Source organism: Pezoporus flaviventris, unplaced genomic scaffold (assembly GCF_033815535.1).
Source record: "Pezoporus flaviventris isolate CSIRO_AGI_PZ_B2104156 unplaced genomic scaffold, CSIRO_AGI_Pfla_v1 ptg000005l, whole genome shotgun sequence".
Lineage (NCBI taxonomy): Eukaryota > Metazoa > Chordata > Aves > Psittaciformes > Psittacidae > Pezoporus > Pezoporus flaviventris.
Genome location: NW_026892553.1, coordinates 18,569,280 through 19,035,415, shown reverse-complemented (window position 1 = coordinate 19,035,415; position 466,136 = coordinate 18,569,280). Strand labels below are relative to the sequence as shown.

The window sequence follows — 466,136 nt, the reverse complement described above, 5'->3', positions numbered from 1 at the left end:
CTCCAGTTGTGAGTAACAGCCTTCCTGTTCCTGTGCTCTTGTGCCAGAGAGCTACCCTTAGGCTTTCCAGCCTCATAGAAAGCAAAGTACCAAGTTCTGGAAGATCTTCAACAAACAGACAAATGCTGTCAAGGTTTGTGTGCATGGGTTGAATGAGCTTTGGTTAGGATTTTAATGGAGTTGGTACATGTGACTTGACTGAATGCTCTTAGGTGTGATTTAAGTAAGGAATTGACTCTTTTATCCCATCCCAACCTTTTGTAGTAAAACTTTAATGATGGTTATCTGGTAGTACTGCTCTGGTGGATGAGCAGTGAGAAATATTGCTGGTAACACCTTGATTTTTCCATAACTTACTGAAGAATAAAGCAATGCTGAAAGCTGAGGCTTTTCAGAGTGTACTGGTTACTAACACAAAGCAAACAGAACTGTGTCCAAGATTCAGTGTGACTTCTGGAATCTGCATGCCCTTTTTAAGCTTTCCTTTTCTATATTAATTGTATTTACTTACAGATGTAGCCTCTTCCCTTTACTTTCATTCTCTCTAATAAAAGGGAAGGAACAAGCTGACTATGAGTAGATGCGTTAGGAGTAAGCCATCATTCTCAGGTTTCCTTTTGGTCTGAATATCAGAAATCATCCCTTGATCTGGATGTATTTTTTAGCTAACGGATGGATCATGTAATGTCTGTAGCCCCTGATATCTTCTCCTAAATAGAAAAGAAGAAAGTCCCTTCAAACAAGCAAGCCTGGATCTCATACAACAGCTCAGCATGTGTCAATTCACACTGTGTCATGTGACATGAAACTACTTCATACAACCTGACTTGGAGTGACATTTGTATTGCCCATATCATAGAATACAAAAATAACACTTACTTTCACAAGTGAGTAATTATCTTTTCCAGTTGATGGGATTTTGCTATTTGCAGGTCAAAATGAAAAACAGGTAAGGGTTAGTGAGCTACCTTGAAAAGAAATAGTACAGTAGGGAAGAGATTTGATAAGGCCTTAACCATGCTGGTGATAGGAGCAAAAGAAATGGTTCTGTTCATGAAAGGATGGCTCTGTCTTTAGATGTGATTTGAACTAAAGCAGGGGGAAATCCAGAGAGGAAATCTCAGCTTTTGAACAACAGGCTTGTGAGCTAATTAAGACCAACACACAATTTTAGGGAAGGAAACATTCTATATTCCCAAAGACTGAGGGCACATTCCTGTTCTCCATTTAATCCCACACATCACACAGATGGGTAATGTACAGGCGCCCCAAAGAGGTGGAGGTCATTGGGCAAAAGGGAGCAGTGCTGGATGCTCTCCTCTCCACCCTACCACTGTGTGCTGTAGCTGCTTACATTACCTGGTGAGAGAAGAGTTCTCAGGTGTGTTTTTACCCTGAAAACGCTGAAATTTATGGTTCATTCATAAAGATCCTAATTTGATCCATAATTAAGAGCTGTGAGTCCTATGAATGCTGGATAGGGAAGCACCTTATGAGTAGTGAAAGTCATTCACAACCTAAGGTACTTTCTCTGCCCCAGTCCTTCTGGAGGTTTTTCTAGTTAGGCTGGATCCTCTTCACACCCACAGGAGACCCTTCGCAGTAGCATCTCATGGGGGCATGCATTTGTCCCCACTTACAGCTCATCATGTTCCTGTTGCTCTTAAAGCATTTTTGCTTCCTAAAAACCAGCTGTAATGCAGGTGTGTGCCAGCTTGCTGGCCTTATCCATCAACCTCCATCTGCATGTGATGCTGTAGGACATTTTGCATAAGCCCTTTCCCATAGCCCGGGAACTGCAAGTGGATGTTACCTTCCAAAACTGGCTGTGGGAATAAGTTGATAATTGGGAAGGCAGATGACAAAACCTTGTCATGGGTTGTTTCCCTGCACAAATTTGTGTGGAGGGCAGTAAAAGGCTCCATTGTGCACAACACTGTGTGGTTTCTGCCAGCTGCCTGGTGACAGTGTGTCTTGGAGGAACTCTTTTCCTCTTGTAGCATCCCTGAAAGGCAAGAAACACATCAGAGCTGTGATTTGTAAGATCCTTTTGGACATAACTTTATAACCTGATTGGTTTCTCTGAAGTTGCACAGTTCAGAGCAAAATTGCAGCTTATTTGATGTGCTGATACTCGTGTGTCTCTTTGACTCCAAAATACTGGGACATTGGAAACATTAATTGTGAATTTATCTTAGTTATTGTCACAGGGTCTTATGAAGCTATGAAAATAAGCTTGCAGTGAATATTTCTTGTTCTCCTGCCATGGCCCCATGCTGCCACTGCCATGGCAACAAGAAATATCCTCTCTTCCCTATCAGGTCTGCTTGGCTGGGGAGCCCCTGTCTGCTGATGCTGCATTCCTGGAAGTGCTTCTTTCCAGTACCGGGGCTACTTCTTCCTATTTCTTGACTGTCCACTGTAAGACTTCCCCACAGTAGTTGAGATGGGCTCACGTATGCCCTATTTAGATGAGCTCTTAGGCAGAAGCTCTTCCCTGTGAGGGTGCTGAGGCGCTGGCACAGGGTGCCCAGAGAAGCTGTGGCTGCCCCATCCCTGGCAGTGTTCAAGGTCAGGTTGGACACAGGGGCTTGGAGCAAGCTGCTCTAGTGGAAGGTGTCCCTGCCCATGGCAGGGGTTGGAGCTGGAGGAGCTCTGTGGTTGTCTTTAAGGTGCAGAGGAGAAGCCGAGCAGCCAGGTGGCTCCTGCGCTCCCCTGCCTTGCAGAGCAGCACGGGCAGAGCCTCTGACATTGAACTGGGACCTTCGGCTTTTGTGGCTGGAGCCAAACCCTTCATGTCCCTGAAGGCAACCCCCGGCCCGGGTGTGGAGACAGTGACTGTGAGACTGCAGAGACAGCACACAGCAGCTTTTATTGACGAGAAATGATGCCATTTAGATCAGAAATGTTTATTCAGAGCAGCTTCCAGTGTGTGAAGGGGCCTCCGAGGGTGCCAGAGAGGGATCCTTCATCAGGGATTGCGGCGAAAGGACAAGGAGTGATGGGTTTGCACTGGAGCACAAGAAGTTCAGTTGAGGAATGAGGCAGAATCTTCCCTGTGAGGGTGCTGAGGCGCTGGCACAGGGTGCCCAGGGAAGTGGTAAATGCTGCATCCCTGGCAGTGTTCAAGTCCTGGTGGGACAGAGCCTTGGGAGCCATGGTCTGGTGTGCAGTGTCATTGCCCATGGCAGGGAGCTTGGAGCTAGAAGCTCCTAAAATCCTTTCCAACCCTAACTATCCTACAACTAAACTAAACTAAACTACAACTATCCTATAATTCTATGATTCTAAGAGAAGTTAATTCTAGAGAACAACAAAGAACATATCTGCTTACCCTATACTAACCTATAACCTATTGAAACACCAACAAGTTACTTACTCCTACACTAACCTATACCCTATCTCTGCTCTATGGGGAGCTGCTCTAGTGAAAGGCGTCCTTGCCCGTGGCAGGGGTTGGAGCTGGATGAGCTTTGAGGTCACTTGAACTCTAACCAGTCCGGGATTCTCTCCATCCCATTTTACTCCAGGAGAATAGTCACACTGCTGCTGTGTGGAATCAGTGCAAAGGAAGAATGATACAGTAGTTAAGGTCTCACACTAGTCAGGTCTTCTGCAAGCAATGCTTGGAGGATGTGGATGATGCTTTGTGGACGAGTTTACATGCGTAACTGATAGACATCATTTCTCATTGAAAATGGACAATTTCAATGGCGTTAATCAAATTGTGAAGGTTTAAAAAAGTCATACACTTTATAGATGCGGTGCCTCTTTTTCTTTACAAAGGGAGCAAAGGACATATCAATGAAAATAACACCACAATTTTGCAAACCACCATGAAATAAGGATTTATTACTTTGTTGATTCCCCCCCCCCCCTCGGGATCTGAGTGCAATAGAAGCACGAATTGTGCTGACTTGGGTGCAAGTGAGGAACATGCTCAACTTGAAGGCAAACGGTTTTGCTGCACAATCCAAGGCTATAGGCTGGATGAGCTCAGCTGTCACTCAGGCTGTTAATCCCTCAAATCTGTAGCGCTTGAGGATTAATTTCTCTAAATATTGTGCCAAATATAATAGTGTCTCTATCTCTCACGCTATTAGACGTGTATGAGCTACAAGGAGCCTTTTGTCTCCCTAATAGGATTCAACTCTAATTCTGAAGTCATAAAGCAGGAGTTTAAAATATAATAACCTAAAAAAGCCCTCAAACCTTTTCTACAGGTGGAAAGGTAACAGTTGTAAAGCCCTAATCCTGGGCTCTGCTCCTGCCTTTTACCCCAGCCTTACAGCAGAAACAGGACAGATGACAGTTGTGCTTGCTTGCTTCTGCTTTATCCTGGTACAGGAGATTTCCAGGGTGGCAGAGAAGAAGTATCAGTGATATGGTGCCCTTCCATTGCCATATCTTGATCTGGGGGGTGGTAGGGATGATGGTGTTGGATACCGAGGTACAATTATAATGCTGAGCAAGTGTCCATGTGTAAGTGAGAATAACTTCTGGGACTCTTAGACTGTTACATGACAGAGTGCCCACTGGTCCAGATAAGGCAATCCTGATTGTTCTAACAAAATAGTAATGATTTCTGGTGAGATTTATGTGTACAGTGCTATTAGGGCTTTCTGTTTTCTTGGGGATAGCCTGTTACAATTGGGAAGTGCCATCGGACTCTTGACCCTATTATTATTACACTACTGTACTAGCTTCGGTCACACATGGCAGGTTGTAAAGAGCCAGGATCTTAGCACTTGGTTTTGAGTTCACAGGGTTGCAGGACTGAATGCTGATAGACTTTCCTGCTGTGGTACTGCCGTCCTGGCTGGAAGTGAATAACAATATCTCACTTCAGAATTGTCTCACTTGGCACTCATACCTTTATGAAGCAACTATTACTATTTTTCCCTTCTTCTCCTGTATCCCTAACACCTGCAGATGACAAATCGTAACCAATCACCTATTACTTTTAACGTGGGCTGTATTGATCACCTGGACTCTGCTCCAGGTAGGTCTGAGATATCTTACTTCAAACTGTTCTTTCCTCTTGGCACTGAGAGTCAGTGAGTGGTGCATTGAAATGAACCTGAACTAGCACAGACTGTGTGTGATGTGCTGAGTGGCAGGACACTGCTTTGCTGGGAGACCGGCACTATTCGCGGTGCCCTGGGAGAAGATGTAGGAGCATATGCCAGCAGCCTTCCACTGAAGCTCCCTGCCAGAGACCTTGCTGTAGTTCCTAGGAAGCCATGGAGAAATGGGTGTTTTTCTGTAAAACTGATCTAATGAGATTTTGGAATAAAAAGGTCTTTTTCATTGGAATAATAATAAGGATCTTTGAAAAAATAGGAAGCTGAAGTTTTTGGTCTGTCAGCACCCTGGTAAAGATAGAAAACCTGTTCTCTGCCTGTTAGAAGTATAACAAGATCATGTAACTTGGAATGGAAGAAGTCAGCGAAAATTAGAACGCAAACTGGCCCTTTTGCAAGTGAGATTGTTTAACCATTGAAGTAGTTTCCCAAGGGGCATGGGACCTTTTCTACCATGTAAAGTCATTAAGGTGGGAGTTTTCAAGGGAATTGTGTAATGGTGCATTGTTCAACTAGATCTTGGAGTTGTGGGGTGAAATGCTCTGTGATGCAGAGGTTCAGGTTAGAGAGGATCGCGACATTCTCCTTTGGCCTTGGTATCTCTGGGTTCAAGCTTTGTGGAAGAGGTAAAAGTCAGGTCTGTAAGGTGGAATGTGGCTGTTCTGGGAAGCAGAGACTTCAAACAGGGTACAGATGTGTGATGTATGGCGTGCAGCTCTGTGCAGTTGGGGCACCATGCTCTGTTGTGAGCTCCAGATGGAATAAAACACGTCCAGGAAGGTTGCAGGATGGGGCAGGTTTTGCCCTGTGGCTTGCACTCATCTTGTTTTCCTTGTCCCTTTCCATTGCTTCCACTCCTTTTGAGCGACTGCTGCTTGCAAACCTGCTGTTAAACTCTGCTATTACTGAACCCATATTAACCTGAAGGCATTAGAGAAATTGGTTGGAAAACTCAAAACATTCTTGGAGGTCAGGGACAAGAGTCTTATGAACGACGAAGAAAATAGGAGTCAATGAGACACAATGGCAGAGGAAAAATATCCTCTTTTACAAAATCCAGTGACTGAGGAAATACCACAGAGGAAGGAGAATAAGGTGTTTCCGATGTGACAGTGAATGACAGCTTTTTTGTGCACTGTGGCTTGACAGTTATGTTTCCCCCCATGAGAAGCAGGCGAGAAAGGAGAGACTAACTCTTCCTTCTGAACATTAATGCTCCCTCACATCCCAGCTCTTCTCAATTTTGATGCTCTCAATTTCAAGTCCAGATCTTGCTTGGCTTCCACTGAGCCTTGCACTGGTCTTTGTTGCACAACGAGATCTGAATGAATAAAAGACCAAGAATGTCTTGTTCCCAGGACATCTTCTCACCCAGGATGTGGGGGGATGAAGCTGCTCTCCCCATCATCACAAACCAGAGAGATGGAACAGTGATGCGCCAGGGCCACCATAGCTCTTCATCTTCCTCTTTCAGGCACAAGGCACTGAAAAGGGAGGAGAACTGGGTGCAATGTCTGGTCCTGGGAAGTCTGATTTCCTCTGTGTGTACACATTTGCAGGGTTCAGGCCTTTGTACAGTCTGTGACCAGTTCTGCGTGTCCCATTTGCTGTCACCCTATTCCATGCAAATATGGGATTTATCCTACCTAATACCTGTTGCAGTATGTTTCCTTCTGAGCCCTAAGGATGAGAAAAGTATTGAAGAGGAGACCACATGCTAAATAGAATATGGAATATTTGAGTGCATGTGAAGCCCCTTAGGCAACAGTTACATGATCTCAAAGCAAGGTTTGTGGTTTCCTGGGGTTATAGCTTCTTAGCAGAGAAATCCCTAGGTGCACTGCCTCTTTCCCTTGACTCTCCACTTGAACATCTTGTTTGCTTTTGTCTTGTCTTATTTTTCCTCCCTTTATTTCAGTGAGCCTTACTCACTGCTGACTTCCGTGGGGGGTTTGATGCCTGATTCATGGCTTGTGAGGTGCTGCAACGGGGAGGCTGGTGTAAGTCCATCTCTTGCTCTTCTAACTCTGGTCTCTGAATTCAGCTTCAGAGGGGAACAGATAAAGACCACCAGCCTTCCCTGCAGGTCCTGTGATGGCCTTGATCAGTGTGGCTTTTCAGCTCCAGCCCCATAAACCTTGGAAGATAACCTTGCAGCTGCATCCTGCTAGGCTCTCCCACACAGGTCAATCTCATTTCTAGTTTTGATTGTTACAGTTTAAAGATAGAATTTCCCTTTCCTGCTTCACAGCATTCAAATGCTAATGAGATCCCTTAAATGTCTAGGAAGTTATCCCAGTTTACACGTATCTGGTTTATTAACTCAGCCTCATTTCAAACCTTTTCTTTGATGTAGGCTAATGGAATTATTCTTTTAGAATCACTTTAAAAGGTGACTTCTCTTTCTTTCTTGCTGGATGGTGTTTCTCTGAAGCCTTTGGAAAGCATACCTGTTTTTCCATGGGCTGATGCAGGGCGCTCCTGGACCTGCATGTAATAGATAACCACTTGCCTTCTCTTTGCAGCAACTTCTCCAAGTTTACACTTCTCCTTGCTGAAACAAGACTTTACCTCCCTTACTTACAGCTGATAAGACAGAACAGACCAGGTTTGCACAACTACATCTGCCTGGAGAATATGCTCTTGTGAGCCAGCATTTGTTTCCAGCTGTTTTCTTGTCATTAGCTTTTAATTTCAACAACTACCTGCATGAGCTTGTCCTCTTTCCCCCCCTCACCTCAGGTATTCTGTGCTGTTATTGTGATTGTCAGCTCTGTTCTGCTTGAAATGTTGCGGTGTATGTTGCCATGGTTACAGGTGCCAGAATTGGAAAGAAATGAAGGGGGTATCACGGCACTGTTGTGACTCTGATGGAGGCTTAGCACTAGGGTGTTAGCTATTATTTTGCTGGATTCCATCTTATTTGATGATGGATCCATTTTAATAGAATATTTAAACGCTTGCCTGAATATAGATTGCGCTAAAAAGGAATTATGTAGAGCTGGATTTAAAGTAAACGAATGTTTTTAACTTGTTTTCTTTAATGAGTACATAGCCTTTGGGACAATCTGCAAGTAAGTGAACAGAGTGTCTAGAACATTAACTGTGTGAATAATAGGAACATGTGTGATTATATCTGTCACTGGGGTATGGATGAGAATTGAGTGTGTTTCCTCCGCAAAGTTCAAAGAGAGAAGAGAAAAATGTTTTTAGGAAGTAGAAAGCTGCTTCAGGATGGTTTCTTGTACCTAAATAAGGAAGACACTCAACTAGGTGCATGTTAATGCTCTTTTATAGCCCATGTTGTAGGAGCACCTGCCTGTAAAGGCTTGTGGGAAGCTTGTGATGGAGATGATGTGAGAGATTGTGCCAAACCAGAGCTCCTTCTCAACATGGGTTAGTGGTGGCTTTGGCAGTCCTGAGGTAACAGTTGGACTTGATCTCAGAGATCTTGTCCAACCTCATCAGTTCTATGATTCTTCCATTTCTCATTTTATAGGCTTGAGACTTAATCCAAAGCTCAGCAAAATCAGTGGAGACATTCCCAGTGACAACAATGAAATCTGAACTGAATCTCAGGTCAGTTTTTAGCAACCTTTTCCCACCTTGGTAAAAGTCATATTAGTCTGGTTTAAGTCTTCTTTTTTCTATCAGGTTGCCTGAGTCAGTCAGTCCCTCTCGGTGTGCATCCATGAGTAATGTATTTCATGTGTTCTTTAACCAGGGGGATGAGCCCTGTTCAGTGTTTAAAATGGGTGGGAACATGTCATGCTTGTCCCAGAGAAAGTTCCTGCTTTCCTTTCCCACAGAAGCAATGGATTCTCCTTTATTGGTGATATCTGGTCCCACAGAAATAAGCTGAAAAGCTGCTTCCTGTGTGTATGTGTGAATATGTACATGCATATATTTACACGCTTATATTGTTATGTAAATAGAACTAAAATCTGCATGGTTTAGAAGTAGCTTTAAAATCAAGCTGTGGCTTTCTGTGTTATGAAACGTTATTTTCATAGAATCTTAGGATCAGCTATGTTGGAAAAGACCTTTAAGGTCATCAAGTCCAACCTATTTTGAAGCCAACAGAAAGAGGGCAAAAAGTATGGTATCCTTACAGTGTTGATCAGTGATTATAATTGCATGGTAATGGTAATATGGCATTTTACTAAAGGCTGAGGTTTTTACAGTAACTCAGTTTATCATCTGTAAAATGCAGGAAACAAATGGGTGAAGGCAGTTACTGTATTTATCCTTTCCCCTAATTTGTATCTTCATTTCTTATTAAAGCTTCCTCCAGCAAAACTGCTCAATGAGAGTATTATACCTCTGGCCCTTGGGATTAATCTTGTGGAATAGCTTTGATAACACTGTTCTAAATGTGGAACTTAGAAAATACATCCCTCAAAATGCACAGCTTGTATTTACCCTCATTGGAGAGCTGCATTTCTTCTTGAAAGCTGTCTCTTGTCAGAGGGGGATTAGAAATAGTTCTGTATGCAACCCCAGTGGGGCAGATGGTGTCTGCGATGTGGTGCTTTAGTTGGAAAGCGGAGGTGCGTTTGGTGTGTCTTCTGGGTGACTCTGCACTGCCTGGGCATAAAGCAGGTAGGTGTGACTGTCTGGAGGAAGGCTGGAATGTAGGAAGATTGGAAGATCTGGAGGTAGCTGTGGAATGAATCAGGTAAAGGGAGAACAAAGCTTGGGGAAGGAATGGAAAAGGGAGATCATAGAACCATGGAATGGCTCTATGCACACATGAAATGGTTTTGGGTTGGAAGAGACCTTGAAACTCATCCAGCTCCAACCCCTGCCAGGGGCAGGGACCGCTTCCACTAGAGCAGCTTGCTCCAAGCCCCTGTGTCCAACCTGCCCTTGAACACTGCCAGGGATGGGGCAGCCACAGCTTCTCTGGGCACCCTGTGCCAGCGCCTCAGCACCCTCACAAGGAAGAGCTTCTGCCTAAGAGCTCATCTCAAACTCCTCTCTTTGAGCTTAAAGCCATTTTCTCTTTTCCTATCACCCCGAAAGAAACTAGGATCTAAAAATGATTCCCAAAGGAGTCTGAGAAATAACCCCTCCAAAATCACAGGTGCCTAAAAATAACTAAGCCAGAATTTAAGCACAGAAGACTCTCACAGACCTATGAAAACTGTTCCTGGCATCCACATCATGTCAGAGTCCATCAGTACTGAGGTTTTCACCAGTGCAGTCAGTTAGAAATGTAAAGTTCAATTTATTCATAATGGCTCTGGTCACCTTCTGTATACCTCATGGCGTTTATAGAAGGGCCAACAGCTGCATTGTTTCCACTGCTTGAACCAACTCATGTAGAGTAGCCGGGGTAACTCTACCCATCACTGAAATATGCTTTACAGCCACCCTCTCAATGCTCTACTCATATCTCTGAATTCTGCTCCACCAGCTGGAGACCTAAAAGCCAAGCACTTAAAAGCCTGTGTCCCTTTGTCAGTCTGGGTCTAAATGTTTAACTCTAGATGCTACAGAGACTTGGAGGGGGGGGGCAGCCAGGGAAAGCAGCATCTGCTTTGTAGAAGCACTCAGCAAACAGGCAAAAACTTCCACAAAAGAGGGTGTCATATTTGCCTGTGATTTTGCAATTGCCTGTCAGTAGGCTGGGGGACATACATGTGCACAGGATAAAAGGAGCTGCATCAAAATCAGTGTTTACACAAGCTCCATAAACAAGGCAGCATCTGCTTGGCTAGCTGCAGCGCTTCCAATTCGTTGCGATACCTAATTGTTGTCAAACTGTCGTGTTTTCCCTGACACTGAATATAATTTACAAGAAGAGGTAAATGCAACATGTGTTCATCTCCTGATGAATGAGCAGACCTACGGGTTTATGCTTGACTTGGAAATGTTGACTGCGGCTTGTACCTGAGGAAAATAAACTCATGGAAATACTCTGGCAGGATTCCCTGTGTGAACTCCGGGAATTACTGCTGCGCAGGGCAACAACGACCGCTAGTGGCTAAAGGTAGTTGTTCCAAAATTGCTCGACCTGGAAGGGAAAATCCATGGATTCAGTATATTAAGTTCATGCAACACAATGCTATTGGATGGATTTTGGGCGCTAAGACATAAATACACACCGGCGGTTTTGGAAGATGCACCTACTCTGTTCACAGCTGTGATTTGTCTCCTTTTTCCAGGGCTGCTCGAAGGAATCCTTGATTTGGCTGCTTCCCCTTTGGTCAGTATTAATGCAGACTGCCCCAAGGCCACTTCTTCCAAATCACTCAGGTTTGCCTTTATTCATTACTAGTTCAGTTGCTGTATTCATGCAAAATGACAAGCACAACACAGTGACTTCAGCAGCAAACAGCAGAGTGGCTTCCAGCTATTGCTCTGATAGGGAGAATCCAGGCCTTACCCCTCATTTAAGCACACTGAATCACTCCTTGATACTCCAGTTGTTGGTTAGCATCTTCCATCATTTGTCTTTCAGGCACTTTTTAATTGCTTAATTACTTTATCCATATGCTCAGCATGCACTAGAGCACCAGCTATTAGCAATACCACATGTTCTGTTCACTCTCTACTTTATGAAATACTATATTTACACATTCCCTGCTCTGCAAGTCTTCCTTGTGCAATACCACAGGTGTCTCATCTAGGCCTTTTGTTAGTTCTTTAATGGGCTGTGGGCATCCTGCCTATTAGTCTGTTATCTAAGTGCCCATTGCTCACGCTCACAGCCTCCCTGTGACTTTACTTGTGCAGCTTTTCTTCAGTAATTATACATCATTTTTTCCTGGGTGGTCTCTGGTGTTTCATGTGCAGGTGATACAGGCTGCAGGATGTTAGGAACATTGTCTCTGCCTAGCCCATGCACTGTTTTACCCTCTGCCTGTTTTGCAATGCTAGCATTTGCTATTACTGCATCGCAGCATCAAGTTCAGGCAAAGGGTACCACAGAGCATCCGATCCCTTTTGCCTTTCTTTAAATGACTGTATGCAGTGCAGGGCATCTCAAAATGTAATTCCTGCTGCCCCTCTACGCCCCTTTGTAAACTCACTGTGCTCTCTTGCAGCCGTTGCAGTACCACATGGCAGAGGAAGGTGGCACAGGAGGAAGAAGGATCAGAGACGTGTTAAGGAGTAAAGATGATGGAGTTGGGCATGGGCACTACTCTTCCTGAGCTGTCACTGACTCCAGTGTAAACTTAGTCAAAACAGAGCACAGGGGCACCATTCAAATGCAAAACAGTGATGGCAGAATAAAATACAGACTATATAGAAGTGCACACAGGACCTGAGTTTTGTCTCTTTGTGGTTCCTGCTGTTAATCCAAATACCACTCTGCAAGCGGAGTGTTCCACAGGTTCAGCTGCTGTGCTGGGGGTCTGCACTGAGGACCGGAAAGTCATTTGATCCATAGTGGAGTTCATTTCCCCTATCCATGCAGATGTGTGTAAGTCACAATACTGTTAATGAGCTGCAGGCATGACTGGAGGGGGAATATACTCTTAGCTTACTCTATAAGACAGTGTGTGGAGATATTCTGAATGGTCTGTGCAATGTGTAGATGAAACGACACATCTGAAACTACAAACTTGGTAGTTGAAACCAAGCCAGGGGCATAGGGCCAAAAGAAAGGGGAAAATATACTTAAGGCAGACAGTTTGCCAGTAGCTGAGCAGCTGTCAACTAGTTGTTCCAGGAAGATATAAATATTGAAGATTAATGATACCTGGCTCTAAGTCTCTGTGTGTGTATATAATATATAACATTATATGTGTTGCTATGTGATGCACATGTTGTATTTAAAGAGGTATGATTCTTAACTTAAGCTGCTCCACAGTGTGAACAAAGAAGCAGACTGGCTGAACACCAAATGCAAAAGCTGCATCCTGTATTTCCAAGAAGAGTTGTTTCTTCCCAGCTGGCCCTGAGGAAAGGTAAGGGGGAGTTCTCTGGTCAGGGCATCCACTTGGGCTCTGCACAAAATCCTGTGGAAAGGCTCTTTTCCAGGAAGCAATCCCCTTTTCCCAAATCCCCTCCTTACAAAAATGCTTGTTCTTAGACCCAAATGGTGGCTGTGGAAGAGGTTAATGTATAGCTACGTACTTAATATCTACTGGAAGAGAGGGAGCAAAGGGGAATTTCTTCCTCCTTAAGGAGACTATTAGGATATGTGATTTGAGCAAGCTGCTCTAGTGGAAGGTGTCCCTGCCCATGGCAGGGGTTGGAACTGGTTGAGCTTTAAGGTCCCTCTCAAACCAAACCAGCCTATGATAAACAGATTCACTGGTTGCACCTGAGGCTGCGGGCAGGGCTTGGGTCCCCCATTATACCAGTCAAACCTTTCTGTTTCCTTCTCCCTTATGGCCTGGGAGCAAGCAAGACCACAGGGCTTAGTACAGCTGAAGAGAAACAGCTTGAATGCCGCAGTTGCTGTAGCTCAGGTACTTCTCCCAGAGCATCAAGCTATTTCAGATGGCCTCTTCTAGGAAACCATAGTGTGCTTGTGCTTCACATATGGAAAAAAAAAAAAGAAGAAATAAATAATCATTTGAGTCTGAGTTAGGCGTTGGGAGCTATCAGTTCAGCCAAGGAAAGGTTCCTGCACCCTGTGGAAGCAGTGTGATCAGTCCTTGCATTATCACGTCCAGAAAAAACAATGATGCTTTTCATTTTAACTTGCTTCACAAGTGCAATTCTTCCTGCTTGTGCTCTGGTTTCCGGTCAGGAAACGTGGCACATTTTGGGTCATTTCAGCTATGTGTTAGTAGGTGGCAGTCTCGATCAAGGTTTGAAACACAGTGAAATATCCCTCCTTCTTTCCTAGGAGGGTCCTGGGAGTGGTGCAAACCTCCTCCTGCTCAGGATGGGTTACCTGGCATGGAAGGAGCCATGGTCTCAGCAGAACTGTGGCTCTTGGGTTGCTCTGAAAACTGAGTATACACAAGAACATCTTCCCCTTGGAAGAGACCTGCGGTAGGGAAGTGCTTGCTGGGAGAGCAAAAACCCATGGAGACAGTTCTGGTATCATTGTCCTGTTTAGCAGGGACTGAAACATTCACCTGTGAAACCTCCTCAAGTGTTTTGGGGGTTGGTGCTGCTGGGGGTCTCCAGGGAGAGGAGATATACACACATATAGGTGTGCTTGGGTCACAAGGGTGATGGACATGGAGTTCCCTAAACTGCCTTAGAGGCAGAGCTAAAGTGCTGTGAGTAGAGAAGTGGGCAGGAAGAGTGGATGTGTGGTCTGGCAGGGATGCCACAAGCTATAAATTACATTATTCTGCCCTTAGCCTTGGAAGGGGAAAGGAAGGAATGGTGCTGTGCATGCCTACACTTCCATGCAGGAGCCCTGACACTTGTGGAGCATTCCAGCTTGCCTCTCACCCCCTTGGAGGCATTGCTTCTCCATTGTGGCCTGTTTGACCTCCATCTCTGGAGAAAGAAATGGGAGGGCTTACTGATCTGGGTTAAAAGCCCTTTTGTGCTCCTCCTTGGATTCCTTCCCGCTCTGATTTGTGTGTATGTATAGACAGGTCACCTTTCTTTGCTTTCAAAGTTGATGGCTTTATGTTTATCACTGCAATATGCCTCCCAAAAGTTAGCCAAGAGAGATGACTTGCATGAGAGTCTAGAAAGAAAGAGATTTTAAACATAATCATCTCCATTACAGATAAATGGAGTAGAAAGAGGGTGATGGATAGTACATTTCTTTCCGAGAAGCTTCATGTAACTGGAATATCACTCCATTAAACTGGATTGAATGTTGTAATAGTCATCTGGTGAGTTGGAGAGAAGCACTATTTTCAGCTTAGCATTAATCTAAATGGCCACTTTCCCCAAGTTTTAAATTATTTATTCCTTTGCTATCTTGCAAGTTCAAGATCACTGGGGTTTTAAGAACAGCTCTTCAGGAAGGAAAGGTTTTGGGTAAGGAGAGATCACTGGTGTATCTGTGGCACAGCAGAGACTTGTTAAGTGTGTGGCTCATGTGGAAAAGCAGGCTGGAAGTCAGCTCAGACCTTATTTTCATTCCTCCTAACAGTCTCTTGCTTGGAGCTCTATGGGAAAAAAGGGTTGAACCACATCTCTCTACATGCAGGTACTTGCTATATTGTTAATAAAGACTTCAAGCCATAAGGAGTATCTTGTCCTGGCTCTTCCTATTTGGACAGCATGAGGCTGACTCTTGGACCTGCTCCTGGAGCAGCTGCTTTGTGAGTTTTGTTCTTAACCAGCTCCCGAGGAATTCTGTGCCATCCTCTGGCTGCTACAAAAAGTGGAGTGGGGAATGTAGGGTAAAACAACAAGGGGCAAAGGAACAAAAGAGGAAGTTATGAATCCCTCCTCGTTGGGTAAATGCACACTCAGTTGTGTGCGGGCTCACCTTGCACAGCACTGGAAACTGTTCATATCATGGGTTGCTGGGACTTGCTGGATCTTGGAGTGGAGGCATGCTGCAGGCGTCCTCTGAGAAGGTGGCATCTGCTTCTGGAATATAATCATAGAATCAATGATAGAATCATAGAATAGTTAGGGTTAGAAAGGACCTTAAGATCATCCAGTTCCACCCCCCCTGCCATAGGCAGGGACACCTCACACTAAACCATGGCACCCAAGGCTCTGTCCAACCTGGTCTTGAACACTGCCAGGGATGGAGCATTCACAACCTCCCTGGGCAACCCATTCCAGTGCCTCACCACCCTAACAGTTAAGAATTGCCTCCTTATATCCAATCTAAACTTCCCCTGTTTCAGTTTTAACCCGTTACCCCTTGTCCTGTCACTACAGTCCCTAATGAAGAGTCCCTCTCCAGCATCCCTATAGTCCCCCCTTCAGATACTGGAAGCTGCTCTGAGGTCTCCACGCAGCCTTCTCTTCTCCAGGCTGAACAGCCCCAACTTCCCCAGCCTGTCTTCACACAGGAGGTGCTCCAGCCCCTGAGCATCCTCGTGGCGAAGGATAATCAGAAGACAGGAGAGGAATAGGGCCTCTACTGTTTGTTTCTGGCTTGCTACCTTTGTCGTGGGAAAGAGCTACAGGAAAGGTTTCTAAGAGGAACGTTTTTTAATGGGAGCATCTTTCAGCTTTCCTCAGTCATCATCAGACTTTATTGATTTCTCCATTTATATACCTATTTATTTATGTGTGTGTTTGTTGTGTAGCATGAGTGTTGATAACTTTGAAAAGTGGGTAAGAACTGTTTTCAGGTGTTCCTTTTCCTACCCTGACAATTTTACTTGATGTTAGAGTGTAGTAGTGCTAAATAACCCTTTAGCAAGGCAATCGGGTTATTAATCTGGCAGCACTGAGCAATGGTGCACATGCCCCCGGGGTACCAGAGAGGTGGTGCTACCTCTCATCTGAACACTGTGCAAGGGTATATTTAAAATGATGAGATGGAGAGGTACGAACAGAAAAGCTATTTGTGCAGCTTGAGCTTAACAGGGAGGGGATTCTCCCCCAGTGTTAGGCTATGGGGAGACCCCCCTGCAGCCCTGATCCAGCTCTGGGGCAGCAGCACAAGAGGGACGTGGAGCTGTTGGAGCGAGTGCAGAGGAGGCCATGGAGATGCTGCGAGGGCTGGAGCAGCTCTGCTCTGGAGCCAGGCTGAGAGAGCTGGGCTGGGGCAGCCTGGAGAAGAGAAGGCTCCTGAAGGGGAGACCTGAGAGCAGCTCCAGTGCCTGAAGGCATGGGTGCCTGAGTGCTTGGGACAAGGGATGTAGGGACAGGCCAAGGGGAATGGCTTTAACCTGCCCGAGGGGAGACTGAGATGAGCTCTTAGGCAGAAGCTCTTCCCTGTGAGGGTGCTGAGGCGCTGGCTCAGGGTACCCAGAGAAGCTGTGGCTGTCTCATCCCCAGTGATCCTGGGCATCAATGCAGGGGAAGAAACTGATTTCTTAGTGGAGAGGCTGGCAAATCACTTCTACAACGCTGGACTGTGACACTGTCTGTGCATAACCTTGGGAATGTGAATGCTCCACCTGTACATGAGCAGCCTCTGCCTGGTTTTGCACTCAGTGCCCAGTTTGTGCTGTCTGAGATCAAACACAGTCAGGATTTATGGCTGTGATGCAAGAACTGGGTGGTAAAAGTTTTATGGACTTCTTGTGGGAGCCAGAGTAATGGGGTCGCTATAAATCTTGAAGGCAATGTCTGTAGCCTTCTAAAGGGAGAGCTTTTCAGTGCTTTTAACAAAGCGATTGCTTTTAATACCAGTAACTATGCCTACAGCATATAAATCCGTCCTATGTCTTCCTGACGCCTAAATCCTGCCTGTGGCCATGCTGAGTGTATGCTGTGCACTGCCTATGAGTCCACAAGATGGCGCTTGGTCCTCATATTACTCCCAAATTGCTTTTTCCTCTGCTCCAGCTTGTTAGATGCTATAAATGGGAAGTGTCTGGATGTCTCTTCATTCCGAGTTAATCCTTTCCTTTTTTAACTTGTTGTTAAGTTGGAAATATGGCAATGTTAAAGCAATTAATGGAATAGATTCTGCTGTCACCCTCACCTAGTGTTTGAGTTATTTGTAAATGAGAGCCCTTTGGGAGAACTTTCACCTGATACATGAATATTTTAATGTCACCCAATTGGATTTCAGAAGAAAACTTCCAGGTATTTTCACTTTGTACTTTAGTATTCACTCTCATTAAATGTGAGTGATTACAGTAATGTATGAATCCCGAGTGATGGGGAATTATTCCAAGCCACTGAAAGCTCCATCAGGAAAACCTCAGCAGGAAGTTGCTGCTGACTGTGTTACAGTTCAGAGAGCACTCTGGGGTTATGGGGACTGTCCTTTGGGGTGTGAACCTCAAAATGAATCCTAGCAGATGTGAGGAACGAGATAAAACATCAGTGGGAACAACTAATACTAATCAGAGTGATAAAGTCAACGACACGTGTTCATCTTTTGGTACAGCAACTGGTTGCTCCCCTTTGGAGGAACAGAGGCTGAGAGTGCCTATTTGCAGCTGAGACTTCAAAATCCATTTTCTTCACACTCACAGGGAAAAGCAGCTCCTCTTCTTGGCAGTCTTAGCCTCTTCCAAGCCGACTTGCAGCCCAACATCTGGCTCCCGGCCCTTAATGCAATGTTCTAGCAGTATTTCCTTGCTGTTTGGTCCAACTGTTTGGCATCTGCTTCTTCTTGCTGAAAAGCAGCCGTAGCTGAGTCAGTCCTTGTCTTGCTCTTGCTTTGCACTGCATGCTCCATATTTACACAGCAAGGTCATTCACTGGTAGTGTCTCATTGCCCTGGTTGTTGCAGAAAGGTCTTAATGTTTTTCCTTGATTTAGTTTGGCTTTTGATGCAGTTCTCTAATTTCTGAATTTCTATTTAGGAATTTTCAACATGATGCTACTGGCAAAACGGACTGGAGAACGTTCCATGGAATAAAAACTGGTGCTTAAACTGGGTAGATGTTTCTAGAGACAACTGTCTTCACTTTTCCAATTGGCTCTCTCCATCCTGGAGTAGGCTTTTTTCCCCTTCCTGCAGGAGTATTGCAGGTTGTTCATGTATTTCCCCACCCGATGAACTCCTCAGGCAGTTCACCTCCCGTTCCTCATGATGTTTGTGTCTGTGAGGGATTCCTCTTGATTGAAATCAAAGTTTTCCGTCTTACACAATAGTGGCTTTATTGAAACTGTAAATCTGCAACATGTTCCTGAGTTGACAAACTGCCTTGTGGTGGTTTTCATTGCAAAGCAATCCAACATACCCAAATGCCAGTTCTGACTGTCTTGAGTCACTGTCTGACTGTCTTTCAACTTTGAACGCTTCCCTTTCATTTAAATTGGGGAATTTCATACCCTGGCTTTAAGAAGCCTTCATTTCATTTGAAATACCATGAATTTCCTGAAACAAACAATAAAACAATAAAACCCCAACAAACCAAACCAAACCAAACCCAACCAACCAAAAAATCTCCACTTTGTTCTGCCAGTCTTTCTCCTCCTTGGAGACTGCATTTGCTCTTCTCCATATAAAAACCCTGTATCCTTGCCTGGAGTTAGTGTGCCAATTTGATCACAGCTCCAAAGTCTGCTTACTCTCCCATTTCTCCTTGAGGCTGGCATGAGTCAAAGTAAGATTTGGCTATTTTGCTCCCATAAGGTGGCTTCTGCGGACAGGCTTGTTTGTTTAGCAGAGTGTTCATGCTAAATGGTACCACCAGTGTTAAGTAATGAACTTTGCTAATACATTTTGATGAATTCCGAAGACCAATGAAACCCAAGAACATCACAAAGTAGTGTCATCTAAATAATTGATGTAAACTTATGGATTACATTGTTCTGGAGACTGCTATCAGAGGCACTTTGAAACCACATGTGACTCATGATAGCTAGACAGAGCCAGTTTCAGCCAGAGATGAGTTCAGACTCCTCCAACAAACACCCCTCCGGGGATCACTTTGAAGTGGCTAAATTTTATGAGTAGCTGAAAAATCAGAGTTGTGCAACAGTGAGCACCGTTGTATTTCCTCTCTGCCCTAATGCAAAGGACAGAACTGGGTATTTTTAGTACCTTTCTTCTCTAAAATGTAGGTTTTGAGTGAGGAATGACAAGCGGAGCAAAGTGTTCATGAAGAAAGGGAGTCTTTGTAGCTGGCATCGGTCTCCAGATGCTCTTAGAGCAATGGATTTGGAAGGGAGCTCTCTGTACCAGCTGCTGGTGGTGACGTGTGGCTGGGCTGGAGCAGCCACTGCTTGGCTCCACGTTACACAAACGGATCAATCCCTGTGTGTGCTGGGAGTACTGGAGAGAACAGCACGTTCTCTCCCTGGTTTTATGAGCCTGTGCTGCTGGCACAGCCTCGAAGCTCCCCCCAGCCCCTGCTGCCGATTGCGGTAAGTGCCTGCCCATCTTTGCCCTTCCTCCCTGACTCTTTGCTTGCCTCTTCCCATTCCGGCAATGGGATGCAAAGTGAGCTCCAGGGGTAACCTTGATGGCTGTGCAAGGTGGGAACCACAGAGGTCACCTGTGGGCAGGAATTTCCCTTAGGTATAGGGGAGGCTGGTGGAATATTGCATGGAACAGAGAGTGTTTGAAGGGGGAGAGGATGAAGAGCTATACACCCACTAGAAGAGGGTCTGAGTGGCCTATATGCTTAGCTAAAATCAGTGGTAGAGACTGTTCATAGCACTCACCACTTCAGCAGAGCTTCAGCAATGCAGGACTGCTGGAGCTGCCCATTCTGCAGGTGGGGATGCTGAGGCAGAGAAAAGTGGTGGCACCAAGGAAGCTGAAATTACAGCTCCTGCCTGCTGACTCCTGTTGCATCCTCCCTTATCAGCCAGGGAACACAGCCAAGAGCATAAGGTTTCCTGCATGGAAGTCAGGGCTGTGTCTAATGTGGTTCCCTAATTGAATTTGGATTTATGTAACCAGGCAGAGCAGTTGGGGACAGCATCTTGGCATCTGTGAGTCCTCCCTCTTTAGGGTGCTAGTTCCCTCTCTGCATGGGGATGCCCCCCAAACCAACCTGTATCATAAGCCTCCACTTTTCCAAGTAGATTCTCCTAGGTTAGCCTCACCAGTTCACAACCAGCTATGCTTTGGCCTGTTGAATGTGTGCCATGCATCTTGTACTGACTTCTTTATCAAAAAGAAGCTAAAGGAGGCAATTTTCAGTTGAGCATCTCAAGCCATTGCAGCAATGGCAGCTTAGAACCTACATTTCCAGAAAGTTTTATACCGCCGGTGACATCTGTGTTTTGCACTGTACTGGCTTTTATTTTCAATCATTTTTCTCATTAAAAAGGAAAAATGTGTGTATCTCGTTATGTCTTCACATCTGAGCCAGCATTTAATGCTCTGATTGCATATGGTCGGTACAGCATGTGCCATTACACCCACCAAAATAATGAAATGACAGTTCCCTTTGCAAAGTAGAAGACTAGAAATAACTTTCTGCTGAGAGATGCTGTTAATTTTTCCTCTCTTCTCCCCCCCCCCCAGTAAAGAGAATAGCTAAGTGACCATGATTCAGATCTCAGAAAGTGTTTTCTGACTAGTCTGTGACTTGTCACATAAGGGCTGCACTGCAGCTTTGATATTTATGGTATATTATACCCACGTGAGAGTTATTTTAAAAGGCTACGAGAAAATAGCTGCTTCTTGCTTTATGTATTATTTATTGGCCTCTTATTCTTTCCTTTATGCCACAGATTTTTTGTCTATCTTTCCCCTTGATGTTACAAAGTAAGAGGCCAAATAACATCATTCATGTTGGGGAGATGCTCCCACGCTTCCCTTTGCAGGCAGCAGGGATCCGAGTGGGCTGAGCCCCCCCCCCCCAGCTCTGGCTGCTGCAGGGCCATGCAACATGAGCAGTAGATGGCTCTGTCAGCTCTTCCTTGGGAAATCACAGCATTATTGGAGCACCTGGATCTTTACCAGTCTTTTTTTCAAACTTCATCACTGCTCTTCATTTTGTGTTAGTTTTCTTCCCCCCCCCCCCCCCCCCCCCCATTTTTTCCACCTTTGGAAAGCTGCTTTCTTCCTCATCCAGAAATCTGACTTATGAGAAGGACTATAATGCAATGTGAAAGCAGTGGAAGGCAGCATCAGTTCTTCTCTGGCTGGACATCAGAGTGCGAAACAGCACTTCTGGCCCAGCAGCACCAGCTGTGAGGGCTGAAAGAGCTCTCACCAGCCCAGGGCAATAAATACCCATCTGCTGAACATCCTGTGAAACACATGTGCAGCGAACTCCTGGTTATGCTGGAGTGCAACAGTCCCCATTATTATAGAATCAGAGAACAGTTTGGGTTGGAAGGGACCTTCAAAGCTCATCCAATCCAAACCCCTGCAATGAGCAGGAACACCCTCAACTAGATCAGGTTGCCCAGAACCACATCCAGCCTGGCCTTGAATGTCTTTAGGGATGGTACATCCATCACCTCTCTGGGCAACCTGTGCCACGATTTTACCATCCTCATTGTAAAGCATTTTCTCCTCACATCCATCCTGAATCTCTCTCCTTTAGTTTAAAACCATCACTTCTCATCCTGTCGCAACAGGTCTTGCTGAAGAGGTTCTCCCCATATTTCTTATAGTGGTTTGTGGATGGGCAGTTTCCCTTCAGTTAGGATTGAGGAGGATTATTGAATAGAAATGCAGCAATAAGTTTTGAACTTTTTTTGAGCCTCTAATTTCTTCATTTCCCTTATTCATTATGTCTTCTGGCATACACCTGTAGGAGAAACTGGTCTGTTGGCTCTTTCATTGGTTGCCGTGTGCCTGTCTGAACTCATGGATGATATTACTGTTGCTCATCCCAAACACAAGACAGCTCCTTTAGGGTAAGAGCTGGTGCAGCAGAGCCACAGCACTACTGCCTTGTGCTGGGGAGGTCCAGCAGTGCCCCGGGGCTTGTGGTGGGTGAATGGGGCACAAGGGCTCACTTCTGCACGTCGCTCTGCTCCCCGCACTTACAGATTGATCAGTGTATACCTCAAACTGCAGTGACCTCTTTTGTTGCCATTATCTCCCTGCTGTGGTCTAAGCGTGTTGCTGGGACTGTTGCTCCCAGAGATAATAAAGCAACAGCTAGATATTCACCCCAAAGGTATCCATTACAATTTAATTGCATTTTTCCCTTATTGCCTTTTTTCCCCCCTTTCTACATGAACTCTGATGCCATCCCTTTGAGCTGCTATTTCCTTCCACTCCCATTTTACAGATCCCCTGTTGCTTTTGAATGATTCTTCCCAAACCCATTGGGCTGATTACCCTGGGTCTGTGCAGTTTGGGCAGGGATTGGGCTGTGTTTTCCAACGGGAAGGCTCAGCCACAAACATGAATCACATGGAAAAGACATGTGCCAACCAGCCCCAAAGTCATCGCAAGCCTCATCTCGGCAGCGTTGTTTGTTCTGATATACTTTGGTGAGTGGATCTCAACAAGTCATTCAACCCCAGGAAATGGGTGGGTGGTTGTTTCAAAGGGAAGTCAAAGTCAAATGTGCTTTTCAGCAGGGTTCACCTTTCAGGGTGTCAGTTGTTGTGACTGTCCCTGCTCTTTGAAGCTACAGTAGGATGTTTTCTTTCCCCAGTGTCGACAATGCGCCTGGGAACGTGGCCCCTCATCTATCACTTGCTGCATTCCTTACAGTCTGCAGTGACACATCCTTTCTACTTTCCCTAGCAGGTACTTTTTAAATACAAGAAAAGGCAGACTTCTTAGCAGCAGCTTGGTTATTCATCAATATTATTAGATTCTCCTTTCCCTCTCCTGAAGCTAGGAATAGAAACCCATGAAATTACTGTGGAGGATGCGCTCTTAAAACAAAGCACTGAGTAAGGAGGAAGTGAAAAACATGTACAGCTGAAATACAGAAGAGATCTTATGTGCCACTTCAGGGGGAATATTACAGCCAGTTCTTGGTGTATGAGCTGGCAGGACATTGGCACAGGAGAAGCATGGGGGAGGCAGGGAGGCCTCTTACCTCTCACCCCCATGAAGTCAGTGATGCAAGGGAAGTGTCTGGCTGGACCTGGCACAACAGGAGCTTTTGAGGAATAGATTGGATATTTTTCCTTGCTTCCAAAAGCTGAGACATGCACAAACCCAGAGAAAATGCTGTGCCTCCTTTGAGTCTTGGGGAGGTATTTTTGTCACACTGCAGTGACACAGACACCTTCCACCAGGATGGCTGTTTGCAGATAGGGTTGTGTTCTAGTTGGTTTGTCCAAAATGAATTAGGGAGTGAAGGCAGCCACAGAAATCACTGCACCAGCAGCACCCTGGCACTAGCAGCCCATCCAGGCAGAGGTGGCATAGAGCATCCTTCCTGCTCTGGTCCTAGAGAGTGTTTGCCTGCTGGTCCAGCCTTGGGAAAGAGCTTTGCCCTGGGAAGTGCTTTTACAGTGTATTTATTACCAGTCCTTCCTCATCAGGTTCACACTCTTTTTTAGTGGGTGAAAGTAAACCTGCAAGCAGGGATCGCTGGGACCTTGAGCAAAGGCTGGCTGGAGGGAGAAGTACTTCAGTCTCCATCACAGCCAGTCATGGCCACAGGTAGATTTCCAGTAAGAGCCTGGGCATCTCTCTGTGGGAAGTGCTAGTTAGCTTTTCCCAGCCAAACACAAGGCTGGGAAACTTCTAGTTGGGCAAAGCCATGTCTCTACTTTACCAAGCAGAGAAATAAAAATGCAGACCTTACTCCAAGCCCATCTATCTATCTTATATCTAGTGGATATAAGGAAGAAGTTCTTTATTGTAAGGATGGTGAGGCACTGGAATGGGTTTCCCAGGGAAGCTGAGAATGCTCCATCCCTGGTGGTGTTCAAGGCCAGGCTGGACAGTGCCTTGGGTGCCATGGTTTAGTGTGAGGCGTCCCTGCCCATGTCAGGGGGGTTGGAACTGGATGATCTTAAGGTCCTTTCTGACCCAAACTATTCCATGATTCTATATAGATGTGAGGCATTTAACAGGTCAGTGCAGTAGGTGTTTAAGCTCCTGTAATCCCAGCTGGGCTGCAATTAGAAACTGATGGATTTTAGGCATAAAAGAGAAACTGGAAAAAAGTGCAGGGTGCAGGTGCTGTGTGTAGCAGAGACCTGGTAGCCCAGCTAGCACATGGAGAGCAGCTTCCATCCTTCAGCTTTGCTGTCTCCCAAGCGATGACGTTATGGAAACACAGCTGCTATTATGCTTCTGCTGCAAACACGTCGCTTGCAGATGTGATCCTGCCTAGCAAAGTCCTGGGCTTCCCAGGAAGTTATTGTGCCAGCTTTCTCACACCTTTTTGGCATGGGTTAATAAGGCCACGGGGTGCTGGGTGAGAACGTGCGGTGCTTTCCTCTGTGTGGCTTTCAGAGGCGCAAGGTTCACCTGTGGTTCAGTGTTCAAGGAAAATCGAGGCTGACAGCTTTTCCCCAGGAATTACATTAATGAGATGTTGGAACTGCTGCTAAATTGTTTGTGCAGATCTGTGCTGCTTGATATTGTCTGCCTGCTCCCTTCCCACGGACACCCTCCGCAGCCGCGCTCGCACCCCTGCCCTTGCTGGCGTTAAAAGAGAGGGCATTGTTTGGTGCTCTGTGGGTGTGCCAGGAGAGGTGGCCATGCAGCAACTCTCTGCTTCTTTATTATTATCTGTCTAATACTAAAGAGAATTACAGATTCTAAAGATATTATTATGAATTATTAATAAAGATATTATTAGAATAAAGATATTACAGATAATAATAAAAAATCTTCCCTTTCTAATATGTCAGGATGCTTTTGTTGTGCTAAGGACGTCGTACAGCAACAGTGCCACCTCACAGTGCTCATACTTTAAGTAGTTCTCTCCACTTTGCCCGTTTCCTAAGCTTTTTGCTTATCCTTACTGTTAACCCATGCTATTCCAGCCACTCACACTCCACACTTGTCATCACTTCCAGTCTTTTCCTGTTAAGATGGGTTGGATTAGCAGAAGCTGCTGATTAAACTAATGAGCTCATTCAGGCCAAAATGGGATAAGGAATCGATGTAGCCAGAAGGAGGAGTTTTGCCCCTTGGTAGAGCAGTAATAATGAGTGTGGGCTTGTCTGTACCAACAGCTACAGTGGCTTGATCCACTCAGCTTAGAGAGCCTGCAGGACTTTGATGACTGCAGGAAGCTTGCCTGGGTTAAGTCTACTCCCTGAGTGGCTTTGGGAGGCTTGTTAAGGTGGGTAACAGGTATGGCAATGCAGGGTTTGGGGTTAAGAGAACATTGACTTTGTGGAGCAAACAGAGCAAGTTATTTCATGAATAGCAACCTTGTGGAAGACAAGCTTTTTAAGAGCAGCAATGGAAGTTTGTGTGATTTGGTAGAGCTCCCTGAGCGCTTCCTTTGGTGAATCTTTGCAAAGACTTTACTTCATTGTAGCCCAATTCCCTGCAGCAGAGTAAAGAGGCAGTCATGGTGTGGGAGCTGTGGTTGCCCAGCTGAGGAGGGGAGAGAACACATTAGTTCTTTGTTGCTTGAAAATTAATCTGAGCAAATATGGATGTCAGAGGGGTTAATAGCTGTAAAACAGATATGAAAGCAAAATGCAGGTAATGAGGCAATTTTACATGTGCATCTTCAGAGTTTTTTAGCTGTGGTTTGATACCTCAATGAACCAAGTCTTTCAGTGCTGTTTGTGGCCAAAATCTCTGGTTTGTACTAAAAATCATGCTTGTTTTAAAATGTTAGACATTTCTCCTTGTCTCATCATCTTCCACACCATCTGCATCTCTGTTAAAGTCCAGGATGGATGTGGAAAGTGGTGTTGAGTAACTACTTCCCTTTTATTTCTACCACTTGACCCCTGATTGCATCACTTAAAGCGCTATCCAGAGGAGCATATTGTAAGCCTGGAGTGCAGGTAGGGTGAGCATCAGTTTGTTTGCAAATGCTTGTGAATTGAAGCTGGTTATTAGACTCTATTCCAGTAAAGATAAAACTCCTGTAAGGAGGAAAAGCCATGACCATTGCTCAAACTAATGCAGAATCTCTTTGCCCAGTGGTAGCATTGCAGAACTTAGGCTGAACAGAAAATTGCCAACAAGAATAAAAGGTGTCCAAGTATTGTCATTCTTCTGGTAGAAGGGAAGTGGTTTTCTGGCAGAATGATTTAGCATCCAGGTGTCCCCAGCTCCAAGGGTCTGAAATCGGTCTGAATGTATTGTTGTGGGTATTTGGTGGTCTCTTCGCCACTGACGTTTCCATCAGCTCAGTTTTTCCATGGGGAATCCAGATGCTGTTTTATAACCAGAGTATTTGATGTTCTTTGGGAAAACTTAGACCTCTGCTTCTTTCTGAATCATCAAATGAATAGTTCAGCCATTAAGCTGGTTTTTTTTAAATTAGCATCCATTTCCCTTTCTCTGGTACTAAATGCAAACACAATACAGGGAGTGTTGAAAGAAGCAAATTAGAGATCCATCTAGAGCAAAATATCCTTAATGCTGGGAGCAACTAGCACGACAAAAATGAACGTACCGTATGGACATGGCCTCCAGACCTTGCAGCTCACTCTCTGCTACGTTGAGAGTGGCTGAGAATGGAGGAGATGGGTAAGAGGACAGAGACAAGAGGAGAGACGCTGAGGCAGGGGAGAGCGGTTGTGATGGGGAATAAGATTAGACTTAATGAATATAGTGCATTTAGTTGGATAACTCTTTAGATGAGTCTTTATCTGGGATGTCCCAGTTTGAATGGCACTCTGGAATTATAAGGTGTCCAGATACTGTTTAACTATTGGCATAAGGATACCTCAGGCAGATTTTGGTAATCTCTTTTTGGGCTGAAACAGTGTTCCTCCAGGATTCCAATGAGTTTTGTGTCCTTTCCTGTTTGCATTTTCAGCTGGGATTTACAGCAAATAGCACTGAGAGATGCCAGAGGGCAACTTTTCAATTCTTAGCAAAATAAAAAGACGTGCCAGGACTCATGCATATATTCATGTGGACACCTGTGTTACTGAAACGCATTTCCTTTGCTATTTGTATTTATTTGAACCATTCCAAAATGCAAGTAATGCATAATACTGAGAAATCTCCTGCAGAGCTTGGTGGGAAACATGAAACTTTATCTTGTGCTTGGAAATACTGCTCTATATATTACTTTTCCCTTCGAGCACTTCCAGCATGAAGCGTTACTCTTGGCTGGGACTAGTACAAACCCTGGAGAGTCTCAATAGACTCAAAGCAAAGCCTTAGGGGTCAGTACTTGTTTATAAACCATATTCCTGGGCAATTCCATTTTTCACTTAGTACTTGGTTACCTTCAAGTCTTGTCTGGCTGTTTAATATTCTCTCTCATCACCAAAACATTTGCACCTTTGGTTAGCTTGTTTTATTTATAGCTAAGATCTGTCCCCATGCCATAGATGGCTAGAGGAGCCTACAAACCTCTCAGGCTCGTGTTACAAGTGGTTAACTCTTCCAGGGAGATGTTAGCCCTTTAAGCACCTTCCCTCCATGACTTAGATGATGCTTCACTGCTGTGAACGTCTGACAGGCAGTTAATAAAGGTCCTGTTCCTTCCTACTGTACTTCTGTCTTATGGTGTGATATTTAGTGGGAAGTGTGGTGAGGTCCTGACTCACTGCTCAGACACCCTCCTATTTAACAGATGTCTAAAATGTAGCTCAAAGCACATGTGCAGAGCTTTACTGCTGTAACAAACCTCGTCAGCCTGAGCAACATTTGAGATGAAGAACAGGAGCAGAGGCCTCCAAGTCAGAGCCAGGGAAGAATACCAGAGATTAATAACCCATGTCTAGATGCATCTATGCTATGGTATCACATCATTACCCACGTCCTGCTGGCGCAGGTCCCTGGCATGAGGGTTTTGCTCAGAGACCGCATTGCAATGAGGAGCTTGTAGTGCAGCCTGAACTTGTGCTGCTCAGAACTAATGAAGATAATGAAGTTCCCTTTCTGTGAAATTGCCCTTCCTGTAGGTGTGATTTAAACCTATGAAAACCTGCCTTGTTTGCTGCTGGGAGGTTGAGGCAGTGGCACTCATTTGATCTCTTCCAGCCAAACCTGACTTTGAGGTCTGTTACCTGTGAAAAATCAATGAATCAAAATACTAGGAGGTGCCATGCTGATAATTGAATCTTCCAAGAATATTTTTCCCAAACTTTAAACTATTTCCAACAGCAAGAAGTTATAATGAAGACTAAGTATATTTATGAAGTGAAATCGTTAGCAATGGATTAGCTACTGGAATCCAATTTCCTCTTCCATCTGTGATGCTAACGAAGACTGAAACTTCATTGATGTATTGGGCATCATTGTCATCCTCTTAACTGAGAGAAAAATTGTATTTGCCATTCTCCACTGGCTGCACTTTGCAGGCAAAACTGCAGCTTATACAAAGGATCAAGCCAGGATATTAGTGGAGAAAGTATTTACAGGAAAATAAATGTGCACATAAATAATTCACAGGCATCTCATGCGTGCTTTGTGTTTCGTCATATTTAATGTATGAATGTAACTATTTTACCTGTGTGGATTTTTAACTTTTAAGCAATCTCTTAAGAAGCTTAAGGTAGAGAAAAACATTTGTGGGCATATCTGTAGGGTTTTATAAGATAACATATGGAAAGGAATCCCAGATGGTTTGGGTTGGAAGGGACCTCAAAGCTCCTCCAGCTCCAACCCCTGCCACGGGCAGGGACCCCTTCCACTAGAGCAGCTTGCTCCAAGCCCCTGTGTCCAACCTGCCCTTGAACACTGCCAGGGACGGGGCAGCCACAGCTTCTCTGGGCACCCTGTGCCAGCGCCTCAGCACCCTCACAGGGAAGAGCTTCTGCCTAAGAGCTCATCTCAGTCTCCCCTTCGGGCAGGTTAAAGCCATTCCCCTTGGCCTGTCCCTACAGGCCCGTGTATGTTTCTTAAATTCCTTAAAATTAGATTTTCCTTGGGTGTTTTTCCTAAAGAACAGAATGAAAAAGCCCTCATTTGGCTCCTAAATCCAGGCGTTTGAAGCTCTGGTCCCTGCTTTTTTGCTATATCCTCTCAGCCCTGCTGTGACTTTCCCTCTCCCCCGAGGCACATGGCACGCAGCTCACAGACTTGAGCTTCCCTGGAAGCAGCAGCAGGGAAGTGGCTGTGATTTTTGGATAGCCAGTTTAACTGCAGGCAACCAAACCACCTCAAGCAGAGCAGGGATCTGGACTCATCTGAACACCACTGTCACCTGCCAGTGTTGCTGTCCTGCTGCTTGTCGCTGTCTTCTCCCAGCCCCTCAGGAAACAGTAAAGAGATGATCCTGTAGGGAACCTTGAGGAAAATGACCACGTAATTCTGCTCCTGGCTTTCTGAGTGCTCTCCATCCTGGCACCCCCAAGACCATGTTTTAGCACCCTAAGTAGAAGACTTTGCTTTGAACTGCATCAGGGATATCTATATGATGTGCCTGCTGGTGACAGAGACAATAGGCTCACTCTGTGCATAGTAAAGCTGCATCTTTAGCTTACTTAGCACAGAACAAACCCAAGCTACTCTTTGTTAGGTCCTGTGAGGGGCTCTTGGCAGTTCAGCATGGTGCACTGTCATCACAAGGTCACCGGTTTAAAACGTGATGCTTCGGGCTGTTATTATAGGTCTCTAAACAGAGTGCTTGTTCTCATATGCTGTGGTTAATTTTCCAACTCTAAATGGTTCTCTTCCAGAATAATGGGATTTGGGAAAAGCCCCAGGAGATGCTGATGTCCAGGAAGATCAGCTGCTATGCACTTGGGGGTGGTTGTGTTACTCCATGTGCAGAGGGGTAGGTGCCACTGTACCTCCCTGAGCACAGGCAGCAGGGCTCTTTCCGGAGAGAAACCAAAAATGAAACACTAGAGTCTGATCCCAGCAACAGAACAAGGCGGTGGCTGATACAGAGCAAAAAATAAACCCATTTTACCGAGGTAAAAGTGATTTTTGGAGCCCCTGTTTTAAAAATGAAGACATGGAAAGTTTAACTTCAAGTACAAAACAAATGTGGCTTTTCTGTGGGCTTTTAATGAAATCTGTTTCTCTTTTCCTGCCAATTAAATATCCTCAAACTAATCCCTTTTCAGAGCAGCTCAAGGTGAGCAAAAGGTAATTCAAATAGAAGATAAGACCTGATTGCAATTGGACTTGTCTTGAGTTTTAATCTGCGCAACCATGATATTTTCTCATCACAGAAACTCTAGAGAGAGGAAGGATTATGGCTTTTTTTAATGCTAGTGCTAAACTTCTCTGCTTCTTATGAGCAGAGCATTGTACGAAGAGTGCTGCAGGTACAATGCTCTGTCTTCACCTCCCTCCTGCTACAGGGATGATGCTCATGCTGGGTTCCCTTTGCCTGTGGTATAGCAGCCATGGGCAATGCTGGTGACACAGGGCATGTGTGAGCAGTGCCCCAGCTCATCCCCACCAGCCTCTGCCTTTGGGATTTGGGGGTTTGCACCACTCAGCAGTGCCGGTGTATTCAGGAATGCAACCATGGGTAATTAAAAGGCCTTTTTATTTCCTCATTGCCCCATTTCCACCGCGTCCTCTCAACTTTCACCTCCCAAGAGCAGAAATCAGTTCACTCAGAGAGGTTTGTTATAACGCAGTCATTTCTGACACACACATCTGTGCTACGGCACTTGTTGATCTTGGCATCACACATGAGGAACCCCTTTGCTTGAAATAAACCATTTCTCATTGAAAATAAACCTGACCTTCCCTGTTCCAAACCCACACCACCACAGGGCAGAATGGGTACAGGAGGCTACAAAGAGCCCCCTGATGCTCACAGGTGCCCCTGGGTCCCTGCACGAGGCTCAGCTGCCTGCGATTGCAGGGTGCAGCTTCGGGCTCCTGCGATGGAGCTGCCGGCAGCCCGGTACCTCCCCTCCTGCTCGTGTGGCAGGCAGAGGGAAGGGACAGCGCTCTGTGGCCTTGGGCTGGCGAGCGGGCAGCGTGTGGGTCTGCCTGGAGCCGGATCCCCTCTCCCGGCTGTGTCCCGCTGAAGGATGCGGAGCAGGAGGACTTTCCCCACTCCTTTCCTCGCAGCCCACGAGGCTCAGGGTGCGTTTCAGCCCTGCTGCTTTGCTGTCAGCTCCAGAGGAGACCACGGCCTCTGAACAGCATCTGCAGCACTCCTGGTCCCCGCAGTGTCCTGCGCCTGCTGCGTCTGCCTGCGAGGAGCGGCACGGAGCCCATCAGGAGAGGTGAGGCTGCTCTCAGTGCTGGGGTGATGCGGGGTGGTGGCTGCTGCTGATGGTGGTGGGTGCTCTGGGAGAGGTGGCACAAGGGGCCTTGGCCGACGACGTGTCCTAAATGGAGGGGATGCAGGTGATACACAACTTGTGTCCAGGTGGAAATGTGATTTTCTGGGCATTTTGTTCTTCCTCACATCAGCGGGGGCAAGGCTGGGTTTGTGCTGGGTTCTCCAATGAAACTACCTGGAAGTACATAGCAAAAAATGCCTTGTATAAGCTGTGAGCCTCAACCTGCCAGCACTGGGCCTGCGGTGCCCAGCCTCATGGCACTCAGACACCAGGGTCCAGTCAGGAGCTTGACCATATTAACATGGAAGGTGAGGATGTAGCTAGAGCCCTTTACAGGAGCTTGTTTCTTTAGATACAACCTCAGTGCTTTAAGGCTAAGGTAGAATGTCATCTTTGCCACTAATACATTTCATATGGTTTAAAGAGAAAGTGCGACTCCTCCATGGCTCCTATCAGTGCTCCTTACAGCAACTACTACTTCAGGCCTGGGGCTCCAAATACAGGAGGGGACATGGACCTGCTGAAGTGAGTCCAGAGGAGGCCACGGAGATGCTGCAAGGGCTGGAGCAGCTCTGCTCTGGAGCCAGGCTGAGAGAGCTGGGCTGGGGCAGCCTGGACAAGAGAAGGCTCCTGAAGGGGAGACCTGAGAGCAGCTCCAGTGCCTGAAGGGGCTGCAGGAAAGCTGGAGAGGGGCTTGGGACAAGGGTTGGAGGGACAGGCCAAGGGGAATGGCTTTAACCTGCCCGAGGGGAGACTGAGATGAGCTCTTAGGCAGAAGCTCTTCCCTGTGAGGGTGCTGAGGCGCTGGCACAGAGTGCCCAGGGAAGTGGTAAATGCTGCATCCCTGGCAGTGTTCAAGTCCTGGTGGGACAGAGCCTTGGGAGCTATGGTCTAGTGTCCAGTGTCATTGCCCATGGCAGGGACCTTGGAGCTAGAAGCTCCTAAAATCCTTTCCAACCCTAACTATCCTACAACTAAACTAAACTAAACTAAACTACAACTATCCTATAATTCTATGATTCTAAGAGAAGTTAATTCTAGAGAAGAACAAACAACAGGGCTGCTTACCCCTATCCTAACCTATAACCTATTGAAACCCCAACAACAGTAACTTACTTCTATACTAACCTATAACCTATTGAAACCCTAAAAACAACAGTAACTTATTCCTACACTAACCTATAACCTATTGAAACCCCAACAACAGTAACTTACTCCTACACTAACCTATAACCTATTGAAACCCCAACAACAGTAACTTACTTCTATACTAACCTATAACCTATTGAAACCCTAAAAACAACAGTAACTTACTCCTACACTAACCTATAACCTATTGAAACCCCAACAACAGTAACTTACTCCTACACTAACCTATAACCTATTGAAACCCCAACAACAGTAACTTACTCCTACCCTAACCTATAACCTATTGAAACCCCAACAACAGTAACTTACTCCTACCCTAACCTATAACCTATTGAAACCCCAACAACAGTAACTTACTCCTACCCTAACCTATACCCTATCTCTACTCTATGGCTGTTCCTACCTACCTACGCCTACGTTTTGGGGCAGAGGGGCCGCTGGTGTCTCTTGGGGTGGTTGCAGCAGCCCTGAGCCTGGTGCGGGTGGAGCGGGTGGCTGCAGAGGGCTGGGTGTTGTGCTGCTCCTCTGCAGCTCCTGCACCAGGCTCAGCACCACGCCGGCGTCTCCTCTGCCTGGTGCCCTCGATGCTGGTGCCCTGAGGGGCTGCAGTGGCCGCTCTCAGCTGCTCCATGGCTCTTTCCGCCATCCTCTGGATCTTGCTGAGGTTGGGGTAATCCCGCTGGAAGTGGGGGTGGTAGAAGAAGAGCAGCTACAAAATGCAAAGGGGAGGAGTCAGTTGGCATCGGTGCAAGGAGGAGAGAGACAGAGATCCGGTAACTGGGCATCTGCATGGGAAAAGGCACCCACGGGTGTTCAAAAGGACTTTCTGGGGCATTTTAAAGCTCAGCTGTTCTGGCTGAATGCAATGAGAGGGTAGAGTTTTGGTCAGTCAGAACCACCCTTGTGTTTCCAGCTGCTGGGAGCAGAGAAGTGTAGGGTCTTCAAAAGCCTAAAATCCAATGGAGAAACCCAAATAGGTCTCGTTTTAGAGCACCTGAGTGTGGCATGGGCCTGTTGGCAATAATGGTGGTGCTGCTGTGTTATCTTGTCAGCATTGAGCAGCTGCCACAGGATGATTGAGGGTTCTTTTGTGTGTGAGGAACCAACGTACCTGTCCCACAAACGGCCCTGCTGCTACTGCCCGCAGCTCCCTGATGGGCACAGATATCACCATGTCCTCCTCCATCCTGCAGAAGCCATGGAGGTGGAGCCGGTCGAGGAACTCATTCATGCTCTCAGCCTGAAGGCCCCGACGTGCTCCCTTCTTCCCAAGCACTTCCCTTTCAAAGAGGTTATCTGCGATAACCACGCAGCTCCCGTTGTCCCCCCACCAGATGGAGTGGAACTGGAGGCAGGTGACGAGCTTCCATAGGGCAACGGGGAAGGATTCGGGTGCAGAGGTCTCTGAAACACAAAATTGCATGGTCAGGGCCCAGGATTCATGAGGCAAACCCTGAAGGGAGTTTTCTTTTGTGGGAGGTGCGGTGGCAGCAGCCCAAGGTGCTCCCGTGTCACCTCTTCGAGGCATGGCCGAAGCTGAGGATGCTTCTCCTGAAGACGTCTCCAAAACTGCTCGGTTTCTGCCCTTGGCTCCAGCAGTCCCCCAAGCAGCCAGACTGGGTCCTGCTGCTCAGCAGACTGAAGGGCTGTGGCCCCAGCAGCCTCTCGAGTCCTCCAGCATCACTGTGACATCAGTGTTCCATGAGGGTTCCATGAGGGTTCCGTGAGGGTTCCATGCACGGTGCCCATCTCCTGGCAACAGGAAGGGGAAGGCAGCAGAAGTTGCTCGAAAGCCGCGTTGTCTTCTCCTGGAGAGAGCTGTTTAGAGCTGAGAAGTGACCCCAACTGTATTTGCCTTTGGCCTGTGCTGCTGGGGCCGTGCTGCCTCCCGTTGCCGCGGGGAGCTGGTCCCCAAGGCGGGATGAGGAAGGCTGCGGCGTTGGGCATCAGAGTGCCCAGACCTGAAGGTTCTCCCTTGGGCACCTTCCCCCTGTGCAGAAATGCCCCAAGGCTCTTGTGTGGAGTAACCCCGCTGTGATTTCAGCAGCGCTGCTGCTGTCGCGGCTGTGCATGTGCTGGGTGATGCTCTCGGCTTTCAGCAGGGCTCCGTGCTGCTCTGCAGGATGAAGTACAAGTGAAACAGCACCTGCACTGATCCTGCACGTGAAATAAAGTGGTGCTCTGCACTCCTGTGCCTTTTGGGGATGGGTTCCTCTGCTGTTCTTTGAGACAGAACCGTTAGACCCAAGCCAGGACACTCAGTGATGTTCTCTCAGCCTTTTGAAAGCCATCACCCCAGTCTTGAGTTGAAGGAACGTGGCTGCAGGAACAGTTGTGTCAGCTGCAGGTTCTGAAGTCCATGGAGCCTGACCTGAGAGCAGCTCCAGTGCCTGAAGGGGCTGCAAGAAACCTGGAGAGGGGCTTGGGACAAGGGCCTGTAGGGACAGGCCAAGGGGAATGGCTTTAACCTGCCCGAGGGGAGACTGAGATGAGCTCTTAGGCAGAAGCTGTTCCCTGTGAGGGTGCTGAGGCGCTGGCACAGGGTGCCCAGAGAAGCTGTGGCTGCCCCATCCCTGGCAGTGTTCAAGGTCAGGTTGGACACAGGGGCTTGGAGCAAGCTGCTCTAGTGGAAGGGGTCCCTGCCCTGGCACGGTGTTGGGACTGGATGAGCTTTACAGTCCCTTCCAACCCAAACTGTTCAGTGAATCACTTAGTATGTAGTGTAGCCAGCATGTGATGTTAGGTAACTGCTGTTACCTCTGAGTAAGGACTCTGGTTTTCTTTTGCAGAAATCCATTGAAAGCTCCCCCTTGCACAGATTATCAGGACTTAGTTTTAAATTCTATTATGGAAATAGTCACTCACTTGCAGTGTGTGCAGAGTTGTGGGTCTTACACTACCCCTGTGGTCCTGAAGGATGCAAATGCAGCACTGCCATCATCAATTATAGTGCTGGCGAAGATGCTAAACCTGCCGTGCTGATAGCCTGGGACTGGGTTAGTCTCAGCAGCTGAATCATCGCATATATAACATGAGATCACTGTTCTTGTCTCCAGCGTGGGGGCACAGAGGCCAGGGCAGCAGAGAGGGCCATCCATCAAGCCTGTTGCTCCTGAAGCTGTCATCTCCAGCATCCCTCCTGGGCAGCCCGGGAGCTGTGGCTGGGCTGTGCTGCAGGTGGCGATGCTCAGCAGGGAATGTTCAGCTCCATCCTTGCAGGGGCTGCTGGATTCGCATTCCTATTGCTTGGACTTGGGCTAGAAATACGCAGTCTGGGTCCTTCCTCTTCAGAGCCTCCCAGCAATTCTGTATTGGAGCAGTTCCTTCCCTGTGCTTAGTGCCATGCTTTGGGGATTGGGGGTCCTGCATGTGATTCCCTGCTTCTCCAAAGGGAGCTTGGGGGCCTTAGGTGAAAAGAAGTTCCCTTGAAAAGCCCATCCTGTAACTGCAAAAGGAATCCATTCCTTGCCATTAAAGTATGCAAACCAGAATATGCCATATGCAGCATTTTCCCATGAGACACAGCCAGCAAATGCATTGGCAGGCCCCACAGCCCACATTGGGCAAACCAAATGCTTATAAAACCAATAATAACCATTCTTTGATATTCCAGCCAGTGTTAGCTCTGCCTGTATAACTAGTGAGGCTCTGGAATGTGCCTGCGATCATGCAGGAAATCAGGTTTCTCCATTCTATGGTTGTGCTATAATGAATCGACCATCCTGGGATAAAAGCAGTGAAGGAGAGCAAGATTTAAATGTATGCTCCACTATGGAGGTAGACTAGAGGTTGAATGCATGTGATTAGGTATTGAGGTTTAGAATAGGGTCTGCGGCTGAAGGATGGTGTGGGGAGAGTCTGCTGCTTGCTTTTGTGTTCTTCAATCACCTATGGAATATCAGAAGGTCACAGGTAGGGGGGATTCTTCTTAATGCTGAGACTCTACTCAATGTCACGGCTGTGCTTTGCACATAAACATCAAATACTCTGAGGAGGAATTATTCTGTTTAGAAAAGCATCAAAAGATACCTTCAAAGAATAGCACGTCAAGAGCATGTTCGTGCTCTGGCATTTTTGAAGTTGCCACCATCCTCATTAGACTTTAATGATAAGATGAATGACTTTTTGTCTATCAAAAGTTGCAGAGACTTCTAACTTTCTAAGCACTTTGCACATCAGTAATGTCTGGGGTTTGTAGCTCTCCCTGTTGCAACACATTTTGCTTGTGCGCTTTTAAGCCTTTTATTACACAAAATGAGGGCATTTACTTTTGCTGGGCAAAGTCTGCCTATTTACAAGCTGTGCAGGCTTTGTCCATTTGCAAGTCAAATGGATGAATGGAATTGGACTGGGACCATAAACATCCAAGGGATGGTATCCCCTACCATCTTCTGAAGCTTAGCCTTCCTCTGGCTTAGCTGCACAGATGAAGGGGAACAAATCAGCTCTGTTTACTGAAGTGCTCCCAGTGTTTGCTGTGCTGCATCCCTGAATGTGATGCTGTGAAGCATGTGAACTTCCCACAGGACCACCAGACTCAGTCTTGAGCTGGTTTTAGGGGAGGTAGCAGATTTCTGGTTGGGTTTTTTCTTTTCTAAAGCAGGAAACTGTCTTCAAAAGTATATCTTTGATGTAAAGTAATAACTGGAAATGAAGGGAAGGACAAACCGATCCCCTCCCTGCTTTCCTGCAGCACCAAGCTGAGGAAGGGGATGTCACCAGGCCCTTGCTTTTTCACTTGGCACGTTCCTGCTCTGCACATGAAGTCTTTTAGCTGTATTGGAAGTACCCTACAGCTTTGTGCTGGCATCACCTCCCAAAATGTCACAGCACACTCGTGCTTATACAAGAACCAGTTGTGTTCGAAGGTGATGAAAGGAAGAGGCAGGTTTCACAGGCTGGCTCCCAAAGAAGTAACACTGACTCCTCCTTGGGAATATCTGGGAGCTGTCAGCAGCCTGGGGGCTCTTTCAAGTCTGGTTGGAGTTAGCAGAAATCCTGCCTCTGCTTTCTCGTATCTTCATTGGGGAAAAGGTCTTTTCTGAAGCTCTGGCATTAAGCTTTTCTATCATATGGAGCTTGCATATAATAGATAGAGGATGCAGCGTACTGGTTTCCAGGGAATAGTGTATGCTGTGCTCTTTTTCTTATTATGTTTAAAGTCAAATGCCTCCATTACTCTGACAGCCAGGAAAGCGAGCAAGCTGCATAGGTTGGTGATAGCCACCTTTTCTCTCCCCTCTTGCTCACAGTTTCTTCCCTGTAGTATGACTGGGTGCTTGACTCTGTACAGGGAAAAGCTGTTCCTGTTGCTCCCTGACTGGAGGTGGCTTTTCTGCAGGTAACAAGGGAGCAACCAGGGGAAAAGGTTTCCAGGTTTTCTGGTTAAGGTAACTGCACCTATTCTTTGTAAGCCTCTTCCCTAAAGCTCAATGGAATATATTATGAGTTCTCTGATTTAAAATCAACCTGGTGTAAACCTGTTACCCTGGGGTTCTGCCAGCAAATTTCCCAGTGGGCCTTATAATGGTAGGGGAAGAATGAGGTATGAAACGCAGCTGACAGCACATCTCCGGGTAACATCCTCCCCTTCCCTAGCGAGACGTGGTGCGCACAGGTATTGGTAGGCAGGAGCAGCTGCAGCCTCTCTGTGGGAAAGAGCTAATTCCATTTAAAATGAATTATGTGCTCGAGATAAACCACCTCCTGCAAGTGTGTTGCCTCAGATGAGTCTATACCTTTCATTTAAGAGGACTGACAAGGTGCTCAGGCTTTTGCAAAATAGGGAGAGGCTTAAACTTGTGACAGAGCTACAGGTTCTCCTCTTTCTTGGAGGTTTCTCTGATCCGTGTCCATATTCACTTATATTTAATTAAAGACAGGCCCTGAAATGGCTTGGGCTGTGTGTGACTGAATCCACAACCAAGACAAATTCATTTGTCAAGTATAAGTCTTGAACACAACTGACGCCCTTGCGTTAAGACACTGGGAAGGTCATAGGAAGAGTGTGCTCATCTCCACTCCATCTTCTGGTTGCTTCTCAGAGGTGACAGAGGGGCTGCTCATGCCTGGGACACTAATGGAGATGGAGTGGTCAGTGCTTTGCACCCTTAACTTTCTTCTGCAGCTCTGGAAGTATCAGCCCCATCTCCTCCTGCATTACAGTAAGCATCAGGAACTGTCCCAAACCTTCTCAGCGTGTTCCTCACTGCTTTGCAAATGCACTGCTGGAAAAACCTGCTGGTTGTAAGATCAGGTTGGAAGTGATTGTCAGTTTAACACCTGCTTTGTAAAAACGCATTTGTCATAAAGTCATGTTTAGCAATGAAACCAAGCTGGAATTAAGCATTTGAATTGCTGGAATAAATATGTTGGTGGAATGATAGGGAATTAACTGTTGGAGCTGCGGGGATATGGCATTTGTATCTTGTGGTTTCCATAGATACACATGTGACAGTGTTTTGTAAATACTATTTATTCGGGAATAATAATTACAGTTCAGTGCATTCCTGCACAAAAACACCCCTTAAGCATTTGCTGAATGATGAAAACGAAACAGGTTTCCAAAGGTTATTGCAGCTTTCCCAGCTCTAATCTCAGATTTCTCCCAAACTAGAGATGGAAGAAAAAGGAGATGGAGAAAGCCCCTGGCCCAAGGTCTGTGCATGTAATTGTATGATATGGTCAGGGGAGTGCAATTCAGCTTGGAACAAGAGACTGCGTGTGTCTGTGTGCCTGTCAGCAGCAGGGCTGGTTGTACCCATGTTGGGTAAGGAAATGAGAGACTGGTTTGGGAGATACAGCCTTGAAAGGGTACTGAGAGGAAGGTTCAGGAGAGAGCAAATAACATGAGCAAACAGATCCATCCAGCTCAAGAAGAGCTTCTGAACGTGACAGACACGTGAGGTTGGAGGATGGTTCCCTTCAGAACATGAAGGTACCCCTCACATGAAGAAGTTGCAAAGACAGGGACAGTGAACCTAAAGCAGTGCTTTGCTGGTGGGAAGCTTTCCTTTTCCAGAGACAGTTTCCAGGTGAGGGTGATGGGCTCCATCCCTGGGACCAAACCAAGGCAAAGCCCTGCACCCACTCTACACTTGGATAAAGAATGCATCTCTGGAGTGCTTCAGTCCTGCAGAGCACACCAAATGCTGGCCTCGGCTCAGATCCGGTGCCGACTGTGGAGGCTGAGCTGAAATCTGGCTCATCTTGTGTAGGAATAATTGAAGCAGTCAGAATTATTATTATTATTCTCCCTCCCCAGTTCTTCTTCATCTCAAATATGCATTTCCCCCCTCTATGCTCTAATTGAAAACTAAAGGAGAGGGAAAGAGGAGGAGGAAACTAATAATGCCAGTTACACATTTGGCTTACAAAAAAGAAAAGCACACTGTGATGCGTTTGTGGACAGCAAGTAGGAAATGATTCAAGCTTAATAAACCTCTTTGATGTTAATCTCTGTTAACCTGGGGGCTTTGTAATCTATACTGAAAAGTCTCCTTGTTTTTTGGGGGTTATAACAAAGAACGAAGTTATAGCATTATAATATATTACATATTATAGCAGGGGGCTATTGAACCTGCTGCCTCTGGAGCACTGGGCTGCTGTGCACACCAGGCAGCCTGGTTGCTGTCATGGTAAGACTATTTTATCACTGGGATGCTCCTTTGTCTTGCCCACTGCAGTGCTGGGGCAATAGGAGGTCCCAGGACACACTCATGCCAGTGTCATGAAAGCCATATCTTTCCATGTTTTGATGCAAGAGGGCTGCTGGGTTCACCTTATTAAGATGATTGAGAGCTATTAGTGGAGGGGTTTCTGGGTAGATTCCCTTCCCCTGAAGGGCTGAGGATGTGTCTGTGCTGGAGAGTTTAGAAAGGACCCTGGAACTCAGCATCCACCATCCCCCTCGGTGGATTGCTAGGAGTACAGCGGATGGATGTGATCAGCACACCATGTTAAAACAACAGATTTGTCTTGCATCAGTCTTTCACAGCTTTCTCATCCCATGGAGTAATGCCCAGAAATTGATGTTATGCTGTCGTAATTGGAAAGGAGCAGGGGGGGCTGCAAGGAGCAGAATGAATGCTGCTGAGAATCCCTCATGCTTCGTGGTTTTCTTGCCAGCAGCATCATCTTTCACCCTCTCCTTTGCACCTGGGCTTCAGATGTCTACATTTATCTGTTGTTTCCCTTCAGTTCTGGTCTGTGAGATTGAATTCCAGCACTGTTTTTCTGAAGCAGCTGTGGTGGCAGAGGCCATCCCATCTGTTACTGGTGGCTCAGGAGGACACAGATGTCACCAGTGTTACTGGGAGCTGGAGATGGTCCATGAACCTGTGTGGGGCTCCTGCATGTGCACAAAACTGACTTGAGGTGAGCGAAGGGGTGTTTGCAGGTAGGGGACGAGCAACACCAGAGGTGGCTGGGAATGTGTAAGAAGAGAAACATGAGGTTTTTGGGAAGATCTAGTGTTAGAACCAAGATCTAACACAGCAACAAGATGTCCCTCTGACTTCTGGAGCAATTCCCAAGCAAGCCCTGTGCTCTCGCTTGGTTTGGATGATGGCTTTACCCTTCTGACCCAGCTGGACCCATGTTTCCAGAGAAAGCCAGCTGAGACTTTTCCAGCCCATGAAGTTCACAGGAGGGTCAAATCTTGATTTGATATCAAATCCGTCAAAGGAAATTTGCCCATTGATTTAATGCATTGTGGTTTTTAGAGTGAGGAGCTTTATCTCATTAGCTCTGTGAATCAAACCGTGCCTCTGAAATCCTTTAATTTTCTTTCTGAGACAAAGGTATTTTAAATTCAGAGCTGGATACAAATTAAAGCATGAACATTATCTGGCTGGATTTTAAGTCCTTTATAAGATATTCAGGGTGAACCCTGTACAGCTGCACAATGTCATTCCCTGTTCATGTAATCGATCCCCTCCTCTCTTGCAGTGCTGTTTCAGGCACATTACTCTGGTTCTGGCCAGTGAATTTTGAAATACTCTTTGCATAAATTTGCCTACTTCTCATTGTGTTTATTTGACAATGCTTTTAATTATCCCCAAATCAGCCTTTCAAATACTGCTGGTTTCTCCCCTCTGTGACTGCAGTGGAAATTTCACCTGGAAAATCAAAGCTTTCAGAGGTCATTTTACTTTCATCTCTTCCTTTTGATGAGGTCCTAAGGCATCAAAACCTCCACACTCAGAAACATCCCTCTCTGCTCAGACATTTAAAATGCCATGAGGCCTTCACGGTACAGGAGGAGTGCAACCAGGAGCATCACACCATGGCGCTCGCTGGAGCTTGGGATGAGGACCCAGATCACGTCAAAACTCGGGATGCTTGGCTGGAGTGTTGACTGTGCAGACACCAGTGCTGGGACTGAGCAGAGCAGAAGCATGTCAGGGTTTGATTGAAACTGGACAAAAAAGGTCCTGTAGGAGCACATTTTCTATCAGAAAACCCCTGAGCTGAGAGGATTCAGTGCTGGCTTGCCAGTTACCAACCCTCTGAAGGCTTTCTGGGGGCACTGGATAATTTAAGAGTCTTTCCATCCAACTTCATTGGAAATTGCAACCACCAGTAACTGAAATGATGGGAGAAACCCAGCGTGAGTACTTGTCATGACAAAGATGAGCAAAAGGAGTGCACAGAGAAGCAGCTTTCCTGGCAGAATATGACATTTAAATGTGTTTCCTTCCTTCGGTTTAAAATGCAAGAAGCAAGCAGATGCAGGAAGGCACTCGTGTGAGGCTCAGAGAGCTGTTCATGTAAAGGATCAATAGATCCAGCACTGTATTTAGTGTCATGCTAAATGCTGGACCAGGCAATTATTTTGATTCATCACCGTGGTAAGTGAAGCATCCAAGTGTGACAGAAAATTCTCATATTTTCTTGTTTCTTGTGTAACTGAAATATTTCATCTTTAGAGACATTTATGTTAAAAATTAATATTCTTTTCTTGACAGGTATTGCCAATGGCTTGTTAATTCAGGGTTATTTTTACAGTCTTTTGGCATTCTGCATTCACTCAGTCTCTGATCCACAAGGTAGCTGTGCCAGAGGGACTCTTCCAGTAGCACCAGTGTCCTCTGAGCCACCTGGCTGGAGCATTAGGGAGCAAATGTGCTTCCTGGCATCACAGGGAAGACTCCTGCTGGCTCCAAAGAGCCACTTGGAGAGTTGTATCCATCGTAGTTTAACAATCTGAAAGATACAGGTCTAAATCTACTCAGGATAACAAAGCAGATAACAAACAGATATGCTCAGCCACTTTGTTTCCAAAGACATAGTAGAACATGATAGTTTTCAAAACACTTTACTAGTTCTGTATTCACTAACAGCAACACTGTCATAATGTCTTAAATAAAACTTGCAAGAAAAGCTCACGCACTTTTACTGTTTCTTATTATACAGGTAAAAGCAGCAGATGCTTGTGGCATCCTTGGCCAGTCCATGGGAGAACTGAGATACTGTGAATTTATGAGCTGGATTTACAACATCAGTGACTTGCAAATCCTCTTCCTTCCAGGTGAGGTGAAGTTTGATCATGAGACTAATGCTGTCCTGAGTATAGAGTGACTTTGCAACCCAGATTGCTTGTTATCATGAGTTTGCGACCCTTTTCAGCCACAGAAAGAGGTGTTTAAGCCAATGAAATGGAACGCTAAGTGAGCTGCCAACCGTCTTGTGTGAGTGGTGCGTGATGTCCTGGTAGCTTGTGAAGAGCCCCAAAACTTCCATTTTTACTTCTTCCAAGATGTCTTCAACGTCTCCAATACCTACAGAAACATGGGCTTGGGAGCAGAAAAGGTGTCAGAAGTGAAGGGAATATTCTGAGAGTGGTCCAGCTCAGCTTGTGTGTGGGAAGGGCACAAAGAGTCCCCTAAAACCAGAGGAGCCCAAATGAGCATCTGCTGCTCCCAAGAACAATGGTCTTTGGACCTGAGGACATGATGCTTTTGGAGCTTGGAGGTTTCAGCTCCTTTCAAGTGCTCTGTGCTTGTTGAAGAGCCTCTTCATTTTATCAGCTGTGTAACCCTTAGCTTGCATGCTACAGAGCAGTTGCACCCAGCTGGGGGCAAGGAGAACTGATTAAAACCAATTCTGGAGCATTTACCTCCTTGCACAAAGTTGCAGCTCTTCGTTATTCAGTGTGATTTGAGCATGCTGTGAAAAGCACTGAACTCTTCAATTACCTGTGCTGTAATGGTAATAGAGACACAGGCTTGTCCTTACAGTCCTGGGCTGTGAAGCTGTGTAACTGTAACACCAGATGTCATCTACTGCTGTTATCCCTAACTGGTGCTGTGGATACACCTGCTTGAAGAAACAGGAAGATGTTTGCTTATATTTGCATATATGGAACAGATTGCCCAAAGAAGTGGTAAATGCTCCATCCCTGGCAGTGCTCAAGACCAGGTTGCACAGAGACTTGGGGAACATCGTCTAGTGTGAGGCATCCCTGCCCAGGACCAGGGTTTGGAACCGGATGATCTTAAGGTCCTTTGCAATTCAAACCATTCTGTGATTCTATGTTTACTTATATATATATATATATATACAGATTTGTATGCTCGTTGCTTTTAAAGAAATCCAGATTCCACTGAAGACTTCCAGAGAAAGTTCTTTAGGAAACTGCCAGTTCTTAGACTCTTTTACGCACTTGCAGTTGGCGAAACACCTTTCCAAAAGCTCTGTGTGCTCAGTTGATGCATAGTGAGAGGTGCCTCTGCAGACTGCTTGCTGTCTGTTCTTGGCAATACCCCTGGCTTCAATTCTTGCTCCAGACTCAGGCTACAACATCACTTGGAGGAGGCTTCAGAAGAGCAGCAATAGGACTGCTGTGGCAGGCAGCTGGAATTGGAATTACTGGAAGGACCAGTGGCAAGCTCAGAATGTATATCAGATATAATGTATTACAAGTAAGATTTATAAAAGGATTACAGAAAGCAGTTAGTTAAAGCTACTGGCAGTAAACAGGGATTAAAATATTTATCTAGCTGTAAAAATATGAATAATGGAGTCATTTATTTAGTTATGTAAAGAAGCTGCGCACTTTAAACTGACAACAAATAACACTCTTACTATCACTAGCATTTTACAGTGCTCGTGTAGCAAAATCCTTCCATGCCTTTTGCTCCCAAGCAAAATCCTCTTGTATCTAATCAGTGCACAGTACAGAATTTCCTCAAGGGACAGACATGCTCACAAGGGGGTAGAGCCCTCAACAGTGTAGTTATTTGCCTTTCTGCCTCCCTTCCCTCTCTGAAGCTGTAGCATTTGGAAATCAGTTCCTCCCTTTCCTTCCCTCTGGGAGGGTATGTGATGCCAGCTACAAGGCAGCTTTAGATCGCAGTTTGATAGCTCTTCCAACCCCAAATGATTGCATTTCTTCTAATTTTGCTCTTTGTCATCAATATTATCTTACAGGAAGGACAGGTCTTGCGATTTGAGTCCTCCACACAAGTCTAGTCTAACGCTATATGTAACAGTATCCTTCTTTTAGACCCAGACCTTGCTGTGGTTACCTTTAGTTCAGCAGCTTACTCTCATAATCTGTAAAACAACCAGCAAATACAAGGTAAACACTTAGTGCCCCAATAAAAAGGTATTGGTGACCATGACCAGTATTGGAGGTTTCACTTCTTTCTTTTCCAATTGCCTACTTGCCAGGAGTAACTTTCAACGTGTCATACATCTACAGTGATGCTACGGCGTGCTGTGGTGTTTTATCATGGCAAAGCCACAGGTTCCCCTGTTGTTGTAGGTCTGTACATCTGTGCTTAAGTTTCCTTGGGCTGACAGAACAATCTGGTGAGGAATTATTAGCTTCATCTGGAGCATCTGTGCCAAAGCACATCCCTGGGGCCAGTTCCTTCCTGATGCAACTTCATGGATTTCAGTTGCCACCAGGTCTCTCAAGCATCCTGTTCCCAGCCTTCTGGGTGGGATAATATTGTCCATCCCTTGTTTAGGCCTAAGGTAGGAAAGCTCAGTGGTTTTGCTGGTTGCTGCTCTTACTCTCAAAGTCAGCTTAAATATTCAAACTATTCAGCAGAGAGGATTAAGAAGCCCAGCTGGTCTTGCTTCTGTGTCCTGGATTCCCATGGCAATTGGTCACGCTGCTCATGGAGTGGCTCCCAACAGCTGGTTATTTCCTATGCCATTTTCCATTGGCAGGAATAAATGTAGCCCTTGGTGGTACTTTAGGAAATTGGCATTAATAATGACTTTTGGGTGGCCAGTTCGTTTCCCTCCTGGGTCTGACCACCCCAGGACCCTTCAAGCTTTGCTCTTTCCCCTCTTTGCAACAGATTGGTCCCACTGCACTGCAGCAACACAAATTGTCAACTTGAGTTTGAACTTTATCTTCCAAGCATAAAAAGCAAATATGGTCTGAAAATAAGGCTAAAATAGAGAGTGTTGGAAGACTGTGATTATTTCCGCTCACTAGTTAAAAATGATGCAGTAGGAGTCATGAAAGAGAAATGGAGAAGGGAATCTGTGTGTGTAGCAAGGGGTGGATAGGGAGTAGTTGCCAGAGGGTTCCCCAAATGGTAAAAAGGCAGGAAACATAAAAAGAAACTTTGGCTGCTAAAATGGGGAGGAATTCTTGCTGTTGCAAAAGCCTTTCTGTTCCTGCCAAGTAGGAGGAAAAAACCAGGTGGTGAAACCTGGGATTGATTGCCCAACTGTGTTGAAAATAGAGCTGTTCTTCAATGTATAGACAGGAAATCGAGCAGGAGTGGATTACACAACCATGAGACCTCTCTCCCTTGGGTTCTGCTGGGGAGATTCCCCAAGGTTTTCCATCTCTACCATCATTTTTGGCCATTCACAAGTGGCTTTTGGTTTTAGTAAGGCAAGATTAGCATGCAGTCTTTGTCTATGTTCTTGGGGCTTCTTCAGCCCATTACCTACAAGTAGTTTTCCATCAGCATGGGGATGTATTAAACTTTGTAGAGTTACTACCCTGCTTTCTCATGAGCATCATGGGAGGGAATGGGCTGTACAGCTGTCCTGCCCCAGATTAGTCATGGTGTCAACCTGCTCAAACACTTCTTCTTAGCAAATAGTTTTAAAACATTGGTGTAACAAGCAACATGTGGGGTGATAGTAACTGCTGAGTATGGTTATTTAAGTGTTCAACCTAAATATCTGCAAAACTACAGTGCAGTAGTAGCTAATGATGGGCAAAGGCCACCCAGAAGCTCCTAAGTAACTTCTAATAACTGATAAAGTCTTGTCACATTTGCATTGAAACTCTACCCTGTGCTCCTCCTCTGGGCTGCTTGGGGAATCTAACAGCAGTTCCTGAGCAGCAATTAGCTTTGCTTTGAATGAGCTGTTCTGGGTTTTTTCCCTTATGGGTACCAGTTTAAGGTGGTCAAAAGGATTGTTGGCTCCCAAAGGGTGAATCCAGCAATTTCTAGACACGGGGTTTGAGAGAATTTTGGTGAGACTGAAATTCAGCTTTCCAGAAGCTGCTTCTTCACACTGTGTGCATTGCTCATGGGGCCCATTACTGCTTTCAAAGAAAGTCAAAACCCCAAACTCATCAAGTTGCAAGGGAAAAAGCTAGCTTCTTTTCTAAGGAGTATATCACATACTTAAAGTAAGGCTTTGGGGCATACAGGAGTTCCTAGTGGAGGCATGCTGTTCTTTAAGATTACTACTCCCTTCCTGTGCAACACCTAGACCTGGCCATGGTTTCAACATTCTAATTCACAGAGCTACGCTCTTACCTACAACAAACTAGAGACTGATTTGTCCAAAGAGTGCGAAAGATGCTGAAGTTATCAGTCCTCAGAGGTAAATGTGATCCCAGAACAAGTTACAACAAGCCCTCAGTGCAGAACTTGGACTAACACCTCATGAACCGCCATAAGACATTAATGTTTTATGCCTTCAGGAAACTTGCAGCCAGCTGTCCTTGGTGCATGTCCAATGTCTCCAGCACTGGAAGGAAAAGCAGCACTGTAAAATGCTGAGTAGTCTGGGTCTGATCCAGCAAAGGTGCCATCTGGGGACAAGTAGAAGCCTGTGAGCTGCTATACTGTGGGTCTGGATGTAAGTGTTTCACAGCATTAAAGGAGCTTGTGCCTGGCTGGACTAAGCTCTCCATCTGCTGGCTTGCACCCTAGTTTGGAGCATCTCCTTCTGCCCTGGGATCTCCTGCCCAAACACCAGGCACAAAAGACTGCATGAAGAAAGCTGGTTAGGAACTACTGGGAAAGACCCAAAGCAGGGAATTAGACTGGCTTGAAAAACAACATCTGTATTGTTTGAAAGCAAGATCTATGTGACCAGTTTGTTCTGGTTACATTTTTTAAATGGAGGATGCAAAGACGTGCTGGAAAATGATGCATTTTAACAGCACCAGGAAAATAAAAGGGAAAGCACAGTAGAGAAATATTGATAAGAATGAAGAAAAAATCATAGCCAACTGAGTATTAAACCTTCATCTTAAGAATGCCTGAAATAATAAGGAAAAGCTATATCTGAAGTGCTGGCTTGCTCAGAGGTGAAAAGCCTGGAGCTTCCAACTTTCTGACGTGCCTCATTATTTCAGAACTCCCTGATACATTAGATCAGATGCTTGGCACGTTTCAGATGAAGAAAGAGTAACTTTACGTTTCTGAAGTGGGATACTCGATCCATGTGGAGGCAAAATGTGCTGCACCAGCCAGGTTAGCATCATCTGACGTTACTTATCTCTGCTTGCAAGAGCGGATGGCAGCTCTGTCTTTGTCTTCAATAGCAGCAGGTTTAAAACAGAAATAAGTGCTTTTAAAAATGCTGTTCTTAATAGGAAACAAGTTGGAGTTGCTACTTAGGCTATGGAATACCCCTGGGCTTTAGCACAGGCAGTGCAGGAGCTGCATGAGCCAGTGATACCCCTGTTTGCTTACTCTCACTGTGAGACACTAGGATTCCTGTGAAAGGCTTTTCAAGCTATTTAAAGTGTTTCACTATTTGCTTATAGTTTCTCCTGGGACTGGAAGCCAGGGAAAGCATAACACAAGCCTTTGATTCTTAAGGGGAAGTGTTCCCCCCAGTGTAAATTCCAGTGCTGCATCCAGTCTTGCTTCAGACATCCCAGGCCAACACCTCGTACTTGAGGGGGAGGAAAGTAGGATATTAGATAGAGGGTAACTCCAGCAGAGACAAGGAGATTGACTGGGAGAGATGTGGATGTGGATGGGGCATGGGCATCGGCTCCACAGGAAAACAGGGTTCTCCTGATTCCAGAGGGACCCTCTCTGTGCCACGGGACCTCCACCTCCCTTTCACAGAGCATCATCAAGCGAGACACAGAGCTCAGAAATGTCATCTGCTGCTGTGCAAACCCGTGGGTGACTCAGCAATGCAACACAAGGGCTTGCTCAGTAATGACAGATTGTTCTGTATTTCTAAGTACATTGCTTCTTTGGTTTAATTATTTATTTAATATCTTCTAATTAGGTTCTCTTTGGTCTCAATCCTGTGCTCTTTTAGAAGCTAGAGTCATCCTTTGCTTCTTAAGAAGCAGGAAGGAAAATACTTGGGGTCTGAGGTGCTCTGTGGTCCATGAACCGTGTCTGCTGGGCTTGTTATAGCTGGCTGACAGTTGGATTGGGACTGTTGGTTGCATTTCTTAGGGCTGTGATTTTACAGTGTGTCAGGCTCTTACGTCCATCTCCCTTCTCTGCAAACCACTTGTGGACAGTTGACCCAACATAAGTTTTATATTTCTAGAGAAAAAAAAGAAAGTTCCTTTAGTGATGAGATTGTGCTGCCAACTCTCCTGTCATTCTCCTGTCCTATTTACTGCTTAGGCTTGAAAAGCATAACAATTTTTGAAGGCTTTGCTTTTAAACTCTGCTCTTGTTCTTCCTTTGTGGCTGCTTTGACAGACTTCTCTGATGTATATTTCAGTGTAGGTTGATGTGAAGCTAATGAGAAGGCAGATGTTTATTTACAGAAATATGGGTTCCATTTGTCAAATTACTTCCTGGTGAGAAAAACATTGCTTTCCTATTGCCTTACATGCTAGGATTTTATATATAGATAGCATTTTTTACATCTACATTTCTTTACAGCTTGGTCTTTAAACAATGTATTGCTATAGACATATAAACCAGCCAGTAAATCCTAACCCCCGCAACTTTAGAGATCATTTTAAGACGCAGATTGTTGTTTTAAGTCAAGAATCAGATTTGCACATCATCAAATTAGCAATAGCACCACAGACTTACAAATCTGACTAATAAGTATTAAATGAAGAAGGATTAAGTTTATATAATCTCAGGCTATGCTTTATCTGTTGACTGATTTATATGCAATAAAACTTGAAAGCTCTCTTGTTCTTAGTTTTACACAGGCTTGTCTTCCATAAACACCACCCCTTGTTGCATACATCCTGCTTAGACTTGTTTTTATCACTTCATCTTTTGTTATTACCCTTGACACTATAAAATAATTGTATAAATAGACTCACAGCTCCTCTGTAGCATATTGTCACAAAGATACTGTACATGGAAGCCTATCTCATTCAATTCAAACACAGAAGGGTTTCTGTTTCAAGGGTCCTTATGTTATTAGGGTCTAAGGCCACAGCTTTGAGAGATTAAACTGGCGTTTTGGGGGGATAGGATAAAGCACTCCTCCATAGGCTGCACTGGGGGATGCTCTTGCTGCAGCTTGTGTGGACTGGGGACCAGCTGTGGCACTGCCTACTTGGTCACAAGAGTAGGCAAACACCGCAGGGTGAAAAATTAGCCCAAGAAAAGGCGTAAATCCTCAAGTGGCTGGCAGCTAACATGGCTTGTAGTGAGATGTTCATGCCCCAGAGTGTCTACAGCGCAGGCACTGGGGCAAAGCCTCCTGCCCATGCTTCTGTTGCGTCTGCAGTGGGACTCCTCGCCTCTCGGCTGCAAGGGGAGCCCCTCCTCATTTGCACCAGGGTAATTAACAGGGGTTTCCCAATTTGGGCTTTCAGGTCATGTGACAGGACCTACTCCACCCCCTCCATGTGAATCACCTCGTGGGAGAAGACAAAAAGGTCTGCAGGGGGTTGAGGATCAATTGAAACGGAGCCCTGGTTGTGCATCACCTAAGGTCAGTGAGTCCCTGTGCTGGCCCCTGCTCCCTCACCTTCCTTCTCCTCCCGAGCCCATACATCTGACAGACCCCAAAAGTAAGTTTCCAATCTTTTGTACTCATTCATCAGTGTTTTCCCAGTGCCCTGAGGGCAGCTGGAGGGACAAACCCTCTTGTTTCTCCTTATCTGCAGTTGCTTTGTTGTATTAAGTGTCTTTAAACCACTAGCTGGTGTTTTCTGGGTGCTTTGCTTTCTGTTTTGCTTGTAAGCAGTTGCTGCAGGGAGACCTCCTCCTCTTTCCCAGGATCAGGGAATGGTTGGAAGCCTGGAGCCAGCCCCCACTGTGGGACAAGCCTGGGCATGCTGCCCTTGCTTCTATCCAGCCTCAGCAGCCTGGTTTGGAAGTGAGGGTTATCACTGCCTGGAGTGCTCAGCGCAACTGGCTGAGTTGAACGTGAGCCTTCAGGCTGGTCTGATCTGGGAAGAACAATGATCTCCTGTTCCCTTCTCGTTACTGTTTGCGAGGGAGATGTTTCCCCGTTGTCCCTTTGCCGGTTTATGGCTGATCTGCTTCATCTCTAGTGGTAAGAACGGGGTCAGGCACGCATGAAGAGCTAGATGTGTGTTTTCCGAACTTGTTTGTGGAGCAGCAAAATCCCTCGAGGTTGTTGCCACTGCACTTTTGTTCCTTTCATTTGACTTTCCAAAGCTGAGTTCCTCTGTCCTCCCAGGTTATGGTGGCAAAAGTAGAAAGTAGGATCGTATGAGACCCAAACCACCCTGAAATCACTAGGGCTGACTGAGATGTCAGAGCAAAGATAGACCTGCGATATCCATACTCTACACTGCAGCAGCTGGTCAGTTTCCCGTTAAATCCTGCAATCCCTGTCAATAAAAGGGAAAAATGAATAACCTCAGGAACAAATGTACCCTATCCGAGAACTTCCTGGCAGAGCAGTTGGTGAGACCTGGCTGTGTTCCTGTTCAAGACTTTGAAAGAAATACGTTGTTCCAGTCTTTGATTCAGTTCTCTGAATGAGACTGACACAGGCTCATTACCTTATCTTTGGGGAACTGGTTTCTAAGGCTTCAAATTCACCTCTAGACTAAACGTTGTAAGGTTCAGTCTCAGTGTTTTTGTGGAAAGCCCCGTTCCTTGCTTTGTATTGAAGATGAAAACAGTATTTCCCCTCTTTACTAAGAAAACAGTAACCCCCTTGAACTGTTCTGTGTGACTTTGGTGGGAGAGAAGGATTTCTGGAGGAGGATTCTTAGCCAGCCAGCACTGGAATATGACTTAGAAATGGGTGTATATCGGGATCCAGTGTAAACCATGCTCAGAGCTGCACTGACACTGGTGGCAGAGCGAGCAGCACGGCGCTTCACTTCGGCTCCTTCACTTGCATTCTGCTCGCAGGAGCCGTGCAAAAGAGTCCGTGCTGCTGGAGGGCTGTGAGTTGCCAAATCATCCTGGCAGCCAAATCCGTGCAGCTCATCCAAGAGGGGTAAATGAGAGCAGGATTTGGCCTGCATTCTTTTTGGTTAATCTCTCCTCTTTTTTTAAGGGAGCTTCATGTTTGGTTGGTTGGCTCACTGATGTTCAAGAGCTCAGCTCTACTTGTTGAGGATGTTACTAGTCTGACAGCAGCCTATAATTACTGTATGTCATGCAGGGTTGGTGATAGATACAGCAGCAGTGGAACCTAGGGGCTGCTGAATTCATGAGCCACTCGAGGGTATCATAGCAGTAAAACGATGCTTGGTGTGGCTAAAGCATGCAAGCACTTCAGAGCTTGCTTAATATAAAGCCTGTGAGCTGTTCCATTGAAGTAAATGGAAATATTACTGTACTTATACAGGAATATCTGTATGCTTGAAGGTTTAACTGCCAATCCAGTGTGAGAACTAATTTCTATTCACATTGTGCTATGTTAGTTTATGTAATTACCCACGCTCTGGGTATCCCTATCCACAAAACTCAGTGTACATCGTGGTGTTTTGGGTCATGCAGTAAGTGCATGTGCTTATGCCACCAAGGTCACTTATCCCCTGTGGAAGCGAAGCCTTGAGCAAATCACTTGATGTGGTATTAACATGGTGTTTGGTTTATCTTGCCATATTTGTTATTCCTAGCTTAATTCAGGTTTTGGATCATAACTTTAAGGGTGGATGATGCAGGTCACTGTGAAGTCTGCTGTGAGAGATGCTGTATTAAGTCTGCCCCCATCAGCCTCTTCCCTGTTTCTCAGCAGTGATGTTGCTTTAGGCTGTTATTCTTTGATTAAAGCCTGATTTGTCTGGACAGGTGAGTCACCTGTAATCAGCACATTAAATCAAAGACCTGCCCGATTTGCTATTGCCAAATAATCACAAATTCAATAAAGGTTTAATTCCACATTTACAAATCCTGATGCTTTCGGCTCTATAATCACTGTTCCCTGTCATCCCCAGAAGTCTTTTCATTTCCTGGTGCATAAATGCAAACAACTGTGCATGGAGCTGCAGGCAGACCCCAAGGTTGACTTGCTCTGTGGTAGAGCACTGTGTATTCAGGCACTATCTCATCTCACTAGCAAACCTGGGATTTTCATGTTTCTAAGGCATTTTTGTGGAATAACCCATGTAACAAGTGCACCACATCAGTCACTGTTGATCTCCTGAGAGGTCTGGCCAGCTGGTAAGAGGAATAAGTTAGCATTCACCAAGTTTCCACACTCCTCTGGTCTTTATTTAGTGGTGTCCAGGGGTATTGGACAGGAGCACGGTATCTGGAATCATTGTAGCCCTTAGGAAGCTCTGGGTAGATGTGCTGCAATGTGAGACCAGATGTCTCCTGTGTCGTTGAAAGCTTTGTCCTCAAAGGAAGCCTTGTCGTGAAGTTGGGGACATAGCAGGGCAAGAAGAACTATTCAGGAGCTGAGGTTTCTTTTGTCTGGCATCTCAGCAGACAGTGACGCAAGAAAACAAATGGGAGCTGCTGTCTTTGTGTGTGCTGCTCTGTACAGCCGGAGTCTGGATGTTGGCTGTGGTTATCTTGTGAGTGATTCAACAAAACACAAAGTAAAAAGGCCAGGACGGTCGTTTCACAAGCAAAATTCCCTGAAGATCAGCTCTATTGTACACCTCTGGTTTCAGCACAAAAGCAGACAGCGAATTAGCTGTCATACAGACCTTCCGGAAAGCAAGGAACAGGCACCCAAAGGGATGCGGTAAAAGGGGAAGAAATGCGTTAGTGCGAGGGGTGATCTCCCCATTGTCCTGTTCCTCAACACTGTTACGTTTGAGGGATCTTTTTGGATGGAGAGAAGACAGGACTGACAGCTGAAGATTAGTGTTTCCTGTGTGTTGTTAACAACTTACATGGATGTGTAGGAGCAGAATGAATTGGTGTTTCCCCTCCAGCAATATTCCTGGAGCTAGGACAGGCCAGCACGTGAAGGATTTGTGGAATGATGGTTTCTTACAAAACCAGCGTGTGGCAACTCTGGTATCCAAGCATGTCTGAGGTTTGCTTTTCACTTGGCATGTGCAGGCTCAATTAGACTCAAAGCGATCCGAGGATAATGATATGGGCAGAAGCAAAACAAGGAAATTGAGGGAAGTGCTTTTAACTGCAGGGATCTAAAGTGTCAAAGATAAATAATACATAGATTGGCATCGCTTGCTCCAGTCAGTCACTGAGGCTGCTGGAGAGTTCATTGCTGAGAAATCCCGTGTGCCCTCTGGGAGAGCTGGAGTGAGGTTGCGCTGGGGAGAGCTGAAGTGATGGGCGGTTCTGTCCTCTGTGCGCGGGCTGGGGTGCTCCTCTGGTGATGACAGATCCCCTCAGCACCCTCTTCTGTCAGGTTGTCGCATTAGCCTGGTTTTAATAAGCTTGCAAGAATTAATGGAGTCAGCTCCTGCAGGAGAGGACTTGGGATGCAAAGCGGTGGGGATGGTTCCCTTTGTTAGGCTGAAGTCTGTGTGTTGGAGAGGTAAACAACTTGAACAGGGAGGCAGTGTTTTCCTCTTAAAGGTGCTCTCAAGATGGCATAACGTGATCCTGGGTGACTCTTCCTAGACTTGATGACGGCAGGAACTGATGCGGGGGTGGGAATGACTAAAGGCAATGGTAACGTGGCACACGTGGAGCCAAGATGATGTGGAGATGTGCTGGCACCAGGAAGGGAGGAGGTGAATGTGGTGGAAGGTCCTTGGAGACAACCTGCAAGGAAAAAGAGGAAGGGGAACACTAGAGAGAATGGGAATAAAGAGGAGGGAGGGTGTCCAGGATGGGCTGTGCTTCCTTTTATGTGGAGACTGTGGCAGATCTTAGAATCGCTAGACCCGGTTACTGGTCCCTTCCCTCAACCCTGTTGCTCATGCTCTGGGGATGCAGCCTAGAATAGTGTTGAGCACACGTGTCTCTTCTACTCACCTGGACCTGCTTTTCACAGCTTCATCCCATTCACGGCACCCAGGGGATGAGCCCTTCTCACCATGCTCTGCTTCCTCAGCTTAGCAGCTCTACGAGCTGGTCAGGGGCCAAAGTAATTTTGCCAGAGTCTTTTCCATCCAACGTGCTCCAGCAGCATTTGATGGGTTGCACAGAGGCCCCGCTGCCTGCAGCCTCATCCGTATTCATAACCTTGAGAGCTTCACACCGCAAAAATTGAATTGCCTGGTTTCACAACCTTTGATAGATGCAGTCTGTGGCTCTGGTTCGAACAAGGCAGAGAAGACACATCCTACAAGCTGGTGGCAGTCTTATATTGATTTTGAGTAATGCTGGGTTCTGTCTTTTGACCAACTATAGCTTTCTGTTGTGATAAATAAAGAGCGTTTTTGCATTCTGTGCCACAAAGACCTGGTTTTCTGTGCAGGATACACAGAGGTCCTGCATCACATGGGAAACTACTGGGAAATCCATAATTGCAGGGCTTTGGTGACGTGTAAATATTTCCATGGTTACTGAGGGGAAGGAATTTCCCGTTGGTTGATGCAGTAATTATTTTGGTGGCAAGGAGGAACACGAGTGGGGAGTTGTTTGTTGGTGTATGATGTGTAGTACCAACTTCCTTCTGTAGCTCTTGGAGTACAACTTCCATACTAGCTATTTATTGGTTTTCAAAGCTGATTAATGAGAGGCATTAGAACTTAAGGCTAATAGCACCAAGTGGAATGACATGGAAAACTTTGCTGCTGGTACTTTTCTGTTATTTCCAAGTGGAATAGGAAAGCCACACTCTCGCAGCCTTTTGATTTCCCTATGTTTTGTGTCTGGATCTCATGCCTGTGTCAACGATTGCCACAAAATCCCCAGGGAAGAAAACTTGGAGGTATAACAGACAGCTGTAAAGTTGTGCCTTAGGTGTGTTAGTATTCATTAGTATATTGGTATTTATGTGTAGTTAGTATTCATGTGGAAACGAATGTGCCAAGACCAGACATGACGCAGTATATGTGGTTATCTCTGTAATGGGTTCCTCATGGTCAAGACAGGCCAAAAAGTGCCTGTGGACAGGCTGGAGGGACAGACAAAGCGAATGCTGGGTTTGTGTGTGTGTGTTGGAGAGTGATGATACTTCCCTCCTAGAGCTTTTCCATGAACAAAAGAGGGCATCACTGACTGGATAAGTAGCTTATGAAATATTGCTCAGTTTTCCAGCAGCAAGGACATGATGGTAATTCTGGAGAGAGCCCCAACCTCCAATACTTGCTCTGAGGTTGCCAGGGATGTGAAATGATGCCAGGTATTGGAAAGCACTTTCCTTTAGTGCTTCCAACTCCTCTTATCCTCCTCAAAGAGTGCCTGTGTAGCACAGAGGGTGGATATCTCTTTATCCAGGTGACTTCTTGGTGTATTTGCAACTTTGGCCTCACATTTACTAGAGTTAAAGATTTAGAGCTTGGTACTTTTGTCAGTATTTTTTGCCCATTATAAGTTTAACCCAGCTTAGAACAAACCTTCACATTTGTATCACGCACCGAGTCTCAGCATATTTGTGTTCTCTAGGGAAGTGAAGACAAGCCTTAATGTCAGACTGGGTTTGAACTGAAAGCATCACACAGGAGCTGTTTTATGGGAGAATACTCCATTTTTTTTATTCACTTTTTTTGTGTGTTTACTCCCTCCTGCTCACTACCCACAGCCCCAGATTAGGACAGCTAGAAATTTTCTGGTTGAGAAAGCTCAAATACAGCTACCTTCAGTATGCCTCTATGCTAATGCCATGGGCCCATGAATAGAAGCAAGACTGCTGGCAGAAACCTGGAGCAGTTCACACTGTGGCAGCTGCAAACAAAGAGGCAGGCTTAAGTGTTGAAAGGAGGACACTGGCAAGTGTGTCAGATTTAGCCAGGATTCAACCCAGGGGGTAGAGTTAAATCATATGGGGGGGGGTCTGTGTGCACAGATGGATTTAGTTCTTAATTGGGACAGCTTGTGTTGCCAGGGGTTAACTCCTTCCTGGGTCCCTGGCCCACTAAGGAGAGCATTGTTGTGGATGGAGAGGTGAAATGCTCCATTGCCTACATAAACAAGTCCACCTTCCTATTGCTAGGAGCAGCACTGATGCTAACAGCGTATTGACCTCAGTATAGTAAAGGCCTAATGTGGATGTGGGGATCTTCTTATTGGCTATGATCGCCTTTAAAATGAAGCTCAGATGAAGTGGCAAGGTGGGATCCTGTGGTTTTAAGGGGTTTGGGTACATACAAGGTGTTTTCCCATTGCATGCTGGTTGTCTAGAGTCGGAGTACCCCATGCCCTTGCTGGAGAATGGTTACTTCTCCCACCATGCAGTGGCCAGCCCTAATGGGTTCCTGCTGTCCCTGGACATGCTTCCAAGCTGACCCTCTCCATCATACTCCTGAGGGAGCTGTAAACCCACAAACCTTGACTGGGGCATGTGGAGATGCTGTGCTGCTCCAGCATGGGCAAGACTGCTCCAGTGCAGTACTGGCTCCTGGCCGTCCAGAAAGGTCAGGACCCACTTGACTCAAAGGCACTTCTCTCGTCAGTCACAGCAAAGCTCTTGCTTGCCTGGAAGAACCTGAGCTGGGCTTTAAGCTTCCTTCCCTTTCATCCCACTTGCTCCTGGGGAGGGGTCTTGCCCATCTCCCATCTTTCTTTCCCCTGGCCCATGTTCTGCTGCTCTATCTCCTCCTGATGCAATCTGGGATGACACAGAGCAGCAGCATACAAGATTAATCAATATGTTCCGTAGTCCCTTCAAGCCTTTCTGCTGAGGTAATGTAATGTAATGCAGATTGATTTGCACCGTTCCTCTCGCCTGTCCCTGTTTCCCGGAGGCTTTGACAGGATGGCAGGCTTACTTGTCTGCTTTGTTTTAAATGGGGGAGAAAGGATCTTAAATATCCCAGTTGGTAGCTGTTATTTGAGAGCTCACTTATGTCACAGGGCAAAAGAAGTACGTAAGCACTTAAAGCCCACAGTTACTTTCCCATGGAACAGGGAATTGAGAGAAAGTGCTCATTTTACATATTTCACTTGGAAGAAAACCTCATGGGGCTGGTGGATCTGTGGCAGTGATCACTTTAAGAAGTGAAGCCCAGTCCCCTGTGGAGACCAGTTGAATCCAGTGCAGTGCCAGCTGCCCGACAGGTATAGCCTCAGCAGCTCTGATGTTTAGGATAGAGAAGGGATTTCTTCTGTGTGTACAAATGTGGACCAACTCTGTGTTGTGCTATCCTCCTGCTTTATGCTTAAGAGTGCTTTGCCCAGGGAACTGCAGAGCCATGCAAACAGAGACAAGAGTCAGCTATAAAAGCTCTTGAATGGGCACTTCTCCCCTTAGAATTAAATCCCCTCTAGAGTCTGGATCCAAGTACCATCCACTTTGTACCTTTAAAGCGGATATTTGCACCCATACTTTGAGGGTGTCTGGGTGCTACTCCAGGGCTCAGATTCACTTCTGTTCTAAATAAATTTGATTGTAATAAGGAATCTGACATTTTGATTTTTCTCTTTCATCCTTTCTGCCTTACTCTAATTATTAGTTTCTCAAGGGTTCAGTGACAAGGCAGCCTTTGCCCTGCTGTAGGCAGATAGGAAATGATACAAGTTTGTTTCTTTGAGAGCCCTGTTTAGCCCTTTTTGATAACTGCTGATGTAGGGCAGCATCTTGTGCTTCCAGAAACAACCACTTGTCTATGGAATCTGAAACCACATCAGCCACCTCTCCTATGGAGACAGGCTGAGAGAGCTGGGCTGGTTCAGCCTGGAGAAGAGAAAATGCTTCCTTGTGAACACGCGTTTGCTTTTCCCTTCCTTTCCAGACAAAAATCATCATCTTCACTCTCACGTCTACGTTTGGTGTTTATTTAAAACACTCCTTTTAGCAGCTTTAAGGAAGCTACAGTGTGAGACAGCTCATTCTAGCATGATGGAAGGCTATGGACATATGTATGCACCAGACAGTAGTGAGGCAAGAAAGAGTTTGGCAAAGACAAGTGGGAGCACAAGTTGTTTTCAGAGGGGGGATTTCAGCCTCCATGGTAAAGATGTGGCACTGCCATGGTTAGTCCCTCTTGGAGCTCCTGCACCCCTTATAGACAAGGAATCACTGAACACACTGAGCTATGTGGGTAACCATGCAGCTTTGCAGAATAATTCACAAAGCTGCTTGGAAGAGCTCATTCCTTCCTTACCCCATGCATTTTGGCTTCAGTAAGGTGTGTGTTTGCATCTGTGGTGGGGAAATTGCTTTTTTGGAGATCAAGTTAGAAGTGACCTTTTGCTGCTTTAATTCTGGGGAAGCAAGGGAAGAGCTTTGGGTTATAGCTAGAGGAGTCTTTTCAAACTAGCTGGGCTCTCTGGTTTTCGCTGCTTTCCAAATGTTCCTCCCTAGGTCTGGAAGTAGCTTAAAGGACTATGCAGCTGAGCAAGAGCAAATCGGTTCTAGAGCTAGCTTAGTGTTGAGAAAGTAGGTTTTTTGCAAGCATTTCCTTTCAGCTGCATTGCTGCTGTGTGTGTTCATGCCCTCGTGGAAGCAATTGCTCCGCACAGGAAATGGACTTTCCTTAGATGCTGTTTTGCAACAGCAGGGGCAAATCTAAGTTCTTGACTTGGAGGCTAAGAGCAAGCCATGCTATGCACTGAATTGTGCTTGTCACACCTAGAATTGCGTCTCCATACATGATTACAGTGTGTAAAGATGAGAAAATACTACATTAAACCTGATAAATTTGGAAGTACTTGAAATTTCCTAGAGGTAAAGCTCAGGTTGGCTGAGTCAGAGTGGAAAAAGTTTTACAATGATAATGCCTTGTTTAGTTTGTTTCTTCAACCAAATCCTCATTACAGCTAAACTGCGTGTTTAAATCAATGTCTTTTCTGGGTCAGTCTGTAACAAAAACAGTCATTATTAGAAGCAAAAGCAACTGCAAATCACTGCCCAAATTTCCTTAAAGGAGGAAAAGGATTAACTTGTCTATGAACCTACATTTCCCCTTTTCTCTTGTCCCCATTTTGTACTCTCTACTTCCCATGACCCAAAGCATGTCCTTGCCAGTGGTACCTTGGAGGCACGGCCAATGTGGATCAGTACCTGAGCTGCTGCTCCAGCAGTTGGAGCTGCTGTGGGTGCCTGGGCGATACCCTGGATGGGGAGCAGATGCTCCTGCAGCCCTGGGTTTTGGGGTGCTTCATACACCGTGTGTGTCATGGGAGATTTATGGGGCAGGAGGTGTTCTAGAATGGCCTTTTCTGACAGAGCAGCATGTGCTGGTGCAGTGGAGATGCACTCCATCCTTCTCCCTAAGTTTTCTGTGAGCTTATTTATATTTATGGCCGTTACAATATCCTGTAGCAAAAAGTTCCCTGGTTTAATTGCAGCCTTTGTCAAATGTCATTTGCTTTTGTTTGCTCTAAAGCTGCTGCCAGGGCAGGCACCTCTGGAGGCAGCAGATGTTTCAGGAGGTGAAGGAATCCCCCAAATGCTTTAATGATCTTTTTGCACTTGTGTTGCTGCTGAGTTCTGCAGAGCTGATAGATCCAGCCAAGCTTTTCCCCAGTGAGCACTGTAAAGGCTGCTGGAGCTGCAGCCACTCTTTATGCCCAGAAAACATGTTCCTGGACATGGCACAATGACATTTGCCATTCATTGCATGGGGACAGTGGCACCAGGAGCAGTTGCCATGGCAATGGGATAACTAACACGTCTCTAGGATGTGCGGCATCCCAAGGTTTCCCTTTGGCTTCCGCTAACGTAACTGCTGCTCTCAAATGCACCTGCGGTAGTTCTTGCTATTGCAGCAGAAATGAAGCAAGCTTCCCCAGAACAGGAGATGCCTGTGGGACGTGAGTGTGGATTGCACTTGGAGCAAAGTGCTGCCACTGATTTTGGGAAGCGAGAGCTGAGTCTTGCACATAGTGACAGGGCTGAGACATTCAGGTACTGCACATGGTACAGCCACTGCTGTCGCACCACCCTGCTGAACGTATGGGAAACCAGACCAGCCTGTGGCAGGGCTCTGTCACTTGCTAGAGCATAGAATCACAGAATGGTTTGGGTTGGAAAGGACCTTAAGATCATGCAGTTCCAACCCCCTGCCATGGGTAGGGATGCCTCACACTAGACTGTGTCACCTGAGGCTCTGTCCAACCTGGCCTTGAACGCTGCCAGGGATGGGGCGTTTATCACTTCTCTGGGTGCCCTGTGCCAGCATCTCACCACCCTCACAGTAAGGAACTTCTGCCTTAAGACCCAACCTGAACTTCCCCTGTTTCAGTTTGAACCCATCACCCCTTGTCCTATCTCTGCAGTCCCTGATGAAGAGTAATAATCCTACTGCAGGAAGGAAGGAGGCTGTGTTTTTGAGGATGGTGGTTGGTTTATGAAAGGTGTTGCTAAAATAATTCTTTTCTCTATTTTCCCTACACCTTCAGGTTTGAATCTTTAAACAGTTCCTTGAGGAGAGGGTTTTCTGTAGACACCAATATGGTTTTCTGGATTTTTATCCTATTCCATGGACTATCAAGGTTGGGAAATCAGTGTTGCAAGCAGAGAGTGCTGAGGTAGGGCTATGGTTGCCTGGGTCTATGACCAGCTCCTGGCCAAGTGGTGTTCTTCCTTAGCCTGGCTCACACAGGCTGGCTTTGAACATGCTGGTGTGGGATGGGAACATAAATAAAGGCTGAAGCCAACTCAGTGATTCAAGGGCACTGTAGCAAGAAAAAGCATTTTCAAAGAGCTGAGCTATAGCTGTTACATTTAGGCAAGTGCTTTAAAGCAAAGCCACAGTATTCTGCTGTTACTAGATGACCACTTTGTTGATATAAGCTGGACATGGCAGGTAACATTAGCACATGTTGTGCAGCTCAGGATACTGGCTTAATCTCAAAGAAAACGAATCCATTTCAAGAAGCAGAGTGCTGCTTTCATTGTATGCTCCAAATCATCACTTTTCCTTTTCTCGGTGTGAGAATCTGAGCCTGCCACTGTGTAATTTAAGTGACTAAGATGGTTTTTTATTGTCACTGTTGTCAGCAGTTCCACTTTTCATCAAACAGCTACTTTCTGGTGTGGGAAATTTAGCCTGCACATTGTCATGCTGGGTGCAAACTTCTGTCTTAAAATATAGCTTGATATAGCTAAAGCTCACTCCAGCTCTCCCCAAGGTTGTCTCTGTACCACTCTAGACAGTCTGATGCTGGGAAAGTAAAGGACATGCACTTAGACCCAGCCTCTAATGGAGAGGGAAAGGCTAAGAATCAGTTTTGCAGGATCCTAGCGAGCTCACTCAGGGACTGGGACAGTCTCTTATGTCCAGTCTCTGTTTCCAATTTGACTTGGAGGCAATTGCTTATTGATGACAGAGGGAGGAATTGCATCCTGTGCACAGAGAGGGATTTTAGGTGGGAACCATGGAAGGGACCTTAAAGCTCCTCCAGTTCCAACCCCTGCCACGGGCAGGGACACCTTCCACTAGAGCAGCTTGCTCCAAGCCCCTGTGTCCAACCTGGCCTTGGACACTGCCAGGGATGGGGCAGCCACAGCTTCTCTGGGCACCCTGTGCAGTGCAACGTGGAGTTCTGCATGTGCCTGAGAGGAAAAGGTCTTCTCCTCTTGTTTATTACTTTACCATCGAAGAAGGCAGCACAAACCCAGCTGTTAGTGACACTTCCCTTCCAGCTATGTCCTTGGCAAAGGTAGCTTATGGCGTTATCTCGGCATCCTCCAGACAAATATCACAGATGCAGGATTGCTTCGCTTAGTAGAAGCAGCCCTTTTGAGCTGGGGGTTCGGGTCCTTGTTGGGAACAGCAGCCTGGTGCCTGCAATCCAGTGCTGCTGTGTGGAGTGGATACTAATGGGAACGTTGGAAAGGGGCAGAGGTCTGGTTGGTTCAGACCTCCAGTGGTTGTGAGTGTGAGGGGGCCTTCATGCCCCCCAAAAGCATTCACAGAAAGTGATACTGCAGTGATTCTGTCATACAGATGCCCATTGGAGAGAAATGTATGAGCTGGGTCCGGGTGGGAGCTGGTCTTTAAATCGCATTGTACAAAAGAGTGAAACGGAGAACTTTAATTGTAGACTTAAAAAACTTCCAGACAACACGAATCTTCCAGTGCCTGAAGTAACTGGAGTGGGTCCTAGGAGTCTCCCCACAAGCTGGTAGCGTTCTTGGGGCAGCAAGACTAGTAGGTAGGTCATTCCATGCAGAGCTGAGGCTGCCTCCGCTTCCCAGCTGCATGCAGGGACACAGCAGTGCTCTCGAGCTTGATGGGATGTGAGATTTGCAGGGTCCCAGTCTGAGAGAGACCCTCTAAGAGGTGGAAGTGATGGCACCTGAAGAGCTTCATGAAAAGTGGGTTCTCAGAGGTGTAAGGTGATGGCAAAATGTTCAATGAGAATACTTCAGCGTCGGTGTAGTCAGGGCACAGAATCTACTCCATCCTTGGACAACGGACCTCATGTAGGGAGGTTTGTAATTGCTTTTCCTCCTTCCCTGCTCCCTGGATGAGCTCAGATGGAGTGAGTGCTGTTACAGCAGTGCCTGCAGACCCAAGACTTCGGCAAGCTTTTTCTTTCCACAAGCCCTGTTGCTTTCTCTAAGCACCTCAAGACTGTGGTTAGTGGTGTGCTTCTAGGTGGGTGTAAGTGAGAGCAAAGTTTGACCCGAGATTCTTAAGTCAGCCTCAAATGGGAATCTTGGAGGAGGAGGAGGACAAATGCAGATAACACTTGATAGCTTTGCTTTGGCAAATTTGCTTTTTCGTGGAAGAAAGAATGTTTTTCAGTTTCTTCAGTGAATTTGTCATGGCACAAAGTTGAGTGTTGCTTGGAAAAGGGCATTCAGCGAATGTGTGTGATTATATTGAGCTCAAAGGCGGTGACTCACAGGCAGAAGATATTTCCAGGAAACAAATGAAGAGTAGGGTAATGGTATGGTGTTTCTTCTACTGTGGAATAAAAGAGTGACCTTTTTGCCTGAGGGTATGTTTAGAAAACCAGATAAAACCTCAAGTCAGAAATAGTTAAATGGTTAGGTCCTGTCTTCGAGGTTTCCTGTGCGTTTCTGTGCTGTAGCTTCCAAGGAAAAGGCTGGGCTTTGAGAATCAAAGAATTCAGAGATTTCAAGTCTATCCAGAGTTAGCCAAAATGTTCCCTCCATAACTCTGCTGGGAGAGGGTCATAGAATCATAGAATGATTTGGGTTGGAAAGGACCTTAGGATCATTCAGTTCCTGGCCTTGAACACTGGGGGCATTTACCACTTCTCTGGGCACCCTGTGCCAGCGCCTCAGCACCCTCACAGTAAAGAACTTCCTTATCTCCAACCTGAATTTCCCGTTTCAGTTTGAACCCATCACCCTTTGTCCTATTGCTGCAGTCCCTGATGAAGAGTCCCTCTCCAGCATCCCTATAGCCCCCTTCAGTCACTGGAAGCTGCTCTGAGGTCTCCATGCAGCTTCTCTTCTCCAGGCTGAACAGCCCCAACTTTCTTAGCCCTAAGTATCTGACTCCTTGTGGGAGGGGGCTACTTCAGCAATGGATTAAGAGGACTGGAATTAGTCCTTGTCATGCTGGGTGCAGACTTACAGGGCCTCTCTCTAACAGCAGGTACCACACCCCAGTGTGCTGGGATGAAGAGAGCTTCTCTGTCCTTAGGCTGACATTTGGGAGAAGCTGAAGGAAGGGCTCCCATTGCTAAGCATTGTTTCTGGGAAGTGTTTTGCAAAACAATAAACCATTTGAAATCAGCCATTCATCAAAGAAACAACAATTCATATTCACAGATCTCTTCATAGCATGGAAATCACTTATACCAAACACATGAAGAGTTGTTGCAACTTGTACTTCCTTCTAGGCCTTAGATAAAACTGAAATCATTTACAACCTGCAACAAATCCTGTTGATAGAGATGTAATTTTTAAAGCTTAGTATTTCTGTTTTGGAACAGTTACAGAGTCTTGTATTATAGAGGATGATGTGTTTTGGTTTTCTCGGGGAACCACCATTTAATGAAGATTTAAACAGATGGTGAACGGGAGTGGTGGTGTAGGCTTCATCAACGGGCATAAGAATGCTTCCACTTCAGAATGGGTTGTTTTGATTTCTACCAATAAATAAACTGATCTCCCATGTCAGAGCGCAGCATTTTCACAGTACAGTTAGTGTATCACTGCTTAGGTGGTTCACAAAGCAGGGGCTCCATTTGTAACCCTAATGCAGATCCGAATCTACCAAGTGTGAAAGTTGCTCAATTTTTGAAACCTAGTGATAACCATGGAAAGTGGGGGAAAAAAATTACATCTATTTTCCATAACTGGGGAAAACATATACATGAGTTGAGTGGGAAGGCATCAGCCAGCCCCTCTGCTCTGCGAACATGCTTGCCTTCCCCTTGCCCTCTGCCACCAGTGTGCCAAAGCCAGTTAAGAGAAGAATGTTGTTCAGCAAAGCAAAGAGGACATTCATCAGATAAAGGGAATGAGAGAAGCAGGGCTCTTACCTCCCTTTACTCAGGGAAGGAAAGGAGACACGGTGATTTAACCCAGGAGCAGGACTGCAGGTGTATGAACAGAAGTAAGTCAAGGGAGCAGCTCTCACTGCACTGTGTGCTGTACTCTGTGTCCACTCTGTGCTTACCTGCTTGTCAAAAGCCTGTAGTAGTAGGAAAGCAAGAGCAGCATGGTTTTGTAGATGAGACTTTTTTAGTTCTCCTCTGCAGCACAGCTCAGCTGAAAAAGCCCCATCACAAAAGCCCCATCAACCCAAAGGGAGAAAGCACCGTATCTAAATCAAATTCAAAGGAAATTTGCGGAACTTCTTAAGGCAAAGCTTTCTTTCGATAAGAAAACTTGTGTGTCAAAAAGGAGAGGCCATGCTGGCCCCATGGTTCACCTCTAGAAGGAGAGAGCAGCCCTGCTGAGATAAGTGTCCTATTTCTGGGAGCAAGTCTGTTCTGCAGCCTGCCAAGAAGATTCCCAGCAAGCAAAGGTCAAAGCAGATAAAGCAGTGGTTTAGGAGCTGTCGCTCTCTGGTCAGTGTGCTTTGTGACACTGCTCTCGTCATGCTCACATACAGGTCAAGAGCAGACCTGGGTGCAGAAGTCACTCTGCTCCAGCAAAGATGCATTGGGCAAATGGGCTGGGATTCATCTCATCCAGCTTTGGTTCAAGTCTCATTTCCCTGCTAGTCTGCAGGAAGATGTCAGCTCTTCTGGAGGGCCACAGCTCGCATGTTTATCCCTGTTGATTTCCAAGGGGGCCTGAACAACTGATCCCAAAGTGCTGGTGCTGTATCCTGGCTGTGCTGGTGAGGCTGGAGCTTGCTCCACCAGACTGGTCTTTGCAGGGAGGTAATCCTGGATCCTGGAGGCTGTGAGTGATAGGATAACAGCACTTGCACAAAGCTCATGCAGACTCTTGGGCTATTTTGGGGGGATCCTGGCAGTGATTCCCTGCTTGTCCTGAAGCTCTTCTTTGCTCCAGCTGCACCACTCTGTGCTTCTAGCATGAATGTTTAGGAATTTGGAATATATAGGAAAGAAAGAAGTGACCTCTGGTGGGAGAGAGGGTAGATGGGCAGTGTGTAATAGGCATCACACATTGACACTGTGGCCCAGGCTCCAGCCTATACTGAGACTGGCAAACCCCCAGAGATGGTGCTGCTTGTCCCAAAGACATCATGGGATAAAGATATGCTATGGGCAGGTGAGGACCCTGCAAATCAACAGCAGAGCTGGGAACACGAGGCAGGTCTGCAGCTTTCCAGGGGAATACTCTGTGAATTATAACAATAGAGGCAAACATCCCTGGAGACATCCCATTTATAATAGCACATTGCAAGGCAGGAAGGTTTTCCCTGCACAAGACCAAATGTCATTAAACTTAAACCTGGCAAGCATCGGAGTTACTGGAAACAAATTCAGCCTTGTTTGGGAATCCAAACTCCTGCTTTAAAGTGCTAATTTCCCAAAGCACGCAGGCAACAGGCTCAGCAAGTGGAATTAGAAAGCCCTGCCAAGCTTAAAAGGAGATTCTTTCCCTCACAAAGGCCCAAGTGCATAAGCTGCTCCTATTGCCCCACAGCTTGATGTATTTAATGGTCTCATTGCTCAAAGTGATAACCAGACCAGGTTGAATTTAATATGGGGCCATGGGAGTCTGAAGGAAAGTTAACAGTATCTCATCCCACCTCAGTCATTCTTGCTTTGTTCTTCTTAGGGTAGCTCTTCTTGTTTTGTTTGTTCCAGGGATGTTGTCACCTCTCACCCATCTCCTTCCATCACCTTCCTCCAGCTTTCCAATTTTCATTCCTTGCAGAAGAGGTGACTCATAGGATTCCAGTTGGATCAGCATCTCCAAGGTGTTGAACAGCAGGAGAAACCTAAATATGTATGAGAGTTAATAGCTGCTGAAAGCATAATTTAACGTAGTATTGAGAGGCCAGATTCTCAGCTGATACAAAGTGAAGAGAAAATGAAATTGCACTCATTTTCACCAGCTAAAGAGAGGCACAGTGTACATGTCTAGTTAAAAGTAGCTTGTGTAGTTAGAACTTCACACTCTGACTTATCTGGAGACAGGGAATTAAACAACAAGACTAAGCATCTTCCAGAAATAGATGCATCAAGTGGGAGTTGAAACAGGATTTTTAACATAATTACTATCCTGCCTGGGGTGTGAGGTTCATCAATAAAAGCAAAGCTTCTTTATTGTATTGGAATGTACAAACCAGAGCAGACCCCACATTCTGCTCTAATCGGTTGAACTAGACCTCTTGCAGCAATACTGGGACTGTGACAAGCGTCCAGATGGAGGGGTGAAACCTGCGGGTGAGCCTGAGTAAGGACCAGGCTGTTTGGCCTCTCCTCTTTCCTTGGGGGGCACCAGAGAAGTGATCATTTATGGTGTGGTGCCTCATCCCTCTTCTGACAGCAGCAGATGGCCAGGGTTGCTCAATCCCAGACTAATCAAAACTCCATTTGGAAGAGGCGGTGCATGTGAGGAAGAGGCCAGAGATGGGAATGAGCTGACAGAGGAGAGAGCAGCACTGTGTGTGCTTTGAAAAAACACATGGGGTGCATGGAAAAATCAAAGAAAGAAGATGTGGGAATGGGAAGCAGCAAAACAAAGGGGAAGGACAATTTCCAGACGTGCTAAGTAAGGATTTGGGGCAGGAGCCAGACTGATCCCCTTGGCTTTTTCCAGGGTGAGACTATTTCTTACAGCTTTGGCAGAGAGGTGTTAATGTCATAGGGCAGTGTTGTAATATCAAGGACATGGAGGTATTTTATTACACTGCAATGACAGAGAGCTGTGCTCCAGGGAGTAACCAAGCCCATGAGACACTGGGCATGTTTTCCCTTCACCTTTCTGTCCCCTGGGCAAAATTAAATCCCAGACAGGCCATGGTGCGATGGTGATGAGCAATTTGGGTCCTGATGCCACTGACACTGCTGATGCTACTGCTTAAACGAGGGCTGCCTCTTCAGGCAATGATACACACACCCCAGTGAAGAGGGGGAGGATGCTGGTGAGCACACCTAATGTCATCCATAGCGTACTGCTACTGCACGTACCTACTGCAGGTAGCAGTGGTGTAGGAGTGCTGTATATCTGGGAATCCCTGCTTTAATCTGTTTTTTTTGGAATACCCCAGGACTGGCTGCATTGTTTGTGCTGTCCTGGTTCTGCCTTTTGGAAGAGGTGTTACTTCCCCACAGAAACCTGGGATTTTGGTGTTTGAGTATTACTCCTCCTTCAGTTACCCATCAGAATCTAATCTGGCCCTCAGTTTCTATAAAAATCTATTAAATGCTTGCCTTCTATCACTGCCTTGTGGGAGAAATCCTTTTTCTCCCCCCATCTTATTAATTCTGCAGTGGCTCTTAAGGGCTATGGAAAGGCAAGAGATGAACCGGTGTTAAGGCAGTTTGATTTATCTGGGCTGCGTGATACTGTGTGTGTGTGGGTGAGCTGCAAGGGAATGTCCAGCTGACCAGGTGGTATCCCAGCAAACAGGCCTCCCTGCATGGACATGGAGAAATGTGACCAGAAAACCTGGCCATGGTGCTTGAAGGAGGTTTTTGTAGCACATCTAGATGCCTTGGTGGTTTGAAATAAGCTTAGTTAATAAACTCTGCCATAGGTATGCGTGACTTATTGGTGGCTTCTTAGTAAGTTCTGCTCTTGATCCTAAAGCAAGCTGTTTAATTCTGCACAGGATGCTACCAGGATCACGGGGTGAGGTTGGATCACTGCTGCAGCTAGGGCATTGTGCAGCTTGCTCAGGGTGCTGCTCTGTGTGTGTGGCAGCTTCCCGAGGAACAACGGGACTCGTAGCATTGTCTTGGCTTTAGAACAGGAGGAATGGCTGAAATCGGGGACAACACATTCCTCCGCCCTCCTTGCAGAAAAGATAGGAGAGCTAAGAAATACATTCAGCACAGTCAAGCGATGCAAGACACAGGGGGCTCTTGGGACTGTCAACTCGCAGTATTTGGTACTGCATTTAGTGGCAGCCAGTGTTGGTGCAATAATGAAAAACATTCCAGAGCTTTTCCTCTGGGTGCCTATCTCCTTCTAGGCTGCATAAATCCTCTCCTTGGGTTTGCACTAATACTTTGGCTAACGTTCTGCAGGTGATTTAAAGCGTGTGTTTGACAAGATTCCCCATGCCCTCTTTCCCTTTGCTGCTCGAATGTCCTTTGGTATTCAGCAAAAATCCTGCTTATATTAATCTGATTTCCCAATCAAGCCACCTTAAAGTGTGTTTATTCCTGTGTAGTGAGTCATGCTGTAGTGATCTGCTTTGTAGATCAGGCCCTGGTTCTGTGCAAACACGAGGTGATTTCTTTCTCAGTGTCTTGGAAAGCCCTTTCTGTTCCACGGTACAAGAGAAATGAAAACATTTCTAACTACTGTAATGGAAGCCAAAGCTTCCAACTGTATCTGAAAACCAAAGTCACACTATCTTAGTCAAAGGAAAACAGGCATCAGAAATTGTCACGTAACATCTGTGATTCCTACTGGGTGACAAAGGTAGAGGTCTCACACTGCTGAAGCCATGGTGGGACTGGAGATGATGGAAGTTGTAGCTGTGGTCTATGGACAAGGAAAATCATAGAAGCACAGAATGGTTTGGGTTGGAAAGGACCTTAAGAGCACCCAGTTCCAGCCCCCTGCCACAGACAGGGACACCTCACACCAGACCGTGTCTCCCAAGGCTCTGTCCAACCTGGCCTTGAACACTGCCAGGGATGGAGCGTTTGCCACTCTCCTAAGCACCCTGTGCCAGCGCCTCAGCACCCTCACAGAGAACTCCTACCTTATATCTAGCCTGAACTTCCCCTGTCTTAATCTGTGCCCATTACCTCTTGTCCTGTCACTACAATCCCTGATGAAGAGCCCTAAAAAGCAATCCAGGGAAACTAAATCGTGTCTGGATTACCATGGATATAACACTTGCGTCTGCTTCTTGTCCCGTGTCCCTTATCCAATGCTAACAGTGCTTGCTTTGGTGTAGCCCTTCAGTTGACGTCGCCTGACTTGAACAAGAGCAATGATTTTGGTGTATTAATTATTGTGATTGACATTTTGGTTCTGAACTGCACGTGCACATCTACAGTTTAATTCAGATGGCTGGATTGGAAGCTGGAGGCCCCACAGCCAGCAGTGCTAAACCCAGGCGAATTAACTCTGCTGCAAGCCAGCCCTATTAGCTCGGGCAATAATTCCTAGCCAGGGAGGATCTGCCTCATCTGTGAAAGAGTGGGCTGGTAATAATGTGGGGGCTGCAGATCACTTGTGGGTCACGTAGGAGGGAGGCTGAAGAGCTTTTAAGCCCAAGCAGGACCGCTTTGATGCCAAATGGCTTGTGTGCTGCCTCCTCGGCAGTGCTGGTGCACTCTGAGCTTCTTTCAGTGTGCAAAGCATTTGGACATGATTGGGAATTTCTGCCTTTCAGGTTATTGGCATTGGGAACAGAATCCCAAAACATGCCAAGGAGCTGGTGCTCCTTTATTAATGATGTGTGCGCACACACACACACACACACGCACTGGCTGCTCCCTTGAAGCTGAGCTGCCAGCAGCATGCTTTGTGGCTTAGGAAGTTGTTTCACCCTGGTGTAAGGTTGGAAATGCTTTGGTCAAGCGTGTTCCCTCTTTTACTGCTGTGATTTTGGGGATGGGTGGATGATGTGGTGTCAGCAGTGGAGACGGCAGGCTGTGCAGGGACCAGAGAGCAGCACTGGCTCGCAGAGCATTGCTTGTGCCTCTGGTGGGAAAGGTCTGTGTCATGGTCAGAGCCAGAGTCTGTTATGTGAGACAGTGAAATGGAAAACATTGCTGTCTGCAATGAGCTTGAATAGGAATATCACCACAGGTTCCCTTCTTCCATCCTGCTGAACTGGCAGACTCTTTTCCCTAGGAAGACACAATGAATATGTATGATTTGCACTTGGAAAAATACTCTTTCTCCTTTCTCTATTGGCTTATTTTCCACATGCACCATGCGTTGGGGGCTGTATAAGACTAGCATCTGAGCTCCACTGCTTCCTGCTGCCCCTTGCCAGGGGACAGATTCCAGGGTTTGCTGCTTTAGGAGCAGTGACCCTTTGCATTTGTTTCAAGTCCCATTATTCTTTTTCCTTGACAAAGCCTTGCAAACTCATCCCATACTGGAACAGTCCCTTTTGGTTACTTTAATCCTAAATGCAGAGATTTCATTAAATTACTCATTCTCCCCTCTTTCTATTGTGATCACCAGCCATGTCAGTCACAGCAACTCTTCAAAGAGGGAGGCTGAACTGTACATCAGATATGACTTCATTCTTTGTATTTATAAGGTAAAGCATAAATTCTAACTGGTCCACTAGTCATATCTATTGATTTGGTACTTAATCATGTGAACACAATGAATATTCAGTGCCTGTATGATATAAAAAGAACAATCAGAATAAGTTATTATAGGTGCTGGAATCTCATTTAAAATCTAATTAGGTCTAGAACAAAACTGGAGAAGTCCTGTCTGAGTGTATAGAAATGGATGTGTCTGTATAACGGGTGAAATGCCTTCTTTTTTTTCGCCCATCTCTTAGCATGTATTAAGAAACTAGCATTTTCTTTTTCAGTTTCCACTTAGAAAGCCATTACTCTGTCTAGCTTGGACAATGGCTGGTACCCTCATGCTTTAACTTGCAGATTAAAGCCGATTACTCCAGGCTGTATAACTGTGCACTGCATTATCCATAGCATGCTAATGGCCATGGTGTTTGGAGTGGTCAAAGCATCTCAAGCAGCAGTGATTTTGTAGCTGTCTCTGTTCCACTGCACTGAGTGGCCTAAAGCCTTAAGACTGCATTGCTGAGGGACCAGCATCCTTACTGACCACTGCCTCTGGTGGGCTCTATGCTAGCCCAGATGTTTGCAGATAGTAAAAAGAGTCATTGCAGCAGGTAGTGTGTTCACTGAGGTGTGTCTGAGTGCAGCCCTGGAATGTCCCTTTCCTAGCAGCATCTGACCCCCCTTTGGGCAGCAGTGCCATGGAGGTATGATGCATCATGAACTGGACCTTGCGCAGGAGCTCCCAAACGGAGGCATCACAGAGGTCCTTGGTGGGCGCTGAGAGCCCTCTTCACAGGCAGTTGCAGATGTGACCACTTTGTGATGAGGAAGGCAGGAAAAAAAGGAGTCACAGAGAAGCTGAGGTTGTTTTTGCTCACTGTTAGGGTCAGTGAAAGCCTCTTTCCCACAGCTTTGCTCACGTGTCTTACTGGTGATCAGCCACAGATGAAGCAGGATGACATCAACTACCGATGTGCCACACCAGGAGATCCATCTGCCTTTAAACCCTATGCAGAAGCCAGTAGTTCTCTTGTAGTAAAAAGAGTGAGAGGGAAATCCTATCCCATATTTGAAATCCACTTTAGGGCACTAAGATGTCATGTGAGAAATCCTGGGAAAGAGAGCCAGGGTCTCGCAGGCTTTAATCTGAAATCTGTGTGTTCAGGTGCCCAGATCAGGACAGAGCCTGCCTTGCTGTTCAGAAAGAGAGATGTGTAGATGGGTGTAGCTCTATCAGTGGTGATTACGTAAAAATAGATCATAATTTGGTTCAGCTTTTATATTTTGCAGAAAAATGGAGTACCACAAGTATATATGCTCATAGATAGGTATTTGTGCAAGTGAACACAGCTGTTTCTCAGGACATGTATTGATGGTTTCAGCAGCAGATGAAGAGCAGAGCCAAGGCCAAATAAACACCTTTCAGCTAGCTGTGTTCTGCAAATAGGACATGGCTTTCTGTCTTCAGGGTATATCTCTCTGTTAAAACTCTGCCAGCAAAGTGAATCTGTTGTTTAATGCCTGTTCTACTTTTCCCTTGTGCTTTTCTTGGTGAGCCACGATGTTTGTAGGAGTGGGTTCAACCGGCTCTATCAGATTATTCACACTCTCGCTGTCTTTCACTCCTTCGCTTTTTCTGCATGGGCGATGCAGGAGGGCACCCAGAGAAAGGGAAGGCACTTGAGGTTTTATGCCATGTGAGTCTGTAGCCCTCTCACAAGAAACATTTTCCTTGCTTTTCATTGCAAGAAGAACAGTTGGGGCTCCAAACTCTGATTTAGCTTGAAACCCTGATGTCCGTAACTGGCCACTCCTATTGCAAATAATGGGGATTTTGCTTCATGACAGGCTGCAGAAAACTGCTTGTATTTAACATCCCCAGGAGATTAATCAAGAGCTAAAAGCCTGGTCGGGTGCCTTGAGGGTTTCACAGCCAAATACAAACCTGACATCTTTAGCTTAGCTGTCCTGCAGTGAGGCCGTCTGCCTGTCTGCTCTCTATGCAGGCTCTCTGCCCTGTGCCCCCCAAGCAAGGCAGCACCAAGGGTAGAGAGCAGGTCAGTGCATACTGAGAACCCCAACCCTCCCTTCCCCCACACCAGGGGCAGGGGAAGAATTTGTGTGGTGCTTTTCCTGCTTAAGAAACACCCTGGGCATGCTGAGATGCTGCAGGGATGAGACTAAAAAGGAGCAAATGCTCTGGCTGTGACCTGTCCCCTTCCAGGGGCTCCTCCTGTGATGCTGCTCTGCAGACTGGATTGCTTCCAGGCATTTCTTGTCATCCTCAGTTTTCACCCCAATAGAAGATTTCATCCTTATTAAAATCTTGCTTTCAAAAGCAACCCTGTGCCTGGATGCTGTCTGTGTTTACCAGAGCTCAGGCTCTTGCCAGCAGCTCTTATGAGTTTATGCTCCTGAGTTTACATGGCTTTAATTGACCTCATAGTTTCCCAGCTCTTATTACAGTATCAGTCAAGTGCTCTGTGTGGTGCTTTTTTTTTCCTCCCTTTTATTAAAAATAAGGTTGAGAAAAACTTCAGTTACTTAAGGCACTTTCATCAAACCCTCATTACTCAGTTTGCAGGGGTTGTCTTGCGTGAAGGCACTCGGGCTTGCTTGGCTGGGTTGAGAGGGTGAATTATTCACTTCCCTTTAGTAGTTAGGCTGGGTCTAATGTCTGATCCATGCTTGACTTCTCACGCTGAGGCAAGCAGAAGATGTGAACGGAGGTCACCCTGTGGTGAATTGCTGGCCAGTGTGGGAGCCAGTGTTAGCTCGGCATCAGCAAATGCGCTTTTTGACGTGGGAGGTGGGTAAAGAATGGCACTGGTCCTCCAAAACCTCAAGGTCTGAGCCAAAAAGGCCTCGTTAAATCCATCCAAAGCTATTCTCTGAGTACAGTTAGTGTGGATGTGGCTCAAATGATGATAAAGGTGCACAATGCACCTACACACTGCTGCAGGGCTCTGCAAAGTAACAGTCAGAGCCTGGCAGAGGAGGGCTGAAGAGCTGCAAGGCTTCTCAGGGGAAGCTTTGCCACCCTGCATGTGGTGGGAACGATTAGATGACTGTGCTCAATGTGCTCAGACTGCGCTGCTGTCTTTTAATCATCCTTTGTGCAATGACTACAGCCAGGTTTTCCTTCCTCCTGTGTTATTTCCAGCCCGTAACACGAAGTCTCATGTTCTTCAGGTGACAGTTTCAACCTCCGTCGTTAAAGTTCACACCTTGTAAATCTCCTCTTGAATGAAGCCGTGCATTGTGCTGTGGGTTAGCAAACGTGGAGGTAAGACTGGCTTACTGCTTAAATGCACCCCGTGCTAAATGGTAATTTCTGGATACAGAAGTGACATTTTATTCATGAATACATCTTGTGGTTGCTGAACATCTGTAGTTGGAATGATCTTTATGCTTTGAAAGCCTGTTTCTATCCCACCTTCGGTGGTTTTCGATGACACAGAAACCAAGGCAGCTGTTGTAGGAGAAGTGCCATTTACAGTGATGTCCTTGGTCTCCAAAAGGCTCAGCCTGGACCAGTGTTGCAATGACTTCAGAGCTGCCAATTGTGAGTATCCCCACCCCAACTGACTGTCCAGAATTAATAGTGTTATTCCAAATGTAAGAAATATTTACAAGTATATTGCTTTACATGCAAATAGAGAATTAAAAGGAAGCAGGAAAAGTCATACAGATATTCTGCCCAGATACTGTATTCACAGAAGGAATAACCAGTACGGACCCACTCCTCGCTAGACTTTCTGAATCCTTTATTGACACAGTTTATTGTGACTATTAAGATTCAGAAGTATAATCCAAGTCGTGTGTGTCTTCCCACCTGTAGTAACTGGCTGGGTCCACCATTTAGCCCTGCAAATTCAAGTTATTGAGACTTAGTTTAACCTCCATACCTCGGTGAGCCAAGACAAGTCCCAAGACCTCTCTGCCAGGGAGAAATTGCGCTCATGGAAAGCTGGGATGCTCAACAGGTAAGGGATGAATCTAGTCAATTGTTGATGCTTCTGAGGCCAAGTGCCATGTCAGGGTGGCCATCAGGGATCATGCAGGGTCCCAGCAGTGCAGGGCTGCAAAGCCAGCATGCCATGTGCAGGACTGCCCAGTACAGTATGAACCTGCCTTGAGGTTGTATGGCTGAGTCCTACATGGTGCTGGGGAGCTACAGGAAGGGTTTCAAGAAAGAAAGATTTCATTGCTAGTGAAGAAGTTTAATTGGCGTGAGTTAATTCCTGAATTATGGTGTACTCCTCATGTTTTGAGGAGGATGAGGAAGGTGTTCTTTGGTATAGTGATGGTTTTCTTTCTTCTTACTGCGTTAAACCCTACAGAAGAGGGCAATTGCCAGGTATATCCCTAGACTTTGCAGGTTGCTGTGGATGGATCCTAATTTTTGCCCAATATGTATTGCTTTTCACACCTGTATTGTTGCCAGGATTTGATTTGGATTCTGTTCCATCTCATCTGAGATGCATGGGTTTAATCAGAATGCCTTAAACCTACTTCATTCGGTGGTAACCCATTATAAGATGCCAAGAAACGTGCCGCAGTCTCACCCTGGCAAGGCAAGAGGCTAAATGAAGGGGGGAATTTAGCTCCTAACTAGATTCTAACTAGGAGGCTCTGAGGCTTTATAAGATTTTCCAGGGATAGCCTCATTTGGCCTCTATAAATGGAAGCTAGGCAAGAAAATACAATCTGTCTGCTCTGAAAGGTACTTATTGATTTCAGCAGTCATACTGTAATTGTTCTCACAAATCAGCTAATCGAGGTCCCTAATGAAAGGTGGCATAAGCAGCAGTATATTTTGCAGTTGCCCCCCCTCAATAGACAGCAGGTTACCATATCTGGAATTCCTTGTTAACCAAATACAAACCTTTCAATGCATATGACCGAGTGACTAGAATTAATGAGGTTTGTCACACAGCGCTTGGCGTTCTCATTCATCTCATGCCAAGCGGGCTTTGTAAGGCTGAGGTGGTGTTGGTGTCAGTCCTGTGCTGGAGAAGTGCTTTGCATCAAGAAGGGTTCCTTTGTAGCGAGGGCAGACCTCAAACACTGGGTGTGAAGACACAGCTCTGGTTTGCAGCCATTTCAGAAGGGGTTTAGCATCTCTTTGTTCCCTAGTTTTCATGTGTGGTTTTCCACCTTCATTTTGCAGCTCTCGCTGGTAGGAGAGGACTCTCTGAAGTTCTTCTGAAGGTTCAAAAAGAATAGCATACTTTCTCCTCTGAACTTTCAAAACCCAGCTAAAAGCTTTTAGGTGATTATCTCAAGTCTTTTTTCTGTAATGACTTTCTAGGTGCTTGATCTTGAGCAAAAAATCTGTGGATAACTCTATCGGTTGTAATTATTTAATGTATGTTGAGCTGGGGAAACGGTTCACTTAAGTTGGTCTTTATTCTCCCATTTCCTGTTAGAGATTCGAAACATAGACCTGCAATTCTCTCTTGGTTGCTGCATCCTATTGGTATCTTTTCCCCTTTTTAAAAGATAAGCATATGTTTAAATGGGAGCCTTTGGAAGAGAGAAATAAAAAGTCTTCATTGGAGTGTGATGGTGGTTTGAGTGCACAAATATCACTGACTGAGGTGAACCCTGATTTTTGGATTGAAAATTCACCATTGAATTAGCAACTGTTTTGCAGAGATGGCAATGGGACAAAGGGGGTGGGGTGGGTGGAAATGACATTCATTTTAACAACAAAAGAGTATTTCCTTTGATTAGATTTCACTATTGCCTCTGCACTTCATCCTCCCAAGGATGAGTTCTTGTTTAAGTAGAGCTACACTAATAGGGATGATCATATCCTATACTTAGCTGCTTTAGACCCTTTTTAACAGTTATAAACTCTTCAGCTGATTACAAAGAAACTATTAGTATGGGAGGGCATGCAGAAGAGACATGCTGGGGGCTTATGAGACTGTAAACTTCTTGCAGCCCTGCCTGTGAAGTGCCTCCAGTGGAGGACTAGCAGCTGGGACCACAGAGCTTTTGCTGCCATGTCTTGTCTTCCTAGAGAATGAGGGGCGATCTTTCCTGTGGCTTCTTAAGGACCCAAAATAAATGTTAAGACATTTTATTTTGCACAGGTGCTGGTCGCTGCCATTGTACCCATCTTGCTTTCATGGTATAATGTTACTGAGGCAATCATGTACTGCCTGTGCACTGGATTTTGGCTGTTAGGAGAGCTGGGTATTTTGTCCTAGCATATTGCAGTCCAGTGGTTGTGTGTTCTTCCTCTTTCCACTAAACAGTAGTTACTTAATTCTTTAACTCCTTAGGATCCTGGAACAGTATAGATTGAACAGAATCTCTCTCTTTGGCTTCTGTTCTAAACAGAAGATGTTATTTAAGCCTGAGCAGAACACATTACTACATGTTCATGGTCTCAAATAAGCAACAAAAATGCTCAGTTAACTCAGATGGGAAAGTAGGTCTGGATCTCACTGCTGGGTTTCCTTCCCTCGTCTATCCTTGCTGCCTCTTGTTCCCTTTCTGTGAGTGCTCACTTTATCCCATAGTAGTCTGACAGCAGAGACACACCGAGTTCCTCTGGTTTGATATTTCTATTGCAGTATTAGGCTGAGTGGTAGTTGGCAGCAAAATCCATCCCTATACCTCCAGAGACTCATTAAAACTGGGTAACTCTGAAGTACAGCAAAATGATTTCTGTTTGGATTATATTGCCAATTTAACAGATGTGTGAAAGGTAAAATGGTAAAGTAGTTTCTTGTAAGGAAATTCCTCTAACTAGGCACTTTCTAGAAACTTCCAATAAACGTTCACTTATTAGATCAACTTTGTAGATATAGCTTCTCTTAATCATATTCTGCATGCTGAAGAGAGTGCATAGATAATTTTTTAGCATCACACCATTTCTTACACGTCTTATTATAATTACAGTAGTTTGTGCATGTGTCTAGAACAGGGGATTGGGAGCACCATCATTGCACCACTTCAGGACACATACTGGTTGAGCAATGCAGCTGCTTCCGTTGGATCCAGCTGGCATGAATGAGCTTTACCTCTTCCAATTCTCCTTTTCCTGGAGCTTGCACAGACCTGGTTTAGTGGTGGACTTGGCAGTCTTTGGGTAAAGGTTGGACTTGATAATCTTAATGATCTTTTCCAACCTAGTTGATTCGATGATCCTATGACCTCAGCCTCTCACCCCCCCTTAAGCAGGGGGGATCCAGCCCATGTTTCTGGAGAGCAGCGAGTGCATGGTGCCTGCTATGATTACATTACCCACTGTGAGCACATACAGTTGCTGGGGCAGTGGATTTAGGAATAGTACATGAAGAAGCCACTTCTTGGCCAGGGTTTGGCTACAGCTAGATATTCCAGTTGAGTTCAGATCCTCGTGAAGTGCTTCATAGAATCATGGAATGGTTTGGGTTGGAAAGGACCTTAAGATCATCTAATTCCAATCCCCCTGCCATGGGCAGGGACACCTCACACTAAACCATGGCACCCAAGGCTCTGTCCAACCTGCCCTTGAGCACTGCCAGAGATGGAACATTTACCGTTTCTCTGGGCATCCTGTACCAGTGCCTCAGCACCCTCACAGTAAAGAACTTCTTCCTTAGATCTAACCTGAGCTTCCCCTGTTTCAATTTGAACCCATCACCTCTTGTCCTATCACTAGTGTCCTTGATGAAGAGTCCCTCTCCAGCATCCTTGTGGGCCCCTTTCTTCACTTTGATTTCTTTCCCCCTCTATCTCTCATTATGAGACTTTTTTGTTCTTAAGTAATAGAGAGGAAGGAAGAGCTGTTCCAAATCCCCAAGCAAGCCTGCTTCAATCTGGCCTCATGATTTCAGCTCTAATCATAAAGGAATATCTATTATGGTTTTATTTCAAGCCCCCTTTGTGGAGGTGGCAGACTGAAACCGCATGAGCCCCCCAGCACTGGGAAGGAAATAATACCCCTCTTGCAGGCTGCTCAGTCAAATGGAGATACCATGCAGGAGGTCAAGACAATCCCACTAACACACTCCACGCTGACATCCCCCCCGTACAAATTGAGGGTGCCCAAATGGGTTGCCAAAAGGCCAGATGCTGCTAATCACCATCTGGGCAGCAGGACCCCCCGAGCAGCTCCGGCTGCAGTGGTGGGGACGCTGCCAAGGCACTGCAGAATGTTTCTGCAGCACCGGCAGGTTTTCCTCATCCTCTCTTAACACACCAAAATCAAACAGGAAAATATTTAATGTGACAGGGCAAACAAATGGTGCTTTACTGGAGAAACGATACTTTAAGCATATGATAGCCATCTGCCTCTGCCTCGCCGTGATTGTTGGGGAGTTATAATTGGACACGGTTTTGACACCTACAGGGACTTGCTAGCGTTGCCACCAGGCAGGTTTAAGTGGGACAGAGCGCTTAGGACTGTGAATTTGCACTTGGCTGCCATCCCAGCAGCCCTGTTAAAGCTCACCGAGAGATCAGGGATAGAAATAGTTAAGAAAGCTCCCACTTAGGTTAAAGCTAGATGCATAAATTGCAGTCATTTTGTGTTCTTGTATTTAAAGTTGATGAAGGTTCTTCTTGGAGTAAACCAAAATGTACTATTTTGTGTACAAACATTTTGTATTTACACGTGTCGGTGTTCACAGTTAAGCTCTGACTGCTCTTATGTTCAGGTAACCAACCTTATGTATAAAGATATATATATATAAATATCTGCATAAATATATATGCATATATATATATGTGCAGATATAGCCATTGCCACCAGCATGTTACTGTGCTGTTTACTGTGTGCTGCAGCCCACTGATGCTCAAGCCCATCTCCTGTAACTTAAATCCTTTTCTTAGTAAAGGACAATAAAGTTTTCACAGATACTTTTTTGTCCCCATTTCAAAACATCAATTTTTAGCCCAAACTTGCTGCCAAACTCTATTTTGGTCCTGCTGCTTTTATTCCCTAAAGTGGATATCACTTAAATTCAGGCACCACAATTACGTGGAGATAATGCTGATAATCTTGTTCTACACTGTTTACCCACAAAGCGCCTGCATGTGGTGTTTATCCTCTTGGTATATAACGCCAGTGACAGCAAACAGCCCTGCTGAAAGCTGCTTCGTTTACAGTGAGCTCTGCAAAGTGCAGGTGTGAGCAGGAGCATGTGAGGAATCCCTCATCGGAGTGTGCGAGTGGAGGGTGAGGAGGGATGCGCAGCACCCATGCGACACCCCAGACCTTGCCAGGTATGTTCTCTGCTGCAGTGCCTCTGGATACAGGTCTTTGCAGCCCTTTTCCACCATGCCTGTGTGAAGTCGATATGATTTAGGTTTGGAACGGAGGTTGCCTAGAGAGCCCCTGCCTCTAACAGATGCTAGTGGCCAGGAGCTTTCCTGTAGATCCCAATTTTCCATAGGCAGTTCCCCTCTGCACCCCTGAAAAATCACATAGGACAGTGCAAGGAGCTAGCTGGCTGCAAGTGGTACATGGGATAAGCACACGTACATGGGGGTAAGTGTTGCAGTGCCATGGCAAGGCACTGGTGTGGCTGCAGTGTGTGCAGGTTGTCCCCTTTGAGTCTGGATGTGCCTGTTCCGTCTGGAAGGGCAGGTGGTGATGTAGCTCTGGCACTTGCAGTAAGTTTGGAGGAAATGAGCTTTTAATATGGTGTGCCTGGCTGATCTTCATTTAATATTGAAGGGAGCTGCTTTAACAATGCATGATGGGGCAGTCATTTCTCATCTGATGTATTTGAAATGTGAGCACTCTTTCTGATGGTCTCTAATTCAGTAGTTCATGCCCGGGCAGAGGAGGGCCTTGGTTTAATTGCTGGATGAAAGCTATGCCAGCATAAAGATCCTCTTTGGCACTGCAGAGCGCAGCCAGGGCCAAGACCTGATTTCTTTACTGATACATGAATTCTTGAAAGCAAAAGAATGGCCCTGACAAGACCAGACCTGAACTCTTCTGGTCCTCTGCCAGCAGCAATTTGATGCAGGAGTCCATCTCTGTGGCTTCGTCTCCAGCAGCTAAGGGTGATGTGGGGCCTACAGGGCTGCTGCTGTCAGACTCAGGTTGCAAAGTCTGGATGTCTTTGGGTGTTTTTTAGTGGAGATTGGAGGGTTCAGGAATGGTTTAGGTGCATCAACTCCTGAACTCTCAAGAGCATGCTCCTCAGGGACTTGCTCAGGTTTAGGATATTGACTAATCCTAAATCCAAAGCCTGCTATCGATTCCTTCCTGTGCTGTGGTTTGTTACTCTGCCCCAAGCCCTATTAACTAAGGGATGGTACTGTCCTAATAATGTACAAAAATACTAAAGCAAACAAAAGTCAGTCCCAAAGGTGGATAATGGATTGGCTTCCCTTTGTTGAGGGAACATTGCTCTTTGTCCATGCATTTCAAGGCATGCTATTGTTCCTGAACCATTAAAGAGAGAAATATTTGATAATGCAGGGGGGTTGGTAATGACTTAAAGGCAAAATACCCCTTTGCTCCAGTTCAGTGTTAATATAGCTTAATTCTTATTAGCATTGATTTTTCCCAAGACTTTAGTATCTTATTTATGAGAGGCAGCTTAATGATTTTTAGCAAGAAATAAGAATGTGGGAACAGTACATTAGAGCATTCTCCTACCTGCTGGTGTGTTGGTGTAAAACTCCTGCATTTCTAAAAGGGCTCTGCCTCAACTAGCTTGTGTTTCCTCTACAGCCACATGGCAAACATGCCGGGCCCCATATCCATCCATATGTAGGATAAGAGAAGTCAGAACTCACCTAGTATGTGGGATAACCATGTCTACATGAGCAGGTGCATGTCCCATGGAGCAGAGCATCCCTTCTGTGCCCCCCTTCCTAATGCCTAACAGAGTTTCAGGCCTCCTGGTGCATGAGTGACCTTGCGATGGAGGTTCATGGGGAAGATGCAATCCTAAGGCCATACTGGCAGTTTCTTACAGCAGATGGGGGACATGCCAGGTTTCTGGTCTGATGATGGTTTCATTTAAGTCAGTTGGGAGTCTCTGACATTCTCAATTACAGCTTGTTTGCACGGGCTCTTTGCAATTGAGATGCAGTTTGCCACCGGCGCACCTAAGCTCTGCTCTGGGACGAGCTAAGATCTCACTGTCAAAGGTCTGAAAGCGTGTGGCATTTGCAGTGCTAATAGAGAAGGAGCTGGAAAAGAATGCTTAAACTTCCTTCAGACCTCTTAAGGAATGACACTGTCACCAGTCCTTCCCACTGGTGTTCTAATTGCAAACCAATACCAGCTTAGGCTGTCTGAAAATAAGCTTCCCATGTTCATTCAATTAGGTGGACTGTCTGCCTCATTGCCATGAAAATCATATAGAAGAAAAGGATTCCTTAAAAGGGTTTCCTAACTAGGATCTTGCAGATATCCCAGATGAGTAAGTAATAAATCCATATGTGTGTGTTAAACTATTAAAAGGCAATGGTAGAGTGAGTTTGGGGTGGGGGGGAGCTGGATGCCTGTCGTATTTCCTGAGCTGTGAAGCTTTCCTCACTGGGGACTCAACCTGTCCACATCCCAGCCTTTAAGCACAGGGTCTCACTCATTCCTGTCCAGACTCCCCTTGACAAACCAACACACAGAACAAGTGAATGACTGCACTATGGCAGGTTTGCATTCAGCCTCCAACCGATGCCTGCCCCAGGGATCGTGAGGAGACAGCGAACTCTCTTAGTCCTATGTTCTGAAGCAGAAACAGGGCTGCAGGCAGGGAGGTCTCTGCCAAATCTTTCATCTCTGCAGCTCTAGGAAGGCTGAAGGAGTTCCCATATACTGCCAGGAGCTGGAAATGCTGAACTGCACCAGAGCCCGCTGGCCGGCTCGGGGTGTTCCTTCCTCTATGTCCTGTTATTTTTACCCCCAAATGCCTTTGCTGTGGCTTTTGACAGGGAAGCATTAGCATTTGCTATCAGCAGCTGAGACCTGTGACCTGGTCTGTCATCATCAGAGAGAAAGGATTTCTTTCTTTGTGATGAGGTTCTGGTGTGTAAATAGTAATGTAGGTTAATATCTCTGAAGATGCTGCTCTGGGTGCTGGGCATCGTGATGGACTTGCCATTGCACTGCAATGTTCTGATGAATAGCGGTTTCCTCACAAGTACTGTGCCCCTCAAGCATCTGAAAGGAAATGAAAACAGGGATGGGGATGTTTTTTATGCTGAAGTATGTGTGTATATATATATATACACACACATATATTTTGGGGGTTTTGAGTATGTGTGTCTTAGGGAGCAGGGATTTGCAACCACTTGAGTGAATCCTGCAAAAAACCTCTTGTGAATATTTGTCTTTCCACTCCTCATGAAAGGGCATTTGAGATGTTCAAACACCATCAATAAAACTCAGTTATGGGGACGTTAGGTAGGGGAGAGCATGCAGATGGGAATACGGGAGAGACGCCTGGATCAATGGATGTGTCTGAGAGGTGCTTGCTTGGGCATCTTGAAGCCCTTGGTGGGTTCAGGCTGTCCATCCCAGGAGCTGTGCAACGGGCACAGCAGCTTCCTGGACTCGGCAAACATCAGGATCGCTATCTGAAGGATTTGCAAGGATACTTTTTGGCTGTACTGTATTAAAGTAACTGGGAAGTGACTTCTTATCTTTATGGAGTTTCAGGACATAAATCACAAGGCAAAGAAGAAAGGGGCTACAGTTGAAAACCAAACTGTTGGCTGAATATTTTGCCCAGCTGAAAGATGTTTTTGGCAAAAGTGGAAAACTTCAGGCAATTTTATATTTCAGCTTTATGATGAGTTATTTTATTATGCCAATAATTAGATTTGACAGTCGAAGGTCAATATGGACCATATAAATCATTAATGACAAAGAATGTCTGTCTTTACTTGGTGCATGTCCAATCCAGCTCCCTGAAATCCACTGTTTTGCCAAGATGCCTGGAGCACCCCTGAGTGTTCAGAAATCATGAAACTGGCTAAAAAGGATCCCTTTCCTTATGGGAGAAGGAACAACAGCGCTTCTACTTCATCTTCTACTTTCTGAGCCTCTTAAAGTGGCTGACTTCATTATATTCATACTTTTTTCCTGCAGAACTGTATTGATAATAAACCTTTTTATGTAAAAGAAAGAAGAAGCAGGATTTTTCCTGGAGCATATACCCGTATCAGGATCTATTGGGTAAACTGCAAAATCATCCTGAGATTTGCATTCGAAAGCACAGGGTTAGCTATGACAAAGCCACAGTACTGCAACTCCTTTGCTTATGTGTTGCTCAGTTAATCAGCAAACATAATTAAGCCTTCAGAGTGGGGGTTTGCATGAGGATCTCAGAGGAAAGCTTTGCAGCATCCTCCTGCAGCATGGACGGGTCCTGCAGGCTGGCCGCTGGAGGAGGAGCGGGCTCACCCGTTGTTTCTAGTTTCATGCACTCGATGATCTTGGCTCCTTTGACGCATTCGAGGTAGCAGGATGCTCCTTTATGGAGGTGCTGAGGCTTTACCTTTTTTCCCTGCTCTTTTCCCTCCTGTTCCACCTTGCAGAGGGCTTCCCGGAGGGGAGCATCATCTGCAACACGCTCAGACAAACCCCATTTCTCCTTGTCCCCATGCACCGAGTGAACCATTTTCCTCCCACTTGTTTTCCCTCGGAGCTGGTGGGGAGGCAGGGAGCCATCCCCGTGTTTTCAAAGCGCTGGTGCAATTCCTGCCATCCGACTAGTGCGGATGTGATGGGAATGAGAATCGCGGAGCTCTGTCCTCACGCAGCGCTTTGTAAATGAACCACTTTGATCTCAGGCGGATTTCCCTGTGCTATTTTTAGATGCGGCGAGGATAACCGAGGGATGTCGATTCTAATGCAGACAGAAAGGAGTTTCAGATGCAGTTTTCCTCCTGAGGCAGGAGAGAAGAGCAGAAGGACGAAAACAAGGCAATTTCTACCAACATTCCTAAGCCGTCTGAAACAGAGACAGGTTGCTAATCCCTTGAGGCTGGAGAGGGATGTTCCCCAAATACAAAATTCACTAGACACCTGGTAATTCTACTTATGTTTCTCCTTGCTGCCTTTTGTATAGCTCACCACTCTGCTACAGCCCAGAGTCAGGACCTGTGATGAAATCCAGCTTTATAGTGTCATGGATATGTTTATAAGGGTTGCTAGTAATTACCCTTTGATTTAAAAATGATTGCAGCATCTCTCACTTTCCCTGCTTAAAAGACACACATGGAGGTCTCAGATTGCTCGCTTTTGATCAGGCCAATTCCTGCTTTGTATTTCACCTTCAAACATAGTATAAAACTTCAGCAAAGCCACAGACAGATAAGCAAATCAAACCTTTCTTACATAGTGGCAGGAGTGTGTGTATGTGTGTACAGGTTTGCATGCAGGCTGCTGAGAAGAACAAGAGTGAGAACCTGTTTACAGGGAAAAAGCTCTTCCAAAGGGTTTTTTTTTCTTCCTCCTCCTTCTTCCCCCATCTCCCGTTGCTGGGGAAACCGCCATCCCCGTGCTCCAAGCGCTGACTCACCAGCCTGGTCCTCCGCCGCACGCATCGCGCCTTGAGCTCCAGCACTGGAACAAAGGAAAGAGAGACTTCAGCAGTTCAACATGAAACACAGCAAATCTCCTCCCTCAGTGTCTCCAGGCCGTGGCTGGTGACATCTGGCTGTAAGCACTCTCCAGAGGTGGTAGCAAAGGTGTGGGAGAGGCTTTTATTTGGTGCCCCAGGGAAGAAGGAGGCAGTGCTACCTGGACGGATGCTGTTTCATAGCCTTGCAGACCTGCAGGAGGGTGAATCCCCAGGGAATCCCATAGCTGCAAAGGTTGCTGAAGCTGATGGAGAAACACTCTATTGTTTTCCATTGGGCTTACCTCCTACTTTTCCATAAATATTCACAAGAACATGAATAAGTCCTTTTCCCCTCCTCTCTCATCCCTGCATCTTTTAGCATGGAGCTCAGTTCTGCCCAGCCATGAGCTCTGGGGCTTGTAATGGGCCTTTGTTTAGTTTTAATTATGATGCCCATGATGCCTGTGGTTAACGGATGGCCAAACACAGTGGTGCAATGAACTTGGTGATCTGTTAGCGTAAGTCAAAATGCTAATATACTTAGGTTTATAAATCCCCAACCATGAGGTCAGCCAAATAAGCTTAAAAGTCGGGAGCTTACAAGTAAGAAAATGAGGCTCTATTGGGGTTTTGTGATGCATTTACTACTGCTGAATTCAGCTTTTCTCCTCTGTCTCGGGAGCTGGAATTTTAGCTGCTGTTTTAGTGCTTCTGGTTTTCATGTTTTCCTTTTATCCAGTGCCATAGGTTTGGGGAGGGAAGGAGGGAGATGCAGGAAATGTGATGAGCCTGCAGGAGAGCAGTGAACACAGCAGGACCGGCAGCAGCCAGAAATCAAGCTTAGCAGGTTGTCATTAGGCTGGTGTGTTTGGCTCCTGGTCTTGGCAAGCTTTGGGAAGCTGAGCAATAGCTGGAAATTTCCCCTGCTCAGGATTCTGGGCAGCCTGTGATGCACAGATGTTTCTAACATCTGCATCTGAGAGCAGAGCCCTGATGTTACAGCTGTTGAGGTCTGAGACAGACACTTGACATCTCTAGACTTCCAGTTCTTTAAACGCAACCTTTTCTCTCCTTTCTTTTCCACTCCCAACACTGGGGCACAACCTTCAGGTTAAGTTAACCTGACAGCTGAAGCAGAGGGATTCGAATTTGGAGAACTCAAAACCTGGTGTCCCTTTAGTTACTAGAACACAAAAGTGGGTAGCCAGATGGATCAGCTAAACATCCTCCCTCCCTCCATGCACTGTGCCTAAGCAACCTTTCCAAAGCTTCTTTGGTACCCAGGGTGCCCCTTCTCAGCATCACTGGGGCAGTATTTTCTCTCTCTGGGCAGTCCTTCGTCACTTCTGATTAGTCACAACGTGCCTCCACAGTGAAACATGCTCCTGTTCTTCCTTTCTCCTGCTTCAAGCTTGCTTTTTCTGCAGGAGTTGCAGGGAGGTTGGGTTTTGCAGGTGTGGTGTGGTGCGGACTGCACCGCACTGAGCCACGTGTGAGCTGCTGTTCTGGGGCCAGAGCCCCCTGCTTGTGCAAGAACCTTTTGCTGTAGCTCAGCATCATCTGCAAGACACCGTGAAGTGACTGAGGGCAAGCAGAGAGATGCCAGAAGTCAGGGCAGGAGGAGAGCGTGTTCGGCTCAAATAGCAAAGCAGCATTTCAAGCCTGGTTGTAAGCCAGCGCTGGGTTTTCACAACAGAACTTTGGTTCAGAGAGTTGTCTCCTGAATCCTAAAACCTGTTTCCTGGTAAATTCTTAATTCTGCAAGTAGGTCACGTCTGCTCTCTCCCTTTGGCTACGGTGGAGACTTGACAGGTCTAGATAATAACTCTCCTTTCTTTGATGTTAGATGGCACTTATTTGTTCCCTGCCATCCGCTTTTCATTTCTTCTCTTCAATTCCTGCAAAACTCTGCTGAACACAAGTTAATGAAGGATAAGACATTTCTAGGTCCCACAAAGTTCCACAGCACATAGTCTCTCTCCCACCCCCAGCATGACCCATCACATTGGCCTGGCATGGGAGACAGGCTGGAAGGACCACGATGTCCTGGGGAATTGCAGGGCATCCAAAGCTTGTCTTTCAGCTTAAAGACAAGATGTAGTGTTACTGCAGTGCCCAAACTTGAGAGCTCTCTGCCTATAAAAGAAGCCACACTATATAGGTCATGGCCAGGTAGATAGCAAAAGCATCTCTGCAGTGTGGAGGTCACCTCCAGCTCAGCCAGTGGTGCTAGGCACAGAGGCTGCATTAATGCTATTGGCACTTCAGATTCCACCACACAATGGAATACAATTTCCCCAAATACCCCACCAATACAGTTTCTTACTCTTATATTTGACCTCTAGAACTGAGTCTCTGTCACAGAGGTTTCAGCTTCCACAGGGAACCTTTTCAAGGCCTTGCCCTAATTACAGAGCAATTCCAGTGACATGTTAAATTATGGGTGAGTTTTACATAATTCTTTTGATACGTGTTGTTATGACATGTAAAATCTTATCTTTGCCAGATGCAGTGAATTATGCAAGATCTTTGTTTTGCCTTTGTCAGGATAATTTGAACCACTGCACATTTAACAAATGCACTTTCAAAGGGCTCGGTCCCGCACGGAGCTGCGATAGTAGAGATAAGCTTCATAAACTTTATTAAACTTCTATTAAATTATATAAGCTAACAGACAAGTTTATATGACAGTGTTCAAACTGTCAAGAGTGTGAGGAGCAGGAAAACTCTTATCCTGAAATGCAGCCCCTTTCCTAAGCTTGCAGCGATGGCTCATTATATGATCCAATGCTGTTTATTCCATAGGGCCCTGGCTCTGTTGCGGAGCAGACTGCCTGATGCAAATCAGTGGGCAGCAATTCAAAGATCTGTTTTCTTCCCGTCATGCAGTATGTGGCCCCAGCCCTTGTTTACTGCATACTGCTCAGCCTTGCTCTGAAGATGAAATGCTGTTTCCACTTGGGTTTTATCCGTGACTGTCATTACTGCAGTTGTGTCTGTTTGTTTCACATGCTATTAATTAGTCTCTCTGAAGCCCAGAAAGGCAGGAGAGAAACATTATCATTTTATAGATAAGGAACAGAGACAGAAAGATTCACTCAAGAGTGTCGGTTAATTTGGGATGTTCAACTTGAGATGCTCGTGAGCTGATATCTCCATGCACGTATGGTTTATTGGCTTGCTTTAGTGCTGCTGTGTCTTTCGGTGCTGCTGCCTGACTGCAGAGGCTGCCCAAAGCACTTCCCAAGAGGATTCCAGGATAACTGCAACATCTTGGCGCGGGTTTGCACAGCCCTGATGACAAGGGAAGCTTAAAACTAAGGGGGTGAAGGAAAAGAGTGATAGACTTTGTGGGTGCTTTCTTAGAGGTGTGGATTGATGGATGGACCCCTCAGGCAGCCCATCAAGGAACTGGCTGGATGGTCACACCAAAGAGTTGTGGTCAGTGGCTCAATGTTCCTCAGGGGTCAGTGTTGGGACTGACCCTGATCAATGTCTTTTGTCAGTGACATGGAGCAAGTGCACCCTCAGCAAGCTTGTTGGTGGCACCAAGCTGTGTGGTGCAGTTGACATGCCGGAGGGAAGGGAAGTCTTGTATCGTGCAGGAAAGCACAGACAGCCGCAGGAACCCAGCAGCAGGGTCCATGTTGAGCTCAACAGCCTCTTTGGCTTTCTTTAGACTATAATTTGCCAGCTTCCACCCCATAAATGAGATACCTGAGAATGACTACAGAAAGTTTCACTTGTCCAAGTTCCAAGAGTATTTCTGTAATCTAATCGATGAATTGCATTGATTTATTTGCACTAAGTGACTCCTTCGGGTCTGGATAATAGATAAGGGTATGCATGGTGCTGTACAAACACGTCATAAATAAACGTAGTTTGCAAATCAATTGCCAGATATTAGGGATTAATCTTCCCATAGTAAGATAATGTGATGTCTGCCCATTATGGATTTTTTAAAACACCAAACCTAAGAGGTTTCAGAGTCATTTATTTCAGGAAGGCTGCCCTTTTAAAAAGTGTAAGATCTGGCTTAAAGGTCGGGAGGTTTAAATATCATGGTTACTTACAAAGCATGGCTCCCCGAGTGGTTTGACAGCTGCCTTCATCAGAACAAATCAAGGTCCTGTTCAAATAAGTGCTCAGCCATTGAGGCTGGGTTCTTGCAGGGAATTTCACTCTACCATCCTCTTTGTCTGCTGGTGCTGTATACATAAATTATTGTAAAGGTTACCCCCAAACATTAAAACATGTGAGGAACAACACAGGCATTTTCCATCTTCAAGTCACTGGCTGGTTCCCAGTGAAAGAGCTGGGGACAGTATAATGTGGTGTTTGCACTACGTGCAGTAGTTTTATGAATAGTTTTATGCAGGCAAAAGACAAAATCTCTGAGCAGAGTTAGATGTAATTCCAGGTATGCTGAGCCCAATAAACCCCTTTACAGCCAGCTGGACCAGACTTGACTGTGGCCGTCAGACCCATGGCCAAAGCATTGTGCTCCCAAGATGTGCACGGTCAAGTTGACTTCCAGTCTCATTTATCCCTGTGATGCATTATTATACAGCAGGGAGAAAATGCCAGTTCTGTATCTGATTTTCCAACAAAAAGGGCAAACTTCTTGTCTCTTTATCTTCCTCATCCTCTCTCAGCACATGCAATGCCGCAAGGCAGGGCCCTGTGGTCCAGATGACTTGCCGTCATCTGCATTTCGAGTGTTCCACATAGCAGTTTGTGTGTTTTGTTTTTAATAGCAAAAAGGGCTTTTAAAGTAATTTAGGTGCAATTGTTTTTCATGCTTACAATGTCTTCCTTCTGCTTTTTTCTCATGTTAACTTTTTCATGCACTTTTAGGCAACCATCACTTTATAAGCGCAGCATTCACTTCTAAGAAGGGCAGGTAATACCTGAACAATTTGGATTAGGATGCTTTTGTTCTCAGAGTATTTATGGGGCAGGGGAATGCACATGTTTGCTGCTAAACTCTTAGTTGATTCTACTGATAAATTCACAGGGATAGCCTGAAGTCTACTTGGACACAGAAGAAGTATTTGTCAGAGCACTGTTGCCCATTGCATGTGCGAACTAACAGAAACCATTCAGCTTACAAATCAGTGTTTTCCTTCTGGTTATAGAGCAATAACATGGCTTTATCCCAAGGTTCAGATGACAAATAAAACTGGTTAAAGCCATTTCTGCTCAGCCGCTGGCCCTTTGCCTGTTTGTTCCAGGATGCAATACACTGGGGCTTGATGAGCTCATTCATTTTGGTTGAGCTTTCTGTAAGTACAGTGATTGCTCCTCTAGGACCCGTTTTGCAGGGGGCCGAGGAGGTGACTTACCCTGTGCTCTGGGCAATCAGAGCAGGGATCAGCTTCAGTGGCTTAGAACCAGATGGCTGGAAGTTTTATTAGCATTTAATGAAGACTTTTGGTGTTAAGGCAAAATGCCTGGATCTGTAGGCAGCCCAACTTTCAGTAACTTCTTCGCCACTTTTGAGTCATCATTAATGCCATCCCACTCAGCGGTTATTCCTAAGCCTACTCTCTCTTCCCAGCACTTTCTGGCACACACACTTTTAATTTCCTTTAACCCTGCTGGCGATTAACCTTTTCCCCCTCTCTTGTCTCATTTTGCTTTGCAAGCTCCATCCAGCTCTGTAATCTGTGTCAACTGCTTAAGCCCTTCTGCATTTCCATGGCAGTTTTCAGAGGCTTAAGATCTTTGTGCAGATTTTGGTGAAGGTTTAGCAGCTGCTTCCCCTCCCCGTTGCTGTGTTGGCCAAGGGACTGGAGTCTGCTTTCTTCTTTCACGCCATTGCTGAGCAATTCTTCACTGTTGGGCTTCACTGTGACCGATCAAAGGCTTTCCCACTGTGGACTTTGATCAAGAAGTAGAAGACTTCTAGCAAAGCATCAGTCCCTTCCTGCTCACTGCACAAGCCAGTACCAAGCGGAAAGTGAGGCTTGTGAAAGTGCTTGCATGAACAAAGCTAGCAGGGTTTTCATCTCCTAAACATTTTCCAGCTTACTGCCTTGGCAAGGTGGATTGCTGTGTGCTTTAAGCCTGCTTCACACCATGAGGTGCTCCTCTAGCTTGCTGGTGCCAACCCCATTCTCATCAGTTCAAGCTGTTTGCCAGGGAGCTCTTGGATGATAAACACAATCTGCTATATATACATCTATCTATCTATCTATCTATCTATCTATCTATCTATCTATCTATCTATCTATATCTATCTATCTATCTATCTATCTATCTATCTATCTATCTATCTATCATCTCTATTTTATATATACATAAAATGTATATATGTATGTATTTATATATATGTGTATGTGAGCGTGTGTATCTTTCATGTATGTGTGTGTGTGTGTGTATGTAAATCACTTCATTGTGCTTGTGTGTGAAGACATTTTCCCCCTTGGCAGAATTTAAGCTCTGAGTGGGCTGCTGTCTGTCTGATGTGGAGCACGATGGAAGAATTCTGCCTTTGTCTCCATTGAAGATGAAAATGATTTAGAGCTGGCTCAGTAACATGCTGCAGAGATATGTGCCAAGGCCTGATGAGAGAGGTGAGCCAAAGCTCTCCTGGAGCCAGATGTGTAACTGGGTAGGGTGCAGTCCCCTGCACGGTGCATGTTATGAGAGGCTGCACTGAGGGGGGGAAGGACCCTCAGCAAGTGACCTCTGGTGGGGGAACACTGATGAGGTGCTCGCTTTGCATGACAGCAGGGATGCTATGGACCTGCCATGGGAAGCTGGAGCCTGCCTGGGCTCCACAGTGTGCATCTTGAATGTTGATTAAGTTTACAGTAAAGGACACAATGGGACCAAGCGCTGGTGACCAAGAAGGTGAGACTGGAGATGTGTTCATAGGTTGAGCCTTCAAGATCATCCAAGCAGAAGAGGACACTAGCTGGTAAGAGCAGCATCCGTATTCCTGACTGGTTTCTGATTTCCTTTGCTTTTTCTGTTTTGCTCAGTCTATCCTGATTAAGTGATCATAAAATCCTCTGATTGAAACTCCCTAGAAAACCTCATTATATTACCTAATGCAAAACCTGTGTATTATTTAATGCAAAGCAATCTTTTCACCAGGCTTATTCCCAAATGTTGCCACTACTTCCAAAAGCAGTAATTGTTCTTTTAAACGAAGAACGTTAAAAACCCACCCCCTTTAAACAACAACAAAAGTTCTGCTTTTCCTTAACAAGAAGAGAAGTTTAATTTTTGAAGCTCATTCTGTGTTATTAACTCAATTATCAGAAGGGATGCTTGGATGAGCAGACAATTAAAATAAGGAGAGGCTCAGACGGAAAAGTTCATCAGTGCATTAGAGAGACAATGGGGGAAAGTAAAACTATTTCAGGTACCTTTTGAAGGGAACCATTTGGGAAGGAAATGGGATTAATCAAGTTTTTGAACCGCTTAATTTTGTTATCTAAAAATATTTCATAGATTAACACTGTGACGTACTTACGCATGAGGTAATATCTGAGATCCTTCAGCAACAGGTCTGGATAAAGGTACTTCAAATCAGCATGGGACTCCAGACTTACCGCAGTCTGAGGTGTATTGTGCAGCCAAGGTTAGGATCAAGCCCTGAGACATCCATAACAGAGGGGTCTGAACTGTGCCCTGGTATTTTGCTGTACTGGTCATGGGTCAGGGTGTGAGCTGAGTCCCGCTAAACTCAATGAGTGGCAGTGGTTTGGTTGCATCTCGTGGGGAATGCATCCCACTCTGATCCCTAAGCTCCATCCCCTCCTTTACCTCCCTGAAGTGGCTTTGTCCTTTCCATCATAACCAAAGTGAAATTTTTACTTCGTTGTTCTAAACTGTCTTTGGTAGAGCTGAACAGTGACTGAGATGAACATGCAGTGAAGCCACTGCCAGAAGTCAGAAATACCCGTGAGCAGGAGTCATTTTCCTTCTGACATTTCATTCCCATTACCCCTTCCCTGGAGCACATGCGTGCGCAGCACTGGGGATGCTGCAAATATTCTTTGGAGGGTTTCTAAATACAACACTAATTCATGTAATCTCTTTTCTACCTTTTATTTTTCCCTGTTCTCCTTGAGAGGGTGTCTGATAACCTTCCCTTTCTCTGATGTGTCTGCTTGAGGTTTTGCTTGTAGAGCTGATGCCACTGACAGCTCAGATCAGCATCTCACCACATCAACCAGCTCTGTGCACTGCAACCACCAGGACAGAGACAACTCTTCCTCCGTGTACAAATGTGATGGCTCTTAGTGGAGGCTGGACCTGTGACCCTGTCCTCAGCAAGGAGGCAACTGAGAAAAGGAGTGTGACAGACAATGTGTGATGCTGAGAAACCCAGGGGAGATGAAAGCTTTCATCCTACCCTTCCAGTCGTTGAATTTAGGTGAGAAATGCCAATCATATGTGGGGAAAAAATTAGGACTATGGGTGCTTGAAAGTAATTTTCCATAGGTGGTATTTAAGAATCTCAACTTGCAAATCATTAATAATGATCTTTGAAAGGAGACCTATAAACTGTCTTCCAGTTCCTGATGAGGTGGAATAATTTATTCCTTCAATTTATCTGATTAATGTAAAATGTGTTTCAAAAATGGGTTTTCTTTAATATTTCAGCTTTCCCATGAGAGGAGCTGCAGAAGGGCACAGTGATTGAGTGCCCCCGAACTGCCATGGCATGTTCCCAAAGCAGGGGAAGCTCTGCCACCGGAGCCGATCAGCAATAAGAGCCATCAGGCACCAGCAAACCCAGCTTGGGTCCTGAGCCTGCTCTCCGCAAGGCATGAGCCTTGATGCCAGGCTCAAAGGAGTGGGCAGGGCCCACAGTTCTGCTCACTCATGCTAGGGAAGCTAGTTTCTTAACGTGTGAATTTAGAATTCTAAGTTGCTGAGAACATGTCCCCCAAAAAAGAGATGAAAAAAAGGCAAAAAGCTGGTGCTGTTCAGGGTAAATTGCATGGTAAGGCTTTTCTCTAAGAAATAGATTTATCTCAAACAGAATCCCAGACTGGTTTGGGTTGGAAGGGACCTTAAAGCTGATCCAGTTCCATCCCCCCTGCCACGGGCAGGGACACCTTCCACTAGAGCAGCTTGCTCCAAGCCCCTGTGTCCAACCTGGCCTTGAACACTGCCAGGGATGGGGCAGCCACAGCTTCTCTGGGCACCCTGTGCCAATGCCTCACCACAGTAAAGAATTACTTCCTAACATCTAATCTAAATCTCCCCTCTGTCAGATTAAAGCCATTCCTCCCCCTGTCCTGTCACTACGTGCCCTTGTAAAAAAAAATAGGCTTTCTGGTATTCCTTTATGTCATCTTTGCAGAGCCAAAGTCAGACAAAACCATGGTGTCTTTGTCTTAAACTGCGTAGGAAACTGAGCTCCAATATTTAGAGCAGCAATTTGCTGAGCTGGTAAAACATAACACGTTTTGTGTCCTCCATGGACCATGTTGAGACTACAGTAAACTGAAGGGTCCATCTGTGGTGGTCTTGGCTTGATCACTCAAGTTGTCCCTCTCTGATTCAGGAAGACATAGGATAAGGGTAATGCTAATACAGAAGGGTCTATATCCCAGTGAAAGCTAAGCAATGGTGTAGTGCATCAGTGGTGGAGTGCAGAGCCATTAAATACCTGCAGGGATAAAAATCAGAGTCCAGACGAGAGGTATTCTGTTTTAGAGAGAATTATTTATTAGAAGATAGGAGGCTGTTACGTACAGATTCTGTCCTGCAAAAGTGTCCTGGTCACAGATACGTCAGGGAGACATTTAAACCCATTAGAGCTGGCTCTGGTCTCCATGCAGAGATACTCAAGACACACCAGAGCTCTGCCAGACCTGGCTCTCCTGCTGCTACTCAGCTGGGGAGAGGCCTGGTGTACCACAGCATCCCTGAGCTCATTACACAGCCTTTATCCCACTGGAAAACCTGGCCTGTGGACTGGAAACCAATGGTGGGAACACCAGGCGGTGCTGCAGAAGGGGCATCGCTCTTCCCTGGAGTCACTTAGGGAGATTTTATTCCCCAAGTAGGGAATTGTCTTCCATTGTGCCAGCGATGTCGCAAGTGGCTACAGAGATACAGCCATGCTATGAGGTAGCATGAGGTAAATTAAAAGGGATGAAAAACAAGGAAAAGAAAAAAGAAAGATCTCTGGGATACAGAGAAGACCTCTTCCCACCCTCCTTCACCCCAAAACCAGGCCAAGCCCCTGCAGAGACCTCTGAGAAAGCAGCTCTGACAGGTCGGTCACAAAAAGTTGCCAGTTTTGCCTCATGATAGCTGTGCTCCTAGCTGTATTCCTCCCAATTTCACGGGTGACCTGTTTTCTTTTGGCTTGGCAGGTAGCATTTGTCAGCCTTCCATAGGCTCAGGGCTTTGCCCAGTGAAGCGCCGATGCAGCAGAGAGCTGCTGTGCTGGTTTTGCACCTCCCGAGCTGACTCCACGTCCACGGTATGGTGCATTCTGGAGACAGGATCAATGGCAGGGGAAAGGCATCGTAGAACCACAGAGGGGTTTGGGTTGGAAGGAACCCTAAAGCTCTCCCTCCTGCCATGGGCACGGACCCCTTCCATAGAGCAGGTTGCTCCAAGCCCCACCAGCCATCACACTGGCAATAGTGAAGGCCCTCACACCAAGCCTTCTGCACATGGTTAGTGGCTCATGGGCAGCATAGGGCTCAGTTTAACACCAGCCCTTCGACTGGTATGTCCTTACTCCACGTGTGTATCTTACTGTACTCTGTCACTGTGGCAGAGCAAAGTGGTTTGATCAGTAGCTGTAAGGATTTTTTTGCTGGACAACCATCATATGGAAATTTTCCCTATATCTAGCAGATTTCTTAAAGAAAGATATTATCCAGGAATCATATCTTTAACTGTATGGGTGCTGCTGGATAAATAAATACTCTAGAGTCTGGCTCCTTACTCTGGTCCTCTGCTGAAACCCCATTCTTGTCTACCCAAGGGTCTTTGCTGGCTGGGTCAGATTATCACCTCCCTTCACCATCTCTAAAGGCACATTTAACTCTATTTGTCCTTATTAAATCCCAGTCTATGGCTCCAGAGAGTACATGTAAAACCCTGGGCGTAATCCCTTTCTTTGCTCATAGCGTACAAGAGCTTTTATTTGCTGTCAGGACTCTTACCAGCAGTATTGTCCTTTCTGTCCAGAACAGTCTGAAAGAAGAACAGGTTTGGCAGGAATTTAACACAAGTGTCAGAACCAGCCAGTTGTGCCTCATCTATCACCAAATCTCTCTTCCCATCTCAGTCCAAGAGAGGGTTTGTTACCTGGTATGTTAGAAACCTCTGAAACTAGGGACTTGGCAGTGAATGCTCACAGCTGATGTCAATGTCAGCATGAAAGATGAGTCAAACTACGGCGCTCAGAAGGGACAATTTATGAGATGAGCACGCTTCTTTCACTGCAGATGACCTTCAAGGTTGTAGGGACTGGGGATGGGGAATAATCATAGGACTGCAGCTATAAAGCAGAAGCAGCAGTTAGCTCTAGCATAATAATTGCTCAACATTGAGCGAGCTCTGCCACAAATATGCCTATTTTTTAATGAGGTTTGATGTTCCTAAGGCACTTGGGCTCCTTTTTGGGAACATGCACCCCAGTAAGTTTGATGTTTGGGGTTGGGGGGGTTAAGAGGAAGGGCATACCACACTTAGCTGGAGGGAACAGATGCTCCATACTGAGTTGTCAAAACCTCTGGAGCACTCATGGCCACATCTTCAATTTATAAGGAATTCTGTGGCATTAGTTGTGCTCCCACCTTCTTCACCCTTTGGAAAGGGATGAGCTGAAGACCCCCAGACCCTGTGAAGGACAGTGAGATGGGGAGGACAGCAAGCAAGCCAGAGCTCTTCGCCTACTCTTTGCCACAAAAAAATACCCAGATCTGAGGGATTGATCTAACACATAATCTCCTTCCCTCCTTTCTCAGCCACAGCCTTAAAACAACCCAACACTGTCCTAGCTTGGTCTGAAGTCTAATTCCAGGTCAAGGGGAGGCACACAGAGCAGCCAGCAGAATACTTGGTTTTAATTCCAGGCTAACATTTATAGGTAGCTTTTTGTGTCTATTTCCATTATTCCCTTTCAGAGCTGGTTCTTCAGCCACCACAGTTTTCTCCTAGGATTTCTTAAAACACCTTCATGAATGAAGCTCAACTGTCAGAGCTGCCTGCATGCTGTAGGTGAGGAAAATCCTCACTGATGATTCTTCAGAGCAAAGGCAGGAGAGAGGGGTGTTTTCTCTCCAGGGCATGTACATAAAGGCAGAAGGCATGGGAGTCTTTTACCTCCAGACCAGATAAAGCTGGGCCATAAAGCGTACCTGCAGTGATGCCCAGCAAAGGCTGAGCATCCTCAAGGTGCCACATTGGCACAAGAGCTGCTTGACTTGCCACTTCCCTTTGGGCTCCCCTGTCCTGAGGGGTGCTGTGAGGTAGCACTACGTGGCTGCACTAAGGAAGATCTTACGGGGAGGGCAGACATGGAGGAGCTGGAGAAGCTCAGTGCAATGGAGTGCCATTCACTGGGGCTCCGGCAGCGCACGGCAGAGGGGCCATTACCAAGACTTCGTGGCACTTGATTGTCACTATGTTTTGAGTATCTCAGATGGGCGTGTAAGACCAGTGCTACCAATACCCAAAAGACCATGTTCTCATTTGTATAGCGAATGTCATGACAGGGGAATAACCCGTTCCATAGATTTTGAACATGAACTACAGTATCTTCCACGACTTTCTAATCGAACTGCCAACCTCTTCCCTTTGAAATTAACCGTGGATGTACATCATATAATCAAACAAGCTTTTTAAAAAGTACATCTTAATATAAATAGTTTATTCAGTGCATGGTTGTGTGTACAACAAATAATAAACAACTCTTTCGTACGAGGCAGAAAGCTGCCTGTACACAACTATGTCAGTTTTGGAGCACAGAATCCAACGATGATTAATGCACAAAATCTTACACATCATGCAACTCTATGCCAATATTCCAACTTTCTCCCATGCAACAGACATGATGACCTAAATGGAAACCTAACTACATTTTTTAAACAAGTGTTTCCAATAGCATGTATAAGTATATGTTGTTTAGGGGTAACCTGTCCTAACGCTTCCTCCTACACAATATTCACGTGCCCGTTACAGTGAAAGAAGGACTTTTACAAATAAGACGTTTCTTATAAAAAAATTAAGTCACCTTAATTCCACAGTTTCTGTCTTTAGAAAAGAAGCCACGACAATAGTTTAACATGACACACAAAATGGAATTAAGAGAAATCTACACTGGGGGATCATTTTATCCCTTTCTGTTAACTTCCACTTGGGATAACAAAACAACTCGATTCCTACAGACTGGGGTTAGCACAAGAACTTTACCAGAAACTACAAATCTATAAAAATTTATATTATTTTGTTGTGTTTAAAACCACAAGAACACTGTTTGCTTGAGCCTGAGACACCAACTCTCAGTTCCAACCCTGAATTTAGTATTAGTTGTTTTAAAGACAGAGCTTTAAAGACCCATTGGAGTTCAGAAATCAAAAAGTTGCACTATTCCAAATTAAAAGGTTACATTTTTGTCTTTATCAAGCCTTAGATATAAAACGGTAAGCCAAGGAAACAACAGAGTTTACATGTTTGTTTTTTCTTTGCCCCTATAAAACATACAAGCATTAAAATTTCCTTTGAAGAGCAAAAGTGGTCTTTTTTTTTTTTTCTGAGTTGGAAAGCAAATTCTTATCAGCAGTGAACGCTGTGAAATGTTTTTGTTTCGTATTCCACAAAGCATAGGAGAGAGAGAGAAAGAGAGAGAGAAAAAGAGACAGAGAGAAAGAGCTGGACATTTCTTCTCCGAGATTTATTCCGCAGTTATGTTTGTTGGCTATCCAACTGCCTGGTGATATGCACAAGCATATTCTACATTATTGGGGTATATCCTTTGACAACCAGTAGATCTAATGGCTGATAAACGAGTGACCTATGCAAGTTCGGTGGCTTGTCCTGGGCAATTGAATGGTTGGATGAAAGACTGCTAGTAAGAATTCAACTGCATCCAGAGGTAAGGTTCTGTTTAGAGAGCACTTGGCTTGCCTGAACCTGGCTACGTTGACTCGTTTTGGCTCATGGATTTACCCCCATTTAGCACTCCTGAAACACTTCTGCTCTTTGTTGGGGTCCCACTTCCAGATCTTGAGAACTCTGTGAGATCGTGGAGAGAAGGCTCTTTGTACATGGCCACTGCAAAGCAAAAGAAAGGCAGCACATCAGCACGTGGTATGGGCTGCTCAGTCTGCTGGTGCAAAGTCCAGCTGTGAAACACTGGAAGTTTTCCTTAGCTAATGTGCAATATAAAGAATGAATGGAAGAAACACAGCAAAGAGTCCTCTTCCATTTCAAACATTCCCCAAGAACCCAGCAAAGAGTCCTCTTCCATTTCTAACATTCCCCAAGAACCTCTGAGGTCCTCTTCAAGGGAATGACATTTTAGAGAAGGGAAAAAAGGCAGGTCCCTCCCTCTCCCAGTTAAATCACCCACCTACCCACAGCACTTCCAAAGCTCTGCAAGACAGACCTAAGCTGATATAAATCAGCATTTCCTTATTAATAGTGAAGTAGCACTGTCAACAGCTGTGATTTGACCTGCTATCTGTACACGTAGCCTAAGGAGGTGGGTGTAAAAATGGATTTTCAGTCTTCCATTTCCTGTTTTCGCACACATCAGAGATGAGGATCGACACTGACATCAGTTGCCTAACACATAGTCCTGAATGTAGACTACCAACCTACACAGGGCTGTGCATCTTTGAAATATCCCCTCTGATTTCAAAATGGCACTCCTTTAAAAGGCTACCTAAGAGCATAACCCAGAAGTAGAAGGGTCCATTCCTCTTTAAGGAAGGAGCATATGGAAAGTAGTTATTCTGGAGAAAAGGAGCACCTCCATATATTGACTGAGATCTCCCTCTTTGCGCTGACCAAAGAGGGAGCCAAATCTGCCCACAGTCCTGATTCAGATCCTTCAGTTAACTGGGATGACTGTATGTCCTAGCTTTTAATACACAGCAATATACATATGCCACATGCATTCTTACCTTTAATCACATACTGATGCCACATTAATTGCTGTTTAATAAGCACCACACATTAGAGCATTAAACCAATCAAACATAGACAAACAAACATCCTGTAACATAAAGCACAGGTTGACAAGCTATAGAGCAAGTCACTAATGGCCTGTAAGCACATGTCTGGGTCATTCTGGGCAGATCCTTCATTATCTTATAATGGAGACAGTGTGGACTTTGGCTACAAAGACAATACTATGTGTATTTGGTTAGACTAGAGAAATACAGAAGTAAGATAGAGAAACAACAAAAAAAATAGGCTCTGGTTAGATTCATGGTGTGTTACAGAGCATTATAAGTATATATGTAAGTAGCTGAACCCTTCAAATATGTCTGCACTGCAATTAAACTTCTCTGACACAAGATAACATCAGTATATATAGATGGGCCAAACCCAAGCCATTACCTTTTAATGGTTTTGGAAGGAAGTGTGCTGCAGGTTTATTTTTCTTCACGTGGTTTCCTTTCATGATTTCTCCTTCTTTGTTAAGACCCAAATACCAACCCCGGCCGGACTGTTGCTGTCTGTAGATCATTGAAGAGTATGTCACATAGTAGTTTTCAAATACCGATTCTTTGAACTTGCATTCAGGTGTAAAATGTTCCTGTAAGAAAGTAACAGATCAATATGTGCTGCATCTCACATTAGTTAATGAAAAAGCATCCAATATTCATTGCTTTCCCAACAGTTAAAAGACATACCTTTCATCCTCCACTATCCAATTACAGAGCATGGGCCTAAAAGTATTAACAAAAGAGTAACACAATTTGAAACCCGTGAAGTGGTGCTGTGAGCAGCTCAAAGTAGCATAATAAAGTCTTTTTGAACAACGAGTAAAAAGACTAAGTGAAGAATTATTGATTGATGCAACTAATAGATGTTAGGCAGAAACAGCCCTGATGCCAGCCCCAAAGGACCAGCTGTGGTCCAGCCCCATGGGTGAGAAGTAAGGCCACTTTGTAATGCCTTTGTGCATTAGTTGCTGGTCTTAACTGCTTCTGAGGAAAGTGCAATAAAAATTGAAAGCCAAGATGCCATGAGTAAATGGTCCTCTCTGTACTAACCCAGCAGTAGTAATTTAGCTTGTAGCAGCTACCTCTTTGGTCTAATCTATGTTCTTACTCAGCCCAGCATATCATCCACTGAAAGCTCAGCTGTCAGAGACCCACTGCACACATCAGCCTCTGCTCTGAGACTCTACCTATAGCAGCAAGCTTAAGTCTTCATGTTGAATTGCACTGCTTCTTTTGGGGAGATGCTATTGAGACAATAGTTGAAGAGCAATAAATCAGGAGAGAGCCTTTATCTTCCTGCCAGCGGTGTGACTGCCTCTCCCTGTTCAATGAATCAATACTTTCTGGTACTATTGCCCAAGTTCAGAAAGCGATACAGAAGTGAACTATGGGTCTTGGAGGGATCTAAGGCCAAAACACCAGTCCTGAAAGCATCACTGAGCTGCTTCCTAAAGGCCTCTGGGTGCTTCAGGGTTTTTAACATTACAAGCTCTGACAACAGCTCACCTATGGACCCCTAAAAGTCCATAAAACGTGAAGGAGGAAGGTCTGGTGATGCCAATGTTAGTATCACAGTCTTGCCTGCCATTGCACTGCACAGCAGCCAGCTGCTGGCTTTTTTTTCCTTGTGCTTAAAGTATCCTACAGCAGTGGGAAAGAAAGGAGGAAAAATACATGCTTGCATAATGACTGTCATTTTGAATTGAAAAAAAATCAAAGAAAATTAAATGTCTCAGGAGCTTAAGATGTTCTTATGTAGTTTCTCAAATATTTTTGTGTGAGAAATAGATGGTACTCAAAAAAAAATCCCCAAACCCACAATTGTACCTTTTCTGCACATCTTTTGCCATTTGCCTTCTGATAGGGAAAAAGCAAAACCCTCCCATCCTCTGAGCGGGATTTGCTTCAACAAAGAATGTGAAGCAAGCAATTCTCTTCTTTATTTCTTCAAGCTAATTGGCTGTTATTTAGTTAATTGACAATTGGTTTCAATTGCTGTCAAACAGGGACAGGCACAGCATTTTTGCATGAGTTCTAAATAAAAGCCTTCCATCACTGTTCCCTGCCCAGCGCTAGCCATGCTAACAAAGACTATTCCAAGTGCAGCATCCAATTAGCAGCAAAATGGAAAACTACAGTGCTCCCACTGGAAGATTATGGCTTGGGTACAGTAATTTGGAGCTGTTTTGGGTACAAAAGGCTTGCTTTGCACAGCGGCAGAGGGTCAGATTGCCAACAGACCCACAATATTTACTCTGGCTCTCTGAGGATGCAAGTTAACCTCAGTATGAGCAGCAGGAGCCATCGAGTCTCTTGAAACAAGGACAGAAACAGTGGGGAGACAGAAAGACAGACACTAGAAGACTCCTTCACCCCGATTTTGTCCCTTGGCCATGAGGCTTGTGATAACAAGCCATGGTGGAAGTGCTGTGAGTTTGCAGTTGAGCCCATGTACATCCAGACACCAGCCTGACAACCATGCCCCTTGAGCATCACAGCCAGCAGTCCTCTTCCTGGAGCATCCTGCAATTAAGCTATCATAGAATGGTTTGGATTGGAAAGTACCTGAAGGCTCATCCAGTTCCAACCCCATGCCTTTAGTTTAATCCAATGTGTTTCTTTCCTATGTAGAAGAGTCAGGGAGGAGAACTGCAGAGGGAAGCTCTGAAGGAGGAACACTAGCAAATGTGCTCCTGATCTGGGGGCATTACAGTTGAAATGTACTTTTCTGAGCTTGGTAAATCCATGTGGCAACCCAGCTGGGCACAGGCAGGACTTGTACCAGCACATCAGTTCAAAATGCAGTGCAGAGCAGCAATTGCAAGTTGGCCATTATGTTCTTTTTGCTAGCAAATTCTTTACTAATGTCTTGAGGAAAGGCAAGTTAGAGCTGGAGAGAGCTGAGTAACTCCAATTAAAACCGATCTAGTCAATCCTGTTGGGAATTTATAAATATGAATGAGTACTGAATTCTAAGGCCATTTTTCCCTGTCTTTCAGGTGTCCTCTTTGCCCATCTTCGCAATGAAACTAATTTGAATAAATTCTGAGAAGTCCAATGGCATGAATACACCGTTACACAAAGCAGCTGAAAAATAAGTATTTGTGTGAAATAGTATTTCAGTCACAGAAGTCAAGGGTGATGGCACCAACACGACAGTAAATTGCACTTACCCAAGCCCCTCACGCATGCACCCTTCACATGAATGGATGAGTGAATGGATGAATAAATAAAAGTCAAACAAAGAGCTGGGTTCACTGTAGTCATGAGTCAGCCAGGCTTAAGTAAGGAAGAAGAACTGTCAGATTTTGAGCTGATCAGCTGAACTGATGAAATATTCCATCATGGAATATCTGCAGCTGCATTAAAGATGCGAAAAACGAATTGAAAAGAATAATTTGGTGTATGAGACAATGGTAAAAGGCCTTGTGCATACACTTAAAGTGCTTGTATTCTAGTATGACTAGATTGTATCTAAACTAATCTAGTCTTTTCCATACAAATCCTGCCTTACAGGTATGCGAAGGCTGAACGGCACAATACTGGGAAGTGAAGCTGGAATCCTTCCTGCTCTAATTTGTGTGCAGGGGACATCACTACATACTTTACTGAGTAGTAAGTCAGTCATTAGGTCAGTACTGAGGTTGCTAAATGTTTATGTATCAGCATAGGCTGAATATCCTGCAGCTACCCTACAGCAGTGGATAGGAACGATCAGAAGCTTTATTGAGATGGTTTTAGTGCTAAGGGAACGAAGAAACAACAAGAAAAAGTAACTTTGAAAAGTATTCAGGTACTTGGGAAACTTGGGAAATGTTCTTATATATTGAGCCTATAATTGTGTTCCATGAGATCAATGACTACGTCTGTGTATGGCATTTATTTCCTTCACTTAATGAAAACTGGATTTTTTCCCCTCCATATCCTGATTTCTTTCAGGTCTATAATGTAGCCCAGGATTCCATTCTATGTTCATGAATTTTTGAAGGAGCCTCTTTAAGACTCCAGAGCAGTGATTTTCTGCACCACTGAGCCTGCCTTTTTTTATTAGCAGAGATTGATTTTCTCCATCTTGGCATGTGAAGTTCCAGGGTGTATCCTCTGGATCATCACCCTGTAATGTGCAGGGATATCAACAGCACAAGATGTGAATACATCAACTTTAATGTTATCAGAAATAACAGCTTTTAGATCACCAGTCCCAGAAGACTCTCTGAAGAAACTGGTGTTTCATGAAGCCACCAAAAGCTGTTTCCTATAGTGAAGGAAACTCGTTATCCTGAAGCAATTTCTTTTGGATCAGATCTATTACAGTTCCCACAGATAGGTTCCAATCCCATTTTGCCCATTTTGCTTAAATTTACCTATTTTGAGGAATCCTAGTGATGGCAGATAACATATGAATATATTTGACACCGTCCCATATGACATCTTGACTCTAAACTGAAAGAGGGTGCTGAGGCACTGGCACAGGGTGCCCAGAGAAGCTGTGGCTGCCCCATCCCTGGCAGTGTTATGCCAGTACAGTGAGGACTTTTGTTTTGGCTATGACTATTCCAGGTGTGTTCTCACAAAGACATTGTAGGTAGCCCAAAGCCCTCAGGAGATGCTGTAAAGTTGAACTAACTGCTGCTAGGACAAAAACCCTACTGCTGAACAGCGATATGTGGAAGGCTGTAATTCCCCTTGGGTTCATTTCAATCTGAAGGCATGTGTACCAGCCATGTGACCACGGAAATAAGAAACATAAAAAATGATATAGAAAAGGTACACTAAATTCTTTCAACAGGAAACCTATTTACTGCCAGGAGTCATAGGAAGGCACGGTTTTCCTGGAAGGTGATCCCAAACAACATAGCATGGGATGGTCTGGGATAGTGCAATAAGCAGGAGTTGCTCAAGTGAAACACAAACTATCAGTGGTGTGTAAATTTAGCTAGGACAAAGCTTTCAGAAAGAGTATAATGGAGCCCAAGGAAGCAGCTGGATATCCAGCATCTCCAGAGTAAGATTTCAGGTATCCTCTGAAGCTATGAGAAAAGCACTGAAAAGATCCTGTAATTATTCCCTTTACATTGTTCCAGTGTGCAGCAAAGCAAATGCACAAACTAGGGGGAAAATGCACATGGTGAACTGAAGCAGAAAACATACTCATTATGCAGAGATTCCAAGGTTGGAGTTGTGTTTGTTACGGTTTTACCAGCCTTAGCAGTGACTCAGTTGTGAAAACTTGTCCAAGTCATCTTTGCTCAGGTTTTTAAGTGGCATTTAGGCACCCCAGTTACTACCTATTTCGAGCTTGGTGCATCACCTCTCAGTATGCTCTGCCCATGGAAAGGATGTATTGCCCAATGACCCCAGGGAAGACTCAGGACTGTAAACAATGCTCAGTTTAACTGAGATAGGAACGATGCGTGATCATATTATTGTTCCCTTTTGGTGATGCTTCACTTCTATGACTACATCAATTAACCAAAGCACTCCTTAACTGGGGCAAGAGAGCTAACGCAGGATACATACAGAAGGAAGACACTCTCCTGATGACTGCAGAAGAAATGAAATGTGTTAGAGAAAGCCAGTAATGGGGTTTAAAAGTTCTGCAAGATGCCCAGGAGAACACCTCACAGATGACAAACGCAGGTCCCTTTGTTAATCCATCCCACAAAGTTATGAGATGTAATTTACTTGGTATGAATAAGGCAGAGAGAAGGTCCACGTTGCCCCCAAATGCATCAGTGCTTCTGCAGACTGTGCACCTCGGATGATCATGGAAGCATGGTACAGGGAAACCTTTGCAATTACCTGAATAATCAAGCCCTCTATTAATATTTTAATACCTTCTAATGCTCGCCTCGACCCTTTATTAATCTCTGTGGCTTTAGGGCACCAGACTTGCCAGTTCTAGTTCAAAATCAGTGAAATTTTAATAAGATAAAAGGAAGAAACTAGTCTTTAAAGATTGCCTGTTTTGTGAGACTTAGGAAGGTTCATTAAGCAGTAAGAGCCTGTCAGGTTGTCTGAAGGCTCTAAACCAGACTGATAAAGATCAGCATATATGATATACAATTCTACTATTACCTAGAAGCTGTTTTTTAATAGCATTTAATTTTTATTGTTTCACATATACAGAAGTAATATTACTGCTTCCATATCTGTAAGGGAAAGCCTCTGTGTTAATCTGTAATAAAGCCTCTTTGGAGAAGGATCTTCTCTACTAGTTTTGGGTTTAAAAAAGAAAAGATTAAAGTAACTTTCTCAATGCCTCACCAAATGCTGTACTGCATGATAAAGCTCTATGATTCATGGACTGCACTCCCAGGTCTGGTCACGGACTGGTTAACACCACTATAGCCTCTGGTTAACTGTCGTGGTTAAACCCATCAGGCAACCAAGCCCCACACAGCTTGCTCAATCCCCACCTCCACAGTGGGATGGGGGGAGAATCAGAGGAGCAAAAGTGAGAAAACTCATGGGTTGAGGCTATGACAGCTCAATAAGCACAGCAAAAGCCGTGTGTGCAAGCAAAGCAAAACAAGGAACCCACCCATCACCTCCCATGGGCAGGCGGGCGCCCAGCACCCAGCCATCTCCAGCAAAGTAGGGCTCTGTTCCCCTTTCCCTCTTCTTCCCCAGGCTTTATATGCCATCATTTGAGTGGAATATTCCCCGGTAAGGCAGAGCCATGTCCTCCCCAACCACCCATTTACCCTCAGCCCACTCGCTGGTAGGGCAGCAGGAGGAGCAGAAAAGGCCCTGACTCAGCAACAACCAATACTGCCCTCAGCACAAATCCAAGCCACAGCCCCATACTAGCTACCACATGAAGAATCAACTCTACCCCAACCAAAACCACAGTAACCCAAGCTAAAAAATGGGAGATGGAAGCATCCTGCATGTTTTCCCTGTACTTCCATACTCTGATCATGTATCCTCTAAGCGTGTGCCACTGATGATCTTTGGGTGGTCAGCTTGCTGGATCTGCCACAGCTTCTCATGATCCTCCCTCCCATATAACTAAGCCAAGCAGAGGAGCTAAGCTTTCCTTTCTGAGCAAAGCACCAAGAGCACCCACCAAGGAGCTCCACTGAAAAGCAAGAGCTGCCTCAATACGTGACCTGCATGGGCATTACAGAAAACAGGGATGTTGGAAAAGACGTGCTCCCTGAAAACATGCTGCTGAGAGATGTTCAACCTGGATGAGAAATCAAGTCACCTTACATCCCTGAAGGCAGCTGAAGCCGGTGACTGTACCTATAGGTATAGATATAGGTAGCTATGTAGGTATAGGTATATACCTATAGGTAGCTGCGTGTAGTGTATGAATACCCAGAGCCCACCAAGGCAGTTCCCCCCTTGGGATCATGCCAGCTGGTGGATCCCATTCAAAACTACAAGAGAGCTCCCTTTTCCTCCCAGTAGGCTCATGATTTTCCCCGGAGCAGCCAATCCTTTGAATCATTTTCTGAAGCTCATTCATAGAATCATAGAATGGTTTGGACTGGAAGGGACCTTCAAAGCTCATGCGGTCCAATCCCCCCGCGATGAGCAGGGACCCTTCCAGTAGACCGAGCTGCCCAGAACCCCATCCAGCCTGGCCTTGAATGCCTCCGTTATCTCTGCTCCCTGTGACAGTGGCTTCCAAAGGTGAAGCCAGCACTGTGGAACGCATTTTAAATGTGTCTGCAGTTTTTTTTTGTCATAAGCAAATTTCTTGTCTTATTTTTATGCAGCTTTTTTTTCTATCAGCTTTTCACTTTGGAAAACGGCACATAAAAGTACCCAGTGTGTCTCGTCTGTGCCATTCATTACCCCACATCTCTCTATCATCTCTCTGCTTATTCATCTCTTGTCTTAACTAAGCGGGCCTAATCTTTTTACATCTCTCCTCATGTGAAAGGTTCTCTGTGCCTCTAATCGCTTCCATTACCCTTCACTGAATCCTTTCCGTTTTCCTCTATCATTTCCAGAGCTGAAACACAAGCTTTAAAAAGAAGCTGTACCGTTGGGTTGTGTAACAGAGGTATTTTCAGTCATTTTTTCTTGTGACCAAGCAAAAGTCTTTGCTGCTCAGCCTCATTATTGTGCATTCATACAAAAGTTCTCTATCTTTTAAGTTGTGTCTCTGATAAATATGGTCCAATTTGATGGTATTTCTGACCCCCTGATCCGTCAGTGTACCCAAGCTTAAATATTAAAAGAAGGGAGAAGGAAGCAAAAGCAGATAGGACAGCTTTCTTCCCCAGAACTAGAGCAGAGAGCCCCGAAGATGCTAAGCAACCTCTTTTATAACATACCCATTATTACACAGATAACCTGCCAGCCATTGCAATCTGATTTCTAGCAGTTCTAATAGACATCAAATCTTGGTATTGTCAAATCTCTCTGACACAGCTGTTGTGCAGAATGTCCTCGGCTGAAGTGTGTCATGCATTGCTTTAAAGAAAAATATCTAAGTTGAAAAACTCCTTTGAAGTATGAGAACTATGTTCTGCTTCCAGTTACAGCCAGCCCTGCATCCCACTTGTTTTAATGGCCAAGCCCTGAGCCCATAACCATTCACTGAGCATGACCATTGGCTTGAGATGCTGAAGCAGTCAGGAGCCGGAGCCTTAGGAGACAACCACCACTGCCTTGGTTTGAGTCAATTACTTGTAGTTTGTCCCTCTGAGCTGCTAATTGCCTGCCAGCTCTCCCTTTGGCTTTGTATTCCACTGGGACATGGGACAGAGAAGCCACGCAAAGCCTGGCATCTTCCACTGAGCAGCAACAAGCTGCAGCAAGAACGTGCGGAGGAGGCATCGCTCCATCAGGCAGACAAGCGTGGCATGAAGAGACATCACCTTGTCACAGCCTGGCTGTGGCGAGGGGATGTCTGCAAGCTGGCAAGAGCAGCTGGGACAGAAAACACGTTCCTGTCCCGGTAGCCCTTTTACACAATAACTCTTGTATTCGTCTACGTGATCACTGCCACTGAGGTAAACACACTGCTGCTGCTGCTGGAGCTGCAGCCATGGGTTAATTTGCTCCTGGAGCAAGATCTGTTGGTCAGCATTTGTTAAACCACCCCTGGAGTGAGGGGCAAGAAGAGCAGCACAACCTTTCTGCTACCACACTGAGTGCCTTGGCCATACCATCCCAAAATGCTGCCTTGGAATAGGCTGTGAGGGGCTGCAGGAGATAGGGTGGGTTCTGCAGGCAACCACAGTCCCCAGTGCGGAAGTCCTGGCCTCAGCAGAAAGGATGAGCAGTGATGCTGGAGCTTTGCATCACCAAAGGCTGCTCTGGCACTGGGGAGCTCCCTCGACAGGCTCTGCAGAAGTAGCAGGGCTAATTGGAAGAGTGTGGGATTTACTGCTTTATCCTAGATAGAGGACATCAGCCCTGGGGTAAAGAGATGGAAGAGATCTCCTTCAGAGTGTCTGTCACCCATGAATTCATGCAGTTTTATCCTTAAACTGCTGGAAAACAATAATCTAATCAGTGTTTGCAGCAAGCTCTAAATCTGCCTGTTTAATTACAAGCAGGACATGACCCTTTTAGCAGCAGATGTTCCTAAAACTCTATGGAAAAAAAGGAAAGCACTCAAAGGTTTCTCTTTTACAGGCAAAAAGCAGCTGAATGAACAACAGTCAGAACAAGTGCTACAGTCCTTCCCATGGGAATAGGTGGTAATGGGAATGCTGTTTCTGTGGTAACCTGCAACCTGGCTGAAAGCCTGTCTGTACAACTGCTGTGAGTTAGGATGGGTAAATCGATGTGGAAGTGATCTCTTTGTCCTTTGCTGCTCTGGTGAGGCACCATCCTATGCTTCTGATGCTAAGACCATGGAGACAGTGCTGTTCCACCCAAAAGTGGAAGGAAGCTCGCCCAAGCAAGGCCTCAGCTCAGCTCAGCTCAGCCCTCCCCAAACCACCACCAGCCGCCTTACTGACCCTGGGGAAGATAATGGTCCAGCCCAGAGGGAATGCTGCTGAATGAGCTCTTTTTCTGCACACTAGAAGTGGCCTCTGCTCACTGACTCTGGGAAGCTGCAAGCGGAAGATAAATAACAGCATGAGCTGCTGGAGAGGAAATAGTGCCACATTACATCAAGCAGGTCCTTGCTTCACTGTCAGCTTAGAGTCAGTTCCCCAGGGAAGGACAGCCCTGCCATTTGCCCTGTACCTTTATTAATGTGGATGCTATGGATTAGCCGATACTTTGGTGTTCAATACCATCCTTTTATGCTTGAGTTCTTAGCAAAGGCACTTGTCCTGTCTGCTGTTATTCCTTGTGTGCAGTTAGCAGGGCTGCTGTTTACTTCCCAGATCATTCCCTGCACTGCCTGGGCTGGAACTGCTGCCATAGAGATGCTTCACCTTCACCAGTACTAGCAAACACACTTTGGGAATCCACTGTAAAGCTCTGTAAAGTACTTTAGGTATATTCATGTGTAAGCATAAATGCAGCATAGCCTTTGGAGTGGCTTTATATACTAAAAATAATATTATTACCAAACTAATAGGCCTATAATTAGGGTTTTATTCTGCAAAGCACTACACTACAAGCTTTATTTTTAACATGGATAATGTCAGCATTGGGAAAGTTAAGCAGGTTATTACACTAAATGCAAGAGCAGTGACTCTTTCAGGACCTGATCCTAAATGTATGATGACCAAGGGAAATACTACCCATGGCTTTACTGCATCATTTTGCTTTGAGAAATCAAGGCTAGTTGGGATTTGTCACTTTAAATTCAGCTTTCTTGCTTACTACAAAGTGTAACTAAACCAGACTGAGCTAAATATTGATAGGAATGTCACTGGTTCAAGGAGCTGGTTGGCTCCACCCTGGCCAAAGCAGCACCTCTGCATGACCAAATGGTAATGAGACCTTTTCAGATGAGCTTGATTTACTGCAATCCATTTATTCATGAGTGCCATGGATGGATGCTTTTCGAGCCTTGGTAGTTTGACAGTGCCAGGGCATTACTGGCAGCCAAACTCTGCTTCTTGATACAGAGCAGTGATGCTCTTTGGAACTCCTCCACCCCCATGGCTCCCTAAATTGTGCTATAGAGCATATGCTGCTAACAGGATCTCAGAGGGATGTTTGTATTAGATGGCAGGCTAATTGTGGGATTGGGGAGATTTCAGATGGCAAAAACATTTTAATAACAAGATAATAAAGGATTATAGAAGGGAGATGAGACGTAAGAATGACTGTTTGAGAGGTGATGCTGACCGACAGAAATCGTTTGTTTCAGCAGGTAAAGACCCCACCAAAGAAGGGACACTTGTGCAGAGAACAGGCTGAATTTCTCTCTGTAAATGACATACATGCATTTCCTATAAACAACACTTTGAAGGTGAAATGGATGGAAATTCAAGGTTGAGGAAGTTTTCCAGCACCTTGCACATGAAATTGTAAAGCAGAGCAGAGCCCAACCTCCCCTGACACAGGCACAGGTAAAGCGAGCACAGGGAATTCAGGGAAGTCGTGCACTAGCATTTAAATCACTGCACAGCTCTAACAAGCAAGTTGGCACCGTGTAGCTTGGGAAATGGGAGACTTCATGTTACAGCCATCACTGAACTGCAGGGCATGCTCCAGCAGAGCCTCGGTGTCCCTAGGAACAGCGCAGCCAGACGAGGAGGGCAGCAGCCACCTCCATCTCATCAGCCCTCAGCAGCAAACCCAGGCAAAGCCACAGGGTAACCTCACTGAGACATCAGACAGCCTATGGAGCTGCTTCCAAAACACAGTTTCTTTGGGGTTTAGAGTTGTTACTTCTAAATAGGGGCCCCCAGCAAGCCACATAATGCAGAAAGAAACGACCTTTTCTAATACCTCACTTCATGGCTACGCCGTTAACATCTAGAGACTGGGCTGAATCTTGTGTGTTCTCTTAACAGTGCTCTAACAACTGCCCTAATGAAGTTAAGAACACATGCTTTCTTCTTCAGAGATTTATGGAATAAATCACATAATCTAATAGGAACCCCTGTCCTTCCCAGAGACAGTCTGAGCGCAGAGATAAGCTTATAAAGCTCTGTTTTCTTTCTCACACAGTGATACAGGCCTTGTGAGGGTCTGTCATTTGGCTGCTTCATGGCTCCTTGCTGCCCCGGGGCTGTGTAACAGATTAATCTGGAGCCAGACTTTTGGGAGACACCCCGCTGCTATTGTCTAAGCAGCGGAGGAGAAGCAGGTCCCTGGTAAAACACTTCCAAAGCTAATTTCAACTTGGAAGACACCCAAATGTCTCTGGGAGGTGCAGTTTAGAGCCCTAACCTAAGATAGCCTGGGCTGCAATCGCAGATTTCTGGGAACAGTATGGAACAGTTGCTCCATGAGCCAAAATCACTGCAGGTCTCTCTATTCTAATACTTTGACAGGAGAGCTGTTGCCATTCTGAGTTATCTTGTGGAGAAAAAAGCAACAAAACACTGAATTCAAACATGGTTAAAAACAATCCCTAGCTTACACATCTGCACCAGCAAGTCTCTTAGACTTCCTAAGGATTTTGGGGCAACACAATCTCAATCTCTCTGATAGTGTTACCTATTGAACCGACACGGAGATCCCTGAAAGGATTTAGAAGGGTGCTCCTCTAAAGAAGTCTTTGTCTCTGAATCATACAGAAACTCGAATGGATGAGGACTTTGATTTTCAAAGCAACCTTTTTATCTGCTACAGAAAGTCCTCTTAAGCATGGTTAAAACAAAGAATTTCAGGCACTAGATGAACGGATGCCATGCATTGTACTGCAAGGAGGAATGTGAAGGTAAGCCCAAGGCTTTGTTTGAAAACAACTGTTGTGTTTCTCCTTGAGGGTCTAAACTGCCTTGGGTGAGTTCTGCTTCTAAAACCTGGTTATCTGTTTCCAAGTCAGCAGTTAATAGCTGCTGCAGTCAGCCAGGCAGAGAGCACCCTGCAATTGGAAGCATAAAGGTGAGCTTGTCCATTAGAAAAGGTGATCTCCTTTCAATTTACCCACTGTTTGATCTTCTATTTCACTATCCAGGGCTACCCATTGTGAGCATAACCTCACAAGCAGCAAAGAAGGCGGAGGAAAGGCACAGCAGACCAAGGACACAGGGGAAACGCCGATGAATCCCATCACTTGCCTACTGAAGTTTGCACAAGGAATATGGGCTGGTAAGTTCAGAAAGGCAGTTCTGCAGGCAAGCAAGGTTCTGTGGGTATCTTTGGGCTTTGAGGGCTTTGAGGCTAAGCCTGTGGAGACTAAATGGGGTAACTGTTATATAATTCTACCACTGAAATAAAGTAAGAAATAAATGGGATTCACCTATCTAAATATCCCTGAGGATCAAAGTCCAAATCTGGACCTGCATGCGCAAGTCCAAGCTTTGATTCATCCCAGCTTCCTTCAGGCACTTAAAAGAAACACTGAAGTTGGGATCTGGGTCAGCCTGGGATTTTCCTGTCCTCAACAAGCACAGTCAAGATAAATTACCCCCAACAGAGGATAAAGTAGTATGGATCTGCTGTGTCTGACTCCTGCATCTCAGACCCAGCTCTGCCAGAGCCTTTCTGAGCACGGCAAGAAGAGGTTCGAGGCCCCAGGGCAGCAGTTCCATGCCCTGTGCCACCACAGGGCCCAGAGACAGCCACTGGCAGAGCAAGGCTTGCACTGCCTGTGGGAATGGCTTCTCCAGAGCAGCCTTGGCATCAGGAGTCTGCCTCCTGAAATGGAAAGAAATTGCCTTGGGTTCATCAAAGATACAGTTTTTGCTTTGCAATATTTACAGGGGTTTCTTTCCTCTTCACTGGAACAGCCCCCAGACCGTACAGCCTTATTTTGGCAAAGCTCCTGTTGAAATGAATCATGACTTTGCCCTGGTCGGTGCTCTGAGCTCTCAATTATTAAAGGTGAATGATATGTAAGAGTTTATGTCAATTTTCCAAGCAGCTCAGCAAAGGTAGACCAAAATCCTCCTTTGAAACTCATAGGAAGTAAGTGAGTAAGTGGCTGAACTCCCAGCCTGCTTTGAAATCTCAGCCTTAGCTTTTTAGTGACAAGCAGTGCCTTTTAAACCTCGTATTTTAATCATCGTACTGCTGCACCATAAAGAACTCTCACCTTGTTTCTTTGATTCACATACAACCTCCACTATTATGAGCTTTACAGTGTAACCGAGCCCCTTGTATCACTCCCTGTGGGGAAGATGTAGGCTCATTCCTTCTTGCCCTCTTACAGAATAATCCACTGTCTGAACAGGCAAACGTACCTTCCCAGAGCAACCTGTCGATGTTCCTCCTTGTTCCTACATGGCACCTTCAGGGGACCCAGCCTGAACACCAAATATTGCTGTAGACATTGTGTTTGCATTTGTACAATCAGCCATAGGTACAGCAGCATCTGGAGCTCAGTGGGGAACTGAGATTTCCCTGGGTTTGGGGGCTCAGTTTGTGCCTCCTGAAGCAGCCAGGGGAGTGTTTTGCTCAGTTGGAAGCAATGTACAAGGCTGGGGCTGGCATCTGGGTGTGACTGATGTCTGGGTGCAAGACTTGCAGGAAACCTTCAAGAGTGGCACCACTTGATCGCAGCCTCAGCCCTTTGCCACGTCTGTGGGTGCTCAAAGGGACCGCTACTTGTGTTCGCTCCATTCAGCAGCACCATATCAAAGTTACCATCTTATCAGGGATTCCTCAACTTGCATTCCTATGGAATGCTTTATGATTATTCCTAGGCTTTGCCTAGGATGTCTGATTGAAGATTAATTGAGTATACAGAGTAAATCTTTCCTTTCTGCAGCATACAACAGTGTGGCCGCTGTTCTCTTGCCTTTTTAAGCTCAGGTTGATGAAATTCAAGCTCTTTGCTCCAGTGTATCCCACCACTGGATGTTTGTTGTTGAAAGGCAGCTTCTGTCAGAGCTGAAAACACACGAGCACGGAATATCAACTGTAGAATGATGTGGAAGAAGAAGATTAATTTCTTCCCCTAGATTCTGCAAAGCCATTACCTGCTTTTGAATGACATTTCCAATGCTACACTGGGAACTGCTAAAGCATTTACATAAGAATGCACAAATGCACACATTATCACTGCAGGAAGCACTTAAAATTTAAGATAATTATATAGTATGGAAACGATTTCAAAGGACTCAAACAAAATAACAACTAATTCCAGAGAGTCACCCTTTAAGATGATTATTACTCCGCACTACCGCTGATCTCGCCCTAAAAAACCCCTTCTCTTCACAATTATGTGCGCATTATAAATTCCTACTTTGTTCCTCCACCATCAAGCTCCTACAGCTGCTGCTGACAAATTTGCATTCTCTGAGAGCTTAACTAGACAGCCAAACTAGTCACACTGTGAACAGAGGTAAAACACACTGCTGCAACCCCCCCTTTCATCCTCACCATACACCGGGTGCTCTTCTGTGGGCTGGTTTTAAAGCTGCTCTGATTGAACCTAGGAAGGACCCTCAGCTATATATAGCAGGGGGATAGCAAGCCCTGTGCCAGAGGAGAAAGCTGATACCCATCCTGCCAACCCTCCCAACTGCATCTAGATGCTGGGAGGGAGCTTGCAACAGGGATGCAGGAAGGGTTCCTCTGAGGGACCTGGTATCTCTGTGCTATGGAATGAATGGCAGAATAAAGCATCCTCCACTGGAATCAGCAGTACAGGTTATACACAGACCCTCCAGCCTGGCAGTTCAGGGTGAAACCCTCTCTGCTGTTCATCAGCACTGCTGGGTATGCAGTGAGAGCAGCAGGCAGTGACCAGGGATGATGCAGACTAATAGAAAGCACTGAAGCTTTATTTGACCAGAGGGTGTAGATGCGTAGATGTAAATGTTCTGTCCCACCATCCTCTCTCCACCTTCCACTCCCCACTGCCGCTCTCATTCCTGCCCCAGTGCCGCCATTCCCCTCTCTTACCTTTTCCCAAAGTGTCCCAGGGAAAAAAATTAAATAATCCTAAAATAAACTAAAAATACATCCCACCAAGCTCAAGGCACACTCAGCTGGGGAAAAACCTTATCTGCCATATAAATGGACAAAAAGAAGTGTTTCTAAGTCTAATTCTTGAGGATAATTGCAGTGCTAGAGCTGAAACTTCCCCACAAACTTCAACCTGAAATGGAAAACGCATAGATTTTAAATCTTAAGTTCTGACAAAGTACAGAGCAGCTGAAAATAGTATCTGTAATGGGAAGCGCAGCCAAGTTACTAATAGGTGTTGCTACCTGGGCTGCCGCTGGTTTCACACTACTGTCTCCAATGAACCAAAGCACTGGAGGTCTGAACAAACCAGAGATGTTTGATTGGCAATGGGCTTCCTGTGGAAATTTAATTAGGCTTGGACTAGAAAACAGTTCAGACAGTACTGGCAGGAATTCCCAGCTATTAAATAACACTTTGCATGAGCAGGATGCTACCAGCTTTAGCAAAACGCCTTAGAGATCTACGCGAAGCTTTACCTGGTAACTGTGAGCAGGTCGGTCTTGGCCAGACTATTGCACCCCAGAGCCTATTTCTGCAAGCAGGAAATGTGATAATGAAGCCTCTTGCTCTTCAAACAGACAAGGGAGTGTGAAGTCTCTTTGCCCTAAACACAGCAGGAGCTTTTCCTGGCCCCAAAGGCAGAAATCAATCCCAAGAGGGCCGAGGCTGTCCCGCCACCTCTCCTTGCCGTGTTCCTGGTTCTTTTGCTCCTCTTTTTGGGGCATAGAAACCATCACAGACAGCAGCCAGAGACACTCCCCTGCCTGCCTGTGCCCTGAGTGGGTCACTGTGGGGGGCAGCAGCATTGCCTGGTACTGAGGTGGCCTCTGCTCCTGACATTCCTCATCCCATGGAGGAGCACAACCGTCTCTCATGATGGGAGAAGACAGGAGTTGCCAGCCTACAACATCACTCTTAAAAGCAAGCTTGCCAAACTCCCTCTAAAATGAATTATCAAAGTCTAGCTTAAAGCAGCCAGCTGCCTGACCAACATCCAGATTGGAGGGCCCTGTCTAGACGGAGAGGTAATTATACAGAAAACAATATGCTGTCTTTGCAGCAGAGCCCATCTTTCATGTATTGTTGTCACCAAAACCTTATCGTTATTGAAGACACAAGAGCTATGCCAAGTGATGGTCTAGATGTTGTCTTCTGGTGTGGACACGACCTCATCTCACCTTTCAAATCAGGCAGCACAGTTTGGGGTCAGGACACCACAACTGACTAAATCAAGCTTGACACTTCCCATTGTGGCCTGGGAGAAGTCTTCTTTGTGTCAGCCTCATTTCTCAGGGCCACACTTTAGGGAGCTGAGCAAACCAAAATGAGAGAGGCACTATATCCAATCTCCTATTTTGTAAGCCAGCAGTGGTTACACCTGCTGGTATTTCATGTTTGCACTCCATTGTGAAAATGAAAAGTACTAAATAACACCTGAGTGTAATCACATTTACATAGCTGAAGTGTGCTTAGGAAAGAATAATCTTTTAAGATATTCACCTTTCCTGCTCCCAGTAACTGCAGGCAGTTGTGATACCTGCCCAGAACACAAAGGGCAGAATTACTTCTGCAGGCAGAAAAAGGATTTCTGTATTTTTCAATAATACATGTGGATTATATGAAGAAAGCTTAGAACCTAACCACCAAATGATGGATAGGGTGATTCATCATCAGGGTTTTAATATGATACCTCTAAAATACAATTGCACATAGTTCAGTGATTTACTAATAACCTACTTTTACAACACAGGCACACAGAGGTGTAAAGCACAACAGGTCTAAACTCCCCTCCCCACTTTTAATTCTCACTGCTAACAAAAAAGCACTCAGATTGAGTTGGGTTTTTTCTCTCTTAGCTTGCAGTCTCTAAATGGGCTACCTCATTCCCCAGCACATAAATGGACTTTCGTTGCCAGAGACCTTTACAATATTGTTGGTTTTCATTTACTCTTAGTTTTTCAGATGTGCTGGGGATACCCCAGACATGCAAGAAAGGACCTGCTCTGAGGAACTCCAGATCAAAGAATAAATATGATAAAGATGACAAATATCCATCAGAGGCAACAGGAAATGGGGGCTCTCAGAGGCAGGCAGCAATGGAATGAATGCTCAAGGGCTTCTTTAAAGAGAAAGAAAGACTTCAAGCTGAAATGCACTTTAGTTTCAGTAGCAGCTTCAGCACTCTTGGTCAACCCATGACTGACCAAGTTCAGTGATTTAGGAAGGTTCTTCTCCCGGTTTACCCCAAGGCTTGGCTCCCTGTGTTCTCTCCTTGCTTTTGGAAGCAGGACTTGCCTGCCAGCATCACCTCCCAGTGCTCAGATGATATTCCCACATGGGCAATTTTACAGAGGAGGAAAAGGAAAGAAACCAAGAAACCTTTTTTGCCTAAAGCTAATAAGGAATTTACCTCCCAAGCATGAATTAAAAACCCAGAACAGTCCTTGCACCACTGCTGGTTTTGGTACTGATTTTTACTGCCTCCGTGGAGCTCTCCTGCACATTGAGGCGAAGATAAATTTGGAGTTTCTCGGTTTATTGGATTTTAAACCTACAAAGTGTCCTAAAATAGCCCCAGTCCTTGTAATCTCCTTACTATCTCCTGCTAAACCCTGTCTTTTGTCTTTTCCTGTAAATCATTTCACACTTGGAGGATGCACGCAGGATTTAGCTAGGGCTAGCAGAAGAGCATCCCAAGGAGTATGGCCATATCTGCCTTTCACAAAGTTAAAAGGCACAGGAGTTGCTGCTAATGAGGCTCCTGCCTGCAGGAAAGCATTCCAGCAAAGAGGAGACTCCCTCTGTATTTACTTGTACATTACATTTATGCTTAACTCTGTATCACTACAACTGCAGCAGCTGCATTGTCCTTTGACTCCTTAGAAAAGGCACACGCCAAGGGATGCAGGAGCATCTTCAAACTGACTCTTCTGCAACTTCATTACTGCCTTCTGGAGCAAGAATTCCCTATAAGAACACCTGGGTGACCTCTACCTCCATTGTCCAACTGCAGAGGCTGGCAGCATACTACTGACCTCTTGGCAATGGCAAACCATGGGCAGCAGCGCCTGGTTGGCATCAAAAGAGAGCTGGGCTACACCAGCAGCAAGGTGAAACCATGGCTTTAAAACTGCATTAGGCACTGTGCACCACAAAGCTTCTCCATCTCTTGACAAAGTGAGTCCGTGGTGGTATTGGAAGGGAGGATCTGTTGGCGCTCACTATGTACCAGTAAAACATGGTTAATGTGCACCAGCAATTGCACACTGCACCAGTTACACTATGGAGCTACAAGTCAGTCAAGTACTTTATCTGTGTAATTACAAGGAACCGATCCCTGGGGGTCATACAAATAATTCAGTATATGAGCTAAAAATGAGCTTTCTGAGAACATTTATACTAGAATAATCTGATGGGATGCAGAGTTCTGGAAAATAAGTGCCAAAGGGGATGAGAACACAGCTAAAACTACTTCATTTTTTAAAATCAAGTGAATATACACATTTTCTTATCCCTGCATTTGCTCAGCTTTAATGAATAACTTGTTTGCTTCTTCACTGCTGCATCTTCTGTCTCGGGTGATATATCCCAAGTTGGGGAATTGTATCCAATGCTCAGCACAACTACCAAGGAGCAAAATGCAGTTAAAATAAAGCCCCTGTGATACAGCTGCACTGCACTGCACGTGGGAGGCACCTGTGTCCATCCCTTTTAGGAAGTTTCTAACAAATAAACTCTGTTATTAAATGAATCACCTTGTACTGAATGGCAGAATGACAAGAGAGAAAATTTACCTGGGTAATAACAGCAATAAAGGTATATACAGAGGAGGGGGAAATTGAGTTGTTGCAGACACAGCAATAACATCATGAAGCAAAAGCCAGTATTGGAAGAGATAAAAGTTTTCCGTCCCAATAGTCCTCTGTGACAAGTGTGAAAAGAGTATGAGTAAGAACAAGGGGAAAAGATGAAACATAGCATCAGTAAAAACCCCCGCCTTTGAAAAGGGAGCTAACAGGTAATTAATCCCTCAAAAGAAGGAAGATCAGAGCATTTGGGAAGCTTGCAGAGATCTGGATCTCGGGAACATATGCTTTGGGTCCTCCCTGTTTAGTTTTGCTAAAGCCTGCAGAGGTGATTCAGAGAGATCCCAGCCTAAGGGATGTCTCTTCCCCTGGGAGAAACGTGCTGAGCTCCACTGTTTCCACCCACCCAGAAGAATCAAAGGGGGGTATTAAGGTGGCAATGGTGGTGACAAGGCAACCCAGAAGCGAGATGGAAGTAGCAGTGACATGCTTTCTAACAGCAGTGACAGGTCGTAATAAGCAAGTTATTCTGAAGTTTGGGGTTGAGGTGTATATAATTAGGTAATGTGGGTGTTGAGTGATAAACCCCACAGGAAGTACACAGATTAGGAGCCCTGATTTTTTGAGTCCATGTCCTATTTCATGCTACATGGCATGACCTATTTTTCCTGCACTGGTTGAAAAATAAAAGGAAAGATTCTCATCTCTTCTTCAGCACGGGAAAGATATACTGGGGGCAAATGACACTGCTTTGTCAAGTCTCCTCTTTCAACATTGAAGAATCCTGATTTGTGGTTTGATTTCTTTTACTCTTCCTAAGAGTTACAGAGGAGATTTACCTTGTCTTTTCCAGTGGTCGCTTAACTACAAACTCAGCTAACTATTACCCTGGTTTAGATTTGGATAAGAACAGGGAAAGTTAGAAAAATGCCATTACTGCTGCTCATAAACAAGACTTTACAATGAATTGCAAGAATATCCTGTAGAAGGGAATATGGCTGCACAAAAGATGAGGACTTTTTGATCCATTCCTTGCACATACTTGCAAGGTCTGTTCATGGGTTATAAATGTGAAGTACCTGGGGCAATGGCTTATGCAGGTTGTAAGTGTTCATACTCCTTACCGTCATCACTAATGGGATGAATCAATAAAGCAATTGTACAAAATACATATTTCCATCTGTCTCAGTAATTTAATCAATTCCTTTTAAAATAAGCTAGGTTGTCTTCATTAAATTTATAACGTGAAGTACTTTGGTGCACAGGACTGTGTTTGTTCTAGAATATTCAGTCTTTCATATAGGCTTCCACTGGCCACTAGCTCATGAATTTGCCTTTTTTAGAGCAAGTTATAGCAAGATTGATCTTTCAATCATATGAATGTTATGCAGTAACACATCTTTATCTATAACGCTCGCTATGAGCAAAAGCACAGCATTATTATTTCACAAGAAATCCAGTCCATCTATGAAGATGACCAAAGATAGTCGTTGCTATTGAAAGCGCTATCGAATATAGATCTTGGGAGACATAATTTGTTCAAATCTCTTGTCCTGCACCCTGCATAAAAGCACAGACCAACCTTATCCAAGTTCTGCTCTATCCAATCTGTTGCACCTATTCAGCACAGTGCTTTCTGCCTGCTGTGCCATCCCCAGCTGGGGCACAGCACACGAAGACTGAGCTGTGTGAGAACTGCAAACCCCTCCACGAATGGACTTGATGATGTTAAAGGTCTTTTCCAGCATAGTTGATTCTATGACTCCATGAACACCCCTGTTTTATAGATCTCTTTATATAGCACCTCATCCAGAGGATCCCTGATCCTGATTCACCACGTGTCTTCCTAAAGCTGCTATCCGTATAGCAGTGATTAGTAAGAATAAGAATATAAACCCAGCAGCAACAAGAGCTTAGTGGGAATGCTATGCCTTTAAATGAAAGCTGATTAGTCTCGGGTGTTCCTTCCTGGCTAACAGTGAACTGTAATACCGCATGATTGTGCCTGATTTACTGCTTGGCCTTTTGCAGGGAAGAAAAGATCACTTCTAATTTTATGTCTGGGAAGGCAAAGTACCAGTGTTTTCTGTGACCCCAAAGGTGGGATGAACGTAGAAACAGGCGTCTTTGCCCATAATATGCACAAAATTTCCCTTTATATCACTACCTTTCTACTGAACATGCAGTTGAGCTTGAGGAGAACCTAAGGAATCCCTTCTTCCTCCCTCTGCCTGACTCATTTCAGCCCTAGTAGTGCCAGGTTGATTTTAGTGACCCCCCCTAAATAACCTCTCACCCTTCCACCAGCCAGCTCCCACATGGGGATTGCTCCCAGTGCTGCTTCCTGGCTTGGTGCCACACCTGCACCTTCTGCAGGGTGTGGAATGAACCCTGAGACTCTGCTCCCAGCATTGCCACCCCAGGAGGAGCATGTGGTGGGGATGGGAAGCTGATTGCTTAAGGAAGAGGTTTCCTTTCACTGACAGCAAGGGATGCTGCTCTGGGGCACTGAGGACAGCACCAGCTAGCCAAGTATTTCAAGGGCTTTGAAGAGAAAACATTACTGCAGGTCAGAAGAACTGCACTGGAGGCAGAAGACCTTTTAAATCCAGTGTGGGAATGCTGCTGTGTGCAGCAATGGGTTCAAATCACTGCCATATTCAGACAGGCTTAGTGACCTTCACAGCTATGCCTGCAAGTTGCTGCACACTGTCGGGATGATGCTGTAAGTAAAAGCCAGCAGCAGTAGGAAATGGACTGCTAAGTGTCTCATTAAGTTCCATTAAAGGGGCTAACCACTCTCCTTGGATCGACTGTCAGATGGAAAACATCTGTTTTACTTAATGATTTCTACTGATGCTATTCAGATCCCAGGAAGTTTGAAATATTGCCCCTTCTGCATTTAGAGCACATTTCCCAATTAAGAATGGAGCAGATCTTTTTATAGTAAAGTGGGAGATTTGCAGTAACTCCTGTAACTCAATGGTAGGGAAGATCTCCAGGGCTTGATTAACTTCTTCATCGCAAAAATCAATCTCGGGAATTAAACCCCAAAATCTCAACTCATACAGTGGTTTCCAAATAAGCTCTGTCCTGGGTTTGCCTTCTCTTAGTCCAAGCACAGCTCATCACCAGAAGGCTGCAAGATGTGTCCTGGGGCTCAACGTACAGAAATGGAGCCAGTTCTGATTATCACCAGGGGAATAAAGGACAGCTTCATGGAATTACCTACAGAGACACTGACCTGGAAGAGCGAGTCTCATACGCACAGGCAAACACTTTCAGGGAGGCTGTAACTTAGTCCTTATCACTTCTTGACATAAAAAGTAAATGCTTTTACCAGCTAATGGTGCAGAAAAATGCATGACTTGTTACTGTAACCACAACAACGTGTTCAGGAGCAGTGAGACAGAAAATGAAATACCCAATAAGCATATGTTGTTTTTAATAAAGAATGATTTAGTGCTAAGTGGACCACACCGTTTCCAAGGTAGCTTTGCAATGGCATAATATGTGGGGGATCCAGCACCCTTGGGATGCCTCATCACCCATCATCCATCCATCCCCATCATCATCCATGTGTCCCATCCATCACCAACTGCAGCACCCCCTCAGGGTTCTCCCCCTGAGCATCCTATCCCATGCTGCAAAACAGGGCTGATACCCTCTTTTGTTGCCTTCCCTATGTGAACCCTTCAGCTCTCCCGATCCTATGAGGCCATACCAAATTCAGTGCCTGACGCACTTTCTGTTTATTCAGGACTAAGATAATTTGGTCAGAACTGAGATTTGGAAAGACAATTTTGTTCCGGCCTCACATTAACTGTTCATTTCTTACACTGTAAAATCAGCTGCCTGTTATCAATATGCAGAGCTCTGATACACCAAGACGTACCGCAGACTGACAGTAATTCATTGTGTGGAGCGGCTGGGATGAGACAGGAGGAGGAGCAGGCCCATCCAGGTGGCTTTCCGAGTACAAGCACAATGAATCAGCCATCAGGATTTTAAAATCCTTCCTGCAAAACTATGGACAAGGGAGGGAAGTTGGCCCTAAGCCCGGGAGGCAAAGAGCAGCGTGGCCATGAGACAGACCTTTCGTGGTGGTCATCCTAAGCAGGGTCTAAAAACACCTTGTTTACAAGCTGCAGCTGAAACAAACAACATCACCAGTCTTCCCACAGCAAACCCTTGGTACATCCTGCTCATGGCACCTTTCCTGTAACACCACATCTAAGCACAAAGAGGTTAAATCGGTGGGCAGCCATGGTCATCCCCAGGTAGTCTGGATATAAGGCTGCATTTCATTCTTCTGCCCCAAATAGGTGCGTAAGGTTACTCTTAGCTGCAAACCATAAGCCATGTTTAGCATCAAAATCAGTTCGCATGGCAAGTGAGACCTCAAATAGACCTGAGCAAACACCACCACTCCAGGAACCACCAAGTCATAAAGATGCTGCTTGTTCTGGTTCAGTACCAACCTCTTTACATTCTTCCCTCAACAGAAACGCAGTTTGTTCCTTCTTGGCTTCAAGAAATGTAAAGCTTGGGTAAAAGTTTGAATGGGAATGGGAATCCAGCTCCAGAGGGATCGTTACTCCTGAGCAAAGGGGCTGAATGAACAGCAGAACACAAACAGCAACAAACAGGAAGGAGAGGGAATTTGCAGAGAAAAAATGTGTTGCCTCGTTTAAATGAGCAAATCACCATTAGTAAATTACCACCTCCTTTAGCTAGCGCTGAGCTGATTTAACCTCCACCAATGCTAGCACTCCAATGCTGAGCACGCTGCTAATGTGACAGGAATGGATATAGGCCTGTAATGAATGCTGGCTTTCTCTGAGCTCTCACATCCAGCTGAGAAATGCTAATGCAATGTTTTTGCTTAACCCCAATGCTTGGACCCCACTTTTGAGAAGGCACAAAAGCAACTGCTGCTTTCTCAAAAGCGAGTCTCTGATAAGACATTGCAAGCTCCACACCATTTCCTGAAAGGGAGATAAGGACAGAGCTTGGACAACTCGCATCTTGGGCAACGATGACTCAGGAAATCTGTCTCTGGGTACAAAAAGCACAGATTCAGGTAAACTCATCAGTTGATATGGAAAAGTAATTCCAGCCCGGAGATGAAAAGTGTTTTGAGGTCTCATAAAAACAGACAAGACAAAAAGCACTTAAAAATTCATATTGAATCTAGCTAGATCTTTGTCTTCCTTGATTTAAGGGCTAGACTCCTACAGCTCAATAGGTCAGAACATAGGTCAGACAGTAGCACTTTGGGCTCTGAAAGTAGCATTACTTCTACAAGCTGCTGGGTCATCGTTTGTGTGGTCATGCCAAGGATGTCACCCATGCTGGCAGCAACCCAGACCCACAGAAGGGTTCGCCTTGCTGGTTAGTGGTGCTGCATACGTGGTGGCTAGGATGCGCTGGGGACAACCTATGGGTTCCACTGCTCCCATGTAAACAAGCCCTGGGGCTTGTCCACTTTTGCCTTGGTGGGACCAGAGGGTCTGGGTGTACAGAGCTCTGCAAACCAGGCTGCAGACTTGGAGACACAATGCCTGCCTTTACTGCAAGATTAGGCAAGAAGCAGCTGATCTTGGGTGGTCTGGGGTACCATGAGCAGCATCACTGCACCTGGCTCTGTGGTTAAAAATAATAGCAAGCTTCCTGAAGGTTTTAAGACTTTTTTATCACAAGTTACAAATGTGGAGACAAAAATCACTGAAAAAGTCTGAATTCTTGTTGATCGTGGACTAACCTTTCAGTTATAAATGGATCCTTACCATCAAGTGTGACTTGGTTCAAGGGGAAGGCTTGATTGCGTACCTAATTTAGGTTGAAGGAAACAGTCTCTGTGCTAACCCTCTATTCTCATATTTCACACCAGTTTGACAATCTCTCTGCTCATGCTGATACTTTTCTCCTTGGTGTCAAGCCCCATGTAAAAATTGCTGGAAAATTTCAACATGTACCTTCAAGTTGAAGCAAATCTGCAGAGTGTGCATTTCCCCACAAAGAAAACCACCCCCAAAATATCTGCCAGTGCTTCTACAGCAAAAGTGAGGCTGGAAACTTTAGGGAACACCTTCGTTTAGCTTAGTAGGAAAAGGAAATCAAGCAGGATGATACTGAAAATCATCTCTGAGTTCAGTGATAGCAGGTGGGATCTCAGCAGCGCCAGATGCTTCGTACCTCACCTATTCCCAGCCACCCAGTTGGTGGTTCTCTAGCATAAAGGGGCTATTAAAGAGTAATTCTTGTCTTTTGGAGGAGACTCACGTTTACAGGGGGTTGAACTGGGTGAGCTTTAAGGTCCCTTCCAACATAAACCACTCTGTGGTTCTGCAAATAAGCAATGAGTACCCATGTTCATGCTTCACCTTCTAGTACATATAGTACGTACTTCACCTTCTAGTACATACTTCACCTTCTAGTACATATAGTACGTGCTTCACCTTCTAGTACATATAATATGTACTTCACCTTCTAGTACATATAGTGCATACTTCACCTTTTAGTACATATAGTACGTGCTTCACCTTCTAGTACATATAGCACGTGCTTAACCTTCTAGTACATATAGCACGTGCTTCACCTTCTAGTACATATAGTACATGCTTCACCTTCTAGTACATACAGTACATACTTTACCTTCTAGTACACACAGTACATACTTCACCTTCTAGCATATATAGTATGTACTTCACCTTCTAGTACATATAGTGCATGCTTCACCTTCTAGTACATATAGCACACGCTTCACCTTCTAGTACATATAGTACGTACTTCACCTTCTAGTACATATAGTACATGCTTCACCTTCTAGTACATACACTTTCCGCACCACTGATTAATTCTCTCCCAACACTTCTCTTTCCCTAAGTAACTTTCTACATGCAAAAAAAGAGGCTTAAATTAATACTTTGCCCAGTCATACTTAGTTCAGAATAATTCAATTTCAGCTGTGATGGATGGCTGTCTGATCTGTAATCTACTCACCCTGGATCATATTGTATATTATTCTGTGTTCTTTCTTTCCCTGTTTCTGCTGCTTTATTAATTCCTTCTCTCTCCCCCCTCTCTCACACTGCCTTTCCTCTTTGGTAGTTCTCGGCTCAGTTTCCAGTCTAATTTTATCAGTGGATTTTTCCATGGCTCCTTTTTTTGGCCACTCGAAGAAAAGAACAACCCAAATAATACCCCAGCCCCAGTCAGACTTGCACACTTTGAAAGCTCACACACCTTTGCTGCCCATTTTAACTTGTCTTTGTTAAACAAGCCCTCCTCGTGACTAAAAATGACAGTGCTTAAATGATACAGCTCCTTTCTCCCAAAGATAATCACGTTCCTAAGCAGTTCATCCAAAGGCTTTGCAAAGGCAATTCCAGCACATCCTTCTACCTGGGAGAAAGGGACTGTTGCTTCCCAGAGGCAAACACACTCTGATGCTGATTTAAACAGAGCTCACAGAACTGGGTGCTCTGCTGTGAATGGCTAAGGATCATTAGGGCTTACACCACGCAGGCTTCCTAGCAATGCTAATTTTAAAGTACCCAAAATACAGATGATGTGAGTTGAATATGTATGCCTGCCACCCCCACTTCAATTACTTCAAGTAATTGGAAATGACTTTCTTTGTAATAAATGCCTATTCTGAGCAGAGTGTTTGGAAAAGAAAAGCCCTTCCAAGGCCGGGTGTCCTCTGAAGCAAGTGGGAGGAGAAACAGGTTTTCAAACCACTCCTTTTGTTCCCAAATGTGAAATGTGTTTTGGGATTTTTATAGTCACACACTTGCCGTTGGCTCCAGCAAGCTCTGGACCAGGCTTGTAGCGATTCTAGGAACAGGAGGGAGGGGGCGCCGGGAAGTAAATCTGTCCCCTCTGCTGGCAAAGAGAGGGATGTGATGGGTTCTGGGGAGAAAGAAATGTAGTAAGTAAAGTAGGGAGAAAAGTGGATGTGAAAAGAGGGGAAGTGACAGGAAGAAAGGGATGGAGTCGGCTGTAGTAAAAGTGAACAGGTTGTTTATAAGATAGATGCTATAAGAGGAGAGGAGTGAGCCACCGGATTTAGGGAAAATCACATACAGTCTCTGGTATCAACCTGGCAGAGGAAACAGCCTGTTCAGGAGGCCATAACTCACCCCTTGCTCCCCCTTGCAAGGAGAGGACCGCACCAGTGAAGGGGTTTGTGTATAACCAACACCCACAGCAGCTTTCTGCCCCGCTGCTGAGGATGCAGGGGGATGCAGGGCAGCGGGTACCCACAAATCCACCCCATGCCCATGCACACTGGTAAGCAAAAGGCAGTAGGAGCCCATAGGATCTGAAAACCTGCTTGGAGTCCACCAAAGCCGGTGTCCTGTCCTGTGGGGAGGAGGGGAGCCCAGCCCACCTTTAATGTCACTGGTACAGGAGTTTTACTTCTCTCCGCAGCGTGAACAAGCGCTTAGACAACTTCACACACTTGGTCTGTTCTTTTAACTGGCTTTAGGCTTTCTCCTGAGTTAATGAGAAACAATTTCTGCGCTACTCATCTCAAAAGGAACCCTTCTTCAAAGCCCTTTCCAGGTGCCATGTGCAAATAGTAGCAGATCCAGGTTCCCTCTTTAGATCTGGCTTCTGTGCATCTGAGGACTGCTTTTGGGAGCTGTTTCAAAGGCTGAAGTGTCAGCATCAGAAAGAAAAGAGGTGTGTGGGTGTGAAGTTACTAAATGCAAAACTGTCACTCTCCTTTCATTTACAACCCTGAATATGCATGCATGCAAAAATGTAGGGCTTATATTAAAGTTTTTACTCTTGGAGCAGAAAATATCAAGGAAAAGGAGACTAAAAAGATAAGATGAGGTTGTGCAGGTTGGAGTTCTCTCTCGACTAATCTTTTCTTTTTCATCAGCAGCGATTTCTGTTAATGAACCCTGCCCTGCCTTGAATTGGATTGTCTTTTACCATCTCTGGGAAGGGCACTGTCAGCAGGCAGACACTCTTGTATTGCTGACTGGTCAATGACACTAACGAACAGCAGATGGATTTCTTCATCTCTTACCTAGATAAAAGCTGTGCAGAGAATTATTGATGCCCAAACCAGAAGAGGTGCAGCTTTAAAAGCACCTGAGTGTAACAGTGGGGATTGTGGGGTGTGTGTGGGCTCACAGTAAAGGAGGCTGCCTGGGCTCTGCCTTGGGGTGGGAAAGGTACCCAAGCACTGGCACAGTGACAACTGGGAGAGCTGTGTTTAGTGATCTGCTGACCTCATGCACATAGCAGGAGTCCTGTGCTATAGGGATGAGGATACACACGTGTGTCTTGGCCACTCAGTGCCGCACCAGCCTTTCATAATGCAAAATCTTTGCGAATACACATCCTGCTCTTCAGGCAAATTCATTCCTTACCGCAGCTTGTGCTAGCCAAGAAGGGTGAAAATCTACCCCATCTGATGGGAAACCTCCTCAATTCTGCGCCTTGGCCGCCCCAGACTGTGTCTGACCATGAGCTCTGCTGCCTGCTTGTGGCTTGGACACATCACCAGACCGGGGAGATGCCTGCCCACCAGCTCAGCAGGACATTTGGTAATGCCCCCAGGACACCTCAGATGCCAGGCACCACCACCACATTGCCATGATGCTCTGTGATAGCTGGGGCTCACTGGGCTGCTAGAACACTTGCATCCTTAGATCTAAATGGCAAAGAGCAGCGGAGCTGCGATAAAGCATCAAGGGTGGAAGGTGGAATATGTCTTTAATACACAATCACGATGTTTAAATGGAGCCTACTACTTTGGTAGGTGCATTTACTCAAACTCCTGGCACTCTGCTGAGCTTCTGCACTTGGAGGAACTTTCCAAAGAGCGAGGTGTTGAGCCTACCAAAGCCAGTGCTAAGCAAACTGTGTTTGTGCACCTCGATGAATTAGATTAGTGCACATGGGTTAGGAAAGACACACTTGCTACAACCAACAGAGTAACGGTATCATCCAGATCCCCGAAAGACAAAATATACAGGGGATAAACGGTTCCATTTTTCTGCTCTGCACCATTGTGCATTATGAAAGGATTTCTCAGGTGAGATTTTCCAGTATAATGCAGTAAGTTACATGTGGGTGATGAAAATTAATGAGAATGTCTTTTCTTGCCCAAAGAACTACGGTACTTTGATTGATCTGCTGGGTTTAAAGGACAAGCTAAGCATCTAAAATACACACACACAAGTATGTGCTTTCCCAGTTCCCACCCTGGAAACAGAAATGCTGCAGGTTGATGCTGTACTATCAGCTCTCTGCTTGTAGGACCAGCGCTACAGCTAGCAAGATAAAGCACACAAATTGACACAGGAATGCTTTTATGATGAAAATCCTCTCCTGTCTTACAACAAATCTTTTCTTACGCATGGCATTTAGCCTTTTAAGTAATGGTCAATATTCCTAACATGTTCCTTTGATTATGGACCTTGTTTTTTTGCCACCTTTGCCCACTGCAAGCAACAATACAGATAAGTGGTGCTGTGGCACACCACACAGCCAAAGGAGTGAACAACTGCCAAATCTATCAGCTTGCTGGATGCAGATTGCTCCTTAAATACTATTGTACAATAGGTAACATAGCCAAGAACATCAGTTTACTGCACTGCTGGCCTCTGGACAAACTCAGTATTTCAATGAGGCTTCTCTGACTCTTCTTCCCATAAGAAACTGCCATGGGCATTGGTTATATCCTCAGTGGTACCCGATACATCAGAGATAACCAATGGCCTTAACAACTGGCATTTTCACAAGCAGTGAACAGAACCTCTTTTCCCAGGGGCTGGATTAAGCAGTTGGATTCTCTAGTGTCAAGGAAAACACTGTTAATGGTTCCCAACCTGAGCGCATTCCTGCTTCCCCAGCAGCTTCCTCTGGGTTTGATAAGAGTTGAGCTATGCTGCAATGTTCCTTTCCTTATGGCCATGAGCAAGCCAGCTCTCTCTTCCTTACCCTACTGCTTTATTTCATGACATATGTTATCAGTAGAGTCAGATATATCATCAGATGATCTTAAGGTCCTTTCCAACCCAAACCATTCTATGATTCTACGACCAAGCAGGCACTCAGACACAGTACACACTTAAGAAAACAGTGCAACATTGTCCTGATGTACTTCTCTCTGATAAATTTAGTCAAGAAATAAATGTAAATGAAATTCTCCCAAACACCTTGTTTGCTTCCCAACAGTCTGCTGCTATGCCACGGTACCTGTATTAACTTCCAAGGGAAAAGAAATAGGAAATAAAGAAAATAAAAGATGAAAAGAGGATGCAGAAGTTTTTTAACTGGCTGTTACCTGTGCCTAAATAAAGCCACAACTTTTGAGTCACCATGGTTTCTAAATCGTTTGCTTTCTATACCGACTATTAAACACATGCACTCTCCAAGGCCCTACAAAGGACACTTCACTGTAGTGCTGCACTAAGAAAATCACAATACATCATCTGTTTCTAACAGGATTCATTACAGCTGAACTATTATACTCTCCACATAGCATCTCTAAGATTTTTCTTCCGCAGCACTCCATAGGAAAAGTGCCTTATTTAACAGGAGAAAAGTGCACAAACAGGTGAATCTGAATTTATATCCCGCCAGATGTCCTTGAGGTCCCATCACCAACCCCAGTGATAAAACAAAAGCAATGATTGCTGAGATTTCAGCAAGATGTACTGCTTGCTGCCAGTCAAAACTTCCTGGATTTCCTACACAGAATTTGGAGGAGAGTCAGCTGAAGGAGTAGAGAAGCTTTGCTAACCAAACCAAGTAAGCACAATGTTCAAAAGACAAAGAAATGCCTATAGGTTTTCAGCTACTACCCATCTTTGCACTGGGGAGCACTGAATGTGAATCTCCAATCCTCCCCCCTAGTCCCTATATGCCTGATCTCAATCAGTCTTCTTGACTGTGCCAGATAGATGGGGCAGAGATTGGACTCAGATGCTACTCACAGAAAGAAATCAATGGGTAGAGGAAAGGAGCTGCTGAAGAAGGGCAAGCTTCATCTCCTTCCAAAAGCTTCCAAACACAGCCCTGCAAATGAAACTACCAGCATGAAAACCTGACCTTGCTGGAGTTAGCAATGGCTTTGACACTGAAGGGCCATAGCTTGGCCAAGCACCAGCCTTCTGCTCACTGTGGTCCCAGTGATTCATGTTCAGAGGTTTCAAAAGCAGGAGACATGAAAGCATTACTACTGCTCTTATCTTTTCCCCAGGACACAATGAAACCGAACAGGAAGAGTTCAGCTATTTTTTTGCCATTTCTTTCTCTCCTACAAGACCTGTGTGGACTTAAGTGCATGAGAACTGAGGTGGCCCAGGGACATTTGGGGCTTGCCTTGGCTCAGCACAGAGAAGATTGCCTAGCTGAAGTGTTTAGCTCTTAATTTTGATCTAAGATCTTTCTCCACCTCTGTTCTCAATAGTGCCTGAGCAGCTGAGAAATGAGGTTTTGAGCAAGCTGATTTCTGAGCTGGTTGCACATTCTGCATGATGTAAACCTGTATATAGGTATTTCATCAGTTTGGGGAAGGGGCTAAAGACACTGAAGTTTCCTCCATTGGAAGCCTCTGTGAGAAAAGGTCAGGACTCAGAGAGAACCCTTCCCCATTGCATGTGGCTATGCACTTTGATTATATCCCACCTCACCCTCCTCTGCAGCATGGCCTCTCTAGGAACAGGCATGAATTCGAGCAGCCTGGCTCACACCTATTCTTAGGCAGAATCATAGATTCCCAGACTGGTTTGGGTTACTTATTATCTACTGCTAATATCCCAATTAATAGAGCTTGATCGTAAGCCTAGCTTTCTCGTATCTCCTGAACAGACATGGTAGCTGCTCATATGTGATGGGATGGAAAAAGCTTTCAAGGAGGTACTGGTATTATCAGGGGACTGCTGGCCTGCATGCACATAACATTTCAAGCAGAATGCTCCACTTCTAACTAGCCATAGCAAAGCATTATTCACACCCAGTCTTTCAGAGATGATGCAATTAGCCTTAGGGGCATGATTACCTCCTCCTAAATCTTATACACCAATGTGAGCCACAGACTAATACCTCTGCACCAGTAGAAAGTGTTTAGGAAGTGTTGAATGAGTCAGTAAGAACAAATAAATCATGAGTGGAAATTAAATTCACGCTCTGGAGTTAAAACACAGCGCTAGCTTTGTGCTATTCCTTGTAACAGGTATATTCCTTAGCATTCTATTAAGAAACTAAATGGCTGTAGCATCAGGATGGTACTGATGCAAAATATGTTATTTCAAAAGACTTGTCCCAAGGAAATAAAATGTTATCAGGATTTCAGGACCTTGAGCATTAAACAAAATTTACTGTAGCTTTGTGAACCCCCATTTCAGGAAGGTGGAAGGAAAATATCTATTGCTGAAGTAATCAATATGAACTCACAAAACTCTACTTATGAGAGCTACTTGGGCTATTTACATATCCCCTGTATTTATTGCTGTCCTACCTCCAGCTTCAAGTGCTTTGATTTCAGTTTAAGAACTACACGACCTGCAAAACCTCACAGGACTCCTACCAACAGGGCTTTCAAACCACCAAAACAGCAGTCAAAGGACCAAGCTCTTCTCTTCATAATGCATGTGGCCCTGCTGCAGCTGACACAATGATGTGGAAGGTACAACCTGAACGGGTGCAAGGCACAGGGAACTCAGTTCTAAGTTACTCAACACTGGCTTTGAGGAGGAGTAGAGATGTTCGGATTTGTCCTTGCTGTAGCAGTCTCCAGAGAGATCAGCCTAATGACAACTGAATTTTACCATCATTGCTTGACTCAGTAAAAAGTACAGATTGAATAATTGCTATATCAGAAAGTAAAGACCGTAACTATCACAATTACCCATGTTAACTCCAATTGTTTCATAAGAGAAGCAACTGCTGTTTAGAAGATTGTCAGAGCCAGAGGGAAACAAAACAGCTCACCAACAGAAAGCCTGGTATTAAATGAGAGGGGAAAAAAGAAATCACTTGCCTTCTTTCACTGTCATCCCTGTGAGAATAAAACGAAGGGCTGCAAGTGCAGAGGGTTTGCTGTTGGGTAGCAAATGAAGCTTCATCAGACGAAGCTGATCAGGTGTCCCTGCCCATGGCAGGGGACTTGAAACTGGATGATCTTAAGGTCCTTTCCAACCCTAACTATTCTATGATTCTATGATTCCCAGCCAAGCCAGGGTGACTGGACTCATCAGTTAACAGCACGAAAGGAGCTTGGTTTCCTTAGCACAGCTATTCCCAAGCAACTTGCAGATCAAGACTCCCTTCTTAGCTGAAAATGTCAAGATCTTCAGGGATTCACCATGGGGAAATTACTGTAAGGCCTCTAAACACAGCACTGCTTGGGCTGTGTGATGGAGATGGTGCATAAACCCGTGCTTTTAGTGCTACCAGATCAATGCTGGTCCGGAAAACACATCATCAGTGCAATGGCTATTGGTTGATGAGCAGGGAATATGCTCTGCCTGCCACTGCTCTGGACCTAATTTCATGAAGAAAAGCATTATTTGTAATTGAGTTCTAAGAGCTACAAGGTATTTACAATGCGTTCTGGTATTGTTCCTACAAGTATAATTAAAGGAAATCTAAACTGTTAATGCAATGCTTGGAGAGTACAGGTGGTTTTTTGGCCTCTCACTGATTACAAATGTAAATGTAGGAAACAATTAACTAATGTGGTAGAAATCAACAGTTCGCATAAAGCTCTTCCAGGTCTTTTCTATCACAGCTGCAATAATTTCCCCAGGCAAAAGCCTAAGGAAGTCTGTGCTGAACTGCACCCATGGAGCAAGCTCCCACTGTCTAGAATCCCCATTAAATCTTTGTTTCACACAGATGCAGCTAAAGCATAAATTAAAGTCAAGATCTTCAAAAGCAGGGGAATGAAGCTGGCTCCTGTTTCATGATGCCCAACAGTGGTAACATAAACTCAGTCATCCCTGCTCACCCATGGCACCAGGCATGCAAGAAAGTATGCTGTACTGGTGAACCTTATCGTGATGCTCCTGGTGTGGTGACAGCACTGCATAAAGAGTGTTCCCACACACACACACCAGGAGAACCAGGGGTTTTCACATGGGTCCGCCAGAGAATTTGAAGTGTTAAAGGAAATTTGAGGCATTTGGAGAGAGGAATTATTTGTGCACAACGCAACACCCGCTTCTGCACTTACTGAATTATTCCATAGGAAGGCATTAGTCCGGCTCCAAATGAAGCCCTGGACATTCTGTTCCAGGGAAGGCTCCAAGCCAAGGAATCAAATCTTGCCCATGACACCAAGCAAACCCTCTGGGCACCCAGAACTGAAATCTGCTGCTCTCCCTATTCCTGATGACCGTTCCAGGCTTTGAGACATGTCTCCAGGCAAGCAGGGATTTATTTTAGTCATTAAGCTTCTCTGGCCTCCTAAATGCTCTGTTCATTTTTTAATCAGAGAGAAATTTCATATTGCAAATCGATGGCTGCCTTGTCCAGATCCTTAAAATCTTCCTCAGATAAATTAATTCATCCTCTGGCAGGCAGTCAATGGAACTGCTTGCTTGACTAAGGATTACTTACACAAGGAAAGGGCTTGCAATATCAAGCCCATTAAACTCTTAGTTCATCAGGTAAAGGGAACAGATCTGCACTTTGTATTGTGTCTATTCCACTTATTAGAATTTCTTTGGCTTTTTGCTCTGCTTCAGACCATTCGCTTATTTACTCTGAGCTTATTGTGCCTTCTGTCACTGTCAATACGGCTCAGCTGGCAGCAGATGACTCTCTAGATCTGAGCACACTGGTGTGAAATAACAAGAATGGTATGAGAATTGATGGGAACTTTTGCCTAAAACCTGAACTGAAACCTTCAGATTGATGAAACCCTGCTTCTGATTTGTGTGCAAGCTCCACAAGGTAGCCTCATGTGAGAAATACTTCATGTACACTTAAAATACTGGTCTTCCAGTTTAGTTGGAGGCTGTGAGTACTGCTAGGGTGAGGAACAGGGCACTCCTTTCAGTTTGCTACACCCATTTTGTTATAGCATGAGGTTCTGGAGCTGTCATTTGAGGAAACATGCCCTCACAAGTCTTTTGAGGTTTGCCCATTCCCAGTCAGCTCAAGTGTAAGGTCCCTCCAATACTTGGGTTCGCTAGGAACACTGCTACCTCATGATGGGATTTTCTAGCATCTGAAATACCCTGGGGATGAGGATGAAGGGTCTAAGTTGACTCCCTCATTAATCTGCCAAGCCGTCATAAGGGAAGGGGACAGCGCTTTATAAAGCAGCCAGCCTCTTGTGCTGTGCGTCTGAAACCGGTGCTCTGATTTTTAGATACCTCCTGAGGCTTTAAATAAACAGAGCTGCACTTCACCAATTACCATGCCTGTTTTGCTGAGCTCCCCAGTGGATTTCATTTTAGAAGAGCCATGCAGCTCAATATTCAGCGCTGTCTGGGTAAAATGACAACAATGAAAAACAATGTGATAGCACCTGTAGCATCCGCAGAACATGAAATATGAAAGGTCTTATCAGTTCAATTATTTAAACCATCCCATCTGCTGGTAAAAGCTCTTATATTGGAGTCCAAAGACTCCCTAATCTATTCTACATTTCGCATCCCTTTGCTAATCCTAATGAAAGCACTTCAGTATGGAAATGCAAGTTTCTTGATGCAATTTTGATTCAACAGACTTGTTTTGTTTCCTAGTCCCTGTTTAGATTTTCCATCCAAGAATTGTCAGGTCTAACTCCAAGAATCAGCTTCTCTATGGAAATGTTAGCTTCTGAAACCAAGGCTTCAGAGGTATAATCTAAATATGACAGCTTTTCTGTTTCCTTGATCCCAGCCTAGCTTCTGTACCACACACCACATTTATCCTGCTTTCTAGGACTCACACAGTTGTTTCTGCTTTCGGTACTGAAGAGTCGTGCCAAGAGGATGGTATTCAGGCTCTCTGTGACTGAAAGAACAGAGTTTCCTTTGGAAACCCCTTCCAGTTGTGCTGCACTTCCTAAAAGCAGCCATGAAACTCGGAATCTTGGGGGTAATGACCCCTTTTCCTTGCCCGCTGACTCCCCATTGGTTTTGCTTAGTGGGCTTTTCAGAAGATGCCTTTTGACTGGCAATGCTGCAAATGCCATGTGAACTTCTACAGGCCAGCTGGGTTCTCAGTGTTTGCACCTCATCGCTTGCAATAAAAGTCCTGTCAGGAAAAGGATGCTTTCAGTGGGTTTGCAAGGAGGTAAACGGCCAGGAAGCAGTAAACATTCCTCTTGAGGCTGCCAAGTAGGAACAGAGATGAATTTACTTCCTCTTAGCACTGTTGCAATCGCAGGGCTATCTGAGGATAAAAAGACACCAAAATGTGTATAATGAAGTCACTCCAAATACCCCCACATGACAGATCTGTTCTGTCAATCTAACGCTAGCCTGAATTGATGGAGAGTCATTTTGGGGAAGTGAACTGCCCTTTACTTACTTTTAGCACAGGAACTACCAAGTTTTGTTTGTCTTAGCACTGCTGCAACAGCCGAAGCTCCAGGTCCTGCCCTGCACAACAACCGCACACAACAGCAGGCATAGGAACATGCAGGAACAGGCACCCTTCCATCTCCCCATTCAGCTTTTCCTGCAGCTCATCCTCACCCCAGTCCCATACTCTCACCACAAATGCCTTTTTCCTGCATATCCTTAACCAGGGTTAACTGACACTTTTGGGATTCCTCATCAGAGTAGCAAGGGCCTCCTGAAAACTAACCCATAAGGAAAACATCAATAAGAAGCAGCAAGAGGACTGACCAGGGAGGTCACGTCTTTCTCAAGCCATTGCAGATGCCTAGGGGAGAGTATAAGGACAAGGGAATTTTATCCCAGCATTTTCCCAGCACACCTCCCCAGCCTCTGGCAAGCCATGATTTCAGGATGTGCCCCATCCCTGGCAATGCTCAAGGCCAGGTTGGACACAGGGGCTTGGAGCAACCTGCTCTAGTGGAAGGTGTCCCTGCCCATCACAGGGGGTTGGAGCTGGAGGAGCTTTAAGGTCCTTTCCAGCCCAGACTATATACTGTATGATTCTATCTGGAGTATAATGGTTATTGTGTGTTCTATCTATTCACAGAACCACAGACTGGTTTGGGAGCTCCCCAGCAGAACGATGTGCTGAGTGGAAAACGCTTTCTGCAGATTTAATAGATGTGCTGAATCCGTGTGTTTTGCTGTCATCCTGGGTTAGCTTCTCCTCGAGTTCCGAGTTTGTTTTCCAGTACCAACCCACTCCTGTTGGTCTGGGGAGTCCCTGGAGACGGTCTTTGCTTGTTCCAGCATCCTTGTTGAGATGCGCACGTTCACATGGGCCTTTTCAGCTGGCAGGGAGCGCCGTCCGGGTGAGCCATCTTGTCGGCAGGTTACAGTGTGAGTGTAACGAGGCAGAAGCGCTGCTGAGTCACTGTGACAAGAGCTGCTCATTAGCTCAACCTGCAGCACGAGAGGGAGGGAAAGCCCTTCTGGGCAGATGTAGGGGAGGCACGCAGCTTTCTAGAAGGGAAAGCGAGCGTAGGAAAGGAGCTGAGGTTTCATAATGGTATTTTCTATTCATTAAGCCACGTTCTAAAGACACCAGGGTAAGCTTGGAAAGTGATTTTGCTCCTGAGCTTGATATTTCATATGTATCAGGGGAAAAAAAAAAGCAGCAGCTCAAAAATCCACCTAAATACTAACGTGCATCCAGGCCCATGAATCACCCTGCAGGCACCTACACCCTGGGTCACAACGTGGAGCACCCACAGCAAATTTAGGAGAGGAAAGTGGCACATTCCTTATTGGCTCTGCTGAATCACAGCAACGTAATCCCATGTTTGGTGATCTGAATTACAATCGCCACTGAACACGCCGAGAACCTGGCAGTGCTCGCGTTCTCGCACTTCGCGGCTCACACCGTCTGCTCTACTTCTTATCTGCTTACAACTCCCTCTTGCCAAACACGCTTTGCAACGTGACGGTGAAGAGTTGTGAGTAGCTGGAAGTCGCTACTCCTTGTTTGATGGTGCAGGGCTGAAAAGTGATGCTGGAAGCAAGCGGTGTGTGATCGAAGCGCCAAAGCATCAAACGCTGGTCCAGCTCCAGGTTCTGCCAAGGCTCTTTTTTGGCATTATGATGGGTTTGGGTCACTGTGAGCCCAGTGAGCAGTGCAATGGAGCGAGAGTCTGGGCCTTATTTGTTGCATTGGCATTTCAGCCACGTTTCTGAGCTTCCTGAGACCAAAACTTCTGCTCTAAGCAATACCTGAAGTCTGAGCTTATAAAGACTTCCCATCTTTTCATACAAGGACTTCACCATTGATTATCAAATGACTAACAAGGAGAGTGGATGCACTTTAGTCTTTTATCTACTTCGCATGCATGTTATTTACCTCGCAGGACATCAAAACTGCTCTTACACAAACAGCATTTTCCCTGCTGATTTTTAACAGCTGTTGCACAGGCATCTAACTGCAGGTCTGTCAGGATCTGGGCAGCGCACTTCATGCTTAGGCTCTTCTTATGAAGCCTTACCTCAGAAGGTGCTGAGTATCCTCAGCTCCCACCACCTGCAGCGAGGGATGGATGCGCAGCAACACCTCTGTGGATTTCAGATGCCTGGGGGATGACTTGTAGAGAAAAGCAGCGTAATAGCTCCAAGGCTTTCAGCTTCCTGAATCTCCTAATAATCATCCCATGGGAGGGTGATGCCCTCCCTGCTTCTCTGCTGAAGACAGCAAGCAGTCTGCCTCCTGAAATCTGGAACCACACTGCTCTCAGCAGAGACAAACACCTGAAGGAAGCAGCATCCATCTCTCTGCCCCTCCACTCAGCACCAGCACGTATCATTAGGAAAGACCTGCACATACGTCATTAAGGAAGACCTGATGCAGGGTACTGCTTTACTTCTTCAGGGACCTGACTTTCAGGAGCATCTCACATCACAGAGCAGGGCCAGACAGGCACAGCAAGCTCAGCCCAGGCTGCTGGTCCCTTCTGCATAGTGCAGTTCACAACTAAACCCCAAAACCCATGGTCAGATTCCCCATAATAGGCTGAGCCTGTGAACACAACCCAAGGGAGTACCTGTCTGGGCAGGGAAATCAGGAGCTTGTGATGCTGCATGGAGACCTACCAAGCTTCTCCCATCCTGGACCCTGGCCAGCATCCTCAGGGATGCTGCAACACCACTGTAAGATGCTGTAAAATGCACAGTACAACTGTGTGCATCTGCTGAGGTTTGCTGCTGGCATAATTTAGAGCAGTGGCCATGGTTGAAGGTGTTAGAAAACATTTATCAGCTAAAGCGGGTATCATTTATCCTGCCATGCCTGGGAACATCCTTAGAGCATGCACCTTTCCTGCCTTCGCAGTGGGAGCAGGCAGGGCTGTCAGCACAGTGCCAGAGCTGCCTTCCTCACTGTGATGAGGATGTTGCACGTTTGCCCAGCACAGAGCAAGGTGTTGTGATGAAGAGAAAAATGTGCTGCAGCTGGACTGAAGACCCCATCACTGAAGAGGATAGACTACATTAAAGTATAGTCTGCATGGTAAAACATGATTTACACTGACATGCAAATTTAACTAGATGAAACTTCTGATTATTTTCCCTATCTCTTGGTTTGTTCTATCCCCCTGAGGTGGAAAAATGCTCTTTGCCAGCAATTCATTTTAAATGCCCCAGCCATTCCCATTAGCTACAGCAGGTCTCCACTGCACTGCTCAGTATTCAAATATGCACAAACTTCCCTTCTCTCCACGTCGCCAAACCCAAGTTTTGAATCACTCTGAGAATTTAATCACATCTCGGTTCTCTTGGCTATAATCAGCATGTATGCTTCATGCAATGTTTGCTTTCTGTGCAGGTATCAGACTTATATATGCCAATCTATTTTACATACAGAAGACAATGTTAACTGAATGCTCTCTTAGGGTAAATGATAGGTAAAAATCTGCACAGGGTATTATATCAAAGTGCTCCTTAAACCCATTCTAACTGTGGCAAAAATGAGCTATGCACAACAGCTCTATTAACTCAGAAATAAGGGACATCCTACAATAGCTAACAAAGCAAGCATAAACAGCTCTGCCATGTAACATACTTCCCAATACCCATCCTACAAAAGGATGAATGCCCTGAATTTCCAGGTTGAAAGGGGGCAGGAGGGGATGGACAGAGTCCCATCACATGTAGTCATGGCAAAGGACCACTCTTACACAAGGGCTTTCACTGGGAAAAGCTGTACACGTACTCATGGGTGACACTGTCGTGGTTTACACTATTAAATCAAATGCTTTAGCAGATCACAGGAACCCAGAATAAGACAAGAGGGAAAACCAACTCTCTTTACAAGCTGAGTTTCATGGCTCCCGAGACTGGCCAGAAGGATGCAATGAGCAGCACCAGTTAGTTTTCGTTTCTGAGAAGGCATGTAGGCTAAACAAGCACTGAATTACATGGGCTAAAATGTTCTATAGGAGAAATCTGCATTTCACTGACAATCATTACATGATTTTAAAGACTCTGACATGATGGTTCACCGCAAATACACAGACAGACATCCTCAGGCTGTCTTCTTCAGATCGCTGTATTTTGGTTACACTTCAGCCTATGTGAAATTCAAGCAATACGCCCAATTCACTTCACCCACATACATGTCTTTCCTTTAATGAACTGGTGCTCTGTGTCACTGTGAGCCTCCTCTGTCACATCACAATCACTTCAATGTGAAAGCAGTAGCTCTAGGACTGAATGCCTGACAAAGAGGTCCTTAAAATACTTTCCACTTTTGTTCAAGACAACTAAAGAACACAAGGAATTCATGAACCCTGCAAACCTCAAGCGTGGCGTAGATGGTGGTTCATAGAAAGGAAAATAAGCCAAACTAAAAGCCATCCCAAACTACCAAAGGGCATGATTCATTTTGCATTACGTAAGACAGCAGTGCCATAACACTGTTTAAGTCATCTTGCAGCAGCATGACACTGGTGCAAGAAGGGATGAATCAAATCCTGTGTTTTCATTTTAGGTGGATGCTCAAGCATCGAACAGCGGGAAGAGCTACAGCTTCCAATAGCTCCTGACAGGATCCCTCCAAATAAACCAGTGAGGGTGTGTTGGGCTTGGGAGGTGCAGCTGCACAAACTGCCATCCATTTTGGCAGGAAACTGGCTACATTCAAACACCAAACATTTCAAACGTGGTGTTATTCTGTGATATGAAGACATGTGAGAGGAGGCACACGCTGCTCAGTGCAGGGTGAGGCTGTGGGGAGGATCGAGGTCGCTTCCCTTCCCTGAATCCAGGCCTTCTAACATGCTTCTATAACAAATGCAGACAATTATGTATTTATTTTAACATCGTATCTCTGTTTTTTCTTAGCTGAGTTGATGCCTTATCCCCAAGGAGCTTTTATCATTACATTAAAGATCTTATTTTTGCTCTAACTGACAGATGCTGCAAACTATCTATAAACTCTGGCAGCCAAATACAGATATCTGTTCTCTGCAGATTTATTACACATCCCTGATCCCCTCATGGAGCAAATTCATCTCATCCTGGATTGGAAGCAAACCACACTGGAGGCTAATTTTGAGGTCAGATGCCTGAGTTCCTATTGTGGCAGACTGCGAGGAAGGAAGAGGCAAGGCCAAAGCTAGAGCTCAACAGGTGAGTAAACTGGCTCTGCAGATATGATCCTTCACTATGAGGGTGCTGAGGCGCTGGCACAGGGTGCCCAGAGAATCTGTGGCTGCCCCATCCCTGGCAGCGTTCAAGGGCAGGTTGGACACAGGGGCTTGGAGCAAGCTGCTCTAGTGGAAGGTGTCCCTGCCCGTGGCAGGGGTTGGAGCTGGAGGAGCTTTGAGGTCCCTTCCAACACAGACCAGTCTGGGGTTCTATGATATTCTCTGCAACAACTCTGAAGGACTGTGGTCAGGATGTATTTTCTAGGTGTGAAGGACACTCAGAATCCACTAATTCCATTTTGTTGCTGCGCAGCCTAAACCTAAAAAATACACCATAAGTGGCAAAACACAGGAATTCACAACAGTCGCTAAAATGAAATGGAACTGTGATTTCATCTTGCAGTTCAGTGCAAGATCCATGGAAATGGGACACCTGGTGTGTTACCCCTAATGTGCTTTCCTATGTGAGTGTGGGAAAGCACTTAGCTGAGCCTCCATTTATCCTCCAATAAGCCAGATGTCTTATTTACCTATTTACCAGTGGGGTAATTGCCATGGACTTTAATGGCCTCCTTATCAGGTGCGGTGTTTTCAGGCTAAAAGGCTCTATCAGGTGCAAGGCACAGACAGTAGCACGGGGTGAGGAGCAGGGCTGGCATATCAGTAGGGTGTTTCTCAAACCATTTACCAAATGAATCCATAACCTTTGGCAATGCAATCTGAAGGAAGTGGCTCTGCACAGACACAAGCATGACTGAAGCGCTGGAGTGACAATAAAACCCAAAGCAAGTGATCATGACATGGACCACAATGTTCTCTCTCCCTATTACATTGCATCATCAATGCTAATTTAATTTCTGTCTGGAAATGGTATAACTATCTGTTATAGTTATCTACACTCTAAGTACATTTCTATTTTTCCCTATATCCTCGTGTCAGGAATTTGTCAGCATTTTGTGGCACTTTTGCTCCTGATTAATCCCATGTTACCATCTGTCTGCTCCTGACAAATCCCATTTGGGAACACATCCTGCAAGGGCTTGGAAACCCTCAGGATGTGTAGATGGATGTCATTTCCTTGAGCTGATCTGCTCCCCAGACTCCCTGATGGCATCCCTTGAGCAGGTGAGTGTTCAGATGGCATAAATCAGCTGAGCTCTCTTGGGACTCATTTACATCAACCAAGAATCCAGCCCAAAATATAGAGCTATTTCCTACACATCAGACTGACAGGCTGTATCCCTTGCTGAAAGGATCATTATCAGCAAAAGAAGTGCTGGAAACACTTGAAAAATGGTGCTGGAACTGCAATTCTGGCAACCTTTTTTGTATAGCAAGTGAAGGAGGGGAAGACGAGATGCTCTTCACCAGCCTTTGTCCATGCCCTGCGCACACTGACAGAGACATAAGCAAGGTTTTGCCTGCCAAGCCTGTTTCTTACAATTATTTTAAAGGACAAAATAACCAAACCAGAAGACTCCAGATGATAAACCAAAGATTATTGACAACTTGTGTGGAAACTGCCTTTGGCAAAGTAGATCAGCATTAAATGCACACCCGTCTTTCTGAAGGGTATTTAGAAATAGAAATCTTGGACGCAGCAACATGGCAAAAGTCTGTCTAGGGTTGTGCCATGCCCAACAGAGCCAAGAAGAATGAAAGAATAATAGTAAGAAAATACAGCTGCTTAATGAAGGAACAAAAATGGCCACTGTTACTAAGGGAAAACAGAAGGATGCTACCAGTTTATTTTGCCATGGTATAAACTATTAAATCCACAGGTACTGAAGGATTCAAGGAGGGCACACTGCATTGTAACAGATGAGACCATGTGAAGAACTATCCCTAATCCATGCAGACACCAAAAATTACAACCAAAGTGAATCTCTGAGCAATTCCTAAGATGACTAAACACTCATAAAGCAAAACAAGATCTAATCTAAAGAAGAGTTATATTCTGCCTCTCCTCCTCACATTGAAGGATAGTAGAAATGATACTTCATGGCAGGGGGGTTGGAACTTGATGATCTTAAGGTCCTTTCCAACCCTAACTACTCTATGATTCTGATTCTCTCTGTGGTCCCTTTGACTTCAGGATCAGGAACGCAGCTGAGGATGCTAATGGAAACGAGACCGCAAGGTGCAAAGGGACATTCGCAGTGCAAATGTAAATGACACTGTGCAGCCATAGGACCATGACTACATGGGATTAAGGGGAGCTGGCATGATCCGGCTGTGTGGCTACAGCCCTGCAAACAGATCTGTGGATTAACCGCCCTAAGTAAATAGCCAGAGTAAAAAGAAAAGCAGAGTTTGATGCTGTTCACGGAAATCCTGTCCTGCAGCACACCCAGCTCTGATTTGCTTTTGCTCTGGCAGTTATAAGAGGAAAAATATGCAAAGCTTCCCCTTGGATTGCAAAACAAATGAGAGATTTCAATAAGTTTACTTAATTGCTATCAGTATTAAAGGCACCTTAAGGGAATCAGTCATAGAAGAGCATAATTTGTAGTAGATAATAAATTACATTTTCCTTTATTTACCACCCTGGGAAAAATCTGTTCAAGAGTTTATAATTAAAACTCCTGAACGCTGTTCAACTAAAGGTTTTTAATTGGAAAATAGTCTATTTTTTAAAACATCCTTTTCCTTTTTCCCTTAAAAATACTGTTTGTTCTCTTGAGAAAAGCCACCGAAAATTATTCACTGCTATTCTTCATCAGAACTGCTAATCAAACCTTTCTTTACTCATCGAACCACTTGAAGCCGTAAGATTTTCACATCTAATTCCATTTCTGAGTCAAACAACAAAAAAATTACTTTAATCCCTTATATTAACCGTAATAAAGATTATATTGGAAGGTATGGAAGCATTCAGGCATGTCGGGGATTCATCAAGTTGTCCCTTTCCCTCTGTACCCTGCACTGATTAGCTCCATTGGTCGCAGTGACCATGAGAAAGCATCTTTTCTGCCTGGGTTTTTTGTTGTGGGGCTTCTTATTCATTCCCCACTTTGGGATCATTAGTTTACATCAAATGGGTGAAGTCTGATTTTGTGCATCCGTATGGATTCATAGAAAACAAGACTATCACCAGTATACTGAATTTGCAGTTAAATCTTATGTCTATAGGTTATAAGCAGATTCCTTGGAACAGAAAATGAGGAACTTACAAGCTTTTACCATAGTTTCCAGTGAGAAGAAAATGAAGTGTGTTTACTTACTGATGTATATAGGTATCCTTCACTGTTCATTGCCAGATACAATTTTGTTTGAACCCCCTGAATCGCCACCACTCGTAAACCCACAGGTATGAGGTTAAACAAAGCTAGGAGAGAAAGGAGACAGAGAGCAAAATTAATCCTTTAGAGGATGCAGAGCAAATAGAGAATTAGACCATAGTTACCAGAACCAGATAAAAAATGCCCATTAAAGTGTATATTAATTTTAGTGGGTGCTGTGGAATATTGCTATTACTGTGTTCTTCTGCAGCAATTTCCACCAATAGCTCCAAAATTACCTACAGAAGTTATCAATGTATCTCCCCCTTTCTGATGGTGAACTGGAGGCACTGAGAGCTAAAAGGACTCACCTGCCTCATAGGTGGAATCCAGGGTCTGCTGAACTAAACACACTTAATTTGGGATTTTGTGGTTTTCTTTTCAAGTCAGTGCAAAAATAATTTAATTCAAACACAAAGTTTTCTCAAGATGATCAAAACTTTTTTTTTTTTTTTTTTTGCAAATTCAGATCAAATTCAGTACACGTTTTTTGACCAAAAGGAGCAAAATGAAATGCAGGAAAGTTAAAAACCTTCATTAACATCTCAAAAAGTTTCCACTCAGAGCTCATCGGGTTTTTTTTTCTCTTTTTGAGACAAGAATGGGTGTGAAAAAGCAGAGTTCAATAACTTCCAAATGAAATGAAATGACAGCATATCCTTTAGCTCAAGCCCTAAATCTACGCTTTCAATTTGAGCTGCTCCGAATGTTCTCCTCGCGTTTCTGCTTGTACACATGCTAATAGTGGCAGTATTTATAAGCAGAGATATGTCTCTTCAAAACTGAAGATTCCGGTTTGTGAAGAGGCAAATTAAATAAGAAATAAGGAAAGAAAAGCAAAGCTCTGCCATAGCTTAGATTCATGGATACATCAAAATTGAACACAAGTAATACGAGTGGAATCCAGCACTCTGTGTTCAACAGTAAAGGCTAAAAATAAAGGGAGTTAAGAAAATGTTCAAGAACTGTTCTCATAACCCAAAGCATCTCCTTCCAGTCTGTTGTAGAAATGCAGAGATGGGATGAGGTAATGCCAAGCTGGCTCTTATTTCCGATGGCTTATTACTTGGCTAGAAAACTCTGGTCTGCTTCAGGCTGAGATGTAGTATTTATGGTCACTCTCTGAGGCCAACTTAAAACTGAATTATGGAATTGGAATATTTGTATTAATTTCAAAACAATAAGCTAAGAATGATGAGCCATTATAAATTCCTTTCCCAGCCTGACAACCCCCAAATGGTCACACTTTTCAATGTAAAGTTGCAGCTCAGCAGCGTTTAATATAGAAACTAAATTCTGGGTGTGGGGTTGTCGAGAGTGTGTTAAAAAAGGTGAGAGCAAATGTATACATGCCCTACATTGATAAAGGCATGGTCAGAAGTTAACACTGGGCATTGGGGATGAAGAACTAAGTGCTGGTGAAAAGAGCCCATGTTCCAGCTCTGGAACCTGAGCATCTCAGCCCGAGGCTGAGTGAAGAAGGGGTGCCATAGATGCCATAGGCTTAGGGCTGGACTGCTGTGATTTACAGGTACTCTGCTCTGAGGCTAGGAGGGCCTTTGAGCATTGAATTTCCTACAATGGTGGCATATAGCAGGGCAGGTGGAAATATCCAGCTAATAAATAATGTGGGAGATCATAAAATCATACCTCTGTTGGGTTTGTTCCCCCTCTCGTACACGAGTGCACATGCAGACACAGACACACATGCGGCCCCTCCTCACACTCCCCTCAAGCAACACAAATGGCTTTCTCTTCACTAGAAACAATTGCATCCTTTAGTTTTGTGCACTCTTTGGCAAACAAAACTTAGATTTTCAGTGAGTGGAATGCTGACGGAAATGGATTTCTCATCCATTCGTTTAAGTGCAAGAATTTATTTGGGGGAGAAGCTATTCCCTGCCTGACTCAGTAAATATTCCCCTGGAGAGTCCTTTTTTTGCAGTGCAACCCCCAAAAGCAGCACTGGATCCCTGTGTAGGCAAGAGAGCCCAATTTAAAGCTCAGTATCCAGGCAGAACCTGGAGGTCTCTTTTAAAAGGTGCTTTCTTAATGGCGTGCGTACGAGTTGGGTATTTTCAGCACAAGGGTAGAAGTACAGGCTCCACTTTAAACAGTGCTACAACCACCTGAGGACAGGGCAAAGCCTAGGACAGCAGAGAAGATGCAGCTCACAAGGCACAGAGATTGGTTTTAGTGAGCGATCCCTATGCTCTGCTTGACAAAGCGAGCAGAGATACGGGGCTGAGCAAGCTCCGCCGGGGAGGGCTGGGGCACCCACTGCAATGGGTGCTCAGCTGCTTCCCTGGGCTGCTGAACAGGTTTTCCTGCCATAAACCTACACGCTCTATTTTGAGGTAAAACCGAGGGTTGGGCGCACTCTGCTTTAGACATCGGTGGGATTAGCAGCTGCCGTGGCACAGATTATGGGAAGTTACAGAAGGGCTGTGGGGGAGTAATGCTGGCTCTGCTGCTGTGAAGGGGAGAGGGACCGGCTGGTGGGGGGGTGCACAGTCTGTCTGTCCTACGCACAGCCAGACACACAGCCAGGCTGCCCTAGCTCCCACCTCCAAGGCGAGGGGACGTTGGCATCCCTTTATCAACAGCTATTGCTCCCACTGCCCAGCAGCAAGTCCAAGTCTGGCTTCTGTAACAGTGAGTGGCTTGTCCATGACCTCTGGCTGCTGATGGGGCCAGCAGCAGAGCCATGCAGCCCCCTCTCTGCAAGCCATGGACAGCAGGTCTGAGATGCTGTCACATTTCTAAGGGTTGACCCTCATATGGGCCCGTATGACAGGAATAGTGGCAAAAAAGAAGCCACCGGAAAATAAATTGCTTGCTACTATGATCAATCTGCGCTAGGATAAACTAATGCGAAGTTATTCACCTCCTAGCCTTTCCCTACGCATTTGTGCTGTTTAAAACAAGGATATAATATCCATCACAATGGAAAACTCGGTGGTGCCTAAGGGAGAGATGATCTTGGCTATGGCCCTTGTGCAATATCACCTGACAAGAGAATTAAAGCTGCAAAATGAGCAGCAGTGGGCCACAGCTGGATTTATGACCGTATACATTACTGTGAGGTCTGTGCCATCCTTGGCTTGGCCACCTGGACCTTCATGTGCTTTCTGCAGGATACTGTGTCCTACATTTCCTTATTTTATCGGTCTTGAAATCAATTTGTCTTGCCAAAATTGGGGGGGGGGGGGTAAATTCTGCTTTGATTTAAAACCTTGCCCTATTTAACACATGTAACGAGACAAAATCTGTTTCTCAGCCAGGAAATCCTTTCCACGAGGCACTTCCTCAAATCATGTGGACTCTTGGCTAGAACCAGGCTCTGCTGACTGCTACGGCTCCTCAGATCCATATTTCACTTCCTGCCTAAACTGTGCTCCAAAATCTCAGCTGGCTTTTAAACTCCCTGCGATTGCAGATGCCACCTTGCTTTTGTGACCCCTATGTGCAGCACTGGGTCTGCTCCCAACTCCGGAGCCTAAGGGCATCTTCAGGCAAACTTCCTAGCCAGTTCCAGGTAGCAAGCAATGGAGAGGACTCCTGGCCCCAGGCTGCTGTCAGAAGCAAGCTGGCTCTTGGGGGCTGCAAGCTGTCCCCATCCCTACTGTGGATAGGGAAGAATGTGAAGTTAAACAAGGCAGAGCAGGGATGGACATTGGCTATGGGTTGCTCTAAGCAATGCAGCTGCAGAGTCCTAGTGCTGTGCAACCACTCTGTTGGCCAGAGCTGCATTTGAGGATGTTCCTCTTACTAAGGGGAGTTTGAACTATTGCACTGCACATGGTCTTAAGAGTCGGTGAAGGTGGCAAAAGGGAACAGCAATGAGACCCTTCAGGAGGTACAAAGAAGAGAACACATTGGAGAGAGAGTCCCCATGCATTTGGAGGGGACTGAAAGTCCTGTGGCTTCCCCACGGTGCTATGGGGTAAAGGAGGGATGTGTCTGCAGGTATCGGAAGACAGGATTTTAGGGGGCCTGATCCACTTAACACTCATGGGAGCAAGCCCTTGAGGGAAGCCCTTATGTGGCCTCTGATCCAAAGCATAAATCAGGGTCTTACTAGCGCCACCAGAAATACTGCAATTAAGACAATTTTAGTACTGTAGGACATTGAGGTCCATACATCTACCTTAAATAAAACAGGAGCATCTACAAAAGCATGTGTTTTCTTATGATAAAACCCTCCTCTGTTTGGAGCACTCAGATACTGCAGCTCAGCTGCAACCATTTCTGGGCTAATTCCATTATATTTAAGTATTCAACATTTTGGAAAGCTGGTATCCAACAACAAGGAGGTTTTACGGTTTCCTCTGTGATCTACCAGGTTATGGTGAATTTAAGGACACAGTGAAAACAAAGATATCTTAGAAACAGACACGTTTGTACTTCTGTATGTTTTATCTTGTTTCACATCTCAAAATCCCTATTAGAGATTTGATTCTGAGCAAAGCATTGGAAGGAAAAAACGATCTCTAGCAGGTATTTCATGCTTTGATGGAAAGAGTAATATTTCTTCTAAGATAATTAACAGAATTACCCTGAAATCCTGACAGATCTGCACTGACTTTTAAAAAATCATAAATATGAGATCACTCACTTGAAAGAAAAGCAACGTTTAAGGTCCATAAGGATCATCCTTGGAGCAAATTCTGTGGCTCCACCAAGGAGAGCTCTGTAAGATGCCAGCAGCCTCTCAGCATCGCACCGACCCGGTCTTTGTGCCACTGGTAAGGACGGGACCTGGAGCCAGTGTCCCAACAGATCCTATGGTTAGGCTCTACCCTAAGGCAAGCACCTTCAGTGGCTGCAGAGGAGACCTCCTCCAGCAGCAGAGCCAGCTCCTTCCTGCCGCTGCTCAGAGGTTAACACAGGGATGTAAAGAGGATTAAAGAGGGTGCGGGAGAAGGGTGGGAGCAAGTGACTGGACAAATAAGATACGATACTTCCTACTGCATCTTGCGCTCACTCTGCCATATTCTACTGTCCTGCAAAATGAAACGATGGCTCACCTGCAAATGCTTCTCATACGAAAAGGGTGGCACTTAAATCTGTGCTTTTTAACTAAAAAGCCAGGTCTGCCTGTTGACTTTTGTTTTGCTGTCTAGTGGCCTGAAGTACTTCCCAAAGCTCTGTGTGCCTCCTAACTCTCTTTTCCAGAGCAGTAACATAGTGTAAGCTCTGCGAAACACTTGAGTGTTTTATTCACACACACCCAATCTGTGCTCAAGGCATCTCTTCCTGTTTTCTATTCATTCTCAAAGTCGAGAACCCTGAAAGACCCAAAGCTGGGGTCTTTCAAGATGGAAGACCCAAGGCAGAAAAGCGGGAAGAAATCTGCTTAAAAGCCGAAGGTATAATTAAGTTTAGGCAGGGTAAAAAATAATAGTAATAATAGCAAAACGTGAACTTTAAAGCGATGAACTCTCATTGTGTGAAATAACGCGGCTCTGGTTGAATGAGCCCCTCTTTAAGAGTGGAGATAGTGTTATTCTATTTCAGGCGCTCTGAGTAGGCGAGCAAATTTTCCCTGTTGGAAAAAAAACCCTCCTAATAAAATCCAAAGGACAGCAAAGAACTTCTCTAGATTACCATGGAGATAACATTTGCTTTGTTTGTCATATGTGTCATCATTACCTCCTCTAGTTCATTATTCTATGAGGGATTTTTATTGTGTTTCTCTCAGACCCAGTAAGTCTGGATGATTTCTGCACTTTGAGCACAGTGTTAATGCCGCTTCCACTCACTCAGTCATCCCAGGACAACAGTTTCCAATGGACCTAGATGGGAAGAATGAGACACCACGATTCACGAACACACCATTTATTCTCATGTCACTTACTATAACTACTGTCCTCCTCTTTTGTTCCATCAATTGTTCCATCTGCTTGCAACTGCAAGTGGTATCCTTGCCTGCTGTATAGCTTTGTTACTATACCTTTAAGCTGAGGCTCTGTAAAGAAACAATAGTGAGATTAATGTGGGAAATCCTGAGGTGTTGTTCCAAGCGAGCAGGATGCTAAAACACCAAACCTCCAGGTTTCTTCTCAAGGCTGAGATAACAAAAAAAGACCCAAACCAAAAGCAGGGCAACCAGCTTTGCAACACTTTTCATTTGGGAGACCACATTTATGCCTATGAAATCGATTGCCAAAATGATTAAATGCCACTTTCGATTGCAGTGTAGGTAGCACAGTAAAATCTACTCGCAGTGAATACAAATTCCAACAGTGTGCTGCTTGGTCTCAGGAGCTCAGCCCTATCTCGTTTAAGATTAGGAATGAGCTGGCAAAGAGCGTATTCCGCCTTTTAAAAAGGTGTGAGCTCTTAAATGGAGAGGAGAAAGAGGACTACTACGATAGCGCTAATAAGAGCCATAGTGACAGCTGAGGGCCTAAATATATAGCAGCAAACACTCAGCACAGGAGCTGCGGCAGTTCTAATAAACAAACCCCCCTTCCTCGCTGCTCTGAAGAGTACAGAGCATCCGAAGTGATAAACTGCTCAATGAACATATGGAAAACGGAGGGGGGAAACCCTGAAAACCAGCAATGTGTGGAGCTGCAGAATAAATATTACCATAAGGGCTGAGGTAATTACCTCATCAGCTAGGAGAAGAAAGATCAAAACAACGCATAGCTTGGATAGGTTTCTTTTTATCATCACCATCCTCAGATTCACAGCTCGAAAGCGAGATATCTCACACGGTTTCAGATCGCTCTAGACCACAAAGTACACAGCAACAGGACCTGCTGTCAGGTCTGTCATTTCCGATATCTAGGAAATGCACCAGGAGTAATTGCAAAAAAGCTCTACTTCCACTGAATCCCAATGACATCTGCATTGTAGTCACTGCACACAGTCCTGCCTGTCAGGAGGTGATGCACCTCCGCAGCCCGCTCCACAGCATCTTACTTACTTCAGAGATAAGCAGACTGTGAAGATACGAGGTGTCATTTCCAACAGCCAATGTCTGGATAAGAGTCCTTGTGTTTGCAACCAAAGACGTTAGGGAGCTCTGCTACTGTGCTTCATTTTAGTAGGAACTGAAGGCAAAAGCTTACAATAGTTTGTAGAAGTGTATCAGTTCCTAGTAACAGCCTTTAATAAGGGTACTACTGATGGATGCACAGTTCTTATCTATTGACTTTTTGACAACAAATTAATCCAGCCCTTACTTTGGCTTTTTAGCTGCAATACATCCCCAAACTGTTTGCAAACACCGAGACACCTCTTCTGTGCCTGCTGAGAAAGGCAGGTTAAGTGGCCGACAGCATCAATGTTTCAGCACAGCAAAGCGATAGCAGCATTACCAGAGGGTTTTGCTCCTCCCATGTACAAAAACCCCACTCAGATCAGGGACTGAGTCTTCATGCCTGATCTTTCGCCCCTCTGACACAGAGAGCATCACGTCTGCAGGGCTGCTGCAAGTATGGGATTCCTAGAAAGGAACAGGGCACTGAAGCAAAACTCTGGAAGGTGCCAGCGAAAGCAAAAAGCTTTGCCTGCAATCAGCAAATGAAGCACAGCTCAGGCATTCGGCGAAGCAGGAAGATAAAACCAGATCTCTAGAGTGCCAAGTTATTTAACATACAACTGAAGGAGGTGCATGTGTGGGAACTTCCCCTGCTAACGTCTCCCCCACAAATAAATCGCTTGTGTTTGTATATGTGTATGTGTAACAGGGAGCCAGGCTACTGAATTACCAATACATGGGTGCACACGGGTGTGCAAGTGTGGCAGATAGCAGTGGTGTGGGTTATCCAGATAAACCGGATGAACATGAAAGGGGAAGGGACCGGCATGGGGTACCCATGTCCCTCAGATCATACAAGCCAGGAGTGGCAATACCTCCACCTTCAGTATACCAACCCTGAGACACCGGTGCCCTTTTCCCCACACCTGATGCACATCCATCCCAGTTTGCATTCGATTAAACAAACTAACCCCCCAAAGACATAACCCTTGCCAACCTGGTCGCCTTCTTCGCCTTTTCTTGGAGCCAAAGAGTTTGACCCTGGAAAACACATTCAACTTGTTCTTGTCGCAGCTTCCCTTGCTCTTGCTGGGGCTGTTGACACACTTACAGGCATTGGACTTCTCCCGCTCCCTGGCTTGTCTCTTCTGGCGGATCAGGGAGCTGGCGATGGCTGCAGCCATGGCCGCCACCGCCCCGGCACCACCGGCGGGTCAGGCGCACGGGGTGTGCTGGCCGGCCACGGGTGCCGCAGCCAGCATGCTGCTCGGCCTGTCCCCAGTGCCAGGGACACTGCCGGGCGCCTCGGCCAACGCCACCCACCACCAAGTGGCTTGGGAGCCCAGGAGACACCGGCGGAATGCTCACACCGCAGCCCCGGCTCGGGATGCAACAGTTTAGCTCAGGCGTTTTTGTCCGCTGAGATCTTCCACCTTTATGGGTTTTTCTGATGCTTTCTCATTCCTCCCAACTCGGAGCAGGGGAAAGTTTGCAGGTGGAGGGGAGCGTTTCTACGGAGATGGAGCGGATCACTTGCAAGACATCCCTTCGAGCTCCTCCAGACGCACTATTCACATGCAGACAGGGCACATCCACTTGGTGCAAGATCATCGCATCTCTCCCAGCCCCGGTTTCTCCAGTTAACTTTTCTCCCCACCCATCCCCTCCCCATTCAAATCCCAGCAGACACCTGTTAGACTCCAGCAGGGGCTGTCCAGTTGCAGGGGCGGGGGTGTTCTGGATCCTTTTTCCCCCTCTTCTCCCTTAGGACGACATCCGAAGCAAGTGGTGGTGGAGGCGCTGGGAGGAGGTGCCGGTGCCTGGAGCCTCGGCTGCCTGCTGCTGAATGCCGCGGGAAGCCTCTTCCCCTCCGCTCCTCACGGGTGCCGCTGCCAGCGCAGCCTCCCCTCCACGGACGAGCTCTGGTTTTGCATGGCCACCCCTGTCACCAGCCTGGTCGCGCAGCCGGGGCTCCCCGCACGCCCGCTCGCCGGCAGCTCCGCGTCGCGATTGCCGCAGCCGGAGCCCCCGGCAGCGATGCGCGGACCCGCAGCACCCCGCGCACACACACCCGCGGGTGTGCGCTGGGTGCAGAGATGAGGCGACGCAGCAAGCCCCTTATCACCACCCTCCCCTCCTCCTCCTCCTCCTCTTCCTCCTCCTCCTTCTTCCCCAGCGAGCGCTGGTTCTCGTTGCGGAGGGGTCCCCGGGGTGCAGGCAGGGGCTCAGCGGGACCTGGCGCACCCCGGCTGCCCACCCTCGCCGGCCTCACGGGCGGGGGGAGGACGGACCCGTTTGTGACCGAGCCGCCTCCTGGGATGGTGCAGACACCCAAACAGACGTGACTGCGGTGAGCAAAGAGCTGGCACCGCGTTTGGGGCAGCGGAGCGATGACACCTGCCTGGAGCGGAAAGGCGGCTCGGGGGGTAGGCAGGGGGGCTCCAGCCATAGCTCTCCCCTGCCTTTCTTCACCCTTATAGGATGGCCCCCTCCCTGCCTCCGTGCTTTATCGGAGGCTTTTTGCCTCTCCCACCTCCCCAAACCTGCTCTCAGCTCCAGAGACTGAAAAATCCCCCCGAAAGACCAATTTTCTCCTCATTGCCATGTTCTCCCTCTTTCTTGTGCCTCCCCCGAGGCCAGGCTCTCAGTGGGGGGCCAGGCTGCGGGGGTACCAGAGCAGGGAGAAGCAGCGGTGCCGCGATGCTGGGAGCAGAGCCTGGTGTCAGAGCCTGGCTCTGCGCTGTGGTTAATGCCCTGCTGTAGTTACTGCCCTGCACAGCAGACACTGAACCCTGCACACAGCCACGCTCCAGGACATAGGAAGAAGGATGCCCTGGGGGTCTCTTTACAACCCACTCCCCCTCCTCTTCTTTTAACAGCTAGAGCCTAAAATAAAGCCCATTCAGGCTAGAAAACGCAACAGAGATTTGAAGCCCTGAAGACAACTATTGAAAGCATTTATCCCTGAGGCAAAAGGGATTCCAGAGGCTTGGAGGCACTGGGGCAGGGTGGGATGTCCTGTGAGCGGACAGGGAAGACCTGGGGCTGATTCCTTGGAGCTGAGCTCATCTGGGGCTACAACTCCGCAGGGCTCCACGGGGGCTCTTGAGACAGAACCCATGCAGGTGGGTTGGTGGGACAGCACCAGCTTCCTGATGCAGTTTCAGGCTCAGCCAGGCTTCCTAAGACACCTGCCTCTTCTTCCTCACCTCCACATGCCCTTGGCAAAGCCAAGGTGCTCTCCCCTCCCTCCCTGGGATCCCAGACAAGCCCATTGGAAACCATGCCACCCAACAGCTTCACTTCAAAGAGCTCAACTCAAAAGCTGTGTCTCTGCATTCCAGTCCTTCCCTGGACTAGAAACAGCTCAGCAGGGGTCCAAATCTGTTTCCTTCCAACTGGGAGCTCCTGCACCAACCAAACAGGTTGCACGGCCAGGCTTTCACAACAGAAATGCCCATAATGCACAGGTTTTAAGACCATGTCTGATTGAAAGTACTATGTGTTCTATCACAGTTTGAGACCTCGGCAGCTGACATGCTATGTTGAACTTGGCAGCCCCTCACGCCTATCCACAATGCCTCTTTTCTGCAAGAAATAGATGTATCCATGTACTCCTACACGTATAGGTGTTTACACACACTCACCTTTGTTTGTGAGGCACTCCATGGCATCCGCATCTACATATTAAATAAATCCTGCTCATTTCTTATTTAGGTTAAACTGTAGGGTAAAAATAACTGCAATTCACAAGTTCCACCACTACCTTCATCTGCCAGTCCACATAAGACATGTGAAATCCAACCCAAGAGACAGACAGTTGGCTATTATTAGTAATAACTCATCCTACTCAACTCATCAGTAACGTACTATGAATTTTGCCATCTTTCCACTTCCAATGCAGTCATGAGCGAGACTTGTTTTCCCTAAGACTCTCTCATTACTTTATAAATATTCCCTGTTTGGAAAAGCAGCGTTTGATCTTCAGATCAAAGTGATGCTGCCTCATTGAGCTCTGTCCCATAGGTCAGACGACATTTCACGGTCCCAATGACTAACCAGAACTCAGACTTCGGTTAGGCTTGACAATCCTAGGGGCAAGCAGGATATAAAAGCAGAATTTGGGATATCTTTCTGCCAGGATTCCAGCCCGCACGCTTAAAATCCATAATGGAAATTAATTTGCACAAATGTTCCTTGACAGATAACTACAGAGAGGAATAAAAATAGCCCATATGCATAATCAGATTTAGGTTTCAAAAACAGCCCTCCGAGGTTTTTTTGCCTGATCAGCCTCTCCATCTCTCAGTACTCCTACAAACATGTCTTCATTTACTATAAATGGATCATGAAAATGAGGATCTTGTTGGGAAAACGTCTTTGGTACAGGACCAGTCTTTGGATTACTTCAGTGTTACAGATATAAAAATCCCAAGGAACAGCTTTATTTTCTTTGAACAGCAAGAGCTGTTCACTCCCCACCATGCTAAAAAGGTACAATAGAATAACATAACATTCCAAGTGACTTTTTGAATGTAGAGGCAATTGGATACTCCTTGAACATCCATCCTCTTTCTTTGTGTCTAGCATTGCAATGGGGCACCCTTAAAGCTAAGGAGTAAATTGCCAGTCCCATTTCAATCATGAATTAAACACCTCTTAAGAAATCACCATGGAACTGACTTGCATAGTTACTGTCGGAGACGGCATCATAATGGACATGGAGCTGGGATCTGACCCAGCAGCAATTCCCCTGTTTTGACATAGACATGGATCTCACCTGATTTTGATTTATGGTTTTTCCTCCCAGTCATCTGCTGAGTTTATGCTGATGATTTTTAACATGATTCTGATCATTAAAAAAACTTGAACCTCCGGAAGTTGCCTGGATTGGGGAAAAGTAAAGCCTGCAATTTGGTACCGCAGCCCCTGAACCAGGACTGGCTTTCTGACTAACGCAGGACACGGTTATTTCAACCGACACCAAGTGTGCTGCCTTCACTGCCTGCCTCCTGCAGGAAAAGGCATCAACCTCACATCACTGATCCAAACTGAAGCACCAGTGGCTGTTTCACCAAATAAGAGGGAAGTGCAAACCCTCTGGATTTAGCTCCATCCTCCTTGAACCATTTGTGCTCTGGGAGGTCTCAGACCACTGCTGTTCCCCATGAGTTTGAATCCATCCTGAGAAGAATTATAGTAGGTCCTATGTAAACAGGTGGATGCTGAGCAAAACCAACCCTCGCAAATACTGAGACTGGATGAAAACCACAAGGCAGCTCCAGACCTCCCTGTCATGAAACAAGCATCAGGTTTTGACAAGCCACAACAGCTTTGCAGCATGCCTGGTGCCAGCTGCAGCCTGTGAGCAGAGGAACTCCTTCTTCCCCGCTGCCAGTCGCCTGTGCGGTGTTGGCACATGAATGGTGACAGATGTGATGGAGCACAGAATGGTGTGTCAGTGCAGCATCACCGTCAGAGAAGGGAACAGGTGGAGGAGAGGCAGCACTTTCTGGCTGCTTCTTCAAGTACACTGGTGATGGGCACATGAGCGATAGAGACTCACTGAGGGACACAAGTGCTCTGCATCATATAATCCCAGCCTGGTTTGGGTTGGAAGGGACCTTAAAGCTCCTCCAGCTCCAACCCCTGCCACGGGCAGGGACCCCTTCCACTAGAGGAGCTTGCTCCAAGCCCCTGTGTCCAACCTGGCCTTGAACACTGCCAGGGATGGGGCAGCCACAGCTTCTCTGGGCACCCTGTGCCAGGGCTTCCTCACAAGGAAGAACTTCTTCATGTCTAATCTTATAGGTCCTACATAAACAGGTAGATGCTGGGCAAAACAAACACTGCATGAAATTCAAGACCAGAAGGAAAATCACAAGCCAGCTCCAGACCTCGCTCACCCCAACACAAACCCCAAACCACCCCTCTACAACTACAAGCCTGAAGCTGCTTTAGTGTGTCAGAAAACACGAGGCTGGCATAGGATGTCAGGATTCCATCCCCAGGCACTTCTGCTCTTGCTGGAGTAATATGTTACTGTAGCTACAGAACAAGCAGAAAGAGAAAAGGTTCAGGACTCACATCTGTAAGTTTACATTGCCCCAAAATAGGGAATTCTTTTCTCAAAAGTGCCACCGGAATCACTTCTCTCTCTTCCACGTTGAGACAAACAAGACTACATTGAGCCGGGTATGACACAGCAGCACCGAGGCCCCCAGTGATTTTTCCCTCTTCTAAGTAAACAGAATTACCATTCACCAGGAAGCAGAGCTGCTCAGACCCGAGCCCCGCATCATTTAGCTCCTCTGTGAAGCATCCCGTGGAAATGACTCAGCCTTTCCTCTGCAGCCAGCTCCGTGCTGGACCCGGGCGCTGCAGAGCCCGGCTCACTACCCCTCAAAGCCTAGTTCTACCCCACATAGGAGCCAGATGAAGTCAGCTTGAGGATTACTGCTCAGTTCAAGGCGCAGAAAGATGTTAATGGACGAGCTGCGCCTTCAGGCGGCTCCAGACCAACAGCTCCAAATTGAGGGTATTTTAATCAACAAAGCAACTGGGCTACCATGAAATTAATCTCAGTGGTAAAGATCAGCTTCAAGAACCAGCTGCAGACTTTGTACAAGCTGTAGTGCTGTAAACAGAATTATTTTACGTTGAGAGAACAGGGGCGCTTGTGAATAGTGACACGGATGCTCCTGTGTGTGTCTGTGCCATGGTTCTTTGCACAAGAGCACCGTGCAGCCCTTCTCAGTGACAGGAAGCAAATCAAACTAGATCCCTGTGACACAAAAGCAGATGTGTCACCTGGACCCACTTCATCTGAAATCCCACTTGCTGTGCAAGGCATTAAACACCTCAGGTGATTTTTTCTCTTCTTGGTGTACAGAATCATGAATCCAAACACCAGGAGAGGCACCGGTACAACTGGTGCACAGCGGTGGATGTGCCAAAACTGGCCCCCATCCAGCAAAGAACCGAACCACGTCCCTGTCTTCGATGTGTGACTCATCTCCCTAAGACTACTAAGCCAGTTAAAAAATAATGATGTGCCTATGCATTTCAGAAGGTTCACAGTATCACAGTATGTTAGAGATTGGAAGGGACCTCGAAAGATCATCTAGTCCAATCCCCCTGCCGGAGCAGGAACACCTAGATAATGTTACACAGGAATGTGACCAGGCGAGTTTTGAATGTCACCAGGGAAGGAGACTCCACAACCTCCCTGGGCAGCCTGTTCCAGTGTTCCGTCACCCTCACTGAGAAGAAGTTTCTTCTCAAGTTTAAGTGGAACCTCTTGTGTTCCAGTTTGTACCCATTACCCCTTGTCCTATCATTGTTTGCCACTGAGTAGAGCCTGGCTCCATCCTCGTGACACTCCCCCTTTATATATTTATAGACACTGATAAGGTCACCCCTCAGTCTCCTCTTCTCCAAACTATAGAGACCCAGCTCCCTCAGTCTTTCCTCATAAGGGAGATGCTCCACTCCCTTAATCATTTTTGTTGCTCTGCGCTGGACTCTCTCCAGCAGCTCCCAGTCCTTCTTGAACTGAGGGGCCCAGAACTGGACACAATATTCCAGATGCGGTTCTCATGCCCTAAGCCTGTTCTCTGATCCGATCTGAATGAGTTTGCTAGGAAGAGGTTCACTGCTCTGACAAGAACTCAGGCCTCTTCATGGCTGATATGCCCCACTACATGCTCAGGATGGCCATGATGTCTCACACCAAGAACACCAGTTCCCTTTCAGATACTCAGAGCAAATATTAATGAGAGAAATCCCACTTCTGCCCCTTCCCAGCTGTGAATTCCAATTCCTTTATAGGATTGTCTCAGTTAAAACTGGGTTTGATCTGACCTGATGGTGCAGGCAAGTTTTGGAAAAGGAGGGCATTGTTTGAAGGGAGAAAAAGGGAAATCTTTTTGCCTGGGTTAATCCATATTCAGTCCTCCCAAAATGTCAACCGCAAAAGCTCGTCTATCCGGTGCATAAAAGATCAGTGCCAATCAGCTGGGAAAGGTCAGAGAACAAACAGAAGAGATCAGCTCCCACAGCTCTGTGGGCTCCCGCATTGGGAACACGTTATTCCAGTGCCCCAAGGGGCCCAACCTGAGTCAGGAACTTGCAGCAGTGACCGACTGATTTCTCTCTGCCCACCACAAAGCCCCAGCGAAAAGCACTCCCACATCAGTATGCACAGGAGTAGCTGTTCACTCACCTCTCAGCGTGATGACTCTTGGAAACATCAGTGTAAATGACAGCATATCATCCCTGAAATATTTACATCTCAGCATGGGACACGCAAGAAGCGCGGGCTATGTGCCTCTGTCAAACTTAACATAAGGCCACTTTACACATGACAAAACACTGTAAATAGGCTTTCGCAGACCCAAAGCAGGTTGCAGGGAGGTTGTCACTCCTCAAATGGACCTTTTCCCACCTTTTCATAGACATGATGGCTCATCTCCCCTCAAGAACTTGACAAAATGAGACTAAATTGAAGCCTCTGAGAGTTCTCCTCCTACCACTTGCACCCAACTATTTCTACCAGCTTCTCACAGCCGTGGTCCTTGCTTTGCTCAGAAGTTAACTTCTGCCTTACTTCACATCACCATGGAGCCCAATGCATACGATGGATATCAGCCTTGCTGGGTTAGTGATATAAGATCCATCTGTTTTCTAATAATGAAACCAAATGACCTATGCTGGGACCAGAAGAGCCTGGCTGTGATTCTTACATGACTGCCGAGATCATGGCACCAAGTTCATACAGACGAAGGAAAACGTGAACAGAGTTGGTCCCCAGTGAAAGATGTTGAGGAAAAAGTGCCATGTCCTGGCTGGAGGCATGGATCTCTTGGAGCTAGACTTTGCACTGGGACAATGCTTCTGCAAATGTGCAAGTGGGCATTGTACTGTCAGGGCACTGGAACCAGTTTACACCAGCAAAAATGCTTGTCTCTGTTTTAGTAACCAGAAGGAAGGCATATCCCTGAGGATTAGGAAAAGGGCCATGAGTCGAAACTTCTGTGTTCTGTCTCTGTCCACCTTGTAATCCTCATGGTATCAATAGTGACATATCGAGAGATACCTGCCCTAAGTTCGGTAATGCACAAGTTAGGTTTATCTAAGCTCATTGGACCAAATATCTGGCTGTACAACCAAGAAGGAAGAGAGAAAGGCACTTCCAGATGGCAATTCATGCCCATCCCCAAAAAGCACCGTTATTGTCACAGCTGCATGAAGGAAAACACCACCTCTGCCTCACTGAACTATTGTTGTAGGGTGATTCATATCGTAATCTACCTAATGCATCTTTACAGTAAATAGTATTTACCACCACCAAACCTAAGTAATCACTTAGCGAAGGTCCATGTAGCTCAGCCTCTTGCTTCTGGCAGTGCTCAGTAACACATGTGAATATAAACCCAGCCCGAGCAGTCAGAGTTGCACTTCCCACACACAGATACCTTCGAGCAATTGGCCTCGTGACACCTCCAGGCCTAGCAGGAGCTGCTGCTGGCAAGAACAGAGCAAAGGTGACATCTATAAATCACACAGGGATTTTGAGGTGAAAAATACAACGCGAAGTAAACAGAGGGGAATTCATCAGCACAAGTTAGACGCATGCTTTCTGCAAACAGCGCTCACAAATAACATCTGCCAGTGAAACCGGAACGAGAAGCACAAGCCAGCCTTTGCTGCAGTGCGTTTAAATAGGTCTGGAGACTAGGAAAATCGTGTATGCAAATTCGACATAAGCAAATTAGAAGAAATTCAGAGAAGTCAATTCAGAGAAGGAGGCTAATGGCAGAACAGCTGCTGCTGCTCCCAGCGTTCGCATTAGGCGGCTGGAACGGTTCTGGGGACTCGGCCCTCACCAGAAAGCACAGGGAGGTTTTGTTGCTATGCAGAGAAACAATGCTCAGAAATCAGAGGAGCAGAAGCTGCCTGAGCTGAGCACTGTTACTCCTCGCTTAAGTCCAGCTGAACGATAGGGACACATTTGTTGGTATAGCAAGTAGATAACTGTGCAACTTATAGCTCAATTTCTACCTAAAATCACCATGAAACTCATAGATTCATCTGCAGAAGTAAAATCAAATATAATGTCATGATTTTAATTAAACTTCCAGTCCACATGTGGGGCTTTCCCCACTCCTCAGTCACACTGCTAAATCACGCTCAGTTAAACTCACAACCAAGAGACCATACTTAGCAGATGATGATATAGCACCAGGATTTCTGTCCTCTCCCTTCAAACCTCTTCCCTTTGTTCATCATTCTAATTTTTAAACCTTTTCCTGCAAGGATCTTCATTCCTTGTTTCATTAACAATTACAACATGCTTTTAAGGAGCCACAAAACCCATCAGTATCTCAAGGTCCTTATCCTTTAGCTGAGGTCAACTTAATCCTGTTTACAAACAAGCTTGCTTTAGCTTCATCTACAACACAACATTCCAAGGCCTAGGAGCTGCTCTTGGGAAGAAACAACAAAGAGCAGAATTAGATTCCAAGGCACAGAACTAAACCTGCTGGACTGTAAGAAGCTGTCTTGCCTGATCTTTCAATGTTATCAGTTGATTCCACTCAGCCCACTGCAGGTAACTGTAATGAAGACCTCCTTGCATTTTCTTGTCTCCTATATGGGGCTGTTAGGAGAAGTTAAAGAATCTAATTGTAAAAATGTCTGTACAGGTGCACAGATAAAACATGTAGCCACACAGAAGTCATGGAATTCTGCAGTGCCCTGTGAGGCCTGTAAGTATTCCCAAAGAGTTTCCCTTACACAACTGGAGCAAGAAATGCGGATCCCAGAAGTTGCTGGTATCTGTACCTCCTTTGGACTGGAATTGGAACTGGACATCTCAAACCCTTCAAATACGAGTTCTACATTCATAATACAGGCGGGTTTTTTTCTGCTTTTTCCTGACTTGCAGGGGGCCTATAGGGATGCTGGGGAGGGACTCTTCATTAGGGACTGTAGTGATAGGACAAGGGTTAACAGGTTAAAACCTGAACAGGGGAAGTTTGGATTGGATATAAGGAGGAAGTTCTTTCCTGTTAGGGTGGTGAGGCACTGGAATGGGTTGCCCAGGGAGGTTGTGAATGCTCCATCCCTGGCAGTGTTCAAGACCAGGTTGGACAGAGCCTTGGGTGCCATGGTTTAGTGTGAGGTGTCCCTGCCCATGGCAGGGGGGTTGGAACTGGATGATCTAAAGGTCCTTTCCAACCCTAACCATTCTATGATTCTATGAAATAAGAGCAAACCCAAGATGCTTCAGCAATCCTGAGATGCCCAAACACCAAGGCATCACAGTAGAGCTGTTAATGTTGGGAGAAACTTCCACCCTTTAGGGTTTTTTTTCTAGCTCTGTAATATAAGAAATGCCTTACTCAGTGACTGTATTTTTAAACCATTATTGCCATAAATTTTAGCCTACTTAGAAAGGTCTGATGTAAAGTCTTTTCAGGAGGTTTTTGGCAAAACAGAGTTTCCTGTACAGGAAGCATGCTGTAGAGCATTAATTTGTAAACAGTCCCAGACCAAACAAATGGGACAGGTTTCCAGTACATTCAGTCGAAAAGCCAAACGCATAAACTACTGCTAAAACCAGAAACAAGAGAGACACCTAGAGATGGTTCTTGTAACGGCGCCGCCACGGGCGTTCACTTCCTTTAGCTTTGGTTCGGTCCCTGGTGATGCTCAATTACACCACACGTACGGGGTGGAATTAAGAGGGGGGGGGACCGCTGAGCTGCGGCTGTCCGCGGTGCTGAATCAGGGCACCGCTCCACCGTGCTGACCCCCCCGGTGCTAATCCCTGGTTCTGAACCCCCGTGCTGATCCCCAGCCCTGCTGCCCCACATCCCGCCCCACCACCGCCCATCCCTTCCAGCTCTGTGGAAGGAGTCCGCAGCCCCTCACACCACGTTTGCGATCAGGATCCACAACCAGTCACCAACATTTCTGTTGTATATTGTGCCGAGGTGACATACTGCTCAAAAGCTAACCTAGAGCAAAAGCTTTTGGTGGTTTCAGACCACATCATCCTTGCCACTATCAGGCTATAAAAACTTAGCCGTTTTTTGAAAGAGCAAGACATATACTCATTAATAATCTGGATTGCATATTAAGTGATTATATTTTGTAAATACATTTTTAACATGCCAAAACCCGCTGCAGATGACTTACTTCACATTCTGCACCTTATAGCCTTAGATTTACTATACTAATTTCAGAGAGGAAAAGAAACATGGGTGCCGCATGCAAAGTCATAAAAGTTGTTTGCTAATCAAGATGACTTATTCCTAATAAAGAATGATGTATGACCCAGACAGTCAATATCTCCCAGTTAATATCTCACTCTCTGTAAACACTGCCTATCACATTATTGTTTGATATTGGGGCATTTTCCAAGAGTCCTTGGATTTGTTTTTCTCTCCCAGCCGTAGGGCGTTGGTTCTTATGGTAATCTGATCATTTCATGTACCAAATGCAGAGAACACATTTTTTTTCTTATTAAAGAAAAACAAATTAATCCTCGTAAGCCTTCAGCTAAAACATTTTCAAAAGAATAGGGAATTGCTGATGGTTTTGTATTAAAAACGTTTGTGAGTTATTAACACGATAACAAGATTGTCCTCAGTGAACGTTAGGCACAGTACGCTTGTGAAAGGCAATTACAACAGAATTGGAACCATTGTTTGTTTTACTTTAAAGCAAGCTTTATACCTCACACAAAGCTTCAACACAAAATCACTGAATACATGGCATGGATGTTTAAAAGGCCATAGATTCAATCGGAGCAACATTTGAAATATGTATTAAAACAGGGCAAATTTTCCAGTTTAGCAGCTCATTCAATACATTTACAGTTCCAATCAGCAGGAATTAACAGTCACACCTGCCTTTTCCTTCTTCAACTGTGTCTTTTTAGAGTCACCAAAGAAAAATCACTAAGCCAAAGAACAATCATATTCTTAATATTAATAAATATTAAACTTTCATTTCTTTATATAGTTTATCACCTCTGCAGAGGATTAGCAGCCAAGAAATACCTTATCATTTTTTATTGTAAAAATATTGCTTAAATACATCTTACCTGAATAAGACTTTCTTAACCCCAAAGCCATGCTGCCTTACGAGCTGCTCCGACCCAGACAATTACAGTCTACATTTGGAGCAGACACACAGGGAGTAGATCAGAGAAAGTTTAAGGCATATTTAAAGTATTCTCTAAGGTACCGGCCAGAAACATCAAGCCCATACTCGCGGTATAGAGAGATCATTAATGGGCATTAGTGACAGACCATTATGACTTTCAGAGATCATTAAAGATTCATAATGTAGCTGTATTGTTCTGGCAACATCTAACCATTTCTTGGACATAAATGTACATTTCTCCTACATGATTCGCTTAAACTTATTATTTTTGAGTGTCAAATTTTGTTTTCTGCCTCCTAGAATTACAAAGAATGCCTGTAACAGGATCCTGTGGTACATTACGCCAGCCATAGGAGCCCGGTGCTTGGTTTAGTTGATACCCTTTATTGTAAGGCATTTTGCAATACGAATAGCTCAACCACATTCATGGGGTAGAATACGTACCACAAGTTCTTTCTGCTTTAAATAACCTGCATTACTGATATCCCGTAAATGTTACAAGTAGAAAAACCACTTAGAAGAACTGCATTTGCTAACAACACTGAAATAATTACCTTTGGAAATGTTTAAGCTTTACCTCTGCATTTCAGGAAAGCTCATTGTTTGACATTTGGATTCAGTGAAAAACATCGAAGATATTGTAGTTTGGGTCAACCAAACCAGCTACTCCTAAGACAATTTTGACAAATGAAGAAACCACTAAGGTTTGGGGTTGAAGATGTAAGCCCTGAAAACACTGTAGTCCAAAATGTGACTACAGTTAAAATTAAATCATGTTAATCAAGGGCTGGATTTGACTTTGCTGCTGCCGAACTTGACTAAGACCTTGTTTAATTCATCCTCCCTTAGCACAGCAAGATAAGCCCATGCTTACATATTATGTCAGTAATGAGATTTAGGCAATTTAGTAGCAGAGTCAGATTTCAAAGTCTCTAACTGTCATTTGGTCATTGTGGAGTCATATAATTACAAGTAGCAGAGAAGAGCTATTTAAAAAGGCTCTGCCTCTTCACCAGGAGCTACCACTCCCTCCAAGACATGTTTCCAAGTCACATGTATGTCAGCTTGCTTTATTTTGCGGTGCTGTGGACTGGCAATGAGCATATATCAACTGGTGTAGCAGGAAGAAAATCACTGAACTCCAGTTGAGGAGCAGTAACTTCTTAATTCCTCCAACAGACTCACTTGCAAATGCACGAGACGTGCTAAGGATCAGACCCCTAAAGTCATAAACAAGTAAACATCTTCCAGATGCTGAGCGTTAGGTGCTAAAATGAGATCAAACAACTGAACTCACTGCAGGATTTTAACATGATTTAGCACTTGTGTTGACTCTAGACCTGAAAGGTGAAACAAGCCAATTTACTAGTAATAAACAGTTTTCCCAAAATACTATTTCAGTGTTTACTGATGTACATTACTGCTTATGTACTTGGAATTCCCAACAAGAAGTATGCAGAAACAACTCCTGCTGGGAATTGCACAATCTTAGAATATTCACTGTTTATTATGCCATGATTGCTTATAGTCAAGCTGTGACTATTGCTGATACCCAAATACACTGTGCTATTAAAAGCATCCTTAATTACTGCTACCAGAAACAAACAGTACCAAACCAAGAGAACTGCAGTAGGGGGAAAAATGATTTGGGGATATCTCCACTTGGAAATGGCATTTGCACCAAAAGAAGGCAAAACCCCACGTGGAAGAAGTACTCAAGCCCATCTGTAATTACCTGCTGAGTTGTATTGATTTCAAACAACTGACCTTGAGACGATGGGTTCTATGTCACCCATGTCAATTATTGACAGGCAGTCAAAAGCCAGCAGTGGCTTTGCTTTCTGCCTTGCAATTGCAAACAAGGTTAATCTACTTGTAAATGTAGTGCTTTTTCTACAAGCACCAGTGCATTTAAGCCCTTTTCCCAAAGCCTACATGAATTTCTCATGGCAAGTCCCTAAAATTCCCACAGTTCTTATTAGAGCTCCAGTATTCTGTATGCTTCAGCTACTTCAAGAATGGTTTAAGCAACCATTTCTGCATTGAAAATGTAACCTGTGTCCAGCTGATCCTTATTGCCATCTAGTTATTCACTGCATGTTAACTTGATTTATTGAGTTTATTAATAAAAGGAAATTGCAGTTCTTGTCTAGTCTCCACTTTGCTATGATCACTTTATGTCTATTTATGTGCCCTCAGCACATGGCTGGAATGAGCTGGCACAAAGGAACGCAGCTCCTCTGAGATTCTTGTGTTTAGACTGGTAAAGACCTTACCTCTTACTAGAGTATCAGTTACCTGTGTGGGCTGTCAGTTTAAAACAGAAGGAAGGGGGATGTCCGGAATGATGGCATTTGCCTTCCCAAGTAACCTTTGTATGTGATAGACTTCCAGCCAGAACCAGCACATCAGTAAGCAACTAACAGAAAGGAGAAAAGATGGTTTGGGAAGGGCATTTACATTTCCAACCATCCGAAGAGGAAAATTCAAATTAACTCTCCAAAAAAGACAGTAGTAAGTCAAACCCAGTCCCTTGAAGGCACTATTTGATCAGTTCATCCATGGTATTATGTGCCACACTTATTCACTTTACGAGCGACCAGAACAGACAACTTCACCTGGCAGGTCCCAGTAAGATTTGCAGCTACATGTCACCTTACTGATTGCTATGATAGTGTAGGAAGGGCTGTATCAAGCCCTCTCCTCCCAGAAACCACGACCAGACTACCACAACGATGCTGTACCTCCCGTGCATGTTCTCCACAACAGATAAACTTTGTCTGTTCTGCATCTCTGCAATGGTGCATGCTGAAATCAGGGCCTAGGCACATCCAAAGAAGCTAACGTAGGCATTCCTATTTCAGTTAATCCTACTTTGCAGTTTTGAACTGATCGCATCCAGAAAAGAAGAAAACAATCAGGCTTGACCTTATTTCCTGGAATTCAACAACAAAATCCCCAACTAGCTGGCCTGGCAGGAAAAGGCCGGGAGTTCAGGCTCCAGTTCTGCTGCTGTTGCGATCAAAGAATCTCAAATGCAAAATCTAGATGAGCAAGCACAGCACTGCTGCCTCAGCAGTCCCACAGCAGCATCATTCAATGGTGAGGAGCAGCTGCAACAGAAACCTTCCAGGGAAATACAGATGATGACTGAAAGAAGGTTCCTGCCTTTTTGGAGAAGGGGCCATAAACGAGTGCTCTGAAGCGCTGCCCAGCCAGACAAAACCACCCATTTGCAGTTCTAGAGCCTGTTGCTCTGCATAGATTACTTCTGCATTAGTGATCATTATATTTTCATAGAGTAGTTCAGCCGTTTAGATCTTAGCCCCAAACCAAAGTAACTCGATGAATCTTATTTTATGTGTATTTCGGATTAGTAGAAATATCGCATATTTACGCATTTGCATAGGAGAATCTGTGAATCCACTCAGTCTTTTGTTCTCTCTTTTTGACCTGATGTACTACCCTGAAGCGCAGTCCAAAATAAGGAAGAAACCCGTTATAGACTGAAACTGTTATACTGATGCAGGGGATGCTCCCGTTTCTGCCCCCTGAAGCGAAGCAGGGCGCAATCAGTGCAGCGCCAGCGCTTTCTCTCCTTGGCTTCATCTGCCACCTGGTGGTACAATCCCAGGCAGCAGCAAACAGCGTTTTCATGGGAGAACGCTGCATGTTTCACCAGGCACCTGGAGTTAAGCGCTGCAGGGGCTGCAAACAGCCGTGAGCATCGCTGCAGTCACAAACATCCACGCAGTTCATGCCCACACATAACGCAACGGGTTTAAAAAGGGTTTTGCGATTCAAACAACGTTGTAACAGAAAGGGCAAGCTTTAAATTTAGGGTTTTCAGCGTTTGAAACTGAACAGCCCCAAACTCCCAAGTGTCAGAAAGTGTCCCAATGATTTATGACACTTCTGACAAGTTCCTGAGCCCAACTGCAAAAGCAGGACTCACAGTCAGGCACAAGATTGAAAACACAGAAGTGTGAAAGTCAATTTGCTACCTGCCTCCAAGCAGCTTGCAATGTTCCGCTGTTACACCATGAGAATAAAGCAGGAAGGACAGAATAGGTACTAGCTAAAACTTTAAAGCATGTGTCCTATCTGGAATGCAATGGTTACTGTATGCTCTATTTGCAGAATCCCAGACTGGTTTGGGTTGGAAGGGACCTTAAAGCTCATCCAGTCTCAAACCCCTGCCACGGGCAGGGACCCCTTCCACTGGAGCAGCTTGCTCCAAGCCCCTGTGTCCAACCTGGCCTTGAACACTGCCAGGGATGGGGCAGCCACAGCTTCTCTGGGCACCCTGTGCCAGCGCCTCAGCACCCTCCCAGGGAAGAGCTTCTGCCTAAGAGCTCATCTCAGTCTCCCCTCGGGCAGGTTAAAGCCATTCCCCTTGGCCTGTCCCTACAGGGCCTTGTCCCAAGCCCCTCTCGAGGTTTCTTGGAGCCCCTTGTATTTGCAGAGGCTTCTGGCAGGAGGCCATGCCTGTTTCAAACTCCCCAAATTGCTTTTGAAAAATGACACTGAAAAAAAACATTTTTTTTAAAAACCCCATTGAAACAACTGCAAGGAAATTCAGGGCAGACGGTGGGGATGAGGAGATCAGCAGAACTCCATCTCCATCAGCCTGAAATGAAGCTCCATCAGCCCAAATGTATGGAGCCTGCTGGTGACAACCTCCCTACCTGAGGAAATCCCAAAGACCCTGGTCCAGGTCAGAGTTCAGCACAGAGTACCCACAGCCCTGTCCTGCCCGGATGGCAAACAGCCCAACCATAGCAGATGGTTATGAGGTGATGGTGTCTCTTGCCAAGCCCAACCTGCTCCGACTCCTCTGCTCCTGTATTGCCCGTGCCATTGGCAAACACAGCTCACAAGGAAAGCTCTTCTCTCAGCAGCCTGCAAGTATTTACAGCCAAAATCATACGTCAGCACTCCTAAAAGTAATTTCATTTATGATAATTAAATAAATTAGCGCTAATAAAATAATGATTTCATGATTTACCAGAGGGGAAAAAATGGGTTGAAAGTAATTGAGTTTGAGACAAATTTGGGGTTGAGTCTCGTTCTTCAGATTTTAATCCTCATTTCAGCTGATAGTTTACAACAGTGTGAATCATCCTTATTTTCCTTTCCTGAGATAACTTCTGAAAAGAAACTACGGAAAATATCAGCCTAAGTTCTGGGCAGAAAAGGGTGAGCAGACATCCCTAGGTGTGAGTTGCATGAGGAAGTGTCCTGCACTGTTTGGGAAGTCAGCCTCGAGTTCCCTGAGTGCATGTCAGTAAGAGCAAAACACTGCAAGTAGATTGAGATGCATTTCTACCTGGGAATTCTTGATGTGAAGATGCAGGAGTTGTGCTGCACTTGCTCAGGTATGAATGAGATGGAAGTCTCCATGCTTGCCACACTATCCAGACTCTGCATCACCAGCCACAGAAGCTAATGCCTTGAAGGAGTTGGTGAGTGGTTTAGTTTGAGGTGGCAGGGGGGTTGGAACTGGATGATCTTAAGGCCCTGTCCAACCCTAACTATTCCGTGATTCTATGACTTCAGCACAAAGTTCAGTATTTTTACCCCAAAGTTCCATTCCACACACAAGATGCTGCAAGTGCATGAAAACCATGAATAGATTAAATAGGCTTTTATGTGCCAGTAGCATCCATCAGGCCTTCGATCTCATTATTAAATATGCTGCCCCAGCACTATGCTTATATCCAGATCTATGCTACTCATGGGGAGCTGATCACACAGGAGGTTTGTTAACAAAAGATGCTTAATGTGTTAACTACAAATACAAAGAGAAACCCCTGTCAGACAGAAAAGCTCTCAGCACTCCTTTTGCACACATCATTCCGGCCGACTTTCCTCATTTAGGGAAAAAAGCAGGATTCGAGAACTCCAGAAGAACCTCAATGACACATTTGCCACTAGAGGAGGCTATTTCATCACTTTTATCCCAATGAAGTACCTGTACTGAGGAATAATCCTATTATGAACTCCTCTGAAATGAGCAAATTAATCATGAGCTAAAGGAAAAATACGTCCCCAAACCCCACAGAGTTCATAACCTGGGTAATTTTCTAATCACTTTAGTGATAGTAACAGTTCACTACCTGTAAAGCTGCTAATGAGAAGATGTTGGTGAACAAGACAGCAGCTTTCAGGGACTCTGCTGATCTGCCATAGAATAATCCTCATCAAAAGATTATATTCTATTCACTGGATGAATTACCAATGAAGTCTTATCATCGATAAGTGCATCAGTTCTCTTCACAATTTCCCATCTCTTTTTGTTAAACTATTTGAGCACCTGGCCCCACATCCATATCCCAGATCCCCGCAGGCCATCAAACTCCAGGCCCAAAACTAAGGATTCATTCCCTTGGAGAATTGTGTTGTCTGACATTTTGTCCCAGATCTTAGTAGAACCAAACTTTAAAACATCCCCATTTTCTATGGAACAGATTTGCTCTTTCCAGCCTGGTCTAGCTATAAACAGGTATTAAGGGAAATGGGCCATGTAATTCTGTTGGACAAATCTTGTGCTCCTAAATCATCTCTGTCTGATGGTTCTAGAAATAGATGCCCTTTCTCCACACACAGGACACATACCAGTGGAGATCAGCACAGCTAAGGGAGAAAGGTTTGTCCAATAATCCCATTCCTTGATGCATCCATCATAGATTGTTGTACTTTAGAGACTCCTTCTTGCCTGTTCTTTAACTTCAGCAACCTCAGACTTGGGGTATTTGGCCACAGTGCCCTGTATTCAGGTAAGTCTCATGGTCAGAGAGGCCTTTGACAGAGGGTGACAACTGCAAGTTTCAGCCACACTTCCAGAGCTCACCTTGGGCTTTGCTAGCTCCCAGGGGAGTTCACACAGATCCAAGATTCCTTCCTTTAGACACAACCCAATAAAGCCACTTGCATCCTCTGCCACAAGCCAGGCTAGAAAGTGCCTCATACACTGGGATGGATACTTGAGAGACAGGAAATAATATTCCATAGGGCTTAAATGATGTGGGTACCATAATTCATACCATGGATCTGGGCTCCAAGGCACTGAAAATGCAATTCTTCCACTGCAGCACATCAGTAGGAAGAGCCCAGGCTCATTTTTGGAGACAGAGCCTGAAAGCTGGCTACTTAGCGATACCTTCTGTGCTGTTCCTCTGGCTTCCAACTCAAAGTCCAAATCTGACTCTGCATCATTGAAAGTTCCCACCTTTTTCTCCTTTGCAAAGAAGCAGCTGTAGAACAAAGTAATTTAATTTAATTACAAACTTTTTAATTAAGCAACTCTGTAAGTAAGTGCTCAGCTATAGCAGTGAGAGCTCTAACCCCGCATCTCAGCATTAGAGGGAGTCCTGCTCCTGTTCAACTGGCTTTGCAGAGAGCAGGAGGGAAGTTGGAAGCACGGGGAACATTAGGGGACCGCATCCCAGCACTAGATAAATGAACATGAGAAAACCCAAGAATGAATTTCATGCTCTGCAGCGGACTCACAGCACACAGCAGAATAAAAATCTGGTCCCTCTCCTCATGTCAAGCATTAGCATTCCTGCTCTGAGCTGCAGCACTTGAAAGATTCAAGCAGATACTCAGGTTCAGTGACCTTGGAGATCCAAAAGCAGACATCAGCCTTCCGAGTAGTGAGTTTTTGTATCAACAGGCTTGGAGAAATCCAAGCCATGGGCAGAGAGAGAGGAGTCACCCATCTCTCTGCTCCTTGGATGGTATGGTAATGACTGACGAATACAGACACCCATAAATAAATGGGCAGATGACTCCAGTGACATCGTATTCTTAAGTACTACAGCAACAGAGGCAAGGAAAGTAGCCAGGAGGACCGGAGACAATCCAGTCATACTCTATCTGCACACTGCAGTGTGAGTCACGTTAACTTTTTCAATACAGATCCTTTAGTGGCGTACCTGGACAACTGCTGAAGGCATGAGCAGATTCAACCAAGGCAAACATCAGCAGGCCATAAAGACTGCACCAGAGCTTGACTTCAGGGCTTGGGTTGAAGAGCCCAGGCTCATAGATCCTTGGGAATATTCCTTTCAGCATCATTTACCAATCTGACCCCTTTCTGTACTTTTCCTTTTTATTTGACCTTTGCATACCCTGGAAATGGCCTTACATTTTGCAGTGCTCCATTCCCACTAAGAGAAGGCAACAGGATTCCAGTTAAGAAACTGCTCCTGTTGCTGTTCTTGTACTCCACTATTGTACGAGTGGCTCTGCAGTCAATAACTGGGCAGGAATAGCTTCTTAAAACCGATTTTGAAACAACAGCAGCAACAACAACAAGAAAACAGATCTGATAAGGACACTACAAGCTCATTGATAGAACTGACTTCATCTGAAGAGATGAGTCCCCAGGCTCCTGAGCCTCCAGCATCTGAGCAGCTTACCTGAGCATCAACTAATGTGCTAACACAAAGCAGGACAAAGTTAAGGTGAGGAAGACTAAAAAGAGCAGTTAATTTCATCTTCTGTTTGGAACACTGGGAAAATCCACACTGAAAGAACAATATGCTACATCCCCTGAAATATTTCAGAAATATCCAGATTTCTAGCATTTTCTTACTTTTAAAGTGGTAGTTTGGGATAGAGTTACAGTCTAGAGATACCTCATTTTTATTCTTCTCTGTGTATTTAAAAGATCTCCTGGTTTGGGGTGACTTTTGGGCAGCATCAGATAACTTTAATAGGCTTGATACTCTGTTATCAGAGCTTTAATTCTTGCATACAGTTAAATACTATCACACATGCCCACTGTATTTCTAAATCAGTTTTCTGCAAGTTCTTATATATAATGTCAATCATCCTTCTTGGAATAAAAGGTCCATCCTCTCCAACTGGGCTCTAACAGGGTTTTCAGCTGTGTTTTGGAGCCAAACTCAGGTTTCCAGTTTACCCACAGCGACAATTCCTTCCCTGTACCTTCAGATTTGACACTGTTGGGGTACAGCCCCTCTGGCGTGGCTACTGGGGCAATATTTCTAGGAGAAACATTCAAACAGAGCAATGCTGCTGATCTGCCTCTCTCTAGTCACACAACTCTAGATCCAGTGCAGGAGGAAACCACCTCCTCTGAAGATCACCCTCATGACCATTGAAGGAACCTTTGCTAGGGCTACTGTGGGTATCAGCTAGCTTTCTGGTGCATAATACATGAAGCTTCTCCTCTATAAACCAGTATTCTGCTGAAAATTTAAGAGATGTACCTGCCTTCAAAGAATTCATTCTGATTTGGGTGCCAGATAACTCTGAAATGGATGGGAACTGATTCCCCATTGCCAAGGAGCTTAGGCCAGGCTAAGCACAACCGTCTGATAGGAAATAGCCGGTAAGAGAAGGTATTCTGCCCTCATCCAGCACTCAACCTGGCGTGCTCAAGGCAGCAGTGCCATATGGAATTTACTGGGGAATTTGGTGCCTTCCAAGGTCTGAGACTGAAGGGTTTTCTTCAAACTGGGAACACCTCCAAGTTCATTCTGTTAACTCAAATTTTAACTGCCCTAGAGAGAGGGCAGGGCATGGTGCACTCTTACTCTTCGGTGCATCTTCTCTCCGTGCAGATGACACATCACTTAGACTGATGGGGCTATGCACTTTCTGCTATTTTTAGGCTCCTGCAAGCCTAAAGATGGGATAAACAACACTACCCAAGCTGGATAAAACAAGGTAACACTGAACAGAATAGGTCATATGAGGGAATTGTGTGGGATGCTGATCTCTATCGTCTATATCCTGAATTTAAAATACACAAGAGCATATTCTGTCCATCAGTGCAGCTGTCACGCACAAAGGTGGGCACTTGAACAGACAGCTGATGTACAGCAATAATACCTCCTTTTCTGGCAAGCTAAAAGAGTCAGTGGGGAATTTGGTTACCTACTTAAAGCACTAAAAATGGCTAAATCCTACTGAAGAAGAGCACTAATGCTGCACCCCACTGTGAGGAAGAAAAGTGGTTGGTGCGGAGAAACCAGGCATTGATGAGACTGTGTCTAATACACTTTAACCCAGGAATATCTATACACATTTGACTCAGCACCCAGCGCTGACAAGTTTTCCCAACTCTTTTCAACTTTAAGCCAGAGAAGTGATGAAAACGAAGGTGAAAGATAAGATTACTATTTAGCTCTCTTTATGTCAAGCTTAGAAGTTTTCTAATAAAGGGATGGCAAGACAATACTTACTATTACCAAATTTCCTGTAGTTTAAGCAGTGGATTGTGCCTACAAGAAAGCCAGGCATTTTGGTTAGTTCAATAAAGGAAGAAAGATTCTGGAGTAGAGGAGGAAGAGCTGGTTCCCTCTGGAAAACTGGGGTTATCCACACCAAGCAGGACCCTTCTGCACCCCGCTACAGCAGCTTTGGGGTGACTGCAGCACCATACAAGGATGATCTCCTATGCTGCTGGTTCTTCAAGGATACAAAGCAGCTGTTTTCCTACCTCTGCTGCTCCTAAGATGGTATTTTAACAACCAGGCTATTCAATATAATGTGGGAGAGAGGATTAAATCATCATTCTTTTTTATGCTCCACTCCACGTTTTGCTGTGCTCTTCCAATCAGTCTATGAAGTGTTTGTTTTTCTCTCTGGCTGCAATTAAACCTACGGGAAACATGTGGCAAATGTAACCTTCCCACGGGGAATATTACTCTGCAAGCCACTGACTAACCACTTGATAAAACACCTAAATGACACCAGCATCGATTTTTCACAAAGCAAGACTAAGATGAAGATCTCCCAGTAATAATGTTAATTACACTTGGTGGATAAAATGAGGAGAAAAACACCCAGAGTATTCAGTGAGGGATGCTAAGATCTGCAGTGCTTAAATAGCTAAATGCAATTAGAAGACTCACTCTTTAGTCATCAGCACTTTTGCAGCTCAACCGGAGCATTGGAGCCAGTGCACTGTGACAAGAGAACAGATTTCTGCTTTGCTCTCCAGCTGACAATCCTTTATCCGTGGGATGTTTGACATTTAATGCTTTTTAAAATGAGCCTGGCAAAACCGGACAATCAGATGAGTGTAACAGTTGGTAGCTGCTTGAAAAGCAATCATTTATCCCATCAGGTCATATGTGATGTTTAGATTAAAACAAGAGGGTTTTAATGTCAAAAGACAATTAGGCGTCTTCACATGAGGCAAGAACACACCTGGATATCCAACATCTGTTTGACTGAATGCCACTGAGCATGCCCAGGTTGGGTTCAACTTGAATGCCCTTCCTGTAGGTTTGCAGGACCAGGGTGCCTCAGAGCAGATCTGCTTAATCTCAACCCTATCAGCACCTTAAAGCCTAAGCACAGAAACAGCTTAAAAGACTGAACCACTCTGAGCCTGTGGGTAGATCATCTGCAGTTCATCACAACCAAGGAAAACTCAGAAAGGCCTAACTGTTGTATGGGTTGGAGTCATAGAATCATAGAATGGTCAGGGTTGCAAAGGACCTTAAGACCATCCAGTTCCAACCCCCCTGCCATGGGCAGGGACACCTCACACTAAACCATATCACCCAAGGCCTCGTCCAACCTGGTCTTGAACACTGCCAGGGATGGAGCATTCACAACCTCCCTGGGCAACCCATTCCAGTGCCTCACCACCCTAACAGGAAAGAATTTCCTCCTTATATCCAATCTAAACTTCCCCTGTTTCAGTTTTAACCCGTTACCCCTTGTCCTGTCACTACAGTCCCTAATGAAGAGTCCCTCCCCAGCATCCCTCCAACATGTTTCATAGGGACAGCTATGACATCTTCTCATGAGCAGATCCATAAGCAGAGCCCTACTTAATAATTTCATGTCTACCTTTAGCAAAACAACTGTGTAATTTTGGCTGGAGCTTAAAGGCACTTCCTCCTTTCTTCTCCTTACCTCCTGGCTTGCATAAGATGCTTTACTGGGATCCTATGAATTCTGTTTGTTAGTTAGGACTAATAAAGCATCAGTTACTTGGGTAAACATGCCCCACTGAGCAGTGATTTTGAAACTGCTACAAAAACCCACAAACACATTCCACAAGCCAAGGGCACCTGGGAATACTGAATATTCCTTTATTATAAAAATGAGACTGTCTGTCACTCACCAGGGCAAGAGCACAGGGAAATGACCATTTCCCACCCACCAGCACCAAGCAGGGAGACCTGTTCCCTGTCACCACCTCACACAAGTCTTTCTACTTTGTCTCAGCTGTTCTCCTTAAATAATGCCCTGTTACCACATTGCACCATATAGTTTAGCTCACCTACCTGAATTGCTTGTTGAAATATGCATGTATTCTTTAATCACCATGCTTTCATCACTCGTACAGCTGACTTTGCAATCGGTTGCTAATCAAAATCAACTCTAGCATACAGCTCACACAGTTATTTCTTGGGAAAACATCCTGATTTTATTACCATTTTCATCCCAAAACCAAACAAGGTCACTGTAATTTTCTGGGTATTAGATTGGCTGCCATGCATCCACATACCCATGCGCTAGATCAAGTAGCTGAATGCTAAACCAGCAACGCTTCTCAAGTTTTCTCTGTCTATATGTCCACAAAACCAAAACCCAAAAGAGCAAACCACAGTGAACGCCTTATTTAGGTTTCTACAGTCACGTTAAATTAGCCTGCGTGCGTAGGAACTATGAAAATTAGCCCCTTCTCTTTACAAAACCCCGTTACAAATCTCACAGATAGAAAATATGAAGCAGAAACCTGTTGTTAGACTTACAGAATTACTTACAAGTGCTCTCAGCAAGATTAGATTGCAAATCAATGACAGCAATGTTGAGAGCAAATTATGGTTGACCCTGAATGAGTATAAAAACACGTGAAGAATGCGCAATGCCTCCCTTTTCTCTCTTTTCTGTTTCCATGCAATACCATACACAACTGAACCCTTTCAGATTTCCTAGCTAATTAGGTTTTCACGTTGACATCATAGAAAGCATTTTTTATCTCCTTAAAGTGAAAACTTCTGTGCTACTGTGTTATTTCAATGTTTTCATGCAATCTGCAGCACTTTTGGATTAAAAAGCCCAAACATCTTGCTTGAAGGAACTGTACCATTTTCTTCCTGCTGTTACGGTTCATTATCCAGGAGATTTCTTTTCCTCATTAAAATTTTAGGCACCTCCACAGTGTTTAAGTCAGAAGGGTAGTTTGCAAGGACCCTCTTGTTATTAATCGAAGGAGCCCAGTTTATCCATGGAGAGAAGAAAACCAAGTCCACCTGCATGCAAGAGCTCTGGCTTGGCCAAGGGGATCCAGCTAAGCAGGGATTAAGCCAGCAATAGAATCCCAGTACCCTGGACTGCAGTTAATGCACTCCTGATCACATATCATGCTTTTCCTACTGCACTGCTACTTTCCCAAAAGCTGATACTATCAGCCTACTGCTTCTTCTGAGTAGCCATGAGCAGTGGCCCATGTCAATTCAAACACCCACCTTTATTCAGCCCTCCATAGTGGCAATGCCTATCATGGACAGAACAAGTCTCCTACAGCTTCAAAAGGAAAATAAATGCTCTCAGCTACCAAACTTCTGCTGTTAAAGATGTGATCTATGTGGCCCAGAACTTCCATGCTAACTCTCCATCATTTCCAGTGTCATCTGCTCATTTCACTGAACAACTGATAGCATGGAGTGGAAGCAGTGGAAGTTTTGCAAAATAAACACTCCTACATCTGTCGACAGCTTCCAGGCATTCAGCTAAACAGAAGTCATTTGTTTTCAGATTGCACATTAAGGCTCGGAAGGGGTGAAATTACCCTCTTCATCACCAACTAATGCAATATGTGTAATACAGTAACATCTAGAAGCCACAGTCAGGTCCATAAACTGAACCTGCAAAGGGATGGAGACACGGATCCTGCTCTGAACAGATAAATAGCACTGCAAACTGACAAATCATCGTTTCTGCCATCAAGAACTTGACTTAAATTGTGGATGGAGACACAAATAACCACAGACAAAGCCCTGGATCTTTTTGTACTGTTCTGCCTTTGCATGCCAGTCTTACAATTAATGAATCCACTCCTCTGTAAGAAATGCCTTATCTCTTCTCGGCTGAAGGAGGATTTTGGAGTGTCACACAGCCTTTCCCTACATTATATCTTGCCTCTTTCATGCCTCTTTGGAGCACACGGAGTGGCAAACGTGTGATGTGCCAGTTCACAAGATATGTCAAAACAAGGACAGACTAGAATTTGGTGGGGTGGGGGAAAAGTTCCACTGTTCTCAGCAAATTAGAGCATCTGCTCATTCAATTTTGAGTGAGATTCAGCTTTTTCCAGGCATTGATCTTGTATTTTCCATTTTCAGCACCTGGAAATGCTGTTCAATGGATAAATCGACGTGAAAGGTTTCCATTTACAGATTCCTCCCCTCCCCCCGTATTTCTTTTTAAAATAATATTTTACCAAAATCAGGAAAAACTCTTAAAATCTTTCCGTTTCATCCAGCCTTCAGCCTAGGCCCCAAAAGATGCCACACTAAAAGTGAATGAAGAGGCATTCTACCCTTTATGTATATTCACAGTAAGTGATAGTGCTGAGGGCAGACTGACTGTTCATCCAGCCACCTGTAGGTAGGACAAGCTTGTAGATACAGTGGCACAGAATGACCACACTATCGTTTCCACATGGTGGTGGCAGTGGGAACTAAAGGAAAACTGACCTCAGACAGAATGATGTATATGTTGAGCAACCTGTTCTAACGGAAAGTGTCCCTGCCTGTGTCAAGGGGTTGGAACTGGACGATCTTAAGGTCCTTTCCAACCCAAACCAGTCTGAGATTCTATGATCTTATTTCTGCCATTGTCAACAAGAGCTACATAGCTGTGAATTTAAGCTGTTACAAAAGCTGTTGTTACATACGCACAAGCTATATGCAACTGGCTCCTTTCAGAAATCAGGAAGGACTTTTTTTATTTAACAGGAAAAATCAATAAAACATAACAAGAGAAACTAAGAAAACTTATGTTCCAGCTCCTATAGCAACATCTTTTGAATCAATAGAGAGGACGCAAGGAATACGCAAACCAAGGGACAACACAGCTGCAATTACTACTTCATGTGAGACCATGCTTCGTTTGCACTGGGACATCCAATCAGTCAGAATTACATTTTGTGTGCTACCCTATGTCCCTAGATCTCTCCTTCAGCTAATCTGTCACATCCTTTACAGAAGTGTTACACGTAAGAGTTATCAAGATGACAAACAGAGCTTCCATCCCCACCGTGCGCAGCGCTTGCCGTGCTCAGTGTACGACCAGCAGCTTAGCTGCTAAGCAACAAAAAGAAGCAGAGAAAGAAAAAGCCCCCCCGTCATCCTCATCCGAACTGCCCATCCTTTGGCATACTGAGTGGAAACAACTGGCACGAGAAAGGGAATAGATTGCACTACAGATGGAATTTTACAGCGGATTCTCAGGGACGCAGGGGGAAAGTTCTGTGTCTTTCCCATGTCTCTGATTAACAATAACCTTTGATTTGCTGGGTCCTACAGCAAGTTCCTATTTCAACAACACGTTTTGTTCTTCCCTTTTTTTTGAAGCTGACTCATAGGATAACTGCTGCCTGGGGCAACATAATGTCTGCTGTTGCCCCCACCAACACAGTGCTCTGACACTTCATGCTTTGCCAATGTACTATCGTGACGCTCGTGTTCCCTCAGTCAGTAGAACACACAGAGATCCCACGTGACATGGAGCTCAGCCTTCACATTTCACAGGAATCCACTGCCAAATGATTTTCAAACTACTATTACATTTATTTCAGCTCTCCTCATCTCCAATCCTTACCAGATTTAGCAGGCAGCGCATACTACAGATCCCACTTCATAATGGTATTCTGCTTTGTGCTGTTGCGTTTTCACTAACTCAAATACTGACTTGAATTGCCACTCCTGCCATATATCTTTATAACAAAACCAAACGGTGTTTTGCTCTTCAGCCGACAAGACTCTTGCCACCAAGGGAAACACAAAGGTTAAAAGACTGCCGTTGTTTCTATCTGCAAGTCTACAACTGCCCACAGCAACAGGCTTCGATGTAACAGATGCAGATTCATAGCCAAAATAACTTTAGCTCCACCATGGCCATGACAGTCAAGAGAAAAACTCGTAGGTGAGTTTACAATCAAGTCATGGCAGGTTTCCATAAGCTGATAGATCCAAGGAGCCTCACTGCACTTGGTCTTTTTCTTCTAGAAATTAAGGAACAACGCAGTGAATTTATTCTGTTTCCTTCAAATTTAAATAAATTGGATGTAATGTTTGCACTTGAAAGTTCCTCTACTTCAGTTTAATTTACATATGAATCTATGATGCATATTTACTATTCCATTCTTGGTTCTGCTTTTAATGTTGTTATACAGCAGACTTATCACAGGTTACAGAATTAACTCCAGTAGAGCAAAATAGATGGCTCTGTCTACAAATATTGTTATGGATGGGATAATTTAGTAAAACAACAGCTTAGAGACACACTTAAGAACCTGAATATTACCTAAAGAGCTATATGAGATCTATCTGCATTTTAAGTGATGGTTCTTTGCTGGCTTCTAACAACAGAAGTACAGACTCATTCTTGTTTCAAATGCTGAATAGCACAACTCGTCTGAGCTCTTCCTTAGCTGTGATCTGCACTGCACCTAAGTGCCTCCCAGTCTTTGATATACTTATCTTTGCAAGGTTCCTTTTAACCAGTTTTGCCCATGTTATTCTATGTGGAGGATATCTATTATCCTGAACCAGAGCACAGCGCTCAAACAGCCAAGTTGCCTGACTCTGTTAGCATTGAGCAGTAGCAAGGCTGCATTGCCCAAAGTGAGAATGGTGCTACTCAGAGCTATACTATGATGAAGAGGAAGGACTAACAAACAGAGGCAGGAGAGAACTACAAATAAATATCAAAGTATATGCACTCTGCAGTAGATACCTCCTCTTCTTCCCTCTGCCAACTCTATTTGATACTATGAGAGTGGTTATTAACTCCTAAACCATCTCAGTATGAATCCTTGCCAGAAGCTCGCTGCAGTCAATCTACAAGTAGATATTTTGACCACTGGCACTTCCATGGAGACATATGGACACCAGAAGCTCAAGTACACCACCTCCCAGCTATCCCCACATAAACTCCAGTTTTTAGAGGACCCAGTTCAAATTCTCTTGATTTCTTTTAACTCCACATATTTATAGAGAAAAATGGAATTTTATGTAGAGCTTTAGAAAAGCAAAACCTAAACCGAAACAAACTGAACAGTCTTGGCCAACACAGAGTCAGAGCCAGAGGCTGACAGGAACTGAATTCACGTTGCAGTCATCTGCTCTAGCCACAGACCTACTCATTTGTCAATGGCCAGAAGTGCAGCAATGATAAACCTCACCCAGTCACCCACACTGACACCCTCCCACAGCTGAAGTCCCCAAGCAGCAACTGCATGCAAGAGCCAAAGCCAGTTGCAGCTGAGGGATTACAAGGGAACATCTATGCTCGAAGTCAACTTCAGGCTTAAAGCCAACCTCCAGACCAGATTTGTACCTGCAACATTCATGGCCCCCTCTGACAGCATCCCTAGGAGAGGGAGTCACACTCAGGGTCTTGACAGAGACCCAAGGTCCCTCCTCTGCAGTCTGAACTATGGGCAACATAGCTGGGCTTGAGCAGATACAGCTCAGCCACACAGCAGGTATAATACATTTGGCTCTTCCTAACCGCAGCCTGGGTAATTTGACCTAAAGCCAAATTAAGAGAACCATGGCAGGCAGAAGAAAACCATGAAGCCAAATGCACTCAACCATTTTTGGACATACTCTTCAGTTCATCTGAAGACCCAGCTTTGCTGTTTCAACAGGCACTGGACCAAAACCCTCCTAAGGACATCTGGTTTGACTTAGCTGCATGGCCTGCATCAGCAAGTAGCTAGAGAGTTTCCTTATTGAGATTTTTACATATTAAAAGTGCCAGAAAAGTACCTTTGAGTCATGTTGATATATCCTTGTTAAACAGCTGTCAAGGGAACATGACAGATTAGCCAGAGGGGGGGATCTCCGGGCATTCAGCGCTCACAGGCATATCATGTACAGTAAAATGCAGATGTAAGGAATGATCACATCACAGCGCCAGGCAGCATTATGTCTGCCCAGAACATATGGATAGCAGTCTGCATAGGAAAAACAGTATGGTAAATCTTTATGGTGTTACCATAGGCAGAGTGAAACTCGAAAGCCTGTTTTGGCTATGGAAGTCAATAGCACAAACTCCGTATATCCCCTCACTATGGGGACACAGACTGGCTCCTGGAGAAGAGGCATTACCAGTCTAGCCCCAGACACAAGAGCTACCTACCATTACTTTGATTGCCAGTTTAACACAGCTGCTGCCACAAGGAGCTCAACTTCTTTCTTTTATCAAATAGCCATTGTACCCAAGCAGTTACATGAAATAGGGGAGTTGGAACTAGGTGATCTTCAGGTCCTTTCCAAACCCAAACCATTCTATGATTCCATGAAAATACAAATGGTTTGGCCTTTAGACCAACCATGTAACAACAAAACCCTGTTTTTAACTACTCTACTGTTGCTCTCCTCTTGAATCTTATTACTGGTGCTCCAGAATGGCTTTAAAGTGAGTATCTATGTCCATTTGGACAACTTTTCCCCCTGTGCTGTATCTATATCATGCAGTGTGCATGTTCTTGCATTCAAAATGACTAAGTCCAGATGTAAAATTGGCAGATCAAACCTTTACCAACAGCACACAAAATCCCAGTGGGGAAGTGCTTCTGGTGGATAGCAAGTTAAATCCTCCTGAATAACTGTTTTCTTTCCCATCCCACACTGCTGTAATTTTCTCTATCTGAATTAACTTTAATAAACCATACGTTTGTTTGGAAACAGCATATACTACTGAGCTGTTCCTGGTTTAGGAAACAGAATCATTAACATGATATAGCACACAAGTGCGTCTCCAGTTCATGTTATTTTCTGCTTTGACTCAGTCTGGTTTAAATTGCGCCAGCTATTTTTAATGGCCTTCTTGCAATTCAAATCTGCATTCTGCAAGTGTAACCAAAAAGACAGCAGTCTTACACTCAGATCTGTTGAAGGAGGCTTTAGTAACTGCTGAATAGTCTGTTATTTAAACTGCCTTTTGGATTGCATTGATTTTAGAACAGTATTTCCTTGAAGACATTAAGACCTTTGCAAGGAAGTGGAAAGGTGAGGTTTGATTTGCAGTCATTTCTATGGGCCTGAATTCAGACAGGTTCCAAGACAACCATGCATGTTTCATGACGGTGAATTTAAACTGGACCTTGGTTAGTGGAAATACTTATCCCAAGCCTGTTGTGTCAGGGTAATAAGCCAATAAGGGTATAAGCAATAAGGGTAATAAGAGCACTAAGCCTCTGTGGGCAGAGCTCCCAGGTTAGACCCTGAAAACTCACCCCTGAGGAGTCTCTTCTGGGGTTCTCCCTTGACCACATCACACACTGGGGAAGTACTCTATGTTCTGGAAGATCTCTGGTTTTACTTACATGTCTGGGATGATAGGTCAAGGGATAACAGGTTAAAACTTAAACAGGGGAAGTTTAGATTGGATATAAGGAGGAAATTCTTCCCTGTTAGGATGGTGAGGCACTGGAATGGGTTGCCCAGGGAGGTTGTGAATGCTCCATCCCTTGCGGTGTTCAAGGCCAGGTTGGACAGAGACTTGGGTGCCATGGTTTAGTGTGAGGTGTCCCTGCCCATAGTAGGGGGTTGGAACTGGGTGATCTTAAGGTCCTTTCCAACCCTAACTATTCTATGATTGTATACCAGAAAGTTGCATGAAAGTGGAAAGCACAGCAAAAAGAACAAAATCAGCTCCCTCCTTGCACACATTTCCATTTCTTTGGCTGCAGCCTTGCATTAAGTCAGGAATCACAGAGCATTTTGTCCTAATTTAAAGTGATAAGTGCAAAAGGAATTTGTAATGTATATAAAATTGCCTTGAGTAATAATCATTTTCCTGACTCTGCAGAATGCAGTGTTAGAAAAATTACTACATGGTGCTGCAGGGCCAAAGCAGAGCTGGTATTGGGAATGCTGCTGAACCAGGCTCAGCAAAGGGCTTGCAGCAAGGGGAGCTGCCACAGGGCACAGCATGGTCTGACACACTGTTCTCACCTTCTACTGTCCAGCTAAAGGGATTACCTACCATGGACTGTGGAAATCAGGGGTGCCTCTGTGTGACTGCAATGCAGGTTAAGCAACCGGCCTTTGGGTTACTGACAGGCTTTTGTGGTGGACTCAGGGCTGTGATTTATGAGACTATCAATAATTAGAACTCCTCAATGTCATCGGCCACCCAGGTCAATGTCTCTGTGGTGGTGAGTTTGTATGGGTCCTGCTGAAATGGCAGACATCAGCAAGGTTGGAGAAAGCATGGGACAGTCTTTGGAAAGGATGTTTATGCTGTCAAGAGAGGTGGCATGACAACTGTGCAGAGCAATGGGCAGTGGATTGGAGTTTGGGTGCTCCTGAGCTACTCTCAGTCTTATAGAATCATAGAATGGTTTGTGTTGAAGGGACCTTAAGATCATCCAGCTCCTACCCCTTGCCATGGGCAGGGACACCTCACACTAGACCATGTCGCCCAAGGCTCTGTCCATCCTGGCCTTGAACATTGCCAGGGATGGAGCGTTTACCACTTCTTTGGGCAACCAGACTAATTCACAAAGTTCAAACTCCCCCCGTCCATGAGCTGGTTCACACCTCCCCTGTCCCTGTGAGTATTGCTTAGCTGCAATAAGAGATTTTAACATATGAGATCAAAGCCATTACCATACAGCCTTCTGTTAAAATGCTTTCACAGCCATATCTGCAAGAGGGAAAAAGCAGAACAAGATTTAGTGATTACAGGACTATGTTGAAACTTATTCTGGGTTACTCTAAATTAGAAGATCATGACAAAAAGAATGTATAATTGAAAAGTTCCCTCGTACAGTAGTAGCAGGGCTCCTACACTCTCTGGATTCCCAAGGTACCTGTGGATGGAGAAAGCTTTCATGGCAAGGCTCTCATTAAACATGCACAAGGCTTTATAAAAATAAAGTTTGTTTTCCAGTTCTGAAGCCATAAAAATATAATTAGCAGAAAAACAGGGGCTAAGCAAACCTGCTTGGGCATTCATGTATTCAAAGTGATGTGTGCATTGAGAGCCAAGTGAATCAATGAAGGCACTATGCCCAGCATGGGCATTGTCAAGAGTAGGCAGGCTTTATGTCGCAGCTCACTAGTACATACGTTACACCCATTTCACACTGGCTTAAACCATCGTGTTGCTGTAATGGGCCATGAAAGCAAGCCTGCCAGTAATGGTCCTTCTTTCAGTTTGGAGGGTCACAGGAGGAACAGGTCCAGCACCCTTAGGGCCATGCTCAGCAAGGAGCAGGCACCAGGTCACAGTGTTCCCACAATGATGCACAAGTGGCTTAACACCCCAGTCCCAACTCACACACAGAGATGAGTTTCCACGTCTCAGTGCTACCAGATGGCATATCTGAGGCCTTGTGAGAGTACCATTGTATAGAGTTTGACCTCAAAAAAATATGCATGTTAACAGCAGAGGAAGAGAACAGCTGCTGAAACTATTGATTTTTAATTAACGTTCATTCTTTAATTACTTGTCTCTCTAATTAAATCACTGTTAAGTTGGAATGCTGGAGCATCCCTAGAGGTTAGTACGTTGTTCCTATGTGTCTTTTATCTTTAATATTTTATCCTTAAAGTTAAGTTGGACATCTTTGGAACACTCATTAAACTTTAGACTGTAACACAAAGATTTTGATGGGTAGATGCTGCAGGCAGATGCAGAGGATAAGCTGACAGAAGGGAGATTGAGATTAGACATGAGGCAGAAGTTCTTCCCTGTGAGGGTGCTGAGGCGCTGGCACAGGGTGCCCAGAGAAGCTGTGGCTGCCCCATCCCTGGCAGTGTTCAAGGGCAGGTTGGACACAGGGCCTTGGAGCAAGCTGCTCTAGTGGAAGGGGTCCCTGCCTGTGGCAGGGGTTGGAACCGGATGAGCTTTAAGGACCGTTCCAAAACGAAACATCCTGTGATGCTATGATTCTATGATAATTAGTGGGTCAACCACACTTATGGCTAAGAAGTCTCTTTCTAACACATTGCAACGAGGGCTCTTGATCTCCTACCAGCAGTCTGAGAATGGAAAGAAAATCATGTGTTTTAACCGACCCTCATGGAGATCTATTATTTGACAGAATGAAACAGCTTTTGTTATATGAGACAACACTTAACCATAGATAGGTATTACCAAAATCCAATTACAGTAACAGTAGACCTCAGCACCCTGCTTTACTGTCTGGCTTGGAATCTGCTCAGTCTTGCTTAAAAGCACATACTCTTTACTGATCTCAGCTACGGAGCAGGCTCTGCCACCTGTGCTAACCTTTCAAGAGCGGTTACACAGTGCGTAAGCATGAGATCTATGCTATTTATTTCTGCTGCAAGTAAACATAGAATGATCCTCACAGACATCCTGAACTGAGGCTGTGAGCAGAACCAAACAGTGCCAGGAAAGGAGACAGAAGTCTTGCGGGGTAGAAGGAAATACTGAAATAAGGGGGGTATTGATAACATGTGTTAGGTATGAAGTGAGCAACAGCTTTAAGGAGAAGCAACATCTTTTAGTATGAATTAAAACCTTTTCCTACAAACCATGTCTGACTTCTTATCCATTACAGTTACAACAGCACTAATATGCTGCAAATGTATTAGAAAACCTACAATGGATAAAGTTGTCACAGCAATACATTGTAAAACAAGAGGAAAAATAAAACCACTGAAGGCCAAACATTGAGGATTAAAGCAGAGGGGACAGAGGAACTTTTTCCAATAGCAAGGCTCCCATAAGTTTGCCACAGTATAGACTATATTTACCTCTCTTCTGAGCCTTGTACCTTGGTTCCTTCCATCATATTCTCATACATTCACTCCTATGATGCCAAAGAGGTGAGCTCTCAGGAGAGCTCTGCTCCACAATGTGTGCTTCTCCCTTTCAACCCCAAGGGTTCTCTATGGACATTTCCATTGGCTGTTTCCCCAGTTTTGCTCTGAATTTCATGAACATATGAGCACCAAATTTCATGAATCAAAACTTCCACTTTCATTGGTGGGAGAATATCTGTATGTCCTGTGCCAACAGACTACACCAATGCAAATGCCCTGCATTTTGCTGCTCTCAAAACCAGGATTTTGGTTTTCTGCACAGATTTCTGAACCTTAAGGACCATTTCTGTCCATGTCAGCTGCATTTCCCTCTGCATCCTGCCCTTTGCTTTCCCACCACCAGATTTACAGTGTGCTGGTGAGCGCTAACCACAGCGTTCCACATCCTCTACTATTCCTCTTCAGCAGCAGCAGTTCAATATCCCATTTCCCCTCTTTGGCTTTGCTGCTGAATAGGCAATTTTTCTCCAGGAGCTTATTTCTTTCCCTGAGTCAGCTCACTGCAGCATCTATCAGAGCAGTCATTTACTATGGAGTTCTTTACACCTAAGCTTATTGTCTTCCATTTATCTACATTGAGCTGTGCTGCCCTAATACATCCCAGGTACTCAAAATTAATCCTCCTCATGTATCAGATTAAATTGTTTCTCATTATCTGCTTGCCTCTTAGTTCAGCCCCATTTGTAAAACGAAACTCTACTTTTCCATGTTATTAATCAAGACATTTTTTGGTGACAAAATGCCACTGTGTCCCAATATGAATAATCCGAACCAGCTCAAGCAATCTTTCTCCCGCTAAGCAAACTCCAATGTCTCCCTATGTTTCTTTTCCCTTCATCCTGAAGTCCTGCTCCATAAGCAGCCTGTTGAAACAAGAATTTCATGTGTTTAATCCATGTTTCTCTAACTTGACCGTCTCCTTATAGCTAAAGGTTCTTCGTGATCAGTATTTTACATGATTAGATCAATCACAGCATATGCAGCTGCTTTAGGAGCCCTGATAAGACTATTTCCTATTGCTTTATTAAAATGGCTTTACAAAGCCATTTCCTTACCTGCTCACTAGCTGTACCAACCTTCCTCTAGCCTTCTACATACATATGCTCATTTCTGCCAGTTATTTTGTGCAGATTAGGGGTTTCAGAGCGGTGTAATTTTAGAGTGAATTGTAAATCACCTTACAATTTGCCAACATTAAAATTGTATTTGATAACAAAGGCAGTAATAACACTTTGGTAAATGTGCGTGTTTCCCTGCTTTGATTACCTGTCTTTAATTACAGCCCTCCAATTAGTAATTCACCACACCATTAAATCTGAAACATATGAGGCCTCTTTCCCCAACCCTCCCCACCTTCGCATCCTACATAACCATGATCTAAATGCAATTTGGTTGCTTAGGAGATCTCTCGTAGGGCAATTAGAGCAATGCAAAGGTTAAGTCTTTTCACATGCCAGAGATGCGCAGCAAAGAGAATATCAAGGACAGGTAGGACAGGGCCCTGAGCAACCTGGTGTAATGGAAGGTGTCCCTGCCCATGGCAGAAGGTTGGAATGGGATGACCTTCAGGTCTTTTCCAACCCAAACCATTCTATGATTCTATCAAGACAGGAGACTTGGAGGAGACAAGAAATGCCTCTTCTGGGCAAACCTACAGGAGATTTTGAGGGCCACAGTACTCTGATAACATTCCCTGCACATATGGTGGTCCATAATCATAAAGAGCATGATTCTGACCTTGGAGACAGGATAATTCTCAAATTATAAGGTAGGTAAGACCAGAGCTTGAGAAGCCACTGGGGAAAGCCTGCTGATACCTTTGCTCTCTGACTTAGAGCATTAATTTTATACACGGTTCCCATTCCCTCCACTGTATTTATCTACTTTTAAAGTGGAGGAGAAGGGAAGAGGAGAAATAAAAAATGACACATACTTGAAATTCAATTTATGAATGGCTTCGTTCCAGAAAAGAGCAGCCTTGGTTTACTCAGTCCCTTGGGTGTCAAAAAGCACTTCAGCCCTGACTGAAGGACAGGTCCGTCTCCTTCTCTAGATGCCTCGGCATAGGAGCACCCCACTAACACAACCACCCCTTGAGTATTTCCTAGCACATCACTTCTGCCAGCAGACCTCTGCAGACAAATGAATGGGTTTGAAATCCCCTGACAAGCATTTTCCAAATTTAGGTTCATGAATTAGCTGGAAATAATTCCCTGCTGAGTCCTAAATGCTTTTGGAGCAAACTTCATTAAATAACCCATGCCAAACCTAGACTGGTACTTAGGGGAGCTCTCCAAGGGCACTACCAGAGCTGGCCCAAAGACTGAACATCTTCCCTGTGGATAGGGAAGCTGCCCTGCCACCCCACCTGTCATCGGTGTACACACTGTCCTTGGACAGATGCTCTACAGATGCTCTACAGCTGCAGGAAACACAGGTTCCCTCCTACAGAACTCCCCACAGACCAGTTTGCCATTAACATCCCACGCTATTCTGTGGATACTTTCATGAAAACCTGTGCTTTTCTTTACATACACCTACCCTATCTAGAAAATACAGTTAGAATATGGATAAGGCAAAGGAAAATTTATGGTAGGTGAAGATGATTGCATCAACCATTTTTCTCTTTTGAGAAGAAAACAGACCACCAAGAAGATGGTGCAGTCTTGGAAGAAGAACTGATTTTCAAAGAGATGTATTTGAGTCAAAGTGCTGAGCTTAATACCAAAGCCTGGAAGAGATTCTGTGGCCTCCATTATCCAGGTGATCTAATGGCACTACTGCCTTGAGTCACGGCAGCCCACTTGCAACTCAGAAAACCTGAATCTTCTCAGGCCTGAAACCCAAGTAGAAAACTTGCTACTGTGCTGTGAGGGTGAGGTTAGTTCCATGCTTCCTGCTGTAGCATTCTTCTATGCAGAATGCTGCTCAAATCATACACAATTCATGCCCAAAAAGACCTTTTCTCACTGTTGAATTCCTGCCACCCATTGCTTAACAGGAGACGTGAACTCACAGTACTCATTAGAAACGTGACACTATTCACCCCTTTTTACCCCTAGTCATAACACCTCTGCACTAATTGGCTTAATCAAGCAACTTGGCCATGAAGAACAATTTGAGCTACTGTGCAGAACATCTAATCTGGCCTCTGCACTGACATTTTCCCTTCATTCACTGTGTGAAAGAGCATCATGCTCCTGGCTCTCCCAGTATTCAACACTAATAGACTTAATTATAGTATAGAGGCTACAGGAAAAAATCTCAAGACAGTCTTAAGCTATTTCATCTATTTGTTAATTATTAAGGAAGCACACAAGCCAATTACACCTGACTTTCATTTGCCCTTAGTGCAAAGGGAACTAAAAGGTTACGCAACACCCTTAATAACTAAAGGCTCCTTCCAATCATCAAAATGTGTGAATGAGCTAGTACAAGTGAAAACCAGGTCTGTTACTTCAATGAAATCACATCCTTTAGTGAAATACATTGTCCTGGGACAACAGCAATTAATGCTGCAGGGTAGCTTACCCAGTCAATGAGCTTTGAATCTTCTAAAGCCAAAACTCTGCCAGTAAGCACAACAGTCTCTTCTATGTGAAGAGGATGCGTGCTACTGTTTCTGCTCATTGATCTTCTAGCCCAAAAACTCAGCAACCAAGGAGGAAATACAACTACTGTAAACCACACGAATTACACTGGTTTTGGATTTCCCTACATACTTTAACTTCCCAGCCAGCCCTTTGCTTATAGCCTGTGCTTAGTAACTATATTTTTCCTTGATGCCCTTCCCTTTGCCAAACACCATCCAAGTGAACACACTCTGTAGAGGTATGAGCAGAAGAGACTTTAGAGAAGGTCTTCATCTTCATTTGCTTATAGGCAATATAACTTGAACTGACTGATTGGAAATGGCTCTGGAAACATAAACCTTGCTTTACATACAAGATGATTATTTGTTAGCAGTGAAAAAGATCCAGGAGATTTCACTGCTTTTCCTGATTTCAGTCTCCAGGTGGAAGAATTTTTTTCAGGGGAAAATGTGACATTTTGACCAGAAAAAGTACTTTTTAGTCCAAGGGAAGATACATCTCTGGGTAGAGGGCATGAGAAAGTAGACCTCTGGATCAACTATCAAATGAATAAATGGCTTTTAAAAATAACACAGATGGAATCCTCCTACACAGAGAGAGTGTGAAAAACACTGATCAGCCCACATTGAACATAATACATGTATTACACTTCACTTCTTTGCCCTCAACCAAATGCAACAAGTGAAATGGCATCACAGGGTTACCCTGAGAGGACATGGCACAGGATTGAGCTGTCTGAGCTGTCAGCTCATTTGTTGAGATGGACAAACAATCTATGGTTTGTCAATCCTGAATAGCTGAAGCCCTGACTCATGCCCAAACTACACCTTTCTCTAATATTCCAATAGTTTTCTCCATCATGGAGAAAACCCACTTGTACTCATTCAAGCTGTCTTGTTGAAGAAGACAGATACCCACTAAGAGATGTTGATATATAAAGTTTCAGAACAATCTTTAAGAGAGGGGTAAAGTTTTACAACATTTTGCAAGACTATTTCCCTACTTGTCCTCCAGTCTTGTTATTACAGAAAATGGAGCAGGAGATGGCTTATAATGAGGAACCTCTATAAACTACCAAAGCAGAGCTCCGCATGGGAACACTCCAGTAAACAACCTGCAACTGCTTGGGAGACTTTCACATGGTTACAGAGGAAGCATTAACCTGCTCCCACATTAGCATTAAATACGGATGATGGCTCCTGGGTACATGTCCCCTAAACTAGGAATTTCCTCAGCAGACAGGAGCTCAGGCAGTACAATTACTAAAAGCGATTGAGACTGTGCACATCCCAAAGTCCTCTCATAGCCAGCCACCATTGAAGAACACAGATTTTAAAGCCAGTCTAGTGTCAGGCTGTTTCAAGTCCCTGTTTCAGGCCTCCCAGCTCAAAAGCAAGGCAGGGAATCCATAAAATGAGACTAAAAACAAGAAAGAAAAAACAAAACACTTTGAGAAGAAAAGTTGAAAGCATTTTCTTGGCTTAATTTAGACCTCAAATGGGAGTAATCAATTTATGCACTGCCAAGCTGATAATGAAATGTGACCCATTCAATTATGTGGCACATGTGCATAGTCACACCCCTTTTCTGGTGAACCACAGTTGTTTAAATGCAAGTCTTCAAGGTCCATGTTACAGACACTCTTAAAAGCTGCAGAAGACATAATTCTATATAAGATCTCTCAGTTTTCTGTATATGGATTTCTTCTCCCCTCTCACTTCTTTTTTAATAGGCTGCTGAGCAGAAGGGCTTTTAGGAGTAGCTGAAGCAGGCAGAGCGATTATCATTTGTTCTTTATGGGACCTTCACTGCAGCTAAGCTTAATGGAGTGGCAGAGGATTCCTAGAACATTTGGCAGCACTACATATAAAATCAACCTTGAGTATTTAGTCTCCCAAGAAGTTGGAAGCAAGCATTAGGAGCCAATTTTCAGCCCATACTCGGTCCACCCCTGCAATCTCTCCACTTCACAGCTTCAAGATCCGTTGACTTCAAATGGGGGAATGCCAATTTGAACAAGTTTATGACACAAGCAATAACAAGTCTTGTTGATAAGACGATGGAGAAAGCAGACATCAAATCTCCTGTACTCTAACATGATCACCACTAGATTTTTAAAGACCATATAGAAGCCCTAAACTGTTCGTGTGTTTGCTCAAACTTCCAACTGCAGGAGCCGACTCTTCCCTGGACTCCCAGCCTAAATCAAAGTAGCACAACTGAACCTTTTAACTAAAGTTTCCTTTCTAACCAATGTACAGCAATAGGAGTCTCTTGGGCAATCTGGTGTGGGAGCTTAGATTTGCATGTTTTCCTTATAAACCTTGACTTCTGGATTATAAAAACAAATATTGCTTAAAGATCCGTGTGCTTAAAAGTAAGTGTTCATCATAGACATCAACTCCAGGAGTCTGAAAAGCTGACAGTATTTTATTGGATGCTCCTCCTGCCTCCCAGCCAGAATCCTTTCCCTTAAACTAAACAAGAGAGAAGATGGACTTCTTCAGAGCAACAACAGATTGAGCTCAGACATCAACCCAGAGGGAAACAGAATGGCTCATGAAACACAGGTTATACAGAGAGATTGCTAGAAATAAAACAAGGCATGCAGGCAGAGAGTTTGGCACCTGAATAAGAAACAGCTCCTGTAAGAGAGGAGAGCTAAGTATAGAACTCCTCTGCAGCATCAAGTTAAGTCACTGGTGCCTTTCAAAGGTATGTGATGAGATCCTTGGGGATGTATTACAGAACTCAGACAGTGACTTGACCTGAAGCCAACTACTACTCCCTCCTCATCCATCCTAGGGCGAGCAAATTCCAATTTCACTGATATATAAAGAGTCTGCCCAAGGACTTACAAAGAAGAATGTCAGCAAGCGTCCATCTCAACATCATTCTGTTGGAAAGTAGCTGAGTCCAAAATCTGGCAATAAAACTCCTAAAAAGAAACCATCAACTGGCAGGACACTGGGTTTGTTACCTTTTTGTTTTGGGTTTTTTTTACTATGTCCTTTGAGACATTGGTTTTTAAAAGGCACCTTTTCAATTCTGTGGAGGCAGTAAAATTCTGCTATAGGAGAGGTTATATCAAGAACTAACTCTCATAGTGCTACCCTGTGATTTGCAAATAGGTTTCTATTTGCATGTGCATATTAAGGAATCTGCCCATAAATACATTTGATCAGATATAAATTGGCAGCATTCTACAGAAATCAGTGTACTTCATTAAATACACCTAAGTTGAGGATGTGGACAACTGTTTGTGCGATTGGAATCCACTGTTCAGATTATTAAATGGTTTCACAGTATGATGGTATGGACAGAGCTGTGGACATGGAGGTAGGGAAGAAGCTGCTGTGCTTTGCACATCTGGCTGGTCAGCTCATGGTGTCTGATCTTCACAAGGTGAGACAGAACAACCCAAGGAGAACAGACCATGGGTCTCTAACAGTGGTAGCATAATAGAGATGATGTTACTCATAGCAAAGGTGCAGTTGAGTAACTGATCTGTTTTTCTTTGGAGATCTCTGCCCTCTCCAGCTCATTTCTCTCAAGTTTCCATCCAGAAGAGCCTTCCACCTTCTCTCTAACACAGCAGCTTTCTAACTCCACTGGAGCTCAGAGATCCCTCTTGCTTTCAATTTCTGATCTCGCCTGCAGCCAACAAGCTCAGCCAAAAGCACTCTGCTCCCTCTCCATGCCACCAGCTTCTTAACTGCTTCTTAATCCTCCTAGAGGATTTCTTCCCTGTCATCAACCCACCCCTTCCCCCATTTCAATCTCTCCTCCTCAGAACCACGATGCTTTATGGTTAAAAACCAGCCCTCTCCTCCTTGCTGCTCTTTATACGCGTTTTCTAATCTTTGTTTGCCACTTTATTCTACCCATCTTTCATCCTGAGGATTAATCCAGACTTACTTGTAACTTGCTTTCAAATTAAAATCAATAGGAGTGGGGAATAGAAGTGGCTTTTAGCAAATGGAAAGTACATTTATCTTCCAAAGTGTCTTCTGCAGACACAACCTATCAAAGCACCAGAGTTCTCAGGGTTCCCAGCGGGATCAGTCTGCAAAAGCCAAGCATTATGCCCTGAAGAATGCTCTCCTGTATTCTGAATTTGGAGGCAATATTATTTACACATAGAACAGGCATCCCTAGGAAAGCAGGTACTCAAGTGTGCCAAAGGACAAGCAGCCAAGAAGAACCTCTGCAGGAGAAATTGCCATCCTTTAAAACAACCTATTCATTTTTGGTTAGAAAATCATCACTCTTTAGGAGGAGGAGTCCACATTAATTCAGGGAGCTTTTGGCAATGAGCTTAGTCTTCCTCAAGGCCCACCAGCATACCTTGAAGGTAGCTGGCTCAGCAACCTGGCAGACAAGTGATTTTAAACAACCTACTTGGTAGTTTCCTTCCCAAATAACAGACAAGGGGCAAAGGAATTTTTGAAGCGGAGCATCAGATTTTAGAGCATATGTAGCTTCCACTGGAGCAGCAATTGCATAGCACGAGGAATGTGCTCTTCAGCACCAGCAGGAAAGCTTGTTTTCACTCAGAGCTTCCCTCAACTTGGAAATAACCAGCACTGTGCCTTTTAAATACATCCAGAACCGCATCGTACCGACTGTGCCTTTCAGTGCACATTTAAATGCACTACATTAAGTTCTTTGTAGGGAAAATTGTCATTTCCTGAACATGCTCCTTTCTTATTAGTACAAAACCAGGCAAAATTCCTCAACATCTTTTACATTTATGATTTAGGAAGCCACTGACTTGCATTTAGCAGCTCAAGTCCCATTCAGATTTTTGCTTACTCCTATTTCACAGCGTATTTAATCGAAATTTATCATAAAAAGGCCAACCCAAAGGAACTCCACTGAGTTAATGCCGATAGCTTTTCAGAATGGAACATCCTATGTGAAGCTTAGATGTTTTCTTTTAACAAGATGAGAGACACAAGCAATATTTATGTCAGCTTTGCCACTTGCTTGAAATAAGAGAATGATTGTACTCACCAAGGGTAAAAGCACCTAGAGAGCAAAACTCAGTCTTCAACTACTGACTCGAACAAGCTGGAGTTGCAGAGAAGAGAAACATGGTGCCCAACTGCAATGAACTACATTTTTAATAGCTTTTGTAATTAAGTGTCATATTTGGCATCACCTGTTAGAGAAATGAAAACCCACACAATTGTTCAGAGGAAAAGCAGGTTTAGAGGCAGACTGACAGTCACCACAAATGGGGTTTGTGCTGTTAAAGCCTTTTTCAAGACAGAGAGCTGAGCGCCACGTTCACTGCAGTCACAGATTCCTGTCTGCAGATGGTCTTCGTGGCTGACTCTTTTGCTGCAGCCCCATCTGTCTTCACAGCATTAAAGTCAAAGCTGGTAAAGCTTCCCAACCAATTACATCCATGAAGAGGTAAGCCTCAAACCTTCTCATAAAGGTTGCAGGAACACAGCTGAGCAATGAATCCTGCAGCTTCTACAAGATCCAAGTTAAAACAGACCCTGAGACAGGACAATAAAAACTAAGCATAAGGGGAATGTTTAAGCTGGTCTTTAGAAAGTATTTGTTAGGAAAGACAAACCTCCATCAGAGCAATTAAGAGGAAGCAGGGTTGTGCCACTTCATTTGTCTTCTGCATGGGGCTCCAGCAAAACAGTCAAGATGCTTAGATATTTGCAGAACACTGCACTCAATCACTGCGCTATACACCGTGCCCTTCTGACTTCCCCATGCCAAGGGCCACACAAAACAAATTACAATCTGGCTTAATGATGCTAATGATCTGAAGAGTGGCAGCTAGATCTTTATCCTGTTGCTAAGCTAAATTTGGCCAGATAGTGTAGAACAGTGAGAACTTATACAGCTACACCAATAACCTTTCTAGAAGGGACTGTTGTGTTACCTGGAAATGTCAAGCATGAAAGACAGCTGGTACCTAACCACTTCTTTTATAGTAAGTGGTATATATTCCTCAGGTTTTTTCCTTGCTGAATCAACACATAAGAGTTATTTAGAACACTTGAAAACTGTGGAAGACAGCTTCGGATCAGGAGTGCCCAAGATACCCCAGAGAAGATTTCTCCTCATTACCAAAATACATCATCGTTTTCTTTACAGCAGGAGTTCAAGGAACACTGCGTCACTTCAAGAGGATGTACAGCCATGCGTTGGACACACCTGCGCAGGTCTATGTCCCTTGTACTCTTTAGGGTTTAACCTACCTCTTTGCAGTCTCAGTCATCCAGTAATAAAGATCTCAGTGTTTTCAAACACATGGCAGAAAGAAGTAAACATGCACACTGCGATCCATACTTATCAATCACCCGTTCAGCCTTCCTGAGCACCACTGCTTGATAGTACTTGGACAAGAGGACCTGGAGGACAAGAGCTGGCTTAAAAGATGTGCAGGTATTTTGCACCGTGCTACAAAAGCTGCGGTGGGTTTTTTTAAGCATATAATCAAACTCAAAGAGCTTGTGTACAGCAGGAAATCTCTGTACATAGATAACAGTGGGGAAAGAACTGAATATGGAACAGTCTGGGCACTGACTATTTCCTAAACACTCAGATACTACTGAAGAAGCATTCAGTCATTTTCTCCAAGGAGAACTGGCTTTCTGCAATCCTCACACCTCTGTTGTGGTTACTGAAGTCTGGGTAAAGGTTTTTCAGTTTCTTTAGCTTTACAGGTGAGGATATTTGGAAAAGAATGAAAAATGGAGACAAAAGTACTACCGCTGCTTAAAAAGAAACCACATCAAGGAACGCTAACAGACACGGCTGCATTGTGTGCTCACTATGGGTTTGAAATGAAATGCTCTGCTTTCTTCTGCAAGCACCCACAGCCCTGACAGAGCAATGTCCAGAACGAGGAGAAGCATGAGAGAAGAACACGAGAGTTGAGGGAGCACACGGAGACCAGGCTGAGTTCCAAGTAAGACTGAGTTCCTCTTCCAGATGAACCCTGCTGCTTGTTGTGGCTTCACTTTTGCACCCTCAGCTGCTGATGGCCCACACCGCTGATGGAACGAAGAGCAAAATTCCCTGGGTTAGACATGGGCTGAGCTAAGCCTGGCACTGGAAACCACAGGCATGCACCAGCGTAATGCTGTGAGTTACTCAAGCTCATTACCTCTGTGATAACTAACACCGTTGCATGGTGCTGTACTGGGCTGCAGTGGGACCGTAGCTGGGGGATCTCTGCAGCATGCTCTGCTGCACTATGTAGGCATGACTAAGTGCTTTTGTAAGTGATTGTCTTGGGAAAGGAAACCACTTTCCAGGGATAGCTAAAAGTTTAACAGCTCCTTGTTTCCAGAATTGTCCTTACCTAACCAGCATGAAAGAGTTGGCATGCTCTCAACCCAAGGGCCAGTGTTTAAATACTACAGACATTACCACTGATAAAGGGTCGTGCAATAATTATGATGGGCCGTGAAGCTGAGTAAGATACAAAGGAAAACCTTCATTATTAATAAAGAGCTACATCTTCTTATTAAAAATGATGACAGATTGAAGAGCAAAGGCTGATGCTTTCTCAGGAGAGTCATGGCATGAAAAAGTAGCAAGACAAAGGTCTTCCTCCATACAAGGAGCACTCTGAAGCTCTCAGAGAGTCCTTTACCGATCAGATGAGATGAGAAAAGAATATCAGCGTGACTCATTTGGTCTAAATGTACTACTTCAGACAAGTGCCAGGTACTGTCACCATAGCGAGTATTTAGTCTAAGAGCTAAATAGCAAAAAGCACAGATGAAAGATTTGCCTCAAGACTACGCAGGTAAGATGGGAGATAAGAGTTCTCTTTAGGTTGCCACGACCTGTTCAGTGGTGAGGCCAGCTCCAACTTAAGAATTAAACCCCATTGTCTTGAAATAAAAGTGCTACAACTGCTCCTAAGGCCATTATGTACTTAAACTTCTCTGGAGGTAAGGAGTGCAAACTGGGCTGACTGACTGCACAGCTCACAATTGCAGCTGTACCTTTGAGCTTCTGCATCAGGAAAATCCAGGTCACCAAAGCAGTTCCAGTTTGTTACTTGTGGCTATGTGGGGTGACAGATAAAATACCATGTGGACTGTTAGTGCCTCCTCTGGTGTATCTATTACCTACAGACTTGGGAACACCGGCTTGATGAAAGGCACCCAGAAAGGCAGGTCTGTATCCATTGCTCCATCAGTGCTGAATTCCTCCTCTGTGAGCTGCTGGCCTGGGAAGAGCAGAGGTGCTGTGAAGTTTGAACCCATTCTTTGATCAGAAAGTGGGTACTTGGGCTCCCTTTATTCCTTATGTTTTATCTTCATTTCCTCCAGGCACATTGAAGATCTGAGCCTGACAAACAAAAGTGTGCATGCTATTCCCTGATCTGAGGTATATGCATACACAGTGAGAAGGATCTTACAGCTTTAATCCTTATTTCAGGGCAGGTTCAGCTGACAACAAGAGCCACAGACGTGTGAAAAGGTCTATTTTCCAGGTAGGTAGGAATAACCTTGGAAGTGTATTAGTTAAAAGGAATTAGCAAAGCAAATCAACGGGATGCAGGAATCACAGCTGTATGTAACACGCTGACCTCCAAGCCTCTCAGGAGCTAAGGAAAGCCCTCACACTGTGTCCTGTGAAGTGGCAGGTACACGGGAATTCAGGAACAGAAGAGCCAACGGAAATGCTGCATTTGGTGACTTCCAAACCTTAAATGCTTTCCTCAATACACACTTTGTAATCATTGTAGTGCCTGCTGATAGAAATGCTTCATCAACAATTAGATCCCTCCAGCTCAGGAATTCAAACTGTGAACCACCACCTTATGCTTTAAATCACATCCAGCACCTTAAAAAGAGATGGTTTTTATCAAGAGGTGACAAAGGAAGGTGCTTGGTGCTGGAGCTTACCAAAGCATGTGTCAAGGCCTGAGCGCATGGTGGGAGGGGAGGGGAGGGAGGGCTGGGGGCAGCCAGCAGTTGCCATAGCATAGGCTGCCACAGAGAAAAACTAAAACCCCAGATTCTAAGTTTCAGGCCATGGAAAAATGCTGAATTCCCAACTCTGCTCTATTCCCACATGGCAAGAAATGGCACAACCAAGAATCTTCCAAAGATAGCAGTTAGGGACTTAGTGCTCAGCTGATACAGCAGTATTATTGTTACTACTGCTGATGAGATCCCTAAATAGGTTTGAGCGTCAAGTTCTTCCCTTCCCTCTATATTCAATTTCCCTACTGCACAGGAGTGCTATGATAGATGCATGCTCAGCCATGAATCACTGTGGCAATAAGGACTCGAGGCAATCGAGTTAAACTCTATGAGAGGGGTTTCTCATACACAGACAAGTAAATATTGAGTAAAGCTTGGATTTTGGTGGAATTCCTCTGGATTTGCACTGGCTGAGCCTAAACCCGAGCCAGGCCCAGGCTGCATTCAGGTAAGCTCATTAAATACATCCCAACCCCTTTGACTTTGCTGGCAGCACTCACATGTTTAAAGTTAATCGCGTGCTTAAAGGCTTTGGAGGATCAGGGCAAGAGGGCTCAGCCACTTACACACTGAGCTATTCCGCTTTGTGTACTAAGCATCTGAAGAAAATAAGAGTGCAGTGGTCACCACTGCCTCTCCATGCCCTGAAATAGAAGGTTATCATTTAATCCCTCAAGTCAAAGTTGGTTTCCCTTTGGGGGGAAAAAGCCATTGTAACAGTGGCAGCTTCATACCTTTAGCTTTTGTGGTCTCTGTCACTCCATTTAGATCATCCATCACTACAGATATGGTCCCATAGCTGCAGCAGCTCCCTGTGTACCCAGACAAAGAGGATTTAGAGCTTATTTTCATTTAGTAGTGGACAAGGCTCAGGCATTGCTCACTGCTGCTTCTTGCCAGTGCCAGGACCCAGGAGCAAGGCAAGATGAAAGCTTCATGTTTCCCACATAGAATCATGGAATGGTTTGGGCTGGAATAGACCTTAAAGATCATCCAGTTCCAATCTCTCTGCCATGAGCAGGGGTCCACTGTACCAGCTTACTCCGAGCTCCATCCCAGGAGGACCTGAGAGGTACAGGCAAAAACAGAGTGCAGAACAAGGTTTTTCTGAGGGGAAGAGTGATGATGAGAGCACTGAGGGCTGCAGGGTCCAGCTAGGCCATAGCAGACCACCTGTGCTACCTCTTCCCTCCTTGGGATGATCTGCTCCAGGCCAGACAGCTTAGCTGCAGCAGGAAAAGGTTAAATACTCCTGTTGGAAAGAGCCTTGGCAAATGGGATATCAAGTCTTCGCTTTTCACATCCACTAAAAACAGAAGACATGATGAAAAACACCATGGAAGGTTACAAAATGCGATTAATTTAGCATCAAGAGACCATAACCCTAATGAAGTCTCTAAATAGGAACACGTAAGTTAGTAGGAGCCCCTGTTCAACAAACCAGTGAGTCCCTTTCAGGCTGCTGCTGGTCCAGATTAAATCTGAGGTTGCATTCACCCACAGCACAGATGCTGAACCTCCTCACTGCTGTCTCACAGCCAAGTGTGCTGCGTCTGAACACCTCAGCCACAACTGGCACAGGCGGCTGTACCTGTTTCCCGCATCTCATCTCCATTATTCCCTCACTGGAATACAAAGTCTTTTCAGCTCTGAACAATAAGTAAACTTTAAAAGCCTCTCACAGTTCTCCGTGATTTCAAATACAGGTTCTCCTCCCCCTTCTTCTTTCCTTTTCTCATTATATTCCAAAATGCAGAAATGCCCATGAATTAACATAATTGAGGGAGCTGGGCTAATAGCACTGATTTGGTCTAGAAGAAAAGGATATAATTAAAGTGCCAAGTAACAGTACTATCAATGGTGACATGGCTCTTGGAGCACCAAAGGGATGTTCAGTGTGACAACATAAAGGCTTTGCCTTTCTGCAGGTGACAAAGCGGTGTGTGCACATGGAGTAAGTGGAAGAACCAGCCTCCCACCTCCTGTGCTTAAATGTCCTACCTTTTCCTCACCCCTGGGGCTGGCTCCACACTCATCCCATTGCTGGGGCTGAAGACGACAAGCCACTGTCAAGGGCAGCCACAAAGCTGCTTGTTTCCTATTAGCAGCCTTAACATTTTTTATCTAATCAGATTTGCAGCTGGTTGGGGAAAGCTGCCATTCTTCATTACCAGCTGCTCCCCCAGATTCCCCTCTCCCCATCCCCAATACATATTTTGCCACGCTTGTCTGTTTTTTCTGTGTAAAAAGGTTGTGTATGCCTGGAGACTAAATGTTACCCCCCAAAATACATAACAAATTCAACAAGATCCCCTATGAAAACAGAACTGTGGGCAAGAAGCCAAGACTCCTGATTATGTGGCTGTGACTAACCAATGGGTGTTTTCCTCTCATTGTATTCCCTCCTCCGGATGCAATAATACAACTCAAATTAGTTTCCCAGGAGCAGACTTCTCTTTACGTAACCGTGTTTTATCCAGATAGCAGCAGCTTATCTTTAAACTATTTAAGAGAACAAATAGCTGCAAAATGTACTTCAGCTGGCCCTTCTCCTGCTAGCAGTGTATTCCTGGCTTGAGGGAAGCTACCAAAGCACCCTGTGCTTTGCTGCTGCTTGGATGTAACTGCAAACAATGCCCAATGCCACAGGAGCCAGCATCCAGGTAAGGATGTCAGCTCTGCTTGTTTTATTGCATTGGTGAGATCCACAGCACTGTAAACTGTAGGATGGCTTTGACAAAGCAAAGCTGGAATGATGCAGAATAAAGCAGCAGTTCATCTTTTAACTTAGGCCATAGTTTCTCACAGCACTAGGAAAGGCAGCAGCCTGTCTGAACTGCAATCACCCTGCTGGCAGTGCACCCAAGTGGAAAATTCCACATTTTGGGAATCATAGAATGGTTTGTGTTGGAAGGGACCTTAAAACTCAGCTGGTTCCAATCCCCTGCCACAGGCAAGGACACCTTTCACTAGCCCAGCTTGCTCAATATAATATTATTGTGATTTCCTACTGTTCTCCTCCTCCCTTCCACATCTACCACTTAAAAGAAGGCTGTCCTTGCTTGACAGGCCTTACTTGACCAAGGACCTCCTATGTATCCTCCAGGTTGTTATCAAAAGTATTGGCCCTGGGCCTATTTTACTAAGGTGTTTAGGAGGCATATGGGTGCTGTGAACATTGCAAGGAGGCAGGTAGGGTGCCATGAGATGAACAAGAAACCAAGACAGGTTAATTTAGGAAACATGGATCTAATTTTCCTTCTCTTGCTTTTAGAAATGGCCCTGAGATATGAGAAATGATGGGCCACCTGCTTCAGATACCAGAGTGAGGTGGTATTTAAGCCTTTCAGCGAACAGGAGAACATCCCCCAAACACCCTTATAAAAAGCCAGGAAAATCTTTTACCTGGTATCACCATACATGCTTAGGGGTTTCAAATCCTGAAGTGATAAATGAGGCTCCCCAGGCATTAACCCTGTATTGAAAGTGGTTACAAAGTGCAGGGAAGAAATCCATCATCTAAATGAAATAGTTAGGCAAAGAGCTGCAAAGTTAGACACATGCAGGATTTACTGTGTGTTCCCATGCCATTACTCAGCAGATAAAAAAGTACATTTTTATACTCTCTGCAGTCTTTCAAGTCTGTAATTTCCCATAAAACTTCCATTAGGACATTTGACTCAGGAGCTCTCCTAAATGCTTCTTAGTCACCATATTTTACCTTAAAAAAAATGTGTAAATTATGCTACAGTAACAAGTTTAAACATTTATTTCCATCCATCCTCACAGCACAATCGAGCTGTTAGCTGCTGGGTTCCCCCAGAAGGTATTCAGGTAGGGTTTGTTTCAGCCACTCCATTAGTTTTAAGAGACTGTTTTAGTGGTTGCACTGAAAGCAACTGAATCATTTCACACTCCGAATTTCTCAGGCTTCACGGTAACAAACCACAGAGGTTGATGCACATCACTCATCCAGTGGGTCTAACACCATTGCCAGGCAATTCACAGACTCTGAAGTAAGAGACCAATGCAACCCAGACAATTTATACTGCAACAGAGGCTAAAAGGACTCCTAAACATGTATTTCCCCTCTCATGCCAGAGGCAGCATCTTTAACAGATAGAGAAATTCCACAACAATAAAAATGGATACCCCTATGAATTCCCATCAACTCAGACGGTTGTGGGACAACTCAGTACGGCCATAGCTTCTTGTGCCCTGTCTAGGGATGCAGAATTCCTGGAGGAGAGAAGGAGGGGTGAAAAGGGGAAGGCGAAGAGGCATTCATCCTTGTACACTGCAGTAAAAGATGAAAAGCTTTCCTCTTAGAACCGAATATTTGCAGTAAGAATGATTAACAATAGCATATGCCATGGAGGAAGGAGTAACACAGCTGTTGTTGGAGACAGACAGTATGTAGATTTATGGAGAACCTAAGAAGAGCAACTGTTGGCTTCCAGGTGACAATACAGCAGAACTGATGCTCCTCAGGTCTTCACTTAGAGCCTGCACCTTGCGAGCTTCTCCCAGCAGGTCCTGAATTCCCCAGCATTGGACCAAACCATTCCCCCAGGAGATAAAAGGCCCAGCATACCTTCGTTTCCCTTGTTCCTCTTGGACATGCCATTAGTGTGTCAAGTGTTGATTCATTCACTGAAAACAAACAGACCTAGCTAAGAGCTAAGTTCCCAGCAGGAATCCAGCTCCCAGTATAAGTTCGGCTGAAGTAACCATCAGCTTCTTGCTGGAGTTATACATGACCAGAAGGAAACATTGAAATACAGCATATGAGTCAATGATGGCAAGTTTAGGGCCCTTCTTTTTATGGCTCACATGGAATCTTTCATTTCACCAGATATCAGTTGCCTGAGGATGCTGAGCACCTTTAGTACCTCAGCTGTCATCGTCTTCCTAGGAGAGCTTGATATGAACAGCTGTGAGCTCGTAATTTGCTCATAAACAACACAAACCCTGATGGATGGGAGGAAATTCATTACATTTACTAATCCAGATGTGGGATTCCCCTTCATGTTTATTGAGTTCAGAATTACAAAATCAGAATTCCTACCAAGTCAGCCCCAGAACCGAGAGCAGAATTAGGCTCAGTGTTTTCAAAACCCAACTGTAACACTCAGTTATAGCATCACTGAAACAAAAACCTTCTCCCCACACCTTACGCCCATGTTTGTGTCAGACTTGCTATTTCTGGTGAGAAGAGGAAGAAATGCTATTGTAATAAACCAGTTTTATTCAAAAAGACACAGATAGCCCAGAACTGCAAAGAACATTCATGCAAAATCTGGGGTGTGTAACGGGAGAAAGTAATTGACTGGAATATTTTGGGCTGATAGTGACAGCTCAGCAACCGATGCCTGTCATTACAGAGAGAATAACACAAGTGATTTGTGAGGAAGGACTCCAATCCTCTCACTTTGCCATTCCTGCGGACTCAATTGTGGCGACAGCATCCAGCCCTAAATATTTCATCTTAAAATACATCTACCAGCAGCAGCATTATTTGTCTTGGCAGATACTGGAGCTTATGCAAAAAGTAGCAGGCTTACCATGTGCAATATGAGGCAGTAGAGTAAAACACATGTGGAACAACAAGAGAAAATATTAAAATACATACTTTCAAATAGCTGCATCTTACATACACAAGTTAAAGATGGAGATACCTCATTAGTAATCCCATATGAGCAAACACAGCATTAGAAAAGACCGTACCTTTGCTTTATCTGAAAAGGAAAACATTCTACTTATTGTTTTCTGCTCTGCATGCATTTCATTTCCCAAAATGCAACCAGGCGTGCATGACATACAAACTCCATCCTGCTTCGCTGAAGTACAGCTGTCATGAGCATTCGCTAGCGCTATGCAGAAGCCTTATGGAGTGAAAGGTGTTGGGGACAAGCTGAATCTGAGCCTAAGTGCCATGTTTGCAGCAGAGTGCAGCTTCAGAAATGTTACTGGGAAGAACCAACTAGGAATTGATGCTGGTTCAGTAGCAAGCAACTTTTGGCAGCCAAAAAAAGGGCAGTGTGTAATGATGAGAGCTGAAACAAACAGACTTTCTTTAAGTAAAAGCAGCGTCACTTCACTTCTTGCCTAGAATGATATCGTACACGGCTTATACTATAGTGTCCCGTGATAGCTGAATCAGACACTAACAGGCAAGCAAAGGGGGACATGGAGTGCATCACGCTTCCTGCATCAGTTGCGCTACACTGACACAGGCTGGAAAACACACAGCACACTCTAGGGACATACATGGAAAACTCAAAATCATAAGAACAAACAGAACATGGATCCATAGTGCCACAAACCTTCCGGCTCTGTGTTCTCTTTGAGGTGCACTTGCTTCAGTGGGCAGCAGAAGATTTCGTGACACTTAGCACGAAAAGGGGACTCTTTTTTCTTTAATTCCGCAGATTGGATCAATTCTTGCTGTAACATAATGTACTCCTGTGTGCCAGGGGGAGCGTCATCCATAACTGTGGTCACCACATAACAAAATGAACTCAAGTTAGAGCTTGAGGAAAGCAATCTAGAGAATCAAATCAACTACATAATGTCAGGGGAGGGGAAAGAAAGGAGGGGAAGAAATGCTTATAGGAAGGCAAATAATATTTCAAGTATCAAGTATCTTAGTCATGGTGGCAGAAAGGTGGGGAAAACACGTACTTTTAGAAACAATGCTTCTCATAAACAACAACACTTCATATTCTTTCATGCAGCTTTAATAAAGAGTAGAATAATACCCTGCTCCAAAAAGCAACAAGGTTCTCTCCTATGTCTTTGCTTTATTCTCCTATAGCACCTATATCTATTCTGCATGCAGATTAAGGTAAAAACAAAGGCAAACAGAGCATGCTTTTAGTGCCTAGCCATAGGCAGTCTCCACGTTAACATCAGGGAGTAATCATTCCACATCTGCAGTTAACACAACATCAGTGTACCTATTCCCCAAAGTAAAACGAACATGCCTGCATCAGGATATACAATTACACCCAGGTCCTTAGAGCCAGGATGATAATCCAATGACATTTGACTTGATCACCATTTCCAATGGACAGAAGAATAGATGTACAATGAGAAAGCACATTAATCCTTTTGATGGCTTTCTTGTAAAGCACCAAGTCATTTTTTAAAGTTGATCTGAGGAATCAATACTGCCATTAATAATACAAACGCTGCGCAGTCCAAAATGTTTTCTGAATGGGGTCAGGCTATTACACAGTGAACAGATAAAATACACAGCATACAGAAAGCTCCAGCTACCTCAAAGTATTACATTACCAGAAAGAACTGAAACTCTTTTCCACTATCTAAAGAATGAAGTGTTAATAACAGAGAGAGTGAGATTCCTCAGCTTACAGCTCTAAGGCACAGAGCGTCTCCCAAGAACAAAAATCAAACTCTCTTACCAAAGACAGTCTCTAACCACAGCTAGTTATTTATAGTGTGATGCAGAGACAGAAAACCACAGCCAAAACCAAGCTGAGAGTGTCCAACGCTATAGCACCCCCCCCCAATGAAACAATATAAAAGGATATTCCAAGGATTAGAAAAGTAGAACTCCAACAATCAGAAAAGTAACTCTTGACAAGCTAGTCTAAAACTACAGCTGCACTAGCTCTATGTAAGTTGATATGGTTCTAGAAGTGTTGGCTGTTAATTCAAACAATTCCACTGTTTCCTAGGTATCTGCCAATGTATGACAGCTATAAAAACCAGTCAGATTTAACCATGGATAGCCTCAAACAAATATCATCCTCCTTTCATGCACTTGATTCTTCCTCTCCTAGCAAGACTGGTACTAATAACAGTTGTATCTAGGAGATAAGTAATTCAAGTTGATAGTCTCTGTTTTCACAGTGGGCAATCGCCTCCTTTCAAGACCTCGTTAATCTGCAGGAGACACTTTATACCTCAGCTGCTGTTGCTTCATTACACGCAGCGACAGTAACACACACTGATAACCCATATAAAATGGTATTAGAAAAGGTGCATCGATAATAGGAAAGCACAAGTGGTTCAGAACAGAGCAGCAAGTCAATGGGCGCAAGGTCTGGATTGGCATAAGAGTTACTCCCTTAACAATATAGCTTTACTTTGGCTTGCTTGAACAGCATGTATGCGTTCATGAAACATACTGAGAGTCCCTCCTGAGAAGTCCTGTTCCACTGTGGGAGCTCAGAGAATTAACCACAAGGTTCAATGCCACTTTAGTGTTAAACAAAGCAGAAATCAGGCTAGCAGCTGCTAAACAGGGTCTGCAGGGGAGAAGGAGCTACTGGTGGTTACCCAAAGGCATGGCATAAGGACCTGGTGTTCTAGCCATGAGAGCTGTTTGGCACTGGCTATGACTTCTCACCTTCTTTAAGATCAGCAGGCTCTGCAAACCAAACCCATGGACTGATGCCATCCATCAATATGGTTACTTGACATCATTAGGTAGGTGCACCCCTATCTTGGGCAAGCTCACTAAGATAGCTGGAGAAGGTAAGTGGTCCTTTACCAGTCACCTTCATGCTCATCTTACCACCTGCACACAGCTTGAGTTAAATGTGAATAAACCACAGAGAAACATACCCTTAATAAGTGAAGAACATGCTGAAATCAGCAAAAGCACATTAGGTTACTAGAATCCAGGTCAGCAAGTGTAAATGAGTCTTGGTTTTGAAGGTGTTCATAGGCACCAACACCTGGAGCAAACCCTAGCAACCACAGCTCTAATAAAGCCTTAATGCTGGGATGATGTATGGATAACTTAATAGATGTCAGTGGTCTGAAAGGAACAGCTAAAACCTTTTCTCAACATGATGAATGGCATCAAGTCAGGCTGAGAATTTATTACCAAGCTAGGAACAGTCCCTGACCCCAGAGCCTCCTTCTCCCTGCTATGATGACAGCCTGACACCCTCATGGAGCCACTGAAATCACAGCTACAGAACCTTTTATGGGTCCAAGAACAATTCAAAGGGAAGTTTCAACACCACAGAATATAAATGTGAAAAGCCTTAAAAACCTGATAATGCCGCTTTTTGCTGACCAAAAATAATCCGTGCACCACCGTTATTAAACAACTGTGAACAAGCGTCTTGGTAAAGGGAGAAATATCAGGAATCTGCTATGATTTTGCTGATGGGATAAACCCCACAGATACAAAACAGTCACACATACACCAGAGTAGGAGAGAAACAGTAGATTTTAGGGAATCAACAAAAACCAAAGCACTGTTTATATACTGTGCCACGTGCAGCACAGGACACTCTATTCCACTGTTCCCTCCGTTACAGACCCTGCTAATTGCAGGACCTAGGAGGGGCTTACATTCCTCTGTGCAATGCACAGATAGACAAGGTAGCTTTAAATCAGTTACTTTGGGTAGTAATCACAAGCTAGCATTAAGCTCAAAAGCAGCAAGAGACCTGTGAAACCTGGCAGATGCCCAGCTTCACACCATCATTTAGATGCTACTCTCAAGAGCAGTTAGAAGAAACCACCATTGAGACACATCTACATTTCCTTGCCCACCATCCGGAAGGCAGATGTGGAGTCATCCTAACACGCTCCAATATTCAGCTATGCCTCTGTTGCTGTACTTCAGCAGCTGCTCACCCTAATGTACACCTCATCCTCATGGGACCCCAGTGGCCCACATACCCACCTCCCCATGAGTCAATCAGGGACAACTTCATATGTCACAGACACAGGCCATTAAGACACTAATAAAGAACTTGTGTATTCTCAGTTGGAAGATGATGAATAAATACTTCATAGTTTTACAAATATAATAAAATATCTCTATTTTCCACCCCCACCCTCCCCTCATAATTTTATGGAGACCAAAACCACACAACTGCGTATACATGAGAGGAATTCGCTTCGCAGTTAGCATTAAATAGCTGCAGTAACTATTGTTTCCTACATCAAAACGCTCAACTTGCTAAATATCACCCTGTGGCATACTCCTAAGTTCTTAAATAATAATAATAATAATTACATTAATAAAAACTTACTGTTAACAAGCTGGTAGGGAAAAATTCCTTCTTCCTATAAGCCTTACTGAGAGGGAGGGAAGTGATCTTGAGGATGACTGCTGGCACCAGGATGTTTTGCAAGATCGATTCAAACATGTTTATATAAACACTCTGCTGGTTTGTGCCTTTCTTTTATGTCCAACTGCATTTCAGTCCCATCTAGAATTGCCAGAAACCATAACATCAACCCTGTCCATAGGCTTTGGCTCGGGTTCCAACTGAATAATCTTTGATGTAATTCAGAGTTTAATAAAGCTGTAAGGAAGCATCTCCCCTCTCACCCCCCCTAAGGTTCTACATGGAGAGGCTTCAGCTCTGCTAGCTAAAGGGCAGTAACCATAGGGTAAATATGTATTAATATCCAGACAAAAGAAATCCTCTTGTTCCTGTTGGACTGTTGTTCTTGTATGCATGACACCATTTAACCCCAAAACTTTATACTTCCATGGATGCATTCCCTCCTTGAATGACCTTTCAGGTTATTACCAGAAACATGAATTTCCATCTATCTCCTTCAGCCCCCTTATTTTCTTAGTCTGGATAGTTTTCCTTTGCTCAAAATAACTCTTGTTACATCTGGAGGCTGCTGCTGGACAGGGTCTGTGAGGGATGACAGCTCACCATTGCCACAGCAACACAACTCGCTCCTCTTACTGGGAAGCAGCGCCTGGTCTTTTGTTCTCACCCCAATACTGTGAATTTCCTCTATGGCAATTGCTTCTCTGTGCTTATTTTTGAACTGATATTTAAAGGACAGTTTTATGGCATGCATGAATAGGACATAAATTTTGAGTGGGCAATAGTTGCTCCAAGAGCTCAGCTACCATCAGTTTTGTAGAAGCTAATTCCTTGCCATTTACTACTTGAACTAATGATTTTTCAAGCTGCTGATCTAAATTAGATTGCAGTCGGTTATTAGGAGTTGAAGCTTTTGGGATTCAGCAGGACATGGTCTAAGAGCTCTTTTCTGTGTCAGGTGGAAGAGGAAAAATAAACTTCTATTCACAGCATAAATGTCACAGGACTATTTAAAATTCACCATTGATGTCCAAATAATAACCTTTATGATAAAACCAACAACCCAGTTTCTGCTGTGATTGCTGTGTAAGGCAGAGATTCCCAAACACTTACATAGATGGCATGAGCCTGGACCTTAGCATTCAGCCAGCCCCTGGACAAGGTTCCCCATCCCACATCAAACAGAGGTTTGTGTTTGTTGTATCGCTTTTTATTACCCCAGCAGCAGCCACAGCCAACCACAGTAGCCTGAATTTCATCCGAGCATCCCCAAAGTGCTGCAGGCACAGCAGAGGCTGCAGCAGAAGCACCCCTAAAGATTTCTGCCAAACACAAAGCCTAGCTGGGGGCATCCTTCCTAGATGGAAATGAAGCGGTGAACAGAAATCCCCTCTGCCAAAGGAGATGCAACACCACAGCCCTGCTCCCAAGGGTTGGTCAAGCACATCCAATCTGGCTTATATCAAGTGCAACACCATCCCCCGAATTAAGTAGGAAGAAACTCCACTTAAATCTATTCCAGTTCATCCACAGGTAGATTTCTCCTCTCCAAGGCAGCGCTCCTCCATGCTTTAGAGGGATCGTTGGTAGTTATTGCACAGCCCCTTCCTATACACTCAATAAAATCCTTGTTAGAGAACCAGCAACAACGCGAGGCAAAATGATGCGTTTAAAACCAGCTTTAGGCAAGATATTTCATTCTGAGTTCATTCTTCAGGTTTACACACCCCTGCCTCTCACTGGTGAGTTCAGACACAGCATTTCACCGGCGATTTTGGGCAGTGGGTTTATTTTCTGATTCGAAAGCACTTTACACTGTGAAATATCTTCATTTGTAAAATAAGCCGCTCCTGTCGTGCAGTCAGAATTGAAAGCCTGCAGCCCTTCTGAACACATTTCTTTCAGTATGAGCAGGAACGTCTAAACATTCTGATGTGCTGAAAACACGCTCTTTGGGTCAACCACACACAGTACTTTTTTCAGATCTTCTAAAAATATTTGCACAGAACACTCCCTTTTGACCTAAAAGAGTAATTGGATTAACTGCTAGCAGTAATAGGCTGTTATCCTCTAAAAAGACTAGCCAAGATAAGGCTGCATTTAGATCCTTGTGCATAATGAAGACAATGGCATCAAAAATTTGTTGATAAATTCTACTCCGAATGCATCTTCTCTTTGCCCTGCAGAAAGAGCACTAACATTTCTGCACGCAGCCCTATTTCCTAGCTATTTTGGGCACCCATCTACCACCACACAGCAAACAGCCTTTGATTAATGCTAATCTGGTCACTACTCAATGATGCAGCTGCCTGTGAATATGATCTTACTGTGCTCACATGCAATGAAGGGAACAGAAAGCCCAACACGCAGAGCAGACCCACTTCTTAGGGAAGGCTAATGCCACCCTAGAGCTTGTTATCAAGAACTGGAACAGGCTGCCCAGGGAAGTGGTCAAATCACCATCTTCAGAGGTGTTTAAAAGACACGTACATGTGGCCCTGAGTGACATGGTTTAGTGGTGGGCTTGGCAGAACGAGGTTAACAGTTAGGCTCAATGATCTTAAAGGTCTTTTCCACCCCAAACGATTCTATGATTCTAAGAGTGTGCTTTGGGAGAAGTGCAGTTTCCTCTCCAGATGCTGCCGGGCACTGCTGTCAGCCCTCCACATCTGAGCTGTGACAAAGAGAACATCCATGCTCCTGTTCATCAAGGGCTAAGTAACATCCACAATCTACTCCCCATTGTGCAGACCCACTGCCTTTCCCTTCCCAGGCACCAGCATCTGTGGTTTTGCTATGCAAGACGTGTGCCCACTCCTATTTAACTCTGCAGCTCCATTCACCACTTTGCCGTGTTTGCCACCCGAGGAATAAATATTGCTTCCCTGCCTACTCCGAGTGGCTTTCTGCTTTTCCCATCTGCTAAAATAAATGCAAGCTGGCTGCCTGCCAAGCAGGTGGGCTGCTCCATGCACCACAGCAGACAAGATAGTAATTTACAGTGTACTATTCGCTTTCCTGGAGAGCGTGTATCAAGAGCAACAGGCAGACAGAGCAGCGCACAGAGTAATAAGCACACCAGTGTTATTGAGGACGCTTCATGGAGAAGAGGGATGCTGAAATGGCAGGACCTGCTTGGCCAGCTGCAGAAGATAATCCATTCCAATAACACAGCCACCAAAAGGCGTTGCATTTTTGGATTAAATTCTGCCTGCCACCAGCCCACAGTTTGTGGATCGATCACTCCTCTTTCTGCTCCAAAGATGCTCCGAAGTCTTGTGGACAGCAGGATGAGATGGAAGGCATCCCTGGATGAAAACAAGAGCTTGCTCACACCTCTTACTCTCCCTTATCTACCACAAAAGCCACTCTGAGCAGCTCAAGAGTATCTCAGAGTCGCACAACAGTGAACTTACGTGTCTCTCCATTGAGAAAGCCTGGGAGAAAAAGCAAGGAATGTCACTGTTTCTAAGAGAATATCCTTGTGTTGTGAAAACCAAGCAAGGAGAGGAGGAGGTGGCAAGAGAAGTGCTAGGAAGGTCCTGGGATGTGTGGGAAGTTTGGGAAAGCTATAGTTCACTAATGAAGAATTAGGATGGTCCTGTGCATTGTAACTTTAATAAGAATTTAATGATTAATCTAGCCCTATTTGAAGCCCGGAGAATAGTTCCAAATGACACAGGAGGTCAAGAGAAGAGGGAATGTCAGTACCATTTTTCTTCCTATTTACAGAGCGCCTATTGACAACAGCAGGGCTATAAAAGGAGACGTGAACTTCCCTAGTGTTGGGGAGAAAAACAAATCCACAAAGAGCTAATAAAACCAGAATCATCTCAGAAGAGCAAAACAAGGAATAGGAGGCTGCAAAAGGCACCAAAATCATCAAATCAAAGACTGTGTATCCTTCCTGGAAATCTGCAGCAGGATCAGCCATACCTCTGGGGAGCAGGAGGTGGGCAGCAGTACAACAGCCTAAGACTCTGTTTCAGGGACTCCCCACTGCTGCAGCTCTTGGGCATTTCCCTTGGGAGACAGAGACAAGAACAGAAGCACCAGTCGGGAAAGGGCAGGTGAGACCTCCCAGTTATTCGCCTCATTTACAGGGGATTAACAAAAGGAAGGGGGCAAGAAATCGAGTGTTTTCAAATTCAGACTCATTACAGAAAGAGCTGTTGTGAGAAATGGCCTTGGAGGAAATCCCTGAAAGCATGGAAAACTGATCAGTAGGATCAAAACACCTCGGTGTGCACAAAGAAATTGGCAAGGTGCTTCCAGGGCCTTGGGAAGCAAGAAGCCCCTGCCATTTAACCTAAAGTTAACGTTCTTCTTCATCTTAAGGGTGGAAGTTATTTTCAATAGGTTAAATATTAATCTTATATAAATCAGGTCTCTGTACACACAAACAGACATACACAAAACATTTCATTTTTGAGACAGTCAAATGAAAGGATGTAACGTTTTCTCATATTCTCTTCTTGGACTAAAGCTTTCGTTAAATTCACCTCCATCCACAAGTGATTCCTGCAACCCCCAGAAGCTTTCCAGCAACTTCCAACACCCTGAAAAAGACTGTTCAACTGCAGTCTAAATGGAGACAATCACACAACCAAGAGAAACCTCTGCCTGTATTGTCATTCCTATTTACCAACGTATTACTGCAGAAATCCCTGCTGGCACAAGAGCCAGCACCTCTCAAACACCCAGGTTGCTAATCTGGGGCTGAATAATGCACTTCAAATCATTTGACAATTATCCAGACTTTTCTCCCATCTGGCCTATGAAGCGTTAAGTCATTGCATCCACTTGAACAACATATTGACTGAGAATGATGTGCAGCAACACTCACAATACCGCACATTCCCCCACTCTTCCTGAAATGAAAGGACCACATTTCAGAAGCCTTCACTTGACACAGGTTTAGTAACTCCACTTGAAAATACTTTTTCCCCCTCTCTACACTTATCTAAATCCCTTTGGCCATTACAAAAATCCATGTGTAATTATGCTATCACTGTTACACAGTGTAGCTGCAATGCACTTGCATATACACAGAGGGGTTTTGCTTTTCACTGTTAATCAATTTAATCAGCACTGAGCCAAATTAGCACAAGATTAAACTACCTGCTTTCCTGTTACTGTCCACCTTAATGATCATGCTTGTAGAGTCATGTTCTCTATATTGAGATCGTTCTCAGCTACCCAACAAGGTGCTTTTGTACAGCACTGTGGTACTTCCACATAGTGGGCAGCACATCTGCTACCTGCTAGCAGCCTAACTGTGCCAGAATGGCACTAATTTTCCTAAAACATGACTTTATGTTGTTATTTTGTCTTTAAAGTGGTATCTTCCAACTCACTGAGGCTGCTGCTACACCATGTGAAAGATGAAGGCGAGAGAGGTGATCAGCGCTGGGTGAGAGGCAGCAGGGAGGGTATCACTACCTTGAGGTGAACAGCAATGTGCAGTGACTTGGCTAATGACACCGACCTGACAGAGCAGGGAGCACACCAGGAGGGCTGTCACTGCCCATGTATTCCAGCTTGAAGAGACAGAAGCTCACAGCATAAATCAGAGCTAACTTCACCCCAGTGAGCATGAAGCTACCAGTTCCTCCATCTCCAAGCGGGCTGTGCAGGGAGCTGTCATAGATTCATACAATAGTTTGGGTTGGAAGGGACCTTCAAAGCTCATCTAGTCCAAGCCCCCTGCAATGAGCACAGACATCTTCAACTTGATCAGGTTGCTTAAAACCACATCCAGCCAGGCCTTGAATGTCTCCAGGGATGGGTTGTCCACCACCTCTCTGGGCAACCTGTGCCAAGATTTTACCACCCTCAGTTTCTTTCTTACATGGAACCTGATTCTTCCTCTTTCAGTTTAATACCATCACACTTCATCCTACTGCAACAGATCCGGGTGCATTGAGATGGCTGTGTGCACAATCAGGAACATGAACGCACAGGCACTCTAGGGCAAAGCCCGATCCAAAAGGATCCCAAAGGATCTGTGTGTTTGAATACTACAAAAAAGAGTTAAAGCCCCAAGAGGTGCTATGCTTAAGCCAAACTGTAAATAGCTGAGATGAGCCTGCTGTTCCGCTCCAAACAGTTCGGCCAAGGCCAACATACCTTGCAGTTGTTCAGGGCTGAGTGACGTGCTGTCACCAATGGGAAGGGCACAGTGACAAGGTCATAGGAAAGAAATACGTTTCAGATCTTGTGCAAACCAGCACGCAATTCCACCCAAGCAGGCATGACATTCAGATGTTGCTACAGGTGATCTCCATCCCTGGGTGGCTGCTATTCCCTGAGCAAACACAGCTCTGCAGCAGGAGCTTCTACAGCGCTCCCAAATGTGCGCTCATGAACAATCATAAATGCTCAAAACACTATATACCATTTGGAATTAGCTTGCTCAAGAATCAAAAAGGCAAAATGATTAAATAAGGCTGTTCTCTTTAAGCAGAAATAACACTGGAGCTTATTGCCTTTATACGTTCTTTTACACTACATTGCATAAGATGCTCACATTGGTGTTCAGCATTGTAAATGACACAAAAAACAACCCAAGGCAGCAAGCACAGCAGAGCTCTGAGGAAAAAGAAAGCCATCACATTTCACATTCCAGTGCATGAAGTGAACGGTGCAGTCCTCCAGCTTGTAACACGGTATCAGATTTAGCAAAGACAAATGTCTCTCTTGGAAAAAAGATATTGTTTCAGTGCTGGGCTATAAATTAGTTTCCAGTGTTTAGGATGTAGTAAGTGGTCTTTCATTTCAGTAGAAGAAAAAGCCACTCTTTTCAAACTGAGGACATCATGTACTGCAGACTGCAGTTGGGGAGCTGCCTCTGGGGATAGCACGATCACTTCTTGTACTGCTTTGAAACCATCCGTATTAGAGACAAGTCACTATTTTGTGTTATTGCGTTGATACCTACTGAGCCTTTACATAGCTCAAATAAATTAAAACATTAATTCTGGATGTTGGTTCAAAGAAACTTTAAACCACAGAAAGGACTTTTTGTTGCTGTCAATGTCTGAGTCTCCTTGGTTCATAGCAGCTCCAGTTAAACAGGAAAACACTAAGTAGGAAAAGCTTCAGAGCAGCTGGTTATGTGGCCCACACCACTGTCAAAACAAGTGCTGGAGCACATTGGTCCTGCAAGCACTCATTACTGAGCATCATGCTGCTGAGGACAGTTCCATTTTGCAAACCCTGTTCTCAGCAGTATTTGCACAGCTCCTAATCACCACTGGTAGGAGTCTTCCTACTGCTCCTGGCCCTTTTGCCATATAAGCACTTTAAGTATTTTTAATATTAGACCTTGCATTTTAAGGGACTGCTGGAGAACACAAAACAGGTTTTTAACAGGTTTGCACGGAGTTCATTTAAGAAATGAGGTTTTTGCAAGTTGGAAACAAATCTACCCTTCCTTTTACTTTTAAATCTGCTCCCACGTTACCAACGCACTCTGCTCCTGAACTGAAGTCCTAAGATTTGCAAACCTTTGTTGGCATTTTAGCCTGCCTTTAACTATTTCACACCAGATACAATACTGACACGGGCTAATGTGCTCACATTGCATGCATCAGCTATCTCACCCTGCTGAGCCCCTTGTCTGCAACAGGTCCTACCTCTCACTGCCTTGGTCTTTTGGGATCAAAGCCCTCTGAAAGGAAGGAGAAAGTGACTTTGAACTGCTTCTCCTTGTCCTGAGCTGTCAATGCAGATGCGGGATTGAGGCTGTCCTGGGTGCCTGTGGATCTCCAGGCTGCTAAACACAGTGATCAGAGATGACTCACTGTCATTCTCACATACATTAAATGGTTCTGTCAATTTTCTGCGTTGAATTATTGCTGTAATTGTTGTGTCTCACAGCTGAGGAGCTGACACAAGGGCTGACTCAACCACCGGAGAGACAGCTTTGGGCAACCATGCCAGGGCAGGATGCCTGTGATGCTGGGGCTTGGACCTTGCCCTTACCCATCAGAAGTCATTCTCACCCACCAGGTAAGACAAGGAAAGAGAGCTTCCCCAGGCCATATCTGACACATCTGCTCTGAAGTTTCTCTCCAGGAATGCTTTGCATATCACATATTAATAGAGTCTAACTAACAGCTTTAGCTCCACATCATGTCTAGACAAAGTGTCCCGCTGTGGGCAGTTGCCTGGAAGGGCACTTGATAGAGCTGTGGGTGAGCAAACCAGAACATGTGTGGAGCTGACGCAGTGCATGTTCACTGCGTCTCATTTATTTACCCTCAGAAAAGAGAAAATAATGGGAATCTGCCTCAAGTTTTAGGCCAAAAGAAGCCAAAGCCCCAGTGGTCATTCCTGTCAGGAGATGCTCATCACCCAACCACCTAGAACAAAGGAAACAGCCAGAAGACAAGAAGTAATTAAAAGTTCCACAGTGCCCAGCTGCACTCTGGACCATACAACTTCTACTCAAAGCTCCTTAGCAACGCATACTCCATGCAGGAAAGGGACTGTCAACACATAGCATAAAAGCACCACAATTGCAAAGCTGCAGTAAACTGGTGCTGGAAGCAAAGAACTGCTGGTAAAGTATTTATAACCACCAGAGGGTCTCTACAAGAGCTTCTCGCCCTTACCATGTTTCTTGTTAGGTGAACACTGCATCTAGATACAAAATCGCATCACTACTTCCCTTTGTTTAAACGATCTATTTAAACTGAATGCATTTAACTCCCTTTCAGTGCCTTTTATTATCTTCTAACATGCTGAGGCACGATTACAGCTTTAAATATTTACTTGACATTACCTTGCATCTGGCAAATGTATTCTGATGCTCCCGAGTAAGCCCCATGCAGGATTAAGTGGTCTTTGCAGAGTTGTGATGCAGCCCATCTATTTTCCCACTGCAATTCTCTCTCAATCAGTCTATGGAGTTTTCCAATGGTTCTGTTATGACAGATGAGATTTGAGGAAACCAGACTAATTTCTAAGTTTCTACAGGAGTTAAGTCTTTTTTCCCCTCCATTAGGATTTCTCTGTTTCTGTGCTATTCAAACCCATCTAAAGCCTGACTATTACACTGTTAGTGCTGTCAATTTGTATGCATCTTCTCAGTTTGTTCTCCTTCTTATTGTTAATTAACTATTTTGTATTGCACATTCCCATTTTTAAGATAAGGTGCTGTTGTCACAGTAGTCCTGTAAGCGAATCATTATAAATATAATGCATTCAATAAATAACACATTACACGACTTAAAAGAAGGATTTTTTTACAGCTGTTGCAACCCAATTGGCCTTCGTGTAATAGGAATTGTGCACCCATGAAATTAAACTGAATTACAAAGAATTAATTTGCAAAGGTTTAGTTCTCTGGAAAACTTGTTGTTGCTCACTCTTTTTGCTCAATGATATTTCCTTTTTGATCCTACATCAGAAATTAGAACACCATGGCAGCCTCTGAGCACAGAACTGAAGGAATGGCAACTGAATTCTACTGAAGGCCAAGCTATCACAGGGATGCGAAGGAAAGAGGAAAGGGAAGGAGGGAGGAGAAAAGCAAACACGCAACTATCTGCTCATGAACCTGGGGCAGGATAACAGCATCCTCAGACAAGAGAAAGTGAAACTTTCCAGAGTCAACCTCTCCATTAACCAATTCACAGGGTTCGCAAGCTGTCTCCAGGGACCTGTTGTTTCAGAGGTCCAAGGAGCAACCTTGTGGTCTGCTCCAGGAGACTCCAGCCTCTTGTACTCTCAGCAGCTCCTCAAGTCCTCCAGTCCACCCCAGCTCTGCATCCTTGGCAGCGGCCCTGTAAACCCAGTTTGGGCAGAGCCAGTGCCCAGGGAGAAGCAATGCAGCTCTGACCATGTCTTCTCCTCCCCAAAGGCAAGGTAAGGTAGGAGGAAAGGGATCACAGGAAACCTTTGCTCCATCTTCTGCACAGGGCAGAAAAGCCTGCATGTGACCAGAACCTCATGAGTTGGGAGAGGGACTGAGAGGCTGATAGGATGACACATGCAGTTTATCCTCACTGCTGGCAGCATCGCACCCATGCTGAAAGCTGGCAACTTAAAAGCAATGCGACACATCTCCAGAATGAGAATTATAAAGCAGGGTCCTGACCACTGATGATCTCCACGAGTATTTAGAATAGGGAGGGCAAAATACCAAGTGTGCTTCATCACTAATTGCATCTCCACATTGCTTCCTGGAAGAGACAGCAAAGCAGTTGTGCTTCGATTTGATGTCATCAAGCCTTTTTGGAGTTAATTCCTCTGTTCTTTCAAAGAACCCCCTGATAACAGGGACCCCCGCACAGACCCCTGGGTCCAGCCAAACAGGCTGGACTGACGTTTGCAAGTGCTGCAGCAAGTGCCCATTGCTGTGCTCTTCTCTCTGCTTTTGCACTGGTTTCCATGCCCATAGGTAACACACATGCTTAGTTGCTCACCACCTTCTGGTAATCACCCTCCATCCCTCTGAGGACATGTACTTAGCAATAAGCAAAATCCAGCTTCACTGGAGGCTTCAGTTGGGTTTTCACAGCCCCATGGGAGGCAACAGGACTTTAATTTGATCTCAAAGCCCATGTGGAAGTTAAGGAAGTGTCTAACTGATTACAGCCACAAACAAGGTCAGACCCCTCTGGTGCAGAGCACTTGGGAACCGGGAGCCCTACAGTGCCAGACCAGCAGCACACAGAGTCCACGCAACGTCCCTGCTTCCAGGGATTCAATACGGATGCTCCAGCACAGAGCCAAGAGAACATTTTAGATGTTTCTATCACCCTTCCTGCTCTAATCTAACAAGAAAGGACTAAAGAGTACCCTTGGTTTTCCCCACACTCCATTTGTCCCTGCTTCTCCATCTCACAGGGATGCTGTGGTGGGAATCACCTCGCCGTGCCCCCAAAGGCACATGCTGCAGCAGACTGCTCCGCGTGCGTTCCCACAGCACTGCACAGACTTACTTTTTCCCCTTTATTTGCCACAAAGAAACTCAGCCAACAACAGCCAAAGGGGGAGTAGGAGCTGCCCAAGGATAATTCTGGCAGCTTCTGGAAAAGTAAAAATCCAAAAGGATGCTTTTTCTCCCAAGTTGCTATAATCAGACAAATCCACATTTGCTGCCTGGCCCAGCTCTGTGTTGAGTTTGTAAAATGCCTCCCTGATTTCTCCTGGATGGCCTTTAAAAAACACCAGCAGTTCGGTCTGCTTCGTCAGCACTACACACAGAAAGCTATTAAAACCTGGGCCTTAGTAAGTCATCTCTCATGGCCACTCACACCTACCCCACAGAGCAGTAACATGACGCAGAGGACTTGCTCCCAGCACTGACTGCAGCATGGACAACGCTGAAGTTTCCTTCATACTTAAACCAACCAGATTTCAGCTTTATTTTTGGCTCGCCCTTTATCACAGGTCTAATAATTCCTGGTCAGATAAGGCTTCTGTAGGCTCGCCAAGGCTAAATGACCTCAACACACACCTCCAGCTCACAGCGTTTTGCTGTTGCTGCTTCTGGCATATGGAGAATTCAGATGAAAATGAGCAAATACTGGGTAAAAACTATTCCAGGGAAAGCTGAATATTTATGGCTTGTACACAGAAACCTGACTGGCAAGTGAATGATGCTCTAGGTAGAGATAAAAGGAGTGACAGAAGAAGAACTTGTATTTATGCAGCCTACATTTAATGAATGCATCAATGTCTGCAGATGATTAGGGCTAACCTAAGAGATCTGGACTCTTGTTTATTCTTTTCCTTCCTTTTTGTTCTCCTTCCTCCCCCCACAGTTGCAACTAAATATAATTTGTGGCTTTGTAAAGGCCTATTTCCATTTATAGAATCCAGATGACAGGCTGGGGACGATATTTCCTAGTTGAGGCATCTGCCTCCTTGACAGAGGGAGAGAGATAATCACGTTGGGTGAAACAGGCTCAGCGTCTGTGACAAGCTTAAGATGTCAGGAATGAGAGCATCGCTCATTGTCCCTCTGGATATTATATTCCTGGAGAAATTTAGCCACATCTCATGTGAAATGCAGCCAGCTTGCAGTGCTGCTCTGCCGGCAGCGACAGAGAGGAGGAGGATGGGATGCAGGCAGGGGCCTGCTTCCCTTCTGAGGCTGCCACGGATTCAACTTAATTGCTTGCTTATTTATTTAATGATGGCAGCAATGCTTTCCCTGAAACAGTTCACTGCTCCGAAATCGTTTCTGCTGGACAATCCTGCTTCCCTCCTGGATATCAACCAAAGCAGCCCCATCTTCTCCTGCATCCCTATCAGGAAGCAGCAAGATGCCACAGCTGACTGCAGACACCTTGCCCCAAGGCAGGCAGAGGCAGGCAGCCCAGGACACAAAGGGTTAGCAAGGGGACTGAGGTGAGAAAAGCATCTCCAGGTGGATTGATCCTCAGATCCATGGCACGTGTCACTGCCCACTGGGTCAGCACTAAGTTACAGCTCTTCCCCTGTCCACACTGATTAAATTCTGCTCTTTAAATTATAGATCAAATGTTCTGCAGTCACAGATCAAATTATGCTGATCCAATTAGTCAGATCAAGGCACTCCTTTTCAGATAGGCCATTTGATGTTACAAAGTGCCACCAAATGACCCTTTCTGAAAGCAGATTCTTCCTCACTTTCACAACTAACTTTCTGTTGCCAGATGCTGATGTAAGTGCTCACAAATCACAGAATACTTCCAACAGATGTGCCACCTGGAGTGGAATACACAAGAACAAGGTGGCTTTGTGAACTATGGAATCATGGAATGGTTTGGGTTGGAAAGGACCTTAAGATCATCCAGTTCCAACTCCCTCCCATGGGCAGGGATGCCTCACACTAGACCATATCACCCCAGGCTCTGTCCAACCTGGCCTTGAACACTGCCAGGGATGGAGCATTTACCACTTCTCTGGGCACCCTGTGCCAGTGCCTCAGCACCCTCACAGTAAAGAACTTCTTCCTTAGATCTAGCCTGAACTTCCCCTGTTCCAGTTTGAACCCATCACCCCTTGTCCTATCGCTACAGTCCCTGATGAAGAGTCCCTCTCCAGCATCCTTGTAGCCCCCTTTCAGATATTAGAAGGCTGCTATGAGGTCTCCACGCAGCCTTCTCTTCTCCAGAACAGCAGTAAGCCATAAGTGATTGCTCCATGCAGATGGATGTTAGTATAAATATTTTAACAAATGTTCACCAAGGGATATTTTGTCCCAAGGAAGGATGTTTTCCTCAAATTGATTCTGAAACTACTGCTCCATAATGACTTGCATTATATCATGAAGAAGCTCCCTCCGCCTGTTCTAGCAGCAGTGCAAGTGGTACCCGTCACAAAGTTGGGAGCTAATGAGACTAGGAAAATCTATTTTTTCCCCCCAACTTTATTTCCTCAGAAACTCAGAAATGGGCCCTGACTCAGAACACATGAAAAAGTGTCATAGAAAATAACCCTGCTTAAAGCACAAAATGTTCCTGGAATCCAACACTTCACAGAAAAACCATTAAGAGCAGGAAATGCCAATACATAAAACATACATAAGGTGATGCTAAGAGAGTTTCTACAAGAGACACACGTACTCCTTGGCAAATACGAGCCCTCGTCCAATGCAGTTACTCAAAGCCTGAACAGTAGCTCGCTAACAGACAAAAGTGCTCCTTATAGAACACATCAGGCAACTTAGGCTAGAGACAAACAGTGCCACTGACAGCAGACAGCTAGTATTTGACAGGCTTTAGTGTATTTACTTTACTGCAAGGTTATATTTATTGTGTAAATGCCACCACAGGAGATGAAATTCCATCTGAATTGACTGAAGCCAGGGCAACAGCCCCCTACACCACCTCCACCTCCTGCCTGGCTACACATTTCCTATTCTCTGGTGGTCATGAACCTGCAGAAACCCAGGAGGACCAGCAGAGGAGAGCACAAATGGCAGCAGAAAGCTTTGGAGAAGAACAAAATGATGCTGGAAACAAGCTTCTTTTCACCATAGAATCATAGAATAGTTAGGGTTGGAAAGGACCTTAAGATCATCCAGTTCCAACCCCCTGCCATGGGCAGGGACACCTCCCACTAAACCATCTCACCCAAGGCCTCGTCCAACCTGGTCTTGAACACTGCCAGGGATGGAGCATTCACAGCTTCCCTGGGCAACCCATTCCAGTGCCTCACCACCCTAACAGGAAAGAATTTCCTCCTTATATCCAAGCTAAACTTCCCCTGTTTCAGTTTGAACCCGTTACCCCTTGTCCTGTCACTACAGTCCCTAATGAAGAGTCCCTCCCCACCATCCCTATAGGCCCCCTTCAGATACTGGAAGCTGCTATGAGGTCTCCACGCAGCCTTCTCTTCTCCAGGCTGAACAGCCCCAACTTTCTCAGCCTGTCTTCACACAGGAGGTGCTCCAGCCCCTGAGCATCCTCATGGCCTCCTCTGCACTTGTTCCAACAGTTCCATGTCCTTTTGATGTTGAGGACACCAGAACTGCACACAATGCTCCAGGTGAGGTCTCACAAGAGCAGAGTGAAGGGGCAGGATCACCTCCTTCGACCTGCTGGTCACGCTCCTTTTGATGCAGCCCAGGATACGGTTGGCTTTCTGGGCTGTGAGCGCACACTGAAGCCAGCTCATGTTCATTTCCTCATCAACCAACACCCCCAAGTCCTTCTCTGCAGGGCTGCTCTGAATCTCTTCCCTGAAGAGAACTACAGACTTCCTCACCGGTCCTTCCTTACTCTAGCCACAACTGTTTCTCATGAAGGTGTCCTTCTCCCTTCCTCCTGCTTTATTTTGGGACCAACATTTTTGTCCTGCACTATGGATCCTGTATTATAACAGACTCTCACAACATTTGCTTTGTTCTGACACTTAACTAGCAGCTTCTGCAGGAAGAGCAGACTGCTGCACTGCCTACCAGAGATTTCGCCAAGCTATATTTTAATCTCCTTGAGTTTTCAGTGCCATATTTTAGAGGTTAATTTGAGCTCTATGCAGTACTAGTAGTCTGTATTCACCAATTTAATTACAACCTTGTCAACTCATTATGCCTCAAGGAAAAAGTCCAAAATCTACCCTTGTAAGCACACATTCAATTGCGACGCCAGTCCTCCTCCTCCAGTCCAAGGGGATTTCAGTCCAAAGCTCTACAGTTACGAAGATGTGAAATGTGTTTGGAAAATGTGCCAATCACTTTTCATTCTCTCGGCATCATTCAGCAACGAATGACAGCAGAGCAATCTCAGAGAGGCCTTTGCAGCTTCTAGTCCTTCAATGTGATCTAACTTCCTAAGCTCTGCTGTGTTGTCTCCTATCTTGGCCATTTGGCTTAGGCCAGTGAATACATCCACAGTCTAGCATGAGCTGTGCACAGCACGCAGCTGACGGGGGATGTTTCACTTTGCTATGAAACACTGAGGCACCAACATGGACAAGTACTAAAACACACAGGCTTTTCCTGGAAAAGGTACATCCATAAATACAGTCATACCCATATGTATATACTTATAAATACTTCTCTCTTTTTCTAGATAAATAGACAGGTTTCTCCTAACACTATAGCTCTTTAACAAAGCAAAGCATCAGGACTAAGAGTACGGTCAGATCTTCCAGTCTTTTAAAGACAATGCAAACGTGGTGGATTAATCTTGAGTCTAGCATGGGTTGTAGTGGAGGCACCTGAACAATAACTTGTGAATAAAAGAGGGATGTGCGTGCTTGCTTTGGACTTGAAAGAGGTTATTGTTTGAATCTTGAGACTTGTAGCCAGCAACAACCACCACCAAATGTTTGCAGACCTGTACAAGCAAGTGCACACATACACATGAAGCAGTTTGTGTCTGACAAGTTATGTTAGAAAAGATTTCCAATGTGTCCTTGTCATATCACTAAGGTTAGGGAAAGAGTATTGGAGTGACCAGAGTACAGATGATTTTGGTATACATATCCTATTGGATTTTATAGTTTGCTTTGTAATTTAAACAACTGAAACTGTAGAATACCACCAGCCCTTCTTAAATTCATAAAAGGGATCCAAAAAGAGGGAAGGGAGCTGATGGCCACGCCAAAACCTTGGTTCTTAGACTTCATGTACCATTCAACCCTCTAGCAAGGCAACGAAACCAGCACACACAGTCTGGAAAGGGAAGCTGGGATCAAGTCTAAATTATCAGAGGACTGTGGTTCTAGTATGCACCACAGTATACATCATAAATGCAGGTGCCTCTGATCCAAATACCTGAGGCTTAACCCAATAGTTAGGATGATTCTTTCTCACTGCACTCATACCTACTCCCTTATCATCCACCAACTATTTCACAGTTAAAACAGGGATCGTGAAAATATTGATGAGCCACAACCAGCTTGCCCCTTGCACAGCCAGGAATAGATAGGTAACATGTTGGTAATCTGTTTCCCAAGGATACCCACATACTGGGTTTGCCATAGTTTGACACCCAAGTGAATGGTGAACAGTTCTAATGACTGTTGGCATGTTTCAGCTGGCACCACAACCCACGCTATAGCTCAGATGTTAAGATCTGTGCTGGAGCCTCACTGCCTGGATGTCACAAAACCCCTGCAAAGCAATTACAGAAGCAAATAAATTATTAAGAGAAAGAAGTGACAGCTCTGGGAATTGATGCAGATCCTGGTGCGGATCTAGGCTGTTAGTGACAGAAAGTTATTGTTCGGTAGGTGATTGGTAATGCATAAGAAATGGGAGTTTGGTCCTGTTTTGAATACCCCCTCACCGCCCACAGAAGGGAAGAGCAACACAAGTTACCTTCAGGGTTTTGGTGGCAGTTCATTCCTTCAGTCTGATTCAAACAGCAAAGCCCAGCTACCTCTGCTCTTACTGTGGCCCAGAAGCTGACCTTCATCATTCATCCTCTCAGCTGCTTCAATGCCACATGCGGAGCTTCCTCCTCCACCACCTCCTCCCCATCTCCAGCCCCACTCCATGGGCTACACCCTTGGAAACACAGCCTGGCAGCGAGCGAGGCAGGACAAGCCTTGTACCCACATGCTCCTTCCTTAAATTGGTTTTCAGTTCTCCCACATCCGAGTAAAATTAAAACCTGCAAACTTCTGCTGTCCTTGGCACTCCTGACATCCCTGCATTTGTTTTTTCTCCTTTCGCTCTTGTTCTGTGCATCTGACGCAGGACTTGTCAGAAAGGACACAAGTGGGAGAAGGCACTTGACAGAAGATGAATGAAAACAAAGTCAACTTTGGCTACGGAAAAGTTTCCAGCCCAAGATTCCTCCTCTTTGGAATTAGTTTCCCTAATGAGTCTTTCCAAGACAACAGAGACCAGCCACAAAGCATTTGCTTAGCTGCAAACCTAGGGGGCTGTGGAGCAGAATAAGAGGTGAGGAAGAGAGAGCAGAAGAGGGGGAACAGGTTTTGAACCACTGTTTGAATCTCTGTCAGCTCCCTGCAAAATCACTAGAGGTCTTTCCATGCAATATAACAGACCTGGCAAACAGAATGCAACCAACATCATGTCCTGATCTGCTGAAACACCCATTTCTTTCATCCAGATAATTTGCTGCCACTCCAGCACTGCTACTTCTCCCTCCCAATCCTATGGGAGGCAGGATGAAGAGATGTTACAGTGATCAGCTGTTCTCTCTGATCCTACAAAAGATGGATTCACATGCAGCAACAATATCGTATAGACTATGGGGGAAAACTATCTTTGATAACTAACATTCAAGGGTAGAAAGGATGGAATAAGTTAGGAAGGCTTTTCTGAGTTGAGATGTTCACGGTGCTCCTGGGGTTAATGAGAAGCTTGTGTTGCAGTTTATATCTAAGTTGAATCTTTAATACAACATATCTGCTAACAAACATGATACCAAAGACCCTGAGATGAAAAGAGAAATCTGCATGTTTCCTCTCTTCAAATATGAATGACGACTGAATTTACAAACCTCACTTAACCTGAATACTCAAGATGTCATATTTATAACAAATATACTTCCAATTAAATATATATATAAGTTTATACAGAAACACTTGTACGCATATATCCGCACGTACCTCAGTATCCGTGTTAGCTTTGTACATCTTTCTGGTGCCTTTCCTTTGGTGCTGTGCAATCTACTCTATCACCTTCATGGCCTCCGTTTCAAAACCTATTAATATCTCACATTTCCAATCTTTCTCTTCCAGGAGAAACGGAAGACATCACCCACATATAATTTCAGCTAGCAACAACCCCAGGGTCAATGGTGCTGCCCTGAAAGTCAGCGGATAGAAACGTGAATCTGAATCTCCAGCTTCCATAGCTTTCCTTTCCATAAGATCATTAAACTGCGGGCAAAGTTACGCAGTTTAAATCACGTCCTTTTGCAAAGAAGTCTAAATTCCAAACAGTTGAACTGTGATTCATTATCTGCCATTTTCAGTCATTGTATCATGCCTAGCAAATATTGATTTACGCGTAAGATTACAGACTTTGCAGTTGTATTTTCCAGCAAAGCTATTCTATCATAGCCATGATAACCAAGAACTGACAGACAATTTTTCCACTATACACAAATTAATCTCTGCTAATTTGAACCTAAAGGACTTTAAAGTTTCATAATTCATTTTCACAGGCAAATTTGCAGGTGTTCATTTGGATGTTTTGGTCACATTATTCTTCTTCCTCCTGGCCCCATCATGTCTTACGATTATTAAAGTGATGGTATCTCATGCTGTCATTTTACTTGCTTTACGTATCTGGGAGAAACACAGATTTCCCTTCTCCATCACTGCACGTACCTTTGAGCTTTGATTCTCTTGCAAAGTATTTTCTCATCTGCCAAAGTTTTCCAATACATCCTCCTGTGTGCTGTCTGCTACTGCAAACCTGACATCCTGCTTTGCAAAACAAAACCTTACTACAGCCTCAGCTCTCACATGGACTGTGGTACCGATGCGCTAGCTACCACCACGTGAAAGTGTATTTTTACTCATGTGGGTAAGACATGGCCCTAAAGGTTTTGTGTGAGTGAATTTGTGACTCACTATGAAGTGGTTCTGCAACTGCAGGCTGGATTCCTGCTTTCCTTGGAGCTGGGCACTGTTTCAAACTCATCTGCTCCAGCACTGCCTTGGTTTCCCCACTAACACTTGCAGACTGATTTGAGGAGCCTCTGCTTGGTGGCAAATTACATTTACTTTTTAATTAAAAAAACCTAACCCAACAACCCATTAAGCGACGATTTTCTCCTCACCTCCCCAGTTTTGAGTCTCTGCTAGTCATTATGATCTCATTTCACATTAGCGGCCCCACATGCCCTCCAAATCCACATCTGATTCAGGAGAATCAAAGCATCTGTTAATGGTTGAAAAGTTTCTTCTTTAATTTGTTAAATTGATGCTTTTAAACCCTCCAATCACTTCAGCAGCGATTCTATTCTTTAAATCTCAATGTATAGGCAGATAATGGCTTGGGTTTCGAACTAACCATAGGTTATTACACAAGTCTAATGCCTCAGGGTCAGTACTATTAACAGACCTACCTTTTGCTCAGGCCTTCTCAGGATTGCCATTTAGCTTCACAGAGGGGGTTCGCAGCCTCCCTCCAGTCAACCTCCCTCATTTGCTCATGTTGCACTGCATTCTCTACTGCATCTTGTCATTTTTTAACCTTTCCTATTTCCCTATTGCAAGTTATTAGATTCTGTTTCTGGGATCACACAGTATTTTTAATATCAGCCACTGAAACTCAACACCATTACGTATAGTCAAGAGGAAACTATCTTAGGTAAGCCAGAAGTGAAACAACTGAGAAAGTACAGTTCTTTATATCGACTCTTCCCACTGCAACTAAACAAAGACAAAAACCCCCACCAAACTAAACCTAAAAAGTATATAAAAATAAAAAATGAAAAGTTTCCACTACTGAATGGGCATGGGATTTGCCTGGAATGTTCTAAAGATGAACCCTATGCTAGCTGACACTTGATCAACTGAAAACAAGGCTACTGTGATGGAAGGTGACTATCCAAATCTGGCACCCTATCACACCCACTGCATTCACATGGAAAAGATAGGGGGTAATGGGCACAAGTTACTCCTAGGGAGATTCCAACTGGACACAAGAGGGAGAAGTTTTTCCAATGAGAGCGACCGGGATAATCTCCCCAGGGAAGTGTTAGATTCTGGCTCTGGAACACCTTGTCTAGGTCATGCTTTGCCTTGAAAGGTTGGACCAGATGATCCTTGAGGTCCCTTCCAACCTGGGATTCTGGGATTCTATGATTCATTGAAGCTTCAGCTTTGGTCGGCTGCCATGTGTGTAATAAAAACACTTCTTCTTCCCTTGAGGGCAGCCTGGTTTCAGCCTGGCATTCCTGCGCAGGTACCAGCTCCTGATGCACAGAGGTGGGGTCGGATGCCTGATGTGACCCTAGGCAGGTTTATTCAGGAGCTTTAGCTCGCTGCCATTAAAACTAAGAGACACTGCTGAGCAGTTGTGTGTGCAGAGCCAGCTCTGTAACCGTTGGGATTGTTATTTTAACACCTATCAGTTGCTACGTGGTCGTTTTAGGAGCACATGCAGTCTGAGGCAAATTTGAATCCAAATTCTGCTGTTTCGTGTCATTGTACGATATGGCAGGCTGTTGTTTGATTTGGTTTCTAGTAAAGCAAGCTAACACACTTCCTTCCAAGCCATTAATTCAGAAATGCAATAAGGCTAACACAACTGCACACTCATTAAAGCAATTTGATGTAAGCTGCACTCATTAGAGCAGCTACCATCTATATTCCTGCGTCTGCAGCCTTGTTTGCAGACACCATCAGAAATGACCTGCTGTGCCAAATGCCCCTTCTGTCAGAGGAACAGCAAAATGGAAAGCCTTGCTTTGTTCAGGACCTCAAACTCATTCCAACACAAGAATATTATAACATTTTTAGTCTCTCTTTTCACCCCAGTAAAGATTATTTCACTAGGTAAGAAGGGAAATTCTACAACAATACAGACTGCAGCAAAGATAGTCATGTAGGATGTAAGTTTACAGATAAAATTGATAAAATCCCTCCTATATTTGGTGGAAAGGGTGGTTTAAACATATAGAATCATAGAACAGTTAGAGTTGGAAAGGACCTTAAGATCATCCAGTTCCAACCCCCTGCCATGGGCAGGGACACCTCACACTAAACCATGGCACCCAAGGCCTCGTCCAACCTGGTCTTGAACACTGCCAGGGATGGAGCATTCACAACCTCCCTGGGCAACCCATTCCAGTGCCTCACCACCCTAACAGGAAAGAATTTCCTCCTTATATCCAATCTAAACTTCCCCTGTTTCAGTTTTAACCCATTACCCCTTGTCCTATCACTACAGTCCCTAATGAAGAGTCCCTCCCCACCATCCCTATAGGCCCCCTTCAGATACTGGAAGGCTGCTATGAGGTCTCCACACAGCTTCTCTTCTCCAGGCTGAACAGCCCCAACTTCCTCAGCCTGTCTTCATACAGGAGGTGCTCCAGCCCCTGATCATCCTCGTGGCCTCCTCTGGACTTGTTCCAACAGTTCCATGTCCTTTTTATGTTGAGGACACCAGAACTGCACACAATGCTCCAGGTGAGGTCTCACAAGAGCAGAGTGAAGGGGCAGGATCACCTCCTTCGACCTGCTGGTCACGCTCCTTTTGATGCAGCCCAGGATACGGTTGGTTTCTGGGCTGCAAGCGCACACTGAAGCCGGCTCATGTTCATTTTCTCATCAACCAACACCCCCAAGTCCTTCTCCTTGGGCTGCTCTGAATCTCTTCTCTGCCCAACCTGTAGCTGTGCCTGGGGTTGCTCCAACCCAGGTGCTGGACCTTGCACTTGGCATGGTTAAACCTCATGAGGTTGGCATCATATAATAAAGAAAATACAGAAAAAACAGACTAGGAGAGTGCCACGGTTGAAATAATAAGAACCACCGTGTGACCTTGGCATGCAGCCCAATATAAAAACCAGTGGTGGGGAGAGGGCTGGGGCCTAGGGGTAGGGAAAAGAATACCTTTCTGTGCTTAATAAAATAGAAAGAACACCAAGAGAAGGTACAAAGCCAATCAAGGCAACATTTAGCCTTATAGCAGGGACCTTTATAGGTGTTCCAGTCATTGAGTCTGGAATAATTAAGCCTGGCCTTTGAACTACATCAACCCATTTCAGTAGCTGGAGGTGAGGTGCAGAATCCTTGAGCAAGACTAATTCTGAGTCCTCCATCAGAGAAATTAAATAGCTTGACACTAAGCACCTCATATTCTCTTAGCATTCCTCCACTACAATCGACTGCCTAAAAACGGGAAAAGATAAAATGAAATGAAAAAGAATCTATGTGCATATCTGCTGTTTCCTAAACAAAACCCTGCTTGTTGAAGCTCAGGTTAACACTCGGCATTGAATAATGTTGTAACTGCACTGACGACATTGCAGGCTTGCAGCAGGCTGGTGCCCTCTTTGCGTACCTCCTGATAAATTAACTCAGCACTCACATTACCTGAAAGTCTATTAAATAGATTTTAGTTATTTATTTAACTTCAAGGCACTGCATGTCGTGTAACTAAGCCACCAATGCTAGAAGCAGCGCCTGGCAAGCTCACAGAGGAATTTGAGACTAGAACCAAAACCCTTCTGCCCCCAAAACACATGCCTCACACTTGAACTAAAGGAAACCCACTTAGCTAAAAGTGAGAACATATCCTATATCCTCCCTGTGGGTTGGCCAATCTCTGTCTTTTACAGAAAGGTTGAACGTCAGGCTTATCTTTGCTTTCCTTCACTACCCAAGATAGATCCTTCCATATATTCACAGACAGCGATTTGGTCTCAACAGGACTGCTCAGACATAACTAAGCTGAACGTCACCCAGTATCTTTGTTTCTGAAAAAGCTTTTTTTCTCAGTTCTGATTTAGAAAGCCTCCTTAGTGACTTACTAAATATCTTTCTTATTGCGCTAGCATAATGTGAATAGTTAATATGTTCCTTATTAACTGCTATATTAGAAGAGAATAAAGTGATGTAGCACAGACAGCACTACAGATTAAAAGGAGCAAAGGCCCCAAAGCTTCACAAGCATCTCCAGATAAGACCCTCAAAATTACTCCTTGCAATTAAGCTGCATCATCAGGGAGACTACCAGATGTTTGCTGTAGGACTGCACCAGACACAAATTCACAGTACCAGGTACAAGCTCTGCGACAATGCAGCATCCAGAATCACAGAAACATAGGATGGTTTGGGTTGGAAGGGACCTTAATGATCCAACCCCCTGCCATAGGCAGGCACACCTTCCATGAGTGGGTTCTGGCTTCTTCATTCCCACAGTTTCACAACATAAAGAAATGATTGGAAATGCTAAGCATTTTATCACATATGCAGTGTTCTTCCCAATCTAAGTGACTACAAACTGATGGACATCCCAGCTCTTTCTTAAACTGACCTAGATTAACTAATGACCACAAAGAACGAAGGTCTTCATGTCTCCTCCTGAACATGGGCTACTACAGCACCGGTGCAGTCTTCAGGGCAAGCACCAGTTTAAACGAATAGGGTCACCTATTGAGTTACCAAGACCTTTTCCAGGTATAATTGAATGTGGAGGTTTTCACAAACAAAAATCCACCTTCCCTTTAATAACAGCTCTGTTATCAAGGTGGTTATTTTTTACTTTAAACTTCTTTCCTTCTGTGTACATGGAGTTGCTTCGCATTAAAACATGGAAAGGAACAGATCAGGAGAAAGGCAGTGAAGATATACTATTGCACATGATCTTAGCAAGCTTTTGGCCTTATTTCAGTGAAACAAATGAAGAACCCTTTCAGTCTCTGAAGTAATCTGGAAATGAGCAAGCAGAATAAAAGCTAGGGGTATTTTAGTGTTCCAGGCTTTGAATTTGACCAGTGAGTTACTTCTAGCAACATTCAAGGAGCCTCAAATAAATACACATCTAACCATGCACCGAGGTGATGGATACGAGCCATTTGCTGTACTCTTAGTTTTCCAAGAGCAGGAATCAGCCTGATGGAAAGAATTTGCATTTTCCATCAGTGCTATTTTTTGTCTTATGCATCCGTCCTATTTCATCTTCAGGGAAATGGAATCACAGAATGTTTTGGGTTGGAAGGGACCTTAAAGCTCATCCAGTTCCAACACCTTGCTGCTGGCAGGGACCCCTTCCATTACACCACTCCAGCGATAAAACTCTGAATAACCAAATTAGGACAAAGCAAAGAAACAAAAGTACACCCCATAATGAAATAAACCTGTAAGAGCAGCTCCCCACTGGGTGTTCCTTCCCTCTCCCCCATGCCATTGAACACTGAACTCTACCTTCAAAACTCAGATGAGGGAAAAGTTACTATAAAGCATTACGAAGTAGCAGCTTAATTACAAGGGTAAAATTCATGATGGTGCACAACTGATGGCAGTTAGTATGGTTTCATAAAAATGGGTCAGAGACACGCCAACCAGTCTCCAAACTACTGTACAGAAAAACATTCAATTCCTTATGCTATGAGGAATTTTCCCTGCCTACACCATCCCTGAGGGGGAAGGAGACTCTTGGAAAAATGGAACAGAGCGTTCAAAGCACCAGCAGATGACATGTAATACAGCCGTGCCCTCAAAACCATCAGCAGACCACCAAGCCTGCCCATTAAAAGCTAGGTTCTATTTAAACATTGCCGTTATAATGTGGATATATCTTCACTTGGTCCAAAGGGCACTTGGAGCAACAGGGCAACAATTACGTTTCTCACTGTAGGAACATACTCCAATCTGCCTTACTTTTCGGTGAGATTGAGGAAATTAGTATTGCTCTGAATCACACGTTAACGGATGGAGCACCATTAGACTCCTAAGAGGTTGATTACAGTGTTACATTCATTAGAACAGTAAGGAAATGCATTTTGTTTGAACCAAGCCTTCTCTTCAACAGAGAGGTACTAAAAGCAAAAGAATAAACCTATTTACAGTATGTTTAAAAAGTGAAATAAAGGCCTGTGATTATCAAGGTTTTAACGGTCTCTCTAGCAAAATCACTGTTTCTGAGAACTAGTCCTGCTAAAACACTTGCAGAAGGAACATCTTAATGTTACAGAACACCATTATGGGGTGCAAAGAAAGTGTCTGAGGTGATGATGCCCAGGCAAGGATTGGGCTGGCACATTGCCTGTGGTACTTAAGCAGTAAGGAAATAACTGGGGTGTCAGGAAGAGATGTAGGCAAAGCCCTGCAGGCACAAGCCAAAGGAAAACAGGAGCACGGAGCACAAAGCAAACATCCTGGCAAAACAGTTGAATCACCCTGGTCTCGGGGGTTTAAACTCCCCAGAACACAAAGAGGAGAAGAAAAGGCACCACATCTCCTACCTTGGCCTCCGGACTTCCACCTTCACTCCATTTAATCACTGCTGGGCAGACTCACTCCATGGGAAAAACCATTATCCAAGATCAACTGCAGCCTAAACCATATGCCCACCTTGCCTTATCAAAATTAAACCTTTAGAAACGCATTCAAGCCTCAACGGGATACTTTTGGAGTAACGGGATAATTTTGGAGTAATCCACCAAAGACCTGGGTACGCTGAAGTCAGGCAGGCCCAATTCTCACGCAGTCACATCCTGCAACGGTGTGTGTGAGCTCAGTGTGTTCAAACGGGAGAGGAAGCCCAGCAGGGTGCGATGGAGAACTGCTTGGGCTGTGTTACCTCCCTCTATGAACACAGGGATACAAAAGTCCTCCTGGGAATCAGCATTGACATTTTGTTTGTGGGGTGGTTTATCCAGTCTGCTTTAGGCAGTGGATTTCAGTTCACTGGACACAGACTTCCTCATCTTCTTTATTGTTCCTGGTAATTTTTAATGAGTTGATAGAAGGCAATTTAATTTCCTTCCCTCTCCAAAAGAACTTATAAAATAATATCTTTCTAGGAGTGAAAGCCTCATAAATGGAGGAGCCACATGCCCATGAATAGAATTAAAGGAACCATCTGTTTCTTTACAGTCATGCACATCTCAGACAAAAAGTACACACACGACATATGTTATTACTTCCACTACCCTAATAGAAAATATTTGTCATGATTCCCTCCCACAGGAGCGCAGGAAGCTCCACCAGCAGCCTGCAATGCTACACAAATCCCTCCCACTAAAGCTGTGCAAGCTTTTTGCCTCTTCTATTTCAGCCAACCCAGAATAGCTTTTCATGCCTCTGTGAATCCTTTGCAAACATATTTCATAGAATCATAGAATCGTTAGGGTTGGAAAGGACCTTAAGATCATCCAGTTCCAACCCCCCTGCCATGGGCAGGGACACCTCACACTAAACCTTGGCACCCAAGGCTCTGTCCAACCTGGCTTTGAACACTGCCAGGGATGGAGCATTCACAACCTCCCTGGGCAACCCATTCCAGTGCCTCACCACCCTCACAGGAAAGAATTTCCTCCTTATATCCAAGCTAAACTTCCCCTGTTTCAGTTTTAACCCGTTACCCCTTGTCCTATCACTCCAGTCCCTAATGAAGAGTCCCTCCCCAGCATCCCTATAGCTCCCCTGCAGGTACTGGAAGGCTGCTATTTGCCACAAGATCTACAGCCAGAGAACGGCTTGCTGAGTTCTACCATCAACATGAACTGAACTGCACGGTTGAGCTCCACTCCTGTAGTTGTGTCTTACCATTTAATAGTCTATTTAGGAAATGAAGCTGTTCATTGGATGATGTATTTTTATGTCAATGTATTGTGGTTTGCAATTTCTTCCCTTCACCTCCTTCCAAATGGCTCTGATGAAAGCAGGCTGATGGAAATGCACCAGGCGTACGTAGACACACACCTCAGCATCAGCTTCCAGCAGTCACAGGCAATTAGGGCAAGGATTCCCAGTTTTCCTCATGGGAAGAAGCAAGCAGCAGCACTGTGCTCTCACTCCTTTGCTCTTCATCACACACATGGAGCCAGATGGAGATATGGGAGCTGGAAATCATACTTCAACATAATACATACTTCAACATAATACATCAACACAGCACATGGCTACACTGCCACAAAAGTGGCAGACTAAGGGGCATATTTATAACGCATTCAAAAGCATCATCTGCAGATGATACATCCCCAGAGTGGTCTCCTCTTCTGGGCCAGGTTTTGGGAAACAAAGAGATACTGTAGACACCACAGCTGCTATTTCATGTTCTGCTCCCACTGGAAATGCTAACACTGCACAGCCACTTTCATCTTGAGGCTCCCTCTGCACCACAGCTTTTGGGTGCATCCCACCTCAGCTTAAGAGCATTGCTCCACTAAATATCTCCCACTGTTCCCAGAAGCTTTATGGCTTTACTGCGTGGTCAATTAGCATCTAATCAAAAGAAAAGCAGCATCTGGGAGACAATTGAAATAATCAGGACTTCTTTAATCTAACCAGCCACCACAGACCTGACATCTTGCTATGAAGTTGCACATTTACACACGCCACCCACCGAAGCAACTTCTGCCAGAGGTAAAATCAGCCCAGCATCTACAGGAGACAAAACAGTGCAGGGAATCTACCCTGGAACAGGAGCAGGGATGCCCCATGTTGGCATTGTTCAAGGCCAGGCTGGACAGAGCTTGGAGCAAGCTGCTCTAGTGGAAGGTGTCCCTGCCCATGGCAGGGGGATGGAGCTGGAGGAGCTTTAACGTCCCTTCCAACCCAAACCATTCCATGATTCTATGATTCTATGCTCAGAAGAAGCCATCAGGAGGCCACCATCGCACTGAAGAACGGCTGGCATTAGCTCTGCTCCCTTCCTTCTGCTACCTCAGCCCTGCCAAGCCAACATATCCCTAACTATAAAAAACAGACCAATGACAATTGCTTGCAAAAAAAGAAAACAACAACCCTCCTGAAAAGATATGAAAAGATAGAAAGTTCTTGTACCTAAAACACCTCCTCCTCTTCCCCTGCCTTGCCACAGTTCAAGCTCTGAAGAGTTCAAGACTACTTACTGTGCCACTGAAACATTGTGAAAGTATTTCTTCAGCAAAATCAAAGCGGAGCTTAATTTAAGTTTGTTTGACCTGGGATGTTACCCTTGCTCTCAGCTATGGAAAACCTTTAAATAGGAATAGTAAAAAAAGAAGGAAAAGGAGGGAAAAAAAGGTCTGATTCTTAGCTTTTCGCTCTGCAGGCATGAATGCTTTTAAGCTCTTTATCAGAGATGAGGAGAGAACTTCTGAGACTAAGACACTGGCAGCTCTGCAGTTCTGCAAAGGGAATGTTTCCTTCACTCGCTGTGCTCTCCCCCATGCAGGTAATCATTTCTGTGTGTAGACACACATTGCATTACTCACAATACTCTGACCCTGAGATGTCCTGTAAATTCTCCATGTCAGCTTAGTGAAGTCTGCCTCACGTCTGTAGATACCCAGCTTCTGTGCCCTCTTCCTGCGCTACAACCATGGCAATCATTTCTTTGTTTTACTCATCTATGGAATGCACTATGAGGGTGGTGAGGCAGGGATGGCTGCTCCATCCCTGGCAGTGTTCAAGGCCAGGCTGGATGTGGTTTGGAGTAACCTGCTCTAGTGGAAGGTGTCCCTGCCTGTGGCAGGGGGCTGGAACTGGATGAGATTTAAGGTCCCTTCCTTACCAGCACCCAAACCAGTGTTTCTATGATTCACTGAAAGATGTTAAAATGGGAAAATAGAGCAAAGCACTTTACCCTTAATTCAAACATTGAATAAATTAATGTACATTTTTTAAGCTCTGTACAAAACCATACATTAAAAACAGAAAAGCATCTATATTTCTATCTAACTTTCTAAACTGAAATTTGTTAACACAAGATTTCACTGGGGCTGCCATCAAGAGCTACATTTGCGCTTCAGTGGCGCAAAGTTAGGGCCTATCCCATGATTGCCACCCTCTTCCATTCCACAAACACATTCCTAAATAGCTGTGTACACTGACATCTTATTTAAAAAATAACTGACTTAAGCTTAAGAGGAGAACAGGGTGCAATCAAGATTTATTGACATTTCAGCTGTCCTTATGCAATTTGCACATGCCATTCTGCCTTCTCATAACTACAGTCTGATACAGAGCACATAGACAGATAGAGCCATCCTGAATACCCTTCATCTGCACATGAAAATCTCTCTTCAATACATTGATGAAAATAAAATCAAGTGTATACATATTAGAAAACAGAAAGGGAATAAGGCAAGGGATGGGTTGGAAATGCTCAGCACAAAAAAAGGAACAAAGAACCAGTGATGTGTGTAAGAGAAAATGTTTTCCAGATTTTAGGCATACCTACGCTCACACAGATTGTTTTTCCTTAGTTTCCCTTTCACTACTGGCTTGTAACACGGATCCCACTTTTTGCCAGCATAAAAGCCCATCAAAGCAACCTCTGTGCATGCAGCAGTGCGATGCTGAGATTGCTGGTGCTCTCTACTAATTCTCTAGTTGAGTACCTGCACTTTCTGCAGGTAAATCAGGTTTGCAGGCTTGTTTGTACCAACATGCTCTCCTGTCCACTTCGTATCCCTGCGTTGGCTCCTACTGGCATGCCTTACTTTGCAGACCAGCTCCCATACCTGCAAGTCTTGCCCCTGAGCTTCCAGGCACCCAAGGAACATTACCTGCCTCTGAATCACACCATCTAAAATCACAGCACTGAAAAAGTCAAGTCAGTTTTCCCCCTGGCTTAGTAGTATGCTGCCAATTGAACAATGGAACAACTGGGAGTGCTAAATCCAAACATAAAGGTATTTGTTTGAGGAAAGGCTTTTTTAAATAATACTGTGAGGAATTACATGGGATATGGAAGTAACTTTGAAGCTACCTTGGATTTCTTCATGAAGGACAATGCATAAAGCTAAGAGCAGGAGTAAGCATAAAATAGCAACAGACTGATCTAGGTGCACCTCAGAGGTGGGTTCTGTCCTGCCCCAGCTCTCCTTGCAATCAGCCAATTTCAGGAGGAAATCAGCTTCCTAAATTTCAACCTAATACCTAAGCCATCAAATGTCCATAGGACAAAATCGAGCACCAGCACCAGCATCACTGCTATCCTCCTCAGCAGCATGCAGGTAATAGCACCCCCCTTACCAGCACTGATGCAGGTAATAACATCCTTCTGCTGTCAACCTCACCCAAAACCCCCAGCAGCACCCAGAGCTGAACCCAACGTGAGCAGCACAGCCTCTGTTCTTTCTGAGCACATGTAAGAAACCTTCTTCATCACCCACTAGCACTGTTAACACTCTTCTTGGTGTCTGATCCTGCTCCCCTTTCATATTCTCCCTGACAAAGCAGTTTTAAGTAGCCAGAAGCTATCCACATCCAGTGCTAATAAATACTATATATTCATGTATTCCTATTTATTAAACCTCTGCTAGCAACAGCAGAGGTTATTTTAAGACTTGGAAGTAAGACAGAAATCATTCAGTCATAGAGGGGAGTGTCAGTAAACTGACATCAGCTAAGGAAACCATCAGGAAAGCTCTTTCTGGATCCTTCTACTGCTTCTTGACTAACAAAGCCAGGCCGAGATGAAGCACGAGCACACATACATGGAGGTACCTGTCATTTGCTACTTAGGCAAAGTTTGAAATGCTCTTCTAATGCTCTCTCTTTACAGTGGGAAGAAATCATCCAACAAGCATAGTTTTTCATCATAAACCTGAAGCACCTACAACATAAAAGCCACCAGCTTAGCCCTGCTAAATCACCCAACCTGACTGCAGCTAATGTATGGGGAAGAGGGGATAACAAACATGTCAAACTGGTTTATGCAGCGCACAGATTGTTCTCTGTTACATTACCTGGAGGATATAACAAAGGAGAGAACTGCAACTTGACAAAAAGTGTATGCAATTAAAACTTAAAACTCTGGAGGGATGGGGAGGAGATGCTCGAGTAGGAGACATACTTCACTGCCGCATGGTGCAGCTCTTGGCTCTGTTTCAGCTTGAGAGAAACACTTCAGCATGGGCGTCTGTTTATTCTAAAGATGTCAAGCCATCAACCAATTTCATCAAACAAAAAAGGATCCTAAACAGAAAGTACTTCAGAATAACCAACATGCTGCAAAATAGATTTGTTGTATATTCTTTATAACTGTATCTTCCCTATTTGCATGTCTAATGTGGTTTCAGCACTTTACCAAGCTTATTCTAAAGTGGCATTTCCAAGGAGAATAAAAAGAAAGCTCAAAGATGCAGAACAAGTTTTGGCAATGTAAAAACTTTCCTGCAAAAATGACCTGATTCTGGAAAAGAATTAAATGTGAACCCAGCAGGATATAATTGCATGCATTTGTTATTATACAGGCATTCTAACGACATCTGCTTCTTCCCTTGCCTCACTGCCTTGCACAGTATAAAAAGCAGACTGCATTAGATGCTGGTCAGTCAGGAAGGACACCAGCTGACTGGGATCTGGATTCCCAGCCTGATTACTTCAGGCATATTTGTGACATGCAGGAAATTGATTGTTATACAGAAAATAACCATGTTCCAAACAGCACCAAACTTGAAATACTTCTAAAATGTGACTGAGAGAATAACTTGAAAACCAACATCATAAGAAGGGTTCATTTTGCTTCAAAACACTCAGGGATTTTGCACAAAGATGTCTTTTTTGCTGTGATTTATCACTTGTTATTTGCTTGTCTCTTTTTCATGCACCAGTGTACCACATCCAAGAACAATGTTTGATTCCATCACTCCTACTGGAAGGCTATTTCAGGGTATCACACTCAGAAATGCATGTAATACAAAGAGAACATGGAAAGTATCATGAAAGTATCACTAGCACAAGGTTTATAATCAGTTTCTCATGAATTTGCTCTTTTACTTATAATTAGATTGCTCCTCCAGTCAAGCAGACAATGGTCCTACCTAATCAGCAAGTCTGTGCACAAAAAGCAACAGAATCAGGCCAAACACAGCAATAAAAGTGTAGAGAAAATGACATTAAATAAGTTCTATCATAATTAAGGACTGAAAGATACAACAGCAAACTTCTCCTCTCTGACCTGTGTTGATGAAAGCACAGGGTGTACCTGTACTGCAAGCTCTGAATTGGGGTAAGAATGGTACTGCCAGTGACTTTCATAGATGTCCACTACATTTTCACTATAGCTTGAAAAGAAACACAGTGTTAGAACATAAAGAAATAAAATAATGAATTAAATAATATAAATAAAATATATAAATATATATATATATAAAAAAATAAAATAATGAATGCTACATGGCATGTACGGGAGACAAAAACCCAAATCCTCAAACCGATCATCACCCATGGTATCTTGAGGCCACAACACTCAGCATGGCCCCAGTGCTGCAGAAGACAGGACCAGGCAGCTTGACACAGGCCAGCAGGACTTATTTCACAATCCAGCTCTACATGATATATAGACAGATATACTGAAGGAATCTCCTTGCATCAAAACTGGTAGGATGCTTCATTCTTAAACAGCCCACTCTAGACCTTCCCACTCCTGTATGCACCATTAAGAAACAGAAAATATTCATATTTCACAATGCCACAAAACAGTTCTGACTGAGCCTGGATAGATACAATATGGAAATAGCAATTACAGCAACTCCAGCTGCTGAGACAGAATGTGAACAGCAGCTCGAGACTCTAAATCCCAGTTTATCCATGCTTTCCAAAGTTCCCCAACAAGACTCGTAAACACAGGCAATCCTGGCAGTGAGACTTCAGTGCAGTTGCCCAAAAATAACTTTTGTTTTCTTTTATCTTTATTTTTTACACTACATGCATTAGCTTGAATAATTCTGACTATATTATGTGCTCAGCAACAGCAATTACGGATGCTGGAAAGGGACCCTTCATCGGGGACTGTAGCAATAGGACAAGGGGTGATGGGTTCACACTGAAACAAGGGAAGTTCAGGTTAAATCTAAGAAAGGAGTTCTTTAGTGTGAGGGTGGTGAGGTGCTGACACAGGGTGCCCAAAGACGTGGCAAATGCTCCATCCCTGGCAGTGTTCAAGGCCAGGCTGGACAGAGCCTTGGGCAACATGGTCTAGTGTGAGGCGTCCCTGCCCATGGCAGGGGGTTGGAACTGGATGATCTTAAGATCGTTTCCAACACTATTCTATGATGCAACCATACTATGTAGATAAAGTTTGAAATATACATGGGAATAGTCATATAACTATAGAATGGTTTAAGTCAGAAGAGACCTTTAAAGATCAACCAGAACAACCCCAATTGTCCTAAAGTTGTTTGAGCTGTTAAATCTGACAAGAGGAAGGCACAAGAGAATGCCATTTTCAGTAAGAATTAAAAGGGATTACATTGGTTTGGAGTGAATTTTACACTTATATTGAAACTTCAGTCCCAGTTCCCACTTTCAAACTATCTCATCATTGTGGGTACACTGTTTACACAACAATTAGAACCAGAAGGTTTATTTCCGTTCTTAAGTACAGCACTCCTGCTGTTTTGTTGGGTTTTTTTATCCTCCTGCTGAAGATAGGCATAAGAAGAGCTAAATACATTTTTATCATGAGATAAAGGAACAAAACTCACACATATATTAATGCCTTCCAAAAGCTGTTAGGTACAGCTTAAGGAATAGAAAAGAAATTCTGGTTCGGGTTCCATCAGATTGAACTTGTGCTTCAGTCAATGAATTAATCCGTGCCTTTATTCAAAATGAGGGCTCTCAATGTTGTCATTACATTCTATAAGCCCTGATGATTACAAAACATTCCTCCTGAGCTGCTCCTGCTAATATTAGGCTGAAGCAGATCAATACCTTCAAGCTTAGATTAACTGGCATCAAAAGATGGTGTGTGTCTTTCAGTCGCGCAGGCATTGATCTTTGCATTCAATACTTCTTTTATTTAAAGACATTTAAAAGTATAAGGCACTGGCAGGTCTTTCCTCTGAGAAATACAGGTTATTACTGTACAATACACACTGAAAACCTGTCTTGTTTTCACATGCTTCACTGAGGAAGTGCCAGAGGTAATGAAGACCCATTGCACAACCCCACCTGCTGCTGAACAAGAGCCAGCGTTGAAAGGGATCTATTTTTAGAGGGATGCTAAAGGTCAGCTAGCAGAGGCCTTTAGCCGTGCAGTGTCATCCACACGCTAAGCTTGAAGATGCTTTGGAGCAAGGCGGTTGCCATACAGTAAATGGCAAATTTTTATTCCAAGACATTACATATTTGTGAGTTCACCTTCAGTAAACAGTGCCAAGAGTGCTCTCAGGAAAAAAGAGATGGCACAATTACAACTCGAGCAGGAATTAGGCAACGGCTGCACGATGTAAGGAGAGTCTCTGGACTGCTGCTCGTGATCCTGCTCCCCTGAGAACAGCAAGGCTCAGAACATGGGTTTTTAGGAAAATATGCAACAGTTTTAAGTTCTTGAAGAGCCACTGAAATGCACAATGTGCAGGGGGAAAAACACCTCCCGTGTGTACAGTGAGAACACATCACACTACATACACGCGCATACAACACACCCTCCGCAACAAGGGGTAGGCAAGCCTAAAACCTCCCTGCTAACTGGAACCAGGAATTACACTGCCTCAGCCTGGCCATATTAAGTGACACCCTGCAAAGCCCCAGTGCTTGCATTTCTCCAGCTCTGGGATTCCAAGTGAGTATTGCAGAGCTTGGGACTCAGTGATTCCTACACTAATATCCGTGTCTTTGGTTGAACAGGGAATGGTTGCAGTCCTATCACAGAGAATGAGATAAGCCACAGAACAGGTCACAACTGATAGCAGTTGTGAGCTCACAGATAAACCAGCTTGCTACAGTGTGAGTCAATGCACATGTGTGGATGCTTGTACACAAATGGTACGATAGAGCGGTGGGGATTGCTCTTATGTTCTCATTTGCACAGTAAACTCGCACAGCAAACTTGGAGGGAATCAGAACATCATGAGTTCTGACAGCTTTGTAGGAAGCAAGAAAAAACAGCAAAAAAAATAAGGAAGGGAAAAACAAGAACAAAAGAGCAAACTTTGCAGACTGATGCCACTCATCCAGGAGCCTTTCCAACTGGAACACTACCAGCACTGCTGTGCTGGCACCAGTCCGAGGAGGATCCAACTCATTCTGCTTCCTTTCAGTGTCCATAGACCCAACAGGAGCAAAAACGTAGTCCTTGAGGATGCTAGATGTGACTTTGAATGGCAGGAGGAAGAAGGTGGTCTACGTACAGTGGGAAAACACGTAACACAGGCAAGTGATCTACATCAACCGTTGCTTTCTGCATTCTTTCAAAGACCTTATCTGCCCAACAATAAAATGCTCATTTTATATAGTAACAGCTCTCACAAATTGTTCAAGCTATATACCACAGAAAGCAGGGCCAATGAACTGCAGTCCATCTTAAATGCTTTATGTGACACTGGCAGGAAAAGCAACACTTTGCCTGTACTCTCTTTTTAGGAAGATGGGGAAAGAAAAGGGGGGGGGGGGGGGAAAGAACTGAAACTGATGTAGGTCATTGTGCAGCACTTCTAGCTTCACTGCTCTTATTATTTGCCATTGCCTAGGCCACGTGAGCTTATACTAAGTGAAAAAGTGGAAGACTGTTTTACAAGTTCTGTTTTCTCTCTCCTACAATCCCACACGTTACAGCCACTGATATGCCACAACTTCTGTCCCCATTACCCAGACCAGCCCTTCCTGCTCTTTCATCGTGCTCTGTTCTGTTTCATCGGAAGTTTAGCAGCAATTTCCTCCAGAGCTCAGATCACAGACATAAAAACATTCACCGCCATCAGAATGATTTACAAAAGCCACCGGTCCTCTGCATCCTCAGTACAGACGCTGGCCTTCCTGTCTCCACTTTTATGACAGGTAACAAATGAAGTAATGAAGTAGAAACGAAGCAATAAAATGAAGACAAATCATTCATCTCGGGAAGGTCTGCATCAGACCAATTAAAATGATGTCTTAGACACACTGTGATAACATACTGTACCTACGGGAAGAAGCTACTAGCAGGAGCAAGCCCTGCAATCACTATTTTCTCCAATTATATCCCCAGACATTTCTAGCTCCATGATAATAAAAGATCAATAAATTAAAATATATTAAAAAAGTAGTCTTTATATTTTTTCCAATAAGCCATTAAAGGTGATGATAGTAAGAAATCTCTGCCTACAACCTGGTTCTCGCACTGGAAGCTCAGATCAGCCAAGATGAACACCAGCTACAGTGAGGGCTACTGAGGACAAGAAGGGTTTGCAGACCTGATACAAAGAGGTGTCACACAGTCCACGTTATGAGCCCATCTACCTCCCTGTGAGACAAGGACTTCCCTCAAGGAGGTAAAAAGGCTGTATCCTACACTCCCGTTAGTACCAGAGCTGCAAAAGCTCCTGCTTGGCTCTCTCCCACATTGCATTTGATGCCATGTCCCCTCCTCACTCAGATCAGGGCTTCATCCACTGTACTGCATCCCTGGTGACCAAGGGCTCAGCACTGTGCACTTCAATGCCAGCATCCACCATCAGACTCTAAAGAATCAACTAAACAAAAGAGGATGCAAATCCTCAGCACTCCTCAGCACAAGCCCTCCGCACTGCTCCATCCTTAGTCATGTCCTCAGCAGCAATTTCCTCTAGAGTTAAATCACAGGCATAAAACCGCTCGCTGCCGGAGTGATTTACGGAGCTGTAATACAAACAGCAGCATCCATCTCTCTTGCTGCAGCAGGCAGCACAGGAGGAGATGCCAGAGACCACAGCATGAAGACAGCTATCGAGAGGGCAAGCTAGGGATGGTCTTCAGCAGGCAAAAACCAGCATGATTTCATTCAGCCCTGCACTCAAAGTGCCCTAGTAGTCTTATAAGTGTCCTGGCTGCACTCCAGAGCTGAATTTGCTCCCCAGGTATAGGGATAGAGGCACCTGCTACCATAGATGATCTTCTACAGAAGAGATGCTCCTGGTCTGTGGATTCTCCAAGCGTGTCTATAAATCAAAATCTGGTTTAGAATCTTGCTCTTCTCCCGTCTAGAGTCCTAGTCTAAAAATAGCCCCCGTTCCCTTCACATCTGTTGATTTTCAGACAATTTTATAGCACTGGTGTCTAATAATAGCATATCACTGCTGATTACAATTACATGTCTGGATGACCAGTTGAAACTCTTCTCGTATTCCAAATAAATCCTCCATCAATACCACACACGGCTTTGTCACAGAGATCGAGCAGAAAACTATAAAGAAAAAGAGGGTTTAGGGTGGGTTTTTTTAGCTCATCATTTCTGACCATTTCAAAGGTTTACAACAAAATTCAGTGTCAAAAACCATGAACAAGAGTTGAACACTGGGGAGATCGCAAAGCACAGGAAATCCACTGTGACAGAGTTAACTGAAGCATGACCACACAGGAGATCAGACAAATCTGGATCACTTGAATGGACTGACACAGCTTAAAGGGGTTTTTCTTTCATTTATAATTAACCACTTGGCTGTCACATCCCTGCATCCACGCACCCTGCTTGTGGATGTTTACAGTGAAATCTCTGTAGAACACACAGAGACTGTGAGCTAGAAAAGGTGAGAAGGGAAGTTCTATATGTGCACCAGTGAGACGCTAAGTTTAGCATCCCAGAAGCAGCCAGAGCTGAGGGGGAAACATTCACCAGGAAATCAGCCCTTGGAGGCAGCAGCTCCGTTTGCATCCCTGGCTGCTTTCCCCCTAGCCGACACATACATTGATTTGGGGTGATGGAACATGGGGAGGTTTTGGCCTTCTGATAGGAGGTACAAGGATAAACTTCTGCTAGGAAGAGGTTATCAAGGGTCACTAATGCTACCAAAAAGCATCAGATGATGGAGACTGATCAGTGTAATGGGAGATAAGATTTCCCAGGAAGTTCTCAAGGAGACACAAAGCGAGGCATGTTATCAGCAACGCGCACAATGGAAACCGCATTAAGAAATAGAACGGCAAAGTATGGAATTGCAGCCTAAATGATGAACAAATTAATTGAAGCGAATTAAATATAGCCCAGCCTGCTTTAAAAACCAGCTGCTTCTGCCAGGAAATAGCCTCAAAGTAATTTTACTGGACATCAGAATAAGGGAGGTCAAAATGGGCCTCTGGAGGCCATCGAGCACAAGCCCCACTGATGCATTCAGGTCCTCAGCTACTCCTCCCAGAGACAGCCATTTCACAGGAGGTAACTGCAAGCTCAGGGTGCTTGCCATTGGTTTCTTTACAATGCTGAAAACGCAGCTGTGAAGACTGAACCTTTTAATGGAGGCAGTGAAATGTCCAGTGCTTCACAAACAAAGCCTCCAGCAGCCCCGTGAGCTCACTCCTAGCTCAGACAGTCCTTGAAGAGGACATGCGTATAAATCTAGTTTCTCTAAACTTGATGCCACGTAGGCATCTTCAGCGCCTTATCTGCTTGTGTACCTGAGGTGTTTTAAAAATAGACTTTACTTTCTGCTTCTTATTAAGAGCATTCTTCAAAGCGTTGCTCAGCTTATTTATCGCTGCAAATCAGGGTCCAAAAATGCATCCATCAAATTCTTCAACCTCCCAGACAAAGAGCAACCCTGTTTTGGAGAGACGCGGACCCATCTCACTGGCATGAGAGCCAGGAAAGAGCAGGCATGCATCTTGGAGGCTCCCTGACATCACACACAGCCTGTCCCTCACTCACTGCATCACAGGGAACATAGTCTCTCGGTCTGCCACCCAGGCTCTGCTAATGGTAAAGAGGAGGCATTCCGTAGCAGTGTGCCACCTCCTCTTATTGAGGAGTGGTGAGAATTCCCTGTTACTTGGATCAGTTGTGCCCTGCATGTTGTCACATACCTGCCATGTCCCTTCTTGGATAGGGTGCCCAGAGAAGCTGTGGCTGCCCCATCCCTGGCAGTGCTCAAGGGCAGGTTGGACACAGGGGCTTGGAGCAAGCTGCTCTAGTGGAAGGTGTCCCTGCCCGTGGCAGGGGTTGGAGCTGGAGGAGCTTTAAGGTCCCTTCCAACACAAACCAGGCTGAGATTTAAGCTTTTAAAGGAAGGAGCTGTCTGCCTAACACAGCAGTCAAAGGGAACGAGGTTCATGCTATTGTAAAGGATCCATAGGACAAAGGTCTGAGTAGACACTCCACAACTCAACCACAAGCTGTGATGCTGTAACGTGGGGCTTCGTTAGTCCCACTGCAGCACTCATACATGTTTCTACAGCCCTTTGCAGAACGATGCCACATCACTCCAAGAGTAACAACCAGAACAGGATTGGGCTCACTCCAGGCCCTTTGCTTTGTCTCCTGGCAGCTCCGAGGCATTACTAACTTTGCAGTAGTTGCCAGCACCAATACACCAACGACTGGGCTGAATATTTTAGCTGGAATAAATAGGTTTAAAGAAAGGCTTTCTTCGCTGACAACCTGCTTTATTTTTGCCAGCAGCCACAAATCAAAACAGTCTCACACTACCCTAGCCTGACTTCAAAGGATATGAACATTTAATTTCGTGCACTTTTTGCTTCACTGTCCATTGCACTGCAAACACACCCCTGGGCCCCCAAAATCCCTTTCAGCACTAATTTAGCTTTCTCTTTTTAAGGATGACAATACAGAGAGGTTGAGATGCATTCCCAGCAAAGCCTGACCAGGCACGACCTGCTTTATTTTCCAGAGCATGCCCAGCCTGGGGACACACTGTGGGTTTTTCCATGGGCAGGAGCAGAGCTGGTGGATGCAATGCTCCTGGACACCCTGTGCTGCTCCTCCAGACAGAGCCCAGGCTCCAAAGGTCAACATGCACCAGCAGATCAGAGCCAGCACATGATTTCCTTTTGCTCTATGGCGTGGCAGAGGAGTAGGGATCAGATCTCAGATTTAATGCAATGATGCAAGTGAGGCAATTAGTAAATGACTCGGCATCCGCAGAGCAGAAGGCCCTCTATTAACCAGCTAAGTACATTATCTTCACAGAGATCATAGATTTTTCCCTTAAGCTAATTGTGTGTAACTTCTGCAGCTTGTCATGTCCTACCACAGACCTGGGCTCCAACCATGCAAAGTACTCTGTGCCCTTGCTCCACTGATACCCATGGGCAGCAGCATGCCCCAGCCTCGCCGGGGAGAGCATCCTCAGGCTCAGGAGTCTCAGTGAAAGAGGAAGGAGAAAGGAGACATTACCAAATCAGTAATACTTCCTATGCTCCCCAATAAAACCTTTTATTCATTAGCTTCTATTCAAGGGAGGAATTCACTTGTGAACAGCCCAAACAGGCTCTAGTTAGCACTGTCTCTCCTGTTCAATCAAGTCTCCGTTCATCTTTACCTTGTGCTTGTTTCACAACCAGAAGACCCTCAATCAGTCTGCTGAAGCTTATCTAACAGAACTCCACCAAACAACGTAGCCATCTGCAGCTAAACTTGGCACAAGCATAAAGAAAACAGTGAAATGTCCTCCTGCCCCACCATTATCTATTTGAGAGTTAACATTAAAGGTCAGGTGTTTGCTTCAAGTTAGCAGACCTCTTATTCCAGGTGGAATATATCTCAGCAGTGGTGACTAAAGCATCCACAATGCTTTGGGGACCCAGCAACAGCCTCTTCCTGACTTTGAGGCACTGAACAGGCTTTAGCCTGTTTACTATATCCAAAGCAAGCCAATGCTGGCAATTAAACACTGGCCATCTTAACAAATTGGCTCACATTTTAGATAGAAACCAGAAGGCTCCATGCGGTTAAAAGGGCAGATATTTGTCAAGGGCTGCTTTCAAAAGGGAGAAAATAATGTGTGACTCATGCAAGAGAGAAGATAAGGACACGCTTTCCAATGGAAGAAACCCTCTTCTCCTCCAACACAAAGCCTGACAACCCCAAACTAAGGGAGGGAAAGGGGTGCAAGCTGCCATTGGGCAAACACAAAGTGCGTCGGTTTAAAGCCATTCCCCCTCGTCCTGCCCCTATATGCTGCTGTTAAAAGAAACCCTTTCTAGGTTTCTTGCAGCCCCTTTAGGCACTGGGAGCTGCTCTAAGGTCTCCCCAGCATTTTATGCTTGAAATCCCCTATAGCTAGATGTAGATCTGTAAGTTTTGTCATACCATAAGACAGCCTGTAAGACAAATACAGCCCTCCTCCACCTCAAGAGATGCCGTTATCACATTCCCACTCTTGCCCTTTACACGTTATTAACATGGCAAGCTCCAGACCTGTCCCAATTGCAAAGAGCAGGACAAGACCTCCCTCAGGCGGGTACAAACCCATTATTCCCGAAGAAGCCTTGCTGCAATCATAGAAGCTCAGCAGCAGGTCGAGCTGTAAGTGCCAGCTCACAGCAGCTGTTGATCAGATGGATCTCTCGACAGCGACAAAGAGCACTCTCACAGTGGGATGGAAACGCGGTGGGAAAGGCTTTGCTATCTGATGGCCTTCAGCCAGCTGGGACGTGCATGTCAGTGTGCTGTCATGGAGGGCTCTGCAGTGCTCAGGTCTGGCAGCATGTTATAGAGGAGGGAGATATTTCCATAGGATCATGGAATCGCAGAATCATGGAATCCCAGCCTGGTTTGGGTGGGAAGGGACCTCAAAGCTCCTCCAGCTTCAACCCCTGCCACGGGCAGGGACACCTTCCACTAGAGCAGCTTGCTCCAAGCCCCTGTGTCCAACCTGCCCTTGAACACTGCCAGGGATGGGGCAGCCACAGCTTCTCTGGGCACCCTGTGCCACCGCCTCAGCACCCTCACAGGGAAGAGCTTCTGCCTAAGAGCTCATCTCAGTCTCCCCTCGGGCAGGTTAAAGCCATTCCCCTTGGCCTGTCCCTCCATCCCTTGTCCCAAGCCCCTCTCCAGGTTTCCTGCAGCCCCTTCAGGCACTGGAGCTGCTCTCAGGTCTCCCCTTCAGGAGCCTTCTCTTCTCCAGGCTGACCCAGCCCAGCTCTCTCAGCCTGGCTCCAGAGCAGAGCTGCTCCAGCCCTCGCAGCATCTCCGTGGCCTCCTCTGGACTCGCTCAAGCAGGTAGGGAGATGCAGATGCAAGGAGAGAAGGACTTTGAGAGAATAAGGTTAATGTGCTCGCATTCAAATTTCATATAAGGCCTCGACACCTTGTCATAACGCACTGTTCAGTAACGCTGTGACTGCTGACGTAACTGTGCTTTCAAGGAGGGAACTTAATAAGTACTTTTATTAGCACAGTCCAATGTCTACTTTACCACACCCTGACATTTGCAGAAGGTCACTGATACGCACTACGTTAACCTAATCTATTCAGTATCACCACCACTCTACACAGTATTCGTAGCATTTAAACTTTCTCCTGATTTCCCTTATGAGATTAACAGAGACTTCAAGTAATTCACCAAACTGAGAGCAACTGATGCTCTGTGGCTGTGCTAGGAATTAAGGGACAGTGAACTGCAGCGCAGTGTGGGTGCTGACCGCTGCCTGATACAGAGAACATTTCACACAGCTCAGCATCAGCAGATCACGCGTGCATTTAAGAGTTTGCGAACAGCCCCGTTAGAAATGCTATCTGTATGGCCTTGCAAACATGCCAAGGGTCACAAACTCCTCCTGAACACAGTTCGGTAACTACCCTGGAAGTCAAAATTGAAGGTGGTGTGATAGAAACTGGGGGCAGCACAATGTTCTGATAACACAACGTGATTCCCCTCCTTTTGCACCGCAGAAGCTGCCACCATTACGATTCAGTCCAAGCATCACCGGTGATTTATATTTACTGAAGATGAAAGACAAAGACAAACCCACTCTCAGCCTTTTTATCTTTCAACTTATGCAAAGGCCAAATTTAACTTCAATCAGACTATCAGAGGAAAGCTCTATCTGTCAGCTGTCAATGCACTTCAGGTTGCAACTATCTTTTGGCTTTTGCTTTCATGCTCTATTGATTCGTATTGGCATAAGCCTATGAGCTTTGTCTCTTGTTCTGATTGTCCAGAGTTAATATTTATCACAGAAAAATCCACTAGAATTGGTACAGATAAAGCTTTAGGTGTCAGAAGCTGAAGACAGAGCAGCATGAAGATAATGAAACACACTGCAGATTTCTGTTATATCTTTTTGCATCAAGTTAAGATTTGTATAGACTTACAGGCAGCTACACAATAAACTACAATACGACAATCAGGCACTTAGGAAATGTACAGATAAATGCAGAAGCACGTGGAGCGCCAGAAGCATCCAATCAGAGATGCAAACAGAAAGACAATATCCCTTTTTATGCCACTGATTACATGTGCTATTCAAGTCTGTTTGGCCATCACATTAAATCTAACCATACAGATCAACTCATGCCAGCATCTACAGAGAGCAACATCTCCTGCAGGCTTTTTTTGTGCCCCAGTGCTCAAACCTCAACTTTCTTTTCCTGGATCAAAACCACCGAAGGCAATTTCAAGTGTTTCTTTTGTCTTAAAAATAAACTCCTTCTCTAAATTACCATTATATTCACTTTCTCTCAGCAATGCAGCCACTGAAATTAAAGGAGAAATGTGGAATCAAGTGAGCAGTTGCCTCTTCACTGACCATGAGGGGATTTCATAGAATAGTTAGGGTTGGAAAGGACCTTAAGATCATCTAGTTCATAGTTGTGTTCTAGTTCTAGTTGTGATTTTCAGTCACAAATTGGAAACTACCCCACAGACAATGGGATTTCAGGATTTTCGCCCTGTGTATCCAAGCTGAGGATAAATGGCCTTAAAGTAATGAGCAAATAAAGTAATAAAGGCAGTCCATGCACAGGAGGACCCAAAGTCATTGTGCCATAACAGTCAGCCTAACAAGTGTCTTCTATCCATGTTCAGCAAGTGAAGATACCTTCACTCTATAGATGCGAAAGTGAAGCACATGAGGCAGTGGAGAAGTCCCCACTCAACCTAAAAACTGAGTTCCTATCCCACACTATTTGTGCACTGAATATATAAGCATTTCTACACAAGTTTTCAGCTTTCCAGAGAGCAAGACAGTGCTGACAAAGACAAAAGAATCCACTGTGCGCTTCACTTCTAACACATAGCAGTTCAAGATATACTTTCCTTAACCTAAAGCTGGACTCTCCCAAGTAGTATGTACCAAAATAGCGGCTCCCAAGTCTGAATGAACCCTTTGCTGAGTTCTACAAGATTACTCGTAGGCTTTGTTCTCCACTTCCTACAGCTAACCCCAGGAAATTCCCACACCAGCTTAACAATAAATTGAGTTCTTGGTCACACTTAATGAAGAACAACCACAGAGTTCATTCCTGCCTGCCTGGTCCGCAGCCAGCACAAAGCAAAGAGAGATGTGGAGGCATCAGCATTTAAGCTGGGTTTCACCATTTGCCACCACAGTATATTTAAGTAGCTCAGAGGTTTGTTAGGAAGGGATCACCTTGACTGGCTGCAGTTTCACAGCTTCTCAGTATCTCCGGATAGCACAAGGAAACAGCCAGCTGAATGCTTGCCCCACTTAGTGCTTTAGGAACATTAAAAGGGTAGGACAAGGGATAATGAGTTTAAACTTACAAAGGGGAAATTCAGATTAGATCTAAGGAGGAAGTTCTTTACTGTGAGGGTGCTGAGGCTCTGGCACAGGGTGCCCAAAGAAGTGGTAAATGCTCCATCCCTGGCAGTGTTCAAGGCCAGGTTGGACAGAGCCTTGGGCAACATGGTTTAGTGTGAGGTGTCCATGCCCATGGCAGGGGGTAGGAACTGGATGAACTTAAGGTCCTTTCCAACCCAAACCATTCAATGGTTCTATGAAGCAGAGGGAAGAGCTCTCAGGCAACTTCAACAAGGCAGCATCAAACTTGCTTATGAAGCGGCAGCATCAACTACTAAACACAGAGTGACAGGATTTGTGCAAGGCTCAAGAATACTTTTCCATACGCTGCAGGGTCTGAAAGAGGGAGAGAACTGTCCATTGCTGCTCTACTGGCACATGGGGCTTGGGAGGTGCAGATACCCAACCCATAGCCTTAAGTGTACCAAAACAAACCAAGTGATGTAAGGCCATTATACAGGCAGATATTTAGAAGGGAAAGAACAAATCGGGTTTGGAGAAAAAAAAACTGCAATAGAAAGTGGCACTTCCAATAAGAAAAGCAGCAAAGTATGTGAAAAGCCTTAATCCATTTGCCTGTTTGAAATATTACTCACTAGATGGTTCATTTCAAAGCACAGGCTTTGTAGTTTATCCTCCTCAAATGACTCTAAGATAAAATTAGTCAGGTGATTTGCAGGATATATTGATTAGAGAGGATTTAGCTGGGGCAACATAAAAACCATCCAGCTTTATCCCTTCAGTGAAAAAGGAAGAGAAGAAAGCAAGCTTGCAAGCTATTATCACTGTATATCAATTAGGCTTTATTAATGAATGCATTAATTAACTACATGGGAAATGCCAGATAAGAGTTAAAATAACTTGTGCTTCCTCTTTAAAAAAATGGAAGAGAAGATGTGAGAAAAAAGCAACACAAAGAAAACAAGTCTCCATTGTTTCGGTGTGTTTGGTTTTTCCAAGGGTCTGAAACAGGCTGAGTTTTCCTTGGAAAACCCTGAGATGAGATGCTCAGTTTTCTCCTCCAACCCACAGCTTCTTCAGCCTCTATGCACCAAACATCCTCAGGTTCCCTCTATTAAATCCCAGGCACACATGAACTTGATGAACACACAAACTTCCCAAACTTTTCCTGCTGAGCACTTGCTCCCTTGGAATTAACTTCCAAGAGCTCAAAAGAGAAAATCTCCTGATTATGCCATGCACAAACTGAAAATCAGGGATCCTTCCAACACAAAAGGGCACCCTTAGCCATCCAAGCTACATTGGGGCTCTTCCAACTTTGCATGAGGCCTCCAGAGCAGTAGCTCAACAGAGTGGTCTATTTTGCCTGTAGGTTAACGTGCCTTTCATAGAGAATACATGAAATGAATACACATGTGAGAACATGTATTCTTTTCCCTACTGTAAAAACCAAAACCATCAGTATGAGTATATTGGGTACTGTAGTTCCCTATAAATGGGTCAGGCTTAAACCTACACATGCATATAACTATACAGTCCTGTGTGGAATTTTCCATAATGTTTGCATGGAAAGAAAAAGAATAACTTACCGGATACGAGTTAATACCATATTCCTTGCACTGACAAATGCTTGTACTCCCTCAAGCACTGCCACTGATAGCACGGCATTCATCAAAACACAAGGCAGTTCACATTCTCTGCCTAGGAGCATTTAAAAGTATAATATTGTGTGAAATGACTGTTACTCGAGTTGCCTCCAAAAGTCCTTGAGCATCATTTGTGCTCCACAAACCCCCTCATGTTGGACACCTTTGTCTCAGGGTGCTGAGTGCACCCAACTCTTGACCGTGCTGCAGAAGGGGAAGCAAAAGGGGTGTATGCTCTAGTGAAGTGGATGGAAGGTCTGAATACATTTACTCACTGGGTAACAACTCCTCTGGGGAAGGTCTGCTGCAGCTTAACGTTCTCCCCAAGACATACCTTCCTAATGGCCAAATATACTGCATTATGGAGGAAAGGTAGGAAAAAGTTTGCTTAACACACTGCTTGCTTAGAAAACTGCTTTGGTTAATTCAGGTTAGACCTGACAAGTAGGTAGAATAAAGAAGAGAAAGAGGGGTTCAGCCTGACTGAGAGCAGAGCAGTGGTGTCAGCAGTCCCCTACCTCTCCTATCAGCAAGAGCACTCATCTGCAGTGCAATATCCTGCCTGCACTTGAGCAGATTTGAACTCACAGCATTTATTGCCCAGGAAGGTGCTAGGAGTACACTGCACCACGAGGGAAGCAAGAAGGACCATCTCCAATCCGTCCTTGCAATGTGGCTTTGTTTCCTTCCATATTCAGCCAGCCCAGGCTGATTCCACAGGTCAGCAGCTAGACACTTTCCAGGGATGCAGGAAAAAAGCACTTCAAGTCCCTCAGGCTGAAAAGGGAAATGTGCTCGAATCTACAATCCGAAGCTCATCAGCTCCGCCGGGAGCTGCAGGGAAAAAATGCTACGTCCCAGATGTGTTCTTGTTTTATGAATCATGCTTCTCTAGCAATTGACTCATTTTACGAAGATAAAGATGCTTCAAAGGCGGGGTTTTTGTTTTCAGTTTTGGTTTGAGGTAAAAATATCTATTCTTATCAGTGAGACATGCTGACAAATTAGCTCTGAGACTCAGAGTGTTTCTATTTGGTTCTTATGTGCTATTTTAGATCCGGCACCAGAAAATAAATGCAATCATGTATTCAGCTTTACGTTTCATTGAGAATATGCACAGACAATGAATGGCAGGGCAGAGCAATAAAGTGCCAGATTAAAAGACCTAGAAATTCTGCTTAGTGGGCACATTTCTACGCTCCGTTTTCTTCGCAGCCCTTCCTAAAATTCCCATAATTGGCAAGAAAGTTCTTGTGAGAACAAATCGATTTCTTGAGGGTCGTGTTGCACTTCTGAGGAGGAAAAGACACCAGCTCCTTTTTATCACATCTAAGGCACAGAAAGGGAAGTGGAAACCAGCAGGACCACCACCTCCAGCCAACTCCATAGGGACTTCCGTGACCCCACTGCTTCAGCAGCATCTATAGGAGGGGGAAAAACAAACCCAGGAGTCACCTCACACTAAAAGACCTATAAAACCATGAGATCTTTCTATTTTGGACAGGAGATGGACTCATTGCTGTTCACACAATGCAAACCTATTGTCTTTCCTCCATTTGAATTCCATACCTTGAGGAGGAGCAAAATGTTACCCTCAGGTTCTGTTTTACCTCAAGGTCAAATTGTTTCCCAGGGTAGCTAGTTAAGGTTACAAGGCTGGCTTTCAAATGCAGCTAAATATATATATATATATATATATATATATATATATATATATATATATATATATATAAAATTTACTCAAACTAACTCCTAACTGTTTACAAGCCAATGGCATTCCCATATTCTGGGGTGTGATTGACTCTATGGAAAGGCCCAAACTCTAACACCAGTACAGACAAAAGCTCTCCTGGTATCAGTGCAAATACTCATGCAAGTAAAGCACGATGCATGAACCAACAGAATGTCATCCTTCAGCAAAATGCCCCAATTCCTGTTGGCTTATGTTTAAAGCAGGTGCTCATTGTTTGCCAAACTAATGTTACAGCCTTTAAAAACAACAACAAAAAGCCCCACACATCCTTCAACTCCCGCATCAGGAGCACTGAAACGCTCTGACTCTGTGAAAGAGCTGGTTTGTTAGTTTAGGTCAGTCAATTGCTTGTAAAACAGTAAAAGCTCATTGTAGACTTTCTGCATATTCAGCAATTAAACCTCTACACTGCACCTGGTGGCTTCCCACCTTGCATTCATAAACCAGATCCGGGTTTATGGAAGCACAGCTTGCGGTGTGTAATTACTTCCGAGACATCACCTAAAGCAGTTGGTTTCTTTTACAGTCCAATAACTTGCTATACAAAAATCACTTTAAGGAAGCGATTTAAATGAAAGTCAAAAACCAATGTGAGCTTTCAGGACTTGAATTTCTTTTATTGCTATGGTTGCTCAAAAGCAACCCGCGCACCTTCCATCGTGGCATCTCACACTGAAAGCACTGATTCCTTTGCAGAGTGTCTCATTTAAACTCATACCCCAACAGCGCTGAAGCCATAATCCTACACTTAGTGAATGCACCAGGAAACTTAATAGCAGCTCGAGACTGAAACCATCTTTCCACTCTGGATCGCACAGAGGAGAGCTCATGTCCACAAGGTCTGGAGGGAAGTATTCTGCTGGTCATACTGGCTACGGTTTTGGGGGTAATATTACTCAAACAGGGCACAAAAAACACATGCATGAGAGTATTCCCATATTCTGTTCATGCTGCCAAGAATCTCAGAGTGCATAATCATATAGGTTACTATCAGTAGGCATAAGCTAAGGGGATTTGGAAGGCGGCTTTGGCTGTCCCGTTAGCAGTGTTGCTCTCTGAGTCAGTAAGAGTTCTTGTAGTCATTGGAAGAGCTAGCAAAGCACGCCCTAAATGCTGGTTGTAACACTTCAACACACAGCCCTGACAGTTTCTCTACACAGCTTTCCTACTTGGGCTAGAAAACACAATAGGCCTAAGAAAACTGAAGTACACAAGTTCCCAGCTTGTGCAAGATGTGACAACAACAACATGCAAAACGCTCCAGGCTTCGGGAAGAGTGGCTGGAAAGCTGCTCATGGAAATGGACCTGGGGGTGCTGACTGATGGAGCTGAACATGAGCAGCTTGTGCCCACGAAGCCCCCAGCATCCTGACCTGGATCAGCACCAGTGCGGCAGCAGGGCCAGGGCAGGGATTGTGCCCCTGTGCTGGGCACTGGTGAGGCTGCACCTTGAGTCCTGTGCTCAGCTCTACAGGAGAGACATTGAGGTGCTGGAGCGGGGCCAGAGAAGGGCAATGGAGCTGGTGCAGGGCCTGGAGCCCAAGTGTGATGGGGAAGGGATGAGGGACCTGGGGGGTTCAGCCTGGAGAAGAGAAGGCTCAGGGGGGACCTGATGGCTCCCTACAACTGCCTGACAGGAGGAGGGAGCCAGGAGGGGCTGGGCTCTGCTCCCAAGGAACAAGGGATGGGACAAAGGATATGCCAGCATATGCTTATGCACATTCATATACACACACACACTATTCAAGATGCCTTTTTACTTTTCCTTCTATCCTCTCTAAGCCCCTTGACTCACCCACATGAGCACACTTCTACTGTCTCAGCGCTTGCCAAATAAAGAAAATACAAAGCTGTCACTCACTCATGGAGGTTCCTCAATGTATTGCTGCAAGTCAATCCATCATTAATATTCAAGAGATGCATCAACTGCTCTCTATAGCCATGTTATTTCACGAACTCCATTGGTGTCTCATTCCCTGCTTCCTTTCTCCATTCTTCCTTCTTTCGTCCTTCAAATCCCTTTGTTGCTCTCTCCAGGTTAGGAGGGACAGTTATTTACTGCACTTACGTACAAAACACCAAGAAAACAGCCTGGGTTCTCACACCAGACCAGTAAAACCAATTCCCTTCTTTGCTTTTGATAAACTGGAAAAACAGAGCGCACAAACTATAGTCAATCACAGCAAACAGAGGTAGAAACAGAACAGTTAGCTTCTTACGTCAAAACTCCTATCAGAGTGAGCTTATCTTTAATCCTATGGAGAATGCTGAGGAACTGGACCAAATTTCCCTAGATCAAAACCTGAATTCATTACGTGAAAAGATCTGAAACACACCAATGACTGAAAATCATTCCGATAAAAGCTTCAGTGGAACACAGTGTGGGTGTAAGCTACCCAGCCTAACCCCAAGCCCACACGCAGGAGAACTCTGCAGAGCTCCCACAGGCTCAGCACGAAAAGGAAACAAAGATGGGCAACCTGAGATACTGAGCATCAGCTTTTGCAAGCAGCAGGCAAGGGCTCATTGCAGGGCTTAAGGAGTTACTACCCACCAGCAGAACTGCTGCATTGGTGTGGAAGCTGCTGGGACCATGACATCTCTTAGGACAGAACTAAAGAAGGTGCAAGCTCAATCCTATTAGCTTTTATACGCTATGGGCTGAGAGTTCATATTGAAAGGTTTGGCTGGCATAGAGCTAATATTCTTCACAGTAGCTAGCATACGATGTGGTTTAGATCTCTGCTGGAAACAGTGTTGATAACGCAGAGATGTTTTCCCTGTTGCTGAGCAGCTCTTGCACAGAGTCAAGGCCTTTACTCTTCATCCCACCCCACCAGGGAAGAAGCTGGGGATGGACAAGAAGTTGGGAGGGAACACAGCTGGGAGAGCTGACCCCAGATGACACAAAGGATATTCCATACCTTAGGGCATCATGCTCAGCATGTAAAGCTGCAGGAAGAAGGGGGGGACATGACATTTAGAGTGATGGCTTTTGTCTTCCCAAGTCACCATTACACATGATGCTCTTCCAGAGATGGCCAAGCACTTGCCTGCCTATGGGGAGTGGTGAATGAGCTCCTTGCTTTGCTTGTGTGCATCACTTCCACTGGACTGCCTTTATCTCAACCCACAATCTCACTTTTACTCTTCCAATTCTCTTCCCCAACACACCAGGGGGGAGAGAGTGAGTGGCTGTGTGGGGCTCAGTTACTTGCTGAGGTTAAACCACAGTAACACCCAATATGGATCAGTTGATGCAAGTCAAAAGCACACAGGAACCTATTCATGAGACAAAATATGAGCAGAACTGACACGGTGAGTTAGCTCTGGGTATTATCAGCATTCACTCACTTGAAATATATTAACAGTTCTTCTTTATATATTATGAAGACTTCAATCCATATTATGAATTATGAACCTAATTCTGTTCCCAGTAACGTTAATGCAGACAAATGTGTCTCTACACTTAATATATTCTTTTCAATGTCATTAATGTATTAGAGAATATCAAGTTCTGCTGTCACTACAGAACATTGAGTTATTCTGCAAAATTATCTAGTATCTCAGAGAAGAAAGAAATGTGTACCCAGAGAACAGGCATCTCTCTTCTTAAGAGTCTAAGGTGAGACATCACTCAATGCTATTCCTTTCACCACTTAATTTGCATCCCTATTTTGCTCCAGTCTAAGGCATGGACATTGTGGCCCAACCAACAAAAGGAGGGGATGTCTCAGGAGCGACATCACTTTCTGCAAAATCAAGTAAAGCAAAGAAACAAAACCAAACAAAAACCTAAACCAAAGCTAAACCCTTGTTGTTCTCTAAAACCAGACTCTGGAGGGGCCCATCTATTTGTCCTAATCAGTTTATCCCCTCCTAATTGTGACAAGCTTCATTTTGGAAGCACCCAGTTTTAGTCCTGAGCAGACTGGCAATTCAAGGTAGAAAAAGGTAATCCAGACAAGTCAGTATCCTAGATCAAGGGAAGTAATCCTGTCACAGTAAGAAAAACCACAAAGCATCCAGAGGTTTGATGAGCATGGGAAATCAATCATGCATCAAGTGGATTGATACGGTTTATTTTAAGTCCTTCTCTTCTGATTTATTGCCATCATTGCCACCAATTTGCATAGATAATAGAACAAGACAACCTCTTCGAGTCTTAATCAGGAATTAAAAAGCAATATACTGTTACATCTCTTTCTGCTCATCATTAATGTTTAACGTCAGTTTTATTATAGGCACGACGCTGGATTGGAAAGAGGCACTTTAAAGTGCTTCATGACATCACCACCAATTTGGTACTGTAATAGCTGCAAATCAAAGCCAAGCCAACAAATCCTTCAAGCTAAACCAGGGTGTAAACACGACTGTTACAAGAGCAGGGGTGAGCTGTGTTTCCGAGAGCAGCACAATTCTCCCTTCAGCATGGCAAATACAGCTACAACTGCACTGTTCTTTAGACACATCCCCCAACTTTGCCAGTTGTTTTGTTAGAAGTGAGGTGATTTGTTCCTGCTTTCAGTGTGCACCGAAGATGAGTGGGCAGTTTGCTGCTCAGTAAAGTGATTTCCTTGACAGGTACTTAGATTATTTGCAAAACCATCATAAATAAGCACAACTGTTTAAAAACAGGGGAGAAACAACAAAAGCCTTGCTTCAAAGAGCCAGGGAACGGTATGTTACGAGAGCAATAGCTCACGCACAAAGCTTATGTGTAAGAGGAAAGAGGAGAACTCGAAGAGATCAGCATTGAACTGCTACCACTGAGCAGTGGGTTCTGCATTAAAACCTCCAAAAGAGAAGCTCAAAATGCCCATGGACTTCAGGAAGCTTGTAGGGAGGAGATGCTCACAAAGAACCTGGGAAGGAGAAGCAGGAGAAACTATTCCTCATTTTTCATGGATAACAAAAATGGGCATCAAAGCAAAACACTAGGCAGGATTGGCTATTAGCCATTGTCTACAGGACAGCAGGCTGGATCAGGCTCTGGATCAAACTGATATGGTTCTAAGATATCCGATACCACACACCTCAAAAACAGCAATTTCCCTTGAGGATAAGACCCAAGCCATCCAACACACTGTGCGTGAGATCCCGGGGTCATAGACTGACACAAGGGCTGCAGAGATAACTGGGTTTGTGCTCCCCTCTTCCCAGATGAGCAGCTTTGTCCTCCATCATTCCTGCTGGCAAGAACTGTTTGCTTCCACTCTCTTCTTGGTTGCTTCTATCATTCCTTTGACCTGGGCACAGCAGCACCCAGACTTGGCCCTGTGATAAAGCAGCTTGCTTACTTGCAGGGCCAAAGCAAAACCTAGCATTTGCTATGACAGTTTGCATGTAAAGAAACACAAAGACGAGCTCCCAGGACCAAATGCTGAAGCCTCAGAAGTTCTCCCCTGAAGTTTCCCGTTTCTGTAAGTTGTTTGGCTGGGGCTTTTTTAAGGTTTCTGGAAAGAGCTGTGTCTCTTTGGTTAACAGACCCAGTCCTTGGATCTCAGCAGGCTTTCAGAGCAGAACATATGGTGACAGCCATGACCACAGCAGACTCACAGACTTGCAGCAGTGACTGAGGCTCAGCTGCTCACAGGGTAACCTGAGTATAAAGCTGTGTGCTGGTGGCATCGGGCTGTCCTGCATCTGAACCCCCAACCTTGCAATCACCCTTATCAAACAGGCTGAGAGAGCTGGGCTGGGGCAGCCTGGACAAGAGAAGACTCCTGAAGGGGAGACCTGAGAGCAGCTCCAGTGCCTGAAGGGGCTGCAGGAAAGCTGGAGAGGGGCTTGGGACAAGGGATGGAGGGACAGGCCAAGGGGAATGGCTTGAACCTGCCCGAGGGGAGACTGAGATGAGCTCTTAGGCAGAAGCTCTTCCCTGTGAGGGTGCTGAGGCGCTGGCACAGGGTGCCCAGAGAAGCTGTGGCTGCCCCATCCCTGGCAGTGCTCAAGGGCAGGTTGGACACAGGGGCTTGGAGCAAGCTGCTCTAGTGGAAGGGGTCCCTGCCCGTGGCAGGGGTTGGAGCTGGAGGAGCTTTGAGGTCCCTTCCAACACAAACCTGTCTGTGATTCTACTGCAGCCAGGAGGATTGCTCACATGGTTAACTGACAGAAACCATGACTTTCGAGACTGGGTATTTTACTTGCTAAAGAAGACATCACGTGGCCTCTGTCATTGAGCACTTACAGGTGCTGCTTCTTCTACCTCAGTCAAAATAATGAAGAATTCAAGTTTGCTAAGAAGCTTCTCCCTCCAAGAGAGCCTATATAGAGATGAAAGATGAGATCCGCTACATGTCTCTGTGTTAAAAATAACTGCAATATTAAAACTTAATATTCTCCCACAAAAACTGTCATTATTAACGTTTCTAGTGCCAAGTTAAAAATGGTCCTCAATCGGCACAGAACAACATTTGGAAACTCATTTAAAAAATGAATGAGACAGAAATTAGCTACTATAAAATACTGCATCACTTGTATGAAGCTGAAATTATCTGCCCAGGAAAAAAACAGTCACTTGCCATTACTGATGTATGGCTAAAACACACTGGAGCTGAAACGGGAGTGTGGCATGGATTTTTAAAAGCAAATCCCTTCCCAAGACAAATATCTTTTCACTGGAGGAATAGAGGATGCAGGTTTTGTTCAGCATGGTTATTGAGAGAGGTTGTTAAAACAGCAGCCTCAAAGTGTTCGAAGGAGGTAACCCTGCCCCTCTATTCTGCTCTTGTGAGATGCTACGAGGAGCACTGTGGGCAGTTCTGGTGTCTTCAACATGAGGCAGACATGGAGAAGGCCATGAGGATAATACAGGGATTTCCCACATGAGAACATTGGGGCTGTTCAGCCTGGAGACAAGAAGCTGCATGGAGACCTCAGAGCAGCTTCCAGTGACTGAAGGGGGCTACAAGGATGCTGCAGAGGGGCTCTTCATCAGGGACTGTAGCGATAGGACAAGGGGTGATGGGTTCAAACTGAAACAGGGGAAGTTCAGGTTGGATACAAGGAAGAAGTTCTTTACCGTGAGGGTGCTGAGGCCATGGCACAGGGTGCCCAGAGAAGTGGTAAACGCTCCATCCCTGCCAGTGCTCAATGCCAGGTTGGACAGAGCCTTTAGAAGCAGCTGATCTAGCAGCCCAGATGCCCAGCTCTACTTCATGCTACTCCTAACGTCTCCCTGCAGGGGATTTCCTTCAAAATCTTCACAGAAAATCCCCTCTTGAAACTAATTTGACAGAGTGGAATCTAAATTGCACTCTGCTTCAAATAAAATACCTTTGGAACAACATACTCTGGGTGTAGAAGAACTAATAAATGAGACTGGAGATGAAATGTGCAGAAGAACATGGTAGTACTTAGTAAAGATAATTGCATACATTCACCATAAAATGAGGACTTGAGGAGGAATACTGTAAGTCACAAAATATTTGGATTTGAAGCATTAAAAATGTATTGCAACTGAGGATCTATCAGCTAAAGAGCTGGTGTCTCCCATTTCTTTCACTGCAAGTTAACCTATTTTACACGCAAAGCTATGTAATCCATGTCGTTACCAATTCGACTTCCTTTTCAGGCTGTTTCTACCAAAGCAGTACTCATTCTTTTTGCAGCACCACAGAACAAACATCAGACTGAAAATAGAAGCCAGTGATAAGAGGTGTCTGGGTCTTCATTAGTGCAAACGCCATAAAGTCCACAAAACGAAGGGAAACTAAACAGCTTGACATCATCTTCTGATGTGGACTGGGGTGGGTATGGATAGCAAGGCAAACATCACCTTCCAGTTACCCTGTTATCCTAGAATGACCAAAAGTGCTTCAAAAAAGAGAGTTATATTTATGTGTTGCCACCTCTTCAAGCTTGAAAGCAAAAGTAGTTGAGTAGGTTGAGGGTTTTACTGTTTGGGGATTTTTAAGGTCTTTTATACACTCAGCTAACACACAGGAGGTATTGGCCTGGTTTGTGTTGTCCCTGCTCACACAAAACAGGTTTTTCTTGTCAATGAGAAACAGAATTTAGCTTTTGGAATATCTAGCACATCTCTTCCTTGCTCAATAATAATACGATCTTGAGATGCTCTGGGGTTTACTTTATTATGCCAGGGATATCTAAATTGTATCTCTTCAGTTACATGCTAGATAAAAATTGCCCAGTATGGTTTTCTTTGCCTGTCTTTATGGGGCTTATACGTTAAGATGTCTTTATCTTCAGGACAGCATAGTTGGCACCAAATTACTTGCCCTGTGAGACCATGTTATTACTTCAGTACTGAATTCTGACGCTATAGTGAAGGCTACCATGCAGCTTCTCCAATAGTCTAATAAAGAAACCAGAGGACAGTATTTCCAGGAGAATAAACAGCTCATACTTAGAATAAATCTAAAGATAACGATTTATTTCTATTTATACTTCTGGCACCAGCTGCAGCCCCTCATCCTCATTCAATTACACAAGCCAAACTCTGTGCTACTCTGTACTTCTCAGAAGAGATTTAAGGAAGAGAACATTTCCAGCACCCAACTTAGTTGTACCTTCCCACTACCACTAGCACAAGAGTGCTCTATTTTTGCAGGTCCTAGGCTTGTTTGGCTAACAGGCTTTTCCTTTCCTAAGCTGATTTTGATGGAAGAGAAAGAAAGAAAACACACAAAACCACCTCACCACCCTTCATTTCAACAGAACACCAGACTAAGCACGTGTCAAAGTAACCGGCTGCCTCTCCTTGCAAGCATCTGATTCCTGAGGATCCAAGGTTCATCGTTGTCCATGAGGAATACTTCTATGTAAACCTCTTGTTGCAATACTTACAAGGTACTGCTGAGGACTACTGCCAGACCACCATGGTCCTTTTCAATTGCCAAGGCATTTAAGACCCTGAGGTAATTCAGATAAACTCCCAATAAAATTCCACTTTCAACTATGGGAGTGTTGGGTGTTGTTTTGTTTCCTTTTTAAACCAACAGCGTTAGAAAGAATAACCCAGCATCACCTATCAAACAGTTAAACAGGACTGATAGTGTTATCAGGCTCAAATCTATTGAAGCAGGTTTTACCTTAGTGAAAGAGTACAAAGGAATAGGCTATGTATGGGCTCAGGACCTTCAAATCTGGTCTCTGACAAGCCAGAGAGGTGACAAACACTTGTCAAGGAGAGCTCAATAGGAGATGCAGGAGAGCCACCAGCCACCGGCTGCTACAGGAAGCAGAGCCAGGGGCACACCAGAGCTGACCCACATCCACCTGCCACCACTACTGACTTCAGCCAACATCAGGAGAGAAAAGATGGCAAGGGAGCAAAAGGCTTTGATGTAATTTCTCAGTCGAGGACTCACTTCTACTTCAGCATCTCCTCCCTGCCCAGAGGCATAACCATTGCTTTCCTGACTCAGCTACAGAGCAGACTCCAGTGTGGGGCAAGGATTACACTCCCGAGCACCACAGAAAGGCTGCAATAAGCCAACCCAGAAAACAAAATGCTAAATACAACCGCTCAGTTAACCTCTGGCTATGAGAGAGAACTAGACCAAGTGAAACTCAAAAGAAAGCACACCCAGCTTCAGCAGTACAGCCCATCCTCACTGTGCAGCAAGGCAGCCCTGCTGGCAAGGTTACTGCACTGGATTTAACAGATGCCCTCAGCTCAGCTGCCTTTAGGAGGCTGTGAGTGCCCACTCTGCTCACAGCTCTCAAGCCCTGCTGTGTTTGGATGCCAGAAAGGAGCTGTTGCCTTTCAATACGCTGTGGCTCCCAGGCTCCTTTTTGGCCTTTTTAGGCACCAATCCAGATGTGCTTGCATGCAGACGAACACTCCAAGGCTGGCTAAAATCTGCTGTGGAGTACTGCAGTCTGGCCAGAAGCATTTATTAAAGAAAACTGCTGTAACAGCAAATACACATGTATCTAAAACCTGTTCCAATTTTCTCCTTCTGTTTGCTGGGCACATCAGCATGTTAATGCTTTACTACCCACAGGGGGATAGCCAGCAACTCAGCAGCACAACTGCAAGGAATATTTCATTCCAGGTTAGAGATTTCTAGGAAGTTAAAGAAATTCCTATTGATTTCCTTGCTGTAAGAATCTGTGAGTGCAGACAAAAGGCAAATTTCACATAGGAACAAAAATATTGGCTAAATGAAAAACTCACCAACCCCACAATTTAGTCTCTTGATACGGCCAATGGCTGCCACTCAGAGAACAGTCTAAGGGCAAGACAAATATACAGTGACACTTCTGAGCTGCCCTCCCAGCACCCAGGCAATATGAGTCTCATAGAATCACAGAATCCCAGACTGGTTTGGGTTGGAAGGGACCTCAAAGCTCCTCCAGCTCCAACCCCTGCCACAGGCAGGGACCCCTTCCACTGGAGCAGCTTGCTCCAAGCCCCTGTGTCCAACCTGCCCTTGAACACTGCCAGGGATGGGGCAGCCACAGCTTCTCTGGGCACCCTGTGCCAGCGCCTCAGCACCCTCACAGGGAAGAGCTTCTGCCTAAGAGCTCATCTCAGTCTCCCCTCGGGCAGGTTAAAGCCATTTAAAGCCATTAAAGCTCATCTGTTCTTAAAAACAATTCTGAAGACAGGTTTCTTGCCCCACCATTCCCATGTAGCATAAAATAGCTGGATTTCTGTTAAAATAAAGGCAGATCTCTCTAACAAGTATCCTACTTCTATTTTAGATCACCGTCTTGCTGCTTATCTCCAGCTAAACGACACTAACATTGAGTTTAAGACAAGACTTCAAATGAGGTCTGCACTGTCAGCCTACCATTCATGGAGGTTCACATGCCTTCCATTTCCTTCCCACAGCATGTACACTGTTCTATTAGATTCTGGAGAATACCTTAGAAGTCCCAACCAGGTATTACTAGCAGTTGGAAAGCAGCAGGCAGCTTCCTCAGGTATGGAAGGCTGACAGCAAGAGCCTGGCATTGAGCTGGAGCAGCCAGAACATCTTGAGAGGGGTATTTTGATGCACAGAGAAAATAATTCTGTGCCATTTGCAACGAGAAGCAGTCGACAAAGAGCAGCAATTTCCAAAATCACTGCAGCAGATGCCATGTTTATAACGTTTCCCCACAAATGAGCATCTGGAATACAAAAAGAAGAAACAACAGAAAGGGTTCTGGGGAAGGGAACTCTTAAAATACATCTTTATAATCCAAGGCTTTTGTGATCGCGTGTTGGATTAAGAGTTCAGCTTTAATCTAGACATCTGGGGCTGGATTTATCCTATTGGTAGGCAAACTGGAAACAACTGTTCCCCATGCCAAAATCAGAATGGACAGGCTCTTTCTATTGTTTTGCATCACAATACTGTGGAAATGAGCTTGAAGTGACATTTTCACTCAAGCTTTTGTTACAGAAGAATGCTAATCATTCCCATCCTGCATCCCAATCACTCGGGCTTCTTAACTTCATTAACAACCCAAGATTCAGCATAGACACAAAAGTGCTATAGAATGAAAAGACAGCAGCAGAAATAAATACATCAAACCCATTATGATGCCTCTTCTCACTGCCAAATAAAGGCTTGCTAGCAATAAGCCATCCCAGCACTAGAAGAGGCCATGTGTAGAGGGATAGCGCTGGATTGCGATTCATAACCCTATACTCAATTCCAAGTGCCAGCAAGACTCTTTGGAATGACCTTAGGCAAGTCCATCCCACCCAGCTCCTGATGCAGCATGAAAACTAAAAGATAACACTCCTGAAGCCTCTATGGGATAGCAAAAGGGTGGATTTATATCTAAGACGCCATTAAAGGGACCACAGGATTCTCAAATAGACACCTCTATATGGCTCAAGGGGGAAAACAACATCCTAAAGCTCTAATTGGCAAGTCTAACAAAGCTGAGACTGATTTGCCCTGCTTGCTTTAAAGCCCCTGAGTACACTCTTCCGATTCATAGTTAAGGCTATGCTGGCACTGTCCCGTTATTTAAAGCAATCCCAGTTGTCCCATAGGGATGATTTCAGGTATCTCATCTTTACACAGCGGAGCCAGTCTATTTTTAAACCCAGCTATCTGCAGGCAGGATATTGGTATAAAACTGATTAAATGTAATTTCATCTAAAGAAAAGCAAAGGATGGATCTGGCACAGAAACAAGCCTGTACAATGAATACACGGCTGTAACAGCAGAACAGAGAACACACAGCAAAGTGGCCATTTAAGAGCAGATACTAAACGTGACCTTCACAATATGCAACAAAAGTAGTGTACATAACAAGCATGGGTTTAAAGGGAGAGTATTTATCCATCAAGTTCAACTGAGCTTCTATAAATAATGCAGAAGCAAAGCACTAATTGGCCTGTTGCAGGAAGATTTTGCATTTCACAACTCACTGCTCCTCCTATATATTATCTAGAGCTTTACCCTGACGAATCCAAGAATGCAGAAAACTGTCCAAGGAGTCAGTGCGAGGCTTCCAAAAAAACCAGCCTTTTCCTTCTTATCCTGCTTTCCTAAGAAAAAAGAAGAGATTAGACACTACAAACTGTCGAGCTCTCCGTCCTTCTATTCTGCTACAGAGTTCTCTCCAAATCCAAGCATGTCTTAAAATGAGAATATGCTTCCAAAATACTAAGTTTGGGAAAGTTCAATTCAAACCAAAACCCGCACAAAGAAAAGCAGCAATAGTGTCTCAGTGGTGGAAAGGCAGTTATAACTACTCATCCATTTCAAGAGGAGACAGACATCCAGCAGACACCATGTGCACTGACTTGCTAACCTGCATGCAGGACACTCTGAGCTCTCTCTGCTAAAACAGGGAAAGATTCAGTGATGAAGGAAAACATGAATGAACCGACCACAGGAACCCAAACCTGTCAAAAACTCCTCTGCTGCGGCAGTCCCTTACAGAGCAACTGTCCTTTCGAAGGCTGAGAAATGATCATCGAAACCTCAGGTTCTGACCACACTTACAGGCTTTTAGGTTTTCCCTCGTGTGAACAGAATGCCCCTGCCACGGGCAAGGACACCTTCCACTAGAGCAGCTTGCTCCAAGCCCCTGTGTCCAACCTGCCCTTGAACACTGCCAGGGATGGGGCAGCCACAGCTTCTCTGGGCACCCTGTGCCAGCGCCTCAGCACCCTCACAGGGAAGAGCTTCTGCCTAAGAGCTCATCTCAGTCTCCCCTCGGGCAGGTTAAAGCCATTCCCCTTGGCCTGTCCCTCCATCCCTTGTCCCAAGCCCCTCCCCAGCTTTCCTGCAGCCCCTTCAGGCACTGGAGCTGCTCTCAGGTCTCCCCTTCAGGAGCCTTCTCTTCTCCAGGCTGCCCCAGCCCAGCTCTCTCAGCCTGGCTCCAGAGCAGAGCTGCTCCAGCCCTCGCAGCATCCCCATGGCCTCCTCTGGCCTTGCTCCAACAGCTCCACGTCCCTCTTGTGCTGCTGCCCCAGAGCTGGATCAGGACTGTGGAGGGAGGGTCTCCCCAGATCACAACAGAGGGGAAGAATCCCCTCCCTCAACCTGCTGCTCATGCTCAGGGGATGCAGCCCAGCACTCAGTTAAGTCATGTTGAGCTTATTAACTAACAGAAACATATTTCCAAAGGCTGGAAGAATCATTTATACTGTTAGAAAAGGTTTTATCCACCAAGACAAAAGACTCGGAGATCTTTTTCTCAGAGGACAGACACAAACGAATTGCTGTGCATCCGTGAGTTACCACCTGCAGCAGTACCTGCCTAGGCATGCGCTCTGTCCTCTCCACAAATGCCAACCCAAACACGCTTGCTGCAATAGGCACGCTAACACGCTTGGATAAATCTTCATAAATGCTTCAGAGAGGGCATTTAACCTTGTGTCCTCCCCAGGCTGAGAACAGGCATCCAGCCAGTTACCGTGACTCAGGGGACGCGCAGTCACCCCATGCCCTTCAGTTCCTCTACCCGAGGTCACACCGGACAAACAGGGCACGTCTGCTCTTGCATTGTTGCTCTTACCTTCATTCTTTACACAGGGGATCTACCGACACTTGCTGAGCATGTTAAGTGGACAACCCTCCAAAATTCCTAAGAGTTGCTAAGAGAGCTGCTTGCTTGGTTCAGTGCGTTTCCATGGCTCAGGCGGGAGGTTTTCCTTCAGGAGATGATCACCAGCCTAGCAGCTACTTACATTTTAAAACCCATCCACTGTTGGAAGTTTAATAACCTCAACAGAAGACTCCTCTACTTTACTACCGGCTTGGGTAGCATACGCAGCAGAGGATAGGCAGCACAGATGGGCAGCATTGAACTGCCTGCTGCAAGAACCAGATGCCCGTGTAGAAAGTAGTCTGCTACCTTCAGCAGCTGACTCCTTGGCTAGTTCCACTGATAATAGCTGAGATGACAGTTCTGAAGTCTGCCTCTGGGTCTACCACGTGGTTATCCAGCTGACGAGCTATCCAAGCTGTCCTAACCTCTGAGGTATAACTTCTGTTCAATTTTGCTGTCTTCCATGGGAAATGATGCATTCTCCTTCACTTACTGCACAAGTTATTGCACAAGTCCTTCAATAAAAGCCTCCCAGTGGATTCTTTATGGATAAAAATGAAATGTTTCTGCTTGCTCAGCCTGGTTTCTTCTTGGATATCAATGGATATTTTTAGGCAATGTTTTTGGAAGAGGTACTCTCTGACCACATCAATAAGATCTCCTTGATATCAAGACAAATGTTATCTTTAAAGGAACAAGAAGCAAGCAGCATCAAACAGCAAGAAAACCACCCAAAATCTCTACTGCAGGTCTCTGGAAATGAAGGCATTTATGAGAGACCAATGGAAAAGCTTTAGGAGCCTGAATGAAGTTGTTTTGCTGATTCCTTTTGGCAGCTTGAGCAGACCAGTCCCCAAAATTCAATTGAGAAGAATCCTTATCAAAGCACTGCTTCTTTTTAAGCCTGTGTTCCACAGGGAGGGAGAATCACAGAGGGAGTGCAGGGTAAAGTCTGTGCTTACAAACATGATCCTGCCTCAGGGTTTTGTCGCTGATGAGTCCCTACAATGTGTGAGTTTTGGAGAGCACTCAGAGGTCTGCAGATCTTCAGAACTATTATAAATGCTGAACCAGACCCAATCGTTCGGGTAATTTAAGCTGTATTTTCGCATAATATAGGTCATAAGCAGACAAATTATTCTCAACGGGGAGTTTCTGTGGTGAAGAGTGCTCTTCTGTTGAGTACGACCCTTTCAGCCTCCAGGTTTGTGCCCTGCTAGGTAAATTCAGCTCACGGACCTGATCGCCTTTCCCATCGCTCCAAAGGCAGCCTTGTTTAAAACCTGGATCTTCTACAGCATCTTCTTCAGAAAGAGGAATCTCATCGTAAAAAACAGCTATCACTCCTAATGGAGGTCTTCCCAAATTAATAAAGATGTTCATCTTATTTCTTGCATAAATTGCTCTAGATAGTGGCACATATTTCACCCTTTCCCAACCCTGCCTGCTCAATGACACTCTCTGAGAATCCACTTGCTTTCCTACAGCTTCTTTGGGTAAGAGAAGTGGCCTGTCCTCTCCCATCCCAGATTCACATTTGTAACACACACATGGACCTACTATAAGTCACTACTGACACAGTGACTTACGACTCAGCGGACAGGAGTATCTCTGAATAGACAGATGGGATCTAATACAGTACATTATTAACGGGGATTTAATGACCAGAATAAGTAATTATATGCCACAAGCTTGTTTCAGTCAGGCTAAATAATAGCAAACCAAGAAAATCATTCTGTTGCTAATGTAAAGGGGCATTGCTATTTACAACGATTTGTTAAGGCTTTACCCTAGGCAAGGAAGAATTAAACTTCACAGTTAAAAAACCCACAAAGGGCAGCGGGAAGGCTGGGTAGAAAGGAAGCAGAAAGCAGATGGAGCAAGAGAAAGCCTGAGGAACATCAGCACAGAATCATAGAATACTTAAGGTTGGAAAAGACCTTAAGATCATCTAGTTCCAACCCCCCTGCCATGGGCAGGGATGCCTCACTCTAGACCATATAGCATAGACTGGGGAAGAGGGGTCAAGTGCCAAGACTAGCTGATGTCTTCTAAAGATACATCCAAAATTTTCATCTTCAGAGCTTGCTTTCAGGATGTTTAGAGTGAGTTGTTCCTCTGAATCATCAGATAAATCATCATCTTGAGCATATATACATATTACATACCTGAAGTGCTAGGCAAACATGAGCTATTCCAACTACACCCAAGAAGCAGGCAAACGTGATTACCCCCCTGTAAAAACCATGCAACTACAACACAGAAGGGATAGCAATTTCATCAGGGCATCATGCCAAGACATCTTCACTGCTGGAAGGTCCTGGCTCTGAATTCAATGTTTATCAATTTTCAGACTGTTGTGTGCATGAGTTACTTTTCAGAAGACGAAACACCCTGAATAATACACGCAACAGCAACAGAAGCATGAGCTGCACCCTCCAAAATACAGTATTTTATGCTTCTCCGCAGCATGTTTCTATGGCCCAACTTCTGCTCAGCTTGAAAACCACCGAACTGGACCAGTGCCACTGTGATTACCAGCCTATCCAGTAGAAAACATTACAAGGAGCACTGCTCATTAAAAAAGATTGACATAATTGCTCAGGGACAGCTAGAAATTAGATGCCTGAATGCATTATGTTAACTCTTTTGCACGTATTTCACTACTTCTGCTTGCATTTTCATTACAGATGAAGTTGAAGTATTGTAAAGATGAGGTTAAAATACTCCCACAAAACATGATCAATTAAAAAATTCATTTAAAGTCGTGACTATTTTGAAGGAACAAGCAATTTCACCTTTTGTAATGTGATAAAATGCTACATTTAAACGCCATTTTTGTTCACTGCATTAATAGTACCCAACTTTGCTATTTGAGTGGTAAATCTGGTATGTTTTTCAATCTAAAAATGCAAAACATCAGGTATTACAAAGATTTGATGCTACCTATGAAAAATAATCATAGTCTCAGCTTCGTCCTATATACTGCTTCCTTTTACCATCTACTTTTGCTCCTCTTGTCCGCCAAGTGCACTATTTACTCTATCAGAGTATCAGTCACATAAACAATGATGTACTGTTCATTCCACATATAATGCTGCCCAGTTGGGCACTCCTGGCACTCTCCAAAGTGGCAATAACTTCAGGGTCTTTCTAATGCAATTGGAAACAGGATATGACAAAGAAACAGGTGAAACACAAGGAAAAATGTAGATCAGCTGTTGTCAAGAAAAGGTATTGTTTTCCACTCCTGCACTGCTATTTTTTGCACTGCTGAAGCACGAAATGCTCTTGGAAAGGTTACCTATGAAGTATGCAAAGACTCTGTGTCATATCAGATGGCTCAGGCTGTTGGATGATTTACTGTGATTGTGCTAATTATCTCTTAATTATCTCTTCCCTGTTATTGCAGTCTCGTGTTCAAAGTTTTAAGTAATAGGAACTTGCATGCAGCCCAACTGCAAGAAATCAATTCAAAACCCAAACCAAAACCCAAGGTAAAACCACACAGTCAAATTTGCCCCTATTTCAATGCCTCCACCTGCCAATCACTTGGCAGGATGCTGCATCCCAGAAAACCTCAGGAGAATAGGATCTTTCCCAGTGTATACTCGGAGTCAGTATTTCAAGGGCAGGACTTGGAGAATGCTTTACTGATCAGCTTCAGTCATCTTAGAGTAAGAAGTACTTTGGAAGATCATAAGCAGATCAAGGCTGCTCAGTGGAGTCCCATGGCTGGGCTGGGTGGGGACATCCTACAGTGTTGTGGCAACAGACACCAGCAGCCCTGGCTGTGCTGAAATGAGGTCCTGGGCCAAGTAGATGGCCCAGAGGAGATGAGGATGGAGACCAAGGCAGGTCTCCTTTTCATAGAATCCCAGCCTGGTTTGGGTTGGAAGGGACCTCAAAGCTCCTCCAGCTCCAACCCCTGCCACGGGCAGGGACACCTTCCACTAGAGCAGCTTGCTCCAAGCCCCTGTGTCCAACCTGACCTTGAACACTGCCAGGGATGGGGCAGCCACAGCTTCTCTGGGCACCCTGTGCCAGTGCCTCAGCACCCTCACGGGGAAGAGCTTCTGCCTAAGAGCTCATCTCAGTCTCCCCTCTGACAGGTTAAAGCCATTCCCCTTGGCTTGTCCCTAAGGTCTCCCCTTCAGGAGCCTTCTCTTCTCCAGGCTGACCCAGCCCAGCTCTCTCAGCCTTTTAAACCAACCATGCAAGGCACAGAAGTGGGGGAGAGCAAAGGCATCCAAAGGCAGCATCTTTCAAAATCAGCCTCCCATCAAAGCTCTGCTTTTTTGAGAAATATTCCTTGGGATTATTTCCTCCTTGCTCAGGGTTAGCAAGGGAGCCCGTGCCATCATCCCGAGGACAGATTGGGAATGCAAACCTGCCATATTCTTCCCTTCCCTTTCAGAATCAGATGATCAGCTGTGTCTTTAGTCCTGCCAAATTTTGCCAAATATAGCACAAAATTACACAGAGCCATAGTAACTGCACTCCCACCATTGTTCTGATTTAAAGAGGAGTTTGATTACATTAGGTAAATATTTGTCCTTATGTAATAGCTCCCTCCAACCTTCTGAAAAGCTGTCTCCTAGAATTTCTCTGAAGAGGGTGCTTTCATATGTCACTGCTCTGCCCCCAAATCAAGTGTACTTTATAGTACTGCGAGTATTAAACTGTGAGTAATGTTATTACAAGCAATAATAGTTATCCAGACAATTATGTAGCTGCAATTGCAGTTTTTCTATGAATTCTAGAAGCTTTAAGCAAGTTCGGAGGCAATAAGAAGTGCAACACCAGCTCTGATGAGTTAAATAGCAGTTATTTATTCACAGGTTGTTAAATTCTTATGGCCTTGAGACTTCCAGGGAGAAAGCAACAAGGAATCGATTCCACATCTAAATACTGGCTCATTCTTTGTGTTGATATAATTATGAAGTTTCAGTCATTGCAAAGCTGTTCACACTGCTTTATCAGCTACATGCACTGCAAAATATATGCTAACTGCAGGTTTTCAATTATAAACCTAGCTGGTGAAGTCACTGTTCTATTTCCAGCTCAGCTTTGGCACTGTGCGGGTGCTCGCTGCTTAGTAAATACAAAATCATTTCTTTCTTTGAGGAGAAAAAGAACATACTGAATAATAAAAACCAGAGGCCTCCAATAGCCTTCCTTCCCAGCCATTTAAAATAAGGTAATGAAATAAAAGAATAATAAAGAGCAAATAGAGGCTTGCGCGATGACTCAACACACCAGGAGTCATGAAGAAAATGCTGAATTCTTGAGTACCCGTTCCATTCTAATACACAGGTGCAGACACACAGAATGGCTTTCACCTTTTAAAATAGGTGTTATCACCAGCATTAATCAACAGCCTTATCGTTTAAGTAATTACATTCCTCGTAGCACTATATGCAAAGCGAAGGAATTTAAGATCTTAACTTCAGGCTTGGGAAAGGAAGGACAATATAAGCAAGCTCATTTGCCCTGTGTCTTTCCTTGACAGCTCCAGCTTCAGTCTTAACTTCTTTGGTCAGCCTCCTCATGAAGAAGGTTTTAGCCCCATCCAAACATACCAGCTCATTTTCCTATGAATATTTGCTCAAATAAACTATTTCCTCTGCTTTGGCTGCATTCATACTTGTGTTCTGTCTAACTTGGTGGTGAGGTGGCTGTCACAAACGTTAGCTCAAATGAAGGTTTTAAAATAAGCTTTTTGACAGTTTTCTGCTGAAACACTCAATATTTCTATCACAAACATGGTTATTAAGAGTCCAGCTCAAATAATCACAAAACTGGGCAGCTACTTACTGTACCATAAGCAAACAGCATGGTTCAAATGACTCTTACAGGAGAAGGCTTTATAGAAATAAAGGCATACAGCTTTCTAAATCCTAATTCCAAAAGAAGATGTTTCAGCACAAACCACTGCCCACTCAGGAGCCGAGTTACCTGTCCAGGGTCCAGTCACCATCCTCAGCGCAACACAAATCCCAATGCACCCACGACACTTCCCACTTTCCAAGAGCTGAAGGCAAAAGCACAGCAACGCAACCTCATGCAAGGATCCAGCCCCCATATGATGCTTCTACCTTACCTAACCTATAGCAGACACAGCTCCCCAGTCAAACTGGTGCTTCGTTCAGCAACTCTCTCACCCAGACATCGCTCTAGCAAAACTCCCTCTGCCCTCAGCCAGAATGTGGTCCAAGGATGAAAATATTGGAAGTCACATGGGAGATGCCTGCACAGACTTCATGGAGAGGCTGTAAGGAAAAGTATTTTAAGAGGTACATCTGGAAGGTAAGAATAGCCCAATGCAGCGCCAAAAATACGTTGTCAAAATAGAGCACACTTGTTCTGTCCCCTCCTGCTGCCAAGAGGAACCCGCGGCACAGGACCGGAGGCAGCAGGGACAGGTGTTTTCTCTAAAAGTAGAATTCATTCTTTTGGCCACCTATACAACACGGTTGGCCAACGTGCTCAAATCCGAGTGTGGGATCCTTCCAACAGCAACACTCCATCGCTGCCAAGCTCCACTGGAAACCCTGCAGTTCCCTTTCGGATGACTGGATATGAAGCTGCTTCCCGAGCTCCCCGTTTGCAATCCCTTCTTTCTTCTGAACCACGTATGCTTTAAAATGATCTGGAAGAGTTACAAATTGCTCAACCCAACTCTTTCAACACGCAAGAATATGTGACTGGAAGGAGATTATAAATATATTTTCCTACAGCTGAGTAGTTCAAGCCCAACATTGAAGTGTTGGTATAAAAATATGCGAAACCAAATTGTATGACAGAGCTTGCTTTGTCAAAACACAAATGTCTCATAAAATATGCTGTCTGGCATCAGAAGTAGAAGGTGATACATTTCTTCTAACTTTTTCAGGGAGAAATACCTGTTAAAACTAAGCAAAGTGTAGCCAGAATTTAGATTTAAGAGTTTAGTTGAGTTCGGATTGGAATTGGCCACAGTTCTGAGGTTTATCTAGGTTAAAAATCAGCCCCCAAATAAAACAGATCATTTCAGCTATGCAAAACTTGTTTAACCCTTCATAACTTCTTAGTTGGAAACTTCCCAAACCCACTTGTATTTATCTGGGTCCCCTGTTTGATTTCTTCCTCATCAGTCCACGAATTAAAGTATCAACAATGTATTGGCCTCTAATCCAAAAGGGCCTTCACCTGTAAAACACATCAGCAGTTGTTTTGGGTATTAAGCCTCCCCGGTAGCTGTCACCTTTTGGCAGCTGGTGTGACGATGAGGGGAGTTCAATTTACTGGGATAGAAACCAGTCTCTACCATCTATCCATGGCCACACAAACACAAGAGCAGCCTTGCTACATTGCAGGTAGACCGAGGCAAAGATGCAGAGGGAAAATGACTCAATGGTGCCTGCAGAAATGGCACAGGAGGAAGGGGAGGGTGAAGGAAAACCTGCCAGACCGCGCTGACGACACAAGATGTGTCTTGGCAAGTATTAGGTAGGAACCCAAGGGGCTGGGAGATGGTTACCACTCTCTCCCTGCCAGGATGGAGACCCAGATCTCCAGAACAGGAGCTGCCAACAGGGAATGTGCTGGAGAAGGATAAAAGCACCTCTCCCACAGGAATGTTTTCCACCTGGACTCTTGGGCATCAAGGCTGAAGAATATGGGGACACAGAGTCACGGAAGCAAGGCTGCTCTGATACAGCACACTCAGAAGTGAAGAACCTGATCTGCAGGAAGTCATGCTCCTTTCTGCACATTTATCTCCCTGCCTTTCTCTAATTACAGTTCCTCTGTTTGGAGCTGTTACATCTCAGTCCTTGGAAGCAGTTTTGATGATTGCAGAAAAATCAAAGCAACTGATTCAAAATCTGGACATTCACTTCAAATAAAACCAAAAGTGTTAGAATGCATTGCATCAAATTATGATCAATTTTACCCCTATAGGAAAGACCTCATAAATAACCAAAAGACCTGCTAATATGACTTTTTTGAACTTAAGTGGGCTATAAAGTATTTAATTTGCTTGAAGATGTGAAGGTTTTGATCATCTCTTGCTGTATCAAAGCAAGATGCAAAGTCTTGGAGTTACCGGTTACATCCTGGCCATCCATAATAACATGTTTTTATTAAGGGAGCAGATATTAGGTGAGATATACTTGTTCTGCATCAGCCTCAAAAGGCCACTGTTACACAAGACCATGAAAGGGGAAAAATAAGAAGAAATACAGACCTTAAACCAAGACGAGAATAGGGATGAGCTTCCCCATAACCCTCACTGTAATCTATTTACATGGTCCCTGCAGAGACTCCTTGGATGGACAACTGCTTCCTTTATACGGTGCTTTATACTTGAAAAGTCCTAGCCATCTACCTGAGCAATCATCTTTAAGCAGGTAAAATCAGAAGAGGTCAGACATCCTCAGGTGCATGACTCCAGATGAAAAGCCTGTTAGTGACATTTTGCACTGTGTTAACCAAAAGTGAGAAGAGGTTGTGGGTGCTGCATTTAAAGCTGGCTGTGCTATTATCTTGCTGAAATAAGTCATATTCAAATGCATCTAAGACATGAGCAGTGGCAGAACCTGAAAAGAACGATATCTGACCTTAATGATGCTCATCCTGTAAATAAAGACAGCCATTCTCTCTTGATAAAGATCACAGGCTCTTTCTCTCTTTGTTAACAAGGCAAATGACTATGAAAATCAGGTGAGCTCTGGGTCACTATGGGTCATGTACTCAGTTAGAAGTCAGCAGCCTCCAAAGGTGCTGAGCATCCTTAATGCATTCAGCATTGCAAAAGTATTCAGCACTGTACTGAACCAGCTCCCACAGTCACTTAAGAGTTACCGGTTACAAGATGATGCTCTAAACCACGACTACTACCACATGCAGAACAATTCCTCCCTTTTTACACTAAGCATTTTACCATTTACAGTAACACCCATTGGGCTCAGCTGCAGCCAATGTCCACTGCAAAACAGCAGCTTTGCCTCTAAATGAGGACTTCACATATTTTGGTATCATAAGCAGGAAGAGGAAGCAAATGACCACGTTCCTGGTCCTTCCTGCGTTCTTTAAAACATAAGACAGAAAACAAGGTCTAATCCTGCCAAAATTCAGCAAGGTCCAAAATCACTTCACAACCACCCTAAGACATCCCAGGGATGCCAAGGTTGACAACAGCACAGACCCAAATGCTCCATTCCATCTCTGAAAGATTCATGTCTGGGACACCAGGGTACCATACTCCTTCAGAAGGGGATGCAGCTGGGTTCTTCCTTCCATCCCAGGACTTCCAGCACAAAATCCTGACTACAGGTAAACCAGCAGCAACCAAGGTAAGTCTCCAACAGAATCCCTCCTATTTCCTATTTCATTAGAATGCTTTTCATTTTGACATGTCTGTATTTTCCATGATGCATAACCCTGTTTTCCATGACACACAACCCTGCCTTGTCAGAACGCTGCTAGCCAGCTCAAACCTTTAACACACCTTGCAAACAGGTCAGATAGGTCTTTTTAGCTGACAACCTGAACGTATGCACAGCTCATCTCCACTGATTCAAGACTCCCCTTATCTGATGTGTCTATTCAAGAACACCAGCAGCAGGTTATACTCTAACCATGAGCTCGTTCTGAGGCTCAAATCCAGTTAAAATGAATTATTAAACTGCTGAAATAAAATTAAATAAAAGTTGGACAGCAGTAACTCTTCCTGGCCCTGCAGGCTGCTCTGTCTTACATTATACAAGCCCATAAAATATTTAAAGTGACCATGTCTACACAATTACACATAATTCAGTTGAGAGGAATGTACTGCTAAATGAAATCAATCATGCTGGCATTTGTGTCTATGCAGGACTACCATTAAATATAATTAAAATACTTCATTTTTTCCCTAAGAGAAATTAGTAGGCTGACTGCATTGAACAAGTAATTGTTCAACATAGCTGTTTCATAGCCACCCTATGCAGGCTGCAAGTATAAGAGCCAAGAGCTCAAGCAAGCACTTAGACATTGAGAACTGTATCTTGCTTGCCCTAACACGGTGCTGGGCAATGTGAGCATGCTGGTGTGCCCCTTCAAAACTAAAGCAGTTTGAAGTCTCTGCATTGAAGTCCCCTGAGGAACTCAATCCAGACTATGTATTCAGAGATGCAGATAGCTCTGATTTCACTATAAACCACATCAAACAGGTCTATTTGACTTGAAAACACAGTAAGCTGACAGCAGCATTCAAAGATTTCTCCTTTTTTTGTGACAGCAAAGAGCAGGCCATTGGGTTTCTCTGCCCCAGCATCTCTCACGTTCTCGGGAAGTGCCTTCTCCTTCAAACTAAAGATGAGATCAAAGCATGGCCAATATGATACACATAATAACAGAGTTCTTCACTGTGAGAGCAGCACATGAGCAATTACCATGGATCAACTGATGACCAGAACAATGAATGTGTATGAAAGTAATTCAGTTTCTCTGTGCGACCCTAGTTATACTTTTAAGTCCACAATCCTTGCAAGATCAAGCCTAGAGGCTGTATTTTGTGCACAGCCACTTAAGAAACACAGGTCAAACTGTATGCTGCTTGATAAGCAGAGTAACATGGAAATCTAGAAAGCAATACCTGTTATTACACCCACTGAATGTGAGCATACGCAGAAGACAGCTGTTCCATGAGTTCATCTGAGGGACTGATTTAAATTACTATCAAAATGCTGGAGTGAAGATTGTTTTTTCCACATCCTCTTACAATTATTTTCCCAGCCATTATTCCTGAGGTGTGTACTGGTAGTATCAAATTCTTATTCCATAAAGTTTCCATTATTCTGCCTTTCGAAGAAAGGCTCTGCTCTCAAGAGACTCAGTTTCCTATATTGTGCCAAAACACAAGGTAAATTTTCTATTACTTCAATTGAAGCATTGTTCTGTTGCTTTCCTATGCCATACTGCAATATGTATTCTAAATTCTGTTTAGAATACATGATTCTATTGCCCTTCTTTGGCCTATCCCAAACCATATCGCTTACGCTATAGGTACGGAAGCATAAAAATAACTAAGATACAAAGCAAAGATCACTCAAAACACTAACCCACACGTGCACGCACCCTCTTTACTATCACCTGCAATCTCAGCACTCCTTTGTCTACTTAGAAGCACAGAGTCATTTTCAGATTACGAATTGGGAGAATAAGGTGGCTGCTTCTTTCTTCCACCAGCACAAGATCTCCGGTCTCCTGTCAGGTCTGGAATCCAGTTCTTTGGGATGATATGTTGAGGAGCTGTGGCTGCCAGGCTCCTCCCAAAGAGCCCAAGGTTCCAAGCCCAGGGGACTGTGAAAGTCAGCATACGCTGTTGTGTAACCTGGGAAGACAAGCTCCTGGGGCAGGCACGGCGCAAACCGTTTAACCCATGGCAGGCGAAGATCGATGCTTCAAGTGCCACCTGCAAAACACTTGATCGTTTGTACAGAGAATGATTTGCAGGTGCTACCTGGTCCCTGCATGAAACACCTCTTGGCAAGCAAGCGTGCACAAGCTGACACCTCCAGATGGTCTCGGAGCAGCCAAAAACGTGGAATACAAAGCTCTGCATAGGGAGGAACTGCACTGAGCCTTTCTGCGCTTAAACGAAAGGCATCCTAAGGTTGTGGAACTCCTGAACTACAATGGGACGTCAACTTCAGCACAGCAGACTACAGAAAATAGTCCTTCTGGTTCTCCCCTCACCTTTTAACATCTTATTCATCACTCAGCTGTATTTCAGAGACCTCCAGCAGCAGAAGGCTTACCTAGAGCTGCCCCAAGAGCTAGCAGACTCCAATCTCACACAAGGCAATTAACCAGTCTCCTCAATGCCTCAGTAACACTGTGTGTCCTCCCATCATGGGCAAAAGACCAAAGAGCAGGCAAGGGGTGTCAGCAGCACCTTCACTTATTTCTCTCCTAATTCTTAACATAGGTTAAATAAAGAGCAAGATAGCAAAAGCCATTGCTCTGTAGGTCAGGGAAGAGCTGTGTGTTCTGGACTTTTGTGCATCTTTGCCCTGCCTTTTAGCTGCCCAGTTGTTTTAAATAACCTCAGTATTTTCCTCTCTGTTCAGATTCTTTTGTATTTAGGAATATTGTCACCATACTGCTTTTTCATGGAGTAACTAGACTGAAGAAATGAGTAATGTGCTACTCCTTACACACAACAGGATGGAACTAGCTGAGCTTTAAGGTCCCCATTCTGTGATTCTAGGAAACCACAGCAGTACAAAAGTTAACCAGATAGGTTTATACACACCGTAATGCACATTGTGCTTGGTCTAGCATCATTAACACCGTTTCAAACACGACTTCCTCATGCCCCAAGCTAGGGCTGTTTTGGTAGATGACATCCAGGGGAATTTGAGATTTAGCCCCAGTAAAACTCCAGACAGCAGCACAATATCAAGATTTCCCTGAGACAGTTTCATGCTCTAGATCAAAGATGTGACACATTAGAGCCTGTGACTGTACGAAAGGAGAAACCATTTCACCGTTCAGCATGACTCCAGCTGTTTAGCAAACAAGCAATAAACAAGTGGCAATGGCTTCATTAGGTAAGGGAGCAGCTGAAGAGTGAGGAAAAGCATGGTTTGGATTTGGGAAGGAAATGACAAACAAGCTGCAGGGAGTGAAGGGGTTAAGGGGAAACAACTGGGATTAAGCTGACAAAGGACACAAGTAAGGACAAAACCAAAGCTATGGTTCCCTGCTGCCCTGACAGCTCTGCAAGCACAAGGTGGAGACAGCAAACCAGAGCATAAGCATCTGCACCCTCGGTGGAGACCACAGGGCTACATACAAGTGTAAGTGAATGCAATATGGGGTCTGTTGAGAACACATAACAGAAGAGTTAGTCCTGGTAGGTAGTATGGTAAGTTTCCACAGGCTGAGCACAACTGTACTGATGTCCTTTGAGAGATCCCTGACAACAGGGACTCTGCATCTTCCTCTTATGAAAACACAGCTCATTTGTGACATGGGGATAGGAAATAAAAGGCAAGTAGATCTTCACACCTGTGAACAATTCTCCCTTTCAATGGAAGCTCTCTTAAGGTAATTGCTCATGTAACAGGACTGGGTCCTAAATGATTCACAAGGACAGAAAACACACAGACCAGTGGGGAAGCGAAGCTCTTCACGCATCTCCTGAAGCTGCCATGGTATCTATTCGCAGAGCAGGGATGGTTCAGCTGGATGCTCATGGGCTGACACAAGGGTAGGGGACAATGCAAAACTCTTCAGCACAATTGCCTGTGGAGTTTGTCCTTCATTGGATAAAAACCTGAAGGCTATTTATAGAATCAAGTTTCTCTGCAAGCCCTGTCACATTGCATTTAACTCGGGAAGTGTCAAAGGTACAGCAGCAAAACTGAAATGAATAAAAATCAGCTTTTGAACCATTTGACGCTTGGTAAAATCGAAAGAGACAGGCTGAGGAATTGTACCCTTTGGAAGCAAAACAAGGAGAACTGAATTTTAAGGCATCTCTGTAGAGCTCATCTTCCATTCTGATTATTTTGGGCAGAGGTTGCCATAGCTGACTAAGGCACAGGCGACTCAGCCAGTGATGGAATTTGTAGCTTACAAAGCAATAATGGGGCTTGCTTGCCACTAGTTTACATCATCAGGCCAGTCACATCTGTGACTCACATACTAGTATACTCTTCAAGTGTATTTCCAAGTATATTCCACTCTCACTCTGTCCATTGCACCTGAATGTTGGAATTGATTTTCCAGTCACAGAGGATGTAAGAAATGAAAGAGGATGAAGAAGCAGAAGGGATAATTAGTGAATTTGAGAGAATGTCTTAAAACAATCTATATATGATGACTTCTATATCTGGGCATGTCTGTCCAGCAGATGCACTGGCATTTACTAGCCTGATTAGCAGGAACTGATCCTCTCAGTAGCCACATATCTATAACACAGGGTAATGCTTGGCAGCAGTGCATTGCAAGTAGTACATTCAGACGGCTACATAAGTAAAAACTCAGCCACAACCCTCAAGATCAGTCATCCCCGATAGAAGCAGAACAAGGGAGCAGTGTGTTCCTTTTATATGTATTTTTAGAGGTGCTCCAAGAGAAGTTGCGGGGTCTCCTTCTCTGGAGCCATCTAGACATCATCCTGAGTAATATGCTGTAGGAGACCCTGCTTGAGCAGGGATGACAGCCAGTGATCCCTTCCAAACTCAACCATTACATGATTCCGTGACCTTCCTGCTGTAGACATCACTTGATTTCTGCATCACCCTAGACCTCAAGGTCTTGTTTTTTTCCTACCAAACCGTAGCTCTTAATTTAGGACGAAAAACCCGGCTGAAAGGACAGAATTTTCCACCTGATGGAACTCACTCAGCTCCGGTACCCTCCCTGGCCTCTCAGTGCTCCTGGATCCACACAGATGATTGCTTTCCCCAGGGTGTAGTAAAGGAGGGATTTCTCAAACCAGCCTGCAGTATTAGCACCAGAGCACTGCGGGCTTGTACCTGACATTCAGCTCTTAAGGAAAACATGAGCAAGGACACTCCACGTAAGAGGTTAATCACAGTGTTACTCTTATTCGTAGACTCACTGCAGTCCTTTGAAGCAGGTCTATGGAAGAGGCTTTTGACTGATGGACCCCACAATTATCTCAGTTCACTGCAAACCTTACCAGTGCACAGAAGACTTCTACAGAAACATCTTGAACATGTTTTCAGTTCTTATTTCACCAGAAATAATGAATTTTGCCCATACATCTTCCACCCAAAACAAGTGGAAAAAGAAAAAACCCTCTATTTTATTGTTGTCTTAGTTGTACTTTGCCATGTGTTATGTAGAGTTCAAAAAGGAACATAATTAAAAATTTACTCTTTATAATCATGTTTTTATCTTTTTTTGCCCACAGATCCAGTGGGGGGGAGGAGGAGGAGGAGGAGGGGAGAGGGGGAAAAAAGAAACCAAACACACAGAAAAAGACTTCCTATCACATCAATAATGGAAACGATGCTCAAAGACTGAAAATTTCACATGCAGCTTTTGAAGTTATTTTTTACTCCTTTAGACTTTGTTGCATGCTCTACCTGCTGTTTTTTATCCCCTTGGTAGCTTGACAAGTTCTTTTTAAAGCAGCCTTTTAAAAGGCTGAGAAAAGGCAATTCAAGAAGTTTTCACTGATCTTGTCCAAACAGAAGAAAGATTTGTTTCGTTGGGTATGCAAACTGCAATCCTTTGAACAAAAGACACTTGACTCACATGATGCCAAATCTTTTCTCAGCTGAGAGCTTACACAATGAAGGCTCCAGCCACAAAAACACAACTGCATCGGGGGAGCAAAAAATAATTAAACCAATCATAGAATCATGGAGTGGTTTGGATTGGAAGGGACCTCAAAGCTCATCCAGTTCCAACCCCTTCCGCTAGAGCTGGTTGCCCCAGGCCCTGTCCAGCCTGGCCTTGAACACTGCCAGGGATGGGGCAACCACAGCATCACCACCCTCGCAGGGAAGAGCTTCTGCCTAAGAGCTCATCTCAGTCTCCCCTCTATCAGTTGAAGTTATTTTTTGCCATTCAGTTTTGCTGCATTATTTTTCTGTGAGAGACAACACCCAGGTCCAGGAGGATGCGGTGACAGAGCCGTGCCTGCATGGAACACGGGCAGGCAGCTCCACCAGCCAAGGAGGCAAATAAAGATCCAGCCTGCACCAAGCTCATTTCCTCAGAGCTTGCTGCATTAGCCCCAGAATGGTTACAAAACAAAAGCAAATCTCTGGATAACCACTCAGCTGTGATCTGTACGGACAATGCCAGCATCAGCCAGCCAAAAGGCAACAGGCTCGCCTTTCTCCTTAGCTTACCTTTACTCAGCTTTCCTTTCTACTTGCACCATTCCCCGAACTACTAAAGACAGGAGGTTGTTAACCCCTTACAAACTACTGTTCTTTCCACAACCTAATACAAACCTCATATCTGTAACGTTTCAGACAGGTGGCTCACAAAGCCACTCACTGTCATCCTTTACCACCCATTTTTAGGTACTGGGATGCCAAACATTGTGTGAGGAAGGCACCAAGGGGACAATGGTTCTACATGGATGTTCAATCTCTTGGGGTGTGCTTCAGGTTTTGTATAGTGTGTGGAAGACGTGGATAGCGCAATGAAATGAAACACAATCTAATAGAAGGAGAGAACCTTATAGAAACGGGCTCAATGAAAACAGTCCATGCTTTATATAGCTTGAAAAGCCAGGAAAAGTCATGTTTCAAAGCACCGCCGCTCCTGGCGCTCAGGGCTCCATCCTGTTAGTTTTATCTTTGCTCTATCTCCTGGGAAGACCTTGGAGAACCAGACACATTGACCTCCAAATCCCTTGCTAGCTTCTCTTTTGAATTAAATACAAATTAATCAATTACAGTAGCCATGAGGGTGCTGAGAAGAGCATGAGACAGCACTTCAGAGGCCATGCTATACCCAGAGGTACACAGCATCAACTGTGCTCCAAGCACACCCACAGTCTCAGAACCAGAAGAGTGGTTTGAATCAGCAATTCTCATGCTCAGAGAAATGCCTTTGTGAAGCAGATGAAATACACGCTGGTACGTATAAATAATTTCCTTTTCCTCTGCTTTCTTCAGTTAGAAAGAACCTAATTCACCACTGCGGACTCTCAGTGTGTTAGCAGTCTGCCTCTGTGGTCTCCCAGTGCAAAGAACGTGGAAATTAAAGGTTTGAAAACTGTGCCTTTTCGAAGCCAAATGGGTTCATTTAAGTCATTAATAGCTTTGCAGAAAATTCCCCTGTGAAGATGATGGGGGACGATATGTTAGAAACGTTGTTCTGAGCTAATTTACGAGTACTGCATGTGGCCAGCCTGTAGAACCATTTTCCTCATGATTAAATAGAATTACTGGAAGGCTTATTGTACTCATATGTTGATTAGGTCTAATTGCAGAGCTGCTGTGAAACTGAAGACCACAGCAGACCACAGCGAGACCTCCTTGCAAACTCATCATATCAAGAAATTTCAGGAGAAAAAAACGGAGGGAGGTAAAGTAGGTATGCAGGATACCAAATTCCCCAGCCACTCTGCTGAGGCAGCATTCCCACTGCTTCCACAGAGCTTTCCCACTTCCTATTGCAAAATGCTTGTGTCTTCCTCACGCAGGAGGAACAGCGTCATGCAAGACTAGGTAACTCACCTAACAGCTTCCACGAGACAGGGGTTTCATAGGTGCTTTCAAAACCTGAACAGGGGGAACACTGTCTGATGGGGCTGTTCAGCCTGGAGAAGAGAAGCTGCATGGAGACCTCAGAGCAGCCTTCCAGTATCTGAAGGGGAGCTATAGGGATGCTGGGGAGGGACTCTTCATTAGGGACTGGAGTGACAGGACAAGGGGTAACGGGTTAAAACTTAAACAGGGGAGGTTTAGATTGGATATAAGGAAGAAGTTCTTTACTGTAAGGGTGATGAGGCACTGGAATGGGTTGCCCAGGGAGGTTGTGAATGCTCCATCCCTGGCAGTGTTCAAGGCCAGGATGGACAGAGCCTTGGGTGATATGGTTTAGTGTGAGGTGTCCCTGCCATGGCAGGGGGGTTGGAACTGGATGATCTTAAGGTCCTTTCCAACCCGAACTGTTCTATGATTCTATGACGTGGCACATGCCTACAACTTGCTAGCTTATTGACATGAAGCTGCTATTCACACTGAAGCCTCTTCTCAAGAGCTCCAGTCTCATGGGCTTCAGACACACTGCATAAATCCCACGTAATGCTTCCCTGTAGCAGTCACAACTATGAGCACAGCATCTTTTTGCAGCCCCTGATTTACTGTACAGCACCACTTTAAAATGCCTCCTGTACTTTGGGGATAGATGAGAGCAAGTTTGCTTTATTTCTATTTCTTTTTAAACACCAGCTATAACAGCACCAAAGCCATGTTACATACAGACACACAGCGCACCCACTCGCCCCAAGAGGCCATAAGACCTGAAACATGAAGATTTGAAGCATGTATTCTATTGCCAGTTAGTGATCCTTGATCACATTTTAAGTAAATCCCGTAAGTAATAAGCAGCAATACAACAGAAACCAACACAGTCTTTGGCAACCCCATTGTTCATTCTTTCCTTTATATCTTGGCATTTATCAGCATCATCATCAAGAAAGCTTTCAGCTCAGCTTATCATTTGGATGGGTGAATAGCTGCACAGGGAAGGATTAGCATCTATTTGAAATGTAACAGCAGATGCAATTCCAAGTTGCAGGCCCAGATCTTGTGCCTTCCTTTCTTTCAACGAGATTATTCAACATGGTTCTGAAGTTCATTTTAGCTTCAACTTATTCCCATAGCTACACCTCTATCCCTCGTGGCACAGGCACTCTCAGAGGGCGAAAGATCAACTCCTACCATGAAAGCTTGATCCTAAGCACTTAAACATCACTTCCTAAGCTTTTGATAACACACAGTACTCGGAACACCATCAGGATTTGCTGATTCACTCTGACACGCATCACTGGAAACCAGCAAGAGCTTTACTGAACCCTCTTCAGCTTTTCAGACTGGTTCCCAACCTGAGCAAGCCCAGTCCCAAGGAACACCAGATCCAACCTCTGCAGCGTTCACCTTGGAAACACACATCTTCCACAAGAGGAATCACCCGAGCCCGCTCTAGGGCCAGTCTCTGTGCTCCCAAATCAACCACAAAGGAAATAAAGTGCCCTTTGCTGGAAGGGCGCATGATGTGTCACAGACACACTAATGTATCACAAGTATCTGCTGACTAAATCGGCTGCGCTCTAGAACATGGCTATTAACAGGACCCATCAGACCGCTTTAAGGAACATGAAGTAGACACCCACCTATCAAAGACAAGCAGGCAAGCAAAATGGTCAGTGCAGAACATCCAACCGCTTCCCATGCCACAGAGGCACTGCTTTATCACCGTGTTAGAATTGTCCTCAGTGGGAAGCTATAACGTTCAGATTCTTGCAGCTAATGGGGGAAAATTCATACGGTATCAGGAAGAAAAGGGCTACTTTGTCTTTCCTGACTCTGAGAGACAAGAGGGAGAAGAAGGAATGGCATGGTGATGGCAGCATGAACCTGGCACACTGGCGTCCTGGCAGAGGCCTGGCATATGCAGCTTGAGAGCTCCTTGGCAGAGCTGGAGGGCAGCTTTGCCTTGGGAAAGACAAGGCATGCCAGGAAATATACTGCAGTGGGGCTAAAGAGAGAATCAAATCCACTCTGGTAGAGGCAGAGCTGAAGGTACCTGACCACTGTGGCAGAAACTGCTATGGAAATGCTCATCCACTAACCAATTTCTTGGGGAGCACAGCAAGAGAAAAGGAATTAAAAGCAGGAGTTAGTATAGCAGACTGCTCTGAAGGCAGCTGTTTATTCAGGACTGCTTCTGCGTAAAGAAACCAGGCACAGTAGAAAAGGCCTTTATTTGGTTAATGCACTAAAAAGTGAATGCTTTTATTATCTGAGATTTTACTATGTTAATCCTGCGGGAATAGCTGGACCGGAGCTATTTATCATCTGGCACTCTATACTTTGCTTCCATAGGAGGAAATTAAAAAGGCCAAGAAGGTTCAGCCAATTTGTCTTTTAATACTCTTTACTGGCTCATTAATGATTAATTCTTTTTAACACCCTGCCCTAGATCCTAAATTCACAATGGCTCAGCGTAGATGAAAGATTTCAAATCCCCATCTCTCTTCCCTCTTCTCTTGTGCTTTCTGAGCCCACGTGAAAAGCCCTCTTGCCGCCGTTCAGCACACTGCTGTCACAGGAAATCATCCACGACACAAAAACATCTTCGGAGGATTAAGTGGAGCAAAAGAGGAAACAAGCAAAGATCACAACCCAGTCCTGGAGAGCCACAAACAGTAAAGGACCCACTCCACTCTATGACAACAGCTGCCACTGCTTAGCCACTAACTCTACACTAACTTATTTATGCCTATCACTGCACTACTGCAGTACTGCAGCATTCAGCTCTGTTTTGTTATCGAGCTCTTCTTTTGGAAGGAGCATGGTTTTATTCCTTCAACATATTATTAAAAGCAGCAAATTTTACTGTTCCAGAAGCAGAAATCTAAGCAAAGTTTTATAAACCCCATGTTAACAGGAGCATTGCTCAATTGAACATTGCCTTTGGATTAAAGGAAGCTACAGCCCTCATCACAGTGGTCTTTACAAGTTCCACAGCAGCTTAGCAACACTACATTCATCAATACCCGTCCTGTCTGCCATAATATGCATAAGAATATTCTGCCTGCATCAAGTTTCTTGCAGGGTTTCAGTTAATCCCTCCACAGGGTTTCCTGAAGCCACGGAAGAATCAGGCGAACAGGCTAGGAGTCTCAGCTCTTTGCCCTACCACAACTACAAACACATCATTTGTGGCCAATTCACCCATTCTGCATCTCACTTCTGTTTAGAGATAAGGAAGGAAATAAATAACTGCCTTCACAGTGTGCTTTGAGATCTCTGGAGGAATGATGCCATTTCTGGTCAGGATCTTTACTAGTCTGCTTACCTGCTGCTACAAGCTGTTGCAGCTCAAATACGTATTCACCTCTTAGTACACTTGACAAGACTGTAGCTCTACCATTCACCCCAAATTAAGAGAATCGTATGTAAATCATATGTAAAACAGGGGAAGTTTAGGTTAGATATAACCCTGTGAGGGTGGTGAGGCACTGGAACAGACTGCCCAAACAAGTGGCAAATGCTCCATCCCTGGCAGTGTTCAAGGCCAGGCTGGACAGGGCCTTGGGGGACATGGTCTAGTGTGAGGCATCCCTTCTTATGATAGGGGGTTGGCACTGGATGATCTTAAGGTCCTTTCCAACCCAAACTATTCTATGATTCTACGAAATATGTAAATTCCCATGCAATGCAATTAACCCAGCTTATGTATTCATCTGAATCATAGTAGCTTGGTGTTTTTTTAATAATAACTATGAAAAAAAACAATAAAACCAACCCAAACCACACAAAACAGACACCAGAAGAACTTTAATTCCTTATATAGACCGGCATTTTTGGCCTAAAGACACTGATTCCACCTCTGTACGGTTTACTCAGCTATAATCATGGGTACCACAGCCAGAAAGGTTACTTAGCTTCAGAGTTAATGGAGATCTTTGAGAGGATTTAACACTTGAGGAGCTAGCTGATCCCTAGCCAGGTGTCTGAACATTATTAATTAAAGCATCACCTAGCTAGTATTGCTAAAAATACACTTCCACAATGGCATGCTGAGTGTCTGCACTCAGTACATCACTTCAGACAGTTTCCCACTGTCATCAACCATTAGCAAATCCGTGCAAGAAAAAAGCATTGCCCAAATCTTTCTGAAGCTCTGTCATCACACAGATGATCAACACTGTTGGAAATGCCCCTAGAGCTTCACAGCGCCCAACAATTCAGCACTGATTCTGCTATTTCATTCCTTCCTCCTGCCACGCTGTGATTCTCATTGGTATCAAGCTGCAAAGGCTGGAAACTCTGACTAAAATTGCTGGGTCTAACCAACAAAGTGCTGGTCCATGGCATCAGAAGGTTGCCAGCAGGCACTGGGGCCTCTCTGGTAAGACCTCACCAGTTCCATCCTGTAAAGCAATGGCAGGGCTATACCATACCATACTTTATGCAGTAAGAGATATTTCAAGTCTTAAATCATACTTTTCCTTCCATTCTCACCACTGCAGACCTGGGCAAGCCCCTCTCCAGCTTTCCTGCAGCCCCTTCAGGCACTGGAGCTGCTCCCAGGTCTCCCCTTCAGGAGCCTTCTCTTCTCCAGGCTGCCCCAGCCCAGCTCTCTCAGCCTGGCTCCAGAGCAGAGCTGCTCCAGCCCTCGCAGCATCCCCATGGCCTCCTCTGGACTCACTCCAGCAGCTCCACATCCCTCTTGTGCTGCTGCCCCAGAGCTGGATCAGGGCTGCAGGGGGGTTCTCCACAGAGAGCAGCAGAGGGAGGTAGAATCCCCTCCCTCAACCTGCTGCTCACACTAAACACGCTGGATCGCACCTTGTTCTCACTGCACAGGAATTCACAAGCAATAGCACTGAAATAATCTGGTTTACAGAAAACAGCAGAATTCCTAATTATGCTACTGTATTTGTGCCAGCGGCACAAAGATACACCCCTCACCCCCAACTGCTTTGAAATAGTCAGTAAACCATAACCTACATAGTCTCTCCAAAGTGCAAGGAGAAACCTAACGCCTGCCTGCCTTTGTTTGGATTCATTATCCACTTTCTTTATATATTCTGAGGCACCCAAGATAAATAGCTTGTAATCATCTGATATCTTCATGTGACCTCCTCTCTGCAATTTGCATCGGCTTTGAGTTTCCAGATGAAGGCATTGGACAAAATAGTGCTAGGATTAATTTTAGCCTCCTCCTCGAGGCAACTCGCCGATACCAGAATAAGGTTATAATACTTGACTAAGCAGAGTATTTTCCTTGCCAACATCATCTGTTTCAGGCTTCTCCGGCCTGAAATAAAGTGCACAAAACCAATCCCAAGCAAAGAAATGTTGTGAGCTTTGGGAGCAGAGGAAGAATGAAAATTGCACCATTCTCCCTGCGTTGTAAATCGGGATGCACAGCATGCACCTGCAGGGCAGCCTGTGCAGTACAGATGTGAACATGATAGCATCCCCTTTAAATGAGACATTCCTTAAAGCTTGGCAGAAGATGGTTCAAGCACAGTTTTAGCATGTTGATGGAACAAATTTCCCTGGTTTCTAACTTCCGCATCCTTGCAGCAATAAGACTGTGGGAAGCCTTAGTACCACGAGGAACAAAGGCATTTTTACAGTGGCACCCTTCAGTCCAACGCACCGCTAGCTGCCCATACAGAACTGAGCATCACTCCATTAATTTTAGCATGTACTCCACAGGAGAGTTCATACAGCTTTGAGACGTTATCACCTTAATTTTTCAGAGACATTTGATGAGAACAGCTCTAGAGAAAGCAATCAAGCTTTTCTCAATCTTCACTTTAGAGAAAAAGAGCCCAATTCCACCCTCTCTTACACATTATCAACCTGTCTGCACTCCTGAACAGGCTCACTTTGAGTTCCAGTCATGCAACTTTCAAAAATGAGCTCATATTCAATAACTTTCAGTGCCCTTGACAGCCAAAATACTATCAGGTGTGTTTGTAAAGAGATTTGGTTACAGACAGTTTCCAGAACAATACAAAATCTACTGCGGTAGCACGGGCGTGCTATTCCAGCAGTTGTAACAAAGAACTGAAGGAGAAGAGTGCTGAATGCCAAGGTGGCTGAGACAATGGATGAGCATGAGGAGCTGTGGGGTTCAGTTGATCCGCTGGAGGGAAGGAATGCCATCCAGAGGGACCTCGACACACTTATGAGGTGGGGTGATTCCAACCTCATGAGGTTTAACCATGCCAAGTGCAAGGTCCTACACCTGGGTCAGAGCAATCCCAGGCACAGCTGCAGGCTGGGCAGAGAAGAGATTCGGAGCAGCCCTGCAGAGAAGGACTTGGGGGTGTTGGCTGATGAGAAAATGAACATGAGCCGGCTTCAGTGTGCGCTTGCAGCCCAGAAAGCAACCGTATCCTGGGCTGCATCAAAAGGAGCGTGACCAGCAGGTCCAAGGAGGTGATCCTGCCCCTCTACTCTGCTCCTGTGAGGCCTCACCTGGAGCATTGTGTGCAGTTCTGGTGTCCTCAACATAAAAAGGACATGGAACTGTTGGAACAAGTCCAGAGGAGGCCACGAGGATGATCAGGGGCTGGAGCACCTCCTGTATGAAGACAGGCTGAGAAAATTGGGGCTGTTCAGCCTGGAGAAGAGAAGGCTGCGTGGAGACCTCATAGCAGCCTTCCAGTATCTGAAGGGGGCCTATAGGGATGCTGGAGAGGGACTCTTCATTAGGGACTGTAGTGACAGGACAAGGGGTAACGGGCGAAAACTTAAACAGGGGAAGTTTAGCTTGGATATAAGGAGGAAATTATTTCCTGTTAGGGTGGTGAGGCACTGGGATGGGTTGCCCAGGGAGGTTGTGAATGCTCCATCCCTGGCAGTGTTCAAGACTAGGCTGGACGAGGCCTTGGGTGCCATGGTTTAGTGTGAGGTGTCCCTGCCCACGGCAGGGGGGTTGGAACTGGATGTTCTTAAGGTCCTTTCCAACTCTAACTATTCTATGGTTCTATGTTTTTTGAGAGCATCCAAACTGCGCTGGGAAGGGGGAGTCTGAAAAGTGATTTCTGTAGCTGCCACAGAGCAGAGGGGTTTGGTACGTGCCAATGTCACAGGGAAGCAAGGTCACACTGTGGCGGCAGAAGTGAGACTTTTCACTCCTCGTTGATGGGGCAGCCTGACCTTTTCCCGTCTGCCACAAATCAACTTCCCAGGAAAACTCTTGCAACTTTTCACCTCTGCCACAGAAACAGCAGAGAACTTACTTGTGTGCAGTCTACACAGAGAACAGCAGCGCTGTTTCCATTGCCACGGGCACGTTCCCTTGGAATTGCTTTGTGGGAAGAAGCTCATTTTATACATTGGAGGCTTTCCAAGTGTTTGAGAAGCTAGCAAGAACTGTTGGGATGCTTCACTCCTGAGCCTGGAGGAGGTTACCCTTGAATATTATCCAGCGTTCTTGGGCTCCTCTTCCCTCTAGGGCTTTATCCCTCAGTACTCTACCAAGCAGATTCGTTACATGAGCTTTCTCTTGCTCTGTATAACTGCTTGACTCTACCAGGACTTGACTGCTGGCTTGTAAGAAGACTTCAGAGGATTATGTTTTCAACTACTATGCTCTAATGAGACTTTCCAACAGAGTCTACACTTCCAGTACTTGAAAGAGAAGGAAGAGGGATGAAACCTGGGGCAAAAAGATACAGGAGCAGAAAAATATCCCAGCTCAACACAAGCAGAACAGGATGCTGTCTTACCAGCAACAAGGTGAACAAAGAGGAAAAGGTACCTGGTGAAATCAGCAGATAAAGTCAAGAGATGAAATCATCCCTGCTCAGTGCAGAGGGGTTGGACTAGATGACCTTTTAAGGTCCCTCCCAACCCAAACTATTCTACCATTCTATCAAGTCAATGGGAAGCCTTGGCACAAGGACGTGTCTTAGTAAGCTGTAGAAAGGATGTGGAAAATGAAGCAATGAAGGACAGAGAAAAAGAGTCAGCCCCATGGGCAGGGATGAACAGGACTGTGAGAGAGCATGAAAGACAGCAGGGCCAGGAGATGAAATCACTGTCACAACCAAAACCAGCAGAAATCAGCCACTTAAACACATGCCAACTGCAAAAGCATAGAAATAGCATTGCCCTAAAGCTGTCCTGTTTGGGCTGGCAGGACCCGAGCAGGGAGGGGGCTTGCTTGGGGGCAGCCTTGCTCCCAAGCACCCAGCAGCTGGTGCTGTCTGGTGCCGTGGCTCCTCCAGCCCCAAAGGTGCCACGATGGCATCTCACACCCCTGCTGCTGCCAAGGCTGAGACATTTGACTTCACCCCTGCTCCATCGAGCCAGGGCCCCCATGCTGGGTGCTCAGCCCTGCGAGAGGGGCAGCAGCTCTGGGGTGCGAGATGCTGCATATCACATATATATGTGCGTAGCTGCAATCACAGCCAGGCTCACCAGCAACTTCCCCACTTCCCACGGAGCCTGGGAAGCTGCATTACTGTAAGGGATGGCTGTGACATTTCAGGCCAGACTGAATAAAAGACCTTGACTGTAACCTTGGACTTTTACAGTCATCAGCACTTGTCTTCAGAGGTGCCAGGATTTCATCCATGACATTCAGACGGCCCTGGTGCCTGCAGCCCACCTCCTGGGAACAGCCACTGCTGCAGAGGAAACACCCTAAAGTCCAATTGCTCCTGACCAAAGGGAGCACATCCCTGCTTTAAAAGCTGCTACGAATGTGGTTTGGGGTTTTTGTTTAGGATGTTTTAAACACGTGCATATTTAATACCTGAAGTTCTTTAGAAAGTATTTAAGGAATTAAAACCAAAGCCACACAGCAGCAGGATGATCTTTGGAGAGCTTCAGTGAAATACAGTGCGCACTGGTTTGTCCTTCTTGAAGTAAAAGATTCGTTATATTTATGGACCAAGGGGGAAAAAAAGCAACTATAATCTGTGAAATGGTAAAAGGAAATAAGGGGAAAGGCTGGAACCTCCTCATTTTTTAATAAAGCAAATAAAAGTAATTGTGGAGTTCCTGAGTAGGGAAAATAGCGATCCCATTGCTACATGAAACACTTCTGCGTATGCTGCAGCAGATTAAAACCACTAAACAGACACACAGACACGTGTGCCTTTGCTTTGTCTATGGGACACGGTTCATCTCAAAAGCCTCAAAAAGAATCTCAGGATTGAGAAGAAGCCATGAAGAATTTAGGTTGCAATATAATAAGAGATGAATGCTGGCATATTGATAGTGATGGAGGGGTTTGTTTCAGTGCGTCAAAGAATACAAACTAACAAAGCCAATAAAACCCAAGCTAATACTCCTTATTTTTATGTCTTGTATATGGATAAAGGTAAATGGTGAAGGAATAAATAAATAAATGAGGAAGATATGCTGTAGCTCTCCTACAAGAGAAAAACTCTCAAGCTATTCTTTCTCTAATAAATCACATCAGTAGAACACCACATGAGCTTCTAAGAGTTTTCAGAGCTACAGACTGCATACCAAATTCAATTCATTCCCCTGAATTTCTGCCAGCAAGGTAGGAGGTCTGATTTTGCACAGCACAGTGTCATTCTCTCCTATTATTATATACATGCTCTTCTTTTTTGGGGTAGGAAATGAACAGCCAGGTAAACTATCAGTTTGCATGGCATTTACTTCCTGTTATTCCTTTCAAAGTATTTAATCTCTTCCTAAAGTTAGTTCTGTATGGAAGAACGCAATTTAAAAGCAACTGGCAGGCCTATAAATCTCACCTTGTTTTACATACCCTTCATCACAAGTTACAAGTCTAGTACTTCATTTCCAATCAATTAATTGCCAGTGAAATCCATTCCAATGGCGTGCACAGAATAAATGCGAAGACTAAAATCTGAGTAAAACCTTGAGTAAGAGCTGTCACCAAAAGAGGAATTGTCTGAATTTTCTTTCAAATTTGTGCTAATTCTGTAATTGAAGATTTCTTTTAAAAAACAATTTACTTCTTCAAAATGAGAGAGAAAAACACCCCACTTAAAATATCACACTATTGATGGACTATATATATATATACAGACACCTCACTAACAGCATTAGCTTGATTCAGTTACAGAACTTAAACTTATTGAAAATGGACAAATCACTTTAACTTCTACTTCCTGAACATTTTTAAAGCATCTTGCCATGAGCAATACATAGACCAAGAATTCATCAAGCAAATTCAAGTAATAACTTTGATCATATAATGTTTTTTCCCCACAAGCAGCTTATTTTCTCAGTGCTAAATAAAACTGATTTATCAAGCGCACAATTATTTGTTCAGCTTTTATCTCATTTCTGAATAAATGCACACAAAGAGAGAAACTTCGTTATGAAACCAACTTGTTACTGATGCAACCCAGAAGCATCTTCTCAAGATCTCAAAGACTGTTAAATGTCACTTAATGGGACCTAAGAACAAATGGTTATCAATTTTAATGGGAGCGCTCACAGCATTGCTCTGAAATCATTTCTTCACCTATGTGTACCTGCTCCCTGACAAGTGAAAATAGGATGTGTGGGTTTATTACTGGGCATTTAAATTAAGCTTAAAAAAGAATCCCATCTATGACCAAGCTTTCTATAATTAACATGTGCTTACACATGCGGTTCCATCAAAAGTACCTACACTCTAATCTCTAGAAATGCCAATTTGGATCTTTCTATTAACTAATCTAGTGAACACATTTCCCAGGCTCTTGGCAAAAGGTCATTTCATTAGCAGCAAACTCTGGCTGTAAGAACACCCATCAGTGTTAAACTGCTCCAGTTACTTGCTGAATACTAGCAACAAGGCTTAGGAGAGGGAGAAGAAATGGGGGGGGGGGGAAGGCACTGTTTGTCTAAATAGTTTTACAACAGACAAAATCTTCCTCCTCCAAAAGCTTTTCACATTTCTCTGTCATGTGTGAACTACCTACCACAAGCATACTACAAGTTCAGGATAGAATGACAGCTGTACTATAACGTTACACACAACAGAATGGAGCACGGACGTTGTGGAGCGAGCAGCTGAACAGCACTGCTTCATTTAACCTTATGCATTACAAGAAGCCTTACACGATGACAATCCAGTACTACCATATGACACAACCAGGTCCATTTATCCTAGATTAACAAAAACACCTCCAATGTACCTATGTGCATGCAGTTATGGCAGAAATACGGGCAAGGCACCAACAGGGACACAGCCTGGACCTGGAAGGCTTCCCTTCTCCTCAATGCAGCAGTCGTTCCTTAAAGATACTTGCTAGGCATCTACAGGAATCTTTTCCCACTTGTTTAATTTGCATAAGCAGCAGCCTTATTTACTAACCCATGAATCTCCAATGTGGCTTCCCAACCCCAGAACTAAGCTGTAACATCTCCTTATCCGGAGATATCCCTTGATGAGAAGGCAGCCACGCATTTTATGAGAGCAACCATGCTCGTACCATACCCACTCTTGTATTTCTCCCATTGCCCGTGGACAAAAAGAGGGCTTCTAAACTGTCTCTGCTGCTTGTTAAAAGCACAAGCTTCAGAATCACCCTGCCAGGCAGTACAAACTCTGTTCTGTATTCATTTAAAGTAACGGGTTTAATCATAGTCAACATAAATAGGACTAATGGAAGCCCTACCTACAAAAGAAAGGGCTGAATTAAATGAGATCTTCAGAAGTTCTTCCAAAGACCTTGGAAAAGACCTGGCAGTGTTCAAGGCCAGGCTGGACAGAGCCTTGGGTGCTATGGTTTAGCATGAGGTGTCCCTGCCCATGGCAGGGGGGGTTGGAACCTGATGATCTTAAGGTCCTTTCCAACCCAAACTATTCTGTGATTCCATAAAGATCCACAAACTGAGGAATGGGGCAACCCACTGCAAGTGAGACCAGATGGCAAGGCACCTTCAGGAAAAAGAGGTAGTAAAGACTTATAGAATGAAACAACTGCATTTGCCAACAGACAGAAGTAACAGAGGCCTTAGGGTAAGGAAGACAGAAAATCCATGCATTTTTAGGGTATTGAAAACAGGCAAAAAAAGCAGGAAGAGGTAATTTTCACATTAAATACCACCAGCCACAACAACTGAGAAGAAAGCTTCCCTAGCTCTTCCCTCTGCTTTCCCAGCCAAAGCTGATGTAAGAACAGACCCAGCCCTCTCCTTGTGACATTCTTCTGAGGCTTTACTGCAGTCTGTAGACTTCCTAAAAAATACACATTTTAATTTAGTTTTCAATGTCAACCAACTGATTTCCAGTGCTTTTCCCACAGCAATCCATGCATTCCCTGCCTTTCTATTTTTAGATGTGCGATCGCTCGCAGCTCTTTGAGGCTGCGGTATCCATTATACTGCAAAATTACCATGTCAACAAATAACTTTTCTCTACTTGTAAACAGTGTCTCTTTGTGCACTGGCAGATGTCTGCCAAATTATGCTTTTACTCATCAAGATGCTCACTGGGAAACATAGCAGTAAGACACAATCCTCTTGCGCAGCAAGCAGCAACAAAAGGCTTGATGGAAAATGAGTACCCCAAAACACTTGTATCTCAGCAGGAAAAGACAGTTCTGAGATCTGGTGTGCTAGCAAGGGATCTCAGGCCTTTACAAAGAGGATGGGTAACTCAAAATTGAGCAACCTGGTCCAGTGGAAGGTGTCCCTGCCCATGGCAGGGCGTTGGAACTGGATGAGCTTTGAGGTACTTTCAAACCCAAACCATTCTATGAACCTATGAAAAGCAATCCATAAGTAGGTGCCAGATTCTCATGAAATGAGTCCTGAAGTACACACATAAAACATGTAGATGGATGCCATTGTATCAGCACATATACTGAGGCTGCAAACACAAACAAACAGCACTTGAATTCGTACCTTTGTAGGTATACAGAGGTCAAATGGTGCCAAAACACCTGTCCCATCTATGCACATGCTTCTGCCATGAACGGACTCCAAAGGGAACATGATGCTTAGTGGACTTGCTAGACAGGCAGGGTGTAAACCCATTGCCCCACCATCCAAAAAAAAAGGTTTCACTGATTTGCATCACTAGCACTGAGGCAGAAGTAAATGTGCCAGGAATTTCTGCTGGTACAAAGAGAGCAACCCCCTCATCCTAAATCTAACATAACACTGATGGGAACAAGGGTGGGCATATGTGGGGCAGGTCAAAACACATCTATGTGCTGGTCTCAACACCACAAACCAAGAGCAAGGAGGTGCATGCTTGCTATAAATGGCAGGAAAGGGGCGATGAGGCCACGTGGATGAAGGAAAAGCTATAGTTACTGCTGGCAGTGCCAAAAGGAGCACAAGGAACTAAAATTGTATGGCCTTTTTATTTTTAAGCACACGCACTGCAATGGAAGATTAATTAAAAGGATCCATTTTCATCTTGGGCAGGATCTGTTTACTGCTGCGTTATCATGGCTCTGCACAGCACATGTGGTCAGCATATGAGAAAGAGATTAGCTACATATGAAAACTAACCATAGAAAACTGAAAAGAGTCAATGTGAACCAAGTAAGTGACGGCACAATTAAAAGGCTGAATCAGATGCTTGGCCAAAGAGACCAGCTCAATAAAGCAGCAAGTCTTAAACTAACCTCTCCATAGACACTTGATTTCTTTATGTGCTCAACAGCAGCCGTGCAACTGCAGCTGTAAAACAACAGAGAAGAGAGGGATTCAGAAACACAAGCACAGGAAAGGCCCTGCTCCACCCAGAAATCGTCATAAAACTGGAAAGCATTCAATGGAAGCTGAAGAAGTTGGTTCATGTCACAGGAATCCAGATCTTGCATCAAAAAGTAGGATTTAATATTTAATATCCTTCCAACTAATATCCTTCTGTGCAACACAGGCCTGGCAACAAAGAGCCCAATCCAATATCCTTCTATTGAAGCACTAAATGAAATCCTCAAGTACCAAAGAGGACAAAGCAGCTCTCTGCCCTGAACAACAGCTACACTCCATTTGCATTTGAAATTCTCTAATCTAAGTATGATCCGAGTGTGACTCCCTGAGCAATCAAACCTCATGTATTTTGATGTTATTTTCTAAGCAAACAGGACAAAAGCACATGCACACACACAGGAGAGGGATGCACCAATGATTATTGACTTGGAAACAAGGACAACAACGAGATCCCACCAACAGGACTCAAGCGCCTGACTCAATCACAGAGTTATCCAGTAATGCTTTGGACGGGGAAAAATACATTGGGTGTCTGAAGGTACATTTATCAGTTCACAGAAATGGGGACAGGCTATATAAAACTTCAGTAGTTCCTAGTTTATTTAGCTGTTTTAAATGCCCATCAGCAATCTGTCTCTAGTTGCCACACACCACCTTGACAAAGTGCATGCGTAAGAACTCCTGCTCAAACCCACGTGCTCATTCAGTTGTGGGTTTGGGGTGTTTTTTTGACTAGTCACACCCTCTCAATCCCTTTAGAAACGAGATCTCTCAAAGTTGCCAATAGCTCTTCCAAATGTCTGGCTTTGCTGAATAAGCCTCCCAGTTTCTATATTCAGAGCACAACTGATGCAGAAGACTCTCAACACCCACTGAACTTGAATAATTTATGCTCTTACAGTCTTGTATGGCAAGATACAAAGTGACTTAATCATGAGGTATTCATAGCATTCTCCCGCACAGAAGTATGAAACCTGCTGAAAAATACCATTGCAACACAAGTCCTCAGGCAGAACGCTCCACGGAGGAGATAGACTTGAGCTTTCATTAAACATTCAGAGCAAGGCACAAATCCTTTGGGGTTTGCACAGCTGCTTGCCTGGGCAGTTGGACAATTCATTATTAAGCACGGTCCAGTTCCAGATAGCAGCTGAGAAATGAGGATAGGTTGCTTTAATGGTAATTCCTGTGCCTGCACGGTGCTTGTTGTGTCTCATGAAACTTCTTAAGCACAATTCAAACTTCAAGTTGTCTTTTACTGCTTCAGCATTTCCTGTGAGCACAACTACACTGTGGCTAAACTTCACTGCATGGGCACTACTGGCTAAAAAGGGAAACGTGGTGTGATAGCAGCACTGAGGCATTGTTTTGCTTTGCTTTCAGATAAGCAAAGCAAGCAAATATTAGAATCATGGAATAGTTAGGGTTGGAAAGATCTTAAGATCAGGCAGTTCCAACCCCCTTGCCATAGGCAGGGACACCTCACACTAGACCATGTCACCCAAGGCTCTGTCCAACCTGGCCTCGGACACTGCCAGGGATGGAGCATTCACCACTTCTTTGGACAATCTGTGCCAGGGCCTCACCACCCTCACAGGGAAGAATTCTGCCTTATATCTAACCTGAAATTCACCTCTTTAAGTGTCACTTATGGCCTGAGACACAAGCTCCTGGAGCAGATTCACAAGAGAGCCTTGAGGCACCCTATCTTTGGGCTCTCTGTTCAGTTTTAGATAGAGATTTTCCAAGAGACACGTAGGTGCTAGTACTCAGACAGCCCTGATTTTCTGTGGAGGTTGGATGCCAAGTTGTCTGCGAGGAAAGCCTCCCTGCAGAGATGTTTTGCTCCTTTAAACACTTTAAAGGTTTCTGAGAACGAAAGGAGATTAGAAACATATATGTGATTACCTGTTACAGAAGTCGGGTTTGGAAGCATGCTGAGTTTAATGGTATCTCAGTGGAACAAAATGAAGGAAATCACTAATCACAGCCACCAAAAAAAAAACCAAAAAAAAACAAACTTATGTCAAAATATTTTCTCATTCATTCCTTGGGGTTTTGCAACTTCCAAATGGTTTAACCTGCTTTACGTGCAGTTAATCAACTCATTGAAAAGGAGGATATCGATATCAAAAGTGCCCCAAAACAAAGCAACACACCAGAAGCCTGACTAACTGTCCAACAATACTTTGCAGCCAGCGCAGTTCAGTGGATAAGACACCAGCCCGAGAGCCAGGGGACATGGACATAAAAGCTTATGTCCTATGTCAGGGCAAAGGTTCACTCCAGTCCATTCTGCAGCAGCAGCAAGCGCCGGGGGAGCAATAGGAGTGCTGAGGATGCATGAACCCGTCTTCTCCTGTGCCCAGCTCATCACCTCGCTCGGCTGTTCGCCTGCATCTGTGTGGCATTGAGCAGCCACCAGCATCTGCTGCAACCTGCCACTAAGTGCTGCCAGCTCCATCCCTCCCCCTTCTGCTGGCCTATCTATTTAAATAGATAAATAAATCTATTACCTTTCCAATGACCATCTCTTACGTTACTGCATTCATCTTACATTACTGCATGCATATAATACCTTGCTCGACCCAGCCTTTATCTCAGCTAAAGCCTCCAAGAGTTATGATCTCAAGTAAGATATATGTGTTAAGCAAATAGAAGAGGAGGCTGGATGTACACACTGCTATAAGGTGGTAATCCCCTGGCAACTGGCAAGTACCCAAGGTTTGCCATAAAAGTCATCGGGTTGGCCTAAACAGGAAAGTTAAGCTCTTTTTTATTAACTGCATGCAAGGTTATTTATATTTCAGTTCTCAGTTGACATCATGGCTTTGTGGTTTCCCAAAGCATCTTTCAGTATTTCCCTTTCGCTGTGACATCTGGCAGCACATCTTCAATACTCCTTTAGAGCAGGTATGGATGTCAGTCTTCAGTTCAATGTCTGGATTACAATCACATTGACTAGCTCTTCCATCTGCGAGTGCTTCCATCACTTACCCTGGAACTACTCCCACAAAAGAAGGTAAGAGCAACAGCACTTGGCTTCAGACACACGAGTATTTGCTAGGTAGAAGCTTTAAGGATTGACACCTAAATGAATAACATCATTGACAATATCCCACTGAAAGCAATGTCATCTAGGCTTTTATAGACAGAAAAGCTTTTAAGAAATGGACTCTAATTGGCTGAACTTACTTATGCTACACAGTATTGTGGAATAAAGTGGATCTTAGGGTCTTATTTTTAGCATCTGCTGCACTACAGAATAGTGTCTTTGACAAAAAACTACTCTGCTTGTCACCCAAAAGGTCTTTCTCATTCCACATAAAGCCACTAGCGACTAGCTGTTACACTACACTGAGTCAATACCATACCACACAAGTAATACCATAGATTCAACACCAAGAGGCTAACAGAGTCCTGCTCTTCCAAAGTTAACAACAGAAGGGTGCACTGTGACACCTCCAGGCTTGGAGATTGAGCAGCTACAAGGGGAATGAACCGGCTCAGCTTTTACAGAAGCAGAAATGAGTACCAAGTTAATGCTGGAAATCCCTCTGGATTATTAATCACCTGTCCACAAAGCAGCAGCACCTCTGTGGGACCCAGCTGCAGACAGCGGTGGATTTGCTCATTAAGCAGCAATACATGCACAATAATGATAGTTATCGCACCACCAGGCGTCCTGCCCCAATTATTTCTAGGCATCATTTTTACACCTTCGAATGCAACAAAAACGGCAAAGGACTTTGTTAGAGTTGTTCTTACCGATTTTCCCTACGGGAATTTTCACAGCTTGTTGGAGAGCTAGAGGCAGCGTGAATGCAAGCCAGGGCTGAACACTGCTACACAAACGTGACCTTGAAGGCAGGGAGCCAAAAGGAAGCCGTTTCATTTATTCACTTCTACTGGGATGCTGCTTATTTGAGAACATGAATTTGTACATACTGGCTGACTACACTAGCAATGAGCTGTCAAATGGTACCCATTGTGAAAAGGTTCTGTTTAAACTGGGGCTTCTAATTGCCCGCCATCCAACTCATTTTAGGGGCACAGACATACGTCTAAACCCCAAGCAGGGTTTCTTTGTCCATGCATTTCTGTGCCAGTGGAAAAGACAGTTCAAACTTTAAAGCCATCTAAAGATGAACCCATCAAAAAAGAAACACATTCTGCTACCTCCCCAAAAGCTGTTGAGCCAGTGTGAGAAAACCCCAGTCACCAGCAATTTGTTCTGTTAAATGAATTAGAACAACATTCTTGAAGTCTCGAGAAGCAGAAGCTCTGCAGTTGCTCCTGTGCTCAGCAGCAGCCAAATCCTGGCAATCAGCACACAGAGCTCCCCACATCCCTATCACTGATCCACAGTGGGGACAAAAAATCATGGAATCACAGAGTGGTTTGGGTTGGAAGGGACCACAAAGCTCCTCCAGTTCCATTGACTCTTTCAGCTGTGTGAGAAAATGATCTCAGCCCAATCATTTGAATGAATGCAGTCCTGAGCAGACACACTGGTCCTGCAGCATCCCTTGACAAAACCAGCTGCATGCCCAGATCATGCCACCATATCCCGCATCATTCTGCTCACAGCAGCATCACATCCCTGCCCCAATTTATAGGCACAACATGTAAGTCTCCGAGTGCCTCACCAACCACAGTCTTCCAGTCTATGAGAGACAGATGATGAAGAAAATAAGCAAAACCATCTCAGCTTCTTCAGGCTCCCTCAGCGCTTTCTTATCAGCAGATCTCCCTTGCTGAAGATCCCTCCAAGTGCTTCAGGCTTAGGCACACATTGAAATGCAGCTCTCCTCTGTCTGGGTATGAGGCTTTCTGATTCCTTTTCAGACAAGGGATCAGAAAGAGTAAGGGGAAAGTAAGAGGGAAGAAAAAACTCCACTAGGATGAGATCCAAACACTGCCAAAATCAACAGAAGCCTCTCTATTAACTTCAGTGGGTTTTTGATGTAGCAGAGAGAAGTCAAATAGACTGAATGGCAAGCAAATTGATTTGTTAGATGCTCAGATACCACGGTGAACGATGCCTTGGGCAGAGACTGGAGATCACTGATCTCTACTCACTGTGGTTTTCATATATTATACATCACACACACACACATGCAGATTTCCTAAATATTGTTGAAAAAAGACCAGAATAAAGGCATTCTGCATTACCTCATTAAGCACGTCAAAAAGTACTCAAGAAAACACCCCACCCTTCATCCCCACTTTTACCTCCAATATTAAATGTCCCCATTACTTTTACATAGGAATAGGCTGGCTATAGAACAAGTGAGATTTTTGCATTGAAAACAGAGTAGCAACAATTACTTCTTGTTAAACTGCGAAAATGCAATGAAATAGAGTCTAATTTTGAACGCACACAGAAGCAAAATAAATCAGACCTTTCTTCTAATTCACTTATCTTAGCAAGCGCATGTTCCCATTGAGTATTTAAAGACCTTTCCAGGTGCTAAGGACAAACAGGACTACAATAAAAGAACAATTTCAGCAGGTCTGAAAAGGAACTTCTGAAGTACGGCATGGTAGTAAGAGAAGAAAGGAGCCTGTCGTTACAGATCTTGGTCAAGAAACCCAGACAGAAGTGGCTTGTATATCATCATCACTGCTGATTGCACTTCATCCTTATGGCTCACTGTCTTATGTGTTGCCACTCATTTCACTAAACTCATGGTAATTCTCCCCTGAGCATCTCTTGGCTCAGGATAAGCAGAAAACTGAAATGTTCAAAGCTGACAAAGTCTGGCTTCAACTAAAAGCACCACTCCTGTGACTATGATTTCACCACCATTGCTCTCATGCTTTTCAGGACTGGCTTTCTTGTGCTAAAGGCCAGCTACAATGCTGGTGATATCCCAGAGAGAAGTACCACTATTGTTTAGATACCGTTGCCAGTCAAGCCAACAAACTACTCCATCGCATCATGGCCTCTTGTGTTTTAAGCACACTTAGTAAAACAGATGCTGCCACTTGCGCTACTCTAAATGCCAATGCTTTTGCCTCTCCCGACATGAGGAAGCGAGCCTGAACTGCCTGAGTCAGCTTACAGAATCTGACTCTTTCCACCTCAGAGGCTGATTAAACAAAGGAAAAGCAGTGCTTGCCCCATTAAAACTTTGTTCCTCTGAGTCATTTCTAAGTCCCATTCATTGATCTCCACACTCGCACAACACCCACAGCAGCGTCGAATGTGAAGTATCTGATTCACTGACCTCATTTACTCCTGAATCACTCCCGTCTTTGGGGGCTACAGCACGAGCTCCCTCTCAACATAGATTTTACACTGTACTTTTAAGTGACCCTGTAACTGCCTGTAACCTCCCCATGACACACAGGGAAACTGTTCCTCCACCATCTCTTCCCCAGCCGCTCAGCACCAACTGCTGTACACCGCACAACAGCAGCTCCATGGTTTGTCCCACCAGCTCTGCTCTAAACAACTGCCCTAAATTTCTTCATAATCCCAAAATGGTTTGGGTGGGAAGGAACCTCAAATCTCCTCCAGCTCCAACCCCTGCCACAGGCAGGGACCCCTTCCACTAGAGCAGCTTGCTCCAAGCCCCTGTGTCCAACCTGCCCTTGAGCACTGCCAGGGATGGGGCAGCCACAGCTTCTCTGGGCACCCTGTGCCAGCGCCTCAGCACCCTCACAGGGAAGAGCTTCTGCCTAAGAGCTCATCTCAGTCTCCCCTCGGGCAGGTTAAAGCCATTCCCCTTGGCCTGTCCCTCCATCCCTTGTCCCAAGCCCCTCTCCAGCTTTCCTGCAGCCCCTTCAGGCACTGGAGCTGCTCTCAGGTCTCCCCTTCAGGAGCCTTCTCTTCTCCAGGCTGCCCCAGCCCAGCTCTCTCAGCCTGGCTCCAGAGCAGAGGAGCTCCATAATAAACTATATTAAGACAATAACATTAACCTTGCGCAGGAGAGGCAGGGTTTTTACCTCTTTATTTCTGTTTATCTGTATAAACCTCAGAGATGCTGCAAAAGTAACTGCTTGCATTTAACCCTGAAAACTAGTGCCCGAAGTGTTTATTCTGGGGGGTTGGAGGGGTAGGAAGAGGGGGTTGAGGGGGGTTGTTTGGTTTGTGTTCTGGGTTGGGGGCTTGGGGGGGGGTTCTGTTGTTCTGGTTTTTGTTTGGTTGGGTTTTTTAGTTCATTTCATGGCCCATTCCAAGCACCCAAAAAAACCCTCCCAGACATTCTGGAAGCCTAATAAGCAAAACCGATTCTGAAGTACAAAAGCCACACTGCCGTCCCCAGGTGCTCCTCAAGAGAGGATCGATTCAGTACATTAACACTGTGGTTTCTTGCTGCCTTTCAGACATACCAGAACTTCGCTGAGGCACCGTGCCTCCTATAAAACACTCCCACTTGCTCAGCTGTACTTGTCCTGTAACACCACAGCCCTTCTGGAAATTAAATGACCCCCCCTGTTTAGCTCAAGAGCCCACTAACAGCCACAGGCTGCACTGCTTCCCCCCTCCCTTCTTCTCTTAACTGCAATACTTTGGGCACAAGTAGCTCTTCCTACAGGGGAAATCAATTAGGGAATAAATATTCAGATCAGATTCTATTAGAAGGGACGACTCATCCTATAGATGGTATTTCCACATTACATCTTAGCCTGGCTAGCCGAGTCATCACTTCAGCAGTATCACTAAATCAAGAATTAAACAAAGCAAAGCAGTCAATTACCAGGGCTGCTTCTTGCTCTGTGCACATATAATCTGTTCAAGTCCAACCCATAACTTAATTTGGAGCAGGGGGTGCTCAGTAGCTAAGAGGAAGCATTCACCTCGCAGAGCTGGCTCCCATGTTACAGTACAAGTTGTCCATCTTAGCATCTGAAATCACTGCTACACTAATGTATCCTCATCCAGCCAGAGGTCGAGCCCAAAAGCCATTCATTTCCATCAAAGAGACAACCAAAGACTGCACAATATAACAGTCTCCACCAACAACCACAATTCAGTGTTCTGCTTTACTCCTTCAAGCCCCAAAGACACATTTTCCCCAAAACCTCTGCTGAGCATGGATAACATGCTAAGAATTGATTCATTTGATCATCTACCTAACAAACTGGCTACGCTCACAGCCAGAACAGAAGGAAGATGCTTTGATATTCAACAGGCACGGAATTGAGTAACTTACCAATGATACATGTAAGCGTATGATTTTTAGCAGGTATAACCTAACGTAAAGAGAAGGATGAGTTTTGCTCTTGAGAAAGACTTAAGTCTTCACTGGACTGTCTTTACCATTACATAGACAGACCCAGCTCCATCAGATGCCATGATTTATGCATCTCACCAGTTACAAAAGGGTTAGTGGTTTGGTTTTAAAGCAAGAAATTGGCTTCCAAACCTCCTTTCAGCACCAACAGCTAAAACTCTTCAGTCACTGCTCACTACTCATGGTTTTGAGGGCCCATGCTGGTGTTTATAAAAGACAGAAATAATCCCTGGCACATGTAACACTCCTTCAAATGTAACGGCCATGCTGGGTCAGACCAAAGCTGCATTCAGTATCCAGGTCCTGAAGGAACCAGAAAACAGCCATATTCAAACTTTTCCTCAGCTGAGATACAGGTGAAGCATAAAAGGTGCAGACAAAGGAAGCGGGTAAATAGCCCTGTCCCTCCATAGCAAAGACAAGACTGTTTCTTCCTCTTACACTCAAGTATTTGTGCATTTGTTTTCCAATTCTAATACTCTGCTTTACTTCCCCACTCCCTCCTCACCTATGCATGCTCCCAGAAAAACATCCTGAACTAGTGATGAAACAAGCTTTAGTCCCATTAAAGTCAACAGAGGAGCTTTGCAATGGACTTAAATGAGATTAAAGCATTTATCCAGATTAACAATGCTTCGTAGCATAGATACCAAACAAATTGCTCTGTGTACAGTAGATCTGACGACTGTATTCTTGTCAGCTGGACACTCTTTCCAGCCCCTGAGCACCTCTCTCCTACCAGTGTCTGGGCACATTCCCTACCATATCTGCCTACTTCTCCACACTTCCTAGCCTGGCTGGACACACGTGGTGCTGATTCAGGGATGCAACCGCATCAGGCAGCTCTGAACGTAAGAGCTGAGGTGTGATGCTCCTCTCTTTCACTGAAGGTGCCAGTCTGGGTCCTTTTCCTTTACACAATAGCACTTGGCTCAGTTGAAGCTTTACATGGGTGAACACATTTGGCACACGCTGTGGTCGCACACAGCGCTGTCCTTAAGAACCCAAACCAAGATGTCACATTTTCAACAAACGTAGGGATTGAATGTAATTCGTTATAACTACAAAACTAAAAGCCTAAGGGCTTACACTTCACCCTGTGTTTGCTAAAAATCGCTGCTATGGGGAATGTGCAGCAGCGCAAGCTAACGAGGGGGACATAACCTCAACTATGAAGGCAGAGCGCTACTTGGATCCATTTGCATCATTCTCTTGTATTTCACGGTGTTTTGAGCAATTCAAACAATGTAACTTCACACGTGGTTTTGCACCTTGGAAAATGACTGCAGATACAAATCACCGACCACAGACTCCTGCCTTGTGGACCAAGTGGTGATGAAAGGCAGCATTCTCTCAATAAAAACCACTGCTCGGACATTTCCATTGGTGAACATTTGCTTATAGGTTTGCCCCTGCTTGTTCTTCGATTGTGCCAAACAAGCTTCCTGGAAGTCTTTTCCTATGTCTCTATCCACCAGCTTCAAAGACACTACCACTGCAGTCAGGAGTGCACAGCACCCTGCACTCGAATGCTTTGCAACAAGGTACTGATCATCTCAAATGCATTTTCCCTGTTAACGCAAGTATTCCAGCACCTCATCCTGAAGTCAAAACAGCTTCAGAAGCTGCTAAGCTTCATAATTATGCTAAGAACCAGAAGCTAAAATCCATGGGAGGATATGAACCTGTTAACCTTACAAACTTCTCAATGCAAAGTAAAACAAACGTCTCCATATACTACTACTTAGCAGTTGCATTACTCTTACATAATGACATTAGAGCAGCAAAGTCACTTAGTCACTAGCAAGGCATACAACCAGTTTCCCACTGATATGGGCACAACCAAAAGATCTTTCTCCCTTTCCATTTTAAACCATTAAAACACCAAAGAGGTGTAGGACCCATTTTGTGGCTAAACACTGTTCACTTCAGATATTTCTCCTTATGCTGTAGAGATGGTTCTGTGCCAGACTGAGCGTTTGCCTAGACGGGCAATGAAGAGGAGCAGTAGGTCTGTGTAACAGGTTTAAAACAACCTTATCTTTTACTATAAAAACAAGCACTTTACTTCTCTGATCTGCCTTACTTTGACTATATGTTATCATCACAACTGGTTTTTCAACCCAATTGGTTTCCCTGTCCTCTCCCCTCCATCTCTTCACATCTCTTCTCTTTTTCTTTCTTTACCTGGCATTGGACATGAACATAATAATGTAATGACTCACTTTTGGTTTATTACCTTTAAGACATCTTCTGCCTCTGATTACTTCTCTCAGTGTACAAAATGCATTTATATGTAATCTAAAATACGTAGGGCATACAGACTATTAATTATACAGTCAAGAGCTACCATTTAAATGTGTGCCATTTATATTTCAAATCCTGCTCATTTTTCTTAACTGATTATTAAAGCTGATTAAAATTATATACTAATACTGCCTTGTAATTGCAAGAGTAAAATGGAGTATTTATTCCAAAGTTAATGAGTATCTGTAACTCCCATTAACAGCAAAGCTATAAGTTACAGTAAAATATGATTTGCTGCACTAAAAACCTAGCAGGAATTCTATTCCAGCATGGCAGATAGTTCCAATTCCTGGATTAGAAAGTTGGTGCTACAGGTGACAGAGTCTGCAGCAGTCAGCTCAGGCACAGAGATAGCTCCAGCCAAACTTTCAATCCCTCCAGTGCCAGGAAGTACCACCTGGATACCATGCCCACACTGCCATTAAGACCTTCAACATCCATAAGAAGGGCGTAAGAAATGGAGGGGATGTTCTTAAATCAAGGAATGAAATACAAACCTCACCATGAAACATACTGTCTTCCTTGTAAGGGCAAATACCCCCTCCTGCCAGGAACACCCTTGGGTACAGGTCTCAGGGCTAAGATTTATCTTAACTCCTGAACACAACAGGCTGAAATGAGGCAACCTTTGAGGGCTGCTGCTCCATCGAACAGGTCAGGTCTGTCCTCCTGAAGTCAGATGAACTACACAGGTCACATAAACCCACCTAGGCTTTCTTTTGGGGCTTTATTTTCCCTGTGAATACAAATCACTGCTATTTTGAAGGACCCGCTATGAAAGAGGCACCATTTTAATACCTCTATGAAGGAAAAACAGAGCAAGAACATATGGGGCTCCTGTCTTCCCAGGCTTGGGCAGTTGCCTCACAGCCGCTGGCCACGGTGACATCTGTGCATAGATTAACACAAGGCTCCGATGCCAAATCAGCTTGCTCAAGTGAACCACGAGTGGTAACAGAACAGCAGAGAACACCAAATGTGTCTGATGAAAGCCCTAAGACAGTTCCCGAAGGCGCTCTGTAATACCAGCCCCCTTTGGAACACATACCCAACAACGGCATCACCACTGGGAAGAGAACAAGCCTTCCCAACGCTTTGCTGCAGAAGGTGCACACCTGGATCTCTAGTGTGGTTTGTTTAGTCGACACAGATGTAAATAACACCTACAGGGTGGATAACATCCTTCACATCTGCTTCTGGTTACTGATTTAGCCCATCTTTACAAAGAGAGGCATGCAAACTGGAAAGCCAGCCTCATTACCTTTGCAACAAAGCCCACCAGTCGATTCGCACCAGGAGCTGGCCTTATTAACCTTACTTTTAAATTACAAAGTCACAGATGTCCTCATCAGTTGCTTGATGAAGATCCATTTGCCAACCTCATCTCACAAAAGGAGTAATTAACATGCAGACATTAGGGCTGATGATTGAAGATGTTGTAACACAGGACTACGGACAAACAGCGAGGCAGCTGCGTATCTGTAACAACTAAAAGCTCTCTCAGAAGTTCTAATTAACCAGCGTAATTGTAAGAAATTAAGTAAAAAGCACTGAATTGCGTCAGTTATGGGCCTGTTCTGCTCACAGTCAGACAAACTAATGCCTACAAGCACATCCCTGTTACAGCCACAGTGGTTTAAGGACAGAAGCAAAGACTGCAGTGACAGGACAAGGGGTAACGGGTTCAAACTTAAACAGGGGAAGTTTAGATTGGATACAAGGAAGAAGTTCTTTACTGTGAGGGTGGTGAGGCACTGGAATGGGTTGCCCAGGGAGGTTGTGAATGCTCCATCCCTGGCAGTGTTCAAGGCCAGGTTGGACAGAGCCTTGGGTGCCATGGTTCAGTGTGAGGTGTCCCTGCCCATGGCAGGGGGTTGGAACTGGATGATCTTAAGGTCCTTTCCAACCCTAACGATTCCATGATTTTATGATTCTAACTACGTCATCTACTCGACTAATTTACTAGGAAAGATTGGAAAAGCCTTTGTCACACAATCCCTTTGCCAGATCTGACAAAGCAAACTCCAAGCTAAACACAGGTTAGAGACAATTGCTTTTAGTTAACCTAAAGATGTTATTCCATTGGGCAACTTTAGGGAAAGGATGGTGAGCTGTGGAGGGAAGAAAGGCATTGAGGGGGAGAGATGAGAAAGGTTGGCAGCTGTGGAGCAAGGAGGTAGGACCCGAGGAAAAGGATCAGCAAGAAGCAAGCTGGGAAGATAACAGACCCCAAAAGCACATTGACACCAAGGGCACAGGATTTCCTGGAGCTGAGGCTGTTTAGGCCAGGGAAAAGGCTGGATTTGGTCAGGCTGCAGCAGCTCTCTAGCTCTCCTGATCACGAAGGACACTCACATCCATGACAGCCTCTCAATGAGAGGTCTGAAGACAGTGTGAAAATACCCAAGAAATTCCAGAGGGACACTCTGGGATCAGCTGGGGTGTGCAAATCCACCTGGAAGCTGGTGTTGATGCGCAGAACACAGCCTGGTGCAAAGCCAGCTCCAAATTAACTTCAGGGCACTGCTTCTGCGGGACCCATGAACCATTGGCTGGCCAGAGATATTCATTCCCTGGGCACCACTTCCCTCTCCTTTCTTGTGCCAGGTGCTCATCTCTGTAAGAGCTACTTGCCCAGAAAGTCTCTTTTTATTCTGTTTTCTGGTGTGTTTGAAGGACCAGAGTCAGCACGTGAAAGGCTGAGAGCATTGTTCAGCCTGGAGAAGAGAAGGCTCCTGAAGGGGAGACCTGAGAGCAGCTTCAGTGCCTAAAGGGGCTGCAGGAAAGCTGGAGAGGGGCTTGGGACAAGGGATGTAGGGACAGGCCAAGGGGAATGGCTTTAACCTGCCAGAGGGGAGACTGAGATGAGCTCTTAGGCAGAAGCTCTTCCCTGTGAGGGTGCTGAGGCGCTGGCACAGGGTGCCCAGAGAAGCTGTGGCTGCCCCATCCCTGGCAGTGTTCAAGGGCAGGTTGGACACAGGGGCTTGGAGCAAGCTGCTCTAGTGGAAGGGGTCCCTGCCCGTGGCAGGGGTTGGAGCTGGAGGAGCTTTGAGGTCCCTCCAACACAAACCATGCCCTAAAGATTCTGTGACACACAGGACAAAACACTTACTGGTGCCCTTATCAAGCGGTGTCACGGGCACAGAGACCCCATGGCTTGATGCACTGCTGAAAAACTTGGTATTTCGATGCAGAAGGGTTTGCTTGAGGAGAAATTCTGAAGTGCATCTCTCTGCCCGCATGAGACCAACAGTACCTGTGTCACTTTGCTTTCCTGGCACCTTTCGGGGTGTATCTGCACTGCACCACACATCACACTGCAGAATGCTGCAGGCAAGCGCCAGCTCCTCTCAAAACAGGAGCTGTATATTTGAGTCAGAGGAAGATCTCAGCCATGGGACACAGCAGCCAGCTGACAGACAGCCTTCAGGCAGTGACTGCTGTGTTCTGCCTTGCAGATGTGCCAGCCCATTCACAGCTGGGGTCGCAAGTGCAGAGCATCCTGATGTGAACCGCAGATGCTCCCTTCTCCCTTCTACAGAGGGTACCTCAGCATCCAATTGTCTGGGTAGGTCCTGTATATGTGCAGGCCTTCCCCAGCATGATCAGTCTTCAAAATCCAAATTCACTGCTATAAAGCAACAAAACCCACAGAAATACTAATTTTGGAATAAGAATAAAGTTACTTAGGAAGAAGAATCATCAAAGCTGTGTGTGTAGGGGCTCTCCTGTCAAAGACAAGAGTTTATACATCTCTGCGTTCTTGGTCTGTCAACTTTCTGCCTTACAGTTGTCATTTAACAACTCACAGGCATTTGCTGAGGAGCAGCTCATCTCTTTCCCTTCTGTTTTCCTTGCAACCACCTAAGAGTCAAAAGGACTACACTCATGCAAGAAACATCCAGTAACAAGGTAAACACAGTGTATTTACAGAGCAACTCCATCACGGAGGCAGTACTGGGAACTTGAGGATTTAGCCTGAGCGTATTTACCAGAGACAGAAAAAGAAAACCTTGGACAAGTAAAGCACAAGCTCACTAAAGCCCGAGGACAAAAGAAAACCTCACCACCATTATATGCACTTCACAGGGAGACTGGTTCCCAGAAAAGGATGTGATGACCACGTGATAGTACTGCAAAAGAATGTAAGTGTCTTTGTAAGGTATACCTACCTAATGTCTCCCTTCCAAAGAAAAGCACTAAGATTTCATGCTAAGATTCTCCAGCAGCTAAGCTTTTCTAAACATACTCAGGGGCACAGAGATGCTATTTTGAAAGATGCCCAGAAGCGTTTTCAGGAGACACACACACATAAGACAGTCAGCGAGGAGCAGTAACTGCATAACCCTGAGCCTGTGTTGCCCAAGCTGAATGCCAGCAGTTAACTGCACAGCTCTCCTCTGATGGTTTCCTTTCAAGACTGCCTGCCTGCTCAGTGCTCAAGCTACAGATTTTGTTCAGCTAATTCTGATCTGTGGAGAAGCATCCTCACTACCTCACCCTTTAATAGCAACACCTCAATGGGAAAACACAGAGGAAATGAACAGTTGGGGTAGCGTAGACAGATTTCCTTGCACAACCACCAATATAAAGAATAAAGACAGTTTGAGGACACATATGGTTATTGAGAAGTTTTTGCACTGAAACCAGGTTGTGCAGACCTTGTTATTAATGAGGAGAATCTACTTAGCTAAGCAGCCTGGAAAACCCAGTCTTCTGGGGATCTGCTTTTAGTGTGCCCCTGCCCATGCAGCAAAGAAAAAACCCCTGAAATACTAAATATTAAACAGCTACTATTCAACTAAGGACAGCTTTCACACTTTATGTGTCTTACACTGAAAAAGGACTTAATAGTTTTGAAGACAACTGGAAGTATATAGCGCAGAAACACACTCCACCGTCCCTTTTGCTCCAAACCAAAGCACAGGATACTGGCTCATTCAGCACATGGATGTAACGACTTTGAGTACCCCAACCACAAAACATGTGGCCCCAGTTCATAAAAACACAAACCCAAAAGCTCAGCAACCCTCCGAAACACAGGTACGCTTTGGTAGCAATTTAAAAGCTAGGACCTTTGGAGTCAGGATGACAATCAACTACAAAGCTATTCTGGCCAGCTCTTCACCTCTGTAAGAGAAAAAGGCTGAAAGATAAATCTGACCAGAAGGGGTTCATTTACATTATACCTGTTGCTCTCAGACAGAGGGCACAGTGTGCAATAATCTTTTGGGCTTTGGATAAGTACTGTTTAAAGTGTCATTTATGATAGGCTACGCAGAGATTCACAGGGGGTTTTAGCATTACTACTTCAGATCAGAGAGGACTAACAAATCATCTCACTATACTCCCTCCATACTACTGCCTATTTACCCAGTTCCTCCTTGAAGAAACCTATTAACTTGGATTCAGAACAATCCACAGGAGATTAGATAGAGATGAAAGCTTTCCACACCAAACAAATGGACTGAGCAGCACCCAGGCAAAACATCCCTTCCCATAAGCAGAGCCCTTGTCCATACTACCTTCTATGGGGATGGCAGGGCCAGAAATACCTGGACCAAGCCACAGGGGACCGCTCACTGTTACCCATCATCCTCCCTCTGATAATTACCAGACCCCTGGTGATTCAAAAGGTGAATAAAACTAACTAGAATACAGGATACCCACAGCAGTACCCCAACGCACACAGTATTTTGTGCACCACAGCACCTGATCAGCTAACTGCACTGGACATCACATTTACACCCCGTTTTATTCTCACCCACATCTCCTATAAAGACCCACCACCCTAAGCTTCACAATAATCCTTATTATTCATCAATATTGATGCAGGAAAAAGAAATAAACCTTTAGTGAAGAAGTGGGTCCTGCCTATGATGCCCCAGGAGCCTCAGCGCCATCAGCATTCTATGGTGTTCAACCATCATTCAAAGCTGAATGTCATACCAGCTCACAGACCCTGTATGCGACAGTCAAGGCCTCTCATCCTCCATTTCGCTCCATTAATATCACAAGAGCGACCTTCTTTGGCCTCATCACCACTTATAGAAAGGGCTCATACTCCTCCAGATGAGGCTGTGAAAGAAGGTGCTCTTCACATGCCAGGAAAGCACAAACTCCCCAACCTCTAAAACCCGAAGTCCAGCACCAGCCAGCAGGATTTGTTTCAAAGTGATGCATTTTCCAGAGAGATGTGGTTTTCTGAGTCAGAAGATCCTAATAATGGACTGCCTGGATCATAGCTATTGCCATTTGGTGCTTTACAGTAGCACCAAAAACCAATTATGGGTTCTAAATAACTTGGGATAGGGGAAAGAAATAATCACAACTCATCTCCTTCCAAGGAAAGAAATAATCACAATTCATCTCCTTCCAAGGAAGAGCCTTCCAGTAAACACCTCTTTCATAATGGAGAAACACTATAGAGAAGTTCTGCTCTACCCACTAAAACTGAAGTTTCAGCACAGAGGCCAACAGCAGCCAGAGAGAGCTGAGCTCAGTAAGTCACCAACTTATCTCCCCTAGAAAATAATGCAGCTTTCCTATCAGGAACACCCAGTCAGAGGCCTCTGCAAGAAACTGTTCAGAAACACAATTAGCAGATAATATAACTGAAAACTATGTCTGATGGAAATGAAGGACATAAAACTCCAAATTAACCAGTGCCTGAATCGCCTTTGGTGTTGATCGTATCTCGTACAGGCTTAAATCACTGCAGTGCAACAAACCCAGCCTAGCACTATAGAGACATTCAAGCCATCAGGCATGGGGCAGCCAAAGTTTGCACCCAACTGGACCCTATGGACAAAAAGCCAAAGCTGCTTGTGTACGTTTAATTCCATATCTGGTATTCAAGGTGGTGGTACTGATATTCAAACAATTCACATTGCTATTCAACTTATATCAGACCAACCAAGAGAACAGTGAGCTACAGCTGGGGTGGCAGGAGTGGGTAACAAACTGCAGAAAACCTATATAGAATCATAGAATAGCCAGGGTTGGAAAGGACCTTAAGATCATCCAGTTCCAACCCCCCTGCCATGGGCAGGGACACCTCACACTAAACCATGGCACCCAAGGCTCTGTCCAACCTGGCCTTGGACGCCGCTGGGATGGAGCATTCACAACCTCCCTGGGCAACCCATTCCAGTGCCTCACCACCCTCACAGGAAAGAATTTCCTCCTTATATCCAATCTAAACTTCGCTTGTTTCAGTTTTAACCCATTACCCCTTGTCCTATCACTCCAGTCCCTAATGAAGAGTCCCTCCCCAGCATCCCTATAGGCCCCCTTCAGACACTGGGAGCTGCTCTGAGGTCTCCATGCAGACTTCTCTTTTCCAGGCTGAACAGCCCCAACTTTCTCAGCCTGTCTTCATAGGGACCCTTAGAGAAGGTTATCTGTCCTTTCACTGTAGAGATGTGCAAGCCTAAGGAGTCTAAGTTCTTTAAACTACGTGCCTGAAGGAACACCCTGTGAAAATGCCTTCAGGCACCAAACCTGTCTGCATGCATAATTCATATTTTGCATGAGTGAGTAGTTTCAACACCCCCGGTGTTTGCCAAAGAATCAAAGCATTAAAAATTAAAGCCAACTGACTCCTCTGGACCCACAGCAAAGCAGCACGAACACATGTCATCACTCATCTCTGCGGTTACAGGCGCTGATCCTCCCTGGGTTCTAAAAGCAAGGATCAGCAGCCCAAGGAGAAAAAGATCACAGACAGTACAACTGACACAACAACCCCCTGAAAAATTACTCCTTGCAGTAATCAATAGGTGCCATGTCCCCTCAAACTGGCAATTTTCTGCATGACCAAACAGCAATATTGTTGCCCACTAGAAACCAAGCGCCACTGGTGCGCCAGCATCACTCCGAAATGCTTACCTCTCCATGCTGAAAGTCTTTGAGGTTATTAAAGCCACGGATGGATTAATAAAACTGACCAAGGATGAAGAAGAACTAAAATAGCTCTTTTTATTCCTTATGCCGGTAGCAAAAATCAAGCCAATTAAAATCATGATTGAGTCAGTTCAAGCCAATTGTGAGCACCTCGGGCAAAACACTGCTCAAGGAGAGCTGCAGTTAGATTTCGATTTAGCTGGCAGTATGATGAGGGAAAGGGCTCAAGGGGATGGAGGGTGGCATTGTGTAATAGAAGCAAAGACAAGAGAGCTTGGGCCACACTGTGGGCACAGGATTTGTATCAGCTGACAGCAAGGCTGGACCAGAGCAAGAAAAAAAACAGGGGGAGAAGAGGAAAACATAAAGGGAAGCCAAAAAGTAAAGATACATGGACACACAAACAGTAAAGAACTTTCTATAGGAAGTACTTTAAGCCAAACGTTTTCATTTCAATGAGCATGTGAGGAAAGGACCTTGCACAGCGCACTACAGATGCTTTGGGAAGGCAAGTCCTAACCTAACCAAGCAGAGCAGCCGTGCTGGGAACTAACTCCAGAATATATCCCACCAGCTTGGGAAGTGCCACACTGAGCCATGGGATGAGTCTACAGAGGACACCCTGCATATCTATGCTATCTACGTTACAGAATCACCTCAGCTGGCTTGGTCCAGACCAACACAATGTAGTCAGTGTGACAACAGCAATGGACTGGAGGAGAGAATGCAGTAACTACATCAATACCAAGAACTTAGTTTTGCCCAGGGCAGTGTGCTTATTTTACAAGATACCTTGCAACAAGAGCAGTGTGGCAGTCACATCAACAGCATGGATACATCAGCCACAGGGCATTTAGCCAACCGGGCTGCATCACCAAGTAATATAGACAGAAAAACCCCAAACGTGCAGCATGATGCTGTTCTGAACACCCCAACAGGAGCGGTCCAGATCTTAGAACCACCAAATGATAAAAAAAAACAACAAATCCCCATAGGACAGGAGCTTAAAATAAGATTTGGCAATACTGCTTCTCATCAGCTCTTCCTCTGGGTCTGAAAGAGCAGAGCTTGCAGCGAGCAGTACCTCCCATCACTTCAGATTCAGGATCACAAACAACTCATCCATTCCCAACAGTTCACATGTAGCTTGAGCAAAGATATTGTGTTTCTGGGGAAGAAAAGCAGAGGCAAGAAAGTTCTATTACAGTTCTATTACAGTTCTAAAAATACCATGAAGTGATGAACTGGAAGGTTTGCTCCTTAACCAGCTGATTTTCCTGCCTCTCCTCACCCTCACGTGCTTGCTCTGATGGTACAAGCAGCCATTCCCCTGCCCTGCCCTGCGTTGAGGCACTGCAGTAGAACCAATTGCCTGCTTTGTGGGATAAAGGAGGAACTTTTCCTTGCAGGAACGACTGGCAAGGTGCCCACTGTTTTTGCTGTTCGCCTCCAGTGCTTTAGACTGATCAAACGTAGGTCCTTCTGATTTTAAGGCCCTTAAAGGAGAACAGGAAGGATTTACACGTTTGTCATCCCATCTCCGCTTGTGGACAGCATCCCACAGAGGCCGAGAAACTGAAAAAGGAACCAGTTTCCAGAGGTAATAATAATAATAAATAATTCATGAACCATAGCAGCCTACTGGAAGAGGTGGACAACCACAGGTCTTTACAGGTCGTGGTTCTCTCAACCTAAACCTCTCCTCCAAATGAAGGGGAAGGACCAAGCCACCCATTTCCTATAGGAAAGGCTGATAAAAGACTAACCTGAGTACAAATAGAGTGTTGAATACCCCAGCACCCAGTGAAAAGCCTGTTCCTACACAAGTTAGCTACCACCATGGCACATCAAACGAAAACTCATGACGTTTCAGTCTTCTGCTTTAAAATCTGCCCCATGCCTCTCCTATGCTGCACATCCTGATCAATCAGCTTACGTCAAAGCCTTGTAACACACATGGAGTTTTAATTGATTTACTCAAGTCAGTGAGCAGGGAGTAATTACATCTTGGAAAATGAAGCTGGGCAGACGAGGGCAGCCCGCTTACATTGCAATGAGATTTAAAAGTTCAAACCAAAGGCAGATCTGGTTTCATGCCATAGTTCCATTCTAAGCTTCAAACTGCTGTGTGAGCGGGGCCTAATCATCAGTCAACCCACTGATTTCTCGTATCAGTGCAGCCAGGGTATTAAGCCTACAAGTATAGTCATGTTCCATATAAAGGTCTTATTTATCTGGCAATAAACTTACACTGATCAAAGTAGTATTAGCTTGGATTTATAAAGCATGAGCTGTTCTCTCTACATGGTAAAACGCACACACCCTCTAGCATACTGTAAATCTGAATACTGGTTAGGAACAGCACGTTAACCTAACTTTTCTGGACACTGTGGTGGTAACAGAATCATAGAATGGTTTGGGCTGGAAAGGACCTTAAGATCATCCAGTTCCAATCCCTGCCATGGGCAGGGACACCTCACACTAGGCCATAGACAGACAAGGTCAAAAATGGATGCCACCACCTTTTAATGACTATTCCCACTGTGTGCATCAAAGCATTGACCATCTTTCAAGACCTTTGAATCAATAACTGTGGACAAAGGTAAAACACAAATAAGGAAGAGATGAAGATGAGAAGGATGGAGGAGACCAAATTATTCGCTTTCAATACCTTAATTCCCAAAGCCAAGTTTTGTAGCACAAGCTACCATAACACAGCGGAGCTGGAGAAGCAGCAGCCACCTCCAAGGCCATCCAGCACTGCACACTGTAAAATATCATACCACACCATTTCAGGGGCAGCATCCTCAAGGTGATCTTTGGAGATGCAAGCTAAACACAGGATTCTGCTACCTTTTACTCACCAACAGGGTTTTCTGCTGATTTGCAGGGTCAGATTTCAGGAGCCAAATCTATTTGTGTCAAATGCATCAGTCTCTATTAAAATTGCTGGGACTATCATAGCAATTCATCCTACACACAAATCCCGTATTACAGAATCAAGCCTCACTTCAAAATCCATGGTTTACTCTAGCCAGCTTCAGGCTTACTTTAAAACACAGCATTGATTCAACATAAAAATGCTCCTTTTTCTAAAGGAAGGAAAAAAAAAAAAATGAAGAGACCAAACGTGTAAAATATTCATCACAACAGCAGTCAGCACCATGAAATGCAAAGCAATAACTCTCCCACCGAGGATATTGTTGAGCAAGACTGATAGTGATCAGTGTTTCAGTCTAAGCTGACAAGACAACACTGGTTCAAGTTTGTTCTCTGTAAGGTGTCACCCAAATAACCACACATGAGCCATCAAAGCCTTCTATTCAAACACATGCCCCGTGCTCAGTGGTAGCTTTAAACGCTGAAAGCACTAACAAAAGCAGTAATTAGAGATCCTACAGAGGAAGCCAAAGCACTTTAAGAGAAGGTGCATAAAAGAATAGGGGAATCGCTTCACATGGAGCATAATAATTTGCTGACGAATTAACAGCAACAGTTCTAAGAACTTCATGAAAGAAGAGTGATGCTTTCTTGTCTCTTAGTGACAGGTACTACTTTGACAAGCAGCTCATTCATACACGTTTGAATGACAGGGATGAAAGTCTGCTATGTTTAGTTGTTTTCTTTTATAAGGCTTTTGTCACTCAGTGAGGACTATGAGTCTCCCTCATACTCCTTCAGAAATACATTTAAGGTAGGAATTTGCGACAGTGGGAACAAGACACGACAGCAATATGTGACCGTCACTGATACAGGGCCCAAACTAAGCCACTGAAAGGCTTTGGGTAAATGACAAGCAGAGATGCTTGGCACCTTGCAGGACAGATTGCCAAGGCTTTTTGCAGTGTTTTCGGTTGTCAAACACAGTAATTCCAGACTTCACTTTGGGGGGTTACAAGGCTCTCTGACACTGGTGCCTCATGTGGGCTGTCACAGGACTGGTTGTTAAGTTAGCACTTGTCCCAACGTGGTGAGAGTCCAGGGTAGATTTACTTAACTTTAATGCGAATGGAAAGCCAGACTCTGGGAAATTCGAGCTTAGAAGGAAGATGGTTTGCAGGCTTCCTTTAAATAGTTTCATTCCCGAGTGTTTGAACCAATTTCAGGACACCGATTTTAAGTAACAACACAAAGATACTCCCAGTTTAGTACATTGAAAGGGGGAAAAAAGTCAGACCAAGTGACAGAAGGTTTCTTGGATCCTTGACCGCTGACTGACCAGACCATTACACTCCTTCCATTTTCAATATAGCTACTGAATAATTCATTTACTGTATTTGTAAGCCCAGTTGTGTCTCTCTTGATTCAAAGTTCAGCCTCTCCTGATGCTTTACGTTTTGGGTGCTTTTCTGACAACCTGCAAAACCCCCAGCTGGTGGAAAACCTACGTAGGCAATCAGCTCATCAAGTTAACCTGGTATGCAAAGGCGTTTCTCTTTATATGCTCAGTATTTGCAACAGCTTCAGTGGCTCAAGAGCTAATAGTTCTGCTAGCTCCTGCCAACAGTGATGATAAACCTGTATCTTCAGCCCTGGAGCTGCAGGAAATTCATAAGCTCCTTTTTCTCCTTGTGCCTCTCTATCTCCACCTCTGTGCCATTACTACCTTCATCTCTCTTGACCCTGGCACCATTGGAGCTCTTTCCACTGATTGCATCCTGCCTCAGCTACCCCCATTGCTTCTTACTGGTCCTCATAAATCCACACTCTGCAGGGAGAAAATACATAGCCAGGCTATTATTACACTCCCAGAAACAGTGATAAATTATGCCCATAATATCCCCTCTTCATTACATTTTTCAGCTTCCTCGTGCTCTCCAGAGCCTTTTCAAAGCTAATTTTCTACCGTTTGAAGTTTCATGGGATTTGCTTTCTCCTACCACTCCATCACACTCTCTCCCCCTTGCATTCTCACCCCAGCATCTCTTCTTCCTTTCAGAAATCACAAAGCAATTCAAAAGGCCATCCTTCACCAGACAGTGTACAGTGAAATAAAGTCAGGACACTTCCAGTCCCAAAGGCTATATACAAACCCTCCCTGCCTCACTGCGAAGGTTCCTGCCATCCTCCACACCACTCTCTTGAAATCATAGGGTTGTGTTTTTAAGCCCTCACATTCCAAAACCTGCTCCTGCTGTTGTTCAGCAGAGCCTGGCTAATTCTCCTGATCATGCTCTTGCAGAAACATCCCTGTTTTGACTGGAGGGCTTCTCAGACCAAGGGTGGAACAAGGACGCAGATGGAAAGCCTGACAGATCTTCCACCTTAAAATAACTCTGGCATGCTGCTTTTTCCTGAGTAGCTTCAAAGAAGTTTTGCTTGTGTCCCAGTGGGGGAATAAATACAAATGTTTAAATCCTGAAAGTTGCCTTGAAACAGAATGGGCAGTTTGCACAGCTCTGCATAACCCTGCTCTCTTCTACATTCATTGTTGCTACAGCAGTGTCCTTAACACCTTTAATGCATTAACTAGGGGAAAAAAATCAGTTTTACCTTCCTCCTGTCCTCTGTGCTGTTCTCTCCTTGTATATGAGTGACTGCATGAACAACCACAAAGCTTGTACTCCTTTCCACCCCCTACTACTTGGATACCCTACGTGGAAAGACCATTACTTACATCAGCGTGTTCCTCCTAATACCCCAGAAATCATGGGATAGAAATTCCTCCCAAAGACACCACTGTAAAACCAAAACTTGACAGCAGGTTTTCTGCACTGATATTTTGAAAAGGAAAAAACCTGACACCAAACCCCCCAAAAGCAGAACAACCCCAAACCAACCAAACAAGAACACCCAAACCGCCTCTTCCAGCCCAAGAAACCAACAAGGCAGTTTCCCAGTGGCCAAGTAACACAAGCCCGTAAGCTCAACAGGCCAGATACCAACCAAACTCCAACAGTAAACCAGACTTACTGCTTTATCAGCCTCCCTGACCAGGAAGTATCCTGACCCTGGAGTGGAACAGCAACAGCTCACACTTCATCCAAGAAGACTTTGCTCAGCTCCTCGGAGTTGCATCATAGCCGTTCGCTGCTGTAGCCTTCCCGTTAGGGCATCAAGAGACTTGCTCTTTTGATCCCTTTTGACTTATTTCGCTTTTACCACCTTTTATTGACTTCCACCAAAATAAAGAAAGAAAAATAATATCCTTTCTTCAGAAAGCAAACACGGGGCTGAGGGGGAGGAAGAGTAAATAAGACCAGCAAATCAAAGCTCTTCCAGTCCTCCTTGCCCAATCACTTGAAAACAGCTATTTTTGGCAGGCTCTGAACGTCAGTCACTAGTATGCAAGATGAGAAGCAAACGTAAAGCAGAGCACATGACAAACCTACACTGATTGTAAATCATTATGGTTGCAGAGACCTTTCTCCTATTTACAGTGAGGAGAAATAGGACTTCAGCATCTGCCGTGGGGCTAGGAGGGAGAACCTACATGATGGTCCCAAACCATTACAAACCATGATCCCCTGAGAAAGCACAAACCCCTGCAATTCCCACCAATACTCCAACCCCCCAGAATACCACCACATCTTTATTTCCCTAGAAAAAGAGACTTTCACGGGTCAGGTATTCTTCTGCACCCCATAAGAAGTGACAGTGGCTTGCAGTGGCAATTGGCTCTATCATAGTTTCTTATTCTCTTGCAGCACTCAGAGGAGCACAGCCCAAGTGACAGCAGCTTGGAGCACTGTGTATGATTACAATTAAAACATTAAACATTTTCAAGGCAGCACTGCAGCACAGCTTGGGCAGATTGAGCTGTAAGAGCAACATAGGGACTTTGTATATGGAACATTAAAGATAGCTGTACCCAGAAAATCATAGCAGATGTAAAACCTAAGGTTAAAAAACTTTTCTACGTCACCAATCTGACAGCACAATGACAACGTGTGGAAGTAAATCAAGCCTAAGTTACTTGGACAACCATTGCAGCCAGTGCTGGTGAACTACACAGAGAGGCAAAGGGGGACGAAAGTGCTACCATGTTCTTGGATTGTAGTAACTCCTGAAAACACAGCTGGAAAAGCAGAATGCTAGAATCATAGAATAGTTAGGGTTGGAAAGGACCTTAAGATCATCCAGTTCCAACCCCCCTGCATGGGCAGGGACACCTCACACTAAACCATATCACCCAAGGCCTCGTCCAAGCTGGCCCTGAACACCACCAGGGATGGAGCATTCACAACCTCCCTGGGCAACCCATTCCAGTGCCTCACCACCCTAACAGGAAAGAATTTCCTCCTTATATCAGCTCTCTGCCTGTGTGCCTGCTGGGCAGGTAAGAGAGTGCTTGAAGCCAGGCCTAAGCAGATGATGTGCTGCAGGTCGCTTGGAGCTCATCCCACGATGCTCTCTTCTCCCAAGATCATGGCTGGATGGGTGTCAGCAGCAACCAAACACATGAGTATTTTCCCTCTTGGCACAGTATGTGTCAAGGGGATGGAAGAGGAAGAAGATCAGAGAAATAATCCCATGGGTTCTACCATCACTGCTGATGGAATTCCACATCTGCATTGCCAGCCCCACTTGTTAAAGCTCACATGAACAGGGAGAAAGAAGCCTGCCAGAGCAGTTCTGCAATACTATTGGGTTCCCTGTGCTGGCATCCAAGAGCCACGAACAGAGATGAATCCATCACTTGACAGAAGCCAGCAAGTGCCCGTGGACCACTCAGGTCAGATGAGGATTACAGGATACCTAAATCTGATCCAATCCCACTAAAACAGAAGACATTTGTCCTAAACTGGGTGGTAACTAAACACACATAAAAAATACCACGCACTGGTCAAGCAATTTATTCTTAAAGCTACAAACTGAGCCTTATATCAGTTATGTCAACCTCAGCTGAAAAGCATCTAGAGATTACTTGGGCCACAGGACAGAGTAATCTCTATAAATACACCTTCATTTCAGCTACAATCACAACCACAGCATCAGAGGTAATGAGCCACCACCAGCATGGATTTCATCGGTCTGGAACGGTGTGCGCGTGATGCAACCCAGACCAATGGCAATCCAATTGCTATTTCAGGAATCTCTCTTCTTCACACTTCAGTTCGGTCCCTCTGCTCCCTCCCACCTCGGAGGGATGCTCTAGTTATTCAAACAACGGAAGCAGCGTTCAGTCCATGCCAGCCCTTCCTTCCCTTAGCGCTGACCTTGCCTTACACATCACTCTCACCAAACTAAGTGGAGAACAGTCTCACTTTACACTCTCTTCATGAAAAGAACCAAATTGTTACCTGCCTGAGGGTGCGATTCCAATGATTTTCGCCCTCATTCCTCTCAGCAAAACATTACAAATACTGAGCGAGAAGCCAGAGCAGGCAACTCAAGGAAACCCAAGTTAGCACACAAGAAAAGGAAAAGACCTCTTGTAAATAATGTACTCCTTTAGTTGTTTCATTTGGGGGTTTAACAGATGTCTTTTCACATGAGCTCGGCCAAGGCGTATTTGGGGAAAGTGGGGAATTTCGTTAGGCCAAGAGACACAGCAAAGGAAAGAAAAACAATGCTTGGGGCACAGAGACCCTAAAGCCAGGCTCAGCTAAGAGGGAATCGAGCGGCTAAGAAAGCTCTAGTGGCACAGAGTAGATCTAAAGCTGCTGAACCTGTAATAGCATCCAGTAATCAACAGAACAATTCCTCTCCAATATACATTAAGTGGCAAACACAAAGATCCTGGTCTGAACGTACTAAGCCGTAGGTCATCTAGGATGCAAAGCTTGTCCTCCCAGATTTACAAATATTTTGTTTGCACACAGGATTGACCACGCATCTAGACTCACAGAGGGTTTCAGGAAAGCATGGACTCACTGACTGCAGGGAAGATACTGAGCAACAGGAATTGCTCCCAAGGAAGTGGCTCATATAGAATCATAGAATGGCTTGGGTTGGAAAGGACCTTAAGGTCATTCAGTTCCAACCCTCTGCCATGGGTAAGGATGCCTCACACCCAAGGTTCTGTACAACCTGGCCTTGAACACTGCCAGGGATGGAGCATTCATCACTACTCTGGGCACCCTGTATCAGCATCTCAGCACCTTCACAGTAAAGAACTTCTTCCTTATATCTAACCTCAACTTCCCCTGTTTCAGTTCGAACCCATCACCCCTTGTCCTATCACTACAGTCCCCGATGAAGAATATAACTCTGGGGCTATCGCTTTTCCTAAACACACTGTGGCATTAACACACAATGAAGAACAGAGGAAGAAAATTAACACTCATTTAACCTAAGGCTTTTTTTGCTGCAGCACAAAATTCCCAAAGCATAGGGGTAAGACCAGTGCCTTGCAGGAAATCACAGTACATGGCACAAATACATTTAATGACAAGTCTCCTGCAGATTGTGGGTGGCCACAGACCAAAGATGCCAGAAGCCTGAGCCATACAAATTCTTATGCATCTGCTGCGGACGCTGGTACTCACCCCCTGCGCAGCCCCCTGGGGTGTTCTGTGGGGCTATTCATCCCTCAGGCTTCATCTGCCTGAGAGTTTTTCCTTTAAAGATGAGGTTTGAAGATGCAACTAACAGTAAGTTTTCCTCTAGAAGCAAAGAAGGTTACTATCTTTTACTGCTTTCCATACAAAGTAGGTTCTTTGCCATGGACAGCAGCCATACAAGAACCAACAGCATCACCAACCCTAGAGTTTGGAGCTTGTCCCTGAAAATACTGCCTTACTGTGGGTTGATTCCACTCGTACTGAAAACCATTACGAAGCATCAACACAAACGTGCTGTCATCTTGATCTCAAAAGCCACTTCCATCTTCTAATTGCTGGTGTTTTACCAACAGATGTCAGGGACCACGGTCTGGGCACTGAGAGGGAAGGATGTTTCTTTTATAAATGCATCTTTTATAAAGAGTTACTGTAGTTTGTGGAACCAAAACCCATCACAGATAATGAGTCATAACAGGAGGTAGCTACTGTAAATATTCCAAGCATGGGCATATTAACAACCACCCACTAATCAGAGGCAATGCCACAGGCAGACACAGAGAACTCCCACTGGTGTCCATGGGAATTCTGAATGGATCAGGACCTCAGCCAAGAGCTGAGTATCTATTGTAACCTGCAGCATTGATATGCAGGACGGGGTGGGCCGTGCCTCAGATTTTGGCTGTCGCTTTCCAGTGGGCGATGCAGGCGTCTCTTCCAAGCAGGATCTGCAATCTCAGCTTTCACACTGGAGGCACAGAGATTGCCACTGAATAAAAGCATCGAGTTTAACTACTCATTCTTTAGTGTCATTAAACGTTCATGACACAACACAAGTTGTCATGTGTAAGTCAATAGCCCCAGTTGACCACAATAAGACCCAATCTACTGCTGGCAAGCATCTTGAAGAGAGACTCAAGTTCATGCTTCAAAGCACAGCTGCTGGTGGAGTCTGCTGGGGCTTGTTGTCTGCAAAAGGAATGGCACCCAACCTTTGGATAAAAGCACAAGGAAGAGCCCTGCCTTCCACCTGCAGCAGGGAAGGGCGACAGCACCCTGCTCCCTTCCCCCTTCTCTGCACTTGCTGCTAATTTTGATCCCGTGGACTCAGCCCAAGACATGGTCAGCTTACACGTTGCCTCTGCGCTGCTCCCCTTCAGTCCTTCAAGTAAGTTACTGTCTCATGATTCAGTACTATAGAAATATAACTGTTGAGATCAGCTGCTTTATTTCTGTCAGCTTTTCTCCAGAGCTTTCAATCATAAGCTGCATTATACTATATTCCCATAAAGCCAGGAAAAGCAGTAATAGATACCTCAAAATCCTGACTTCTATTTTTCCTGCCGAGTGCTTTGTTTTCTGCTGTCACCAAATCAGAACAGTACCTACACTTCCACAGTCTTCACCCATACTGTCACTGTTTCAATGCACTCTTCTCAGGTTAGAAGTTATCAGCTTCCAAAACACTCCTCCTATTTTGCTTTCTGCAGAAGAAAATCTGCATGTTCTCCCAGCTTATGGCTGAGGGTATCAGGCTTGTGGGCAAAGCTATCAAAGTTCCTTGCAGTGAGAACACGGTGACAGGAAAAGATCCCCCCTGTCCCTGCTTCGATGGGGAAGGCACCAATACAGAACCCATGGGTAAAGAGAAAAACAAACACAGATGAATCCTTTCCTCATATTTCATTGCAGATTCTCTGCTCGGGCTCTTGACTTTCCTTGGAGGAGCCAGGCCAACTGCAAAGCAGCCTGGCTGTAATGCCAGACAGCACGAGCTCCTTAAGGCCCAAATCCAAAGCACAAGGTCTCGCCTTGCTCTCTAATGCCCTATATTCTCCCACTGCCACGTGCCTCCCCCCAGATAAAAGGTTAACAGAGATTTCATTCGAACCAGGTTGTGTTGATACAGCCCCGAGGCTCACTGCCCACACTGCTCGCAAAGCACAAAGTGAAAGCTTCTCAGTGGGAACTGAGGACAGCCACTTGTCCTGACACACACCAGCCACGTGGAAGGAGAAGAAACCAACTGAAGAGCACTGGGAACGTACCAAGGGCTGTTTCCTGAGAGCAGAACTAACCCCCGTTGAAGCAAAGCCGCTACCAAGCATCAGGCTGCTGAGCTGGTGTTACACAGGTCCTCACGCTCCTGCTAACCCCAGAGAGTGCAGAGTGAGAATGGACACAGGAACCTGCCCCATGCTTCACACAGCTGGGACGAGGCTGCTCTTCAAAACAAGCTGCTTGGTACCACAAAGAGCCTCCACCTTGGAGCAGCATCGCTGATAATCCACCTTAGTGAGGCAGCCTGAGGGATGCTGGGGCTTACGGTACCCAGCAGCTCTCCGACACTCACACAGTTAAGGGAAAATACATCAATGCCGTGATCTTATACATATACATTCAGAGTTAATGCAGTGCTTTGCAGAAAGTAAAGGTGCACACATCCCTGACTTCATTATGTTAATCCACAAGCTTTATTTAGATGAGGGCAAGCTCATTCTTAAACATCCACAGCCAGTTTTAAAAGCAGCCAGATTTGGAGCACAAGAGTCCTCACTGGGTTTTCTAGGCAGGACTTGCAAGCGAGGCAACAAACTCCAAATCAAGCAGTTACTTCCCTCTGGCTTAACAAAAGGTATGAATATATATATATATATTTCTTTACAAATAGATTCTTGTACTTCTGTTACACCTGCACAACTCCAGTGACACTACCACAGGCTTTACAAGAGAGGGCAATTTAAATAGGAATACCCATTGCAAGACAGTACCCACCTGCACTGCATTGTGTGCTGATTCCTACCGAAACCCATGGCCTTTCAAGGCCCTGTATAAATCAGGCTTTCCTACAAAGACCCATCACAAAAGCAGGTTGTAGGAAGTGTCGTTTCACATCTTACACAAAGCAGCTCCTTGCATGAGGGCTGAATACAGCCCTCCCTATGTCTCATCTCCTGCACAAGCCTGTAATGCATGGAAAGCCTCAGGAGTAAGAAAGGCTGACACTGTGGCTGCTAACAAAGCACTCCACATTTCTTGTGCAAATACAGCCCTGGGATACCAGCATTTACAGTACGTGTTAAAACTCCATCCTGTATCTTACAGGACGTGGGGTACATGCACACATCACCCCAAGAAGCTATTCTCATGTGAATGGTGTTTGCACCATCCTTTGAAAGGATGGTTAACTAACTCAAAACCACACAGGCTGCTGCCAGGACTGAAGTATTCCTGGTGCCACACAGTAGAAACACACAGGAAATGGTATCCCATCCTTTCCAGACACTGTTTCACTGCATGTTTAACGTAAATAAACAAAGCCTGGTTTTCCTATGACTACATCCAAATGAAACAGTCCCATTAAGAGCAATGATCAAATGACCAAAAGAAAAATCAGGTGGTTCAGAGGAAAATGGTTCAGAGGAAAACCATTTCCTATTTTAGTCTATGACACAAGAGGCTAAAGAAGGCCATGCAGCCTGTACATCAACTGGTAAACACTACCTTCTCACCTGCACCTTAAAACCTTATTTTATAGGCTGTAACCATCACTCACTTCTCTCCAGCAGCACCAAACCATCTCATACAAGAACCATCTCCTGCTGCATCTAAACCTGCCTCTTGACTTTGGAATAATGGAGAAAGTTTTGATAGGAGCTCAAAGAGCACCCCAGCATCTCCAGGATGATCAGTTTACCTGGGATACCCAAGAACAATGCACTTTCTGGTACACTGTCACCGCAGGAATCAAAGCTTTCTGCACCTACATGATTGCTGACTCAGTAACAGCAGATACAGTGCCCCAGTGCTTAGAAATCCACAGATGTCCCAACCCCATATGCAGGTGATTTCAAATACGAAGTTAATGTCATTAAAACTTGTAATCATAGCACGAAATGGAATATGCAAGTTTGATTTAAAACAGCCAACAAGTTTACAAGCAAGCGTAGCACAAGTATGGCTCTTCTTGTGTAGGATTATAACACAGTTCTAAACCATGCAAAATAATCTTTTGTTCTGTGTTGCTTGATCAGTTATTTAAAGAACATTTTAGTGAATAAGGCCACCATAAAAAAAACACAAAAAACATCAAAGAAGATAATGTAAAGGCAAAAGATATTTAGGCAGAAAACGTGGGGGGGGGGGGTGTCGAAGTGCAACTTGATTGGGTTGTTGTGAGAAATGCTGATGAAAAGACTGAGGTTTTGAACATGAGACAGAACATCGAAGTGGAAAGAGTTAGACCATGGAAAAAAGGTAATAAAGGAAAATAAAAAGGTCTCAAAAAATTAAAAAATAAAGCACAAACTTTCAAAATCAAGAAAGCAGAAAGTTTTTCACGAGATAACAGAAAGACTGAATTGTGATTTGGCCTCTCAGGCTGCTCAAAAAGTAAGTGCCAGGCAAGTGCCCATCACGGTTTACAGAACTAGTAAATAAGGAGCAGTTTTCCCCGCTCGGGGCGGCTCGGAGCATCCCACCAGCCCAGCCTACCGGAGGCTACGCTTGAGGACACACAAACCGATCCACGACCACACAGAACAACGACTCACAAGGGGCTGCCCAGCGCATCCCCCCCCCCCCAGCTGCTGCCCTGCAGCCCCGGGGGCAGGTACCGCCGCAGCGCATGGATGCGGAGCGCGGCGCAGGACCACCGGTGCCCCCCCGGGACACACACACACCCCCGGCATGCCCTGTGTCCCCCCACCCCAGCGTGCACCCCGTTCCCCGCCGCTTCGGGATGGGGCACCCGGCTGGGGGGTACCTCACGGAGCACCCCCCCCCCCCCTCGCGTCTCCATGGCGATGGCTCCGCTCTCCGGGGCCGCCCGCAGCGCTGAGCACCGCGGACCCGGCTCCCCCCACCCCAACAAGGGGATGGAAGGGAAAGGGGGGGGGGGGGCACTTACTTTGGCCGCTACCGCATTAAGCGGGGCCCCCCCTCCCCGTGCCGGGGCACCGGTGCAGCGCCCAACACGCTGGGCACAGCCCATCCGCGCCCGCCTGCCCCCGCGCTACGGGTCGGCCCCGGAGCGGTGCCCCCCCCACCCCGTTCCCCGTCCCTCCCGGTAAGGTCGGGCTGCCCGCGGTCGGGCGCTGTTCACCGGAGCGGCGGCGCCTGCCTTACCCTTGAAAGCATCTTTCTCTTCTTTGGGCTTGATCACCTTCCCGCTCATAGACCCCAGCTTGGGTGGGAAAATCCCCGGGAGCGTCGCGGATTCCGGCTGGACCCAAAGAAACCTCGGGCTGGGGGCAGCGTGCGCGCGGGGCTGGGGGTGAGGGGGGAATCTTCCCCTCCGGAAAGGCAGAAATAACACCAAGGGAAAGGGAAGGGGGAAAGAGCCCGGAGCAGGGGAGCTGCCCGCTCCCCGCCGCGGTGCCTCGGAGCCCGGCGGCGCCGGCGCGGTGCCTGCGGGAGCTGAGCGGGGCGGTGAGCGGGGGGCTCCGGCAGCCGCAGCACCGAGCCCCTGCGCCGCTCAGCCGTGCCGGAGACAAAAGCGATTCTCTCTTGTGTCTGCCTGGCCCCGGCCCCCTCCTTCCCCCCGCCTCCCCGGCTCTGCCTCCCCTCCCCAGGGCCAAGGAAGCGCAGCCGGTCCTGGAAGTCCCACCGACCGGGGGGGGGGGGGGAGGGGGAACGGTGAGTTGTGGAGGGGGAGAGGAGGGTGTTTGCTTGGGTGTATTGGGTTTGGCTTGCGAGTGGTTTTTTTTCACCTCCTCCTTTTCGCATCCTTCCTTAATAATACTAGGAAGGAGCAGCAGAGCTGCAGCCGCGCATGGGAGGAGGAGGGACGCGAGTCCTCGGCACTGCAGAAGAGGCGGCAGGTTTACACTCGCCGGCAGCAAGGACTGGAGACAAAGCTGCCCCCTCTGCCCCCTCCCAGGGCCGCGCATCCCCTTCCCCATCACCCATCCCGGTCCCCCATGAAACGGTACCGAGGGGGACAACGCTCATCCCTGCTGCCCACCAGCCCTGGGATGGTTCCTCGGCGCCGGGCTCGGGGTGGCACGAACCCGGATGCCCGCGCTTTGGAGACCCACTTCCTTCCTCATCCTAGGGAGGGGAGGTTTCGGGCCGCGGCCGCCGGCGTCGCCCTGTCCTGAGCCCAGCAGCCTGTTGCTGCTGTTACAGGAACGAGAAGAGCCGGGGGACAGTGTGGGGGACCTGGAGGGAAAAGGGGACCATGGGGCTCCCTCTAACCGAGGACACACAGAACCTGCGCCGCCCCGCTGCTCTGCCCCGTGGTGCGGGATGGGGCTGACCTATCTCTCCCCTACATTCACCCTCGGGGGTAGGAAGGGACCCCCAACTGCAGCCGGTGCACCACTCACCTGTGCTATAAACCGCTTCCCCCCGCCCCGTCTTCCTCGGCAGGGGCAGAACTTCCTAGACCCGGTGTCGCCGTCGGGGGAGGAAGCGCGGTTCGCAGGCACCCATCCTGCCCCGCCGGCTGCGCAGGAAGGCTGGGGCGGGGGGGGGGGGTCACGGAGGAAGGGGGGGAAACCCGATGCAGCCGGCGCCCCTTGGAGCCTGGCCCTGCTGGGTAGTGCCCGAAATAAAGCGCTGGGAAGGGCGTGCAGCGAGGTGCCTGGGGGAGCCCCTCGGTGCTGCAGGCGGACTCCTCCAGCCCACCCTTAGACTGGTCCTGTTAGGAGGAGGGGACGTGATGGATCTCACTAAAACCAACAGGGAACAAGGCAGGGATGGGGACCTCCACCCCGGGGGAAGGCAACATGCTCAGTGCACGGCCCTCCCCGTGGCCTCTGGGCGCTCCTCCGCTTATTCTGCCCTCCACGGAGGGAGGGGCAACGCGCTTCCAGTGTAGCCGCTTACCGGAGGGGGGGTCACCGGGAGAAGCAGCAGCCGCTGGGGCTGAGAGGCCTCTATATTTAGCGGAGCCAAATTCCTCCCTCCAGCGCCGGGGACAGCTGGGTGCAGATCGGCTTACGGGGAGGCGGTCCTGGTCCTGATCCTGATCCTGATCCTGCCCCAGGGAAAGGGGCTGCGCTGCTGGGACATCACCTGGAGTACAGGAGGTAATCAGCCACAGCTTCCCAGTGATGAAGTCACACTCCCGCCTCACCCATGTGGATGGAGATCAGATGTGAGGTGAGGGAAATCAGGGTTGATTGAGCTAAGAGATCAGAGCTGCCACTTGGAAGACGTTGCATTTATTAAACGACTTGCCCCTAAGAGAAGCACAAAGCACAAACCTGAACCTCAGGTCCTCCATGCATCCGTCTGCTCCACGGAAAACCTCTGCTCTGTGTCTGGAATCAAGGAATTGTCCTGGCAGGGTCAGCTTTGCTGGTTCAGGCTGCCTGGGAAAATGGAGTCACCATCCCTGGAGGTATTAAAAAGACATACACTTAGGACATGGCTTAATGGTGGACTTCAAGAACATTGGACCCAATGTTCTTTGAAGTCTTAACAACCTAAATGATTCTGTAATTCCGTGATTCAGTAAGCCCTGTGTCTATAGTGGACTATCACCAAAGAGCCCAAATATGATTCCTGAGTGTGTGTCTCTGCTGCAGAAGCCTCATGTTTCACTTCACACTTGGAGCTTTAGAGACCTTGCTGTGCTTGGGATGATCACGTCTGTGCCTCTGGGTAGGACAGCTCAGGAGCCATAAAAGGGTACAGATGATGCTTTGACTGCTTGTGCTGCTTCAGTACAAGGTTGTTTTCCATGAGCCTTCTCTGAGATTATTTTAACACTTCAGAGGCTTGCCAGAAGGATCAAACCCGTGGGCTCCCTCTTGGCTGCTTCTCTCCAGTCAAACTTGGACCACTGAAAGCAGGGAGTCAGAAGGGGAGGAGTGGGGAAGGAGGGATGCTGCCGTTCAGTGTGAGCCCCAGCGAGGAGATTTCAGCTGCCTGATAGAGCTTAGACCCTGCTTTTCAAGGCTCTTTGCAGTGACAGATGAGAGTCACAGACAATCCACGCTTCTGGTTGTTCCACCAGAGGCCAGTGATAAATGCTGTGCTATTGACAGTGATCTTGCCTTGCATGAGCCATTCTTGGCTCTGCCAGGAGATCTGTTGGAGTTTACAACCCCAGTTATTACACTGGCCAAATGAGGCCCATACACTCCAACTAACTAAGCACTGGAAGGAAGCAGCAGCTCAGCATGAAGTGGAGGAACTGTACCTACGGGTGGGCAGAGAGAGCTTCCCCTGCTGTTCTGAAATGAGTTCTTTTTTTCCCCTTACTAGCTTGCAAGGCTTAGAAGTGTCAGTTAAAACAGCAATAAAATATGGTGTTCTGCGTGCAAAATGTGAGGGGATTTGCATGAAGGCTGACTGCAGTCTGGGTTCAGTTTGCACAGCCTTAACTCTTAAAGCTATCTTGGTAGATAAACTGTTCCAGTGGAGAGGGTATTTGGGGTTGGCACTGATGTACGCCTTCAGATACCCTTGTTAGTTCCTTGCTTTGATGTGAGCATCTCTGGATTTGGGGTAGATCATGTGAGGTCTGGCTTTGCAATGGACTTTTGTTAACTAACCCCCAAATCCTCAAACACAAATCTCATTCTTAGTATCTCTGACATCCCTTTCCCAACTACAGTGGGGAAAAGCATCACCTCCTTGCTTTCAAGCTCTAATACTGGAAGCTGAGCAGCACTCGGATGCTGTGGTGGCAGAACAGATATGCAACAAACTACACACCACAGCCAGGCTTACGCAGAAGCGTACCTACATATGGGCCTGACGTGGAGCTCGTACCTCCCACTGACAGCATTCCCTGAGTTTCTGAATTAGAAATGATTTCTGCACTGCGGGATAAATCAGGTACCCAGAGGAAGAAGATTTAGTGATGTTTAATGCAAAGAAATCGGATGTGTTCTGTGCACCTGAGTGGCCAGGGAAGATTTAAATTCAAGACTCTCTTTGGCAGGGCAGCAGGATTTAAAGTCAAATATAGCCAATTGCTCTAATTCACACCTTTTGTGCTCCTCCCAAAGCTGGGATGGAGCCCTCTGTACCGAGTGGCTGCAAGGCAGCACAGTCAAAGCATCATCTGTATCCTTTCATGGCTCCTGAGCTCTCCTGCCCAGAGGCACAGATGTGATCGCCCCAAGCACAGCCAGGTCTCTCAAGCTCCGAGTGTGAAGTGAAACGTGAGGCTTTGGCAGCAGAGACACACACTCAGCAGATCATATCTGGGCTCTCTGAACACTTGCAGCCCAGGGTTGCTCTCTGGGAGCAGGCCCACAGCAGGGCTGACGTGCTGCACGGAGCTCTGCTTCTACACAGGGTGTTTATTCCCCCCATAACATCTAGGTTCTAGCTTGGCATGGGCTTGGCTAAGAGGGGTATCATTTACAGTCTGAAGTTGTCAACTCTAAGTGCCTTTATACAGCTTAACTGTTGCTGCTTAATGTCCGGTAGCTGTACGCTCTGTCCATAAAACACACACTCAAGTCAGGAACACGCTTTTCCCACCCTCATAAAATATCTGTAGAGACATGTATCCCCTGAGGAATTCTGGAGCTCGCACAGATACAGCATGGGCATTGCTCCTCAGTGTACTTTCCCCTTGGTTCTTTGGCTTATTCTCAAGCTGAAATGTTCTCTTTTCCGCAGGCAGCGGTTTGTAAAAGGTCCAGATTCTGCTCTTTCATAGAGGAGGAATTACACATTGTGCCTTTCAAGCCACCCAGCAAGTTTAAATTAGCTTTGTCATAATGGATCCTGGTATGTTCCAGTTACATCCAAACCCCTCCCTACATTCAGGTGGAGCAGGATTAAATTAAACCTTAAATTTCAGATTCCAGACATGATGAAGTCTCACTAATACAAGCACTTACTCCTCATTTCAAATTGTAACTTTATATTCATACTGGCATCTAGAAGTTACCTATTGCATTATGATGAAATAAGTACATGATTAAGTGGACACATCTAGAGTTTTGTTGCCACTATTTCCTAATGACGCCTATAAAACTGGTCCAAATGAATCCATTGCACATCTCCTTACTGCCTGCTCTACCACTGCTGTTTTAATTGGGATGCTAAGGCAAATTTCTTTACTACCAGTTATGTGTTTGAACACAAACAACAAAGATTTACAGATGAGACAAATAGCACACCCAGGGCCAAAGCACAGCACATTCTCCAGCAGATACATCCTTGTTCTGATGGATGTTTAGTTTGGTCCCCATCTTACTTTTACGACTCCCGTTCCTACGCAGTCTTAAGCACTACACAGAAGAGCTTGTTTTGGCAGGCAGCTTGCTGTGCAGCATCTTCCTCTCTTTAACTGCCAAAACCCAACTGCTATATGCAAATAGAGTTCCAGCTAATGGACATTATGGAGATTGCAGTTTAATTTCTCTAAATAATGCAGTCTGAGCAACAGAGAAGCCCTGAGCAGGCACTAGTGGTAATGATCACACTCACACAGTGTGGTAGGTTGACCTTGGCTGGACACCAGAGCCCCCCGGAGCTGCTCTGTCACCCTTCTCCTCAGCTGGACAGGGCGGAGAAAACATAATGAGAGATTCATGGGTCCAGTAAGGACAGGGAAAATTCAGGTTAGACAGAAGGAAGAAGTTCTTTACGGTGAGGATGCTGAGGTGCTGGTACAGGGTGCCCAGAGAAGTGGTAAATGCCCCATCCCTGGAAGTGTTGAAGACCAGGTTGGACTTGGAGCAAGCTGCTCTAGTGGAAGGTTTCCCTGCCTGTGGCAGGGGACTGGAACTGATGAGCTTTGAGTTCCCTTCCAACACAAACCAGTCTGGGGTTCTAAGAAAACAGATTTTTGCCCCAGCCTCTTTCTCCAAAGCTGGTGACAGGTTTGAGATAGCATAAAGATGAAAGCCTCAGGAGTGGTTCTGCTGCTGTTCCCAGCACAAGTCAAAGGGTGAAGGTGGTCCCACACCCCTCATGAACGTAGTAACAAGAAGCACAAATCACTGTTGCTCACTACTTCTTACTGTTTAAAGAAAGAGAAAAAGGCCAGAGCCCATCATCCTGCGCGTTACAGCCTTCCCCTTACAACTCCTACTGCTACTTGGTCACGTCTTAAAGTTGAAAGGTTTTGAAGTCGAGCTGGAACAGGAGCTTTGATGTTCGACTCTGCCAAGCTGCAGACTGCCAGCGGCGGCTGATCTCACTCCAGCCTTTGTGGAGCTGAGAGAAAACAGTATCTGAACAAGAGGCCAAGGAGGCAAAGTGTGTGTGATACCAGATCTGGGCCTGAAACACGGAGGTAAACTCAGATGGACGTGAAGTCCCACTGCGATGGGAGACCTGACATTAGAAACCTTGGGCCACCTTGGTGACAGGCAGGCAAGGACTATGAGGAGCATCATGTGCTTGATCTAAGCCTTCCCTGGAGTTACACCACAGTTTAAACACAGAAAGATAATAGAGCAGGAGAAAGAATACACAGCAATACTTGAAAGGAAACTTGCCATTTAGAGCTCTAACATTATTTCAAGCTTGCATATGCAATATTATCACAGGGTAACATTTTTCATGCCTGACTTTTTCCTTTAGCATTGTAAAAACCAATCAGTGTTTGATTTTTACAAGCCTGAGAGACAGAGAAATGTAATGATCAGCTTTTCAGAGCTACTTTTGGGCTCAAAGAACACTAAACCACACCAGTTATGCTTAAAGTTCAGAGTGGATCCGTGAAGGAAAAGTGGGAAGACGTGAAATTAGTTCAAGAAAGTAATCTTAAAAGCAAGTTCTAAGTGTTGCGAGGAGCCTACAGCGCATAAGGCAAGATTAATTTGAACACAGCCTTATGCACCAAGCAGACCTAGAATTGTAAAGCCATAACATCAGTTGCTTTTCCCTGTTATGAACTTATTATCTCTCTACTACTTTGTGTTCCTTTACTGCATTAAATTGTCTTCCCCTTTAAAGCTCTATGCAGTTCATCCCAGGTGCCTCAGTTGTCTTTAACCAGCAGCGATTTTAAGCAGCACCTGATGGAACTTTTCTGGCATTTCCTTCACAAAGACATGAGTTCAGTGCTCACCCAGGATCCAAAGATGAAGCTCACCTAGATTATGCTGAGCAGTGATGCACCGTTCCTCCCATTTCCTCTGACCATGGCACTACAGTCGTGCCGTATCACTCCCATGCCTCCCGTTCACTTCCAACTGAGCTTGTAGCTGCCTCATAAACCTCTCACATGTCTTAATCAGATGGCAGCTGGTATTTCTCATGTGTCAACTGAGTTTTGATGCTATGACATGCACATTGCCACGGGTGAGCACAAGCAAAGAAAGGAGAAAGGCGTTTCCCTTTGGTTTCTATAGATTTGCTTGAGCCCTCGTGACCCATTAAATTCCCACCTCACACAGTGGCTGGCTGTGACAGTGGCCTAGCAGCTTGCTTGATCTTAGAGGAGAAGCAAAGCTTTAGCTCTGGAAGTCAAGTATTGTGTGACCCAGAGGCTTTCCTTTACAAAGCAGACCGCAGGTAAGTTGGGGGATTTGGATTTGCTCAAAGCAGAGCATGCAGCTACAGCCTCCTTCCTTCCAACCGGCATCAGGTGCATGTCCTTGCCTCGCCAACCCAGGAGGATTTGCTTGCTCATCCTTTGAAGAAAACCACAACCCTTTAGGAGATGTTCCCTGTTCAAAGAACTGCATTTGGAATCTGTGGCTCTGAAAGGGGAAGGAGTTTTAACTGGCTTGTGTGTATTTATAAGTCTCTTTCTAAAGCTCCATATCAACTGCGTTGACATAACTGATTTTCCTTTGACTTCTTGTTCTTGCCTCCTTTCAAAGCAGTAACTACACAGTGCATTCAGGTCAGGAACATTGTATGCAGCACTGGGCTACTCCAACACCTGGCATTTTAGTTGAAGGCAGGACTGCACCCGGGTTCAGGGCTGGTGACGGCTGTCAAGTGTAGCTACAGCTTGATTACTTCTTGTCATTCCATTCTGATTTGGCCTTTTCCTGAGCCCTTGCTAGATGCTGCCTTGGAGCACCACAAAGAAATGGTGTTTTCAGGCTCCTTGTTCACCATTTTTATCCTCCTAAATTATTCCTAAGTATAAAGGTATATATATAGGTATACATCCTTCCCACTTCCTGGTGGGACCAGGCTATCTACAGGTACATTCTTTATAGCCACAAGGTTTGGCTTCCTGTGCTCCCTCAGCATCTTTTAATAGCTTTCACTATTTTGCATCCCTTTTTGGTCTTCTTTTTCCCCTCGAGGGAATATGCCAGCAGGGATGGGGATGAAATCCTGCTGGATCAGGAGCAGAGACAAATGCTGCTCTGTTTGTAAACACTGCATGGCTAAAATTAGCAGGAGTCAGAAGAAGCATGGATAGACTTCAGGCTCCCCAAGCCATCCTGAGGAACGTCACAGGCACATTGACACATCTGCTGCTGGTTTAAATAGCAACCAGCATTACCCACATGCCCCCCCCACACTGACTGAGGATACCACCACCAGTGATCAAGCACATTTAAAGCTGGAGAAACTATCCAGATCCTCCTTAACACCTTGGAGATACTGGATGGAAAGCCTTGGTGAGCTGGGATGTTATCCTGTGTTTCAGGGTCTGATTAAACGATGGAAAAGCAGGAAAACCCTCCCAGCATGAGCAGTTTTTAAACAGGTTTGTGCTGTGCAGTTTCAGGCTTGAGGGAAAACTAAGCCACGCTGGGTACTGCAGACAGCATTAAACAGGATGGGTAACCTCTATATGTGCCTCTCCTTTCAGCAGTCATGGGAAAGGGCATATAAAACTGACCTTGGCTGTGTCTGCAGGAAAACAGGACAATAAAGAAGCAGTGGTATGCTCAGTGTGCTGAATAAAATCCATGCTCTCAGAACACGCTGCCAACCAAACAATCTGAATGTATCACGTCAAGCATTAAACTCAAGGCTCCGTAGATCCTAAAGCGGCAACTTGGCTGTTTTAGTTTGGAAATGAACACATACAAATACCTATCTAAAGCTTCTTTAAAAGGCACAGCAAAGCCATGGCATCTTCTATTTTTTGTCATCTCTTGGTGTCATAAGACTGAAGGAGATTAAAGCGTATACAAGAGAAGTAGGCGGTATATTGGGGGTTGGAATTGGATGATGTTAAGGTCCTTTCCAACCCAAACTATTCCATGATTCTATATTCTAGAAAGAAACAAAAAATAGTGGTAAAGCCAAATCAAGCAAACGTCTTCAGAAAAGGCCAGGACAATACTATGTGCAGTTTTAGTCAGTGTTGGAGGATGCGTTCACTTTTGATAACTGAATGTTATGCAATGTCTCTGCCATCATCCTCCAAATGCTCCTTAGTTTTTATGTGATCTTACAGGCCTTGCAGGTTGAGCTCTGGTGCTAAACCGTCCAGCGTGGCCTTTACAAAACCAGTTGCTAGGATGAACACTTGTTTTTTATAGCTGTATAAACCATGAAGGGATTCTTAGAGCTGTCTTAGCTGGTTTCATTGGAAAACTTCATAAAACCTGTGTTTGAAGTGTCAGGCCTCTGCAAATTTGGAGGCGTAAGCATTCTTATGAGAAAGGACAGGGCCATTTTATGGACTGCAGGTGCCCAGCTGTACTCATATACCGGCTGGTCTTGAAACCCTACCCAACCCAAACAGTTGTGATGCCCTATCCACCTTTGGTTGGAGGTGGAATATACACTTGTCTAACTCAGCGCTGCCTGACTGGATCCTGCTGTTCCCTGTGAAGTTCTGAAAAGGATGCTGGGGAGGGGCTCTTCCTTAGGGACTGTAGTGACAGGACAAGGGGTAACGGGTGAAAACTTAAACAGGGGAAGTTTAGATTGGATACAAGGAAGAAGTTCTTTACTGTGAGGGTGGTGAGGCACTGGAATGGGTTGCCCAAGGAAGTTGTGAATGCTCCATCCCTGGCAGTGTTCAAGAACAGGTTGGACAGAGCCTTGGGTGCCATGGTTTAGTGTGAGGTGTCCCTGCCCATGGCAGGGGGGGTGGAACTGGATGATCTTAAGGTCCTTTCCACCCCTAACTATTCTATGATTCTATGATAGTGCAAATTCATGCCTATAAACCTTAGGTTATCAAAAGAACTTGCAGTAAGAATAGATTTTATTTAAGACAGAAAAACAACCGAGCTGAAAAGTCCAACTCCTCTCTGCTTTGTGTTATTGGCTCCACTGGGACAAACCTAACATCTTCATCTCCTCCAAAGAAATGAAGTGGAGAGAAGAATTCAGAGAGAAGGGATTGCACCCCATTCCCAGGCTAGGAGATCTTACTGAGCTTATTCTGTACAGCTAATACAATTAGTGGTGCTGCTGGGATTTAATTTGAGGGGAAAGAAAGAGAAAATACTAAACTAGATGTTTGTAATGGGCAACCAGGATATTGTGGACACTCAGCTTTATTAAATATAGCTGCTTACCACCCTACTGCCTGCTCAGTGCTTTGCTCTTGAAGAGCAGGGGAACTGCTCCAAGGGAAAGGGCTCCACACAGTCCTGTCTATAGGAGCCTACACATCAAGCATTGACCCTGGCGCTTCTGACCGCTGTGCTCTTCACAGAGACACAGAATTAACCGGGCTGGAAAAGACCCCCAAGATCACAGAGTCCAACCATTCCCCAGCACTGCCAAGGCCACCGCTGACCGAGGTGATCCAAGGTACAGCCTCACCAGTGCCCAGTACAGGGGGACAATCACTGCTCTAGTCTTTCAGGACACTTCCTGCAGCAGACCCATGTGAGCCCATCAGTAACAGGGCATCCAGCAGCAGCAGCAGGGACTTTCCTCTTGGGATACTCAACCCATCACTGCTTCTCAGGGTGCTGCTGTCATTGGCCATAGCTCCCCTGCACAGCCTCATGCTGTCAGATGCTCTCCATTTAAAAAGGGGTATTTCTTCCCTCATTCTTGTCTAATCCTGGACATTAAGGGCTTGCTCTTGTTTCAACCAATTATAATCATGGGGCTGATGTGAAGCACAAAGGACTGGGGCATGCTCTCTTGAAACTCCCACCTGCATGAAGCACGGGAGGAGAAAACCTCACCATGATGGGAGAGGGCTGCCAGGGCAGGCTCTGGTGGCAGAAGCCATCCGACTGCACAGCCACCACCAGCAGCAGAGGTGTCACTGGGACTGAACAGCCTCAGGTATTGCCATCAAAGGATACAAAGCCTTGATTGTTGACCCTCCCAGTAAGGGATATGGGGACACCAGAGTAGGTGACAATGCACACTGCCACCCCTTGGGCAGGCACATGTTGTGCAGTGGGGACACTGATGCACCCAAGGCCACCAAAAGCCACAGATCCCATCAGACAGGCTCACACATGAACCCAGAGCTGCTATATTCAGAAAGCAACAGCAGCTCCTAAAAAGAAGCACTAAGAGTCAAAGTACGTGACTGGAGGCACTTTTGGAAGAGCCATATCCTTTCCATTTAAAGTGTGGTGCCTGTCGACATTCCCATTTCTCTGCCCTTGGCAGAACACACGCACATACACCCTGTCGTGCCCACAGAATACTTGGCTGTGATTTAGATCCCCCAAATCTTTACCATATGCAAAATATCCCATCCATTTAAATAGGAGGATTATGGCAGTAGGAGGAAGCTTAGCACAAACAATAGCTGTGATCAGACCCAGCGTGCACGAGTGATCTGTGGGAAGTGCAAGACATATCGAAGATGGCAGGTGCTGCTCCTGTGAGCTATTTATACTCATGGAGTCACTCGAGAAACATTTCTTACTTAGCACATCATAGGATTCCTTTTCAGAGGGAGAGGAGAGGTGTGGAGCACAACTGCACGGGCCAAGCCTGTCTTTTGACAGATAAGAGAGTTAAGCATTGCATCAAAATCCCTCTGTCGTATACAAAGAGGGGTAACCTGCTGTAACCAGCTTCAAAACAGGGAATCATGACAAAGCAGGAGATACATAACAGGAGGAAAAAAGGAGTAGAGGGGAAGCAAATAAAGCGTTTTCCTCTTGGAAAGCACTAATCTTAGAGATCCAGGCTCTGCTGGGATTCGGCTTGTTCTGTTCTTTCACATAGGAATCCCTGTCCGCCATAAGATGTAAGCACATTTGGTAACCAGGACTGGCTGCTTGCTTCTGAGGTTTAAGGAGATGACTTCTTGTCCAAGAAATGCATTTTGGTAGGGGTTTGGCCCCAAAAAGGGACCCCCTGGGCTTTGGCAGGCACAAGACTCAGAGCAGTGCTGTGGGGCTTATGGCTGTGGTACCAGAAGATGCTCTTGCACCTTCTCCCCAAATCACTGCAGGGCCCTATTACAGGATGAAGGCTTTTGAATTCAAATGGAAATAAACCCTAGAGCAAGGACCATCGGGGGACATCAGAGTCTGTCACAGCGTTTCTCAGTTGGAGTGAGATGTTGTAAACCCCAGGGTTAATGCCTTACACCCTCTCCTTGGGCTCGGGGAGGAGCAGAGATGCCACCACGGTCTGAACCCTGCATCCCCACTGTGGAAACAGAGGGAGCTGTGATTCGGGTGCCCTTCCAGTGATAACACCCCCAGTGCTGTCATCCCCGCTTGTGCGTGTCTGGAAAGAACTGTTTGAGTTGGAAATAACTGCTATTTCTGACTCAGGGCTCCAGTTGTGAGCTGCGTACGATGAAAAGGTTAGTGCCAACGTTATTTACATGTCAGCACGGTTCAGAGCCTCTAACAGAGGTTAGAGAAAGCAAGTCAGGATGAGTGTGACCTATCCTTTGTAGTCCTAATCTTTAGGCTTTTAGCCTGGCAGATCTGCATTAAAATTAACGTGAGTTTCTGTGCTAAAGCTGGGAAATGCACTAAAAACCATTCTCCTTGTGTTCCATTATTACAGCTATGTAGCTTTCAATCCCTGGGCAGACACAGTTCTTGGAGGCGCGAGCAGCATCATTACCAAGTATCACTGTCACTGTGTCAGAACTAAGGCAGTAACACAAGTCTCCGCAGTGAAAAATACCCCCAAACCTCATTAGCGAGCATCTTCGTTAAAGCAAACAGCCACAAGCCATTAATCAGAAAAGTTTCTAATTTCAGACACGAGTTAACTGAACTTAAAGGGAACAAGTAGCTCTTAAAAGCTGCCACCGCAAGTGCATACGCATTAAACTGGAGAGCAGTGCAAAATGCCCTATTTCATTACCGATTCCAGGAAGTGCTCTGCCAGAAACAGCTTGAGGAATCTAGGAAATCTGCAAATTCCTCTCAAGGATTCTATATATTTATGGTACTTGGTATTCCGGGACAGAGCTGAGGTCACCACCATGGTATGATGGCAGATGCTTTTAGAATTAGTGAAGCAGATTCCATGCCACATCCCAAACGGCTGCAGATGGTGAGAGCTGTCACCCTCACGGAGAAGCGCAGGGGGGCAGTGACCTCCCCCAGCAAGAAGGCTGTTGGAGGTAGAGGAGGGCTCCATTTCATGCATGATGCCGTTGTATTCCCATCTCTCCTGTCCTTCAGCTTGTTAACCCATCAGTAAGCTGGGGCCTGTGGGGATGCTGGAGGGGGACTCTTCATCAGGGACTGTAGGGACAGGACAAGGGGTGATGGGTTCAGACTGAAACAGGGGAAGTTCAGGTTGGATGCAAGGAAGTTCTTTGTTGTGAGGGTGGTGAGGCACAGGGTGCCCAGAGAAATGGTAACTGCTTCATCCCTGTCACTGTTCAAGGCCAGGTCATGGCAGGGGGCTGGAACTGGATGATTTTACGGTCATTTCCAACCCAAACCATTCTATGATTTTATAAGTTGGGAGGGAGAGGACTGGACCAGGGAAGGGCACAGAGGGGTTGGCAATGGCCATAGCATATCCCCCTCCGGTGCCTGGGCTCCTAAAGTCTCTTCCAGACCAGTGTTTCTGTGATTAATGACCTTAGGACATCAAGATGGATGCATGCATTTAAAACCGGTATAGAAGGGAGCAGCCTGCTCTAGTGGAAGGTGTCTGTGCCTGTGGCAGGGATTGGAACTGGATGAGCTTTAACTCCCTTCCAACCCAGTCTGGGATTCTATGATTCTTCAGCAGAGACCTCAGGCTCAACATCACTGCTGGGTCCTCAGAACAGCGCTCTGTCCCCAGGGAGGAGGCAGGGATGCGGGTGCCCTGAGCAACCCCAAGGCTAGGGACCAGCTCTGCGGATGCCTTGTGCCTGCATGTCGCATTGCCACCTAGTGACTAGCACCACAGCCCAGCAGCCTGCAATAGTCTGGGGGCAATAGTTTCGCTCCCATAAGAATAAAACCACAGACAGGCACTGGCTCTCTGCTCACCTGCAGCCAGGGTCACTCCATTACCTGCCCTCATGTCCAGGCACCACAAAGCCACAGGGTTTTAAATGAAAGCCTTGAGTGGTTAATGTACCAATTACTAATCACAGCGGTTACTGCTAAAGCAAGAAGCCAAACACATCAGTGATGTGCATGGGAGGGACAGATGCTTTATCTTGCAAGCGAGCTTGCTTTGCCGGATGCTGCACTTGTAAAGCAGATTGAAATCAACAGTACAAGTGACTTCATCCCACTGAATCTAACCAAATTTGACTATAGGCAGTTTAAGGATCTTTGTACTGTGTTCTTGGGTACAATATTCTGTCATATTTGTTTTTCCATTAAAGGGTAATTAAAGCAAACAGCATCAGGCAATAATTTGAAGAGAAAAGGGAATTGAATCAACTTAAAAACTCCCTTCTTTGTGCACAATGTTAGGTACACCTGTATTTACTGACGTCTAGTGGGGCAAGATTGCTTCTTGAGAAACAATTCAGCTTCTATTCCTGAATCGGCAAGAACAATTCCCATTAAGAATACCTAGAAGAGCTACTTCTTCCTGAAGCAGGGATGAACTGAGAGCTCTTCACTAATGACTTCTGATTCATTTCCTCAGCTACCGGTAATGAAGTACTGCTGCATGCACTTCCAGGAGTGAGGCACCTACTCCTTTGCCTTCTGAGCTGTGCCTAGTACATGGTGTCAGGTTTTGCCCTTTCCTTGGTTAGGACGTGGAAATGAACTTGCTCTAACTGGATACCTTTGGTCCCAAGGAAAAAGAGCTTATTTCTAGCAGAAATATTTGCTCTCCAAACTTGCTGTTTTAACTGTGCTGCTAGGAATACAGAGCGGTCAGCAAGGACATCAAGCCAGCACCCAGTAGCAAGAAATTAAGGTTGGAAATCACCACAAAGCCACATAGACAAATACAAGAAAGTGATGTGCAACTTGATCTTTTTTTCCCTGGAGCCACCCAGCAAGTAACATAAAGCATTGCCATGCCCAGAAAGCGTTTTATGGCTTTTCTGGGGTTCTTTGTTATCCAGCAGCACTGAAGCAGCTTCCCATGGCAAATCCTGCTCTGAGCTATATGAAGCCAGTTCTCAAAGAGGCAACGTGCTTCCCACACTCCAGAAAGAGCCAAAGCTCATTTCATGAGGCTTGTATCATGCAGCACAACCCCAAGAACTGAGAGCCCTGCCTGTGGGGTCATTACCCATAGAGGAGAGCCTGATGCCTATTCCTTCCCCTCAAAGCTGTCGCTGGTTCCCAATGCTGTCAGTACATTTCTGCTTGGTTGTACAGTCACAAAAACTCACATCAATTCTGCTCCATTAGATGTACTGAGCCCATTTTGGCCCTTGGTCAAACTCATAATTAATGTGCAATGATTTAAAGATACTTCTTAAAGAGCCCACTCTCCATACCATTATTGTATGCTGTGAGGCTACTTAGCTTGGACTCACCTTAAGCAGGAACAGAGAAAAGGGCTCTCCGACTTAATAGAAAAAGAATATATTCTTTTAAACCACATGAAATATGCCCTAGAAATGGATATAACAGTATTCACCATTGCAGGACTCTAATATCACTGCTTATTAGCTGAATATAACCAGGTGATGACCCTTCAAAGCATTACTTACAGCTAATGGCAAGATGGTTGTTTCTGGCAGCAAGCCCAGCTCAGCACTCATCACCAGCCAGGGGTGCAGGTGGGCTCTGGGCATCTGAGCCTCTCATCCATCCGTGTGCTTATGAACACAGCCTAATGAAAGAAGTTGCCCTTTGTTCCTTGAAGGATCGCAATATATAGAATCATAGAGTCTTTTGGGTTGGAAGGGACCTTAAAGATCATCCACTTTCAACCCCAGTGCCATGTATAAACACAAAGAAAACAAGTTCCATCCAAAAATGTTGGTATTCCACAAGTTCCTTATTTGTTTCTTTTCTCCCTCTGCCTCCTTTCTCTTACGCTGTTAACTAGATGCTAGGAAAAGCAGGGCTGGACCTGTGCTAGGTCTGAATCATATTAGGCTTTTAGTTAGAAAAGAAAAGTCATGTCACCTAATGCCATGCAAGAAGATGCTCTAGAAGCACAGTGCTCATGAAATGCTGAGCAGAAGAGCACTGTCTGTGCTCCCAAACATCACAAGCATTCAGGCCCAAGGTCTGGCACATCTCATCCCCATGTTCTATTAACAATGCCTTTGTCACTATAGATTAAACAGCAATGGATCAACTCTCATAAAAGCCTCTTGTTCTATTCCCTTCACCCCTTCCCATCTCCCATCAGTGGTACATTAGCCAGTTGCAAGTGCCGACTCGTGTTTGCTGGGCAGCAGAGCTGGGGCCCTAAGGATGCTCTCTGGGCATGGAGGAGCATGGAAGTCCCCAGGCCCAGGGAAACACAGAGTGTTTGGCAGCTGCACAGTGCCCAGTGTTCTTTGTGAGCTGCTTTTCCAGGGTTGGGTTGTATGAAATGTTAATTATGATTCTGCAAGTTCCCGAATGCTCTTTCAATTAAAATCAAGCTGAAGATATAAGATCTGTTGCAGAACGACACAGCAAAGCCGCCATTCAGTTTCTGTCCCATTTCTGGTTGTGTTTCCTTGGATTAGCCCCATTTTGTTGGGCTCCAGAGAGACAAACCCATCTTTTGTGCTACTCTGGAGTGTTTGTAGCAGGGATCACCATCCCCTTTCAGAATAGGGTCTGTGCAACCCTGCGGGTGTGAATGCCTCTCTGGTTTGAGATGCTCGTAGCATCACATTCACTGATTCCTGCTGTCAGCAGGAAAGTCCCAATTACCCCCATGAGGGGAAGAACATCCCCACAGAGAGGAAAAGGTGATGGAATGGGTGCTCTTGTGTTAGCTGTGGGAGAGGGGGAGCTCTCTCCTCCACTTTAGTGTTCAGCAGCCACAATTAGCACTACGTGGGGGTTTCTAATGGGCTAACTATCGGTGACGCACACATGGGCCTGACTTCCAGGTACCCTAATCAGAGGGATGAAAGGGCTTTTTTGTCCATCTGTGTCTGAGGGAATTTTGCATCCATTAGCAATTATGATAATGGATCTATTTCCCGAGAATTAATTGCTCCTTTGCTCAAGTCCTAGACAAGTTTGCTGTAAAAATTAATTACTTGGCATATACAATATGCTTAACAGTCAAGTAATAAGCTAATTTTCAGGCAATCCATGCAGGGTCCCAGCCTCCCAACTTCTCAGAGGTGTTTCCAGCTATAGAGTGAAAATCAGCTGTTGTCTCTCAGCTCTTTTCCCATGGTATTAGACAGCCCCAAAGCATCTGACCTGACACTTGACAGCTCAGGACCCAGCAAAGAGCTCAGGAAAGCACAGGGGTATTAATATAAGCTACATCTGCAAAATCCCAACCTAGCAATTCCCTCCTCCCAAACCCCCTGATGCTCTCCTAAGTGGCAACGTGCATTATGCCTGGAAGTGGATGAGGATAATGCCAACAAGCAGTGGAGAATCAGATTGGACATAGCACACTGATCTCCTTTCTCAATTCCCATCTTCCTCCTGGGAGGGCTTTTACACCGGTGCTATGTACCAACAGGGAAGAAAACGGATAGTTTTGTTATCAGGAGATCCCCTAGCACTAAAAACGCTCAGTTTTAGATCCATTTCTGGTTCAGGGACTTGATGTTGCATCTCCCCACCTCCCAGGAATGTACTACATCCATTGTTGAGGTAGCCGACCCAAGACGGCAAGCATTGATATCTCTGCTCTTTACTGTCTAAGACAACTTGAGCTCCCATCACTGCCCCTGCTGCAGGAATCTCTGCTTTCTGCCTAGCTACCAGTTCTTATAAAACCAGAAGAGAGCCAAGATTTTGCAGCCTCTGCTCTTTTCTCCAATTTAGTTGGAGCTGACCAAGAATATTCGACAGAGAAGGACAGCAGGATCACATCAAGGCTTCTCTTCCTTAGGAAAACAGACTGACAATTTGCATAGCATGTTCGCAAGCAACCTAATTACCTCTCCTGAACAAGCTGCCACCCACCGGGTAGCCCACAGTAACTGATGCTACATACTCCTCTTGCCTGCCCCGACAGCAAAGCAAAACAGTTTTACTTACGTCAGCACAAAGATGTTGGATTTGATCAAGATCTGATCCTTTTGACCAAATGCCTACAATAAGCAAAGCTAAATGCTTTCTGTGCATGCATGAACATGAGATAGTTAATCTGCTTAGTCTGTAATACCTTAAAAGAACAGGGATGCTTGGCCATTTTTCTTGCAGTTTATTGTAGCTATTTGCAGTCCCTGTTTCTCTCAGTAGCTTAAATATTAGGGTTTTTTATAGCTCTCAAGAACATATGTAGTACTTTTCACAAAAAAACCCATACAAACAGATGCAAAGGGATTGTACTTACATAATAGACATAACCCAACGTGTAGATGTAAATGAAAGGAGACAAGCTGGCAGAGGACAGAGAGGCTGGGTGCTCAAGCGGGAGAGCATGGGCAGCAAGGGTAGGAGCCTCCTGGGGCAAGGTGGCCCCTGCAGACCTCCTCAGAGCCAGTACAGGGCTTGGGAGATTTTTCTCCTGTTCACTAATGAGAACTGAGCATCCAAATGTCAGCATCAGCACTCGCAGTGTGGTTACTACACCAATACAGAGATGGCTTTCAGAAGTCCTGCCCAAAGTGTGGAAAGTGCTCCAGCTCAGGAGGAAGTCAACGGTCAGTTCCCATGGGTATAGCATTAAGCTAAGGTTGAGCATGTTTGGAGGCAAAAATACCAAACATACAGAGAGAAACCCCCCCAAAACTACCAAACCAGACAAACAGCACCCTCCTGATAGTAAAGACCACAACTTCCAACATAAAACTCTTTTTTACCAATGTGTTTCACAAAGAAGTGGTAAATGCTCCATCCCTGGCAGTGTTTAAGGCCAATTTAAACAGAGCCTTGGGTGACATGATTTAGTATGAGGAAGTTAGAGCTGGATGACCTTAAGGTCCTTTCCAACCCTATCTATCCTATAATACAGGTGCCTTTAGCAATAAGACCATCCTCAACCCCTCAGCAACCAACCTAAGTGTTAATATATGTTCTCTTTAGGAAATCAGTGTTGAAAAAGCACAGAATAGCCCTGGCGCAGTGATTTTCTTAACCTCCTCCGTGCCCTTGAGCACTCCCAGCTCGTACAAGGAAAGAGCGTTTCTCATTTCACGTGGACATATGTTATACAACCTCGCAGAAGAATGCTGGAAATGATCATCCATGGAGAGCATGGGGCTTCCATCTGGCACTGCTTTGATTTAAGACTGACAAAAATATCCAGCAGAACGGCATTGAAAATGCTGGGATCACCCATGGCCTGGATGGGGTCTTCTGGGGGAAAAGGTGGGGAAGAAGGGCAATAAAAAGGCAATGAAAATCATGCCCTCTGCAAAAAGTCATTTCAAGTAGGAAAAGGGGGATTTGTGGTTTGTTTGCTCCCCCGTGGTGATGTGAATGTACCGAGTCCTGCTGCAGGGAGCCACACAAACCTTTTCCTCAAGTTTTAGTCACAGGAGGTGGGGAAATCGCAAGCGCCAAAGGAAGACAGATCAGGATTAAAAGCATGAAATGTGTTGTTTCGGTCCCAGAAAACTCAGTAGCAAAGAAGCCCATCAGAAACCTTCAGTTCTGTGCTGAATGCAAACTGAAATTGGCCTCCATTTAGAACCATAAACAGCATCGGTTTAATGGAGAATTGTAAGGATACAAAAAGGTAGGAGAAGAGATATCACATGGGAAATCATCACATAGTCCTCATACCCAAGGATAACAGCTTGAACTGGATCCTGAGTTTGGAATAACGTAAAGCAAACAAATATGGACAGATCCATTTTAAGCCTCCCAAGTGGAGGCTTCACCCCACTGTGATCCAAGGCAGAGATGGGAAAGTTTCCGCAGGGCCTCTTGCTCCCATTCAACCAGCTGCACTTTAATGTGCTGGGAAATGGAAGCAATGGGCTAGATCTCACATAACACAGGAAAAACACTTGTCAAGGAATAACTCGCAGTGAAAGCCAGTGCACAGGCTGCAGCATCACACTTGTACAGACTTCCAACCACCAGCAGGCCTGGTAAGACCTTTTACTGTAACCCAGGGTATTTATTTCTGAGGAAACTCAGATTTATTTCATAGCAGGGCTTTAAAAGGAAAAATGAGCTGCTTTCCTGAGCCTCCAGAAAGCCCATTATGGCTTATTACAGCCATTTTGCATCTGACTGGAGCAATGAGAAGTTTTCATCTCATTTAAAGGGGGTTTATTAAGTTAAGACCTCAAATAGCATTTGGAGATATTGCACAAGTTATGAGTAACAGGGAAATATGAGAAAGGACTCTCCAGACAAAAAAACATAAGGCAAAGCAAGCCTATAGCATGACCTGATGATAGCAAGGACTGTACCTCTCCTCTGTTGCTGCTCCACTGGTGGTAATAGAAAGAACATGACATCCTTTCATCCCCCTCACCTATCTGGCAGCCTCCACCATACAGCACACGAAAAGGAAGGAGATCTTCATCTTCTCTTGCTCTTTGCAGCTGAAATGCTGTGTGGTACCAGGAACAGAGACCCCTAACTCAGAGGCTGCTGCTGCATTTGCCTCTTGGGGACTATTTGCCCCATCTACTTCCCAAGCATGAAACAAACATGACCACATTCCCAGTTATATTGATGCAAACACCCTCCTCTTGCCTTGGTTGTGTATTTTATCTGCAGCATCTCCCCTGCTCACCTCCCCTCATCACACACCACATGTGCCTCGTTTCTTATGAAGGGGCTCAGCAGTAGGATGCCTCAGTGCCTCCCACCACCTGCACTCAAACTGGAAATCAGGAAGGTCAGCACTGAACCCAGGGCTCCCTGCTCTGCCATTCCATCCTGTCCCAACCTGGGGCAAGCAGATAACTGCTGCCACCCTGCTGCTGAGCTGGACCATGCTTATCATAAGCTGGCTTTATCCCTGCTCCTGCACAGTTGCCCAGGCTTGGTTCCCAAACCATCACAGCATCCACACCCTAACCCTCCCCTCTATCAGTTTAAAGCCTTTCCCCCTTTTCCTATTGCCCCCTATCTATAGGAAAAGTCCCTCTCCAGCTTTCTTCTAGGTCTCTTTAGGTACTGGAAGGCTGCTGTAAGGTCATTATCATAGCTTAGTTCTCTCCATATTCCCAGGCAGACCTGCCTGCACTCTTGACACACATGTATTCATGTGTTTGGGCAACATGAAACCTACTTTGCAAGCCCCATTCCTGCCAGAACACATCCCTTCAGCATCCCTTCCTTCAGAGGTATTTCTAGGATCGGTACAGAAAGTGTTCATTGAAGCCATTTCATCACAAACCCTTCCAGGGCCTTTGGCCATGTCACTACCTTATCCCAGCTGGGAAGTGGGTCAGTATCTCACCAGCACAGGCGGTTTAACACAGGGAAAGCATTGAATGAAAACCAGCTTCATAACTCCCTGGCACCGTTCTTAGAGGCTTAGCTGCTCTGCCTGGGACCGGCTATTTCCAAGCCTGCAGGTTTCACTTCAGAACACCCAGAGAAAAGCAGAGCAGCTTTAAACACAATGCTTAAAGGAAGCAGCTGCTAAATGCCTTGGTTCCCTACCTCTCTGCAGAGAAGGATGCAAATTTCTGAGTCTAGGCAGTTCCCAAACAAGAAAACCCAATTCCTGCCTCGTAGTGTTACTGCTGAGTGCTAAGAAATCCTTCTCTGTCTCTGAGCCACGATGAACTCAATCCAGGGGAAAATCTTCTCTTAAAATAAGGGGAAAAGCAAAAGATACAAGGCATTAAGCAGTGTGGTGCCAATTCTGGCACCGGAGCACCCCCAGCTTCACCTCCTGGCACAGCCTCTCTGTGCTGCCTTCCTTTTGCCATACAGCCATAGCAATAAAGGCAAGCAGGTTTTATTTCAGGGTGTGCAGCTCCTCATTTTCTAGAGCTATAGATTAGATGTAGATGGACTAAATGTTGATAGATCCCTATATCTCCCAGTTGCTCCTCAAGGAGAACAAGTGCCTTTGAGACCTCTGAATAAGTATGCTTTAGGACCAAAGTGAAGAGGCTGCAGAGTGCATCCTGCTTTTGTGTAGCGTGTTACCAAGGGAAGATCTCAAAGGAAAAAAAAAACCCCTCCAAACTGTGTGAAAACAAACTTAACTGGCGAAAACCACAGTTGGGAAACATCCCAGGCAGCTGTTCTTCAGCTATCTGGGGACCTGCCAAGTCTTACAGATCAGCTTTGAGATGAGAACAAGTTGATAAATTCCTACCAAGAGGGTAATGGTTTTGAGCTGTTAGCACCTAAAAATAGGCCTGTGTTATGAAACTACCTCCTCAGTCATAACTGGGGTGTCACTGGTCTAATGCACCGTGTCCACCCAGAAGCTGATGGGGTCCTGCATTTACAAGGAGTCACATGTATGAGGGGTACAAGTTACTCCCAGGGAGATTCTGGTTGGACACAAGAGGAAGCTTTTTCCCAATGAGAACAATCAGTCATTGGAATAATGATAGAATCCCCGACTGGTTTGGACTGGAAAGCACAGTAAGATCATCTAATTCCAACCTCCTGCCATAGGCAGGGCTGCCTCATCCAAGGCTCTGTCCAACCTGGCCTTGAACACTGCCCTGCCCAAAGAAGTTATGGATTCCCAGCACTGGACACTGTTAAGATTGGGCTGGACGGGGTGCTAGGACACCTTGTCTAGGTCGTGCTTCACCTGGAAAGGTTGGACCAGATGATCCTTGAGGTCCTTTCCAGCCTGGTGCTCTGTGGTTCTACAAACCCACTGAGTCAGGGAAAGGCTGCTGTTGCTGTTGGTATGCACAGGGCATCATCAGTGCAGGGCCTCCTGCAAACCCCACTCACCAGGCTGCCACACAGGCTGAAATCATCACCAGGAACAGGTCCTCCCACTGCCTATGCCCAATTCACCCATGACTCAGGCAGAAGGACCTGCTCCACCCCCAGCCAGGGCAGCAGTGTTTGCAGCACCATTATCCATGTTTCCACTGGGATAACGCAGGATGATCATTTCTAAACATTACCCTTTCAGTGCACACAGAAAGCTCAGTGTTAATCTCTCAACATTTGCAAGGAAATCTTTTTAATCAGTAATGAAAGCCAAACATTATCTAGCCCTTATTGACCTGCAATAACAAAGCACCACTGCTACATTTCCCCCGTGCCTCTTGCCCAGGTTCGTTTGACTCCATCTGCGGTTGGTGTTTATTCTTAGCTCGCAAGGCTCAAAGAGTTTATATTATTGATTTGCTGTATTTCAGGCTCAATCCCTTGCTGCCCCTCAACCTGAAGGAATTAACAACCTGAATGAGTTAACACCTTTACGTCCAAGACACAACACGACAGTGGGTTATATAGTCCAGACATCAATTTGCACTCTGCCGGTGTTCAGCACATTAACTGGGAAGTGCCAAATGCTGCAGTAATATTGACAGTTGCAGCAGCAAAGATATTCACAAACAGAGCCTGCTCCTAGGAGAGGAAAAAGCGATGGATTCAGGAAAGCAGAGTGAAGAGGCACAGCAGAGACCTCCATGCAGCATGGGAACCATCATTCCTTCGCTAATGGCTGTACTGGTGGTTTGTGACCCTGTGTGCAAATACAGGCACTGCAGTGCTTTCCATACCCCTTCTCTCACCACTTATTCATGTCATGTACCTCATACAGCTGGTCTACACGTAGATGGTAAGCACACAGGGACAGGGGCTATCAGTTTATCAGGTGGTTACGTGGCACTCGCTCGCTATCTCTCACCAAGGAGTGTGAACTGAAACTAGTAGATAGAAAGTTCAAAAGCAAGAAGAAGAGAGGCCATTGCCAGCAGCAAGCGGTGACCCGTGGAATGCCTTCCCCTGCAGATTTGTGGGTGCTCATAGCTTACAGTGATTTAAGGAGTGATTGGACAAATTCATGAGGGAAAACTTCATCAGGACCATTAGAAACAAAAGCCTCTGCCGCAGTAAACCCTTGAGTCACTGATAAAGAGAAGCTTTTATATGCCTCCAAGATATTTCCATGCGGCAAGGAACCACGATATTCCCAGTTGCACAGGATGCTCTGGTCCAGCATCTAAATATACAGCTCTTCTCACAGAGCTTCCCATGGTATATTTGGCTCTGCTTTGGACAGGTTGAGACGTGCTGTCAACCATAACCTGGTAGGCTTCATTCTTTCAGATCCTCGTGGCTTCTCTAACCTCAAGAGGGGTCTCTAATGCTGCTACCATGCTCTACCAATGCCTCTAGGTGCTGGTTTGGCAGCAGAAAACACGTGTGTGTCATTGTTCTCCTGAGAGCTTTATGGTACATAGCGCAGTTCCTTGGGCTTTCTGCAATGCATGAGCTTTTCCTAGAGCATCTGCCTCCTTCTCAGAAGGGGCTTACCCAGTGTTTATTTTCAGCTTAGAGGAACCCGAAGCCACAGTAAATGTTCCATAATTTCCATGTTATTTTTACTGCAATATATTGCATCCCTGAGGACATGACAAGAGGAGCTTCAAGAAGATTTAGTAAGTAGCACAGAGAGGGTAGGAACAGACTGGACCACTTCCTACTCTGTAGTAGCTATGGGAAAAGTCTCCCAGGTATGTCAGCTCCATGCAAGTGTTCTTTGTGTTATTTCTTTCACTCTTCAGAGCACCAAGCACCAGCCTGGGGCGTCGCTGCCTGGCTGCAACCACCGGAACACATGTGCCCAGAGCCATCTGAAAGCTGCACTGATTGCGGCGAGGTGGGACAGCGGACACAGAGATGGCACAACTGCTTTTATTTTCCCTTCCTTGGGAACCTTCCCAATGAATCTGAGCTGAAAACGTGCCTGCTTGAATTCGGCTACACCAGTAACATAAGAGCAGCAGCAGCCACTGCTGTGCACCTTAAGTGGCAAAAAGGTTCCTACCTCCTATTCCCAGGGTCACGGATGCATGCCAAAGTCACCTCTGTAGTCAGACAAGTAGTATCCCAGGAAGCATTTCAAGCCTTGGCATTGGGCATTGTCATGTAATAATAAATCTTATAAGGAAATATGACTGAAAAAGTAAACTATTGCACTAAAATACAGAGCCCAGGAATAAAAGAACCTCTGACCAGAGCGTAGACAGGAGACCCTGCAGTACTTTAACCACCAGTAATGAGAATCTTGAAACAACTACTACAACAGCTCGCGTACCATTAATGTATAAGCCATCAGCCCTCTTTTCAATGCAAAAAGCTGAAGCAGAGTACTCCAGCACTTGGTAGGTCCATAATCACAATCTCACCCACCTCCTTGTGCTGTGCAGCATTTCACAGGTTCAGCTTAACCCTTTTCCATTCGTGCAGAGTGGGTCAAGAGATGGAGCGTGCCGACGTGAATAGTCAGCTTCTGCATTAATGCAGTTGCCTAGCTAAGTGGTTTTCAAATAGACTTGTGCTGGGGCTGCATGCCCAGCCACAGCAAATTTATAGTGACCAAAGGGTGACAAAGCACTAGAACATTAAAGCCTTTGTATTGCAATAGTACTTGGGAATTGCTCGGTTGGCTCTGAAAAGTAGCTGTAACTCTATAAATAGTAAGTACTTCATCACTTCTTGCCCACTTTAAGCACACAGCTGTATTTCAATTGTGATTCAGAGTAAATCAAATCCCACGGGAGGTATGGTAGAAGTGTGTTGTGTGCCAGAGGTGCACCCTAAGCTCATATAAATCAGCACAGCTCCATTGATGCCTGGGGAAAGGATTCCAGTTTATGCCAGCTGAAGACCTGCAGGGCAGTGTTAGTATCACTCTCTTAAGACTGAGATACAAGTAAGTAACATTGAACATCAGATTATTCACTACGGTCCTCACTGTCCTCCTGGGATCTGCTGAATAAAAGGCACTGTGAAAGGTGCCTACGCAATTCACTCCTATGAAAATACCAGAGGATTTGTTTAGAACTACTTATGGTTTGCCATAAATCCCAGTGCTATGCAGTGGTACCTTTGCCTTAGGAATATTACCTGGAAATTAGAAACCCAGTGAGCCATTGATTTTTAAAATGCCATGAATCCAGAATTTCTTCACAACAGGATGCAAATAACCTCAAAGTAAATTAGTGCTTACCAGAGGGGAAAAGGGAACAGGATCTACATCCTAGGTAATGCTATAAACCAAAAGATTAATGAAACCTTCACTTGAACACCCAAATGGCCAAGGAGTTAAAAAATGTACTCGTAAAAGGTAATATTAATTGAAGAGCTATGGGGAAATACACAGCTGTTAGATCACAAATGTATTTTCCTCTTCTCTGCAGCGGTACAGCTTGCTGTGTGCACCGTGTTCTTCTGAGGTGGGGTTATAACGGTCTTCTTAATGCATAGTTGCAGTCTTAGGTCAGAGGGAATCAAATCACCCGGCCTGGCTTTCCATGTAACACAGGAATATGCATTTTACCTATTTACCTCTACACTGAGCCCAGCAACTTGATGTGGCCGATATTGTTTTGTCTTAGCCTCAGAAAAAGAGGTCTTTGGCTCAATGCTATCTTTTCTCTGAGGCTGACTACACTCAGTGTCTCAGAACGAGTGGAAATACTCCAATGTTGCTGCTTTCAAAGGACTGTGAGGTACCAAAAAGGCAGAAGCAAAGATTCTTCTTATCCCATGGTCTTGAAACCTGGCTTTCAAATATGCTCTGCTGGTGGCAGCGAAGCATCAAAGTCCTCATCTGCTCCCGCAGGATAGTGCAACAGGCAGAGCCACCACGCAGCACGTCAACACATCCACTAAAGAGTTAAGGCAGCACCACGTAAAAGCAGGCAGCAGTGCTAAAAATAGTCAGCTGTTCAAAAAAAGAAAGAGAAAAAGAAAGGAAAAAAACCCTCCTTCAACACATCTTAAATAAATCCATTTATTCCCGGGTTTCACAGAAACCATACAGCTGAAATTGCTACAGGATAATTCCTTATAAGCCTTATAAGAAATGTTGCTGTCCCAGAGCCCCAGTACAAATCCTGGCAAGAATACTGGAGATAACAGATTGGATGCCATGGAAACCGAGACAGACCTAATTTGAGCAGTAACCATTGCTGTTATTTATTTAATTCTGATAAGCCATCTAAATGTAGAATGACGAAAGGTTCCTCTTGCACTAAAAATAGCAGCCTTGTAATATTTTAAATCACAAATCGCTTGTGTTTAACAATATTTTGGGCAGCTGACATGAACGTTGTGCATGCACTTTTGAAAGCTCAAAATTAACCTCCTGTTTCATATTGTAATGTAAAAGGAAGGGATGAAGCTCTTTTCTTAACAGTGTACACTAAGGGTCCCTTCCACCAGCCCAAGCTTCTTATGGGAGAGTGGGAGCTTGGATGTCCCTGCTGCCCCTCTCATCCTTCCTCAAGCTTAAAGCCCATGTTGGAAAGAAGGCAGAACTGGGCCATAGGAAACAAATTCCCCTTCTCCAACCGATACCAAGGATCCTCTGCGATTGTTTGATGTGAATAACTCCATAAATACAACACATCCCGAGGCTTTGCGTTGGTTTGGAGCTGGCTGACAGCTCCCATCTGGTTTTGCACCCCTGCCTCCCATTCCTGAGCTGGAAAAGCAAAACCTCACAGGTGTAAATTAGCTATTTCTGGAGCTTTGGCATTTTGCAGTGCTGCCAAAATGCCTGGAAGCAGAGGAGAAACAAAGCTGCTGTTGGGATGTCAGTATCACCTCAAGGACCAAATTGAATTTCATCATGTCTTGGCTATGTTTTTCCCCCTTGTAATCTTCACTGTTTCACAGCAGGAATAACACCTCAATTTCTCTCCTGGTTTGGATTATAACCTGAAAGTGTAAATGCAGATGTATTCCCTGGGAGGTTGTACACACTGTGTACAGCAAATAAAGAAACCCTAGATGTGCTTTGTTCCTTAGAAATTCATGCCTTATTGCACTCCTGCCTCTGAACAGATCTTCATCAGCCCTACTCCTGACCTTACAACCTGGGTCCTCACAGCAGCGTTAGCATTTGGCTTTTGTGGGGAGGATCAGGAGCCAGCCATGCCTTGGAAACCTCCTTGTCCTCCTACCCCTGCCTCAGTTTTCCATTTCACCGCCTTTTGAGCTGGGAATTCATGGTGCAGGTGGCAAGGAAAAAGAAGCTGCTGACAGTGCTAAGCTGTCCGGAGAACCCCAGTGCATCAGCTGGGCTAATAACACTACAGAGGTGGATCTTTTTAGAATCATACAATGGTTTGGGTTGGAAGGGACCTCAAAGCTCCTCCAGCTCCAACCCCTGCCACGGGCAGGGACACCTTCCATAGAGCAGCTTGCTCCAAGCCCCTGTGTCCAACCTGCCCTTGAACACTGCCAGGGATGGGGCAGCCACAGCTTCTCTGGGCACCCTGTGCCAGCGCCTCAGCACCCTCACAGGGAAGAGCTTCTGCCTAAGAGCTCATCTCAGTCTCCCCTCGGGCAGGTTAAAGCCATTCCCCTTGGCCTGTCCCTCCATCCCTTGTCCCAAGCCCCTCTCCAGCTTTCCTGCAGCCCCTTCAGGCACTGGAGCTGCTCTCAGGTCTCCCCTTCAGGAGCCTTCTCTTCTCCAGGCTGACCCAGCCCAGCTCTCTCAGCCTGGCTCCAGAGCAGAGCTGCTCCAGCCCTCGCAGCATCTCCATGGCCTCCTCTGGACTCGCTCCAACAGCTCCACATCCCTCTTGTGTTGGGGGATTTGCCAGTTAACACCGAGTAGCACTGCTGACATCAACACAGCAGTGCCAGTCTGCATCACCAAAGGGTCCTGGCCATGGCACTTCAGGGCAGCCTGGATTTTGTACAGAGAGGAGGGAAGTGACCACTATTCCGTTTCACTGTGCAATTAGCTGAGCTCGGCATCGTTAGCTGAGCCTTTCTTGTGTGCAGCGCAGGGCTGAGGGGGGAGTTGTCACTGGTGTTTTCTTCAGTGATTCAGAAGTAGGACTGCAAAGAAAGATATTCTGGGCAAGAATCAAAACGAACAAGAATCGCCTTCAGGATCTGTCACACTGGAGTCAGCACACATTGAGCTCCCATTGCTCCCGTTTAGAAACGGGGAGCAACGCTGGGATATTCATAGCCCTCAAAGAGCTTTTTCAATGGGTTGAAGCTCCAAGGGTCCATGCTAGGATGGACAGCAGTGATGCGCTATATTAGTGTACCATGATAGACCATGCAGTCTATGTGTGGCACAATAAGACTGGAATTATTCTGGGCAAGTACAGGTTACAGCTCTTTACCATTTCATTGACTGTGTGCCACAGGACTTCAAGCCAGTTTAAGGCTTTAATGGTTAGCAATTACACTCAGAAGTGAAGGGCTCATTCATCAGCTCCGGTTTAATCTCAAGTATGATATGACTGCAGAGCGAACTATTCCACAACACACAGCTCATGTTATCAGGGTAAATGAAATCCTGTTGGGCAGGCTCAAATGAAGAATAAGATGTGGTGGTTTCCTCCAAAACCTTGCACAAGGCTTCTAACAACCAGGTTTTGTCTGTTAGAGGAAGAGAAACTGCTTCTAACCCAACCTTCCAAAAGAAAAAGCTGTAGCAGAGAGAGGGCATGCGAGATCTCACATCCTGGTTAGCTCTTTTCTCATTAGAGTCTGCAAAGATGCTCCTCTTCTGAAGAGTATCTGAAGGCTGCTTTTCATAAAGGAAATCTCTCCCGAGTTATCCAAGTAAGAGCAAAGAAGCCCTTTCCAGAAAGGAGTTTTGTTCAGGCGGCTTCACAGCGAGATAAAACACTGATTATTCAAATATAACAAGAAGATGTTGAATAATTTCAAACAGATTTCACAGAATAGATATCAGACTGTCTGTGCTTAGCCACCTAAATCTATACTGAAATCCCTATGTTAAAATGGTCAAAAAGAAGTTGGTTGTTACAGCTCGTATCGTTGGTATGAGTTTGTTGGCACATTTCAGTTTTCCTTTCTAACCCTCCTCCTTTCTGCCACTAAGCTTCTTCCCTGCTGCCTCCCTCTGCCTTTCAATAAGGACACATGAAAACTACATCTGGCTTGGAAGGTGCTTGGACAACAGCACCTTTGAAAACTTGGACCAAGGCTTTGAACGATACCCGAAGACTTCAGTGACCCTAAAGGGATGGTGTGGTGCAACCACTGTACGCCCATGTCCTTCCTTCCTCTTTGGAGACCCCATCCACCACCCACCTATCTGTGCTGATAGCCCGAGGCACCAGAGAAGAGCCTGCGAGGCTTAAATTTATTCCTTGAATTACACATAATATTGTGTCCTAAATTTGAATAGACACATTTGTGACTCTGCAAACTTCAAGGGACTTGCCTCCATACACAGTAGTGTGCTCAAGATGAGAATCCAGCCACCATCTGTATAACAACACAGTGCTGCTCAACACCAAATCCTTTTGCCACCCCTTCACTGCTTCAAAGCTGAAGCAACTTCATTACAGCGGAGAACATGGGAAGAAGTTGTTATTTCTCTTTAATTCTCAAGCTGCCCTTGACATTCAGCCCAAAGACACGAGTGTACCGAAACAAGTGTAAATAAGGTTAACACATCAAGAGAATTGCTCCTAAAATTGAAATATGAAGTCATCTGCTGACAGCAATCTATTCTCCCCATGCAGAGTCATAGCAGGGCCACTGTGACTCCAGCTACGGTTGAGTCAGCATTCCCATTACCAACTGCCATTTTCAAGGATTTCTATCTTGGACATTTGAGAAAACACAAAGAATTCTTGGCTGGAATTTCCATCTAAGCTCCTTGGACCTGATCACACTTCTGCTCTCCACCTGGTACTATCAGCTGTTCCCGCACAGCGTGAGCATGAAGCACTCCAGCACTGAATTACTGGAGCTGGAATCACTTCGCACACCCATGACTGACGGCTGAAGGGGCAAGAGATCAGTGAATCCATCCCTGCAAAATCACTGCCTTTGCTGAACATCTGTATCAGCAGCCTGCCAGAGCTGGAGAGTTATTTGAGTTAGGATCACAGAAATTAGCTTTGGCACACCATTTCCCCACTGTGCTGGGTAGCACCATCACAGAACCAGGCATGTTATAACCCGCAATCACAACTGTTGGGTTTGCAGTCAAAGTTTTCCCCTTAAAGACAGCTCTGAATGGGTTTACCGTAGTTTTGACTCCTGCTTGCTGTAGACAGGCAGGCTGACAGCTCCTTTGCGATGCAGTATTCACAAAGCTATTACCAGGGTTTAGAGACTGTTTGTAACAAATTGTTCAGCTGCACAGGATAGATCTTCTGCAATGAAGAGATTATTCAGTGACTATCAGTTTAGCCATGGGAAGAGGCACTTTTATCAAAAGAGGGAGTAGAAGAGTGGTTGTGTGCACATCGGCTGCCTCACTATCACCCTGTGCAACCAGAGGGATGCTTAGCTCAAGATTTATGATAAGGTTCTCCATCTGGCCCAAATCAGGCCACAGATTCACAGACCTACATCAACTGGGTGAATTGTGAGAGCCACCAAATAACACACTGGAAGTTACACCAGGGGCTCACAGCAATCATGGTTTTGCCTGCACGCCTGGCCATTAAAGGCAACTTCTAGTCATAGAGATGCTCATAGAGACCATGAGTTAATTTGACAAGTTAATTTTAAACTACTAATTCGCATCCTACAAGCTGGTTATGTGTAGCAGTAATATGTAAAAAATACAACTTTAGAGTTGCTTGAACGAATCTGACTTCACCAGGGCCAGTTCACTGTGAATGGGTTATTCTGGCCCTTCTCAATGTTACAAGAGCATTACAGCATGACATACTTGTGATCAAATACTTCTCATACATAGAGGCTAACCTCAGATGGAGAGAGTATTTTTCCATAGCTGCTTCCCCTGTCTCTCCCTGCCCACATCAGTGTCCTGGGGTGGGTATGGAGCTGCAGGAGCCTTTGCAAGCAGTGATGCTGCCTGCCCTACCTGCTCTTTTGAACATCCCTACGCTGGAGGACTTCTAAGTCTTCCTAAACTACAGGCTGTACTGGCACAGCTGAGGTCTCAGCACATACTTCAATAAGAACTACTCTGGTGGTGTTTATGCAAAGCCTTACTGAGCTTTCTGTTTTCACTCTCTTTTCTTCGTGCTATTTTTCCCCTGAAGAAGGTGGTTTTATCCTATTGGCTCTCATGCAGTAGCCCTGAGTAGTAAGAAGACTTTGTTCTTTCCTGCCTTATGAAGCCTCCAGCACCACATCCATTCCTCCGTGCCGAGTGTTTCTTCCCCTGTGTGATCCATTGTGGCTGTCACTTACCCTCTAATGGCATTCAAATGGAGGTGCCATGCTGTCAGGCTAATCAATGCTAATGATATAATTTAAACGATCGACTACTCTTCAGAGACCGTGTTTAGTTGTTTTATACATTAAAGAAATTGAAGAGAAACAAAGCTAAAAGCCATAGACCTCAGAATGCTGCTAAGTAAATCAGGCACATGTAATTTTGGCTAGAAAACACCTCACAGCAACTATTTATGTAAATATTGAGTACGCCTCAATGAGAAGTGTAATTCATCTTTTCTCTGGCTTTTCCTAGCTAGAACTAAATATTGCCATCGGGATATATTTAAGTTACACAGAAAAATGAATGCAAGTCTCAATGGGAGGCTTCAACATGGAGAAATACTTAAGCCCTTGTGTAACGTTAAAAGGACACAAATAGTCCCACTGAAGTCAATGGGATTTAATACACATGCTTTAGAGACAAGTTGAAGCACAGCCTGAACAAATGTTGGGTTTCATCTTGCAGAACTGTGTGACCTGATACCCTGCTTCCAGCTGCAGCCCAGCTCTGCTCACTGCTCTCCATAGAATCATAGAATGCCCAGAGAAGCTGTGGCTGCCCCATCCCTGGCAGTGTTCAAGGGCAGGTTGGACACAGGGGCTTGGAGCAAGCTGCTCTAGTGGAAGGTGTCCCTGCCCGTGGCAGGGGTTGGAGCTGGAGGAGCTTTGAGGTCCCTTGCAACCCAAACCAGGCTGGGATTCTGTGATGGTTCTATAACACAGCTATTATAAAATAAGATTCCAGGCAAAACTATTCACCAGTCTGTTCACTTTGTGCACTTGTCAATCATTAACCTATCATCACTGACATTACACTGAGGATCCTACTATCTGTATCTGACAGTACCCTCCTACAGGCTTTTTCCATCACCAGCACATCCTTGCACAGCAGCAGGAGGCCCAGCAAAGAATTAAAACACAAACACACCTCTGTAAGGCCACGGAACCTACAGGAGCCCTCGAGGTAGCAGGTGCAACCGCAGGGATTGGTATCTCCAGGGGTGGCCACAGTCCTCACCTAACTGGGAGAGGTGCCATGTGGGAGCTTGTAAACCATCCTAGACAGTGCTAAGGAGAGGGAGGGTATGGACAGGGCACCGTGTCACCCATGTGGCTGTCAGGCTCCCAGCCACCACAACCTGAGTGTGGGACCTCTCTCCTCAGTGTCCCTCCCTCTATCCCAGCACAGGTAGACATCAGGCAGGGCCAGTCACTGGGGTCAGGAGAGGGGCTGCAGCACACCCATGTCCCCCAAAGGCTCCTCTGCCCCCAACATCCCTCCTTTGATCCTATGGATGCAGATAGGGACCTACTTGCTCCATACAACCCATGCAGGGGGGTCAAGCTGAGTCCAAATGCTTGTCATCTAAATCACTATTTGGCCTTATATTCTAGCAGGTTTGGGTCTGTGAGCTATAAATACCTTCAGGAAAGGGAAGGAGGAGATAAACTCTCTCAGGCAGAAGAGCAAAGAGGTGATTTAAATATTAAACTCTCCTTGTCTTTGAAAGGATTTGATGTGCCTACAAGATGATTTCTTTCTGTAGGCAAAGTTTCTCCACAGCCTTCAAATCAGCAGCATCAGAGAGGTTTAACCGTGGACAACACAATCTCACAGCTGTGTCAGACAAGGAGCTTCATCCCTACCCTATTTAGAAGGTTTTCCAAGCTTCTGTTGCCAAAAAGGGAACAGGCAAGCTGAGCAAACCTGTTTGCTTGCCAATTTAAGGATTACAATTCAAGTGAATGCTATGGCTCTGCACACCAAAGCGACTAAAATATTGACAAGGCTACTTCCAGGACTGATAGCACTGGTAAAAAAGCAGCACAGTAAATAGGGCAATTGACTGGAAGCTAAAACGATGCAGGCTTTCTGGGCTAAAAATTCCTTCAAAGATATTTATTAATTCATTATTCAATGATGACGTGCACAGTGCTGCACACACTGAAGCAGGAGGCACTGCTGAAACTGCTTCTTGAAATCCTGATTTGCTTAACATATTTAGTCTATTTTCATGCTAATTAAGGAGCAGTCAAGAAGGGAAACCATAGACCTGTGAGAGGAAAAGCAGACCCCATTGAAACGAGGTTTGCCCCTTCCACCCTTCCCCACAGCTAGAATTGTACACGACCTTGTAGACACCGTCATGTACTTCAGCCATTTGAAGCAATCGCAGCTACAACACAAACTGCAGCTAGCATGGGTCAAGAAGCGAGGTATGTCAGCCATGGTCAAGAGTTAGACATAGAATCATAGACTGGTTTGGGTTGGAAAGGACCTGAAGATCGTCCAGTTCCACCCCCCCGCCATGGGCAGGGATGCCTCACCCTAGACCATATCACCCAAGGCTCTGTCCAACCTGGCCTTGAACACTGCCAGGGATGGGCCATAAGACACAAAATGCATTGCAACTGCTGTCAAAAGCAAATCAAACTACTTGGAGCCTGCCAGGCTCCCAAGGCAGGCTCTTCTGCTCCTTCAGTAGCGCTAATTGTACATCTGGCAGCAAGGATTTGAGCACAGAAGCAGCTCTCCAGCCATTGCAATTGTGAGTGGAGGATGCCAGAGCTGGCTGACCAGCTGGGAAACAGCAGGTTGTGCCATCAGGATCAAAGACTAATCTTTCTGAACACTGCGATATTATTACTCTTGAGCTCCAGGTTTCGGGGGCTCAGGATTTTCAGCTCTCTCCATCTGTTTGCCATCCCACCCACCTCCTTCCTCAGGCAACAAGCAAAGTCACCCACAAAGAGCCAGTCTGTGGAGAACGAGGGGCCGGCAGCTGCAGCCCAAATCCCAGATTTTGTGGTTACAACAATTGGCTTTGGACCCCATCCAATCATCAAAGTTGCATTTGTTGGGACAATGCATTTCATAGGGGTTCCAAGGCTGTTCCAGACAAATGTCCTTCCCTGGCTAACAGGAAGAGGCTGACCACAGACCTTGCTGGGTGTTGGTATGACATGGGAACTGCAATCCATCACAGTGGAGAGAAGGCAGAATTCCCATTTCATTTTACCTGTCAAGCTGAAAACAGTTTTCAAAACATTTCCCAGAAAATATTGCCTAAAGAAACTGGCAAAATGGGTAAAACCAAAGAGAGGGATGCTTGTGTTAGAGAGCACTGCTCCAAGAAACTCTCTCTTTGCAGGTACCTATTCCAGCATTTCACAGTTCAAGTGGAAGGAGAACTACCCAAGAGATTTTGTTGCAGAGACTTCGTATAAAGAGACTCCAGAGAGGAAACAGGCAGTTGCATCTTCCTAGATTACTCGATTCCTAGAGCTCTTTGCAAAGGATACAGAATGGGATCTGGGTGACTCTTCCCACCTGCACAAGCTTTATGAGCAACTTCATTACTTCTCACTGCTATACTCTTCTGTTGTCATTGAGAAGCACCAGCAAAGCTTCGGTGATACTTAGTCCTCTATACACACTAAGAAAAGGCAGAAAGGAGTTCTCCTTCTAGAACAGCCCTGACTCATGGTGGTGACTCAGGCTATTATTCATTTTAGATTGTCTGATAGCTCTGAATCTCCAGCTTTGGATGGGTGCACAGATCTTTCCATTGGCAAGTGCCAGGAGTTAACTCTCTACACACTCATTAAATGCCATGGCCTCCTAAAGCCAGCATGAAGCAGTAACCTGCACTGCCTTTAGGAGCTATAACTGGTCGTTGTCTTCAAAGTCTATGCTCTCAAAGTTGCATAGGAACTCAAAAACTACTTAATATTTACAACTCATCATTTCAGCTTTGACTCTTCTCTGACATCTCCAAATAAATACCTGATCCACCCAAAAACTATCCAAATGCACCCGCCCAAACTGACCCTGTTGTGCCTCTGAGGGATTCCACTGCACTTCCCTTCTGCTGGTGCTCTTGTGCCAGCTGCAATCTCAAGCTGCAAATTCCATTTGAGAAGATGTGCAAATATTTTAGGTGCACAATCAATATGCTGGAGATGACAAATTACGAAGCAGGAAAGGAATAGCTGGCCGTAAAGCATGGCTTCAGTGCTGAATTAAGTAGTCTAATAAAATGACAGCTACCATCATGCAACACAGAGTTCTGATTCACTCTGCCAGCGAGTCCATTATTTCAAAGAAACATTTATATGGTATTTATCTTGGCCTATTCATCAGCTCCCATCAAATCAAGAGTGTCCCTAAACCACGGATTCTTTACCCTTAAAATAGAGCTGTGAAAATTATAAGGCAAAAGAGATGGAAGTTGCATTATGGATAATGCAAAACCATGTGCTAACTCTCTATGTACGGAGAACTTCCACTGCAGCTTTGAAAGCAGTGGTCTGCATATACCAAGCAGCGACTGACACATGCAGAATGCATGTGGGGAAAGCATTTTGCAATGTTTAGTACGTATTTTCCTATTAAATACGATCCTGATTTTTAAGGCAATCATAGAATCATAAAATGGTTTGGCTTGGAAAGGACCTTAAGCAGCTCAATGGAAGGCTCCATCCATTTGCATCACCTGCAACCGCAGTGCTTTGGGAAGTCTTCCCTTTGCAGCTTAACGTTTTCATCACTGCAGGAAGAAGCACAAGAAAACTGGAGCTTTTTGCCTAGAGGCTTTTCCCCAGATCACTCTATCTGTACAAGCTGTTCCCTAAATTCCTTATCCTCCTCCTCTTCAACCTTGGTTTTGGACAAAGACCAGCCCAAATAGCCTTTGTTAGGGGACTGCCCATGCATTCTTCTGATGGACATTAGCTGAGCCTTGCATTTCCTTCTCCTATCTGCAGCAGCTGGTGCAGGTGAGGGCTTACTTTGTGGCCATCACTACCTGACTTACATCTAGAAGTACTGAGGTGAGCAGTTAGATTCAGAGGTGTTGAAATGAGATGCAGAGAGACATCTGCCTTCGCAATTTGATGGAGCACGGCATTATTCCCTTTCAAGTGTGAGAAAAGCAGATGGGTTTTGAAGCCTGCTCCTCTAATGGAGGAAAAGGTGCTGGAATGTGGCTGTTTTGAATCAGAGAGAATAAAACAGTAAAAATGAGTGTGAATGAATGATTGCCCTGTCTCCCTCCTACATAAAAATACCATTAGCTCCTTTCTTGTGCCTCATGTTATTTACTGACTAGGTCTTTGAGAAGCCTGTGTTCTCCACCCCGAGTGCTGCTGCTGAATGCACAAATGCTTTATTCCAGAGGGTAGATTGAGGCAGGAGAGGCTCTCCCCAGCAGCAGCTAACACTGTTAGTGGGGTCAAGCATCTATTTAATCTGCAGTGGCAGCAGGCAAACCAGCACCTGAAACTCTTCCAGGTCATGCAGTTCCAACCCCCTGCCATAGGCAGGGACACCTCGCACTAAACCATGTCACCCAAGGCTCTGTCCAACCTGGACTTGAGCGCTGCCAGGGATGGGGCATTTACCACTTCTTTGGGCACCCTGTGCCAGTGCCTCAGCACCCTCACAGTGAAGAACTTCCTCCTTAGATCTAACCTGAACTTCCCCTCTTTCAATTTGAGCCCATCACCCCTTGTCCTATCGCTACAGTCCCTGATGAAGAGTTCCTCTCCAGCATCCTTGTACCCCCCTTCAGATACTGGAAGGCATCTCCCCACAGATGCTCATGTTTCCTCCATAACCACCCCTGAGGCGTGGGGAGATGCAGAAAGCAAAGCAAATCTCATTGCACACAGGAATTTGCAATGTGAAAACAACATCAATTCCTCTAGTCACCTATGTGAAGGCAGAGCAGAGGCCAAGCAGCAACCCAGCTCCAACCAAAGCGAGAAGCCTTGAAAAGCAGGCTCCTGACTCGAGCAATACAGACATATTTATTTATAGAAATAGAAAGTTGAAAGGTTTTCAAAACATTTCTCAGTAAATAGGGCCTTAGGTTCCACTGCATGATAAGGGAGCATAAGGAATAAACAGAGGTAGAGAGCCCTCGGGGAAAGAATGAAAAGTGAACATTAAATCTGTTTGTGAAAACGCTTTGCCTGTAAAATAATCTTTCAAGCACATTGGCAGCAGTTTATGCAGCAAAACCCAGCAACCTCAGGATCGGGCCATTTGGGGAAAGATAATTAAACAGGAGGTCAAAGCACATCTGGAGAGGCAGGGATGGCAATTACTTAGCCTCGATGCTTAACGGCAGCTGAGGGATGAATTTATACAGCACCCTTCTGGGCAGTTTCAGCCTCCATTCTCCTATTCCAGTGGCTTAAGCACTTCTAAACCAGCTAATATCTAATCTGCAGTGAAACAGCCTTTTCTCCTTGTAGCTGGGCTAAAAAGACAATCCAAAATGCCTCCCAAACTGTGAGGAGCTGATGCTCCAAAACCTACCTAGGCCTTTGACTTCCCCCCATTCTGATCCAGGCTGTCATATTATATAGCCTGAGAAAACAGACAGTCATCTTGATGCCCATCACTTTCCATCTGCACCAAGTGAAACCGGCTAGATATAGTGTCCTTAATGACTTTTGCCATGGAAAAGTATGGATTGTTGTGCCCAGGCAGTTTAATAGAGGGGAGACAGACTGGAATGGAGAAACGTGGTGCCCAACAGATGGAGAGACACCCCAAAAGCACAGAAACTACCCCAGTTCTGGCCCCCATCAGCAGACTCTCAGCTACTCCTAGACACCAACCACTTGCTAACTCACTGCTGATCTTGCTTTGAGCAAGAGATCAGTCTAGATTCCTTAGGTCCCCTTCCACAAGATCTCTCCTCTATGGTTACAAAGTGCCTATATGGCATTGCAAAATGCCCAAAGAGGAGGAAAACCACCAGCAGAAGGGTGCTCAGCAGCAATTTGCTGTTTAATAACTGGAAAGGGAGATAATGAAATAACTGAAATAACAGTGGGGATATTTGAGACCCTATTTGGAGGCCTCAGGACTGGGTTTTGTGGCTCTTCATGGAGGTGTAATAATACAACACCTTTTTGTGTCGCATAAAGACGTCTACTTTGAATCAGTCCATGTTACCAAGCCAGACTCTTAACATGTGCCTTATCCCCAAGAAACATTCAGCTTCCCCCCACAACAGTTGCATACATCACAGCTTTGATCCCAAGGGGAATGAGTACAAGATAGATGCTTCCCTGATGGTTGATAATGAAGGCTCAGGTGCGAGCACTGGGTGTCAGGTAATGCTGCTGAATGGGCTGCCTGCTGTAGGGCAGTAGACCAGAATACTTGACCTTCTCTTGTTCAAGGCTCCTGCATTACTCCTGGATGCACGGCTCGCTGTGTGTTGCCAGTCAAGAAGATAAACCCGTGAACACCAGCCTCTGCAGAGCAGCAAAGTGAAGTGGTGTTATGCCAAGAAAGGCAGGATGATTCAGAGTTGCTTTTAAATTACAGGGCTCCTTCAAAGTGGCAGCCATCTGCAGACACACAAGCTGCAAGACAAGTGCCTAAGGGAGACAACTCAGTTTCTTGACTAAATGAAGTGGAAGAGGCACCTTATTCGCTCTCACCCGCTCTAATTGCTGCTGTTTCCATCAATTTTGGGGCATGAATGTTGAATAAGAAAGAGAGTTCCTATTTTAAAACCATCCTCGGCTCTTCACTTGTGCAAAGCCAATGGGAAACAGAAACAAAAAGTCTAATCTAAAGCTTTGATCCTGCAGATTCCTGGAGAAGCCTTTGACAGAGACCTGCTTGGTGGAATGGGTTTCCATCTCCATGATGTGCTGAAGCCACACAATTGTCCCCAGGCTGTTAGATTTCAGGTTCAGAAAGAAATGGGGACAACCTCTGGGTTTGGATTCATTCCTGGGACTCCTACCCTGGTACAGGGTGAAAGAATTGCTTTGAACCTCCAGCCTAAAGTGCTTAAAGGTCTTCCCAATGCATCACCTCTGTAATTCCACATCAGTGCTAAATGCATCCAGAATTCTCCATCAGTGGTCCTTGGCCATGACCTCTGTTATTGTCCCAGTGACCATTCACTCATATTTCTTATGTGAAGACTCTTCTCTTCAGCTTCCAAGATCTCATTAGAACTTTATCTGCTATACTGAAAAGCTTCCCCTTACAACCTTTTGTTCCAGATGAGGAAAGTTAGGACTTGCCTTGATTAACACCAACCTGTTATCCTAATAGCTAAGCCAATTGCTCAGGTTTCTCACAATGAGACTTGTTGATCAATCCTATTGTTTTGGTAAGTCTTCTTAAAGGGAACCCCCATTAACCCCAACCCATTTTGAACTGCTGACCTGGACAGACTTGGTGTATATAGCAAGTACATTAGCACAATGTGTCCTTCCCAGTCTAGATGTGCTCAAGAACCACATATATCAAGAATCACTAACATTTTGGCCATAGGGGAACTCATATTCATCATACTTCCCCTCTGGCCATTCTTTACCACCTTTCCCCATGGCACTGGAATCTCATGCCAGTGCTATTTCCAGTCAGCTGGGAAGTATCATGGAAAGGGAGAAGGGAATGAGCTCTCAAGAGCACTCACAGCACCAGCAGCTGACAGGGATCATTTTAAGGACCATTAGTTAGGCAGTTTTAAAGCCATCTAATACACACAATATTAATTTTCTCACTATTTACTCCATATAAAGGGCTCTGCGGTTGCAAATTAGGTGTCTTGCAGAAGCCTATGCATATTCTGTTGTATGAAAGCATTTTAACCAACCAACCTTGTAATCTCACCCCAAATAGACTACATCAGACTCCTTCAGCAAGATTACGTTTCCTTTAACCCATAGTGGTAGGAACAAAGGAGATTTTTCCTCCTATAACTCACTGTTCATACCAAGAGTCCATAAAATCTGTGATTCCCTGCATACATTCAAAACCCAGCTCATTTAGTCACTTTTTCTTCCCCTTCACTCTGCCATCACTGTTTTATTTGCATTAGCTTGAAGCATAAACACCAAAGACTTAAAAACATCCCTATTCACAGCAGGTAAGAAAAAAAAAAGGGAGAAAAGACAGAAAAGAAAACAGCAACAAGAACTAACTCTTTCCTTCTGCATCTAAATTCATTTTTATTTCAAAGCACTGCCTGTTTTCTGCTATTAAATGTACCACAGAGGCTACAGGGTAGAAGACTACAGAGATCTGCCAGAACCATTCTGTGTACGTAAAGGGAGGGAATGGCTGACAACCTATTCACACACTGAGCATCAGCAGAAGGAGGATGCATCAGATTTGCAGGGCGGTTAAAAACAGTGGAGAGAAACCAGGCTTACTCGAGGCTCTGCACAGGCTGCTCTCTCAGAAGGGCTCGGTTTAGCTCGAAGTTTCCTTTTATTAGAAAGGATTCCTCAGCAAGGAGAGTCACTGGGCGCTAATCAGGGATGCCAGGTTCTGCAGAACATTTACATCCCTTCAGGTCTGTGAGGAGATGCTACAGAAAGACCCACACACAAAGAAGGCTTTGATCAGCCTCTAACGCCGCTTCGACTCCTAGAGGTGAATCAGCAGCGTTCTGAGCTTTCATTTCTGCAGCAGAGGACCAAAGGCCTCAAAGATATGCAATCACCTCCTCTAAAACATCAGAAGTAAAAGGCGGAGGGGCTCTGGGGCTAGCTGCAAAATCAAAGTGGTGTGTTCCCGTTTTGCTTCTGTTCCGTTCTGCAATCGCCGTCTGGGACTCAGACCACTTGTACAGCTGGCAGTGGGTCTTTCCACCCAGGAGGCTTTCCCTTTAATGAGCCTAGGGCAGAAGCCTGGATAAGCCTTGAGCTTGGGGGTCATAGGTATAGTTCTGCCCCTTCCCACCCCAGTCCCAGGTTGTGTACTCTCCCATCCAGTTGCTTTTAACAGGTTTTGCTTTTAAGCTTCTTTTGATTTCTTCCCCTCTTGTCCCCCATCCCCACTGCTACTGGGCAATTCCCAGACTCTTCCTTTATGCTGAGGAGAGGAACCTGTCTCTAAATTCGAGCCCGGATTTATGATGACTGCTTTGTACTCTGCTATAACATCACCTCTCCTTTCCTCCTACAGGACACAGAATTCAGGCTAAAAAACACCAACAACCAACAACAACAAATCCCAACCAGGTTTTGTGTCAGCCTTGCAGAGTACCTCCAGCCTTCGGGCTATGTGCACACCGGCAAGATGGAGATCTGCTCTTTTCTGTAGGTATGCATTTTGTAGTGCTTAAGAGGAAACCAGAGGGAAAAACAGATATGGAAAAGAAAAACAAAGGTCTTCACCAAGCTCAGCTTGCTTAGGTCTCTACAGAGCCTGTGCTGGGGGAAAAGGTGTTACTAAGGTTTAATTCTGACTACATTACCTTCTGGAAGGCTTAAATTCCTTCTCCAGCTAAAGAGAAATCTTCCCCATGCAGGACCACTGCTCAGCGCTGTTGGTTTTGCAGGAAGCTGCCTGCAGAAGGAACCCACAACCAGACCTTTCCGTGTTGGAGCATCCAGGGAGAGGTCTGCTCCCAAGAGACAGGGCTGGGAATATGGGGCCTGTGTCTGCAGTTCTCACACTGCCTAGCTGGGAGCAAGTCAAATCCCAGTTCTATGTGATACTTAGAGCTCCTAGAGGTGGGATGCTATGCATGAACACCAGGGATACAGCAGGTTCCCTGCACTGCATTTTGTACCCAAATCACTCCTTTCACTTCTGGTACGTTCGAGTTTAGTGGCACACATTGCAATTTGTTTGCCTCTGATGAGCTTGTCACTGTTTAGAGCAACAATGAAGACACAAATGGCATTTAGAACTTTAGCTCGGTAGATTAGAGGCATTAATTAAAACTCATTTGATTTCAGGCACAATAATTTGTTTTCTTTCATTCTGCCATCAGTAGTTCTGGTGCCACCTTATCCTTTGCAATGAAGCCCATCTGCAGCAGCCCTTTTAGCTGAGGGCTCAGCTAAAAGACAGGCACTAGAGAGGGGAAGAATACAAGATAGAAAGGATGCCTTCAGAGGCTGAAGTAGCAGACTCAAGAGGGGGGTTGAATGTACATTGTGCAAACGAAGTTAAGAGGCTCAGCTGAAGACAAGGTGTATTACCTAGCTTTATATTTGCTTATCTATGAAATTACACACTTGTGAGAAAGTCCTGCCTCATTTAATAGGTAATATTTCCTTTTATCAAGCTCCTTATTGCTCCGTGTCCCAGAAATTTTCACTGACTATTCAGTTATACATGGTCGCTTTAATGCATGATAGGAACAGACTGTGCCCTGTACAGACCCTCCAAAAACACTGCTGGTCTTACTGGAACAGGTTGCCTAAAGAAGGGGTAAACGCTCCATCCCTTGCAGTGTTCAAGGCCAGATTGGACAGAGCCTTGAGTGACACGGTCTAGTGTAAGGTGTCCCTGCCCATGGCAGGGGGTTGGAACTGGATGATCTTGAGGCCCTTTCCAACCCAAACCAGTCTGGAATTCTATGATTCTATGATAATGGGGCATCAGTCCGAAAGGAGAGTCAGGGAGCTGGATTATCTCTCTAGAAAGCCAGAGCTCTCTGACCTGGCTATGGCACTCTTTCATTGCACTGTCACGGGCAGGCTCTACTGGTTCCATCTCTCCTTCCATTTCCCTGTGGGTTCTTGGTGGAGAGGTTTTTCTCCCTGTACATTGGTACAGATGACCACTGTGAAGCCCTTATTGCCACTAAACTCTGCATGCACTGAGGAGTGCACACACACACACAAATGCAGCACTTTCCCATAAGAATAACCTTACTACTAAGCCATTAAAACAACCTAGCGTGGTCCTTCCAGCTACAGTTGACCCAACAACCTTTACAGAAGATAACTTTGCAGACATTTACCAATGAGACTATTTTCTTTGGGAACACACATTTCAAGTGAAGGTTTTCAGCACTCCTTTCCTCCCAGGAGGTACCAGGCACCTCTCCAGGCAAAGCAATGCCATCCCCATGTACACTCACAATTCAGGGGTTCTTTTCCAGCTGACAACATGATGTAGATTAAGCCTGAAATTGTATTTGATAGTCACGGTTTCCTTCACCACTTTTTACTACGGTGTAGAGAATAATTTTGAAGATCTAAAGCTTTTTTACTGTTTTTTAAAAGAAATAAATAGTGCAGGCAGTTCAAGCCATGCAGGGGGAGAGAAAGTTTCCTCACATTTCCCAAACCTCGAGTTATTATCCTCCGATATTACAGCAGATGTTTGCTGCACAGCTAAAACAAGGGAAAACCAGGACTTAAAATAGGACAATGAGCCCCACGTAGAATCCCAGACTGGTTTGGGTTGGAAGGGATCTTAAAGCTCATCCAGTTCCAACCCCCTGCCATGGGCAGGCACACCTCACACTAGACCATGTTGCCCAAAGCTCTGTCCAACCTGGCCTTGGACACTGCCAGGGATGGAACATTTATCACTGTGCCAGTGCCTCAGCACCCTCACAGTAAAAAACTTCTTCCTTATCTCCAACCTGAACTTCCCCTGTTTTAGTTTGAACCCATCACCCCTTGTCCTATCGCTACAGTCCCTGATGAAGAGTCCCTCTTCAGCATCCTTGTAGCCCCCTTCAGACACTGGAAGCTGCTCTGAGGCCTCCATGCAGCTTCTATTCCCCAGGCTGAACAGCCCCAACTTTCTCAGCCTTAGAGAGCAACTTGGTGGATCTGCCTAGAGAAATCCACCATTGTTCCTGTAAGGTCAATCCATGTTAAAGAACCACAAAGGAGATTAAAAGGAGGAAACAAAACCAAACCCCATTTCTAGCTGTACTATACAGAAGACTAAAAGTGCTAATCATTGTTCTAAACACTGTAATCTGACTTGAAGGGCCTCTTTAGAAACGGCATTTGCTCTTTGGTTTTAATCAAATAGATTGCTTTCCTCTTTAGAATGGGGCTGAGCCTTTGAACATCACTGCAGAGCAGAGATGCTGCTAATAAATCATAGAATCATAGAATAGTTAGGGTTGGAAAGGACCTCAAGATCATCCAGTTCCAAACCCCTGCCATGGGCAGGGACACCTCACACTAAACCATTGCACCCAAGGCTCTGTCCAACCTGGCCTTGAACACTGCCAGGGATGGAACGTTCACAACTTCCTTGGGCAAAATAAGTATTTAAAGACTCAGAGCTCCAAGTGGAAGGCAGGATTTGCTGGGTAACCTTTCACTTTCCTTAACCTGTTTGGTCACCATTAACATTGAAAATCTTCATTTTACGGTGATTGCTTCATTCACTTCCCCAAGAAACCCGGGAGCCAGGAAGGTAACCCATAAATAACTGCCTTGGGAATAAACTTCTGGGAATTGGACATAGCCCAGATCGGATTTTTAAGTGTGTTATAAATTACCCACAGCCGGAGCACAGGTCAAAGATATTTACAAGCACTGAGCTTCATTCACCTCCCGTTAGTGTTTTAAACCTGGAGCAGACAATGCAGTGTCCCAGGGTTCAGTTGTGCTTGCCTTCAGCCCCAGGGGTTATTTATTCCTGTGCTAACACAGCAGCCTTGTCTCCTGGCCTTACATTGGTGCAAATGTCCATAATAACCAGAAGCATCATCTGAATTTCCTATTATAGCGTCATAGAATAGTTAGAGATCTTGAGGAAAGGACCTTAAAATCCTCTAGTTCCAACCCCAAATGATTGCTTGTGATTAAGGATGGCTTATGATTAATCTGACTTGAGTAGTACTATGATGACTAATGCAGGAGAGCAGAATTGTATGGGAGGAGACAAGGGAGAACGGAAAAGGGAGGGATTGCCCCTCCTGAAGAGGATACAGATCTCCTCTTTAAAAGCAGCAGAGTAGTGGCTGTGGGGGATAACAAGCACTAATTTAGGCGCCACTTTGTACCATGGCCATTTAGGTCCAACACAGGCTGGAGGGTGACCAAGCAGCTCCTGGGGAGGTTGACTCCAGTCGCTTGTGCAAGGTACAAATAGACTCATTTAAAAGCTCACAGACACCCATAAAGGCTCATAGGCTTTTATGGACTAGTGCCTGAACTCCCCTGAAGTCTCAACTCTATGCTAGCTAGTCCTGCTAGCTGCTTTGCTTACTAGCCTGGCTTTGTCCAAGGACTGGGACACCAGTGTTATCACAGCTCCAGACTCCCAGCCACAGAGTTCTGCAGCAAGGCAGCTCAATGAGAGAAGGCCAAACTCACAGCCCCATTACAGTCAATGATGCTGGCATCAAGGGGCAGAGCAATTTGGCCCTAAATGCACAAGAAGATCCAAGACAAGGTCAGTACTTGAACAACTTGAGCAAGACGAACTGTGTTTCCATCCTGCATTCCCTGCACTTAGATGGAAAGCTCAAAACCTTGAAGAGAAACTCTCAGGCCCATATTCATTTATGGGAAGAGCATCCATAGCATCTTCCTGTCAAATCAGGATTCATAGCTGGGAGCTGTGATGCCTTTTAGAAGGAGCACACATCACAAACTCTTCCTGTTCCCATGAGTTTGACACAGCCTTCAAGATACAAAGCTGATGTGAAGAAGCACCCATCAAAAGCCTTTGGGAGATGCTTTTTGTGATTTCTGAGATAATCCTCTGCAATTTCAAATTAGGATCTAAGCCTGAGCTGTGGAACTCATGCATTTTTTCGGAGATGAGCCTAATTTAGGAGTGTGTCATATATTAGACACTGCATCTTTTCACTGGATGTATTGCCATGCATGTGGGAGATTTCATTTGATTTATGAAGTTTACAACCTGCTTCAACTCACACAGTATCTTCATTGTCATACAACCCGAACTGCACAGAGTGCTAGCTAGAGCAAGATGGAGACTTTGCCTAAGGTAGGATAGGAGTGCTGCTTCTTTGAGATAACTTTGTATTAGTTTAAATGCAAAACATTCACTAAAGCTGAATTTAGCAACTTAAAATTCAATCTGATTGCAAATCTGATGAAGCACCATTGCATCCTGTACAATCACCTCAGATTCCAGCCCTCATCTGCCCCTTTGCATCCATCCTGTTATCGTCAGGGCTCTCAACATCTTCTGAACAAAGCATCAGCGGACGGAGCAATGGGTTTGATGGAGGAGAACACCCTTCAGAGCTCTGTTTCAAAGCACTCTCCAGAACTCACATTCACACCAGCAAGCCTGGGGCAGGACAAGCCTCTATCCCACACACGTGTGCCTGGGCTATGACAGGGGTTGTGTCATCTCGTGCCAAGACACAGTGGCAAGCCAGCTCTTGAGCTTACATTTAATCTAGCTCTTGCTCTGTACAATGGTGCTCGAGCTTGGTGATTTACCTCACCCACCCAAACCTGCAAGAGCTGCTGTGTCCTCTGAGCTTTGTTTCATTGCTTTATCCAGAGGCTGAAGGAGAGATGGCAAAGTCTAAACTCAGAGCAGCTTGGGCAGCCCGGTGTATCTATCTGCGTTTGCACTTTCTGCAAAGACGATGACCAAACCAAATCCAGATTTCCTTTAAATCTGGCCTATTTTAAACTAAGAAAAAAGACATTAAAGCTGCTCCTGTGAAACATGCTGCTCCATGAATTAGTAATTGTGTTTACCTTCTACATTGGGAATTCATTGCCTGTGTTTCTGCTTCTTGCTGCCACTCAACGCGAGGAGCTTTTATTCGGATGAGACTGTTTCAAAGCACTTTTACACCCGTGCCGAGTCAGGAACTGATTTACTTTCTGACAGTTATTTACTCCCCGTAAATATTTCACAGCCACAGGATCTCCCAGATGAAAGCAGAGTTTGCTCCGTGCTCCTGCTCAGGAGTCTAATTAAAAACTGAGTAAAATGGGAAGGATGGAGCTTAAGTGCTACCCGCGATGGATGTATCTGGAGGGAATTCAGCAAGGGGATGTTGCTCCTTGGAACAAGTATTAAAGCCTCTGTATAAGAGCAGAAGAAAAATGACCAATATGGGAACCGAAAGCCCTAAGATGGGTATAAGGGGAGTGGGGGAGAGGCTTTCAGAGTCAACACAGCTCCTGCAGGCATCAGCAGCATCTCCCTGTGCCTTCGATCCCACCAGCCCAGAGCCAAGGGGACAAGGCTTCTGCATCCCACCCGTGGCGTATCCTCACCTGGGGCAGGTCACTAACACCACTGACCTCCTCATACACCTCAGCACCTCCAGAGCCTATGGGACTTGGAACAGAACCGGTGCTTTCTCCTGTGCGTTAATCATTACAACAGAATGATAGGCACTGCAAAGGACTCCCTGGCTGTGCTGCCTCTATATTTGGATAACTTCCCACAATCACTGCTCCAGAAAAAGCCAGGGACTTCAAAGTAATTAAATAAAGAAGGAAAAGAAAATAAAGACCAAGCATTGCTTTCCCTGGCTTCTTTTTTCCCCCTTTCTCTTTCAGAAATAGCTTGTTTGCTGTTGGTTAAGGAAAGATTATTTACCACGCTGCCTAGAGGGCAAGGGCAAATTGCAATTTGCTGAAGGTTTTGAGTGAGGATTTTTCGCTTAGAAGAGTGCATTTGGAGACAAGGGAGATTATGAACAATCCTTTAACAAGATCCGCGAGCCATCAGGATATTTAACATTATTGATCAGTGCAGGCAGAGCACTTTTTAAAGGAATCTATCAGATTAAAATGGAAATAGCTTTCCTGTTCTGACTTCTCATAAACTTCATTTCCCCTTGCCGCAGAAAGCTTTTCCAATCCAAAAGAAAGGCAGATCCCAAACCCGAGGTGGTGGCTCTAATGGGAACACACTGCACCCCTGCCACCTCCTTCTGCCTTGGACACAAATACATCCTCAGCAACCACATGTGTGTGATGGTTCCAACAAAAATGGGATATTTCAACAAGAAAAAGCCCCAAAGCTAACAACAACAACCAGAAGAGCCATCTCCTAACAGCTCATTGCCACAGAAAGCCTTTGTAATACGAAGAAACAAGACTTGGGAATGTATTTTCCAATACATAAAGAGAACCTACAGGAAACCTGGAGAGGAGCTTTGGACAAGGGCCTGTAGGGACAGGCCAAGGGGAATGGCTTTAACCTGCCCGAGGGGAGACTGAGATGAGCTCTTAGGCAGAAGCTCTTCCCTGTGAGGGTGCTGAGGCGCTGGCACAGGGTGCCCAGAGAAGCTGTGGCTGCCCCATCCCTGGCAGTGTTCAAGGGCAGGTTGGACACAGGGGCTTGGAGCAAGCTGCTCTAGTGGAAGGTGTCCCTGCCCGTGGCAGGGGTTGGAGCTGGAGGAGCTTTGAGGTCCCTTCCCACCCAAACCAGTCTGGGATTCTGTGACTCTATGATTTTGAATAGCCTTTGTTTGAGAACGTACAAGACCAAGTCAAAATTACCCAGATCTGATTGATGTCGCCCACCTAAATGGCTTTAATCTGCAAAGTGCCCATGGTGGGGGTCAGAATTCTGGGGATTTTGTTGTCAAAGAAACACTTTGCTTTCAATTTAGTGCTCCAGAAGTTGATAGCAATTGTGGTGAACAATAGGAATCATTTGTATTAACAGCCTTGTTTATTCTAACGATGCTGGTGTTTTCTGTAAAGATTAATTAGCAGTAATGTTGCAAATACTATTACAAGTGAAATATGCACCATAAACCCAAAATAATTTGGGTGACCTATGTTCTGAAGTAAAATATTTATAGTAATGAGATTCTAATTATCCTTTGTTATGGCAGGCCATTCTCTACACTCCTCTTTATTGATAGGAGATGTATTGTTTCAGCATCTTAGCTCAATTTATTGCCTAGCATTTGCATTTGCTCATACACAGAAAATGAGAGGTGATCATTACCACCTTCGCTTTGCATCCAATTTACATCGACAGCGCATTGCCTCATCCTAACTCATTTATCTACCACAGAAATTTGATAACAAAAGCTCCTGTCAGTGATGAATAAAGATCATTTCCAATGGAACAAGAAGGAAGAAGATGAATGATAGGCTCCAGGACCTTTTGTTTGCTCAACGAAGGGAAAATAAAGGATTTTTTCCAAGTTGGCAACACGGTCTCACAAGGCTGTAACTCGCATTCAGCATCTCCTAATTTACCTGCAGCTGATGGGTCTTTTCTGCATACAAAAGTAACTTGTGCAACCATAAACGCCTCTCCCATTTGCTTCACAAAAGAACATTTTTAATCTTTTGGACTGAATGCACAGGATTTATGGTTCAGAAGCTCAAGCAAACACTTGAACAACTACCCAAGGTCTATTGGAGCCTCATAGCAGCTAACAGCTCTCCAGCCTGCGAGACGCAAGCACATCCAACACAGGGATCCAACGCAGGATGTACTCTCCACCTCACTGGGTGGCAGAGACCTGCTTGTGAGCGCTCGTGGTGCAATGAAACCCACTATAGGGTTCTCTTGCATTGACAACAGCTTGCTTTGCTGGCTGAAACCTTCCAGCTCCCCTCTACAAGCTCTTTTGCTGTAACAAGCCATCAGATCCTGCTCACATCTTGCTGTCGCTCTTAAGCGCAGTATTAGATCTAAGCCAACACCAAAAGTAACAGCACCACCAGCACAGTCAGAAATGGGGTTCTGCTTTAAAATGCCTTAGAATGCCTCCATCTAAGACCTTTTGGTAGCTGGGGCAGAGCACTGCAAGCCCCAGATGTGCACGGGTGCAATGATGGATTTCAGCTCTGCCTTGGGCACAGGGAGAGGCAGAAACCAGGAAGCAGGTTTTGAGGACCAGGTCATCAGCAGCAAGCCCCCAGGGTGGAATGAATTATTTTGGCCTACTTTTGCTACGACTGCCCAAGGAAGGGAGGGGGAGAGAGGGGAAGAGATTTCTGACCTTTCCAGAAGTGAACGCTTCATTTATTTCTTTACAATATTCAGTATTTTCCCAAAAGCAATTACTTGCTTGAGATTGAGGGAAAGTCAGAAGAGGGGAAGAAACAGGGTTTAAAAGATGCAAGTAACCCAACATTAAATACAAATGGTTTCAAATGAAAACCCATTCTTGCTTTTCTGTATGAAAACCTGCTTTTTTTCCTGTTTAATTTCCCTTATCTTCTCTCCTTTTCAGCCTGCTCTTTGGCCAGAGTGGATGAGGAGCAGCCTATAAACCTGCCCTAAACAAAGGCTACCCTGCAGCCAGGAGCCAGCATTCTATCAGCACATCCCTATGCCAGCCCATTGTCCAAGCCACCAAGTAGCAGGTTCCTTCCTCAAACTCCATGTGTTTCCAGGATTTGCCCCAGCAAGTCTGGATAATGGACCATTAGTCTCACCTCACTTCATCCAGGTATTTAATTAGATAATCCACGTATTAGGTAACCCACACAACGCAAGAGATCGTGATTGCTGACACAGCCCTGCTCCAAGAGTGCCTGTTGTCTCAGAGGAAACATCTATAGGGTTGTCTTCAAGGGAATTGTGCCTGCTCTTTTGGGCAAAACATGGATTATGCTGAAGCCTTTGAGAACACTACTGTGGACTTTCTTACGGCCAACAACATCACCCGGATAGGAACGGGAATTCCAGTGCTTTAAAGAGGGTCACTGAAGCTGAATTGATTTATTGAGCCGTGCTCAACCCACAAACACAGCAGCAATACCCTACAGGGCAGAAGATGCGCCCAAGGACTGCAATTACCTTGTACATGGACATGCCCCTTCCACTAACACCCACTTCAAGCTTCAGCAATGGCACATCTGGCGACCTTCAATTAAAGGGTTACCCAGAGTCAATAAACAACCACTTGCCCTTTGGAACTATTGACTGAGCTCCATCCACCACCCGGACAACCTGTTAGCGAGTGGTTTGGGCAGTGGGAAGATGGCAAAGATCCCCCTCGTACTCCTCATCTGGCTTCTGGGAGCTTGTCTTGGTGCCGCAAGTACAGGTGGGTTCCTTTACAACCTATGGAGTGCTTCACTTTTGGGTGCAGGGGGTATTGGCACAGTTTGTCACTGGATAGTGGGACAGCTTCTGTTGTCTCACGAGACAAGAGACTGGAGGGACTGCTGTGTTTCATAGCTCCTTTCTCTAAAGCTCTGGTTCTTTTTGGGGGGGGGATGAAATAATAGTTCTTAAGTGGATCTTCCTCAGAAAGTGTCACAGGGATTAATTCATAAGAATAGGATTTTTCTTCTATTTTTTTGCAGTTTTTATGCTGGATTCAGCCATTTTAGAAGGCACATTAAAGATTAAAAAGGGGAGAGCATTGCTGGTGGGGTAACATCCACAGCTCTGCGTGTGCCATCGCTTTGTCCTGGAGTACAAACAAGGGCTCGCATCCATAAAACAGCCAGTGAATTTGCCACTGTGAGAGCTGTTTAAAGCCAAACCCAGCGTGAATTTAACAAAGGCTGTGAGATGCAGCCAAAACCGTAGACAAGGTAGAGTAGTTGATGGATGTGGGCAATCACACATAGTAATGCAGGCTGTTGCTTGATTTATCTGTAGCAGCAACGTTTCCAGCAGAGGATGGTTTACACTCAGGGTGAGTAGTTGCTTAGTGCAAGGCCTTTCTTCTTTCATTAAAACATGGCAAAGAGCAGGCTAAAAACGTGGTCTTTCCCCAAAATGTTGGCTTAGCACTGAAGAGTGAGCAGAGCCTCATATGGTTACCATCACCAGGGTGAACCTGCTAGAAAACACCACCCTCAGCTGTCAGGACAGGTCTGCCCCATAGCCCAGAGCCCCACCACACTGTCTCAAACACTGGTTCAGAAGTTGCTGTGTCCTGTGTGAGTATATTCCTAGTGTGAGGATGGCTTCCAGACAGGGTGAATACAATGCCTGTGACCCCACGGGCCTGCAACTTCCAGTTCAAATCCAGTTCTGCTCGTAAATCAGCATATGGGGTCAGGAAGCCCTGGAGAAAGCCTATAGAGATATCAAGGAGGTGAAGCTGCTTTCACTAAGAGGAGGTCTCTCCATTAAATGCATTAATTGCAGCCGGTGCCTGGCACATTCCCCAGGGGAGAGATGAAGGAGCGGGTCTAACACAGCTCCTCAGTTCGCACAGGGGGATGTGTGGCTGCTCTGAGCCCTTTCTCCAAGCTAGAGGCTGCAACCCATGCCATGGGGTGAAGGAAACAATTCTCCTCCAGCAAGGCTCTACTCCCTCAATGTCTCCATGCTCTCAGCTAGTCTTGGGGGTCTACATTCATGTAAAGCCACGACACTGCACCTGAGAGGGGAGCAGTCACCCCACAGGGGATGCAGTGATTGAAACTACCCTGGCTTCTTCGGAGATCAGAGCTTTGCCCACCACTGTCTACTGTCAAACAACCAGAGTAAGGTCAGGATCTTCATGCAGTCCAGTTTTAACCAAAACCATGCCAGCAAGAGGAAGGCAGAGCTGCAAGCTTGCTGTATGATGATTAAAAGCATTGCAAAAACTATTAGTTCAGTCTCTTACAGCAAGATCTTTAGGTGATGGAGCTGGTTACACCATCAGGACAACGTGTAAATCACAGCAACCTGCTTGGGGGTCATCAGATCTCACCAAAACTGACCCTATGTGGGTAGAGAGAGGCTGGGACCTGCTCTGGATCAAGAGCAGAAGGAATGAGAAGGAATGAGCCCTTGCCCTTCATAGTCCATGCTCTCCTCAACCCTCAGAGGAACCAGGCTCACCCATAGGTACCTGAACTCCTTCCAGCATAGAGCCCCCAGAGAAGGCTCCGTGTCCTGTGTACGCACCAGCAGCTCCAAGACTTGCTGCTCTACCGTGCCATCTGGTGACTAAAAGGGACATGGCTGCGAGCGCTAAGGGAGGTGGAGAGCAAGGAGAGGCAAAGCAAGAAGCTGCTGTGAGTGAATAATGTCCATTTGAGAGCAGTGGGATGGGGGAAGAGAGCTCAGCAGGGATGGAGGGCTCCAAGAGGTGGGTCAGGAAGAGCCCAGAGAAGATGCTGACCTTGCTGATGGGGTGTGTGGCCCTGTCTGGAGAGCATTCATGGTATAGCACTATCATGGGACTGCACATCCTTGTGCCCTTCACCAGGCAGCCACCACGGGAATGCTGGTGGCCGCCATGGACATCCCATCCAGACTGGGGGTCCCTGCTGCTGGTTTCGGCCCAGCAGCTTGGCCAGCAAGTGGAAGGTGGATGCACAGCATCCCATTGACATAACATGGCCCACGGGGTGAGGAAGGCTCATGCCGCCCCTCCTGCCATCAGGAAATAGTGGTACCCAGGCACGCGAGGAGCACAGAGAGAAGCGAATGACCCTGGCTTCCAAATGGCCTTTCACACCCAAAACAGGCAGAGACAAAGCAGGACAATTTCTGTGTCCAAGCAAGACCTTCTTAAACAGCAGCATGAAAGAACCTATCATTTCACCCTCTCAAACAGATTGTTCCAGTCTGTGCATCTATGATAGGAGATACACCATCTGCTTTAGGGTATATAAGCATCAAACGTCAGCACTCCCAATCACACCTTTACCATCAGCCATTTCTATCGCCTGCTTTAACCCTTGGCTCTCCAGATTTGATCCTAAAGTTAAACACTAAAGAGACCTCACATAGATGTTAACACCCCTGAAACATCCTCAGCCATGGGGCAGCAAAGGGGTGAACACATGGAAAGGGCCTGCTTTTGGGGAGAACAGAGCCCTGACAGCCCATCCCTGCTGCATCACACGGTGCGTGCTCCTCTCTAGCCCCTATTTCTTTTCAAACACAGTCTTCATCGAAAACAAAGAGGCCAACTCGGTTCTGCAGAGGCAAAGGAGAGCCAATTCGAACAGACTGGAAGAGGTTATTCCCGGGAACCTCGAGAGAGAATGCATAGAGGAAAAATGCAGCTTTGAGGAAGCCCGGGAAGTGTTTGAGAACACAGAGAAAACAGTGAGTATCGCTGCTGCAGAAAGGCAATACCCTGTTCCCTTCACCCCTATGAGCCTTTCAGGTGAGGGGAAAGAGTGAACAGCAAAGGGAAAACCTGCCAGGGCCAAGTGCAGATTTACTGTGGTTTATCCCCACTTGGTATCCATCAGTTGGGCTGGGAACTGCTTTGGAGGGATGTTGGTCACCACTGGGATCATGGAGGTAGCTGGTTTCCTGCAAGTCTTTTGCTTTGGAGTCATCCTTTTATGACTTCAGTGCCCAGGAATTAGAAATCAAAGGAATCTTTTCTTTTCCCTTTCAGATGGAGTTTTGGAAAACATACATTGGTAAGAAAACATACATTGCTTTCTTCCTGCTCAAATGCATAATGTACATCTCTTGGTGCTACCTGTGCACGCAGTACACGTTATCCCAGAGCTAGTCAGAGTCATGCACCCTAAATCCTGCAGGCAGCCATTTGTACACAACCCGAATACTTCACATTTTCTTTGCTCAAGCATGGTTTTTAGAACAAACCTCAGAGAATAAAACCAGTTCAACACAGAGCACTGCATCTGTTGAGCCCGGGTCACACTCTTGGGTTTCTAGCTTCAGCCCTGCTACAGACTAAAACAGGAGAGCAATAATTGAGAGCCCTTCAGCAAACGCTGTTCTCAAGCAGAGCTCTCCAGATAAGGCACAGCCTCATGCAAGCACAGTGTGAATCCCTAGAAATGCCATATTCAATTGCAGCCTTAACAGGACCATAGCAAGCAACTGTTTGCAGTTCATAGCAGCGCTCCCAAACCCTTCCTTCTCCATCATTTTCCTTCCACCATCTACGTTTTCCTTTCGGCCTCCATCCCCTATGGCTCCTCAGTCCCTTACCAAAACGATTTCAATGCCCACTAAAACATCTGAAACTAATTCTAAGGATATTTCAATAAATGAACTGCTCTGTAGGCTGGCAAAGGGCCCAGAACATCTCACTAAAAAGCCTTAAATAATTCAGATTATTCAGTCCAGACTATACCATAAAAAAGTTACATTTGCATTGTAGGATTGTCCTCTGAAAAACCAACTCAAATGAAGCCCAGCACTGCATTCCCCTGCTCGCTGTACCCAATTAGCTCTTCAGAAGTAATGAATGCCATATATAACACTATCATCCGGGTTCACTGTTCAGCTTACAAGCTGCTCTTCCCAACAGCAGCCTGCAGGAGCTCACCCCTTGCACAGCACCGATGGTACCAAGCACTGATTGCCTCCACCAGGCAGCAACAGCAGCCACTATTCACATTGTATGTGCAGCCTCCATCACCATGCCTTAGACAAGCTTGGAGCAACCTGCCCTAGCGGAAGGTGTCAGGGAGTTGGAACTGGAAGAGCTTTAAGGTCCCTTCCAAACCAGTCTGTGATTCCATGATTTTGTCCCTGTTTGTAACCTGCCTTCTGCATTCCAGCCCATCCCTGGAAGCACCATTAACAGCCACACTTACTGGTGGGACACAAACGCATCAAGACATTCCCCTTCCTCCTTGTCCTTGCATGACCATTTCAAAGCACGCTTCCCTGATACTCAACATCACTGACTTCCTCTTCTGAAGTGTTAGATCACCAGGTTTGCAGTACTGGGTATTTTTGTTAAAGCCTCAGCTTCTCAGCTGTAGGCAACTGTGAAAAGGAAAGCCCTGACATGCAGAGAGACATCTAAACCAGTTGATAGCGGTGCAATGCTTAGAAAGAAAGAGCAGTAACTGAGAGTCTCAATCCTAATACAGAGAGAGGGCTCCAAACCCAAGTGGCCATGTCCAAACCTTCACAGAACAAGGACAGGAGTGTTAATAACTCAGATTAGGAAATCCTAACCACTCTCGAGGAAGCAAACCTTCTAACTTCTCCTAACTTAGCCAGGACATGAGGCCCTGTTGAGATGCTGCATGAGGGAGACTGAAGAGTGCTGCTGAGACAAGCAGAATTCACCCACATGGGACAGGCTACATAATAAGGACCCTGGTTAAAGCACTGATGATGATGTTACCCCAGTGCTGATGCTGTCTGTTGTGCACTTGGGTGTGAGATCTGACTTATTTTCCATTACCAAGAAGGAAGGTGTGCAGTCCCTACTTGTCTTTAACAGAAGGCTTGCACAGAGCAATGCTCTGCACTTGGTCAGCATCAGCCATGGTGGATGCTCATGTGTGTTAATTCTCTTTTCTTCTCCCCAAGATGGAGATCAGTGCGACCCCAACCCATGCAAAAATGGAGCTGTTTGCAAGGATGCAGTAAGTTCTTACGTGTGCTGGTGCCCACCTGGGTATGAAGGCAGAAACTGTGAGATAGGTACGTACCAGGGGCTCATCCTGTGGTTGCTCTGCCCTATTTGAAATCCCATTGGATCAGAGTGGACATAGAGTTTCATCCTACTAGAGGGCTGTTTCAGACCCATCCACCTTGCTGTAGGGCACTGCATGAAGGTGCCATTTCAGCCTGTTGGCAATGGAATTAGGGGTGAAGATGGCTGGGGATCCAGGAGCAGAAGTGCCTGTCCTCTCCTGCCCCTGGTGAAGCCTCCACTGAGCACTGAGACGCCTGCTCTCACACAGGGGTCAACAGAGAGTCAGGCTCAAGGTCTTTTGTTCAGCACACCGTGGGCTGCCAGCACAAATGTTGACACAGAGACCTTCCTTTATCTCCCCAGCACAAGCCCTTCTGAGGCTGCTCGTCAATGAGGGACGACATGCTCACCCACTGGAAGCAACAGCTTTCCACTGACGCCAGTGGGGCCCCCATCCTTCCCTCCTTCTCCCCATCCCTCCTGCCAGGCTGGGCAGCAGGGCAGGATTACTGCAACCTCCTCTCAGTAGCACTCAGCTAAATTCCTAATTATAATTATCACCAGCAACCTTGATTCCGAAGGCAAACAAAAGGCAAATATTTTTCCCCGATGGGTTGAGGAGTTTATGAAACCCAAAGAGCTGATAATTTAAGCAAGAGGGATATTCAGCTCTTATATTTATAATATAATCAGGGCTGTGCGACTCGCATAATGTGCTAGACTCGCTGCACTAATAAAAGATTCTCTTTCTAGTTGCGCTGCTGCTCTGGCAAGAGAGGAGAGTACGTTGAAAAGAGCATTTCAAAGCCACATCGAATTTAAATAGTCTTATTGCAGATTTCTGGTGGAAGTGAGACAGGGACAGAAATAGAGCTAGAAGTGAGGCGTGAAGAGGAGCTCTGTAAAAATAGTAAATGATGGCATGAAAACAGCTACAGGAAGGGAGGTGTCCTTGAGGAAGTAGGAGTGGAGTTAATCTGCTGTGAAGTGACTAGAAAACTCACTGAGAATTAAAAGGGAGTCTGTGGTTTGGTGGTTTCCCACCTGCAAGAGATGGGGTTCCCACCATAGAGTGCAAGTGGGGTGGGAGAAGACACAGGCGAGCATTGGTAATCTCACTGCGCCTTGGGTTGGGACCCGTTTCATCAAGCATCCTGCTGAAATGGGTCTTCCACGTCAAGCTGTGATGATTGATGGGTATGTCAGGAAGAACATATGGCTTTGCCTGAGGTTTTAAATACAGAGCCCAGCGACAATCCCAGGACAAAGCCCTTCTTGGGGTCAGAGTTTGCTCCCATTCGGCACACGATGTTCCCCGCTAGCATCCTGCATTGCCTAAGCACGGGGGGAGGAAAATCAGCACCACGGTGGGGAAATCACGTGGCTCCTGACCAAATATTTGCAGGAGGCCTTTGTGGTCAGGCTGCCAAACCTCAGACAGCAGCAGGAGGCTGTGCCAGGGCTCAGAGGGACCAATCTCAGGGCCATTCCTCAACCTCCCGTCTCAAAGAGGTGCCCATCATGAGCAAGGATGTGATTTAGATGGAGGACACTCTCCTTGCAAACGAGCATCTGTTTTCCATAGCCTGGAACAACCAGGGTGGGTTATAGGGTGAATCCAAAGGCCCAAGTCCCAATAAATCTCTGAGCAGTTGTATTTCAAGAGAGCTTTCTCGGTTTTGTTTCTATTTCTTTCAGACTTCACTTGTGCTATTAAAAACGGAGGCTGCAAGCACTTCTGCAGGCATGACCCGCCACAGAAGGTTGTGTGTTCCTGTGCTGCTGGCTACAGACTTCATGAAGATGGGAAGTCCTGTGAACCTACAGGTTAATTTTTAAGTGCTTTTAAGAGGCTCGGGGGAAAGTTTCCACAATCTTGTCCTGGATTTAGATACATGAATCTCATAGAGATGCAATAACCTATCGGAAACCAGCCTTGTTTTCCTGCTTAGCCAATGTAAAGAGAATGACCCTGCACTTTCCCAAAGGCAGATGCAGGTTCAGGCTTGAAGGATGCAATTTAAACACCCTTTTATTAGCCTACGGGGGTGGAGAAGGAGGGCAGTTGTCCAGGAATTTGTTCACAAAGCAAAGGCTGCTTTCAGATGTCTGCTCACACCAGACCTCTCTCACTTGCATCTTATCTTTCTAAATACGGATCAGTAGTTTTCTGGAGGCAGAAATGTGTTGTTCAGCTACACCAGCCTATATACTGGTGTCCGTCCATCCATCCATCCATCCATCCCTCCATCCATCCATCCGTCCACCCGTCCCTCACTCCCATGTTCTTCCAACAGGAGCTACTATTTGGTTATTGATCTTACACTGAGGATGCTGTAGGCTTTTTCAGAACAAAAGACAATCTTTCTTACTGTAAATCCTCGTGGAAGTTCATTTCATGGCTGACCATCATGCAGTGTCTTATAAGTGGGTGGAAAAAAGGGAAGCTTTAAGGTGGTGCTGTCCTCCTAACAGCGCATACCTTCACACAAAGACCCTCAACAACAATTAGACTCTGTGATTTAGGTGTGGTATTGAGTGAGGTGGAGGGGAAATGCGTTGCTTGAGGTTGCAGTTTCATAAAGGGCTAAAGAATAGCTGATTCTTGTTATATTCCCCAACTTCACCCTGCTCGTAGGCTGTTACATCCCTTAAGTACACCAACATGTGCAATCCCAACCCACCCCAACACAGCAAGTTAATTGGGCATGAAGCACACCTTGCAGAGGAAAAAGGAGATGGAGCAGAGAAATATTGTGTCATCTAAGGTCAATCTAACTCTTGATGCTGTTTGATTTCTAACACCCGAGCGTAACACGGTTGCACACCTAAGCAAGCACATGGCACCCACACAGGTGAGTTAGTTCCTGAAGGTCTGCTAGCTACAGGAACACTCTGAGCTCCTAAAGCACTGACTTTCAGCAGTCAGTGTAGGAAGTATCTTAGGCTGGGAGGCCTTCTGCTGATGGACATCCTTAGAGCTCAGGCCTGTGTTGCCCAACACACTGTATCACTTCCACTGGACCAGAAAGTTTCACTGTTAGCAATAAGATCATCTTTCAGGTTGGGTAATTGCTCTTCCTGCAAAAGCTTAGCTTTGGTTGGCTCTGAAACCTTCATTTCCCAGCCTAAACCACCCAGGTAACACTTTCCATCACTCAACACTGACTGAAGCCCTACTCCTAAAGCGACCTGTTCAAAAGAAGCCTGAAGTCTCAGCAGGCCACACTTACATCTGATTTTACACTAATGTTTGTTTGCACAGTGCTGTCGAAAGCTTTGCAGATGAAAGACAATGCCTGATGCTATTTACTATTTTGACTGCCACTAACAGCAGGAACTCGGCACACGCTGCGTAGGAGAGAAATGGGAAGAGCTCGTCTGAAATGAAGCTGTAGATGAGATCTTAATTAACAGAGGAAAGCTACAACTCTATAAAGAGTTTATTAATGTTTTCCTCACCTTGGTGCCAAGTGGGATTATCTGTACAATTGGCAGATATGAGTATTTCCTGCCCTCTCCCAGCTGCACTTCTATTGTACTGGAGCTACTGGCTATAGAAATGTCAGCCAAACTCCCAGCTGCCTAGCCCAGCAAGAATCCCTGGTACGCACCTCAGCATCCCATGGGATAAGGGCGCAGCTGCACTGTCCCATCAGACATGAGCTCTCGCAAGCTTTCTTCTTTCTCCGAGCTGTTCAGATGTCATTTCTACAGGCCAGAAACAATGCAGGATTTGCTATTCTATACAGGGAGGTTGGAACTAGAGGATCTTAAGGTCCTTTCCCATCCTAACTGTTCTATGACTCTATGATTCTTACATATAACCTGCACTGCGGCTCAAAGGCACAGGCATCTGTTAGCAGGGAGAGCATGCAGTCAGGCCACAGCCTAAAAGAGGGTGCTGGGACGAGGCAGCATTTAGCTCCTCACCCACTCCTCTGATGGCTGTAATCCTCAGTGTGACACACAGCCACTCCTAACTACGCCCATTTCTCTCCCAGTGCCATATCCCTGTGGGAAGATCACGGCTCCTGAAGCAAAGAGCAAGCTCACCCGTGCCATAAACACCTTTGAGCACTGGAACGTCACCACCGATGAGCATGATGACGCTCCCGATGAGGGGCTCGACAACATCACGGAGACCAGCACGGCTGCCACCACGAAAATCACACCCATAGTCAAAACAGGCACCCGGGTTGTTGGTGGGTCTGACAGCATGAGAGGAGAGGTGCCCTGGCAGGTACTGCCTATTTCTGCAGCTCCCCTGCAGCCCCAGCAATCACTGCCTATTCATTCCCTCCTGAATGCAGGCTTATCTCACTTCCACATACCCAAACCCTACCTCTGAGGTTAGTGTATCAATGGATCTCAAGGCTAACAGGAACACAGCTTCTTTCTGTATACAGCTTTATGCCACAGCGACAAAGCTTACCTGGCTGAGGATCTGCCTGGCAAAAAAAGCTGGAAGTCAGAGCCACAGCAGCTTTATCTGGCTGGGCACAAAGGACGCAGTTTTGAGCTGTAGCAACAGATTGCCCAGCAGTCCGTGAATTCACTCAGATTAAGCTGAAGGCTGAGTGAGGGGAGCTTTGCAAGGAACAATGCAGCTCCATCAGTCTCAACAGATTCATGATCATTTATATCAGCAAAATATCTGACACCTGCCAAGCCCTGCTGCTCCTTCTTTATCCAGCCTGGGACATCCTAGTCCTCTCTCCCTCACCAAAGTGCCATCACAGCAAGGGGAGGGTTGCAAAGAAACCTCCAACTCACCACTCTGCAAAGGCCTTTTAATTGCTGTCAAAAGGAAAGTTAGCTCCTAGCTTGGATCTTTCCCAAAGCATCGGCCACCCTCTGGGACAGCACAGGGCATGAAGGTGCAGGGACACTCCAACAAGCAGCATCTCTGTCAGCACTAGGTCTGTACAAGCTAACCACAGCCTATCCTACAGCCAGCCAAAACCTCTGCTCCCCACTCTCCTTCCCCATTGACTTACACAAACCCTGGGTGTGATTTCCCCCTGTTCCCACAGGTCCACCTGGAGGACAGTGAAGGTGTGGGCTTCTGTGGTGGATCCATCATCAACGAGAAATGGGTGGTGACAGCGGCACATTGCCTGCAGCCAGGGGACAACGTCACTGCTGTGGCAGGTGAGTACCCAGCACAGGCAAGGGATGGGGCACTTGCACTGGCACAAGACACTGCACAGAACCCTTGTGGAAGGCCAGGGATTTCAGTTAAGACACTGCTCTATGAGCAGGGGTTGGAAGAAGCACTCCCCTCCTCTGTCCTTTATCTCTCCATTCCCATCCCTGAAGCACATTCTCAGGTCCCCAGCAATAGTAAGCAGACATAGCATAGGAAAAGCCTTCCGAAAGTCTCCCCCCACATCAGTCTCGCATCCCCGCTGCAGAAGCACAGCCTGGGAGGCAGCTGATATCCACAGTGTGCTGCAAACCCTGCTCCCAGAGCACCCACCACCATCAGCAGCAGCCACCACCCCGCATCACCCCAGCACTGAGAGCAGCCTCACCTCTCCTGATGGGCTCCGTGCCGCTCCTCGCAGGCAGACGCAGCAGGCGCAGGACACTGCGGGGACCAGGAGTGCTGCAGATGCTGTTCAGAGGCCGTGGTCTCCTCTGGAGCTGACAGCAAAGCAGCAGGGCTGAAACGCACCCTGAGCCTCGTGGGCTGCGAGGAAAGGAGTGGGGAAAGTCCTCCTGCTCCGCATCCTTCAGCGGGACACAGCCGGGAGAGGGGATCCGGCTCCAGGCAGACCCACACGCTGCCCGCTCGCCAGCCCAAGGCCACAGAGCGCTGTCCCTTCCCTCTGCCTGCCACACGAGCAGGAGGGGAGGTACCGGGCTGCCGGCAGCTCCATCGCAGGAGCCCGAAGCTGCACCCTGCAATCGCAGGCAGCTGAGCCTCGTGCAGGGACCCAGGGGCACCTGTGAGCATCAGGGGGCTCTTTGTAGCCTCCTGCACCCATTCTGCCCTGTGGTGGTGTGGGTTTGGAACAGGAAAGGTCAGGTTTATTTTCAATGAGAAATGGTTTATTTCAAGCAAAGGGGTTTAATTAATTCTAGAGGTTTCCCCCCGTTGACGCAAGGGCAACGTCCCCTTACAAGGATGCTAAACCCCTAAAACACCCACATTGCTGCTAGCCTTGGCCAAAGCACCTGGGCCTTTAGCACTTGATGGGCTGGTGTGCGCCTGGTGGCACAGCTGGGGGGCTCAGGTACTGCTGGCTGCAGGGACCCAGGAGGCGGAGCTGCGGGAGAACCTCCAGTGCCCCTTGACAAGGAGCAAGCAGCTTGGCCTCAGCAGAGCCCGAGGGTTGGGGCGGGCAGAGCTCACCCCTTTGCAACCACCCATTGGGATGGCATCCTCAGGCCGCGGTCGCTGGCCCGGCCACGGAGGGCTCCATCCCAAGCCACCGCTGGGCTCTGCAGGTGAATACAACACCAAGGAGGACGACCACACGGAGCAGCGGCGCCAAGTGGTGAAGATCCTCCCGCACCCCACGTACGACGCCAGGATCAACAAGCACCACAACGACATCGCCCTCCTGGAGCTGGACCGGCCGCTCGTCTTCACCAGCTACGTGACGCCCATCTGCACGGGCAGCCGGGAGTTCACCAACGCGCTGCTGAAGCACGGCATGGGCACGGTGAGCGGCTGGGGCAGCACCCTCTTCCGCGGCCGCCCCGCCACCGTGCTCCAGGTCCTCAAGGTGCCCTTCGTGGACCGGCTCACCTGCCTCAAGAGCGCGGCCACCACCATCCTGCAGAACATGTTCTGCGCCGGCTTCCCGGCCGGGGGCAGCGATACCTGCGGGGGGGACAGCGGAGGGCCCTACACCACCGAGATCGAGGGCACCTGGTTCCTCACGGGCATCACGAGCTGGGGCGAGGAGTGCGCCAAGCCGGGGAAGTACGGCATCTACACCAGGGTCTCCAAGTACCTGAAGTGGATAAAGGAAACCACGAGGCTTACCTAACCCAGTGCCGGGGATGGACTGGTTACGTGGAGAGAGACGTGTGCGTCAGAAATCACTGCGTTACAATAAACCCCTCTGAGTGAACTGATTTCTGCTCTTGGAAGGTGGAAGTTGAGAGGACGCGGTGGAAATGTGGTGATGAGGAAATAAAAAGGCCTTTTAATTACCCGCAGCTGCACTGCTGAGTGGTGCAAACCCCCAAACCCCAAGTGCAGAGGGGGATGAGCTGGGGCACGGCTCACACATGCCCTGCGCCACTGTGCCACCAGCATTGCCCATGGCTGCTATACCATAGGCAAATAGAACCCATCTCTGTAGCAGGAGGAGATGAACACACAAAGCATTGTACCTGCAGTGCTCTTGGCCAGATGTTTTCACATTAACAAAGCCCAGATGGATCACAGGCAGTAAGAAATGCTCCTCCTGCTTTAGGATGGCATAAAACTGGCTGTATAAATGACCTAAAACCTGCATAAAACTCATCTAAAGGTAGTGGCCTGCTTTATGCTAATGGTTTCTGCTAAGCCTTGTCAGCATTATGAAGAGAACTGCTTAGTGCTCATTACCTGTCTTGGTCTCCAGATTAATCATGTTAAGAGGCTGCAGCCATAGATGCTGCTTGCATTGATGGAGACGGTGCATTGCCCTCCCCATGGAGATTGTGGGGTGTCCCCTGAGTGCAGACAGTGCGGGACACCCCAGCCTGAACAGAAACCTTGCTGGGAGGTGCCTGCCCTGTGCCTGGGCTGGGCAATGGCACTGGCACACATGGAGAGGAATGTGGCATCCCATGGAAAGGCTATAATGGGCAGAGGTCCTCTGTCAGGCTGATTCAAGCGGGCTTAGTTCAAGGGGAGGGAGTGATGCCAGAGGAATGGAGGTTACCTCTGATCAGTGCTGGTTCATCTCGTACCTCCTTCCATGGAAAACTCTGCAGGGGTGCACAGGGAAAAGCACTGCCTTTTGGAACCACATCATGGTGCCCCAGCATGGATGTGCAGCTCTGCACAGGCTTCACCTCATTGCAGCCACCATGCACAGGACCAGGCCATGTCTCCAGAGGCAGAACCCCATTGACAGGGGTCGCCTCCCTCCCACTGGGTGAGATGTGTCCTCCACACCCCCTCCAACAAGGCTGCTGCTACCCCTATAACCCCAGTGTACCCCACCATGAGTATGGCCCCATGGTCCCCAGCCTGGACCAGTGCTGGGATGCAGGATTGTGATGGAGAACCCCTGAGCCAGGGCAGGATATCAATAGCTGCTATTTCAGATGCTGGTATGAACACTAAGGTGCCTCTCCCAATTTCATTGCCACTACATCCAGCAGGAAGCTAATCAGATCATCCCCCACTGCTTATTTCAAAACCAAAATGCATGTAAAGAGGTTATATTTGTTTCAAAGAAATTAAATAAAACCAATACTGTGAGAATCACTTTTTTCCCCTCAAATTCCACAGCAGAGGTTCTACTGGGACAGAATTGCGTATTCCCAGATGAATTTATTTAACAAGTTTTTAATCTTTAAATATAGATTTAACACATTTTTTTACAGGTACATATACAATATAGTTCATTTCAACTTGCAGTCAGAGAAAACTCTCCACTGTGATTTACCCCTATACACGAAGAGCCTACTTCAACAGCATACTTAAGGTAAGGTACCATGTCGTGTGCAAAGTTTCAAATGTTAAAAACCTCAGACTGTACATTCAGATTGGCAGAACTGATCAACCTCATAAATTAGGAAAAGCTCAGATTTAAAACTATGGAAGACAAAAAAGGTTAAAACCATCGAATATGCAATGTGTGCTATGTTTGAGACAAGTATTTACAGTGGTACCTCAAAACGTGTACTCTTACCACAAGAATCCTTACCACTCATAACAGCCCCAAGAGTCATTGCAGACACTCCTGGTTTTCCACCTATCAAGTGCATTGTGACCAGTTTTGATGTGGATGGAAACAACCATCAGTGACTTCAAACCCTCTGCTGTGGTTGCCAGTGGCTGAAGAACACTGGGATCTTTCCCGTTCCTGCTCAGTCCATACTCAACTGATCACATCTATGAGCGTGTATGGGGGTTACCCACAACACTGGCCACCCAAACTGGAACCAGCCCACTGCTGAGTGCCAGTGTGGTGGGGAACCCCCTCGGGCATCCACAGCCATCAAGTGGGTCAGTGATTCCCCCATACAAATAAGGTCACCAAATAACCCAACCCTAATGCGTTTGAACTTAACAGAGTGGGACTGCGTCTAAGAACCCCTGGATCACAAATCAGAGTCAGATCATCAAGGTCCCCCTTCAGTCCATGGTATAAAGCATTTCATTTTGACAGGACAGAGCAAATTCACTACCACATGCAAACTATTAACCCTGCTCTCGACACAGTCAGATGCTCTTTGCACACATCTGCTTAAAACTCAAACCACCTGTACCTATGTTCTACAAAAGCAAAACTAGACAAAGAAACACCAACTTAAACGGTGAGTGTTCAAGATGCCGTTTTCTTTCTCAAAAGTTCAATAGATACGTTATTGTCAAAGATGCTGAAAAGTACAGTCTTAATTACAAGAACATCCTTAGTGCAAACATGGACATTTAACTTGGATTTATGGCACGTGTTCCAAAAGTACATACATTTAATGTAAACTTCAACACTTGCTCAATACAGGTTTCAGCCTTGGGATGCTTTGGGACCCTAAGTGATTGGTGACAACCCTGAGTTGTCAGTTTGACCTGATCCAAACCTCACTGAAATCAATGGGGCTGACTGCAAGGGGCTGGAGTCAGGCCCTAAGTGCAAAAAGACGATCTTGAGTGTTATTGCATCTTCATGTGTGAGTCAGCCAGATGATGCTCTTACAGAACATTACATTCACACAGCTAAGAAAAACCCAGCCATAAAACTCAATCCAACAGGACACAGAGCTGCTTTGTTTGCTATTTTTTTTTTTTGGTGGTGATGGGTTTTTGGTTTACCAAACCTCAACTCTTTTATTTGCAACTTCAGCAGTGGTCAGCTAATATATGGAGGTAAAGCCTTCGACCTGTAGAGGAAATTTCAAGCATCTAAACAAAGTGTCAGGGAACTGTAGTGTACTTTTCTGATGAAACGTGATGAATGCCATGGGAAAACAGCAGGTAAAATGAACAAAACACTGTACTTTCCAGAGGAGAGGAAAGAACAAAGTGATAGAGCAGAAATGGCTTCCTTGATGACTATGAGAAGCTGCTTAGGACCCCGGTCCCGTTCAGTGCAGATGAAGCTGTGGAGGTCTGTGAATGTGATGAACAGTACAGGACAACTCCAACTATTGTGTTATTTCTCTGTAACACTTAGTTGAAAGCTTCCAAAGAGCATCGAAAATGGGATGCTACTAGTTCACCCTTAATTCAAGGGGAACTAAACTTTCTCGTGTTACACAGGGCGGCATCTATAAAGTAATGAAGAACGATGTTAATATTAAAGCATCTTATTCGGTGAAATACATTGTTCCCTGCAATCACGTAACATTTGTATAGCGTAAAAAACCCAAGTGCTCTCCTGTGGCTCTCCTTACAAGCTGAACTCTCACTTGCTTCAGTGAGAGCCTTGCCTAGGGCAGGACCACAGGGTTTGACTCATTTCCATCACCTATCACTTGATTATCACAGTGTGACCAGCCAGTGTCTTCTCTAGACTCCTTATTTAGTCAGGCTTTTTTACAGCATTAGGAAATAGCCGTTCTGCAAAGCTGGCTGGCATTGGGTTGGACAAGGAGACCCTGCTTTACGTTTCAAAGGCCCAAAAGAACTCGACAGTACTTCTAATGGACCCCGCATACATACAAAAGCCTGTGGCTGCATGTTAAAGTGCATGAGTTCTAGTGCAAAGAGCTGTGCTACATCTGCAAAGCTACAAATGGCATCTTAAGTGGAACTTAGGCAAAACTGGTGCGTTTCAGCCAACATGCTCATGCCAGCTCACAGGAGCTCAAGAGATCAGCCACCTCTGACACCCTTATAGGGCAGATTCAGGCCACAGAAGGGACTTCCTCAAGCTCAGCAGACTCGATCCCCACCGCCCTGGCCAGCAGGAGCAGAAGACATGCAAGCTTGGACCTTCAGGCACTACCAGTGGGGGAAACCTTTACTCAGCTTTATTGCAAGAGCACATGCAGGGGATCCCCTTAAGGCTTGGAAGAGATGATTTAGCAAGTGGGGTGTTAAAAGAAGCTAGGAGAGGGTCTGGCGTGTAGAACAGGAGCCTGCATCCTCCTTAAGTCAAGTGGGTGCGTGCCCCTTAGCATGGAACATCCTCCCGTACCTGCTCTGAATGCTCCCTGCCTTGGGGCTCTAGTCAAATCCCGCCATGGAACGTGTTTTGCTGCTTAAAAGAACTTGGAAGTTGTAGCAATATTTCTTTTATATATATAATAAGCAAAGGCATTTATCACTGCTCCCATTTTTCATTTGAATTCCTGTTTTTTTTCAGGCTACTCTATTTCCTGCTCTCTCTAAAATAAACCAGTCTCATGCAACCTCCACGCAGCGTGTGCAAACTGGATGCTTGCCCTTCTCTCTACCCAGCTTCTAAAGGCCAGGTGAAAAAAGCTGCAAATGCTTTGGCTCTATTTTACTCTTCCTTCCCCCCTAAAAAATCCACCATGGATTCACACAGGAGACAGGATAAATCTATTCAGAAGAAAGCACCAAGGACTCCTCTCAGAAGAGGCACACAAGAAGTGGTTTTCAAAACAACCTCCAAGCCAGCTATCTTCCATCCAAACAGCTTCATAGCTTATATGCAAGCCAAGATGTACATAAAGCTTAATAAGGTTTCCTCCTTTGCAAAAGGAGATATGCATCAAAATGCTTTCTTTATCAACAGTTACATGGCATTGCCAATAGTAACCACTCATCTATAAGGACATTTATCTGTGCAACCATGTGAGGGAAGGAAGAGAAATCACCTGTGGATGCGTTTGGGTGTTTCAAGCTGAGCTCTGCACACAGGCTGCATGGTGGATTTGCAAGGCTGGCAATGGTAGGGGAGCAGGGCATTGACCAAATACACACCTGATAACTTAAACTGGGCAGCAGAAAGTTCCCTGCAACTTCATTACGGTTTGTACTGGCTCAACACTGGGATAATTTGCAAGAGGGGAGAGGAACAGCTTGGAAGCGTGTGGGTATCAGCCATCCTGTGGTGGGAGCTTTCTGTTAGGGCCTCAGTATAAATGTAAGAAAACATGTTAGGGTAAGAGAACCATTTCATCTATTCATCTAAAGGCTTTGCACTGAAAAACATTCACATCTCAGGTCTGTATGGATTCTGGTTGTGAAATTCTGGCATTGGAGATAGATTTCTATTTATTGTGGGGACCTGGAGCTGAGCAATAACAGAGCAACTACCCTATAAAGGGCCAAGACTGCATCTATCCCAGCACTGAAGTGACCCCAGCACGCTCTAAGCTCTTGGGGACCCGACATGTTAATCAAGCTTACCCTGCTTACATGCAAAACAGCACTTCAGCATAAACAGCTCTTAATGTCTGAGGGCTACAGTGCTCCCTCCTGCCCCTACTTTGCTCTACAAGCTTGGCTGCCTAATTCTGCCTCTGCTATACTGGGGCAAGAGCTCCATCTTCTGAAGAAGCAGGAAAGAGCCTAATCCAGACTGCATCCCTGAGCAGGCAGTGGGACAAAGTCACCTGCAGTATAAAATGACCAGCCCATAGAGGAAAGGGAATTGCTAAATGCAAAGGTACTGTTTGAAAATCAGTTTTCAGAGTGCAAGTACATTATGGCTATAAGGACACGTCACTGAAAAGCTCTAGGAACAGCTCTAGGAAAACATCCTACCTCATCCTACAATATTGCCTGAAGTGCATGTAAAATTAGAATCACGCCTGGAGACTGCATACACCATCAGCAATAGGGAGAGAGAACAGGCTTCATCTTAACAGGGAAAACAAAGCCCAGTGCAACACGACTGCAAAGCACCTGAGACTCACAGGAGGAGCTCTCTGTGGGTTTGCCCTGTGAAATCCTCATCCAGCAACATTATAAAGCAGCCTGGAGCTGTGAGTCTCTAGGCTTTGGGGGATACAACCACTGAAAAAGTACATCAGGGTGCTGGCAAACTTTGAACACTGTTTTCTAGATGAATTTATGACTGGAGAACACTCCTGCCCAGGCTCTGGTCCAGGACTCAGCGAGATGTGATACCCAGGCTTGCTGAGAAGACAACACACAGTACTCCAGGGTGGGAGTGTGCCAAGGGGAGTCCTCTCAGCCCCACTGAGATCCCACTACAAGCTACCCCCTATATACAGTCAGAAAACCTCTAATCTGTGAAATTCAATTGCCCTGCATCAAAGGGGATAGAAAATACCTTCCTATATAAGAAGGATTTCACTGAAATACACTGGAAAAGCATCACGAGCTGACTGGGATTTTAAGCCTTTTAAGAAGGCTTCCTTCATGCTCAACAAAACAATAGATTCTGACAAAAAGGACGTATTCAAAAAGAATTCTACTTGCAAAATGTGTTTCACGTGGTCAAAACGAGTGTATCTTTATTTTAACTGGACTAAATCTATGTGGGTTTTCTGGGCTTCTCCCATGGCAAACCCTGGTCTCCCGTTCCCAGCGGACAGCATGGCAATGAGGCAACACATGGAGCGGTGATGGTGATACACAGCAAGGGCGACAGGCTGCTCTTAAGGCATTTTCTTGTGTCCTCTGTTATGCTTCCCTGCCTATTTCTATGTACATTTATGGCTAGAAAATGAGCAATAGGATTTTTGAGACTAGAAGCCTTCTGCCAAAACCTGGTAACCTGTCTATTACAAATGCTCTTCTAACAAGCAGGCAGCAATGAGGGCAAAGGGAGGCTGCAGAAATGAAGTATTGCCCTTAAAGTGCTGGGGGTCAGGCCATGGCATCTTTGGCAGCAGGAGGAGATTTTGCCTAGACACCTCCTATTCCCATGGGATTTGAGCTACAGCAGCGAGGAGGCAAAGCAGTCCCAGGAATCCCTGCTCAAACTCCATCTCTTCTCCCCGATCTTCTACCCAGCGCTCTTGCAAAGAAATCTACGTATTTAAATGCTTGCTTTTAATTTACTAGTGCCTAAAGTCACGTAAGTGTCTTAAGGTGTTAACAAACAGCAAAATAAAAGCTTAACTGACTACTTTTGCAGGCTTTCGGGAGCAGCTGCTTGCTGGTTTTTCCTGCAGAGGCATATGCAGCCGGATTTAGTACATCAAGTGTAATGCGAATGGCTTAAAAGACCTGACTGGAGTTACAAGACACGTCTGCTAGGCGTGCTACATGATACCTGTGACTTTGGCATTCCGAAATCTGCAGTCGCCGACCACCAGCTGCAGGCTGTGCACAGGAATCCAGCCTTCTTTTCTTCTGTTGAGGTTTTTCACCAACCTTTGAACGACAACGGCGTTAGGAAAAGCAGCAAACCAGCCCAGGAGCAGCTCAATATGGGCACACTACACAACGCTGGGTGCGACCAACATTGTGTTCAAAGCAGGGAAGCATTTTAACAGGAGCTGGGTGTGCATTTAAAGTGTTCTTTTCACCTAAATATAGGAACCTAATTAAAAAGCCTACATAGGCACAGGTGCCTTGGGCCCCTCTCTAGTCAATGGAGAGGAACAAGGCTCTCCAGAGCACACATTATTCTGCCTGAGGCCTCCAGAGGTACCAGTTTTCTTCTATTGACTACTGATGGAGCCAAGGGCAATAACTTCCCTCGCTTCGCTGTTATTGAGCTAGACTGGTGGGATGGATTTAATCAGGATACTGCAAGTAAATTCAAGCCAAGACTGAGGCAGATGGAAATACTCATGCTCATAAATGACATCCCTCTGTCTCATGCAGTGAAATATGTGCTAACAGAAAAGTTTGGTATGAGAAATCTATGAGAAATCTTTGCTTGGCACTGGCCAAAAACACCATGAGGGGTGGTGAGCATCCAGCAAAACTGAGATGCCTTACATCTGGCTTTTGCTAACAGCAACCTGCTTCTGCAGAATGCAGCTGGACCAGATGATCACAGTAGGTCTCTTCCCACTAAAATAGTCTGTTACTATTTCATTCATTCCATTCTAACTGCCCTTGAAGTGCAAGGGCTGAAGATGTCAGCCAGGAATCCTCCACAGGGCTCCATGTCTGTGCATTTATGGGCTAGTGACTGGGCCAATCTGATCCAGGCTCCTGCTAACATCACCCTTCCCACATCTCAAACACAGCCTCAACATGCTGTGTGCTCTCCTACCAAGAGCCTGGGCTGGCTGATGAGAGCTAGTCAGGAATCACCCCGGAAGGGAGAGCCAGAAACCAGCCAAATTGCCACAATAATCAGGAGAGGGCACATTGCCCTCAGAGACAAGGATGGTTCAACAGGCAGAAGCCTGGCTATGGTGACTGCCCAGGCAACCCTCACAGCACTGTCATCTTGTGAGCCACAGCTTTAAATACAGCAGAGGGATGGTGGTCCACAGCCATTAACAGGTTAACACTCATACAGCTGTTTGAGGGAGGAAAAGATCCTGCAATTACTCAATATTACTACTGATAAGCCCAGAGGAACACAGCCAGCAGCTAAGCTGGGTGGGCAAAGAGCTCAACCTTGAAGCATCATGAAGCAGGGCTGTGAAGACATTGGTAAAACAGAGATCACCCATGGCAAGAGAGGTCCTCACATGTTTTCCCAGCCAAGCCAGTGCATATGGCCTCTAGTCTTGGCAAGGGAATAAATTCTCCAGCTTTCTGGAATAGTCTAAAACTGAATCAGAAGCTGCAATGAGTGTATCACCAGGCAAGAGAGGCTGCACAGCACTGCCTGTATCTCTCTTAGAGATAAGGCAAAGTCATCTTAAAATACCTACCACTGTCCCTCACCATCTTCATGCAAGAGCTGAATCTCATCCCCGTTTTTCACCAGCAGGTCCTCTGATCCTCTCCTCTTGCAGTCTGCAAGGGCTTTGTACCTTCCGGGAGACTGTGGCAGTAAGACAAAATGATCTTATTTAGCTGCATTTCCTATCACACAGCTGTTATTCCTGACTGCCTCAGGGAACGCAATGGAGCCCTATCAGCCACCTTAATAGAAATTACTTCAAGCTGCGGCTTAGACATCTCCCCATTCCCCACGTTGAGAAGTGGGAAATAGGAGAGTCCTGGACGAGACACATCCATTATGCAGTGAAGCAAAACAAAGCAAGATAATGAAAGCAGCACCCCGGCACTGGGACTATGGCATCTCTGGTACTAACCAGCTGGTTCCCATCCTCCTCTTCGGTGTCTGAGCAGTTGGAGAGGTACTGGTTACCAGACCACTCTTCCAGCCCCTCGCAGATCTCCAAGGACTGGGACATTCCTGGCCAGCCTGCAAGAGAGTGTGCAGCTCAGGCTGGGGGTACCCCAGCACCTGCAAAGCACGGCCCGAAGGAAGGGGAAGGGTCCGTACTTCTGTTGGGCTTGTTCTGGGGGGACGGGAGACCACTGTCAAGCATCACTGGGCTGGTGCGCTCTGAGTCATTCTCTTCTGAGCTTATGGAGGCTCTCTGCTGCTTTCTGAGGGGTTCAAACAGAAAAGTAAAGGAACGAAAAAGAAATCAAACTTAGCTTGGTTTTATGAATGAACGTAAAATCCATGAGCTTTTATAGAACAGGGTCAGAAATAATAACAGTACATCATAGAATCCAAGACTGGCTTGGGAGGGAAGGGACCTCAAAGCTCCTCCAGCTCCAACCCCTGCCACGGGCAGGGACACCTTCCACTGGAGCAGCTTGCTCCAAGCCCCTGTGTCCAACCTGCCCTTGAACACTGCCAGGGACGGGGCAGCCACAGCTTCTCTGGGCACCCTGTGCCAGCGTCTCAGCACCCTCACAGGGAACAGCTTCTGCCTAAGAGCTCTGGGCAGTCTGATGCCCAGCGCCGCAGCCTTCCCCATCCTGCCTTGGGGACCAGCTCCCCGCGGCAACGGGAGGCAGCACGGCCCCAGCAGCACAGGCCAAAGGCAAATACCGTTGGGGTCACTTCTCACCCTCCCAGGGAAGAGCTTCTGCCTAAGAGCTCATCTCAGTCTGCCCTCGGGCAGGTTAAAGCCATTCCCCTTGGCCTGTCCCTACATCCCTTGTCCCAAGCCCCTCTCCAGGTTTCCTGCAGCCCCTTCAGGCACTGGAGCTGCTCTCAGGTCTCCCCTTCAGGAGCCTTCTCTTCTCCAGGCTGCCCCAGCCCAGCTCTCTCAGCCTGGCTCCAGAGCAGAGCTGCTCCAGCCCTCGCAGCATCCCCATGGCCTCCTCTGGACTCGCTCCAACAGCTCCACATCCCTCTTGTGCTTCTGTCCCAGAGCTGGATGAGGACTGCAGGGGGTCTGGTTTACATTTTTTGAGGAGGAGAAGAACAGTTGCTCTTGGGACTCACCCATCACTCAGCTGGGAGGACAGCGGGAGCTGGTCTGGGCACAAACCCGGCTGCTGCTTCTCCACTGCAGGGAGGACAAACACCAGCTTAACATCCAATTCTTTCATTAGGAACCATCAGTCTAGAAGCATTGTTTTAAAGGTCAGACCTTTTATACAACCCCAGTGATTTCTGTTTAGAGAAAAACAGACCCAGGGACTCTGGCAAAGCACAGACTTAGTTATGATTAAGATGGCATCTTAGCACAAATTCAATAGCGAGCAAGCTACTGAAAATTATAATATGCTTAAAACTAGGCATCTGCTATGGATTTGCTGAATTAAGCCTATGATAACAAATGTGAAATTGCACTTTTGTAATTCATTTTCACATAAGCACCTGGCCTCAACTGCTCCAGGTTATGTTATTTCCCTGTGTAAGACTTCACTCCAGTATCTCGCTGCTAGGCTGCTTCTGAAAATCAATTCTCTGGTGAGAATGAGTGGATTTGAAGATCAGCAATGTGAAAATAGGGAAGGCTCTGCCACAGAGAAATTGGTCAAAAAGGTACCTTTTATAAGCTCCTGCTGCTTGAACAAGATTTTTCTGATTTCATTCAACCATGCCATCTTCAGATCTACTGTCTGGGCCTGGAAGAAGAGAAAATGAAGAGGCATCCTTTATAATGTTTGTATAGAACCTTACTTTTCTATGCTGTAATTATCCGAAATCTCTTTTTATCCAAAGCCACCACTAAATTTTAACCATTCCTGACCTTTTAAAACTGATGATCCTCATTACAAAGGCGAAACACAGTGGAAATTGTGGAGCTGTCAGTACAACACAAGAAGTGCAGCAATAGCACACGTGTGCATGCATTGTACCTCTGACAAAATACCTGAAGGGCCAAATCTGCCTTTTGAATATACTTGGCTACGTACAACTGCTTTATGAATGTAAGCCGGCTGCTGTTTTTGTAACACAGAGGAAAAAATATATCAATGAAAGCTATGGGTTTTCCTTTGAACACCCCCTTAGACAAACATTCCATCATCACAGAGTTCTATTTAAAATGCTACAAAAGGAAAGAAAACACATCAAAGCAAACAGGAAGGAATCTGGTTGAGTTACTATTTTGTAGGTAAGTCAAAAGACTACTGGAAATTGCACCATAGAAGCTAAGACTTTGCTCTGGGAGTAGTTCTGACATCTAATTGTAGCAGAGCACAGAGAATTATAGAATCATGGAATGATTTGGTTTGGAAGGGACCTTAAAGCTCCTCCAGCTCCAGCCCCTGCCATGGGCAGGGACACCTTCCACTAGAGCAGCTTGCTCCAAGCCCCTGTGTCCAACCTGGCCTTGAACACTGCCAGGGATGGGGCAGCCACAGCTTCTCTGGGCACCCTGTGCCCATGTCCCAACACCCTCACAGGGAAGAGCTTCCCTGTGAATGAGGAAGAAGAAATACAAGTTAAATGGCTGATAATGCCATAAAGATCAACGGGAGGCATTTCTTTAACATTGTTGAAAGCATGCACAAATATCCCGGTTTCTGAAGCTACCAACCTGCACGACATAGACCTCTTCTCTCCCACTGTACCAGATCTCAAATTTCCGATGATCTCCTTTCACGTTCTCAGTTATTCCAACTGCATTCATCTGCAAAGCCAAAAGAACCCCAAAATCAAAACCTCTCCCTTTTCCCTACGAACCCAGGCTCTTTCCAGCACATCAAACAAATCTGTTTTCAGCCTATTTAACACATTCCATCAACTTTCATTTCAGGAGCAACTGAAAGTCATTATCTGACTTCCCACCAGCTTGCTGTACTTGCAAATGCTTTCTGAAACCAACCAATGGACCTCAGGGGACTTTCCATTCGGCAGTCAGTCGAGCAAACTGAAAAGTCATCTCATACCACTTCCAGCATGCAATTTCTCAGACGGGGTATATGAAGCTCTATCAATGCATGGCACATTATTGTTCTACATACATTCTTTTTCTGCCATGTTATTATTTTCTCCCTTTAATTTCATGTTTCATTCCTTCAGCAACCTTTAAACCCCATTTGTGACACCCTTAGGTCCTTCAGGAGTTTCAGGTCAACTTCATTCAGTCTCTGACCTAAGCCTAGAGATCCGCAGTGTAGTGCCATGATGCCTTAGGAAGCTGCATCAGGCTTCATGCTGATTTTATAAAAACCTAGAAAACTTAAAAGACAGTGTTAGAAGGATGCAGAAAGGGCAGCCTAGAGAGCACTTCATCCAGTCATTGCAAGCACTGTGCATCTTGTTCAGCGCAGCAGTTTCTACAGAAGCTCCAGCATCACTACCCAGGCATCAAGGTATTAGAAGTTTTAATGATCCACTATGAGGAAGTGAAGAAAAGTGTCAGGAACAGACATATTTAAGGTCTATTCATTCATGTTAGTGGAACTGGAAATTCAGTTTCCTCCCTCTGGCCAGGATTTACTGTCCTCAGTAATCTGTTGTTCACTGCAGTGCAGACCATGCTGGGTCAGTGTAAAGCTCATCTGCATCCTCTGCCATGGTAGTATATGGCACTGATTTCCTTGCCATCACAGTGAGCTATGAACCTGCACCCTGTAAGCTACTGAATCCCAGCTGAAGAGCTATTGACCACTGGATGTTTTACATAGCGTGTCAAATACTGTCCTAAGGGGTTCTGTTGTTTGTGTTACGGACATCCAGTGACACAGCTTCTACCCAACAGCTTGCTTTAATTCTGAATCCCAAGAAAACATTCCTGCAATGAAAAACAATTCCCTGATATGACCATGAATCAAATAAATGTCACATTCCAGAGAAATTATTCTGCCTTCAGGACAGCAATTCTGAAAATGGCTTCGTGCGGATGCAATCCTGCAGCATCCATGGATTCTCTAACCCCAACTTCTCCATGTGGCACCACAAACAACTGGAAAATGAGCCCTCTTGAGGCAAAGCAAAACCCTGGCCACATTGCCTGGACCTTCTAAGGCAGGGTTTTCCCCTCCAAGCAGGCTTTCCCCAATCTGCCTCTTCAGTTCTTTCAAAACCACGTCTGGTAAAACAAGTACTCCAGGGAAAACAAGATCTCCAGAAGGAAAATGATGCAGTTTGGGGAAAACATTGAAGTACCTTAACATATGGCCTGGGATTTGCTTTTAATACACGATGGGTAACATGCACAGACGCATCTATTTTGCTTTCTGGCTACTCGTGGCATCTCCTTCCCAGACCCTGCTAGATCAGGGACCTGCAGCCTCTGAGGGCTCAGCCTCCAAGTGCCATTTTTCCCCCATTTTAAGATAAATCCATACTGGGGGTTTATTTATCAAGATGTTAGAAGTGCTCATCACACACAGTATGCCAGAAGGTCCATTTTGGAGGAGGAGTTTGGGATTTGCATTGATAATAGTTAGCATTTATAGCTAACAGGGGTTTATGCCCCTCATATTTTGCTCTTCATCTGATAATTGTACTTTTAGCTGCAGTTAGAGCCTGCCAAAGGAGAAAGGCAATGAGAGAGGAAGAAGACTTATCTGCATGCTCTTGGCTGGGAAATAGGGCTCCCAAGCAGCCAGGCAGACCCCAGCCCAAGAGATAGCCCTGGGGACCAGGAGCATGAGGAGCTTCCCAGATGGAAGATGCAAAGGGCTTCCCTGGTTTCATGCCCTTGTATCCAAGCCTGGAAAGCAGATTAGGGGAGTGGGAAAGGCACCTTCTCATCCCTGGGACTTGCCCACAGCTCCACGTCCCTGGCAGATCCCATCATATTTGTGCCTCCAGAGACCACAGGCTCTCCCAGCTGCTGCTTCAGCTATGGGTGTCCTCACAGCTTAGTACAACCATGGACACAGCACTTTCATATGGGGCATTACAGCCCTTAACAGCAGAAAACAAACCACTGTGGTAGAGGGAAAGCACTCTCTGGGTCTGCAGGGCTCCTGGTTTACAGCAGACATGGCAATGGCCCCAAGTAAAAAGTCCTTACTTTCAAAAAGTGCTTAAAACTGTAAGATGAGGTTTTGTCATATCCATCTCCGTGCTCCTCTCGCTTCTTGCAGAAGACCAAGGCTTTCTCGTACAGGAAGAGATGCCTCTGCATTGGCTTGAACCTGGCAAGATCCTTCATTTTTGTGGGGCCTTTCCGGTGTCCTGTCCAAACACTGAACGATCCTTGCATCAACACCTTCCCCAGTTCGCTCAGGTCACCCTGGGGAGAGCATGAGGAATAAAAGCAAGCAAGAAAAAGCCATCAATTGATACATAAGGACTGACCAAACAATGGCAGGTGATGGGGCCAGCTCTGTTCCAAGGCACGTTGCTCTAAGAATAGGTCTTCCTGGAAAGATCAGATGATGTTTTGGGAGTGAGGGCATGGTGCCAGCAGGGAAGCAGAGGTCTTGGACGCAGGGCTGTGGCCAGTCTTGTGTAAAGGGATGCAAGTCAGTAAGTAGAAAACTAGGAAGATAGGAAAGCTCTTCATATCCTATGGAAGTCCAGACCAAGGGCTACATCAGTGGGAAAGGGCAGATGAGATTGGAGCCTGAACTGAGGTCTCAGAAGACGGACTTCTCACAGAGGCCAGGACTGAGACCAGCAGCTTAGAAAGCCAAGCACTCACCCTTCCCTGAAGCCCTAGGGAAGACAACCACTTCAATAGGCAGGGGTCAAAATCAACCTCAAGGAGCATTTTGTTAAATGCTGAATGAAGACATCCCAGGTCAGAACCAAGATGCATGCTGGAAAATACTCTCAAGAGCCACCAGGTGGCAAATGTGGGCACTGTGCGGCTTGGATAGGTCCTTTGGATGTGCCCGTTTTCCCAAATCACATGGAAAACTGTCACCTGTAAGAGCTCTATCACCCCATTCACTTTGTAGGTCTTCTAATACAGCTTTTAGCTCATACATTCTGGGACTCTATCTATTCCCAACGCATCATCCCATCTCTCATCACCCGGGTCTACTCACATCATATCCTGTTATTGAAATCTGATGCATGGAGTCATTGACCGACTTTAGTAAATCCAACATTGCAACCAGAGCTTCCTGAAGTTCCTGAACTCCATCACAGCTCGTGCTGTACTTTAGCAGCTCCTGAAAATAGGAACGGAAGAGCACAGGTTTGCACTTGAACAAAGCAGACTTTGCCATCTCGCCCAAGGTTTCCAGTGCCCAAGAGCAACCTACACTGACTGAGTTTCTTTTGTCATGTCATTAGAAACAAGACTCACACTAAACTACAATGAGTATGAGGTGTGGGACACAGCACTGAAGCACGGCCCTTTTTTGCTGGGTTTTCTTAAGGATGGTGTCAGGTTATAAAGCAGCATCACGCTCATCTGAGCTCTTTGTGTTGTGTTTCCCTGCTTGGTAAGAAAGGGGAATTGAGGCTCAGGTTTTCCATTAGCTGCCAATATGCCTTCAAACGAGGTTGCAGCAAACAGAAGGAAGAGAATTTATAAAACCCAGAGCCTTAAAGTGAATAAATGGAAGGCAGATTAGGGAATTACACCACTGATATAAAACTACTTTCATTTCTGATCTCCTGTGTCCACTTACAGCTTCCTGTGTGCTCATCTCTCATTCAAGAGGTGGGGTTCAGAAAGCACTACCCCAGTGTTATTGCCACTTCACCAAGTGGGAATAACAGCACTGCCTTGCCTCAGACAGGGGACATGAGAATAAATGTGTTAAACACTACAGGCACTGTAACAACTCGAGGAGAAGAGATGCATCAGTCTCATGTATTTCAGTCATCACACTCTTATGATCATCTCTGATTCCATTTGCTTAGAAGTGCTTTTATCATTTTGCGTCTCTGAACAGATTCAGTCTTCCTCCCCTTAAAGAATGGCTTGTTCAAAGCACTTGTTCCTTTTTCAGCTCTGTGAGTTTTCATCTTCACTGAAAATCAATCCTAAGATAAGCAACATGTAATCTAGAGCTTGGTGCTGATTTACAGGTAACCTTCAACTGGAAAATGAAGCGGCAAACAAATCTATCATCTCCTGATGCCCTTTAACAACAGAAGAGGAAATACCTTCAGAAGTAATTGGTATTTTGTCAGGCGCTGCACTGGTTTGAGCAAATAGGAATCCAGCCCAAGTTTGTGCTCTAGTTTTCTTTGGCATTCCTGGAACAAAGAATTCTGAGTAAGTTCTGAACCAATTCAGTAGTTATTCCTACCAGTTATTCCTAGGGAGCCTATGAGGAGACTGAAGAGGGGCTCTTCATCAGGGACTGTAGTGATAGGACAAGGGGTGATGGGTTCAAACTGAAACAGGGGAAGTTCAGGTTGGAGATAAGGATGAAGCTCTTCCCTGTGAGGGTGCTGAGGCGCTGGCACAGGGTGCCCAGGGAAGTTGTGGCTGCCCCATCCCTGGCAGTGTTCGAGGCCAGGTTGGACAAAGCCTTGGGCAACCTGGTCTAGCATGAGATGTGTCTGCCCATGGCAGGGGGTTGGAACTGGATGATCTTAAAATCCTTTCCAGCCCAAACCATTCTATGATCCTATGATTCCAACAGCATGGCTTAATGACTCCAAAGATTTCATGTAAAAAAGTCATATGCTGCCTGGAAGTAAAGGAATTTTATAAAACATTTAAAATCATATAAAGAATGGACTTCCCTTAAAATCCTTGTATACAATGAACTCCAACTGCTGTCTTTGTGAGGTATCCATGCAGCAGTAAACAGAACACGTGGGATGCTGAGGAGGGTGCCTGGGACAAGTGAGCGCCCCAGGATAATGCCTGGCTCAATGGGAACAAATAGCTCACCTGGAAGAAGGTGCTTTCAGAGCACTGCCTCCACAGGGACTCCGACCGGGGCTTGTTCTGGCAGTACTTCTCATACATCTGGAAATCCTCTCTCTGCAAGGGAAGCCAAAAGGCAAGTCACTCACATGCACAAAGCCTGCTGGGCAGCCAAACCACACGAACACCCAAGCTGTACATTTGCTTTTCTCTCTGTTGCCAGCTTCAACATCTAAAAGTCACAGAGCTTGGGTTAAAACACCTCACTGCTGGGAATCACAGCAGACCACAGTGTAGTCACGACTGCTGCTCGCCCCATCTGCTGCTGGCCATGCACCCACACTCCCAGTCTTGCTGGTGGTGTTGTGCATCAGAGGCATCCCGCTCAACTGGCATAACTGAGATGTCTCAGAGTACGACAAACCAGGAGAAACATTGGCCTTCCAGCCTGCTTTATATGTGAAAATGAGTCACCCACCCTGTCTAGGAAACAAAATCCCACTCTCTCGGGTGCTCCCAGGCAGCTTTCCAAGCTGTGCAGGAAAATTCTGCAAGAGATGGGAGAAGAGGCAAAATGCAGCGGTGAGCAAGGTACGCTTTGGGTACCGAATTGTCTAGGAAATCAGTCTGATACAGATGGGAATAAAGCCAGCATCATACTTGTTGTGGAAGTCGTATATCTCAGGCATGTTTCCAAAGAGGACATCTTTCCTGTTCCTCAGCACAGGAGGCATGAGGATGAGCATGGCAGGGTTATCCATCTCAGCTCTGTAGCCCTGCAGGATGCAAAAGGGGCTCATCACTCAGTTGGTAAGGCTTTGGCCTGTCATCTCCTCGAAGGCAGACGAAAAGGGGACATGAACAGACTTTCAGTACAATCTGCTTTGTTTCAACATATAACAACCCTTTTATTTCCCTATTTTTGCATCCAAACCCCTGTCTTTCAGTCCCTGGGAACAACAGTTGTGGTTCAGCAGGGAAAGGCTTAGGATGACTCCCATGGGGCTGGCCAGCACTGCAGAGATGCTCTTTATCTACCAAAGGCAAATCTCATCCGCTCTCTCCTTGCTATGGCCTGGCTGTGGGAGAGCTCCCAGAGGAACACTTGTCTGGGTTGAACACATCTGCTGCTATGACCACGGAACAGGGGAGTGATAACATGTTTGGGGTATACAGTTACACACAACCTCACGAGAACCAGTGCAGGAGGTGGCTTGTCACAAGGCAGAGACAGCTTGAGATCAAGTATCAAAATCAACAGGCTTCCTGCTCTTGTGTAAGACCTGCTGAACACTAGGGTCTTGCACTCCTCGATGTCTCGCGATCTCTGTCCTCTGTGGCTCCCTAACCCTCTTGATACCACAGCCTCCCAAACCAGGGAGGAGCTGGAAACCACACCACAGCACTCTGAACTGTTGGGTGGAAGTAGGAAATAATGCCAAGTTCCCCTTGGTAACATCACATCATCACACCAATGCAAAAACATCACCAAAATGGGTAAACACCCTAACTGTAGGGTAGGGAGAAGGCATGGCCAGAGCTCAGGACCATCACCACAAAGAAGACATGAAGTGGCCATTAGCCACAGCTCAAGCTGGCCACACTAGTCACTAAGCATTGCACAGGGAACTAAAGCCACACTAAGAACTGAAGCCCTTTTAACATGAGCAGCAAGAATGTTCATAAGAATTTATTCAGTATGTACAGCACATCTTCTCTGGCCTTCCAAATTAATCTCTCACACTCACTGTGGTTGGAATCAGTATTCCTTACACCAAGCAGGCATTTTGTAGTTGATTAAGGATGCAGGAGAAGATAACTGGAAAATTAGTCATTTATATTTACCCACTGCAAGCAGGCTGCCCCCTTTAAAGGAAACACTATTTTCAGAAAGCTTTAGTCTATCTGTCCATATTTCTCTATCTAGACTCAATATGCACAGCAATAAATCTGTGCGCTTGCCAACTGCTTTATCACACAGAGCATGGTTCAACACAACAAACATCAGTGCAGAGCAATGACATGTAACTACCTGGAGCCCGACAGATTTATACCCTGCTTGCTCCTGGGTTAAACATGAAGGGAGAGAGCTATTTAACAGCCAGCTTGGTTTGGCCATCAGCAAGAGCTCTACTGGAATACATTAGAAGTGTCTAAAATGGCAGGATGAGAAATTATAAGCTGGTTTCTAAAGAAACGTGCATTCTATGTTCACAAACTCAGGAGAGGATTCTCCCAAGAAGAAAACACAAGCTTCCTTGCCTCCAAAAGGTAAAGGAAATGAAGGAATAGTTACAAAAATCACAGCTTTTTGTACATTTCCCCAGGCACTGATAAATTACCAGTGCCTCTGTGTACAAACAGAAGGTTTCTCCCTCATTCTGGATGAAAAGCTCATCCTGACACCAACTGTTCCTGCAGATGCCTCCAACAAAGAAAGCCTAAGGAGGAAAACCATGAACATTTATAACTAGCTTGGGATCTGACAGTCTGGTGGAAACCTGCCCCACCACATCTCTGCTTGGGTTGAGAGGGTGGCAGGTTCTGTTCTGTGCAAGCCACCAGGGAACTGTAATGAGCAACCTGAAGAAGTGACTCACCGTCAAAACCGTGAAGAGCTCCTCCACGTACACCCTCTCCGTTTCTATAAGCTCATTTATGACATGGCTAAAATACAGAAAGAAAGAGAATTCTATCATCTTTATGTGCGTAAAAACCCCACGGCGCAGCTCAACCGGCCCAAACCATAGCGTGACCTCCCGAACAACCAACACAGGGATGATAAAACAGGTAAAAGCACAAGAGGTGAGCCCTACATCCGGTTGGAGGAACCCACGGACGGGGCAAGGACTGGCCAGAAGTAAGCATCACGTTGAGTGATGCAAACGGGGTTAAAACTTACCCTTTTAGTATATCTAAGTTGTCATCACTGTCTGAAATAAAATACTGCAAGGAATTCCGTTTTTCCTGGTAGTCGTGCATGACTTCAATCTGGAAGAGAAATGGGATGCACTGGGAAGAGCTGCAGGGAGGTCATGCAGAGCCAGGATGGGCCCAGCCCCTGATGTTGGCATAGGAACTCTTAAGGAAAGGATGGAATATGCTTCCTTTTAAGAAAACCTTTGCGACATACAGCTTTTGTAGGGCATAGAACATAATGGACAGCCAAATATTCCCAGAAAATGCTTCGCTACATAAAAGCTGGGAACACTGGTAACGTAATTCAGTAGCTCATAGGAGAAACATCAGCAGATGGGCAGTTTTCCTGTCCAGTGACAGACACCTCTGCTATACAAAGAGCAAATCCAGGGAATAACACACAGGAAATCAGTCCGTGTGACTTGGAAAAACAATCCCAGATAGATGTCAGGTACTGGAGTAATCCAACTAAACCATATGGATATGAAAGGGTTTAGGGTTTGTTTGGGTTTCTAAAGGAAACAAAAAAGAGCATCCTCAAATCCAAAGCCTAAATACAACCAATTTTTAGAAGGGTTTCAGTTCTTCAGTGCATAAAACACATGAACAGTTTTTACCTTGCGAGAACTTGGGGTTTTTCTTGATGTTTTCTTCCCAGGGAGAGACAGATCAAATGAAAACTTCAAACTGGAATTAAAATCCACACCTTGGGCAGAAGAAAACATAAAGGTGTCATGTGCATCTGTAGCAAAGGAGATGGCTCACACGGGAACTAGTAAGTCACAAAGAAAAGTGGGATGTGTTTTAAGAAGGAATAGTTAGTTAGCTAGGAAGAGAATCATAGAATAAGAGAATCAGAGTGGTTTGGGTTGGAAAGGACCTTAAGAACATCCAGTTCCAACCCCCTGACATGGGCAGGGACACTTCACACTAGACCATGTTGCCCAAGGCTCTGCCCAACCTGGTTTGAACACTGCCAGGGATGAAGCACCTACTGGGATACTGGTTTAAAGTCTTTTTATGACTGCAGGGCAAGATGCTCAGCTGTATAAACTGTTTCTCCACCTTAGAAGAGTTTATTGCTATTGTTAATAACTAACTATGATTTGTAATACTTATACAGCATCTTTCAAATACTTCTTAATCCTGAGTAGTAAATGTCGCAACTCTTCACCCAAAGGGTCTTTTTCCCCAACAAAAGCCAGCAATAATGGATTTCTCCAGCCTCAGTGACAGCTCCACATGCCAGCGGCTGCACCAAATTCTGAGATGGACCAAAACTGAACATATTCTGATGTGCAACATTCACCTTCTTTACAGAGAGAAAAAAAGAGGCTAGAAAAGGAAAAACAAAGAATTAACTGGACAAATGAACTATCTTTCCATTAGGATGAAAAAGGCATCACAGCACACACAAATGCAACAGCAGCTGTGTCTACACTGAAGGTTTGGAGAGGGCTGACAGTGAAGAGCCATCTTTTGTTAAACAGAGTATGTAGGGAGAAAAATGGATGCAGAGGAATGCAAGCCCTCATGGAAAACAGGGCCCCCATCTTCACATAGGGCTGCTGTAAGATAAAGCTATGATGCATTATCACACCGCAAGGCCTTAGACTTCCACGTGTAAACACACCACATGAGGAAGGAGAGAGATGTGGGTGCTGGAGAGCAGACTGGAAGCATGCATTGTGGTGTGACCCATCACAGACAGGAAGACCCAAAAGCAGCAAGGACTTGCCAGTGGTCCCATTGGGAGGAAGGGAACAACCGATAGGAAGTGAGACAGGAGATGGTCATCAGCTGTAGCTCGGTGTTCTGCTGCAGGAGCGAATTTACTCCATCACTAGGGCTCTGCTGCAGCTTCCTGTACCACTTCTGCACATCTCACTATGTTTTATGGCTCAGGATAGGGCAGCTTTACTCTTTCATTCCCCCACAAAAAAAGCAGTTTCAAAACTAAACCCACATCTATCAGACAGGCTTCAAATCCAAGGTAGAGATGAAAGAGGAAGCATCTGTCCTCAGACAGAAAAAGAAGGGGTGTGGGGGGAGAAACAAAGGAAAGAAAGAAAAAGAGGACAAAAGTACCATGCTCAGAGGTGGTTTGGTTTCAATCCATGCCATAAAACCCATCCATCTCAAAGCACTCCCATCAGAGCCCAGCATGTGTCTTTGACACTGCACATCACGCCAGCAGGCCCGCAGCAGTTTGATGTTTTGTATCAAACAGGGGTCCTATTAAATGCTCTCTCTGCATGATCTCTCCAAAGAGGAGCCTTTTGTCTTTCCCTGCTTGCTGGCTATGCTCATTTCAACACACTTGATCATCTCTTTCAGGAAGAGGATTAATGGAGGATACCGGTGCTTTGCAGGCAACTGAGTGCATTTGCAAGAAGAACGTTCATCCCATAAAGGCATGAAATGAGTCTAGCCAATTGATGATGGTCTCACAACATCCCACGGAGGTGGCCACCCATTTACCCCTGCTCTTTAAGTCAGTATTTCCTCCCTAATGCTTTCCTGTTTCTAGAAAGCTGGGTAAGCTGTTAGGTAATGGGCGACTCCTGTTTAAAGACTCAGAGCACTTTCTCTCATTGAGGAAAAGGGATCAGAAGGCAGCATGGTCTTCAGCCTGGGAAGAGGAAATCTGGGATTTACTTGCTGCACTGGCCTGCATCTCAACTAGTTTATGCCCCTCACTGCCTTTACTTTCATCCCCATCCCTCCACTAGCTTGGCTATTCACATTATGGACTGGAGCCACATTTACTGTTGTTTGATACCTGCTACAGTCCCCCATACCAATATTCACTAATTCATCATAAAAATTCTGTGTTAAAACACAAATGTTTCATCGCTTTCTGCACTCAGATCACCCAATTTAATATTCCCATAAAACATAGCATATCCCTGGTTTAAAATACATGGATGTTACTTCAGAATACTGCAATACTGCCAAGGATTGCAGCTTTAATGTTATCATTTAAAGCTAACACTGTGGCACATCCCATTACCAAAAGCAGGGCAGAACATTCAGTGCCCTCAGCTCAACCAGAATCTGTACTTTTATGGGTATTAATTATTCCACAATTGGGATTTAAGGAAGACATCCTTGAGGAATGAAAGGGAATTAAGCATCCGGCTCAGTTCTGTTCATGAGATTAGAGCTCCTCATCTCTCCAAGCTCCTTTACAAACATCAGCCTAACTTCATGTCAGCTCCAGCTCAAGACAGTCACAGAGAATAGGTGTGCTAATACATTTATAAACCTTGCCTTTCTCCCTGTAGTACTAATTCACCAGTGTTCAGCTCAGTAGGATGCTAGTAAAGCAGAACTGGAAGCACACGCTGTTTACAACTCTCTTGTTTCACTGAGTAGGAAGTGAAAATAAACACCAAGCAACCAGCCCTATTATTCACACACGTATGGGAACCCAAAATGCATTCCACATGAGGCAGGACACAAAACTGGGAAGACAATAAATCATCTCATATACATTCAGCATCACCCAACAACTCTGGATCAGCCAGCACGGCTGAGCTGGTTTCTCAAAACCATCCTCAGCTTTACTCTTCCAAAGGCAAAAATATCATCTGAAAACACCATGAATGTAAAATATTTTACCGTGTTTAGGGGAGAACAGAGGTGATTTTGATCTGGGTGGATTTTCTGGCCTTGGGGCTACCAATTGGATGGGCCGCACGTGTTTATCCAGCAGCTTCTTGAAGCAAGACTGGCGGTTCTCAAACATGCTTCGGACGTTTTCAAGCTTGACCTGCACTGACTGTATCTGGCACTGCAGAGAGTGAGAGAGACTCCTGTGATCAAATAACTACCACTGTTTTGCACTCTGACCCCAAACAGAGGACTATAAAGCTGACAATCCCACTCACTTGCTTTATACTGTGTCACAAGGAACTGGAGGGGTCGCTTACCTTTAGTTCTGATGTTAAGACTGACTCAAAATCGCAGTGTAGGGCTTGGGGATCATAGTTTAAGTAGGCTGAAGAGCTTTCAAGGAACCTTTCTATGTCCTGGAGAGCTTTCTGAGCGCCTTCTTTAGACTGGCACTTATCCATCTGCTGGTTGGCAAGCAGGTAGGCACCTTCATCACAGCACTGCAGAGCCTGGGGACAGCACAGGGCAAGCACAGGGAGCAGGACAGTCAGCAGTACCCCTGCTAACCAGCGATCCCATGAAGAATATCATTTACCAGATCTGTATGTTCAACACAGAGCTAAGTAGTACTCCTAAAGACCTCAGCAGCTATTGGGTTTTGATTAACAGAAAGGCCACATTTTGTCTGCAGGGTCCTCAACATAGCTAAGCTGTACCCCCACTGGATAAAACCAGAGCTATAACTGATACAGCAGCACTGCTTGGTGCACAGTTGAACCAAATGATAAGCAGATCTTTATTCATCCAACTCAGAAAGCTGAAGGAACACTACAGAGTTTACAAGGAGACAGGCAGGGGTTTTGTGGTAAATGCCTGGCTCAGTGCAGGCCTGAACTGTGAGAAATTAGCAAAGAAATTTGCATTCATGTCTTAAATAAAGAAAAAAAAGGATTTCAAATCGTACTTTAAACTTCCAACATTTAACGCACATTGGCACTAGGTTCAGCTGGCACTCACACGCTGTAATGTACACAGGCATGAGAAGATCATAGAATGGTTTGGGTTGGAAGGGACCTTAAAGCTCATCCAGCAGGGACACCTTCCACTAGAGCAGCTTGCTCCAAGCCCCTGTGTCCAGCCTGGCCTTGAACACTGCCAGGGATGGGGCAGCCAAGAGGACCTGTGAACGGGAAGGGAGACCATGGAGAGCAGGACCATGGCATGCTCCAGCAGAGCCCCTGGGCTACCCACTAGCACCAACCAGGGCTGCCAGGAGCCCAGGAGAGGACACTGCCTTGCAGCCAAGAGGCTGCTGAGGAATGAATGGCCTTGTCCCCACACATTAGCGCAATACTGAGGTGAACACAGAGGTAAAACAAGTCTCAAGTCCCCCAAACCAGTGAAATGGAACAGGGCCAAACCTCACTGCTTCTCTTAACAGCCTCAAGCATATTACAGCCCTGTGCCTTCTGGCCTAATTAGAGTGAATTTCCCTAAATGAGTATTTGATGCCGATTAAGAGATCAAGGAGTTTTGAAGCCCCACGACTCCACTTCCATGCTAGCCCACAGCAGCTGTGCCTATCTACCAATCTGCCACCTCATTTTACAGTCAGCTATGCTCATTCTTAATAAATCTCTAAGAAAAATGGGCTGGCATTTATCCAAAAGCATCCCTTCTATTGCATTCAGTGTAAAAACCTCAAAAGTCAATTAACAGATGGATGCAGGATGAAACCATGACCAACAGCAGCAGCTGAACTTTGGTGTTCTGAAGAGATGCGCACCTCTTTCTGCTGACTGCTCACAGCAACAGCAGGTAGCTGTTTGCTAATTTAACCAGCTAAATGAGGGGTGAGGCTCTCCTCCAATCCCTACGGTTCACTTTCCTACTATGAACTGCTGAATCAAAGCTGCAACTTTCAGATGCTCCCAGCTAAGAAGTGGAGATGCTAACCCCATGGAGAAGCTAATATCTGTTTCTTAGGCCCAGTGTCTCTGAACTCTACCTGCTGAAGGCGGGTATGGAGATCCAGGGTCTTCTGCAGTCGCATCTGCTTCCTTTTGATCTCATCAGACAAGACATCGGAATGATGCCGCAGCTCGTTGCATTGCTGGCAGATTAAGTTGAGGGCATAGTGATGGTTTGCTGCTAGCTGGTGTCCATGTAGTATCACCACCTGAGCCTTCCCTATCAGATCCTTCAGCGAAAGAAAGAGAATGGATTGCACACTTACTGAATATCAAAATATCTACATATAACAACACAGAATCAGAGCATCACAGAATCACAGATCGGTTTGGGTTGGAAGGGACATCAAAGCTCCTCCAGTCCCAATCCCCTGCCATGGGCAGGGACACCTTCCACTAGAGCAGCTTGCTCCAAGCCCCTGTGTCCAACCTGCCCTTGAACACTGCCAGGGATGGGGCAGCCACAGCTTCTCTGGGCACCCTGTGCCAGTGCCTCAGCACCCTCACAGGGAAGAGCTTCTGCCTAAGAGCTCATCTCAGTCTCCCCTCGGGCAGGTTAAAGCCATTCCCCTTTCCCAGGTTTCAGGTACCCATAGAGATGACTGCCATTAGCAGGCAGAATAGGTGGCTTACACAGGATATAATGCCACCCATTAGCTGGGAAAAAAAAACCTTTTGCTATCCAAAAAAAGAGGATGAAGAAGAAAAGAGCACTTCACCAAACTAGCAATGCTGGAAACGTATTGCTGCCATCCCAGGAACTGCACTCCATAAAAGCCTGTGCTCAAGTCCAGTTTAAACACACTGTGCTCATAAACATAAAGGCAACTTGGGCAGTTAAGGTTTATGGTGAAAACAAACTAAGGCCTTTGCAGCAAAGCCTGGTGCTGGTCAGTGCAATGGTTGTGTCTTCTCCAGGGCTGGCCTTCTGCTGGGACTGCTGTCCTGTTGCACCCTGCCTGCCTGGCCTTTTGTTCCTCCTCTGCCCACACACATTTCATCCAGATGGCCAGAAAGCCTTATCTCCAGATCCTTCAGGATCAATCCACTCACCCTGACCCGCTTGCCAAGCACATCCCTTTAGCGAAGTCACATCCTCCACTGGGCCCCTGTGAATCATCTCTCTTCACTCTTCTTTCCCCTGCATCTCTTAGTCTTTCTTCATCCATATGTTGTGTTCAAATCACAGACACATCAAGATAGCAACTTTTTTTGCTTCTCCATGTGCCTGGTAACCAGTCTCTGCCTATTAGCACTGCTAAAGCACTTCGCATATAAATAATTCTTCTTCCAGCTCATTAAATCCCACGCCTCCCCTATGTTCAGACATTTATCTGCTCTAGATCTTCCTGGTGGCTCAGCGATTTATTTTAACTATGATAATTAAATGGCCTGTTTCTGGCTTGCAGAGCGATCACAGCATTTCTGCACACAGCAAAGAGACAAAATCAATCCTTTTCGTGCAGCCACTTCCCAACAGATCACACTAGAAGCAGGTAATGTCAGAAAACACCTCCTACCACAAACACAGAACATGCCTCTTGTGTTTCATCAGTGCCTCTTCCTTATGAAAGATTCTCTCACCTGAGCCATCCCATCGAAATGAGCCAAGTCTTTGAGCCTTTGTTTTACTTGGAGGGCACTGTCACCAGTGTCAGGAAGCTCTGCTTGCTGCCCCATGAGAAATTCAATGGCATTCTTGACCTAGACACAAAGAAGAAGACTGCTGCAAAGAGGATACAAAGCACAGGCAGAAAATCATTCTCAGACTGAAGTTAATCACACTTTAGCCAAGACTGCTAAATCCAAGCATAAAACTACAGTCCAAGATCTAATTACTGCACTCAAAGATGCTTCTATCAGCAAAATCTCTGTGACTGCAGGGCAGGGATACCTAAATTAGCTCTGAATGAGGAAGCACAGTGGTCTCCCCAAGCTCGCCAGCCCTGCCAGAGCCAAGGAAGTGCAGCAGGAATCAAACACTCCTAAAACACAAAGCACAAAAGCTTCTCTCATCTCCCCTCCTTTCCGTCTCCAGCTCTTCCTTCCACCACCAGCAGCGTGGATCTGATCATACCTCTTGAAAACTTTGCTCAAACTTCCACAGTTGTAAATATTGCTCCATTTTTAACTGATGTTTTTCCCAGAAGCCATCAAAAGCAGTCTCCATCTCACGCAGCTGGCCAAGTAACCTGCAGCACAGGAAAAGGACAGGACTGGAACAAATAGAGGACAAGCAGAGATGGGACAATCCCTAGAGAACGCACATTCAGGTCTTCTGGAACCAAGCTCTTGGGATGAAGTTACAGATGCATATATATGAGTTGTGAGGAGCTCAGAGAGAACGTCCATGGAATCATCACTGCAGAGGACAGCACCTGTGTGCATCAGTTGTTGCTATCTCTATTTATCTGAATAATACAGAATCCCACTCTGTTTTGAGTTGGAGGGAAACATAAAGCTGATCCAGTTCCAACCCCCTGACACAGGCAGGGACACCTTCCACTAGATCAGGCTGCTCCAAGCCCCATCCAACGTGGCTTTGAATACCCGAGAGCCTGGCATGGGAGAACCCTGCATCTGCTCCACAGCCTCATCAAATCATTGTTGGGGGGGGAATCAGAGCACGTCCAAGTTACCTGACAAAAGTCACCCAGCAATTCAATGGGCCTGGAGCAAACACTGGTATCTTTACCTGTCTGAGAGGTGACTTAAACAACACATCTGTGCTTAAATCACTTGAGCAAAACAGGCACACAGGACCCTGGTGCACTCACCGGTTCACAGTCTCCCAGTCCCCAGGCCTTTCGCGGGGTTGGTCCTGGTTGCTTTCCCCAGAGTCCGGCTCTTCAAAACTGCTCAAAAGCAAGTTTCCCTCTTTTGTGACTGCTGTAATATCTTCCTGCATAATGCAAAACAGTTCTGAGTCATTTGCTGAGGTGAGGATAAGTCATATTGCGCTTCTCCTACCTGAGCTTCTCTGTATGAAACGAAGCACTGGCATCCATCAGAACAAAGGACTCCCAGAAGATCTTTTAGCACCCTTAATGTAGGGTTAGCCCCTGGAGCTGGAGGAGGCTGAACCACAGACTGGTCACCAAGCTGGGTGGAAACTGGCACACTTGAAAACATCAGGCCACTAAAGGATTCAAGAGGCAGGAGGACAGCATCACCATGGGTCCTCCTTGGCGAGCAGGTGAGTTGGTGTTAGATACCTGTCTACAAGTTCATACATTCAAGCAAGTATTTCTGCTTCTCCATCAAGGTCATTGCAGGACATTGTAAGAGGAGCATCCCATAGTGGGATAAAACTGGGGCTGAGACCATGTGGCATCACTTATTGGAGCCTGTACCTGTAGAAACAACACTCTCAATGAGACTCCACTTAGAGACAATTTAAAGCCTCGGTGTGCTCACTAGCATCAGCTGAGGTGCTTTGTGCTGTGCTGGGCTCAGCCCCATACAAACAGGTGCATTTAGTCACTTATTTTCAGGAAAAAAGAGACCACACATAGAGGTCAGGAGGAAGGAATAGGAGTGGCTGAAGAAGCCCTGAAGGAGAAACCTGGTGATGGCTCCATTGGACAGCCAACTCACAGAGGAGTGATAGCCCACCTTAGGGGATGGGCACGTTTCTATTGCAAGAGAAACAATGGCTAAACCGCTTTAAGGAGAAGATTCAGAGAACACAGACTTGCTTAAGCATCTGTGTGCCCCATATAGCTCAGAGCAACCCAAACACAACGGCATCTTTAGGGCAGTAGCCCAGGAGCAGAAGGACATGGCCACAGGAGCTTTTCCTCTCCCACACACAAAGTGTCCACTGCCAAATTGCATCCCTGTCACTAAAACATCCCAGCAGATGATCACAAGGCAAAACCCCATCCTCTTTTCACACTACCACATGCAGGAGACCCAGAAGGGATGAGGAATTCTGCAGCATGCTTTAGACTGCAGGTAGCTGTTATTTCACCCTCATACATCTCCCTCCCCAGAGCCCCACACTTCCCTTTTGATTCAAAGCTTTTATCGTATGTGTGCCAAAGTGGCCTGACTACCAGAGATGTTAACTTGATTTCTTCCCATTCAGTCTATCAAAGAGCTTCATTTCTTAGTTACTCTCTTAATTAATTTCTGCCACTTTTGTCATTGTGTTTGCAACCTGCTCAGTATCACAGCTACAGAAATCACTCTGATCAACTCATTATCTGGACTCAGGAATCAGCTGTACAAGTCTTGGGCTTGTCATGAGAGACACAAGGACCCTGTGTCTTGCTATCACCACAATGTGTGCATGGTTTCTCATCTGCTTTCATCCTTCCTGGGCTTAGAGGGAACAGAAGAATAAGTCCAGTGGATTTCATCTCAGTCAAAAGCCAATGAGTGGGTCTGATGTTCAGAATTAATAGATGAGGCATTAAAAGCAACAGATGCTTTGTACCGAGTGCTGCTGTGCTTTATATGCAAATGGAAACACAGGACATAGTTTATTTCCCCACAGTGTGTTACTGTTTTATACACAGGACTGCATTGTGTAGTTTGTGTTTCCTCCCTACACTTTGGATGTAACCCTAAGCATGAAGCTTCAGTCAGCAAGTCCTACTGCAATATATGCAGCAGCTGTTTTACACTACAGCTCTCTTCATGCTCAAAGAATAAAGGACTATTGGCAGTATCTATAAAGATACTCCCCACACACACATTTATGCCTACTCACAACACACTTTGGATGTCATTCTGTATATTTCTTACAGGCAGCCTTCTGCGAACTCGCAGTCATGTCAATGACAAGTGATTATAAATGAGAATAGATACACTTCCTTGACTGATGGAAACTAATCCTGTCATACAGCAAAGGAGCTCATCCTTCAGCCACACAGCATGGCTATTAACAAGGGAACTGTTTCTGAAGTGAGGGTTTGGTGACAGGCTTCTGCTGTCCCCAGGGAGATGCAGGAGCAGCAAAGACAACAGGTTGACATAGCAGCATCTGGGGGCACTAAAGCTTCCCCTAAACCCTATCACAATATTAACAATAGTAAGAAGCCAACGTTGTTTAAGACAAAACATGAAGGCTCATGCTCATTCACACCCTGAATGCTCTGTGCAATGCACTCACACAAAATCTTCACTTTGGGCGCTCTCCAGCACCGTTCCTTTAATCCCCCCCAGGGAAGCAGCATCAGGCAGAGGGTCCTTGGGCAAACCACCCCTCCAGACCCCCCAATGATCTCTGCATGCATCTTTCTCCAGCCATGGGAATGAAGCAAAAGGAATGGCATCGGGAGCACAACCACAGAGGTGATGAAGCCTCCCACCCACCCTCCTGCCAGCGAGACATGCAAATCCCGCAGGAGGAGCACAGCACAGACACCAAAGAGCAAGGAGGCGGCAGCGGAGACAGGCTGCTGGATGCTGGCAGGGTAATTTGCTTCAGCGGGTGGGTAACCTACAGAAGGAGTCATGCTGTGTTTTATCTTGTCTGTCAACACATACACATGGCAGGAAGGCGGAGATCCCACCTTGCGGTGCAAACAGGGGCTGGAAACACGCTGCTGATCCATACCTTGAGCTGGTAGTACTTCTCTGTGCGCAGGGCCAGGATGCGCTCAATGGAGTACATGTCATCCGGTAGCTCGGTCTCTGCCAGCTCCGTGCCAAAGGACTGTAACATCTGGGCAATTTCCTTCACGGTTAGAGCAAAACTCTCTATGGCCTGGTGGGAGATGAGAACTGCAATCAGCATGGGATTTGGGATGCTCCTACAGCTCATTAGCAGTGCACAAAGAGCCATGGCTCGGATCTACAGGGAGGGAAACAGCTTGATGTGAGAGAGGTGAGTGGGATGTCCAGATGTGCGCTGTGGTGCATCAGCTGGCGGCCACCAACATGTGGCTCATAGCGCAGACTGAACCCACAACAGGATTGTATTGGGCAGAGACACCTGATATTTGGCATTTGCTACCAATTCTTATGCATTCTCAGATTTTTTCTGCTACATAATGGAAGCCTATGGCAGAAGCCACCACAGGATGCATCTCCTTTATTCATAGACACACTTCATAGAATCCCAGATTCATTTGGGTTGGAAGGGACCTCAAAGCCCATCCAGCTCCAACCCCTGCCACGGGCAGGGACCCCTTCCATAGAGCAGCTTGCTCCAAGCCCCTGTGTCCAACCTGCCCTTGAACACTGCCAGGGATGGGGCAGCCACAGCTTCTCCGGGCACCCTGTGCCAGCGCCTCAGCACCCTCACAGGGAACAGCTTCTGCCTAAGAGCTCATCTCAGTCTCCCCTCGGGCAGGTTCAAGCCATTCCCCTTGGCCTGTCCCTACATCCCTTGTCCCAAGCCCCTCTCCAGCTTTCCTGCAGCCCCTTCAGGCACTGGAGCTGCTCTCAGGTCTCCCCTTCAGGAGCCTTCTCTTCTCCAGGCTGACCCAGCCCAGCTCTCTCAGCCTGGCTCCAGAGCAGAGCTGCTCGAGACCTCGCAGCATCTCCGTGGCCTCCTCTGGACTTGCTCCAACAGCTCCACGTCCTTATGTTGGGGGCTCCAGCGCTGAATCCCTTTAATTCCTCTATTTAAACCACACTGGGAACCGCCTCCAGGTCGCAGGCCTTTGGAGATGTATTTGGCTTCTTGGTGATGGATGTTTCTAGCTTTACAAGCCCAAAGGGCAGGTTACAAAGCAGCATGGAACCATGGGCACCTCATCCGCAGCTTCATCAGAGAGCAAGGGAGGGAGCTAAATGGAGATGAACCGGACAGAGCGGGATGGTAACTAGTGCTGTTGGTACCTCCGAACACATCCCAGGCAGACCGTGGGAGCTCTGGACACGCAGCATAAAGCATCACAAAGTTCAAGGCACAAGAGTGGAGTTAACTCCAGCTACAATGTCTTGTGCTTTTGCCTTTATGCTGAGCTCCACATCTGCTCGTGTGGATGATGCTTCAGGAGAAGGGACACTAGGATGGCTGGTATATGTTTCATTGGTGCTGTGATTTGTTGGGAAGGTAACTGGGAAAGCAGTCTGCCATTCAGCTTAGAATGATAGGATAGTGTGTTTTGGAAGGGACCTTAAAGATTATCTAGTCCAACCCCTCTACCACAGGCAGGGATACAATCTGAGAGACAAAGTCCCAGTTAAAACTAATATTACAGCAAGCAGAGAAACACATGGCAAGGAACAGCTCAGGGAATTAAACACCTCATTCCTGGCAATATTAAAGGAAAATTCTTGCAAAGAAGAAAAAACATAAAGGAAACCATCTGAATCCTCTGCATTTGGTCAGCATGCAGAAAGCAGTCTCATTGCTCTGGTTCCCAAACACATTTGTGATATTAATCACATGAAACAACCATTACAGATATATATAAAAAAGGCCTATTTTTGTATCTACCATTAAGGGAATTTTAATAAAGACTTAAAATGACAAATCTTTTGGAAGCAGTTTCAAAAGGAGCAGTTTCAAAAGGAGGGAGTTCATCATCTAATTCCTTTATAAACCCATCAAGTGCCTAATGCCACTTGATTCCTTTGCAAATAGGATACAAGAAATGCATTTGGCATCAGGGGTCACTTCCAGCTACCCATTATTCACTGCCTTACAGAAAACCTTCCCCCATCCATCCCAAACGCCCAAGAGCCCTGTGCTCAGCCCTGGTACGTACAGTCCTGAAGATGACCCACTCGCTGTGGCAATACTCCAGGGTGCCTCCAAACTCTGGGGTTAGTTGCTGTTCATCAATATATGTCAGCAGGTCACTCACTGAGCTCAGCATAACAACCTACAAGCAAGCCAACACCGTTACTTGGTTGAGCATCACTTCTAGCCATACATGAATCAAGCCTAAGAAGCTTTTATGTGTCTAAAAACTGGGTTTGCTCTAAATACTGTTCTACAGAATGGCTTTCTTCTTATGCTTATGGCTTAATATGGCTTTTATTTGATGCATTTGACCATTCTGGTAGGCCAACCCTGATCTCCCAAGTGCTTTCTTCCTTGAATGCAAAGCACAGAGCGATGCTGCAGTATCTAACTGCAGAACAGAGCTGGAAGCAGAAGTAATGCAGGGTTTTGCAAGGAATGACCAGTAATGTAGAAAAACATATATACACTTTAATAAGTTATGAAGCCAGCTTCACACAAACATATATTCATGAGGCTTTGGGAGTCTTGATCTGCCCTCGGATAAGTCATGAATTTTCAGGACTGTGCAAATGGCAATCATTCATTTTAGACTGAAAAATGCAAAGCTTGTGAAAGTCATATTATTTCCTAAAGGAAAACACTAGTTTGCTTTATGCATTTGTAACTGCATCAACTGAGACTCCATAAATGTACTGTACTTCTCTTAATTATTCTTATTATGTCCTGTGATCAAGGTGGCTTTAGAAGCCGTGGAAACTCTGACTCAAAGAGCATAAAACACCATTTCAGTCGCTGTTTTAGAAACAAACACCAACATGGTGATGGTATGGAATTTATACTGAGATGAAAATGGGTGGAATTCATTGCAAGAGCCTCACTGGACACGTCTTTTGACTTTTTAGACATTAAACAAACTCCTGAGCATGGTTTTATCCTCCACGCAGCCTATATGGGGGATGAGAACAGGCTGAGAAGCCCACCAGCCACTACCGTGGTACTCTGGTGGGGAGTAAACTGCACAAGGGAAGATGAAAAATGCTAAAGGAGAGGTTTGATGGAGACCGATCTGGTGGAAATAAGGCATTTCTGGCAGGGACGTTCTGGCGACTGCACATATGGGTGCCTGCAGTGTGGGACACTGTCACCCTCTGACCCGAGGTGCACTGATCACACACAAACACAACAGCTCTGCATGCTCGTACCGGTAACTTGAGCAGAAAATCCTCCTGACTGAAGCGAAACCCAATGTCAGTGAAGGTGCGCTGGAAAAACCCCGTGGGACGCAGAACCATCACTAGGTGCAGGTTCCCTGGGAAAGATGCCTGCAAGGAAACAGAGAGGAAATTCACTCTAAGGACACGGCAGGTCCAACCGCAGCTTCCAAACGCCTATAATCTATATAACGTTCAGCATTAGGACTTGAGGAGTGAAACTACGACTTAGCAAGGAACAGAGGGCTGGAACATCGAGAGGAGTAACAGACAGATTGAGGCAGCAAAATGTATTGCCAAACTCACTAATCATCCCATAACTGCATCAAGCAAGTCTTGTCCCTGGTAACTACCAGGCAACATTTCATTTATGGTAAGAATTCGGAGTTCCTGTATTCAAGCATATGGTTGGCAGGCACATTCCAAATGGATCTGTGGAAAGGGTGTTCAAGAGTGAAAATGAGGTTTTAAGCAAGTAGGTGTCATATCACTAAATTATGGCTAAGTGCATGATGCAAAGGATTGAGTTAATTAAGACATATGATTTCCTCTGAGATCCTGCCAGAGCAGGTTATATTTCTCCATATATTCCCCCATATACTATCCTCCTCCTTGAAACACGGTAGTAGCATCTATACCAACTGTCACAGTAATGAACGTGTTTAGGTTTTTTGCACTGCAGGGCACTTAATCTGTGCCTTCTAAACCAAGACTGCTCCTGTAAACATGCATTTGTGTTCTTCAAAAAAGCCATGATTTACAGTTGAGATCTGACATCCATGAACTGCATCGTAACTCGTTTTCTTGTGCAGGAAAGGTCAGGTTGTGGCTTCCACTGCCCACAACGTCACTTAGAAAGGGACAATGACTTTTAGGATCAAATAAGCCACATGAATTCAATATATTGATCTGTTGTTATTTTAAGTAGGAGCAAGGAAAAAATGAATTCATGTGAATCAAGTGCAGGATTCCTACCCTTTGGAAGTCAACAACAATGGTGCCAGGGACAAAGGTTTGGCATTAAAACCAAGCAAACCATTAAACAACAGATACGTTGGTGCTGGCTCCAAGCCCTGGGTGCTGCTCCTCTGTTACCCAGTGCCTGGTCAGCACACAACTGCTGCCAGCCCCAGGCACACAGTGATGGCCACAACCGCTCCTTGGGGAGACCCAACGAACCAACTTCCAGCCCCATCAAACATGCAGATGGGCCAAAGGTCTAACCCTGGCCATGGAGTCACCAGAGCTTTGCAGCTCCGAGGTCTTGCCCAAGAGCGCATGGATGAGAGGCTGCAGGAGATCCAGGTTCAGCTACCTGCTCAATTAGCTCTACAAGGAAGATCAGCTCTCCTGCAAGACAACCCCAAGCAGGCTCTCCAACACCCAGCTACAAGACATAGCTCTGATGATAACTCATCTCAGAGACCCTCCTCAGTTCAGGACTCGTAACCTTAGCTTCCTGTATAAGGAAAATCATCCACAGGGTACCAGATATCTTCGAGGAGGTGGAGTGGTTCCTCACTTTGAGGACAGTCTCTGCCTGGGATGTGGAAACCCTTCCCTGAAGAAAGCATCACCAGAACTGGGATGCAGAGAACCTTCCCTGAGGAAAGCACCACCAGCTCTGGCACAGGCTTGTAGGCATCTTGAATGAACTGAAAATTAACAGCATTCATATTTCACTGGAAGGCCTCTGACAAGTTCATCATCATCCTCTTGTGCATCCCAGAGAAGCTGGCTGCCTCTCCCACCTCACTACCCTGGCTCTCTATTGAATCCAGGAACCACTGGTATTGCTCTTTCCAGGCCTGTTGACTGACCAGGCTGGTCCTTGACGCTCTTCACTAGGCACTAGGAGATCCCAGAGAGATCTGTCGGTCTGCATTCATGGCAATGTCATGCCCTTCCCTCCAGAGCTGCGAGTCCACCATGTGTCATTCCCTCATGCCCACCCTTATGTCCATGCTTGCTTCATTCTATATCCTGGTCATTTCCCAGTGGGGATTTCTTTGCAGACAGGCTAACAGTAGCATTCTCCAGCAAGGTTTCAAAGATACCACCAAGAAGCCACCACAAGCTGTAAACCTCGAAGGAAAGGATGCTTCAAGACAGGCCCTGCATCCCTGGCATTATGGCTCAAGACTGACTTGAACCAAAGCCTTGTGAGGCCAATGGTCTTACAACGCTTTAACTGCTTGGAGGATGCAATTTTAGGTCCTTCTGCATGGTAATGAGTCCACTCTTAGTGAAACCAAAGGTAAAATGCCTGCAAAAACCACACTGCAATAGCTACAGGGTGTGAAATGCCTTGCTGAGAAGAGAAGTGCTTTGGACACCTTTTGTTTCCTGAAGGCAGGATGCCAACAGGACATAGGGTAAAAGACCATTACCTGGCACTCACATCCTTCTGCAACGCCCCCCACAGGGGCAAACTCCCCTTTGACACAACTTCACACCCATACACCCCCAATGGGCACCTGGATTTCCAGGTGATTTGATTTTTGTTCAGTTTAGGAAGCATTTGGGCCTTTCTCAGCTGATTTTATCCACATAGATTCAAGGTCAGCGCTTATGAGTAGCTACAAACCAAGAAACAGAGCTTTGCAAATGAGACCTAATGTATTTCAAGCACTGAAAAACACAAGCCAAAAATAAGCCTGCAGAAAGGTAACCACCAATCAAACCATGTCCTGTACCCTACTACAGACTTAAGAGAAAGGATTAAAGGTTAAAACCCCCATATATATATGTGTGTGTGTGTGCATATATATAAAGAAATATACATGTAATTATAAACCAGTTATTCCTCAGAGAGATAACAGAGGGACTATATCTATTTAAATCACTACTGCAGTTGTAGTTTCTAAGGGCTGAGGTCTAGTAAGTTACCTGCAAACTCAACTCTAATGATACTGCTGGAAAAAATCCCTTCCCCACAATACATTCAGGAAAGCAAAGACAAAAGAGCCTTAATCGTGCCTTATGTTTTATCTTACTACTTATAACACTACAAAGAACCTCGTGCATTTGGTGACCTTGGGGTTAGGTAACAAAACACAAAAGAACCTCCTAATGCCTGTGCCCTCTGCTATTCCTCTGCAGCATACCAGGAAAGGAGGAAAACTCTCGGCACAATTCCACTAAACCAGGCAGTTGGCAACATTTCATTACTATTAACTCTCTCCCTGACCAAAGACCGTGCTCAGGACATACTCCCCCTTCTGAGGACACAAACGTGTGCACCTTAAGGTCCCAGCTCAGCAACTTGCTTAAATGCATGCTCAACTATAACCCCGTAGACAGCCCTGATATAATCAATATAGACGAACTAGGCTAATAAAGCACAAGCACAGGCATGCACTGAAAGCATCATAGTTATTATCTCTTCAGTGAATATCTCATCCTGATGCATTTAATGTGATTTTTCCCCCCATTTTAGGAATTCGGTTTCCAGGGAATATTCTTCCCTGCAGCTCACTGGGACATACGGAAGGTCGGAAATCAATGAACACAAAGTAGTATCTGCCACTAAGTTTGCTTCTGAGTGATGGAGACTGAGGCTAGTGGTCCTTACACATACAGGTGCTGAAGTTCATAGAATCATAGAGCCATAGAATCACAGAGCACCAGGCTGGAAGGGGCCTCAAGGATCATCTGGTCCAACCTTTCATGGCATAGCATGACCTAGACAAGATGCCCTAGCACCCTGTCCAGCCGAGCCTTCACAGTGTCCAACCTTAATGACTTTCTGCTGTCCCTTAAAGTCACACCGCAAAATGCCAGGCGCTGCTCGTTTGAGCTTTAACTCCCCCCAGAGCCAAAATGAAACTCCGAAGCGCTCTGCTACCGTTTTATTGCAGCCGGCTGCAGAATTAACCCCCGAAGATGCTGCGAGCATCGCTGCCGCACACCTCCCACCCAGGGCCCGCTCCCTGCCAGCGGCTCTCCCGTACCGTACAGCAGCGAGCACAGCCTTTCCCAGGACATGTCGCGATGCGACAAGCAGCAGCACTGCGGGACAGCGGTGCCCGATGCCCGCCCGCACGGAGGATGCTCCTATAATCACTCCATTAAACCGGCTCCGGTCAATACTCCCGCTTCCTCCATCACCTCCCGCACACCCCCCCGGTACAACGAGGCCTCTCTCCGCCGATCCCCCCCCCCCTCCTTCCGTGCTCGCTGCAGCACGCCGGGCCCGGAGCCTTACCGCAGTGCTGCCGGCCCGCCGCCCGCCGCGCCGCGGGCTCGCCTCGGCCATCGCCCCGCAGCCGGGACAGGACCGCACCGGACGGGGCGGACGGGACGGAGCCCCCCGCGTTCCCCCGCTGCTCGCCCCGCAGCCGGGCAGGGCAGGCAGCAGGCAGGCAGCAGGCAGCCCTGCCGGCACCCGCGCCCGGCTCGCAGCACCGCGCTCCTTCCTGAGCGCCGGGTTTGCTTTTAAGGTGGAATGCCCCAAATCATCCTGCAATCAAGGCCAGTGCTTTTCCCTTCGAGGATGGGGCTCGCAGCGATCCTCTCGCCCCTTCCCCCTTCCTCCCCGCCTTGTTTCAATGTGTGTTGTCAAGGGGAGCGAGGAAAAGATGCTCCTGCCAAAACCTGAGGCTCGCCCAGGGCTGCACGGCCTTGCTTCCAAATGCACGTAGCACCAGCGTGAGCTCTGCCCGTGCAATTAGAGACATACACAAAGAGTTAAGCAAAAATCGGTCTGATCCTACATTTTTCTGGATCAGATGCACAAGAGCAGAGCTGCAATCGCATATACACATGCTGTAAAAATAGGACACTGTGCATTTGAAATGCAGCTTATTTGCACTTCTTTATTCCAAACTTATACAGAGATCAGAAGACTTTTTTTATCGCAGCATGGGTTTATGATTAGAAAGAAATCAAGATGTGCTCTTTTATGTCACCTGCACAAAGGCAGGTCCAGCCAAACTCCTCCTGGACACAAAGACCAGACCCTGGTTTTAAAGCAAGATTCCCAAGTCTTAAGATTTAGTGGACACGGGTTTCCTGCTTGTCACTCCTCTTCACACAGAGCATCTCCACACTATTGACAGATAGCCCCAATACTCCAGGCAGAGTCACTCCTCTACATGGACACGCAGTGCACACAGGCACACAAATAGGGTGGATGCTCAAAGGTCACCCCATAATTAGATTTCCTTATTAAGCACAAAATGAATGACACTTCTGTAGAAGCCACAAATTAGGACAGGGTTCCCCCCCCCCCATTTGAAACTTCCAAACTACGCAAAGTAACCGCATCACCCTTAAAAGATGCTCTCAGTAGTAGCGAACGCTGGCAGCAGAACTGAATTTTGATGCTCCCTTTAAAGAAGTACTTTTAAAAAGCTCTTTCTTCCCTGATGGCATGGTAACCACGCTTGGAAATTCAGCTTATGACATCCAGGGAAACCAGAGCCCAAAATACCGACAGAGGCATCTTATGCACACTGCAAAGAGGTAACCCCCCCCTCTTCCTTCCACAGGATGCCCATCAGCAAAACACCATCAAAGCCTGACTTTCTGAACACCAAGTTCAGCTGGACCAGTGTTACATACTAAAACAGTGTAAGATTTAACTTTATCAGATCTAACCAGAATGAGGTATGAGCTTTTCTTCCTCAGTATAAACCATTTGCTTCATTATCCATCAGATGGATCAATGTATTTAACTGTTCCATGATTAAAGACAATAATAAGACACCCAGAATATTTTCATTGACTTACCCACATGGCTGGCTGGAAAAGCATTTATTGGCTCCTACCTACCCATGTACCTATAAACCTGACTTTCCTACACATGCATGCACTGCTGTAACACCATGCTCTGATTTCACAGCACACAGTGTGCTGCTGAGCTGCAAAAAGCTCACTTTGAGGTAAGTGCCGCCAGGATATGTGCTGATGATGTGTAGCACCTCAATATATGTCATATTTAAAATACACGAATGCATATATAGACATTTAAAATAGCTTTTGCCACCCATGCCCACATACAAATGCTTGTGAAGCCTGTTTTAAGAACCTAACGCTTTCAGTCACTGACAATTGGGTAAAACATAGTCTCATTAATAACCAGTGTCTAGAAAGAATATATATTAAGCCACCACCAAAAGCACAGAACAAGGCACAAAACCCATTTGAACCACTATGAAGAAGTACAAAACCAAGCAAATGAATCAGTTAATACTCAGATTGCTCATTTACACACTCAAATGGGGCATAGAGCTGTGCCTGACTTAATTATAGTGCCATAAAGTAAACTACAACCTAGGGAGAAAGCATGAGCACCATTGCTCCTGGTTCCCACTGATTTCTTGAAAGTGATACATAATGAGCATGATGACTTAGTACATTAAAAGATATTAACATTAAAGAGGACTTACTGCTATTTTTTGGAGAGTCATTTTGACTGAAGTCCATGTGTCCAATCGTCTATCCAGGATCAGGATAAATCTGGTGTCTGACTCATGTTGACTGTGAGAGAAGAAAATACCAATAACCACACAACATCTTGAGGGAATGTGATTCTATTCCCCAAAAACACCTCCAGAACACGGAGCACAAACCACAGGGTGACACTGCCACGACTCCCTGAGCAGATTCCAACAAGAAACTTGGGAAGCCCACCTTAGGGTGAGCCCAGGGTGAAGCATCACCTTCGAATTGCGCAGGAGGTGGAGACAATACATTAGGGGAAACACACATCAGCGTAGACAACAGCTTCCCCTGGGAACCCACACTGGTCTGGAGATCTCTGAGGAGGTCCAAGGAGGCAGCAGCCGCTGCTCCAAGATGCACATCCCTTTGTGGTCAGCTCTTTCGTCCGATGGGACTTGCCACCTCCTTGCCCAGGTTATAGCAACCGAGCCATGACTTGGTTTGGCATAAGGCAATAGAGGAGGCATCACACCAGGGAAGAGTGATGCCAGCCTGGTAAGGGGAGAGGGGGAACTGGGGCTGGAATAGACTGTCAGGGCTTCCCCAGCACCTCCCAAGGCCCCATTGGAGAGGGGGTGAATGATAGGAGGCATTTTCTAACACCCCCTGCATGCCCAGGTTTCCTGGCATCCCTCTGACACCCAAAGCCTTTAAACTGCTTTGAAATCCCCATCCTTACCAGCCAAGGCAGCAGTACCAGGGATGCCTGGGCTGGCAGTGAGCTCCTTACCCATCTGAGATCAAACATTGCCTTCCCAAGCTAACTGGGCACAGCTCAACCAGCTCAAACCATGACGATACACACCTCGGGGCAGCCCGAGTTACAAACTGGCATCATGTTTGCACACAGGTAAGGGTACGCTGGCTTGTAACCCAGTCCTCCGATGTGAATGTATTTACAGGAGACTTAGGTAATATCTACAACATTTATTTAGTGGATGTTGAAACCGGATAACACATCCCATGCGCTAGGGCCGTGTCCCTACCCTATTGCTGCAGAGAGGCTCCCAGTACACATGCTGGGTCAGGTATCTGCACTGGGCACAGCCCCATGCAGGCACCGGCGTTGGTACTTCTCATGTTTGGCAAGTAAAAACACATGGGGCATCACTGACAGGTATCACACGGCAGACAACGCTTGGCAACTACACTGCATGGAGGCAGTGCAGGAGCTCTCACTCGATGCACATCTTGCTGCTCTGGCATCTGAGAGCCACACCTCTGGCAAATACATTTAAAAGGAATTAGAGGTTGTGCCAAGAGGAAAAGACACAGAATTCCCTCTGGCTCATAACAACAAGGCACTGATACACCAGATACAGAGGCACCCAGCTCTGTCCTACACATACATCACACCCAAAGTGCAAAGGTTTCGTGTGAATTTATACATTGCTATTGAGGCACAGCACAAAAGAGCAGACAAAACTCACGGTGTGTTTTACACATGGGTTGAACACAGAACTTTGGCATGTAATGAAGTGTGAGGTTACACACCGTGAGCTGCACCGGGCACGGCTTTCCAGCCAAAACCTTTTCCACCTAAAATAGTTCTGGCAACATGAAACTACTGCAGGGTTCTGTCAGCTCTGTTCATCCCCTCCATGAGATAAATGACCTGGGTAGGTGCAAGGGGGCAAAAGGATCCCTTTGTTTGAGGGAAAATAAAACCTTTTTCAGCCCATCCTAAAGCTTTTAAAAGTCTCTGTTCAAGGTGGAACAATTTTCCACCTCCACTGTCTCCCAGTCTGGAGAGGGGCTTTGGACAAGGGCCTGTAGGGACAGGCCAAGGGGAATGGCTTTAACCTGCCCGAGGGGAGACTGAGATGAGCTCTTAGGCAGAAGCTGTTCCCTGTGAGGGTGCTGAGGCGCTGGCACAGGGTGCCCAGAGAAGCTGTGGCTGCCCCATCCCTGGCAGTGTTCAAGGCCAGGTTGGACACAGGGGCTTGGAGCAAGCTGCTCCAGTGGAAGGTGTTCCTGCCCGTGGCACGGGTTGGAGCTGGAGGAGCTTTGAGGTCCCTTCCAACCCAAACCAGTCTGGGAGCCTGTGATTTCCCAACAGGCTGCCATTGAAAAACCAAACCCAGACCCATAGCGTTCACACAGCACTGCTGCCAGTCTAATAGAACCTGAAGAAAAAACCCATAATCCAAGTAATTTAGCAAAGGCAGTGAGGCTGTAGTGCACTGTCCATTCATAACCGCATGCCAAAGTATGCCATCTACTCAGGACGAGGTTGTATTCAGCTACCTCTAAGCACACTCTTACTTTCATCAGTTCCCTTACAGACACAGAGAAGAAAGTCCCAAAAGCCTTGAAACCTCCTGTGGGAAATGCTGAATTTACCCTGGAGCAAGCCCATCACTGTTTGCAAGCCAGGCCTTGCAGTTTATCAGATATCCAGTCCTACAATGTACCTTTTAGACCGACAATAGCAATCAATCAATGCTTTCTCACTAAGGCTGCAAGGGCTGCTCATCTGCATCCAGCAGCAGAACGATGGAGACGGAGAACATAATCGAGGATTATTTCTCTCCAGGAGCTTCTTGTCACTTCTTTCCCCTTCCCCTCATTTTTGTGTGTGCTGTAGAACACATCAGACTAAAAATAAAGGCTTGGGATGCTTTGCAGGAGGACCTGAAATCAGATCCCGGAGGCTGCGCTTGTGAGGTTTATCGCAGGACGGAGAGACTCCTCGTGGCTGGTGGGATCAGAGCAGGACAGCAGGACCTGCTGCCTAACACTGAAACTCAGGGGTATTTATAGCCACCAGTACCCTTTGCTGTGTCACTACTCCGTGTTATCAGCCACGCTTCTGAATCACTTTGTACTGCACTTCCTGATCTAAGTGAAACATGCAGAGCTTGTCTAAATACCAGCAAGTTGGAGAGTCAAACAACACGAATGGAATGGAGCAGAATGGAGCAGAATGGAACAGAACAGAATGGAACAGAATAGAACAAAGTAGAATAATTAGAAATAGCAAAATTACAGATTTCATTAGAAATTAGATTAGAAATTGAATTAGAAACTGAATTAGAAATGGGATTAGAATACACCATTTCAGTTGGAAGGAACCTACAATGATCATCTAGTCCAACTGCCTGACCTCTACAGGGCTGACCAAAAGTTCAAGCTTTATTAAGGGCATTGACCAAATGCCCCTTAAACACTAACAGGCTTGGGGCACCGGCCACCTCTCTGTAAGCCTCTGCCAGTGTTTGACCACCCTCTCAGGAAATAAATGCTTCCTAATGGCCAGTCTAAACCATTCCCACATGTACTTTCACTGGATCCCAGGGAGGAGAGCATCTCCCTGGCCACATCCCATCCTCAGGAAGCTGCACAGAGCCATGAGGTTGTCTCTCAGCCCCCTTTTCTCCTAACTGTGCAAACACGAGGGTCTCAGCCACTCCTCAGAGGCCATGCCTTCCATTGTTTCCAAGACGGCCAGGTACACTGAGGCAGGCTGTTATGATGGTAGGAAGGAGCAGAGAAGCATGACTGAAGTGGTTCTCCTATAAACATGCTGAACGTGTCTGAATCACCGCAAGCTCACAGCTCTCATTAGCTTCTTGATTGAGTTGGACCTATTAGAGGGACAGCAAGACTGCTCATCATGCTAATGCCAGGGTGTTTCCAGAAGCCCTGGAGATACTGGGCAGAGCTGGGAAGTGCAGATGCCCACAGGACTTCAAAGTCCATCCAGAAAGGGGCCAAAGGAACCCAAGGCTCTCTTCCTTTCCTTACATCTTCCAAGGCAGCCGCTGATGGAAAGCTCCCATGGAGCTGCTGTCAACCTGCTCTCCCTGCAGGAAGAAATCTGCCAAAACAGGCATTATTCAAGGAAATTAAGCATTCCAGGTAACTGAGTCACGAGGCTCAGCAACAAGGAATAGGACGGCCATTAATCTAAGTATGTGGCACAGGCTGCTTAACCCCAAGACATGGGAGCTGTGGCACGCTGCTGAGCCAGCGCGTGGAATGGGGACCCCACACGCTTTGTCCCTGTAATTAGTCCCTTCCTTGGGTTCATTTTGCTTTTTCCACAGTAATGACTCTCCAGTTGTACATGTCAAACACTACTCTGCAGCAGCACGGCATATTTAAGCGGTGACACATGTCCAAGCTTAAGGAAAGCTTGTTGTTAATTAGAAGCTTAATAAACTCAATTTCTGATACATGCAGGCTGACCAGTCAGAGGAATGATGGCCACTTTTTACCCTGCAGTGACTGGCACATTAAATACCACGCCTGGACACCATAAGGGCTTGCATCGTTGCATCTTTTCCCTTGAGAGCTGAAGATAACGCATGGCGCTACCATGAAGATCCCCTGCCTGACCCAAGCAGGTCTTGCCCATCACAGACAAGGCCTAGAAGGCAGCCACATACCTGGGGACTGACGTTAGGTACGTGAGGACTTTAGATACGATCTCCTCGGGCACCTCGTTGAAGCGAGCGTTGTCAGGGAGGGTGATAATCCAAGCCTTGTCCTTCCCTCGGCCACCTGGAATAAGGACAAGGATGCTTCCCTGCGTTGCTCTTGAGGAGGGCCAGCAGCAAAGCCCAGGAGCACAGGTTAGGTCAGAAAACACACTGCCATCATTACAGAATCCTGCCTTTGATTTCAAGCACAACACATACGCAGACGTGCTAGAAAGAAATGTATTAGGTACCAGGTATTTCCTTTATTTACTGAGTGTACTTTACATGGCACAGCAAAAGAAGGCAGAAATACAAGGACAAATATAGAACCTATAGAAAACCATTTCAAAGCAAAGCCCTTGTTAATGTGTTGAGCGTTTGAAGGCAAGAGCATTTCATGTGGCTCGAAACAGAAACCTAATATGCTCTTTCAAACTGCCTCAATGTTTTATTAACAACCTTTCTAGTGGCACTGGAGGCTACCTGATGGATAATATCCCGTGTGGAGTATCATTTTGCCAAATAGCATGGAAGTTTGTCTGGGGTATTTAATTACCACAGAGAAGTTCACTGTACTCACCGGAGAGAAAAGCAAACTCCTTCATCAAATCATCGCTGATGTCCTTTGCACAGATGGGTATTGTGGTTTCTGGGGGGAGGAAAAAGCAAAAGCAGCCATCAGAAAGGAAGCAAAACTCCAAATGTGTATCAATGTGCTCACCCAAAGGTGGGACTTGAACCCAATGCAGCTTCCCTAAATCATATATGAAACCTCCTAACAAAGGACATAGGGATCTCCTAGAAACCACTGATGCTAATGACTCCAACAGGGCAAATGCCATAAATCAGCAGATAATGTATTCTAGCAAATGTACTAAGGGAGTTCGGGTGCTCAACAGGGTGTATCCAATGTTAATTGCTATATTTTGGAGGTACTAACTTTACTCCCTACTCTGCACACTCCCCCAGTGCTCCCTAACCTTGGCAGTGCAATGGGCTGAGGTTTCTGCTGGCATCAGCAGCATCCAAGGCTGCCACGCTGGGAACAAGGCTGGGTTTTCACACTGTTAGAGTCTTTAATTTTGAGTAGATGAGCTTCTGAACTCCTGGTTCCATGGAAAGGCTGTGCTGGCTTTGGGTTATTAGATTTCTTTTTAATTAAATAATGGGAGAGGCTGGTTTCATGCCACGTTTAGCACACTGACCATGTCAGCAGCAATGGAAGGTTACACATGGTTTTACCTGGGAGAAGGGAACACAAACCAGACTGAACACAAAGGGATGCTTAGAGCTGGTCCACGTTTATCTATAAATGGAATGATAGCCTAAAATGAAACAACCTTGTTCCTGCAAATAAAGGACATCTCTACAGATTAGAGTCATTGTGCTCTCCGATAATCACATTTTAAACACTGATTATTGCACAGAGTCAGTCCTAGGGAGTAATCTTCTGGCTGTTTCAAATGACATGGGCTGCATACTCCAGCACACTCCAGCGTAATCAGTATTTATTCTATTTCACTGTTCCCAAAGGCTTTCTGCTCACTTCAGCTTTATCTATGGATTTTTTGGGCCCTTGGTGGGCTGCATGGAACAGCAGCACCCAGCGGTGCACGAGGTGATGGGGACTCTGCTCCTGCATCCCCACTTGCCATGGGCTCCTCTCTGCTCTTCCATGCACACATCTTTCCCTCTGACAGATAAAAACGTGATTTCTGTTTGCTAAGGATCAAGTGGCATCTACAGAAGCATTCTTCATTTGAACAGGCCGCAGAACGGGTCTTGCTAAGAAAGAAGTTTGCCTTGCAAAGCTATTTCAAACATTCGCATTCAACTGCTTCACCTAACTCGAGGACAAGCTGCAGCCACAGATTTCTCCTCTACCAGTAGATTTCTTTCTCCAGGTCAATAGTTTCACACTGATAAAAATGCATATTTAATAACTTCAGGTGCTCCAACACATGAAGCAGATGATATTAAACATGCTGGGCTTTGAAAACACAAGACCAAAGACATAGGCACACTTATTTGCCTCGGAACAGCGTGGGGTTGTTCAGCAGCCTGTCTGCCTTTGTAGTCGAGGTGAAGTCAGCTCTTCTTCCCTACCCATGGCTTGGCCATGCACTAGGACACCCCTGTGTGACTCAAGTGCTCAGCGGTAAAAGCAGTCACAGCTACAGGTGTACAAGTAAATGAGGCTTTTGTTTCTGGGTCTGCAGTGATATGGGAGGGGTGTGCTGGTTTATTGAGAGCTGTCAAGGAAACAGGCTGGGAAGCATTAAAACAAGCCGGAGACAAGTATGGTTGGGGAAAAAAAGCACTTTCCCACAAGTATTTTCAAACCTTGCTTTACAGAAATGAATACAATCTCAAAAACGCGTTTTTTAACCCCAGAGTGCAGTGCTTACTCTCTCACATCTCACCTACAGTTTATCATAGAGTCATCTACTGGTTTGGGTTGGCAGGGACCTTAAAGCTCATCCAGTCCCAACCCCCTGCCACGGGCAGGGACACCTTCCACTAGAGCAGGGTGCTCCAAGCTCCAACCTGCTTCCCAAGGGATGACATTTCTGGAAAAGGGCACTCAGCCCTTTCAGAAAACCAGCCCCTTCCGAGCAGTCCCAAAATAACCCATTTGAGGAAAAACTGGGTGGGAGTACTTTACTTCAGGCAATGAAGGCTCAGGGAGCATTTCCCTTACATTTCCCATCTCCTGTAGCGTAGGAAAATCCAACAGGCGACAGAGGAGCAGGATAACTGCCCTTTGGTAAGGTCAAGGCACGACAATAGGCTGATTGTGGTCCTATTAGAGCTGCTCCTTGGCCATCAAACCCAACCTCTTGGGCAAACGTTAGGGAAAATCAAGTGTTGGCACCAGATTCACAAGCGTGTTGCTGTGCCTGAGGCACATCAGTGGGATGCTGCTATAAATCCTCTACAGAAGCATGACCCTTGTCCTCAAATACGAATCTCTGGATAAAGAGCAGTGAAAAGCAGTGGGGCACAGATAAAAACAAGGCTTTAGCTGATGTGCATTAGCAAACTGAGGGGTTCTTATTTGGAGGACTCTCTTGGGACAGTACAGAAAAGACCCCAGGGTACAGCCCACACTGGCTATGAACCGCATAGCCTACATCTCACTGGCACAAGGCAGAGGAAGTCCAGGTTTCATGCAGGTCCACTCATTCCTCTTAAAATAGGCTTTGTGATCATCAGCTACTAGAGATTAGAGCTGTGCTGTTATAAAATGAAGCATGAACTGCCTTGTGTTACAGCATCCCAAACTGCACTGCTAACCCCATACAGTCTGTATGACCTCAGGCTTTAGGGTCTTACTAAAACCAAGCAGCATCTCAATGATAAACTGTTAGAACAGTGTAGTAACATCCTTGATATAGGCTCTAACCTGGGTATTTATAAAATGCTGCTGCAGTTATTACATTCAGAGACTCCTCTATGGAGGAGATCGTTGCCATGACACAGAGATTCGGAGGATGCGTGAAGCCAAGCAGGGACAAGACAAAGGGGAAATACAGAGCTCTGTACCCCATCGAGAAAAACTAACGTGGCTCAGCAGGAAACCTGCTGACTCAGCCCTGTCCCCATCATTTGGCTTACACAGCCCACAACGTTTTGCTGGGTCCTCTCCATAGGACTGTATCTCGAGGCTGTTGCACAGATTGCAGCTGTGAGAATGATGCTCACTGTCAGCGATCCTCCCTTTTGGGGGGGATTCAAGCACAGAGGGACTTCCATAAAGGGTGGGGAGGGAACAGCTATAGTCTGAGTCCAAACCCCTCTCATAAACCTCAAATGAACGCTGAAGATCCTTGCTCTTTGGTAACTATTGTTTCCTTTCCCTTTCCAAACTTCACAGCCCCGCAGCATCTGCAGACAGCAGCTGTGTCACACATCTGCCAAGCCCAAATATTGTTTGCAGCTATAAAACCCGTTTGGAGATGGCTTTGTTGTGAATGAAGAATAGCAGCTCTTCAGAGGAGGGCTGCTGCCGTAGTCTAGGAAACAAAACTGAAGTAAATCAAATGCAAAGGGTAAAGGATCACATTGAGCTTCTCCGCGATCTGCTTCTTGTCGGCTGCTTGTCCATTCAGACGTCTACACCCAGCTAAGCAGCATTTATTTGGTGCCAAGGGAGCCTGCGGAGCAGCACGGTTATAACCTATTTCCACTTCTGGCAGTGACTTCCTGAGCTAACCATCAGCCAGTGTCTGCCTTTGGTTGTCCTCCTGTTCCTTTGAGGCTAAGGATAAACCAACAGCATTTACAGGAAGGTCTGGTGCTTGGGGGGGCCCTGTGTGAGGCCAGCATCAGTGTGAGCCTCCCTGAACAGCCCATGGAGAACAAGCAAGGCTGGGTGGGAGGATTAAGCCATCCCCATCTCGTCTGCTTTATGCAGGAATGGGAAGGGAAATCCCTTAGAGAGAGTGCCCCAGCCATGAACCCAGTGCAATGCAGAGAGCAGCCCTTTCAGCTCCTCCTGCTGAAGCTGCTCCGCTTGGCAAAATTAAACATTTATTGGAGCAAGGAACAGAGACACAGCCTTGTCTGAGGAGGAAGCCAATGCACCACCCTGCAGTGTGCCCCCCTAACTCAGTCTGCATTGCTATACCCACACAAAGCAATCAGAGAGGCCCTGCAGCCCACCGCTGGGTGCACTCAACGTGGATAAGGGAAGAGGAAAAGGGGGACATTCAGAGTGATGGTGTTTGTCTTCCCAAGTCACTGCTATGTGTGCTGCTGTGGCGGAGCACCTGCCTGCCCACGGGAGGTGATGAATGGATTCTTTGCTTTGCTTGCGTGCATCGCTTCTGCTTTACCTATTAAAGCATCTTTATCCAACCCATGAGTTTTCTCTCTTCCACTCTTCCAGTTCTCTCCCCATCCCACCAGGAGGGCAGAAAGCGGCTTTGTGGGGCTCAGTTGTGTGCTGGGGTTAAAACACAACCGTGTCCTAGGACAAGCGGCTGAGCCTCACCCTTCTTTCTCACAGAACAATTCCCAAAGCCTTTGGACTCAACGAATCCACACGGAACATCCCCATTCTCCCTATCAGCACACCACGTCCAGCAAGCAAGACAGAGGGAGCGATGAGAGCAGAAGCACTGGGTTACACTGCCTGCAAAGTGCCACCCAGCAGTAACCAGCACGCTTGCAGGAGGTCTGTCACACAGCACGGAGACGAGTGGCCAAGTGCCTGTCCCTTGGGAAGGAGCGGGGCAGGGCAGAGCAGAGAGCAGTGTTCAACCCGTATCTTCCCATGGATCACACCCCACCTGCATCATGTCCAAGCAGTGGCTGCCCTGACGAGTGCATAGCCTGGAGTAGGAGCCTCACTTCCTCATCACCGCATCCACACCTCCGTACCTGCCCAAGGATAGGACAGGATGCTGTGTACAGTGTTTACACGGTGTTTGTGGGAAGCAGAGCCAGGAAGGGCTGAATCCTTAACAACAGAAACAACATTTTTATCTATGAGAGGAACAAATGTGTTCATGGAAGAGCAGAGAGAGCCCCTGGCCAGGCAGCGGGACGCTGGTGGAGATCCCGTGCTGAACTGCACGTCCATGACAAGCAGAGAATGGGACATTGTGCTCCCCAACAAGGCCTGCTGTATTCACCAAAAGCTTATCCCCAGGACCTGGTCTGAGCAGAGAACTGACAGCCAAGTCCTGGGGCTCCTTCCTGGCTTCGACACTAAACTCTCTGGTAGCCGGGAGCAAACTGTGTCTCCTGCAGCTTCAGTTCCTCATTGGGAATGGGAACAGACACAAGTGCCAACAGGATACGGTGCTACCACAGGGCAATGAGCACGTCTGATGCCAAAGGGCAGAAAAGACCCCAGCAGCCCCCATCCATCAGGCTGATGTGGTGTCCACGGGTCGAGCAAGAGCTAACATCAAAGGGAGGGTGTTAAAACCCCTGTTGACCCTAACATTGAATGGTGTAGGACCAACATGGACAGCTGGGAAAGAAGAGGTCTCCACAACCCACAGGACTGCTTTCTAGATGCACCAAAGAGCTGAAGGTCTCGGGATCAGCACTGAAGTCCACCAGCACAGACTTGGTGGCTTCCTCCCCACAGATCTGAGGCCAAGGGATCATTCTTCCCTACAGGTGAGTTTTCAGAGCACGCTGGCTTACAGGGACTGACGTCCCATAACAAGGACTCCTAAAGATTCATAGGGCAGAATAGCAAAGGGGCCCAATAGTAAGAGACATTTCTACTCATTCCCACCACAGTCATCCAGGGCTGCAGAGCACACAACAGCCTAATGCTTTATAGCTGAGGTAACAGCTTGGCCACAGATGCAGACCTGTGGGGACCTTTTCCCCATGTGAGGAACAAAGCACATCCTGCATCCATCGAATTCCCTCCTCTCCACACCCACGCAGTTCAGCTGCTGAAGAAACTTAAGGACTTGGTTGCTCAAAGCGCAAAAGCTGCTGAGATCCTCTTCTGCATTTGCAGTTGATCCCAGGTACATTGCAGAAGGTATCTGTGTAACCATCTCTAAGAGCAGTGCTCAGCTGCACACACCTTTGTATGCACCAAAACCACCTTCAGCTGCTCACACATCCTGCCCTGACACACAGACACTCACTGGGGGTGCCTGTTGCAAAGGCACTGATGCTGTCCATGGACCAAACTCACCTTTAGCCATCTCAGTGCAAGAACAACACTTGCTGCTGCTGCACTAACCTGGCACGCTGCAGAGTGTGTAATTCCAGGTGGGGCAGCCATTCCCTGTGCCAAGGGAGCAACACAAAAGGGCCATTAAAATATTCATGGCAGAAAGCTTCAATACCCTCGACTGCTGCATGTCCTTTGTGTCCCCTGCCCGGAGGGACAGCTTGTACCTTGCTGTGACTGGAGGCTGCATGGGAGCATCTGCATCCCCCGAACCCTGGGCACCAGCTCATAACTACAGCCAGTCAAACCCAGGCTTCATTTGGAGGAAAGATCAGTAATTAGATTAGGTCTGTAATGCCTGCATTTCTGGAAGACATGATGTATTGATCCTGAGGAAGATGATGGGGCTTCTCAGCCTGTTCTGTCAATTGGCTGATGGCAAACCTCCCGGTACACACTGAATAAAGGCGCTTGCAAACCCCACTTGTACAGGGTGATTGAGCTGCACCTCCATCATCACAATCCAGGGGACAAGGGATGGCAGAGCTGAACCCCATCCCTGGCAGTGTTCAAGGGCAGGTTGGACACGGGGGCTTGGAGCAAGCTGCTCTAGTGGAACGTGTCCCTGCCTGTGGCAGGGGTTGGAGCTGGAGGAGCTTTAAGGTGCCTTCAACACAAACCAGTCTGGGATTCTATGAAGTTCCAGTTCAGCAGAGCAAGGGGTGTTTTCATCAGAGACCTAAAGGGCAGCAGCCACCACACCACTGCTTCAAAGGAACACCCATGCCTCGTGCATGATAGGCACCGGCCTCCCAGTACAGCCACCACCCTCCATGGCCGCATGGGCATGAACACAGACCCCTCTTCCCCAAATCACTGCCATTACTGTCCATATGTGAGCACGCTGCAGTGAAAACCATGTACACTTCACCAGGAGCATCACCTCATGTCACAGATGAGAAATCAAAGCACTTACATCACACAGAAACACATTAAAACCACCCAGGGATCTAAAAAGGCTGTGGAAAGCCTCAAGAGGTTTGGTCCAGCACTAGGTGTGATGGGTTGGTCACCACACCAGGCCCAAAGACTCCTTAAATTAACCTTTGTCAGCCTAGGGAGGATATTTTAGGGAAAGGCTCACTCTTTGCAAGTCCTTCCTTTTATCACTCCCCAAGCACCTACTCCAGCACAGCGTAGGAGGCAGGATACGGCACCAGATGGTCCTCTCTTCTGACCTAGTGGCTGTGCTTCTCCACCAAGGCCTTCTGGGGCTTGTCTGCAGCGGATGCTTCAGCACAAGGACATCTCCATCCCCCAAAGCTGGGAGTGTGCTCAGCTAAGAAACCATGCAGCAAAACCACCCTGAAATGAAGCTTCTGGAGGACTAGAATGACCTTTGCAAAAGGCTTTCGATTTATACACACTGAGGAGAAGAGTACAAATGCAAAAGAAAATGATGTGAAAGAAAAAATAAAGATAAGAAAGAGGGAGAAAATGTTAACTCAGTGCAGAGCAGGCTTGTGGACCATCATGCAGGCAGCTGAATCATCACCTTACAATAGGAGCTGAGCAGCCATTGAAGAGGGATTGGATGCACTGCATCCAGGCGTGCACAGAGTGACCCTGGCTCAGGCCCCAGAGCAGGAACCTCTGCTCCTGGGCATCCCTCCAGCATCCAGCCATCAGGAATCACTGGCTGAAAGCAGGAGCACCCAAAGCACTGGTGTGGCACATCTGTGGTACCTTACTGACACACCAAACCAGCACAACCTCCTTCTGCTCACCACGAGGCAGTGGGGCAGCCAGCTCAGGATCCCACCTTTATGGGAATACCATCCACCAAGTCAGTTCTGGGAGCTGGAGTGAGCACAGAAGTGTCCCCAGGAGCCAGGGCTGAGCCATGCTGACAGCAAGGAGGATGCTGCTCACGGGAGGTCGAAAGGTCCAGGGTGCTCCCGTGTGATGGAGACCACTGAGGTTTCCTTGGGGGTGGAATCTCTTCCCATTTAGATCTGACAGCTGACAAACTGGAAGCTTCACTTGGAAAAGGCAAAGCAAAAATCAACCACATGGCAACAAGGCTTGCGTGTTCCGGAAGATCCACTAATGCACGGGAACAAGATACTGGATGCTCCCATGTTTCCATGTCCCATCAGATAAACTATCTATCTTCTCACATCACCCCAAACCTAAGTGAAAAGTGGGAAAGATAAAAGCCAGCTCCACTATACACGAATTTACATCGACTGCAAGAAACGTAATAGAAGTTTCTCAACACCCACCCGTGTGGATTCAAACGCAGTGTGGGAGCTGAGAAAATCCAGTTCCTTGCGTTTCTGCTACTTAGGATCTTCAATGTGCTTTTAGTTGTCTCCTAGTCCCAATTTCAGGCATTACGAGAGGCTCAGGTGCACACCAGCACCAGGGCATGATTGCCATCTGTGCGCGTTTAGCGTCTGCCACCACAACGCACCTTCCTGGCCAACATCAGCAGCCTCCAAACCACAGCCCATTCAGAACTAAAGACTTCCAAAGCCCAATAAAACCATCATAAAAGCATACACACCTCAAGCACTTCCCCGTCACCATTCAACCCCATGCAAGCGGTGTTTTTTCCAAGCCAAATTCTAGCTTTGTGCACAAAGCAACCCTTGGGAGATATAAACAGCAGTGAAGGACCCCATCACCTGCCTAGGAATACGGAATTCACTTCACTGAGGTCAATGGAACAATGGATTTGCTTTTATAGCTCGTAGAGCCAGGAAACTGAACTGTGCAGCCAGGTTCTCACAATGGCATCATCTGGAAATTCAGCTGCAAAGTGTTCAAGGCCAGATTGGACAGAGCTTGGAGCAAGCTGCTCTAGCGGGGAAGGGGTCCCTGCCCGTGGCAGGTGTTGGAACTGGATGAGCTTTAAGGCCCCTTCCAACCCAAACCATCCCATGCAAATGGAGATGCCCAATTCTGGCATTCCCTGTTGACAAAAGCACATCTCAAACCCAGCCAAGCACTCTGCATCCCGGGAGCTTCCGACCCAGTGCCGCTGCCAAACCAAGTCCAGCCTTGCCCGTGAGGAAAAGGGGTTTGGAAAACAAGGCAGCATCACCCAGCCCCTTCCACCACAGCTCCTCACATTCCTGGTCCTCTGCACCCAGGTTTGCAATGGCCTTCAGTGGGGCAGGCTGGCAGATAAGAGCATTGAAGCTTTGGCACAGAGCAAGATGGGGAGTGCGTGACCCGAGATGCGCTCACCACACATACTGAAACAAGCAGCATCACACCAACATGTGTCAGTCAGCACAAAGTTGCCTCTTTGCAGCTCCAGGATCTCCCTGCAAGTCCTATCCACCAAACCTGACTTGAACAAAAGGCTCCTACCACAAGCACAACCACTGACATCGAGCTCTGACCTTCCCGTTGCCAAGGGAAGCTCCATGCCTCCAAGCATCCTCCAGTTTGATGCCAAAGACAGTGCTTTGGAAGAGTCCTTCTTCCCTGCCCCCCCCCCCCCCCCCCATATTTCCACTTCAACAACACTTCAATTGCTTTCCTCCTACTCAGCCCTGCTGTCACTTTTGTCCTCCTAAATGAATGATAAACCATTAAACTGTGGTTGTAGCAAATGGGATGTAGGGAGAGGAAGCACATCCCACATACTACTGACTGCTCCCAGACTACTACTGCTCTGTGGTCCACTCAACAGGGTCTGCCTTGATGGCAGCACAGAGCTTTCACAGGGAGGGAGCTCAAACCATTGTAGAGATGAGAACAGCTGTAAAAGGCTTGGGATTTATACAGGCTTATCCCAGGTATGGGGAAAACACCACCTTCTACTGGAAACAATCAAGTTTCCTACACCAATGCATGAAGGGAAATGCTTAAAGCATGGTCCCAAATCAGGCTGAATGCTTGGAAATCAGCCATGAGAGGAGAAAGAAAACCTTCTGATTTACTTTTAATCTCATGATTTAGGGAACCTTACTCCACTTTGTATCTTTGTCAATCATCTTAAGATTCTATGTAGGTGCCAAACCGCATGTCCAGACCCTGCAGCTATAACCACACAAAAGTGCTTTTGTGGAGATATCTTGATTCCTTATGAGCATCATACAAAGGTCGTCTGCCAAGAGCTGGTCAGAAGACAGGGTTCATGCTAAGGGAAACCTGCTGCCCGCTCTCACCCATCACATTGCTCACAGAAGACGCTGTTCACTATCTGCATCCCCATCCTTGTGTCACCCCGCTCCTGTTCCAGCACGTGGGTGTTTCATTGCTGGTACCAGCACAAGGAGGATCAGACTGTTTTAATCACATCCGTTCCAGCAGCACCCTGTGCTGCCTAGCCTGACCACCCCTACCTCTGTTTCCCTACTCCCTATGGAGGGTGCAGGCAAAGGAGCAGGGCAGCAAGGGTCCAACAGGCAGGATCACAGCAATAGAAGGTGCTCTCATGGGCATCATCCCACAGGACATTATAATACAAGCAACTCCTAGAAGCAGGTGACACATTGTTAAAGTCCTCACCTCTGACTTCTACTCCCAATACATTCCTCCTGCCCCCCAAACTGTGCTCTGGGATGAGACTGGAAGCATTTGTGGGGTCGGTGTGTCTTTGGTGTGCCTGGCAGGGCTCCAGGCTGTGGACAAGTGAGGAATGATGAGTGCCTTCACCGCCTGAGAAGGTACACATCCCATAGCAAGGCTGGAGCACCCCAGAATGCCACCACATATCTGGGATTCTGGAAGACCACTGCAAGAAAAGCCACTGTCTTCCCCACAAGGGAACAACATAAAGAAGTCAGGGCTCCACAGTTCACGAGCAGATCGTTGTCCATTCAAAGAGGCAGGAGAGCAGCTTACAGCCAGGGAGTAAGGAATCACGTTGCGTTTGCTTCTCGCATGGAGGGTCTGCAGCCATACAGCACAGCAACATCATCACCAATCAGTGCATTCCCCAGCACAGCCTGGAACTGAGCGAGGTTTAAAGCCCAAAGGATGAGGGAGGCAACAGGGGGAGCCTGACAGAGACACTTCACACACATCTACTGCTTTTCCACTTCAGAAACTGGAAAGGCACAACACAGTCCTCAGTCCTCAGGCTAAGGCGCAACTTCCCAGGGAAGACTTCTTTAGGTCTGCCCATGGGGAACCTGAGAGAGGGGATTAACACCGGCAAATACCGAGAACAACCTCCCGTCTTCCCACGGCATTTCGAGCCGTGCATTCCAGCACAAGGACACACCAGCAGCACAACGCGAACAGCTTCTCCTTAGGAACCCGTCCTACACTCAGGACTCCACAACACCCATCACCCCGGCTCCTCAACCCTCCCCGGCCGCCGGGTACCAACGCGCCCCCCCGGTGCCCCTCCGCGGAGCCGGGAGCCCCGTCCGGCCCGGCGCAGAGCGATGTCCGGATAACCGCGGTACCTGTGCCCCCCGCACCGGCACTCACCGGCGGCGGCGGCCTCCAGCAGCGCGGCAGCCCGCAGCAGGCAGTAGTACCGCTCCATCTCCCCCGCCGACGTGCCCCCCGGCGGCGGGCGGGCCGGGGCCGCGGCCAGGGCCATGCCCCGCGGCTCCGCTCCGCCGCCCGCACCGCTCCGCCGCCACCGCCGCCCCGGGCCCGCGCGGCCGCCGAGGCGGGGCCGGGAGAAGCGGGCGGCCGCCGACACGGCCCCGACCCCGCCTCTGCCCGCCCAGCACCACCCCCAGCACCGCCCGCTGCCGAGCGCCGCGGGTGCCGTGGTTCCTGCTTTGATCGCCTCCTTTTTCACCGCTTTTTATCCCCGTTTCATCCCTTTTATCCCTCCCCCCCTTCCCCTTTCTTCTTTCCTCCCCCCTTTCCCCCTCGTTCTTTCACTTTTTCCTTTTTTTTATTTTTATTTTCCAATTTTTTCCTTTTCCCCTTTTTTAGTTTCATCTTTTTTTATTTTTCCTATTTTTTCCCTTTCTTCTTTTCTTTTATTTTCTTTCCTTTTTTTTTTCTCTATTTTGTTTTCTCTTCTTTTATTTTTCCCTTTCTCCTGTTTTCCACCCTTTATTTTTCTTTCCCTTTCTTCCCTTTTTTCATTTTTAAATTATTTTTCCTTTTTTCCCTTTTTCCTTTCCCTTTTTCTGTTTTCCTTTCTTCCCTTCCCCCCCCCCCTTCCTTATTTCCTTTATTTTTCCTTATTTTTTTCCCTTTTTTTCCCTTTTCCTCATTATTTTTTCTAATTCCCGGCTGCTCCCCACTGTCCCAGCACACCCCCAGCAGCCAAACCCCCTCCCCACCTTACTCCCTGTAGCATTTCACTACGGAGAAACTCATTAAATCCTAACCAATGTCTTCCTGCAAGCACCATTCAAGCAAATTCCCCTACCAACACATGGGGAACCTGAAGCCATTCCACGGCTGGAGCTGGGCAGAGCCCTAAGCACAGCACCGGCCTGACCCACCGGCCTCAGTTTCCCCGATGCTGAGGTTCAAACGATGCCAGCTCATTCTCAGCCGGAGCCTGAGCAGCCCAGGAAGGCAGCACAGAGAAGTGGATGGTCTTGTTTTTCCAAAAGAGCCTTTTAATTACGCTCCTCCCTGGAATAGCCACCTTTTTCCAGCACTCCAGCAGGCAGGGCCATTAATTCAGGAGCCGAGGTCTAACAATGGTACTAGGAGAAACACCGTCTTTGGGCAGACCTTGTCCCTTCCTACACTCACCCATTCAATCAGTGCTCCTCATTCCTACCACAGCAGATCCTCACTAACTGAACAACAGGCAATGTTCTGTCTGGTTATGAAGCACATCTTGTGTGACATTGAGGGTTCCCGTGCGGTTACTCATCAAAACACCCAGCTCAGGGGCACAGCAGTGAAATGTGGTTATAAAATAGCCTTATGCAAGGTTATGAGCACAGAAACACAGCCATGCCACCTTCCTGCTCTTTTCTTATCACAGGAATGCTCTTTTCCCTGAACTGCTCATGCAGAAATGAGGCCCATCTAAAATCTCTTCTTCATTCTGCCATGGCTGATACGCATCCACTTCTAACACTGGCTTTGGCACAACTAAAGCAGTGGAAGATACAGCTATGTTATCCCTAAGGTTTGGCACTCAATCCATTTCTTGCCCTCTGAGCAGAAAACAGAACAATGAAGCCTGGATCTGGACCAGGTCTTTGCAGCCAATGCACCCTATCTGAGCCCCTGGACTGCAGCAGCAGATGCCAGCAGGAATCCCGCACATCCCAAAGCAGCATCTCCTCCAGCCAATTCAGCTGGCACAAGGAAGCACCAGCCAGCTCAGCACGGAAAAGCTGCGCTGGCTCAAACAGAGGGACAATTGGTCATGGCTTTTCCTTAGCATCAGTCCCTCACAAGCTTGTATAGCTACAAGGATTCCTGTTTCGGAAACCTGGCTGCGTACAGTCCCTCCTTTTGGGCATGTCAGGATGAATGCCCAGCTATTCCAGCAACACACTCAGCACAGGCAATGTCCACTTGCATTTACACTGCCGGAAGCTATTTCACATATCTGTCTCCCCCAGAGACAAGTGTTACCTCTGCCTGCCCAAGGAACGATAAGCAGAGATAGAAGGAATGAGGAAACAGATGAAAAGCAAACAAAGGCAGCCAGAAATACGGATATCTCTTTTCCAGGGATTTTCTGCCCAGGCTCCATAACAACATTCAGTGCCCTTTCAGAGCCAAAACCTTGCCAGCAATTGTAGCACCTCTGTTTGCAGAATGGGTGCAATTCCTTCCCCCTAAATCAAAGGGGGAAAGGTGTAAGGAGAACTCTTCCTAATGTCATTAATTTCAGGTTAAAGGCTAGGGAAAAAAACCCAAACCTCAAACAAAATTCGAAACCTCCTTTTTCTCCCCAAAAATTAAGGCTAGAAGGTTCTGTTGGGACTGGTGCCACAATCCAGATTTGAGAAATCACCCTTCCAAAATACCCATTTATTCAGCCAGGAATGGTCCATTTTAGGGAACCACAGACATCTGAGGCCTCACAGTGATGCGATCACCTTTTGTGACTGATCCGGATAATCCCATCAGCCAATCCTCTGCAGTATACACTTGTATTATCACTCAGAGAAAACACAGGTTTCATTTCCGCAGCTTCCATAAGCTGCCGCCTTCATCTTTCATCATGGGACCACAGAGAAAGCGAAGGGCTGAGCAGCGAGTCCGGCTGCTCCAGCCCCACGCATCGCTGGAGGCATCGCTCGGTTAGAAAGCGCGTTGACAAATGCTCACCCGTCACCACCAGCTCAATCCACCCCATCTCCCAGCCTGCCCTTCAGAAACACCGCTCTCCCGACAGCTGCTGGGGAAAACACTTTCTGGTCAAAGGGGTAATTTAACTTGTCACCCTCAATTCAGCCTGCCCAGCTCCCACACACAGTCCTGCTGGTGCCAGGTAATTTCTCCAAGTGCTCCCGTCACTCCAGGGCTCAATTGTTGCACTGGTTTTCCCTGGCTTACCCGAATCCCATTTTTCCTGCTACGCCACTGCTGCAAACACCTTTGCCCCACGCATCACCCAGCCCCATCGGCCCCAACTCCAACAGGCAGAAACGGGATAAGAGAGCTTTGATTTGTTCTGAGGGTGGTGCTGAGAACTGGAAAAACAGAGCTGGCTAAATGCAGTTTGGAGTCAACCTGATGTGAAAGGGAATTGCTCACCTCTGGAATAAGCACAGCAACATCAAAGACTTGTGCAGGAGTGTAATTAAGCTCTGGTTGGTTTTCATAAAGTGGGAATTTTAGGAAGGTTTCGTGTGCAAGGCAGCATCACCCCCAACCCAGGGGTACCATCCACTATGGACTCTTTCCAAGCTGGTCTCAGAGGAGCAGAGCCTCCAGACTGGCACAGATCCTGGCCCCAGTGCGGCCAGTTAAGCCTGCACTGATTTCATAGACCTGTCTGTGTTGGAAGGGACCTCAAAGCTCATCCAGCTCCAGCCCCTGCCACAGGCAGGGACACCTTCCACTAGAGCAGCTTGCTCCAAGCCCCTGTGTCCAACCTGCCCTTGAGCACTGCCAGGGATGGGGCAGCCACAGCTTCTCTGGGCACCCTGTGCCAGCGCCTCAGCACCCTCACAGGGAACAGCTTCTGCCTAAGAGCTCATCTCAGTCTCCCCTCTGGCAGGTTAAAGCCATTCCCCTTGGCCTGTCCCTACATCCCTTGTCCCAAGCCCCTCTCCAGCTTTCCTGCAGCCCCTTCAGGCACTGGAGCTGCTCTCAGGTCTCCCCTTAAGGAACCTTCTCTTCTCCAGGCTGGACCAGCCCAGCTCTCTCAGGCAGGACTATGTCAATGTGAGAAAGGACTCCGCTGTCCCACTCTCACTTGTTCCCTGGGTACGATGTGCTTTGTTTGTTGTTACAACCCCAGGTTGGGAAGGCAGCACACTCTCAGGAGCACACACGCCCTTTCTCCAGGCCACAGTGTGTTTCCAGCTTAGCAGGTTATCCCCAGACATGTGGAGCTTTACCAAGCAAACCCCTTGTGCTAGGGCTGCAGGAGAACAAGTTGAGATGGGGACACTGCGGCCCCTTCACTTACCAGGAGCTGTCATCACACACCAACAGCCTGACCTTTGAAAACATCCTTGCTAAAAACCACCTTACCAAAGGACATTGCTTCTCCTTCCTAACACGAAGGGCTACATGAGCATTTTAAATGCTAATTTGGTGCTTCCTGAAATAGCCGGTGACCCGCAGCCATCACCCATCGTTACATTTACTATGGTTTTCCCATCCTCCTGGCTAGCCAGCGCGGAGTAGAACCATTCCCAGCTCTTCAGATGCTTCTCACTATCACTCACTCTATTAAGATTCTGAATGCGTGTATCTGGTTTCCAATAGTACAAGCTGCTTCTTAAAGGTTAGAGTTTGTTTTAAATAGCACAGCCATCTGTCCTCCGGTGGCTGATGGGAGCTGGAGACATCCAAACAGCCAAAACAGAATCCTTCAAACTGCCGGTTCGTCATTACAAACATTTAGGTTTGAATCAGACACCTCCTATAAAAACTCACAGGAACTCCATATATTTCCCTTGTGTCTTATACAAACACTGAGTCCTGAAGTTGCATCGCGTTGCTGGGGGTTCATCCATGCGAAGATCCGGCCAGGACTTCAGCAGGTACTTGACAAACCCCACAGTAATCCTCATTTGGGTGCTTT

General features: G+C 45.7%; 3 protein-coding genes across 9 annotated transcripts; 1 reads left to right on the top strand and 2 right to left on the bottom strand.

Moving 5' to 3' along the window:
• Nucleotides 1-99,712: 99,712 nt before the first annotated feature.
• FGF13 (fibroblast growth factor 13) lies at nt 99,713-340,763 on the bottom strand. 6 transcript variants are annotated; one of them, XM_061446216.1, is made up of 6 exons: nt 340,627-340,763; nt 209,924-210,091; nt 153,678-153,788; nt 147,761-147,864; nt 102,430-102,628; nt 99,713-101,136 (listed from the first exon to the last, which is right to left on the bottom strand). In XM_061446216.1, the coding sequence occupies exons 2-6, from the start codon at nt 210,087-210,089 to the stop codon at nt 101,000-101,002; spliced, it is 717 nt and encodes a 238-aa protein (XP_061302200.1). In that variant the 5' UTR covers nt 210,090-210,091; nt 340,627-340,763; the 3' UTR covers nt 99,713-100,999. The 6 variants fall into 6 exon arrangements, with proteins under 6 accessions (XP_061302200.1, XP_061302197.1, XP_061302199.1 ...); XM_061446213.1 differs by lacking the exon at nt 340,627-340,763 and adding an exon at nt 339,425-339,812; XM_061446215.1 differs by lacking the exon at nt 340,627-340,763 and adding an exon at nt 330,768-331,079.
• A 50,711-nt stretch (nt 340,764-391,474) lies between these two features.
• Nucleotides 391,475-404,054, top strand: F9 (coagulation factor IX). Its single transcript, XM_061446188.1, has 8 exons — nt 391,475-391,607; nt 394,404-394,567; nt 394,869-394,893; nt 396,776-396,889; nt 398,583-398,711; nt 400,889-401,127; nt 401,921-402,038; nt 403,341-404,054. Exons 1-8 carry the CDS (start codon nt 391,541-391,543, stop codon nt 403,886-403,888), a joined length of 1,404 nt encoding a protein of 467 aa, XP_061302172.1. The 5' UTR covers nt 391,475-391,540; the 3' UTR covers nt 403,889-404,054.
• Nucleotides 404,055-405,389: 1,335 nt separating this feature from the next.
• Nucleotides 405,390-461,563, bottom strand: MCF2 (MCF.2 cell line derived transforming sequence). 2 transcript variants are annotated; one of them, XM_061446186.1, is made up of 30 exons: nt 461,423-461,563; nt 449,894-449,962; nt 449,281-449,395; nt 444,835-444,925; nt 438,434-438,553; nt 437,251-437,367; nt 435,147-435,296; nt 432,358-432,482; nt 431,658-431,772; nt 431,165-431,284; nt 429,619-429,810; nt 427,928-428,119; nt 427,617-427,788; nt 424,610-424,698; nt 423,976-424,064; nt 423,674-423,740; nt 421,734-421,849; nt 421,552-421,621; nt 421,098-421,190; nt 420,359-420,451; nt 419,287-419,412; nt 418,305-418,526; nt 415,875-415,967; nt 414,879-414,957; nt 414,329-414,392; nt 413,369-413,475; nt 413,175-413,287; nt 412,788-412,900; nt 411,221-411,321; nt 405,390-407,330 (listed from the first exon to the last, which is right to left on the bottom strand). In XM_061446186.1, the coding sequence occupies exons 1-30, from the start codon at nt 461,535-461,537 to the stop codon at nt 407,290-407,292; spliced, it is 3,369 nt and encodes a 1,122-aa protein (XP_061302170.1). In that variant the 5' UTR covers nt 461,538-461,563; the 3' UTR covers nt 405,390-407,289. The 2 variants fall into 2 exon arrangements, with proteins under 2 accessions (XP_061302170.1, XP_061302171.1); XM_061446187.1 differs by lacking the exons at nt 444,835-444,925; nt 449,281-449,395; nt 449,894-449,962; nt 461,423-461,563 and adding an exon at nt 442,650-442,878.
• Nucleotides 461,564-466,136: the final 4,573 nt, after the last annotated feature.

What these genes read in the sequence shown, in the direction of transcription:
- FGF13 (XM_061446213.1), bottom strand. Translation starts at nt 339,473, where the DNA reads ATGAGCGGGAAGGTGATCAAGCCCAAAGAAGAGAAAGATGCTTTCAAG. An exon ending in AGAGAACACAGAGCCGGAAG is followed by an intron (nt 153,789 to 209,923) that starts GTTTGTGGCACT and finishes GTTTCTTTACAG; the next exon opens with AGCCTCAGCTTAAAGGTATA. An exon ending in AGAGGAGGACAGTAGTTATA is followed by an intron (nt 147,865 to 153,677) that starts GTAAGTGACATG and finishes TTTCTCTCCTAG; the next exon opens with CTTTGTTTAACCTCATACCT.
- F9 (XM_061446188.1), top strand. Translation starts at nt 391,541, where the DNA reads ATGGCAAAGATCCCCCTCGTACTCCTCATCTGGCTTCTGGGAGCTTGT. An exon ending in AGGCAGAAACTGTGAGATAG is followed by an intron (nt 396,890 to 398,582) that starts GTACGTACCAGG and finishes TATTTCTTTCAG; the next exon opens with ACTTCACTTGTGCTATTAAA. An exon ending in GAAGTCCTGTGAACCTACAG is followed by an intron (nt 398,712 to 400,888) that starts GTTAATTTTTAA and finishes TTTCTCTCCCAG; the next exon opens with TGCCATATCCCTGTGGGAAG.
- MCF2 (XM_061446186.1), bottom strand. Translation starts at nt 461,537, where the DNA reads ATGGCCCTGGCCGCGGCCCCGGCCCGCCCGCCGCCGGGGGGCACGTCG. An exon ending in ATTTCGATGGGATGGCTCAG is followed by an intron (nt 429,811 to 431,164) that starts GTGAGAGAATCT and finishes CTTTCGCTGAAG; the next exon opens with GATCTGATAGGGAAGGCTCA. An exon ending in GCAGCAGGAGCTTATAAAAG is followed by an intron (nt 414,393 to 414,878) that starts GTACCTTTTTGA and finishes TCCTCCCTGCAG; the next exon opens with TGGAGAAGCAGCAGCCGGGT.